This window comes from Rhinatrema bivittatum, chromosome 8 (genome assembly GCF_901001135.1).
Source record: "Rhinatrema bivittatum chromosome 8, aRhiBiv1.1, whole genome shotgun sequence".
Lineage (NCBI taxonomy): Eukaryota > Metazoa > Chordata > Amphibia > Gymnophiona > Rhinatrematidae > Rhinatrema > Rhinatrema bivittatum.
In genome coordinates, this window is record NC_042622.1 from 65420025 (window position 1) to 65824778 (window position 404754).

General features: G+C 44.1%; 1 protein-coding gene and 1 long non-coding RNA gene across 5 annotated transcripts; one reads left to right on the forward strand and one right to left on the reverse strand.

Moving 5' to 3' along the window:
* The first annotated feature begins 90007 nt into the window (after positions 1 to 90007).
* On the forward strand, positions 90008 to 385802 carry NECAB3 (N-terminal EF-hand calcium binding protein 3). Of its 2 annotated transcripts, XM_029613752.1 has the most exons (13): positions 90008 to 90395; positions 180966 to 180990; positions 265416 to 265524; positions 269377 to 269402; positions 280296 to 280393; positions 334619 to 334755; positions 344579 to 344700; positions 352498 to 352577; positions 361371 to 361424; positions 367586 to 367698; positions 381745 to 381822; positions 385019 to 385110; positions 385595 to 385802. In XM_029613752.1, exons 1-13 carry the CDS (start codon positions 90279 to 90281, stop codon positions 385621 to 385623), a joined length of 1080 nt encoding a protein of 359 aa, XP_029469612.1. In that variant the 5' UTR covers positions 90008 to 90278; the 3' UTR covers positions 385624 to 385802. The 2 variants fall into 2 exon arrangements, with proteins under 2 accessions (XP_029469612.1, XP_029469613.1); XM_029613753.1 differs by lacking the exons at positions 90008 to 90395; positions 180966 to 180990; positions 265416 to 265524 and adding an exon at positions 268854 to 269148.
* Positions 180606 to 195135, reverse strand: LOC115097737. Of its 3 annotated transcripts, XR_003858322.1 has the most exons (5): positions 194886 to 195135; positions 183727 to 183861; positions 182236 to 182694; positions 181702 to 181770; positions 180606 to 181116 (listed from the first exon to the last, which is right to left on the reverse strand). It is a non-coding gene; the product is annotated as an uncharacterized LOC115097737 (long non-coding RNA). The 3 variants fall into 3 exon arrangements; XR_003858321.1 differs by having other exon boundaries at positions 181702 to 182694; XR_003858320.1 differs by lacking the exon at positions 180606 to 181116 and having other exon boundaries at positions 181267 to 182694.
* Positions 385803 to 404754: the final 18952 nt, after the last annotated feature.

The window sequence follows — 404754 nt, forward strand, 5'->3', positions numbered from 1 at the left end:
GACAAGGCAGGGATCCAGAGATCCAGGCGGCAAGGACAGGTGGAACAAGAATAGGTGATACCCGGGCAGTAGAAGGCCGAAGCCTAGTAAAGCCAAGTCCAAGGAGATACCAGAGCGAGGTCAGGAACAGGCTGGATTTTGGGCAGGCGGCACAGCTAGACGAGGTACAGCAGAGCAAGGGTCAAGGCCAGTGATCAGTCCAGAGCATAGACCAACGAAGCAAGGGTCAAAGCCAGTAATCAGTCCTGAGCAATGTCCAACGTAAGAACATAAGAAATTGCCATGCTGGGTCAGACCAAGGGTCCATCAAGCCCAGTATCCTGTTTCCAACAGAGGTCAAACCAGGCCACAAGAACCTGGCAATTACCCAAACACTAAGAAGATCCCTTGCTACTGATGCAATTAATAGCAGTGGCTATTCCCTAAGTAAACTTGATTAATAGCCGTTAATGGACTTCTCCTCCAAGAACTTATCCCAACCTTTTTTGAACCCAGCTACACTAACTGCACTAACCACATCCTCTGGCAACAAATTCCAGAGCTTTATTGTGCGTTGAGTGAAAAAGAATTTTCTCCGATTAATCTTAAATGTGCTACTTGCTAACTTCATGGAATGCCCCCTAGTCCTTCTATTATTCAAAAGTGTAAATAACCGAGTCACATCTACTCGTTCAAGACCTCTCATGATCTTAAAGACCTCTATCATATCCCCCCTCAGCCGTTTCTTCTCCAAGCTGAACAGCCCTAACCTCTTCAGCCTTTCCTCATAGGGAAGCTGTTCCATCCCCTTTATCATTTTGGTTGCCCTTCTCTGTACCTTCTCCATCACAACTATATCTTTTTTTGAGATACGGCGACCAGAATTGTACACAGTATTCAAGGTGCGGTCTCACCATGGAGCAATACAGAGGCATTATGACATTTTCCATTTTATTAGCCATTCCCTTCCTAATAATTCCTAACATTCTGTTTGCTTTTTTGACTGCTGCAGCACACTGAGCTGACGATTTTAAAATATTATCCACTATGATGCCTAGATCTTTTTCCTGGGTGGTAGCTCCTAATATGGAACCTAACATTGTGTAACTATAGCATGGGTTATTTTTCCCTATATGCAACACCCTGCATTTGTCCACATTAAATTTCATCTGCCATTTGGATGCCCAATCTTCCAGTCTTGCAAGGTTCTCCTATAATGTATCACAGTCTGCTTGTGATTTAACTACTCTGAATAATTTTGTATCATCCGTAAATTTGATAACCTCACTCATCGTATTCCTTTCCAGATCATTTATATATATATTGAAAAGCACCGGTCCAAGTACAGATCCCTGAGGCACTCCACTGTTTACCCTTTTCCACTGAGAAAATTGACCATTTAATCCTACTCTCTGTTTCCTGTCTTTTAAGCAGTTTGTAATCCACGAAAGGACATTGCCTTCAGTCCTGAGCATGGTCCAAACGTTGCAAGGGTCAAAGCCAGTAATCAGACCTGAGCGTGGTAAAATGTAGCGAGGATCAAAGCCAGTAATCAGTCCTAGGCAAAGGCTAGGCAGGAACAAAATCAGGAACAAGGATGAGCAACGAAGCACATGACTAGCATGGAGACCTGTTGCCAAGGCAAGGAATGAGTGGCGGGCCCTGCCTTAAGTAGCAGGGCCTGGTGATGTCATCATCTGGGGCTATGGGTTAGTGTCCCGCTGCGGCTCCTTTAAAGGCTGGCAAGGCGCACACATGCCTAGGAAGAGGCTGGATGGTGGCGCCTCCCCGTAGCACACTTGGGGAGACCCACCTAGAGCCGAAGAGGTCCACAGAGGAGCCAGGAGTGCCCGAGGAGGCAATAGGGGCGCAGTGGGCCAGTGAGGACGGGCCAGGTTCGGGAGCTGGGCGCCAGAAGTGAGCCTGCCCCGGCTGGAACACGCAACAGTAAGTACCCAGAAGATCCTCAACAATTGACCTGCTTCTTGTATCTCACTCCCAGGGATAAACACTAGCTTTCCCAGACCTACCTGGCTAATAACTGTTTATTGATTTTTCCTTCAGGAAGTTGTCTAATCCTCTTTTGAACCCCACTATGTTAATTGTCTTGGCCACATCCTCTGGCAACAAATTCCATAGCTTTCTAGTGTGCTGAGTGAAAAAATACTTCCTATAATTTGTTTTAAATGTTCTGGTTGCTAGTTTCATGGAGTTTCTCACAGGACAAGCAGGATGGTAGTTCTCACATATGGGTGACGACAGTGGACGGAGCCCTGTTACGGAAAACATTTCTGTCAAAGTTTCTATAAAGCTTTGACTGACACTGAGTGCACTGAGCATGCTCAGCCTGCAATTATCCCTGTGACCACAGGTGTCTCCCCTCAGTCTTCTTTTTTCCGCTCTGCAGTAAGCATAGCGGTTAGGAGCTCTGTGAGAAATTCTCACAATTTTTCCTTACGGAAACACTTAAACTTTTACTTCGCAAACGCTTTTTCCCTGCACGGGTCTCCCTTCGCGTACATTTAATCGACGCTCGGTGAGTACTATGCCCTGTTTTTCGGTCTGTTCCTGTCACCTCACTACGGTTCCCCTGCCTACCAATTGAATTGCGGCCTTCCCTCTCCCTATGTTTTCACAGTTAGCCCCACATAGCCTGCGAGTGTCCTCCTGTGACCCTCTGCTTGGTTATTAGCGCTAGTGGGATAGGGACTTCCATGGTTATAGTTGCTGCCAGGGCCTCTGTTGAATTCATACCTCGGTACCTTCGTGCAGTCGATGCCCCTATCGCTACCATCGGTACCCCCATCCAGGCCGTCCTGCATTTTTTTATGCCATCGACACTCCTCCCCCCGCGGTCCGTCGATGCCATCAATCCCCACATCGATTCTTTCAGTGCTATCAATGTTTTCATCCATGGCGCTGATTTTTCCATCAATGTCCGGGTGGATGCCATCGATGCACACCTTGGTGTTGTCGGTACCATCGATGTCCAGGTCAGTTCCATTGATGCCCAGGTTGGTTCCATCGATGCCCATATCGATGCCATTGATGCCCGTGTCGGTGCCATCTATGCCATCGGCACCAGTCTCCATCCATCGATGCCGTCGACGCCCATGTCGTTTTCATCGGTGTCCTCATCGTTCCTATAGATGCGGCCATCGATTCCGTCGATGCTGGTATCAATTTCCCGATGCCATTGATGTCTATTCGATTCTTCGATGCCACATCGTTTCCATCGATACCTACGCCGATGCCGTCGGTGCCTCTGTCACTGTTATCGTTGCTCTGCCCGGGCCATCAACGTTTTTTCATCTATATTTTTGACGATACCCTCGAGGCCGCTTCTATGCTGCCATCGATACCGTCAGTACTGACATAGCACCTACACGCAATGCCCTCACCTAAACACAGTTCTCCATGCTTTGGGTTCTTAACTAAAGCCCCGTATCAGCCTACCACACTACATAGTGCCAGGAGCAGTGCAGGCATGCTGACAGTCCATCATCATTCGCCATCCAAGACAGCGAGGGCATCCACCTCAGTGCTGGGGAAAGACTGGGCCGAGCACCGTGGCACTCATTGTCACCGGCACAGTGACCATCCGCCACCGACACCATCCAAGACATTGGTGCTATCCTACTCGGTGCTGGATAATGCCCAGGCCGAGCAACATCGCTACTGCCACAGCCACTTTCCACACAGTGCTGGCAGTCCTCGGTGCTCCAGAATGACCGGACCGAGTTCCGAGGAATTCTGCACTGGCGTCACGATACATCGAGCCCCTGCAAAGAGGGCCAGGTTCATGAGTCATAATGGCTCCCCTGTACCTGAGGCATTCCCCACCAACACCGGTGCGGGGTTCTGACCCTCCACAAATTACTGTGGTAGCACCAGACATGCTCAGCCTGTCTCCTCTGTACCTGCACTACCATACCAGGTTACAGAGTTGAGTCGGACATTTACGTCCTTCAGGCTGTCCCTCGATGCCTCCTGAAATCCATGGAGCCATCGATCTTCACCGGCTCATCCTTCTGCGATCCACGACAGATGGTAAGTACTCTAATCCCACTTCAACGACAATCCCATTGACACCTGTTCTCTAAATCAGGCCATATGGTTCGAAAAGTTCTAAGTCGTCTTGTCTTCCAAGAACCGTATTAGTGTCACATATTGCTATTGCCAGCTATGTCGGACACAATACCAAGAGAACCTCTCTACCAATCATTTAGGATTCCATCAGGACATCCTCCCGTTGTCAGCAACGGGACTCTGTACTGATTAATACTCTGGCTTCTGGTTCCTAATTAAGGACCAAAATCCCAGATGCATTCGCTGATCTGCTAAACACAAGATCCAGCAACACTGCCTCAATTGCAAATCCACCTCGAGGGCTGGCGACAGGTCTCGACGTTTTCTTGTACAGCACACAGAAATGCGAGTAAGACTTTTACTGCTCACATTCCCGTGGGAGATTACATGACATCCAGATTACATCAGCCCCGCCAGTTGGACACCTCCTGATCTCTCAACTTGCCGGATATCAGAGCAGCCACCCCACTTGGTACCAAGGTTCAGGGTACAGTCCCCCGGACGCTACAAAGCGCGGGGGGCGGGGAGTTCTAATCTCACTATTTTTTCTTTCAACAGAAAGTAGTTACTCTCCGCCCATCCTGGTCCTCAGAAATATCAACTTTCTTCAGAAGGGACAGGTAAAATGATGTCTCTCGTCACCATACTTCCATACCGCAGTAAGTAGGTTGCCTCTCTCCTCTAATCTTTCTATGTGCTTCATGGTGAGTCAACAATATTACAATCCCAAGCTCTGCCGGTTGCATAACCTTAGCCCCTCAATTCTTTCATTGCTGGGCCATGGGATTTTTTTCATCATGCACTTTACTCATAGGTCCAGATTTGCTATGAGTAAGATTCAGTGAAATTTCAATTATCAGTGGATCTAAGCTGTTCAACCGCTTTCGTCCCTGATCCATATTGCAGATCTAGAACCAAAACCTAGGCTGGTCCTGTTCATGCTCGCATTTACTCAGGGTTGCAGAGTTCGAACTAACATCTTCTCAACCCAATATGCGTCTCTTCCGCTCCATGCAGAGTTTCACATCAACTTCCTGGAGCTTCGAGTCATGAGTTATGCCTTTATGCCTTACAATACTGCCTCTTCAACAAACCTTTGTGCATACAGACAGACAGCATAGTGACAATGTGGTATTTTCAACACACAAGCACACACAACCTCTTAGCTGCTCTGCTAGGGAGCTGCGCAGCTCTACCCTTGGCCCTTGCTCACTCCGGGCCACTTATCTAACAGACTTACTGAATGCACTAGTAGACCTTCTCCATATAGGTTTCCATCCTCTCGGATGGTCTCGGACTACATGTGTAGCGAGAAAAATCTTCTAGCGCTGAGGTCAACTGACCTTGCCCTCTGCGTCTAAATCGAACCATACGGTGGACAGATTCTACTCCCTACACATGTCTCGAATGCGTTCCCATGGACGCCTTTGCTGCAACAAAGGCCTCTTATATGTGTCTCTTTCGATGCCTCTCATAGCCAGCACTCTTATTATGCTGCACCGGGATGGGGTTCACTGTTTCTCAGACCCACGTCCTGGCCGAGACCAGTATGCTTTCCCATACTTCTCAATCTATCATACCAGTAACCAATTCGCTTTCTCACAGGTCAGTCTCATAGCATGGACTCACTGATGTTCTCAGGTACTGGTAGCATCACAAAAACCTTCCACACATAAATCTTGCCATTCAAAATGGCATGATTTACCACATGGCACTTACAAAAGGGTATTACCCCCTTTTTTCCTACACCACTCTTTTCTCTTACTCCCTCAGATTCTGCTTCCCAGACATCCTCCACATGGGTACACCTCGGTTCCAATTGGTGTACCACTTGGGAGTGGGGATACCCGATTAATGGTTCAACCCCTTCTGAGTCAGCTTACCATGGGTTATCTACTGATTAAGCCGCCTCTATTTTTACTGGTTACGGAATGGGGCCTATATTTAGTGCTTACAAAACTCATACGTTCTCCGTTCGAGCCTTTCCATTTTTCTCACTTAACAGTCTGGCATGGGAAATTCTTTCCCTCGTAGTCATCACTTCTGCCAACAGGGTCAGTGAATTCCACACCTTGTTACGTACTCACCTGACCCTGCTTTCCTTCGTGACCGAGTGGTCTTACGTATTCAACTTCATATCCTTCTTAAGGTAGACGCATCTCACCTTGCTCAGAATATACTCTGCCCACTTTTTTCCAACACCTCTCTCTCACCAGGGCGAGAGGGTTTTCCACTCCTTGGACTGTAAAAGTGCACTTGCATTCTATCTAGACCGCACTACACTCCATAGGAATTACACCTAACTCTTTCCTTCTGTGGCAAAAGCCAAGCTGCAAGTTCCAGTGGGCAAACAGACCTTTTCCTCCTAATTGACGGTCTGTATCTCTTTTTTTTCCTACCAATAAGCAGGCATTTCACTACAACACCGTGTGTAACCACACTCTGTTAGGGCCGTACCAGCTTCAATAGCTCACCTTCGGCTGAGCTATTGAGCTCAGCCGAAGGTGAGCTATTGAGCTCTCCTGGAGCTCTCTCCATACCTTCGCAGCCCATTATTGCTTAGATAAGACTGGCCGGCATGCTTCCATGTTTGGCCAATCCGTCTACTCATCTTCTTTTCAGTTTAACTACCCAACATCCTTCCACCAACCCGTTAAGGGTTTCAGGATGCCCTCCTTACCAAATTCCACCCCCGTCGTTGTGCCTTTTGCACGACTTTGGTTGCATTTGGTGCACTCTCGGGCATCCTCAGCTCGGTACTCACCCATATGTGAGGACTACCATCCTGCTTGTCCTGTGAGAAAGCAAATATTACTTACCTCTAACTGGTGTACTCACAGGACAGCAGGATGTTAGTCCTCACGAAACCCGCCCGCCGCCCCGCGGAGTTGGGTCTACATACATTTTATTATTTTATTTTTGCTTGCGCTTTTTGCTATAAGACGAGACTGAGGGGAGACACCTGTGGTCACAGGGATAATTGCAGGCTGAGCATGCTGAATGCACTCTGTGTGCCAGTGTCAGTCAAAGCTTTATAGAAACTTTGACAGAAAAGTTTTCTGTATGTGAGGACTAATATCCTGCTGTCCTGTGAGAAGACCTGTTACAGGTAAGCAACATTTGCTATCCCCTAGCCCTGGTGTTGTTTGATTTTAGAAATCTCAATCATATCCCTTCTGATTTGTCTCTTTTTCAAGCAAAAATAGTCCTAATTTGTTTAGCCTTTCTCCATAAGGGAACTTTTCCATCCCATTTATCATTTTTGTTGCCCTTCTTGATATCTTTTCTGTGTCTGCTATGTCTTTTTTTTTTGGATGGAATAACTAGAACTGCACATTGCTCAAGGTAGGGTCACATCATGGATCTATACAAAGGAAATATTTATTTATTTATTTATTTATTTATTTATTTATTTAACATTTTTCTATACCGACCTTCATGGTTAAATACCATATCAGGTCGGTTTACATCGAACAGGGGTAGATAACTAAGGTAAAGGAAAACAAAGTTACATTAAACGAGGACCGTGAACTTGGAAGCTTAGGTAGCTGGAAGAAAAAAGATTAAGTTAAGTTAAAGGGAGACATAACAAATTCCAGACTAGAGTTAGTCCACATGTTAGAGGAGGTATCCATGCCGTCCAGGTAATCAGAGGAGGGGAGGTTCCATTGTTCGTGAGTAGATAACGCCTAATGTGTGTCCCAGGGTTCTGGGAAGGCTTGGCAGAACAGCCACGTTTTGAGTTTTTTCTTAAAAGTTAGCAGGCAAGGTTCCAGCCTGAGTTCTGCAGGGAGGTTGTTCCAGATGGCTGGGCCTGCTGTCGAAAATGCTCGGTCCCTGGATGCGATGAGTTGCGTGGCTTTAGTTGGAGGGGCTTGTAGCGTTCCTTTGGATATTTCTCTCATTGGTCTGTTAGATGTATGGAGTTTTAACGGGATTTCAAGGTCGAGATAAAGGAGATTGTGGATGGATTTGTGTATTAGTGTTAAAGATTTGTGTAGGACTCTGTGGTTGACTGGTAGCCAGTGTAGGTTTCGGAGGATGGGTGTAATATGATCTCTCCGGTTGGTGCTGGTATTCTCAGTTTTGTTTTCTATTCCTTTCCAAATAATTCCTAACGTTCTACTTGCCTTTTTGATTGCCACCACATACTGAGCCAAAAATTTCAAGGTACTGCCCACAAGGTCTTTTTCCTGTGGGGTGACTCCTAACACTGAAACCAGCATCATCTACCTGTAGCTGGGATTATTGTTCCTTATGTATTACTTTGAACTTGTCCAAATTAAATTGTATTTGCCATTTAAATGCCCAGTGTCCTAGTCTCACAAGGTCTTTCAGTAATTCCCCCACAATCTGCTGCTCTTTTAACGCCTCAAAACAATTTTGTGTCATCTGCAAATCTGCTCACCTCACTCCTTTCTTTCTCCAGATCATTTATGAATATACTCAATAGTGGGGCACTCCACTAACGACCTTTCTCCTTTTGAAAAACCGATCAATTATTCCTACCCTCTGTTTTTTTTTGTCTTTTATCCAGTTACCAATCCACGCAAGGACACTGAGGAGCCCCAGATCCTACAACTCACTGAGTGAGTTGTAGAGTTTGGGGCTTTCCTCATAACATGCTGAGCAACTTATGAGGGAGAAACCCAGTCCTTAGAACTCAGAGTCACTGATAAGAGAGGTACCAGCCCTACAAATGTCTAAACCATGTATAAAAGGGAACCCCAGATGCTACAACCTGCTAAGACATATATATATATATATATATATATATATATATATATATATAAAAGGTTCATTCCAGATACTACAACCTGCTTTATTTGGTATGGGGCTCCTCTCAGGAGAGATAAAATAACCAAGTTATTTATAAGAAAATCCCCACTCCCTACAACCACCTGACTTACTGTGCCTTGAACCCCAAAACCTAAAACCTACTGACACACTAATGAGGGGAGGCCCAGGTGCACTGAGGCTGGAGCAGACATAGCAGAGAGCCACTCTGTTCCCTAAGCCAGCCCATCTCCTCTTATCATTCAGGGACAGGAGGGGAAGGGGTGAGCCTGGAGCAGACAGAACAAAGGGGAATCATGTTGGGGAAGTTAGGAAGACCTGAGAGAGGGATCACTGGGAGTGAGGCAAGGAGCTGGGGGATGAGAGGGCATTGCCTGGTGTTGGGTGTCTGTGTGAGAGAGAGAAAGTGTGTGTGTGTGTGAGGTTAGAGAGGGGATGGGGCTGCAAGAGGAAGCATTACTACAATACAGTAGGGTCACTTCCCTCCTCCTCCACTTTAACCTCTTTGACCTCAGATTATATCCCTCCCTTCCTATTTCTCCCTTCTCAGATCCTGAAATTCCCTCCTTTTCTACACACACCCAAACCACTGATCCTAGATTCTGCCTTCTGTAATCACCCTCTTACTCCTTCCCATCCTTCTTCAATCCCAGAACCTCCCTCTCCCTCTTCATCCCACAATCCTGGTTCTTAATCCTCACTCTGTCTTCCCCATCTCCCATCCTCCCTAACTATGATCCTCTCTCCCTCTCCTCCCTCCATCCCCAGTCCTCTTACCTTCTCCTCACCTCATTCCTTCTCCTTCCTCTCCTCTCCCCATCCCTGGTCTTCTCACCCTCCCCAACTCTGAGATCTTCTCCCTGTACTGATACTTGAAATCTCTTTTCCTCATCCAATAAACATAAAATAAATTTTATAGACACAAGCAAGGTTGGAAAACTACTTTAATAATATCAGAGATGGAAAGGTTTGCAGATGCGCTTCAGAATTGACTAATTCTTGACATTGAATCTACTCCTGAGCTGCCGCAGGAAACTATTGGGCTGTGCCTTAGACCTGCTATTCCCTGTTGTCTTATCTTACCTGTTGGGGGGGGGGGAGGGGGGAGGTGCACAACAGCACTGACTGTACCTAAAGGCATCAAAATCCTTAATTTCTTTCCTTCTCACCATGTATCCCACAATGTTCCTCAAACAAGTATTTCAAATTTACCCACTGTACTGTGGTGATACCTCTTAAACTGGGCTTTAAATGTTCACCTAAAAAAAGTGAAAAGGAGATTATAAAATCAATAGCTATAAATTATGGTAGCAGTAAGTCCTTGCTCAAGGTCTGTACAGGTTTTAACCATCACATGCTTCTGTGGAATCTGTTAGGAGCAGGTTATGTTGGCGTCGCTCCAGCTGGCAGTGTCTTTACTAGTTCAAATATCGCAGTTTTTCATTTTTTGTTTCAAGCTCAATGATACTCACCTAGAAGAATGATTCACCCTATTATTAGTTTTGTAGTACAAATGCAGTAGCCAGAAACAGAGTGTAAAAGGCTAGCTTTGACATCTACTCACCCTTCCCTGCAAGAGTTCTTGCATTGTTTATTTTTATCCAATCTTCTTTGAAATCATCCTCCATCATTGTCAAGTTTCCACCCTGTCACCACCACCACCTCCATTTACCAAACATTTGTTCCCCCTTAGTCCCTGCATCCCTTCCCTTTCATCATCTGACTGAATTTCCCTTTCCTCTCCATCTCTTCCTTTTACTCCCTACTCATCCTTCAGCGTTACCATCTTTTTCTTCTCCATCTTATAGCTTTTCATCTCCCTTCCATCTCTTTTTTTCCTGTCTATCTTCCAAAATTTTGGCTTTCCCTCTTTCCCCTCCATCTGCCCTCTCCTAGGAGCACAAACTCACTGACAGTGCAAAAAGCATAGGGAACAGGAACAGCAGTACAGGCTGGCTGCACAGCTTAACGTTATTCCCACGGTACTGGGTTGCAGTTGCTGTTCCTACTTCCTCTGTCTGCACACTTCCTCCTCTGTCTGCCTTGCCAATGGGCCTGTAACCTGAGTTATGGGAAAATCACTGCAGCCCCAGTGTTTGGATATCGGGCTAATTGGGAGATCCAGCAAAGCACCCTCCCTCTCCAGCTCCTACCTACTCCAGATATATTTTTTGATTAGAGGGAAATTTTCACAATGAGTCAATTAGGGATTTAGATAAAACAAGGGAGTAACCCTGCCTATATAAATAGATTAACTACTCTCCCTTTGCTGGTTATGGACAACTAATACAAAATAAACCAAATAAATGTAAGGGACTTTATATTAAAGTAAGCATCCCTACTCCCTTAGCAACCTTAAAGAGCCTCAATAACATTAAGATGTAGACAGCAGACCAACAGTGAGATTGGGGGGGGGGGGGGGGGCGGAGTGGGGAAACGCTAACCAGCGTTCTGCACCAAGTACCACCTATATGATTATCTTCCAGGTGGTGAGAAATTGTATGTGTGCACCCACCTAGAATGAATCCAGTCGCTGGAGGCTAGAGTGGTAGGCCTGGAGAAGCAGAAGCAGACAGAGATATACAGAGAAGATCATTAGGGATATAATAGAGCAATCTCACTTTCAGTCTGACAGCCTGTGTGCTACTTTGGAGAAGCAAGGTTGCCTGGAAGCAGAGCATCACCATGGTTGGCAGTAAATGGTCCTGTAAGTAGGACCTGCCCTCCAGGTGATGCCATATTCTCTCACAGTGAGAGTGTGTCTCCAGGAGCAAGTGCCCAGGAGGGAAGGTTTAGGATTGCCTTTGTAGTCGGCAATTCAATTATTAAGATTGTAGATAGCTGGGTGGCTAGTAGTTGTGAAGATTGTGTGGTAACTTGCCTGCCTGGTGTGAAGGTGGCAGACTTCATAAACCACTTACATAAGATTTTAGATAGTGCTGGGGAGGAGCTGGTGGTCGTAATACATGTGGGCACCAATGACATAGAAAAATGTGGGAGGGTGGTTCTGGAAGTCAAGTTTAGGCTTTTAGGGAGAAAGTTGAAATCCAGAACCTTTCATGGTTGCATTCTTAGAAATATTCCTCGTTCTATGTGCAGGACCTCAGAGGCAGGAAAGCTCCAGAATCTCAATATGTGAATGAGGAGATAATGCAGGGAAGAGGTTCCAAACTACTCTTTTTAACTGCTTGGCAGATTGTTAACCTGGGATCTTATTAACCTGCTTGGCAGGTTAATAAGATGTTGAATGATGATGTAGTCATAATAGGCATCTCAGATGCCTGGTGGAAGGAGACTAATCAGTGGGACATTGTGATACCAGGGAACAAATTATATTGAAATGACAGGCCAGATCAAATTGGTGGTGGAGTGGTGCTATATGTTAAGGATGGCACAGAGTCAAACAGGATAAAAGTCCTGTGGGAGATAAAATGTAATGTGGAATCTTCATCGATAAAAATTCCCTGTCTGATGGGAAAGCATATAGCTTTATGGGTATACTACTGTCCGCCCGGCCAAGGAAAAGCTACCAAATCAGGCAACACAGTAATAATGAGAGATATCAATTATTCCAATATCAATTGGGAATGGGTACATGTCTCATTGGGTCATGCTGAGGAAGTAAAATTTCTAGATGCCATAAATGCAACTAGCATCTGGTTCTAGAACGGATGAGGGGGGGTCTAGATTAATCTATACTGTGACAGTGAATCTGGTGTGAGAGGTAACAGTAGTGGAGGCCACTTGGCTATTATATAATCAAATTTTACATAATCACTGAAGGGAGGACATTAAGGAAAATTACTGAAGTAGCATTTAACTTCAAATAAGGAGACTATGATAAAATAAAAAATTAGAAAAACAACTGAAGAGAGCAGTTGCAAAATAAAAGTTTCTATGAGGCATGGATGCTGTTTAAAAACACTGTCTTGGAAGATGTATTCCATGCATTAGAAAAGGTAGAAAGAAGACCAAACAAGTGCAGCCTGGTTAAATGGTGAGGTGAATGAGGCTATTCAAACCAAAAGGACATCTTTCAAAATCTGGAAAGTAGATGCACTGGCATTTATAAGACAGGCCAAAAGAGAATTTGAAAAGAATCTTGCCAGAGAGACAAAATCCCAAAATAAAAACTTAATCAAGTACATTCAAAGTAAGAAGCCTATGAGGGAGTTGATTAGACTGCTACGTAACCAAGGGGTAAAAGTGGCACTCAGGGAAGACCAAGGCCATAAGAAAACCTAAATGAATTCTTTGCTTTGGTCTTCACTACGGAGGATATGGGGGGTCGATACTTAACACCAGACACATTTGTTTAGGATTATGATTTAGAGGAACTGAAGCAAATCAGAGTGAACCAAGATGTAATAGAGTAAACTGAGAAACTAAAGAATTAAAAAATCACCAGGACCATAATGGTATGCAACTCAGAGTTCTGAATGAACTAAAAAATGAAATTGCAGACTCATTACTGGCAATCTCTAACTTCTCATTCAATTTAGTTATGGTACATGATGATTGGAGGATGGCGAAAGCAAGACTCATTTTAAAAAAGGGTTCCAGAATGATCTGGAAAACTACAGACCAGTGAGCTTGACATTGGTGCCAGGCAAAATGGTTGAAGCTATTCTGAAGAACAAAATTACTGGCCATCTGGATAGATACAGAATAATGGAGCAGAACCAACATGGATTTAGCAAAGGGAAATCTTATCTTACAAATCTGTTAGATTTTTTTGAAGGGGTTAATAAACAGGTAGCAATGGTGAGTCGGTCGATATCTTGCTTTTCAAAAGGCATTTGACAAAGTCCCTCATGAGAAGCTCATCAGGAAATTAGAGTCACGGGATAGGAGACAATGTCCTGTTGTGCATTGGTAACTGGCTAAAAGATAGGAAACAAAGAGTAAGAATGAATGATCAACTCTCTCAAAGGAGAAAGGTAAAAAGTGAAGTGACTCGGGCATCTTTACAAGGGCCAGTGCTTTTCAATATGTTTATAAATGATCTGGATACATTACTAGAATCTATTAAGAGTTTAGAACAAATGAGTCCTAAAATATATAAGAAGCTAGAGGTCACAAAAGCAAGGCTTGGTGCATTAATGGGTAAGGACATCCACTCTAAGCTTGATTTAACTAGGCAAACTTATTTTGAATATAGGATCAAGCCAAGCAGATTATAGCCTGGAAACTAAAAAGTCAACAGGTCCATAACTCTATCACTATAATTAAGGATGAAAATGGGAAATTCATAAGAACATAAAAAATTGCCATGCTGGATCAGACCAAGGGTCCATCAAGCCCAGCATCCTGTTTCCAACAGAGGCCAAAACCAGGCCACAAGAACCTGGCAATTACCCAAACACTAAGAATAAACCAGTATGATTTGTATCTGATACAAGAATGTATATAAAAATGCTAAATAAATAAATAAATATAATTTAATTAGGGAACAGTTTGCAATGTTCTATGAGGAGTTGTACATGTTGGATGAAATTATACAATCAGAAGAGAGAGACCAGTTCTCGAGTCCCATTATTCTCCCACAAATATCTCTGGAAATTATGGTTAAATTGGTTGGGGAGATTTCTGGGCAAGAAATTATCATAGCGATTTCTTTATTTAAGGTGAACAGGTCTCCAAGACTTTGGCTTTACTGCAAAATGTAATAAAAAATGTAAGGACTTATTGGTCAACCCTCTATCAAAGTTATTTAATGTATTGCTGCAATCCCCTTACTTGCATCTATGAATCTGGATGGTGTTACTCTGCTACCTAAACCAGGCAAGGACTATACATTATGCAGCTCCTATAAGCTTATATCTCTTTAAAATCTAGATTTAAAAATTCTAGCAAAAATCCTAGCTGCATGCATGAGTTGAGTGCTGCCAAAGTTAATAGCTGAAGATCAGTTAAGTTTTATTCCGAGTAGATAGACAGCTGACAACATTAGGAAAATCTTGAATCTCATTTGGCTCGTATGAGAGAAAAAAAAAAAACCCCTGTAGTTCTTTTATCAATTGATGCTGAAAAGGTCTTTGATCAAGTGCATTGGGCCTTTATGTTGAAAGAGCCTCAAAAGATTGGAGTGGATCCTGCTGCGAGAAACAGTGAGGGCAGAAGATGTATCCAGTTTAAATTTTAGAAGTATTTTTTGGACCTGAACAGCGTGGGAAGATTTGGATCCCCCCCCTCCCCCTCCCCACTGAGATGCAGTGCTGAGTTAGTCTAATCTCCTCTGACATTTCCCCACAAGAAGTCCCTCCCAGAAAAATCTCAGAAGGATGAAAGAACAAGATCGGGAGACACCAATCGAATCTCCAAACTATGGGACCAGGACAGGCTGGGTGTCCAAAGAAAAGATGACCTAAAGTAGGACCTTTATATATGGTTTACATGTTTCACTGTTCACTGCTTCATGCATTTTTTTGCTTGGAGGAAGTGGGAATGAGAAATTACTACTTACCTGATAATTTCCTTTTCTCTAGTGAAGACAGGTTAATCCATGACCAGTGGGTTATGCACATCTACCAGCAAATGGAGATGGAGCAAAGCCCTAACCTGTCTAGGCAACAGCTACTCAGCATCTAGCAAGGGGTGGGACAGAGAAATGCAGGGACTTGCTTCTGCTGATGCCATCGATACATACATATACAGAAGCTCTGCTGTACGAGGCTTCGGCCTCTGATGTCTGCGGCTCACACATTCGACAACCTTGCTTGCATTCAAATGGGTTAAAAATCCATGTGCCTATGATGTGCTTCAGGGAAACATCCTGTGCTATGACAATATTCTTGGGTACAGTTCATAAAGGGAAGATACATGAGAGACTGCCCATAGAGATTCTACACCATTATCATCATCATCATCATCATCATCAACAACAACCATACCTAAGATTGTCCAGCCAGTTCCTGTCCAATCCAATGCTATGGTTTGTTTTGAGCTCATGAAAGTCAAATCTTTCTCTGAGATGATGACACTAAAAGGATTTTAATTAAATTTGAACCACTGTGCTCAAGTCAAAGAGATCATGATCATTTGTGAATGCAGAGAAGGATCCCAGATCTGTACTCTCTCTACCATGCTACAGTGATGAGCCCCAATCCCTGCAAGTGCCTCCTAGCCCATCAGCTGAGGTGTGTATGTGTGCTGCTCCATGCCTATCCGCTAGGAAGCAGACAACATGGCCATCACTTCTGCTATATGCCTGGGGTAGCTCAGAGTGTGTGTTTGGGACCCCCTCAAATAGGATTCCCAGATAGCCATTGGGTGAGCTTTGCACAGAAAATATCACCATGAGAGCTTTACTCAGATGCTTGAATAAAAGGACAGCTACCTATACAGAGAATCACTTGTACTAGCAATTAGATGTAAAGTCAGCATTGTTGATAAATGGACATAATTTATTTTAACACCCAGACCTGGGCCCTGTCTGATTTACCACAGCTTCTCACCTCATGGGATGCAGTTACATTATTTAAACACACTGTGAAACAAGACACCATGGTCCGGGCCAAAAGCAAGAGCTTACCCCCACAAAAAGAATCCCCTCAGGATTGAGAGTCAAGTTTGGGACTAAATTTGCTAGCCGGAGCAGCCCCGTAGGAAAAATAAATATGTTTGTGTGCCCTTGGGGTTAAAACTCCACTAAGGGTTATAAATATGCATGAAATTTATTTGAATGCATTGCCTCCATGGCACATAAATAGATTTCATGTATATTCATTGTGGAAATCCGACTGTGTTGCAGCCCTTAAGCACTAAGGGGCAGATTTTAAAAGCCTACGCGCGTAAATCCAGGTGGATTTACGTGCTTAGGGAGAGATTACACGTGCCAGGCCTATTTTCAAAAGGCCCGGCGGCACACGTAAAGCCCCGGGATGCATGTTAGTCCTGGGGCTTGAAAAAATGAGCAGGGCGGGGCAGTTCGGGGCAGGGTGGGGGCGTAGCCAGAGGTCTCCGGAAGGCCGCTAGGCCGAGGGATCGCACGCCAGCACTCAGCTGGCGCATGCAACCTATGCCTGCCCAGTGGCAGGTGCAACTTATAAAATAAAGGTTAGGAGGGGTTTTAGGTAGGGCTGGAGGGCGGATTAGGTAGGGGAAGGTGGGGGGAACCAAAGAAAAGTTCCCTCCAAGGCCCCCCCCCCCCCCCGATTTCGAAGCAGCCTCGGAGAGAATGGGGAAAGCCATCGGTGCTCCCCTAGGGCTCGGCACGCGCAAGGTGCACTAGGGTGCACCCCCTTGCGCGCGCTGACCACGGATTTTATAACTTGTGTGCGGCTGCACGCGCATGTTATAAAATCGAGCGTACATTTGTGCGCGCCGGGTCGCGTACACAAATGTGCCCACGCGTACACCTTAAAATCCGGCCCAAAGTTTATTGACCCCCGGTTAAGAGGTTCAAACTAGATTTAGATAGATGCCTCTGTGAGAGAATGTGCAGCAACACCACTGAGCAGCCACAAGGAGGGACTCCAGACCTGTCCCCTAGATTAAGGACGTTTGCTTACATTATGGTGACACCGGCAGGAGAGGGGTTTTCCCTAATGTACAGGTAGGACCATTCTTTTACATCACTGAACCTCGTCTTCCCTTTATAACTTTCTCTTTCTAAATGGAGGCGCCATCATTTCTGAACACAAAAGCACACAGCCAGAGTCCAAGCTGAATGGAGACCCTGAATGCACCACTTAGAGAAGCAAGACTGGTTGTGCCTAATAATTTATGCTTGAGAAGCTGTGCTGTATTATCACGCTTTTCCCTAAATGCCACATTATACTCATTGTAGCCTTCCCCGTTGCTCCCTGCCATCTGTATTGTGCTACTCCACATTCCAGCTGAGAGCCCCCTGAAGGCTGTGTCAGGAGCTCATGCCAAGGGCCATGCCGACATTGCTTTGCATCAGTAAATAGCTGGTGCCCCTCTCCCTTGCCCACCTACCTCCTAAAACACTTCAGGCCACTCATAAGTTTCATTTCTTCTTATTTTTTTGTTTATTTGATTTATAATCCACTTTCTCAGGCATTTTGAAGTAGATTTACATTCAAGTATGTAGGTATTTCTCTGTCCCCAGACAGCTTACAATCTTAAGAGGGAAAGCAAGCCAACAGCCGTATTAAACAGTACAAGTTATTTTTAAAACAACAGTTGCCCTACGGATATATTTAAGTTCCAATAGGCTTTCAGAGCTCTCCTGAAAAGTTTTAACAAGTTTACTGGAGATGTATTAAATGGAGTCTCAGTTTGCTGGAGGCTCAAGAATAACACAGAAGGTAAACATGAAACCAGAATCGAAAACTCTTCACAAGTCAGTGGGAGCCTCTTACTGAGCGGGGAACTAATATGCCTGAGTCCCTATGTCTCTGTTACCCCCCCTGCGAATAACTCCCAGAAGGCAGGGGCACGCAAGAGAACTCAGAGCCACTGTCTTCCCAGGATCTCCTTTCTCTCTCCCTAGCACAGTCCAAACTCTGCAGTAAGCCAACTGGGTGCTAGGATTCTTTCGGTGGGAAGGGGGACAAACCTCCAGGGCCCTAGCCTTACAGGGATGGGGATCCTTACAGTCTGTCAAGCTCTCAATTGTTTCACAAATGTACTCACTCCTGGATGTCTTGATTGGTACTTCGGTAGTCTTTGAAAGAAGAAGGCTGGGCACTTGGAGTGGTGTTCAAATGATAAATATTTATTACAACTCAGGAAAGCTTGATCAAAGTCCAAATCACAAATCATACAAAAGGCAAAAATACAAAAATGTCTAGATATAGGTAAAACAAAATTCCAAGTGTCTTGATCTTTCTCAATGTCTTTACTCAGAGTCAGGGTCCCTTCCTAGTAGCAAGAAAAGTAAAAATCCTCTCTTTCCTTAAGTGGGTAGGGAAGACGGTGGTAAAAAGCTTCCTCCGAACAAAAATGAAAAACCAAAATGGGCAGCTTCGTGATTGGTAGCAGGGCAAAGCAGTACCCTATCCTATTCCCCTCAGGCAGGAGTGACTTCCCTCCTGAGCTGGAACGGGTCAAAGGGAAAACAAAATGCTCTTCCAAAAAGGTAAAAAAAACACTGTCTTCTCTTCTCCTCAAGGGAAAATCCCTTTTAGGTCTGTGAAGGCAACTAGCAAGAGAAAACCCCTTATCCTTATTGTGTAAACTATGGGACCTACAAGGGTCCATTGAAACATTACACTCCTCACACTCCAAAACCCAAACTACAACCACACCACTACACTTGCTCAGCCAAGTTATAGGCAGAGCTTGACCAATCCCAGCACCCTGGGTAAGGGAAAACCTTAGACTTGGTCTAAGTGCCCAAAATCCACCTTGGAGTTGAAAAAGGGAAACATATAAGCAATAAAGAAATGGAGTATCCCTTATATCAGATGCAGAGAATATGATGGCAGAGAAAGTTCTCAAGATCCATCTAGTGTGTCCAACTGCATTCCTGTTGAAGGCTGTTCCCTCACAACTTCTCCCAGGCTGATTGTGTGAGCCTCCCTCCGTTTGGAAAGTAGTGACGCTTTGGTGCTGAATGAACCAGACAACAGTCCTTAATTAGAAAACTATTTTGTTATCACGGAAGAATGTTTCTTTCAGGGCAAAATGAAATCCAGTCAAAGACTCAAACACATTTTAACAGAATAGACCAGTAGAAATAATACTTTCAGCTGAAGTTTTATTTGGGGGTGAGTGGGTCGGTAGGGTGAGAGGATTTGCTGATGCCTTACTGATTTGTAGCAATGTCTGCTTTAATCCATTCCTTGTTTCATACAAGTGTTCAGGCACTTAATGAAGCCCGCTAGCAAACACCAGGATGACTCAGAAACCTGAACAAACAGCTCCTGCTTCTACAATATGAATAACAACTCAGAATTCATCCTGCTCTCAAAGACAACTCAAATACAGACTATGCAAAGAACCGTTTTTACAGATCTCTAATCTGCATAATTTCAGAGTTACGTAAAAGGCTGAATATCCAGAGATGTTTGCACCTCACTACAATTCCTCATTTTGCAAGAGGCATTTGGGCCTGGTTTGAGGACAATTTTCCTCTTTCCCAGGGAGACTTGGACCTATGTAAAATTTTTGCACACCTCAGAATTTTGCAGGCCTGGAAACCATTTTTTACAGTTGTGATTGTAGTGACCCACTGAGGTTCATTACTATTATTGCCCTAGTTTGACTCTTTTAGCTAGAAACAGCACGGGCTAGCAGTTAGGGGAGGCACCGTTCAGTACAGCCCCTTCCTTTGAGGATGCTGTGATGGCCATCCCCTTGTGAGGTAATAGAAGCAGCACTCCCTGAGAGCTTGGAGGCAGTGCAGTTTGAATTATGAGTTTGGAGGAGATGCAGGATTGTTTTGCTTGTTTACGATTTTGGGCCTAGCTTGGAATTCAGGCACTGCAGCCCGATGTCCTCAGACAAGGCCGGGGAAGCTGCTCTTCAAGTCCATTCACTGGTTTGTAGGGTTTTCCATCCCGGGCTGTGTTGGGGATTTTCAAAGACTTTTTAAGAAGCCTGCAAGATCCCTGGGCGTTGCCTGGAAAAAGGTCACAGGCAACCCTTTCCTTGGAGGGCCCAGGATAGGGAAGACCTGGAGGACAGAGGTATGGTGGTAACTCGCTGTAAAGAACTTCTGGTGTTTTGGACTCTGTTTTGGGAAGAGATTTTTGGTTGTGAGAACTGGGAGGAAGTGTTTTGCTGCCCCTTTCCATCAAAGGATTCAAGAAACTGAGACATCTAGAGAACTGTGAGTAAGATCAAACTGAAACTAAGTCTGAGGACCCCCACTTGGGGTTTTCACCCCTGGGGAGAGAGGAAATTAGGTATCTGTGCTTAGACTGCTTTTTATCATTTTTACCAGCATTGGAGTAGTTTTTCCTGTCCACACAAGGATACCTTGGCCATTTGGGAACCTCATTTATCCAAGCTTAGAGAGTGAGTGTTGTCCCTTGCCCTGGTAGTAGGAGACCCTTGCACAGATAGAGGAAGGACTGTGAACTGAAACGATCAACTGTGGTGTTAAGAACTGTTTGAACTGTGCCATTTACTCATCTGATTCACCTTCAGTAAAGTTTACTTTTTGGACCCTCCATCCAAGTCTCTGGAGTGTTATTGGCACTGACAGCATTCACAGCAGTAAAAGATTTACACCTCTCCCAGGGACAAGAGTTACAAAGTCACCCCTGCCACTCAGGTTCTTGAAGGAGAAAGTCCTTCTCCCCACCAGTAAAGAACTTAAGCCCTGGGAAAAGAGACTTGTGCGTGAGCTAGTCTGAGTGGATCCAGCCCCAAGAATTGTGCATTCTTTTATGGCCCTGTTGGTAGCTAACTGCTCTCCCAAAACAGGGTTACATGGTCAATCAAGTAAAGCCCACCCTGCACAGGGCTGACCAGGCCCCTCTCTGGAATGGTTTTAATTCTCCTTTTTCAGCATTTGCTCCAGAAAACCTCTAGAAGTGTTATCAGCTGTTAGCCACATCCCAGGAAACAAAGGAAGTCTATAGGCAAGTAGTTGTGGTTCCAAACAAAGATCTGCTTATTTACAAGAATACAGGTATTTATAGAATCCAGGTGAGATGAGATTTCATAGTAAATGTTCTTCCATTAAAATTCTGACACAGTAACAGTAAGCTTTAAACCTTACATTGTCAAAACACTTTTCTGAATGATCTGGCAATATGAGGCATGCAGGGACTTGTGGGCTAATTACTGCAGTGCTAGCTGGAGTTCCTGTCTCCATGAGCTAACATGGAGACAGGAACATGGAATAGACTTAGTTTTTGGTTACTTGCCAGTGCTAGCTGGAGTTCCTGTCTCCATGAGCTAACATGGAGACAGGAACAGGGAATAGACATAGCTTTTGGTTACTTGCCAGTGCTAGCTGGAGTTCCTGTCTCCATGAGCTAACATGGAGACAGGAACATGGAATAGACTTAGTTTTTGGGTACTTGCCAGGTTCTTATGGCCTGGATTGGCCTCTGTTGGAAACAGGATGCTGGGCTTGATGGACCCTTGGTCGGATCCAGTATGGCATGTTCTTATGTGTTGTTCCCTTGACCATCTGCAAATCCCAGTCACTAAATTTTATCTGCAGTTCACCTGATTTCCAGAAATAAAGTATTAATCACAGTTCTTTAGGAAAACACCAAGAAAATCTTTAGAAACAGAAGGTCTGTATGGGCATACTGCACCATCCTCCCAGGGGCTTTAACAAGCCCTGCCTAATCTGAAATCTGCCAAGTTTTTGGGCAAGAGCTAACCTGATTTGCTGTCTACTTCTCCTCTAGTAGCCTCATTCAATTTACTTAAAGGATTTCATAAGCTGGTTGGCAATGGCTTAAAGGCACTCGATGATATTATTCAAGAAGGGACCTCAAATCTTAATGTAGCACCTAGTCATACTGCAAAGATAACCAGTGTGTACATCTTGAAATTTATTGTAATGGGAGACTGTTTCCTCCTTTGAAACATAGTAAGTCTGGTTGAAGAGAGATCATTTTTATTTATTTTATATTATTTAAAATAATTTATAACTCACAACATCTAAGGTCTGAAAGTTGAATGTGTTCAACCTGAACATCTGAAAGCTTTTTAAAGGGAAGTTTGATGAAATGGAGGGAGATGTCTTAACCCCTGGATGAAATGCACTGATGGAAGGGAAATTTTGAAGCTAACGGAAATGCAGCAACCTTTCCATTTAGTATTCTATAACAGTATGTTAATTTACATGTGCAGAGGTGTCATCAGCAGGAAAAAGTAATACTGCTCTTGTATGAGGAGGCGTGAAGTGATAACGGTCACATTTTGGGGAGATGTGATAAATTGAACCTGAGAGAGAGACAGGGGGAAAGTAGGGATGTTCATTTCTAACGGATGCCTAAAATGTAAGCAATGAGGCCATTTTTGGTCCTAGATTTCAAGAAAACTATCTTTGTTAAAATGGGGACGTACCTCAAGGAGTCGTTAGCTGGATGGGAAAATCTAGGGGAAGTAGTAGAGCAATAGGCAAAACTGAAAACAGAAATTATAAGGGCAACTAACATTTCTTTAGGAAAGTAAATAAAGGTAAGAGGAAAGAAAAGCCACTGTGGTTTTTTAAAAAAAAAAAAATAGTTGAAGAGTCAAAAGAGAAAAGGTTAACATTCATTACCTATAAGAGATCTCAGTAAAAGGAAGATAGTCGACAATATCTGGAAAAGCTAAGAGAAGCTGGGAAAATAATCAGGAATGCAAAAATTCAAATGGAATAATAAAAATAGCAAATATGGTAAAACAGGAGGACAAGATTTTTTTTAGATATGTTAGTAATAGAAGGAAGGGCTAAAGTGGCATTGTGAGATGCAGAGGTGAAGGGAAGGAATATGTAGAGGTTGATGAGGAAAAAGCAATAAACATTTCTGTTCAGTGTTCACTGTGGAAAGGCCAGGAGTAGGACTACAAAAAATGAACACAAATAAGATTGGCAATGAGATAAACCTCAATCAATTTTCAGAAAAGCGTGTTCATGAAAAGCCAACCATACTTAAGATAGATAAGGCGATGGGGGGTGCATGGGATACATACTAGGCTACTAAGAGAACTAAGAAAGATCTGGCAGCTCCTCTGGCTGACGTTTCCAATACTTCTTTTAGAGTTGGGTGTAGTTCCGGAGGACTAGAAATGGATGGATGTGGTTCCTATTCATAAAAGTGGAATCAAGGAGGAGGCTGAGAACTACAAGCAGGTCGGTCCAAACTCTGCTGTTAGAAAATTATTGCAATTGCTACTAAAACTGAGGATAGTACAGTTTCTGGAATCTAATGGATTACAAAATCTGAGGTGGCATGGTTTTACCAGATGTAGATCTTGTCATAAAATCTGATCAATTTATTTGACTGGGTGACCAGTGAGTTGGATCAAGGGTGAGTGGTAGAAGTAGTGTACTTGAATTTCAGTAAGGCCTTTGACATGGTTCTGCATAGGCAACATAAATAAATTGAGCACACTTGGTATGGGCCTAGAGTAACTATCTGGGTTAGAAACTGGTTGAGTGTGAGGCATCAAAGGGTAGTGGTAAATGGAATTCACTGTGAGGAGGGGCTCATTACTAGCGGTGAGCTTCAGAGATCAGTCCTTGGACCAGTTCTTTTCAACATTTTTGTCGAAGTGTTGGGATTGTGGACCCTTAGACCAAGTGGGAGTTGGCACAACCTTCAGGGAGGAACCTTGCAGATCCCCACTGTCGATAAGTGGAGTCGACAGGAGCAGAGGCCCAGCTGGAGCTTCATCAATACCAGCCCTCATTCCCCTTAGGTTGAGCCCTCGGGTACCGAGGCTGACTTGACTTAGGCGCTGGCTTCCGGGTGGATGAATATGCGATGAGATGCGTGTGTGACAGGCCAGTCCAGGAAGAGCATGCGGAGTCAAGTTTGGGCAGAGGTCTAGACAGGCAGTGATCAGACAGAGTCGTGATTCAGGCAGAGGTAAGGGCAGGTGGCAATCAAGCAGAGTCAGGAAGCAAGCTGAGGTCAAGCCAGAGAGTCAATCTGAGGGGAAGCCAGGAGCTGGTCCGAGGTCAAGAGCCAGGAGTCCAATCCAAGTAGCAAAGAATGAGGAGGGCAGAGAATACAATACGCTGAAGACAGACGAAGGGGAATTTGACTGGAAGGCAGGAACACACTCAGGAAGAAGAATCAGGAACAGGCACGCAGGGCAATCCACTTCTCTAGATGAGATGACCTTTTGCCAAGGCACTGGAGGAAGGTGAGGGGTGGCCTTATATAGGCCTCTGCTCATGATGTCATTGGAGAATGCCGCTGGCCCATTCCCGCCTCTGGCCCTTTAAAGATGGGGGAGACAGCAGCGCGTGCCTGCTTAAGGAGGCAGATGAAGAGGCTGGGAGGAAGCTGGCCCCAGTACTGAAGTCCTGACAGTGTCCTGCCACACTGGGGAAATAGAGGCAGGAGCGGGGCAGCGTGATTCCTTGCTACATTCAGAAGAGGCCACCGTGTTGGGCCCCCTGGGAGCAGGGAGAGTGTGGTGTCAGGATACTGCGTGGCCGGGCCTGACTGGAATGTAGGAGCAGTAGGCCACGGAGTTGACTCGCTGTCACGAGGTTTGTCTTTTTTATTAATGATCAACAAAAATGACTAGTTAATAGAACAAATAATCTGTTAATGTGAGTCTCTACCAATTGTATTAGAAATTGTATCAAAACTATTAAAATTATATCTTTATTATTGCCATCTAAACAATTTTTACTTTTTGTTTTTACTTATATAATTTTTAATTTAGAGGAAAAGTCCTCAGTACTGGCAAGGAATCAGATTTGCACAGAAACATCACTCTAGCCATATTGATTCAAGTTTGGAAAGCTATATTACCCATAGAGTGATTTTTTCATTGAAAGAAATCCATATAAGATTGAAGACAAACATTTTAACAAAATGAGTATAAAAAATAAGAGGTTTTAAGACCGGTGACTGAAACATCTGTCTATTTAGTTTCTGTACAAATCAGATTCCTTGCCATTACTGAGGTCTTTTCCTCTAAATTAAAAATTATATAAGTAAAAACAAAACGTAGAAAGGTATAATTTTAATAGTTTTGATACAATTTCTAATACAATTGGTAGAGACTCACATTAACAGATTAGTTCTATTAACTAATCATTTTTATTGATGAAATTGGAAACTAGTTATTCCCTGATTTTTTGGATATTTTTTGTCAATGATACCAAAATCTGCAACATAAAGTTAAATTAGTTGGGTCAATGAACAGACTAGATAGGCCATATGGTCTTTTTTTTGTCATCACATATCTATGTTTCTGTTAAGAAGCATGGACACAGACTTTTTCTGTTATGATAATCCTCAACTTGATTAACTTCTTTCTCATTTATGAGTAATTCCAGGGTTGCTCTGGAAAGACAGGCTGGATAGCTATTATCATCTGGACAAAGGATGCTTTATTTGTTCTGCTTCTAATGGGTAGATACTTTTATTATCCTGGCTATTTGTGCTGTTATCTCTGCTTTTGAAGCCTGTGACTCAAGTTATGATGATTTAATACTGATTCCTCAAAATAAAGAAAGAAATTCTCAACCAGTCCTTAGGACACACTTAGCCAGTCAGTTTTCAGGATATCAACAATGAATATGCATGAGATAGATTTGCATGTACTGCCTCCATTGTATGCAAATCTGCCTCATGCATACTCATTGTGTATATTTCTTTCTTTTTTCTCTCAACAACAAAGAACTAGAGTTAAGTAGTACTTTATCTTATAGCTGATACAGAGAACACTGGACGTGACTTACAACACCCACCAATTAATACTTATTGGGGTAGATTTTATAATTTTGCGCGAGCTCGTACTTTTGTTCGCGCACCAGGCGCGAGCAAAAGTACGCTGGATTTTATAAGATACGGCGCGCACAAGGGGGTGCACATTTGTGCAACTTGCGTGCGCCGAGCCCGGCTGCCTGTTCCCTCCGAGGCCGCTCCAAATTTGGAGCGGCCTCGGAGGGAACTTTCTTTCCACCTCCCCCGCTCCTTCCCCTCCCTTCCCCTACCTAACCCACCCCCCCGGCCCTATCTAAACCCCCCCTACCTTTTGTTGGCAGATTTACGCCTGCTGAAAGCAGACGTAAATCTGCGCTTGCCAGCGGGCTGCTGGCGCGCCATCACCCAACCCGGGGGCTGGTCCGGAGGCCTCAACCACGCCCCTGGGCCAGCGCCACGCCCCCAGTCCCACCCCGAACTGCCCCCTGACCCCGGACACGCCCCCGGACATGCCCCCCTCCCCGCCCCTTTTACGAAGCCCCGGGACTTACGCACGTCCCGGGGCTGTGCGCGCATTGGCAGCATATGCAAAATAGGTGCGCCAGCGCGCGTAAATCCAGCCGGATATACGCACGCAGGGCATTTAAAATCCGGCCCACTATGAACTGTTACAGTATTTTGATGGCACCTGTTTAATTGTTATAAGTTAAGACATTTCTGTACAGTATGTAGTTATGTGCCCTATTGTGAACCGTTGTGATGGCGTCTGCTTATCGAAGGTATAGAAAAGATTTTAAATAAATAAATAAATTCTGAAAGCCTGACTCTCTAGGTATGTTCCAAAAACTGGGTTGAGAACACATGACATAAGATATATCATCCTGGGTCAGATCAAGGTTCATCGAGCCCAGCATCCTGTCTTTGATAGTGGTCAGTCTAGGTCACAAGTATCCCAAAGATCCCCAAAAGTAGATCTATTGCTTGTTTCCAAAGAGACTTCTTAAAAATGTAAAACATAGGGAGAAAATCCTGAGAAAGGCAGACTGATATAATTGAGTGTAGCTACAAAATAGAAAAGAACCTTCTAATACGGAACACACTGTTAGTTTTGCATGTTTTAATTGATAGACTATTTCATCTTTAATATAGTGGAGTATTCTCTTTCTTTGGCTGTCTAACTATAATCTTACAGTTGATCATCACCACAGACTAGATGTGAAATAAAAACAGAAGCAGCAGGAGAGAGCATTCCACGCTCTGTCGTCCAATGCATAGTTTTGTGTAGGGTATTTTATATGTATCTTTGGACTTTGCTTCAGGCACATCAGTTGATGTGACAGAAATTAAGTGAAAGTATTTGGTGCATAATCACTAGATTACATCAGGACTGAAGCAGTTTCTCTGCCAAAAGCACTTATCAGCAGGAGAAATATTCCTCATATCACTAAAGAAAATGTACTCAAGTGAAGTGTACTATGCTCAGTTCTGTGCACATTACCAGCACAATGAGATACAAGCTACAAGCAGCATCAAAAGCAAAAATGATGCTTTTTAGATACTTCAGGTGGCAGTTAAAGCAAATGAAATCATTAACATCCCCATTTTTGTTCTGATTTGTATTTCATTCTTGAGGGGATATTAGGGTGTAAAGGTTCTGAAAAAACTAGAACTGGGTTTCCCAAACCTGTCCCAAGAGGCCCCAGAGTTTTCAGGATATCCTCCATGAATATACATGAGAGAGATTTGCATGCATTGCCTCCATTGCATGGAAATACATCTCATGCATATTCACGATGGACTTCCTGACTGGGAGTACCCCAGGACAGGTTTGGGAACTCCTGCAACAGAACCATCATGCATTCAAATGGAAGTTCAAAAAAACAGGATTGGATCAAAATCTTCAGCTGTGATGAACATGGAATGGCAGTACTAGCATGAATGGTGCCGAAACAAGAAAGAGACAGGGATCCATTTTCACTCTCTGACTCTTCCTCCCACCTGACCCCTTCCCCCCCACACACACCACTGCACACACATTTTTAAGAGAAAATTAAAGCCATATGTACTGCTTCTGGCAGGTTACAGTCCTTCCCCTATCACTACTACTGCTGCTACTTCTACTACTTATAGGTTATATAGCGCTACTTGATGTTTGCAGCGTGGTACAAAAACACATAAGAGACCTTTCCTGCTCCATAGAGCTTACAATCTAATCAGGACTAACATAGAGGGCAATAGAGACTCTGGGAATTTCATTTATTTAGAAAATGGTTAAAATCAATAAGGCTGTGAGCAGGATAATCAGGGGTTAAGATTTAAAAGCAGCTTCAAAGAGGTGGGTTTTTAGTCTGGATTTGAATAAGGCTACAGCAGGTGCATGACAAACCATCTCAGGAAGTCTGTTCAGTGCTTATGATGCAGCAAGGTGGAAAGCATGGAGTCAGGAATTGGCAGTGGAGACGGGCATAGATAAAAATGACTTGCCTGATGAGTAGTTTCTGAGTAGGGGTGTAGGGAGAGATAAGAGAGGACAGGTAGTGAGGAGTTGTAGAGTGAAGGTTCTTGTTGATGAGTAAAAGGAACTTGATCTGTATGTAGAAACAGGAAGACAATGTAGTGACTTGAGAAAAGGAGTTATATGGGGGTAGTGATTTTGGCGAATAAGTAGTGGAGAATGATGGGTCGCTGAAGACCTGTGAGGAGCAAGTTGCAGTAATTTAAACGGGAAATGATGAGAGAATGGATACAGGTTCTTGTAGTGTGCTCAGAAAGGAAGGGATGGATTTTGCTGGTGATATAGAGAAAAAAATTACACATTTTAACCATGTTTTTGAATATATGTAGAGAAGGAGAGAGAGGATCAAAGATGACCCCAATGTTTGAGGGGCCTGGGAGGATGACAGTGAAACAGCGACATGCCAATTGATAGTGGGATGGCAGTAGAGGAGGATTTACCAAAGGTCACACTAAAAGTGCGATAGGAAGAGAACCAAGACAGGATGGAGTCCTGAAATTCAAGTGAGGACAGAGTGTCAAGGATCAACAGTGTCAAAAGCAGCAGATAGGTCAAAGAGGATAAGAATTGAGTAAAAGCCTTTGATAGTAATTTGAAACAGTTGCTTGGGCGCACATGTATGCTTGTATGCCGGCTCACGCCAATGGACGTGGCCATTTTATAATAATCACGCAGATATGTGCACATGGTATAAAATAAGCTGGACATGCATACATGTGCGCACAATTTTATGTAGATGTGCACATGTGTGTGCAAATGCCTCCTCTACCGTGTAAGTGGGGGGATTTTAGTAGAAGCGTGCTGACACAATAAGCAGTTTCCCCAGTTCATTCCCAGTTCACCCAGGTAAAAGGATAGGACTTCCTAACCTCCTTAGTTAACTAGCCTACCTTTTACCCTATTAGCCCCAGCCCTTAAAACCTTGCTAACCTCTTCAGTTTTTGTTTTTTTCTTGTTCTGGGACTTACACGCCATTCATAGCAGAAGTAAAGTTATGCAGTGCTTGTGTGCTAGAATATTTACGTGCAGATTTCACTGAGAAATCCAGGAACACCCAGACCACGCCTATGTCCCATCCCTTTTGTGCAAAACAATTTTTGTACCCATGCACTTTTTAAAATCTGCGCAGTGCGCGCTGGTCTGACTGCACCACGTATCTCCTGGCTTCGGCAGGCGTGGGGCGTTTAAAATTTGCCTTTTTTGTTTTAGCTGTAAATAGGTCATTGGAGACTTTGGCAAATTCAGTTTCTGTGGAATGTAAAGAGTGAAAACCAGATTGGAGTGTATCAAGAATGACCTGGACTGGAAGAAGATCAAGACAGCAGAGGTGAACAGCATGTTTGAGTAGCTTGGATGTTTGTGGAAGGAGGAAGATAGGATGATAATTAGCAGGGCAGTGTAAGGTCAAGTGAAGAACGGTTGAGGAGCAGTGGGACCGCAGCATATTTTTAGGCAGTGGGAACAGTTGCAGTAGACATTGATAGATTGTGACAGAAAGAGGGAATAACTGAACTGGGAAAATAAAGATGAACTGGATGAGAATGGAATGAGAGGAACAGGTACTGAGTTTGGAGGAGGAGAGAAGATGAGCACTTTCCACGTTCTGTGATTTCAGAAAAGGAGAGAGGGATGAAGCGGGGGAGGTGGGGGACTGCTGCATGGCCTTTCAGCACACACTAACTCGCAGCTCCCATGCACCATGCTCTATCTGGTTTGACTAGAGCAGTGATGGCTAACCTATGACACGCGTGTCAGAGGTGACACGCCGAGACTTTTTGCTGACACGCGCAGGTTTCGTGGACTATCGGGAATTTTTTTTTTTTTAATCGGCTGTGCCGAGCCTTTTTTTTTTTATCGGCTGCGCCGACCCTTTAAAACTAGTTTTTTAGTATCCCCCCACCCTCCGAACCCCTCCACCCCCCTCCCCAATACCCCCGGGTGCAGCAACAGGCAGATAGGCAGGGCCATGGTGAGGCTCACGTCACCACGGTCCGAAGAAAAAGATCGCGTTTAAACGCGCTGATGCTCCTCCTCCTTCCTGCCTGTGCGGCCCCGGAAGTAAACGTTGCCGGAGCCGCATGGGCAGGAAGGAGGTGAAGCATCAGCGTGTGCAGAAAAGGAGCAGCGCTTGTGTTTATGGGCCGCCGCGAACCCCAAGTCGCAGCGGCCCGAGAAGAGGAAGAGGTCCAGTAGCAGGGCCGCCGCAGAGCCCATCCTGCGACGACCTGTGAAGAGGAGGCCCAGAGGTGAGAGAGGCGCAGAGGGTCTGTAGAGGGTGTGTGTGTGTGCATGTATGAGATGAGTTGAGAGATTGTGTGTAAGAGTGAGGACCTGAATGTTTGCAGAGACGGCATGTGCTTTAACAAGACAGCATGTGGGAGTGAGAGCCTGTGCTTGAGCAAGACAGCATGTGGGAGTGAGAGCCTGTGCTTGAGCAAGACAGCATGTGGGAGTGAGAGAGAGCCTGTGTGTGTGAGAGTCAGACAGCATGTGCCAGTGAGAGACTGTGTGTATGAATGATTGTATGAGAGAGAGCATGTGACAGTGAGAGCCTGTGTGTGTGTGTGTGTGAGAGAGAGAAATGCATGTGAGAATGAGAACCTGTGTGTTTGAGGGAAGAAGATGGAGAGAAAAGAAACAGAAAAAAAGACAATATAAAAGGAATTGGCAAAAAAAATAAGAAAGGGAAGGTGGGAAAAAATAAGAAAGGGAAGGTGGGGAAAAAAAGCCTGTGACCAACCAATTAGAAAACGAAGATCAGACAGCAAAGGTAAAAACCAAAATAAATTACTTTTTAGTGATTGGCACATGTAATCTTTGGGAATGTGCAAGAATAGCACTTTCTCTATGCAGATCTCACAATGTACGAGATCAGCATGGAGAAAGTGGAAGCCCACGGGGCGGCACAGAGGAGGCAGCAGGATGGGCTTCAGTGTCAGTAGCAGCAATTGGCACCTCCCCAATAGCCATGTGGCAGCAGTGACAGTGGCAGCAAAGGAATGAGAGAGGTTCTGAGGTTGCTGGCAAAAGAGAGGGGGGGTCTGCCTTTAGTGTGTGCATGTGTATGAATGGGACTCTGCCTGGGGGGGGTGTGTGTGTGTGAATGCATGGGTGCCTGCCTGAGGGTGTGTCTGTGTATGAGAATGAATTGGTGCCTGCCTGGAGGATGGAGCGGGAGTGGTGTGAAAATGAATGGGAGCCTGCCTGGGGTTCAGTGTGTGTGTGTGTGAGAAAGACTGGGAGCCTGCCTGGGTGTGTGTGTTTGTGTGTATGTGAGGGAGCCAGTGAGTGTGAGAGCATGAGTGTGTATGAGAAAATCCAGGGGAGTAAGAGTTTGTGTGGGGGGGGGGGGAGGGGGAGAGAGTGTTTTAATTGAAGATTTAGCCAATGAAATTCAGCAACAAAAAAGTCACTAAGCAGGTAAGGTAAAGAATTGTTTTTGCTTTATTAATAAATACAGAACATATATTAAAATTATAACTTTTTGTTATTAATATTAGAGCTACAAATATCACAAAATTATGGATTTTTCTAGAAGTGACACACCACCCGAGTTATGCTTGGGTTTTTTTTATGAATTTTGACACACTGAGCGCAAAAGGTTGGCCATCACTGGACTAGAGTCACAGAGCCTGATTTTGCCTTCCTGCTGTAAACTGAATTAGACTGAAGCCAATTTCCACCTTAAGTGCTGGACCGCAGAACATGAATCCTTTGATTCGGAGAGGAGAATCCCATTACAGTTCTTGTACTTATGCTCTATAAATACGGTGCTGCCATCTGTTGCAATGCTCCTGAAAGTCAATTTCATTTATCATAACGTGCAACATAAAAAAAAAAACCATTAGTTCTGAAACTGGTTCTGCAGCCTGCAGATACCGTGTTGACAAGATCTACTGACGCAGGAGGAGCCTCCGTCAAGCAAGATAGAAAAGAAGCATCTGCAGTGCTATCTCCTGCACATGAAACTGTGTACTTGTAATTCATGGCCAGAACAAAAAAATATCAACTACTGGCAAATTATGTGATTTAATTTTTAAAAAATTCCCATTTTCTTTGCTTAAAGAAACACACCAGTCTCTGGGTTAGAATAATGCAGTGCAGATGATAATAATAAATCAAAATAAATGAGTCTCCTGTGTCCCTCCCTGTAACTTCCTGGGCTCTGCTGCTCTCTCATCCCTATACTGTAACACTAGAGGAGTTCCCTGTGTCCCTGTAGCCCACTGGGCTATACTCCCCTCTCCCCTTTATACTGTTATACTAAAGGAGTCCGCCTGGGTCTCTGTATCCTCCTGGGATCTGCTCCCCTTCATCGGTATGATTCTCAGAATATCGGTAATCAAAACTAACTAACCATATATATATATATGTATAGGGGTGAGGGGAGCAGAGCCCAGGGAATTACAGGGTCAGAGGGAACTCCTCTAATTAACAATATATATAAGCTCCCCTCTCACCCCTATACTGTTACATTAGAGGAGTTCCCTGTGTCTCTGTAACCTCCTGGGATCTGTTCCCCTTCACCTCTGTATTGTTCCATTAGAGGAGTTTCCTCTGACCCTGTAATTTCCTGGGCTCTGCTCCCCTTTCACCCCTATACTGTTACATTAGAGGAGTTCCCCTGTGTTCAGCGCAAAGTTATGCCCTGGCTGTCCTTAGCATGTGGACAGCAGGTCGCCCCCCCCCCCCCCCCCCACCCCACATACACAGCTTTTCTGTGTAGTGAGATATGTCACAATGTTTTCTTCAAAGTAGTGTAATGTGGCTTCTCACATTTACCTGATGATGTTTCTCCTTGGTTCATTGCTGCAAAAGTTGATTATGTTTTCACAGTCTACGTCACCCAAGCATTTCACCTTCTTTATCTCAGTCAAGCATAAAGACCCAGGCAGGTAAGCTCGCAAACTAGAGATAAATGAATGGCTGCATAGATGGTGTCGAAGCAAGCATTTTGGCTTCCTGGACCATGGGATGATGATTCAAGGACCTCTGAGTACAGATGGTGGTCCAGCTGAAGAAGGAGCACAGCATCTTCCAATATAGACTGGCAAACCTGCTGAGGAGGGTTTTAAATTAGATTCATTGAGGATGGGTGAGCAAAACCCTAAGGTAAGTAAAAAAAAATACTTGTATAGAAAGGGGAACAAAAAGAGCAGTATCTGTAGAGCCTTGTAGTACACTAATGCTTATAGTATGGGAAATAAAGTCCCGGATCTAGAGGCAGTCACTGAAGAATCTGATTTAGATGTAGAAGCTGTCAGGGAGACTTGGTGCACAGAAAACCATGACTGGGATATCGTTATACCTGGCTACAATCTATTCAGGAAGTTCTGGATAGGAAGGAAGTGTTATGGGAGCGCTAGGAGAGCGGTCCCCTTAAAGGTCCCGTGGCACAGCTACGGGAGGAATTGTAACAGTACCTCCTCCTTAAAGACCCCCTCCTCAAGCTTCTTGTCAACAACTTGAGAGGAAGAAGGTATGCCACATACCAACAGAGGGCAATCAAGGCTCCAAGAATGTCTTGCAGGCAGAGCTTTCAGCCCTATGTTATGTGTTGTTAAATGTATCATCCACTGAGCCAATAACTATTGTGTTGATTCACAATGTGTGATTGCCTCTTTGCATGAACATTTAAGAAAAAGGCATAAGAGAGGTTTTGTTTCAGCTTCGGGTGAACCTATTGCTAATTTGCCACTCTGGGAAATAATTATTAGGACCCTACAGGACAGAGGTAGAAATAAAATCGAGATTGTTCTTTGCTGTCAGTGGGCTCATCAGAGCCCTGATCATTGGCTCACTTGAGGAAACAGCCTGGCAGATGCTGCTGCAAAAGAGGCTGTTTTAGCCACCATGACCTATGGTTACAAGTAATACAAACACGAAATAGTTCCTCTGAACCCCCTGTGCTGTCAGTAGCTGATTTCCAACAATATGCTTTTAGGGAAGAAATGAATAGGTGGAGTCTGAATGGGGCCATGCATGTAAAAGAAGTGGGGTGATTTGGACCTAATGGTCTTCCTTGCTGTCCATTTGATGCATTACATTTGCTTTTACATGAATACCACTACCCACACCATTTATTAGCAGTTGCTATGCATATAGCTTTGTCCAAACTTATTTGGGCATGTAATCTAATGCACCGGTGTGAAGAAACTGTTTCCTATTGTCGGGTATGTCCAGGTGTGGAATATGTATCCCAGATGGACATATTCCTAAACCCTTAGATCCTTATTTGGAATGGCATTGTGATTTTACAGATTATGATTGACACATGTAAAGGATTTAGATATTTACTTCTCTGTGTGTTTGTATTTTTTCAATGGATAGAGGCTATTCCCTGTCGACAGGAAACAGCCAAGGTTATGGCTGAGACATTGGAGACCGATATCATTCCCAAATTTGGAGTGCCACACAACATAGTTAATGCTAATGGGTCACATTTCTGGAATAGTCTTTTATAAGACTTGAAAAGATTCTTGGCATTCGACTGGAGGTATGTTAGTAATAGTATATACTCCCCTACCTCTAATGGACTGGTGGAGCGATGTAATGGCTTGCTCAAAACTAAGCTACACCAGTTAATAACAACCACTGGCCAGTTGTGGTTACAGGCATTGCCTACCGCATTAATGATTCTCAGAAACACTCCAATGCAAGTGTAAAAGATCACTCCTTTTGAGCTTTGCTGTGGTAGGACTTTATGCCCACCCATGACTGGGAGTGCTCCGAGCACCCCTACATTCCCTGATGACCTTTCTGTTTTTGTCTGTAATTTGCAGGTGGCCACTCAGCAAATAACAGCCATAACAACTGAAGTACCACCCTTGCTATTGCCACTTTATCGATATCATGTTGGGGATCTTGTTTACAGAAAGAACTTCACACAAAGACTTGGAAGGCCCCTGGTATTCAGGTCTGTTTCAGATCGAGACTGTTACTCCTACAGCTGCTATTCTTGCTGGAGAAACTACCTGGACCCACTTAACTGACCTCCAACCTTGTCCTTTTGCTGCTCATGGACAGTAACTTGTTTCCACTTTGTGGATTTAAAGGACTTCTTAAGCACATTTGCAATTCATTTTTCATTACTTATTTCAATTACATTTTATTGCATTTTATATTTGTTTTTGCTTTCTAATAATGTTTTCCTTCCTGTTCTTTATTTTGAGTATTACTGCCACTGATGCCATACTTCATGAGAGCTCTGTAATTAAGTATGTGACCAATCTAACCTCCACGCTGAACATTTCTGAAGTTTGGGTATGCATCAAAACTCCCCTTTCCATTAGTACAGGGAAGAACTTCTTAGCTTATCCCCTGACTCCATCACAATTAACTGCCAATTCATTTCCAGTTTATTCATTTTCCAATGTATTATTGCTCTCCCAATGTGATATCATGCTGTGCATCATAATCCTACATGGTAGGTATATAAATCGCTACTGGGAGTACGACTGTCCTTTTGTATTCAGTTCAAATTGGATCTATATTCTATACAGACTGGTGCCTGGCATTTATATTCAATATCTTGATATCGTAGGAATATCGAGATCAAGATCAAGATGGGCATTGCTTCATTTTGAACAAGTAAGAGGAATTTATGCGAAGAGCTCAGGTGCCCAAATCATGGTCATCCAGGAAAGGAGCAGGATGTCCATGATTTGTACTCAGTCGCTCAGCTCCTTTCCTTGGATGCTCATAACTTGGGCGGCCGAGTACAGGCCTGTAATGGATGGTCAAAACATAGATGTCCAGGAAAGAAGCAGGACATCCATGATTTGTACTTGGTCGTCCTACTCCTTTTCTGGACACTCATGACTTGGGTGACCGAGTACAGGCCCATAACAGACCCACAAATCCTGTTCCTTTCCTGGACGTCCAATATGTGGCCGCCAATTACGAGCATGTAGTCTGTCGTCCAAGTCCTGATCATTCCATTAACTGCATGTATTGGTATCTGTTAATGCTAGCCATGTGACCTGCTTCTCTCTCCTTTCATTAACTGCATTTTTTGGCATCCATGCTTTGAGTGGCCTTGGGCATCTGTTGTCTAGGACATGCTGTAGAAATATGCACAGCTATGGGAACCCAGCACAGCTGTAATAATCCAAAGAATGACTGATCCTTGTGTGGTAGGGCCTGGCCAACTCCACTACATTGGACAGAAGGACAATGGCGGACAGAACATACAGATATTTAAAAAATTAATAATAGCAACATGTGGAACACTGAGGAGCCCTGGAGGACGTGTTTTGAATTAGCAGCCAGAATGTCTCAGTATGCACTGTGGGGGATAGGATTTGAATTTTGTGCCCAAAGGAAAGGGAGGGATATAAACAGTGGAACTGAAGAGCAAATGAAAGGAGAGGATATGGTTAGTAATTAAAGAACCAGTGTGAACAGGTGCAGGCTGGACATTAGGAATGTAGCAAAGGACTGACCAGCAACAAACGTATTGGCTGTCACATACACACACAAATAAAAGGAACCTATTGGAAAGATGTACTTTAGAAAGAAGTGCACAGGGATATCTTGCAACTTGTAGCATTCTCTCCCCAGGAAGAGGAAGCTGGCAATAAATATTAATTAATGAGATTGATTTTGTATGCAATAAGATATTTGCTGGCTATTGAATAAATTTTTACTAAATTTGACAAACTGGCTTCATGTGTATTTCATCCTGTACATCAGGTTCTGGTAAATAAGAGAAAATTCTAATTAAATTAAAACCTGGGGACAGGTATTTGGAAGGTTTAGCCCATATTAGCCTTCTGATTCCTCACCCTTAGCAGGGAGGACAGACAAAGAAGGACTAAACAGGGCAGACCTTTCACAGATGCCCAAAGGATGGATGCTTTTCCTGTGCACTAGACAATGGATGCCCAAAGCCTAGGCCTTTCCAAAGTGTCCATGCTTTGGGCATTCATGTAGGGTCTACGTGCCCTAGACAATAGGCATCCATGCTTTGGGCATCCGTGAAGGGTCCACACGTCCTAGGCAATGGTAACCCAAGGCTGCCCAAAGCATAAATGCCTTGAAAAGGCGAAGACCTTGGGCGTTCGCTATGGAAGGGTCTGTGCTCCTTAGATAATGAACACCCAAGGCCACCCAAAGCATGAATACCTTGGAAAGGCCAAGGCTTTGGGCATCCATTGTCTAGCACATGCAGAACTTTCACGGACACCCGAAGCATGAACATCCATATGACGTTGATAAGTGACGCTCATTTTGGATGTCTGAAGGGTCCATAATGGACGCCAAAGGCCATGGCTTTTCCAAGGCATCCACCACACATTACAGGTTCTCAAGCAAGGTGCTAGGAGAGGAATGCCAATGCAGGGGCGTTGTGAGAGGGTAGGTGGTTGCATGTCTGAAATGGATGGACGATGCTGAGAGGGCCAGGTTGACACATGGCAGCAATGGCAGTAAATGGTACAAGGGGAGAGAGATGTAAATGACATATGTATCACAGGTACCTGATTCTAGAGAACAGAGTCTGTTAAAGAAATTCAAAAAATGTATTGGCACCTTTTGAAAAAAAGTATATATAATGCGGTTACCAGTACATTTGTTGTCTTCCGATTACAGTTCCTGAAATAAAACACAAAACAGGATTTTGATTTTGCACCCCAGTGATAGGATTTGTTGAGAGACTGAGGGGGTGGTGCAAGCGTTAGGAGTAGGTGGGATTTTGTGTGATCGATACCCATGCTTGCGAGGCTGAAATGACAGGACAGATTCCAATCATGATATACAATGAATCTACTGTTAATAAGAAAATATAAAAAAGATTTCATATAGGCATTTTGTTGAATCAAGACTGGATCAATATCCTGACAAGGGGTCAAGAGTTATTGGTGTAATTGATAACAACTTACATGAGAAATAATTGGCAATGATCCTTCGGTGAACATCGTAGCCCCTCGCTGTGTTGTCCACCTCTGCTGCCAGTTCAAGAGGTGGATCTGGTGGCAAGGGTTCTGCGACCTTTGTGTCCAAGTCAAAGCACAAACAGATGTTATATAGCATGCAGCAGACTATGATAATGCTCGCTACCTTTTCTGCACTGTACTGCAGGGTTCCACCGGAGTGATCCAAAATTTGAATCTGCCTTTGACTACGCCGAAGGTCTGCTTTTTCATTTCTTGTGCTGGCATGAGCCTCATTATAGCATATTTTAGCCACAATGTGCGGGGACTGGAGCAGAGTTAGCAATCAAGGCTTACAGCCATAGACTCCATCACCTGTAAAAGGTGTAATCAAGATTGCATCAAAAAGCACTAGAGAGACAACACCAAGCACATACACGGATCCATATGGCATATACATATACTCATTATATACCCCACCACCCTACCACTACACTTGTTAACAAAATACTTTCAGAAACTAACATAACACATCGCATGCCATCATCCCATCTGGCTGTCTAGGACCCCAGCCCATAGCAATTGTTACTTACCAAGCATCCACTCATCACCGTATCTTCCAAGCGATGAATGTGCAAGAATGTAGGAATCATGGCAGCTCCCAGGAAACTTTGCCACTACATTAAGGATTCAAAGGTGCGCATCACATACAACTTGCATATTCATTGAATGGAATTGCTTGAGGTCACGGAACGAACTCTCCTCTTTCAACTTCAGGGTCAATGCAATTTGGGTGCAGTCTATCATACCCAGCACATTCTGCATCCCAGCAATTGCCATGAACCCATGGTGGATCTCCTGAAGTTGTGCTGTGTCCTCAAGAAACTTGATGTACTTATCCGCTTTATCATTGCCCTCAAGACCTGTGCGAAATGCTGCGAAATCGAGGAATGAATCATCCCAGCAATGATGCCAACCGGATTTTGAAAACTTCCTGTAGTGAAAAAATGTAAAGTGCACAGAAGTTTCATCAACCCAGGCACGGCATGGTTGCATTAGACCACGGTGTCAAGGTCACTGCGCAGGTCTTCATAAAGGGTTAGACATGCCTACAAGCTGAGCTGGTATCTTCACACCAATTTGTGCTCGGGCAACCTAAGGAGGGTTATCCATGGGCAAATGATATGTTGCCGACATGGTCTACGGATGGCTCTGGCCTGTATCAAAAACAAAAGAACTAAGACATACCATACTGGGTTCGACCAAGGGTCCATCAAGAACAGCATTAGCTTATCAAGTCGCAATTATTTTGCAATTCAAGATAGCATGTATGTAGGAATAGCTACTGTCCACTAATCCATGGAAGGATAAAGGAACAGACCATGGATTGGACATCCATGTACAGGCCCATTGCCTCCCTTCATGGACATCCTGGATTTGGATTTGGCTTTCAGTGTCCATGGTGGGCCCTTCAGACATTCAGAATAGGCATCCGTAATCTACGTTGCCTTTGCCCTTACTATGTCACAGGGGCTACTGGTGGCATTGGTCAGCCCCTGTCACATGATAGGAGCACAAGATGGCCATCCAGTGCTCCTACCATGTGACAGGGTCCGGCCAATGGCACGGATACCCTGTCACATGGTAAGAGCAAAGGGCCATCGGCGCCATTTTGATTAGTGGCAGCCGACGGCCCGGGAGTGGGAGGATGGCCCAGAGCGGGAGATCGCTCCCGGGACCCCCACTGGACCACCAGGTACCTGTAAAAAGGTTTTTTGGGGGGGAGGGGGGTCGGGTTAGTTATAAAGGGTCCGGTTAGTTTTAAAGGGTCGGATGGGTTTTTTGTTTATCGGCTCGGGCGCAGCCGATAAACAAAACCGCAATCGGGCCCGATGCAAAAAAAACCCACATGTGAATCGGAACTGGAATCCGAACCGATTCCGGTTCCGATTCACATCTCTATAGTAGGAATCACACAAAAGCTTTCTCTGATACGTCCGCTAGCAATAGCGCCACCACACTAACACCTGGGACAGGGTAGGTGCTACATTTTACACGTAAAAAAGCTCTTTATGGATGTACTAGTTTTGGGCGTGTGTTACAGATCAGGGGTACTAGCTAATACAGTCATTAACATGCAATTTACATGCGATCGGCGTCATTGCCTATGCACTGGTTAGCACACACGTTATGGATGCGCTAATGAAAGTAGGCGAAAAAGCAAAGATATAAAAAAAACTAAAAGTAATATTTGACCAAAATAAGAAAGGAAACCTAAGAGTAAGACCAAAAAAGGTTGCAATTAGATCAAGAAACAGGCAAGCTGGCATTTTGTTCTGCTGCTTCTTTCCAACCAAGTTACAGCTCTTGGATACCAGCACAGCATCATTAAAAGTGAGGTCAATTTCAAAAGCCATTTAGATGGATAACTCAAACGTTTTCCATCTAAATGGCACTAGTGGTATATTCTTGTCCAACTATAATTTAGCCAGATAAAAAGGGGGTGTGATTGAGATATTCTGGAAAGATTTCAGTTATCTGGCTAACTTAGCCAAATATCGCATATATCAGGCTAAGTTACCTGGATAACTTTAGACCTGCTCAGAAACAGGTCTAAAGTTATCCAGCTTTGTGTGGCCGGATAACTTGCTTCTGTTAATTCGTTTTCTTAAATAAACAATCTAGGCAGCATTTAGTAAAAGAAAAAAGCTTTATTCACAGGAGAAGTAAAGGAGCTACTACAAACAGCTCAGAAAGATAAACAAAGCAGAAAAGATTTCTGAGGGATGGAGATCTTGCTCTGCTACGCTGCCAAAAACCAGCAAAGTCAGATGTCAGTTGAAGTATCCTTTGTTTCAGTCAGGTCTTTATACCGTTCTTATCTCTGTTTTGCCTACATTTTACTTTTTATCCTTTTTTGGTCTAAATTCCATAGGATGCTGACCACTGACCACTGAGCACATTCCCGAGCACATGCCTATCACAGTGCTTGATCTATGCATGTTATCTGGCACATATACAGAGAGCACTAAGTGACTGCATCTAAAATTTTGTAAAAATTAATATTAAGATTCCTCATTCCCCTCTTGAAACCTCACGTGCAATGCACTCAGAGGTTTCACCTCTGTCTCTGTACATATCCCAGGCGAGAAGCCCCTGTCTTAGGTTCAGTTAGGGACTAAGGCACTGATTCACTATCTCCAACCTGTTACCCATCACTACTAATCCGGATATCTTTAAAAGATATCCAAGTAAGTAGCGCTTTTGCCTCCAAAGCCCCCCAGGAATTAAAGGGGCCTACAGCTCGATTTGGTGTCTTCCCCATCTAATATAAAAAACAAGTAGCCCTATCGGGCTTTATATCCCCTACCCCACATCGTGAAATCTAATGAAACCATCACGCTCTCCCCCCCAACAAACCCCTTGTTCAGACAAACCCATTAGACCAGGTCCTTACCCCCCCCTCACCAATCTCATTTACCAGCCCCAACCAACCCTTCCCCCTACTTCCTGAAGCTGCTCTGGATCTGGCAGGGAGTGGGGTGAGTGCTGATCCTGCTCCCAGCAGGGAGTTTTTGAGCTCAGGAAGTGGGAGGATTGGGGGGGGGGGGTTGGGATGAGGCGAGGTGGTAAATGATATTGGTGAGGGGGGAAGGGCCTGGTCGCATGGGTTGGTCTGATCAAGGGGTTTGTTGGGGGGGGGGGGGGAGTGTGTGACAGCTTTATTAAATTTCATGATGTGGGGTGGGGGATATAAAGCCCGATTGGGTTACTTGTCTTTTTTATTAGATGTATGTATGTATGTATTTATTTATTTATTTATTTAATGTGTTTTGTATACCGTCATTCGGTTTTGCCATCAGAATGGTTTACGGTGTTCGTGAAATAAGATTGGTTACAAAAGTCAACGGGAAGATGGGGAAGACACCAAATCGGGCCACAGGCCCCTTTAATTCTTGGCCGTTTTTGGAGTCAAAAGCAATAGCATGTTACTCGGCAACACAAGGCCGGAGAGCTTAAAAACTTAAAATGGCTAAATTCAAATACAGCCGTTTTATGTTTTTTTTTGTACTTTGGCTACATGTAGCTGGATAACTTTAAGAAAGTATATTCAGCGGGATGTTTAGCTCACTGAATGTAAAGGACAAGTTATCTGGCTAAACTTGGCCGGATATCTTTTCCACTGAATATTGGCCTCTTAATTACTTGTACCAGATTAGTTTGACATACTCGACCCTGCAGTGTATTTTGATTTCAGAAGCGATTTCATGCTTTGAAAAAAATAACATGTGGATTACTAACCTTTCATTTGCATGAAAGCTTGAATTTCCTTGTTCATTGTGGCAGGGGTTAAACAAACAAGTTTCTGGTGTGTAATTTTCGGTAGTAAATTACACACACTGTGCTGAGAAACCCGATGAAAGGAAAACATCTCACAATGGCAGCTCAGCTTAGCAGAAAAACATGTTTCTGATGTAGGTGGTATGGAAACAGAATGATTGCATTTTGAGCATTCATATGATAAGTCCTGACATGGAAGAGATTGTGTGTACTGATATCTAAAATATGCCAGGATGTGATCAAAATGCATTGGCAATATGACACCTCTGCAATCTTGAAAGCACCAGCTCAACACAGCCAGTTATTTTTGTCGTATTTTTTTCATCATGTTTATTAGTGAATACAAATAGTACGGAACTGTTAGCACTGTAAGTTAAAAGCCTCAATGTGTGTGCAGAACAGGGACAACACAAGTGACAAAATAGCAAGCTTCCCTTACACACTATTCCACCGCAGAATTGGTAAGAAGGGAGTTTGGCTTCCTTAAATTCTCTAGTGAGATGTTATATATTAAGAACAGTGCCAGATTATCTAATAGGCAAGTGCTTAGCAGCTCTCCAGGTCAAACTATGGGAGCGGGGGCCCCTAATGTATTCGTGCCTAGAGGCTCCTGAGGGGTCTTAGAAAGAGTGGTGTGGAGTTAGAGGGAGGAATGAGTATTGGATTAAGTTTGGGATCTTGTATGAGCGTCTATCCAGGATGAAAGAGAAGCACTGGGAAATACCGGACTGAGTGGTGATTACAACCAAAATAACAGCAGTACAGCTGCAACAAGCTTCTGAGAAGACACTAGGATAAACTGCATGATAGCGTGTCTATGGCTAAATCACAAATATCAATGATCATGGGTAGACCAGATCAGGGGCGAGTCAAGGCAATCTGAGGTGAGGAACAAGATGGCGCCTCCCTCTCTCCGCCCCTTCTCGTTTCGCTCCCCACTCGCCATCCCTCCCTCCCTTCAGCTGCCACCGGCCTGGCCTCCAGCGGGGGCGGCAGCATACCTTCTCCCTCCTCTACACCGACAGCCTGGCTTCTGTCGTCGTTGTCCCTTCTTCCTTCTCCATGTCGCCGGCCTGGCCTCCAGTCTCGGCATCGGCATCCTTCCTCCCTCCCCCACGCTGCTGGCCTGGTCTCCGCCGGCGGCCTGACCTCCGGCACCCTGCAGCAGCCACCCTCCACTTTTCTGCCGCCACCGGCCTGGGTCAGCAGCTGCGGCAGGGGCAGGGATCTCAAAATTCTGCCGCGGCTGCCTCATCCTGCCTCATTATAGAACTGCCCCTGGGCCAGATGTTTTAGACAATAGCCTTACTAATTTTGGTGGCTGTATGGATTATTACATAATGTAGCACAGTAAAAGCTCCAATATCCATCATTTCCATCTGCAATGCTCTGTTAATCAGTATCTCACTCAGTCGATCCAGTAAGGCCGCGGTAAAAACAGTGAGGTAGTGTCAGGCGCACCCTTCCTCCCCGCACGCACAGTTCTCTTCACTAACTCCCCGATACTCTCCTCTAATCGCATGCAAATGCATGCCGCGGCTGTGAAGCGTTAGGGAAGGGTTATGCCCGCGCAACCCATTTTACTGTATAGGCGCTGTAACAGCGCCTATACAGTAACCTGGGTGCGCTGGTACCTGTCATTTCAAATGACATTTGAAATGACAGGCACCAGGAAGTGTAAAAAAGTTTAAAAAGTGTAAAAAACAAAAAACCTGTGTATTATATAAAAAAATAAAACAATTTTAAATACCTGTCGGAGGGCCGTGGGTCCAGGCGGCCGGTGGGCGGCGGGCAGCCATCAGCGGCATCCGGTAGTCCCTTCTCCCTTCCTCCCTCCCTCCCCTGCCTGGATGAGCGCCAAAATCGCACGGGCGGGTCGGCAGCGGGGGGGGGGGGGGGGGGGCGGCAGCAGGATCCGGGAGCGGCGGGTAGGCAGCAGCGGGGTCCGGGGGGGCAGCGGCAGCGGGGTCTGGGGGGGGCAGCGGCAGCGGGGTCCGGGGGTGGCAGCGAGATCCGGGGAGCCAGCAGCGGCAGCATGTTCGATCGGGCAGGCAGGTAGGTGGCAAAGTAAAGATGGCCGCCTGCACGGGAAAATCGTGCAATTGGCCGCTGAAGACGTGACGTCACGACGTTTGGCGTCACGGGGTGTGACGTCACGTCTTCAGCGGCCAATTGCACGATTTTCCCGTGCAGGCGGCCATCTTTACTTTGCCACCTACCTGCCTGCCCGATCGAACATGCTGCCGCTGCTGGCTCCCCGGATCTCGCTGCCACCCCCGGACCCCGCTGCCGCTGCCCCCCCCCGGACCCCGCTGCTGCCTACCCGCCGCTCCCGGATCCTGCTGCCGCCCCCCCCCCCCCCCCCCGCTGCTGACCCGCCCGTGCGATTTTGGCGCTCATCCAGGCAGGGGAGGGAGGGAGGAAGGGAGAAGGGACTACCGGATGCCGCTGATGGCTGCCCGCCGCCCACCGGCCGCCTGGACCCACGGCCCTCCGACAGGTATTTAAAATTGTTTTATTTTTTTATATAACACACAGGTTTTTTGTTTTTTACACTTTTTACACTTACCATAGCAGGCCCGAGCCTTGCTACTTTTTCGTTTGTTTTTTTTTGCCCTGGTCCCGTCCGGTCTCCTGCAGCCCCGTCCGGTCCGGACGGGGCTGCAGGAGACCGGACGGGACCAGGGCGGGTAAGCAATGTTTTTACCCTACACTACACTACACTAACTCCTACTAGGGGGAGGCGGTAAACTAGCAGGTTAAGGCCGCGGCAGAACAGCGGGTTACGGAGGAGATAATATCAGCGCCCGTTACAGTATCGCAGGGGAATAGCTAATTCCTTCATTATACAGCTTTTTCGTTCATTTACATGCCGGGTGCGGAAAGGGTTATGCGTCTGTTTTCAGAAGCGATACGGACGCGTGAAACTGGAGACTGTATCGCCGAATTGCCTTGCGCGCCCGAATTGTGCGCTACGAGCACGTTACAGACGGGCAATCCTCGAGCGGACGATACTGGATCGACCTGTCAGACAGCACTTTCAATAGGGAGGAGTAAGATGAGGGGAGGAGTTGGATTGAGGAACAGAGTAGATTTTCTCTATTCACTGCAACCTCCCCTTCTCCCTTCCTATTCCCTGCAAGGGACAGGAGGGGAAAGCAGGGCACATAACAAAAAGGGAGGGGCTAGATTAGGGAGCAGAGTAGCTCTTCTCTGCTATGCTCAGTGCTCTGACCATGCCAGCCTCACCGCCTCTCTTCCTGTTCCCTCCATCCTGCTGCCTGAGAGGGGATAGCTGGAGCAGAAAGCAGAAGAGTTTCAGAAAATGGACATACTTAATTAACTGGCACCCCCTATTCTCCATGGATGATGGATAATAAAGCTTTTGACATGGTGTGGGGGCCTGCGTGTTGGATCAAATATTGGTTTGGTAAGAAGCAAAAGGGAAAATAACAATGCCTGGAATGGCCTACCAGTAGAGGTGGTGGAAGCTAGCACTATTCCTATGGGTCCTTCAGTTTTTATTTTATTTTTTTCCCGGAATTTATCAGTGTTTATTATAAAAGGAACAAAAATGATACATACCTTGATAAATAGTCATTTCTTTCCACTGATTTCTCCCATTTTTCTTCTTGTTGTAACAGACACTGACAAATTCATGGGTGAAATAAAACAGAAACTGAAAATGAAGGTCTCTGGCTATAATAGCTTTGGACATGCTTAGGACAGATATGGAGGACGGTAGTAGGAAAAGGATTGAGAGGTTAGGTAAAAGTCATGGCATGGGGGAGGTGTTGGGGAGGGGAAACTGGTGTTGGATTGCGTGTAAAAACTGTTATGGGCATGGACCTTTGGAACAAGGTGGAGTTGGCACAACCTGCAGGGTGGAGCCCCACAGGTCACCCACTGTTCGCTGACAGAGTTGGATGAGGCAGGGGCTCAATTGGAGCTCCGCCTATACCAGCCCCCATTCCCCTCAGGTGCCGGCAGTGGCATACCATGGGTCTCGGGCGCCCGGGGGCCAATGCATTTGTGTGCCTCTCCAGCGCCCTTCCCCCATCCTTCTTGTACTAATGCTTAAGGTCATGGAACATCAGTGATGTCTCTAGACAGAAGAATTTGGGGGGGACGGGGGGACGACGACCAAAATGACATTTCCTCATGTCACACCCACCTCCATAGCATGGCCCCCTGCTTTAAAATTGGCTACAAAAAAGTCTCAGTAAGAAAGTCCAAAGGGTCTTCTGCATAATTTTAAAAAGCTGGCTAGAGAGTCACGTGACGCTGTGCAAGGGAGTGGATGTAGCCTGCCCTTGCTGGCCTTTCATCTAACCATCCAACCCCATCTGTGACCACCAAACATCTTTTTTTGGGCGACATCTGTGCCGGGGAGTTACGGTGTATCCCGGGGAACCACTGCCACTGAGTGATGTCCACTAGAACATCTAGAAAGGAAAAGGAGAGGGATAGAGAGAAGCTGAGGCCTACTGACCCGTTGTCAGAGGATGAAGGGGGGACAGCAGAATCGGCGATGCCTGTAAACTGGGCAGATCTGCGCACGGCGGTCGTGGAGGCTTTGGAGCCGGAATTTAAAAAACTCTCGCAGCAACTTGCTGATTTAACATCTTCTATTGCGGGCTATGAGGCCCGTTTCAATGAAGTGGAGCAGAGGGTATCTGGGGCTGAAGATGGCCTCCAGACCACGAGGGATGAGCTGGCTAAATTACAAAAGGCAGTGGAGCAACACACAGAAAGATTGGAGGACCTGGAGAACCGATCTCGTCGGTCGAACCTCCGTTTTATAGGGCTGCCAGAATCCTTAGAGGAGCGGGAGTTGCCAAAACTTATGGAGATCTGGCTGACGCAAGAACTGGGCCTGACAGGGTCGAGAGGGCCCCTGAGAATTGAGCGTGCGCACCGGCTGGGACAACGCAGAGCACAGCAAGATCGCCCACGAGTCATCATAGTAAAAATTCTCAACTTTGTGCACAAGGAAGCGATTTTGCAGGCGGTCCGAAGCGGCAAATCTCTCACCTTTGAGGGTAAGAAGATCCTCGTATTCCAGGATTTTTCGGCGGCCTTATCTGCTCAGCGGCGTGCGCTCTCCCCACTCTGTGCGCAGCTACACAACCTGGGACAACGTGCAGTCCTGGTTTACCCAGCCAAAGTAAGGGTTGCGGCTCCGAATGGTCCCCGATGGTTTTCAGCGGCGAGGGAGCTCCAGGACTACATCGCGACGTTGAGCCCGCCTGCCACTGGTAGCTGAATTACTTCCTGCCCTGAACGCACTGGCGGCGGACCGCGAGTTGCGGCGGTTTTTTTTCTTCCTTCTGTACTATGATTTCCTGCTGCGGGAGTCTCCGATGGCGCCGAAACATGGTGGCTCTGTTGGTTTACGTCTAATACCGGACTGCACCTTTGCAGTGTGCCGCTATGCCCTGGGTAGCATTCTAACTATGCACAGCTCCTGATTTTTATGGCTCCGGCTCCTGCTGTTTGTAGCCCCCCTATTTAAGGGTTTGGGGGCGGCTCGGGCTGACAACGATACCCAGTTCCGGTTGTTGGGAATGCAAGGCCTAGTTTTTGTTCTTTAGATAGGTGTTGAGTGGGCCGCAATCGCTTCCAACACCCAACGTTGTACAGAAGCTTGGTCCGGACACGATGGGTGCATGCAAAAAAAAAAAAAAAAAAAAATCTGTTGATTTCATGTTTATTTTTCTTGACTACAGGTTATGATGCATACTTGTTACTGTAACAGCGGATTCGGCAAGCAGATAAGTGCCCGGACTTACTGCGAGGTTGAATTGGTGTGTTGTTATTTTTCTGCCATTCTCTGATGTTACTGTCTTACGCCGCACTAGTTCTTCAGGATTAGCTAAGGTCTTTTGTCGGGTCTTTATTATTTCTGAGATCTAGGGTGGGGTTGGATGGAAGGGGGGAGGTCTTGAGTGTCGGAGGTGACTCACTTAGATAGGGGTTCCATGAGTGAGGTATGGGAAGGGGGGAACGGGGGTGGAGGTGGGAAGGTCCGAGGTACAAGGGTTGAGGGACAGGGACTGGGAGAGGAATGGGGGTTGCACATTGGGGATAGGGACTGGGGGGGACAGGGTAGGGGTGGGTGGGAGGTAGGGATGGGGACAGGTACACTTTTCTGGTGGTTCCAGGCTGCACGTGTGGTAGGTGGTCCGAGGATGGGGGGGGGGGGTCCTTGCTGGGACGGCCCCCCCCCTTCTATTATGGTTCGGTGTTATTGAGTCATACATTGATCTAGCTATACATGGCTAGTCGGGGTAACGTCTTGCTATCTTGGAATGTCTGTGGTATTAACTCCCCCATAAAGAGAGCCAAGATTTTGCAGGCCCTAAAAAGGAAGTCTGCGGATGTGGCTTTCCTTCAAGAGACACATCTGACAGATGGTGAACATGCCAAACTACGTCGGGGTTGGGTGGGAGCGGTCCATTTTGCATCGGCGAGCTCTAGGTCTGCGGGGGTGGCCATCCTCATTCGCAAGAATTTCCCCATCACGGTACTGAAAGAGATTAAAGATCCTAATGGTCGGTATTTAATACTGGAGGTGGAATTACATCATACTCCCATGGTGTTTTGCTGTGTCTATGCCCCTAATGCTCAACAGTCCCCATATTTTCAGGCCGTGCAGCGATTGCTTCTCCCCTACATTGACAAAGCGTTGGTGGTTGGGGGGGACTTTAATGCTCTACGAGATCCAGAGTTGGATAGGATATCCACGGCCACACCTGTGGGTATGCGTGGGGGGGGCTTCCGTGCTTTGGAAGAATCCTTGCATCTGATTGATGCCTGGAGAACACTCCATCCACTGGAAAAAGATTTCACCCACCTCTCCAGGGCGCATGCGACCCAGACACGTATAGATTACTTTCTGGTCAGTGCTCATTTTTTTTCCAAGGTTTCTGCGGCTGACATTGGGGACATTATTCTTTCCGACCATGCCCCTATTAGCTTAGAATTGATAGCAGCAGATACAGCCTGCTCTGCAAAGCAATGGCGTTACCCATACTTTTTGGCGGAGGATGGGCCCTTTCAAGTGTTTTTACGGGAAAGGTGGGCGGATTACGCAAAACTAAACGCTCAACATAGCGGGGACCCTATTTTATTTTGGTATACCGCGAAGGCGGTCTTACGGGGTGACATCATCTCATATTTAGCTTATCGGAGGAAATCTCTAGACAAGAGGCTTTTATCCCTTAGTAAGCAGCTCCAGAAAGCTAAAAGTGTATTAGTGCGGCGCCCTTCTACGTCCAATCGGGCAACCTTTATTGCATTACAGTCTGCCATCAACTCCCTTTTACATCAACGGGCAAAGAAGAGTGTTCTTTACTATCAGCTGCAGCTTTATAAATTTGGGAATAAGCCGGGGAAAATGATGGCTAATCTGGTAAAATCGGCCAGGAAATCTCGATACATTCCGGCTATCAAATCAGGGGGAGGCCACGTAGTTAACACTACTTCTGAGATTCTGGCTGCTTTTCACACTTATTACTCCGCTCTTTATGAGTCTGAGGGATGGAATCCTAATGCTTGGGAAATGTTTCTACATCGTTTTGATCTTCCTTCTATAACAGTGGGGCAACAGCGGCGATTGAATGAGCCTATTACGTCGGCGGAGGTGCGCCTGGCGATCGCTAAAGCAAAAAAATTAAAAGCGCCGGGACCCGATGGTTATGGCTCGGAATTTTATAAATGTCTAGCGGAACCTTTTACTGACCTTTTACCTTTGGTCTACAATGCCTTAATTGCTCAAGGTTCATTCCCTTCTTCTGGTAATAGGGCCCACGTCACTCTTATTCCAAAGCCAGGGAAGGACCCGCTCTTGCCGGCGTCATATCGTCCTATTTCCTTACTAAATGTTGACCACAAGCTTTTAGCCCAAATTCTGGCTGAACGTTTGGGTGATATTCTGCCAAATTTGGTCAGGCCAGGGCAAGTGGGGTTTGTTAGGAAGCGCTATGCGCTCACCAATATTAGACGGGTGGTTGCGGCTATGGCGTTGTGTCAACGCTCAAACACGCCCTTCCTGATGACCAGCCTCGATTCTGAAAAGGCTTTCGACAGGGTAGAGTGGGGCTATCTCTTTCGACTGCTTCCGTTAATGGGGTTTGCTGGGTTTTTTCTTCAAGCGATACAATTGCTTTATCATGACCCAGTAGCCTTGCTTTTGGTGAATGGGATGTTGTCTGCTCCCTTTCCGGTAATGCGGGGTACGCGTCAGGGCTGCCCCCTATCCCCCCTACTTTTTCTATTAACTATGGAGCCTCTGCTGTTAGCCATTCAGGAAGCCCCGCTTATTCGGGGAGTGCTGTTTCATGTTGGGTCTCAGAGGGAGATTTTCAAATATGCCGCCTTTGCGGACGATGTTTTAGTATTTCTTACGGCCCCACAACGCTCGCTGCCGTTGCTCTTGGATCTTTTTCATGACTTTGGATCCTTCTCAGGCCTGCGAATCAACTGGGACAAGTCAGAGGCACTGGCGTTTCCGCTGGAACTGCGGGGAACATGGCCGGGTCTCTTTCCTTTGCGGTGGGCTGGAACTTCGATTAAATATCTGGGGATCTATTTGTCCGTAGATGTAGCCGCCATCTACTCCCTCAATATATCCGGTTTGCTTACGCGTACACGGGACAAATTGAAGCACTGGCGGGAACTTCCTTTATCATTGGGGGGGCGAATCAACCTGTTTAAACTGATTCTTTTGCCCCAGTGGCTATATGTGCTGCAGAACTTCCCATGCGTGCTTAAGCGCCGTGATTTGCAGACCTTAGACGCTCTCATACGTGTCTTTCTCTGGAGGGGGAGGAAGGCCAGAATCCCATTGCAATGGCTTAAATTGAGATGGGGTTCGGGGGGTATGGGGGTCCCGGATCTTTTCCGTTATAATGTAGCAGCCAATTTAAGACTTGTAAGGGACTGGTTGTTGGGAGAATCCAAATTTGTGAGTTATATTGCGGAGAACACCTTGGTAGCCCCTTTAGACCTCAAATTCGTGCTTATGTGTTCCAATCAGGCTCTTCCAAGTGCGTTGTCACACCACCCCTTGATACACCCGATTAGAAAGGCCTGGCGATTCTTGACCATGAACTTACATATACCAACCCAATGTGCCTGTCTACTACCATTAATGGGAAACCCGGAATTCTCCCCTGGGTCCAACTCTCGTGGGTTTCGCGAGTGGAAATTAAAAGGTGTAGTCCAAGTGGGACATGTGCTGGATTCCATGGGTGAGATATTCACATTTGAGGTGTTTCGGGGTTTGTATGGGCTATCCAGCAGTCATTTATTTAGTTATTTACAAGTCAGGCACTACATACACTCCTTGCCCTCCTCCAACCAATCGCCTGGCCACATACAAGCCATTAATAGATTTCTTCACCTTGATAATGTACGAAAGGTCTCTCTGTCAATGTTTTATCAGCAATTGCTCCAAGGTTTGGTTACTGATACCTTTCGGGTTTCTGTGGCGCGCTGGGAGCGGGATGGTGATTTTATAATACCAATAGCGGTTTTTACCGCCTGCATGAAAAATTTGACGAAAGTAACTGGTAATATGTATTATCGGGAAATGCAGCTCAAATTTCTGCGCAGAGCATATGTCACTCCCCAAATTGCTTTTCAGGCAAAAATTTCCACCACTGCGACTTGTCCGCGATGCACCTCTGCACTCGGGACTATGTCACATGTCTTTTGGACTTGTCCCCGTATTCAACAGTTTTGGGGCAGGATTGTGAGCTATCTGCGCCAGCTCCTGCAAATAAATCTCCCACTCTCTCCTTATATGCTCTTGTTTGATTGCATTCCCCGTCCGCTTGTTCGGGGTTTTGGCCCCCGTTTGTTTTTGAAGAAAGCAGCGGCGGTGGGGAAGAAAGTTATATTGCTTAATTGGCGGGAAGTGGAGGCCCCATCTATTTGGACCTGGCGGATCCATCTTCATCGCATGATGCAAATGGACAATCTGGACTCGAAAGCCTGCCCGCAACGGCGTCGTCGGTTTTTACAGATTTGGGATGCGTACCTTCAAGCTCTACCACATCGTTCCAGAAGCTTGGTACTTAACGATTGATTGTAGTCTGTACTATCGGACCCATCTGTACGTGAATGTTCAGTGAGAGTCACTGGAAGAAGCATATGGAAGTGGCCTGGGGACAAGGGTGGGGAGGGAGGGGGGGGGGGGAAGGTTATGGAAGGGGAGGATAGGGAAGGGAGGGAGGGATCTGTGCGTGGGAGGGTGGGAGACTGAGTCTGTATATAAATGAGCAGAAGTTTGAATGTTTACGGTACTTTGGTCCGAGGCTGTGGAAGTGTCCACACAGCAGGGCCTTTTTGTATTTCGATTGCTCAATAAAAATTTATTTGTCAAAAAAAAAAAAAAAAAAAAAAAGCTGGCTAGTTTCACACTTCTAGTAAACTACTATTACAATTATTTGATAGCCTCATTCAACTAATTCTATATGGCTCTGAGAGTGAAGTCTGGAATATATAGGAAGGGACAGAATGTCAATATAAACCCTGCAACTCCAATTCTGTAACCCACTGCGCGTCCACCAAAATTCCCCCAACGGAGCTTGGATATTTCTCCTACAGCTCATACAAAAAGATATTTTCAAACTCTGGTGTCACCTCACGGTAATAGCAGCACAAACAAAATTTCCCATAATGTTTTTCAAAGATCCCACGTCTTTTCTGCCACTAGTTATCCTTCTCCCTATGTATGTTAACAGGCCTCCGGCTCTGGCAGCTGCCTTGTCACACTGTTTCACCTCCTTGAAACCACAGGATATAATCACCCCAAGGTCTCTCTCCTGCTTAAAGGACATCAGTATCTCAGCCTTCAGCCCCCTCCCTTCATGTATTGCTCCCTTGGATTTCAGCAACTCTGCATTTCTTTAGTATTGAGACATAGCCGCCAAGCAGATGACCTCTCCTTTAAGCTTTCTTAGATTGTTTCTTATTCTGTCTACTCCTTCAGGCACGTCCACTCTGTGGCAGATCTTAGTATCAATCAGCAAAAAGACAAACCTTTCCTCCTAACACTTCTGCAACATCGCTCACAGGACTTGCGCTGTGACTTTGTGCCTGGCTGCTGATCAGTGCATGAACACAGACACACATGTCCCTAATGCATTCCCTTCAAGTCTTGTGCCCGAGTGCTGTGGACATGTGAGTGTAGTGTGCATCCCGCTGATTGCCTGAGTCCCGGCCTGGCAGGCAGAATTGGGTTTCACTTCAGTCTCACCTCACTGCCCCTGATTGCTGTTGAAATTACTTCCACTGCTCCTTTATTGTCTGCAGTGCGTGTGTGTGTTGCTGTGTGCTGAATGGTAGATTATTATGTTTATCTATTGTTCCTAAAGGAGGAAATTATTCTAATTGCATTCATTAATGTTCTATTCATGTATCACTACAGCAGGATTTTAATTGTGCATTTGATGCCTGGGTTAGCATAAATAGGTTAGGGAAAGATGGGGAGGACCCATTCGCAGTAGTTTTATTTTGGAGACTGCATATTTGTTTTAAAATAAATGCAGCCAGTGCTTGGTTTTCTCTACTGGGACTGAGCACAGGGTTCTCTTCCTAATAGGTCAATAAGATATAGAGCTGGATATCCAGTGAGGGAGGGAAGGGGAAATCACTTAGCAATCTCTGCCCTGCTGACATTCCACACAGATGTTCTGTGTTCCAAAGGACTGGCAATTTATTTTTTACATAGAAAGTTTGCAGCCGTTTACTGCAAAACTAGAGAAGACAATCTGTTTACAGTCAGTTGGACCTATTAGTACTGAATAGGTATTTTCTCCTCTCCCCCTCCTCCTCTATGCTAGAAGCACAGAATCCCTGATGGATTTAGTTCCAGTTTGGGGCAGCGGGGCAGCAGGGCTCAGGGGATATCTTTTTCTTTAGAATGGAAAAGATTCCAATGATTTTTGGCCCAGGTAATTAGGTCCAGCAGTGTGTGACTGGCCAGCATCTGAAAACATGGGGTTTGTCGCTCCCCTCCTACTGGATGATGATTAAAGACTGATCAGGGATGCCATTCCCCAGATAGTGACTGACTGCACAGGTCCCATGGAAGTGTGGTCCAAGGTAATAATGGGACCGATCCCACTGGATCACAGGCGGCCTCTCCTGGTGCCAGTCCTGCTGGTTGGGATTGCAATTAGTGAGTAGGTCCTTCACAGAAGAGAGAATTTGGGGTTTATGCTAAATTCCTCCAAGATCTCCAGATTCTTCTGGCATCCTGACCCTCCACAGAGCCACCAAGAGCAGCTGTCACTTCCCCTCAACTGGAGATGTCTTTGGAATTCTAGTGCACCTGTACTGACAGGGAAGACTTGTAAAGCTTGAGGGGTGTACTGGATTGCACCATCCCGTATGTGAGAGAACAGATTTACTTAAATTAGGCAAAGGGGCCTTACATAGAGGTATGAACCACTGTGCATAAAATACTCCCAGCTTGCAGAAGAAAAATCTTCTAATCTGTACTGACTAAAAAGCAAAAGGATCCCCAACTCCCAATGGAGCAGAGACCTTCATCTCATTCTAGTCATTTTTCTCTTGATGGAGTTAATTTATCCCATTCTCTGGTCTTCTTGAGCCACCAAATCCACCATTAATATTTGCAGACATACCTTTACAAGCCAGGTTAATTTGCTTATCCCAGAGACCACACCCAGTGGTGGGTTACAAGGACTGTGCTTTACTGCAGTGTCTGGGCTGTATGACAGACCAATGGATTATTGTCCCATGTAATGATCAGCAGGGTCCCTGCTGTTTGTGCCATAGAAGAGAGTATTATATTGCTTTAAACTAAAATTAGTGGCACCCGAGAAAGATAGCGTATTAACAGCAAGTAAAGTCTTCTGTTTATTCATAAAGAAAATTCAGCCCAGGTAGTTGATTTTTTTTTCTGATACTCTCTCTACCCTTGTCTGGGTGTTGAGGGTTGGCTGATCACCACCATGGTATGTGTGACCTTCTCTTGGCAGAATACTACAGAGGTTTCTTGTTGACTTCCACATCTCATAGTGTCTGGTCTTCTCTGGTGGTCTCCCATTCAACTACTAGAAGGGGCAGAGGTACAGAAGCAGCGATAGTGCAAACTCACCTGGAACCAATGCTGCAGGTGAGAGGGTAATTCAGTCTTCCTGCCTATTTAATCTTTGGCCCTTCTGCTGAGACTGCTGTCAAAGGTATCAGTTGGTGCCAATTGTAATCAAGGCTTTTAGAGATGTGGCTATCTGCCCATTGAGAACTGAACTGGGACCATTGACTCATTTTAACACACTGTTCAATAGCTTTCAAATCTTAACGGCTTTTGTTCACTATTGGCCTGAGACAGATTTGAAGCAGAGGTTAAAGATTCAGTATCTCCTTATCATTACCAAAAATCTTGTGCCAGTCCCCTGAGTCATTTAATCCTAGAGGTGACAGGCTCTGCCTCCCTTTGCCTACTATTGATAAAATACATTTAAGCATTATTATTACTGGCACAGATCTCCAGTTTTACATTGATGACACACAGTATAACATGAAGGTGTTACAAAAACATGCTTGATTTGGGATACTTCTTTTTAAAAATCCCCTTCACTTTTGAAACTTGCACCCACAGACATTTGGATCTCCTTTTTGTGTGGGTACATTTTCCAAGCAAATCAACGTGGATAGAGTTGAAATGCATTTCTTTATCCATTGCCTATATGATGGCTGTCAGGGCTGGCGGGGGTGGGGTGGATGGGTAGTATTTCTTTATCTACCAGTCTGGGGGGGAATTAGGGCTGGTGGGAGGGGAAGCAATATTTATCTACCAGTGAGTAGGGAATTAGGGCTGGAGGTAAGAGCACCATTTCTTTATCAGTCTGTGTGTGTGTGGGGGGGGGGGGGGGGGGGGAGTCAGGTCTGCTGGGATAGGCAGCATTTCATTTATACATCAGTTATGGGAGGGTGATTGGACCTTGCAGCAGGTTCTTTCTATCATTTGTCAGGGAGAGGGGGCACTCGGCCTGTTTTTTCTTTTTTTTTGCTTATTTTTAAAAGGACTTTTTCCAGTTAGTACTGATCTTCCGCACTAACTGGCTAGGGGGGGGGTCATTCATCAAAATGCGTTAGGACGTTATCGCAACGCCTGCGATATCACATCGCAAAATGTGTATGCAAATTTTAAAAAATGTATTCAAGTTGGAGGAGGGAGAGGGAGCCTCTGTGGAGGCCAACTGATTTTTGAAGCACTGTAAGAGGGGGCATTAGTAACTCGGGGTGAGGTTTGTGGGAGTGAGTTGGGTTTTAGGGGGCAGTTTAACATGCACAGTTATACGTGTGCAAACAGCACAGTTACCATCAGTGAAGATTTAATGTGATTTGGAGGGATGAAAGTTGAAAGAAGAGGAGATTTGTACACTGTTCTCTCTACCTTGCTTGATTGCAGCTAGGTAGATTAAATCTTCACTGATGGTAACTGTGCTATTCGTACGTATGACTGTGCATGTAAAATTGCCCCCCAGAACCCACCCCATCCCCCAAACCTCACCCCGAGTTACTAGTGCCCCCTCTTACGGTGGTAGACACACACACACAGCCACAACCACAGCAGTGGATGCTTTATCACAAACTCCATCACTAATTTGTTTTCACTTTCTCCCCCAGGAAAGCATTCCAGGTATCCACCAGTCTTTGCGTGAAAATATATTTGTTGACATTATTTCTTGAGTCTACTCCCCTTCCAGAGCTTCATATCATGACCCCTAGTTCCTCAGCTTGCTTTCCACTAGTAGAAAAGGTTTGTTTCTTGTGCATTAATACCTTACAGGTAAGTAAATATCTGACATATCCACCTCCTGCCCCCCCCCCCCCCATCTCTCTCATTCTTCTGGAGTTTACATATTTAAGTCCTTCAGTCTCCTCTGCCTTTTAGGACAGAGCCCACATACTTACAATACAATGCAGCACCTGTGGGTAATGGTATACCAAATGGATACTGTCTCTTTGTAAGAGAGGCAGAGATACCCCTTGGGATGCCCATGAACTCCAAGTCGTGTGCAACACGTTGAGCCAGCGCTGGCTTTCTAACATCTCTTCTCTCAGCATTTTGGCTTTCTTTCAGTATATTCCCCCCTCCCCCAGTACGTGGGCCATAATAGAATGAATCAGGTCTTATGGGGGTGCTCCTGTGAGTAATGCCTGAACTTTCTTTCTTTCGCTGAAAGCACTGCTCTTTTTCCGGGATTTGATGGCTATCATGAAGCTTTGGCTTTCTCTAGTGCTGCAGGACACAACAGAAAGGATGTTGGTGGTCTGCTTCACAAATCCTCTTCCTCTGGAGAGTGTATTTTATTTTATTTGCAAAATGCTTTTTATTCAGAGGAGAGTTTATGATGGTATAGCACAGCTTGTTGAAAAAAAGAAGTGAATTCCTATAGAGATCTGTGCACAATCTACAGGCAGATCCATCATGTACTGCGATGGAGTCTCTTCTGGGCCAGCAGGAATCTGCAGCTTTCTAACTGTCTGCACTGTAGTTTATATCAGACACCTGAAAAAGCCACACAGGATCACAGCTGCAGGGAGGGAAGAGGAGGTAGGAGGGGTCATGCCCTTCTGCTGCTGTCCGAAATCTCCAGCTCTTCTTATGTGTGTGGAGCCCGGACAAACTCATCAGTGAATCTGACTGAGGCATCTGGCAATGTGTAAATTATGATAGGCAGAAGAATTTCTGGAGGTGATTACTAGAATTTAGGGAAAAAAAGATTAACTTTAGTGAGATTTGGTGAAAATATTTTTCATTGTGCATCAGAATTGATTATTGATGCAGAATGCTTTTTGTGTTTTCACCTTCTTTTGGATTAATTTGCAGAGAGATATTTTAGAAAATTAAGAAAAAGTTGGACCTTCAGTCTTCTTTCAGCCTAATTATGTAAATATTATTGACCCCTGTAGATCTGGGCAGACCAATTTTTTTTTATATCAGTCTTTAGTCATATGTCACAGATAGCAACTCCCCGGAAATCATTTGGGTTGATTGATGTTGGCAGGTTGGTGATAGCTGGGTACCATCCAGCAAGGTCAAAGGACCAAGGTGGCCAGATCTTCTGGCAAAAGCCTCACAAGCATTGGTTTAGATTATTACAAAGTTTGTTGGTAAGTCATGGGGAAGTAAGAGTGGAGAAGCTGCTGGGTGTTGGGTTAAGCAGTAAATCTCTCCAAATGAAAGAGTTCCCTTCTTCCAAAAAACAGGGTATCTCACTTACTGTTCTAGTACCTTCTGAGCCCACTGCCCCTGCAGATCTTCACTTACGTTGGAAGATTACTAACAGGGCTCAGTGACCTGGTCTCTGGATCCAGGGGGGAATCCTTCCTCAGAGATCCAGACTTAACCTCAGTCAAATATTTGTTAACACAGTCCAAATCCTTAATAAATTCTCTCAATCTCTCTACGTTAGTTCCTGACCTGGCACAAAATCCCCAGGCAGATGTTTTTTCTTAAAGATATCTGTGGTGAAACCGTAGGCCTCACCCTAAGGAAAGGGACCCACTATAATAGGGCTCCTCTCCCCTCAACCTCCTTCCTCTTTCTCCTCGTGAATCTCACCCTAGTCTCTTAGTTATAGCAAGGTCCACCCACTCAGCTACCTCATAGAAGAGGAGCTGTAAAATGGTATTCCCTCTAGCTAGCTGTTTTTTCTACATGGACTAGGTGAAATCTAGTGGTCCACCAGATGGGTGCTTACATCATGCCTGCTCTGTCTACAGGATAGCTATGAGGGTGGGAGGGGGGGGGGGGGGGGAGAGAGAGCAGTGTTGAAGCCAATTCATAAATCTCCACAGGAAAACGCAAGGAAATTGTTAATGCAGCTGTGTGCAGCGAGCAGAAGTTGAGAGCTTAATGCAAACAATTCCTGGTTGATGGTATAATTACATCATAACCTTTCTACACTGGCCAACTTTTAAAAGCTATTTGGAGAGGCATTTCGGAAGCTGTGCAGTGGGTATGGGAAACGTGCCCTCAAACCTCCACTGAAATACATTGCACTGAATATTTCTTCTAACTAAATTAAGTCACTGACCCCCCCCCCCCCACTGTAGGATTGTTGACTAATCGAGTGTTCTAGTGACACAACTGTGAAGCAGAGGAGACTTTGACACATGATGAGTGTTCTTTAACATATCAGCAATGAAACAGCAGAGCCTTTGCTTTAAAACTGATTTCTGGACCACACCTGCTGTATACAAGCAAGGGCTTTGCATAAGGACTAAATATCCCTGTAACACAGGCATCCCCAGATATGGTTGTTTGTAATGGGGGAAATTGTTCAGATTTAAGTTGTTTCAATAATTCTTTTGGGTTTATTGTGTTTGGGAATGGGGAGGAGAGAACTGTAATTTTTTATGTTGTAGGATTTATTATACTAAGAGGGAAGGACTTATTTTTTAGCTATGCAATGTGGCCTATATTTTATTATGTTCTTTTGAAGCATTGTAGCTTTTATGAACTGTTGTGTTAATTTTTATAATGTAAACCACCTTGGATCCCTTGTTTCTAGGCTAAAAGGAGGTATATAAGTTTAAAATTAAACTAAATGAGGTCACCAAAAAGGTCTGGTTTTCAGGAAATCCATAATGAATGAATATTTATTTATTTATTTATTTTTATTTATTTAAGAGTTTTTATATACCGTCATTAAGTTATTCACCGTCATAACGGTGTACAATAGGGCACCTATATTAATAAGTATGGGTCGTACATTACATAGGTTGTGCCATTAGTATTCGGTAACATAAAAAGGCGTTAATTTTGTGTGACTGAGTGTTTCATAGTAATGCGTCCAGAGGGTTGCCTACAGTTAAAAAGGTTGAGCTACTTCAGTAAGGAGCGTTAAATTAGGCATTCGGTGCTTTATGCCGCATATCTTTGCTTAAATGCCTGCATCAATTTTCTTTTTTGAAGGCTTGTATGAAAAGCCAGGTTTTGAGCTGTGTTTTGAAAAGTTTATGATTGCTCTGTAGTCTTAGGTCAAGGGGCATGGAGTTCCATAATATGGGACCGGCTAGAGACAGAGCTCGTTCCCTCACTTGGGTAAGTCTTGAGGCAGATTTGCATACACCTAGTCTAAGAATGTCATGGGACAGCAAAGGCTTTGTAGCAGGCCTGAACATTTCCTGTGCCTACCTGAGACTTTGTACAGTGATCCTGTTCATAGCAGTAGGTTTTCTACACTGTAGGGGTCAGGGTAAGGCCAGGTCCTACAGCTCAAAGTTTAGTAAAGTGCAAAAACAACCTAACACTGCTGCATTAGCAGTAAGTAATTGCAGCTCTTAGATGTAGTGGTTTAGTTCTGATTAAATTTTTGCAATACTGAGCCAATCAATACAGCTCAGCCCACTCAACCATTCTACTATTCATTTCACTCATGATTCATCCTTGCCTCTATTGGGTGATTGTATTTGTCTGCCCCTTTGTATCTGCTTAAAAATGTTATATAAAAGCTGGTTCATCCTTCAAAGAGCTTTTATTCCCCAGCATATATTCCATCCCTCCCCTTGTTTTCTAAAAAAAAAAAGCTTTTGGTGAGCTCTGATGCAAGCGGAGAAAAGGATGGCATGCAATTACATCTATAATACAACAGGAAGGAATGTGTAATGGGTAAACCAGTAGAGGGCCGATTTACTAAGATATATCAGATGTCACTCATTTTCGGGGACTGCTCCTGATTTGAGACCGGTGTCCATGGCACCAACGTCTTCAGCAATCTCCTGTCTCCTCTCTCCCACCCCCAATCCATGGCTCAGCTTAGCCTGCCCTCTCCATCCTCAATCTTCCCTCCCTGTCTCCCCATCGACAGCAGGTGTGTACATTTCTTGAATAGTGAGTCCAGCACGATCAGCAAACACTGAGGGGGGTAGAGCCAAGCTGAGAAATCAAAGCCACACATTCACTTGCAACAATGTGACCACCGGATCCAAGTTCCTTTCCTTCAGAAGCGTCTTGAATCTGGCAGTTTGCAGGATGTAAGGCAGTATGCGTTTACCAGAGGGAGATCAAATCAGATGAATCTGATCAATTTATTTGACTGGATAACTAGAGAATAAGGTCAAGGGCATGAGCTGGCTGTTTACCTGGATTTCAGAAGAGCTTTTTATGCTGGCCCACAGGAAGCTTTTAAATAAACAGTGTCTTGGGGGTGCGTCTCAAGGTGGGGATGAGATTAGAAACTGGTTGAGTGACAGATGAAAGAAGGTAGCGGTGAATGGAATTCTGTTTCTGATTCTGTTTATTGATATAATGAATCGCTTCAGGGGCAGATTGGCCTATTTGAGGATCGGGCATCTCCAGCGGGCTGGTCGCACTGGTCACGTGGTTATCTCAGCTCCTGCTGAGGGATTGCCACAGAACTCGACGCAGCCCGAGGGAGGTCTTGGCAAGATCACGACAGAGTCCAACCCATTGTGGCCCAAGGGAGGTCTCCACGTGGCCCGAGGGAGGTCTCGGGGGGGCGGCGCAGCCCGAGGGAGGTTTCAGCCTGAAGAAAGTCCTACAGACTCGGCAACAGGAAGCATCTGGCAGTTGCAGGGCCGCTTCCTCTCCCTTCCCCTTCCGGCAGTAAATGAACAGCACAGCTCGGCCAAAGCCCAGAAGAAAGGATGCATGAGACGGGTGTGTGTGTGTGTGTGTGTGTGTGTGTGTGAGAGAGAGAGAGAGAAAGCACCAGCATGTATGTATCAAAGAGATGGGCCTGAATATCTGCATGAGAATGAGCCTGCATGTGTGTGTATGAAAGAGAGAGAGCCTGAATATGTGCTTGAGAGTGAGCCTGCATGTGTGTATGAGAGAGAGAGCTTTCAAGTGTGCATGAGAGAGCCTGAATATATGTATGAGAGAGAGCACCTACCTACATGTGTGTATGAAAGAGAGCCTGAATATGTGCATGAGAGTGAGCCTGCATGTGTGCACAAAAGAGAGAGAGCCTGCAAGTGTGTATGAGAAAGAGCCTGAATATGTGCATGAAAGTGAGTGCCTGCATGTGAATGAGAGAGACTGTGCCTACATGTTTGTATGCGAGTACCTGCACGTGTGCATGAGAGAGTGAGAGCCTGCATGTGTCCATGAGAGAGAGAGAGAATCTGGATGTGAATGAGAGAGCCTGTTTGTGTATGAGAAAGAGAGTCTCTATGTGTGTGAAGGAGAGAGAGAGAGGCTAAAAATTGTGTGGCCTTCTTCACCCAAATCCACAACAATCTCTGGAAAATCAAAAAATGCCAAGTATTTATTTAATGGTATGGTGAGCTAGAGATTTTTTAACTATTTCATTATTTTAAATTTTGGGGTGTTATTTCATGTGTCTGCTGTTTTCAAATATTTTATTGGTGTTTAGGAAATATTAGAACAAATTTATGTGACTTTTTAAATCATTAGGGGCCCAATATTGAAAGATGGCCATTTAAGTAACTTGGCCAGATATAACTTATCCGGCTAATGTTGTGCCCGTCGGTCGCAGATGGCTGCGACCTTTGCTGCTCACTTCTTTTTGCCCTGTAGCTCCGATTCTGGCAAGATGGCCACCACTGCCTCTCCATGCCGACCTCTCTGGCATTCCCGGAAAGGCATGGGTGATCCCGGTTGCCATCTTGAATCCAGTGTAATTTATGGCACGTGTGCGCGCGCCTGCCTCCGTCTTATCCATGTCATGGCGGGAACCTCAAGGGTGTTCCCTCTGCATGACGTCACTGCTTATGTGTACTTAAGCCTACCAGATCTTCCTACCAATGAGTTAGCAAGGATTCCATCTTGCTCAATTCCTTTTCTCAGAGACGCTTCACCTCACTGTTCTTGCATTCCAGACGGAGTGACCCAGGTACCCGCTCCTCGGGGGCCTTGCTGCACTCAGGGCTATCTGCTCTTCGGAGAGCCTTCTCTGTGAGTCTCACCTTCACCAGCTTAGTGAGTACCTCTTGCTATTTCTACGGACGACCCTTCAGTGTTCCTTCTCCGGGTCTCCGCTGCTGCTACAATGATATCTCTACTGCAACATCATGGAGTGAGTACTAGACCTGATCTTCAACTTTGCTTTTCTCTTGTTGTGCGGATCCTCGGGTTACCCCGCTCTGCGGACCACTATCGGATCCACGCTGTCTTGTGCCTGCTGCCAACATCTATCTCCAGCCTACCCCGTGCTGCGGACCTCTACTGGAGCTACCACCGCAAGAACTACCGAGAAGCAAGTATTTCCCGGGTTACCCCGCTCTGCGGACCACTACCGGAGAATCCATCTCAGGTCTTCCTACTCAAGGACTGAGTTTACAAACCCGCTCCTCAGGTTTCTCTTTGCTGTATAATAAATATATCTCTGACTACTGTGTCCATCACTGCTGAGACCCCCGCCTGTCGTGGAGAGTCCCCACAGGGTTCCTCCCTGTGGGTGGAGTCAGCTCTTTCCATGACCCAAGGGCCCACAAACCAAGTTCAAGTATAACAGCTAAATTACACGGTATATTCAGCGGCTTTGGCACTGAATATGCATATATATATTTGTACTTAGCTGTATCAGTTATAACCGTCTATCATAGCTGGTAAACTTATGCGGCTAAGACAAAATATTGCTACTTAGTTGCATAAGTTATGCGGCTAAGTTGCTTCACCCACTGCCTGCCCACTCCTTTATGCAGCTAACCTTTTAGCCATATAAGGGACTATTATGGCTAAGCAGCAGCCACTAAACGTAAGCGCATATTCAGCGGCCACTACTTAACCACATAAGTCCTACTTATATGGCTAAGTAGCGCTAAGCACGCGTTGAATATTGGACCCCCTATGTTTGTCAGCTGCTTTGATATATTCATTCTTTTCATGATTTTAATATTATGAATAATGTTTCATATCTCTTGATTTTATTGCTTGATGTTTTGTGAGTTATTTATTTATTTATTTTAGTTTTTTCTATACCGGCATCCGTGAGGGTATCACATCATGCCGGTTTACAATAAACAGTGGGGTGATAAACCGTGAACAGTGAACGAAATAAATAATAGGTGCTAAACATAAAATAGTTACAGTTACAATAAAACAGGGAAGCGTACAACTAGGGGCAAGAAGAGAAATGATAGGAACTTTAACATAGTATATTAACCTGAAGTATGACGGGGTACATTACAAGTAATTATGTGGTTTACAGTGACTTGTTCATTTGAAATAGTTGCAGTTTTTTACATAAGGGTAGAGATCAGAAGAAATGGTTTTCTGGATATTGGTAGTGCTTGGAAGTTGGTTGTAAGTGAGTAATGAGTTTAATCCGAATCTGGGAAGGCTTGTTTGAATAGCCACGTTTTGAGTCTTTTCCTGAATGTTGGGAGGCAAGGTTCCTGCCTTAGCTCCGTTGGGATGGAGTTCCAAAGAGGAGGTCCTGCTGTGGAGAAAGCCCTGTCTCTGAGAGTTATGTGAAGGGAGGTTTTGGAATGAGGTACCTGAAGAGAATCTTTATAGTGCTCTCTTATGGGTCTAGAGGATGTATATTTTTTGAAAGGGATTTGTAGGTTGAGCGGAGCGATTTGTTGGATAGCTTTGTATATTGTGGTGATGGACTTATATAGTATTCTATAATGAATCGGCAGCCAGTGTAGGTCTTTGAGGATTGGGGAGATGTGATCTCTTCTCCGTGTATTTGCCAGAATTCTGGCTGCCGTATTTTGAACCATCTGAAAAGGTTTAGTATGTGATGATGGGATACCTAATAATAAGGAGTTGCAATAGTCTAACTTGGAGAAGATTATTGCTTGTAAGATTTTCCTGTAGTCATGGTTGTGGAGCAGTGGTTTTATTCTCTTTAGGACATGCAGTTTATGAAAACAGTCCTTGGTGGTTTGGTTTATAAAAGCTTTTAGGTTTAGCCGATTGTCGATGATCGCTCCCAGATCTCTCACTTGGGCTGTTTGTAAATTTGCTGAAGGATTTGTGGGGGTGTGGCTGTTCTCAGTGGATATGAGAAGGAGTTCCATTTTTGAGGAATTTAGGATTAAATTCAGACTGGAGAGGAGGGAGTTGATTTCTCGAAGGCATGATTCCCATAGATCTAGGGTTTTTTTGATGGATTCTTTGATGGGTATCACAATCTGGACATCATCGGCGATTAGATAGTATTTTAGGTTTAAGTTGGTTAATAGCTGGCAGAGAGGGAGGAGGTAGATGTTAAAGAGAGTAGGTGAGAGGGATGAGCCTTGAGGGACTCCTAGAGATGAAGGGTAGCGTTTAGATTCTTTGTTGTGCATTTTGACCTTGAAACCTCTGTTTTTCAAGAATGTGTTGAACCAGGCCAGTGTGGTGCCTGTTATGCCGATGTTCAGTAGTTGGTTCAGGAGCATAGTATGGTTAACAGTATCAAAGGCAGCCGAGAGGTCCAAGAGGATCAATAGATAGGCCTGGCCTTTGTCAAGGCCCAGGATGAGGTAATCTGTCAAGGAAATAAGAAGAGATTCTGTGCTTAAGGATTTCCTGAAGCCATATTGTGAGGGAAAGAGAATTTTGTGATCCTGAAGGTAGTCTGATAATTGAGTGTTAACCAGTTTTTCCATGACCTTGGCAATGAAGGGGAGGTTGGAGATTGGGCACAAGTTGGTGGGGTCATCTGGATCTAAATTTGGTTTTTTCAGGAGCAGTTTGATGGACGCCATTTTAAGGTCGTCTGGGTAGATTCCTTGGGATAAGGAGCAGTTGATGATGTTTTCCAGGGCTTTGGAGATGGTGTCTGGAATAAGAAGGAGTAGTTTGGAGAGGATATGGTCTAACGGGTGAGACGAGGGTTTCATTTTTTTCAGTACTCTTAGGATCTCTGCGGTTGTGATGGGTTCGAATGAGTTGAGAGAGATGTTTTTGTTAGGGTGTAGATAGGTACTGTAAGTGGAAGAGGTATTGGGCGTCATCTTTGTTAGAAGGTTGGTGATTTTGTTGTTGAAGAAGAGGGCAAGCTCCTCTGCTTTTTCTTGGGCTTTGTTAAACGGTATGTCCGGTACTTGGATTTGAGTTAAGTTGGAGATGTAGGCGAACAGGGCTTTAGCGTCAAAGATCATGTGATGGATCTTATGAGCATAGAAGTCTCTTTTGGTTTTTAACAGGGAGCTTTTGTAGTGGTGGAGTGCAAGTTTGTAGGCAGAGAGGGTGGACGCTGAAGGCGTTTTGCGCCATTTGCTTTCATTCCGTCTGAGGGAGAGTTTTAGATTTTGCAATTCTTCATTAAACCAAGGTTCTTTTAGGATGGTTATGTTTGAGTTTTTTAGTTGTCAAAGGACAGAGTTTGTTTGCTGCCGCTTCTGTTATATTATACCATGAATGAAGGGCTGAATTTGGAGTGGAAACGTCTATGAGGGGGAGTTCTAAGACTAGGTGATTGTGGAGGTCTTCGGAGGCGCATGTTTTCCTGTAGGAGAATTGTTGTTGCGTGGTGAGGATGCTGTTTCTTTGTACCAGTGTGATGGTGGTCGAGATTAGGGTGTGGTCTGACCAGGGTACTGGTTCGCAGACCGGTTGTGTTGAGTTAGAGATGCCTGAGTTAATGAAGATGAGGTCCAAGGTATGACCTGCTCTATGGGTGGGTTTCTTGATAATCTGTTTGAAACCCAAGGCTGACATGGCGGTAAGGAGTGTTTCACCATTGGTAGACAGAGAGAGGTTGTCGACATGTAAATTGAAATCTCCAAGTATTATTGCTGGGGAATCTAGATTTAGGTAGGAGGCTATTAGTTCCAGAAGGGGTGAGGCGTCTGAGTCGAGGAGGCCTGGGGGGGGGGGGGCATAGATAAGAAGGATTTGAAGATAGTCTGATTTGAAGAGGCCTGTTTCCAGTTTGGTAGGTGAGTTGACTGTGTATTGAGTGAAATTCAGATCTTTTTTGGCAGCAAGAAGAATACCCCCTCCTCTTCTTTTCTGTCGGGGAATGGAGAAGAAGTCGTAGGTATGCGTTGGTAATTGGTTAATTAGTGCAGTGTCTGTAGGTTTGAGCCAAGTGTCAGTTATGGCGCAGAGGTCTGGGTTTGCATCCAGAAGAAGATCGTTGAGTATAAGGGTTTTCTTAGTGAGGGATTGGGCGTTAAATAGAAATAGCGAGAAAAGGGTTAGGCCTAGCAATTGTGTAAAGGGGGAGGCCATGATGGGAATGAGGGCTTTGTAGGTGTGTGGACGAGTAGTCATGAGAGGTTTACTAGCTAAGATGGGCCTCCTGTAATGTAGAATTGGAATAGGGAGACCACGAAGCATGGTGGCTAGTAGTGACCAGAGATCTGTTTGTTGAGGTGCAGAGTTTGATTTCTGCTGTGAGGGTGGGGAGGGTACTCGATGCGGTCTAATGGGAATAAATGCCTGTTCAGTAACGTATTGGAGGCTGTAGGAGGAATGATTCCAAGTGGTTTGTGAGACTGAAGACTGAAGAGTGAATGAGTGGTGAAGTTTGGTTGTGGCTTGCTTGTAGGTTGGGAAATTGGTTGGGTGAATGGTGAGCTGAGAGTTGGAAGAGGTTTGACTGAGCGTTGTAGGCTGTGGGAGCTCCGGTGGAAGTGAGAATCTTGGTGAAATGATGGCGAGAAGCGTTTTTGTTTTGTTAAGAGTTGCGCTTGGTCTTTCTTTGGTTAGGTGTTGTGCATCAGGGGTGCACGAAGGGGCGCACAAAGGGGCCCCTTCGTGTTGTGATTATGTTTCTGCTTTTCCATTGTTGCACTGCATAATACAGTCAGGCTTGTGGTTACCAGAGCTTGTTTGTGAGCGAGAGAAAACAAGTGAGCCAATGAGCATATGTTTGAGCAAGAGGACTATTTAAGCCAATGGGCCTATGTGTGAGTATAAAAGAGAGTGATTGAGCTGTGATCATGTGTGTGACAAAAAACGAGTCAGTGAACATGTGTGTGAGCATGTATATGAGAGAGCAAATGAGCCAGTGAGCATGTGTGTGATCAAGAGCGTCAGTGTGTGACACAGTGAGCATGTCTGTGAGAGAGAGAGCATGTGAGTCAGTGAGCATGTACGAGAGACAGCGTGTGATTTAGTGAGCATGTGTGTGAAAGAGCATATAAGAGAGTTTGTGTGAAAATGAACATGTGTGTTAGAGAGAGAAGAAAGTTGTACATATCTCCCACCCTTTATTAATCCATGACAATCTTAGGGTCACTGGAATCTAAAGTTCCCAGATATGGAGAGCAGGAGATTTATTTTAGCTTTAATTTTAATTATTGGGGGCTGTTTTCTGTGTCTGCTATTTTGAAATATTTTATCGATGTTTGGGAAATTAAAAAAATAATGTTATATGTTTGTAATCATTGGATGATGTTTTCAACTGTTTTGAAATATTTATTCTTTTTATGAGTTTGGTTTTACTTTTATGATTGATGCTTTATATTTCTTGATGTTATTGTTTGATGTTTAGTGAGGAATGATATTTGTTTTTCCATTCCATACAGGGTCTGGATTGTTGCGTTTTCAAATTTAGGTTTTGTCTGCATGTTTCTATTTATACTTTATCATCTCTTCATTCTGTATTTGATGAGGGTCTGTCTGTGATCTACATATGTGACTAAGCAGACTTGTGGGGTGGCCCGAACCGATTTGCATGGATGGCATGGGGGTCTACAGCTTTGTTTACTCACTGCTGTTCTAGAGTATGCTATTGTGACATTTTGGAGACTTGCACTGAGAAATAGCAATTTACATTAATAGCAATTTTAAATTGCAATATTGAAAAATCTAAAAAGATGAAATGGTGGACCAATGATTATAAATTTGTGCTTTTTGCTTGGATATGCCCTATGGGCACAGATGAGTGACGTACATTTGGTTATAAAGGTCCACATTAACATTTCATGGTTTGTTTTGTCAGTAAGTAATATTTTTGGGTGCCTTTTTGCTTTGAATATTTATTGCATCATCTTTTGAGTAGACTCTGTTGGTGATTTTCTTTCAATTGCATACATTATTCTGTTTAAGATTTGTCTTGGTTATATTTGTAAAATTCATAAACAAATTAAAAAACCCCAACACATCAAAGTTGTAAATATCTTAGGATCTAAATATTTATACCCTAAGGACAGGAAGTACAGTGGGGATATAATAAAGATTTTTAAATATCTGAAAGGTATCAATAATGTGCAAGAAGCAAACCTTTTTCAGTGGAAAGGAAAAACTAAAATTAGATGTTTGAGAAGGGGTATATAGGAGAAACACTTGGAACACCTTAGAGGATCAGCTCCGGTTATCTAGCCCGGTCTACCTTAAGGGATATTCAGGACAGGGCATTGGAATAAAAGCTCAGGCATAGGAAGGGACAGGGTAACCCAGGAGAAAGCAGACAATATGACAGGACTGTTTGTGTTCGATACTTTACTTTGAGATTGCTGAGGTAAGCAGGCTGTTATTTTTCTACTTTTGTGTAAATAATATAATACTTTCAGTGAAGAAAAGGCTAGAGTCCAGACTGCTCTGCCTTGAGGCACTCTCCCTAAGCAAATGACCACTCCTACTTTCTCATATATGGTGATAGTTGTGGGATTTCTTTTGTCTAAGTGCCAGCCCAGACTAGAGATCCATGCTAAAAAGAAAAAAAAATGTTGTTTTCTTCAGTGGTACCCTGAAGATTAAGTTCATCAGGCCAAGGGGGCTAGCCCTGCCCAGATAAGGAAGGACATAGAGTGAGTCAGAATTGGACAGGTTAGGGCTTTTTGTGGAAACAAAATGGAAAATGTTTTTTCTATGCTTTCAGGGAAGCAGCTTCGTTCCTCTAAATATAGAAAGGTTCTAACTACAGCAAAAAAATGTTGAGCCAGAATGGAACGATTACTTCAGGCCCTCATAGAAGGGCTAAAGCAATTGCAAGGCATAGTACAAAGCCAGTGGGCCCAGCAACAAGTCCGGCAAGAGCAACTGGATAAACATCAGGCTTCTTTGTTGTAGATAGCGCAGGCCGTGTAAGCTACCCCAGCTTGGCCCAATCCTCTGGCTCCCGTGATATTTAAGGTAAATCCAAGAGAGAACTAAGATGCTTTTCTAGTAAACTTTGAACGGACAGCCCTTTTAGCAGGGTGGCCAGAGTCAATGTAGACTATCTACGTAGGCAATTTGCTGATAGGCAGCAATCAAGCTGCATTTCAGGTTGCAAATCTAGATGGAGGGGCCACCTATGCAAAGGTTAAAGCTACCATCCTTCAAATTGCAGGGTGTAACCCAGAAGTGTACCAACAATGGTTCCGGGGGGAACTTTCCACCCAGGAGAAAGTCCATGGAACCTCTTCTATGGACTGAAGGATGTAAGAAGGAAATGGCTTCAGCCTAAAGGAAAGAGTGGCTTGGAGGTGGCCAACCTAATTCTCCTGGAGAAGCTTTTAGATGGCTTGCACCTGTCTATGTGGCAATGGGTATGCCAGCATTTGAAGCCTACCCTCAAAACCATTCTAGAAGTCGCTGATGTCTTCTAACAAGTCCAATCAATGCCAAAGCACTCCAGAGTAGGAGAGAAACAGTTACTACCAGATCCCAGAGTCTGCAGTAGGGGATTAAGGCGTCCACATCAGACCCCAGAGAAGGAACACCCACAGGACTTGGGTTCACAGATCTGCTTCCATTGTGAGGAGAGAGGTTACTTCACCAGGGAATGTCCCTGGACTGAGGAAGAATCTATGGTTGTCAACTTAATGACACCCCATGTTTGTAGCTTGGTTGATACTCTTCACCTTGGACCTAGTACTTTCATGGTCCTAATTGAGATGGATGTGGTCTGTATGCATGCCTTAATTGATTCTGAGTGACAAAATCATCATTCGGAGGGAGCTAATTCAAGCAAATCCAGATTGACTATGAACCTCTAGTGCCCTTAGCTTGCATTCATGGAGACCAAAGCAGTCTCCTACCATATAGGCCTCTATGAAGATACATTCTGGGCAGGCGTCCCTTGAAGGGAGACTATTTCCATGGCTCTTGTATCCCAGACTTTGAGCCACTTTATTTATTTAAATCAATTTATATTCCACTGATTTGAAAAACTTTGAATCTAGCTTAACGCTGGATCAACCAACTCTCTACCTAAAGAAGAGTAATTTCCAGAGATTTCTCCTAGGGAACCTTCGGAATTATATGTGAGGCATACCATGACACCCAAACCCCAATGGCAACACAACCAAGGGAAGGCTAAGTAATCCAGGTACCCAGAGGCTGCAGTAGATAGGTTAACAGATGAATGAGGAATGAATGGGCACTCCCGTAAACCTTAATTCATCACTCACAATAGATTAGGGGTGGGCAACCCTGGAAGAGTTAGATAGGCCTAACTGAAAGATGGTTCCCCTAAGTTTGGCTGGTCGCATGTACAAGTGTTAGTGGGGAAGACATCTCTTTGGCTTAATGTGGAAACAGTCTAAAACCTTGGGGTCTTGTTGGACACTGATTTCACACTGCAGCATCAATTACAGGTGGCTGTGCGGAGAGGTTTTTTTAAGTTCTGGAAGTTGCGGAGATTGAGGTTTATTTTGGATTACAATGACTTTAAGATGGTTACGCAGGCATTTGTATTAACATGTCTGGATTATTGCAATGCCCTGAACATAGGCCTACTATTTTTATATATTTTATATATTTATATATATTTTACATAGGCCTATTTTTCCCTACTTCCTGGATAAATTTTGTCCAGGCAGCTTGTTACTTGCACAAAATTTACCCAGCTACAAAGAGGCAATGCTGGGGTCATTCCCACGGTGCAGTTTCACTTTGTCTAGCAGTGTTGATATTTAGCAGTGCCAGAAAAAGTTAGCTGGGATATGTCTTGTCAGAAAAATCTTATCCTAAAGCTATAAGGATAAATTTATCTAGGTATATTCAGTGGAACACTTATCCAGGTAAGTTTTTTGCTACCCAGCTTACTCAATCTGGACCTCATATTTTTTAACTTTTCAGCGTTTGCAGTGCTCATATGGATGGTCCCTGTAGATATGTATCCATAGAACAATAGTCCAAAAAAGAAATCTAACTTTTAAGGCATTAACAGTTTCTTCAGGGTCTCTTGTCTTTTCAATTCTGTACCTATTCTAGGCTCTCAGCAGGGACAAGTGGTAGAAATGAGACTGCCACTAGCTATAGAGGAACTCTGTTGTGTAACCACTAAAATTCATCTGAGAAAGTGGCATGGGTGTAGAATCTTAAATGTGTAAAATCCTATTGGGATAAATTGTCAATGCCTTGAATATCATGTTGGAAGTGCAGTCCATACAGAAGTTAAACTTACCTCTGTTCATCTCTGAGTGAATCAATAATAGAGCAATTTAGCACTTTTATTTAAATTAGACTATTTACATGCCAGTATTTCTCATGTATAAATGTATAAGGATATTCTGTCTATCTGATTTAGTATGTGCATAGATTGGAGCTGGCCATGGATCAAGGCAAAGGCATTAGTGTACATTACAATGGAAGTTAAACAAAGCAAGGCAATAGTAGCTCCACAAAGTCATTGATGGCCCGCAATTCTAAATGAGCACAACTTCCATATTTATTCAAGTAATAGGTTTACATGAAAAATTGATGAAGAATGGAGATTTTAGACTGTTTTGCTCTTATGACTAAGTGTTTCTCCTTTATATTCTCTTCTTTATTTGTAGTGCAGACTCAGCATACAAATCTGCAAGTGCTGCTTTGGCTTTCTCCAAATTCCATTATACTTTATCAGTACTGTTTGCAATTTAATGTCCTTGTTGATCTCTACTGTCTGATTTTCCCAAGACAGGAGTAAATCTGGACCACAGGGCTGCTACAGGTACATACCTCCCATTCATTCCTATGGTAGTGAATTTGACAGTGTGTTGTGCATTAGAAAAAAATTAAAAAAATCCAACTATCATAATCCTGACTCTTTACCTTTCCCCTTCTCTCTGCTCTTTATTTCCTCCATCCCACCTTACCCTTTCCCTCCCACCCTTAGATTGTTTCCTTCTTAAATATTTTTTCCAAGGACCTAGGATAATTGAATAATATAGGCCGGAAGTACCAATCTCTTAATTAGCTTATTAGTCTTTATTAACAAAATGTCTTTTATTCAGTGCCACGGTTGTGGTGCTTATATCCTGAGGCCTATCATTTGGATAATTAAGGGTTGTCTAATTTGCCTTCAGCTGTCTGCCATGATTAAGGAGCTAATGGACCTGAAGGAGATATTATGCAAGATTCAATTAACCTCCTCTTCCTTGCAACATCCTCTATATGTCTCCCAACTCTCTCAGAGGATTCAGAAACCCAGGTATAAATGGATTACAATGAACAAGACCTGTGATTCTGAGAAACCCAGTTTCCCCAACTTTGAAGCATCTTGCGTATCCACCACCACTTCCACAGAGGCCTGTCATCCAGGACTCAGAATCCCAGAAATAATTGGATTATAGTGGGCTCTGGTATAGCAAGACCTGTAACAAAGAGACACACACTCTCCCTGCTGGTACCCTTACATACAGGCCGATACAGTAAGGTCACGGGGAAAATGGGCACTAAATGTTGAGCGCCCTCTTTCCTAAAGCATGCCCAGCCACCTATCCTGGGCACACGATATAGTATTTAAATGAGGGGTCACACTAAAAAGGAGGTACTAGGGACAACAGCGAACCCATAGTGCCTCCTTAACAGTGAAAGCCCAGAAGAGGTGGCTGTCAGGGGGTTTTGAAAACAGATGCTCAATTTTACGAGCATCCATTTTCCTAACCTGTGCACAGCCACGGGTTAGGAAAATGGATGCTCGTAAAATTTAGCATCCGTTTTCCTAACCTGACCACCAGCACACTTTTTATTTTTACCTTTTGGTTCCTCCAACTTAATATCGCCATGATATTAAGTTGGAGGATGTACAGAAAAGCAGTATTTACTGCTTTCCTGTACCCTTTTTTGGGCTGCTCAGAAATTAATGCCTGCTTTTGGCTAGGGGTAAATTTCTGAGCGTAAAATGTGCAGATCGGGAGCACATTTTTTTTTTGTATCTGGGGCGAATAGCTAATAGCCTCATCAACATGCATTTAAATGTGATGAGCGCTAATAGTTTCGGGGGGGGGGGGGGTTTGGATGCATGTTTTGGACGCGCTAAATCCCTTATTGTATAAGGGGTAGTGAACACGCAACCAAAATGTGCGTCTAACCGCAGGTTGAACATTGCGCTTAGCTGAGCGCGTTTTACTGTATCAGCCTGATAATGCATTTTTTGCATTGGAAAATGAAGGTGTCCCAAATAACAGAATAGAAAATGATGTCTGAAAGGGAAATAGTCACCCAATGCACCCAGAAACTCTTCAACATGATTAAATGAACTAAAAGAAAGCTGCTTCTGCTGGAAGATTCAATTATCAATGGAATCAATTTGGAAACTCATTATGATGAGGTCACAATAGTTAAATGCCTTCCAGGATCCTCAGCTAACAGAAATGAAAACAAGGTGGTCAACACAATTATAGAAGAAAGTAAAAAATCTGATATCAATATTATAATCCACCTGGGGACCAATGACATTGCTAGAAATGATGCCCATAAAGTACAGAAAGATTTCCAAAATCTAGGGAAAATAACTAGACACATGGCAAAAACTATTGCCTTTTCAGAAGTATTACCTGTTTATGGAAAATTAAAGGAAAATTCATGCCGTATAGATAACTTCAATGCCTGTCTCAAAACCTGGTGTAAAGAATGAGGATGTGGATACATTGGAGGCTGAGGCCCTGTATGAAGCAATAAAAGATTATATGGTAATGATGGCCTACATTTGTCAATGGCAGGAAAGAGGATGATAAGTGAAAAATTCAGACCATACATTATCAGGCATTTAAACTAAGGAACGGAGGAGGCAAAAGGGGGCCAGGGAACTTGGCATGTCACACCCAAGCAAAACCAGAAGGAAGAGAATCATATCAGGGATATGGCACTGAGTGCAGGAAGATCACAACACTCCCAGTATCAGGGATATGGCACTGTGTGCAGGAAGATCACAACACCCCTGGTATTAGGGATAGGGCACTGCGTGCAGGAAGATCACAACACCCCTGGTATCAGGGATAGGGCACTGCGTGCAGGAAGATCACAACACTCCCAGTATCAGGGATACGGCACTGCATGCAGGAAGATCACAACACTCCCGGTATCAGGGATAGGGCACAAGTTCTAGTCACATTGACTGATCACATTACTTTTTTTGTCAAGCTACCAACCGTTTCCATTTCCCATCCCCCCAACATCACCTCAGTGGGAACCTTGGTAACATCACTAAATAAGAGGGCAGCCAGCCAATAGGAATACATATTCATTCCTAAACTGACCTTAACTGACCTGAAAAGTGTCAATTTGTATCATTTTCTGTTAGTGCGCACTAACAATGGTTGGTGCACACTAACCCGATTAACAATTTTTTAACGATAAATCGTTAGAATTCCTATTGTATCGTGTTCTTTAACGATTTAAGACGATTTTTAAAATTATCGGACAATAATTTTAATCGTTGAAAAACGATTCACATCCCTCCTTATTAGCACCAGCATAGCCCAGACAAGTATGGTTTACATATCTGGTACTAACTGTCCAGAAGTCCTCCGATCTCCCTCAGATTTGATCCTTCATTATTAATTTAAGGAGAAGGATGACAAAGACTTAATTGGCATCTCAGAGACTTAGTGGAAGGAGAATAACCAATTGGACAATGCTATACCGGGGTACAAATTATATCGCAATGACAGAGAGGAGTATCTGGGAGGCGGGGTGGCGCTTTATGTCTGTAATGGCATAGAATCCAACAGGATAAAGATACTACATGAGACTAAATGAACAATCGAATTCTTATGAGTAGAAATCCCTTGTGTGTTGGGGAAGAGTATAGTGATAGGAGTATACTACCGTCCACCTGACCAAGATGGTGAGATGGACAGTGAAATGCTAAGAGAAATTAGGGAAGCTAACCAAATTAGTAGTGCAGTAATAATGGGAGATTTCAATGACCCCAATACTGACTGGGTAAATTTAACATCGGGACATGCTAGAGAGATAAAGGTCCTGGATGGAATAAATAACAGTTTTATGGAGCAATTAGTTCAGGAACCGATGACAGAGGGAGCAATTTTAGATCTAATTCTCAGTGGAGCACAAGATTTGGTGCGAGGTAACAGTGGTGGGGCCGCTTGTTAATAGTGATCATAATATGATCAAATTTGAATTAATGACTGGAAGGGGGACAGTAAGCAAATCCATGGCTCTAGTGCTAAACTTTCAAAAGGGAAATTTTGATAAAATGAGAAAAATAGTTAGAAAAAACTGAAATGAGCAGCTACAAAGATAAAAGGGGTGCAAGAGGCATGGACATTGTTAAAAAAAATACCATCCTAGAAGTACAGTCCAGATGTATTCCACACATAAAGAAAGGTGGAAGGAAGGCAAAATGATTACCGGCATGAGGTGAGGTGAAAGAGGCTATTTTCGCCAAAAGATCTTCATTCAAAAATTGGAAGAAGGATCCAACAGAAGAAAATAGGACAAAGCATAAGCGTTGGCAAGTTAAATGTAAGACATTGATAAGACAGACTAAGAGATAATTTGAAAAGAAGCTGGCTCTAGAGACAAATGTTGTGTCCGTCGGTTCCCGTTGCCCTTTCTCCGCCCTCCTTACCTCTTTGGCACCTCCCTGTTCGTCTGCGGGAAGATTGGCTGCTGCGGCGTCCTTCTGCCGATGTCCTCTGGTGTCCCCGGACCGGCTAGACACTGCAACCCGCCATGTTTCCTGGAGGCCTAGGGGAGCACGTGCGGTGTGGCCCTGACTGAAGTACCGGTGATGGCGCGAACCTCGGGGGTGTCCCCCGAAGATGACGTCACCCGCGACGGATATTTAAGGTCTTAGATTTTGCTAACACATCGAGTTAGCATGGAATGACTACAGACCCGCTTCGACTTTCCAAGCTACTCTGCCTTCTCGAGTTAGGAAGGGTTTCACTACCTAAGCTACTCTGCCTCGTCAGACTTACTAGGGGTACCCGCTCCTCGGGGTCCTTGCTCTCTCCTTTGTTGTTCAGGTGACAGTCTGAAACCGGACTCGCTCCTTGAGGGCCCTCGTTCCCAGACTTACTCGGTACTCTCTTCTGCCTGGAAGTCATCACTGCCAACTATATTAGTGAGTTACCATCGCTCTCTCAGAGCTTTCCCTGGAACCAGGTACTCGCTCCTCGAGGGCCTATACATTCCAGCTCCTGGGCTTCTATGAGACATTGTGTGAGTGTTACCATCTAGTTCAGCGCATGAACTCTGCATAACCTGTCTACTCACTATATTTCAGTTTCTCTACAGCTCAGCCTCCAGAGATCGCTGTTCCAGTATCTGAGGGACTACAGCCCAGCCAGGCATTCCAGCTCACTACCGCCACCTCTGGTGGTTCAGTATACTGTCTAATAAAAGAACTAGTATGTGTCTGTCTCCATACTCTGAGCCTGACCGGTGGTCCCTCTCGGAATCTTCCCCTGGGGGCGTGGTCATCTGCCACTGGTCCAAGGATCCACCCACAACTCTCCTAATAACAACAGATTGCTAATTCCCAAGCAGACTATTATCTCCGAACAGAAGAGATTGCTAACTCCATGGATCCGGCACAACTGAATGCCTTGCAGGCCATACCGGGCCTGGCTCAGCGCATTATGGAGCAGCAAGATGCCTTGGAGAAACTTACTGCAACATTTCATCAGCTACACACACAGAAGGTTCAAAGCACAGCCTCCAACCAAGAAGGTCAGTCACAGGAGGTAACTTTAAAGCCCGCTGTACCACTGGCAGCTCCAATCCGCTTTTCCGGAGAAATCCAGAAGACCCGGGGCTTTTTGAACCAGTGCTGCATGCACTTTGCCTTACAGCTGTCTCTGTTTCCTACAGCTCTCTCCAAGGCTACCTACATCCTTTCATACCTGATGGTAGGGCCTTGCCTTGGGTATCTACCTTGTGGGAACGCAAGGACTCTATTTTGCAGGACATAGAAGGATTTATGGACTTATTTACATCCATTTTCGATAACCCTGCTCGAATGTCTGTAGCCGGTTCTGCTTTAGTGGATTTGAAGCAAGGCAACAGATCATTGGCTGAATTTGACATCGAGTTTAAAGCTCTTGTGGCAGAGCTACGCTGGGACCCCAGATGTCTCAAGACTCTCTTTTGCAGAGGCCTGGATAACCATTTGAAGGACGAGCTGGCCGCTCGCCAAACACCAGACTCGCTGGACGAATTAATATCCTTGGCTACTCAGATTGATCTATGTCTCTGGGACAAGGTGGAGGAACTTCGGCCTAGGGTGGTACCCGGGTTGAAACAGGCCAGTGCTGTCTCTACACCTCGGATGGTTCCAGTAGTCCCTGCTGCTGATACAGATGAACTTATGCAAATTGGTCATGGACACTTGACTTCCAAGGAGAGAAGATTCTGGAAGAAGCGCGGCCTTTGCATGTACTATGGTCAGCCCGGCCATGATGTCTTTACATGCTCCATTCGTCCGAAAGTACGGACAGGCCAAAGTCCTACAGGAGGACTATTCTTTGGCCTTACTGCTTCCTCTCTTACGCTCTCTCTCCCAGTCTCCTTGACCTACGGACCAGTCACAGTTCAGACTCCTGCCCTGGTGGACTCGGGGGCAAGAGGCAACTTCATTCTCAGAAGTCTCATAGAATATTTGAGGATCCCCCTCATCAAGTTGAAAAACCCACTACGATTATCCTCCATTCATGGAGAGCCCTTACCGGGAGATGTGTCTTGCCAAACCGAATCAGTTACTCTCCGCACCGGAGCACTTCATTCGGAATCACTCTCCTTCTTCATACTGGAAAAGGCTGTGCATCCTATTGTCCTGGGGTTCCGCTGGTTGCAAGTACACCAACCCCAATTTAACTGGGCATCTATGGATCTCTCCCACTGGGGCCCAGAATGTCATGGGAAATGCCTTAAGGAGATATCGCCTATTATTGGCATGCCTGCGACTCCAGCAGTACCGGGACTGCCGCTCCAGTACACCCCCTTCGGGGATATCTTCTCCAAAGAAGTAGTTGAGATTCTTCCTCCACAGGAGCCCTATGAATGTGCCATACGACAGACGTCTAAAACTGAGGCTCCGAAAGGACAGGTGCACTCTTTCTCAGCATTTGAGAATAAAGCAACATCGGAAGACATTGAAGAAAATCTCCAGAAGGATTTTATCCAACCAGCTGATTCGCCCGCTGGTGCGGACACTTGTTTTGGGGGAAAGGAAGACAATACACTAACCAGTGAATGTGCTTCAATTTCTCAAGACGAAGTCAATACACTAACCAAGAAATGTTCTTCAATATCTCAAGACGAAGATAATACACTAATCAGTGAATGTTCTTCAGTATCTCCAGACGAAGATGATACTACTCTTAGTGAACTATCCTCTATATCTCAAGACTCATTTATCACCAATAGAGAAGACGAATTAGAACTTAAAATCACAGAGATTCTGGATGTTCGTAAAAGAGGCAAGACTTTTGAATACCTTCTAAATTGGAAGGGTTTCGGCCCCGAAGTAATCTCTTGGGAGCCTCAGACCAATATCTTGGACAAAGAGATGCTTTGTCAGTTCCACCTCGTGCATCCTTCAAAATCTAAGCCTGGTACCCGAAGAGGAAATCGCCCTTTGAAGAGGGGTACCGTTGTGTCCGTCGGTGCCTGATGCACTTTCTCCGCCCTCCTTACCTCTTTGGCACCTCCCTGTTCGTCCACGGGAAGATTGGCTGCCGCGGCGTCCTTCTGCCGAGGTCCTCCGGCGTCCCCGGACCGGCTAGATGCTGCAACCCGCCATGTTTCCTGGAGGCCTAGGGGAGTACGTGCGGCACGGCCCCTACTGGTGATGGCGTGAACCTCGGGGGCGTCCCCCGAAGATGACGTCACCTGCGATGGATATTTAAGGGCTTAGATTTTGTTAACATATCGAGTTAGAAAGGAATGACTATGGACCCGCTTCAACTTTCCAAGCTACACTGCCTTCTCGAGTTAGCATGGGTTACACTACCTAAGCTACTCTGCCTCCTCGGACTTACTAGGAGTACCCGCTCCTCGGGGGCCTCACTCTTTCCTTTGTTTTTCAGGTGACAGTCTGGAACTGGTACTCGCTCCTCAAGGGCCCTCGTTCCTAGACTTACTCGGTACTCTCTTCAGACTGGAAGTCATCACTGCCAATAACATCAGTGAGTTACCATCACTCTCTCAGAGCTTTCCTTGGAACCAGGTACTCGGTCCTCGAGGGCCTATACAATCCAGCTCCTGGGTTTCTATGAGACATTGTGTGAGTGTTACCATCTAGTTCAGCGCATTAATTCTGCATAACCTGCCTCACACTATATTTCACTTTCTCTACAGCTCAGCCTCCAGGGATCACTGTTCCAGTACCTGAGGAACTACAGCCCAGCCGGGCATTCCAGCTCACTACTGCCACCTCTGGTGGTTCAGTATACTGTTTAATAAAAGAACTAGTATGTGTCTGTCTCCATACTCTGAGCCTGACCGGTGGTCCCTCTTGGGATCTTCCCCCGGGGGTGTGGTCATCTGCCGCTGGTCCAAGGATCCACCCACAACTCTCCTAATAACAACAGATTGCTAACTCCCAAGCAGACTGTTATCTCTGAACAGAACAGCAAAACCTCACAGTAAAAACTTTTAAAAAACTTTCTGAAGCAAAAAGCCTGCGAGGGAGTCAGTTGGACCATTAGATGATCAAGGGGTTAAAGGGGCACTTAGATAAGATAAGGCCATTGCGGAAAGATTAAATGATTTCTTTGCTTTGGTGTTTACTGAAGAGGATGTTGGGGAGATACCTGTTCTGAGAAGATTTTCATGGGTAATGATTCAAATGAACTGAACCAAATCATGGTAAACCTAGAAGATGTGGTAGGCCTGATTGACAAATTGAAGAGCAGTAAATCACCTGGACCAGAAGGTATACACCCCAGGGTTCTGAAGGAACTAAAAAATGAAATCTCAGATCTATTAGTAAAAATTTGTAAACTATTATTAAAATCATCCATTGTACTTGAAGACTGGAAGGTGGCTAACATTAGAGATGTGAATCGTGTCCTCGATCGTCTTAACGATCGATTTCGGCTGGGAGGGGGAGGGAATCGTATTGTTGCCGTTTGGGTGTGTAAAGTATCGTGAAAATCGTTAAAATCGTGAGCCGGCACACTAAAACCCCCTAAAACCCACCCCCGACCCTTAAAATTAAATCCCCCACCCTCCCGAACCCCCCCCCCCAAATGCCTTAAATTACCTGGGGGTCCAGTAGCACACTAAAACCCCCTAAAACCCACCCCGACCCTTTAAATTAAATCCCCCACCCCAAATGCCTTAAATTACCTGGGGGTCCATAGCCTTAAATTACCTCCGTAGCGGCGGTCCGTAGCTAAATCGGGGGAAAGGGGAGAGCAGGAAAAGCGGCACACTAAATCCTGTGGTCTTCAGCCGGCGCCATTTTGCAAAATGGCCGCCGCAAAATGGCGGCGGCCATAGACCAAAACGATTCGACGCAGGAGGTCGTTCCGGACCCCCGCTGGACTTTTGGCAAGTCTTGTGGGGGTCAGGAGGCCCCCCCCAAGCTGGCCAAAAGTTCCTGGGGTTCCAGCGGGCGTCCGGGAGCGATTTCCTGCCGCGAATCGTTTTCCGTACGGAAAATGGCGCCGGCAGGAGATCGACTGCAGGAGGTCGTTCAGCGGGGGTCGGAACCCTCGCTGAACGACCTCCTGCAGTCGATCTCCTGCCGGCGCCATTTTCCGTACGGAAAACGATTCGCGGCAGGAAATCGCTCCCGGACGCCCGCTGGAACCCCAGGAACTTTTGGCCAGCTTGGGGGGTCCTCCTGACCCCCACAAGACTTGCCAAAATCCAGCGGGGGTCCAGAACGACCTCCTGCGTCGAATCGTTTTGGTCTATGGCCGCCGCCATTTTGCGGCGGCCATTTTGCAAAATGGCGCCGGCTGAAGACCACAGGATTTAGTGTGCCGCTTTTCCTGCTCTCCCCCTTCCCCCGAATTAGCTACGGACCGCCGCTACGGAGGTAATTTAAGGCTACGGACCCCCAGGTAATTTAAGGCATTTGGGGGTGGGGGATTTAATTTAAAGGGTCGGGGTGGGTTTTAGCGTGCCGTGTTTTAGTGTGCCGTGTTTTAGTGTGCCGCTGGACCCCCAGGTAATTTAAGGCATTTGGGGGGGGGTTCGGGAGGGTGGGGGATTTAATTTAAAGGGTCGGGGGTGGGTTTTAGGGTGTTTTAGTGTGCCGGTTTTCCTGCCCTCCCCCTTCCCCCGATTTACGATTTTTTGACGATAAATCGGGGGAATTGGTATTGTATCGTGGCCCTAACGATTTTTGACGATTTAAAATATATCGGACGATATTTTAAATCGTCAAAAAACGATTCACATCCCTAGCTAACATAACCCCAATATTTATAAAGGGCTCCAGGTGCGATCCGGGAAACTACAGACCAGTTAGCCTGACTTCGGTGCCAGGAAAAATAGTGGAAAGTGTTCTAAAGATCAAAATCACAGAACATATAGAAAGGCATGGTTTAATGGAACAAAGTCAGCATGATTTTACCTAAGGCAAGTCTTGCCTCACAAATCTGCTTCACTTTTTTGAAGGGGTTAATAAACATATAGATAAAGGTGAACGGGTAAATGTAGTGTATTTGGATTTTCAGAGGGCATTTGACAAAGTTCCTCATGAGAGGCTTCTAGGAAAAGTAAAAAGTCATGGGTTAGGTGGCCATGTCCTTTCGTGGATTACAAACTGGTTAAAAGACAGGAAACAGAGAGTAGGATTAAATGGACAATTTTCTCAGTGGAGGGGGTGGGCAGTGGAGTGCCTCAGGGAAATGTACTGGGACCCATACTTTTCAATATATTTATAAATGATCTGGAAAGGAATACGACGAGTGAGGTAATCAAATTTGCTAATGATACAAAATTATTCAAAGTTGTTAAATCACAAGCAGATTGTGATAAATTGCAGGAGGACCTTGTGAGGCTGGAAAATTAGGCATCCAAATGGCAGATGAAATTTAATGTGGATAAGTGCAAGATGATTCATATAGGAAAAAATAACCCATGCTATAGTTACACGGTGTTAGGTTTCATATTAGGAGCTACCACCCAGGAAAGAGATCTAGGCGTCATAGTGGATAATACATTGAAATCTTCGGCTCAGTGTGCTGCGGCAGTCAAAAAAGCAAACAGAATGTTAGGAATTATTAGGAAGGTGTTACGGTTTCGAGGTGTTTGAGTGGATTCCTGGGTACTGTGGAAGATGACCACACCCACGAGGAGAAGCCCCATGGGAGGCATAGTACTAGGCTAAACTCAGGAAGCACAAATTCAGAGTTTTGTCTTTTATTGTACAGCTGATGTATACCACCAGAGGTGGCAGTAGTGAGGTGATCCAGAGGAGCAGTCTAGGGACCCTCGGCAGAGGGAACCCGTCTCACCAAGATGGTATAGGGATTTCCAGGTGTAGGTTTCCCAGCACGGCAGAGCTGTAGATGAGACAGACTGAGAGTTAGATTACTCACTAGATGGTAGCTGTAAGGTTGACGATTCCACCAGGCAGAAGTAGATGGTAACAGGCACCGATGCAGGGAGAGCAGGCCCTTGAGGAGTGAGTGCCTGATCCCAGTAAGGCACCTAAAAGAAAGCAGAGGGCCCCCGAGGAGCGGGTACCCAGGTTAGATGAATACCCCGAAGGGCAGAGAGAATTTCTAGCGGCAGCATGGAAGCGGCAGAGTAGCTTAGACCGGACAAATCCAATCCTTGCTAACTCAACAAGCTAGCAAACAAGTGTAGGCTAAATACCCGGATGGTGTGACGTCACTCGAGGGGGACACCCCCGAGGTTCGAGCCATGACGTGGATAAAGATGTGGGTGGCATGCGCGCGTGCACCCTAGGAGACCCTTAGGAGAAACATGGCGTGAGGCATTGCCATTGCCGTTCCGGGGACGCCGGAGGATGTGACTTGCAGATGCAGTGATAGCCATCTTCCCAAGGCTAGCGGGGAGAGCAGAGAAAAAGATGAGGCACAAGGGTCAAAGCCGTCTGAGACCGAGGGACGCAACAGAAGGGAATGGTGAATAAAATGGAAAATGTCATAATGCCTCTATTGCTCCATGGTGAGACCGCACCTTGAATACTGTGTACAACTCTGGCCACCGCATCTCAAAAAAGATATAGTTGCAATGGAGAAGGTACAGAGAAGGGCGACTAAAATGATAAAGGGGTTGGAACAGCTCCCTTATGAGGAAAGATAAAAGAGGTTAGGACTGTTCAGCTTGGAGAAGAGATGGCTGAGGGCGGATATGATAGAGGTGTTTAAAATCATGAGAGGTCTAGAACGGGTAAATGTGAATCAGTTATTTACTCTTTCGGATAAAAGAAGGACTAGGGGGCACTCCATGAACTTGTTCCCAGTGGATGTGATTAGTGCAGTTAGTGTAGCTGGGTTTAAAAAAGGTTTGGATAAGTTCTTGGAGGAGACGTTCCTTACCTGCTATTAATCAAGTTGACTTAGAAAATAGTCACTGCTATTACTAGCATCAGTAGCATGAGATAGACTTAGTTTTTGGGTACTTGCCAGGTTCTTATGTCCTGGATTGGTCACTGTTGGAAACAGGATGCTGGGCTTGATGGACCCTTGGTCTGACCCAATATGGCATGTTCTTATGATATCTATTTTATCTCAACCTTCCCTCCTTCAACTTGACAGCTTGGATGTTGAGCAATATACCAAATTGTCCCTACTCAAGGAAGTTGAGGACATAATAGTATCTGCCAGAAAGCCATCAACTAGGAAAGCATATGGTTTTAAATGGAAGAAGTTCTCCATATGGTGTTAGCATGCTTCCTTACAGCTGTTCACAATTTTCTCTCTCTTTCTGCTTCAGGTCTTAGCACCTCATCAATAAAAGTCCATCTCAATACTATAGCTCAGGGGTGGAAAAGGCCAGGTTTTCAGGATATCCATGATGAATATGCATGAGATAGATTTGCTTACACTGGAGATAGATTTGCATGCACGATCTCATGCATATTCATCATGGATATCCTGAAAACGTGGCCTGTTTTTCAGCTCTCGAGGACCAAAATTGGCCACTCCTGCTATAGCTGCTTACTATACTCAAATCGAGGGTAAGCCTATTTCCACTCATCTGTTTTTTTTTTCATTTGAATTATTTTGTTATATGAGGGTTATGATGTGTTTGAGTGTTTTATGTTTTTTATGATATATATTTTGTATGATTTTAAGCATGTATTGTAAACAGGCTTGATGACATGTTGAAAATTGGTATAACAATTGCCATTACCATTGCCAAATTCATGAAATGTCTGTGGCATACTAAATCTCCAGTTCTAAAATCATCTGTTCCATGGGAACTAAATGTGATTCTGGTACAACTGATAAAACCTCCATTGGAACCATTGGAGTCAGCTTCTCGCAAGTTTCTAACATGGAAAGTAGTATTCCTGGTAGCCGTAATATCAGCCAGAAGAGCCAGCGAGGTTTAGGCTTTAGTTCATTATTCTCCTTATACACAATTCTTCCACAATAGAGTGTTACTATGCACCCACCCCAAGTTTCTATCAAAAGTTGTATCAGTTTTCCATATTAATCAAGCCATTGTGTTACCCGTGTTCTTCCCAAAGCCAAATGCTCAATCAGGCTGATGCAATATCAGCACAAGTAAAATGGGCACTCATGATTGAGCACCCGCTGTCCTAATGTATGCTTATTCTCCTCTCCCGGGCTTGCAATTTAATATTAAAATGAGCTGCTGCAGTAAAAAGGAGGCACTAAGGGAAATTGTGCATCCCTAGCTCCTCCTCGGCATTGGGCGCCCAGGAAAGGTGGTTGTCAATGTGGGTTATGAAATGGGCGCTCAATATCAGTGTCCGTTTTCTCCCACTACTGGGCTCAATATACACCCACAATATACATGGCTTGGACCGTGTATACTGGGCGCCCAGAAATTTTTTTTTTTGTTTTTTGCGACTATTTCTTTTACATGATTCCACTATCTGTGGTTTCTCCTACATAGTATCGCGACAATACTAGTAGAAGGAATCACAGAAAGCAGGAATTTTTGGTTTTCCAATAAGCCCTTGAGCACCTTTACATCAGCCCCAGGCTGGCATAAAATTTGCCACGTTGCAATGGGCACATTGGCTGTGTGGGAAATTTTTTGAATTTTTTGTACTTTACATGTGAATTTTTTATACTTTACATGTGTTACTTTACTTTTTTTTTTTTTTTACATTTTTTGTATTTTACATGTGATGAGCGCTATTAGCTACGTGCTCAATTGGACACGCATTTTGAACATGCTAATTCCCATATTGCATCGAGAGTTATGGATGTGCGTCCAAAATGTGCGTCCAATCGCGTGTTAAGCCATGTGCTGGATGCAGTACATGGTATTGCCTTGGCCTGATGATGGTGAGAAAGCCCTTCATATCTTAGACTGCAAAAGAATCTAACCTTATTATAAGGGATGAACTCAGCCATATCATCAGGCTTCACAACTTTTCATCTCATACAATCCTAACAGATTTGGCAAAGCAGTGGCCAAGTATAAATTTGACAACTGCATTGCACACTGTTATAGGCTAACAGGCCTACAAATTACTGATTCCATCAAGTCTCATCAAGTTAGAACCATATCTGCTTCAGTGGCTCATCTATGAGCCATTCCTCTTGAAGATATCTGCAAAACTGCAATATAGTCATCAGTACTTTGCATCTGGACAAAATAGCCATCAATACTTTGCATCTGGACAATCTTTCATAGAGTGACAGTAAATTCAGACAAGCAGTTTTGCATAGCTTGTTCACCCAGTAGTCTACGCTCCTCAGTGGCGTCCAGATTGCTTATTCAGTAAATGGTCCACTGCAACATTTGGCTTGGGACTTCCCATATGTCATTGCCAATTCAGCCCTGCTTGTTGATGGAGAAAGCAAGTCTGCTTACCGTGAATTGTGTTCTCTGTAGACAGAATAACATGAATGACAGAATTAGTTGTGCTAATTCTGAAGAGTTCACTACCTAGCTAGATTTAGCTCTACAATCAACTCAAGGGGCTCAGGAGGCAATATCCAAGTGGGAATTCCCACATATGGTCAGTAGCGCAAAAGCTTCTTTAGCTAAAGGAGAGAGGTCCATTCAGTACCACTGAATGAAGACACCCACATGATGTCATGGCTAATTCATCATGTTGTCTATGGAGAACTCTGTTTATAGTAAGCAAACTTGCTCTATATTGGTTTGTGCACACATTTTTTCCATGAAAACCTAGAGTTGCCAACTGGCTCCATATTTTCAGGACAGGTATAGCCAGTCTAAGTTTTATTATATTGCATGTATGGACTTGTATTGCTTTTCTTAGGGAATGCAATAGGGAAATCAAAACTAGAAGTCTCTGCATGCAATGGGGTAAAAGCAAGACTGGATCAACCTAACCGGAAAATCTGGAGCCACTTGGCAACCCTATACAGAACTCCTTGCTGCATGGAGAGCAAAGACTGTGCACAAAAAACGTGCACACATGGGGGGAGGGGGTTATATGGGGGATTATCTCTTTATGTAACTTCTATTCTCGGCAGATTTTCGGCGTTCAAGCTTCTCTTAGTGTTAATGACCCCATGTTCTGGGGAGTTTATGAAAGTTCTAATAAAAATTACATGTCAAAAAAAATGTGCACACAACTGCATATTTCAAGGTACCTTATTACATCGAGCCCTCTATAGAGGAAAGACAGTGATGGATCAGAGTGAAAATACTTAAACACGTCCAGCTGTTCCAGCCGGAAATTTTCGTACTGATGTTACGGGATCATCATGGCACGTAATAGCTGAATATTTTCCAGTTAGGCGTTCCTTTCTCAGCTCCTCCACTGCCTCAGAAATACACAAGAGATTGCACTGAATAGGCTGCTCAGGTTTCAAACCTTTTCTCTATCCATACAACTTAATCTGCATTTTGGCAATGATCCCTGTCCCTGCAGAATTTGGCTAATCTTTATGTGTTGCACAAACCAGAATGTTGTTCTAACAAATGAGTGGCGCTTGTGCTTTGCAGCCTGCTGTAGGGAGGTAGCTTATAAAGGCTCTGTGCTTTTAATGTAGCAAAACCACGTCTTACCTAGGGGATCCCAACCCGTTGTGAAGACATTCAAGTACACACAACTACTTCTACCAATCTTCTGGGTTCTTTGCAGTTTTTCTAATACCTTTGACTGGAGCAACACAATTAAAATGCAAACATGATGATCTGGTAGATTAATTCTGCAAACGCCACGGTTCCGGGCCCCTCTTCAGGTGAAGGAGGAACCCCTGAGGTCTCCAAAGCCTCTTGTATATAATCATCTTTGATTATTCTTATATTGCTCCGGTAAAAGATATCGGGATGTGCAAAGAATCCAGGTTTCTCCAGCATCGATACTACTACCAGTAATTTTTTTTTTTTTTTTGCCATCTCTTATTGTTTTGTCAGCAGTCCAAAGCAGAAATGCAGGTGGATTTTATCTCCACAAATCCTGCTTTCTGAATGGAGGGGGTCATTCTTACTGTGTACACCCGATCTCCCTTGGCAGACTTTATCCTGATCGCTCACTATATGGGTTGTTGACACAGGCATAGTTTGTCAGCTTAGTTTATTTTTATTTTTTGGTGGTGTGGGTGGGAGAGGTGAAGGCAAGAACTCGAGAGGTCATATTGGGGGGGGGGGGGGGGGGGAAAGACGAGACTTAGCCCTCCATACTACACCTATATTGCCGCACTGCACAGGTAAGGGCTGCGAAACAGCAAGTCTTGCCTTCCGAGAGCGCTTGTTTGTCAGAGGCAGTAAAAGAGGCAGCCACTGGGAGGCTGGACGGACAGGGACGCGACAGTGCTGGGGCACGGTGTCTGTGTGCGATCGCTTGAAATGAAACCCATGGAAGTCACCTGCAGCTTGGAATGAAGTCTCTCCCTGTTACCTTTATTCCTTCCACTTAGAGGTGATCATCACGCGTCATTTAGATGGAAGCGCAGCCGAACCTCCAGAGGCTCTGTCTGTCACAGCTAGTGACCAATCGGAGCCATCCGGGGGCGGGGCCTGGAAGCCCAGGCGAAGTTACCTTGAAGGCTCTGCATGCTCCTTTCTTTAGTGTTCCGCTGCTATTGTCAAGTCAGTCGCACCTCTCGTGGCTGCCTGTAGCGAGCGCATCCCCTTCTTTCTTTCTTTCGTTCGTTCTTTCTTTCTAAAACATTGTGTTTCTGGCCGGGTGCCAGCACCCAGAGAAAGAGAGCCTCTGGATCTCCCATCGATCTGGGTTTGACAATCGAGTTCCAAACCTCAGTCCTGCGATCTGCTCGAAAATGATGGCGTGCACTGATCTGCTGACTGTGTGCCTGCTGTCAGCAAAGCATGGGCAGAATCGGAACCCCAAGCAGCCCCCTCAGCTGCCCAGCAAGGGACCGGCCATCTTTCATGATGTAAGTAGCTTTGCTTTGCCTTATGATTTTGCTGTTGTTGAGTGGTTCTGCTACTTTGTTCTGCTGTTTGGAGTCAATGAGCATTGGGTCTTATTCTCTTAACCCAGCTCTGAGCGTGCTCTCTGTAGATTTTTATGCTGAAATGTTGCTTTGTTAAGTTCCAGTCAGATTCACTAAATTCGAGAGTTCCTTTTGCACGATCTCCTTTCTAAACTTCAGGATACACTTATCAGACTGAGCTCTCTGACAAGCAAAATCTTTATCCTCAAAGCCCTACAGAATTCTGTTTTCCAAATCACTTTCTAGTCCTGCATCTGACAGTCAGCTCCATGAATTTTATTCAGACTAAATCCTCACTCAGTCTGGTATCTAATCTTAACCGTTTGAATCTGTGCACATAGTAATTCAAAGCAAACAATTATTCAACTGCAGACAAAGCTTATAGCTGAGCAGAAGCCTCATTGTGAACCCTTTAGGATCCAGTTCTAGGCTTCATCTTCTCATTTTAAGACTTGGCTCACACAGACCTGACAATTCCAAATGATCAGAAGTAGTTTGATAATATCTGGTAAGGTGGTTTCCACGTGCCGTACAAAGAATGGAATATACTGCACAATGAGCTATTATGAATTTTTTTTTCAGGCTCAGTTTCCTCTTGAGCTTTTGGGTTGCCAGCTTATTTATTTCACTGAAGCTGGCCCTTCCTGGGACTATTGTGCCATAAGCCTTTTTTTGTAGCTACCTGGTAGATGGGGGGATGGGTCCCTCATAGTTATCCCTCTCCCATCTCGCCCAGCCATTACTGCAACAGTCCTTACTGAGGGGCCACAGCCCGCGACTCCCTCCAGAACCAGTGCACATGTAGGCCGAGTCTGGCCACTGTGTGATGATTGGGATTCCCTCTTCTTCCCCTCCCCCCCAGGGAATTGTGAATGCTTATTTAATTAATTCATTTTGGGGTCTCTCAAGCATCCAGTCCAATACAAATTAGTTTCAGGAGCTGTGCCCTTTCTGATGAGTGGAATGGGTATCCTGAAGTGAAGCTACTATGGGTCTCTGTTCATAATAAAGGGTTGCTCATCTTTAGCTCCCTCCCTCATGAACAAGCCTTTCATTACTGACATAGATCGTGGTTCTCCTCCCTTTACAACCCTAGAGCCAGCTGAAGATGTCAAAGCTGAGCAGCATTCAGTGCACCTTATCACAGGGCTGGAGTCATTGCTTGTGCGAGGAGTAGGAAGCAGATCCAGGAATGGAACATGTATCTTCTTCATGGCATTGTTCCTGCCAGCCCTTGTTCTTCACCCTGTTAGAAGACATAAGAACATAAGAAATTGCCATGCTGGGTCAGACCAAGGGGTCCATCAAGCCCAGCATCCTGTTTCCAACAGAGGCCAAACCAGTTGCCCAAAAACCTTGAACATTCCAAACTAAAGACGTGTCTGACAGAGGCCAAGGACAAGCACTGTAGACTGGGTTTGGTGGCAGTGGAAATACTGCTATGAGAAGGTGCAGCTTTAAGCAAGCTTATCCCTTTAGAGCAAGCAGGACTGGTGGAAGCAGGAAGCAAACTAGGCAACCTCCTAGAGTGCCCCCATTCTGGCGGTAGCTCAGTGATGGCATCGCCTCCTTCCTGCCCCCTCTCCCCTCTCATGCCCAGAAGAGGAAGTGGTTTGCATGAGTCCACGGGGGTGGGGGGAGGAGGAGATGCCATGATCATCACCGTCAGGAACAGGAGCAGTGGCTGAGCGGTATCAGGAGTAGGAACAGTGGATCTGCATGGCCATGAGAACTACAGAAGCGAGCAGCAGCTTTGGGCCCTGGCAACGTTGCAAGAAGGAAAAAACTGAAGTGTGCCACTCTTCTGTTTTTTTCCTATTGCTTGTGGTCACTGGCCTCGATTTTTTACTCAACGCTGGAAGAAGGAGCAGCGGCCATAACACTTTGGAAGTAGGAGCAGCAGGACTGTGGAGAGAAGAAGCAGGCTGGAGCAGCGGGCCCGTGCAATGTCAGAAGTTGGAGCAGTGGGCCCATGCAATGTCGGGATTCAGAGCGGACCTGGGGAGAAACTGCAATCTGAAGCAGAGAGGCCTGTGCCAGATCTAGATTAAAAGCAGGCTGGAGCAGCAGGGCTGAGTGGGAGCTGAGCCGCATGGAACAGTGGGGCCACTGGGCCCGAAGAAAGTGAGGAATCCCATTCATGAGGATGAAGAAGGAGGCTGCTGCTGCCCCTTGTGCTTCTGCAGGGGGGGGGGGGGGAGGAAAGTGAGTGATTGAGAGAGGGAGCCTGTATGTGTGTATAAGTATGTGTCTGTCATTGAATGTGTGAATAAGAACGCGTGTGCAAGCAGAAGTGTGTGCATGAGAGAGGGAAGAGAAAGTTAGTATGCAACAATCCCCCTTTCTCAGACTGCTAATCCAGGATAATCTCAGGGCATCTGGAAATCAAACATTCCCAGGTAAGGAGAGCAGAGTTTTTTGTTTTTTATAAATCTTTATTGGTTATTGTTTGATGTATCTGCATTTTTTAAAATATTTTATTGATGCTTAGACAATTTTTATGAATTTTTAATTATTGCATGCTATTCTGTCTATCAGCTGTTCTGAAACATTTATTCTTTTAAGTAGCATGGTTTTACTGTTATTGATATTTTATATTTCTTGATTTCATTGATGTTTTATGAGGAATGTTAATGTTTCTGTTTTCTTTAATTGTTGCACTGCCTGCAGAGTCTGGCTTGTTTTGGTCTGCATGTTTCTGTTTAAACCTTGTTGATCTCTTTATTCTGTTTTTGGTAAGGGTCTGTCTGTGCTCTTCATGGGTGACCAAGGTGAAGTATTCCTGCTAGCATGTAGTTTCTGTGAAGGGATCTATAGAGGCTTGGCTTGTTCTGTTTACGTACCTAATAGGATAGGTACTGGTATTTTAGAGCCTGGTGTAATATTTTCAGTGTTGCTCTTTCATAGGTAGGGTTCTTATTGTGTGAATGCTGGCGGTTAGTGTTCTTTTTATATGGGATGTTTATTATATATGTATAATTATTATTTTTCTTATGTATGAGGAGAGCAATGGGGGTGGGAGTGGGGGGGGGGGTGGAAGGCTGTAAGGTTTGCCTAGGATGCCTAATACCCTTGCAAGCTGGAATTTAGAACTGGTTGGTCTGTTTTCAGATAATTTTGGTAGCACCGTCACTGAATATAATATATGAAATAAAATGGTTGCAAGTCTTCTCCCAAGAGAGCTGACAGTCTTAGTTTTGAGCACAGGGAGGCTAAGAGATGTGCTCAGGGTAATACATTGACTGTTGGTGGAGGAATTGGAATCTGGATCTGCAGGTTTCAAACAGCTGTGTGCTTTAATCACTAGGTTGCACTGCCAGCCACAGTTAAACTAGTTCTCTCCATTTTAAAATCTCACATATGCATGTATGGAGCTATCTGGGATTTATCTTGTGTTTCACTTTGCAGTTGGACTATAAGTCAAATCTACATCATGGTTCAGCATGCAGGATTGATCTCCAGCTGGTTTTGGTGTGTGGGAGTTAGGTGGCACTGCTGGGCTTTCACAGTCAGCAATTCTGTATGAAGAAAACTGATAAAATAAGAGAGGTGGCATTAGCCTTACATTTCAGCAGTATGGAAACAACCTGGCATTTTCTAATGTCTGCAGGAGCTATTCCCTCTGGATTCTATGTTATTCAGAACTGAAATACCTTGCATACTAATTATATTATGTATAGTTCATTCATTTTGAATGATATTAGAACAATAACACTATAAGGTCAGGTTATAGTACTATAGTTTCAACTTCATATTACAAAAATAGCAGTCCATAGCAGCTCTATCTATACAGCACTGTATAAGTGCAGTTTATTTTAATTTTTTTTAACTATGTTAGGTTATTAATTATATATTCGAATTTCCATCTTAGGCCTGATTCATCATTTTTTGCAGAATGATGAATCTTGCGAAAACGGGGGGCGGGTCTGCAAAAGCCTGCAGCCTTCGCACCACGGCGTGCGATTTTGGCGGCTGCGATGCGCCAGCTGCTGGCTTTTGCACCAAATAGCGCCACCGTGAAAGGTGGTGCTATTTGGTTCACTACTGCCGACGATAATGTTAGTAACATTATCTTCGGCAGTGAAGCCACTGCTGACTCCGCCTCTTCCCCTGACTCCGTTCCTCCTCGCCTCGACTCCGCCCCCAATCTAATTTGCATGCTACCGCACGCGAAAAGGGCCTTTTCGCATGCCATAAGCCCTTAGAAAATAACCCCCTTAGTGAGCTACAATAAAAAAACATAAGAACATAAGATATACTATACTGGGTCAGACCAAGGGTCCATCAAGCCCAGCATCCTGTGTCCAACAGTGGCCAATCCAAGTCACAAGTACCTGGCAAATACCCAAACCTTAAATAGATCCCAAGCTACTATTCCTTATTGATTAATAGCAGTTTATGAAATTTTCCTCTAGGAATTTATTCAACTTTTTTTAAACCCAGTTACTCTAACTGCTATAACCACATCCTCTGGCAATGAATTTCAGAGCTTAACTATATGTTGAGTGAAAAAGAATTTTCTCCAGTTTGTTTTAAATGAACTACTTGCTAACTTTATGGAGTGCCCCTTAGTCCTTCTATTATCTGAGAGAGTAAATAACTGATTTACATTAACCTGTTCAAGTCCTTTCATGATTTTATAGACCACTATCATATCCCTCCTCATCCATCACTTCTCTACGCTGAACAGTCCTAACCTCTTTAACCTTTCCTCATAGGGCAGCTGTTCCATGCCCCTTATCATTTTGGTCACCCTTCTTTGCACTTTCTCCAGTGCAACTATATCTTTTGTGAGCTGCTGTGATCAGAATTGCACAGAGTATTTAATGTTCAGTCTCACAGATGATACAAAGGCATTATGACATCCACCCATTTATTTGACATTCCCTTCCTAATAATTTCTAACATTCTGTTTGCTTTTTTGACCACCACAACATAATGAGCTGACGATTTCAATGTATTATCCACTATGACACCTAGATGTCTTTCCTGGGTGTAATATGGGCACCCGTGACTACCCACTCGCCCCCCTCCATTACCCCTCAATAAAGACCCACAGACATTAATTGGATGAAAATAGGCCGCAGCTTTTATTAACATACAGGCCCGAGCCATCATTTGATACAATACAATATGACACGGTTTCAGCATCCAGCCCCCCTTTACCATCCGCCGCCGCCGAGCAGGATAGTCCATACCAGCCGTCCGGCTCGAAGATCCGGCCTCACACCCCAGTGTCTGACTCCCGCCACCTGCCTGCAAGGAGCCGAACCCGGGTGGGCTCCCGCCGCCAACCTGCAAGGAGCCGGGCCCCAAAGTCTCCCGCCACCTTGCCAGCAAGGAGCCCCCATCGCTGACAGCAGCCCCCAGCTGTCAACCTCCGTCCATTACCAGCTGAAACCCCCATTGGTCTAACGATAACACAACATTATGGCTCGGGCCAACTGCCTTCACCCGCTGCGACAACCAATAACTTACATCAACATGTGAACATATGGGGAGGGTGGGAGGGAACAAGAAAACCCTTCCTCCCTACGCTCCGCCGACGCGCGAATCCCCAGCCCGTGTGCGCGCCCTGGCTCCCTCGTCCCCGCTCCCCACGTGACCCCCCTCTGTGTGCCGCCCCGGGCCTATCGTTGCTATCGCAACGCGCCCTGGCAGCCAATCCCTCGGCCCCCTCTGGCGTCCTTCCTCCCCCCCCCCCCCTCCTTGATCGCGCGCCGACCTCCTCGCGCCTGCACGCCCCGACTCCCCCCCCCCTTTCCTGGCTCGCAGTGGTCCCGGGGCCCACATTACCTTGCTCGGCTGGACACTGGGTCCGGCCGGACACTGGGTCCGGCCGAGCTTCCAAAACTCCTAAAATGGAACTTAACATCGTGTAACTACAGCAAGGGTTATTGTTCCCTAGATGCAACACCTTGCACTTGTCCACATTAAATTTCATCTGCCATTTGGAAGCTCAGTCTTGCAGTCTCAAAAGGTTCTCCTGCAATTTATCACAATCCACTTGAGATTTAACTACCCTGCATAATTTTGTGTCATCCGCAAATTTGATAACCTCACTCATCGTACCTCTTTCCAGATCATTTATAAATATATTAAAAAGCACCAGTCCAAGTACAGATCCCTGAGGCACTCCACTGTTTAACTTTTTCCACTGTGAAAGCAGACCATTTAATCCTACTCTCTGTTTCCTGTCTTTTAACCAGTTTGCAATCCACAAAAGGACATTGACTACTATCCCATGACTTTTTAGTTTTCTTAGAAGCCTCTCATGAGGGACTTTGTCAAACCTTCTGAAAATCCAAATACTCCAAATGTACTGGTTCACCTTTGTCCACATGTTTATTCACCCCTTCAAAAAATTGTACGAGATTTGTGAGGCAAGACTTCCCTTGGGTAAGTCCATGCTGGCTATGTCCCATTAAACCATGTCTATCTAAATGTGTTGTGATTTTATTGTTTATAACAGTTTCACAATTTTTCCCAGCACTGAAGTCAGGCACAACGGTCTATAGTTTCCAGGATCAGTCCTGGAGACCTTTTTAAATAATTGGGGTTACATTGGCCACCTTCCCGTCTTCAGGTACAACAGATGATTTTAATGATAGGTTACAAATTAATTGTAATAGGTATGAAATTTCATTTTTGAGTTCTTTCAGAACCCTGGGTGTATACCATCCGGTCCAGGTGATTGAGTACTTTTCAGTTTGTCAATCAGGCCTACTACATCTTCTAGGTTTACCGTGATTTGGTGCAGTCCATCTGAATCATCACCCTTGAAAACCGTCTCCAGAATGGGTATCTCCCAAACATCCTCTTCAGTAAACACTGAAGCAAAGAATTTGATTAGTCTTTCCACGATAGCCTTATGTTCCCTAAGTTCCCTTTTACTCCATCTAATGGTCCAACTGACTCTCTCACATGCTTTCTGATTCAGATATATTTAAAAAGGCTGTTATTTTGAGTTTTTGCCTCTATGGCCAACTTCTTTTCAAAATCTCTCTTAACCTGTCTTATCAATGTCTTACATTTAACTTGCCAGTGCTTATGCTTTATCCTGTTTTCTTCTGATGGATCCTTCTTCCAATTTTGAATGAAGATTTTTTTTGGCTAAAATACCCTCTATCGCCTTACTTACGCCAGCAATCGTTTGGCCTTCCTTCCACCTTTCTTACAGGCCGATACAGTAAATATCACAGGAGAGCGGGCGAGTGCCCGCTCTCCGGCGCACGCACAGGCCACTCTCCTGTGCGCGCGATTCAGTAAATAAAATTATTCAAATTAGGGCCCACGGTAAAAAGAGGCGCTAGGGACACTAGTGCATCCCTAGCGCCTCTTTTTCGACAGGAATGGCGGCTGTCAGCGAGTTTGACAGCCGACACTCAATTTTGCTGGCGTCAGTTTTCAAACCCGCTGACAGCCATGGGTTCGGAAACCGGACGCCGGCAAAATTGAGCGTCCGGTTTTCAACCTGCGAGCCGCGGGCTGATTTTAAATTTTTGTTTTTTAAATTTTTAATTATTTTTAACTTTTGGGACCGCCGACTTAATATCGCCATGATATTAAGTCGGAGGGTGTACAGAAAAGCAGTTTTTACTCTTCCCCAACAAACAAGAGATTTCTCTTCATAAAGATTCGATTGTGCATTTAGTCTCCTACAGGATCTCTATCCTGTTGAACTGTATACCATCCCGGACATAAAGCACCACCCCGCCACCAAGATCCTCTTTCCACCATATCTCCAAGATGCCAATTAAGTCTATGTTATCATTCAATGCTATACACTCTAACTCTCCCATCTTACTTCTTAGACTTCTGGTATTAGCATACAAACATTTCAAACCGTGTTTTTTGTTTGTATTAACATTCTACTTTTCAGTTGACTGGGATAAATTGGAATCTTTTAGCTCAGGTGATTCTTTACTTATAGGCACTTGGACTACTTTTCTTATTATTGGAACCTCTTTCTTGGGATGCTTTAACTCTCCTGCTTCATTAGTATCCTTTGAAGATACCTCCCTCAGAACCATGCACCTTTGAGCGACTGTCGGCTTTCCCCTTTGATTTAGTTTATAAGCTGCTCTATCTGCTTTCTAAAGGTTAGTGCCAGCAGCCTGGTTCTACCCTGGTTAAGGTGGATCCCATCCCTTTGGAAAGGACCCCCCTTCCCCAAAAGGTTCCCCAGATCCTTACAAAACTGAATTCTTCTTCCTTGCATCATCATCTCATCCATACATTGAGACTCTGGAGCTCTACCTATCTATGGGGACCTGTGCGTGGAACAGGCAGCATTTCAGAGAATACTACCCTGGAGGTTCTGGATTTCAGCTTTCTACCTAAGAGCCTAAATTTGGCTTCCAGAATCTCCCTCCCACATTTTCCTATATCGGTGCTCACATGTACCACGATAGCCAACTTCTCCCCAGCTCTGTCTAAAATCCTATCTAGGTGATGCATGAGGTCTGCTACCTTCGAACCAGAAAGGCATATTACCAGGCGATCCTCACGCCCACCAGCCACCCAGCTGTCTACATTCCTAATAATCGAATCACCAACTATGACGGCTGACCTAACTCTTCCCTGCTGGGCAGTAGCCCTGGGAGACACATCCTCAGTGCGAGAGGACAATGCTTCACCTGAGGAGCAGGTCCTTGCTACAGGATCATTTCCTGCTGCACCAGGTTGATACTCTTCGACCAGGAGACCTTCCTCCTCCAAGGCAGCACCAGGACTACCAGACTGGAGTTGGAACTTGGAACTATGACCCTGAAGTTCTCATCTATATACCTTTCTGTCTGCCTCAGCTTCTCCAGGTCTGCCACTCTAGCCTCCAGAGATCGGACTCGTCTTTGAGAGACAGCAGCTCTTTGCACCAGGTGCACACATACAACCTCTCACTGGCAGGTAAAAAATCATACATGGGTCACTTGATACAAAAGACTGGAAGACCCACCCTCTTGCTGCTGAACTACTGCCTTCATCTTAATTCTGTTCAGTTCCTACTTAAGTTTATGTTGCTATAGGAGTAGGAATGTATACAATTAGAGTCCTTTAAATGTATTAATGTATTCATTATTTATCTAGTAGTAACATACAAAGGGATGATTAAGCTCTTGAGAAGGCCTGGGACAATCCTGAGTTTAAGGTAAAAGGCTGATTCATTTTTTTTCTTTTTAATATGAAAGTTTCACCTGCTTATAAATCAAAGGATGAGCTAGGGGTGGGTGGGAGAGGGGTGGGAGGGAAGGAAAGACAGACATACAAACTCCTGGTTTTTGCCTGCCTTCTGACTAGCTGTGTAATACAAAACACACAGACTTCTGGTTTCTGCCTGCCTTCTGACTAGCTGTGTAATACAAAACACACAGACTCCTGTTTTTTTCGCTTACATTCTGACTAGCTGTGTAATACAAAACACACAGACTCCTGTTTTTTTTTCGCTTACATTCTGACTAGCTGTGTAATACAAAACACACAGACTCCTGTTTTTTTTTCGCTTACCTTCTATCTATTTAATACAGATACACAAACTCATGTTTTTTGCCTGTCTGCTTGACTATTTAATACAGACACACAAACATACTAAAGAATATACCTCAATAGTTTACTTCACCCCAAGCAGCACTTACCGATTCTGTTCAGCCACCAGCAAGATGATCCTCTCCTCTCAGTGCTCAAAATGGCACTGAGCCAGCTAAGTGGCACTGCTGAATATCTGGCTATGGTCAGCAGGTGCCACTTAGCCACCTAAGTGCTTAGACAAGATAAGATTTTATCCAGACAAGTCAGAGGCGGGGAATGAGCAGATTGGGGAGGAGTCGAGATGGCCAGATAAATTAACAAGTTAACTCAATATTCAGAATTAGCTGGCTGATATATCTGGCTAAATCTGATTGGGCCAAAGGGATGTCCTAAAGTTAGCCGTTTATACATAACCGGGTATATTTAGCAGCATGGCTGCACTACACAATATATAAAGCACTAGTTCGCTGATTTTGTATAACTGGTTAACTAGCAGAGCTGCAGGGCAGCTGAATAATGACCTCCCTCTAAACAAAATAAAACAATAAGATAAAACAAAATAGACCAGATTGAATACCAATTTACACATGCAAATCCAGCTCATATTACAAAAATAACCACAGTTAACACTTTCCTCAGTCATAGTTTAACTAATAGCAGCCTAAAACATTCATCCCAGGGTCTTATTAATTGTTTGTGGAATGTTGTATTCCAAATTTTGAACAGCTGATATGTAACACTAATGCAGAATTAAGTGAGAATCTCAGCATAGTGTTTCATTTGTTAAATTTTGTATGTTTTGAATTGAGTTATGTTTTTAGAGGGGGCCAAAGCAGCACTGGGGTGTGTGGGGGGGGGGGGGGGTCTGCCTCAGCCCCCCAAAGCAGTAATTTTGATGCTTTGAGATGCCATCTGAGCACATGCCTGATATATGCTTGTTTAAGGGGGGTGTCTTCAGTTGGTCTGAGTGCCCTTAATGTATTTCTGGGGTCTTAACAGACCATCAGGCCGATACAGTACAGCGATTGGATGCGCGTTTGACGCGCTAGCTTTACCCCTTATTCAGTAAGGGGTAATAGCGCGTCAAAAACGCGCGTCCAATCCCCCGAACCTAATAGCGCCCGCAACATGCAAATGCATGTTGATGGCCCTATTAGGTATTCCCCCACGATTCAGAAAGCAAAATGTGCAGCCAAGCCGCACATTTTACCTTCAGAAATTAGCGCCTACCCAAAAATAGGCGTTAATTTCTCCAGGCACCGGGAAAGTGCACAGAAAAGCAGTAAAAACTGCTTTTCTGTGCACCCTCCAACTTAATATCATAGCGATATTAAGTCGGAGGTCCCGAAAGTTAAAAAAAGTTAAAAAAAAAAATCTGAAATCGGCCCGCGGCTCGCGGGTTGAAAACCGGACGCTCAATTTTGCCGGCTTCCGAACCGTGGCTGTCAGCGGGTTTTTTGAACCGACGCTGGCAAAACTGAGGGTCTGGCCTGGGTCACACCAAGAGGAGCGGTTTGTGTGAAGAGTAGGCACTTGCAGTGCTAGTGGTGGGGGTAGCAGAAACAGGCATAGCCGGATAATCACTAGTTTGAGCCTCACTTCTTACAAGGACTTTGACACACTTCCTCCTGAACAATGGACACTGGCATTTCCTGGTTAAAGCATATGCTCTAACCCGTTAAATTATTCGTATCATGTTATATTTATTCTACCTGCCTCTATCTTCCTTCCAGCTTGTCTTTAAGCCTCCAAGTTTTCCATACCTTGTTGATTGTAACTTTGACTTATTCCTTTTCCTGTTATCTATTATTTACCAGAATTGTTACCTCAGTTTTACCCTTTGTTAAAATGTAAACCGATCCGATATGGTTATCTACTATGAAGGTCGGTATAAAAAACTGCTAAATAAATAAATAAATGAGAAAATAGCAACTGTTCCCCATAGTTGTTCCTCCTGCCCTGCACGTTTCCTATTTTGAGGACTTGTGCTTCTGGGCAGGATGAAGAAGTGCAGTTACAGCTCATGCATTGGAGGGGAGAGAAAGATATAGGCCAGGGTCTCTGGTGTCCCCTTCTCCACCACAGTCAGGGGCCTGGTAAGTGAGTCTCCACTGGGCCATGACTGCTCCGCCTGATGATGGAGGCCTGCCTAGGCCTATGCCCTCTGATGAGGAGTGGTGAGTGGATTGGACCAGAGTCTGCAGGATTCACAGCTCTGTGCCTTTGCTCGTAAGCACTGCTTGCTGCAGCTTTACTACTGGGAAGCAGAGAGAGAGCTTTGAACACACACCAGGCAGGCAGAAATGGCCATGTGTGCATGCATACAGCATGCGCTACACTGACTGCATGATGGGGTTTCTCCAGTGGCTGCAGCAAACATATTTTGATCTGCCTTATGCCTCCTGCTCAGAGGGAACACTTCTAATGCTATTTCGAAACCAGTGGCAGATGGAAAATATTTTGAAGTTAACCACTGTTTTTAATTACTTGAAGTGATTTCCTGGGGACTATTATTGTGTGAGCATCTTCACTGTTGTTCTTCAGCAAATGAGCAAGAGAATAGCATGGGCACTTCTTTAATAATTGCTCATTGAATGTTTCTGGGACCTGATGCCCTTGTCCTCAAAGCCTTTACAGACAAGGGCCACTTGGTTTGCCCACTTGGCCCGGCTTGCTTGTCCAAGTTTTTATTGCCATTCAGGTTTTCAGAAGGTCATTTATTTATTTTATTACTCTTCATGACTTTTGAGATTCTGTGTTTCCATCTGTTGAGCACAGAGTGGATTCCGTAAAATTTCTGGATACTATCCATGGAAAGTTACAGCCAACAAAACAGTCAAGCACAAAACATACTATTGCTCATTACAGAATAGGCATAATTTATTCAAACAATGACAGTTCATACTAGCAATGGTACTATAATGCCCATGGCCAGAGGGGCCAACCATAGACAAAGAAATGTATCAATCCATTAGGCTTAATTGACAACCCCTTAGTAGAAGACTTAACTTGCTTTCTAAAAGTGAAGGAGCAGGATTCTAAACAGAATACAAAGGGAATGGAATTCCATAATTCAGGTGCAAACTAAACATGCAGTGCCTAGTTCAGGTTCATTTTGTATGTAAGGGTCTTGGTGCCAGTAAGGCCTGTTGGGAGGAATGAAGTGTCCACCCTGGCTTATGAAGATATAAGAGCTATGACAAATTAAACCAGGGCCAAATGATGAAGGCATTTAAAAAAGATGTATAAGATCTTAAATTGTACCTTGAATTCAGCAGGCAGTGATCCTGTAGCAAGGACCTGCTCTCTAGGTGATGCATTGTCCTCTCACACCAAGGATGTTTCTTTAAGAGCTTCTGCCCAAGAGGAAAGGGTTAGGTTGGCTGTCATAGCTGGTGCGTATCTTATAAAATCCGGGGTCGGCGCGCGCAAGGCTGCGCAAAATCGGCAGCCTGCGCGCGCCAAGCCGCGCAGTCTGCCTCCGTTTCCTCCGAGGCCGCTCCGAAATCAGAGCGGCCTCGGAGGGAACTTTCCTTCAGCGTCCCCCCACCTTCCCCTCCCTTCCCCTATCTACCCCACCCCCCCAGCCCTACCTAAATCCCCCCCTACCTTTGTTGAAGCAGGCGTAACTTGCGCACGCCGCCTCGGCATCCCCCGGCAAAGGTCGTAGTGCCGGGGGACTTGGGACCGCCCTCCCGGCCCGCCCCCGAACCGTCGCCACGCCCCTGGACCTGCCCCGGACCGCCCCTGACCCCGGACACGTCCCCTCCCGTGCCTTTTACGAAGCCCCGGGACTTATGCGCGTTCTGGGGCTTTGCGCGTGCCGGCGCGCGCATGGCTTTTAAAATCTAACCCGCTGAGGTAGATCTTAAAAACATACGCACGCGCGTACTTTTGTTCGCACCACCGACACGAACAAAAGTACACCGGATTTTATAAGATACGCACGTAGCCGCGTGTATCTTATAAAATCCGGGGTCGGCGCGTGCAAGGCTGCGCAAAATCGGCAGCCTGCGCGTGCCGAGCTGCGCAGCCTGCCTCCATTACCTCCGAGGCCGCTCCGAAATCGGGGCTTTGCGCGTGCTGGCGGCCTATGCAAAATAGGTGCGCCGGCACGCGAGTGCCCTGCGCGCGTAAATCCTGCAGGATTTACGCACGCAGGGCTTTTAAAATCTAGCCCATAGTGCTTTTGAAATATATTTTTTTTTGTTTTAAGAAAAATTGGTCTTCTTTAGGACTAGAACATAAGAACATAAGAACATAAGAAATTGCCATGCTGGGTCAGACCAAGGGTCCATCAAGCCCAGCATCGTGTTTCCAACAGAGGCCAAAACCAGGCCACAAGAACCTGGCCATTACCCAAACACTAAGAAGAACCCATGCTACTGATGCAATTAATAGCAGTGGCTATTCCCTAAGTATAATTGATTAATAGCCATTAATGGACTTCTCCTCCAAGAACTAATCCAAGCCTTTTTTGAACCCAGCTATACTAACTGCACTAACCACATCCTCTGGCAACAAATTCCAGAGCTTTATTGTGCGTTGAGTAAAAAAGAATTTTCTCCGATTAGTCTTAAATGTGCTACTTGCTAGAAGTGAAGGAATGTACCATGTTTTCTACATCTTTCAGAATAAGCATGCTGTTTCTCTTTGTTAGCTCACATTCGTAAGGATAGCAAATGGCATGAGAAATAATTCATGTAGTATATCAAAAGCACTGATTTGGAGAAGCAGCAGGGACTTTCTGGGGGCGGTTTGAGTATTTCTGCCATTGATGAGAATACAATAGCACAGACTTTGCAGCGTGGTGAAACACCAAAGCAAATACTAGAATTAAAGTTTTCAACTTTGAAGCAGAAATGCCATGCATCACGGCTTAGACTCACTTTCCTGGAAGATTCATGTACTCGCATGCCTCTTCTGTACAGGAAGTTACTTACAGGTTCTTCAGTTTTAGATTCACCAAATAATCAATATTTTTTGCTCATTGTTTAGGCTACATTCAGCATGAACAGAGGTTTATCAGATGGTAAAATTTATGTGTGCGCCCTTCTTATAACTTTGCAATAGCTGGACCTAGATATGCTCTAGTTTGTGTGGTGTGGTGGGGAGTATGGGAGGCAGGCAAAATTGACATTTGCTCATAAGAAATGCATGCATTTTATATGTTAGTGTGTGTGTAGGGAACCGTCTTTATAACTTTGAAACACTTAGAAACAGGGGTGGATTGCAGGAAAATATCAGCTTCGGGGAATTTTTTCAAAACCAGCCCACGGGGTATCTGACTCACTCATATGCTTACCTCACCTCGGTCTGATTCAGGCCCTCATAAAATACAGAATAAAGATACCATAAAGTATAAACAGAAATGTGCAGACAAAAACTGAACTGGAAACTGCAACAAACCAGATTCTGTATGCAGTACAACAATGGATAAACAGTAACCATTCCACATAAAACATCAAACAAAATCAATAAATGTAAAATATATTAGTAAGCCATACTAAATAAATGAGTGAATATTTCAAAACAGTTGATAAATAGAACATCCAATAAATAAAAACTCATTGGAAAATATTTAAAAGATTTCCCAAACACTAATAAATATCTCAAAGCAGCAGATACAAACAACTAATAATAAAAAAAAATCACCACTTTCCATCCCTGAGAATTTTTTATTCTAGTCACCAAAAAATATAAATAAATGTGCAGACAAAAACTGAGCTAGAAACCGCAACAAGCCAGATACTATATGAAAAAACAAAACATTACCTTTCCTCATAAAACAATAAAACTAAGAAATATAAAATACAATAGTAAAACTATACTAAAATAATGAATATTTCAAAATGGCTGACAAATGGAAGATCCAATAATTAAAAACTTTTTAATTTACTATTTTGAAATATGTTTTTGGTGTTTGGAAGACATCAAACAACATCCAATAATTAAAAATAAGGATAAAAAAATCTCTCCATACCTGCAAATGTTCAATTTCCATTCATCCTAAGATTATCATACATTAGCAAGAGAGAGTGGATGCACAAACTTTCTCCTCTCTCCCTCCCTCCCATCCACAAACACACTGACAGAAGAAATCTCCTTTTCTCACACACATAAAGACAGAAGCACGCTCCCTCTCTCTCTCTCTCTCACAGCCAAAGACAGCCAGAAACATGCTCATCTTCCTCTCACTCACACACACGCACACGTCCCCAGCTGAGCAATTCCAGTCCTTAGCCCTGCCTGCCTGGTCTCCAGTGGCGGCCAGCAGCTCCAATGTTCGGCCCCAGTGGCGGCCAGTGACTCAGTCTGATACGGGCTGGTATTAGACACAGTGGCTTCGCAGGCATAGAGCCACTGCAACCAACACCAACCATATGATTCACCCTACCGGCCCACTGAGGCATTCCCGATGCCCTGACAGGCCTATCCACCCCTGCTTGGACCTAATTCTACCAAACTGTGGGGCCTGGGCCTATTTACTAAGCATTTTTCCCAAAGACACAAAATGGGAGAAAACATATAGTAATCCCCTTTGTGAGGTAAGGCCTTGAAAGGAGAACAGACTTCTCCACTTGTAACCCCTATCCTGGAGTACATAAAATGACAGGAGGCTTTTTCCTATTGAGGCAATGTCTGCCTCCCAAATTTATTTAGTGGGTTTTTATTGTAAGGGTCACGCAGATGGTGAAGTGGACCCAAATGCTGACAACAGACAATTCCAGGTAAGGGAGAACCTCCTGCGTCCTCCCTCCATGAGCTCTGTCTCCACCTATTCCATTGTGCTGGCAGCAGTAAAACATTAAGTAAAGCCACACCACTTTTAGATGAACACAAACTATTAACTTTAGTTCTGGTTCTAATTCAGCCGTTATATACAAGAATAGATTGGGAAAGGCAATAAATACTGAATCCACAGAATTCATGGGACACAATCAGAGTAAAAATGGGTACTAAATGTTATCAGCATACCAAATTCCCAGCCTTTGCTTGAACATCATCTAGATCTCCAAATTTCATATTTCAACCATTTTCCCAGGAATATAAAAGGTTGCATTCCCCGTACCATAGGTCTCCCATTTTCACATCCTTAGTTACTTCTCCATATCTCAGACCCCTCACAACACACCGGATAGGCACATTACTCCCAGATTTTTCTCCATTTTAATCCACTGACTCAAAGTGGGACATTAGGGTTACATCCCTTACTCCTGGGGCCCCTTTCTCACACCTCCTTGAACCTCTCATGTGTCCTTCCTTCTCCAGCCTTGACCCCTAGATGTTTCCTCTCAATGGCCTCTGGCCTCTTCCCTTGAGGAGGAAGAGCCCCTGCAGGGTCCCATTCTAAACTGGGATAGACCCTGGGCCCACCATCCCACAGGCTGGCTACTCTAGGTCTCACTACATCCTGGAGGTCCCTCTTATGCCTCTTCCTGGGAAAAGGGGCAAAAAAAAAAAAAAAAAGGCAAGCAGCTGCGAAATCCACACATATTTATAACTCCTACTAAACCTTCAACCAATCAGGGAAACCCACATTCGTAAGGGGACACACACACCATCCCTTATAACCTCCTAAACAATATTAACACAGAACATTGCTTAGTTCTCAAAAAATGCCATCCAATGGTAATTCAATAAACATTACTACAAGTGGAACAAGTGAGACATGTTGGGGGAGCGTGGTGCTGTTCTCCATATATGGTGAAAGTGTCTTGTGTAGAAGTGCATGTTGGGGGAGCGTGGTGCTGTTCTCCATATATGGTAAAAGGGTCTTGTGTAGAAGTGCATGTTGCGGGAGCGTGATGCTGTTCTCCATATATGGGGAAAGAGTCTTGTGCAGAAGTGCATGTTGGGGGCACATGGGGATGTTCTCCATATATAGTGGAAGGGTCTTGTGTAGAAGTGCATGTTGGGGGAGCATGATGCTATTCTCTATATATGGTGAAAGGATCTGCAGAAGTGCATGCTGGGGGAGCGTGGTACTGTTCTCCATAGTGTCTAATGATCTGAAGTTGGCGAAACAATGTGAGAAGGCGATAGCTAAAGCCAGAAGAATGCTGGGCTGCATAGAGAGAGGAATATCGAGTAAGAAAAGGCAAGTGATTATCCCCTTGTACAGGATCATGGTGAGGCCTCACCTGGAGTACTGTGTTCAGTTCTGGAGAGTACTGGAGTACTGTGTTCAGTTCTGTATCTCCAAAGAGACAGAGACGAGATGGAGGCGGTCCAGAGAAGGGCAGTCCAGGCAAGGTAGATGGTCTTCATCAAATGACTTATGAGAAGAGATTGAAGAATTTAAATATGTACACCCTGGAGGAAAGGAGGAGCAGAGGTGATATGATATAGATTTTCAGATACTTGAAAGGTTTTAATGATCCAAAGACAGCAACAAACCTTTTCCGTCGGAAAAAAATCAGCAGAACCAGGGGTCACGATTTGAAGCTCCAGGGAGGAAGACTCAGAACCAATATCAGGAAGTATTTCTTCACGTAGAGGGTGGTGGATGCCTGGAATGCCCTTCCGGAGGAAGTGGTGAAGACCAATACTGTGAAGGACTTCAAAGGGGCGTGGGATAAACACTGTGGATCCATAAAATCTAGAGGACGTGAATGAAGAGTGGGTGGCTCGTGGGGATGACAACTACTACCTGGAGATAATACCCTTATTCAATAAATATACACACGGTTAATGTGACTCCAATTTTGCTCTAAGCTTCAATGGCAAGAGGAAATGTGGAAAAAAGGATTTGCATTCACAAAAAAGCGGGGAGTAACTTGCTTGTTACGGCGGTTGCTACCCTAAACCAAATAAGCCTGATACTTCACTTTCAATGCATATCCAGCATAGCTCTCTACTTCAACGGCAGGGGAGAAAGACTGATACTTCACTTTCAATGCATATTCAGCATAGATCTCTGCTTCAATGGCAGGGGAGAAAGCCTGATACTTCACTTTCAATGCATATTCAGCATAGATCTCTGCTTCAACGGCATGGGGGTATGAAGAAAAGTGGATCTATATACAGACAACAACCAACAAGGACTGAATTATTTAGTCTGGGTAAACAAATAAGCATGGGTGTAGCTTGTTTATTGCTGCGGTTACTACCCCTAACTAATTAAGCTAGATATTTCACTGAGATGCAGTTCCAACACTGCTCTCTACATTAATGGTGGGGGTGGAAGGGAAATAGACCCAAAAGTTTACTAAGAGCCAAGAGTAACATATAGGTATGAAAAAAATAAAAGTGCAAAACTTGCTGGGCAGACTGTATGGGCCGTTTGGTCTTGTTCTGCCATCATTTCAATGTTTCTATGGTGAAAGGGTCTTGTGCAGAAGTGCATGTTGGGGGAGTATGGTGCCGTTCTCCATATATGGTGAAAGGGTCATGCAGAAGTGCATGCTGGGGGAGCATGGTGCTGTTCTCCATATATGTGAAAGGGTCTTGTGCAGAAGTGCATGTTGGGGGAGTATGGTGCTGTTCTCCATGTATGGTGAAAGGATCTGCAGTAGTGCATGTTGGGGGAGCATGGTGCTGTTCTCCATATATGGTGAAATGGTCTTGTGGAGAAGTGCATGTTGGGGAAGCGTGATGCTGTTCTCCATATATGGTGAAATGGTCTTGTGCAGAAGTGCATGTTGGGGAAGCGTGATGCTGTTCTCCATATATGGTGAAAGGGTCTTGTGCAGAAGTGCATGTTGGGGGAGTATGGTGCTGTTCTCCATGTATGGTGAAAGGGTCTGCAGAAGTGCATGTTGGGGGAGCATGGTGCTGTTCTCCTTATATGGTGAAATGGTCTTGTGCAGAAGTGCATGTTGGGGGAGCGTGGTGCTGTTCTCCTTATATGGTGAAATGGTCTTGTGCAGAAGTGCATGTTGGGGGAGCGTGGTGCTGTTCTCCTTATATGGTGAAATGGTCTTGTGCAGAAGTGCATGTTGGGGAAGCGTGATGCTGTTCTCCATATATGGTGAAAGGGTCTGCAGAAGTGCATGTTGGGGGAGCATGGTGCTGTTCTCCTTATATGGTGAAATGGTCTTGTGCAGAAGTGCATGTTGGGGGAGCGTGGTGCTGTTCTCCTTATATGGTGAAAGGGTCTTGTGCAGAAGTGCATGCTGGGGGAGCGTGGTGCTGTTCTCCATATATGGGGAAAGGGTCTTGTGCAGAAGTGCATGCTGGGGGAGCGTGGTGCTGTTCTTCATATATGGTGAAAGGGTCTTGTGCAGAAGTGCATGTTGGGGGAGCGTGGTGCTGTTCTCCATATATGGGGAAAGGGTCTTGTGCAGAAGTGCATGTTGGGGGAGCGTAATGCTGTTTTCCATATATGGGGAAAGGGTCTTGTGCAGAAGTGCATGCTGGGGGAGCGTGGTGCTGTTCTTCATATATGGTGAAAGGGTCTTGTGCAGAAGTGCATGTTGGGGGAGCGTGGTGCTGTTCTCCATATATGGTGAAAGGGTCTTGTGCAGAAGTGCATGTTGGGAGAATGTGATGCTGTTCTCCATATACAGGGAAAGGGTCTTGTGCAGAAGTGCATGTTGGGGGAGCGTGATGCTGTTCTCCATATATGGGGAAAGGGTCTTGTGCAGAAGTGCATGCTGGGAGAACATGGTGCTGTTCTCCATTTTCTTCTGGTATCCTGACTTTTCAGAAAGCCATTAACACCAACTCTCCCTCTCCCTCTTCTTGCTCTGGAATTCTCTCAGGAATCCCACTGGTGAAGAACATTTGTTGTGAAACTAGAGGCGCGCCCTGGATTGTGATATTCCCTGTGTAAGGTTATGCACTGAACTCCTGGTTTCCTGTGGCAGATTTTTCGGCAATGGTGTGGCAAATTGACTTAAGTTTGCTGAAAGTTTCACACCTCTGACTATGCAAAAATATCGGTTTTATTGGAAACCATTCATATTGATTGTAAATAATATTTAAACTGTATCCAAATAAAAAATGTAGCACATATAAAATTAATCAAAGGCTTACATCACTTTTGGTTTAAATTGAACTAGTGCAACCATCCTTTTTACATTTGCTTGAGAATTCCTTGTCATTTTCCCCAATATATGAGCTCCAGTGGAGTGCACTGTTAGTCCACGTTTGGACGCGTTTAGTCCACATTTGGACGCGTGTTTTCAGTGCGCTAGCTTTACCCCTTATACAGTAAAGGGTAATAGCGCGTAGAAAACGCGCATCCAACCCTCCCGAAACTAATAGCGCCCGCAACATGCAAATGCATGTTGATGGCCCTATTAGTTATTCCCGCGCGATACAGTAAGTAAAATGTGCAGCCAAGCCGCACATTTTACTTTCCCTAGCGCCTCTTTTTTACCGCGGGCCCTCATTAGCATATTCTTCCCCCTCTGAATCGCGCGCACAGGAGAGCGGGCGCTCGCCTGCTCTCCCGCGACGTTTACTGAATCGGCCTGATAATTAGGTGGGCAACGCTGCAGCCAGAAAACCCTGGACGTTTAAGAGGCTTGAATGATATCCTTCACAGCACACCTGCTGGCCTGGTGCTCCCCAAACCTCTAAAAATTACAGATTTGCTGGCTCTCAGCCTAATTGCTAAAGAAAGCATCTCTACTATGAGTCTTCCACCCCTGATTGCCCAAACTGCTGGAAAAGATGAAGCATTAACTCTATTGTAAGAAAAGTTACAGAAGGCAATTTTCAAAGGCATTTGTGTGGGTAAAACAGTTTTACTCGCAGAAATGGCCTCTTACAAAATTGCCTGCCTGCTATGCAGGTAAACTTGCACGCTGCCTGTTTGCTTTGCATGTCATTTTACCTGGACTGGTGTCCCTGCAGGTAGACTGGGAGGGGTTTGCTCTTGTGCTCGGGCTTTTCCTGAAATTTCTGCCCACATTTTAGCAGGTCTGATTGTGTGTGGGATCATTTTCAAAACAGACTGATGCATGTACTGTAAGTCTGCATTGAAAATTGGTGAAACTTACATGTTTAACACATAATTTAGATGGACTCTTAGACTGTGGAAGGTATTTTTCTGTCACAGCATCAAGTAGACTTCAGAAAAACATTTGCTTTCATTGTGCCCATCCAGACTTTGGGCTACAAAAAATTTAGAAATGGTTGCTGAATGATCTCAATTAGCTCGTTTTCCTTCCGCCTCGTTGTCTTTTCCACATGTGTTTCATCCAGGGCCAGTGCAAGGCTATTGGGTGCCCTAGGCAATCCTTCAGTCATGTGGGCCCCCCCCTCCCAAATTACACACCTACGTACCAGCAGCGGTTTGACACTGCAGCCCAACTTTCTACCCTTGAACTTAGTAGCCGTCCTCTTCCCTCCCAACCCCCCATCTTTCTCTCCTCCCCCAGCCCCAGCAGCTTCGATTTTTTTCCAGCCTCCCATCCCCCAACATCCCTCTTCCCCTCCACCCTCCCAGCCACCCCTCTCTTTCCCAACTCCCCCATCAGTCACACAGGCGCAGAGTCGTACTTACAGCAAGCAAGGAAGGTGGTGGCAGAAGAGAGGAAAGCCAACAAGACTGCACTGCACACTGCAGTGCTCCAGCCTCCAACCGATGGCTCAGGACGGGAGGTCAGGCAGCAGAGCCACAGGCCTCAAAGTTAAGACAACCTCAGTCAGTCGCCAGTCATCTTCCGTCTCATGCTGCCCTGCTCTCCTGCTCTGCCGCGTGCACACAAAGTAACATGCTTCCCTGCTGTGCCTGCATGCTCTAGAACCACCACCAAGCACAGGTTTGTCATCGGGGTACAGGGACGGAGGGAAGTGCATGGCCCCCTTGGTTCGCACCTGCTCATCACTGCCGTCCTGCCTCTCATTTTGGGCTGCAGGGGAAAGTGAGGCTGGCCTGATTGATGCTGAGCCAGTCTCCCAAACCATGGCACTTTAGACAGCTGCCTAATCCACCTAATGCTTCCACCAGCCCTGGTTTCATCCAAGGGAAAGCAAACTGGTCAGGTTTTCAGGATATCTACAATGATTGTACTTGAATACTAATAATGCTGTAAAACACTTTCAGCATTGTTTGGAAAGGCATGCTAAAAGTCCCAAAATAACAATTATGAAGTTTGCTTACATTTGATCTGAAAGCTAGCTTGATTTGTATTTCTTGGATAACAAAAAACTAGTTTGCAGCTCTCAAAGGATTGGGTTAACACCCATCCTTTCCTGTGTGTGCTTCCCCACTCCCCATAATTCATATGCAATAGAGGGGAACCATGTCCTCTAGAAGGCAGTTCTTTGGGAAGAGTTAGGGAATTGGACAAAATGGTCAAAGCTTTTCTTAAAAACTAAGTTACTGACTGTCATGAGGTAGGTGCCTCAGAGTGATTGCTGGGGTACTGTGAGGCTTGACCTGCAGGGTAATCCTTGAGAGAAGGCTGACCCTGTGACAGCATGGACAAGTAGTTTGTTAATCATTTACCACAAGTAAACAATGTGGAGTTAGGGATGTTTTACTTAAGACACACTAATCATGATCCCAACCTAAAACATGGGCTGGTTGTGCTCAAGGCTGACTTGAGTCACTTCATCTACTCTTAAGAGAAGAACACTCACCACCTCTAATGCCTCTTTTCTTTATCATTTTCCAGCAGAACTGCCCCTTTAGTCTACAGACATCATATTCCAACACAGACTGAAAATTTTTCTCATCTCAACCTCTCTGGGAATTACAGAGATCCCCACCCATCTAGAATACTTGCCCTAGCTCCTAGTAACCTGGTTTCAGGCTCCAAATGTTTCTTTAAACTCGTTTTCTGTTATTCTAAGTCCGAGACATTCATCACGGAAGGAATTTCCTCCATAGTAACTTCATTCCCCTTAAACTCTCAATCCCAAAGTTTGGCTAGCTTCAGCTTCTGCTCCCAGGAACTAGAAGCTGCATGGTCTCAGTCCCTCTGATTACACAGTCATTATTTCCATATTCCTCCGTTTGAAAAAGTAAAAATAGAGCAGGGCTTTCAATAACAGCAGCTTTTTATTGGTAGGAGTTTTGCACATAAATGCCATCTTTTCATTTCAACAGATTCATATCACTTCTCACAGAGAGGCATAAACAGTTCTCAAGACAGAAATGATCATATGCTTTGCAGTGAAACACCTGTTGTAGTATCCCATCACACTGTAGCAGTCCCATTCACCTGGTTTAACCCAAAACAGCTGACATTCAATTAGAGTTGGCTGCAGTCTTCCTGTATCACCTGCAGTCCCTTACTCTTAGTTAATCTCCTCCCAAGACAGCTATAGCCAACAATGCTTGCCTCTACTGGGCTTCTCTCTCTCCCTCAGCTTTTCTTTGGTATTGCTTGAGTTCTTATCTTGACCACTGTTTGCTTCCCACTTAAGCTGCCACAGGTCCTGCCGCTTAGTAAAAATACAGCCATTTACCTCAGCACTAGTAAAGTGACCAGAGAAGGAAAAAACCCTTGCAAACGTATGAAGGACAGGGTTGTGTATAGTTACCCTGCAAGTTCATGTGTTTAGCTCTGTTTAGTTTCCCACAGGACCTTTAGAAGGTCTTTTACTTATTCCTTACAAAAAAAGCCCACATTCCTAAAGCTTAAAGATATCAGTTTCCATTTTTAAAAAAAAGGAAAATTTAACTTAATTTTGTGAGTTGCTTACTAAATCCTTCTTCTGGATCTGGGTCCTCTGTCTCTTCCTCCATTTTACCAAGCTCTTGGGCTCAGCTGCCTCTCTGGATCAATCTCTGTAGCTGTGCTATCTGGGCTGCTGTGTGTTCCTCCTTTCCTTCTAAAATGACAGTACTCACTTTATACAGGAGTGGGTAGCCACACCCTATCTATTTAGTTGGGGGCTCCCCCTCCCTCCTTCCCTCCCTCTTTTTCATCTCCAGTGTCCCCACCAGGGGGCACCAGAGAGGATAATACTCTTTCCCTTTAAGGGGCGGGGTGGCCTTTGGCCACCTCTCCCCTGGTCTAGCAGAAATAGGCCATACTCTTTCTGTCACAACTGGCGACTCAAATCATCCTAGCCAGTTACACCCAAGACTTCTGGGATTTGTAGGCCTTCTTAGCAGCATGCTGTTTCTAATCCTCCCAAAGGTTCCTATTGGAGGAAATCTAGAGAATTTCCTACTTTTTGAAATGCAAGGACTAAAGCAAAACATAGTGATTCATCACACTGACCACACAGATAGACAATATTTAATGGGGGAGAGTCAACTTGCAAATGTTTTTGCAAAGGGAAGTCGTGCCTTACCAATTTACTAGATTTTTTTCAAGGTGTAAATAAGCATGCGGATAAAAGTGAGCTGGTTGATATAGTGCATATGGAGTTTCAGAAGGCATTTTACAAAGTCCCTCATGTGAGACTCCTCAAGAAATTGCAAGGTCATGGGATTGGAGGCAGTGTCCTATTGTGGATTGGTAACTGGATATAAACAGGGAACAGAGGGTAGAGCTAGATGTTCATTTTTGTGAGTGGAGTGCCCCAGGGGTTGTACAGGGACATGTGCTGTTTAGCATATTCATAAATGATCTGGAGAAAGGGATGATAAGTCAGGCGACACAAAATTGTTTTGAGTCGTTAAAATGTCAGCGGTTTGTGAAGAACTGCAGAAGGACCTTGTGAGAATAGGAGACTGTGCTTCTAACTAGAAGATGCAATTTAATATTGCAAGTGCAAATGCACGTAGGGTAAAACAATCCCAACTACAAGTACATGATGCTGAGTTTCATATTAGGAGTCACCACCCAGCAAAAGGACCTTGGAGTCCTTGTGGACAATATCTTGAAATCTTTGGCTCAATGTGTGGCACCGGTCAAAAAGGCAAATAGAATGTTAGGAATTATTTGGAAAGGGCTAGAGAACAAAACTGAGACTATTATAATGCCCTTGCATAGATCCATGGTGCAACTGCATCTTGAGTATCGTGTGCACGTCTAGTCACTCCATCTGAAAAAAGACATAGCAGACACAGAAAAGGTTGAAAGAAGGTCGACAAATGATAAAGGGGATGGAAAAGCTCCCTTATAAAGAAAGGCTAAACAGATTAGGGTTCTTTAGCTTGGAAAAGAGACAACTGAGAGGGGATATGACTGAAATTTATTCAATCATGAGTCGGGGTGGAACAAGTAAATAAGAAACGGTTATTTATCCTTTTAAACAACACTAGGACTAGGGGACACTCAAAAAAAAAACTTGCAACCTGCAGATCTGAAACAAACCGTAGGAAGTATTTTTTCACTTAGTGCCCAATCAGGCTATAGAATCTTGCCACAGGATGTGGTCAAGGCAATTAACATAGTGGGGTTAAAAAGAGGATTGGACATGTTCCTGAAGTAAACGTCCATAAACAGTTACTAACCAGGTAGATCTGGGAGAGCCGGCGCTTATCCCTGGGAGTGAGGTACAAGAAAGAGATCAACAATTGGGAATCTGAGGGGTACTTGTGACCAGGACTGGCCACTGTTAGAGACAGAATGCTGGGCTCGATGGTCCTTGGTCTGACTCAGCATGGCACTTATTATGCTCTTATGAGTCAAGGCAGGAAGGAGTGAACTAAAGCAGTGATTCTCCACAGCTTGTATGCGGTGCTTCTTGTGAGCTTTTTCTTGTGGTTCACCTCCATTATAGAATGCCTTACCTAGTTCACTATGAAATGTAAAGATCATTGTTGCTTTAGAAAACCAGATAAAGGTTTTCTTTTTGCATTAGCTTTAAACTGACTATTGATTTTTCAGTTGCTTTTAAATTGAGTTATTCCTGTAGGTACTGACTGATTCTAGGTTCTGCTGATTTTTGTTGAGGATATATGGGTTGGATCCAAGGAAATATTGCGGATATTGAAATTGACTTAACCTGATGATTATCTCTGTATTGATATGCTTGTGTTTTAATTTGTATTTGATTGTATCTGTGTATTGGGCATAGTTTGTTTTTGTTTGTATTTGTATTTTTATTGTATGCATGGTGCATTAAACTTGTAAGTGATTGCTTGTATAATGTAAAACACCTTGGGCAGTCCTCCTGGTAAGGCTGTGAATATTTGGAAGCAAGTAAATGAAGCATTAGCAATACCACACGGGCTCTGCACCTCCAGTCTCATTTATCACCCGGGAAGCCTGCATAAAACTAATAGACAGGAAAACCTGACTTTATCTCAGGTTTGGCTCCATCCCAAAGTGTTTCATTTCAAATTCTGCACGCTGTTAGGATGGGTTACAAAAAAATCAGGCCTGCAGTTCTGTTAAGTGTAGTTGATTAAATACGGTGGATTCCGATATCAGCAATTCTTTCCAGAATCCTGCATTTCTTCCTGATGTGAGAAAAAGCACTCTTCTTTTGGGAATATTTGTGGCTGATTCTCAGGCTATTCTGGCTAAAAAGAAATAATTATAAATGGCAGATGAGTAAGTGCAACGCAGGCAGGGCTGGCTTAACCTGTCACATGTCCCCACCCACCGAAGCAGGGGCGAGGAACAGGGGTTCCCTTCTGAAGATGAAGGCTCTCTCAGAGGCTGCAAGGTCAGCGAGAGGAGTGGTCCTCTCCAAAGACGCACGGCAATGAATGCGCGTCTCTTCCTTCTTTCTTTAGGTGACCATCTCTCCCCCTTGAATCCGTTTCCTTCAAGGAACAGGGTGGGGAGAGGCCGCAGCTGCCACTGGCCCAGGGCTGGCGAAAGAGGGGATGAGGCTGGAGAGAGGTAGCGAAGGGGAAGGGGGCAGGGTGGTGCGAGGCTGGAAGAGGATTGAAGAGAAAAGTGAATAAGAGAGGAAAAAAATACAGGAAAAAATGAGCAAAATAAGAAAAATAATTTAGACCAAAAAAAAAAGAAAGTAAAAATTATTGGGGAGAAAATTGTTACCCTAACTCTTATCTTTATTAAAAAATTGTATTTGCTTCTTATCATGTTTTCAGAAAATGTTTAAAATGTTTCCTCCCCCTGCTTTGAAGAATTATGAAATCTTGGGTGGATACTATTATGAATCTTTGCAGCTGTCCCTGCAATAAATCGAGCCAAAGGATCGGGAGCTTGTGTCGCAGAGATGCATCAGTGACCTTCGTTTCTGCTGTTTGTTGCAATGCTGGACTAGACCACTTCCAGGTCTCCATTCATGCTGTGATCTGTTAAAACGTGCTCTAAAATGGGGCACTGGTTAGTGTTCCTGTAGGGAAGCTGAACGGACCTGCAGAGAAGCCCTCGGAGAAGAGAGTAAATAACGTGGAAATCAATTGAACACAGGCTTATAAACCTCTCATAGAACATGGTAGTGCATGTCACAATCAAAACCAGGCATCTGCAAAGCATCCTCATATTCTGCTCTTAATGGTCTCTTGGGTTATTTATGTTTTACTTTATGACATCTTTGCTCCACTTAAGTATAATTTGTGCACAACAGCCAGTAGGAGACTCTCTGCTAGTTTTGTTCCTGCTGATAGGCATTGCTCAGACTCACTTTCTTACCGAAATTTCCTGCTTCTATGTGGGAGAGCAGGAGGTTATTTCTTGATGTGGGAGACTCGGCATGTGCTGTGGTAGAGCACATAATAGAAACATAAGAATTGCCATCGAGCCCAACATCCTGTCTCCGACAGTGTCCAGTCCAGCTCACAAGTACCTGGCAGATCCCATAAAGTAGATCTAATTGTGGTTACTCACGCCCAGGGATAACAGTAGCTTTCTTTAGTCTACCTGGCTAATAATGGGTTATGGACTTTTCCTTCAGGAATTTATCCAAACCTCTTTTAAACCCCAGTACGCTCGTTGCCTTGATCGCGTCCTCTGGCAACAGATTCCATAGCTTGATAATGACCTGAGTGAAAAAGTACTTCCTCTGATTTTATTTATTTAGTTTATTTACAATAATTTATATTCTGCTTTGTTACCAAAAAATGTTCAAAGTGGAACACAGCAAAATTTAAAACAAATGTAATATATAATAAATATCAATTAAAAGCATCTCTCTAGATACACCTTCAATAATATTTATTTTATCTATCTTGAATCCGCAGATTGCTACTTTAAAAGAGTGCCTCCTTGTTTTAGTATTATTTGAAGGGCAAATAACTGTCCTTTATTTACCCGTTCCACCTCACTCATGATTTTATAAACTTCGATCAAGTCCCCTATCCGCTGTCTCTTTTCCAAGCTGAAGAGCCCTAGGCTGCGTAGCTTCTCTTCACAGGTGAGATGTTCCATCCCCTTTATCATTTTTGTCACCCTTCTCGGCATCATTTCTAGTTCTGCTCTGTCTTTCATGAAATGGGGTGACCAGAACTGCACCCCGTGCCTGGGCCAGATTTAGGTATAGGTAAGACACCCAAAAACTGGGACTCTCTCTGCTGCTGTCTGATTTCTGGAGCAAAATCGCCCACCCCTGGTTCTCTGCCTATAGGCACCATAATTTTTAATCTGACCCTGGTCGCACTATGGCTTGGTAAAGAGACAATATGATATTTTCTGTTCTATTCTCCATTCCTTTTTAGATTATTCCTAACATTCTATTTGCTTTTTTGACTGCCGCTGTGCACTGAGCAGAGGCTTTCAATGAATTGTCCACAAGGACTCCAAGGTCCTTTCCCTGGGTAGTGACTCCCAATATATAGAACCCAGCATCATGTACCTGTAGTTGAGATTGGGATTACCTTTTTCCTATGTGCATCACTATGCGCTTTTCCACACTAAATTTCATCTGCCATTCAGTTGCCCAGTTTCCTAGCCTCACAAGCGGGCCGATACAGTACAGTGCACTCCGATTGGACGTTCGTTTTTGACACACTAACATTACCCCTTATTCAGTAAGGGGTCGAAAACGCGCGCAGATTTCTCCGGACACCGGGAAAGTGCACAGAAAAGCAGTAAAAACTGCTTTTCTGTGCACCCTCCGACTTAATATCATGGCGATATTAAGTCGGAGGTCCCGAAAGTTACAAAAAGTTTAAAAAAAAAAAAATTGAAGTCGGCCCGCGGCTCACGCCTTGAAAACCAGATGCTCAATTTTGCCAGCGTCCGGTTTCCAAACACATGGCTGTCAGCGGGTTTGAGAACCGACGCAGGCAAAATTGAGCATCGGCTGTCAAACTCACTGACAGCCGCCGCTCCTGTCAAAAAAGAGGCGCTAGGGACACGCTAGTGTCCCTAGCGCCTCTTTTTACCTGTTTTTACCGCCGGACCTAATTTGAATACAGAATCGCGCGCACAGGAGAGTGGCCCGTGCACGCGCTGGGAGAGCGGACATTCACCCGCTCTCCCGCAGACTTTACTGTATCTGCCCGAAGGTCCTTCTGCAGTTCTTCGCAATCCACTGCTATTTTAATAACTTTGAACAATTTTGTGTCATCTGCAGGAGCATTGTTGGTGCCAGGCTCACGGGGCCCATGCCTTGGGTCCAACTGGCAGTTCCCCGAGTCTCAACCGCACATCTGAGGGGCGACAAGCCATGGCAACTGAACAAGGACAGTTCAGGGAAAGGCAGTGGCGAGCTAGCGGCAACGGAGTGACATGGCGTGCAGCGGTGCGGCAGCAAACAACTTTAAGCCACTCCTGTCTCCCACCATACTGACTGCACACGGATCTGGTGCATTTTCTTCCTTTCTGGTTCAGCAATGCCACACAACCAATCGGAAGGCAAAAGCTGCAGCAGGGTAGACCACTGAGAGCCAAAGAATCAGGAAACTTTGGCCGGAAGAGGAGGGAAACAAAGTGAAGAAGGGAGTGATGTCGATCGGCGTGGGACGGAAGCAGAGGAAGGAGGCAGCAGCAGAGCTTTCTGTGAGGACAAGAGAGGGACAGCCTGCGTGGAACCTACACTGACGCTCAGCCGTGTAGGTTAGAAGAAGAAGGCTGTTGTTTTCTTTTCGCCCGCGGATCGCTGTCATCCCAGCGGCAAGAATCACGGCAAGGCTGCTCACTTTTGGGGCACGTAAGTTTTTCACTTGGGCATCGCATTGACGACATTCAAAGACTTTTTAATTCACTAAAGATGTTTTATCCTATACGCATAAGTTTATCCATAAGGGAGGTTTCCCTGCACCCCAATTGCGTTGTCTTTCATGTTTTTTAGCGATCTCAGCCAGTGTTATTCACCGCTATTTGACTGACCATAACCATCATCTCACAGTAAGTTTGTGGTTTTGCTTCCAAATCTCAGCCATTTGTTATATTAATAGCCTTTTGGCATTTTTTCAGAACTCTTACATTGTATTTCCACACAGAATTGCACCAGTAAACTACCTCCCTGAAGTTCCCTGAGGAAGGAGTCTACACTCCGAAACACTGCTGTGTTGGAGCGAGCACTTCAGGACGTAAGATATCATTTACCTAACTGGTGGAAAGCGGTGTGCAGACATTAGTAGTGTTCACACAATGTTTGCATCCTAATACTTACAGCAACCTATGATTATTCAAGCCCAGAGTTGCAAGGGCTTGACAATATAAGCCATTATTCTACTGCGGCTACGTATGACGGTTGCAATGTAAGTGTTTTTCATAGAGTTCCATACATAGCTGGATTATTTTGCATTTTGACAGGTTCTGATTTTCAGCTATCTCGAGTTTCTATAACTACTATTGTTTTCTTTTAATAGGCAGGTCAAGACAAAGAGAAGAGGGTGTGAAGCCTCAGTGGGGATGGAAGACGGTGCTTTCTTTCTTCCATCCCACTGAGGCTTAACATCCCCCTCAGGAGTGTCAAGTACATGAGCTTGGGGAGGGAATGAGTTTCAAGCCTGGGGAAGGAGAAGGAAGCAGATTAGCATGCCTATTTCTCATTTTCCATGAATGCAGAATTGAATAGCCAGGTTTTAAGTTCTGCCTTAAACTTCTTTTTATCCTGGATAGGGGCTCTAGCTTGGCAGCCAGTGGAGATAGAAGTCTGGCATAAGAGGCTAGAGCATGTGTGAATGAGAAGAATGTGTGTGTGTGTGTGTGTGTGTGTGTGTGTGTGAAAGCGGGTATGTTTATGAGTAAGAGAGAGAGAGGGAGTAAGCTTGTGTGCATTCATGAGAGAGGGCAGTGTATGTGGATGTGGGTGTGGGTGCATGTGCATAAGAGAGGGAAGCATGTGTGTTAGAGTGTGAGCATGATAGATGGAAGTGTGTATGTGTGGGCATGAGACAGGGAAGCGTGTGTGCACGTGTGTGCGTGCACGAAAGGAAAGAGTGCGTGTGTGTGTATACATACATATGTGTGGGAGTGCATGTGGGAGAGAGAGATAAGAAAGTCTGCACCTCTCCTACCTACTAATTCACAAAAATCTCAGGATGACTAGAAATTAAAAGTTCCTAGGTATGGAGCATGGGGGATTTTTTTTTACCCTTTTTAGTTTTATTTATGGGGTGCTATTTCATATGTATGCTGTTTTGAACTATTTTAATGGTGCTAGGGAAATTTTTCATCATTTTTATGAATTTTTAATTATTAGATGTTCTATTTGTCAGTTATTTTGAAATATTTTATTAGTATAGTTTTATTATTATGATTGATGTTTTATATTTCTAGATTTTATTTTTTGATGTTTTCTGAGGAATGGTGATGGTTCTGTTTTTCCATTGTTCACTGTGTACAAAGTCTGGCTTCTTGCAGTTTCCAGTTCAATTTTTGTCTGTACATTTCTGTTTAAATTTCATGATCACTTTATTCTATATTTCTGTATTTGGTGAGGATCTGTTTATGTTCTGCATGTGTGACCTAGGTGAGGAATTCTGCTAGCATATAGTTTCTATGGAAACTATATGCTAGCATATATGGAAGCCTGGTTTATCCTGTAGCAGGTGTATTGGTGTTTGTTATAGGGTCTGTTAGAATATTTGCAGTGTTGCCTTTTCATAGGTAGGATTGTTATTGTTTGAGTCCTGGCAGTTAGTGCTGCTTTGGGGGTGGGGGGAGTAGGGGGGGGGGGCTTGTGATAGAAGGACCTATGGGCCCGTGCCCCAGATCTTTTAAGTATCTAGCAACACCCCATGTCATCTGCAGATTTGATCATCTTACGTGTCGCTTCCTTTTCCATATCATTTATGAATATTTTAAACAGCATAGGTCCCAGTACTGAGCCCTGTGGTACTCCACTAACAACCTTTCTCCATCTGTTTCCAGCCTTTTAACCAGTTACCAATCTGAAATAGAATACTGCCTCCTCTCCGATGGTTTTGTAATTTTCTGAGGAGTCTGTCATGGAGGACTTGCCTTCTGAAAATCCAATACACTATCAACTAGCTCACCTTTATCCACTGTTTATTTACACCTTCAAGAAATTCTAAAAGATTGCTAAGACAAGACTTCCCCTTGCTAAAAACCATGTGGTCTCTTCTCTATTAAGCCACGCCTATCTATATGGCCATTGTTTTTAAGAATGGCTCTACCATTTTGCCCAGCACTAATGTAAGGTTCACCGGTCTCTAGTTTTCTGGATCATCCCTAGAGCCCTTTTTAAAACTTGGCACCACACTGGCCACTGTCTACTGTTCAGGAATCATGGCTGTTTTAAATGCAGTTTAGCGATTTCATGTTTTAGTTCTTTTAAAACTCTGGGGTGGATGCCATCCGGTCCTGGTGATTTGATACTCTTTAGTCAATCTGATCTAGTACATCCTCCATTGTCATGGTTATTTATTTTAGTTGTTCAGAATCTCCACTATTAAAAAATGTTTCAGGTGTGAGTATGTTCCCAACATCTTTCTCAGTGAAGACTGAGGCAAAGAATTAATTCAGTGTTTCTGCTATTTTGTTGCCCTTCCTGAGTATCCCTTTTGCTCCTTGGTTTTCTAGGGGCCCAACTGACTCCCTCACAGGCTTTAAATGAACTTGAAAAAGTTTTTATTTTTAATTTTTGCCTCATTGGCAAGCTTTTTCTCAAAGTCTCTCTTTGCTTGTCTAACTTTTGGTTACATCTAACTTGCCAGTGCTTATGCTCTTGCCTATTTTCTTCATTTGGGTTTGTTTTCCATTTTTAGAATGATGCCTTTTTAGCTTTAACTACATCCTTTACCTCTCCATTAAACCACACTTGCAGTTGTTTGGTCTTCCTTTGACCTTTTTTTTAATTCAAGGAATACATTTTATCTGGGTTTCCCAAATTGAATTTTTAAATAATGTCCATGCTTCATGCACACTTTTAACCTTTGCAACTACTCTTCTTAGTTTATTTCTTACTAATTTCCTCATTGTATCCTAGTGTCCCATTCTTAATTTTATATGCTACTGTAGTAGTTTTACTTAATATCCTCCCTCCAGTGATTGTCAGATTTGATTGTATGATGATTGCTATTGGCTACCCACCACAGCAAACCCTTGTACCAGGTTGTGAATTCCACTGAGGATTAGCTCTAAAATAACTGCCCCTCTCATTGGTTCTAAGATCAGCTGCTCCATGAAGCAGTCATTTATGACATCTAAAAACTTAATCTCTCTAGTGTGTCCCGCTGAGACATTGATCCAATCAAAACCGAGGTAATTGAAATCTCCCATTATTATTGTGTTACCAAATTTGCTTTTTTGGTTTCAGCTAACATTTCACATTCTGTTTTTCCATTTTTGGCCAGGTGGCTGGTAGTATATACTCACTGCTATATTCTTACCTGTCATGCATGACATTTCTATTTATAAGTATTCCACAGTGCATTTTTTTTGCCTCCAGGATTTTTTATCATGCTTGACTCTATGCCATTTTGGATCCAAAAAGCAAAGCGGAAGCCGATCCAGTTGGCTGTATAGCAGTAAAAACAAAGAGAATCGGTATTCAATGGGCATCATTGAATAAAGGGCGTTTTCAACTACCGATTCTCTTTGTTTTTACTTCTATGCCATTTTGTACATATAGTGCCATCCCTCCACCAATTCTATCTGCCCTATCACATTGATATAATTTATACCCTGGTATCACAGTGTCCCATTGGTTATCCTCCTTCTACTACGTCTCTGAAATGCCTATAATGTCTATATTCTTGTATAATGCCATACATTCTAACTCACCAGTCTTACTGTTCAGACTTATGGTATTTGCATGCAGACATTTTAAAGTATGTTTATTTGTACTTTCATTTCTCTTTGGTTTCTCTACCTGCTTGTTAGCAAAAGATATGGGCAGTTTAGAGTCATTTGCATATGGGTGCTTTTTATCTATGCATCAAAGGAGATGCAAAGAACAAATTCAGTCCATAGCCCTCCTTGCTATTTAAATGTGGCTTTGTGTTAAGTGTTTGGAAACACACATTATAACTGTCCCTCCCGACGCAGCCTTCTGGCGAAACACGGGGTCCGTGTCAGGGGACCTGGTTGAAAGCTATCTATGTTTATAAAGGATGAGCAATGGAGTTGCCTGCTTAAGTGAATTAAAAAATTTAAAAATTAAAATTGATTTCATTTGAAATCTGTCATCATATGGACTGAATTTATTCTTTGCATCTCCTTTGATATGTGGATGATTATTTGGAGTGCAACCTTTTCTCTCCATTTCTTGTATTTGCTCTTTATCAATGTCCATGTTGGCTTCTTTAACCTTAAACCTCTCTGGGGGGATATTTAACTTCTCTGTTTTGAAAGTATCTTTGAACGATACATCCCTCTGAACCATGCGCTTCTGAGTGACTGTTGGCTCCCCTGTCCCTGGTCTAGTTTAAAAGCTGCTCTGTTGCCTTTTTAAATGTTAGCACCAGCTATCTGGTTCCATTCTGTTTAAGGTGGAGCCTATCCCATCAGAAAAGGCTCCCCCTTTCCTAGAATGTTCCCCAGTTCCTAACAAATCTAAAACCCTCTTCTCTGCATCATCATCATCATCATCTCATCCATGTATTGAGACTTTAGAGCTCAGCTTGCTTCTGGGGTCCTGCTAATGGAATGGGGAACATTTCTGAGAATATTGAGCAGCCAAGTAGGAACCTAATCATGATTCTAGGTAGAGAGTTGAAAATATAGAAATAAAGAAATGTTTTCCTAGTGAGGCCAACCATCCTGCTTCCAGATCAGTCTCTCTCATTTCCTGAGAAATATACCCTACCCACCCCATTTATTTCCATACGGGCCGATTCAGTATGGTGTGCTCGGCCGAGTGCACCGTTAGCCCCCGTTTGGCTGCGCGTTTTCCATGAGCTATTTTTACCCTTAAAAAGTAAGGGGTAATAGCGCTTGGAAACGCACGGCCAACCCCCCTCCCCCCCCGAAACTAATTGCGCTCGCAACATGCAAATGCATGTTGATGGGCCTATTAGTTATTCCTGCGCGATACAGAAAGTAAAATGTGCAGCGAAGTTGCACATTTTACTTTCAGAAATTAACGCCTGCCCAAAGGTAGGAGTTAATTTCGGCCGGCACCAGGGAACTGTACAGAAAAGCAGAAAAAACTGCTTTTCTGTACACCCTCCGACTTAATATCATAGCGATATTAAGTCGGAGGTCCCAAAAATTAAAAAAAAAAAAAAGGAAAATCTGCTCGCAGCTTGTGGGTTGGAAGACGGGCGCTCAATTTAGCCATCGTCCGTTTTCCGAATCTGTGACTGTCAGCGGGTTTGAGAACCGAAGCCAGTAAAATTGAGCGTCGGCTTTCAAACCCGCTGACAGCCGCCACTTCTGTCAATAAGGAGGTGTTAGGGACGCGCTAATGTCCCTAGCGCTTCCTTATTACCACGGGCCCTCATTTAAATACTCGATCGCGCGTCCAGGAGAGTGGCCTGGGTGCATGTCGGGAGAGTGGGCGTTCGCCTCAGAGCGCTGGCTCTCCCATGGTTTTTACTGTATCGGCCCGATACACACAGATATTGAGCACATGTCTCAGCTAAGACTAAAAGGAGCATCATCTTTGTTTAGAGACGGCAGCTCTACTGCTCTGCTGAAAGGCCTTACCACTGATCAAGCAGTGGGAACTGCCGTAGTTCCTCAGCTATAGGACTTATCTGTCACCACTAGAGGACTTCTCCCAAATTGTCCTGCAAAACCACTTCTGAAAGTGTTGCTGTATTGAGCCCCTCCTGAGTCGGAAGACCTGTAGCTCTTGGTTCTAAGTGACAGGCTGAACTGAAATACTTCTCATGGACTTCCAGATAGTCGCACATCTTTCAGAATTCAGCCAACCAATCTGAGGTTTGTAGCCTTACCACAGATGCTAGTATGTTAGCATATTCTACCATGTCTAGTCCCCTTATGGATTAACCTTTCATAGGTAGTCGTTCACTCAAAGCACACTCATGTTTCATAAAGCCCGCAGGATGGGCCACTTTGGCATATATTAATTCCATAAATATACATTTTAAATTGTGTGTTTCTAGGTGGCTTTTATCTCTTTTAATAACAGTGTCATTCCTAGCTCTTTGGATTTCTTGTCTCATAATCATTTCTTCCTGTCGACCATTGCACATATACTACGTTCTTCTAAAATAACACCTTCCAAAGGCTTTGTGAGCAGGAATGTCTGAACAGACCGTATTGGAAAAAAAGAGCTGCTCTTAGATACCATAGGTAGAAATTAGGTATTATCCGTTTAGTCAGACATAAACCGAAGGGCTACTAGGTAACCGGAAAACAAGGTTCCTGTCCCTGTCTATATATTTCTCCTCTGTCAGAGTGTCAGTGCTGTATGAATTCCTACTGAGTTCCTGTCAGCTCCTCTACCTCCCAGCAACCCACCCCCAGTCCAGCTTCTTGCTAGGGACATTCATGTTCAGTAACTGTTTTATTTTTCAGTGTTTTAACAAAAAAAAATTCAGTAGAAAAATCAGTAGAAAATTCATTTTTCCATTGATTTCCTTTTATATCATTGAAATTTTCAGAAAGAATAAAATAAAAACTAAAAACAAACGGTCCCTACTCTTTGCTCACATCTTGTCAGTATCCAGCTCTAGTTTGTCAATGTTTGTGCCACTGGAACATGTAAGTCCCTTTCCCTTCCTGTCTGGCGAGCCCCGATCTTACTGCATTGCTCCTTGGGGATGCTCCTGTCTGTGAATACTTCTCTGGGCTGTTAACTGTGCTTTCTCTGATTACTAATGTTAATCACATTATGCACACCACTTCTTAATTCCTGTAATTAGTTAAGGTCTGCCTTTTGTAACAGGCCAATACAGTACCGTGTGCTCCGGCGGAGCGCACTGTTAACTCACCATTGGATGCGCGTTTTGGACGCGCAAGCTTTATCCCTTATTCAGCTTTACCCCTTTACCGCCATGATATTAAGTCGGAGGGTGCACAGAAAAGCAGTAAAAACTGCTTTTCTGTGCACCCTCCGACTTAATATCATGGCGATATTAAGTCGGAGGTCCCTAAAGTTAAAAAAAAGTAAAATAATAGAAAAAATAAATTGAAATAGGCCCGCGGCTCAAAAACCGGATGCTCAATTTTGCCGGCGTCCGGTTTCCGAACCTGTGGCTGTCAGCGGGCTCGAGAACCGACGCCGGCAAAATTGAGCATCGGCTGTCAAACCCGCTGACAGCCGCCGCTCCTGTCAAAAAGGAGGCGCTAGGGACGCGCTAGTGTATTGATACTGTATCGTGCGCACAGGAGAGTGGCCTATGCGCGCGCCGGGAGAGAGGGTGCTTGCCCGCTCTCCTGCGATTTTACTGTATCGGCCCGTAAGCTAGGCTACTGTAACACTCTAAGAAATTCTGCTTTCAGTCTGTGCCATGTGACTTCTTTCTAACCTCCCCAGCTGCTTGTGACCCTTACTCAGAGAACCTTTCTGGAGGTCTGGATGCTGCAGCAAAACTTAAGCTCCTATGCAAGAAAAATGACGGGGATTCCAGCAACCTGTCTGGGGCATGAAAGGGCATTTAGCACAATCATTTTCTAAAGGCTTCTTGGCTCAAATTTAAGAATTTGGAAAAAATTTAAGGTAAGAAGTGCAACAAGTTTGAAAGTCAGTTTGCTTGCACAGTTTTGAAATGGTTCCTGTTTTAGCCAGGATTTCACTTTCCGGCAAATTTATGGAAGGACAATTGGACAGTAAAACTTGTGCAAACAAAACCTTATTCTAGAAGCACTACAGGTCTATTGCCGAGGTCTTAAAGTTGGCCCTTTTTTTTTTTTTTTTTTTTTGGCAAAAGTTCAACAGTGCTATTTGCACAAGACATTTGGTGGAATTTTTTCCTGCCCTGAAGCTGCATAAGATGCGCTATTTCAAAATTGTGCAAGCAGACTGATGGGCAGGTTTGTTGCCCTTTTCAAATTGTATTTATTTATGCATTTTAAATTTATGAACCAACCAATTTCTTAAGACTTCAGGCAACGTACAATGAACACAAAAGCAAATAATACTCCACAATTGCTAAAACAGAGTAAAAAAATTAAATGAAATAAACTCAATAGGATAATATAAAAATATAAAGAAAACAAAGTGAAATAAAAATGTATGACATTTGATAAAACATTAAAATAACATAGTAGAGATGACAACAGAAGAAGAGCTAACAGCCCATCCAGTTTGCCCAGTGATTCCTGTCCACCCTTCAAGGATATACAGTATCCCAGCTGCAGAGAGGGACAGCTTATATTATATCTCTGCTTATCCAAGACAGATGTTGTCTTTCTCATTTATGCTCTGCCATCTTAGGTAGATGAGCAGGTTCTTGTTGCCTGATTCTTAAACCTGGGCCATTGTGCACACAAATCAAAACGTCCATGTTCCTGCCTTATTATTAATCCTTGCTTTCCCTCCTGTGTCATTGCTCTTTACTATCGTTCACCTGAGACTCCTTTGTTGTGTTTGCAGATCTTTTCCTTTCCCAGTGCTCATTAACATTCGAGCATTTGCGCTGGTACAGTGGTCATCGATCTGTCTTGGTTCCATTTTGCCAGTTCTTCCCTAATATACATTTTTTTTTGTGGTTTTCCCTGAAGCATGGCTGGATTAGCCCCAGATTGATGCATTGCACTGAGAGCACCAAAGAATCCACCTAAAAGCGTATCGGTGTTGTTCATATCATGCACATTTCCCCTGCCCCAGTGTCCTGCATCTTAGCCAACGCTACATTTAGGAACAGTAAAAACCATTTACTTTTATTTTCTAGATTAAAACCAAAAGCAACAAACATAACCTGTAAACCAAGAGGTTTATTAAAGTGCATTTCCTGGGTGGTTGAAGGAATGGTTTGAAATGGAAACAAAAAACATTTTTAGAAGCAGATATTGAAGCCCAGTGTCCATTTTTACATTGAATGGGGTTATTTGTGTATGATTTAGTAGAAAAGCGTGTTGAGTTGTTGCTTAGCAGCTCTGACTGGTTCATGAGGCTCCAACGTCTGCTTGTCTTTGTCACTGAGGAATATTAAAAAATGGTGCGATATTTCCTTTTCCAGTGTTATCACACTCTTGCTGTCTTCTTCTGTATAATCTACATTTATATTGGGCTTGTCTTTCATGCTCAGTAGCTGGAAAAATTTCTTAACATTCATATTTATTACATTATTTTATGCTTATAGCTGCATTTACTTAAAATCTTGTCCTAATACATACACATTTTGAGGTGGCTTTAAATTACGGTATTATTTATTCCTCTCTGTTCTTTCAGACCAGTCCAGGCAAACAGGATTTGTTCCCCCTACCAGTAGATGGAGGCAGACGGCAAATACTTTGTCATGTCATCCCTGCCTATATAGTTTGGTGCAGCAGGCAAGGTGTCAGTAGGTCTCTGCTTCCAGCAGAGGGTAGGTGTTACGGTCCCTGGCCATGCCCCGGGACCTCCACTTACACGCGGCCCGGCCCGGCCGCGGGAGATCCTCATCGGCCGCCCAGGCCTGGAACGCGACCTACCGCGGCGCTCCCCACGAGAGGGAGATGCAGCCGACGGCCCACAGCTGGCCACACTCCCTAGGCGCGTGCGCGTCAGGGCTCTGTATTTAAAGGGGCCAGCGCGGGAATCGCAGAACAGCCCTCCTGATAATGTCAGACGCTGCCGGGTTATTTAAATCCGGCAGCCACAGCTGTACCTCGCCTTGCAACGAGGTTCTCTCAGTTTACTGAGTGTCTAGTTGCTGCATGGGATCTTGGATCGTCTCTTTCATCTTCTGTCTCTTGGCTTCTGACCCGGCTTCGTCTCCTGACTTGTCTTCAGCTTCCGCCCCGGTTTTGGTAATTGACGTCTGACTTCTGGCTTCCGACCCGGCTCCATCCCACGACTCTGTCTTCTGCTTCCATCCCAGCTTTGGTTTTGGATCTCTGACTACTGGCTTCTGACCCGGCTTCATTCCTGGACCCTGACTTCGGCTTCTTCCACCACCTCAGGTATCCAGTACTCGCTGGCCCAGAGGATTCTCCTAAGTCCCAGCGGCTTGGGCTCTCACGGGCTCCTCCCGGGGGAGCCGCGGGCTTCCGAGGGTGAAGACTCACCGGCCTCCTGGGTCCAGCCGTCCTCACCATCCACCTCTTCGGCCGCTGCCCGGATCCTTGGTCGCATAGGGTCCCGCCTAAGTCCAAGAGGCCCGGGTCCCTATGAGCTCCTCCTGGGGGGACCTCGGGCATCCAGTGGTGAAGCCTCCTCTAGATTCCCTTCAGCGCCGCCTCCCGGCTGTGATGCTTCCTGTGGGTCCCAACAGTACAACATCTACCATCTCGGCTGGCCCAAGGGTCCACGACCGTAACAGTAGCAGTTCCAGCAAGAAGGAGAAGGAAGACAAGGTGCCTGGGGCACAGACCTTCCCTAAGTTTGATTTCCCCAGATTCAGCTAGGGCCGAGCAGGGAGGACCCTTTATAGGATGACAGGCCTACATGACCTGATCTTCTCTCCATGACAATCAGGCTTGTTGCCAGAGGTTATGGTTAGTGCAGTTAGTGTAGCTGGGTTTAAAAAAGGTTTAGATATGTTCGTGAAGAAGAAGTCCATTAACGGCTATTAATCAATTTTACTTAGGGAATAGCCACTGCTATTACTGGCATCTGTAAAATGGGATCTTCTTGGTATTTGGGTACTTGCCAGGTTCTTGTGGCCTGGTTTGGCCTTTATTGGAAACAGGATGCTGGGCTTGATGGACCCTTGGTCTGACCCAGCATGGCAATTTCTTATGTTATTATGTTCTTATTGTCTGCATTTCCCTTTTGAGCAAAGAAGCTCTACTTCTTTAAAAAAAAAAAAATAAAGAGAGAGAGAGAGATTGTGTACAGCAGTACTGCTGACCCAGTGGCAGGAACGCAGATAGGCTGGTAGGTTTAGATCTTTAAATGTGGGCCCTGCCTATAATGTTTGCCTGGATCACCGCCAGAGCAGCGCAGTATGGAAGGTGGATGTAAGTGCAGCAAGTGTGGAGCCTGATGCAAACCAAGCATCTCAGGCTCCTTCTGCCACAATTGCGATGGTACGGCGGGAAGAGCAGCATCAGAGTTGGAGGGAGGGAGGCGGTCTCCTCAGCAATGGGTTCATGGATCAGCTGCAAACACTGCCCTATTTGAGCTATGGAATTTAGCTGAGAAACACAAAAGGTACTCATTCTTGGCATCAGAACAAGGGGGTGTAGGCCTCAGAGAGGGGCAGCACCCGTAGACCCCGGAGGAGAGGGAAGGCCATGGATTTTCCTCAGAATTTGTGTTAATCATGCATGAAGCCGTCTGCCAGATGAAGGGTAGAACCAGGCAGGAGACAAACACTGGTAGGGATACCTGGGCGGAGGGGACCCACTAGACAAGAGGCGTAAACTGCTCCTGGACCCAGAATTATCTCCTGTGGATAAAGAACCTTCATTCTCAGAAGAAAAAGAGGGGGACCTCCCAGGGAGAGTCACAAGAGGAAGGAGAGCTTAGTGCCCAGCCAGATGATTCTGCTGTCAGATTGTATCGGACAGAATAGTTAGGGGTCCTCATCTCCAGAGTGTTTCAGTCCCTAAGGCTTTCAGAGGATCAACCTAAGGAAATAAATCTTAAAAGGGACCCTATCTTGACAGGGATCGGGAGATTGGCCAAGGCCACCCTGATCTCCTCGGAGATACAAGAGATTGGAGCCAAGTGGGACAGTCCATAATTGAGAATGAGGAGTAGGAGGATGATGGAAAAGCTGTACCCGGTGCAGGCACAGGAAAGTGAGAGGTTGTTGTGTTTGCCAAAGGTAGATGTGGCGGGGGCAAGAAAATTATGATCCCAGCAGAAGTGGGTGGGGGGGGGGTCATCATTAAGAGATCCCCAAGATTGGAAAGTGGAGTCTTTACTAAAGAGAGCCTTTGAGTTTGCTAGCCTGGCATTGCAAGCAGTGATCTGTGGGGGTTAGGTAGATTTGGCTGCAGCATTTGTCAAATATTCCTTATATGATCTTATAAGAGTCTCCACCAAGCAAGTAGTGACAGGGGTCATGGCCAGGCACTTACTATATCTGTGGAACTGGGCAGCAGATTCAGCTTCCAAAGCAAGATTGAATAATCTCCTATTTAAAGGGAGGTTATTGTTTGGAGAGGAGTTAGAGAAGTTGATGAAAGATCTAGGAGGGTCAGGCCCTGTTCACTACCCAGGATGGGTAGTGAACAGGGCCAAAAGATAGAGCCAGGATGTTCACCTGGGCATGGTTGTCTAGGCCACAGCTGAAGGATAGCAGGCAGTTCAAATCAAGTAGGTTCTAGAGCACAGGGATCTATGCCTCTAGATTGAATACAGCTCTTTTGAGGAACCAGGCACAGTGCAAGGGATAAAAGCACCTGGGGTCCAGTATCAGGTAAGGGTCTGCTATAACAGCTTGCAGGCCCATGCCTCACCTCCACCAGTAGGAGGGCATTTACAGTGGTTCTACGAGGAGTGGGCCAACCTTACAGGGAACTAGTGGGTCCAGAAGAGCATCCAAAAAGGGTACACCCTGGAGTTAAAAGCCCCAATAAATGAAGCTTTTCTGCCATGCAGGTCAGGCAAAAAGAAGGCAGTTCAGGAAATAATAGACAAATTGCTCCAATTGAAGGTAGTGGTACCAGTCCCAGAGGAAAAAATAGGAAGAGGAAGCTAATTTGTTGTGCCAAAGAAAGAAGGAACATTTCATCTGGTGCTGGATTTGGAAAAGGCGAATCAGGCACTGAAGGTACCGCTCTTTTGCATGAAGACTCTGGGGACAGTGAGACTAGCAGTAAGAAAAAGAGAATTCCTGTCTTCCTTAGATCCTCTTGGAGGTATACCTCCATATCCTAATCTGGAAGGAGCACTAGCACTTCCTGCATTTTGCGATACTAGGAAAACATTACCAGATCAAGGTGCTTCCTTAGAGACTAGCCACAGCACCCAGAACTTTTATATAGGCAATTGTGGTGGTGGCAACTTTTCTTCGCAAGAAGGGGATCTGGATACATTCATAGAAACATAGAAATGACAGCAGAAAAGGACCAAATGATTCACCCAATCTGCCCAGCAAGCTTACGCCAGTATCTGCTTCACTGTGCAGGTTATCCCCATGCTTATCAGTTTACCAGACTGTAAAAGTCAGGGTCCTCGGATGCTGTTTGAATCCAATTTCCCTTAACCATTGCCATGAAAGCAGAGAGCAGTGTTGGAGTTGCATCAAAAGTATCAGGCTTAGTGATAGATGATTGGCTGATAAGAGCCAGCTCTTTCTAGGAAGGTCCCAAATGACAAAAAGAGTACTGCAGGTCCTAGAAAAGCTAGACTGGGTAGTGAACAGGGCCAAAAGTCACTTACACTTTTCCTAAACAATGCTATGTCTCTGTGCCCAGTTTAACAGGCAAGAGAGTAGACAAACTGAAGGAGCAAATAAAGTCATTACTGTATTAAACTTGCCAGCCCCTCGAGTATACCTACACGTTCTTGGATCAATGGCAGCTTCAATAGACATGGCAAGGGCCCATATGAGACTCTTGCAGAGGAGCCTACTATCCAGGTGGTCCCCACAAAGCCAGGATTACGAGAAGGTTCTTCCCATAAAAGAGCAGACCAGGAAGAGCCTAGAATGGTGGTTAGTCAAAGCCAGCCTAGAAAAGGTAATCAGTCTGGAGCTTTCACAGTGGATCATGGTAACTACAGATATGAGCAGATCAGAATGGGGAGTGCACTGCAAGGGACAGGTGGTCTCAGCTGGAGGAGTCATATTCAGTTGACTGGTTGGAGACTAGAGCAATCAGACTGGCCCTACTGACTTTCCTGCAAAGATAAGAAGGAAGGCAATAAATGTATTTTTGGACAATACCACAGCAGTGGCCTATGTCAACAAACAAGGAGGGACAAGGAGTCAGCAGGTGGTGAAAGAAGCAGACCTGTGAATGACATGACCAGAGAATCATCTTTTGCATATCTCAGCTACCCACATAGCAGGAGCCGACAACATACAGGCTGATTTTCTGAGTTGGCCTAGACCCAGGGGAATGGGAGCTGATGAAAGAGGCAAATGAGCACAACCCCAGTGGGATCCGATGGGGGCATGCAAGAATGCCAGAGTGAAGCAATTCTTCAGTCAGAAAAGAGAATGAGGAGCCAAGGGGATAGAAGAAGTATCCCAAAGGTGGCCCATGAAAGAGTTATTGTATATATTCCCCCCATGGTGAATAATAGGAAAAGTGTTAATTGTGGACCATCCAGGACCAGTGATTCTGATCACACCAGATTGGCCACGGTATGTAAATCTGGTCATATTCAAGGTAGGAGAGCAGCTAAGATTCGACTTGGTACCAGGCTTCCTGATCCAAGGGTCGGTTGCCATGGAAGAACCAGCCCGGTTCTATCTTACGGCTTAACTATTAAGAGGAAAACAATTAGAAAGAGGGGATACTCAGCTCAGCTAGTTTCAACCCTCGTCAGGTAAGAACATATTCCTCCTCACTAACATATAACAGAACCTGGAAAGTCTTTGAAGGCTGGCGTAGTCAGAGGAAAGTGCTATCACACAAGGCAGACATAGCCACTGTTCTGCAGATTTTCCTGTTTGGCCTGGGCAAGGGTTTAGTAATGAATTCCCTAAGGGTCTAAATGTCAGCTATTGCATGTTATGGTGGGAAGTGAATGTATCTTCTATAGCAGCACATTCGGATATAGTCCACTTCTTGATGGGAGCAAAAGACGTTTGAACACCAATAAAGTTGCTAGTCCTGTTTTAAGACCTAAATTTGGTCCTGAGGACGTTAGCTAGGGCACCATTTGAACCCCTCGGGAAGATATCTATAAATAATCCATCACTGAAGATGGTTCTATTGGTGGCAATCTGTTCAGCAAGAAGAATCTTGGAGTTGCAAGTCTTGTTTTGTAGAGATCACTACCTGTCATTTTCAAGGGAGAATAAGGTAACAATTAGGCTAATACCGTCATTTTTACCAAAGATAGTATCAGAATTTCACCTGATTCACTTGATTTCCTTACCTGGAAGTATCTTGAGATACTTGAAGGTTACAAATAAATTCTGGAAGTTAGATAGATTATTCATATTATTTTCAGAAAGTCGCAAAGGAGACGCAGTCTCTCAGGCATCCATTTCTGGATGGATTAAGAAGGCAATAGTGACAGCATGGTTAATGAAAGGAAAGCTTGTCCCAGAAGGACTAAGAGCACACTCTCCTGGGGCACAGGCAGCACCCTGGGCAGAATACAGAGAGGTAGCACAAGTGGAAATCTGCAAGGCAGCCACATGGGCATAACTAGACACATTTAGAAAGCACTGTAGGCTTAATCGGCAGCAGAAGAAGGAGAGAGAGTTTGCCACCAGAGGCCTGGAGGCAGCTCTGTGTATCTCCTGCTTGGGATAGGTACTGCTTAGATACATCCCACTTGTCTGAACAGATCTGACAGGATGATGAGGAAGGTGAAATTAGGTCTTTATCTGTCATTTTCTTTCCTTGAGTCCTACCAGACCAGACCATAACCCACCCCTATGGGAGCTCCAAAAAAAAAAAAAAAAAGAAAAGAAAGAGAAAAGTGACTATATATTTAAAATGAGAAAAAGAGAAACTGAGAGTGCTTTTTCCTAGGAGAGAAATGCAGCCTGGGTAGGAGGAACAGAGGTAAGGTTTAACACATTGCGCCCTTTTCAGTTGATGTCAATTATGTTAAAATTCTTTGCTTGTTTTTTATTTACATATTCAGAAAAAAGAAAAAGAACCAATTTTGAATTTGATGATCAGTTTAGGCAAGAGACTGCTCATGCCTTCCCTGCTGTACCAGACTCTACAAGGAGAGATATTAGGGCAAAGTGCTTGCTCTCTGCCTCCATCTGCTGGTAGTGGGGAACAAATCTCATTTGTCTGGACTAGGCTGGCATTTTAAAACAACCCAATAGTATGTCCTTTCTGTGTGCAGTGTACAATGGCGTTGGTCTTTTGGTGAATGGGAGAAACATCTACATATCAGCACGCAAAGATAGGGGAGCACATGCGTCATTGTGAGGAGTTTCATCTCACGGTCTCCGCCGGTCATCCGCGAGGTGTTTTCCAGGACTCTGTCCGCTTTACTCCACTCCACTGTTAAGAGCCTCTCCAGCCTGATTCCCTCTGCAGGATCCCTGGCAGAAGTATAATACTGCCAGCACTCCAACCCAGCACAGAGTTCAATAGACCCGGAGGTCTAACAATGGGGCCTCCCCCTCAGTTGCTCCAGCCGCTGCTTTTCCCCAGCCCAACACTTGAAAGGAGAAGGCCCTAAAACACAATCCAGTCAGGCTCGGCTTTCCCCAACACAACTGTTTTTTCCAAAGGCAGTCCAATCAGGCTGTCTGACTTCAGGGTTTCAGCTCAGTCCTGGGCACCCTGAAGTTCCCTCCCCCCCCAGCACTGCTATGTAGCTGGGGGAGGATTGACACCACCATCTTCCGGGATGGTCACAAGGTTCGGACTACTGCTGCTGGTTACCTGGGTATCTGGGGAGTCTTTGTTCAGTCAACTCTCTTTTCACATCCTCCTCTTTTCTGGTTCCAAAGCTTTCTTCCTCCCGCCCATGGCTCCTCCTCCTTAATCAGGTCAGCGCCTGAGCTCTTCTCCCTGTCACTTCCTGCCCTGCAGTTCAATTCATATTGCCGGGAGTTTCCTGTACTGCCTTTTTCATGCCTTTGCCCCTCAGGGGCACCAGGAATGGGATATACTTCCTATTACAGTCATCTACTATTACAACTCAAGCATGCTTGCTTCCACACATACACATTTCACTGGTGTTCAGCACCATGATCTGGACAGCTCCTGAAATCAGTTAAAAAAAAACCCAAAATAAAACATAGCATGTGTGTGACAGACTGATAGATTAAAGTTTAATAGCATTATGCATAATGCTACTTGTTTATGTAGGCCACTCCTCTAACTCCCCTCAACTCCTTCCTTGGTGCTCGGTCATATTCCAAAGGTATCCTTTTAGCTGCTTATTTTATTCTGCTCAGAGAAATTATGCTTAATGGACGCCTTCATTTCAAGCGGAATGTCGGGCTTAGAAGTCAATCCATTAGTCTTCTTGAAAAGAAAAGAAGACATAATTGTAAGCCTGTCTTAAAACAAGGAAATTACTACAAGCAAAACAGACAGGGGCATGACTTTGCTCCATCTACAGGACACCCTGAGGCCAAATTCAACACTGAACTGACAGCAATTGTGCATATTCTAATTACTTTGTAAATTAGTATTTATTCAATTCAATGTAACTTACACTTGTATTCCGCCCTCTTCAAAATAGAATCAGAGCAGCTAACGTCGTCATAATAACCATATCAATCATAATAAAAAATATCAGCAATACTTAATGCAATAGAATCTGTATCCCTATCCCCTAACACTAGAGGCTTTTAGTGCCATTTTGTAAGCATATTTTTGGATGCAGGCACCAGTTTTTAATGTCACAGATCCCTGTATTGTTCTTGATGTGCACAAAATCTGTTGTATGCACAGAATCTGCCAAACAGTGGTCTTCATATAGTGGGGTAAAAATCCAGTAGCAATATGTCGATTGATCTGGCCATCAGTTTTTATTAGTAATTAGCCATATAACCAGAAGATTTTATTTATTTATTTAAAACATAAGTTATACATTTGTAATAGATCTACATTGCTAAGCGGAGTACAATAACAATAAAATCATAATTTCAAACAATAACGGTATTTACCAATTATGTCCCAAATTTTTTTAAGAAGCTATCCTCTAAATAGGACACTGGAACATAATAGCTTAATATAATAACGATATAAAAAAATAAAAAAGGTTAATCTCGTATCTAAAAAGCAAATGCACTAAACATTCCCTAGTTCAAAGTGTTACCAAATGCTTCTTGAAATAAAAAAGCTTTTGTTTATGAAACACACACAAATCTAAGGATCACAATAAATCGGGCCTCATTTTGCTTTTGCTATATTTAAAAGGGAAGAGGGTAGAAACATCAATATATGTCATGTGGCAGAGAAATGGATCAGAACCAGTTTCAGCCTTGGGTCTGCTGAGTGCAGTGACATTGTTGACAGACCTGTCCTTGGAGAACCTCTGAGCCTAGAGCTCCAGCCTAGAGCTCCAGCCTCTCTTCTGGTGCATTCATGCTTTGACTAATTCTGTCAGAGAACTGTTTGGTAAGCAACATTGGAGAAGAGATAATCTTACTTTAGGTGGAGCATCTGGAAGAAAAGAACACATTGGGGGTTTGAAGGCTTCAGGAATCCTGGAACCTGAGAATGCCAGCATTCACTCAGGTGTGTTTGTTGGCTGCTTTGCTGACATCTGAAGTTGTGTAGCTGCAGCAAGGTGGTGAAGTCTTTGGCAGGGTGACTGCTACTTGACAACTAGTACTGGCTCTTATCTCACTGATGGAGAGTTCACTTGAACACTGCTATGTTGGAGGTGCTGTCCAGGAACGAGAGCAAACATTGAGAGCCAAGAAAGCAATGGGGAAACCAAAAACGTACTGAGCAAACTGCACGGGGTGGTGGTTACAACCATAAAAGCCATAGTATGGTTATATTGGACCTCCAAAAAAGCATTGGGGATACCTGCAAGGAACAGTGGTTACAACCATAAACTGCAGTGGTTCACCAGCATCGGGCTTCCAAGAAGGCTGGGGTGGCCTACACGTGAAATCCAATGTTCAATGAGCATGTTAAAGCTGGCTATTTTTGGAGAACAGTCTTATTAACCTTAGTGGCTGTGGGGATTATTACAAAATATAGTAATAAGACATAGAAGGGGAACTAGGTGTTGGCAGATCTTGTAAGAATTAAAGTTGGCAAGACTTAAAGTGGCCTAACAGCTTGCTTGGGACAGATATGGAGGCAAGTGATAGGAAAAGGGTTGAGAGGTCAGGTAAAAAGTATAGGTCAGAGGAGGAGTTGGTGCTGGGTTACATCTGGGAATCTATAAGTCTATCATCAAAGTATATGGATCGCAGCTGGTCTTTATCTGCCATCATATGCTATGGGGTAGATAGATATTCAAAGAGCCACTGAGTGGCAAAGTTAACAGGTTAACTTTGTACAGATATTCAGCTGCAGCTAACCAGTTAAAGTTGAGACTGTGCAGTTAGATTTAAGGCAGCCATTCACGTGGCTGCAATTAGAAGCACACATTTAACTGGTTTGTCCTGAATATCACACTTACCAGCTAAGGCAGAGGTTCCCAAACCTGTCCTGGAGGACCCCCAGCCATTCGGGTTTTCAGGATATCCACAATGAATATGCATGAGATAAATTTGCATGCGCTGACTCCCTTGTAAGCAAATTTTAACTCATTCATATTCATTGTGGATATCCTGAAAACCTGACTGGCTGGTAGTCCCCCAGGACAGGTTTGGGAACCTCTGAGCTAAGGCCTAGATTTATTAAGCCGCAATAATGTGATAAAACGCGGTAAACGGTGTTTAATGCATATTAAATTCTGTTTATCACATGAATTTCATCATATCATGTGATATCACGTGTTTTAAATGATCTGCTTTACATACATTAGCATGCATAAAATTATCTAATGCATGCAAAACAGCTAATTACTAGTCAATTTAATGCAAATAAAATAACACAGCTGACTTTGAAAGACTTAGCCCTGTTACTTTATCAGATTTTAGGGAGGTGTAATTTATTTTCTTCCTGGCCCATCGGGATGCCAACTGATTGCAACAGGATGAGCCTTAAAGGAACAAGCAGCACGAAATGAAATCCTCCCGAAAGTATCACAACTTCCCCCAGGAGTCTAGCGGGACCCCCTCCGCCCTTGCATGTGCTGTGCTAGGGATAATGACTGGTTGACACCATTTTGAAAAGTGGTGTCAGCTGGTTTGGAGTTAGAGAACGCAGCACAGTAGGCAGGAAGAAATGGGTTACCTGGATGGATCAAGTAGTGCTTTATGTTTTGGGGGATGCTTTTATTTCTCTGGTCCTCCACATGTTAAACAGCTGACAGAATCCTGCAAGGAACCCATTTGGAGAAATCTTATCTAGAAACCAAGCCATGTGGAATATAATTAAGATTAATGTTGTTTTGTTTGTTGACCAGGGAAGTCTAATTAAGATGAATGCTTTGTTTTCAGCTGGGTCCCAGATGCACAGGAAGATAAAAAGACTTGCACAAATCAGTGGCAGAGAGGAATCGTACACTCCTGTCCCAGGTCAACTCTTGGCTCTGTGCTCTGAACACTAGACTATTCCATTTCAATTGTTCTAAAGCAGAGAATTTGAAAAGGGGGTAATGGGCTGCTGAAGGAGGGGGTGGGTGGGTGGGGAGAGTTTCTATGCTCAGCATTAGGAATGGAAGAGAGGAATAGGAAATGGTTGGCAACAAAGTAAAAAAGCCATGGAAGAAGGTTAAGACAGCAATACACAAAAAGAATTAGTAATTCCCAGAATTGTCTTTTTATATTGATGTGTTCACCTCATATTATGACCACAACTCCTGATTTTGAAAATGTCTTTCTTGGGCAGTTCTTCAACTATATTTATACTTGCGGTGTACCGGGCTGTCGTTGGCACAGCAGCACTCTGGTTTACTTGCATGTTTAATGCTGGGAGTGGTCTCTCCCTGCAGTTTCTGCTGCCCGCCTGTACTATAGTGGTTAGAAAAAGAGGATCACTGACAGTGTTTTTGCTAACTGTCGATGAACGAGTTAAAAAAAAAAAAAAAAAAAAAGGGTTTTGGAGAACTGCTGTGTGAGCAGTATTACAGGAAGAGAAAGAGGTGATAATAAAGTGGCAGCTGTTATGACCACATTCAAAGTAAGACGCAGACAAATTAGGTGGGTACGTTTTACTTGCTACTTTATACCATACCATGGACTTCTCTGCTAAACACCATCCTTCTAAGACCTATTGGCCGAGCTTATGTATTTATTCCTCAGAGGACAAAAACGGAGCTGGGAAATGCTGAATTCAGCAATGAGCAATGTGTGACACTTTGAGTCTGTGCCTGCTCCTCTCCCCTGCAGGAGTGCCTCTCCTTCATACACCTGAGACCTATTCTCTGTGGCATCACTTAGTCTGGATCCTGCTGCAGCTTTTCTGTTTACTTTCCACAAAACTAACAAATGCATGCGGTCTGCCACACTTCTTGTGCAGGCTGTGCCCTTTTCACTGTCTTACAGAGAGATTCTCCAGTCCTTCTGCTTGCTGTCTCCAGTGTGGCCCCCTGCTGTCTTCCGGAGACGCCCTGTCTCCCCGTGCTTGCTGTCTCAGGGAGTGTGGAATGATGCATGTGGGGAGCAGAAATCCATGGAAGCAGTGCACAGTGCTGGGGGCAGATACCAGTGTCTACAGAGTGGGAAGGTGACCTCAAGGTGGTGAAAGTGGTGAGCAGAGCCAGAGGGCGCACTGAAGGGAAGTGATTATGCCATTGTACTGTTGCGTCCGTCGGTCTCAGACGGCTTCGACCCTTGTGCCTCACCTTTTTCTCTGCTCTCCCCACTAGCCTTGGGAAGATGGCTACCGCTGCGTCTGCAAGCCGCGTTCTCCGGCGTCCCCGGAATGGCTATGGCAAAGCCTCACGCCATGTTTCTCCTGAGGGCCTCCTAGGGTGTGCGGATGCCCCCCACGTCTTTATCCACGTCAGGGCGGGAACCTCGGGGGCGTCCCCCTCGAGTGACGTCACGCCATATGGGTATTTAGCCTATGCTTGTTTGCTAGCTCGTTGAGTTAGCAAGGATCGTGATATGGATCGTATGGATTGGACTCGTCCGGTCTAAGCTACTCTGCCGCTTCCTTGCTGCCGCTGGAAGCCCTCTCTGCCCTTCAGGGTATTCTCTAACCTGGGTACCTGCTCCTCGGGGGCCCTCTGCTTTCTTTCAGGTGCCTTACTAGGATCAGGTACTCGCTCCTCGAGGGCCTGCTTGCCCTGCCTCGGTGCCAGTACCATCTACTTCTGCCTGGTGGAATCCTCAACCATACAGCTACCATCTAGTGAGTAATCTAATTCTCAGTCTGTCTCATCTACAGCTCTGCCGTGCTGGGAAACCTACACCTGGATATCCCTATACCATCTTGGTGAGACGGGTTCCCTCTGTCGAGGGTCCCTGGACTGCTACCTCTGGATCACCCTCACTACTGCCACCTCTGGTGGTACACATCAGCTGTACAATAAAAGACAAAACTCTGTGTTTGTGTGTCCTGAGTCTAGCCCAGTACTGTGGCTCCCCACGGGGCTCCTCCCCATGGGCATGGTCATCTTCCTCAGTACCCAGGAATCCACTCAAACACCTCGAAACCATAACGTGTACAGGTCATTGGTGAGGCCTCACCTGGAATATTATGTTTGATTCTGGAGGCTGCACTTCTGAAAGGATACAGACAGTCCAAATAGGGGCGTGCAGGCAAAACATTTTTGGTTTGATTTGTTTCTGGAGGCATTTTTTGTTCCTTTTTTGGGGGTGTTATTTTTTTTCTTTTTCTTCATGTCATTTATTTGTTTTCAGTAAATAGTGTGCACTATTTACCATATAGGGAAAAGTAATGGAGTCACTGTTGAAAGAGTAATGGAGTCACTGTTGAAAGAGAGAATAGTGAACTATCTACAGTCTTGAGAATTGCTGGACCAGAGGCAGCATGGATTCACCAGGGGAAGATCCTGTCAGACAAATCTGATTGACTTTTTTGACTGGGTAACCAAGGAATTGGATCAAGGAAGAGTGCTCGATGTCATCTACTTAGATTTCAGCAAAGCTTTTGATACGGTTCCACACAGGAGACTGGTGAATAAAACGAGAAGCTTAGGAGTGAGTGCCGAGGTGGTGACCTGGATTGCAAACTGGTTGACGGACAGAAGACAATGTGTGATGGTAAATGGAACTCTCTCTGAAGAGAGAGCGGTTTTAAGTGGTGTACTGCAAGGATTGGTGTTGGGACCGGTCCTATTCAATATCTTTGTGAGCGACATTGCAGACGGGATAGAAGGTAAGATTTCTCTTTTTGTGGATGACACCAAGATCTGCAACAGAGTGGCAGAGTGGACATGCCGGAAGGAGTGGAGAGAATGAGATGGGATTTAAGGAAACTGGAAGAGTGCTCGAAGATATGGCAGCTGAGATTCAATACCAAGAAGTGCAAAGTCATGCATATGGGGAGTGGAAATCCAAATGAACTGTATTCAATGGGGGGGGGGGGGGGGGGGGGGGGGGGGGGAAGGCTGATGTGCACGGAGCAGGAGAGGGACCTAGGGGTTATAGTGTCTAATGATATGAAGTCTGCGAAACAATGCGACAAGGCGATAGCAAAAGCCAGAAGAATGCTGGGCTGCATAGAGAGAGGAATATCGAGTAAGAAAAGGGAAGTGATTATCCCCTTATATAGGTCCTTGGTGAGGCCTCACCTGGAGAACTGTGTTCAGTTCTGGAGACCGTATCTACAAAGAGACAGAGACAAGATGGAAGCGGTACAGAGAAGAGCGACCAGAAAGGTGGAGGGTCTTCATCGGATGTCATACGAAGAGAGATTGAAGAATCTAAATATGTACACCCTGGAGGAAAGGAGGAGCAGGGGTGATATGATTCAGACCTTCAGATACTTGAAAAACTTTAACGATCTAAAGACAATGACAAACCTTTTCCGTCAGAAAAAAATCAGCAGAACCAGAGGTCACGAGCTGAGGCTCCAGGGAGGAAGACTAAGAACCAATGTCAAGAAATATTTCTTCATGGAGAGAGTGGTGGATGCCTGGAATGCCTTTCTGGAGGAAGTGGTGAAGTCCAAAACTGTGAAGGCCTTCAAAGGGGTGTGGGATAAACACTGTGGATCCATCAGGTCTAGAGGAAGTGTATAAAGAGGAGGCAGCAAAACACTGCACGGAGCGGCAGTAGCCACAGAGGGGTTCACAGAGCGGGATGCCAGTGGCCAGTGGTTGGTATTCCACCTTCACGGAGCGGAAGGATGGAGGGCTGCCATCTCCAAATTTAAAAAATACAAAAAAACAGGGGTGGGCAAGAGTATGTAAAATTAATGAAGAGTTCATAAGCTATAGGTATTACCAATTATTAGGCTTATTCAATATTTGTTGATAGATAATGTGGCTTTCAATGCATACTTCACTTTCAATACATATCCAGCATAGCTCTCTGCTTCAACGGCAGGGGAGAAGTAAAACTAATACTTCACACATATCCAGCATAGCTCTCTGCTTCAATGGCAGGGGAGAAGTAAAACTAATAGTTCACACATATCCAACATAGTTCTCTGCTTCAATGGCAGGGGAGGAAGACCGACACTTCACTTTCAATACATATCCAGCATAGCTCTCTGCTTCAACGGCAGGGGAGAAGTAAAACAACCAATAAGGGCTGAATAACATAGTCTGGGTAAACAAATAAGTATGGGTGTAGCTTGCTTATTGCGGCGGTTACTACCCCTAACTAATCAAGCTTGATATTTCACTTGGATGCAGCTCCATCACTGCTCTCTGCATTAATGGTGGGGGTGAAAGGGAAATAGAACCAAAGGTTACTAGGAGCCAAGAAAAACAGATAAGTATGAGAAGAAAAGAAGTGTGAAGCTTGCTGGGCAGACTGGATGGGCCATTGGTCTTCTTCTGCCGTCATTTCTATGTTTCTATGTTACTATTTACATCTAGGATGTAGAATGATTGAGCCAAGAGGAGCTGCCAGCTCCCCCCACCTCCCCACTGACATCCACCTGGTTCCCTGGATTATAAAATGTTCATGCTGGGGAGCAGCATCGCCCCATGCGCCCCCACCCCTTTAAACATGTTGGGCCAGATGCCCACCTCATGTCCCTCCCTCCGAAATCCACAATCACAGCGTTGAAACCCCCCCCTCCCACCACTGTGAAGTAAAAATCAGTGGCAGTCCTCCCCCCCATCAGCTTTCCAATTGACAGTCCCCTTCCCGGTGTCTAACGCTGCTCTGACAGCAACGTTTCTGATGTACACTGAGGGGTAGACATTCAAAGATGAACAGCTAAGTAAGTTATCTGGATAAAGCTTATCTGGTTAATTTACAAGGGATATTCAGCAGCACGGCTGAATAAATCGCTGCTTAGCTGGATACGTCTTATACAGCCAACTTTAGACTCTCTATTGAGGAGGTCTAACTTATCCGGTTAATTTAGCTTTGCCAGATAAGTGGTTTCTACCCAGAACGCCCATATCCCACTCACCACTTATCCGGCTAACTACTTATCTGGCTAAGTGGAGGCTCCTGAACAGGCCCGGATATTCAGCTATTGCTACTTAGCTGGATAAGTCTGTACTTAAAAAGCAAAGTGGATACCGATCCAGTTGGCTGTGTAGCAGTGAAGAGAACGAGAATCGGATGATAAAAAAAGCCCATTATTGAAATATGCCCGACTCTGGCCGAGTTTCGCTCTTGTATGTAGAGCTGCCTCAGGGGCAACTAGAAACAAATAAATAAACATTAAAAAATGAACACACTTTAAAAATGAAAATCAATCAACAACATATATGAGTGTACAAACTCCAGAAATGAAATAAAACATAACATATATGTGTGTTTGACATCATAATGGTGTATAGAAATGATGCAGAAATAGAACACAGGGAACTATATTTGTATAGATATAAACACGCTGGTTATAAACACAGAGAAGATAATACTGGAGAGGCTAACTTTGTGTTAGAATAGACCATAATGTAATGAACATGCTTAAAATACAAATGGATGTCAGGGAGTCAGTGGTGATGTAAAAGCAATTTTGGAACTTATGAAAATGAGAATGCTTACTCAATTTAGGCAGGACTTAAAATATGCCTGCAGGGCCGATGTCACAGTGTCGTACATAGACTAAAAACTATATATAGAACATAAAAAATAAGATTAACCAGGGTATATAAATAAATAAAAAAACAAAAAAATGAGCTTATGTTAGAAACAGATAAATGAGAGATGAAAAATGGATACAAAAATAAAAAATGTATATATGTGAATAAATATATAAATAAATAAGGAGAGAAACTTAAAAAATAAAAAATAATGAAATGAATACCTTTAGAGATAAGGACTACCTACAGAGATGGCTATTCACCTGTTATATCATGAATCTCTACTTGATCGTGTTATCATGCCACATAGAACCACTGATGGAGAAAACTTCAGTCAGTATACATCATCAGCATAATTAGAAATAGTATGATTAAAATAAACAAAACAATTCAATTAAATACCTTAAACATGACATATTACTGCAAACCATGTTGACAAAAAGCTAATTCATGTAGGTAGTCCTTATCTCTAATGGTATTCATTTCATTCATTTCCACTGACTCCCTGACATCCATTTGTATTTTAAGCATGTTCATTACATTATGGTCTATTCTAACACAAAGTTAGCCTCTCCAGTACTACCTTGTCTGTGTTTATAACCAGCGTGTTTATATCTGTACAAATATAGTTCCCTGTGTTCTATTTCTGCATCATTTCTATACACCATTATGATGTCAAACACACATATATGTTATGTTTTATTTCATTTCTGGAGTTTGTACACTCATATATGTTGTTGATTGATTTTCATTTTTAAAGTGTGTTCATTTTTTAATGTTTATTTATTTGTTTCTAGTTGCCCCTGAGGCAGCTCTACATACAAGAGCGAAACTCGGCCAGAGTCGGGCATATTTCAATAAAGGGCTTTTTTATCATCCGATTCTCGTTCTCTAAGCCTGTACTTATCCAGCCAAGTGGCACTGAATATTGGCACCTCTAGCTGCATTGCTGTCAGAGCAATGCTGGATGCTTAGCTGGGCAGACAAGCTTGATGCCTCCTGGCTAAGCTTTGGATCCTTTTCAGGTGGGAATGGGAGGAGGAGGTTGGGGGTGGGGGGGGGGGGGGGGGTTCATCTGGCTCAACATTTTTAAAGAGGCAGGGTGCAAGTGAAAATGCATGGGGGTGGGGGGGAGAATGGGTAACTGGAAGCATAATCCAATAATTAAAATATCCAAACATTTTCAAAAATCTTAGCAAATATTCAAATCTTTTTGGATGAGTTCAATTTTCAGTTCAGATGCAATGAACTAAAACAAAATTTGACTGAGTTGTCATATTTTTCTATATTTGGGAAAATCAACTGTGCATCCCTGCTATCAAATGGTGTGGAGTCTGCATCAAAAGCCCTAAGAGAGTTAATGATCTAAATATATATGTAACCCTATTTCTTCAGGCTCCTCCCGGAAACAAGCAAGTGGGCCACCTTCGAGAACTGCAGAGCTCTAACCAATTCATTGCTGTCCTGGATTTAGGAGCCCTCAAATGGGGTTTACTAAAAGTTGCAAGAAGACCCACTCACTCACATATCCTCTCAAACATCTCCTCAATGAATTTCTTCCTTAAATCCCCTTGTAGAAACTGGACAAGTCCCCTTCTCCCTCTTGACAAATTGACCCAACATCTGGCTGGTAAGGATATTCCTGGACAAGTCACCTACACCTCTCAACTGGGATAGTAACCTTCCTGGATCACTGACTGCAACTGGATTCCTCCTGGAACCCGTGCGACTGAGAGAGCAACCTTGCCTCTCCTCTTCCAGGAGCCTGAAGAGACCCAGCGCCTGCTGCCTCACCCTCACTCCTCTGGGCAGTGTCTCCCCCTAGGAGGCACGGAGTCACCTTTTATAGATTTTGGACAAATGACCCATCTTGAGGGGGATGGACCCTATTACTCAAAAATAACTGCACACCCATGGACGTTCCATTTGCTGGAAATTTCCACATTTTAGTCTGTGGTGAAGCCTAGAAGGATTTCATGCATACGCTACAGTAGAGGAGAAATTGGGTAGATATGGTAGAGACATTCAAAAGTGCACAAGAAGCAAACCTTTTCAATGAAATGGAAGTTCTAGAACAATGGGGTCATGAAAAGAGGCTCCAAAGGAGTAGATTCAGAAGCAAATCTGGAAATATGTTTTCACAGAAAACATGGTGAAAGGGTGCTGGAAACTAAATCTCTGGCGAACTTGAAGAGGGACTGGGATAAACATAGAAGATCCGTAGTTGCAGAAAAGTGAAGAGAGAGCAGACACTTGACCTAGTGATACACATTTAAAGTGCCCCAGTCAGATGATTCAATGAGTGTTGGGGCTACCAGAATGAATGACAGGTGAATAATATGAAATGTTAAATGTTCTAATGGAAATGCAGGCATCTGAACAATGGGGTCTCTGTCAAGCTGTGATGATTGAATTAACTAGCAGCTGGGTCTGTCTGGCAGCCTACAAGTACAGTAATAACTAGAAGTCCTAATAGAAAAGCAGGCACTCACGTATCTGGATCTGACAGGCAGGCAGCTGTGTAGGATATTAGAACACCTTGTGGTTAGACATGGGAAGGAAGGGGGGTTGGATGCAAACTCATTGGGGCATCTTGTATGCTAATCTGTCCAAAATGATAAGAGTACAAAGGAGGAAGAGAACACATCTGTCCTGAACATTTTATGGCTGGCTGCTGGAATATATCCTTGGCAAGGTGGGCAGGAATAACTGGGCAGACTGGGTGGGATTCTTGGTCATTTCCCGTTTTCATTTGCTATGAGTGTTGCACCTTGTCCCATTCACTGACTTGCAGAGAGACTGTGGCCTGTTGTACTCGCTGCCTCTTCTCTTTGCTTAGCTAGGGTGGTCTTTCTCTCTTGTGCTTTCTGTCAAATACTGTCACAGTTCCTCACATCTCTCTCTCTCTGTCACCCACACTTGCTGTCTCTCTCTCTCTCTCTTCCCTCCTTTGTTCCGCACTGAGTTTTTTTTCTCACTTTCTTTTTCTCCGTCTCTCTTCTGACAGGCATCAACCTCATTAAAAAAGCTCTCCCTTCACCTTCTTCTCAGTTATCACTGTGTGCCAGTTTCATGAATATTAGAATTAGTTCATTATTACAAATCCATGCAAATTTGTTACTGAAACTTGTAGTGATTTTTCTCAGAAGAGCTTATTTTTTATTATAAAATTCACAGGTTACAATGCTTTCCTTTAGCAAGCATCTGCGAAGAATCATTTCATGATATGTCGCCTTTGTAAAAAATCTGAGGAGTCCAATAAAATTCCAGAGTCAGGTTAATGGTTAAATCTTTGCATATGTATTACCTGTCTCAGTTTTTAGGCGTGCTTGTATGAGATATAAAGGGATCTTCGTTTTCTGTTTTTATTTTACTTTTACCTGGGAATTTCAATGTTATAACAACAAATAAAAATCTGTAGAAAAAAGACTTTGCCACTGATTTTTCTCCTGTGTGTTATAACAAATTCATTTTTCAACAGATTTTTTTTTTGTTATAACATTGATATTTCCAGGAAAAATTAAATAAAACTCAAAACGAAGGTTCCCAGAACTATAGTAGGAACATCTAATGATGAGATTGTCTGTGAGTGACCTTGTGACCCTGCTCCAGGGGAGGTTCTAAAGGTTGTTCTTACTGTTCTTCCCTCTAGTGCTGCAATAGTGGTAATTCGGTAGCAGTTCTGCAGAGAGCGTGGCCTCAGGGGAGGGGGAGCAAGCTGTTGTAAGTGCTTCTTTCCTGTCTCCTCACGGCCTATTGGCTGTTGGTATGCATACACTATTGGATATAGGTCACAGGAAGAGTTGGAGCAGCCACGCAGGAGAGAGGCGCTTCCTGCCTGATTACACAGGTCTAGTAGTGGAAGATATCTTATCTGTTTTTGCTAGCCCTTCTCAATCATGGGCCACCCTGTGGCCACGATTTTCTTGGTAAAATACTGCAATGGTTCACCATTGCCTTCTATAGCACACTGCACCTGTTCTTTCCTAGGACATCTCCCAACCAAATATATATTAGCCAAAACTGACTCTGCTTAGGTTACAAGCTTTGACGGGTTCAGACTCACGCTGTGTGGCGTTACTGAGCCCCCCCCCCCCTTCCTCCCTGTCCACCCCCAGGCTCCATGGTATTTTTACAAAACTATAAGAGAAGAGGAAGAGGAAACAAAGGGGGAGAAGGGAAGAGGCAAAAGATGAGAGAGACCAAAGGTTAGAACAGGGAAGGATGACAGTAGGGAAGTATTCTGTCTTTTATAGTTTGTCTGAATGTTTCTTTGCTGAGGTCTTTAATTGGCAGTGACACTTTCATTAACATCTGTCCCCTCTGGAGTTGTTAGCAGGCCATGTTTTGGCCCAGTAGTTTAAGAGGCAGGAGCAGAGGAATTTATGTGAATTTTTGTGCCTTCCTTGGAAAGAGAGATTTATTTATTTTATTGATTTATAAGTCACTTTGTCATGTACTTCAAAGTGGCTTACATTCTAGGTATTTCCATATCCCCAGAGAGCTTACAATCTAATAGGGAGATTTATCAATCTACAATATTTCATTATGGGCGGTGCAAATTATTCCTGAGAAAATATTAAGGTATTCACATAGCACGATGTTTTTGTATTGTGGGTGAAACACACAAGAAAAAACGCGTGCAATGAAACTGGCCCAAAGCACATGATGGCAGCCAACCTCGGCCGGGGCTGCTTTCGCTTAATGGATCTGAGGCCTAAAAATCCTTCCCCCCCCCCCCAATTTTCTTAAAAGCCCTTGGGGGTCAATACCAACCTCTGCCTGCTGCCTGTGGCCACGTGACCTAGGCCTTGCCCCCAGACTTTGCCCTTAACATGTGATAGAGGCAAGGTTAGGTCCACACCATTTTGAAAAATGGTGTTGAGCAGGCCCGGAGCGAGGGGGTGCTTTGGTCCCACACTGAGCCCCAGTGATGGATTTTGGAGGTATAGGGAGATTTGGGGATATGTGTTGAGGGTCCGGCTGCCCCCCTAGACCACCAGGACCTTTTTCTGGTTAAGGAGGGGCTTGGGGGCCATTAGACCCCAGGAATATGTTTGATTTTGGACTTGGGGAGGCGGAGGGGTCTTGATGCTGGGGGGGGGGTGGGCTTTGAAGGGAAACCATTTGTTTCAAGTGGGAAATTGTAGTGGGGACCTAGGGAAGGGGTTAGGGAAGGGAGGTGGGATGTCATCATGCTTTTTAAAACATTTTATTTTCCCTTGTGGGTGTTGCCACCATCTCTACAGGCAGTGGGTATGGGTGGACAAGGGCCACCATTGTCCCTGTGATATGATTTGAGAAGTTTGAGGGGTGTTTCAGGCCACTTGGCCCTTTACATTTTCCTGCGGGGACCACTGGGGATCCGCACAAGCATCCCGATGCTCCCCCAGGAAAATAATTATACCTCCTTGAAATGCGATATTTCCATTTGAGGAGGAATATGTTGAAGAAATCAGGGCATAGTAAATCTCCTTATAAGTTTGTACCTGGGACAATAGAGGGTGAAGTGACCTGCCCAAGATTACAAGGGCAGCAGTGGGATTTGAACCCTGGCTTGCAGCCCAGTGCTCTAACCACTAGGCTACTTCTCACCTTTTCCCCTTACCCCTTCTTTTTGCTTTTGCTTGAAGCGTCATTAGCTGGCTGAGATTCTGACACTAATGCTCTGCACGTTTGTAATATCAATGTTGCGTCCGTCGGTTGCAGACGGCTGCGACCGCTCTGCCTCACCTCTCTTCTACCCTTTTCCTCCTGTCTTGGAAGGATGGCTGTCTCCGCTGCTGTTTGCCAAAACCCTTGGCGTCTCCGGGCAAGTATGGGCGTCTCCATATGCCATGCTTCTTTCTGAAGGTCTCCAAGGGCAAGTGCGCGCACGCTCCCTACGTTTATGAATAAGTCATGGCGGAAACCTCGGGGGCGGCCCCACTGCATGACGTCAGTACCTCCGGGTAGTTAAACCTCTGCTTCGCTCCAATTCAACGAGTTAGCAAGGACTTCGGTTTTGCTACTCTGACCGCTTCTAAGCTGCTTGCTTGGATTCCTCACTACCCTCCGGGGTATCTCGCTCCTACGGAAGCTCTGGGTACCCGCTCCTCTCGCTTCTACTCGCCCTCTGGGGTTAATCTGCCTAACTTTAAGGACACCCGCTCCTCGGGGGTTCTGTCTGCTTTCTTTCAGGAACCCTCGACTCTCCTAGATACTCGCTCCACGAGGGCCTATTCTGCTCAGGGTATCCTGCACCTCGGACCTCGGGTCCCTTTCCTCCTCAACTACCAAAGGAAGTTATCGGCACTGCTACTCTGTGAGTATCACTACGCTCCAGCTCTCCTCATTGCACCCTTCAGGTTCACGGCTTATGTAAAGGGCCAAGTGGCCTGAAACACCCCTCAAACTTCTCAAATCATATCACAGGGACAATGGTGGCCCTTGTCCACCCATACCCACTGCCTGTAGAGATGGTGGCAACACCCACAAGGGACACTGCCGTACCTTTGCTACATCTGGGTGAGACCATCTTCTACAGAGACTGTTCGAGCTTACTGTGTTATCGCTGGACTACAGTGCTGTCCGTTCCTTGCGCAAGATTCAACTCTTCAATAGCAGCACAATAAAGCTTTCTCTCCTCAGTGTCTGCTTACTAGAGTCTAGCCAATCGTTGTGGTTCCCCACGGGGCCCCTCCCCATGGGAGGAGCCATCGACACTTCCACCAAGAGTCCACAAATATGCCACAAACCCAACAATCAATGCTGGGTCTTTTCCTTTTTTAGAAGGAATTTGGCAGTTTTGTAAAGGGTTTTAGGGAATTTGTGAGATAGTCACTGATATCCTGGGGTGCAGAATATTGTGATATTTTTTTCCCAAATGAGTATTTTCCTGTGTTTAACCTCCTGAAGGGGATACATAAAATAAGAGAGTGATGCCTGTTTATGAGCTCAGGCAGGCACCAATCTCTCCTAGGTTCACAAAAACTAAAAACGGTCATGCAGTGGATCTAGAACAGAGGCAAGAAGGAAAACTGTACAAAACACGACTTTTCCCCTCTGTGACCCCTCTGATTGCACCCCTCCTTCTTCCATGAACTGACAAATGTCTGTCTTGCATCCATACCTGTGGATAAAGGAGGATCTCACACGAAAGGGTATCTTTAACAAACAAAACTTTTATTTCTGGGAGTTCCAGCAGTTGGAGATGAACAATATTAAAATTCACTGATTAAATCAGGATTCACAGGCTCCTGCAGCACTGATTAGCAGCAACATCAAAAACAACAACAATAAATCATTCTTCCTTCAAAAAAAAAAAAAAGCAAACTTCTTAGGACTCAGATCGCCACACAGAATTCTTCTCAGTCATAATCCCCTCAATACAGTTCACTCACTTTTCAAAAGGTGGCCAAAAGGCTGTTGTGGTCCATGATCCTTCTGGGTTGTCTCCGGACACCACCCAGGAGCCCAGTAATGGTTCACTGGTCCATTTGAAAGCCTGTAATGTCCAGAATTAAACCCTTAATCGTGTCCCAGTATAATCCAATTATAGGACACGACCACCGCACATGTCCCATCATCCATCTTTCCCCACACGCCCTCCAACATTGGTCAGATCTAGCAGGAAACATTGAGTTCAAATGAGCTGGGGTATAATACTATCTTGAGTATATTTTAAAAGAGTTTTCCGCCAATTGTACGGGCAATGAACTTTTCGCTACCCACCACATAATATCACTCCAAATTTCATCATCAGAACAATCCAAATCCTTAGCCCAATCCTGCTCATGTTTAAGAAGTAACTCATATGTCTATAATTTTTTTAAATAAACCCTTTAATATTTTAGTACAATATTTTTCAAAGATTGAAAATTCCTTCCCTTCCCATTTTGCTAAGAGAAAATAATGTTTTTATCGCAAATGCTGGTGAGAGAGAGAGAGAAGGACAGACAGACCAATATGTAAGATGACTTTATACCACTATAAGAGGGGGCATTATGAACTCGGGGTGAGATATGTGGGAGTGAGTTGTGTTTTGGGGGGCAGTTTTACATGCACAGTCATACGTACAAACAGCACAGTTGCTATCAGTGAAGATTTAATGTGATCTGGATGAAGGCTTGCTGAGAGGAATGCAGCAGCCTAACAGGAGAACAATCAGTCAAAAAATCCACCAAGTATTTAAGCGATGATTGTATTTCGGTTAGTGAGTCTCCCCTTATGTTAAGAGATTCAAGGGATGGAAATTATTCTGTCCATGGTATTCATGTGCAGGCAGACAAAGGAAGAGATTTCCTCTTGGTATTGTTAGATCTGTCTGCTGCATTCAATACCTTAGACCATGAGAGGCTGTTGCAGTGGTTAAAAGCCAGCGTCATTTTTTCTTACTGATAGAATCTAGTTCAGGGGTAGCCAATTCTGATCCTCGGGAGCCACAAATAGGCCACGTTTTCAGGATATCCACAATGAATATGGATAAGATATATTTGCATGCACTGCCTCCACTATATGCAAATCTATTTCAGGCATATTCATTTTTAATTCCCTGAAAACGTGGCCTATTTGTGGCTCTCAGGATCAGAATTGGCTACCCCTGCACTAGATTCTATCAGTAAGAAAGAAATGTGGCTTTTATGGGACTTTTGAGGACCAGAGATGGCCACCCCTGTTCTAGTGTGTTGACTGGCATGAGTTTTTCTTACTTAAGATGTTTTTTTTAGTTGTGGAGTACCTCAGGGATTGCTACTGTTATAAGCATTTTTCAACATTTATCTGTACCTACTGGTGGAATTCATTTCCAGGTTTGGTATCAAGTGCCATCTGTTTGCAGGTAATATCCAATTGTGGACCAGTTTAGGGAGTGATCAGCTTACTGATATGACCAAGTTGAATGTGTGTTTTACAGCAGTGGTAAAATGGCTGGATTGGCATAAGCTAAGATTGAATCTAACTAAATCAGAATTACTTTGTAAGGACAGGCAGAGTTGAACATTAACTGTTTTAATATCTGTTCTCAGGTTCAGATAAAGCCCAAAAAGATGATATGTAACTTGGAGGTTTGTCTGGATGCCCAGTTGTCAGTGAAAGCCCAAGTGTAATCTGTGATTAGGAGAACTTTTACATATTCGTGTCAGGTTCTCCAAAATTGTCTATTCTTGGATACAAAGGAACTAGTCACTGTTATTCATTCTCTCATCACTACTCAAATCGGCTGTTCCTCGTACCAGGCCCTCTCTCATGATAACCTAAAGCATGGGTGGCCAGTTCCGGTCCTTGAGAGCTGCAAACAGCCCAGGTTTTCAGAATATCCACAATGAATATGGATAAAATATATTTGCATGCACTGCCTCCGTTGTATGCAGATCTATCTCATGCACATTCATTGTGGGTATCCTGAAAACCTGGGCTGTTTGTGGCTCTCAAGGACCAGAGTTGGCCACCCTGACCTAAAGCAATTGCAGTGTCTTCAGAATACTGTAGTTAGGTTATTAGTAGGTGGGAAAAAAGGGCCCATATCATATGCTGCGGGAGGTGCACAGGCTTGCAATTGAGTTTAGAAGCAAGTTCAAGGTTTTATTGATTTGTGCTCAATTGCCACAACTGGATAGTTACTCAGGAACTGTCTAACCTGTTATCCCATTACGTACCATCTAGGCTGCTTAGGTCTTTACAGGAAGCTTTTTTTAATATGCCACCCCTGTCTGGTGCTAAATTAACAGTTTCTAGATGAGGAGTTTTTAGTTGATTTGTTCGAGTTCTTTGGCGTTTAATTCAGTTGGATAAGAATAATGTCTTATTCAGAAAAAAATAAAATGGCTATATGACCAAGAAGTCTGCTAATACTGTATGGGTTAAGAAATGTATCTGTGATTTTTATAGCTTGCCTAGTTAATGGCATTTGGTGATTATTCAGTTAGGTTAGGTCTATGGCAACCAACTAGATATATATGGTTGAGTAGGTATGTACTTCTTAGCCTATTCTGTTTTTTTAGAATTGACCAATAGGTGACTTTTGCCTGGGGTTGTCAACTTTTCTTTAGATGGGGGGCTATAGGAGGGTTTGGGGGGGGGTATAATTTGCCTGTTGATTGATTTTATTGTTTCCTTCTTTATAGTGTATTTTGTTTAATGTTATTTGGCTTGCAAACCACTCTGTTTTTTTAAATGGAAGAGCGGCTGATTAAATGCCATGATAAATAAAATAAGGGAGGGGAGAGAACAAGGGGGAAGAGGAGCAAGGGGGAACTTCTTATTTTCTATCAGGCCGATACAGTACAGTGTGCTCCAGCGGAGCGCACTGTTAACCCGCATTTGGACGCTCGTTTTTGATGCGCTAGCTTTACCCCTTATTCAGTAAGGGGTAATAGCGTGTCGAAAACGTGCGTCTAACCCCCCCCCCCCCCCCGAAACTAATAGCGCCCGCAACATGCAAATGCATGTTGATGGCCCTATTAGTTATTCCCGCGTGATTCACTAAGTTAAATGTGCAGCCAAGCCGCACATTTTACTTTCAGAAATTAGCGCCTACCCAAAGGTGCGCATTAATTTCTGCCGGCACCGGGAAAGTGCACAGAAAAGCAGTAAAAACTTCTTTTCTGTACACCCTCCAACTTAATATCATGGAGATATTAAGTCGGAGGTCCCAAAGTAAAAAATAATTTAAAATAAAAAAAAATAATTTAAAATCGGCCCGCGGCTCGCGGGTTGAAAACCGGACGCTCAATTTTGCTGGCGTCCGGTTTCCGAACCCGTGGCTGTCAGTGGGTTTGAGAACTGACGCCGGCAAAATTGAGCGTCGGCTGTAAAACTTGCTGACAGCCGCCGCTCCTGTCAAAAAAGAGGCGCTAGGGATGCACTAGTGTCCCTAGCGCCTCTTTTTACCGCGGGCCCTCATTTAAATACTGAATCGCACGCACAGGAGAGTGGCCTGTGCGCACGCCAGGAGAGCGGGCGAGACTTTTACTGAATCGGCCTGTATGTAATTCTGGCATTTTCATGGGTGACTGTACTGGGGTGGGATCTCCTGTAACCTGGACTGAGCAGAAATGCAGCAGGGAAGGGACACATCAAATCCCATATCACAGAGAAAAGAACTACAATGGCAAACTGCTTTTTTTATCCCCCCCCTTTGAAGGCATATGTGCGCCCTTCAGGGGGCAGCAAAATGTTTTCAGTGTGCCTCTTTATTTAATCTAGCATGCAAAGAGCTTCATTACCACATTCGGTTGCTTCCTTCCTTCCTTGATTTTCCTCTCTCTCCTTCTTTCTCACTCCCTCTTTCATCACGTTTTTCCCCTGAATATTCTTCCCTGTTTCTCCTTCTTTTCCTAATCATTCCTTCACTTACTCCTTTTCCCCCTCTTTTTCCTCCTTTCTCTCTCTCTCTCCTTCCCTACTCTTTCCTCCTATTCCACCCCAGACTCAGCTGTAACGGTAGACTGGATTTTCACTTTGAGCATGAAAAGTAACTCAAAATCTTTACAGAAACTAACAGACCCCTTGATGGAAGAGCCAAGAGCATTTCTTCATTGCTTGTTGTATTTTATAACATTTTTTCCTCTGGCATTGTAAGACTACCCCGCACACAAGAAGACCCAGAGGAACGGGAAAGCTTGGTACATGCAGGCACATTATGCAGAAAGTTATTCCTTCCAGCCTGCAACTGCAGTCTGTTTTATTTTATTCTCTTTTTATGGACCCATGCTTATCTTCCAACATTAATATAAGCTATCTACATAAAAGCAAAGGAAATACTTAAGGAGAGGATGGGCAAAGGAAAGTTCCCTTCGAGGCCGCTCCGATTTCGGAGCGGCCTCGGAGGGAACGGAGGTAGGCTGCGCGGCTCGGCGCGCGCCGGCTATACGGAATCGATAGCCTTGCGCGTGCCGATCCCGGATTTTAGCGGATACGCGCGGCTACGCGCGTATCTACTAAAATCCAGCGTACTTTTGTTGGCGCCTGGAGCGCCAACAAAAGTACGCCTATTCACGGTATTTGAAAATCTACCCCTAAGGGGCGGATTTTAAGAGCCCTGCTCGCCTAAATCCGCCCAAATCCGGGAGGATTTAGGCGAGCAGGGCCCTGCGCGCCAGTGAGCCTATTTTACATAGGCCTACCGGCGCGCGCAGCCTACCTCCGTTCCCTCCGAGGCCGCTCCGAAATCGGAGCGGCCTCGAAGGGAACTTTCCTTTGCCCTCCCCTCACCTTCCCCTCCCTTCCCCTACCTAACCCACCCGCCCGGCCCTGTCTAAACCCCTCACTTACCTTTGTCGGGGGATTTATGCCTCCCGGAGGGAGAAGTAAATCCCCACGCGCCAGCGGGCCGCTAGCGCGCCGGGACGCGACCTGGGGGAGGGTCCAGAGGGCGTGGCCACGCCCCCGGACCGCCCCGGGCCGTAGTCACGCCCCCGAGCCCGCCCTCGGAACGCTCCCGACACGCCCCGAAAACGCCGCTGCACTCGGTCCCGCCCCCGACATGCCCCCGACACGCCCCCCTCCGAAAACCCCGGGACTTACGCGAGTCCCGGGGCTCTGCGCGCGCCGGTAGGCCTATGTAAAATAGGCTCACCGGCGCGCAGGGCCCTGCTCGCCTAAATCCTCCCGGATTTGGGCGGATTTAGGCGAGCAGGGCTCTTAAAATCCGCCCCTTAGAGTTTTCTTAGGAAATGTAAATATCGGAAGGGAAACACCTCTGTGGGTGTATTTGATTATGCAGGGAGGGGAGGGGAGTGAGAGGTAAGCATATTTTTTTCTTGTGGTACTTGGGATACTGTCCTAGGGACTGAGGCTAAAATCACAAAACTACAACGAGAATTGCCACTGATCCTGCCGTGATCCTTTTCCTATACAAATTTCAAAGCTTGTTGAACACTTTTTAGGCTTTTAGACTAAGGAGACAGTGTGGAAAGAATCTGGGATTCTTGTGTTATATGAGGAAATGAAACCTAAGCAGTGATTTAAAAAAAATGAATTGATTAGCATGGTGACATTTGCATATTGGATAATTAAACGCCGTTCCATGTGCACCACGGCAGATGCGATGAGAATCCAGTAATAGGGGGAATGAGAAGGGAAGAAAACCTCAGGAGACTGAGAAAAACAGAGATGGTAATGAAATCTGGTAGCACCGCAGCCACGAGCCCTGGCAAGTTCAGTCCTTGCCCCTGGAGATTTTTGCAAAGGAAATGTCCCGTTGTGCTGCATTAAGTTGAAGATGCCAGCCAGGCATTAGCGCTGATTACTGTGAATGACAAATGACAGGAGCTGCCGCGCTCATCACAGCTTCATCAGTGCCATTCTCAGCCTTTGAGAGCGGGGGGGGCGGGGGCTGCGAGCTGCCGGAAATCTCCTTCAGAGGCAGATCAGCGTGGTTGCCACAATGCAAGTTCTGTGCTGAACCCACAATGAGGGACAAGAAGCTTGGTTCTGAGAGCAGAGTGACTGTATGTACCATGGCATAGGGAAAGCAGAATTTTATCTCGGTACGTGCAGTGAGACAAAACCAAAACCAAACAAAAAACATGGAGGTATATGGTTACCCTTCCTGACAGTGCGTGTACTTTTCCTTTGAAAATATTTCTATCGAAATAGTTCACAGAGATGTACATCTGGGTTATTTTTTTCTGCAGATCCTATAATAGACTTTCCTATAATAGACATCTCTCAACATTTAAAAAAAACCAAACCTGAAATCATGATAATATCTAGAAGAAAGCTCTCTGAGGAAATTCCCATTTTTCATTTCGAAAATTAAGAAATTGAAATTTTGACCATAGTACATGACCTTGGTGTCTGGATAGATACAAGATTCTCTATGAAAGCCCATATGTGCAATCTGATCAAAACAGGGCACTACAAACTTACTGCCTGGTTCACTGAGGCTTTTCTCCCACTCTGTGTCGATGGGGAAATGCCTTGATGAATCAGGCCCTTACAATGTTAAGATGACTAAAACCATTTCTTGAATTTGATGATTGTAGGCTAGTATACAATGATTTTTTTCAGGCCTAGATTACTGCAACTCGTTATTACTAGGCATTCCATCAAACACTATTAGACCACTTCAGTTGTTGCAGGACTTCGTTACAAGAGTCCTTACAGGGAAGCAGAAATGTGATCACATAACGCCCATTATGGCAAACCTTCACTGGTGGCTTATACAATATAGAATACAATGCAAGATCTTAACACTAATCCATAAAATCATTTACAATGCCAATACATCTTGGCTGGGCACCAGATTGCATATATACATTCCCCAATGTTGCCTATACTCTTTTGAATATGCCATCACTTCATCAAGTACATCTGGGGGAAGTGAGGGATCGAGGTGGGGGTCATGTTCTATGGAGCACAGTGCCCAAGAACCTGCGGCTTGTGTCTGACATAAAAATGTTCTAAAAAGATTTAAAAACTTGGCTATTTAGACAGGCCTGGCATGAATTAATTTCTGAAAGTTAAAATGATGGATGGAGGCAATATACGAGCACTGATTTTTCCTATGGTATGTTATTTTAATGTGCTGTTTTATGGTTGGTGTTATTCTCATATGTTTTTTATTATGGATGTTTTAACTGCAAACCACTTTGATCTATGGAGTATGTGGTACATAAGCAAGTTTATAAATAAATAAATAAATAAATCTTTTTTCCCTGAGAAACAATGCTCATCATCTAAGTACAGCCCCAACGCCAATGCCTGAGGCGTCCACCTCAACGATGAACGGCTTGTGAGGATCCGGGTGGCGTAAACATGGTTTCTGGAGAAAGGCCTTTTGAGCAATTGGAATGCGGAGATGGCCTCTGGAGACCAATTAGAAGGGTTATCCCCTTTTTTTGTCATAGCTGTGAGGGGAGCAGTCAAAGTAGAGTAGTCCTTGATAAAGGAGCGATAATAATTTGTAAAGCCAAGAAAGCGGCGTAGAACCTTGATATCGGTGGGTTGAGGCCAGTCTTGTATGCTTCTCATCTTCTGGGGATCCATCTGAAATCCTTTACTGGACACGATGTACTCAAGGAATGGAACAGACTCTTGATGAAAGGCACACTTTTCGAGCTTGGCGTACAGGCAGTTATCCCGAAGCCACTGTAAAACAGTAATGACATCCGCTTGGTGGGTTTGCACATCACGGGAAAAAATGAGGATGCCATCTAGGTAAACAACCACACATTGATACAGTAGATCATGCAAAATGTCGTTCATCATATTTTGAAAAACAGCCGGGGCATTACAGAGGCCAAAAGGCATTATCAAATATTCAAAGTGGCCATCGTGAGTATTAAAGGCCGTTTTCCATTCATCACCATGGCGTATATGAACGAGGTTGTAGGCGCCTTTTAGATCCAATTTAGTGAAAATCTTTGCCCCCTGGAGCCGATCAAATAATTCTGAAATTAACAGTAAGGGATACCGGTGTTTGATGGTGATCTCATTCAGACCTCTGTAGTCAATGCAAGGGCGAAGGGATCCATCCTTCTTGCTGACAAAAAAGAATACATCTCCTGCCAGAGATTTCGAGGGTCTAATAAACCCTTTCTGCAGATTTTCCTGGATATAAGCTGACATGGCCTCAGTTTCAACTAGGGAGAGTAGATACACTCTTCCTCTGGGTGGCTCGGAATTCGGCTTTAAGTTGATTGCACAGTCAAAGGGTCTGTGCAGTGGAAGCACATCTACAGCTTGCTTTGAGAATACGTCTTGAAAGGAAGCGTACTGTGGTGGTAGACCAGGAGGAGCAGATGTAGTAGCCATACATGGCAGTGAAGTTATTTTTTTTAGACATCTGTTATGGCAGTTAGGACCCCATTGAGATAGCTCCATGGATGACCAATTAAATTGAGGAAAGTGCTCTTGTACCCAGGGTGTGCCAAGCACTACAGGGTGGATGGCCTTTTTGAGAACCAGGAACGTGATGGTTTCTGTATGTAAAGATCCCGTGTGGAGGCAGACAGGCTGTGTGGTGATCGTAACTTCTCCAGGCAAGGGTTCGTCATGTATAGACGAGAGGAGGAGCGGTGTGGTACTGGCTCAGTAGGAAGTCGTAGGTGTTCAACTAACCTTTTGAGAATAAAGTTCCCACCTGCACCTGAGTCAATCAGGGCTTGAATGGCGAATTTGAGAGGCCCAGAGATGATGGAAACAGGAAGAGTCAGTGGAGGAGAAGGAGCAGTTAGACCTAGGAAGAGTCCTCCAGCGGATCCTAGGTCTGCGTATTTCCCGGACAGATAGGACAGGTTTGAACTGCATGGCCGGTCCTCCTGCAATACATGCACAGACCCATGTTTTTACAAAAGCGCCTCTCTTTGGCTGTCAGATGACTATGGCCTAATTGCATAGGTTCATCTTCTTCCTCAGGGTTTGGTGCAGCCTGGACTGGAGTGGGCGGTAGATTACGCAAAGGGATACCACTGGATACATGTTTCTTCAGAGGTTTTACCTCAGTTGAGTGTTCGCATATACGGTGGTCAATTTGCCCAGCCAGGTCCATCAGTGAGCTTAGAGTGTCGGGCAATTCCTGGGCAGCAAGTTTTATGTGGGAATTGAGTCCTCATAGAAATATAGCTCTTAGGTAACCTGAATCCCATAGGAGGTCGGAAGACAGGGTCTTAAATTTAATCACGTAGTCCGGAAGTGGTTTGGTTCCCTGTTGTAGATCCAGTAGTGCTGAACTGGCAATAGACTGCGAGCGGGGTCATCAAAAACTGACTTAAAGAGAGCCAGAAACCCAGGCAAGTCATTTAGTATAGGGTCATTGCGCTCCCAAAGGGGTGGAGCCCAAGCCAGGGCTTTCCCATCCAACAGTGACAAAATGTAAGTAATCTTGGTAGTAGCAGTAGAAAAGTAAGCTGGTTGTAGAGCCAAATTCATACAGCATTGATTGAGGAAGCCCCTACACAACAGGGAGTCTCCCATGAAACGCGTGGGGGCTGGTAGAGGAACTATAGTTCACCCGGTAATCACCGGGGGGATGCATTCTCGCTGGAAGTAGAAGAATCCTTCAGTCTGGAACATAACTGGTTAACGGCGGTAGCCAACGTGTTGAGAGACATCTGTTGCTCGGTGATCCATTGGGCCAGGCCAGGAATGGCCTGCAAGGCTGAGAGCAGAGCCGGGTCCATGGAGTTAGCAATCTGTTATGTTCTGTGTGTCTTGAACAAGCAGTGGGCCCTTGGGTCATGGCGAGTGAAGACTCCGCCCACAGGGAGGAGCCCTGTGGGCCCTTACCACAACAGGCAAGGTCTCAGCAGTGATGGACAACAGAGGAAATAACTTTATTATACAGCAATGTAGATCCGAAGAGCAAAGCAGAAGAGTCAGTACTGTAGCTGGTCAGTCCAGTAGTAATCCGCAGCGCGGAGTGGTCCGGTGAATACCTTATCTAGGCTTAGCTTGTGCTGGCAATCCCCGAAGTGGTCGACATTGCGGGGTAGGTCGGAAGCCGCTGGTATAGTTGGACAAGACAAGAGGGATCCGGTTGTGGCCTGCAAGCAGGGTAACCTGAGAATCTGTGCCACAAAGCTAGTGTACTCACACCAGTACTGAAGAGGCAGATGGTGAACAGGCACCGAGGATGACTGGAACAGGAACAGCCAAAGTAGTTTGAGAATGATGCAGGAACTCACTGAAACAGAGAGAGAGAGAGAGAGCGAGAGACAGAGAATGGCTCTCCGAGGAGCGGATAGCTCTGAGTGCAGCAAGGCCCCTGGGGAGCACGTACCTAGGTCACCCAGAAGTCAGTGAGATGAAATCCCAGAGTGGCAGAACTAGCAGGACGAGAATCCTTGCTAAATCATCTTCCAAGAAGTCAGCTGAGTTTAAGTATGGTAGGCGGATGATGTCATGCGGTGGGGACGCCCCCGAGGTTCCTGCCATAACACATTTAAGAAGGGGGCAGGCGTGCGCACGCCTTAGGTAACCCCGGATGTAAGATGGCTGCCGGGAGCGCCCACGTTGTCCCGGGCAAGCCATGAGGGTCAGCGTGTGGAAACGGAGGCCGCCATTCTGCCCAGACTCGGAGCTGGATAGAGAAAGGAGGTGAGCAGCAAAGGTCGCAGCCGCCTGCGATGGACGGGCGCAACAGCCTGTTACATGAGTACATGGCTTTTCTAAAGCAGCAGTGCCTCCTTGAGATATCCCCAAAACAGCTACTAAAATGCTGTCCCTCATCCTAGGGTGTATATGACAAGGTTCAGTTAAAATGAAATGTGAAACTCTACAGGAAGTAATCCTAGCATACCCGAGAACGCTTTTTTAATGTGTAATTTTGTCAGCAACGTGCAGGATGTAAATTTAGCAGTTAAGGCAATTTTGCTCTCTGCAAGGTGGAACAGCAGGAGACAACTGAGTTCCTGCTGAGACGCTGCAGAGCAAAGGGACCTCCAGGCCCATCCTGTTGGGGAGGGATGGGCTTTTCTGAGAAGGTGACCCACTGTAGTTCTGTGGTGCAGGCAAGGGGATCCATCAAAAAGAAAGAGGAGAGAATGCGAGAAGGTGAGACAGAGACATGGAACGAATGGGGGGAGGGGAGAGTAAATGAAAGATAGAATGAAAGAGAAGTCTACTGCTCACCTCCGCTGCCAGCAGCCTGGGCGCTTCCATATAACTCCTCTGCTGGCTGCCCATTCCCATCAATCTGTGCAGTCCTTATCTCTCCACTCTCATCCAGCGCCATTCCCTGCTGCATGCATGCTCTTCCCTCCTTTGTATTCCCCACGCCTCCCTTCTCTGTGCCTATAGAACAGATTGAATTTCAGGATGCATCAACGCTGTGTCCTTTCAGGTGCCACTTAATAAAAACCTCTTTATTCCGACAAGCACTCTCTAACGCCCAGCATCCTCCATCCCCTTATAATCTTCTTCTTCCCCCTGGGCCGTTACAACATCTGTTTAGTTTTATGGTTCCAAGGCCTCCTGGACGAGAGCGTTCTAGAACTAAAATAAAATGATAGAGACCACAAAGGGACATGGATGGGAAAAGGGGGGAGAATGAAAAAGTGTGAGATATGAGGAGGGAAAGTCGGCCAGCGTGAGAGACATTAACATAAAGAAAGAATAACGAATGCTTATCCCCTCACATACTCCTGGGAAATTCCCTCGTTTAAGAGGAGGCTGAAATTACGTTCTTCGGTGTGGGTTGTTTTTCCCTTTCCTCAGAATCGATTCCTTAAAAGGATGAATTTTCTGACTGTATGACGGTGCCACGGTGCCTGTTGGATTTCATCCAGAAATTCACACGAGGCCCCCACCGCCTCGAATTCTCAAATCTGCCTTTAATGGAGCAAATATCAACAGACGCCCCAGCTGTTGACAACAGATGTGCCTTCCAATAAGAAAGCTGCAGGAGGATTTAGCAAATGCATTTCACTTCTGGACTTCCTACACCTGCCCCGAGTTCTGGTGCACAGACTGATGCTTCAAAACTGTTTCTTCATGCTGAGGAGCTGTTTTTGCTGTCCATATTCCTGCTTCTTATCACTATTGTCTCCTTTTCTTGCTTATGGTGTTCTGTTCAGGCGCTAAATAGCCACATCCAGAGCCATAGCTTTGGCAGAGGGTCATGTGGTTTTGCTGTTCCTCCTTTGAAGGAGTGTGTTTCACGCTGTGATCCATATTTGGGGTTGCATGGCCCAGGGGTATAGCCAAGACTGAAGTTTTTGGCTGGGCCTGAGGTTAATATGGGTGAGGATTAGGAATACAGGCCTGAGCTGAGCTAGTTATACTTTAATTGGCAATCCCCTGCCCCTCTCCCCACAGCAGTCTCTCTCTCTTTCTGTCTCTCTCTCTTATTCAATGTCCTTTCTCCCCATGATGAGAACAAGAGAGCCACAAGGAAAGAAGGGCATCGAGAGAGAGCGAGAGATTAATGGGGACAGGTTGAGGCATGGGGAGGAGACTCATAGCCCAAGCCCTACCCTGTCCCCTGGTGCTTTTCTCTCTCTCTCTCTCTCAATCCCCTTGTCCCCAGTAGTCTGTCTCTCTCTCTCTCTAGTTTCAGTCCCCAGCCCCTGTCCCCAGCAGTCTCTCTCTGATCTCCCATCCTGTTCCCAGTAGTCTTATAGTCTCCCTCACAAGTCATCACAATCCCAGCCTGTCCCCAGCAATCTCTCTATCAAACAAACTCCCTTTCTGCCTCCAGGAGATATTGGGATTGGGGGAGCAGAAGAGGGGGACTCAGGTATTGGCTGGCAAGATGGTAGTTATTACTTGGGAATTGGGTGGGAATGGCTACCAAGTTCTCCCAGAGGCATTGCTAGTTACTTAAAAGATGTGGTGCTCAGGCCCATAGCGGCCTACCAAAACTTTGATAACAGTGGAACTAATCATGATCCCCTTCCCCCAGTAATGATCCTGTAAATCAGTGTTTCTCAACCCAGTCCTCAGAGCACAGCTAGCCACCCAGGTTTTCAGGATATCCATAATGAATATGCATAAGATAGATATGCATACAATAGAAGCAGAGCCTTCAAATCTATTTCATGCATATTCATTGTGGATAATGAAACTCCCTCCATTGCAAGGCACTCAACACAAAACCTTGCAAAAAACTCACTTAGGATCTATAGAACAAATCTACCAGACCAAAGCAGCCCTAACTCCCTGAACTCATTTGCAAGGATCACCTTGTTTAACTCTGTTAGTTATAAAGGGGAATGCAAACCTGTGAATTAAATTAAAATGACTTATGAAAAGGCAGCACTGCAAATATTGCAAGGAGTCCTAGAACACCAATGTACCTCTTACTGGGACTTCTACAGATCTTTGCACATGAAGTACATTGCTAGCACCTTGGTCACACACAGAATAAGACTCCACAAAGTAGAAATAGAAATATGTGGATAAGATGTAAACTGTAAACCACAAGAAAGCAGTCTCTGTAGGCAGTGCAACACTGAAGAAATAGAAACAAAGATGCATTTCCTTCTATACTGTAGAAAACATAAAGATATCAGAGATGCATATTCCCAGAACTGACATTTTCTTATTGCTAAATTGAAAATGAAATGCTTTTCTCTACTTTTGTTTGGGCACCTTATTTTTTAATCGTCTTGGTCCCAGTCTCTGTCTCACTTTCCTCATGTCATTCTTCAAACTCTTTTTTCAGGGTCTCTCTTCTATTTTTTTCTCTTCTGTGTTCTTCAGTTCCTCGCCTACATCTCTTTCACACATTGATCTTTCCCTTTCATGTCTTTTCTCTTCTCTACCTTTTTACCCATTCCGAGCTAGATTTCTCCCCAGTCTCCTCCTTTTTACCTCACCTATCCAGCTTTCCATCACTCTCTCTCACCTCTTCATAGCCCTTCTTTCCACTATCACCATTTACCCAGCCCTTTTATTCCCCCCATCTCTCACTCCTTCCCCAGCCTCTTATTTCCTGTCTTTCACCCATTCCCAGTCCCACCCTTGGTATTCATCCCCCCAATTCTCATCTACATTCTTTTACCTCTCGTCCCCTCACTAACCCCAGCTCTTTCCCTGTTAGTAATCCTTTCTTCTGCCCACAGTCATTTTCTTCTGTCACTTATCTCCTACCCAGATTCCCATTACCCCTTTTACCTCCTCCCTAGTCCCATTTTTGTCTCTCACCTTCTTCATAGGCCCATATCTTTCTGCTGCCTCTCACCCCTTCCTATCATCCACAGCGCCTCTCATTCCCTCCTTTCCCTTAAATCCTTCTCTTATACCTATTTCAAATACATAAATCTAATTCAAACCTCCAGTTCATACCCTCCCAGCCCATCTAATACCCCTCTACACATACCCCCCATACAGTCGCCAAGTCCCCTCCGTTTCCCCAATCCCTATTCAGTCTCCAAGTCCATGCTCTCTCTCTCCAGTCCTAGAGTCCCCTGCCACTTCCTCCTCAGTCGTTGCCCAGTCTTAGAGTTCCCACGCTCCCTCCATTCCACACTTAATCCAGGACTCCCTTTTCCCACCATACCCACCAAATTCCCAGGTAATAACTGCCATTTTGCCAGCCAATACCTGAGTCCCCCTCTTCTGTTCCCCCAATCCCAATATCTCCTGGAGGCTCCACTTCTCCCCCTCCCCAAATTCCTGAGACCCCAGTCACCTGTGAATATTCCATTCTTTCTCCTCCCTACAGTCTCTAAAGCTCAGAGCCATCCCTCTTCTCCCCAACCCCTGGTCCCCATTTATCCCTCTACCTCCCGGAGCTTGCATATGGTATTTCTCCTCACTTCCTCCTTCTGTTTTCCTGTGTCAGGACTCTGCACATAATGCTTGAGCTCCTCTAGCAGCCGGTACCACTCCTCCCCCTCCCATGCAGCACAGTGTTGATTTGTTTGAACCTTGCAGTGCTCTGTATCTATGGAGCTGCACACAGTTCAAACTAAAGGTAATAGAGCTCTGGGAGGAGCAGCACATCACTGGCTGCTAAAGGAGCTGTAGCATTACGTGCATTGAGTCCCAGCACAGGACTAAAGAAAGGGGAGAGGCTACTCTCAGGGCCTAGCGTTACTCCAGACCTCAACTCCTCTTCAGCCAGACACTGCGTCTTAACCGCTACAGTATGGTTCAGGCTAGAGTGCCTCACCACGTCTGATCAAATGCTTTCTAGGCCAAGTCGTGCCCATATGCTGAGCCTTGCTGCTCAGAACACTCTCCTTAGTGACTCCTCTTGGGTTGCGCACCCACATGCCTCAAGAACCTTCTCCCCTGCTGTGCTGATATGGCTGCTGCTGCTGTGCTGAGGCAATCGATTCTTGATCTGCAGCCTGGTAACGTTCCTGTGCTTACTTTTTTTTACTTTCCCTGGGTGTCTGCTGCTGGCTGATTGCTTCCAATTTGCCCCCAGCACCCCACAAAAAAAATTTCAGTGGGCTGTGGCCTACCCAGGCCCACCCATAGCTATGCCACTGATATGTCCATAATCACATTGTGACTTGTCCTTGATTTTCCATTCATGGAAAATGCATTGGCCTGTTGATAGTCAAAATGTGTGATGGCATTCACAGGGCTGGTTTGCTATGCTATTTTCCCAAAGATAGAGAACAAGATAAAACCTCAAACAAATCTTCAAGTCCAGTTGAAGTAACCAACCTGCTTTCATTGATGCATGAGCATAAAACTTCAAAAGATATTACATTGAACACTTGCACCTTTTTGGTAACCTGACAGGAGATTGGTTTATTTATTTATTTTATTTATTTATTCTTTGCCATTTACAACAAAAGTAAACAGTACAAAATTGCAAAGCATCAAATACAAAGTTAGTGTTATGTTCGGGTTTTTTATGTGCCCTAGGGCCTCGGCCCGACCCCAGACGAATCCAGGACCAAACCGAGGGTTGGCGGCGTGTCCCAGCATGGCGGAGACAAGGTCTTACCCTCTGCCGGTCTGCATGCTCCCGGAGCCAACAAGAAGATATTGGAAAATGAACAGTCCTCTGACTGTTCCCAGCCCTTTCAGACCTGCCGCATAGGATTGGCATGGAGCAGCAGGCCGGACACGAGACGAGGGTGGACAAGGGCTGAAGCTTGGCAGATGGAAGCTCCGGTCATAGAAGTCATCTGAGACTAGTGAAGATGAAGTCTCCAGGCAAGAGAAATGTCCGAGGCAAGGATAATTCTTACGGACCTTGGGAAATCCAGACAAGACAAAAAGGACTTGGAATACTTGGACGAAGATAGGTGAGCACTGTTCCTCAGGGCACCCTACACAGCCCACTACTCAGGGCAGACCCAATGGGCTGGTCACGGACCACCCTGTCCTCTACGTACCCTACACAGCCCAAGGAGGCTGGTCACGGACCACGCGGGAGCAGGGCAGGCTCAGGAACGGAATCCAGCTGGCAGGGGCTCCAGTGACCAGAAACAGGAACCGGACAGAACGGATTTACCCTCAGAGAGGCCACCTGGAGAACTCGGAGAGCTGGAACATTGCAGGAACAGACATCAGGAAGATTAGGTACGTAAAGGACCACTAGCCATCGAGGACATTAGGACTTCAGGAACAACCGGACGGCAGAGACGGAGGACGTTAGGAACATCAAGACATCAGAGACCTGAACAAGGACCTCAGGAGACGAAGACATGGCACAAGAACCAACAAGACATGGAGCTCCAACGAAGAACAAGAAGGACCTGACGGAGCGCTGGAAGATAGGGTCTTCCAGGAGTGAAGTAACTCTGATGCAAGGCCAAGGTGGAGTACAGAAGCAGCCCTTATATACGGCTGGCACAAGAAACAGTCTCTAGGTGGGGCCCAGGGCATGTCCGGCTGTGGGCCCTTTAAATCTTGCAGAGAGGCACGACCGCTCACTTAAGGATGGAAGCAGGAAGCTGTACAGGACCATGGACAGCGGCCCTGCACCGACGTCGGCGTGGAGAAGCAGGGCTGGGCCGAGGAGCGGGCCCCGACGTCAGCAGCGGCTCCCACTGCTGCAGGAGGATCCGAGGGCGGCTCCGACCACCAGGCAAGCCCGGACTGTGGCCTCCGGCCGCGAAGATGACCATGATGTCTGTGGCGGCTCCAACCGCGAAGAACCACGGTGGCAGGCCTGCCGCGCCGGGGAGGAAGCCCGCAGTCCGCGGCTCCCACCACTGAGAAGAGGAACGTGGTGTGCGGCCTCCGGGCCGCAAGAGGCCAACTGAGTCCGCGGCTCCGGCTGCGCAGAAGGCCCAATGACGGCGGCTCCGTGCTGCGATGGCGAAGGCAGCAGCAAGGTGAGGGACCTGCTCGTGGGAGAAGCCTGCGGCAGGATTCATAACAGTTAGATATAAATAGCAACATATAAAATGTAATACAAAAGCAATGGCCTATGCATACATCCAAGCATAGACAGCAGTCAGCAAGTCTACCTACATCCATCCACGTGTCCAATAGGTCCATTATTCATACCAGACTACAATACAACCGAGCACATCCACATCCCTGCTACCCTAAATTCATCTGCAAGCACAAGTCTGCTTACCAGCACCCACCTGTTTTTCTGAAACCTGACTAGAACCTATTTATCAGACCAACCCAGATCCCGTGAGCTGCCTGCTTCTGTTGAAAGGTCAGAGCAGGACACTATTTTTTGATAAATCATCTTGAGTTTTCAGATGAAAGGAGTACATCGCTCCCTTACTTTCTTGCCTTTTCCCTATTATAGAGGGATGGTTTTGCATTTTTGAGACCCTTCCTAAGATGGTGATGTTAATACTGGCATCCGGGCACACAAGTACGCGCGTATGCCAGCTCACGTCCAGAGACGTGGCCATTTTATAACATACGAGCGTATATGCGTGCATGTGCGCACAATTTTATATGGACATGCACGTGGAGGTGCAAATGCCGCTTCTACCATGTAATTGGGGACACTTTGATAGAAATGCGTGCTGACACAATTACCAGTTAAACCACTTCGTTCCCAGTTCACCCTATTTAAATAGCCTTCCTTTTGCCCGCTTAACCCCGACCTTTAAAACCGTGCTGAATTGCCTATATTTTTTTGTTTTAGGACTTACACGCCATCCATAGCAGAAGTAAAATTATGTGGTAGGAGACCCTGGTGTGTACTTGTGCACATAAGTTTTTACGCACTGGTTTCATTCATAAATCCAGGAAACACCCACACTCTGCCCAGACCCCGTCCATTCCCACTCCTTTTTGGGACTTTTTCATTTGTGCGTGTACTGGGAGATATATGCATACTGAGTGGCTTTTAAAATCTGCTCGGCATGTGCCGGCCTGACATATTCACATAACTGCCAGTTCTGGCACACATCTGGCTTTTAAAATTCACCTATAAGATTTCTCACCGCCCAGGGTGCTGGGAATGGTCAAGCTCTCCATAGATATTCTGGGTTGAGCATGCTGAAAGCATGATTGGATATAGTTTACTTTTTGGGAAGGAGAGGAGTGATTTTTGTGGCTCCTCAAATTCAGGCCACTCTTCCTCTACCAAAGGGGAAGGACTGTGCCCTGCTGTCTGGTTGCCTTCATAGACCTAGAAGAGGGACAGTCCAGTTGAAAGGAGAAGAGAAGAAGTTGTTTTTTTTTTTACTTTCAAGAGAGTTGATTGTTTTGACCTGCTCCCATCTCAGGAGGGCTGTTACCTCCTGCCTGAAGGGAAAGGAATCAGGCTTCTGTTCTGTGCGATCAATTAAAGAAGAGTCAACCAGTTGTCCAGGTACTACTTTGCTCTGCATCCAGAGAATAGTGGGAACTGTGGTTGGCAAGTTTGAGAATTGTGTTTTGGAGAACATTTTTCTTTACCTTGGATTGGAGGGTTTTTTCCCCACTACCACCTCCCTGCCTATTTTGGAGAAGAGATTTTTCCTACTTCCTCATTACTGGGAGAAGGACAGTGACTCAGAGACTGAAAAAATAGAGAAAGAGTTTGTAGCCCTTGGAGTTTTCATTCTTCTTTGCATCCTTATGATTCTTGCTATTTTGGCTTGGATCCCATTTTTTAAGTTACAGTAATTTTTTTTTTATTGAACACCACTCCAAGTCTGTTGCTTGCTCTTTTCTGCTTTTGGAGGACACCACTATTGGGATCTGCAGAAATGAGAACTGTTGAGAGACTATGAATGGATACCCACCCAGAATGCACCTAGGGCTCTGGAAGTTTGTCCTCTTCCCCACTGGTTGAATTCCGGCTCCCCAGTGGCTAACTGTGTGTGATTTGAGAAGAATAAGAGGACCAGAACATTGAGATTGGTCCTGGTCCCTATGTCTGACTCTAAACCAAAGAGGGGGTTACACAGATAAGGAAATTTTACTCTTGATGTCATTGCTGCATTCCATTTTTCTGGCAATATCTGTTTTAAGCTAGGGATAAATATTATTTCTATTTCTTTTAGCTGGGATAAGGTTTTTTCCCCTAATATGCTTGAAAATTGTTTGTATATTTTATCTCTAGTGGTTTGTTTTAGATTGCAGAGTACTACAGTACAAGCTAACTTAGAAATATAAATTTGTCTGATTTATATTCCTATCCCACTGGCTTTTCTTGCATACACTTTTAGAGGATAGAGAATTCTGATTGCTTACAAAAGTCATAAAATCACCCGAAGTCAACACCATCTTTTCTTGTATTTGCTTTCTAATGACTCCACTTCACTGAAACCTCTTGTTTTGAATCTCTTGACTAGATTCCAAGCTTCACTGAGCAGGGACTGCCTTTGATACATGTCTGTACGGCACTGTGTACACCTTGTAGTACCGAACACATGATTAACAGCAGTAGTAGTAGTAATAGTAGTAGTAGTAATTGTAGTAGTGGTATAGTAAGGATATGCCCAGATATCTGATGGCTATGACAAGTTAGAAGGAAGAGCTTTCTGACACTCCCTAAATACCCAGCAACGTGTAAAACCATATGTGAAAGGGCAGAACATATAGTCCATTCTGGGACCCATAACAATTTCCTCGTTTTTGTTTCTTTTTTTGCTTCAGTTTTTAAGTATGGTTAGCTCCTTAACTACAGAATAATCATAAACCAGGGTACTTCTTTTTAAATTTTGTCCAGGCTCTCTTTCATGCTAGTTTGTGTTTGCAATGCAGGGCGGTGTGGTTAAAAAATATTTTGTTATTGATTAAAAAGTTATTCTCTCTAATTTTGTTCCTCCCTTTTGATACTGGATAGACGAGATACATGTTTTGGGGTTCCTTGGCACCTTTTTCCTCTTTTCATTTACATTGGTTTCATATTCTTTGTTTTATTCATATGTAAAATTAATTTTTAAAAGCCAGTAAAGAAAGAGTTAAAAAAGGGAGACTGGCCACAGTCCACAATTAATGAATGGAGTTGTAGAAAGCTTGTGTGACCCCCTAAGAGAGTCAGGCTGCAAATTCATGGTGGCAATTTTTGTATTCTTTGGCACTATTTTATTTTCTTTAATTTTTCAGCTTTCTTTTTAGCTTTGAGAAAGACACTTAAGCATCAGAAAAATATACTTTTTAATATATAGGAGGGAAATGGGCTATTAAAATTGCTCCCTTGATACGTATGTAAAAATGCATGCACACAGCCTGTGTGCACAGATTTGAACCTACCTACCAGAGAGGCAGTCCTGGAGATGGGGTTCGGGATGAGCTCTGAGTTATATGCATCTTTTTAATTTAATTATTTTGTAACTTAACACACCCTGATCATTTGTGTAAGCACGGTGTCCATGCTGTACAATAGCATTGTGAATTATGCCAGCAGAACTCTGATATACTCTGCTTTCAGCGTCCATGTGGTGTGGAATACAGCATGGATTATGAACATAAGAACATAAGAAATTGCCATGCTGGGTCAGACCAAGGGTCCATCAAGCTCAGCATCCTGTTTCCAACAGAGGCCAAAACCAGGCCACAAGAACCTGGCAATTACCCAAACACTAAGAAGATCCCATGCTACTGATGCAATTAATAGCAGTGGCTATTCCCTAAGTAAAATTGATTAATAGCGATTAATGGACTTCTCCTCCAAGAACTTATCCAATACTTTTTTGAACCCAGCCACACTAACTGCACTAACCACATCCTCTGGCAACAAAATCCAGAGCTTTATTGTGAGATGAGTGAAAAAGAATTTTCTCCGATTAGTCTTAAATGTGCTACTTGCTAACTTCATGGAATGCCCCCTAGTCCTTCTATTATTCGAAAGTGTAAATAACCGAGTCACATCTACTCGTTCAAGACCTTTCATGATCTTAAAGACCTCTATCATATCCCCCCTCAGCCGTCTCTTCTCCAGGCTGAGCAGCCCTAACCTCTTCAGCCTTTCCTCATAGGGGAGCTGTTCCATCCCCTTTATCATTTTGGTTGCCCTTCTCTGTACCTTCTCCATCGCAACTATGTCTTTTTTGAGATGCGGCGACCAGAATTGTAAACAGTATTCAAGGTGCGGTCTCACCATGGAGCGATACAGAGGCATTATGACACTTTCTGTTCTATTAACCATTCTCTTCCTAATAATTCTTAACATTCTATTTGCTTTTTTGACTGCTGCAGCACACTAAGCCAACGATATTAAAGTATTATCCACTATGATGCCTAGATCTTTTTCCTGGTTAGTAGCTCCTAATATGGAACCTAACATCGTGTAACTACAGCAAGGGTTATTTTTCCCTATATGCAACACCTTGCACTTGTCCACATTAAATTTCATCTGCCATTTGGATGCCCAATCTTCCAGTCTTGCAAAGTCCTCCTGTAATGTATCACAGTCTGCTTGTGATTTAACTACTCTGAATAATTTTGTATCATCCGCAAATTTGATAACTTCACTCGTCGTATTCCTTTCCAGATCATTTATATATATATTGAAAAGCACTGGTCCAAGTACAGATCCCTGAGGCATTCCACTGTTTACCCTTTTCCACTGAGAAAATTGACCATTTAATCCTACTCTCTGTTTTCTGTCTTTTAACCAGTTTGTAATCCACGAAAGGACATCGCCTTCTATCCCATGACTTTTTAGTTTTCGTAGAAGCCTCTCATGAGGGACTTTGTCAAACGCCTTCTGAAAATCCAAATACACTACATTTACCGGTTCACCTTTATCCACATGTTTATTAACCCCTTCAAATGGAGAAGTCCATTACCTGCTATTAAGTTCACTTAGGGGTAGATTTTAAAAAAGAGCGCGATCGTGTACTTTTATTCGCGCAGCAGGCGCAAACAAAAGTACGCTGGATTTTATAAGATACGCACATAGCCGCGCGTATCTTATAAAATCCTGGATCGGCGCGCGCAAGGCTGCCGATTTTGGGCAGCCTGCGCGCGCCGAGCCGCGTAGCCTGCCTCCGTTCCCTCCGAGGCCGCTCCGAAATCGGAGCGTCCTCGGAGGCAACTTTCTTTCGCCCTCCCCTCCCCTCACCTTCCCCTCCCTTCCCCTACCTAACCCACCCCCCTGGCCCTATCTAAACCCCCCCCTTACCTTTGTCCCTCGATTTACGCCTGCTAGAAGCAGACATAAATCTACGCGCGCCAGCGGACTGCTGGCGCGCCGTCATCCGACCCGGGGGCTGTCCGGAGGCCTCGACCACGACCCCGGGCCGGCGCCACGCCCCCGGTCCCGCCCCCGAAATGCCGCGTCCCGCCCCCGAAACGCTGCGTCATTCGGCCCCACCCCCCAACATGCCCCCTTAAAAAAACCCTGGGACTTACACACGTCCCGGGGCTCTGTGCGCGCCGGCGGCCTATGCAAAATAGGTGCGCCGGCGCGCGAGGGCCCTGCTCGCATAAATCCGGGCGGATTTACGCGAGCAGGGCATTTAAAATCCGCCCGTAAGAGAATAGCCACTGCCATTAGCAATGATAACATGGAATAGACTTAGTTTTTGGGTACTTGCCAGGTTCTTATGGCCTGGATTGGTCACTGTTGGAAACAGGATGCTGGGCTTGATGGACCCTTGGTCTGACCCAGTATGGCATTTTCTTATGTTCTTAAAATGAAGCAGATTTGTTAGGCAAGACTTTCCTTGGGTAAATCCATGTTGACTGTGTCCTATTAAATCATGTCTTTCTATATGCTCTACGATTTTGATCTTGAGAATAGTTTCCACTATTTTTCCCGGCACTGAAGTCAGGCTCACTGGTCTATAGTTACCCGGATCGCCCCTGGAGCCTTTTTTAAATATTGGGGTTGCATTGGCCACCCTCCAGTCTTCAGGTACAATGGATGATTTTAATGATAGGTTACAAATTTTAACTAATAGATCAGAAATTTCATTTTTGAGTTCCTTCAGAACCCTATGCTATCACATTCTTCATCAGTGCATTTTCTCAGATATGAAGCAATGAGTTATTCTATCCCTATGCAGAGTTTTCGATTTATAAAACATTACTTCATTTTTGCCACAAGTGCATATTTTATTAATTTTCTCATAGAAGGGGGAGAAGAAATACTTAATCAAATGATCTAGTAATTTAGACTAAATTAAGGGATTTTCCAGGAGTGATTTTCTAAAAAAAAAAAAAAAAAAATACCAGGGGGATGGGCTCTGAATTCATTTCTCAGCCCCTTCCCCCCTCCCATGCAGCCTCTCTCTTACAGTGTCCAGTGTCCAAGAGAAGGCAGCAACTCTTCTCCTCCAGGGCTCAGCCAGTGAGGAAGACACTTCTCTTAAGGTCCGTCTGCTATCTCCTCCTTGTATTCAGCCCACTTGGACTGTTCACACAGCTTTCGCCTCCCTTGGCCCGTGCAGGCCGCTGATGTGCATCCTTTCCTTTGGCCCGCTGATGCCAAAAGATTCTGGATTGGTGACCCAGTTTGACTTGTCGCCACTGGGCATGTTTCCATTATACTAAACCATCTTCTGAACATGTTTGACACTCATTGTAGATTCTGCTACATCCCCATCAGAATTGCTAATTTTAGGACCTAGGACTATAGTCCAAAGCTTTATGAGGCAGAGTCTTTTTCCTTATTTCCAGAATATCTTAAATGATAATGGTGTGTGGGAGTCATTTTTTGTTAATTTTGCTGAGGATGTGTGTGGAGGTCAGGCTGTATGGATTCAGAGTTCTCACCCAAACACAGACTAGTTTGAAGGCCACAGGCCAATCTCTGAGTGACCTCATATTTACAGTTTTGCGCTGTGAAATGTTTACGAACAGGCAAGAGTCTGTTTATTTTAGTTATTCCAGTAGGTCTATGATGATAAAGGAAGCAATTAACTTATACTAAAGCCTGAGAGAGAATGTAGGCCTCACAGCTGCACCAGAAATTGAAAAGAACTCAGAGGGAGGGAACATCGCTGCTTTCCAAAGCATTTAGTATATAAGGAATAATAACAGCTAGAGAGAGGGAGAGCACGCTCCAGATATGATAGCACAGACTGATCCTTTGGAAACATATAAGCTTTTTAAATATATGTAGAAATTGTTCTTATCTACTTATTTATGTTTTTATACATGGAAACCGTTGTGATGACCAGTCTGAACAATGGTATATAAGAGTTTAATAAATAAATACATAAATAAAATACTATTAGTTTTGATTAAATTATTGTACAAATAATACTACTATTTTATCCCCTTTTAATGTTATTGTTTTATCATCTAACTGCATTGTATTTATATTCTTTTAATATTTCCCATTTGTGCATAGAAAACTTTGTAAACCGTTGTGATGGTCCTCAAACAACAGTATATAAAATTATTAAATAAATAAATACCATTACTTCTTATGTATGATCTGATTTTATTTGGTCTGTCCTCTTATTGCCTACCCTCTACTTGGTGTTAGTGTGGTGTTAGTGTGGTGTTCGAAAATTAAAACGGGAATAAAGTGTAAAAAATGGGGGTAAAACCGTAAAGTGTAAAAAACATTGCAGCGTAAGTTGTTTATATATATGTATAAATACCTGTCACTTTCTGAATCCCCCAGGCGTGCGGTCATCGAGGCGGCGGCGGGAGCCGGCGGGCGGATGGGCGCCCGTTCATCCAGGCGGCGGCAGTGGTGGGAGCCGGCGGGTGCGTGTTCGATCCAGGCCGCGGCCGGGAGGGCGTGCATTCATCCAGGCAGAGGGAGCCGGTGGTGAAAGCGGCCTCCGGCTCCCTCTGCCTGGATGAATGCAAGGCCCCCGCCGGCAGTGAATGAATGCCCGTGCGATTTCGGCGCTCAAGGCCCCGTCCGGTCTCCGGTGCAGCCCCAGTCCTGTCCCCTCCTCCCGAAGCAAAAAAAAAAAAAAAAAACCCGAAAAAGTAGCAAGGCTCGGGCCTGCTACGGTAGTCCCTTCTCCCTTCTCCTCTCCTCCTGATTTCGGCGCTCAAGGCGGCCGGGTGGGCGTGCATTCATCCAGGCAGAGGGAGCCGGCGGCGAAAGCGGCCTCCGGCTTCCTCTGCCTGGATGAATGCACGGCCCCCGCCGGCAGTGAATGAATGCCCGTGCGATTTCGGCGCTCAAGGCGTGTCGTCACGACATGTGACTGCCGTCGGAGCGCACTGTACTGTATCGGCCTGTAAGCTGGTTCTAGTGGAAAATCTGCCAAGTTAGCCAGGTAACTTTACCGCACCTTAGAAGGCCCCCAGAGCACCTCTTTCTTTATCCAGATACATTTTAGCTAGCATTGACTTATCCAGCTAAAGTTTAGCCAGATAAATGGCTCACTATTCAAAACTTTGCCACTTATCCAGGAGAAAAGACTTGGGTTTGCCGTGCCAGTCCTTTTAGATACATGGAATTGAGTCAACAAACAAGTTGTAGGTGAGACCTTTTTACAGGACTGGCTTAATACATCCGTGATAAGGTTTCCAGAGTATTTGCGAGTTATCTGACTAAATGCCTTTGAATGTGGACCCATAGAATCTCTGTTTGCAATTTTATGAATGTTTTATTGTATGCCACCCTGAGCGTTGTAGTAAGTGTGGGATATAAATATGCTAAATCGAGCAATCAATAAATGAACCTAATTCTATGATAATAGGGAGCCAGCGTAGTTCTGCAACTTTCGTTTCAGTAATATGCAAGCTGGCTAGGGCAACAGCGGAAGTCTGAGGCTTGGGTTTACTCTGTAGTTGCACATGTTCCCCGATCAAAAAGATTTTGTGGAATCCAAATGAAGATGCTCCTTAACTCATTAGTCACTGGTCTTGGTGTCATCGAAGGATGCCATTTGTTGGAGACATCTGGTTTATAGGGTGCCCTGCTCCCCCCAAACCTCATGCTTTGTGATATTCAAATTCAAGTGGGAGCTTTTGACATCTTTATTTAATTCAATCTGTTGAATGAACCCCCTCAGTGAGTGGATTATGATCCTCTTTAATTTCATTTACAGAAAACATGTACAACATGGTAAAAAGAAATCATATCATCAGTATTGCATAAAAGTTTTCCTGAGGGCTTTCTGTATTGAAATTAAGCCAAGTTGAAATAAGATCCTAATTAACTTGCATTCTAAATAATCAGGAGTGATTTTTTTCAAATTAATTTTCATTAGCTGTTGAACTAATGACTTTCATGCTGTGCTGCTGATGCAGAGTTTTCTGAATTGACAATTGAAAGAAAACGTTCCTTTTTTAATTTTATTTTTAATCATCCATTATCTGTTTCCTTTTCAGATTTTCCGAAGAGCAGATAAGAATGGTGAGTGTTATGGGAAATCTTCCTTGTCAGAACTGTATGGAGACTCAGGTTCACAAGAAATTGTCTGGTCCTGTTGATTGTGAGACCCTTTTAGCAAATGGCAACACATTGCCTATGAGCAACCAGCTGGCACAGGTTTTAAAGAGAGAGAGAGAGAGAGAGAGAGTTAAATATGCATGCACACACACACACGCACACACACACACACACATGCATGACACAGGTACACCATACAGAGATACTCACACCACATATGACACATATATGACATGGACACACACCACTCATACACATGATACATATGCATTACACATATACACACACACACATATGACAGGTATGCATGACAGACAGATGCTCAACAGACACATAGACTTAGGAGAACATCTCAGAGACTTGTACTGATGTATCTGATTTTTTGGGGATATCAAATTTGTTGCACTCCCTCCTCAGTCCGAAGGTGTCTTCCAGACACAACTATTTTGTTTGGATGCAAATGAATTTCAATTATCACAATCACAAAAAAGCAAGAGGTGCTGTATACAATATGTTACAACAAGAGGTGCTGCAGATAAAGATAAATCTTATTAGCGTTTGGGCAACCAAATGAGCCTGACTGTGCATATGCAGTACAGGATGTCCCAGGACACATCATAAATCTGTTTGTGAGTGCAGCAAGAATGACATCAGCAAGCAGTGCCATGTGCTCACCCTGGTGAATGCCTTAGGTAAATGATCACTGATGTGATTATTCCTCACTAGTGAACTCAAGACGTCTGTCTGCAAATATGAAACAAGATATACAAGAATATAAAAGAAAATGTTCTCTTACAAAATTAGGTGAATTTACAAAGGAGTTACATGCGTAAATGTAACATACTATCATAGCAATTTTCAAAAGCCCAATTGCATGCTTAAAGTGCACTTAGGCATGTACAACCTATTGACAATTCCACGATATATATTGTTGCAATTTTCAGAAGCCCACTTAATAGGTAAAGTGCATTTACATGCATAAAACCCAGTTTTAAGTGTTTAAATGCTTTTGAAAATTACTCCTATAGAGAATATAGTCTAACAAAAGCCATCTGCAAAGGTACAACATTATTTGACTAATATATCCTGTATTTTACATGTACTATATATAATTAATGCTCACCAGCTAAGCAATATTTCTTTGTAGCAATGTTCATGCATAAAAAGCTAAAACTTGCCAAAATGGATTAGACCAAAGATCCACCTCACCTAGAATCTCATCTCTCTCAGTGGCAAGCAGCAGGTGTTTGAAGGAAGTGCATAAGAAACAGGGCTTGTGTAGAGTTGTCCATCTACTATCATACTTTCCAGCCTCTGACTTTCATGGTTTAGGGATAGTGGACATGTGATGTCATCCCTGACTGGCTATAGCTATCATCCAAGAAGGGTCATGATTCTGCTGTCCTGTGTTGGTCATCTCAGAAGGTTGTTGGGTTTCTAGAATTGCTCTCTCTGGTCAGGTGTTATCCCTCTCTGGTGCCTCGGTCTTCCCCTGGATCCAGTGTACTTGTATGAGCACCATGCTGGCAATATCTGGGCCCACAGACAGGTAGAACGAGCAGAGTTACAACGAGCAGTCCTACGGGGTTAGAGAGTTACCAGCCCGCCTCCATGCACTCATGAGATACTGGTTCAATCTTTATTTTATAACTCCCATCCCACTGCGTTCTGCAGAAAAATAATAACAGGCCTCCATTGCAATGCCAAATAGAAAATCAGGACTGTACTCACGTTACATTAAGTTAAACCAACACCAAAACATTGAAGGACATGTACTTGTAAGTTGTAACCCCTGGGCTGAGGGCCACCTTCAATTCCAAGGGCTTAAGATATTCAGACTTTCCCAGATATTTGCTAAAGCCCATCCCTGAGTTCCAAGATTCCCTGTCCGGGGGCGACTGATCTCCAAGGTACTGAGCATTATTAAGACTGTCTTTGCATACAGCAGTAATAATCATGCTGGAAGCTTAACTTTACTGACGATGCGATCTATTTACATGTTTGGCTCATCAATAAATCTGTGACTTTATAATATTCAATGCATGTTAATTCATTCCTGATCTTTGCCAATTATAAATTTCAGGATGCAGGCAGATGTAACTCAGCTAGTATGATACACCAGAAAGTACCATATTGTATACCTTGCTCTAGATGAATAGAATTACTTCTTATTCTCCTCTCTTCACTAATCAAGCAATAGCAGTCCACACCTGAAAGGTGACGCAGTTCTTCTTCTAAGGTCCTCATTTCCTCCTCAGAATAAATGAGAATTCAATCCAATAGTAACCTCTAAAGGCTTACTGAGTCTCTCCAGATGAGAAGCTCCTATGTTCTTTCAAGGTGACATTCACTGAGCTATTGGATCCAAAGGGATTCAGATGAATGATGATAAAACCACTTTCAAAAGGTAATCCGAAAATGAGGAAAAGAAGGGTGGATAGACTTCTTCCCCAAACAACTAAAATGGTCAAAAGCTGGAATCATTAAAATGGAAGAAAAAGGCCCTATTCTTCTAGTCTGAACTCCAAGTTTCTTTCCGAGAAACCCAAAAGCCCTTTTCCCCCAACACAAAACAAAAACCAGGAGCAAACATGGAAAGGGCAACTCAAAATCCATGCCTGCAAAATGGTGTCACTAGTCTTTTTTATAGATTCAGGGCTCCACCATTAACATGTCCTCATGGGGGGAACTATTACCCACCTAATTACTTGGTATGCTTCTTTAGTTCAGGCCCAGTAGGGCTCTCTGCATGCTTATAGCTTCCAATGTTTCCAAGGGGTGGAATGTCTTGCTTTTATTATAGTTTCTCATTTCCTCTCTGTATTCTGTGGCATTCTGTAACATGATTTGATTAAATGATTTATTGATTTTGATTGTTCACATTTCTTATAAGTGTAAATCAAAGTGATGTACAAATAAAATCATGTAAAAAAAAGACATAAAACAATAAAATGTAAAAAGAACAGAAAATTTATAAAAACAAATGGATAAAACCAAAGAAAAAGAGAACCTGTAAGTGGATTTTGGCACATCTGTGCAGTCCATTTCTCTTACTGCTGAGGTGAGCATATGACTTGGGATAGGGGTTGGATGTCAGAATTTAGAATTGAATTGATGTCCTGTGAGCTCTTTGTGCATTTTTAAACCTGCACAGTCTGAGGTGAATTTTCAAAAGTTGCGCTCGTAAAAATCCGCATATACGTATGTAAATACCATATACCCATGGATATACTATTTTATAAACTTCAAAATACATGTGCAAGGGTCTGTGAGCAAATTTGCATGTGTAAAAAAGAGGTAGGCTAAGGGCGTTCTGGGACAGGGCCAACATTTACACAAGTAAGCTGCTATTTTATAAGCAATTTATGCATGTAGATTTGGCAGCTTATTCGCATATACTTATACCTGCTCTATATCTGGAGTAAGTGATTATAAACATCTTAAAAGTGAAATACTGACTGGGTGGGCAGTCTGGGTGAAATGGGAGGAGTCGAGGCTGAAGACTCAGGAGGATCTAGGAGACCTGCAGATGGACTAGGCTGATAAACTAATTGGTAAACTGGTAATTTCATTACCACGTACTTGCTAGAAAGTTGCTTGTCTTATACTTATAAAACCTGACTTATGGGAGATAAATGCATGTAAATTACACAGGTAAAATCTTTTTAAGTTACAGTAGATGTAAAAATACATGAATATAGCATTTGCACACTACTTATCTGGATAAATTCTGATTTATCCAGCTAAGTCTTGAAAGCGGAACTTATCCAGCTAAGTAGCAATAATTATCGGACAAGTTCTAACTTATAAGGTCATTTATCAAAATGCTATAAGGCGTTTTTGCATGTGTTAAGGGCTTAACGCATGCGATAAGCCCTTAACTCATGCAAAAACGCCTTATAGCATTTTGAAAATTGATCCTATTAGCCAGATAAGTAGCATTTTGATTTATTTACCTGGATAAGCTTTGAAACACCACTTCTCTGACTCAGTAAGCTAGCTGGATATGTCTAAAAAATGCTACTTATCTGGCTAACCCATCTTTGAATATTTTTTCCTGTATTATATGGTACAAACTAGCTGAGGGTGGATGAAGTGGAAAATACAGCTTCCAAGTTGTGAAAAGACTTGAACTGGCATTTATAAAAGGAATAGTCCTGCTTAATGTGAATGCTGTTGAAAAGAGAATATGTGCAAAGCAAAGTATGCAATAAGGATTAGACGTTATTTCTACATGTGTGAGGCTTTCCTAAATATTGTAGACCATTATCTATAGCAGAGATGGCCAACGCTGGTCCTCAAGAGCAACAAACAGGCCTGGTTTTCAGGATATCCACAATGCATAATCATGAGATAGATTTGCATGTACTGCCTCCAATGTATGCAAATCTACTCATGCATATTCTTTTTGGGTAACCTGAAAACCTGGCCTGTTTGTGGCTCTTGAGGACCGGAATTGTACAGTCCAGATCTATAAGGTTCCTAGAAAAATGTCGGGCAATATTCAGCTGCTGAGCAACTTGGCTAGTTAGCCAGAAAAACCAATCTGGCTAACTAGTAGGGTATACCCAGCTATCTTAAAGTTAGCCACATATGTTTATGCAGCTAACTTTAGGAAAGGTCAGTGGCATGATCAGAGTTAGCTGCATAAGTTAAGATTATGTGTTAAGTTAAGCTTATTCTAGCCGCATAACTCATTAGCTGGCTAGAATTTAGGTGTATAAGTCTTACTATGCAGGTGTTGCCATTTAGAAGGATAACTTTTGAGTTCTCCATCTAAATGGCTTTTGAATATGGACCTTGTCTTTTTCCATAGTAAAATATAGGCTTTTTTGTTTTTTTTAAATTTATCCTTTTTCTCCATTGATTCCTATGGAGTTGTGGCACATAAGTACTTCTGGGGAGATTTATATCAGACCAGGCAAATGTAGGCAAGTATATTGCTTACTTGCCCTTTCTTTCTACTACAGGAGTGGCCAACTCAGGGTCTCGAGAAGCACAAAAAGGCCAGGTTTTCAGGATATTCATAGTGAATATGCATGAGATAGATTTGCATACATTGGAAGCAGTGCAGTGTGGTTATCCTGAAATTCTGGCCAGTTTGTTGCTCTGGAGGCCTGGAGTTGGCCATCCCTTTTCTACTGATATGATCTGAGCATGCTGGGTGATTTTCTTACTACTACTACTACAACTGCTTATTGTTTCTGTAGTGCTACTAGACATATGCAGTGCTGTAATACACAAAAGGTGATAATTTTCAAAGCCATTTATATGCATAAAATCTAATTTTATGTACATAGATGGTAATAGTAAAACTGACCCAGGTTCAGCGAATGTAAAAGTATACATGTCTCCCAGTTTCACATGTACTTATACGCACACTAAGGAGAGGTGCTTCAGAGAGGGAAGGGGGCGGAGTTAAGGAAGAGTTGGTGTTACGGTCCCGGGCCGTGCCCCGGTCCCTCCACCTACCTTGGGGCCGGCCCGGCTCGCTGGGAACTCTCTTCGGCCGGCAAGGCCCGTTCTGACTCCTGCCGCGGTGCTCCCTCCTCGAGGGAGACGCCGCCGATCCTCCAGGCCTGGCTCTGCCCCTAGCATGCGCACGCGCAGAGACTCTAAGATTTAAAGGGGACAGCGTGGGAAAACGGAAGACCGCCCTGCAATGACGTCAGACACTGCAGGGCTATTTAAACCCTGCAGCTATCCCTATGCCTTGCCTTGCAATGAGGTTTACTCTCCCAGATTCTCTAGTTGCAGATCTGACTTCGGCTTGTTCCTGGCTTCTGACTTCAGCTTGTTCCTGGCTTCTGACTTTGGCTTGTTCCTTGACTTTGGACTCTGGCTCGACCCTCTGTGTTCCATGCTTCCATCCAGGAGGCCTCTCCTAAGTCCAAGTGGCTTGGGTTCTCACGGGCTCCTCTTGGGGGGACCTCGGGCTTCCGGGTGGTGAAGCTCCAGTTGGCCTCCTGGCATCAGTTTCTTCATCTTCACTCCAGGACGTCACTCCTGTCACTGCCCACAGGAGACCATTGTAAGTCCAAGTGGCTCGGATCCTCACAGGCTCCTCCTGGGGGGATCTCGGGCTTCCAGTGGTGAAGATCCATCTGGTCTCCTGCCTAGGGCCACCTACAGGTTGCTACCTCCACTGGGGGCCTTCCCCCAGTGCGTCACCATCTGTTACAGCCGGCTCAAGGGTCCACGAACATAACAGTTTGCAAGGCCATGGACCCGGCGGACCTTGCTGGTCTCCAAGCCATTCCTAGCATTGCCCAGTGACTGCAACAACAACAACATTGTCTGGATGTCCTGACCGCCACTGTGGAAAGACTGGCAACCCGAATGGACGCCATGCCTCCATTACTACAGCCAGTGCCTGCTCAGATGCCTAGCCTTGAACTGGTGACAGCCACACAGCTGCCATCCCCATCCTGGAACTCAGGGGACGCTAAACAGTGCCGTGATTTTCTCAACCAATGCTTTGTTCGTTTCACCTTGCTCCCGTCGCAATTTCCGTCTGATGTAGTCAAGACCAGCTATATCATCTCCCTGCTGGAAGGTCAGGCCCTTGTCTGGGCCTCGCCATTATGGGAACATAAAGACCCTATCCTGGGGAATCTGGAACAATTTGTGGCTTCCTTCAGACAAATTTTCGATGAACCTGCCCGCAGGTCCATGGCAGCTACGGAACACCTACGCCTACGTCAGGGTACACGATCACTTGCCGAGTATACGGTCAAATTCCGCACCCTGGCCACTGAGCTAGACTGGAGAGAGGACAGCCTCCATGGGATTTTCTTGGAAGGGCTGTCTCCTCGCCTCAGGGATGAACTAGCGGCCAGGGAGCTCCCCGACGATTTGGATTCTATGATTGACCTGGCAGGAAGGATCGACCGTCGACTACAGTTTCATAGCCATGAGGGAAGACCTACTCGGAGATTGGGTAATGTGGCCCCTGCTTCCCACGACCTGGGGCATATTCCCCGAAACCCTCTGACAACTAAGCACCTGAACCCATGCAGCTGGGACGAGGTCCTCTCTCCCAGGAGGAGAGAACTTGCCGATGTTCCTTGGGCCTTTGTTTGTACTGCGGCAGCATAGGACATTTCCTGGCTCAATGTGGTGAATGGCCAGGAAGTGCCAGGTCCTAGGTCTCATCAGGGAGCTGACCCTAGGAGAAGCAAATTTTGCTCCTCAATGCACTGTACCGGTGACCCTAGAATATCCTGGTGGTTCTTTCACTACCCTGGCCTTACTGGACTCCGGAGTCGGAGGGAACTTTATTCTCTACGATTTGGTCCAGCAGTTGCAGTTAGACGTTCAGCCACTTCACCCGACACTCCGAGTTTCCTCCATCCAGGGAACCCTTCTTCCAGGAAGCATCTCCACCAGCACTAAACCATTAATGCTCCGCACGGGTCTCTTCCATATGGAGGAGATATCATTCCTTATTCTGGAGAGATCGATTCACCCGGTTGTCTTGGGCCTACCCTGGCTTCAGAAGCATTCTCTGATGATCAACTGGGAGACTCTTCAAATTGCATCCTGGGGCGCCTCCTGTTTCAACTCCTGCCTAGCCATGGTCTCCCGATCCGCTGTCCCGCTTCGCACAACATCCCTCACTATACCTGAACCTTATCAGGACTACTTGGACATATTTTCCAAGGAAAAGGCGGAACTTCTTCCAGAACGCCGACCCTTTGATTGCGCCATTGACCTGATGCCTGGCACAACACCCCAGAGGGGACGCGTGTACCCTTTGTCCCTCCCGGAGACCAAGGTTATGTCTAGCTACATACAAGAAAACCTGGATCGAGGCTTTATCCAACCCTCTAAATCCCCAGCCGGTGCCGGCTTCTTTTTTGTGGCTAAGAAGGATGGGTCTCTCAGGCCCTGTATCGACTATCGCGATCTGAACGCCATAACCAAGCGTGACAGGTACCCATTACAGCTGATTCCGGAACTCCTAGACCGTCTGCAGGGAGCCCAAATCTTCTCCAAATTGGATCTCCGGGGGGCCTACAACCTTGTAAGGATACGACCCGGCGATGAGTGGAAAACCGCCTTCAGCACCAGAGATGGGCACTACGAATATCTGGTCATGCCTTTTGGTTTGTGTAATGCCCCAGCGGATTTTCAAATTGGTAATCGTATATTTGGATGACGTGTCCATGTTCGACAGGTCTTACAGAAGCTGAGAATCAACCGCTTCTTTGCAAAACTAGAGAAGTGTCAGTTCGAACGAAAGTCCCTGCCATTTCTGGGGTACATTGTCTCCTCCATTGGTTTCTATATGGACCCAGATAAGGTGGCAGCTATTAAGGATTGGCCTCGCCCTGTGGGAGTGAAGACTCTGCAACATTTCTTAGGCTTCGCCAATGTCTACCTCCAATTCATACCACACTACTCCCGGGTAGTGGCCCCACTCACTGCTCTTACCAGAAAAGGAGCTGACACCAGAAATTGGCCTCAGGCGGCACAAGAAGCCTTCCAGGAACTAAAAAGAGCCTTTCTTCGAGATGTCTGTCTTTACCACCCTGACCCCCAACGTCAGTTTATTGTCGAAGTTGACACGTCTGACATCGCTATTGGAGCAGTTCTAAGTCAACTATCCAAGACAGGGAAATCCTTGCCATGCTCGTACTTCTCCTGGAAGTTCTCTCCCACCGAGACGAACTACAGTATCGGCGATAAAGAGTTATTGGTCATTAAGCTGACATTCAAAGAGTGGCGCCAGTGGCTCGAGGGGGCCCAGTACCCCATAATTGTCTACACTGATCACAAAAACTTAGAGTTTCTGTGTCGAGCCCAACGCCTTAATCCTCGGCAAGCTCGCGGGTCTTTATTCTTTAGCCGCTTCAATTTCCTTCTTCGCTGCCAACCTGCATGTAAGAATGTGCAGGCTGGCACCCTCTCCCGAATTACTGAGACTGAGGACACCCCAAAACCACCTCAGTACATCTTAGACCTGGTGAAAGTCCTCCTGGCGGCTTCTAAAGCTGTGCCTGTGGGCAAGACGGTAATGCCTACTCGACTGCGCAAGAAGGTACTGTCATGGGCCCACGACTCGCTAACTGCTGGTCATCCCGGCGTTGCCCGGACTTTGGAGCTATTGACCAGATACTACTGGTGGCCTCAAGTAAAGAAAGATGTACTTCTGTATGTAAGTTCCTGCCCTAACTGTGCTTGACAGAAATCCCTGCCCGGCCACCCCTGGGGCCTCCTCCATTACCCATTCCCACCGAGCCATGGACCCATCTCTCCACGGACTTTATTGTGGACCTGCCTCCATCTGAGGGTAAGGCGGTGATATGGGTCACCGTTGACAAATTTTCTAAGATGGCCCATTTTGTGCCCGCCGGCCAAGCTACCAATAGCGCCTGAATTGGCGCGACTCTTTACCCAGCATATCTATTGTCTTCACGGACTCCCTCTCCATGTTTCCTCAGACCGAGGATCACAGTTCATGGCTAAATATTGGAGAGCACTCTGTAAGAAGTTTGGAGTCCAATTAGACTTCACCACGGCCTTCCACCCACAAGGTAATGGTCAAGTGGAACGCACGAACAGAACCTTGAAATTTTTCCTTCGAGCCTTTGTTGGAGACCAACAAAATGACTGGGTGGCTCTGCTGCCGTGGGCAGAATTTTCTTATAATTTTCTTTGACATTCTGCCACTAATAAGCCTCCATTTCATGTGGTCTATGGGAAGCAACTCAGACCTCCATTACCTTTGCCTCTGACAGTATCGTCTCCTGCAGTGCAAATCTCCACTCGACAGCTACATACACTGTGGAAGTCCACTCGGGAAAGGCTATGGCAGACTGCTGCTAACTCAAAGAAATACGCAGACCGACTGCAGTGCTCTGCTCCGGTATTTTGCCCTGGGGATAAGGTATGGTTAAGCACAAAAAACATCCAACTGCGGATACCCTCCATACGTTTGGCTCCCCGGTACATCGGTCCATTTGCCATTGTGGAGCAAGTGGGTGCGGCCTCCTACCGTCTTCGCCTTCCGCCTACCTTAAGGATCCACAACGTTTTCCACGTGTCCTTACTCAAGCCTTTAGTTTTGTCGGTCTTCCATGACAAACCTCCAGATCCTGCTACACCCACTGCTGACCCAGACTTTACCTATCAAGTAAAAGAAGTCTTGGAAGTTCAGTTCTTTCATAGGAGATGGGAATATCTTCTCTCCTGGGAGGGGTATGGCCCCGAGGAAAATACGTGGGAGCCAGCCTCCAATATCCTTGACAAGAACCTCCTTCGCCAGTTCCACTTGGACCATCCTGCGAAGCCCAAGCCCCCGGGGAGGGGGCATAGGAGGGGAGGTACTGTTACGGTCCCGGGCCATGCCCCAGTCCCTCCACCTACCTCGGGACTGGCCCGGCTCGCTGAGAACTCTCTTCGGCCGGCAAGGCCAGTTCTGACTCCTGCCACGGTGCTCCCTCCTCGAGGGAGACACCGCCGATCCTCCAGGCCTGGCTCTGCCCCCTAGCGCGTGCGCACGCACGCGTGCAGAGATTCTAAGATTTAAAGGGACCAGCATGGGAAAACAGAAGAATGCCCTGCAATGACGTCAGACACTGCAGGGCTATTTAAACCCTGCAGCTATCCCTATGCCTTGCTTGCAACGAGGTTTACTCTCCCAGAGTCTCTAGTTGCAGATCTGACTTCGGCTTGTTCCTGGCTTCTGACTTCGGCTTGTTCCTGGCTTCTGACTTCGACTTGTTCCTTGACTTCGGACTCCGGCTCAACCCTCTGTGTTCCATGCTTCCATCCAGGAGGCCTCTCCTAAGTCCAAGTGGCTCGGGCTTGCATGCATAAGTTTGCTTTGGAAATGTTTGCAGAGTCTGCGAGTAGACTTTACCGCTGTTCAGATTGCTTGAAAAATTGCCCTAAAAAAGGCAATCCCTGCTCCATGAAGCTCTCAGGCTCACAGATAAGACAAATAAAAGATAGAAAACATGGTTAAAATGAACAAGGCTACAATTATAGAGAATTGGGATGTAAGATTTAAAAAATAGCCTCAAAATGTTGAGGGGGTTTTTTGACAGGACTTGAGTATGGCCAAAGAGGGGTATGACACACCAGCTCAGTGTTATCCACAGAGAGAGAAAAAGGAGAAGAGTATTTGAAAAGTTGGAAATGTCATGAAAACAACTCTGCATTTTTGAGCAGGAGTAATGAATGTCTTGTATATTGATAAGAGGTTGATAATATATTGTGCTAGTTAAAAGGCGATTAGTCTAGAATCCCATGCAAAGAGGCTTGCTTTTTTTTCTAGCTGCCTTAGACATTTTATAAACATAGAATGTGATTATTTTTATTAGAGATATGCAGCTGCTTTTAACTAATTAAAAAACAGCAACAAAATTGTCTATTCTGTTCTGTTTCAGTAAGACCGCGAAACGAAAAAAATGATGAAATTTTGTAAAAATTTGAATTTCGGAGTTAGTGCACACTAACGGGACTTAGTGCCCGCTAACTGGATGTTAGCATGCACTAACTGAAAAAGTGTCAATTGGGGGAGCAGTTCGTTAGCTAGAGGAATGATTCTGCATTCCAACTAGCTGTCTCCTTAGTTACTTGTTTGTGTTGCCAAGGTTGCAAGCTAATGTTTGTGGGGGGATTGCCAGTGCCTGGTAACAAATGTAAGCAAGTAATATAATAATACCATCAAGTTCTAGTCAGCAAAAGCAAAACCATGTAATGCAAATGCATATTTTGAATTTGTCAATCCCTTTGTATCTTAGGAAAGGGGCCCAGGCATTTTGGGATATGCTTACTTTTAATGACTGAAGTGACTGTATAGGGTGACAGATATGAGAGAGACTGGTTGAAGTGGAGACTGGTGAGAGAGAGGCAGCCTGGTGTATGTGGCTAAAGGTTGAACAATCTTGAATTTGCCCAGATTTTGTTCCATTTGATGGCTCATAGGATGGTCCTGTGAACTGCTGCTGCCAAAGGCCTCCCATTGCGGTGACTTCCCACCAACATCGATGCTACCATCCCAACCAGGCCACTGTCTTCCAATAGGTGCGCGCATGTGTGCACATAGGGCCTGCACGCGCAAGTTATAAAATCGGGTTTACATGTGCGCGCGCCGGGTGGCACGCACACCTTTTTAAAATCTACCTCATAACATGCTCTATGTCGGGGAAACCTGGAGTGATGCTTCCAGATGATGTCAGCATCCTGGCCTGTATAAGCTAAGGCCCTGCAGCAGTTCCTCTTCTCAGCAACAGGTCTTCTACTCCTGAAGTAGTGAGTGTTGCTCCTGTATGTTGGTTCCTGATTCCAGTCTGTGTTCCTGGTTCCTGTGCCTTGTCTTCCAGTCTTGCCTCGTCTAGCTTTGTCTTCTAGCCTTGCCTTATCCAGCCCTGCTCTCCAGCCTTGCCAAAGTCACCCTTGCCTCATCTTCTCCAGCCTTCCTCATCCAGCCTCGCCTTGTCCTACTCATCCTACCCAGTGTCTTCAGTGTGTCTTTGTCCACCCTTGGCTTGACTCTTCGGATCTTGCTAGGACCTGACCACAATTGCCTGCTGCCTGGACCTAACCCCTTGCCTGGACCTGACCACTCTTGCTAACTGCCTGCCCCAAACATGGCCTGTCCCTGACTCATTAATCTGCTACCTACCCTGACTCCGGTGTACGTTTGGACTAGTTATCTTCACTGTCCTAGGGATCTGCTTAAGTCCTGCCAGCCACGGGAACCTAAGGGCTCAACCTGCAGGGGAAACGGCTAGTAAAAGTGAAGCTCCAGACTGTACCACTACTGGGCGTGTTCGCCAGTTGACGGTGTAAGCCTTGTGTGTTCACCCTTGAGGCTGGGTCAATTATGCCACTGCACAAAGGGCTCACACACCTTCAGATGTATTTATTTTTTACAAAATTTTCTATACCGATTTGCATTTGAAACATTAATGCAGTTAACATTTTGCCTCCCAGAAGGCAAAAAAAAAAAAAAAAAAGACAAACCAAAATATTTTCACTTTTTCTATACATACTTTCATCATTTAAAATAGAGGTGGGAGAAAATATGCCTTTTTTTTTTTTTTTACCTTTTTTTTCCTTCTGAAAATAATGTGTATCGCTCAGATTTGAAACCAGGAGGGAGCAAGTTTGAAAAGCACCTACTGGAGTAACATAGCTAGACTGAAATGCAGCTGAAAGTCCACACCGGCTCCGATTTGTGTGTGATTTTAGCCGCGGGAAGTAGAGGTGTTCCCGTGGGCATGTTTAGGACGGGGGAAGGGAGAACAGCACCCTGACATTTGTTTTTTCAAATTGTTGCACACAAACAGCAGCTTCAAAGGAGTCGGACACTTTCAGCGTGCCCGCTTTGTCCCTCCCTGATTTTCAAAGAGAAAACAATGCAGGTAGGCTCCGTTTGAATGTTTTTTTCATGAATTGCATACGTTCGAACCACCTTTTGGAACTGGGAATTGTGTGGGCTGTTTGAACTTTACCCCTCCCCCCCCCCCCCACCTGGGTTTCTAATTGGAGGAGAAGCGACCACACACAATTCTTACATCTCCCTTGGCAACAGATCAGAATTCACAAATGTCGGGGGATCTGGAATGGCTTGGGTATTCTGTCCAATGAAAATTTTCTTTCCTTGTATTACTGAGGAAAATCTTTTTATAGATTTACCGATTTGCAAATGAAATGCTTGCTTCATTCAGTCACCAGTAACGAGCAACCATAACGAGGAAAGAGTGTGACTGTGTGTGTGTATATATATATATATATATATTGTTTCTATGGTTTGCATCCGTCCGGTATGATTCAGCAGCTGCAGGGATAGTGCACGTTTCTCTCTCTCACATTGTCCCTGCGCGGCACGCACTCCCACTAACCTTCGGCTTCAGTGTGCAGGGCTTGAGTGTTCAGGTCCATCGGCCCACAGACTTGGCACTGGAGACAAGTGAGGGGGCGGGCATCCCATAAGTCTCCCAGAAGAACCAGGCGACTTGGGCTCTGTGCAGTCGGGTAACCGTTTTCTCATGAAGGGACTTTGATATAGCTTTATATTGTGCTGGTCTTTCTTTGCTGTTGCAGAATTTTGCTACTTATTCCTTGAACTTTCCTGGCACTGAGCTGCTGCACTCCAGACTCGTGTGTGTGTGTGTGCTGAGATGAGACTGCAGTTCCATTTAAATCACTTTGGTACTTATTAGCTCAGAGAGAAATACCAGATTCTTATAATAAGTACATGGCATTTTTCAAAGCTAAGCCACTCATTAACTGCATTGATTTTCCATTTTTATTCTCGCATATGGCATCAGAGGAAATGCTGACACTGGCACTCTCTCATTAGCTCAGTTTCTAAAAATTGTTACTCAGCACTTCAGAAGCTCCACATTTGCTGGCTGGCAGTGAGGAATGTGGAAACACTTTTACACTGTAGAGTTACAGAGTTTTGTGAATCATGGGACGAGTCGGTGTCATGGTTAGAGCACAGAACTGGAAGGGAGACTAGGAGCAAGGCTGGCTTCAGGAATTTAGGGGCAAGATTTTTGTGCCTAAATGGACTCCCAAGTGCAAGTCATTCACACATTCCCATTCCAAGGCACCCCTATGAAGACCAGTCGGATACCAAGTACTAAGCATAAGTTCATAAGTAACGTTCTTTTTTTATATACTTGTTGTGATAGAAGCAGACTTCAAATGCCTTCAGCATTTTCTCGCACAGCATTTGCCTTCCCTTTCCTTGAACTAATGAAGACAGCATTCACAGCCTCTGAGGGGTGGTGAGAGAGCCTCAAACATTGCTCAGTGGAAACACCTACTGGCCAGACTTAGGGTGCATGCAGACCAGCCGACAGCTGGTTAAGGACTGTTACTGCAGCATCAGGGCGAGGTGGAGGTTATGAAATGGGGAAAAGGGGAACCCTACGGGGGACTTGCAAGTGAAGGTTAATTGCTTTTCAAAGTAATAGATATTCGCCGGTACTTAGTACTACCCCTGAGATGGCGGAATTCCGTTACCGCTCTGTTCCAGTTAGATGTAGACGTTCCCTTAGAAGAGATAGCAGAGCTTGGTCCAACGTGATCACGTTTCGCATCCCAGCTGCCTCAGGGACCTCTCTGATATCGGAATTTGTATTGCCGGTGCTCCGGGTCTCAAGAGGTTTTTTTCTTTTTCACAATTTCATTTCGAATTAATTTCCCCCACGGTTGTTATCATTACAGCCCCGCGGGGCTCTGCTGTCTCTTCTAAGGGAACGTCTACATCTAACTGGAACAGAGCGGTAACGGAATTCCGCCACCTCAAGGGAAGTACTAAGTACTGGCAAATATCTACTGCTTTGAAAAGCATTTAATATTGATTTTTATCATAATCATGAAAAAGCTAAAAAAAAGAAAAAAAAAAAGAAAATTTAAAACTGTACACGACCTATGATTTAAAATGGCCCTTAAGCAGTATCACGAATAGAGCAGCAATGCCCAAGGATACTGCAGGGCATTATGAAGATCACATATGAAATATAAGCATTCCTCTGGGTGTTAAGATTTTTGCACAGTCTACAGCATACAGCGTATGTAGTTTAACTCTTGAAAAATGTTTGTTGTTTGATGTCATTTTGAATATTCCATTAGATGTATTATAACACATATTGAGTTTAGGCTTGGCCCTCAAAAAGCCATGAGTAAACTAATTTACAATTACAATATAGTAAACCTCCTATACCAAAATAGCACTAACTGCCAGTACTGAAACAGTAACAACCCTACCTATGAAAACGCAGCACTGCAAATATTACATCAAGCCCTAAAACACCAATACACTTTCTATTAGGAAAACAGAACAAGTCAGGCTGCTATAGATCCCTACACAGAAACTACACATTCACAGAATACTTCACCTCATTCACACATGCAGAACACAAAGATCCGCACTCAATACAGAATAAAGAGACCATATAGTATAAATAGAAAAGTGCAGACAACTGAACTGGAAACTGCAACAATCCTGACCTGCATGCAATGCAACAATAGAAAAACAGAAATATCACCATTCCTCATAAAACATCAAACAATAGAATGAAGAAACATAAAGCATCAATAATAGTAAAACCATACTAATAAAAAGAATACATATTTCAAAACAGCTGATGAGTAGAACATCCAAAAATTTAAAATTTTATACATAATTTTTTCTAAAATTTCCCAAACACTAGTAAAATATTTTAATACAGCAGACTCATCAAATAACATCCAATAATTAAAACTAATAAGGATAAAAAAATATCCCCTGCTCTCATTATCTGGGAACTCTTGATTCCCTGAGATTGTCATGGATTAGTTGGGGTGAGGGGTATGCATAGATTTTCTCCTCTCTCAAATATACACACTCCCTAACACACATATTCATTCTTACACATATTTTCTCATATGCTTACTCACAACACACACAAATTCACATGCTCTCTTTCATTCATTTTCTCACAAATACTCACTGAGATAGCCATGCTTACTGACTCACACACATGCACCCTCACACACGCTCTCTCTCACACATGTGCTCACTCACACATGCTTTCTTTCTCATTCTTCTCTCCCTCCATCTTTGAATAAGTAAAAAAAAAAAGAGAGAGATTTTATTTACTTATTTATTCAATTGGTGTGGGGACCCCCTGGTTGCACACTAGATGGCCCCAGATCCTTGCCCTTGTAGCTGATAGTGAGTGGGACAAACCATTTTTTCAGTATCTCACCCAGAGGATGTCTGTAATGGTTTAATCCCTATCCAGAAGAGAGGGTCAGAGCCTTAACTTAGCTAGGAGCTGTTTTGGTTTCCTCTAAGCTGAGTAAAGCCTATGTACCCCACTCAGTATTTTGTTCTAGAGGAAATTCCAAGCAACACACATCCTGCCTGTGAGAGTCTGCCTCCCATTTGATAAGAGACTTATTAAGATTTGTCTATTTTGGAGGCCTGGTATGAAGCCTTCTACCTTTGGTGATGGCCAGTCCCTGGATCTGGAGGCCAGGGAACTGAGAACCTGTGTGCCCCTGTCTAAGGAGAGCAAGAGTTGCAGGGACAGTATTTCACTCCAGAGGAGATTTTTAGATTTTTTTTTGTGTTTTTCCTCTTTTGTAATGAAGAGGTTTTGATCCACTGCTCCTCACCAGAAGCTGGATTGTAATAGTTTGGTTTTCATTGTGCTACAGACCTTCCCCTCAGGGAGGTCCATCCGAAGGGGCCTGGAGAGTAAGGAAAAGAAACAAAAACTGGAAACCCACCACTGGATCTCCACCCTAAGGGACCAGGACACAGGCTGGGGTGACAGAGCAGTAAATCTTGGACTCAGGTAGGATTTTTCAGTGTTGAAGGGGATCTCTTCACCGGTAGGAGTTCCTTACTCATCTGGTAAACTTATGCTCAAAGCCCAGGGAACATGAACTCAGGAACACTTACACAGATCTGCATCTGTAACTCAAATCGTTATACCTGACTGGACATTGATTTAAACTTTTGCAGAAAATCAGTAAAAGTTCATTTGAACACCCAGTACTGTATCCTGCCTGTCTGTCCCTGCAGCACAGCATCACAGAACATCAACCAAGTGAAAGAGACATCCACACTGCTAGGAAGAAATCACCCCACTGCCTGGGCCACAAAAATCTGCCTTCATCCCCACAAAAAGAACCCACACCTTGGGGACAATCAGAAGAGAAGAGAGAATTAGTGGAGACAGTCCCAGATATACATTTCTTTTGTGTGCCCTTGTTAACCATGCCAGTCCATAAAGGGTTATACTGGTGATCATGCAGAATCCAGGCATGGCTGCCTGTTGATGTGGGTTTCTGTTTGTGTGGGGAAGAAATGGGCTAAAAGGCTGTGATGTGGGGAGGATTTTTTTTTATTTTTGCCGTGGCCCAAGTATAAGGAAGGCCGATGGCAGGGAGCAGCAAGAGGCCTTCAGCCAGCAGTGAGGCAACCACAGGAGATCTGCTGGCAGAGACAGAGGCAGGGTGGGTGTGAGGCAAGGTGTCTGGACTGATTCCTGCCACCATGGTGATGGTGGGGGAGGTGTGGAAAGCAGGGAGCAGGCCTATGGAAGTGGAGTTGGAGTTGGACTTGGAACCGAAATTGCGGACACCACAATAGGGAAGACAGAGAAACAGAAGTGAGTGGAGAGCCTTGGGGTAGGCCTCCACTCTGTGAGAGACACTGTTGTAGGGTTGGTGTTAGTCGCAGTGGCTTTGCAGGCATGGGGCCACCACTGTTTACACCAACCACATGATTGGCCCATCCATCCACCAGGGCATGCCGGAGGCCTTGATAGGCCAATCCTTACCAGGCGTATCTCCCTGGGAGCTGTGCAGAAGCCCCAGCCCTGGCCCTGAAATGCTATTTTTCATAAGTTCTGAGGTCATGGCTTCCTTCTTCCTGCAAGAGAAGCTTCTCTCTTTTCACTGTGATATGCTCAAATGACTGTCACCTTGGGTACTATACCGAAAAAATGGATTAACAAGCCCAGGGAGCATTCCTTCTGTAGTTGATGCTTAGTAGACTGCAGGAAAGTTTAGTTTCTATTTATATCGTGTCATTTAATTATGCAGCAGCTACAGAAGGAATCCGTCCATCTGGTCTGTTTACAATCTGCAGCAACTAGGTATATTAAATTCACAAATTGAACAGATTTTGATTTACAAGTTACCAGAGCTGACAACCCAAACCTTTTGCTTTCTACCAGAACTTTGACTTATCTCCAAGGGGAGCATATTTAATTATTTAAACCAATAAATTAAATTTAGACTAAAAGGGAAGATGAATTCAATGATGATATAGCTATATAGCTTAAGTTCAGCCTCAGCTCAGGAATTGTACTAAATTGTATGTGCTGACACTCAACAGATATGTAAAAAAAAAAAAAAAAAAAAAAAATCACCATCAAAACCCTAAAATACTACATTTTGAAACAACCCATAATCATATTCTGAAAATGAAAACTGCAGTGGTAAAAATGTCAAAAGTTATCCGGATAACTAGCACGCTTTACTAAAATAAATACAATAAAATTGTAAGCCTCCCGGCCGGAACGCCCCACCCCACCCCATCTGCTGCCCCAGACCCTTCTAACTCCTTCATCATGTAAAACTAAAAACTAAACCGTAACGCTAGGCCTGGCCCTCCCCCTTCCTTCCATCCCCGCTAAATAGAAAACTTAAACCCCATCTACTGTTCCCAACTGCCCCCCTCACCCTATTTCAAACCTTCCGTTCATCTCAAAACTTCTCGAAAAAACAATAAATAAACAACTTACAGAATACCTTGAGGACAATCAATTCCTCGCCCCCTCACAGTACGGTTTCCGGAAATTCCATAGCACGGAAACCCTCCTCCTTTCCCTGTCCGACCAACTTATCAAAGGCCTTGACAAAGGTCATTCCTATATCCTAGCCTTCCCAGACGTCTCCTCAGCATTTGACACCATCAGCCACAGTATCCTCCTGCAACGACTAACTGAAATCGGAAAAACAGGTGTTGCACTCAACTGGTTCAAGTCCTATCTCAGTAATCGAAACTTCAAAGTCAAAATAGGAAACCATGAGTCCAAAGCTATTCCCCTTGACCAAGGAGTCCCACAAGGTTCCACTCTGTCCTCCACCCTCTTCAACATTTACATCCTACCTCTCTGTCATCTTCTATCCAGCCTCAAGCTTCCCCACTACATCTATGCCGACGACGTGCAGATTCTTTTCCTGTATCTGACACACTTCCTAATGCCATGAACATCTGGAAATCCACTCTTCTTTCAATTAACAGACTCCTAACTAATATTCACCTTGCCCTGAACACTGCAAAACCGAAATCATGCTTGTTTCACCCCAAAGTCACCCTAACACCCTTCCCCTGCCTCACCCTCAATCACCACTAATCCTACTCTCCCAACAGGTACAAGACCTAGGGGTCATCCTGGATAATCACATCAACCTCAAGAAATTCATAAACAACACACTAAAAGAGTGTTTCTTTAAATTGCACACACTTAAAAAATTAAGACTCTTACTCCACCCCCCAGATTTTCATACAGTACTTCAAACCACAATATTCTCCAAACTCGATTACTGTAATTCATTCCTCCTAGGCTTACCTAAAAACTCCATCCACCCTCTACAAATACTACAAAACACAGGCTCACTAACACGTGCCGAAATGAACACATAACACCCGTGCTAAAGGAACTACATTGGCTCCCAATTGCATCCCGCATCCAATATAAGACCCTCTCTATCATACACAAAGCACTGCACAATCCAGAGATGAATTGGCTCAGTGACTCTTTGAGTTTCCTCCAGTCAACTAAACCTACCAGACACCAATACCTCGCCACCATTCATACTCCCTCCCCCAAAAACACCAACCTGGCCTCCACAAGAGCACGTGCGCTATCTGTACTGGCCCTGCCCTCTGGAATACTATGCCAGTAGAGCTACGCCAAGAGGACTGCCAAAAAATGTTCAAGCAGAAACTTAAGACATGGCTGTTCACAAAAGCTTACACCTAACACCACCTAATCTACCCCCTCAACCTTCTCATACCTAACTTCCCCCCCCCCCCAAAGCCTTCTAGTAACTTCCCCCAGACATTTCCCAGCCTACATAATTGAATCATTCTTATCATTTCCTGTAGTGCATTTCCTGTAGTGCAATGGATATACTATCTGCAATGTATACAATGCATAGTTGAAGCATTCTTATTAGTCCTTTATTGCAATCTATATAGTATCTGTAATGTATATAATGTCATAGTGCAATGTATATAGTTCACTACACATCATGTTGTAGTTTATGATGTTTATTTATCCTTGCCTGTTTTATGTCAAACACATCCTTTGCGTAATTTACTGTTATACTGTAAACCAATGTGATATCTTTGATGAATGTCGGTATATAAAACCAATAAATAAATAAATACATCTGATGCCCTCCCTTCCACCCATCCACCTGGTACCTTAACTGAGCTAGTTCTTCCTCGTTACATTTACATTTTCAGCTGGAAGTAGCTGGGATCGCATTGCTCAGCTATCCCAGTGAAAGAATTGGAAGAATCAGCTATCCTAGTGGAAGAATTGGCCCAGTTAAGGCACCGAGTGGGTGGGTGGTGGGAAGGAGGGCTTCAGATGCTGGGGGGGGGGGCGTGGTTAGAGGGCAGTAGATGGGGTTTAAGTTTCCTATTTAGTGGGAATGGAAGGAAGGTGTCACAGTTTAATTTTTAGTTTTACATGATGAAGGGGTTGGGAAAGGGGTCTGGGGCAGCAGATAACTGATACTTTGGGGGGGGGGGGGGTTTCCAACCGGGAGGCCCATAATTTTATTGTGTTTATTTTAATAAAGAATACTACTTACCCGGATATCTTTTGAAGATATATGGGTAAGTAGCCAATTATCCGGCCACAAAAGGCCGGCCAACTTTAGGCCTGCTCAGAAGCAGTTCTAAAGTTATCCAGCTAACCTAGACAGAAATACCCAGTAGGTTAGCTGGATATCTTAGCCCCTCCCAGAATGCCCTCAAAATGTCCCTTTTTTATCCTTTAGGTTATCCATCAAAATGGCTTTTGAATATGAAACCCTAAATGCACAATAGAATCTTTATGGGTAGAAATCTCAAGTGTGTTGGGGAAGAGTATAGCAACAGGAGTATACTACCGTCCATGGGCCAAAATGATAAGACGAATGATGAAATGCTAAGAGAAATTAGGGAAGCTAACTAAGGGGGTCATTTATCAAAATGTGAAAACGTGTTAGGGGTGGAGAGTGGGCTAGGTTAGCCTGCCTGTGAAGTGCTATCACACCTCTTTCAGATGCATTAGGCTGTGTGATGACATTTCATCACCATTTGTGATGTCTCCTGTAAGTCTGAATTGACAGCTTCAGAGCTGAGAGAGAGAGAGAGAGAGAGAAAGAGAGACTGGCCATAATATCATGGCCCATAGGCAGGTATTTGTATCCCTATGGTAGGCCCACCTAGTAACTCGAGGTGGGGATTAGGTAAGTGTGTAGGGGGTTAGGGGCCACTTTGACATGCTACGTGACTCCTACGAACAGAACAGTGGTCTCTTGTGAAGATTTGCTGGCCTTCCATCAAGCTAGGTTGAGAGAACCTTGCCCAAATCTCATCTTGGAGTGAGTTTCCTCACTCCGAATGCCAGCAAATCTTCACAAGAGACCACTGTTCTGTTCGTAGGTGTCACGTAGCATGTCAAAGTGGCCCCTAACCCCCTACACACTTGCCTAATCCCCACCTCGAGTTACTAGGTGGGCCTACCATAGGGATACAAATACCTGCCTATGGGCCATGATATTATGGCCAGTCTCTCTCTCTCTCTCATATTACAGGTGGTTGAATGCAGGAAATACGACAGGTCTGGCACTTATTGCAATTTGTGATAACTTAGCTCTTCACACAGGTAATTAGCACAAATTGTGATAAATGCTGTATTAGCATAAAACACACCCATTTTGCTATCGCATGCAGTACTTACCGCATTTTGATAAATCCAGGCCTAAATTGGTAGTGCAGTAATAATGGGAGATTTTAATTATCTAAATATATACTGAGTAAATGTAACTACAGGACATGCTAGAGAGACGAAGTTCCTGGATGGAATAAATGGCAGTTTTATGGAACAATTGGTTCAGAAACTGATGAGAAAAGGAGCTATTTTAGATCTAATTATTAATAGAGTGCAGGATTTGGTGAGAGAGGTAATACTGGTGGTGTTGCTTGGCAATAGTGATCATAACATGATAAAATTTGAATTAATGGCTGGAATGGGGGCAATAAATAAATCCTCAGCTCTAGCACTAAACTTTCAAAAGAGAAACTTTGATAAAATGAGAAAAATAGAAAAAAACTGAAAGTTGCAAAGGTTAATAGTGTACAACAGGCGTGGGCATTGTTAGAAAATATCATCTTGGAAGCGCAGTTCACACATTAAGAAAGGTGGAAGGAAGGCTAAACAATTGCTGATATGGTTAAAAGATATGGTGAAAGAGGCTATTTTAGCCAAAAGATCTTCCTTCAAAAATTGGAAGAAAGATCCATATGGAGAAAATAGGAAAATGCATAAGCATTGGTAAGTTAAATGTAAAACATTGATAAGACTGACTAAGAGAATTTGAAAAGAAGTTGGCTGTAGAGGCAAAAACTCATAATAAAAACTTTTAAAAATATATCCAAAGCGGGAAGCCTGCGAGGGAATTGGTTGGACCGTTAGATGATTGAGGGGCTAAAGGGGCACTTAGGGAAGATAAGGCCATCATGGAAAGACTAAATTAATTCTTTGCTTTGGTGTTTACCGATGAGGATGTCCTAGAGATACCCATTCCGGAGACAATTGTCAAGGGTGACGATTCAGATGAATTGAACCAAATCACGGTGAACCTGGAAGATGGAGTAGACCAGATTGACAAACTGAAGTCTCCTGGACCAGATGGTATACACCCCAGGGTTATGAAAGGACTGAAAAACTAAATTTCAGACCTATTACAAGTAATTTGTAAGCTATCATTAAAATCATTCGTTCTACCTGAAGACTGGAAGGTGGCCAATGTAACCCCAATATTTAAAAAGGGCTCCAGAGGTAATACCAGAAACTATAGACTGGTGAGCCTGACTTCAGTGCTGGGAAAATTCATGGAAACTATTACAAAGAATAAAATCATAGAATATTAGATAGATTTGATTTAATGGGACACAGCCAGCATGGATTTACCCAAGGGAAGTGTTGCCTCACAAATCTGCTAAATTTTTATGAAGGGGTGAATAAACATGGATAAAGGTGAACTGGTAGATGTGGTAAATTTGGATTTTCAGAAAACATTTGACAAAGTCCCTCATGAGAGGCTTCTAAGAAAACTAAAAAAATCATAGGATAGGAGGCAATGTCCTATACTGGATTGCAAACTGGTTAAAAGACAGGAAACACTCACAATTATGAGTAATTATAAACGAGCTACGTTACCGTATAGTCTTGGCACTTGTTTAGTGATAGATTTTATCTGTTTTCCAATATTAATATTGGTGCCTTCCTGTGAACCGTTATGATGGTACTTAACTTAATGACGGTATAGAAAAGTTTTTAAATAAATAAATAAATAAATAAACAGAGAGTAGGATTAAATGGTCTCTTTTCACAGTGGAAAAAGGTAAACAGTGGAGTGCCTCAAGGATCTGCACTTGGACAGTTGCTTTTAATATTAATGATCTGGATAGGGGTATGATGAGTGAGGTGATCAAATTTACAGATGACACAAAATTATTCAGAGTAGTTAAATCATAAGTGGATTGTGATAAATTGCAGGAGGACATTGTGAGAGTTGAAGATTGGGTGGCCATATGGCAGATGAAATATAATGTGGATAAGTGCAAAGTGATGCATATAGGGATAAATAACCCATGCTGTAGTTACAGGATGTTAGGTTCTACATTAGGAGTTACCACCAGGAAAATGATCAGGGCTCAGTGTGCTGTGGTGGTCTAAAAAGCAAACAGAATGTTAGGAATTATTAGGAAGGAAATGGCAGAAATGAAGGATGTCATAATGCCTCTGTATCGCTCCATGGTGAGACCGCACCTTGAATACTGTGTGCAATTCTGGTCACTGCATCTCCAAAAATATATAGTTGCACTGGAGAAAGTACAGAGAAGGGCAACCAAAATGATAAAGGGCATAAAACGGCTCCCCTATGAAGAAAGGCTAAAGAGGTTAGGGCTGTGCAGCTTGGAGAAGAGACAGCTAAGGGGAAGATATGATAGAGGTCTACAAAATCATCAAAGGACTTGAACAGGTAAATGTGTATCAGTTATTTATTCTTCAGATAATTCAAGGACTAAGGGGCAGTTCATTTAGTTAATAAGTAGTACATTTAAATCAAATTGCAAAAATTCTTTCTCACTCAATGCACAATTAAGCCCTGGAATTCATTGCCAGAGGATGTGGGTAAAGGCAGTTAATGTATCTGGATTTAAAAAAGATTTGGTGTTGCATTTGGAGGTCTATGGGGCAAGCCTACAGACTACCACACTTACCTCCAGCCTCAAGCCCAAAGCGACATCTTCTGACACTGAGGGAAGCCCCTGAACAGATGTGCAGCACGCTGCCATGCTCAACTGCCTCTGATGCTACTACTTCCCTCGGGTCCTCCTAAGGTGCACATGCGCCCAAAGTTGCTTTTTTAAAGGCTTGTGGCAAGAAAATGCCTGTGGAGCCTGATGATGACATTACCAACAAGGGCCCATAAAAGTCCAGATCATCAGCACCTCCTTGCCTCAGCAATAGATCGACTACTGTTTATTAGAGCAAGTTGCCTCTGAGTTCCTGGTCTGTCTTCCTGAGCTCCTAGTCTTTGTTCTTGCTTTCTGAGTTCCTGGTCTTTGTTCATGAGTTCCTGGTCTTTGTTTTTGAGTTCTGTTTCTTCATCCTGTGGTCTGTCTTCTGTTCTTCAGTGTCTTCTCCTGCCCACCTGTGCTGCTCCTTGCCTCCCTGCCTACCTCTCTGTCCCGTTTTCCTTTGGATGGCTCTTCAGCTTTGACTTTGGCTTGACAATCTTCTATGTTAGAACTCTGCCTGCCACTAACTTCTGCCTGACTCATGACCACGCAAGAACTCCGCCTGCCACTGACCACTTCCTGACTCACGACCACGCCTGAATGCTGCCTGCCTCAACCACCGCCTGTTTCCGAGTACGTCTGTATCCAGCCTGCCCTGGATCTTGGTCTGCAATCCAACTTTCTCCACAGACCTCCTGTTCGATAGTAGAGACCACTACCTAAGACCTGTCAGCTCTGGTACCCAAGGGTCGAACCTAAGGGGAATGAGTGCTGGTATAGGTGAAGCTCCAGTTGGGCCTCTGCCACAGCCAGCTCCGCCAGCCGATGATGGAGACCTGCCGGGCTCCTCCCTGCAGATTGCACCAACTTCCCCTCATCCCAAGGGTCCACACTCGCAACATTTGGATAAGTTCCTGGAGGAAAAAGTCCATAAACTGCTATTAATCAATAGGGAATAGCCACTTCTTGTTGCTGGCTTTAGTTGCATAGGATATATTGGGTACTTGTGACTTGGATTGCCACTATTGGAAATAGGATGCTGGGCTTGATGGACCCCCTGATCTGACCCAATATAGCATATCTTATGTTCTGTCTTCTTTTACTTGAACTTCTTGAAAGTGTCTCTAAAATGAAATTCACGCTTCTGTTTCAACAGTCTTCAAACAATTTTACCCAGGTAACTAAGTAGACAGACATCTAAGTAAAATGGGGGAGGGGAGGCTGAAAATTTTCCTCCTCCTCTACCATGTGCTGTTTTCTTTTAGTGCTGACAAAAAGGGGCAGGTCTGGGGGTGGGGTGCCAGAGTGAAGCTGGCTGATAATGCACTGGAATATCATTTTTGAAATCCCTCATGAGGTTTAAGCTGCAAACTTTGTCCCTACTGTAGAGCAGGTGTTAGTGGAGTGCCTCAGGGATCAGTACTTGGTGTGGCCAGCCCCTGCATTTTCAAAGGGAAAGCCCCATGACGATTTTCCCTTTGAAAATATGCTTGCAGGTCCATGGGCAAAATGTCTCTGTGGACTTGCAAGTGCTGCATAGAGTTGCAGAATTGCCCCAAATCAATCATGCAAATATCTCATATTCAGATTTATCTTCATGATAGTTTCATGAAAGTTTCAGTCTTTAAACATTCAATAATCTAATAAAGCTATCATCTCCACACAACAACTCTAATTTTGTAGACTCCCTTTTTCTGTAGAAATGTACCTTTATTTTTATTTATTTATGTTACATTTCTTATAGTCTGGGATTTCCAAAATTCTGCATTAGTCTATCAACTACTTTATTCCTTAGCCATTTCTTTTTTTCTCCTGGTTCACATTTTTTCAAATTTGACTTTTATCCTAATATCTAGAGCTATTCTTTTTTCAAATACTTTCAGAAATCCACTTTACTTGTTTTGTAATCCTGTAGCTTATCATTGACAGATTATACAAGACAGATAGTGCTACTTAAGTTCAATTTTGGAGCCTACAACTGAAGGCTAATTCAATTGACATCAGCTAACATGTCATGCCACCCAGCTAATGTCAGAAGAAATTCAAATGATTTGCTTCACGGGCTTGGGAGTTACTCATCTCTCTGCAGTGCTCTTTGGCACCCTTCAGTGCTTCCAGAATGTCAGAGGTTTATAAATGGTCTGCATTTACAGCAACAGCCCATGTCCTCTCAACGGGTGTCACATAACCTCTTAATAGTGATCCTGAACAAATGCTAATTTTGTATTTCCAGTGTTAAAAGGAATCACTAAAAAGTGCATAAATGCTGAACAATTCCAAAGTCTGTGTTTTATATACAAAGAATTAGATGCATCTTTGATATATATTACTTCTTCTTTCTATGGAACAAAGGTCGATGATTCATGTGTTCAATACACTGCCGTACAGCTGCTTAGCTGTATGTATCTCAGGTGCTGTCCATGGTGCTGATTGTGCAAGGCAGCAGTAAAGAATGGGGATGTGCAGGGGGGAAATTTTCATTTTGGTTCGTTTTTCATTTCAGGGTTTTTTTGTTTTTTTTTGTTCAGATCTGTTTAATGTGGTAGATTCATGGAACAGCCTTCCAGTGAAAGTGGTGAAGTCAAGAGCAGTATCTGAATTCAAGAAAGAATGGGACAAGCACAAGTAATCTCGTGAGTGGGTGGTAGGGATTGTAGAGCTGTGCAGTTGGTGTGGATGAGCAAATTAAATAGGCCATAAGGTCTTTTTCTGCCATCACATTTCTATGTTTCTATTTTGGTTTGGCTTGTTTACTGAACCAAAATAAACATTAAACCCTTCAAAAAAAAAAAAAAAAAAAAGAACTGAAATAGTGCCTCCTTGAGTTTCCTCCATCGCTGCTGCCATCGTCTCAATGAGCCTAGGCCCCTCTGCTCCCACCCACCCATGCTCCCATCTGCCACAAGTGAGCCAGGACCTTGGCTTCCCTGGTCCTCACTTAGTTCTTCTATGGAGTCTTCTTCAATGTAGAAAGGAGCAGGAGAGACCTCCAGGAGAAACCATACAGCCATAAAGCATAATGGTTCCAGCCTTCAGGTTGGTCAGCTGTATTCAGCATCAGGAGCTGGTGAGGCAGAGGTTACTGAGGATTGCTCTTTCCCCTCTCAACATTGAAAAAGACCCTGTGGAAGGGTAAGTGGGGGCTGGGAAAGATAAGATTTTCAGTTTGTCCCATTTGTAATGAACTTAAAATCAACTTTATTGTTACAAAAACAGCATTTGTTTGAAACAAAAGCAATTCTAGTAAAGAAGAACGAGACCCGCCCTCTGCCAACTGACTGGAGCCAGTGACTTCTAAACCCCAGCAGGCAGTGACCTATGCAACAGTGTACTGGGGCTCCTCTCCTGCCTGAGGACCCATTCCTAGGGAATAGCTGAAACTCTTCTGCATTGGCCCCAGGTGAGAGAAAAAAAGGGTCCTGCCTGGGTTATTTTCACAGATGTGCCACGGTTTGTGGTTATGAGGAAAACATGCTTTTTCCTTGTTTCAATTCCTCTTCCTACTCTGCCACTCATTCTGTGTGGCTTTGAAAAAGTCACTTTATTTACTAATATATATATTCCATTGATTCTGTTTACAGTCTCTGTGTCCCTGTAGCATATCGCTTCCTTCATCCAAGTTCCAGAAAAAAAATAACTGTTTCTGTTGTCATGGGGTACTTCAGTGTCCCATAAACCCACCATGGTAATTTTGTATCCCATCTACCTGCACAGTCAAAAATCAGTGACAATATTATTGACTGAAAAAAAACTTTATGAAGCTTTCAGATTACTGATTGAAAGAGTATTTATTATGCCTTGAGCTCAAAGTACTATGTAACAGTACAAAAAAAACTGAACTATTTTTAAAAGTGTCAAAACTTGAAAGAACAAGTTGCCAAGTCTTGAATTCAGTGTTACCAAGATAACATATTTTCCAAAATCCTGTATACAAGCAAATCTCTGACAATCTTCACACTGTTTCTGAGTTTTCTGGTCAGCTGAACTTGAGCAAAAGCATAGAGATTTATATTCAGTGCCATTTGTCCGGCTGAGTTAACACTTAGCAGGACAAATGGCAGAATTTGAAAATCCTACCACATTGACCAGCCCCAAGATAGTCAGATAAATGTTAATCTGGCTTAAAAGTTACTGGCTAGCTTGGGGTGGATCAGAGGCATTCTGGGATGGAGCCGGCTGTCTGCCTGCAGCAAAACCAGATCCAGCCCTATTGCCCCCACCACCACCACCACCAGCAACAGGGCTGGAAATAGTCCCATCACCATCACCTCTGCCACCAGCAGCAGTAGGGTCAGAGCCAGTCCCACTGCCTCCACTACTGTCATCACCAGAACCAAAGCCAGCCTCATCACTCATGCCACTAGCAACAACCCCTACCACCCACCAGTGTCCAATCTCCACCTATTCTTCCCTTTTTTGTTTCCCCACTCCTCTTCTACTCCCTGTAAGTCCACCCTCCATTTTGCTCCCGGACCTGAGTATAAAGGTCATGCTATGGTACTCTTTTGGAGGAGGATGGCCAGGTTAGTGTCATTTCTCAACAAACACTGGAATCACCCACAGTTTTCTAAGGCTGGGTCCTGTGGGAAAAGGGTTGAGCTGTAGCAAATCCACTCTCATGGAGCTATGGGTAGAGCTCTATAGTGACTGTGCCAGAATGTAGCCACCATTCCGGATGACCTCAGGGGGCAGATACAAGAGGTATAATCAAGAGTAACTAACAGTCACTCAAGCTTGGTAATCTTACTGAATGCACCTCACTGCCCTACCCTTACGTCCACCAGGACCTCTTCTCCTCAACTGCTTGAGGTCCTTTTCTTTTTGCTCTAAGGTTCTTTCCTCCCATTCCCTTTGATAAATATTGTTAATAAAATGTTTATATGTTTCTATTCCTCTGGTATGATTTGTTTTTTGCTTGGTACATGGGACCATGTAATACCTCACTCAACTCAGGTATAGTGGCTTTTAGGGGAAGCAAATATATAGAACGGAGATGCACAGAGATGGGAGGTGGCACCTTAAAGCAGGCGATGCTAGGAAAGGTATAACACTGGGGCTTCTTCCTTCCAAGGGTGTCCTTGTCAGTAATCCCAGATAGCCATTCATAAAGTGTAAGCCAGTTTGGCCATTGGAATCCCCCCTGTGGCCATCTTCCCTTAAACGATCTCATTTAAGCAGACACTGGAGACTCAATAAGAAAAAACACCAATCTTCCTGTATCCCCCACTTTTTATTAAGGGCAACAGATTGCAAAACAGAGTAGATCAGGTGTCCCCAAGCTATGGCCCACAGGCCATATCTGATCCCTGGGGCACTTTTCTTTTCTGGCCTGCCAAACACTTCTCAACCCATGGCTGCATTGGATCAAGGAGCAAGGTTACTTTTTTTTTCAACCAGATATATCGATGGGAAAAAACAGTCACTGGTGCCAGGATTCCAACCCCCACCAGCAAGAGAAAGAGAAGTTTGCATGCCAAAAGCAGTGACTATTGCTGGCAGGACACCCAACCCCTGCCAACAAGAGAGAGGTTCACAATATCCGGAACAGTGGGCAGGGGGTGCTCAATCCCTGCCAGCATGAGGAAATCTCACAGGAGCAGCAGCCACTGTTGGCCAGGGTTCTAACCCCTGCCAGCAGAGAGTGAGGGTCACTTATCAGGAGCCATGGCAATGCAGGTGGGGTCTCCAGCCCCCATCGACAAGAGAGAGAGAGGCTTATGCAGGGGCAGGAAATGACCAGCGCTGGTGGGAGGCTTAACCCCTGCCAGCAAGAAAGGAAATCTCAGGAGAGCAGTGGGAGAAATAGCCAATGGTGGTAGAGTCCCAAATCCCTGCCAGCAGAAGGTCCTGAGTGAGGTGAGGGAAGCCATGTGAATAAAGGGGGGAGTGAAAAGGAAAATGGGTATGAGAGGAGGGAAAAGGAGCGAGAGGAAGAGTGAGAGGGGGTGGAGGAGAGGAAAGAAAAAAGAGTAAGACTGCATGAAGGGGGCTATGAGTGGGAGAGAATGCGCTACAAGATATAATTGCGATGGAGAAGGTACAGAGAAGGGCTACCAAAATGATACGGGGAATGGAACAACTCCCCTATGAGGAAAGACTAAAGAGGTTAGGACTTTTCAGCTTGGAGAAGAGACGGCTGAGGGGGGATATGATAGAGGTGTTTAAAAATCACGAGAGGTCTAGAACGGGTAGATGTGAATTGGTTATTTACTCTGTCGGATAGTAGAAAGACTAGGGGGCACTCCATGAAGTTAGCATGGGGCACATTTAAAACTAATCGGAGAAAGGTCTTTTTTACTCAACGCACAATTAAACTCTGGAATTTGTTGCCAGAGGATGTGGTTAGTGCAGTTAGTATAGCTGTGTTTAAAAAAGGATTGGATAAGTTCTTGGAGGAGAAGTCCATTATCTGCTATTAAGTTCACCTAGAGAATAGTCACTGCCATTAGCAATGGTAACATGGAAATAGACTTAGTTTTTGGGTACTTGCCAGGTTCTTGTGGCCTGGATTGGCCACTGTTGGAAACAGGAATGCTGGGCTTGATGGACCCTTGGTCTGACCCAGTATGGCATTTTCTTATGTTCTTTACCTTGCCATTCTCCCCCTCCCCACACACTTCCACAAGGGACATATTCAGATGATGAGGAAGGAGCAAGGCAGGTGGAAGCTTTCCAGGTGTGTAACAGGGTTGCTAGCTTCCTAAAAATATTTTTACTGACACCTGTTCATTACATACCTCTGGGATTCCTGCTTTCTTGCTTCCCCCCTCTGCAGTATTTCAAATTACTGAGAGGGACGGGAGGACTCTCCCTGCTCATTAAATCTCTGAGGGGGACCCCCCACCCCCACCCCACCCCTCACTGTAATTTTGAAATGTTGCATGCAGCTTTTTTTTCAAAACGTTTGGGGACCCCTAGGGTAGATAAGCAGCTCGCAAGTTCTATAACATCCATAATACAGTCCTGAAGAAAATGTTCAGTAGTGGCAGCATGAAATACTATCAGCTCTTCATACACATTTTAATTTTCCAAAATAAGTTACATAATTCATCATGGAGATTAATTCTGTACTTCAGCGTGATGGAGAGAATGAGAAAAAGATCACAGCAAGCAGGATTTTCTACTTTGTTGGCCCTATATCCCTATTAGGCAGCTTGGCTGTGGGGCATGGAGTTGTACTTCTTTCTGTTCTGCTTCTGTATTCTTCTCTTCCTCTTCTTCCTCCTCAGTGTTAGAGCTCTGGCTCATCACTCTCAATAGAAGGCTGCCCATGGGTCTTTGCTATATTATACAGCTTAAAGCAAGCCAAAGAATTGTCACTGGCCTTAGTGGGGGTGTAAAAGAGAATTACCCCTATTTTCTCCAGACTTCGAAATCTGGTTTTCAGCAGACCAAAGTTGTCTCTATTACAGCCCTGGTCTGCCTGTGCACCTGGTTGAGGCATTCGTCTGTAGGACTCTGCATATTAGGGGGATCATAATCCACATTTTAAGCATATAGGGGGCAGATTTTCAAAGGGGTACGCGCGTACCCCCCGAAAACCTGCCCTAAGCTCCCCCTGCGTGCGCCGAGCCTATGTTGCATAGGCTGCCGGCGTGCGCAAAGCCCCGGGATGCGCGTAAGTCCCGGGGCTTTCCTGGGGCGCATGTCGGAGGCATGTCGGGGGCGTGTCGCGGCCGGTGAATCATCGGGGGCGTGTCGGGGGCATGTTGTGGCCGGCGCATCATCAGGGGCATTCTGGGGGCGTGGCCGTGGCCTCCAGACCGGACCATGGCGCGCCGGCAGCTGACCTGGTGCGCGCAAGTGACGCCTGCCTTGGGCAGGCGTAACTTTCATGATAAAGGTGGGGGGGAGGGGGGGGAATTAGTTAGGGCCGGGGGGTGGGTTAGTTAGGGGAAGGGAGGGGAAGGTGTGGGGGGGGGGGGGGGTGGAGGGAACGGAGGCAGGCTGCGTGGCTCGATGCGTGCAGGCTGCTGATTTTGCGCAGCCTTGCGCACGTCAGCCCCAGATTTTAAAAGATATGCGCGGCTACGCGTGTATCTATTAAAATCCAGCGTACTTTTGTTTGCACCTGGTGCGCGAGGCAAACGTACGTGCATGCGTACTTTTATAAAATCTATCCCACTATCTCTATCATCTCTGGGGTTGATGACAAAAAAGATGAGTATTAGAGAGGCCAAGGTGGAGTGCATTGTTGCTGGCCATTGGTGAGACTTGAATGATCCTCCTTGTGCAGAGCTGCAAATCGTTAGAGGTGTAATGATAGGGAAGAGCAATGCTTAGGTAGAGAGTTTTTGGCAAAGCTGCTTACTTATACTATTTATTTATTTACTATATTTAGCTCACACCTTTTCATTGTAGCTGAAGGTGAGTTACCAGTTTATAAAAATGCTCCCTATTTCTGCTCTGTATGTATGCGCATATATTTCAGTACACATGTATATTTCTAATGTGAGAAAATGCATACTTTCTCTACCCATTTTAGAAACATGTGCACATATATTTTACACATGAAATAATCATGATACTGTGCGAATAAACACCCAGAATTAAACGTGGAGGCAGGTATTTTATAAAATATGCATATATACCTGCTTTGAAAATACTTGTGTGTATTTGGTATCACCAGTTTGCAGATATTTCCACCAATTCATCCAGTCCTTATCCAATTAGATCAGGCTTCCCAAACCTGTCCTGGGAACCCCATGCTAGTCATGTTTTCAAGATATCCACAATGAATATGCATGAGCTAAATTTGCATATACCAAGGCTATTATAAATTTGATAAATTTGGCATATACCAAGGCTATTATATGCAAATTTAGCTCATGCATATTCATTGTGGATATCCTGAAAACCTGATTGGCTGTGGGTCCCCAGGACAGGTTTGGGAAGCCCTGACCTAGACCCTCCAGCATTTCACATCCTGAACTCCCACCAGTTTACCCAGACCTCCCACCCAAAAACTGTAGACATCAGACATGTCTGATTGCACTTGCATGAGTCAATTAATAGGAGTAAATCTATACAAATAAGACTGATAATATATGCACAAATAAAGCTCTTACAAAATAGCAACTACCACATATACTTCTGAACTCTACCCAGGAAGGCTCCTAAACCACCTCTTTTTCCTTGGTAGAATGTGGGGGCAGATTTTCAAAGGGGTACGCGCATAAGATATGCGCGTAACCCCCAAAAAAGCTGTCCCTTCCACCCCCTGCGCGCGCCAAGCCTATGTTGCATAGGCTCGGCGGCATGCGCAAGCCCCGGGATGGGCGTATGTCCCGGGGCTTTCCTGGGGGGCGTGTCGGGGGCATGTCAGGGGCATGTTGCAGGCCGGCGAGTCATCGGGGGCGTTCTGGGGGGGCATGACCGCAGCCTCCGGACCACCCCCGGCCCAGAACATGGCGCGCCGGCAGCCGACCCGCGTGCAAGTGCAGGCATAACTTTGAAATAAAGGTAGGGGGGGAATTAGTTAGGGCCGGTGGGCGGGTTAGGTTAGGGGAAGGAAAGGGAAGGTGGGGGGTGCCGGAGGAAATGGAGGCAGGCTGTGCGGCTCGGCGCATGCAAGCTGCCGATTTTGTGCAGCCTTTGCTCGCGCCGACCCCGGATTTTAAAGATTCGCGCGGCTACGCGCGTATCTATTAAAATCCGGCGTACTCTTGTTTGCAACCGGGGTGCGCAAACAAAGTACGCGTGTGCGTACTTTTAAAAAATCTGCCCCTGTATGTGTGATACTGAAAATGCATGCATAATCTCAACATTTATAAGGTAGCATATACATAAATGTATATATGCCATTTTACACATAGAACCCCTTTGAAAATTCCCTCCTAAGTTTGTAGTTTGGACAATGGAGGGTGAAGTGACCTCCCCAAGATAACATGGTGTGTCGGTTGCGGTCCTGCCCGCGAGGAGCGCCGCGCAGGCTCCTTACCCTCCACAGGCCAGTCGGCTGCTGACGCTTGCTCCCTTCGCGTGGGAAGTGCTGCCGTTGCCGGGCTCCTCCCCGGCTGCCTCCAACCTGCGTGGCAGGGTTGGGCCACTGGGAGCTCCTCCATGTGGCCGGGTCCTTTGTTGCTGCTCCTGCCTCTCCCCAACAAGGCTCAGCCGCTCCCGGGGTCTTCAGCTGGCAGGGAGGCCATCCCTGCCGGTGCCTGCAGCTCTCTGCTCTGCCTGCAGCTAGCCTTTCTTCTCTTCCTGCCTTCCTGCTTCAGTCTTCACAGCTGGGAGCCGCTCCTGCAGCCTGCCATCTCTCCAGCTTCGGAGCAGGGCTGCTCTGCTGCCTGCCTGGCTTCCTTGGGCCTTCCACGTGGCTGAGGATGCCACCAGCTTCCAGCTCTCTTCATCCAGCTCTCCTAAGGCGCGGGCGTGCGCCTCTCTCCTCCCTTTCAAGGGCCAGCCAGGGTGTGGCCACTCTGCTGACCCCTCCTGGGCGTTGCCCTCTTCAGCACTACAAAAGTGCTCAGCGTCCATTCCAGCTTTGCCTTCGCAAGGAGTTGGTCACTCCTGGGTTCCTGCTGTCCTTCCGCTCCAGGAGTCCGTCCTTCTTCCAGCACTTCTTCAAGGTCCTGTGTTTCCTGTTCTTCGTTGGAACTCCTCATCTTGCCTTATTGTCCTACGTTCCAGTCCTGATGTTCACCTGCTGTTCCAGATTCCGTGTTCCAGCCCTAAGGTCTGTCTCCTGATCCAGTATCTGTGTTCCAGTCCAAGATGTTTGTTCCTGATGTCCGTGACCCAGCTCTGATGTTGCTTTTCCTGATCTTGAAGTCCGTGATCCTGTCTTGCTCTCCTGAATCCCTGGTTCCTCGTTCCTGAGTCTTCTGTACGCTTGGTACCCACCCACCCCCGCGGCAAGCCATGTGGTGTGGTCCGCAACCAGCCCCACGGGCTGGCTGAGTAGGGGTGCTTCATGATGCAAGCCTTGTACCTTGTTCCTGAGTCTTCTGAAAGCCAGTACCCTGTTCCTGAGTCTTCTGAAGCCAAGTACCATTGTTCCTGAGTCTTCTGCAAGCTTGATACCTCGCGGCAAGCCATTTATGGTCCGTGACCAGCCCCACGGGAGGGCTGAGTAGGGCGCTTCATGATGTAAGCCTTGTACCTTGTTCCTGAGTCTTCTGAAAGCCTTGTACCTCTTCCTGAGTCTTCTGAAAGCCTGGTACCCTGCGGCAAGCCATGTCGTGGTCCGTGACCAGCCCCATGGGCGGGCTGAGTAGGGCACTTCATGATGCAAGCCTTGTACCTCGTTCCTGAGTCTTCTGAAAGCCTAGTACCCTCATTCCTGAGTCTACGTCTATTCCTGAGTCTACGTCTGTGCATCCAAGTACCCTCGTTCCTGAGTCTACGTCTGTACATCAAAGTACCTTGTTCCTGAGTCTACGTCTATTCCTGAAGTCTATGTCTGTGCATCCTAGTACCCCAATCGTTCCTGAAGTCTACGTCTGTGCATCCTAGTACCATCGTCCCTGAGTCTCGTCTGAATCTCCATGTTCCGGTCTTCGCTGCCCTGGCCTCCATGCAGCCTGCCACTTTCTTCCCATACCCTGCGGCAGGTCCGAAAGGGCTTGGAACGGTCCGGAGGACTGTTCATAAGACCATCATTGCGTTGTTGGTCTTCCGAAGCATGCAGGTCCGGAGGAAGGTCAGTATCTCCAGTCTTCGGTCCAGCCTCGCTCCCATCCAGCCCATGCTCGGGCATGCCTCGCCTACCGCGGCACCTCTTCGGAGTTCCTCTGAGGTTGAGCCGTGGCCCAAGAACACACAACCTCTTGGTAACTGGGACCGCTGTCCTAGCATTCCACAACAGTGTCAGTGGGAGAAGTGGAATCTGAACCCTGTACCTTGTCTGGGTCTCAGTCCACCGCTCTAACCACTAGACGCTGCTCCTAGTGTTTTACCAATGGTGCACAATGGGAAAAATCTTTTAGTTATTAGAATCTGTAGATTAGAACAGTGATGCAATGCTAGTGAGGCATTCAGAGGGCTGATTAAGATTTATCTCTTTTATATGGTACCAAGGTCAATTAAGCCTTTTTATATTTTTTTATTCAAGATCAATTAAAATGTAAGTATAACTATTTTCCATAGATGTCTTAGAGAGACATAGTATAGACTAAGAGGATAACTTTCAAAACCGCTCGCCTGTGCCCATATATGCGTGTATATGGGCGCTCAATTTATAACTTGTGAGGAAATGATATGCACATTTTATAAAATACAAGTACACATGCGTGCATAATTGCTCACATATGTAAAAATTGCAAGCTGCTCATGTTCGTACTCATCTGGAAAAATAGAAGCACTTATCTGGTTAAGTTCTGATTTATGCTGCTACTGCTCAGTGGCAGTAGCAGCACTTAGCTGATTCATCCGAAAAGCATTACTTGTCCGTCTAAGTAGCACTTTCGGACTTATCTGTGTATGAAAGATAATTAGAAAAGTCTAAAAAAAAAAAAAAAAAAAAAAAAAAGCACTGTTTATCTGGATAAGTTCACATGTGTCTGTCTAAATAGCAGTAAAGGCGTTACTTAGCCAGATAAGTCAGAATTTAGCCAGATAAGTATGCGCAAATGATATACAAGCATATTTCTAGTTCACATTTTGAAAGGATACTCAAGTAAAGTTTACTCATGTTATTTAGATGCATTTACCCCCATAAGTCGGCTTTTACATGCATAAGTCATGGAATTTTATAACATGCATGTGGCAATGAATTTCTAGTTTTAAACCAGTTAATCTACTAGTTCACCCAGTCTATCTGCAGCTCATGAAGACCCTCCTGGTTCTTTACCTGAAGGCCCCCATATCACCCAGAACCATCACTCAGTTGTTTTTTAACTTTAAGATGCTTGCAATCAGTTACACCATAAATTGAGCAGAAGTAAATATATACAAGTAAAAGACTTATGCGTGTCACTTTGGCAGGCTGTAAAATAGCAAGAATTGGCACATAAATGTTGGACCCCCATTGGAATGCCCCTGGTCTGCCCTGTTTTCTACTCAAATACATATCTATTCTATATATTGGGAGTACCGGAAGGATGAACGCCATAACTGTCTTGTCATTATTGCATCAATGAAGCCGATATTGTAGACCGTTTGTTGTTGGCCCCTGAATGAAAGCATCAGGTCACTCAGAAGTTATATGGTTAAATGAAGACTTGGGCACTTATCACATTCAATTCTAGCTGGATAATAAGTTATTATTTTATTTATTTATTTTAAAACATTTATAGCCCGCTGATAGCAAACCCGTAATACTAATCGGGTTACAACATAAAAATTACATAATTAAGTATGTTATTACCTTTTCATAACTATTAGCCAGCTAGAATTTAGCTGGATAAGTAGGGGTGTTCCAAAGGTGTAACTGGGAGTTGTTGAGTTAGCCGGATAAGTTATCCAGCTATTCAGATATTCAGAGTTAGCCGGGTAACTTATCCGGCTAACTCTGGTCAGCCCACAGACCTATCCTAGAGTTAGCTGGATTATCTGGATATATTCTGCAGTGCAGTTTATCCGACTAACTAGTCGAGCCATAACAGCAGCTGAATAAGAACCTCAACGTCTCACTCAGGTTAGGGTTAATGGGGTTCATTATGGCCCTGATGTTGATGGTATATTCAGATGACTGTTTCTGGGGTCTAAGAGGTTTCAATAGAATATAACAGGTTATTAGGAATTTTGTTTTATTGCTGTTTATATTTTACGCTGCATATTTGAGTGTTTTTATATTATGAACACTGTAGTATTGTGTTTTTAATTTATATGATTGTTGATGTGTAATTGTCTTTATTTCCATGATTGCTGATTTATTTGGAGTTTTTTTATTGTTTTGCTGATTTAGGGGTTAATTCAGAAAGCTGTGGTATCGCTTTAACATGAAAAAATGTGCATTATTAACGAATAAGTCCCATTTATCATGTTTAAAACAGTAATGCAGCTTCGTGAATCAGCCCCTTACTGTTGCATTTCTTCTTTGAGATCCCTAGATAAGCAGTATAAAGTCTAATAATAATAGCTTTTTTTAAATATCACAGTATACTGGCAGACTGGGAGCCAGGAAGCTGAATTAGATAAATTATAGACAAATACAAGGCTCTCCAAGTTAGGCTGGCTTTATAATTTGTTAGTTTCAGGCACAGTTCATCTTTTCTGCTATTTAGTTCTCTTTCCGTGCTTTGGGGGTTTCTTCTTGCTTCGTTGATTAGCTTCTTCCTCCTATATTTCTAAGTGCTTAGTTCTTCTAGCTTGCTCAGTTTCCTAAAATGGCAATTAAAATTACATATCCTAGTTTGCTTTTTAGCCCAAATTGACTCTTAGCAAAGTTTCCCTACAAAGCAGGAACATCAGCCATTTCTCTCTGTAATTGAGTTGCTTTTTATTCACTTGGCACACAAGATGGTGACTATATTATAATGTAAAATGGCAACTATGGCAACTGTGTTATTGGACAGTACCAGAATACACAATCTAAAATGTAGAGCATTCACAGGGTCTACGCTAAGGATGTCACCTTAACCAGAGAAAATCTGAAGCCAGGACAAATTGTTTATACTCAGGAAGAGTAATTTTCAAAGGGATTTTTGCAGGTAAAGCACATTTTATCTGCATAAAGGATAGGCAATTTTCTGACAGGCAATTTACAGGGGTGAAAAGTAGGCACACAGTTCCATAAGGCGTCTGCTTTTATCTGCATTTTAGTAGACGTAATCCCGAGGCAGGGTTAGATTGGGGTGAAAAATTTCTCGCATAGTTTTAGGCATTCAGCGGTATGCATGTGGCTTTGTTCGGAAACATGCCCACAGGAAAAAGAGATGCAGATCTCTGTGGATACATTTTCCTTGGGCAATTTCCAAAGTAAAAAGTAACCACGCACTTTGCAGCAGTGCAGGCAGTTTGAAATAATTTTACTGTACCTCTTCCAGTTCCGCATTTTCCACTGATAACTTTGTTAACCCTCTCACTTCCTATGCAGTGATATGGCATGCTTACCACATTCCAGCAACTTCTGTCTCCTCTTCTGATGTCTCTCGGTCCTATCAGAGACTTATTGGGCTCTTTTTTTTTTCATGCATCTCAGGCAATGTTATAGTTCACTTCATCTTGTGAGGGCGAGTGATATAGCCCTGGAATGAGCCTGAAACTGGTGGGTCCTACACTTCTTTTTGAGGTTTTCTGATGTGGTCGGCGCATGTTATAGTTATGTTATGTTATAGTTATGTTATGTTATAGTTATGTGGTTATAGTGGTCATGTGGTCGCAATGTTATAGTGGTCATGTGGTCCGGCAATGTTATAGTTCACTTCATCTTGTGAGGCGAGTGATATAGTCCTGGAATGAGCCTGAAACTGGGTGGTCCTGCACTTCTTTTTGAGGTTTTCTGATGTGGTCGGCCCTTGTTTTATTGTAACTTTTTATATCTACCTATAAACACCAGTTTTTCGTTCAATGTTATCACTCCCCCTGTTTCCTGTAAACCAGCATGATGTGATTTTATCATGAATGCCGGTATAAAAAAAGCTTTAAATAAATAAATAAATAAATGTGGACTAATGATAGTTTTGAAACAGGCAGAAGAGAAATGCCAGTGGAAAAGGTTACACGGAACCAATTTCTTTTTCCAGTCAGAATTATAGCAAGTGATGTAAGAACAGAACATTGCTTCAGACTGTTTTAGATCTGAAAGGGCCCTGTTGTGACATTTAGGGAAATAATGGAATTACCAGAAAGAAATACAGGAGTCTGACCCAGTGGCTCAGTGGCAGTGTTCTGGTTTGATTTGAGTCAGGCCTTCCACTCCCTGGGTCGGATGGGGCTGGGGATGTTGCAGAGGCAGCACAGCCTTCACAAGCCCCCAGGGGAGGGCAGGCTGGCAGCTGGGATTTGAAAGGAGGCCGAGTGCATGGCCCCCAGCCCAGGACCATCAGTGCAGTGGCCAGGCTGAGTATATTGGGGGCAAATAGGTAGTAAGTTCCCTGGTACTTGTTGAATGAAAGCTAAGGGTGGCAGTCCCAGCACTGGTTCTAATTGAGCTGGAGGCCCAGAAAAGCAGGAGGAAACTGCCTAGTCCAAAAAAAAAAAAAATTAGAAATATAGGACAATCTTGAATTATATCAGGATTCTAATTATCAAGACTATCTGCTTGTATTGGGAAAATATTGTGATTCCCAAAAGTCCTACCCTTTTTAAAATAATATATTAGGAGAAAATTATCTAAATTACAATAAGTAAGTTGGGGATAGAAAGAATAACTCTGAGTACAATATATTATATTCTGTATAATATACTTTTTTTTTCTAAAACCTAATGACAATTTTAAGCTGTAACATGGATAAAGTAGTATATCACTATAGGCACTTATAACGCAGAGGCAAGAAAACTTTGGGCAGTTCCTGCTCTCTGGACATAGAATACCCTTTTATCTCAACAGGCATAACAGATGTCTGCATGTGTTGCATTATCTGTGGCTCTGTGTGTGTGTCCTCTTATAACCTGGAAAGGGCAAAACCAAGAAGAAGACCAAATTTGGGGGGATGCAGGGGGAACTAGGCAGAGATGCAACTTTTGTACTTGGGAAGGTTTGAAAGTAATTACTGAGGGAGCTTTCTGAAAAAAGAAATGTATGTATTGGGAACAAAGTCTGTGGGCAAGTGGATATGTCCATAGAAATACAAAAGGGAACTTAAATTTCTGAAAAATGTAACAAATTAATTTTTTCGATTAAATAAAATCAAGGTTTACATGGCAAAAAAAAAGTATGGTGGTTTCAACTTTCTGCATGACATTTTCCCTCTCTTCTGCCCCATCTTTCTTGGAGCTCGGAGAGCTGGAGAGAAGGAACCACACTGAATCTCTGGAAAGTAGAACTTATTATACAAATCAAGTGAATTCATTTAGTCACAATTACAACTTAAACAACATTATTTCTTCTAGATTTCTATATTTCTTCACTACACTCGTACTTGCACACGTTCCAGTTAAACCATCCAATCATTTTCTTTGACTGGGTGACCAGAAAAGTTATATCAGGGGAGATGTGGTGTACTTGAATTTTGGCAAGGCCGTGACAAGGTTCCATATAAGCGACTTATAAATAAATTCAGCACCTAGATATGGGCTTTAAAGTGATTGACTGGGTTAGAAACTCTCTCACTTTGTTTAAAATCCCATCTAAAAACCCACCTTTCTGAAGCTGCTTTTAAGCTTGATTGTCCACTACTCTATAATGTGTCGTTGTGTACTTGGATGACATCTTGATCTTTCCCAAGACATGAACACTCATCTGGAAGATGTCAAAAGGGTGTTGCAAAGACTCCGCGAGAACCGCTTTATACGCCAAGTTGTCAAAATGCGAGTTCCACAAGGAATCAGTGCCTTTCTTAGGGTACATTGTTTCCAATCAAGGCTTCTAGATGGACCCACAGAAGCTGGAGAGCATTCAGAAATGGACACAACCCACTGGTCTCAAAGCTCTTAGACGTTTTTTGGGATTAACTATTACAGAACTTTCATCAAGAACTACTCCTCACTATCTGTCCCGCTGACAGCAATGACCAAGAAAGGTGCTAACATCGCCAATTGGTCTACGGAGGCAGTAACAGCATTCCAAAATTGAAAGACGCCTTTTCAAGCAAGCCATGCCTCTGACATCCGTATCCGAACCGGCCCTTCATTGTAGAGGTCGATGCCTCTGACGTTGGCGTAGGGGCCGTGTTAAGCCAGTCCGGTGACTCCAAGACTTTACACCCATGCTCTTTTTTCTCCAGTCGCTTCTCGCTAGTGGAGAAGAACTACGGCATAGGGGTAAAGAATTACTGGCAATAAAGATGGCATTCAAAGAGTGGCGACCCTGGCTTGAAGGTGCACAACATCAGATCACATTCTTCACGGATCACAAAATCTGGAGTACCTCCACCATGCTCAATGCCTAAACCATAGGCAGGCGAGATGGTCCCTGTTCTTTAGCAGGTTTGACTTGTGCTGAAATACCGCCCTGGAGATAAGAGCGTCAGAGCAGATGCCCTATCTCGCTCATTTCTCTCCGAGGACGTACCAGATGAACCTCAACATATCATTGACCCGAAAAGAGTTTTCTTGTCGGCTACTCACCCTTTACCTGCGGGTAAGACCATTGTACCCAAGAATCAAAGGAAAAAGCTATTAGCATGGGCTCACGACTCTAAACTGGCTGGACACCCTGGTCAACGCAGAACCCTGGCAAAATTACAGAAGTACTACTGGAGGCCCACCATGAAGGAAGACACGTTCTCTTACATTGCTTCTTGTTCCAATTGTGCCAGACAGAAACCATCGCCCGGACATCCTTGGGGCCTTCTCCAACCGCTGCCAGTGCCAGACGAGCCCTGGACACACATTGCTACAGACTTTGTGGTTGACTTACCACTTTTGGGAGGAAATAACACTATCTGGGTAACAGTGGATCGTTTCTTGAAGATGGCTCATTTCGTGGCCCTTCCTGGCTTGCCCTCAGCCATAGAGCTTGCAAAACTTTTCATAGCTCACATCTTTCGCCTACATGGCATGCCTAAGCACATCGTCTCTGACAGAGGAACTCAATTCACAGCCAAGTTCTTGAAGGCATTGTGCAAGAAGTTTGATATCTCTCTCGATTTCACTTCATCATACCATCCTCAGTCAAACGGGCAAACGGAGAGAATGAATAGGACCCTCAAACAGTTCATTAACGCTTATGTTGGCACACGTCAAAATGATTGGGCTGAACTGTTGCCCTGGGCTGAATTCGCCATCAACTCTCATCCAGCAACATTCACTGAGTCAACACCATTTGAAGTAGTCTACGGACGACTACCATCACCACCTTTACCACTTCCACTTTCAGTGTCGTCCCCAGCAGCTCAATCTTCTGCCAAAAATATTCAACAACTTTGGACTAAAACTAAAGAGATGCTTCATAAGCAGGACAAAGAGCAAAGAAAAGCTATGATATTCATCATTTCAAGGCTCCAGAATTCCAGCCTGGTGTCAAAGTCTGGCTGTCTACAAAACATTTAAGACTCAAGCTACCTTCAGCTCGTTTTGATCCTCACTTCATCGGACCCTTCCCCATTCTCCGACGACTAGGCACTCTTATTTACAATCTAAATCTTCCACCAGCATTGAAGATTCATAATGCGTTCCATGTCTCACTATTGAAACCATTAATCTTTAGTGAGTTCTCAACTAAGACACCTGAACCTACACCTATTGATGCAGAAGAAGACATCGAATACAAGGTAGACGCTATCCTTGATGTCAGAAAAAGAGGCAGAGTATGGGAATACCTCCTGTCATGGGAGGGTTATGGACCTGAAAATACTCTTGGGAACCTCAGGCAAATATCATGGATACAGAGATGCTTCAACAATTTCACAGAATGCATCCTTGGAAACTAAGACCAGGTAGGAGGTCTGGAGGGGGCCCTTTGAAGGGGGGTACTGTTGCATCCGTCGGACTCAGACGGCTTTGGAACCCTTGTGCCTCACCTTTTTCTCTGCTCTCCTGCTAGCCTTGGGAAGATGGCCACCGCCGCATCCGCAAGCCACTCTCTCCAGCGTCCCCGGAATGGCTATGGCGTTGCCTTCTGCCATGTTCCTCCCAAGTGCCTCCTAGGGTGTGCGCGCGCGCTATACCCACGTCTTTATTCCAGCTATGGCGCGAAGCTTGGGGGCGTCCCCCTCGAGTGACATCACAGACATCCGGGTATTTAGCCTTCACTTGTTTGCTAGCTCGTTGAGTTAGCAAGGATTGGATTCGTCCGGTCTACTCTGCTCTGCCGCTTCCATGCTGCTGCTGGAAGCTCTCTCTCTGCCCTTCGGGGTAACTTCTAACCTGGGTACCCGCTCCCTCGGAGGCCCTTCCTTTCTTTCAGGTAGCTTACTGGATCAGATACTCTCTCCTCGAGGGCCTGCTCTCCCTGCCTTGGTGCCTGGAACCATCTACTTCTGCCTGGTGGAAACCTTCAACATTACAGCTACCATCTAGTGAGTAATCTATTTCTCAGTCTGTCTCATCTACAGCTTTGCCGTGCTGGGGAACCTACACCAGAACCTCCCTAAATCACCTTGGTAGATGGGTCCCCTCTGCCGAGGGCCCCTGACTACTACTACTATTCAGGACCTGTTCACTACTGCCGCCTCTGGTGGCTTACATCTGCTGTATAATAAAAGACAATTCAGTGTTTGTGCATCCTGAGTCTAGCCCAGTACGTGCTCCCCACGGGACTCCTCCCCGTGGGCATGGTCATCATCCACAGTATCCAAAAATCCACTCAAACACCTCAAAACCCTAACGATCTGCCGGATTAAGGGGAATCCCCCTTGGACTCTTGACATTCCTCAAGTGGGAGAGTCCCTTCTTGGAGCTTCTGAAGCTCTCTCTCTCCCCCTCCCCCTCCCCCTCTCCTCACACTTACACACACTCACTTTCTCACTCACGAACCTCTTCCTCCGTCTCTCACTCACATCCCTCTTCCTCTCTCTTCTTTCTATCTCTCTCATATGCCTCTCCCACATTCATCTCTCCTTCTCTCTCACTCACATATCTGTCTCTCCTCTCCTTCACTTACATACCCTCTCTCAATTATATATACTCTGTCCTCACAGCACCCCCCTCTCTCACTCTCTGTCTTTCATTTAACATACTCCCTCTCACTCATACACATACACCTTCTCTGTCTCTTAATCCTTCTACCAGTAACCCTGAGGACCTCCATTTCTCTTCAGCCACCAGTGGCGATTACACAGGTTTACTCCAATTGGAGAAGATATTGACCCACATATGCCCCTTACACCACTGACATGATGCCACCATCCTAGAGCAGCCTACCTGACCAGCCTGAAGTCAACAGCTATGGCCCAACATCATGGACCATCAATGATGACATAGGGCAGGCTTCAGGATGACAGTGGAAATATGGCAGGCCAGATCCAATAGAGAATGCATGCGAGATAGACGAGCTGCTTGGAAGGGGGGAGATGGGTCATAGTTTGCCTATCCCTTGTCTAGAGTCTGGCAGCTAAGATTTAATGCTAAGAAAGAGGATTGCAAAAACATTCAAAAGGAAATAAACTGGTTGGTACTGATCAAGAAAGCAGCAACTAAAATTGTCAGTAGTCATCATCATAAAATATATGGGGACAGACTTAAAGGACTGAACATGTATACCCTGGAAGAAAGGAGGGAAAGGGGAGATATGACAGGGACATTTAAATACCTCCAAGGAATAAATGAACAGGAGGCAGGCCCCATTCAACAGAAAGGAGACTCTAGATCGAGGAATCATGAGATGAGGGTGAAATGGGATAGAATCAGGAGTAATCTAAGGAAATATTTGCTACAGAAAGGGTGGTGGACAGACAAGGTATAGCCTGCCTGTGGAGGTACTGGAGACAAGGACAGAATCAGAATTCAAGAAAAAACATGGTACAAGCATAGGGGATTTCTGAGGGATAGGATGGGATTATAAAGCTGAGCAGATGTGGATGGGCAGACTGGATGTCCTGTACAGTCTTTATCTGTTATCTTGTTCTCTTTCATTGTACATCCATTCACACTAATTGTTAAAACGTTTCTAAAAGTTATTTTTCTTTAAAGTGATAAGGGTTCAATGTCTTGTCTCTTTCACTAAAAGCTCAAAATAGTCCCACACTCACTGAATTGCAACAGGGCACAGACTATTGATCTTTGCTTTGTACCAAAATATCAATGCTAGTTTAATCAAATTCTAAAACAAATTTACACGAATAAGCTCAATTTCAAATTACTGTGGATTTACCCATGATAGCTTGTTTTCTAGATACCTACAGTATGTAATACCAGCAGTAATTTGTGCTCAGTACATAAACACTGCAGTTCCCAGAATGCCAATTGCCAGCTAAAATGCAACAGTAAAAATCGCTTGATAGTAAAAATTATATAGGAAAACCTTTACTATTTCTATATTAAATGGGAATTAACTATTACAGCCTGAGCATCTTAGAAAGATATATCCAGCCTTCCTAAGCATCCACAGCTACTTAACTCTTTCTAAACCAAAGAATTATTAACTAATATACTTGCACAAGTAACAATAGAATTCATAATATCTTCTCTCTTATCTCTTACTTTATATTCTTGGCACTGTGATACTGAGTCCAGAAGAGATCCTGACAGTCCTGTACTATAAAGCTTCTCAATAAGCCAATCGATTTTACATTTACAATTGCACAACTTGAACGCATGATTTCAATCACTGCAGTTTTGATGGGGTGAAGCCCATGTACACACCTATGATCTCCATCACAGTAGGTCAGACTCAGTTATATGAAAGTTAATTTGAGTGTCTCACGCTCACTGATTCCTCTAGTGAACGAACAACATAAATTGAAATAAGTAGTCCAACCAGGTTAGAATGACTGAAAAGAGATTTAATTTAGATCTGAAATTGACTTTGTGCCAAAAAAGTCACTGCACATCACTGATTTATTTATGTATCGTACTTTTTAATCACTCCCACTCAAAAGACTCAAGGCGATGTACAACATAAACATTAAAATATTTTCATTTTTTTCAAACTAATTTCTATATTCTGTATGTGACAGGGCTCCCACCAAGTAGCCCTGTTCACTTGAAAAGATCCCTAGATAGAAGTCTGTGTGGGGGAGACTGCCAAGATGCTCCTACAGAGTGTGAACAGAGTAAATTCTGTTCAGATTGATTTATTGTTGATTATGTAATGTATGCATTTTATGCTATGTATGTTTTACCCTTGTAAACTGATCATTGGAATGTGTGGGAAGCAAATCATTTTAAATAAGTAAATACTGCTGAAAAGCAAACACTATCTTTTTCTTCTAATTTAAATTGAAAGTTGTGGTATAATGGATGACCATGGGATAGCATTCATTCTGTTAAATGTATATGGTGCACTTGAACTGTGTCACTGTGTTCCTCAGTATAAAAGGGGCGGTTTAGGATTTTGGTGGGGGTGTTGTTGGAGTGAACCCATCCGGGGAGTGGGTTCAGCCCAAGATGTCCTCTCATGCGAGAAGGCCCTGCAGAGGCTTTTCTCCTCAAGTGGTAAGGGCCGAAGTGTATTGTGTTTCTCCCCAAGGGGGAGTCAAGGAGACTGAGTCAGGAGACCCAAGAGGATCAGGAGGGCCCACAGCTATAGTCTTTCATGTGGAAGTTGAAGATCTTCAGAAGAGTGGGAATTAGGGGACATTGGGGAATGCACCTGACTAACTGCCTAATGGGAGCTGTGGAGACCTGGAGTGGAGTCCACCTGTCTACCATGCACTGAAAGAGTAACTAGTGAATACTGAGGTGTTAAGAAGGATGCTTATGAGGTTAAGACTTTGAACACAAAGGGTAGATTTTAAAACCCTGGCGGGCATAAATCCTGGCGTTTTACCCACGTGGCCGACCTTACTCGCACCGGGCCATTTTCAAACAGGACCCGGCCCACGCGCGTAAACCCCGGACGTGTGTAAATACCGAGGCTTTAAAAGGGTCGGTCCTGGAGGTGGGGGCTAGAGGCACCCGGTACAAGCGGCCATTTGCTGCTGTGCCGATGAAGCGCGTGCTAGCAACTTGCTCCTGTTCCTTTGCAGGTGCAAAAGATAAAATTGAAAAAATAGGGGTAGATAGGATGGGGATTAGGGGGAAGGCAGGATAGGGGAAGGGAAGGGAGGTTAGGGTAGGGGGTTGGGAATTTCCCTCCCAGTCCACTCCTTAATTGGAGTGGACTGGGAGGGAACTGGGGAAGGTCCCGATGTGTTGCCCGCCTGTATTTGCAAAATTATACCCCCCCCTTGCGAGCGCCGACCCGAATTTTATAACATGTGCGCGCATGTTATAAAATCGCGTGTCCATGTGTGCGTGCTCTGGGTAGCGTGTGCACATGGATGCGCTTGTATTTTTTAAAAATCTACCCCCAAAGTCTTTGGGAGGAAAAAAGTAGTAGAGGAGAAAAGAAGTGGAAGTGGTGTTTACTAAGAATATTAGTGAATCAGAGAGGACGTTTGAGGACATGGTGACAGGTATGTGGAATTAACGTTTTCCTGCTCTGGAGAAGGTGTACATAGTTGGTTGTGACTTACTGTTTTTTCATCTTTCTTACAATTTTCTTTTTAGCTACCTCAGCCAAGCTGTTCAAGCCTGTGTACCCTGATTTAATGAGCGACTTTCACTCTGTTACGTACTCTGCCTGTTGGAAATGCCAGAAAATAACAGTTCTGTTTTTTTAGAAGAGATCTGGAGTGAGTCTCATTTTTCTGGTAATTGTGAGTGTGACACAAGGAGAACACAGCATTCAGAGGTGGTCATACAGGGGGGTTCTCAGTGGGTGAAATCCTATCCCACTAAGGATGGCCGCACATTCCCCTGGCCTCTGGGCCGGGTCCACTACTCCATTTGGTTCACACATATTTCCCTCCGAACCCTTCCCAAGGGTCTGGCAATCAGCTCACTCAGGGTGTTAGACCCTCTCACATTTTATGTGTCCCATCGAGTGGGGGTTACATATGCATATTTTTTTGTTTGGTGACCTTTATTTCATGCATTCTGTATGAACGTAGTTTTTTTTGAACAACGCATAGTGGTGTTTGATAACGGAAATCTTACTTTTTCTTCTTCATAATAAAACTCATTTGTGCTTTGGTGAGGCAAAGGAAGAAGATGAAACTCAGGAAGTAAAGTAACGCAAAGTTGCTAAATACAGACAGACACAGCTGCACTGTAATGGCATAAAGCCAGAATTTCTTTCTTCAAGTTTACATTGAAATTATCTCTAAGTTTTTTTTTTTCCCGATAATTATAATTTTAAGTATTTCAATCTCTCATTCTTAGAACAGTGTTACAATTGAGATAGTACTTTTTTTTTTTTAAAGAAAGATTCGTTGCTAGCAAAGATATTGCTTGTAAAAATTGGTTTTCATTTATCGTTTCTTACCTAATTATTCCAATTCAGGGTACTGAAAAGATGAATATTCTTGTTTTTGATAAATGCTCCATACTAACCCAGTACAGAAGGCCTTCAGGCTAAGGATTTATAGCAGCAAATAGTTCTATCTGCTTCATAGTTTTATTTCTTCTTAACTCATTTAAATTTAAAGCATAATATAACGTAAAGACCCGTGCACTGCCTCTCTGTCAGAGCAGGGCTGATTTTGAGGAGAATATGACGGGAGTGAAGCCGGGAGAGAAGGATGGCAGCTGATGGACTGAGTGCTTGACAGCTTGGGAGAAGGGGGGGGGGGGGAGGAGCAGGAGGCAGTGCTGAGGGCCTGAGATTGGGTGATGGAGGCCGGGACGTGCTGGGAGATGAATAAAGAGGCCTGGGAGGTGCTGAGAGCCTGAGATTGGGTTAATGGAGACCGGGACGTGCTGGGAGATGAATAAAGAGGCCTGGGAGGCGCTGAGAGCATTGGAGGTGAAAGCAGAGGACTTGGGCATGCCAGGATCCTGAGAGGAGGATATTTATTTATTTGATTTATTCTCCCACCTTCCAGGCACTTCGAAGGTGATTACATCCAGTCTATGACAGATGATTAAAAGGGTGAAATGGAGAACACGGAAAGGATGAAGGGATTACCCAAGAGGGGAAGGAGGTGGGCTGCAAAAGTGGCCGAGGAGAGGGAGGATTGGCAGAGAGCAGGAGATGATGCATCGAGATGAGAAGGGAAAGCTAAAGGTTGAGGAGAGCCTATGAGATAGAGAAGGACTGCCAGAAGGCGATGGGATTGAAGGATGGGGAGGCCGAATTGTGGGAAAAGGAAAAGAAGAGGGTAACAGATGAAATAGATTGAGAGGCGGGTGCCCTAATGAGGAAGGGGAGAGATGTCCCTAATGTTTAGTTACATCTTAATTGTTTCATTTGATACATGAACTATTTTTTATGTATATTTAAGGATTAAATATACATAGAATATACATAGAAAGGTAAAATGGGACAGAGAACAGGAAAAGGAGTTTGAACAAACAGCATAAAATCAGAAGAAAGACTGGAGAATATGGTGAGTAAAAATAACAAGGACAGCAAACAGAAAAATATTTATTTTCATTTTAGTTACTGGAAATTGGGATATGTTGATGTAATACAGAATTACGTATATAGTGTTGGTGTACTTTATTTTAACATTTTCTAAAATTATATATGTAATTGCTGTATGCTTTACAGCACCATCTTTTGTACTTAGCATTTGGTACATTAAAAGTTGAATTTAAAAGCCCGGTGCACACATCAATTAGGGGACGCTCGCAAATGTCAGGCTCACACATGCCGAGTGGATTTTAAAAGCCGCGCGGATCTCCTGCAGCATGCAGCAGGCGAGGCAGGGGCATTTTGGGGCGTGAGCCATTTTGGGCACATGCCCAGAGCCCCTGCCCGCGTAAGTTTGCTTCTGCTGTGTGAGGAGATGTAAGTTATAAAATAAAGAAAACTAGGCAGATTGCAGGGTTTTAAGTTTGGGGGCTACCTGGGGTGGTTTGGAGGATTTATCTGAGGTGAACTGAGGATGAACTGGTAAAGCTGGGAATGGACTTAGTATGCACCCCTTTTACAACCCCCCGACTTAACGGCGGTAGAAGCAGGATTTGTGTGCCTCCCTTAAAATTCAGCGCACATGTGCATGTGGCCAGGTTATTTTATCACATGCCCTCATACACGTGCACAAGCTATAAAACAGCCACATCCCTGGGGCGCAGGCCGATGTATGCACGCAAATGTGCTGAAAGTTACCATCTTACAGGGTCATTGTAAAAGGAATGGCGGGTGTGCCCATAAATGCAAGTATGCGTGCATCATTTAAAGAACCCCTTCGCGTGTATTTCGGCTAGGGCTTTAGCGTTCTTTTTTACGCACATATGCAAGCGGATTTTAAAACGTGCTTGCGGGAAGGAAAAAAGCAGTCTATCAGTTTGCCCAATTCATTTCGAGGTCTTCAAGACCCTCTGGTTCTTCATCACTGCAAGCCCCTCACTTGACCCTGAACCCTCACACTCTACTAAACGCCCAGACTTACTCCTCATCAGGACCAGACGTAAGTTACATAGATAACAAGCCAACACACGCCGTGATCAGCTTTTTTAAAAATGCGGACTTTCGCGCATATGTTTTGACTTCTGCCCGGAGTGCTCATGCCCGCCCCTCCTTGACGTGCTACGGGTATGTACGCGCATACGTCGCAGGCGTCTTAAAATGCACATTGTTGGCGCAAGGCCCACATTCATGCATATGTGGCCATTTTTGCGCAAGCAACCACTTTAGGTTGTAGACACTATTTTCAGCATTTTAGGGGATGAGGTAACAGAGATGGAACTTCTGTTTTTCATATATAGAGCGGGCAGGAAAGAGGGAGGAAGGGAGCATCTGCCCCAGAAAGGCTTCTTTTTTTTCAGGAATGTGTGATGCCTACATGGGGATCCTGTTGAGGATAAGCGCCCGTAGCTGCTAATTCGTGCTTTTGTAGCTACTCTGCTTAGATTCACAGTACCAAACCCAATATCTCAATTGATCATCTACGAAGGTTCCCAACAGTAATATCAATTTCAAAATCACTGAAGCTCAAATATAATTCTCATAGAATTCACAGCACTTTGATAATTTATAAATTTCACAGCATTCGATAATCTAAAAAAGAGGTGGAAAGGATGGTGGTCTTAATGATTAGATTAAAAAGGACGGGATAACCTGGATGGTTCCTGCCGTAAGAACATATGAAACCACCACCTTTCACTTTATATATTTTAAGAGAATTTTGCTTGTGAATTTTATGAGAATTATATACGAGGTTCAGTGATTTTGAATAGATTCACAGTACGGCATCATTTTTCTGAAGATCCATTAAGTTAAAACTTTCATTATGCAGAAAAGAATCACGGTCCCCCGGCCCTAAGCCATTATCCAGAAAAAGTTATATTATCCTGAAATTAGTTGACTTCATGTGTTCCATGATCCCAAATTATTTATTCAGAAACTCCCATTATCTGAAACTTCCATTCTTTGGAAAAATCCGGGAATGGCCGTGGGTCCCAACCATTCTAGCTAGACAGTGCTCTACATTAGTGGGAATGGTTTAAGTAATAAGGAGCTTTCAAGAACATACACTGGCATCGTCTCAGGAAATAAGATCCAGTAAAAATGGGGATCTTAGTATGTTAACTACCAGTCAATACATGTGCTTTTCCCAGGAAGATCTGGCATGAGAGAGTATCTGTGTGTTGTCTCTCTCCCATTAAATGCCTTGACCGTGTGGAAAGCTTTCAGATCGGATGCAGGCTGGATGTCTGTCGGCTCTGCTAACTCTCCCTTGCTGGGATTATATGAGGCTTGCATTGTGAAACTGTGGAAGGGAATAGGACTATAGGCAATACCCTGTCGCTCTGCTCATGCATTCATAGATGAAATACGCTTCCAAAAGCAATCAAAGAATACATCAAGCTGCTAAGTGATTCAGTTTCTCAAGGGAGACTTCAGGCCAGTCTTGCTTTGTGATGCCCCCTCCTGTCAGGTTTGGTAACTGTAGTTTGGATTTCAGAGGAAGAAGCCGGACCACAATTATCGCAGTGTACTGGGATGTGAGCTCCAAAGAGGCACTCTTTAGAAACAGGGGCACTCAGCAGCTCTGAATATGAAATGAACTATTTAAAAAGCCTCCCATGGAACACAGAATTACTAAAATTACATTTCCAGGCTACACCCCTGAACTGAGCAATATCCAACATTTGTGGGAAAGAATCCATGCTGGGATAAGCAAGTCTTTCCCAGGGAGCGCATCCTGCAGCCTTTTCCTTTGCTTTCCAGTTGTTATTTTTAGTTTGTAGCCTTGGAAACACAGCAGATAATCCTTTTTTTTTCCCCCCCTGAAACTGTTTTGTTAGTGGCTCTAGGACAGATTCACTAAGGGGTTGTTACGCAAAGGTTTTATCCTGCTAACTTCATGAGTTAGACAAATTGTGCTGTTTTAATTCCCCCACCCCCATTGTTTGGGCTAATTTGTCCTAGAAAACTGTAGCAGGCACAAAATGTATCCACACACAAAAGGGGCAGCCTTGGAGGCATTCCTGAAGCAGGGTTAAACCTTGGCTGTTCGGCACTGATAGTCAGCCCTGGCCATTCAAAGTTAGCCAGTTCATGCTGGTCAGCCAGATTGCAGGCCTAAAGTTAACCTACAAATTTGTCCTGCTAACTTCAGACCAGATATTTAACCCAGTCTTGTTGTCTGGTTAACTTTCTCCACACACAGCCAGGTAAATATTGGCCTCTAAGCTTTTGTCCCCTGATAGATACAGAATGGAAGAAAAGCCTTAGGGGTAGATTTTAAAAGCCCTGTGCGCGTAAATCCTGCCGGATTTATGCGCGCAAAGCCCCGGGACATGCGTAAGTCCCGGGGCTTGCTAAAATGGGCGGTCCAGGGGCGTGTCTGCGGTCCGGGGGTGTGTCCGGGGGCGTGTCTGCGATCCGGGGGCATGGCCGAGTGCCCCGACACAGTGGCCTGTGTCGGGGCCTGGCCAGCCGGCACGCGAAACTCCCTCGAACAAGGTAGGGGGGGGGGATTTAGGTAGGGTCGGGGGGGGGTTAGATAGGGGAAGGGAGGGAAAGGTGGAGGGGACAAAAAATAAAGTTCCCTCCGAGGCCGCTCCGATTTCGGAGCAGCCTCGGAGGGAACAGAGGCAGGCTGCGTGACTCGGCGTGCGCAGGCTGCCGATTTTGCGCGCCTGGATTTTAAAAGATTCGCGCAGCTATGTGAATCTTAAAATCCGGCGTACTTTTGTTCGCGCCGGTTGTGCGAACAAAAGTACGCGCGCGAGTATTTTTTTAAAATCTGCCCCTTTGTGAATGAAATCCTCTGTTAGTAAAAATGCATGCACTGGATAACATTACCCATCCTTTTCTAACACAGCCAGTGACTGAACAGTATTCGGAAAGCAGAGGCTGCATTTGGGATGGGTGAGTCACTTTGGATTTAAAAAGGATAGAAAGAAGTTAAGCCAGTGGCTAGAGAAATAAAAGGAAACATATTTAGTTCATGTGTCACGAAGTGGTCGATGTCTAGAATTGGCAGGCTGATGGCTGCCAGCACGAGTAGGGTTTTCAGCAGAGATTGATGCCTCTCAGGTCTCACTCATCCCATCAGTTTCCCATTATGGGACTAGAGTATAAAATTTAAAGGAAGGAAAATTCTGGGGACTTGTACCTTCTACTCCATCCCAATTCAGGCACAGACCATGACAGGGACTAGGGCTCCCTGTGAATGCAACAGTAATGTTAAAGTACAGCATTGAAACATAGATCAGCATTTTTCTTTGCTTAAGCTCTAATGGAGAATATTTATAAAAATGCCAAATCGACACAAATTCCAGCTATTTTTAGAGCAATGTTTCCCAGATCTTTTCTGGAAGCACATCTAACTGGTCTGGTTTTCAGGATAGCTGTAATGAATATACACAAGACAGATTTGCATATATTGGAGACCCAGTGTATGCAAATCTACCTCATGCATATTCATTGCTGCAATCCTGAAAAAACCTGACTGACATGGGGGTGTCTGTAGGAAAGGATTTGGAAATACAGTTCCAGAGCAACAGGTGAGATCTATGACAGTGGTTCCCAAACCTATCCTGGAGGACCGCCAGCCAGTCAGGTTTTCAGGATATCCACAATGAATATGCATGAAATCAAATTTGCATGCTATGGAGGCAGTGAATGCAGATTTATCTCGTGCATATTCATTGTGGATATCCTGGAAACCTGACTGGCTGGCGGTCCTCCAGGATAGGTTTGGAAACCTTTGATCTCTGATGACTGTGCTCTCTTGGTAGCCCGCTGTAGATTAGTGGAAGCCCTTGGACAGTAAGAAGAAAAAGCAAAGGCAACGAAAGATAGAAAGTTGTTCAACCAAGTTGCAAATGGTGTGGAGGAAAGTAAAGTTGTCTACAATAAGCAGGTTAGTCATAATCTTTATTGAAAGGCACAATGCACGAGCATTTGCATGGGGACGTCTCGCACATCAGCCAGCTAGCCTGACAGAAGGAGAGTCTCCCCAAACAGAATGGTTACATTGTTTATGTACTCTCAAGATAGGCAGTGCTGGAATTTTTCAGACTACTGCAAGCATTATTTGTGCCAGCCTTGCGATTTATCATTTTCTAAAGAGAAAAAAGGAATTTTGCAAGTCAGTAGAAAACTAGAACAACACTGTGAAACCATTAGGGTAGTTCTTGCAAACAACTTATCTTACAAACCATATGTTGCACCTTGTTCTTCCAATACATGTTTGCATAACTTTAACTCCTGACATACCCTTCCCCCTTTATCATTTACAGTTACATTCATAGCTTACAAGTCTGAGTCCTAGCTCTCTTGACCTAAGTCTAAAGCCTGAGTAGATTTTCCTTCATGACAGGAAAGTATAGCTTACATAGAGCAAGGCCAAAAACAACCAGCCTGCTATTTGAGTCCCTATTTATAAATGTCAATGACAAGTAGTGACTATTTAAAACTTCAGTCAGGTCAGATCTGATTCTGTGCTATACTTCACCTTCTAGGTCCCCATAATTTAAAGTTGCCTCATTGCCTCATTGCACTGTTTAGGTGTCATTCCACTGTTTAGGTTTGCAATCTTCAAATATCAGGCACTGAGTGCCAGACTGGCATTCTCTGTTCCTCCCTGGAACATGTACCGCATGGAGTAGCAATAGTGTACACTTTCCCTGTTACAGAAAATGATTGGTGGCTGCATAGTATCTCTTTCCCTCTTTGCATTATACCCAACATCACCATCTGAGATCCACTTAAAATACACTGAGTTGATTATCCAAGGTATCTTGGAGAGCAGTTCAGCTGGTCATTTCCTTTTCGTGCCTGTGTAACCCTTTTTTCATATTTTATGGTAGTCCAAGTGCACACAAAAGAATTTCTCTTGGGGCTATCTCCTTTTGCCACTTCCCCAATTTTAAGAAGCCCAAGGAGTGGATTCTTTCAGTGGTGGAAAGGTTTAACCTTTTAGGGCCCAGACAGTGAACGGGAATCCTCCCTGAGGTGAATTACTGCACCCTTTGGTAATGTTAAAACTGTAGAAATAGGCAGGACACGATGTGGGGGTTCAAAAGAAACTTTACTTTGATTTGCAGAAATGAAATAAATGGTCCAATCGATGGGTTACTTGTCTTACTTCACATCTTGTCTTACTTCACATCTTACATCACATCAAAATTCACTTTATCTCATATATATTTGGCATTGTTAATATTTATTTCTACATTAAATAGTTATACTGCTTATATTAAATAATATAATTCTTTATTTATTACCAGTTTAAACTATTATTTTTATTTATCATTATGTTAAATTGTCTACCAGTTATACTGTTCCATATGTTCTACAGTTCCATGTAAAGCTCCGCTCTCTGTTGAGCAGTTCTTTGTTTTATGTAAACCGGAGTGATTTGTAGTCCCTACAAGAACTTCGGTATATAAAAATTAAAAATAAATAAATATAAAATCTGTGTTCAATCTGGGTCATACATGGGAAAAACTTTCTTCTTCATTCTGTGCAGGTGTCCTCAGTGCTACTCTCTGGGAGCAGCTCAGCTCCTCGCCTTGTCTATGGAGCAAAGGTCCCAGCCGAAAAAGGAAACCTATTGAGGGGAGTCTCCCAAATCCTGAAAAAAGTCTCGCACCTGCAGTCCAACAGAATCCCAGATGTTCCCAGCTTGTGTCCTGGTTTCCCGGGGTGGAGATCTAGTTGGGGGTCTCCAACTGATCTTGAACTTTTCTCTTCTGGACTCCTTCTGTATTTGGCCTCTCATGGGAAAAGATCCTTTTCTGGATTCAGCCGGGCATTTACAGTCCAGCCACACAGTGAGGAGGAGTGGTGCAAAAAAACCTCCTCACTAAAACGCAGCTCTCAAAAATCCAAACTTCACCCCTCTGGTGTCACATTGAGAGTGAAGTCCTCTCACTGGATGGAAAGCAAATGTCGGTTCTTCTCCTTCCTGTCCTTCGGATACGGAGGTTGTCGCACCAGCAGGAACAAGACTCGCCTGGGCATCAACAAAATCTTGGATCAAACTTCTTAATAAGGGTAGGGGTTATCCCTTCTACTCTCAGGAAGGGATAGCCCCTACCAGGCAAGGGATGCACTGAAAAAGAGCAATCTCCCAATCCAAAACAAGAACTGGAATAAAAGAGCTCCCAACTCATCAAAACCCAAACCAAACTGTCCACACTCACTAAGGCTCTGATCCCGCCCCCCCCCCCCCCCTTTTTCTGGACAAGGACTGAACCATTGCAGGCATCCTCAGAGGAAGGTCTGTCCCTCCTAGCTGTTACCTACCAGGCAGGGCTCTAGGGTCAGCTAGAGGGAGACCACACCTAGTCAACAGGACAGTTGTGGGATAAAATGCCCCAGAGATCCTTCATCTCTACATTCTCTAACTCGCAGCAAACATCTTGCTTCAGGTTCTGTTCTGTGTTGGATTTACAGTGCCATAATTTTTTTTTTTTTTAATTAGTGTAAGTTTTCAAATTACAATCAGAATAAAGAAATTCCTTTGTTACAGAAATATATGGAATTTAGCAATAAGATATAACAGTGTCATAAGGAAAATAAATAATAGAAGAAACCAAAAAGAAAATGCTGTCTTCCAAAATCAAGCAGCACAATTGAGAGAGGTGCAAAGAAAAAATGGGAGAGTAAAAGAAAATAATCACAAGAAGCGGCTATCACATAGCTATAAAGTGGCAGTTAATAGTACAATGCTTGTATGAGTGTCATAATTTTTTAAGAGAGCAGAGAAGGTTTGGGAGGACAAAAATATAACTGAAGTTGATACAAGTGTCTAGTCATAACATTGACCTCAGAGTGAATCAGACAGGGATGGAAATGCACATTTCCTTTCTGACCCACAATCACATGGGCTGATAGACTTGGAACAAGAAGCATGGGGCATGGTAACGGAGTTACAGGGAACCCTGGCAATGTGGCAGCCAGGGACCTGCAGCTTTATGTGTTTCATATAAAGGAGCAAACATACCAAAGTTTTGCCCCGTGCAAAAATCTGCCCCAGCGATTTTTCCCACTGAAAACACTGGGGTATTTTCAGAGGTAAATCTGGAGCCAAACTTTATAATGCATCTGTCTTGGAATATGACACTGAGGCAGGTGCACCAAGCATTCTTCTCATAGACACAGGGAAGAAAGTTATCCAAGGCAATTACCCCAAGTACAGAAATATTTACCTTGGTAGATTGCTCTGGCTGAAAATTGTCTCCCTTAAAGCACTTAAAGGCACATCTCGGCAGTCACAGTCTGTGGACATCAGTCAATGTTAACAAGAAACATTTTTGAGGGCAGTATTTAGGTGAAAGGAGGCATACACCACATGCATATCTGACTTTCAAACGTGCATGCTCCATGGACTGCCTGCAGAAACTCAATGTGCAAAATATGTGTGCTGTTTCTGCACACATGCATTACTTACAACTAATTTTCCAAGGGAAATTACCTTGGTAGTTTCCCTTTGGTAATTTGACACAAGGTATGTGTTTCGGTGTGTGTACCAGTGAATACACGTACATTGCAATCTTGGAAAATCCGATCCTATGAACTTAATTGTACCAATAATTGCAGTGGGCTGATATTTTTACAGTTGACCCTTTTAGTGATGAATGAACAAATAAGCTATTTTAAATGTTATTGTTGAAGGTTGATATTCAAAAGCCAATTAGATGGATAGCTGAAAACGTATCCATCTAAGGGCCTCATTTTCTAAAGTATCGCAGGCCTGTGATACTTTAGGTAATGACGGGCGGGGGGCCAAAACGGGGGGGCGGTCCTGCGCTAGCCGGCAGCAATCGCACCGCCATGGTGCGATCGTTGCCGGTTTCGCACCCAATAGCGCCACCATAGAAGGTGTAGCTATTGGGCACAAACTAGGACGCGAAAAGGGCCTTATCATTTCATCGTCTGCTGCGTCTTTGCGGAGTCGGCCCCGGTGACGCCCCGACTCCTCCTCTTCCGGGGCTGACTGCCCCCATCTTGGTATCGCACGCGATTAGGGACTTTTGCGTGCGATCGCACGCGAAACGTCCCTTATCGTGTGCGATCCGTCTGGAAAATAAGGCCCTAAATGACTTACGCGGCTATATTCAGCCTTTATCCAGCTACATTCTTCCGGCTAATACGTTAGGTGGCTTGAATTTAGCTGGATAAGTTAGGAGTGTTCGGGGGCATAACTGGAAGGAGTTGAGTTAGCTGGCTAAATTAACCAGCTAACTTTGATATTCAGTTAGCTGGTTAACTTATCCGGCTAAGGGCTGGATTCATCATTCTTCGCAGAATGATGAATCCCGCGAAAAAGGGGGCGGGGTGAAGGGGGGGTGGGCCTGCGAAAGACGCAGCCGTTCACACCGCGGCGGTGTGATTTCGCCAGCCGCAGTGCAGCCGGCTGTAGCCTTTTGCATGAATAGCGACATCGTAAAAGGTGTTGTTATTCGCTGTGCTACTGCCAGCGATAATGTTCCTCACATTATCGTCGGCAGCGGTGCCGCAGCCGACTCTTCCTCCTCGCCACCCCGACTCCACCCCCCCCCCCCCCCGACCCCTCCCCTCCAGCTGTCCTAAAGTGAGGCGGCTATAGTTAGGCGGCTGACTACTTAAGATAGCTGGCTATATCCAATTGATCGGCTGCACTACCGAATATGCTTCCAAAACTAGCTGGATACGTTTATCCAGCTAGCTTTGCTATCTGGACTGTGTCTGAATATAGACCTCCTTATGTTCTTGTGCTTTTTTTGTCTGAATTTACGAATGTATTATTGGAATCTGCGATGAACAGTCTTTGGCTGGAATCTGCAGAATATGTTTAATAATAAAATAAAAAGTATTTTCTGACTTGATGCTTGCCACTAATTGGCTTTGTGATTACATGAAATTACTCTTATTGGCAGAACATTCCCATAATTGGAAACTATTCACTATGAAAAAACATGTTGAAATGTTTTTAGATGTGGAATGCTTTTAACACAGGAATTCCTCTCATATAAAAGGAGTCTATCAGGACTTTGGAATGGCATTCTTAGAGTCAGAATGCCCTTAGAGGAGGATTTATTTCAAAGGGAGAGGGCGTGCTTTGAACATATTGCTTGCATGTGACATGGAATTCACTGTATTTGTCAATCCCTTGAGGTACAAACTCAGATATACCAGGGCTTGCAGGTGTAAGAGAAATCCCTCCTGTGAGCTTTCTGCAGTGTTGCAGAAAACGTGAGTACGACGCACATGGATAGATGACCTAAAACTCAAGCCACTGACTGCGAACACCTGCAGAAGGAAGGAGAGCAAGAGAACCTGTGAGCCAGAGAGAGCTTGAAAGGGTATGTGTGCATATGTGAGGGTGCCTTTGTGTGTGTATATGAGAAAGAGAGAGGGAGCCTGTGTGAGGGAATGAGAGTTCATATATGTATGTGTGAATGTGAGAAAGGGAGCCTGTGTAAGGGTGTGTGTGCCAGAGAGAGGGAGCCTCGTGAAGGGTGTGTGTGTGTGTGTGTGCGTGTGTGTGTGTGTGTGCAAGAGTCAGAGAATATCTGTATGAGGCGGTGTATGAGAGAGACAGAGGGAAGGTGTATGTGAGTTAGAGAGAGAGGAGCTTTGTATGAAGATGTGTGTGTGAGTGAGAGGGATTGTGTGTGTACGAATGAGCGATGGTTTTAATGAGAGAGAGAGGGAGGGAGTCTATGTGAGGGTGCATGTGTGAATGAGACAAGGAGCCTACGAGTGAGAGGGGCCCAGTCTTAGTGAATAAGGGCATGTGTATGTGAGGGAGAGAAGGTGTAAGAGCGAGAGAGGATATGTATGTGTGTGTGTGTGTGTGTCTAGTGTGCATGTGTGGGAGAGCCTGAGTGTGTTTGTGTGTGAGAGAGAATGAACATGTATAATTATGTGTGTGTTTTTGAGAGAGAAAGGAGAACGTTAATGAGCAACAACCCCCACTCCCCACCCCATCAGCTAATCCACAACAGTCTCAGGGAATCTGTAAATCAAAGATCTGCTTTTCTTATTATTTACATATTCATTTCTTCAAGAGACGAAAAAGACACTTATCTTGATTTTGCAATGGACACCAAGTTATCAGACCACACAGTATTTCCGTTTTAAGATGTCATGCTTTCGCCTGATATGGCTCGTGTTTGGAAGAGGATCTTCTTCCTCAGGGTTGCATCATCGGCAAATCACATTTACTTAATAGCATATGTGTCTTGAATGAAAATATTTTTCTGCCAAAGCTATCCTCTTTTGATTTTGCATATGGAAAAAGATTTTAAGAAAAGCAGATCTTTAAAAGGAAAAAGATTTACAAAAGGAAAAAGAAAAAATATTTTGTAAAAAGACCAATGATTAGAAAACACCGTGGGTATTTAATTCACTTGTAGTGGTATTCATTTTGTCTCTAAAAATCACAAATAAGTGATTTTCATTACCCAAAATTTTATGAGGCCTTATAAATGGCAATTAATTATTTCCTGAGATATATGGCTATCTAGTAATCTATAGTTTCTAATTGCCATATTATTTTCAGCTATCTGATACAGAAACAGGCAACGAGCTGAGGACTGGAAGATGGAACAAGCAAGGAGCATAGACTGGGCAATGGGACAGGCAGGGAGCAGTGGACAGGGGCTGTGGATAGGATACCGGAATGGACAGGGGGCAGTGGGTGACAAGACCAGACAAGGACAGGACTTAGACGAAGCAGACATGGTAAGAACTAACAAGGATCACACAGAGCACTGAACATGTAAGCCTGAAGGCAGCAAAGGTAGGAGGCTTGAAGGCCACAAAGCAAGGGACCCCGGAAGGCAAGGTCAGGAAGGGCCTAGATAGATCACAGAGTAAGGCAAGATCTTGATAGGCCAGAGCACAGAATAAGGTCCACACAGGGCACATAAGAACATAAGATATGCCATACTGGGCCAGACCAAGGGTCCATCAAGCCCAGTATTCTGTGTCCAACAGTGGCCAACCAAGTCACAAGTACCTAGAAGTACCCAAAAATTAAATTTAATAGATTCCAAGCTATATTCGTTATTGATTAATAGCACTTTATGGACTTCTGCTCTAGGAACTTACCCACACCTTTTTTAAACCTCAGTTACACTAACTGCCATAACCACATCCTCTAGCAATGAATTCCAGAGCCTAATTATACATTGAGTGAAAAGGACTTTCTCCGATTTGTTTTAAATGAGCTACTTGCTAACTTCATGGAGTGCCCCCTAGTCCTTGTATTATCTGAAAGTGTAAATAACCGATTCACATTTACTTGTTCAAGTCCTTTCATGATTTTGTAGACCTCTATTATATCCCCCTTCAGCCATCTCTTCTCCAAGCTGAATAGCCCTAACCTCTTTAGCCTTTCCTCACAGGGGAATTGTTCTATCCCCTTTATCATTTTGCTTGCCTTTCTCTGTACTTTCTCCATTGCAAATATATCTTTTTTGAGATGCGGCGACAAGAACTGCACACAATATTCAAGGTGGAGTCTCACCATGGAGCGATACCGAGGCATTATGACATCTACCATTTTATTCGCCATCCCCTTCCTAATAATTCCTAACATTTCGTTTGCTTTTCTGACCACCACAGCACACTAAGCCGACAATTTCAATGTATTATCCACTATGATGCTTATATCTCTTTCCTGGGTGGTAACTCCTAATATGAAACCTAACATCGTGTAAACACAGCATGGGTTATTTTTTCCTATATGCATCACCTTGCACTTCCCACATTAATTTTCATCTGTGATTTGGACGCCCAATCTTCCAGTCTCACAAGGTCCTCCTGCAATTTATCACAATCTGCTTTTAAAAGAGCAAGGCAAGGGGCCCTTAGGCCACAATGCAAGGCAAGGAGTGGGAAGGCCCTTAGGCTACAAGGCAAGGCAAGACAAGGCAAGGCAAAGCAAGGAGCGAGAAGCCCGGAGATCACAGAGCGAGAACAAGAAACAGAGGCCAGGATAAAGAGCCAAGAATGACTCAATGAACCAACAAGAAGGTTCTGGCAAGGCATCTAAATAGAGCTGGGGCTGAGTGTGGAGCAGGCAAGTTCTGAAAGCCTGGAGCCAAGCCTGCTGAGGACTCCTAGTGGACAGAAGGCTGCACCAAAGGCTGAGTCAAGTTGTGCACTGAGGAGCTGGCTCCAGTGGCTGAGGGCACAGTTTGTTAGAGCCTCTGCTGGTGAGGAGGTGTCAAAGCAGGAGTTAGAAGGGTAGGATGAGGCTGTGTAGCAGGCGAAATCCTAACAGTTAATATATGATGTGTGTGCTGTTAGAGCCTCTGCTGGTGAGGAGGTGTCATAGCAGGAGTTAGAAGGGTAGGATGAGGCTGTGTAGCAGGCGAAATCCTAACAATTAATATATGATGTGTGTGCTGTTAGAGCCTCTGCTGGTGAGGAGGTGTCAAAGCAGGAGTTAGAAGGGTAGGATGAGGCTGTGTAGCAGGCGAAATCCTAACAGTTAATATATGATGTGTGTGCTGTTAGAGCCTCTGCTGGTGAGGAGGTGTCAAAGCAGGAGTTAGAAGGGTAGGATGAGGCTGTGTAGCAGGCGAAATCCTAACAGTTAATATATGATGTGTGTGCTGTTTTTTTCAATTTTTTGTTTTGGAGTTGGAACATTTGTTAATGGGTTTTTAATTATCGGATGTCATTCTATTTGACTGCTATTTTGAAATATTCCTTTTACTAGTATGGTTTTACTATTATTAATGTTTTATATTTCTTCATTTTCTTGTTGGATATTTTATGAAGAATGGCAGTGTTTCTGTTTTTCCATTGTTGAGCTGCATCCAGAATCTAGTGTCATGGTTTCCAGGTCAGTTTTTGTCTGCACATTTTTTATTTTTATCTTTTTGTCTCTTTACTCTGTATTTGGTGAGGCTTTGTCTGTGTTCTGCATATGTGATCAAACTTGAGATATTCTGTTAGTGTGTAGTTTCTGTGTAGGGTTCTATAGCAGCTGGGCTTGATCTGTTTTCTAATAGGAAGTATATTGGTGTTCTAGGGCCTGGTGTAATATTTACAGCATTGCCTTTTCATAGGTAGGGTAGTTACTATTTGAGTGCTGGTACTTAGTGCTGTTTTGGTATGGGAGCTTTACTATATTGTAATTGTACTTCACATTACTCATGGCTTTGAGTACCAAGCCTACACCCAAAACGCATTATAATAGGTCTAATACCATATGGGTTCCAAGTATATTGTTTTGCCTTTTAGCAAGGGTTTCTGGTTGACATGCAGAATGTATATTATATTTACATGCACTGCTGTAAGGGATACTTTTATCTCAGAAAACTATACTTTGAATGTCCTTTTCCATGTAAAATCTATTATTATACATTTTTACTTGTGTGTTTGGGCCCGGGGGGAGAGAGGAAGTCAGGGCTGAGGCCGGGAGGGGGGCACAAGGCAGAAGGTTTGTCTAGGGTGCCTAATACCCTTGCGCCAGCCCTGAGTATAGGTGAAAACCCCAGTCCTGTCTCTCTGCCTTGGGGTATATCTGCTGCTGCCTGCTAGGGCCTGCTCTGTGCCCACATGCAAAGGCTGCATCAATCTAGTAGTAGCCCAAAGGTTTATAACTCCTGGAGCATGACAGTGTGTATATGATATGAGCAGATTTTAGAATACTGTTGTAAATGTACATGTGGCCATATACGCATGTATATGCCACCACATAGAGCTGTTCGAAAGTTATCTTCTTAGGGCCTTAAAACTGGATTGTATATTTGTAAAAGCACTTTCCCATGTAAATGAGTTTTTGAAAATTGCTATAATATATGTCATTGAATTGTCAAAATGTTTACCAGTGTTAAGTGCATTTAATGCTGGTAAATGGCTTTTGAAAATTGGTACGATAGTATGATAAATTTACATGTGTAATTCCTTTGAAAATCTACTTGTTAGTATGTAAATCAACCATCCAAATATTGCATTTCCTCAGTATGGCTAAAAGTTTGTGCACTGTTCCACAATGCATGTAATTTTAACTGTATTCAGTGGAGTGTTTCTGGAGCATTTTGGGTGGCATCAGAAAAAAAATGTACATTGATTGTTTTTAAAGTCTATGCACATTATTTTCTATAGAATAAAATCTACCCACAAAACATGTGCAAAAATTCACAGGTACTTTATACCCATGGCAAGCTTTAAATATGAAAATATGAATTTTCAAAATGTTGATCACGAAAAATATAACATATGGGATAGATTTTAAAAATTGCGTGCGGGCGTACATGTGCGCACGCTACCCGGTGCGTGCACATGTACGCCCGATTTTATAATTTGCGCGCGCAAGTTATAAAATCAAGGGTCAGCGCGCGCAAGGGGGTGCACAATTGTGCACCGTTCGCGCGCTGAGCCGCGCTACCTTCCCCCGTTCCCTCCCCCCTAACCTGACCTTCCCACCCCTTCCCCTAACCTTTCCCCCCCTAGCCCTACTCTAACCGCCCCCAAAATCTTTGTTTTACCTTTTGCGCCTGCCTCCGAGCAGGCGCAAGTTGTGTGCGCCGGCCGACTGCCGGCATGCGATCCCTCGACACAGCGGCAATGACCCTGTGTTGCAGGCCTCTAGCCTTGCCCATACCCTGCGACCGCCTCGCCCCACCCCCTTTAGTAAAGCCCTGGGACTTACACGCATCCCTGGGCTTTACGAGCGCCACCGGGCCTTTTGAAAATAGGCCCGGTGCACGTAACCTTTTGAAAATCAGGCCCTATATGCACATAAATAGGCTGTGCTCACATATTCCATATTTTATAAAAGTAGAAAATACACACTTATGTTCACTTTTGCACACACATATATGCATGTAAAAAAAGGGACAGTCTAGGTGTGTTACAGGGCAGGGCTAACAATTACGCACATAAGTTGCTATTTTAAAAGACATTTCAAAGCGTACATTTTCCAATTTGCTTGCTTTTTTTTAAATCTGCTAATTATCTGGTGCAAGTGATAATAAATGTGTGTATTGTGTAGTACTGACAGGGTGGGAGGTCTGGGTGGACTAGGGGGAGTTTAGGCTGAAGAACCAGGAAGGTCTCGATGACCTGGAGAAGGACTGGGTTAATTGGTGGATTAATTGATAAACTGGTTAATTTCCCTGATGCCTGTAGGTTTTAAAATTGGCCGACTTGTGCTTGTAAATCCAGACTTAATGCAAGTCCTAGTCTACTTTCATGCTTAAAATGTACGCAAGTGAATATTAAAATTGGTGGGTAAATTACTTGTGTTCAGTGCATTGATATATGTAGTTTCAATTCATTGTATGTATTTGCACGTCTATGTTCTCATGTATGATGTGTTGTAGAATTATGCAGATTTTATAAAATGCACACATATCATATATTTGTATTATAAAATAATATAGCGAATATTTGAAAGTCATCATCCCTGTACATGAGTGCTTTCTCTTTAAAACATAGTGTGAAGTCCATGGGTGGAAAGTATCTGCAGACTTCGTGACAATCCGGACATTCTAAATATTGACCCTCTCTTCATGTGAAACTGTATACCCTTTCCACCCAAAAAATGTATGAACTAATAACTGAATACACAAAAAGTAAATGAGGATTCTGTGAGAGATGTATTCCTCAGAACTGATTGAAGGAGGCACAGCGTAGACTTTATTAAATGAGTTGCAATAGAAGAAGGGTTGCCAACCATTACATGTCATAAAAGAAAAGCTGAACCAGTCCTGAGCTTACTTCTCTTCATCTGCAGACTTAAGTCTAATTTCTCAAATAAAGTGACTTGTCTAGTTCACATAGAGCTGGTTGGCATCCTAAATGTAAGACTTAGTACAGTCTTTTAATGTAACTATTTCCATTGGGCATTTGAAACTGGTTTCAAATCAATTTGAAATTAGACTGAAGGTGACAGCTCTTTTAAACCGATTTAAACATGATTTAAAACAAAGATATATTGATTTTCAAATTGTAAGGGGGTCTCAGATCAAGGAAGGTGGGGGCTGATCTCCAAGTTTTGGGATTGGATAGGGCCAGCCCTTTGTTGGTTGTTATCCTGGATTGAATTGTATCAATTTGCAAATGTCAGTGTAGAAATAACGAAGTTCCTGATTGGATCAATACAGTCCAATCACCCCTCTCCTTTTGAATCAATCTTCAGAAATATGTGTGAACTGCTGAAGAAGAAAGCTAAATATAGACAATTCTGTTCATCTGACTTCAGCCTGTGGAAATGTTTAGTTGGCCTGTGTACCGCTAACAGCAGGGACTTTACTGAAAGCCTGACAATCCCCATAAAATTAGCTTTTGGAAGTGAAAGGCGCTGGTAATCATTACACTAAGGTGTTGCTGATTTGCTCGTGCACCAGATGGCTGAGAAAAATACATAGAAATGAACAGATGATTCCTTGTCAGAGCTTCATTTTCCACCTTCTGCCTTCCCCCTCACTCTGCCATAAAGTCCTTCGCAGTTGGGAGTTAGACTTGTCATATTGTTATGAGGAATTCTGGGAATTAGTAATAACAAAAATATTAAGTCAGGGAACATGCTAAAAATCCTGAATAGTGTTTGGAAAGAGTTAAAGGGTAGAGGGCCCTAGCAAGGAAAGAATGAAGAGAAACCTGCTGGGCCAATGCAGAGCCCATCCTGCCATGACCTGATGGCCATGTGGCCCTCTCCCCCTCATCTTGCAGAAACAGTGTGGTAGCAGTGGCTTCCTTCCACCTCCCTTCTGGCAGTGAAGAACAGTGCTGCCATCCAACAGCGGCCAAAGACAAGACCCAGAAGAAAAGGATTTGCCTGAAAGATGTATTTTTGTATGCTTGTTTCTGTGAGAGATAGACTGCATGTGGACATGAGAGAGAGAGAGAAAGAGAGCCTGTGTGTATGTATGAGACAGCTTGCATGAGTGTGTGAGAGCTTACTTTGTATGAGAGAGCGATAACCTGCGTATATGTGAGAGACTAAGTATGTTTGAGAGCAAGAGAGCCTGCGTATGTATGAGAGACTATGTATGAGAGAATGAGAGAGCCTACATGTGTCTGTTAGAGCCTGTGTGTATGTGAGAATGAGAAAAACAGCATATGTGTGAGAACAAGAGAGCCTGTGTATGTGACAGCATATATGTGAGTGAGAGAGAGCCTGTGTGTGTGACAGCATGTGTGTGTGTGAGATGGGGAAAGAGAGGATAAAGATTGTGGGTGACTGGAAATAAAAAGGTTGCAGGTATAGAGAGCTGGAGATTTTTAATCCTATTATTTTAAATTTTGGAGTGTTGTTTCGTGTGTCTGCTTTTTACAATATTTGGTGTTTGGGAAATATTTGAAAACATTTCTGAGTCATTTTAATTACTGGATGTTCATTGGCTATTGCCTGCTTGACATATTTATTATTTTTCTTAATATGGTTTTAATATTATGAATGATGTTTTATATCTCTTGCTTTATTGCTTAATGTTTTATGAGGAATAATGATGTTTCTGTTTTTCCATTGTTGCACTGCATAATTGAGCCAGGATTGCTGTGGTTTCCAAAGCATGTGTGTATGCAGGAGTGAGTGAGCCAGTGAGCATGTATGTGAGTGAGAGAGAACAAGCGAGCCAATGAGCATATGTGTGAGCAAGAGGACTATTTAAACCAGTGAGTATGTGTGTGAGCATGCGCAAGTCAGTGAACATGTGTGTGAGCCAAAGTTTGTGAGCCATGAAAAACGCTTATGGAAAATAACTTCCAAATAAAGAGGTGGAAAGGTTTGCAAAAACATGACATAGCATACTCTATGGCACGTTTGAAGCCCAATGAGACTGCATCATAACATCTACTTCTGGAATTTCCCCAGGAATATACAAGAATATTTTAGCAATGTAATGCCCAGCCATTTCTGGATCGTGTAGGCCTGGAAAATACTGTTGGGGTGATTATAATCCTTACAAGTATTACATACCCATTGCATTATCGACACACCCTAATCATAACCAAACCTTACAAGTAAATTTTAAGACCTGTGCGCAGACGTGCGCACATGGACTTGGTGATTTTATAACATATGCATACTGTTATAAAATCATCTATACATGCGTACATGTGCGCACGATTTTATATTAATGTGCGCATCTGCATGTACATGGTGACTCAAGCATGTAAGGGGTGGGAATTTTAGTAGACGCGTGCATTGATGCAATTACCTGTTCCCCAGTTCATTCCCATTTCGACCAGGTAAAAGAAAGGACTTGCTAAACCTCCTAGCTAACTTGCCTCCCTTTTACCCTATTAGTCCCATTCCTTGAAACCCCACTGACTAGCCTAGTTTATTTTGTTACATGACTTACACACCATCCGTAGCAGACGTAAAGTTAGGCAGTAAGGGACTCTGGCGTGTGCTTGTGTGAGTAAATACTTACGCGCAGACTTCATAATGCAGTCCCAGCCCACCCATGTACCGCTCAGACAAGGCACATGCCCCACCTTTTTTTGTGAAAAAATTATTGTGCATGCTCACATAGGGCCAGATTTTAAAAGGTTTACGTGCGTAAATCCAGAGGCAGGCGTAAAAGGTAAAACAAAAGTTTTGAGGGGGTTAGAGTAGGGCTGGGGGGGGGGGAAAGGTTAGGGGAAGGGGTGGGAAGGTCAGGTTAGGGGGAAGGGAAGTTCCCTCACAGGCCGCTCCGATTTCGGGCACATGTACACCCGCGTGAAACCTTTTAAAATCTACCCCATAGTTTTTAAAATCCACGCAGGATGCGCCAGACCAAGTCATGAGTGTAGCTCCCGGCTTTGGCGCGCGTAGGGGATTTAAAATCAACCAGTTAGTTTTTCCATCCAAATAGTATATTCTGCATCAGCCTCAGGAACCACTTGGTCGGTCACACCCAGATGACACTTTGACATGCTCAGTATGATGTTCTTTCATGCACTTTACTATCCAAGATGTCCCCATGAGGGGAATGGGAGAATTTTAAGCTTATGTTACGGTTCACACACTGCAGCAGTTTTGGATCAAAACATAGTGAAAGAGGGGTCACGTGATGCGGTGAGCAGGAGGAGACATGGTTCCTGCAGCTTGGGGTGCCTTCCCTCTGAATCCCCTAACATCAGGATCACAGGTTCAATATTTTGACACCAAACCGCATCAAAAGAATATGCAAACAATTCCTGCTGGTTTGTGCCGAGTACTGCCAGGGTATGACCACTTGATTAGCCAAAAAAGAGAAGGAGAAAACGACAGCAGTGGAAAAGAAAATGTCTCTCCTAATGTGGTGGGACTGAGTGAAGCTGCAGTAGCTGAATTAACAGCGACAGTTGTAGCAGCTCTCTCGCCAAGATTTGATGATCTCTCCATGTAAATACTGGATGTTAAGGACTCTATCTCTGATGTTGGTACACGTCTTGAAACTCTGCAAGGGCAAGTGGGCCTAATGGAAGACGACACGCTGGCATTGACGGTAAAGATTGAAAAATTGGAAAAATTGGTCGGCAGATAAAATAGACGACCTATAAAATAGGTCCTGAAAATCAAACTTGCGTTTTGTGGGATTCCCTGAAAACATATCTGATGGAAAACTGCATGGAATTCTTGAACAATGGTGCCGTTGGAAATGGGCCTGCTTACCAATCAAGACCAGATGCGATTTGAATGAGTGCACCGCATCGGTACTGCTACAGCAGTCAAAATGAAACCACACACAGTGCTGGCGAAGATTCTAAATTATGCCCACAAAACTCAAATCCTACAAGAGTACAGACTTTGGAAGGAGCTCTGATACGACGGGCAGTGCATACTTAAATTTCAAGACTTCTCAACGAAGGTCTCCAGTATGCAAAGAGAATTTGGGCCGATATGTGCAGAGCTGGCAAAACTACAGTTCCGGTTTGCTTTATTATTTATTTATTTATTTATTTATTTATTTAAAGAATTTTTTATATACCGGGGCACGTAGCAAAACATCACCTCGGTTCACAGTGTAACATAACATAGCAAATAGCTTTACAATGAATATAAATAACGGTTCACAATATAAAATGATATAGTAGCAGGCTTTACAATAGATTATTATCTGCTTGTAAACTATATACAAGAGACTGAAAATTAACTATATACAAGGGAGGATTTTGCTGAATATATTATATTCAGCAAAACTTAAAATCTGGACAGATCAAGGTATAAAATGGTTTGAATCAGTGCAAGAGGCAAAAACCCACCTACCAACTCTTTCAACGCCGGCGACAACAACGAAGGACCCTGGGACAGGACAGCTTCCAGCGGTTAACACCAAGTGCACCATTAGACTTCCTCTAGCCTCAGAAGGGGTGAACAATAACGTTTGCTTAAAATTAAAGTAGACTTATCTACTTGTGCTGGAGACAGCAAGGGGAGCAATGATTCTCCTTTCAATTTGGTTGAAATTGGGGTCATTGGCCTCGAGTTCCGCTACCCTCCGTTGGGCTACTGTATATAAAAAGAGCACCATCATTTATTGTCCTTTTGGAAAAAAGAAAAAAACAGTAAAACACCTTGAAGTTGAGAGCGGGGAGCGCCTAATGTTCTGGAGATGTACCAGCTCATTGGTGACTGAAGTGGTTATGAGCTATAGCTTTTCACATTCTATATTTACATAGTTGTTTTATGTGTTAAACTCTGAGCACTCTATGGGCCGGATTTTCAAAAGGTTATGCACGCCAGGCCTATTTTCAAAAGACCCAGCGATGCACGTAAAGCACCGGGACGTGTGTAAGTCCCAGAGCTTGCAAAAAGGGGCGGGGAGGGGGCGGGGTGAGGCAGAGTCAGGGGCTCCCAGCACAGCGGCCATTTGCCGCTGTGCTGGGGATCGCGCACCAGCAGTCGGCCGGCGCGCGCAACTTACTTCAGCCCCAGGGCTGAAATAAGTTTTGCAATAAAAAAAGAAAAAGGTAGGGGGGAAAGGGCGGGGAAGGTAGGGGAAGGGAAGGTGGGGTGAGGGGGTGGGGAACGGGGGAAGGCAGTGCGGCTCAGCGTGCGCAAGGTGCGCAATTGTGCACCCCCTTGCGCGCGCCGACTCCCGCTTTTATAACATTGCGCCCCTGCGCGTGCATAAAATTGCAGGTCCATGTGTGTGCGCCGGGTAGTGCACACACATGGATGCACTCGTGCTGGTTTGAAAATCTACCCCTATATATTCAGCAGGAATGGGCCAATATTTGTGACCATCTTTATTCATGTACTTGGAGGGAAGGTACCCTATGCATCTTAGTGCCTTATGCTTTCCGTTGATAGAGAGCGACTTTCTTCTCATTTGGAATTTGTGGGGGGAAGGGGTTGGGAGGGGGAGAAATTGGGGGGAGGGAATGGAGCAGGGGGGAACAGAGGGGGTTTAGGAAATCAAGGTAAACACAAGACCCTTAGTGGTATAATATCTGTATGTATTATGGCTTTTCTCCATGCAATTCAAGGCAATGCTGGGCAGAAATGTATTAAGGAAACCTGCAAGAAAATGTGATCTTATGGATTTATTTACTGACAAGTGGGGCATTGTTAAGTTATGAATGGCATTATGATGGGGAATAAGGTTAAGTTTTTCACATGGAGTGTCTCGAGGTTGGGATCTCCCATTAAAAGAGAAAAGGTAATTTCACATATTAATAGACTCAAAGGCTCTGTTATATTGTTGAAAGAAATGCACATATTGCAAAAAGAGCATGACAAGTTGAAAAAGCGAGGTATTAATCAGGTGTTTGCCACGTCAGCTCTTCCCATAGTCGAGGAGTGGCTATTTTGATCCATAAATCGATTTCATGTCAATTGCAAACTTTGATTACTGACCCCAAGGGGAGATATGTATTCTGTCATGGATTGCTTTATGGAAAGCCTCTGATACTTGGTTCTATCTATGATCCTAACAGATATGATCATACATTTTTTTCTGAAGTTACCACTCATACTCTGGCTTTATATATGGTCCCCATAATGCTGGGGGGAGATTTTAACTGTGTATCCAATCCCCAGCTTGATAGAAGTTCTTCTGTGGCCCAGCGCCCGTCCAGCAGCTCTAAGTGTATACCCTTTATTTGTAATATGCTACATCTTCTTGATTCCTGGAGGATACTGCACCCCAGAGAAAAAGATTTCACGCACTGTGCTAGAGCAAGTGATACCCGTTCGCATATAGATTATATTTTAATCTCAAAACCTTTGTTTCTCAACTAGAAGATGTGGTAATTGAATCTTTGGTGATCTCGGATCACTGCCCAGTCTCTTATACTTTTAAGGGGCCTTGGGAAGGGGGTGGCCAACCTAATTGGAGAATGCCACATTGGCTCTCTCATGACAAAGAGTTCCAAAAATATATTATCACATGTTGGAAGGAATTTGAAAGCAATAATACTCAACACCAAGAGACTCCAATATTGTTCTGGGAAACTGTGAAAGTGGTTCTAAGAGGCAATATAATCTGCTATGTTATAGGCTGCAAACGCAAGCTAGATGGGGATATTATAGATCTCTCGCAGCATATGAACCAGTTAAAAAAGGAAATGACCATAACATTTTCTGAAAATAGCAAAAGGCAGTTCCTTGATACTAAGAAGGTACTCAATGATAAACTGCACATGAGGGATACTTTTTCTTAAGCATAAACTCTTTGGGGTAGATTTTGAAAGGGTTACATGCATAACTCCGAAAACCTGTGCGCGCCGAGCCTATTTTGCATAGGCTCGGCGGCACGCACAAGCCCCGGGACGCACGTATGTCTCGGGGCTTTGAAAATGGGGCGGGAAGGGGGCAGGGTCGTGGGCATGGTGCCGATCTGGGGGCAGTCCGGGGGCGGGACCAAGGTCTCCGGCACAGCAGCTGTGCCGGAGGTTGGCGCGCCAGCAGCCGGCTGGCGCACACAAGATACGCCTGCCACAGGCAGGTGTATCTACTTGAAATAAGGTAGGGGGTATTTAGGAAGAGCTGGGGGGTGAGTTAGATAGGGGAAGGGAGGGAAAGGTGGGGGGGAGCAGAAGAAAAGTTCCCTCTGAGGCCACTCCGCCTACGATTTTTATAAAGAAATCTCCTCGCAAGTGCTTGGGAGTCTCAAGCTTTTATTCAGTGAGATGATATTGCAGGGAACTATGCCCAATTCATTAAAACTGGCACATATTATTGTACTCCCTAAACCGGGGCATGACCCACATTTAGCTTCATCTTACCGCCCCATCTCTTTATTAAATACTGATATCAAAATATATGCGAATCTCTTGGCCAACAGATTGTCGGCAATTCTCCCATCTGTGATCTCTAAGGGGCAAGCAGGTTTCGTCAAAAGTAGGCGCTCCAGTATTAATATCCGATGGATCCATCTCCTTCTGGATTTGTGCAGACAGGGACATTTTAAAGATTGGTTCTGGTAGGCTTTGATGCCGAAAAGGCATTTGATAGGGTCTCTTGGGATTTCCTCCATTGTGTACTTGGCGTGATGGGGTACTCGGGCTTTTTTTCTCAGGTGATTGCGGTACTTTACAGTAATCCAATGGCAAAAATTCAGGTAAATGGGGGCCTCTCAAGCACATTTACTTTAACCTGAGGTACCAGGCAGGGTTGTCCCCTATCCCCTCTTTTATTCATCTTAACCCTAGAGCCTTTAATTAATATATTGCAGCAACATTTCACAAATAGAGGGGGAAGGGGTGACCCTCTTTCGGCATCCTTTCTTTTTGCAGATGATATTCTTCTATGGCAAAGCAATTACTTCCAAGAATTTTACAAGTTTTTCAGATTTATGAATCGTTTTCCGGCCTCAAACTGAACCTTGACAAATCAGAGGTTTTAGACATTTTAGGTCATCTGCGCAAAGATTGGAGCTCCTCTCCATTAAATGGGAAACAGAAACTTAATTATTTGGGAGTCTTTTTGCATAGAGATCCTGATAAATGGTATCAAGTCAATATTCCTAGGGTTCTTTGTGAATTCAAAACCCGGACACAGGGTTGGATAAATTTCCCCCTCTCATTAACGGGAAGGATTGCCTTACTCAAAATGTCACTCCTACCTAAATTATTATATCCTTTACAAATGCTACTATAAGTATTACAACAACAAAATATCAAAGCACTATCCCAAATATGTACCAAATTTATATGGTGGAGATGGAAAGCCCAGATATCTTTAAAGAAACTCATGGTACTGAAGTCTGAAGGAGGATGGGGTTTCCCCAACATATGACACAACAATATAGCCTGCTCGTTACAGGCCTTAGGGGATTAGCTATTTGGGAATATCTCATTTGCGGATGCTGAGATGGAGGTCTGCTATGCACATCCTTATGATCTTCGCTTCCTGTTACATGCTAAAAGGGGAGAATTGCCACACTCGTTGTCTGCTAATATCTTAATAAAATATATGCAATTCGGATAGTTATGGTGTTACAAATTTAATTTATTTTAGTACATTTGTGATCTTTGTTCTAGTAAGCAGATTATATTACTGGGTCAAATTTTATAAATCCAACTAGCGGAATACCCGTTCTTTGCTACGGTGGAGAAGTTGATAGAAACGTGTGAGTTTATTTCACACAAGTTTGATTTGAATGAATGAGGGCTTTGGAGTTTATATATATAAAATGAACATGTTATTATTATAGAGTGAGGTTAGTGGTAATTAAAAAATGTGAAATGAATATATGGAATGAATGTACTGTGAGTTGCCTGTCACGACGTAATGATTTCTTTATATGCAATGTTTGCTGTGCGACCCTCTGGCTGTAGTATGATGAGGCTATCAGCTGAGCTGACTCTAGAGCAGGCCACGTACAGCTGGCCGTGCGAGAAGCAGTGGTGCCTCAAGTCAACACCAACGACCTTGAAAGTCTGGCCCTGAGATTTGTTAATAGTCATCGCAAAGCACACTCTGACTGGGAACTGCAGGCATTTAAATTGAAAGGGTACATCTGATGGTATAAGGGGGATGCGAGGGATGAAAACTATTTCTCCTCATCCACAACCTGTGAAAATGATTGCTTCAATGACATTTCTGTGGAGGGACTTGACTTGAAGTCTGGTGCCATTGCAGAGTTTTGGTGGCTGTAGATTTCTTAGTAACATAATTGGTGCGCCAACCTTCAAAATGAGATTGTGCTGAGGAATGCCTGGAGGGTTGAGACTGTGCAGGAACTCGACAGGGTAATGTACCATGTCGTTGACTTCGATGACCGAGTCCACAGACTTATAAGTTTTTGTTCCTGAGGTGAACGCCTGCAGGAGTCATTGATAGAGTTTGTCGTGTCATTTGTAGAAGTTAAAATTGTCCTCTCTCTAAACCACGATGTGTCCTTCATGTGGATGTTTTGAAGATCCGGGTATACCTTTTGTGTAAGACTTTTCAAATCTGTGACCAGGTGACATAGATTTGCTGGCAGTTTCACTTTGCCATCTTGTCATGGAGTGTATCATCTCCTATAGCCAAAAGAAGGCGTGAAAACTCTCCTGCCTTGACGTCGCCTGTCAGGTGCACCCTCATGTTCACTCTCAAGGACAGGACTTTCACTGTGGGCCACAGGTAAGAGGACTTGAAAGAGGCTTTAACTTCATCGGCACGGGTCCCCCACGGAACAACTGACAGAGTCTGTCTGAAGTTCCCGGCGAGCAGTACTATCAACCCTCCCATGAGGCTGTTGATGTTTCGGATGTCTGGGAGCGTCCTATGGAGAGCCTCGACGCCGCCTCTGTGGGCCCTTGGTGCACTCATCCCACACTATGAGTTTGCACTGTCGGAGTACCTGTGCCATGTTGCTCTGCTTGAAGATGTTGCACAGAGGTGTTTCGATGTTGTTGAGATTGAGAGGAAGCTTGAAGGCAGAGTGTACCTTTTGTCCACCTTCCAGAAGCATTGCTGCGATGCCAGAAGAAGCCAATGGCAATGTTTGAGTCTCTTCGTACCCTGGCAAGCAACAGGTTGATGAGGAATGTTTTACCAGTACCTCCTAGAGTATCTAGGTAAAAGATTCGGCCACTTTGACAGTGAACGCTGGTCATGACTTCGTGATAGACGTTCCTCTGCTCAGTATTCAGCCTTGGCTCATTGTCATCGACTGTCTTGGCCAGATTGCAGATGTTGTAAGCTAGCTCTCTGAAATAGTCGGGGTTAGCTGCAACGTGTTCGTGTTCATGTGATGGCACAGGCAAGTCGTACTTGTGAAGAAGTTGACCTCCTATAGCCAGTACACAATCCTGAAGGAAGGTGAGGCATTTGATATAGATTATGGACGACCATTCTTGGAAATCATCTTGGAGAGATTCCCTCTGCAGCTGCCTACGAATATCCTCTGAAAGACTATCTTTATGTTTTTCCCATAGTGGTAAGGGGTTTGCCATTTGACAGAACACCAACATAATAGCGAAGAGCTGAAGGATCCTAGGTGGCGAATGTGAGAGTGCAGCTTCCTGGAGAGTATTGTCCCAGTGCGTATCGTCTTCTAACAGACCGAGTGCTCGACAGGCAGACTGGAATGTGGGTTGTAGCACACCAGCGACAGTTTTAATATATTGAAAGGACGTGGGCCCTCTGACCTCATGAAGAAAGAGTCTGAGATGATAGCACTCTGAATTGTTTGGGTGACTGTGTACACTCTGCCGAGGACTTGGTCCTTTTTCACTCCTGGGTAGCCTGGTACATGCTATCCCAGTTTCCTCCTAACAAATTGGTTATTTTTCCAAACGTAGTAGGCTGGAACCTCAGAGTACAGGAGCTGTTTGGCAAAATCATCCTGTGTGCAAAGATCAAAGAACTCCAAGAGGGTTGTTTGGGGAGGATTGTGTACTTTTTCTACAATGTTGTCAGCTGTGAAGTAAATACTCTGGCCGTTCTCCAGATGAACAGCGAGATGAACGACTGGGGGGAAACGTTCATGAATAGGGAAACAGAATATGCGCCAGGCTGCTTCAGAGCTGCTGATGTAACACCCTGGCTCATAGTGGAATGGAGGAGTAGCTCTAGTGGTTAGAGCAGTGGGCTACAAACTAGGAGACCAGGGTGTGAGACCTGCTGTTGCTCCTTGTGACCTTGGGCAAATCACTTTACTCTCCATTGCCTCAGGTACAAACTTAGATTATAAGCCCTCTGGGGATAGGGAAATACCTTCAGTACCTGAATGTAATCCACTTTGAAGCGCTGAAAAAGTGCAAAAAGCGGAATATAAATTAAATACCATGTTTCTCCAGGGCAAATACAGCCTGGTCACTGTCCTTGTTGACAGATGTACTTGATTGATTTTACAGAATTGCAAAACTCAACATTAATATGAGCATGGAAGGTTCGGGAGAGTACACTGTTGTAAGGGACCACCCGATCTGTTGTCTAGTTCGACTCCGTTGATGGTGACGGTGTGGCCACCATTGGAAGGAGCGTGCCGTAGGTACTGGGGGTATCCGTCATCTCCTGTCTGAGTTTCTTTGATGAGTGGACGTGGGTACTTCTTACTGCAGGATCCGCTTACCATGCAAGGGGAGTTTCTGTTTTGGAGTCCACACGGTCCATGAAGCATTGTTGACTTAACGATTTGGTGGAGTAGCGGGTCAAGTTCAGGGTCAGGAATCTCTGCAGTGATCACCTGATCAATGAGGTCCAGTTTGATCCGATCTCACAGCCATAGGAGGATATGGACGTGGGGAAGACCTTGCTTTTGCCACTCTATCGTATACATGTAGCAAGTAGTGGAGCTGAAAAGGAGTACTCAACATTTTTTTTGGTGACTCCGACGTGACATTGGCGGGGTGTTGCGTTCGATGGCTGGAACAAACCATCGAATGTAGGAAAGTGAGAAGTGGTTAGTTTTTCCAAGGACATGATAGGGAATGACGGAGCCAAGTTTCAGCCTTGTAGGTACTCGGAAAGTGGGAGAATTAGTGATGAGTGAGTGAGTGAGTAAGTCAGTGAGGGCTTTGGTGTTTATATATATAGATTCTTTCTCATTTCTATTCAGTTTGGGTAGTTGGTAAGCTTCCTCCTGACTGATAGGGAATAGTCCTTTTTAGTCAAATTAATGACATCATAGGCACAGTCAAACAATTCAAATCTCTAATGAAGTTCTTCCCTTACTCTCTCTCCACTGATCATACCTGCTTGGAACCAATCTTACTTCTCCTATAGATAGGTCCAAGCAATCTTCTTCCTTCACCTTTACTCCTTACTCCTATCTCCTGGAATGGATGAGAACCTACTCCTTCACCAGAATTATTCACGGTCTGCCTGTGTTCCCTAGATGAGAAACACCACTCCTTTAGTGGACAAACATTGAGCCTCTGATTGAATGCTCATGCTTGTTAGAAAACAAAAAATACAAAAAGAGAAATCAAGCAAGAGATGAGAAAGGTGGAAAAACTTCCATCTCAAGGAACAAAAAAGGGTTCCAAAACATGGTTAACTGAGTAAAGGCTCTCTATCTCCTCTCTGAAAGCAGATCTCACTCCCAGAGACCCCCAGAGGTCTTCCCCTTTAAAATAACAAAAACCAAGGAACAACCATGAACACGCTGTCCCTGAAAGGCTTAGCTTAAGATTCCACACTCTATGATGGTTGTAGGGGTTTTTATACTCTTAAGCACACACCATTCTAGGCTTCAACATGGGGGAGCTACACACCCATAATAACCACTTTTCTATTTTCTCCCCATGACAATGGAATAATCCTCTTGGTTTCTGGTAGAGATCTGATAGGTTCTGTACACATGTAAATGTCCTTTTAATTTTTCTAATGTAAAATATGTATTCTTTGTCCCTGATGAACTAAGATTTTTTCTAGATGATAAGAAAATTACTGGGGCAAGTCCAGCTGTGGAGGATGATGTCTGTGATAGATTTTTTTTTTAATTTCTCTATGCTGCTAATCATGTTCAGCTTTTTCTTGAAAATTATATTCTCTCCCCAATTTCAAGGTAGTCTTCCCCCTCCTTATTTTGTGATTTAATGGGATATGCTTGTAAATTGGTTACATTTTTCTTCAGTTTTTGTTTTGCTTTTGTGTTATAACAATGTATTATCTATATTTCTGCTATTACAAGGTTTCTTGTGATTTGAAACTATGGAAATGTCAATAAATACATAATTTTTTAGAAAATCATTCATAGTGAAAGGAATGGGAGCAGTGTTCTGGCCAACATCATGCAGTAATCCATGATCGGCCATGAAAAATTAACCACAGATTGTTTTTCTAGTTGATTCCTCCCACCTTGGTGAGAGTGGAGTGTGAGAGTTAGGTATTGGGAGAGGGGGTTAGTTTTATTATTGCATTATTAAATGTTTGAATTGTTTTTGAGTTGTATATATATTTATGAACCGTGTTTTATGCTTGTATTTATTAAACTGTGTATTTTGTATGTTGTAAGCCACTCTTTGGGACTGGGTGGAGGGCAGCATATAAATCCAAGATTAGATTGGAGAGCATCCCTGCTCCAAAGATCTTACACAAAACACACACAGACAAACACATAGACATTGACATTCAAAGTATTTGTCTGGCTAACTTATAGAGATAGCGTGACAAAATGTGATATTTACAAATTACCCACCATTCGCCAACCAAATTTTATCCGGGTAAATCATAACCCAGCTAAACTTTAGCCAGATAAAAACAGGCAGTATGGGGAGCGTTCCAGAGGAATAGCTAAAATGTATCTAGCTAAGACTAGTATTTAACACTAGCTGGATAAAGTTACGTGGCTCACTCTGGTCTGAAAAATTGCTGCCCTAAATTTAGCCGCTAAAACTAGACTAAATAAAAACAAAACTCTCCCTTCTCCCATCCACCAATATCTTTTATAATTGTAGCATGGGCCAAGTGGCTCCACACGCACCCTTAATCTTAGAAGATTGTCGAGTTGAGCAGCGCTGATTCTCCCCATCCATCCCCTGCCTTTAAAAGATTATAGCCAAAACTTCCCATGCCCCACCCCCTCATTTCCACCCCCCCAAACCCTCGAAAGCATCGCCAAAACAGCCTTAAAGGTGAATTTTGAAAGAGTTGCTTGTGTAAAAATCAGCACATACATGTAGAAATAGCATATATTTGCATATATTGGGCCAGATTTTAAAAGCCCTACACGCGTAAATCCAGAGGATTTACACGTGTGTGTGTGGGGGGGGGGGGGGTTTACACGTGCCAGGCCTATTTTTAAAAAGCCCAACAACACGTGTAAGTCCCGGGGCTTGCAAAAAGGGGTGGGGAGGGGGCGGGGCATGGTCGGTCCGGGGCGGGGCGGAGTCAGCAGCTCTCGGCACAGTGGCCATTTGCCGCTGTGCTGGGGATTGTGTGCTGGCAGTCGGTCAGCAGGCACAAAAGATATGATAAAACTTTTGGGGGGCTTAGAGTAGGGCTGGAGGGGGAACGGTTAGGGGAAGGGATGGGAAGGTCAGGCTAGGTGGAAGGGAACGGGGGAAGGCAGCGCAGCTTGGCACGCCAAGGTGCACAATTGTGCACCCCCTTGCACGCGCCAACCCCTGATTTTATAACTTGCGCGCACATGGGAATGCAGTTCTGGCACTTCTTTACAGACTTAAAAGGCAGGGCAGCAGGATTGTTCTGCTCAAGCCCCTTTCCTACAGGGAATAAGAGAGGAGGGGGTGGAGCCTGGAACAGATAAAGACAAGAACCGCCACTCTACTTCCTAATGTGGGGAAGAGGAAGGGTGTGTATGTGTGATCCTGAGATTGCACCTCTGTATAGAGTCAGTCTGACACTCTCTCTCTCTATATACACCACTGTATATATACACCACTTTGAATCGGAGTGGGTTTTGGAAGGTAGTGTTACAGAAATATTCTGAAGTATTCATAGTGAAATTGACATCAATAAAGATTTGTAGTAATTATAATGGATAAAAAGTATAATTAGAGGAGTAGATTTGTACAACAGAATGCGCACGTTAAGGCCCTGTCGTGAAATGATAAATGACCTGTTAGCTGGACAAGTGGCATTTTAAGACTTAGCCAGATAAATTGGAACTTCTCTGGATAAATTTCAGTACGTAGCAGGATAAATCAGAACTTATCTGGATAAGTGCAATATGTATTCATGCGGATGTTCTTTACATGCACATGCATATTGCAGGCGCATTTATGCATATTTTATAGCCGGCATATTTCATATATGCGCAGCTTGTTAAATAAAGGAGTAGATTTTCATGCATCCATAGACATGTGTACATGGGTACATGTTCGCCGCTGTTTAAAAGTTATCCTTCCTATGTGTAAGATTTTGCATGAAATAGGCCCAGTGTTTCTTATGGAGAGATTGAGCCCCTTTTTGCATTCCCAGGGGGAGAGTGGATTGGAGCTTCCCTCTTTTAGATTCAGATCCTCTTTGGTTCACAAACAAGCTTTTTCTTGCACATTTCCTTTTGAATAGAATACACTGCCACTGATAATCAGGCAAGCTGATGATTTTTAGACCTTTAGGCATCTGTTGAAAACATACTTCTTTAGAGCTGGGTAAAGTATAGTTTTGTACTCAGTACTTTCAGTGTTTATATCTTGACTGTTGGCATTGAGTCTTTCAGCGTTAGAATATTAGGTGTTTGTTAGCTGAGTTCTGACTTTTTGGGTTTGAGTATTTCATGTAATTGTTATATACTTTTACTTATAGTAATAAGGCGTCCATGATTTATCAAAGATTTTATTTGTTGTGAGAGCCATCTTGGGTATTCTCATAAGGACAGGGTATAAAACGAGTGAATGAATAGATAAATAAATAAGAGGTTCTTACCTCTTTTCACTGCTGAATACTAAGTGCCAGTACTTAGTATTCAGCAGTGTAAGATCTTTGGAGCTTCCCTGCTCCAAAGATCTTACACAAAACACACACAGACAAACACATAGACGTTGACATTCAAAGCATTTGTCTGGCTAACTTATAGAGATAGCGTGACAAAATGTGATATTTACAAATTACCCGCCATTCACCAACCAAATTTTATCTGGGTAAATCATAACCCAGCTAAACTTTCGCCAGATAAAAACAGGCAGTATGGGGAGATTATCCAACCAGATCAGAGGCATTCCCGGAGCGGGGTTGGGAAGGTTTCCAATGGTGCACATACTTTTGCATTTTCAAAAGTATGCCTTTTAAATTTCCCAAAACATTTCCATGCACCATTTAGCAGGTGTAATTGTGTGCAGGTGATTTTGATGGGATAATTTTCGAAAGGGAAATTATACACGTGCGCATACATGCTTAGTGTCCCTTCTGAAAACTGATATAACTTAAGCACATTTTTGCTATCTGATTTATGAAGGTTGATAAAAAAAAAAATTACCCCCACAAAATACATGATCAGATTTACTTTTGTTTTACCACAGATGATGGCAAACTCTCCTTTGCTGAGTTCAAGAACTATTTTGCAGATGGCGTGCTCAGCACTGAAGAGCTGCAGGAGCTGTTCTGCAGGATTGACAAGCGGCATGCAGAGTAAGTGCACAAGCCCATAACCATACATAGAAGTCTTATGAAGAGAGTGTTCATAACATACACATCTATAATCTAGGAATATGCAAATCTCTTTAAAAGATGTTCGCCACCTGACACGATGAACCCATGGAAGTTCCACAGGTTTGTCGAGTCAATTGAATGAATGAATCTCTTTTAAGAACAAGTGACATCCACAGTGGGTTCTTGGAAATCTAGAGCAAATCCTCAGAAATCTGCTGTTGATTTTCTTAGAATTGAAGGATTCTGTATGGATTTTTGCAGATTTGCTTTTGGAGTTTTCTGAATTTTTCAACAGGCACTGGAAAAAATTGGATGGGTTTTCTCAACAGATTTTGAGAAAACACATATTTCCCATCAAGTTCAAACCTAATAAATACATAAACATAGTGTACACACACATCTGTGAACATAGTAAGGTCCATATTTAAATGCATATAGCTGGCTAACTCCAATGTTAGCTGGCTAAATGAATATTTGGGCACATATCTTTAAATTCTAGCCAGCTAATAAGTTAGGCAGCTAGAATTTGGCCAGATAAGTTAGGAACTTTCTGGGGGTGTAACTGGGAGAAGTTGAGTTAGCCGCCTAAGTCTGGTCAGCCTAAAGAGCTAACCTAAAATTAGCTGGCTATAGTTAGCCGCCGAACTTTAAGATAGCCAGCTATTTAATAGTCCAACTACACTACTGAGTATACCTCCAAAGTTAGCTGAATAAGTTTATCTGGTTAACTTTGTTATTCAGATTGAGTCTGAATATAGATCTCAGCATTTTTGGGCATTTATTGCTTGTTGTAACTCCTACTTTGCGTTGGATGAAGGACTAAGGTATAAGGACTACAAACAAAGTGGAAGACTGTTTTGTCTTAATCAAATCCATTACCTTAGTTCAGGGAAATGGTATGATCCTGTCATAACTTAGCTGGATTATTCAGCTGTGCAGCCATGCCACTGAATATTCTCAGCTATCTTAAAGTTAGGAAAGATAGGTTTATTTGGCTAACTTTAGGCCTGCTCTACAGACCAACCAGAGTTATCTGGATAAGTTATCTCCACCTAGAAATGCCCCTGAAAAGCCTTCAGATTTTCCAGCTAAGTTTTATCCAGCTAACTACCTAGCCGGATAAGTTAGATGCGATCAGCCAATGGGGATTTTCAAATCCTACTATTCGTTAGGGATGAGCAGGAGAAAAAAATTAGTTTTCATTTTTGGTTCATTTTCGGTAGGTTTTTTTTCCCTATGAATTTACTTTTGTGGATTGTTTGATTTACTTTCATTCGTGAGAAAAAACCAAATCAAACAATTTAAAAAAAACAAACAAAAATGGTCAAAAAAACGAAAACAAGGCCTCCCACCTGCATGCCCGAAAAAATGCCAGGGCCGGAATCTCTCCCAGCCCCCATTTACCCAGTCCAGTGGGGATCTACAGGCTTCGGCATTGTATAGGCCAAGGGCACAGTAGATTGCCATGACCTTGGCCTACTCAAGGCCGAGGATTCGGCCTGACACAGATGCCAGGTCCCAATGCCAGGGCCTCAGCCCAGACCCAGGTTCAATGCCATGACCTGACCCGGAGACCAGGTCACGGTGCCTGGGCTTCGGCCCAGGGTCAGGCCCAGGTCTCGGATCCTCTTCTTCATCCTCTTCTTTCTTTGGCACTTGCAAGCCAGATGACGCCATCAACTGGGGTTGTGCTGGAGTTAATCAACTCTGGCACATTCACCCCAGCAGATGATGCCGTTTTAATGTACGGTAATGTGTACATCAAAATGGTACCAGGTCAGGTCGCCACTTTGGGCCTGTGTCTGGGCCCCAGCCTAGGAACCGGTGTTAGGACCTGGCCTTTGGGACAGGTCTCGGAATCGGGCCTGGGTCTAGACCTAGGCCACGGCATTGGGACCTGTCCTATGTCGGATACTCGCTGGACAAGCTTTTTTTTTTGTTTCATTTTTGGGGGTCTCGGCTGAAGCCCCGGCATCACCCATGCCTCCTGAGACCCTGGTGTTGTGCTCTGGCCTAGGCTGTGCTCCCTGCTTTGGGCCTTGGTCTATGCTCTAGGAAAGGCCCCGGCTTCGGGCCTAGGCCGAGGTTCCAGCATTGCACTCAGGCATAGGCCATAGCCCTTGCTTTGGGCTTTGGCCTATGCCCTAGACGAGGCCCTGGCTTCAGGCCAAGATCTAGGCCAGAATCATTAGTTTAAAACGAAACAAACAAATAAGATTTGTTTCATTCTAGAGGCTCCCGATTCATTTCAGGGCCCCCCAAATGTAATGAATTAGCCTCATTTGTTGTGTTTTGCAGTTTTGTTTTAAACAAATGCATATCCCTACTATTCATCCCTTAGTCTGAACTTGGTTGGACAAATGGTGCTGAATATGGACCTCGGTTTTCTTATGTTCCTAAGTGTACAATTCTTGAAGATTTAAATCTCTTTCCCAACCCTCCACATTCCTTCTATTAAGAAAAGAACTCCACTATTCTTTTTGCATAACAAGGAGTCAGGAGTTACATATACAAGAAATGACATATCTTTGGTTAATAAGCAAGGAGCCAGAAATAAGAGCAACAGAAAAACTATCTAGAATGTATTTATTTCATTTATTCATTTAATAATTTTTATATACCAACTTTTCATGCGAGCATATCAAATCGGTTTACAGTAGTTAGCAGGGATTGACAGGGGATACCTTACTCTGGCTCAGCATAAGGTTTATTTAAACAGGTTGAATATTAGCTTTGGAGTTCTCATAGGTGATATCTGGAGATAGAGACCTGTGTGGTCTTGAAAGCATACAGACATTATTGTCTTAAGATCATTCTGATGTTTTTTGGGATAAAAAAGATCTCTCAACCTGTAAAGAGTCCAGTTACCTCTCAGAGAAACATGCTCTGCATTTAATTTCAATTCAGTTCCTCTGAAAGGTTATAGACAGGGTGGGAGCAGTCCAGAAAATGGCTACCAGAATGGTGCAGAGGAGAAGACTTCAGAACATAAATATGTTTTCTGAAGGAGAGGAGAGATGGGGGCATGATGGAGATATTCAAGTAACTCAGAGGTGTAAGCAATACACAAGAAGCAAACTTTTTTTCCAAAATAAAAATGCTTTCGAACAAGAGGTCATTTTAGGAAGCTTCAAGGGGGTATACACAGGAGCAATAGCAGAAAATATTTCTTTGGGCTGACCCAGTGGCTGAGGTGGCAAGGACAGTCGTTGCAATGACAACACCAAGTATGCTGGAGGGGGAGGAGTCAATGTAGAAATAGGGAAACATCTTTGGGTAGCTGCAAACGAAGGCGCACGGTGCCGGACCTCAGGCCTTCTGACTGAGTAGGAAGTACAAAGGAGCAGAAGGAAACTTCTCATTAAAAACAAAAAAAAAATCTTCTCTGAAGGAGTGCTGACTGCATGGAATGCCCTCACAGCAGAGGAGGTGGAGACAGAAACAGAAACAGAATTCGAGAGGAATAAGTGCAGAGGAGCTTTTCTTGGGAAGAAATGAGGGGAAAGCCAGAGATCAGCTCACGTTTATGGCGTTGCAGCAGGATGGAACCTGGGGAGACCGGATGGGCCCTGCGGTTGTCGTCTGCCGTCGTACTTTGTTTTAGTACGCGCTAAATTAACTCGTAGGACTGAGCTGCTATTTAAAAGCGTCTTGTTTCTGTTTTACTTATGCTCTAGCTCTGTGAGATCTTTTGACATTTTGTACTGGTTTTTCTTTGAAAGCTAAATTAAGATACTGCAGAGGGATTACAGTTTATGTTTTATTGGTGGAATGACCCAGTTAGTGGAAAGCCTGTAATCTAATGATGATTCATTTCTTCCTTTCTTACAGCAACCTGGAGACTGAAAAACTGTGTGGTAAGTCTGCAGTTCAGTGAGATTTTCAAACTCTGCCCCCTAGAGCTTCAAGTAAACTTTAATATTTGGAGATGTGAGCAAGTCTCATCGCTGGGTGACATCCCTGGCTACTCTATGGGTCCAACCTGTCCCAGACAGGCCGGACCAAACAGTTCCCTTGAAGTACTATACTTTATATTCTTTGTCTCTAAAACAGTGCTCATATATACACAATGTATCCAGACAGAAAAACAAACTCATGACACCTCCACATCAACCTCTCCCACCCCCCCCCCCCATTCTCCCCCCCTCCCAAAACAAACTGGAGTCTAATCCAGTGATGGTGAACTCCAGCCCTCGAGTGCCACCAACAGGCTTCGTTTTCAGGACATCTACAATGAATATGCATGAGAAAGATTTGCATGCACTGCCTCCATTGTTTGCAAATCGATCTCGTGCATCATCATTGTGGATATCCTTTAAACCTGGCCTGTTTATGGCACTCGAGGACAGGAGGTCGCCATCACTGGTCTAGCCTGTACTCTACCACTGAGGCCCAGATAACTCCCAGACCTTCCTCCGGCTTTCCTTCATTGTGTCTGGGGAGCTCTCTGCAGCAGTCCGTCCTGTCTTTCTCATTCCTCCTGACTCTGCCTCTGGGCTGTGTTTAAGAATTTCTTCCTTAACGGCTCCAACCTCTTTCTACGAGTTGCCCGTTCCGTGCCCCTTTCCTCTCCTGGGAACTGAGTCTCCTTAAACCTCTGACTGATATACCTGCTCTGTGGGACGCTTTCAGGCTGAAAAGTATGTGTGCACTTGTCAGGTTCTCAGCTTATCAGCAATGTATCCATCTGTGCATGTAAATGACGCTGGAAGTATTTTCGTAATTTTGGAAATTAGTCTTAACCAGGGCTTTAATTTGTGGGGGAACAGCCTGGAACGGAGGTCCACCACTTCTTTTCATACTTAAGAGGCAGAGCAGCAGGGGTGTTCTGCTCCGACTCCTCCCCTCCCCTCCAGGCAGCCTGCAGGGAAGAGGGGGACTGAGCCTGGAGCCACTCTGCTCCCTAATTCTGCTTTCCACACTGTGGTGCCCCCTCCCCTCCTGTTTTACAAGAAACAGGAAGGGAGGGGGTGATCCTAAAGCAAACACTGCAACAGAAAGAACAGACACAAAGGGGCCGATGCATTATCATGCGTTAAAAAACAGGCATCCAAAATGGGTGCCTGTTTTTTCACCTTGTACACATCCACCTCTACTGGGCGCCCAATGCAATCATCAAATGAGCTGCTGCGCTAAAAAGAATGCGCTAGGGATAAATTGTGCGTCCCTAATGTGTCCTTAGCTTCGGGCACCCAGTGTAGTGCTATCTATACCCAGTGTAGTGCTATCTATAAAATGGATGCGCAATACAACTGCCCGCTTTATCCCGCAGCAGCTAATTTACCAGCACAATATACATGGTCTGGAGCGCGTATTGTGAGCTCAGAAATGTATTTTTTTCTGTCAAGCCTTTCTATTTTTTCATGATGCTGTTTTCTGGGGTTCCTCCTATTTAGTAACGCGACAATACTAAGTAGGAGGAACCACAGAAAAGCAGTTTTTTTATTTTTTTAGTTGAGCTCTTGAAGCGTAGCAAGACTTAAACACCAGCTCTGGGGCTGGTATTCAATTTTCTGGCGCACAACAATTTTTTGCATTGGAGTAATAGTTAATAGCCTCATCAACATATGTGATGAGTGCTATTAGCTATGCGCTTGTATGGGCATTCGTTTTGGATGTGCTAATCCCATTACTGCATCAGGAATTATTCTAGCATGTCCAAAACGCGTGGCCAACCGTGCGTCAAACTGTGCGCTAGGCTGAGTGCACTATAGTGCATCGGCACTAAAAAGTGGTTGAATTAGCACAAGTTTGAAACTTGTGATTAGTAGCGCCAATCAGCAAGGCTTCAACCCTGGCTGCTACGCTACTGCTCAGAAGTTTCAAATTTGTGCTATTCCAGCCCCTTTTTTGTGTCTGTTACCCAGGGCTTAATTTCTGGCAGAATGACCTAGAACAGTGTTCTGCCACCCTTTTTCTGGGACCTGAGGAAGTGGAGCAGAACCAATAATGTAAATCAGTTCTGGTGGTCAGACAGCTGGGGCTTGAGCACTGCTGGGGGCTAAGGATGGAGGCTCACGATGTAAGGATGATGAAGAGTGTGTTCAGATATTTATTTGGGAGAGAGAGAGAGTTCATCCCTGATCCTGGCCCCGCCCCCTTCACATAGATCATATCTGGTCCTAACCTCCCGCCTCCCCCCCACTCCACAGTTCCACTTCCTTTTTGTCTACAAATTAAGCCTTGGTCGTAACTTTATTTTTAGAGAACAAGCAGTAAGAGTGCTCACCATGGGGGTTGTGCCGCCTTCCCGAACTCCCACTCCTCCTAACCCTTCCCTTCTTTCCCAGCAGGGATGCTCCTGCTTTTCTTTACTATCCCTCTCCTCAGCATGCAGAGATCCATCCTCCGGTGAATGCTCTAGTTTCCAATGTTCCAAGGAAAAAGCAACTAGGAACACATTGCTTCAATCAGTTTTCAAGATGCACAGTGCTCATTTTGACCACTTTGATGGTTGAGCCTCAGCCATCATCAGTGCCAGATGCTTGGTTGCCTGTATTTTCAAACCCGGAGTGTCCAACCATTTACTTATTTATATATTAATTTATTTAACTTATTTCTAACCACATAGTCCTGAGTTGGTGGGAAACAAAAAACATATAATAATCACATCAATTAAGACAAAAAAACATAATAAACAAAATACAAAACTAAAAGCAGCATAAACAAATACAAATAACATACAAAAGCTAAAACTTACATTAAAAATGGTCCATCCTGACTCCTGCTACCATCCTTACCCAAAAGCTCATCATCAAGACATTACCCAGCAGAGATGGGAAAATCTGTAAAGTTGAAATATTGACTGCCAGACAAGGGACTGTAAGGAATTTTGTTAGGCCCATCACTGGAGCAGTGCTTTTCATAGCTCATGGAGAAGTAGGATCATTTTGAACTCCTTACTTTGACTGCACTGTTGTTAATGTTTAGTTAAAGAAAAGTTAATAGTGAAATGCTATGATTCCAGGCGGTGTTTTTCTGTTTCTTCACTGTTGTCCTGCCTTCACAGTGTCCTGCTTCCACAACAGCCTTTCTGTTTATGTTCCTAATGCTCTGTTCATGCTTTGTTCTGCAGTTTTTTGATTACTGTTATACTGTCAACTGGTTGCAGGCCTGCATGTTCACAGCTTGTGCTGTATCCAGTACCGCTGGCTCTAAAGGGTTAACCCCTGATTGGGAAGCAGGAGTGTCTGGGAGTTTGTACATTTTCAATCAGCAGCTAATGTGGCCAACTCTGCAGAATTGTCCTCATTTTACCTGTCTTTATTCTGTGGCCTAAACTGCACTGGTCACTGTTATCTCCAGTTTATGCACAGTAAGACTCTGTTTATTTGTTTTGCTTGTTAAGAAAGTCTGGAGTTGAAGAAGCATCTTCATCTGTCTGCAAGTAAAGACCGAGTTAATCTGTTTAAGCTGTGCATAGGAAACCTATAGAGGAGACAGAATATCCCAAAAATAAAAGTTTTGTTTGTTGATATTACCTTTTTGTCAGATACACCCTCTTTTATCCCATCAGAGGCAGGTATCTGTGTTGAAGGAAGGTGGGGAGCAGTCAAGGTGATGGGGGTGGGGGGTGTCACAGACATTCCTGGGAACTCATCGGATTTGATCCAGACACTCCGGGTTTAGAATTCCAACTCCGGATCTCCGGGAGAGCACTCAGGATCTCCGGTTCTTAAACATCGGGTTCCATGTAGCTGGCTTTTTCTGTAGCACAGGGTAAAGAAATGGCAAGCACTAGGACTCAGGGGAGGAAGGCAGGAAGCCAGCTGGGAAAAGCCTCTCAGCCTGCAGCTGCTTCCCCGCCTCTCCCTTCTGATTGGCTCCGGGTAGCATAAGGAGCCAATCAGCAGAGAAAAGAGGGGAAACGAGGGTTGTGCTCCGGAAAGGCTTCAGTCCTGACAATAACTACCCTGGCCAAGTGGGTAAAGAAGAAAGAGTAACTGTGTGAGGATAGTAAAAGGAGAGAACATGGGAAGGAGGGAGCAAGAGTATTGTTAGAAACGGTATTGCACCTTCTTAGAAAATTATATAGTGAACACAAAAGTTTGGTGAAACAATAATTATTTATTTTTACGAACTTGCAAGTACGGGTGTCCATATAGAAGAAAAGTAGGCACGCCCAAAAAAGAAAAAACAACTTACTATTGTATATTTGCTTATCATTTTACTCCTCCCCATCTCAGGATACTCAGCCTATCTGATACCTTCATTTCAGTGTTATCTCTGCTTCAGGCATTCCTCATGCATTTCAGACTTCCCATACTTTTCATTCTGCTTAAACAACATATTCTAATGCCAAGTTTCAGCTTTCAATTTTAACCTACTGTTGCTGCGTCCTTCATCCTGTCTGCCTACATGCTGTTCTTAAATGGCAATTTTTCTTGTTTGTACTGCTATGAGAAAGGCTTATTTCTCTTGTTAGTTTGTACAGCTATGAGAAAATCTTTGTTAGAATCAGGTGCAGGGAGGGATGTGGGAGGAGATACATCCTTACACATTCTTTTCCTTGTCTGTAACTATATGTGCCAGCCTCAGCATAATATATTATGCTGTGTAGTTAGTATTTCTCAGCAAGAAGGGGGGGGGGGGGGGGGGAAAGGCCGGGGGGCTGGCTGGGTTTTGCAGCTCAGCTTTCTACAGCTAGAGATTTCTTTACCAGAAATTAGAATATAAGAAAATAAAGAAATACAGTTCTATTTCTATACTAGCGGTACCCGGTCACGCGTTGCAGTGGCAGAGTCAGGTTCTTTACCCTCTCTCCCCCTTCCCCTTGCTCATTTACCTCAGTCACTCATCCTCCTCCCCCTTGGTCACTCACCCCCCCCTTCCCTCCCCAGTCCCCACTCCAACTCTCTCCCCTCACACTCACCTCCCCCCTCATTCTTCCTCCCCTCACTGTCACCTCCCCCCACCTACTGCCTACCCTTCAGATCAGAAAACCTTTGTCTTTCTATTTCTGTGGGAAACCCCCCCCCAAAAAAAAACACCCCAATCCCAACCCTTAAATCAAATAATAACCCCCCACCCTCCTGCCCCCTCCCAAGACCTGGGAAATTAAAATTGTTGGTGCTACCTGTGGTCTGTCCCTGGGCATCTGTGTGCATTATGTAGCCAAATAGGGGAGTGCCTAACCAAATTTGCACTTCCAAATTTGTTTTGTGGTCTGGGGAGGGCTATTTTGGTGCGTTCCCGAGATCGTGCAAGTTTAGTGTTCCCCCAAAAAACAACCCTATGAGAAAAGTTCTCTTAAACTAACCACCCCACACTCTCCTGCTCCTGCCCCCCCCCCCCCCAGAGTTGCTGAATGAATGAAACCTGCCCCCCCCCGTGACCCCTCCCCAAGATATTCACAATAAATTCATCACCACCCCCCACCCTCCAGACCCCCCGAGACCTGATAAAAATGTCAGTCGGTGGAGCGGGCGTTCAGGAGCAGTCCGGGAGCGATGTATTGGCGTTGGTCCGTCGGCTGCGAGCACTGAAACTGGTTCAGATGGCCCTTTGCCCTAACTATGTCAGTGGGGTGGAGCAATGGCAGTGGTAGGTCCTCTGACATAGTAAGGGCAAAGGTCCGCCGGCTGCCAGGCCTGAAAATGGCGCCGAGGGGCCCTCGCCCTTACTATGGCACATGGGCTACTGCCGCCATTGGTGTCCCGAGTGGCATAGTAATGGAAAGGGCCATCGACGCCATGTTGATTGCTGGCAGCCGACGGCCGTAGTGCAGGAGATGTGTCCCGGACCGGTCCTGGCCCCCCGCTGGAGCCTCCCGGACTTCTGTCAGGTTTTGTGTGTGTTGTGAGGGCCTGGGAAGTAAATAAATTTGGCATGTGGGGGGGGGGGGTGTGAGGAAGGTGGTTTTGTGTGTGTTGGAAGGCTGTGGGAAGTAAATCAATTTGGCATGTGTGTGTGGGGGGGGGGGGGGTGTGAGGAGGGTGGTGGGTGTATTTTACCTGTAAAGGAAATAGTTATCTTCCGGCGAAAAAAGTGCGCGAATGTGTTAAAATGGAAGTGAAATGTGGACTTGGACTGGCGAAATGATTAGTCTAGCGTGTGTTAGTGTAAGGTGTAACAGATGGCGCTTACGTCCAGCAGATGTCGCTGTTTTCTCAAAACAATACTTAAACCTATTTTACCTGTCACAGGTGTGACATATCTGTAATGTAAGTACAGAAGAACCTTCCTGTATGCGAAATGAAGGTTGTGTCCAAATTTGAAAGCAATCGGTTCAGTGGTTTCTGAGATTAGCGATTTTGTCCAAACTATTTAACATTTTTATTTATATAGATTGTATTACCATCTGTAATAGCAACATTAGTGAGCCCTAGCTCACAGTGTGTGTGTGAGAGAGAGAGGGGTAATCAAAAGTTGATGGGGGACAATGAGTAAGGATAAGAAGAGAGAGGGATGAGCAAAAAGGGAAAGAGATGAGAGCAAGAGGGTAGGGGGAGGGAAGGAGGAAGATAAAGGGGAAAGACAGGAACAAGGGTGGCAGGAGAAGGAGAGGACCCTGGTTTGGGGGGGGGGGGGCAGGAAGAGCATGGGAGAAAGAGGACGTGAAACAGTGAAAGGAGAGAAGGTAGGAAGAATAAGAAGAGGAAAAGGTGAAAAACAGGACAAGAGGCCAGCCTTTCCTCAGCCCCCTCTCGTTCCCATTCTCCCTTCTTCTCAGCACCCTTTCTCTCCCAGAGGCTCACTGATTCCATAGCCAGCTGCTCCTCTCAAAGCCCAGCCACCTCTGACAGAAGATATCCTAACACTGCACAAACACTTCTTTCTGGCTCACCCCTCCCTTTCTATCAGGCCGATTCAATAAAAGGTGTGGGAGAGCCGGCGCTCCGTGTTGAGCGCCCGCTCTCCTGACACGCACCCAGGCACGGCTCCTGGGCACGCAATTCTGTATTTAAATGAGGCCGGGTGCTAATAAGGAGGCGCTAGGGACAATAGCGCATCCCTAGCGCCTCCTAATTAACGGAAGAGGCAGCTGTCAGCAGGTCCTACAACCGACGCTTAATTTTACCAGCGTCGGTTTTCGAACCCGCTGACAGCCACGGGTTCGGAAAACGGATACCGGCAAAATTGAGCGTCCGTTTTCGAACCTGCCGACCCGCCGCGGGAAGATGGTTTTTTTGGGGTTTTTTGGTTCCTCTGACTTAATATCGCCCTTGGCAGGCGTTAATTTCTGAGAGTAAACTGTGCAGCTTGGCCGCACATTTTCCTTTTAATATTCCGGGTGACTAACTAATAGGCTCATCAACATGCATTTGCATGTGATGAGTGCTATTAGTTTTGGGGGGATTGGCCGTGCATTTTCCACGCGCTATTACCCCTTATAGTATAAGGGGTAATAATAGCATGTCTAAAACGCGCGGCCAAACGGGGGCTAAATGGTACGCTCAGCCGAGCGCACAGTTCTATATCGGCCTGTATGATAGTAGCCTGCCTCCGCTTCTCAGGGCTGCACCCCAGCACATTCACAGACTGTGTGCGACACAGAATGCCGCTTTTATAGTTCCATAGGCTCTGCTCTGCCAACTAATTCCAGGGAAGGGAGAACCAGAAGTGATCCATGCTGCCAGCTTCCTTAAGAAAAAGAAAAGAAAAGAAAATTAAACTGTGGCCAAGACTGAAGCTGGGGAGAGCCTGGCTCAAAGTAGCACAGCTCCAGATGGAATCCTGCTTCCCCACATTGAGCAGTGCAGCCGGAGCTAGACTGGTGCAAGGGTATTGGGCAACCTAGGCAAACCTTACAGTCTTGCACACACACTCACACACCCAGCCCCAAACTCTCCACACAAAGTTAAAAGTTATGCATTTATATTAAGGTTTTATATGAAAATGGACAAAAATATCACAACATGTATACTATATTTACATGCACTGCTGTGGTACCAACCAGAAAACCCTGCAAAAAAGTAAACAAGGCAATTGGAACTCATGATATTAGGCCTGTTGTAATAGGTGTTGGGTGTAGGTTTGGCCCTCAGAAAGCCATGAGTTAACTAAATTACAAAATAGTAAACCTCTCATACCAAAACATCACTAACTGCCAGCACTCAAACAGTAACCACCTTACCTATGAAAAGGCAACACTAAAACCCCCAAACCCCAAATCACAAATCACCTCCTATTAGGAAAATAGAGCAAGCCAGGCTTCTAAAGATCCCTACAAAGAAACTGCACACTAACAAAATACCTCACCATAATCACACATGCAGAACACAAGCAGACTCAACAAATGCAGAATAAAGAGACCATAAGGAATAAAAAGAAATGTGCAGATAAAAACTAAATTGGAAAATACAACAAGCCAGATTTTGTATGCTGTGCACCAATAGAAAAACAAACATTACTACTGCTCATAAAATATTGAATAAAAACTAAGAAATATAAAACATATTAGCAAAAACAAATCAATAAATGCTAATAAAAAGAACAAATATTTAAAAACATATTTTTTTTTATTTCCCATACACCAATAAAATATTTCAAAAGAGTAGATACATCAAATAACACCCAATATTTTTTTTAGCAGAAAAAAAATATCCTGCTTTCCATACCTGAGGGCTTTTGATCTCCAGTCATCTTGAGATTGTCATGGATTAGCAAGGGAAGAATGGTGCAAACACACATACACACAAGATGTCTCTCACACACACACAAACACAGGCACAGGCACATGCTGCTTCCCCTCCCACACACACACGCCGACACACACACAAGCTGTCTCTCTCATGTGGAACCTCTTCTCATTCTTCGGCCCAGTAGGCCTGGGCTCCAGCAGCATTCCGCAGTCTTTTTGCACTCTTCAGCCACTGCCGGCCTGGCCTCCGTGGCGGCCAGCAGTGTCGCAGCACTCTTCAGCTGCCGCCAGCCTGGCCTCCAGCGGCGGCTGCAGAGTCTCTCCATTCTACAGCCACCGCCAGCCTGGCCTCCGGTGGTGGCCCGCAGCATGTCTGCACTCTTCGGCAGCGGTCCGCAGAATATCTGTACTCTTCAGCTGCCGCCAGCCTGGCCCTCAGCAGCAGTGGCCCACAGCATCTCTCCATTCTTCAACCGCCTCCAGTAGCAGCCTGCAGCATCTCTGCAGCCGTCCCCGACCTGGGCTCCAGTGGCGGTATTTCGCAGAATCTCTCCAGCTGCTGCCAGCCTCGGCTCCAGGAGCAGCCCGCAGTACCGTTCCCTTTGAGCTCTTTTCTCTGCACGCCAGAGCGCGCAGGAACATTGTATAGCAGAGGAAATACTGGCGCCAAATATTAAGTGACCAACTGCATTGGCCCACCGGGGGATGCCTGATCCCCCAATAGGCCAATCCACCTGTGGGGCACATCAAGTCTTCAAAGGAGCAATTCTGAAAACTGTCTGAGCATGTGAAAAGTCTGTGAGTTCTTTTCCCTGTGGATTTTGAACGAGTTCTCAATAAAAAAAAAAATGTACCTGCAGAGATTTGCACCTGCTTTTCCTGCAGATAGTTTTTCCCTGAAAAACAGCTTGCCCAGCTTTGAAAATGCAAAACTAGGCACCTTGTTGTATTCCTCCCCTTGACCTCACACCTGGGAACATCTCCACTCAATGCGGGTAAGGATAGGAAGCTTTCTGAAAGTCCTTTTATCTGGGTAAACAGTCGTCTATTCAGGTCACTGGCTTTTCAAACTTGTCCTCCTTATATCCCAGTCAGGAGTCAACACATCAGGTCTTTAAATATTTTCTGCTCACGGAGCAAAATATTCTGGTCTCCATGTCAGTGCACATGAAGATGTAGAAATAAGGGTGTTTGTTCACCCGTGCTGCCTTGCACATAATGAAATGAAAGAGCAGGCACAGCTGATGAGCACAGAGGTCGGGTGCCTGGTGCTGACAGAAAGCCTGGACTGTAGAGACTGGGGTAGGGGGAAGCAATCATCTGTCTGCAGAAATTGTGGGAGAAATACCAAAGCACTATTCTCCCCTATTTTCTTCTTATACCATCTTTGTGTGATTTTCAGTTTGCAACGCAAAGGCCTGGAGGATGGGCATAGCTTAGGACTTCATGCTTCAGCAATCATCATCCTTATGCCCGTTGTTATTTACTCTTAACTCAGCCCACTCTCCATCATTTAGGCCCTCACAGAGCAACCAATTGGAAAACACCCCTCCTACTACAGCTGTCAGATTTTACTGTCATCTGAGTTGACTGGCTCCTAAAAAAAAAAAAAAAAAATGCAGGGTGATCTCAACAGAAACCTGTGCTTAGGGAATGAGTAGGTCAGGCGATTCATGTGGGGATTTGGAACTTGTCACTTCCAGTTCACCAGTTCAGAGTCAATTGCTGCTGCTATTTATTGCATTACCATCTATAAATCATTTGGAAGGAGCTGGAGATTTCAGGCCACTTCCCAGAGGCTAAACACTCTCACAACTGACACTAATTACCCTTCTTGATTATAGAGAGGAGGACTGAAAGATCATGAAAACTGAATTACCCGCTCACACTTAGAGGTGGCTGCTCTAGAGCAGAGCTGGTGTGAACAATGTGGGGACGTTACGCTGTTGCTGCTGTGCTGTCCCTGTTCTATCCTGTGTGTGTGTGTGTGTGTGTGTGTGTGTGTTGGGGTAGGAGTTTGTACTGCTGCTGTCCCTGCTATGCTTGTCATATAGTGGGGAGGTGTGTTCTCAGTAAGAAACTCATATTGAAGTAGAATGTCAGGGCCATCAGATTATGAATATCTTGGTTGTGAATTTGACCAGGATGATCCTGTCTCCTTTTTCAGACTATTTCTCGGAGCATCTTGGAGAGTATAGGAATGTCCTTTCTGCGCTGGAAGCTCTTAATGTGGCAGTTTTATCAGCCATGGACAAAACCAAGATGGTGAGTACTGGCGTGCGTCACATGCCATCTGAGAGACTGAGGTAATACCGACTGGTAGGGGAGGCCGTTCCCTGGTAGAAGAGTGGGAGAGGATCTGACCTTACAAGCTGAGCCTAATTAGAGACAATTTGATGTGAAAGTGTACTCCCACAATAAAAGGCCCGTCCTTTCAGGATAAGAGCCATGGAATGAAGCCACTGGAGCAGCAGTCCAAAAGCTAACAAGGCTGCCCCAATGCTCAGGGTACATCTAGGACTGAGATCCAAAAACAAGGAAAACTCCTGGCTCATTCAACCACGCACTGATTGAAAATCCAAACTTCAGGACTTAGAAACATTATTAGATTGAACTGTAGGTCAGTTTGGTGATAGGGGCTTCTATCAGAATCCCAGGGCAGAAGTTCTGCAGTAGTGCAAGGTCTGGGAAGCAGTGCTCAACTTTTCCATCGCAGGATCTCGTAGTCTCAGGAACCTGAAAAATTCTTCTTAATTGAAGCCTGTGTGTTCTCACCGTACTATGTGAAAGCTCTCTGCATGGAGACCTGTTCTGAGGATCTCTCTGTCTATTAATTGCAGTCTCTCTGCATGGAGATCGGTTTTGAGGATCTCTTTGTGTTCTCATTCTACTGCATGTGAGCCGTCTCTCTGCACTCCTTGAATTCTCTATATTCCAGATTTACCAGCTCTGTATGTCTATACCTGTACATGTTAATCAAAACAATGGTAATAGATGAGAAAAACCAGGATTATTGTTCAAGGAACAAAGATCAATGTGAGTGTATGTACTCGTAGTGGAACTAATAAGGACAACGGGTCATGTCATCATACATGGTGTAGGTTATGTACTGTCTGTCCTCAGCTCGCAACCTGTTAGTATGGGTGCCTAGAGACAGTCAGTTAAGCCTTGTTCCCAGTTTCAAATACCATATAAAACTCAGTCCTTGAATACCAAGCAACATTTTTTTAGAATGATGAAGAGTTCAACATTCACAGAATGAGCCGCACAGATAGGAGAGACTGTCACAGCTGCGATAAGTTCTGTCTGGAAGCCCAGTAGTCCGAAGGGAACCAACTGGAGCTGAGATAGAACCTGTGGAGTATGTATGGTGAAAAGCAATGATTCTGCATAGCTTGAAACAGGTGGAGCTGCTATTCTGCAGAGAGCCTATTTCTAAGTGAAGAAAATCACAGGAAGCAAATTGTCCCAGGCATTCCTAGCAGTAAGGGACTAATGAGAGCAGGCAAGAGAAAGCAGACAGAGAAACAAAGCAGTCCAACAAGATCCAATAAAGAGCTCAGAATCATTCAAAAGACAACCAATGAGGAGAGAGAGAGAGAGCTGTAAACCAATAGGAAACCCAAGCTGAGCATATCAAGGAAGCATATAAAGATATTTTCAAATTTACTGTATCAGATTTTGGAAGTACTGTATGCTTCTGTGTCAAAAACAAGACAATAATTGCTCCCAAATTTTAACAAAAATAAGGACAATAGTTGAAGGTCCATGACTTCCTCTCTCCTGCATTTCACATATTGTATGTCTTTATCCTTATTGATATAACCATTAGAGATGTGAATCGGAATCGGAATCTGATCAGTTCCGGTTCCGATTCAAATCTTTAAATTTTTATCGTCCGGCCCGATTGGGTTTTTGTTTATCGGCTGCGCTTGATCCGATAAACAATAAAACGACCCCTTAGCTTCCCCCACCCTCCCCACCCCCCAAAAACATTTTAAAATTACCTGGAGGTCCAGTGGGGGCGTGGGGAGCGATCTCCCGCTCTCAGGCCATCGACTGCGCTAATAAAAATGGCGCCGATGCCCCTTTGCCCTTACCATGTGACAGGGTATCCGTGCCATTGGCCAGCCCCTGTCACATGGTAGGAGCACTGGATGGCCGGCGCCATCTTTAAAAATGGCGCGGGCCATGGCCGGCCATCCAGTGCTCCTTCCATGTGACAGGGGCCGGCCAATGGCACGGATACCCTGTCACATGGTAAGGGCAAAGGGCCATCGGCGCCATTTTTATTAGCGCAGTCGATGGCCTGAGAGCGGGAGATCGCTCCCCGCGCCCCCACTGGACCTCCAGGTAATTTTAAAACGTTTTTGGGGGGTTGGGAGGGTGGGGGAAGCTAAGGGGTCGATTTTTAAAGGGTCGGTGGGTTGTTTTTTTTATCGGGCCATCGGCGCCATTTTTATTTGTGGCATCAAAATGGCGCCGATGGCCTGAGAGCAGGAGATCGGTCCCGGGGCTTCCACTGGACCACCAGGTACTCGTAAAATGTTTTGGGGGGGGGGTTCGGGAGGGTGGGGGAAGGTAAGGGTTTAGTTTTAAAGGTCGGGGTGGGTTTAGGGGTTGTTTTGGTGTGCCGGTTTTCCCGCCCTCCCCCCAAATCCCCGATTTACGATTTTTCATGATAAATCGGGGGAATTTCTATTGTATCGCACACTCTAACGATTTTTGACGATTTAAAAAATATCGGACGATTTTTTAAATCATCAAAAAACGATTCACATCCCTAATAACCATCTCTTCTTACTGCTACTATATCACCTGCTATTTACTGACTGCCATCATTGTACAAGATAATGCAGATGGTTATGAAATCCTTGCCCAGTGAGATCGCAATTGAAATCTGAGCAGGGGAAGTCATATGACCTGCTCAGGTCACATCGTGAGTCCTGAATATGTGAGTCACAGCTGAGTTACCAGGTTTGCTGCTTTATGTTCTCCTCACTGGGCTAAGCTGACTCTCTATTCCACCTCTTTCCTAAGATCTTCAACAGCAAAATAGTCTCTAATGAGGCAATTTTCTACCTGTCCTCATTGGAACAAAGTCCGCACAGACTTTTTACCCAGGGACTTTCCATTAATTATCAAAGGGAAAATGCGTGTGCACTGTCTGTTTGAAACCTGCCATGGCTACAGAGTATTCGTGATCACTTATACCTGCTTTTTCTTTGGAAAATAATGCCTGTAGACTTAACAATAAAATCCATTGTATAATTTTCCAATCCCATCCAAAATATGCCCCTGGGAAGACCTTTCAAATGCGGCTAAAAGTAAGCAAATTGTGGAACACCAAGCAGAATTTTAGTCATCTTCAGGGGGGGCATTTTTAGAGACCCATCACTCCTTACCTGCATAGCTGGCTATGAAAATTGTCCTCACAATGCAGGTCATTTTATAACAGCCCGCAGAGGACTAAAGTCTGCAGGCACTTTCTACCTGCAGACTTTAGCCCGACTTTTCAAAGCAGACTCATGGTATGTACATAAATCCATCTTGAAAATTTGCGGGTGTCCCAAGCAGGTATAGATTTATGCATGTAGATTTAAGCACACACTTTTCAAAATTGAAAGTATGCACATAAATCCTTTCCCTGCTCCGGCTCTGCCCCACCTCCCCAAACGCCTCTCCTACTGCACATAAATGTATGCACAAAATCAGGTTTGGTGGGTATTTTGTACTGAAAGAAGTCGTGGATTCATTTTCAAAGTATGATTTATGAGGGCAATATTAAAAGTCATTTAAATGGCAAGTTCTTTATATTCTCTTTGCTTATCCAGCTAAAAGTTAACTAGATAAGCAAATATCCAGTTTAAGATTTAACCAAATAAGAAAGGAGCATGTTGGGGGCATTCTGAGGCAGGGTTAAGTTATCCGAATAACTTATCCAGCTAACTCCAATATTTAAAGTTAGCCAAATAAATTATTCTGCCACCTCATGCATATGCTTCCAGAGTAGCTTCCCGAGCAACCATTAAGCACTGCGCCCTGGTGGCGGTAGGCTGCTACTGCAATCCGGGCTGAAGATTTTTTAGATCTAAGGTACCAGGAGGTGGGAGGTTTAAGCTTGTGGTGGGGTGGGGTGAGGGGTAGGTGGGGAGGGCCTGTCAAAGCAATTTAACTGGATTGGGTAGTGGGCGGGGCCTTTAAAAGTAAAGGGGTCATTTAATAAAGGTTTTCTGCCTTTCTGTGTGTATGGGAAAAATGCTTAGTACATAGGTTCCTAACTTTGTTAAGACTTTTGAGGGGTTTGGTGGGGGGAAGGGTTCCAGACTAGGCCTGACAAAGCCCTGGATTTAGTGCTCATGTGTGTGTGGGTGAGGCAGTTGCAGTGATCGGGCCTCTAGGCCTGCAATATTTATTTAATTGTATTTTTTAAATGCAGCTCAGCACTTAACCAGCTATATTCTGTTCAATATAGCTGGTTAAGGCTAAAGTTGTTCAGCCACATGAGGGTGGATAACTTTAAATCTAATTGGCTGTCTTAGGTTTAAAGTTATCCAGCTATGGATAGCTGGATAACTTTAATCGGGGTTATTCAATGGTGCGGTCTGCTCACCAGCTTACTGAATATGGACCTCTATATGCAAATGCACATAAAGTGTTTTCAAAATCAACCCCCATAGAGATTAATTCTCAAAGTTATTTCCACAGGTAAAACAGCATTGGGCTCTTTGAATATTGCCAACCTACATACCTTTTACTCACATTATAGCAGAGTGCAGGGTTAGATTGAGTAGTTTTGCTTTGATTATTGTTCCCCTAAAAGTACACACACAATAAAATATTTTATTTGCAATAAAAATAATATAAAAATAGTCTAAGGGTGACCAATGAGCTAGGTGCTAGCCATATTTGCAGGTCCCTATTAATGTCATAGAGTTGCTGGTGATACCAAGGTCATTTCTATTTATAACAGGTGGATTGGTCTTTGTGTTATAGATTTTCTACCTATACGTGTGGTTTAGTGTTTACAGCAATATGTATTGTATAGCATCCATGTCATAAAACAGAAAAATTCAAATAAATAACCTATGCTTTACTTAGCAGATTTTTATTTCAATGTAAAATGAAATGAAATAATAAAACAAAGAAGGGAAAAAAGAACAAACATGCTTTTTGGCCAGCGAGATTTCTCAGTGGGTCTAGCAGCCTTACAGCTATGAAATATCTCCTATAGTCCAGTGTTTGAAAGGTTTTAAGAGGGAGATTTGACTAAAGAAGGGAGATGGCATAATATCCCTCTGAAATGCAACAATGTCTGGGAACTTTTAGAAGAAGGAATGTGGAACACTTTCTATTTCTGGCACAGACGAGGAGTTGCCTTCTAGATTTACTATTTCTTTTTTTTTTTTTTTAATTCTTTATTTCTCAATTTTCAAAATAAATACAATAAACATATTATTGTATACAGAAAAATAATGGTATAGTTCTGAAATAAGCCTATTAAGAAATTGCAATGTCCAATTATCTATCACCTTGAACTCACCATAAACATATCAATCAAAACGGAGGGATATTAAGTTTTTTAGATATTGGGAGAATACAAAGGAACAATATTTTCCTATAGAATATCTAACTTAAACATATACCAATTCCTATTTCTTAACTGGACACTGGGGTTGAGGAAGGTAATCTCATTTGCTCTAAGAAACTTTTTAACTGGTCAGGGATGAAAAATATATACATATCTTCTTGCCTCTTTATCATACATTTACAAGGGAAACGCAATATAAATGAGAAACCCATTGATAGAACTTCCTGGCGGTGAGCTAAAAAAGCTTTCCGCCGAAGTTGAGTTGCAATTGCTAGATCAGGAAAAAATTTTATTTGTTTTTCCAAGAAATTAATTGGATATCCATTAAAATATCTTTTCATAATTAAATTTATGTCAGAAATAGCATAGAAATTCACCAATAATGTCCCCCAACTAATTGTATTTGCTGAGGAGTTCTCCAAAAAATTTGAGAGATCTCCTTGAAACATTTCTGATCTAACATTCTCATTTTTAGATTTGGGGAGGAAATAACAGTTATTAATAGTTGGTGACTGTTCAAGAGTAAAACCAAGGTTTTCAACCAAGAACTTCTTCAAGGTAATTAAGGGTTCTTCCCCAACAACTCTGGGGAAGTTTAGAATTCTTAGGCTGAGACGCTTGGTATTATTTTCCAGTGTCTCTATTCTTCTAGACATTGCTTCCTTATCTTTTACTACTGCAGCCTTAAATTCCAAAAATTTCTTTTCCTGCATTTCCAAATATTTAATCCTATCATTGGAATCTTTGATCTGTTTCTGCGTAATTAGATATTCCTGTTGATTTTTCTCATATAGTAAATCAACTTTCCCTTCCAATTTTTTAATACTTGTCATCATACCTGCCATCATATCCCACAATATGTCCATAGTTACAAGAGCAGGACGGGTTGGAATACCTGGTGGTCTATTGGTAGGCAAATGATCTTCCTCCCCACCTAAAGGATTTACCTGAGACATTTTCCCTGCTCCCCCTACTAAAATTAGGGAGTCAGCTAGGGTGTCTCCTACCTCTTCTGGTCTTTCTTTGCGGGGTGAACAAATCCCCGCAATTAGTCCAGAGTCTCCGTTCTTATTCACCACACACTCAGGATAACCTTCCCATGTCCTTTGCTCTAGTGGTAGCCAGATATTAGTGCTTAAGGATGCCTCTTCTGCAGGCATGAAGGGTCCTCCCTGACCTCCCGGCACACCAGGATCCTCGGTACCTTTCGCTTGCAGTATAGGTGAGGTCAAGAAGTTCGTAATTTCTTGTTGCAGGGGAGATGGTAATGGGAGGGCAGGAAACACTCTCACCCTCCCCTTCCATTTTGGGTGCATACTCTTTTAGCCCCAAAACACACACAAGAAAAATAAACTTCGCCTCAAATACTAAAAGTTTAAAAACTAGTTGACCCCGAATATGAAGGATATGGAAAAAGAGTCTTACTTGAGTCTGTCAGCGAAGTCAGGCGAAATCGGGCGAATCCGGCAAAGCCTGGCAAAGCCTGCTGTCTCCGCGCGCCCCTTAAGCGCGTGCGGCTACAATGGCGCTCTGGCTCTGCAGCACGCCGCAAGCTGGCCGTTGATAAGGCCGCTTCCAGTCCCGCCTCCTGCCTCACTCTCCGACACTGCAGACACTTAGCTGGCCATCAGGGTAGGTCCTTACCCCTGGGTTCCAGAGATAGAAGTTGGCAGCTGCTTCTCCCTCTCTCCTCCTTCTTCGCCCTCAGGTTGGGGAGTGCTGGGTGGCCGCTGATAAGGCCACTTCCGGTCCCGCCTCCTGCCTCACCCTCCAACGCTGCAGATGCTCAGCTGGCCGTCGGGGTAGGTCCTTACCCCTGGGTTCCAGCGATAGATGTTGGCGGCTGCTTCTCCCTCTCTCCTCCTTCTTCGCCTTCAGGTTGGGGAGTGCTGGGTGGCCGTTGATAAGGCCGCTTCCGGTCCCACCTCCTGCCTCGCCCTCCAACGCTGCAGACGCTCAGCTGGCTGTCGGGGTAGGTCCTTATCCCCGGGTTCCAGCGATAGATGTTGGCGGCTGCTTCTCCCTCTCTCCTCCTTCTTCGCCCTCAGGTTGGGGAGTGCTGGGTGGCTGCTGATAAGGCCGCTTCCGGTCCCACCTCCTGCCTCGCCCTCCAATGCTGCAGACGCTCAGCTGGCCATTGGGGTAGGTCCTTACCCCCAGGTTTCAGCGATAGATGTTGGCGGCTGCTTCTCCCTCTCTCCTCCTTCTTCGCCCTCAGATTTACTATTTCTGAATGGATTTGTATTGAGTACATCATGACAGAAATGAACCTCACTTTTAAGCAGTGGCGGTTGGTGGGTCAAAAAGTAGGTGGTGCAATGAGCACTATTGTTATTGCCTCTTCCATTTCCTCCCTCCCAGCCACCACTACACAGTACCCCTCCTATCCCCTAAACCTAAGATTACATATTGGAGCCACCAGAGGCTGGTTCTAGAGGTCTCTATCAGTGGCCCGACCTTTCCCACTCAATTGAAAATGAAATTTCTAAACCAACAGACTCCCCTATTTCTCCTTCCCACCTAGCTAAGGCAAAATGAACCGGCAGGGCGACAGCCCCCTTTTAACTTTCACCCATCACCCAAGTAAAATTTAAATCACAGAGTGACAGGCTCCTTATTCCTCTGTCCTTACTGCCCTTGTAAAAATTAAACCACAGGGCCAAGGTTGACCTAGAACCTTCCTCCCAGTCATCCACATGAAAGATGCACACACAGGCCGATACAGTAAAACCAGCGGGAGAGCCGGCGCTCCGAGGCAAGCACCCGCTCTCCCAGCGTGCACCCAGGCCACTCTTCTGGGCACGCGATCAAGTATTTAAATGAGGGTCCGTGGTAAAAGGAGGCGCTAGGGACACTAGCGCGTCCCCAGCGCCTTCTTTTTGACTGAAGCGGCGGCTGTCAGCGGGTTTGACAGCCGACGCTCAATTTTACCGGCATCGGTTCTCAAACCCGCTGAGATCCACGGGTTCGGAAAACAGATTCCGGCTAAATTGAACGTGCGTCTTCCGACCTGTGGGCCAAGTTTTAATTTTAAATTTTTTTTAAATTTTGGGGCCTCCGACTTAATATCACTTTTCTGTACACTTTCCCGGTGCCGGCAGAAATTAAAATGTGCGGCTTGGCTGCACATTTTACTTTCTGTATGGCGCGGGAATAACTACTAGGCCCATCAACATTCATTTGCATGTTGCGGGCGCTATTATTTTCGGGGGGGTTGGCAGCGCGTTTTCGACGCGCTATGTAAGGATAAAAATAGCACGTCGAAAACTCTTGGCCAATCGCGAGCTAACAGTGCACTCCACCGGAGCACACTGTACTGTATCGGCCTGATAGTGGGCTGAGAGTGTTCTGACCCTTCTTCCCATCCACCTGAAGCATCCCAGCCCTGAAAATTATCATAGCCAAGCTGGGAGGACACAGGTTTACAGGCCTTCTGGTTTGCCATTATGAGGTTCATATTCAGAAGCATTTAGACAGATAACTCAGAAGGTATCCGGCTAAATGAATATGCAGGCACTTAGCTGGCTATCTTATCATTCAGCTAAAATTTAGTCAGATAACTTAGGAGCATTTTAGGGAAGAGTTACTTAGCCGGCTAACTTATCCAGTTAAGTCTGATTGGGCCAATTAACTCTTGTAAAATTAACTAGATAAAGTTAGCTAGCTACCTTTAAGATAGCCAGCTCTATTCAATATTGCAGTTGCAGTGAGCATACCTCCAAAATTAGCTGGATAACTTTATCCGGCAAACTTTGCTATCCATACAGTGTCACCACTGCAAACATTTCTATCTGGCCCCCATTGCCCATGTCTTTTGTTGAAAGATTTTTGTAATGTATAACCAGTATTTTATGTATGTTTTTATTTGTACATTGCCTAGTTTTATTTAGGCGATTAATAAATGTGAATAAAAGATAAAGATAAAGAGATGGACCCACTAGTATTTGTACTAGAGGTGGGACTGGGCACCCTTGGCTTGTTGTATGTATCCTTCGGGTAGGTGGCTGGGAGGGGTTCTCAGCCCTACAATTAAATTTTTACTCAGATGAATGGGAGGAATGGGGAGGCCGTCACCAGTTCATTATTACCTGGATGGGTTGGTGGGAGAGAGGGACAGGGGGCTGTGACTCCGCGAATTCATTTTTACTTGGGCAGATGAAAGGAAAGAATGGGGGGGAGGTGCTCCGTGATTTTATTTTTACCCGGGCGGTGGGAGGGAGAGACAGGGGACCTGTCGGCCTGCCAGTTCATTTTTCTCTTGGGAGGGAAGGATAGAAGGTGCTGTCCCTCCACCGGGTTCACTGTGACTCAGGTGGGCAGTAGGAAGGATCTGGGTGACCAGATTTAGGCCTCCTCTGGCGGCAGCGCCTAGATTTGGCCATCTCAGTCAGATGGAGAAAAGTGTCAGAGAAAGAGAGTATCGTTTGATTGCATTGCCCCAGCAGCAGTTTTTCTTTCCTGACACACTCTGTCCACCTCTGCCACTGCCCAAAGGCAGCTGTGTTGTTACCTGTGTTGTGAGTCAGCTTCCCACACAACAAGGAAGTAAAATGTTTCTTTGAACGATACCTGCGCCTGTTTATCGTTATCTCAGCAACACAGTGTGGGCGTCTGTACTGATGCATTGTGTCACTCAGCTGCTTATCCTGTCGCCATCATTCTTCAGTTTTCTTCAGATTTTCTCTTAAATATGGCTTTGCTGAAAAGGTAGATGAAGCAGTCTGACAGTCACTTCATTGAAAAGCCATACACTGTGTAATTGAAGAAATTGTGTGGTTCTCGAGGTCTCTTGTAATTGAATGGTAAACTGGGCCTGCCGAATGAGATAGGCAGTTACAGGGGAATGGAGCAACAAAGTCAAGCTAAGTTACTCAGCCCAGGGCTGAAATCTTAAATGCAAAGATTGTAACTCAATTTATAGTAATCATGGAAGCCTCGGAACACACTATAAACCTCTCCAGAGCTTTTGCTTATTTTAATATTTTTTTAAGTTCAGGATTTTGCAGCTATATACAGTGTAATGAAGCAATATTTAAACTTACTGAAATGTTTTGTGGCAATTTCTTCTTGCTTCTTTGGGCCTCTAATTCGATCAGAATTGGCCTCTACTATGGCTATGATGCCAAGAACCTTCATTTGCAACCTTCCCAGAGTTTCTCCCCATTTTTAACCCCCTTCTCCTCCATCCCAGCCATTTCAGAGGCAATCCTTTGCCAAGGTTTACAGACCACTGCCAAGTTTGGATTTAGGAATATGCTACATGCACAATAGCCTAGGATGCTGAATTTTGAAGGCGCCAAGTACCATGGCCAAAGAGGAACCAGTCTCCGCTTGCTTTAGGCCCGGGCCTCTTCACAGGGATGCCATTATGAGACTCTGCCCCTTCACTCTGCAGTCCTACCTTTGGGTGCCAGAATATTAAATCTAGCCCTGACCACAGCTCCCTCCAGGGCCTGGTGCATGTGCACCCTGAGTCTAGGCACAGCCCTGGTTAACTTGAGGAGCAGAAACCAAGACTGAGAATCAAACCCAGGTCTCCCACATGGCGACACATAGCACTGCCATTGAGCTTTTGGGCCACTCCAGAATTTAGCAGAATATGTAAGAAGAAGATATCTCCAAGCAGGCAGTTACTGTGAAATGTCTCATCGTTAGAGAGGGCCATTACCTTGCATGTACTTAACAGACCTAAAGCCCAGGGCTGTCAGTATGGGGAAGCTCATGTTTTTGAAGTAAGTATTGCTCTTGAGACTGGCTCCACATCGGGAGTCATAAAATAGTACTGATCGGGGGGTGGGCACAGGTACACGGAACCTCTCGCTACTAGGACTGGCTGGATTAGGGGATAGGTACAGGAATGCAAAGCCTGTCACCTCTAGAACTGGGTGGCTGAGGGGATGGGCACAGAGTTACTGAGTCTGTCAGCTCAAGGACTGGATGGTTGAGAGGATGGGCACAAGAGATGCAGAGTCTGTCAGCTCAAGGACTCAGAGCTGGCACGGGAATAATATATTGTATGGAAGATACTCTAACTGCTTCACAATTGTCTGCAAGGTAGAAAATGTAATTATTTTCTGTCATAGGTCATCTTGCCTGATGCTTGGTCTCCACGGTCCTCCTACACACAAAGGCTGTCTAAAGCACAGCTAGATCGGTGTGGATATTAAGAACATGCAGCACAATTCTATTCAAGCATTTAGTGAAAGAAAACACTCACTGAGAGTCGTACAGTCCCTCCAAGCTGAAAATTGTTTAATGTGGCAATTTTCTCCAATCTAAATTATGTTAAATGTTGTTTTTCTTCTGAATATTGTTGTCTCAATTATATACTTAAAGTGGGTGTTAATTGCTGCCTACAGGCTGCTGTGCTGAATAGTATTCACAATGCCTTTGTTTGTGCTGCTCTGTGTTTTACTGACCTTAAACAGAAGGGGAAAGCTGGGTGAGTGCCATGGACACTAACCAGAAGGGGAAGCTGCGAGTGCCGGTGACCTTTATTTCTGTACATTCAGAGGGGGAAGCCACATGAGTGATACTGACCAGAGGGGGAAGCTGAGTGAGTGGGAATGCTACGGACAACATGTTCTGTTTCTATGATTGAGCTTTAAAGTATATTATTTTTTATTTGGGAGTATGGTACATTTTTAACAGCATATTGTTTGGTTGTTTGAGAGTGTGATAGTTGTTTCCTTGTTTGTTCTCTCCCCCACCCCTACCCACAACTTCTACCCATCCCTCAAATCTATATTTATAGACTACTGCCCAATTAGAGAAAAAATGTACATTATAGGAACTAACTAGTGCTTTTGACAAACGAGCAAGATAAACATTCACTCAAATTTAAAAAGAAATAATAGCTATAGACTAAACAAAAAAGTCACGTAAATTTAAGAACTAACTTAAAAGGATGCAGACATCAGTCCAGCAGTGAGATGGCAGTCACCCCGCCTTTTACATCAATGAGCTCATAGCTCTTAGAGAACAAGTCCCATTTCTAGAGGCTAGAGTGGCAGACTTAGAGAAGCTGAAGCAGATAGAAAGGTGTATAGAGGAGACCTTCAGGGACATAGTAGAGCAGCCCCAACTTCACTGGACAGCCCCTATGCTGCTTTGCAGAAGCAAAGTCTCCATGATCCTGTAGCTAGAACCTGCCCTCCAGATGATGCCGTATCCTCTCACACCAAGGATGTGTCTCCAGGGGTGTGTACCTAGGAGGGAAGGGTTAGAACTGCCATTGTAGTTGGTAGGGATGTGAATCGTTTTTGAACGATTAAAATTATCGTCAGATAATTTTAAAATCGTCCAAAATCGTTAGAGTGCAGATACAATACAAATGCCCCCGATTTATCGTCAGGGGCATTTGTATTGTATCGTTAAATAGGGCGCGAGAAAACCGGCACACCAAAAAAACCCTAAAACCCACCCCGAACCTTTAAAAGAAATCCCCCACCCTCCCGAACCCCCCCAAAATGTTTTAAATTACCTGGGGTCCAGTGGGAGGGTCCCGACGCGATCTCCCTCTCTCTCTCTCTCTCTCTCTGAAGATTGGCAATACGGCCCGCATGCAGGAGGTCGCTCCCGGACCCCCGCTGGACTTTTGGCAAGTCTTGTGGGGGTCAGGAGGCCCCCCCCCAAGCTGGCCAAAAGTCCCTGGGGGTCCAGCGGGGGTCCGGGGGCAATCTCCAGCAGGCGTGACGTCGGGAGCCAGGAAACAAAATGGTGCAGGCGCTACCATTGCCCTGTCACATGATAAGGGCAAAGGGCCACCGGCGCCATTTCTCAACGCAGCCGTGGCCAGAGAGAGAGAGGGTGATCGCGTCGGGAACCCCCAATGGACCCCAGGTAATTTAAAACATTTTGGGGGGGTTCGGGAGGGTGGGGGATTTCTTTTAAAGGTTCAGGGTGGGTTTTAGGGTTTTTTTGGTGTGCCGGTTTTCCCGCCCTCCCCCGATTTACGATTTTTAACGATTTTTTAAAACAAAAAAACCCGATGATAAGATTTCCCTCGCCCCCAGCCAAAATCGATCGTTAAGACGATCGATCACACGATTCACACCTCTAGTAGTTGGTGATTTGATCAATAGAAATGTAGATAGCTGGGTGGCTGATGGATGTAGGATCACTTGGTAACTTGCCTGCATAATGCAAAGATAGCGGACCTACATGTCATCTAGTGAGAATTCTAGAGTGTGCTGGGGAGGAGCCAGCTATTGTGGCACATCTGGCATAGGAAAGTGCAGGAGGAAGGTTCATAAAGTCAAGTATAGTCTTTTAGATAGGAAATTGTAATCTAGAAACTCCAGGGTAGCATTCACAGAAATGCTCCCAGTTTCTCACACAGGTCGCCAGGGGCAGGCTGAGCTCCGGTGTGTGGTTGAAACAATGGTGCAGGGAGAAGGGCTTTAGATTTGTTTGGGACTGGGGAACATTTTGAGGAAGTCGGGATGGGCTTCACCTTAACCAGGGTGGAATCCATTTGCTGGCACTAGCAATTAAAAAGGAAGCAGAGCAGCTTTTAAATTAGATTACTGGGGGAAGACGACAGTCACTCAAGAGTACATAGGTTAGACTGAGGTATCTTCAAAGGATCCTATTAAAACAGAGAAGTCAAAATTTCCTGATAGAGAGGAGGTAATAAAAGCTGAGGTTGATGAGATGGATTTAAATGAAGAGCAGATAAATGTTAATGCTGCATAATTACCTGAATCAAATGTTAACAATAAGCAGGCTGTGATTAGGAATGAAAACATCCAAAAATAAGAATGGAAAGTTACAGTGTATGGCACTGAATGAAAGTTTAGACATAGTAGGCATCTCAGAGCCCTGGTGGAAAGAGGGCAACCAATGGGACATGGTGATACCAGGATACAAAGATATCAAAATGACAGGGCAAATCGAATTGTGGCACTAATAATAATGGTATAGGGCCTGGTAGTATAAAGGTTCAACAGGAAACAAACTGCACTCTAGATTCTGGCTACATTGACCTGCTACTTCTGACTGGCTAAAAAGAGCAGGGATGTTCAAGCAACCTAATACATAACCAGCTAAGTCTGAATATGAGGGTATAGTTAGGTAGAACTGTAGATGAATATTGAATATCCTAATTTAACAGATTATAATCTAAATTTATTTAGTCAGTTATTTAAAAAATGTATATGAAAGTGCCCCAAGGGTGAGAGTGCCCTCTAGCAGCTGTGATAATATTCCACAAGATGGCACCATGAAGTAGGCTGAAAACTTTTTTGAGGAGGAGAAAACTCTTTTGGCTAGGTTAGTGCTGCCCAAAGAAGACATCTTGTTCTCCCCTGGGCACCAGAGGGGAAGCTGGCTCATTATATAGCTAAATATTCAAGATCTGTCCTTTCAAATGTCAGTGCAGTGTGATATGGTAGACTGTGTAATTCCTGTTGTGTTTCCTACTGTTGTCTGGAAACTGCCTGTGGCAGAAAAATCCAAAGCAGTAGATACTTTTCTTAAAGTGTTTATTTAAGGAAAAACACCCAAATAAAGAAAATAGTAATTCATCAGCTACATAAACTAGCAGCAATTATACAGGTATCCATCAGAATGTCTAAAAGAATAAGGACTACCGTGAATGTCTGTATACACTATTTATTAAACATTAAACAGGAAAACCAGAGGCAATAAGAATGGAAGAGAATAATGACAAGGGTGTAACCTCCTCCAAACTCAATAGGGTCCCCAGATTACACCATATAATGGAGCTCTATCCTTGAGCTGATACCTAAGTTTGTCCATGAGAGCTGATTCAGCCAACCTGTTGCACCAGTGCTATAATTGTGGGGTGGTTTTCCAAAAGAAAGCTATAATATTCTAGCAGAGTGTAAGTATGGGCTAATTAGTAATTTGGTGTTCCTTTGCCCTGGACCTCGCCCCAGATTCCCAACAAACAGAGTGCCAGAGAAAGGTCCAAAGAGACCCCCATAATATCTTTAAGTGCTCCACTAACAGCCGAGCCAGTACAAAGAGCTGGAAGCACTAAATCAGGAAAAAAGAACCGGGTAACAAAAGGATTTATGGAGAAATGTATTGGCTCTTATTACAGATAGATATTTAAGTAATAGTCCCCCAGATACTTTGCTAATTGTCCTCATTCAATTTCAAATACCATCGTTCTATTAACCGGGAATTGGTGTCCAGATCCCCAGAACCAAACGTCAGAAATCTGTATATCCAGGTAATATCTTTAAGAGGCGGAAATTTTCCCAAAAGATTCCTCTTGTGTAAAGGGCCTCAATTCTAGCCTGCCCAACAGTGAGCTGCTGAATCTGTAAATATAAATAGTGAGTATGGACTGGCAACTGAAACTGATCTTTCAGACTGAAAGGAAGCACTCTTCCAGATGTGAAACAAAAAACGAAGACCTGCCATGTACCACACCTCCATATCCAGAGAGAAAGTGACAGGAGACAGATGGGTATTGGCATATAATGGGGCAAGGGGAGAAAACCATGCATATGGTATTCATGGATTTTTGTGGGGTCTATCAGACTCCTCTGCGTACATTTCTTCAGAGCTAGTAGGCTCAACGTGTGACTTCATCATGCTTAAACCACTCAAAACAATTCCAAGTTTTCACTGGCACAATGAGGTAGAGTGATGCTCATAAGGCCATGCATGCATACAGGGATGTGATGCGACTTGATTTCTGTAGGGAGATTTTAGGACAGCCCCGGTTGTCCATTCTTGTACTACAACACATTGTGCTCCTCATAGCCTCTCTTCTTCCATTTGCAATCAAAATGTATGAGTCACAAAGTCAGTCAAAGTCCCATTCAAGAAACCAGGTCACATCACAAATCCAAGGTTAGTCAGAAGGCTACACCACGTCATCCGAGTCCACCCCAGAAATAAACAGGTATCTGCTGTCCCATCCTGATGATATCCTCCTAGGAAAATTAGTGCAGAAAAAGCAAACATTGTGACATTAACCAAGAGATGTTTAGTACTGTTGGGTGGGCAATTTTCTTCGGGTAAATCAGCCTGGCTGAAAATTGCCCCCTTCTATCAGGCTAGTGGGTTTCTGCAGCGCATGTTCTTTCAGCCAGGGGAACGAGCGGCAAATCCCCTGATGTGTGTTTAGGTCAGGGGGAGGAAAACATCATGCATGCATTCCATTCTCAAAGATGCACGTGCCAGTTTATTCACCCCCGCCCCCCACCCTGATCAGACACCCATGCAAAGAGCAGGTGCAAAGTACGTGGGTGCTTTCAGCACACATTCTTTCCTGCTGGCTTGTTGCCGGTGGAGTTCCTCTTTGAACTCCACCGGCTTCGAACTCCAAGCCCTTTGGCTCACGTACTTCACATCCACACAGGCTACCTGAAAATCCCCCCCCCCCCCCCCCCCCCTCCAGCAGTGTGATAATTCAGCCTCCGTATCCTTCCAGGCTCCAAAGAGTTAAATGTATCCTCAAAAAAAAAACAACAACCCACCTTGAAAAGAAAAGAATACCTATTTTAAAAGTCAACTGTGAACAGTATAAATATCCCCCCCCTCCCCCCCATTATTCAAACTAGCAGAACCGCTGGAGGCCAGCACAGAAAAAAGTAGCAGGCCGGGGGGGGGGAAAGCATTAATAGACCAGAGACGGTAGGGGCTCCGGGGCTTTCCCAGTAGGGGACAGTGTTGGCAGAAGAATGGAAGATCCTGCAGCTCATTAGCAGGGCTCTCTTGTATGTTCACACCACATGGAAGAATGCTTCAATGAATGTAAAGCATTGCCTGCATTTCTGCAGGCCTCCAAAAAAAGAAAGAAAGAAAGAAAGAAATTTCATCTCTGATAAGAAAGTAGATAAATTATGTATCAGTCTAATAGGATTACCAAGGGGGAAAAAGAAGAGGCTTTGTCTGGAGGAGTATAGAAGCCCTGGGGGCAGCTCCGGAGTGTGCAGAATGAGTTCGGTGCGGCATGAGCTGTTGGGAGGCAGAGAGAGGAGCCATTCACTCCAGTTTGGGGTGATTTGGTGCTTGGCATTCATGCACCTCAATCACCAAGCAAGATTCATAGGGGCCGTGTTTGCAAGAGAAAAACTTGTTCAGATGACTGAGCTGGGCTAAGGGGTAGATTTTCAGTAAGCCACTCAGCAACCAGAGAGCCGTCTGACTTTAGGAAAGTGTTCAGATACATACTAGCTGGCTGGTTGGTGGTTGCAAAGGTGTGTAAAGTTAGCTGGTTGTCTATATTAGGATTTAGATGTGATTACTTGCTTTTCAAGCTCAATGCAAGCAACAGTCAAGTACAGAAGGTATTTCTTTTCCGCAGAGGGCTTACAATCTAAGGGTCTGATTTACTAAAGCTTTTCTCTCATTCTGTATCTGTGGGGAAACAAGTTTAGTAAACCAGGCCCTAAGCTTGTACCTGAGGCAATGGAAAGTGAAGCAGAATTTGAACCCTAGCTTCTCTGGTTCTTAGCCTGCTGCTGTAACCACTAGGTTACTGCTATCTATAGTTAGCATCCTAAAGTTAGCCAGATGAAGTTGTGTCTGCTATTGGCGTGCTCAGAAATGGTTGGCTAGGTTTGTCTCCACCAACCTGAACATGATCCAGGAGATGCTTACTTTTAGAGCAAATAAAACTAGCTAGCTAACTCACTAGTTAGAAAAATGGAGGTACTCTTCATGTGCTGGATCCCTCTAATCTCTCTATCATCTTCCCCACATCTCTGTCTTTTGCTGTTTCTTTTCCCATCACTGATTCACTTCTCCCCCTCGTTGTCCCATCCTCCATCCTCCATCTTCTCTTCCACTTTTCTCTCCTACCTTTACTCTCTTCCCTTTCCCTTCCTAATCTCCCCCTCCACCTTCATCACTTTTCTCACTCTCCCCTACCATCTACCTCATGTAATACTGTAGCTCTCCTGCTTTTTACTCTAATGTTCCTTACTAGTCCCCCTTGCAATGTCAGAGGCCTGGGGCTTTGTTCTGCAGCTGATGACAACATCCGTTCCTTCAGTTATTCTTTCAGTTATCACCAGTGATGCCTCCACATCTTTGCTCTTTCCCAGTAAGGATACTGGGGGTGTTCTCCAGGGTGGGGTCTGAGGGGGAGAGAACAATTCAATGGAGTAAATTTCTATCACCGAGTCTCGCTGAGTACCTTATAATGGTGACTCATTGTATAACATTGTGATGATTACTAGGTCTTTAGTTAGTCCCTGCATAAGACTATACAGCTCTAAGGCTATCACTTAGAGGCTGGTTAGAGCCAAATAGGGAAATCTAAGATGGCTGCCTCTAAGAAACTATGTTTTCCAGTTTCCCCAGGGTCAGCCTTCAGGATTGTCTGGCAGGGAGCATCTAATCAGAAGAGGAGTCCACACCCCGTCAGCTGAAGGCTGCCAGGTGTAAAACTGGGCAGCAATTGCATTAGCAAGGGGGTTAGTTACAAAGGGAGACAGAAGGAAGGAGACTGTATATCAAGGAAGGGCAGCCCCAGCCAGTTAAGGTGGAGACAGCCTCAGAAGAGAACAAAGCAGAGCCTCATGAAATCTGCAACTAATAAGTTAAGATGATGTCTTGGGTTATTAGAGGAAAAGGACATTGTATTGACATTTGAAGAGGCTGTGAATTTGAAGGGCTTCGATAAACTCTGTAGGACTCCAAACCCTCAGAAACACAGGCCGGGTAATTTCCTGGGAAAACCCTAGTTATACCTAGTGTGAGGTACATGGGTGCTTGTGTTAAAAGACAGCATTGGGTACTGTTGAAAAAAGAAGGGCACCAGTGGGACACACACTGGCTGTATGGCTTCAGTGTTACATTTGCATTGTGCTTAATTGATTGAAAGTGGAAAGAGAGGGAAAAACTAGCACTGCTGAGAGTTTGTCTTAATTGCTGCTATAATTTGGGCTTTGTTTAAACTGCATTGCCAAAGTAAACTCGCAGGGAAACTGCAGCATTGAGACTGTAGGAATTATGAGGTCCATATTCAAAAGCCATTTATGTTTATATCCTTTTTATTGGTTTTCCAAAGTAAACAACAATAATGTTATATTTAGCCTTTATCCAGCTATATTTAGCCAGATAAGAAGGAGGTGTTCCATGGGTGAACAAGAGGTGTTCCAAGGCGGAGCGGAGTTAGCCGCATAAGTTAAGCAGCTAACTCCAATATTCAGAGTTAGCCACTTAACTTATGTGGCTAACTCTAGTTGGGCTGTAGGGCTGTCCTAAAATTAGTTAACTTTAAGGTAGCCAGGTATTATGCCACTGAATATACCCTGCTAGTTAGCTAGCACAGCAGCTGAAATTGGAGTCCAAAGTGTTAAAATATATTGCGCCCGATATTCAGAGGATGTTCAGCACTATTTAGCCAGTTAAATGGGACTTATGCGGTTAAGTTGCGACCGCTGAATATGTACCTCAGTTCAGCAGACGCCGCTTAGCTGAATAAGTCCTTTATATGGCTAAAAGTTACACACGCAAAATGTAGACGTGTACTGCGCGGATCAGGGGTGGAGCAAGGTAGGCGTATAACTAGTATGGCTAACTCCCGATATTCGGAGTTAGCTGCATAAATATATGTGTAAGTTTTTTAGATGCTCCATAGAGCAGGGGTAGACTTATCCAGCTAAAGGGATGATTTTTAAAAACCAGTGCGTGAGAAAACCGGGAGATATGCGCGTGACCACAGAGCTTCCCAGCTCACTTGCTTCTTTAAACATAAAAAACCTTCATTTGGCCACACCCGACACCATGGCGTTTTGGCAGAATCCCTGCCGCCTGCCTCAGGGGACAACTTCCAGCATCAAACCAACTTCATTTTAAAGTCCCGTATTGCCACACAGATTTCACTGCATCTCTTCGTAAGAAATGTTCATCAACACTTCAATGGGCTTCAAATGGATCTCTTACATGAATCTATAAAAACCACATAACATCTGTATTCATATCCTTCCCACTCCCCCCCATTAAAACACTCGTTCACCAGCCACCACACTTACCCCCAAAGCTTACTGCTGCAATTCCAATCATTCCTCCTCTGTCTGTGTGTAAATATAAAAACAATACAAAAAAACAATAGAGGAGATTTAGGGGTCAGGGAGGAGAGGGGAAACGGGAGGCAGGTTAGCTAGGGGGTTTAGGAAGTTCCCTCCCAGTCCGCTCCTTTATTGGAGGGAAATGGGGAAAGGACTTATTGCATCGCCTCTCACATGTTACAAAATTTACCCCATTATGGGGTAGATTTTATAATTTAGCGCGAACGCGTACTCTTGTTCGCACACCAGGCGCGAACAAGAGTACGCGGGATTTCAATAGATATGCGCGTAGCCAATTTTGGGCAGCCTGCGCGTGCCGAGCCGCACAGCCTGCCTCTGTTCCCTCCGAGGCCGCTCCGAAATCGGAGCGGCCTCGGAGGGAACTTTCTTTCGCCCTCCCCTCCCCTCCCCTTCCCCTCCCTTCCCCTACCTAACCCACCCCCCCGGCCCTATCTAAACCCCCCCACTACCTTTATCGCCGGATTTACGCCTGCTGGAGGCAGACGTAAATCTGCGTGTGCCAGCGAGCTGCTGGCGCGCCATCACCCGACCCGGGGGCTGTTCCAGAGGGCGTGGCCATGCCCCCAGAACGCCCCTGGGCCGAAACCACGCCCGCGGCACCGCCTCTGAAACGTCGCGTCACCCGCACCATGCCCCCGAAATGCAACGTCACGACCGCCACGCCCCCGCCACGCCTCTCCATGCAAACCCCGGGACTTACGCGCATCCCGGGGCTTGCGTGCGCCGCCGAGCCTATGCAAAATAGGCTCGGCGCGCACGGGGGGGGGTTGGGGTAGGTTTTCGGGGGGTACGCGTGTACCCCTTTGAAAATCTACCCCTATGTGTGTGTGATTATAAAATCAGGCACGCATGTGCATGCAGGTAGTGGATTTTATAACATGCGTGTGTCGGCGTGCGCATGTTATAAAACCAGTGCATCCGTGTGCATGCGCCGGAAACTGTGCGTGCATGGATGCCTGCGTGGTTCTTTTAAAATGTATCTTTAAGTGCGTATATATACGCGTATATTCAACAGCTTTACCGTGCCACTCAATATACATCGTAACTTAGCCAGATCTAAGGGGCTAAGTTACTTACATTCGGGCCAATGCAGTAAAGTGCACTCAGGCTGAGTGCACTGTTAGCCCCTGTTTGGCCGCGTGTTTTCGACGTGCTATTTTTATCCCTTATACAGTAAGGGGTAATAGCGCGTGGAAAACGAGCAGCCAACCTCCCCGAAACTAATAGCGCCCGGAACATGCAAATGCATGTTGATAGGCCTATTAATCATTCCCACACGATACAGAAAGCCGCACATTTTAATTTCGGCCGGCAGGGGGAAAGTGTACAGAAAAGCAGAAAAAAACTGCTTTTCTGTACACACTCCGACTTATTATCGATATTAAGTCGGAGGCCCCAAAAATAAAAAAACATTTCAAAAAATTAAAAATCTGCCCGCGGCCCGTGGGTTGGAAGATGGATGCTCAATTTTACCGGCGTCCGTTTTCCAAACCCGTGGCTGTCAGCGGGTTCGAGAACCGACGCAGGTAAAATTGAGCGTTGGCTGTCAAACCCACTGACAGCCACCACTTCTGTCAAAAAGGAGGCACTAGGGATGCGCTAGTTTCCCTAGCGCCTCCTTTTACCGCGGGCCCTAATTTGCATATGGGCCGATACTGAATCGCACACCCAGGACACTGGCCTGTGCGCATGTTGGGAGAGCAGGCGCTCACTGGCTCTCCCGCGACTTTTACTGTATCGGCCCGATTGCCAGCTTTGACTATCTACCCCATTGTGTCATGTTAATCAGGTTTAAGCTAAGCTTTAGAAATGTAGCAATATCCTTAACCCCATCCAAACTCCTCCCTAACTCCACCCCTTCCCCTAATTTAAATTTTATCATGTGCGATAACGCCCATTATCGCTTGTGATAACAGTGCATCGCATTTTAGAAAATGACCCTATTAATTTGATCACTCCCTGAGTAGTAGGAGTCGGAGCTGTGACTGGCGAGGGGGGCGGGGGGGCGGCGCAAGGCAGAAGGTGCCTAGGGCGCCTAATCACTTTGCACCAACCCTGCTAGGCACACATGATAGTGTCAAGTCCTTCCCAGACTACAGAGAGTTGCTTTCAGAGACCCCATTCGAGCATGTCAAGACAGGCATCAAATTACAAACTTCTAGACTAAACCTCAGCAAGACGACCACTACTAAAGTATGAAAGGAAGCAAAACCGAAAAATCATACTGGATGGATATCACATAGGATGAAAAGGTGCCCACCGTTAGCTTCAGCAGTAGGGCTAATAATTGTGGTAGCTATAGTGCAGACACATCAGGTGGACAACATTTCTAATACAGCTATAGGCTATGGTAACCCTACTCATGGACCCTCATTAGCAAAAAACAGACCACAAAATCTAATGAGAATACTAAGAGGAAGAGTTACAATTACATGGACCCCTGCCATAAATCCTGTTGAAATCAAGAGGTTATACAAAGAGAGCCCACCAAAAAATGGAAAACAAAAAATAGGAATAATATCACAGGAAAAGTTGCACAAAGCAACTGACCAAAATTTAAGATCCTTATTAATGAAAATTAAAGAAAAGATTTATGTAAGTGATAACATTTCAAAACAATTAAAGCCTGATGCAGAAAGAGAGCGTGAAAGAGGAGATTTGGAGAGAAACATTAGAAGAAAGATGCTGGAACAGCCAAGGAACACCAGAAGAAAGGCATCAGAGCAGCTAAGGAGCACTAAAGAAAGATGTCAAAACAACCAGAACAACTGGAGAAGGTAAATGGATGTGATACCAGTGTATGAGAATAGTGCAGTATAAGAGGCATACGGGAGAAAACAAGATTAGGAGATGGGGAAACTGGCGGTTGAGCTCCTGACCTATGTGGAAATGGATATGTATAACATTTTAAAACAAAGACTGATGGAGAAAAAGAAACAGAGGGAAAGAAGAAATTTGAAGAAAGTTGCCAATACAGCTAAGGAGCACCAGAAGAAAGGTACAAAAACAACCAAGGAGCACCAGGACAAAGGTGAAGGAACAGGCAAGGAGCACCAGCAGAAATACTGTAGAACAGGATAAGATCCTGCAAGAGTCTAAATGCACAGTAGAATTTTTATGGGTAGAAATCCCATGTGTGTTGGGGAAAAGTATAGCGATAGGCGTATATTACTGTCCACCTGGCCAAAATGATAAGACGGACGATGAAATGCTAAGAGAAATTAGGAAAGCTAACCAATTTGGCAATGCGGTAATGGGAGATTTCAATTATTGCAATATTGACTGAGTAAATGTAAAATCAGGACATGCTAGAGAGGTAAAGTGAATGGATCAATAAATGACTGTTTCATGGAGCACTTGGTTCAGGAACCAATGAGAGAGGGAGCTATTTTAAATCTAATTCTTACTGGAATACAGGATTTGGTGAGAGAGATAATGGTGGTGGGGCCACGTGACAATAGTGACCATAACGTGATCCAATTTGAATTAATGACAGGAAAGGGAACAATAAGTAAATCAATAGCTCTAGCACAAAACATTCAAAAGGGAAAAAAAAGCTGAAAAGTTCAACTACAAAGGTTAAGAGTGTACAACGGGCATGGACATTGTTTAAAAATACAATCTTAGAAGTGCAGTCCAGATGTATTCCATACAATCTCAGAAAGGTGGAAGGAAGGCCAAATGCCTGTCAGCTGGTTAAAAGGTGAAGTGATAAAGGCCATTTTAGCTAAAAAAAAAAAACAAAAAACCTTCCTTCAAAAATTGGAAGAAGGATCTATCTGAATAAAGTAGGAAAAAGCATAAGCATTGGCAAATTAAATGTAAAACACTGATAAGATATTCTAAGAGAGAAACTGAAAAGAAGTTGGTCATAGAGGCAAAAACTCATAATCAAAACTTTTTAAATACATCAGAGAAAGCCTGCAAGGGAGTCGATTGGACTGTTAGATGTTCGAAGAGTTAATGGGACACTTAGGGAAGATAAGGCCATAGCGGAAAGACTAAATTGATTCTTTGTTTCTGTGTTTACTAATGAAGATGTTGGGGGAGAAACCAATTCCTGTAGACTTTTTTCAGATGAACTGAACCAAATCAGAGTAAACCTAGAAGATGTAGTACACCAGATTGACAAACTAAAGAATAGCAAATTGCCCGAACCAGATGCTTCTGAAAGAACTCAAAAATGAAATTTTAGATCTTTTACTAGTAATTTGTAACCTATCATTAAAATTGTCCATTATACTTGAACACTGGAAAATGACCAATGTAATCCCGATATCTAAAAAAGGCTCCAGGAGTAATCCGGGAAACAATAGACCGGTGAGCCTGACTTCAGTGCCAGGAAAAATTGTGGAAACTATTTTAAAAAACAAAATCACAGAACATATAGACAAAATACGTTGAAATATTTTGCTCAGTCTGCAGCAGCAACCAATAAAGCAAACAGAATGCTAGGGATTATTAGGAAAGGAATGGAGAATAAAACAGATGCCTCTGTATCATCCATGGTGAAACTTCATCTTGAGTATTATGTGCAGTTCTGGTCACCACATCTCAAAAAAGATATAGCAGAATTAGAAAAGGTACAGAGAAGGGTGAACAAAATGATAAAGGGGATGGAAAAATTCCCCTATGAAGAAAGGCTAAAGAAGCTAGGACTCTTTAGCTTGGCGAAGAGATGGCTGAGGGGAGATATGATAAAAGTCTATAAAATAATGAGTGGAATGCATCGAGTAAACATTAATCAGTTGTTTACTCTTCCAAAAAGTAGAAAGACCAGGAAAACACAATGAAGTTACTAGGTAATACTTTTAAAACTAAAAAGATAAAACATTTTTTTACTCAATGCATAATTAAGCTCTGGAATTTGTTGCCAGAGGATGTGGTGAAAGCTATTAGTCTAGCTGCATTTAAAAAAGGTTTGGACAAGTTCCTGGAGGAAAAGTCCATTATCCATTATTAAGATAGAGTTGCAAAAATATACTTCTAATTCTTGGGATAAGCAGCTTGGAATTTATCTACCCCTTGGGATCCTGCCAGGTACTTGTCACCTGGATTGGCTACTGTTGGAAACATGATACTGGGCTTGCTGGAACTTTGGTCTGACCCATCATGGCAAGAGTTATGTTCTTATGACATGGTTTAATGGGACAAAGACAGCATGGATTTACACAAGGAAGTCTTGCCTCACAAATCTGCTACATTATTTTGAAGGAGTTAATAAACATGTGGATAAAGGTGAGACAGTAGATGTAGTGTATTTGGATTTTCAGAAGGCATTTGACAAAGTCCCCCATGAGAGGTCGCTAAGAAAAGTAAAAAGTCATGGGATAGGAAGCAATGTATTTTTGTGGTTTGCAAACTGGTTAAAAGACAGGAAACTGAGATTAAATGGTCATTTTTTTTCAGTGGAGAGAGGTAAACAGTGGAGTGTCTCAGGGGTTTCTACTTGGACCAGTGCTTTTTATTATATTTATAAAGGATCTGGTAAGAGGGACAACAAGTAAGGTGATCAGATTTGCAGATGACACAAGATTATTCAGAGTAGTTAAATCACAAATGGATAGTGATAAATTGCAGGAGGACCTTGGGGGACTGGAAGATTGGGCATCCAAATGGCAGATGATATTTAGTGTTGATAAGTGCAAGGTGATGCATATAGGGAAATTCATCCATGTGTAGTTACACGATGTTAAGTTCCATATTAGGAGTTACCACCCAGGAAAAAGATCTAGGTGTCATAGTGGATAATACATTGAAAACATCAACTCAGTGTGTTGCGGCAGTTAAAAAAGCAGACATAATGTTAGAAATTATTAGGAAGGGAATGGTGAACAAAATGGAGAATGTCATTATGCCTCAGTATCACTGCAGGGTGAGACCACACTTTGAGTACTGTGTTTAATTCTAGTCACCGCATCTCAAAAAAGATAGAGATGCACAGAAGATACAGAGAAGGGTGACCAAAATGATAAAGGAGATGGAATGGCTCCCCTATGAGGAAAGGCTAAACAGGTTAGGGCTGTTCAGCTTGGAGAAGAGCGAGGTGATATGATAGAGGTCTATAAAATCATGAAAGGACTAGAAAGGTTAATGTAAATCAGTTTACTCTTTCAGAAAATAAAAGTACTAGAGGGCACTCCATGAAATTAGCAAGTAAAATTCTTTTTCACTCAATGCAAAATTAAGCTCTGGAATTCTTTGCCAGATGATATGGTTAAGGAAGTTAGTGTAGCTGGGTTTAAAAAAGGTTTGGACAAGTTCCTGAAGGAGAAGTGCATTTACAATACCTAAGTCGGTGCAACTTCTGGATGATACTATCTCCATCTTATCTACTGTCCACAATCTTGGCCTCATTCTCAACACCACTCTTTCCATGTTACCTCAAATTAAAAATACTGTTAAGAACTCCTTCTACAAGTTGTTATGGTTAAGTGTGTTTTGGTGGATGCTTGGGTGCTGTGGGAGTTGACCACACCCATGGGGAGGAGCCCCGTGAGGAGCCACAGCACTGGGCTAGACTCGTAATACACAAAACACAGTTAGTTCTTTTATTAAACAGCTTGAAGAGAGCCACCAGATGTGGCAGTAGTGAAGCAGTCTGGTAGTTGCAGTCTCAGGGACCTCGGCAGAGGGAGCCCTTCTCTCCTTGATGATGATAGGAGGTTCCGCAGCAGGTTCCCCAACTGTGAATGAGATAGACTGAGAGTTAGAATACTCACTAGGTGTTTGCTGTTGGCATGTGATTCCACCAGCTTTGTTGAAGAAAGTACAGGCACCAAGGCAGGGAGAGCAGGCCCTCGAGGAGCGAGTGCCTGTTCCCTATAAGGCACCTGAAATAAAGCAGAGGGCCCCTGAGGAGCGGGTACCCAGGTTAGCAGTTACCCTGAAGGGCAGAGAGAGAGAGCTTCCAGCGGCAGCACGGAAGCGGCAGAGTAGTGTAGACAAGAATGAATTTGAGTCCTTGCTAACTCGAAGAGCTAGCAAACTAGTGAAGGTAATATACATGGCATGATGTCAGCATGAGGGAACGCCCTCAAGGTTCGTGTCAAAGGTGGTATAAAGACGTGGGGTGCGCGTGCCCTGGAAGGAGCAATGGCGAGAGGCTGCAACATAGCCGTTCCGGGGATGCTGAAGAGGTCGGCTTGTAGAAGCTGCAGTAGCCATCTTTCCTAGGTAAGCGGGAGGAGCCGTGAATAAGGTGAGGCAAATGGAGCGAAATCGTCTAGCACCGACGGACGCAACACAAGTTAAGGATATTATGTCATTTGAAGCCTTTATTACTGCCAAACAATTTTCATATTGTTCTCCAAGCTCTCCTTTTTTTTCCCTTGATTATTGCAATGTCCTTTACACTGGTCTCCCGCAAAATTCTATCCATGTTCTACAAGTCATTCACGATGCAGCTGTATGTTTATTACTAATACCCCGATTCATCACCACATTACTCCAGTTTTAAAAGATTTACATTGGCTTCCCATATCTTTTCGAATTAAGTACAAAATTGCCATACCCATTCACAGCCTTCTATATAACTTAAAGTCCCCAAGGATCAGCTCTATTCTAAGAAGTCATACTTCCATTCGAACAATTAGAGCTTTCAATCAGTTCTTATTGGATGTTCCCCCTCCTAAGGCAGCCAGATTAGCGTCCACACGTGAATGCTCCTTTTCAATCTTTGGGCCAATTCTCTAGAATTCACTCCCCCTTTCTCTGCTCCTCACACAGAACTCAAAGATATTTAAAAGGATAAAGACTCATTTATTTAAAGAAGACTTCTAATAGTCCATCTTGCACCAGTTTTACTCTGCCTTTAGATGCTTGTAATATTATCCTGGTATGTTTTGTTTGTTTATTGCCGTTATTTTTCTATTATAAATGTTTTTACTGTACCCTGCTCCGAATGTTGGAGGGGCAGGTAACGAATGCTTTCAGATAAATAAATAAATGAATAAGCAAACAAACAAATAAATAAATAGTCAAGTTGACTTAGGAAATAGCCACTACTTACTACCAGCATTAGTAGCATGGGATCTATTTAATGTTTGGGTACTTGCCTGGTACTTGTATCCTGGATTGGCCACTACTGGAAACAGGATACTGACCCAGTATGACAACTTCTTATGTTCTTACTCTGTGGACTATGGATTTTGCCTTAATTCCAGAGACATTAATGATCCAAAGACAACATTACACCTACTGTTTGTAAAGACTTGAAGCTTCACAGGTCCTGTGATTGTCATTTAGCAGAATAACTCAGAGTAGTGAAAAGCTTCTCAGATGACATTGGGATGACAATCGGCTGGATAAATGTGTTGTGTTCCGTGGCCCTCTACCTCACCCTCGTCGGCGACCTGCCGCAGCAACTCCTAGTCATGCCCCTGGGCTGGTGCCCGTCGCCCTGGCGGAGGTCCCCAGTCTGGCCACCGGGTGGGGAGCCGTCCCCGCTCCTCCCTTGCGGCGTTCTGCAGGCTTTCCTCCGCGGAGGAAATCCAAGATGGCCGCTGCCATCTTTAGGCACGAGGCCGTGCCTCCTCCACAGATTTAAAGGGGCCAGGCCCCTTAACTACTCACAGCTGTCTCTAATGGGCCAGAGTAGAGGAAGTATAAAGGGAAGCTTCCTCTGCCCATTCTTCGACTTGGCAACGTCCCACGTAATCAGGTCTGCTTGCCTTGGTGAGTTCGTGTACTTCAGATCCTTGTTCCTGTCTTGGTGTTCCTGGTTCCTGACTTCGGATCGGCTAGCGGTGATTCCTGGTGTGTGACTTCAGACTGGCAAGCGGTGATTCCTGGTGTGTGACTTCGGACTGGCAAGTGGCGATCCCTCGGTGTAAGACCTCGGACTGGTAAGCGACGACCCTCTGGCACTAGACCTCAGACTTCTTCTGGACCATCATCTCCAAGGGTCCACCTAAGTCCCAGCGGCCCGGGACCCTATGGGCCCCTCCCGGGAGGACCGTGGGCTTCCAGGGGTGAAGCTCCAGTTAGCCCTTTCACTGAACTCTTGACTCCTTGACCTCTCAAAGGTCCGCCTAAGTCCCAGCGGTCTGGGTCCCTACGGGCTCCTCCTGGGGGGACCGCAGACTTCCAGGGGTGAAGACACAGTTCCTTTCCTTGATGCCACAACTCTTTGTCTGCCTCCACAGTTGCCTCAGTCTCCAGTGCCGAGGGTCAGCTGGTCGCATTTTCTGTCCTGCCTCGCCATCTGACGGGAGAACCTACGGATCTTCCTCCTAAATTATATCATCTTCCCATTGGCCCAAGGGTCCACAAGCCTGAGTATAACAAAATGTGCTAAAATGAATTAAGCAAAACTGAAAACATCTCTCTGACTGAGGACTGTAACATAAAAGAACTTAAGGATGACGTGTATAAAAATATCTAGAGGTGGACAAAGTTGCAACAATTCAGTAAAAGTTACTGAGAGAAAAGACTATAGAAGATTGAAATTGATTTTGAAAAGTGCTTTAAACAGCACAAAATAAGATTCAAACTATTAATCAATTTGCATTTCTCACACACTCTTACAGCTATGGAATTATAGACTGGCTCTAAGAACAAGAATACTCTTCCATGCTCATCAAGTAATCTATAATAATCAGTGTGTGCCGAGATTGTACATTTCAAGAGATGAAGGAGGTGTGGGGTCTTACAGAAATAGATTATACATATGGAAGTACTATTACAGGCCTCCAAGCATACCTATCAGCATCAGCAAATCCAGTGGCAAAGAGAGGTGAGCGTACATCTAAAGATGATAGCTTGATAATTGCAGCACAAGATAATGGATTATGGATTATGGTTTAAAACCAGCAATGTTAAAACAGATAAATGAAGATTCTGTGAAACAGAACTACAAATGAGCACACACCTCTGCTGATGTCAGAAGATCTATATACAGAAAGGCATAATAAGGTGGTACAGCTCATCTACTGGAAATGTTGTAACTCTATGACATCATTGTAGCAGAAAAGCCCTGGGATCATACCCAGAAAGAATTGTAGAGAATGAAGACGTTGGGAACACCTGGGACATTCCTGTTCCTATTGATGCCCTTCTCTGTACCTTTTCTAGTTCCAGTCTATCTTTGTTGAGATGGGACTACCAGAACTGCACACACTACACAAGGTGCGGCCGTATTCTATTTATTTTTTTGACTGCCACTAGACCCCCAGGGAGTTCAGAATAAGTCTGGGAGGGTCTGGTGGGTAAGAGCTTGATTCCAGTTGTAGGTGGTACCACTCTTTTGTTAAAAGGAGTCGGGCTTAGCAATGAAGTGGAGCATAAAAGAGAGTGTCATTTTTTACTTTATTGATAGCCCAGATAGAGGTGCAGGATTGGGGGTCATGCCCTTTCCCACTAGACTATTAGAGATTTCTAGACCAGGTGAGAGGGTGGACTTTTGACTGGGCCTGGTGACCCATTTAAGTTTCAGCCCTAGAAGTATCGCCATATGTGTTAATCTGGTGATCCTCCTGTGACAAATGTAACTACATTTCTTGAGAGATAGTTAATTTTCTGAAAATATCATGGCTTCTCAAGTTTACTGCAAGCACATTATTCTTTTTTCAGAATAGCGTGTTGATTGGCATGTGATGTGGCTCATTATTTATAACTTGCATTGGACCTAATATTTTTGTGCACTATACTGCGCTATTTCAGAGCAGTATAAAATAGCGCACTATACTGCGCTATTTCAGAGCAGTATAAAATCGGCAGGCTGCGCGGCTCGGCGCACGCAGGCTGCCAATTTTGCGCAGCCTTGTGCACGCCAACCCCGGATTTTATAAGATACACGTGGCTACGCGCGTATCTTATAAAATCTGGTGTACTTTTGTTCACGCCAGTGGCGCGAACAAAAGTACGCGTGCGCGTATGTTTTTAAAAGCTACCTCAGCATGCATTAAATGGTCAATAATGCATATTATTGCAGTAATACAGCTTAATAAATTAGCCTTTAAGAGTCCTTTATTCTAAACAAAATAGAAGAAAACCTTTAGAACAGGCTTCGGTTTTCAGCTTATCCCTAAGGAATATGCATGAGATATATTTTTATGCATACTTCCTAAACTATATGCAGATATATCTCATGCATATTTATTAGGGGTTTCTTGAAAACCTGACCTGTTAGGCATGGTGCCAACTCTGAGTGCAGTAGTTGCTTGGACATCCCCAATATTAAGCAGAGTCCTTACTCTGTACAGGAAGAGTAATTTGTGTTATATTAAGCAGCCACTTCCCACACAATCATTAGTAAAAGTTGGCTCCCAGAGGGCCTCGAGGTCCAGAGTTGCCCACCCTTGCTTTAGAACAGAGACCTCTAAACTGGAAACCTTCTGTCCATCTCATTCTAAGAACAGTGATAAATGGCAACGTTCATTTTATTTAACCCTATGAATAATGGTGGTAAACTGTGTGCTAATATACATCATGAATTACATCTTTTCAGGTGAATACCTTAAATCTGTTTGAAGAGAATAAATACTGAAAGGTTATACATTCTTTACAACAGTACTTAAGATATCTGTCCATAATTATCAGATTTCCAGTGTTATTGAAAATATCAAAGATCTCGGACTTCTATAGACTCATATGTCACTTAGAAACCTCCCTTATGTGCTTCTTATTATTGTGAGTCCTGGCCTTCAGCCTGAATTAAGTAGGATTGTTATCCAAGCTAATGTTATTTATCAGATAGGAACATGAAATATAATGGCAGTTAAGGACGATAAGGCCCAACTAGTCTGCCCAGTTTCATTCCTGATGTATATCATACACCCCTCCTTTCACTCTTTTGTAACTAGGGATCCTCTGTTCTTGTCCCAAGCTTTCTTGAATTCCAATATTTGTTTTTTCCTCCACTGCCTCTTGTGGGAGGCTGTTTCATGCATCCACCACCCTTTCTCTGAGGAAATACTTTCTGATATCACTCTTGATTCTACCCCCTTGGAGCCTTATATCATGACCTCTTTTTCTAGAACTTCCTTTTGCTTAAAGGTGTGCTTTTGCGTTATTTATAACTTGAAAGGACAATTTTTAAAAGGTTTTACAGGAGTAAACATGTCACTGTTATATTTCTTGAACATCCTGCCAAGGATTGCAATACTACTTTTTGATCTTGACTCATTATCAATCAATGCTTTCACATTCCATCTGGCAAAATTCATGCTGTATTTGGTTTTTCGACCACATTATTGAATGATCAGTCAGGAGCAGTGACCTGACAATATGTGTTGTAGGGGTAGGCAATTATTAGGGTCTCTCTTCAGTGTCTAGCCCCATATGGGGTGAGCATTGCTGAACCTAAACAGGGCAGCTCTGTCACCCATACAGGATATGAATACCACATCTACCCCAGTCTGTGGCAAACGACCATCATATTTGGGCCACCTGTGTGCAGATTTGTTGCTAGAAACTCCCAGCACCTCCTTGGCTTATCCCTGTCACCACTTGCCCATTGTGACAGGTGTGTAGGAGAAAAGTAAGATTTAATTAGTTTGCTTTTACCACTCAGAGCAAGTGTCTTCCAGAAAATAATAGCAAACACTCTATCAAATCAGTACTGAAAACACTCAAGCAGTCCTGTTCCCTAAGTGCTTCCCTAGCAGGATCCTGTGTTGCCATGGAAACCATGGACATCAATTAGATATCACTTACTACGGACTTCTGTAGGTGGAACTCTGACCTGCAGTCACTTGAAATCTCCTGTTCAGGGCAATCCTTTTTGTTGAATTGATAGAAAAATTAACATTTTCGGAATCACTTCTCTGAACCTAGTACGTGCTTCCAAGTGCTGACAGAGATGCATGAGCCTGTCTAACTACGGTAGTCCTTTATCATATACCTTTGGTTATAATCAGGAACCTTGGGCTCCCGTGATTGAGCAGTTTTGGGTTGCAAAATCTGCCACTTCCTGCAGAATTTACCGGTTCCTGTGGACTCAGACCGGGAGTCAAGCTGGGTCAGAGGGGCGGAGGCTATCTTATTTATTTATTTATTTTTAATTTTTATATACCGATGTTACTGTAAAGAATACATATCTCACTGGTTTACAAGGAACTGAACAGTCGCCTCCAGGGCAGAAATACATTAAAACAGTCGCCTCAAGGCAGAATACATTAACACAAGTATACAGGAAAACTATTAAAAGAGAACTTTCATAAACTCAATTAAATGTAACTGTGAACCGTAAATCAGGAACCATAAATCAGGAACATAAATCAGGAATCTTGTAGCATGTTTTTAAATCCCTCCCCTCTCTCCCAGTTGACTGTGCCCCTCATGCACCGATTGGGCAGCAGGAAGAGGAGGAGATCAGCAGCATGTCAGGCCACATCCCCCTCCTCTGCTGCTCAGTGCTTGGCTGCTGCTTTGAACTTGTAGCAGTACCAAGGTCACTCATGGTGATGCTGCTCTCCTCTTCCTGCCAGGCTGATCAGTGTGAAGAGACATAGATGTGGGGGGAGGGGGGGGCCCATTTAAAAACATATTTCAATCAGTGGAAGGGAGTTGGAAGATGTCTGCAGGGACATTAAAAAGATATCTATTTTAATTCAGAGGAAGAGAATGAGTTAGGGACCTAGCAACATAGATTTTAAAATATCTATATTTCAATCAGAAGACAGGAGGGAGTCAGGGGAGGGCAGCAGGATCTTTTTTAAAAATATTACAATCCAGCTAATGGCCAGCCAGAGTTAGGGCTGCAATGGCAGCCCCTAAATTAATCACCCCAAACCCACTTACACCAACCGTGTATTCCAGTACACAACTTTGTCAACAAATTGTACAACTCAAACAGTATACTGGTATTAATTCTAAAGCACCCTACCACCGACACAACTTTGTTGGACCCTCCAATCTCGAGTGAGCAATTGTAATCAAACTCGATTGCGGTAAGGGGTCACATTACTTTTAATTGTAATCACATATATCTTGCGTTCATATTTTTATATTTTCAATATTTCATAAGTTCATATTTTTATATTTTCAATATTTCATAAAATCAATCTCAAAACAGTTACAGTACCAACAATGTCTGTATAATCAGGATCTCACGTGCCCGTTGAAATTTTCTCGTCATGTTGATGCTGTTGTCAACATTATACGTACTCATTGGCAGGTCTTATCCTTACATTGAGTGTTTCAATCAGGCCCGAGGTTTGCGTACTTCAGAGGTCAAAACATTTGAGGTCGAGTTGTACATTCCACATTTTTGTCTACTCAGAGGGAACTTTCTTTTGGTGGTCACCAGATTTGTGGTGCCTGTGATATGTGTGCTCTAGCACTGACGGGGGAACAATGGCGAGCTCCTCATTCGGGCGTTGTGATACGTCAAGAAGTGCTCACTACGTGTGATTCCATGGGTGTAGTTTATGTAATACAATGCCCTTGCAATTTGGTATACGTTGGGCGGACTAAGAGAAAGGTCCGCACCAGACTTATCGAACACAGGAGTTGCATTAAAACTACGAAGATTGCGGCCGCCCTTGTGCAACACTGTATCAAGGAAAAACACCAGTTTACAGATCTACATTGGTCCATTTTGGAGAAGGTGTACCAGAATCCAAGAGGGGGCGATATACAATCGGTGCTGAATCGCTGGGAGCATTTTTGGATTTTTTCTTTAAATACCGTGGATCCTCATGGTTTAAATGAAAGGATCAATTGGTATTCTTTGATTTGATGATTGTGAGGTGTTCCCATACTGTTTTTTGTGTGTTGTGAATAGTCTCATGGGGACATGTTTTAATGCCGTGATGTAAGATTGGTCTAATTGATTGGATAGATGAGAAGTGGACCTGATGGGGAACTCAGCTGCTCCTGTTTAGTTTGTATAGGTGCATACGCGGTCCTTGGGTCTGCAGTCCTGCCCAACACACAGCAATGCTTTGTTATCTGTGTACTCTCTAACTCACATTACAAAACTGCACCCTACTTTTGTTCGCGCACCAGGCGCGAACAAAAGTACACTGGACTTTATAAGATACGCGCGTATCTTATAAAATCCGGGGTCGGCGCGCACAAGGGGGTGCACATTAGTGCAAGCTATGCGCGCCGAGCCCAGCGGGAGCTGCATGTTCCCTCAGAGGCCGCTCCGATTTCGGAGCGGCCTCGGAGGGAACTTTTCTTCGCCCTCCCCCCACCTTCCCCTCCCTTCCCCTACCTAACCCACCCCCCCCCCCCGGCCCTATCTAACCCCCCCTTACCTTTGTCGGCAAAGTTACGCCTGCTGAAAGCAGGCGTAACTTTGCGCGCGTCGCCGGCAGCCCCGCTCCGTCCTCCGGTCCCGGGGGCTGGTCCGGAGGCCTCGACCATGCCCCCGGGCCGGTGCCACGCCCCCGGGCCTGCCCCCGAAACGCCGGGGCACGCCCCCGAAACGCCACGTCATTTCGGGAATGCCCCCAGACACGCCCCCTCCCTCCCCTTTTCGAAAGCCCCGGGACTTACGTGCGTCCCGGGGCTTTACGCGCGCCGGCGGCCTATGCAAAATAGGTGCGCCGGCATGCGAGGGCCCTGCGTGCGTAAATCCAGAAGGATTTACGCGCACGGGCCTTTTAAAATCCGCCCCTAAGTCTATCCCATGTTACCGTTGCTAGTAATAGTGAGGCAGAGCATATGTATCGCTCCATGGTGAGACCGCACCTTGAATACTGTGTACAATTCTGGTCGCCGCATCTCAAAAAAAGATATAATTGCGATGGAGAAGGTACAGAGAAGGGCTACCAAAATGATAAGGGGAATGGAACAGCTCACCTATGAGGAAAGACTAAAGAGGTTAGGACTTTTCAGCTTGGAGAAGAGATGGCTGAGGGGGATATGATAGAGATGTTTAAAATTATGAGAGGTCTAGAACGGGTAGATGTGAATCGGTTATTTACTCTTTCGGATTATAGAAAGACTAAGGGGCACTCCATGAAGTTAGCATGGGGCACATTTAAAACTAATTGAAGAAAGTTCTTTTTTACTCAACGCACAATTAAACTCTAGAATTTGTTGCCAGAGGATGTGGTTAGTGCAGTTAGTATAGCTGTGTTTAAAAAAGGATTGGATAAGTTCTTGGAGGAGAAGTCCATTACCTGCTATTAAGTTCACTTAGAGAATAGCCACTGCCATTAGCAATGGTAACATGGAATAGACTTAGCTTTTGGGTACTTGCCAGGTTCTTATGGCCTGGATTGGCCACTGTTGGAAACAGGATGCTGGGCTTGATGGACCCTTGGTCTGACCCAGTATGATATTTTCTTATGTTCTTATGTGTGAGTATGTGCCTGTGTGATTGAACATGTGAAAGAGAGAGTATGCTTGTGCGTGTTTGAGTATGTGAGAGAATGTGTGTGTGTATATATGTGAGATTGAGCATGTGAGAGTGAGAGAGAGCATGTCTGAGTATATGTGTGTATATGAGAGAAAGAGAGAAGAAAATCTGTGAGCAACAACCCCTCTCCTCTCCTCCTAATCCACAACGATCTCAGGACACCTGGAAATCAAAAGTTCTCAGGTATGGAGAGCAGGGGATTTTTTTTATTCTTATTAGTTTTTAAGTTTTGGGTGTTTGTGTCTGCTGTTTTGAACTATTTTATTAGTGTTTGGAAAATTTTTGTATGTGTTTTTAATTATTGGATGTTCTATTCTGTTTTGAAATATGTTTTCTTTTTATTAGTATGGTCTTACCCTGGTTGATTTTATATATCTTGTTTTTATTGTTTGATTTTTTTTATGAGGAATGGTGATGTTCCTGTTTTTCCATTGTTACACTGCATACAGAGTCTGGCTTATGGTTTCCAGTTCAGTTTTGGTCTGCATGTTTCTATTTATATTTTATGGTCTCTTTATTTCTATATTTATAAATGCATAATTTTTAATTGTGTGTGTGAGTGGGAGGGGGTGCTCCCAGGAGGTAAGGCTTTATGGGTCGCCTAGGACCCCTAATACCATTTTACTGGCCCTGCATAGCAGACTTCCCTTCTTCTCTCACTGGGCTTGGCAGGACACAGCTCTTATCCTCTATCCCTGCCAAAGCCCAGCATAGAATGGCAATTCTCCTTCTCTTTCAGGCCAGTGATAACTAATTCTACCTTCCCCTGCTGGGCCCGGAAGAGACAGTGAAAGAAAAAAGGTCAGCAGCCCCACAGGAGACAGAGAACGCAGCTTGTACAAAAATTATGTAATTTCTGTTCAGAGAGAGTACTCTTATCTTTCCCTTGTGTCATTCTTAATAATAAAAGTAATAAGGCTTTATTTTAGTTCAGCCATAGGTTGTAGTGAGCAGTGTGTCACAAGCGTAAGCATTGTCCGTCAGGTGTGTCACGATGGGAAAAAATGTTGAGAACCATTGCACTATCCAACTATAATATGTCCTCCTTATGAGATGCATTATTCCTGGTGAGGAACCAATGGGTCTTCTTACTGGTTTTTACCTGCCTAGCTTATTTCCATATTGTGCTGGGTTTTCTTATCTTGCTTTTTTTTCCCATAAGAACATAACATAAGATATGCGATACTGAGTCAGACCAAGGGTCCTTCAAGCCCAGTATCCTGTTTCCAACTGTGGCCAATCAAAGTCACAAGTACCTGGCAAGTACCCAAACATTAGATAGATCCCAAGCTACTATTGCTTATTAATTACCATCATAGCAGTTTATGGATTTAACCTCTAGGAACTTATCCAAACTTTTTTTAAACCCAGTAACACTAACTGCTGAAACCACATCCTCTGGCAATGAATTCCAGAGTTTAACTATGTGCTGAGTGAAAAATAATTTTCTTCAATTTGTTTTGTGATGGGGGTTTTTTATTATTATTTTTTTCAAGTAGACTAGCATAGCAACCACAATACTTTGTTCATTTAGTGGGCAATTTTCAGACTGTCCACTTTGGGACAAAGTCTGCAGGTACTTGGCTCCTGATTGATTTTTAAACTGCCATTTAGATGCATAAAACTGGGTTTTTTTCACGTAAATTAATGTGAAAATCAAGCCCATCATTACTAGGTTTATCACTAAGATAGTCTTTATTAATATTATATTATTTTTACAAAGAGATCAGGAGAAAAGAAGGACTTCCTGTACTAATGTGATATTTTTCTGTGTGGCTATATATCCAAGGGACCTTCTATTTCTTCTATTGTAGTTGGTATCATCTACCCACAGGGTTCATGTAGAAATGAAGTTATTACTTCTGTGCACTAGGTCCTGGAATAAATAAAAAGCTTCTATAGAGATGGGCAGGTTGCAAAGAATGAAGGCAGCACAGTAGGAGGTGGTGGCCGGCAGGCTTGTTGACATTTTCAGTTCCCTGCTGTAGGGGTAAGCTGGAGATCTGTGTTGAAGTGTGACCTGCCCTTCTAGCAGAGATTGCTTCTTGTGGCTTCATTACTTTCCATGACAACAGGAGCCATTGAATGCAGGAGAACAGGCCTTAATTTGATGTGAGACTCCAAGGTTTGAATAATTGAAAAAGTTAAATGAATTGCATGCCCTGAGATAGTGCTGTACATTTTAACGGTCATCTTTAGAGTTAAAGGGCAATCATCCTGCTTTTTTATAACTATGCAGGTAGGGCTAAAGTCTGTTTGTAACTTGTACTCACAGGCTTTAGTCAACGTTTTCAAAGCACTGTGGGCCATAAATTGCTACTGATGAGACTGATAGAGATTGGTATTTCGAATACAGTCCACAAGTGGTTTTCTTCCTTTTTAAGTGAATGAACTCAAGCAATTTCATGTTGCAATACACTATCAGAATCTTTTGAAGCTAAGACTGAAGTGCTTCAGGGCTCGGCACTATCTGCGACCTTGTTTAATGTGTACATCCTACTGATATGTCGGGTTCTGTCTAGCTTAGACAAAGAATATCGCATTTTTGCAGATGATATCCAGTTTTCTGTTCCAATAAAGGGTACATGTACGCAATCACTAGGTAAAATAACTAATTGCTTGGTGACTATCAATAAATGATTGGATACATTTCAAGTTGTCTCTAAATTTTGGGAAACTGAAATTTTGCATTTAGCAAGATATCCATCAGATTCTGTTCCTATTAAGATTATAATTGATGATACAAAGATCCCTATTGTCAGCAAAGCCCGTAATTTAGGTGTCAACATGGACTCATCTCTTTCTCTCTGACTACATATATCCCAAATGGTGAAGAATGCCTTTTTTAAGTTATGTATGGTTCGAAGAGTTTGCCCCTATCTAAACAAGACAGATTTAAGAACTGTTGTCCATTCTTTGATAATGTCGTTCTTAGATTATTGCAACAGTCTTTACTTGGGTTTGCTGCAGGGAACATTCTGAGCCCTTCAGCATGTTCAGAATGATATTGCATGTATTGGATCAGGAACTCCGATGCGACAACATATTTCTTCTCTTTTGGAGCAATACCATTGGCCAATGACATGAGTGGAGGATAAAGGACTAGCATCTCATTGTTTTAATGCTGCATTGGAAATCTAATAGCCTTCTCGTACACTTAGATCCTCTTCCCAGTTTCTACTTGAAGGACCATCTTTTAGACACATAAGGTTAGACAAATCTCTCGAGCATCTATTTTGCGTACAAGGACCTCTCGTTGGAATGCGATACCTCTAGAGGCAAAGATGGAAGTTTCAGACATAAAATTTAGTAAAGTGATTAAATAATTTTTATTTAAGCAGGTGTTAAATATTGATGAGATCTATAACTAATAAGATCGTGAATTAAGGTATTAATGAGTATCACTTGGAAAAGACTGTAATATTGTTGTAATAATAAGGCAAGCATTCCTTTTATTTATTTATGGTTGCAGCTGTTGAAATCATTTAGTTGTGACAATGAGTGAAGTTTTATTTGATTATTGTTTTATTGTTTATTGTTTTTATTGTAATTTATCATTTTATTATGTAAGGTATTTCCGTCTATGGTACTTTAGTGAACATTGGAAGAGGAAGGATATATTTCTGTTTATTATGTATTGTTCATTGCAGTTTTAAAGTGTGTTTTTGATTTAATTGTTTTATGTATAACAATCTGTGACAGTTTTGTTGTAAACCACCCGGTAATGTTGATGGGTGGTATATACATTCTAATAATAAATAAATAAATAAATCTTATATGCATAAGTTCACATTGAAAATGCTCAAGTAATTGGCCCAGTATGCACACATTTGCACATACTCTTCACAGCGCCTGACTTGTGTAGTTTACCTTATCCTCATACATTTTACAATCGGAAAGTATGTGTGGAAGTCTCAACTCCACCCCCATTCCACCTCCCAGAATGCCTTTTCCCAGTGTGCATACATGTATATGCAAAACTGGGTGATGCACACTGAACCCAGTCGATTTTATAACACCCCCCCTCCCCCCATGGCCCAGAAGAGGGAGTGGACTGCAGTGGAAAGACCATGTTGGGCAAAGTGTGTGCAGTATTGGCCCGAAGAAGAACAGCGTGACCTGGAGCAAAAAGAAGAGCACCGTCAGCCAATGGGACTCCTTTCTTGAGCCCACGAGAACTGGAAGAGGAGGAAGCTGTTGCTGCCACTAGTTCGGTAGGGCGAGAGAGAGAGAGAGAGAGAGAGTGAGTGAGTAAGCGAGCGAGCATATGTATTTGAGATCATGTGTGTGTGTGTGTGGTGTGTGTGTGTGTGTGTGTGTGTGTGTGAAACATCATGAATTTAAGTGAGTGGCTGAGAACTAGTATGTGTAAGTGTGGGATTAAGAGCCTATGTGTGTCATTGAGATCCTTTGTGTGTGAGAGACAGCATGAATGTAAGTGTGTGACTGAGAACCTGTATGTGTGAGAGAGCATGTGTATGTATGATTAAGAGCCTGTGTGTATAAGAGAAAGAGAGAGATCATGTGTGCAATTGTCTGAATGAGAGCCTATGTAAGTGAGAAAGCGAGCTTGTGTGTGACTGAGAAAGAGGAGAAAGTTGCAAGCAACTCACTCCCCCCCTCCTAACTCACAATAATCTCAGGGCACATGGAAATCAAACTTTCTCAGGGATGGAGAGCAGAGCAATATTTTTATCCTTATTATTTATAATTATTGGGTCTTTGTGTCTACTGTTTTGAAATATTTTATTGGTGTCCATTCATCAGCTGTTTTGAAATAATCTGTTCTTTTTGTTAGTATGGTTTTGCTGCTATTGCTTTATTTTATAAGGACTGATGATTTCTTCTTTTCCTTTGTTACACTGCATACAGAGACTCTGGCTTGCGGAATGCACTGTTAACCCACGATTAGACGCGTATTTTCGATGCGCTAGCATTACCCCTTATTCAGTAAGGGGTCAAAAACGCGCGTCCAACCCCACCGAACCTAATAGCGCCCGCAACATCCAAATGCATGTGGTTGGCCCTATTAGGTATTCCCACGCGATTCAGAAAGGAAAATGTGCAGCTAAGCCGCACATTTTACTTTCAGAAATTAGCGCCTACCCAAAGGTAGGCGCTAATTTCTCCGGGCACCGGGAAAGTGCACAGAAAAGCAGTAAAAACTGCTTTTCTGTGCACCTTCCAACTTAATATCATGTCGATATTAAGTCGGAGGTCCCGAAAGTTACAAAAAGTTAAAAAAAAAAAAAATTGAAGTCAGCCCGCGGCTCGAAAACCGGACACTCAATTTTGCCGGCGTCCATTTTCCGAACCCGTGGCTGTCAGCAGGTTTGAGAACCGACGCCAACAAAATTGAGCGTCGGCTGTCAAACCCGCTGACAACCGCCGCTCCTGTCCAAAAAGAGGCGCTAGGGACGCGCTAGTATCCCTAGCGCCTCTTTTTACCTGTTTTTACCATTGGACCTAATTTGAATACAGAATCGCGCGCACAGGAGAGTGGCCTGTGAGCGCCGCTCTCGCGGGAGAGCGAGCATTCGCCCGCTCTCCTGCGGACTTTACTGTATCGGCCCGTTTGTTAGGTGAGGGTCTGCACATATGACTGAGGTGAGGTATTCTGCTGGTGTGTAGTTTCTGTGTAGGGCTCTATAGCAGCCTGGCTTGGTCTGTTTTCCTAATAGGAGCTGTATTGGTGTCTTAAGGCCTGGTATAATATTTTCAGTGTTGCCTTTTCTTAGGTAAGATGGTTACTGTTTGCGTGCTGGAAATTGGTGCTGTTCTGGTATGGGAGGTTTACTATTTAATTTATGTTCAGAGAGAGTACTCTTAGTTTTCCCTTGTGTCATTCTTAACAATAAAAGTAATACAGGGCCTTTTTAATTTATTTCAGCCATAGATTGTAATGAGTAGTGTGTCACACATGTGAGGGTTGTCCGTCAGGTGTATCACAAAGGGAAAAAGGTTGATAACCACTGTTCTAGCCTGTAGGGATCCACAGTGTTTGTCCCATTCCCTTATGAATTCCATCACCATTGTCTGCTTCACCACCTCTTCCGGAAGGGCACTCTATGCATCCACCATCCTCTCTGTGAAAAAATATTTCCTGACGTTGGTTCTGAGTCGTCCTCCGTATCTTGACCCCTAATTCTACAGTTTCCTTTCCAAAAAAGGTTTGATGTTTGTGCATCATTAATACCTTTCAGATATTTGAAGATCTGTATCATTTCTTCCCTGCACCTTCTCTCTTCCAAGACATACATATTTAGATCTTTCAGCCTCTTCTCATAGGTCTTCCAGGACAGACTCCACATAACTTTGGTTATCTTTCTCTGTACCACTTCCATCCCATCTCTATCCTTTTTGAGGTTCGGTCTCCAGAATAGAACACAGTACTCCAGGGGAGGCCTCACCAAAGACCTGTACAAGGGCATTATCACCTCCTTTTCCTGCTGATTATTCCTCTTTCTATGCAGCCCAGCATCTCTCTGGCTTTAGCCACCACCTTATCAAATTCTTTTGTTGCCTTCAGATCACCAGACACCAAGACCCCAAGGTCCCTCTCCCGGGCCGTGCACCTTAGTCCTTCACTCCATATCGCATACAGTTCTTTTGGATTACTGGACCCCAAATGCATGACTCTGCATTCTTAGCATTGAATCCCAGCTGCCAAATATTTGACCACTCTTTGGGCCGGATTTTAAAAGGGTTGCGAGCATAAGGTATGGGCATAACCCTTTTAAAAAACCCCTGCGCGCGCCCCGGGGCTTCGCTACAGGGGGGCGTGTCGGGTGGGCGGCGCGACGATAGGGGCGTTCCCAGGGGCATGTCGGGGGCGTGGTGCCGGCCCGGGGGCGTTCCGGGGGCGCGGCTGAGGCCTCCGGAACAGCCCCCGGGTTGGGAGATGGTGCGTCAGCAGCCCGCTGGCGCGCGCGAGTTGCACTTGCCAGAGGCAGGCGTAACTTTTAGAATAAAGGTAGGGGGGGGGTTAGATAGGGCCGGGGGGGGGGGGATTAGGTAGGGGAAGGGAGGGGAAGGTGCGGGGGGGTGGAAAGAAAGTTCCCTCCGAGTTCCCTCCGATTTCAGAGAGGCCTCGGAGGGAATGGACAGTGCGCGCAGGGCTCGGCGCATATCTGATAAAACCCAGTGTACTTTTGTCGCGCCTGGTGCGCGAACAAAAGTACTCGCGCGCACTGTTTCTTAAAATGTACCCCTTTGAGCTTTCTTAAATCACCTTTCATTCTCTTTAGTCCTTCAGGTGAGTCCATTCTGTTGAAGATCTTAGTATCACCCGCAAAAAGAGAAACATTTTCTTCTAACCACTCTGCGATGTGGCTCTTGAAGATATTGAATAGAACCAGTCCCAAAACTGATCCTTGAAGCACCTACTTAACACTGTTCTCTCTTCAGAATAGGTTCCACTTACCATTACACACTGTCACTTCTCAATCAACCAATTTGTAATCTGTTCCACTACCTTGGGACCCACTGCCAGGCTTCTCATTTCATTCATGATCCTCCTATGTGGGACTATATCAAAAACTTTGCTGAAATCCAGGGAGATCACATCGAGTGCTCTTCCTTGATCAAATTCTCTAGCCACCAAATAAAATAAATAAATCAGATTCATTTGACAGGAGCTTCCCTGGTGAAACCATGTTGCCTCGGGTTCAGTAACCCATCAGATTGTAGATCGTTCATGATCCTTTCCTTCATTAATTTACCACCACCAAGGTAAGGCTAACTGGCCTGTAGTTTCCAGCCTCCTCTCTGCTACCACTTTTGTGAAGCAGGACTACTACTGCTCTTCTCCAATCTTGCGGCACCTCTGGCCTTCCTCCTTTGTGTTATATATCTGAAAAATGTTTTGTCAACTTGCTTTACCTCTTCTGCTTGACTTTGACTCAGTGCAGGTAAAAGTACTCATAGTGGGGTAGATTTTAAAAACATACGCTTGCGCCTCCATGAAGAGCCTTCACTACTAGGGATCCAGCTTCTTTGCATAGCCTGTCAGACAGATCCACCTATGTGGTTGCTTGCATTTTTACCAGGTGTGAAGGCTCACCGCCCGTGCTGCCTTGGGTGCCACCCCGCTGCCTCCGGTTCAGGCCCCTCGCGAGTCCTGGACATCCCTGGAGTCCCTCAGTCTCACAGGACTCCCTGGGTTCAGGTCTCCGCTGGCCCTGGTTTTGCTGGGCTTCTGGGTTCTCTTTGTATGGCGTGGGGTTGAAGCAGTCCCCCAACCCCCAAAGATAACACAGAGAGAGAGATGTTCCTCAAAGCATTTTTATAAAGCAGAGTAGCTGAATCTGTTACATTGGCTCCGTCCCCTCAAGAGCTGAACAAATGACCCTGCCCCCGCTCTCCAGCAGTCTAACCCCTTAACACAGGTGCTGGATTAAAGGTACTGTTTGAGCCCCCCGGCTCTCCAGTTCACCCGCAAACACCCCTGCCCTAACTTCCCTTAGGGTACAGGTTATCCGTTTCCCTTTTCAGGCTAGGCTGTGCCCCTGAGACAGCTGGAGGATTCCTCTCCCCCGGAACCTACCTCCATTTCCTTCCTCTTTGCTTCCTGGCACTGGCTTTTTCTGGCCACTGCCGCTACCTAGGCACGCCCCCTTCCTCTAGCTCCCTAGGCTCACCTGTGTGACTCATTAGTCCAAGTCTGCCACCTGCTGTCCTCCAGGCTCTCCCTACAGGTCAGGTGGTGGTTCTAGGAACCTGGGATTTGTAGTTCTCGTCTTCATCTGCTCCCCCTGCTGGCTGGCTCTAGTATTACCAGCCGCCTTATGGAATCTTATCCATTCCTGCCTCCGGCAGCGCTGCACTCCATCACACCAGGACTTCTACTTATTACAAATCATGCAGCCTGCCAGACAGCCCTAGCTGCTAGTCCTTTCTACCATCGCAGCCCGTCAAACACCTGGCCATGTGGTTGCCTAGGACGTGTAACATTTCATATTAACCTCTTTGCCAGGTATTCTGGCAGCTCCAACACCCATCATTAAATCAGATGAGTACAGTGCTATGAACATTTACATATGTGTCCTCAGGTCACACTTTCTGTTCTTTCCACTTTTAGCAACTAAGGATGCCCTTAAACTCACTTACTGTTTTAGCCACCACCATCCACCTCGAGAGGGCGTTCCAAACTGATACTTCACGCATATCCAGCATAGCTCTCTGCTTCAACGGCAGGGGAGAAGAAAAACTGATACTTCACGCATATCCAGCATAGCTCTCTGCTTCAACGGCAGGGGAGAAGAAAAACTGATACTTCACGCATATCCAGCATAGCTCTCTGCTTCAACGGCAGGGGAGAAGAAAAAAAGGATTCGCACTCACAAAGCGGGGAGTAGCTGGCTTGTTACGGCGGTTACTACCCCAAACCAAATAAGCCTGATACTTCACTTTCAATGCATATCCTGCTTCAACGGCAGGGGAGAAGAAAAACTGATACTACACGCATATCCAGCATAGCTCCCTGCTTCAACAGCAGGGGAGAAGAAAAACAACCAATAAGGGCTGAATAACACAGTCTGGGTAAAACAAATAAGCATGGGTGTAGCTTGCTTATTGCGGCGGTTACTTCCCCTACAACCCGTAACTAATCAAGCTTGATATTTCACTTGGTTGCAGCTCCATCACTGCTCTCTACATTAATGGTGGGGGTGGAAGGGAAATAGAACCAAAGAGCTAAGAGAAACAGATAAGTATGAGAAAAAAAAAGGTGTGAAGCTTGCTGGGCAGACTGGATGGGCCGTTTGGTCTTCTTCTGCCGTCATTTCTATGTTTCTATGTTTCCTGATTTTTCTCCAAAATCTACCCTGCTAGAGTGTCATATCATGATGTCTTGTGCCAGGACACCCTTTTCCTTGCAATAGCTTTTGCAACTTATGCATTATTGATACCTTCCAGGCATTTCAATGTCTTTACCATATCTTCCCTGTCTTGCCTCTCCTGTCAGGTATTCATGTTTAGATTTCTAAGTCTCGTCTCATAGAACTTCTGAAACAGACTTCACACTTCTCTGGACCACCTCAGTCTGTATCCACCTCCAAGCTAAAGTCTCTAGAACTGAACACAGTACTCCAGGTGAGGTCTCACTAGCGACCTGTACAATGGCATAATTTATTTATTTATTTATTTATTGTTTTTGTTATACTGAGTTTCATGACTGGCATCACATCAACCCGGTTTACAATTAACAATGTGTGAAAAGCATAAGGTAACGTGATAACAATATTCCCAATAGAACTGTGAACTTTAAATACAGAGAATCAATTGAAGGGTGTGAGAAAGTTACAATAAAACAATAAAACAGGGAAAATTAACTTGGAGCTGGAAGAGGGGAGAGATTGAACAATGCAATATTTACATTTCAGCCAATTAGTGTAGTAGTATAGCGGAGTGAATAAATAGGCCTATGTGAATAAATGAGACGGTACATAAATATGAAACGGTAAAATAAGTAACCAAGAGAATAAATATGACACAGTAGTGAATGATAATGATATGATAAAACTCAGCACGTAATGATGTGCGTAAGTTTATGGTAGTTGGATTCTTATTTAGATCCAGTTATTGCATGCGAGTTTGTGTTGAAGAGTGGAGGTTTTATTCAAGGCTTGGAAATCACACCCTCTTTTCCTTATGCATCCTAACATCCCTCTGGCTCTGGCCACTGCCATGTTGCATTGTTTCGCCTCTTTTCATGTACTGCTGCCTGGAGTGCTGCACCCAAAATGCATAACGCTGCTTTTTTTTTTTTTTTATATTGAAGCTTTGCTGCCAAGCAGTTGACACTCCCAAAGTTTCCTAAATCACTTCTCATTCTAGGTACTCCCTCAGGCATGCCCAGTAGTTTGCAAATCTTAGTATCATCCACAAAAAGATTTTTTCCCTAATCCCTCCGCATTATTGCTTACAAGCTTAGCGAACAGAACCGGCCCCAGGACCAATCCCCGAGGCACGCTCCTAACCTTCTTTTTTTCCTTTCATTTACCAATACCCTCTTTCTTCTATCACTCTACCAGTTTCTAATCCAGCCCACTATCTTGGGACCCACTTCCTGATTGCACAGTTTATTTAGGAGCCTCATATGCAGGACGGTATCAGACGTTTGCTGAAATCCAACTGAACCACAGCCAGCGCACGCCCTTGATTTAATTCTCTCGTCATCGCCCGATCAGATCAAGCAGATTCATGCGACACGATCTCCCACTGACTGGCAAGACACACTGCCTTTGATCCCACAACCTGTCAGATTCAAGATGCTTCACCATCCTTTTCTTTACAAGAGTATCCGTTAATTTTTCCGCCACTAAGGTCAAAATAATGGGCCTGCAATTTCCAACCTCCTTCCTATTATTACTTTTATAAAGCGGGACAACAGCCACCTTTTTCCAGTCTTATGATTAAACGCACCCGTCCTTCAGCAGACTTGTTGTAACTTGCCTGGCAAGGAAGAAATGTAAATAAATAAACCCTCCAGGTACTGTGGATCTTGCCTGGCAGAGGGGAGATGGACTGACTGACTTCTTCAGCTCCCTATTGTTTTATGATTTTCTATGTTGGCATATATGGTGTGGGACATAGTTGAAATTAGAGAATGCACTAATCGTGCACCCATAGTAAGCCTTCATTCAATTACCTGCTGGAACTCTGGCATATTATATCTCATATACATTTTCATGTACTACATTTCCTCTTTTTAAATGCTGTGTGCTGTGTTGGTAACATATAATAATACGGTACCCACTTTGTATTTGTACTATCTGTAAAAGGCCGTGCAGTTCCTGGCTGGAAAGGCATGAGATAAATAAACTATGATGATGATGATGATGACTAACTTGCACTTACAGAATGTGTGATCTATTAAAATGGGTACTAAATGGATGATATTGTATTTCACAGAAGAGAGTCACTTTTGATCTTATTTACAATGTACCGGGAGTGTGTAATAGAAGCGAGTTCTAACAATCTATAGGTCATAGAACTGAGGGATGATTATGGTGGCATCAAAAACCCACTCATATCATTACAAATATAATGGCAGTGCTATTGTGTTTCTTGCTTTGAATTTGTGCATTGACAACATGATGGGTCTTCAAAGTTTCTTTTGTATTGAACATGTTCCTTCTGCATAAGCGTCAAAAAATGCAATATGTCCTGACCCTGGCCCTCCAATTTCGGGAAAATGCATATTTTTGAAGATGAGAAGCAATGGTTTCCGAGGCAGTTTTTACAAACTATATATTTTTTTCTCAATTCTTTTTTGTACAGAAAAAATAATTCTCTCCATTTTTAGAGCTGGAGGGGGAAAGGCAGGGATTACATTTACTATAAAGGGCTTTGTGTCAATGTGTTGCAGTCTCATTTTATAATTTTTGCCTTTTGGGGGAATTAGCCTATACAAAGTGGCACACAGTCAGTATAGGATTTAGATTTATTTTTTAGATTCTATTATTATTTATCTTTCCAAATCTGAGCTGAAGGCTGATGTACTAAGCTGGGAAATATTTTTTTGCAAGAAGTGTTTTCGTGCAAGAAATTGAACAACATGGCTATAAATCTTGGCAGTTTGCTTGATTTTTTTTGCACAAACAAAAACGTTTATGAAAACATTTTGCAAAATTGGGGTTTTGTTCTGAGTTCATTATATACAAAAGTTTAAATGCCACATTAATGAACTGCTGCAATATAGAATCATACAAAGCAGCTTACTAGTGTGATATTTGATGAAAATGGATGTATAAAAAATGCTTTGCTGGCCTGTTTTGCAAAATAAAATTTTAAAAAAGAACTATACCTCAAGAGCACTGGCTCACTATCTGAAAGGGACTACCAGGGAATTTTTGGATATGTGGTGGGGTTGGGTAGGTACTTCACAAGGGTCATTAGGCCCTTCGTGGCAGTTCATGGATCCTGGGCCAGCTTCACGTATTTCCATCGCCAGGAATGGATGAAGGTCCTGGCTGTGGCATCCCACAAAAAATGTCTCATGAAATTTTGCTAATGAGCTTGGAGCTTATTAGCATCTGTAGCAAAACTGAGCGCGAATGGGCCTCTAACCTGTGGGAAATGCCTTGGTTTAGTGACTTCCCAAGATCACAAGGAGCATCAGCAGGAGTTTGAACCCTGTTTTTCCTGGCATCCCTGGTTCTTAGGATGCAGCTGGAAGCACTAGGCTACTCCTCCCCCTGAAGTGGTTACCCCTGGGCCTCCTGGCTGGCCTGACTACTCGCTGTCACGTGTCGGTTGTTTTAATATCGCTGATACTCTCCAGACTTTCACTGTTGAAGGGTCAGTTTTGAGGAAATACATATTACATGCTGGAAGAAGTCTATTTTTCAAACCGTCTTCATTGGGACAAAGTTCACAGATAACTCTAACCTGCAGACTTTGCTCCAATTTTCAAAGCAAAATGAACTTGCATACTTTTACTGAGAAATTTGCTGTGGTACAAAGTACCTGTAGACATTGGCACTTGCTCTTTGTGAGAGAAGAATTTTGCTGGAAAAGTACCTGGGTGGAGTTGAAATTGCAATCAGTACTTGTCCTTTACCTCCCCCAACCTAAACATGATCCCCTCCCTCCCGGGAACAGCTCTCAGTGTGGTTAAAAGTACGCGTGTTGTGGAACATTGTGCGTACCTTAGCTTTATCGAGGGAGATGGCAGGTAAATTGCTATTTACCCCACAAAACGACTTTGAAAATCACCTTTGAAAATTCACGCCATAGGGATCAGTTGTCAGGTTTTTACGCACATAAATGGGCTTTGGAAAATTGCACCGATGCATGCTACTTCTACATGTGCAATTCCTTTAAAAATTATCTCCTTTGTAAGGAATAGTCTCGCTGAGAATTCAGAAAACTTGGTAGCCTTAGTGCCAAGAGTCAGGTTCTCGCCAGCTTCTTGTGGCTTGGTTTGGCCTCTGTTGGAAACAGGATGCTGGGCTTGATGGACCCTTGGTCTGACCCAGCATGGCAAATTCTTATGTAATCACCAGGATCCCCCGTCTCTGGCCGTTGAGGAATAACAGCTGGAGATTTCTATTCTCTTTAAATCGTGTTTGCAGTAATGTTGCCAAGGAGAAATCCTTGCTTTGGGTGACCAGAGCCAGCTGGTGTGTAAATCTGAAGCTGATTAGTAGGGATGGAAGAATAATTTGTTTCCATAACCGAATAGCAAACATTTCAGTAACTTCATGCCTGTTTACAATTTGCAGACACTGACTTCATTCAGATGGAAAAATCTGTGCCATTTGTGAAGATGAATCTCAAAGCAATGTCAAAGCAGTTAAAATGCGTGTTACTTGGCTCCCTCAATGGGGTTCAAAAACTGCGCAGTGTTCCACAGTGTGTGCGCTTTTAGTTGTATTACGAGGAAATGTTTCCACCCTGGCTGGTATCCTCAGAAGCAAAGCACTCTTCCCCGTGACTGCAAGGCTCTCTCCTTCCCTAACTTTCTGCATCATTTTAATTCCCTCTCTGACTGCAGGTGGCAATTTTCAGACTGCCCTTATTGGAACTTTTATTTTGCACCAATTTCTAAAGCAAAAGTACTTTCGCTTTAATATCCTCAGATTTGCACCTTGTCCCAACCTAAATACATCCTTAGACGCAAGACTTAGCTGCTGGGGGGGGGGGGGGAGAGGGAGGAAGAGGAGGAGAAGGCTGAAATGTAAGGTGAGAAGGGGAGAATGCCTGGGAGGTGTGAGGGAGCGAATGAATGGGAAAAATGGATGTCAGAGACTAAGGGGGTCATTTTCAATAGCTTTCGCACACGAAAAGTCCCTTTTCGCGTCCGATAGGGTGATCGGGGCGGAGTAGGCCCTGGAAGAGGAGGAGTCGGGGCGGCACCAGGGCCGACGCTGCAGAGACATCGCTGGTGGCAAAAGGTAAGGAACCTTATCGCCGCCAGTTTCGCACAACTGTGGTGCGAAGGCTGCCGGCTTTCGGAGGCCCGCCCCCCAGTACCACGCGATTCACTATTCTCTGCGAGAATAATGAATCCAGGCCTAAGATAGAAGAGGAATTGTTAAAATAAGAGAAGAACCGATGAAGACAGAAAGAGAAAAAAAGTTAAATGAAAATGAGAGTTGAAGACGACAGACAAAAGCAATGCAGAAAGAAGAGAGACCAGGACCAACACGATTAGAAAAAACAAAACACATCCAGTAAAGAGAAGCATTTTATTTTCAGTTTAGTAACTGGTATATACTGTATGTAACACAGTGATCTAGTAGCTTTATGGCTCCTGAAGAAAACTAAATTCATTGCAGGTCATTATAGCTTTTATTAGAAATGTAAATATTATCCAAAAATATTGTACATGAGCTGTCAAGATCTCATAAGTCCCATCTTCGGATGTGAATAATGAAGGTAATTTTCTGTAGTGTGCATAATTCAGCACGTACATGCATAAGTAGGTTTGTCTAAAGTTACGTCAGTATTTTATAAGCTGTGCAGATAAAATACCGTGTATCACCACCCTGAAAGTACGTTCTTATCTTTCAGTGCATGCACATTTTTATAATGCAGGAATGCACATAGTTTTTACACCTGTGTAATAAAAATACATGCATATATTTGATATGTTAAATAATTGTAGCACGTGCACATAATAACCTTCAGTTTATGTTTGGAAGCAGGTATTTTATAAGGTTAACTGATGTATGTGTGTACCTCACTTAAGAAAATAGCTGTGTGCCTGCTTCCAAGCACAAGTTGGCCCAGACCTTTACCAGCTCACCCACACCCTCCACAACTTGCTCCAGGCCATCCCCACCCAAAAACTGCAGATGAAAGAGAAGTCAGATTTAATATCCCTGTCTTAATTAGCAGTTGTAAAAGCATGTTGCATGTTTGATGATGTATGTGTGCACTCCATTTTAAAATACATAAGTACATACTTCCAAACCCCAGCACAGAATATGCCATAATGCCATCTTTGTACCCGCATACCTTTATGCAATATTTCATGTGTACTCCCATCCTTCTGAAAATGTATTTTCCACCCTCCGAGGCTGCATATATGTTGATTTTTACATGCACAACCCCCATGTAAGTCTTTCAAAATTACCCCCCAATGTCCTGTTGTGACAACTAAAAAAGGGACTCTTTGGTTTCAAAAGCTCATGTACAGTATTGTTAGATAATTCTGATCACAGGTTCTACACAACTTACACCCTGGTTATCTACTAAAGATTTCAGTCTGCCAGGAATCCTATGATTGGAACATAATATTTTCAGTGTTAAACGATATATTGTACGTAGGACATACAATAGCTTGTTTTATGGGGAGAGGTGGTGGAGGGTTACATAATTTTGTGAAAAGCAGTGTTTATTGTGTAGTACTGACAGGGTGGGAGGGCTGGGTGAACTGGGGGGGGGTGGGAGTTCAGGCTGAAGAACCAGGAGGGTCTCGACGACCTGGAGAAGGAGTGGGCAAACTGGTGGACTAATTGGTAAAATTGGTAATTTCCTTGTTACGCGCATCTTTTAAAATACACGGACTTACCCACATAAATCCTGATTTGCGCGAGTAAGTCCTACCTTATTTTCGAGTGTAAAATATTCATGTGTATATTTTTAAAACAGGAAAAGTACGCATGTTCAATTCCTTGATATATATTGTATAAATGCATTGCATGTATTCATGCATAAGCCTACATACGTCCATATGTTGCAGGGCAGAGATACAGATATTTTATAAAACATGCATATATCATATGCACGGGTTATAAACTATTAACATAGATCTGCTCTCGGCCATACATGTCACCGTGCAAATTTGTTTGAAAGCTATCTTCCCTATATAACTCCATGACACCCCACTATAACTACTCAGTACAAATTTGTTAAGTATATCTATCTCCTATATATAATTCCATGACCGCTGCAGTGTACCTCCTCTGCAAAACTGCATGCTTCCTTAATGTGACTCCTCAGTATAACCCCAGCATATCTGGAGTACAACGCCTCAAGATAATGCCATAACTCCTCATTATAGACCCGGCTTTACAACAGCCTACACAGAGTTGAAGGCCGTGTGTACAAAGTCTGCTTTAAAAATTAGCAGGACCACGTGCATCCTATAGGCACATACATTTCCTCCTGCTAGAGAGATCCATGTGGACATTTACACACATACATTTGAAAATTGAAAGTATGTGTGTAAATTATTTCCTCACCCCAAACTCCGCCCCCTGGGAATGCCTCTTTCCAGTACTCATAAAAGTACACATGATATTGCTTCCGTGAATTTTTACATCAACAACTCCCTGAGATAATTTTCAATAAGCCATTTATGTGCATATATGCTTTTGAAAATTACACCCATAACTCTAAGATGCTTGCAGTACAACTCCATGACTTCTTAGTATAATTTCTCAATATAATGCTGATTCCCCAGTGTAACTCCTCAGTATAATTCCATGACTGCTGTGGTATAACTTCAGGACACCTTCATTTAACTTCAGTAGTATAACTCCTCCCTGTAATTCTGCAGTATAACCTTGTCTCCTCACTCATGATACACTCTTTCTCTTTTCCCTCAGGACTACGAGAGCGCCTCCAAGACTGATCAGTTTGTCACTCGCTTTCTGCTGCGAGAGACAATGAGCCAGTTACAGTCGTTGCAGAGCTCTCTGGGCTGTGCTTTGGACACAATTGAAGAGCAGACAGACCAGGAAAGGTAAGCAGCCTATGGACATGGGGACACGAAAGCTGGGAGCCTCCCGTGACACAGTCTTCAGATTGGAAAGGACAGCTGGTCTGCATTTTTATGGAGAATCCCACATTCTAGTTAAAAAATCAGCTTTAAAAAAAAAAAATTCCTTACAGCTCCAGTGCATTCCAGCAGCGCTGTAAGGAATATCCTCTTTTTCTCACGATATGTGCCTCCAAACCTCCCTCAAAATAGAATTTGAAAGAAGTGTCTGCACAGAGGAACACATGCAAAGAGCAGGGCGTGAATGAGAGGTTGGAGGAGCTGGCATACAGAGCACACAGACACACACGGTGAGGCTGCAGAGTGCCCAGGTGAAGCTTGCCATAGAGCAGACACAGGGAAGCGTGCTCAAAATAAGCCATGGAGGAGCATGCATAGAGTGGGGAGGGAAGGAGCACTCACACAGCAAGGAGCAGAGGAGCATGCACACAGAAGGGGACCTGGAGGAATTCAAACACAGTAGGCAGTAGGGGTGTGCATTTGTTTGCAATGTATTGGCAATCCGCAACGTATAGGGCCATATTCGTTGTATTCGTGGGGAAGCGAAACGTATCGCAATTCCCAAGAATACAACGAATCTTCACTGAATTATTCGGCCGTCTAAAGGAGTGAATTTAAAAAAAACCCACCCTCCTGACCCCCCCCAAGACTTGCCAAAAGTCCCTGGTGGTTCAGCGGGGGTCCTGGAGCCATCTCCTGCACTCGGGCCATCGGCTGCCAGTATTCAAAATGGCGCCAATAGCCTTTGCCCTTACTATCAGCGCCATTGGTCGGCCCCTGTCACATGGTAGGAGTACAAGATGGCGCCGGCCATCCATTGCTCCTACCATGTGACAGGAGCTGACCAATGGCACCGGTAGCCCCTGTGACATAGTAAGGTCAAAGGCTATCGGCGCCATTTTGAATACCGGCAGCCAACAGCGTGAGTGCAGTAGATGGCTCCCAAACCCCCGCTGGACCACCAGGGAGTTTTGGTAAGTCTTGGGGGGGTCAGGAGGGTGGAGGGTTGTTGTTAATTAAATTTTAGCCAGGAAACGAATAAGAATGGAACGCATGAATGGATTGGGGGCCCTCCCTTGCCGAATGTAACGTATCTGCCCCCCGACAAATATGAATACCGAATGTAACTTATGCGGTCCGTCTGCACATCCCTAGTAGGCAGTGAGAGAGCACATATAAACCCTATCTCCTGGTATGTTCCAGATCATCCTGAGGACAGCTAGGGGCTGGACATCCTCTAGAGAGATCAGAATGAGTTAGAGTGAGAAAGAAAATGCAGCAACCTATCACAAAGAAGGAATAGGAGCAGGAACTAGCATGGAGTAGGGAAACAAGACCCATCTCCCGTTGCTGGGCGCTCCCAGTGATCCTAGGGAGGAACATAAGAAATTGCCATGCTGGGTCAGACCAAGGGTCCATCAAGCCCAGCATCCTGTTTCCATCAGAGGCCAAACCAAGCCACAAGAATCTGGCAATTACCCAAACACCAAGAAGATCCCATGCTACAGATGCCAGTAATAGCAGAGGCCATTCCCTAAGTCAACTTGATTAATAACAGTTAATGGACTTCTCCTCCAAGAACTTATCCAAACCTTTTTTAAACCCAGCTACACTAACTGCACTAACCACATCCTCTGGCAACAAATTCCTGAGTTTAATTGTGCGTTGTGTGAAAAAGAATTTTCTCCGAATGGTCTTAAATGTGTTATTTGCTAACTTCATGGCGTGCCCCCTAGTCCATCTATTATCCGAAAGTGTAAATAACCGATTCACATCTACTCATTCAAGACTCTCATGATTTTAAAGACCTCTATCATATCCCCTCTCAGCCGTCTCTTCTCCAAGCTGAACAGCCCTAACCTCTTCAGCCTTTCCTCGTAGGGGAGCTGTTCCATCCCCTTTATCATTTTGGTTGCCCTTCTCTGTACCTTCTCCATCGTAACTGTATCTTTTTTGAGATGCAGCGATCAGAATTGTACACGGTATTCAAGGTGAGGTCTCACCATGGAGCGATACAGAGGCATTATGACATTTTCTATTTTCTTAACCATTCCCTTCCTAATAATTCCTAACATTCTGTTTGCTCTTTTGACTGCTGCAGCACACTGAGCCGATGGTTTCAAAGTATTATCCACTATGATGCCTAGATCTTTTTCCTGGGTGGTAGCTCCTAATATGGAACCTAACATCGTGTAACTACAGCAAGGGTTATTTTTCCCTATATGCAACACTTTGCACTTGTCCACATTAAATTTCATCTGCCGTTTGGATGCCCAATCTTCCAGTCTTGCAAGGTCCTCCTGTAATGTATCACAATTCGCTTGTGATTTAACTATTCTGAATAATTTTGTATCATCTGCAAATCTGATAACCTCACCCATCTTATTCCTTTCCAGATCATTTATAAATATATTGAAAAGCATTGGTCCAAGTACAGATCCCTGAGGCACTCCACTGTTTACCCTTTTCCACTGAGAAAATTGACCATTTAATCCTACTCTCTGTTTCCTGTCTTTTAACCAGTTTGTTTTCCACGAAAGGACATTGCTTCCTATCCTATGACTTTTTACTTTTCTTAGAAGCCTCTCATGAGGGACTTTGTCAAACGCCTTCTGAAAATCCAAATACACTACATCTGCCGGTTCATCTTTTTCCACATGTTTATTAACCCCTTCAAAAAATGAAGCAGATTTGTTAGGCAAGACTTTCCTTGGGTAAATCCATGTTGACTGTAGTCCATTAAACCATGTCTTTCTATATGCTCTACGATTTTGAACTTGAGAATAGTTTCCAGTATTTTTTCTGGCACTGAAGTCAGGCTCACTGGCCTATAGTTTCTCGAATCGTCCTTGGAATCCTTTTTAAATATTGGGGGTTACATTGGCTATCCTCCAGTCTTCAGGTACAATGGATGATTTTAATGATAGTTAAAATTTGTAACCTAATAGATCAGAAATTTTGTTTCCTTCAGTACCCTAGGATACATACCATCCGGTCCAGATGATTTGCTACTCTTTAGTTTGTCAGTCTAGCCTACTACATCTTCCCGGTTCACAGTGATTTGGTTCAGTTCATCTGACTCATCACCCTTGAAAACCATCTCCAGAACTGCTATCTTCTCAACATCCTCATTAGTAAACAAGGAAGTAAAGAATTCATTTAGTCTTTCTGCAATGGCCTTATCTTCCCTAAGAGCCCCTTTAACCCCTCAGTCAAGATTACTGAAAATTAGTGATTCATAAGAGGGGTGCTGGCTTAGAGTCTATGAAGTTTCGTACTAGATCTTGTTTGTAGTTCAGTTGCTCTGCATAGAAGTTGAGAACTTAAAACTTATTGTTCCTTTGGAATGCAACTTATGCACATAGTTCATAGACAATAAAGACAGACCAGTTTTGGAACCACTCCTGCAGTATACTATATTCTTATTTGGAGTCTAGTCTTCTGGTCTTCAGTAAGGACTTATTCTGGACTTTGGTAATGCTTTTGACACTATTCAGCCTGGAAGACTAGTAAGCCAGTATGGGTGTAGGTCAGAAGAAAGTTTTAAAGTGGGTGAGTTAAGTGACAAGAGGCAGAGATGGATGGTAAATGGAGTTCACGCTAGTAAAAGAAACGTGACCAATAGGGTACCCGAGGACTCTGTATTGGAGTTGGATCTTTTCAATATCTTTACTAGCAAGATTGCTGAGGAACTTAAGGGAAAATATACTTGTCTGCAGATGATACAAAAATTTGTAACAGGTAGCCAGTAAATATAATAAAGCAACTGGGAAAGTTAATTGTATGCTCAGTTGCATAATATTGCCTCTGTTTAAGTTGCTAGCAAGACCTACCTCAAGTACTGTGTTCAGTTCTAGAGGTTGTACCTCCGAAAGGATATTGAGACAATGGAAACGATTCAGAAAAGTGGTACTAATCTGATGGCAGAAGAAAACCAAAATGGCGTGTCCAGTCAGCCTAGCGAGGTGTTTAGGATTGTAACTGCCTCGCCATGCAGGTTACCCCTGTGCCTTCTGTTTAGAGTTGTAACTGCCACTCCATGCAGGTTCCCCCTTCTGTTTAGAGTTGTAACTGCCGCTCCATGCAGGTTCCCCCTTGCCTTCTGTTTAGAGTTGTAACTGCTGCTCCATGCAGGTTCCCCCTTCTGTTTAGAGTTGTAACTGCCGCTCCATGCAGGTTACCCCTGTGCCTTCTGTTTAGGATTGTAACTGCCGCTCCTTGCAGGTTCCCCCTTGCCTTCTGTTTAGATTTGTAACTGCTGCTCCATGCAGGTTCCCCCTTGTGTTCTGTTTAGAGTTTTAACTGCCGCTCCATGAAGGTTACCCCTGTGCCTTCTGTTTAGGATTGTAACTGCTGCTCCATGCAGGTTCCCCCTTCTGTTTAGAGTTGTAACTGCCGCTCCATGCAGGTTCCCCCTTGCCTTCTGTTTAGAGTTGTAACTGCCGATCCATGCAGGTTACCCCTGTGCCTTCTGTTTAGGATTGTAACTGCCGCTCCATGCAGATTACCCCGTGACTTCTATTTAGAGTTGTAACTGCTGTTCCATGTAGATTACTCTTGCGCCTTCTATTTAGAGTTGTAACTGCTGCTCCATTCAGGTTCCCCCTTGCCTTTTGTTTAAGAGTTGTAACTGTCATTCCAGTCTTGCCTAACAAATCTGCATCATTTTTTGAAGAGTTTAATAAACATGTGGATAAAGGTTAACCACTAGAAGTAGTGTATTTGGATTTTCAGAAGGCGTTTGACAAAGTCCCTGATGAGAGACTTCTAAAAAAACTAAAAAGTCATGGGATAGGAGGCGATGTCCTTTCGTGGATAACAAACTGGTTAAAAGACAGGAAACAGAGTAGGATTAAATGGTCAATTTTCTCAGTGGAAAAGGGTAAACAGTGGAGTGCCTCAGGGATTTGTACTTGGACGGTGCTTTTTAATATATTTATAAATGATCTGGAAAGAAATATGGCAAGTGAGGTAATCAAATTTGCAGATGATACAAAATTATTCAGAGTAGTTAAATCACAAGCGGATTGTGATAAATTACAGGAGGACCTTGCAAGACTGGAAGATTGGGTATCCAAATGGCAGGTGAAATTTAATGTGGACAAGTGCAAGGTGTTGCATATGGGGAAAAATAATCTATGCTGTAGTTACATGATGTTAGGTTCCATATTAGAAATTACCACCCAGGAAAAAGATCTAGGTATCATAGTGGATAATACATTGACATCGTCGGCTGAGTGTGCTGCGGCAGTCAAAAAAGCAAACAGAATGTTAGGAATTATTAGGAAGGGAATGGTGAATAAAATGGAAAATGTCATAATGCCTCTGTATTGCTCAATGGTGAGACCGCACCTTGAATTCTGTGTACAAATCCAGTCACATCTCAAAAAAGATATAGTTGTGAAGGAGAAGGTACAGAGAAGGGCGACAAAAATTATAACGGTGATGGAACAGCTCCCCTATGAGGAAAAGCTAAAGAGGTTAGGGCTGTTCAGCTTGAAGAAGAGACGGCTAACGGGGGATATGATAGAGGTCTTTAAAATCATGAGCAGTCTAGAATAGGTAAATGTGAATCAGTTATTTACTCTTTTGGATAATAGAAGGACTAGGGATCACTCCATGAAGTTAGCAAATAGCACATTTAAAACTAATCGGCCAAAATTCTTTTTCACTCAACGCACAATTAAGCTCTGGAATTTGTTGCCAGAGGATGTGGTTAGTGGAGTTAGTTTAGCTGGATTTAAAAAAAGGATTGGATAAGTTCTTGGAGAAATCCTTTAACTGCTATTAATCAAGTTGACATAGGGCCAGATTTTCATATCTACGCGCAGGCGTAGATTTGTGTGCGCAACCTGGCGCGCACAAATCTACGCCTGATTTTATAATATGCACCATGTTATAAAATCCGGGGTCGGAGCACGCAAGGAGGTGCACACTTGGCACAGAAACAGAGGACAGTTGTATGAACAAGATTAAGAGGTTACAGGATTGCAAACAACCCACCTGTCACTCCCTTTGAGCAGAGGCAAGGAGCAAGCTGATAATGAGAATACCAGGCATATGAAGTAGCTGGGTGGAAGCTAGCAGGCTAGAACTCCCCAGTCCCCAGCTGGAGGTGACTCAGTACCATCCAGTAAGGCCACAGGGTTGATAGGTGGCCAAATATTTGAAAAAGCCTTACTAGTTTCTGGCAGCAGCCTCATTAGTTTGATAGCTGTTTAGATTATTACAAATCTTGGTGGTAGGTCATGGGGGTAGGAGGTCTTTGTTGTTGTTTTAAGTATGGGAGGAATAGCCCAGTGGTTCATGCAGAGGGCTGAAAGCCTGGGTTCGAATCCCATTTCTCAACAATGATACTTCTTGTGACCTTAGGCAAGTCCCTTCACCCTCCTTTGCCTCATAGGTAGGGACCTACCAACTGTACCTGAGTTTGTAACTTACCTTGAGCTTGGATTTGGAAAGGTGAGTAATTACATCTAAAATCCAAATCCAGTTCAGTTTATATGTTCAGCTACCCAGGATGGGAAGATAACAAAAGCTGACTTAGATAAGGAGCATACCTGGAAGTGTTGGATTAGCAGGGGAGTGGGGTGGTTGCACACAGACGTTCTCCTCTCTCATACACACATACTGTATCGCACGCACCTGTTCACTCTTGTGCTCTCTCACATAAATACATGTTCATTTTCACACACATGGTCACATTCCTCTTATTTTTCCACACACACTCTGTCGCTTACATGCACATTCTCATGCCGGCTAACTTAAAAACCTAACTTTTATTTTATCTGGCTAAATTATAACCAGATAAGTGGCCCAATATTCAAAAATTTGCTATTTAGCCAGATTACTTGTGAATAAATGGCTTTGAATATTGACCTCTTAGTTTTCTTTTGATGTCTTACAAATAGAAATACAAAAATTAGTTAATACTCTTGGTGAAAAAGGGAGTGTGAACCAAAGAAAAAGTAATTGAGGGATTTGGGTACTGGGAGATGCTTTAGGGACAAGTTTCCAATTTTGATCTAAGGTTTATCAAAGATGAAACCTCTTGGAAATCTGAAAGAATTTTATTCCGGTGGAACAGTACTGGCAGAGAGAGAGCCTGAATGTGAAAGGAAACCTGTTAGTACGAGGGATGAAGAGAGAACCAAACCCAACTCAGGGTGGAGGGAACAAGACTGAGTATAGCGACAGTCCAGAGCAGAAAGATAATATGGAACCAGAACATGACAGACATATCCTTGGAATATAATAAATATAATTCTAAATATACAAACACACACACACACATATATATATATATATATATATATATATTAGCTGTACCCGGCCACGCGTTGCTGTGGCTCAGTCTGGTTAAATGGAAAAGAAAGAAAAGAAAAAGCGCACGTTTCTAATATGTTTAATTTCACAATGCTTGTGGGTATACAATATTTTTTGTTGTTCCATTGTCTGTGCAGATATAGAGATTGTCTGGTTTGCCGACTTTAGAACATGCAACATATAATTGTCCATGTGAGAAGCAATCCGTGTCTAGATGTAAGCCGCATAAATCTAGAAATGAAAAAGAATGAAAAAGAAAAAAACATAAACTATACTCACTAAATGAACAGTATGGTAAATGACACAGCTCAATTCCAATGCAATGTCACATGAAATAATTAAATCAAAGTGAAAATAAATCAAAATCTATGAAAATTCAATTTAACAATGCAATCGGAAACATTGAAATGGAATAGTAAAATATTTAGTCCAAGCCGTTAAGCCTGTTAAAACGGGCGAGATTTTTGTCCCCTCTCCTCCTACGTCTTTGCTCTGCTCTGCTCCCCCCCCCCCCCCCCCAGCACCACGAAGGGCCAGAGGCGGAGGCGGTGGTAGGAGCTGCAGCAGTGGCCGAGGGGGATCTCGCGAGGCGTAATGGTCCTGCCATCCCAACTCCCTTCCCCGGTGGCAGAGGGACAGGCTCAGACCCCTTTCACTCTATCCTTACAGACCCCAACTCCTTTGCTCTCCCATTCCCCTTTACACTCAACCCCTTCCACTCTAACCTATAAGTGGAGAGCTGGGGGGGGGGGTAGAGAATCTCTCTCTCATACAGCTCCCTATATAGGCTTCCCCTCTCTCTCTCTCTTGCACATACACTCTCCCTCTGTCCCTCACACATGCACGCCCAGTCCCTCTCACACACATACACAATCCCTCACATAGTCTCCCTCTCTCTCTGGCACTCACACTCGCCTTCAGCGCACATTAACACACTTCTCTCTCACACAGTTAAAACGGGCAATATTTTTGTCCCCTCTCCACTTAAGTCTTTGCTCTGCACTCGCAAGAGCTTGAAAAGTTCTCATGCCTGTTGTGTCTGGGAGAGTGAGGAAAACACTTCGTCCCCCCCCCCCCTCACAAAGGGCAGGCGGCAGGCACTGCAGCAGATTTGGGACACGTTGCCTAGCTTGCTTTGCTCTTTCTGGGAGACCTGTGCCTTTAAGAAATCCGATCGGGGGCTTGAGAGGGAGGAGGGAGCAGGGCTCTGGCTTTCACTTTTGTCACGGTGCTTTGCTGGGAGTGGGGGTGGAGCGATGCCCATGTAAACTCTTCCTGTGGTGGCTGAGACCCACAGGCGGCTTGACAGCACTGCCTTCCTCCCCCCCCCCCCCCCCCCGCAGTTGCGGGATATTTACTTGGCTTCTCCTCATCTGCGGGACTCAGGGGCAGGGGAGGAGGGCAAGCTGTTCTCTGTTCAGCTCTTTGCACTTTGGCTGCTGCAGGCTGCAGCTGCTTGTGATCTCTTCACAGCCGCTTTCTACTGCATTTGCTCTGCTCCGGCCACCCCAACTCCCTCCCCCTCTTCCCCGGCAGTAGACGGACTGGCTCGGCGACTCTTCTACCCTTTCCTCCTCCTGTGTTTAATTGTCCAGCAGTCTCTACTCCCTCCCCCCTTCCCCAGCGGAGGAGGAACAGGCTGAGCCGTTTCTTGGAGCGGCGACTCGTCTGCCCTTTCCTCCTCCCCTCTGTGACACCCAGCATGTAGCGCAGAGCTCTATGGTCTGCACATGCGTGGTAGATATGCTCTCTACTGTGCATTTGCGGGCTGTCGGTCAGAGCCCATTTATATTGTAGATAGCGTGTGTTGCTTTTACGTCCAACAGATGGTGCTGTTTTTCCAAAAAAGCATGTTTTTACCTGTCACAGGTGTGACAACTATATAATATAGGTATATAAAAACACGCACATATTGGAATGCAACGTTGTGTCAAGATTTCAAAGCAATCGGTGAAGAACTTTCGGAGATTTAAGATTTTGAACAAACGAACATTTACATTTTTATTTATATAGATATATACACACACACACACACACACACATATATAACTAGATAACGCTACCCTTTTAAAAATGTAGCCCCTTTAACCAACTAAATTTAAGTGGTTAAAATTGCAAACCACAGAAATTTAGTCAAGTAAAAAGGGAACAGAGTCACATAACTTCCTGGGATAAACTTCCAAATTGAGCCAGCTAGTGCGATAGTCAACACTAATCAGCTACATTTAGCAGCTAATACTGGCCATGCACTTGGAAGGATTAAATCTACTCCCCCCCCCCCCCCCCCCCAAAGTTTGAGCAGATTAGCAATAGAACTAGCTGGGCAGGTGTGCTTGAATATTTGTGAAAAGCAGGTATCTTACCCGCTCAGCTATGTATGTAGCTATAAATATCAATAATGCAGGTGCCTGATAATGACATTTGCCAGAGAACTACATGCTAATCTTGGCTTTTTCCACAGACATGAATTCAAGAAGCCTGAAACTCTACTTGGTCTGAGAGCCGGTAGGAGATGCAATCGCAGAGCCCAGAAGACTGTCTGTCTGTCTCCAACAGACCCGCTATCTGGGATGCTAACAACAGGTGTGTTAGAGAGAAGACGGTCACATCCTCCTCCATAGCAAACACTTGATGCATGTACATTCAGGGAATCACATATGACACACATGTTCAGTCGGGTGTGTCTGCTCATGGTGCCGTTTGAATGGGCAGAGTGCAGTAGCTGTGCTCTGATCGGTTTATTTGCTGATCTCACACTTGTAAGAGTTGACCAATGGATGAGTCAGAGACCAGTAGGAAGGTAATTTTCAAAACTTTGTACATAGGTAAACAGGCAGAAGCATCAGCCCATATGCAGAAAGTCCAACTCTTCTGGTTGCCTGAAACTTTTATTTCACATAATTTGGCACATTCCTTGAAAATGGGGTTAATAAATGTGGATAATGGTGAGCCGGTGGATGTAATGTATTTGGATTTTCAGAAGGTGTTTCACAAAGTGCCCCATGAGAGACTCCTGAGAAAATGTAAAAAGTCATGGGATAGGAGGTGATGTCCTATTGTGGATTGCAAACAGGTTATAATATAGGACACAGAAAATAGGACTAAATGGTCATTTTTCTCAATGGAGAAGTGTAAACAGTGGAATGGATCAGGGATCTGTACTGAGACTAGTGCTTTTTAATTTATTTATAAATGATCTGGAAAAGGGAACACGTGACGTGATCAGATTTGCAGATGATAAAAAATTATTCTGAGTTAAATCACAAGCAGATTGTGAAATATTGCAGGAGGACCTTGTGAAACTGGACAAGTGCAAAGTGATGTACAACAGGAAAATTAATCTCCACTGTAGTTATACGATGTTAGATTCCATATTAGGAGTTACAGCTCAAGAAAAGGACAATACTTTTAAAACCATAGTTCATTGTGCGGCAGTGGTCAAAAAAGCAAACACAGTCCAAGCATTCAGGCAGGATTTCCAGTAGTGTCTGGTAACCAAGTCAGGCACAACGTGGCGCAGTACTCTGGCTGCCTTGCACCACAATTTTCTGAAACTTGAGAGGAGAGCAAGCTTTTATGCAGCACGGCAGGGCTGAACGCTGAAGGGAGTGAAGCACTCAGCTGGCAACAGTCAAAGAGAATAGGTACCTGGAGGGGGAGAAATGGGTGTGAAGGGTCCTGGGGATGTGCTGAGAAGAGGGAATGAATGTGAGGGGCTGGAGACTTGCTTGGAGGGAGTGGGGCTTGAATGCATGTGAGGGGGCCAGAGATGTGGTTGGAGGGGCTGGGGAGGGGGCACGAGTGTATATAAATCCATTCTAATAAAAGTAGTTTTAATCTCACATATTTTGGGCTTCTTTTTTTGGCAAATAGCGCTTGTTCTTTCATGACTACCTGGTAACCCTGTGCAGTCCAGCAGATGGTAGATGGTGTAAAACCTGCAGCCTGGAGAGAAAGAATAAAAAAAGATTAAAAGACAAGAAAATTGCTGGATCCTCTCTCCTGCCAGTTCTGCACTGCAAGCCCAGTGGAGCAGGGAAATATCCCTTTTATATGGTTTGCCCTGGGCTGGTCACTGTTGGCGAAAGGAGACAGTTATAGCCAGTGGTCTGGTTCTTTTCTGATCTGCCATGTGGCCTGTGCTCCTAGAACTGGAACATCTGCACCAAAGGAAAGCATTGGTTTCTATGAATCTTTATTTGTTCTCAGAGAGTTAAAAAAAATAAAAAAAAAAGAACAAGGAATTAGTTAGAGCAGTGGTCCCCAACCTTTTTTGCACCAGGGACCGGCTTCAAGCAAGACCATTTTTCCAAGGCCCAGCAGGGCGGGGTGGGGTGGGGGTAGGGGGTGGGGCTTTGGTCATATGGGGGCGGGGTTATGGATGGGCTTGGATTTTAGTGCATACTTATTTAATTTATGACATTTATAAATCCTGCACCTCCAGTTCTCTAACTGTGCATCCACTGAAATTCCCCCAAACAATGGAGCTTGGATGTTTCCCTTACAGCTCATCATAGTAAAAGATATTTTCAAATTCTGGTGTCACCTCACAGTAACAGCAGCACAAACACCTTCCATTGCCAGACACATTGTGAAATAACACAAAACCCCACAAAAAAGACACTCAAAAATCTATACTGCAATCCCATCATAACATAACAGTAATAACACCAAGGACTCAAACAACAAAAACCCTACCTGTGAATAAGCAAAGGTAACTATTTCACTGGGTCCTAGGATAACAATACACCACCTACTGAGGAAACAAAACAAACCAGATTGCTATAGATCCCTATACAGACACTACATGCTAGCAGAATCTCTCATCATGGTCACACATACAGAGCAGAGACAGACCCTCACCAAATACAGAATGCAAAATAAAGGAGCACAAATTAGCAAAAAACTGAAGTGGAAACCCCAAGAAGCCAGACTCTGTGTATTAACAATGGAAAAACAGAACCACCATTCCTCATAAAACAAATAAAATCAAGAAACATAAAGCATCAGTTATAATAGTAAAACCATACTAATAAAAGAATACTTTAAAACTACTGATAAATAGAATTTCTATTAATTAAAATCATATACATTTTTTACAATTTCCCAAACACCAATAAAATATTTCAAAACAGCACATATATCAAATAACACACAATAATTAAAACTAATAAGGATTTTAAAATGCCCCTGCTGTCCATACATGGGAGCTCTTGATTTCCAGTCACCCTGAAATTGTCGAGGATTAGGAGGTTATCCTCTCTCTCTCACACATACTCACATGTCCATTCTCTCTCACACATACACTGTCACATACATACACATTCATGCTCTTATACCCAACCATAACCTCTCGCTCTCACAGACACTGACACACTCTCTCCCCCTATATACACACCCCTCCCAAACACACCCCCCTCCCACACACACACTCTTACTCCCCTGGATTTTCTCATACACACTCATGCTCTCACTCTCACTGGCTCCCTCACAACCTCAGAGCCTCTCTCATTCCTCTGCTGCCACTGTCACTGCTGCCGCGTAGCTATTGGGGAGGCACTGATTGTTGCTATTGGCACTGAAGCCCATTCTGCTGCCTCCTCTGTGCAGGCCCCATGGGCTTCCAGTTCCTCCATGCTGATCTCGTACATTGTGAGATCCGCATAGAGAAAGTGCTACTCTTGCACATTCCCAAAGATTACATGTGCCAATCAGTAAAAAGTAATTTTATTTTTTTTACATCTGCTGTCTGATCTTAGTTTTCTAATCGGTTGGTCACAGGCTTTTTTTCCCCACCTTACCTTTCTTATTTTTTTGCCAATTCCTTTTATATTGCCTTTTTTCTATTTCTTTTCTCTCCAACTGTCTTCTTCCCTCAAACACACATTCAGGTTCTCATTCTCACATGCTTTCTCTCTCTCACACACACACACTCTCACTCTCACATGCTCTCTCTCATACAATCATTCATACACACAATCTCTCACTGGCACATGACTCTCACACACCCAGGCTCTCTCTTACTCCCACATGCTGTCTTGCTCAAGCACAGGCTCTCACTGTTGCATGCTCTCTCTCATATAATCATTCATACACACAGTCTCTCCCTGGTACATGCTGTCTGAGTCTCACACACACAGGCTCTCTCTCACTCCCACATGCTATCCTGCTCAAGCACAGGCTCTCACTGTCGCATGCTCTCTCTCATACAATGCTGTCTCTCTCACACACACAGAGGCTCTCACATGCTGTCTCTGCAAACATTCAGGTCTTCACTCCCACACACAGTCTCTCAACTCATCTCATACACACACTCACACACTCTATGGGCCCTCAGCCTCTCTCTCACCTCTGGGCCTCCTCTTCACGGACCGCTGCAGGATGGGCTCTGCAGCGGCCCTGGTCTTCTCGGGCCGCGCTGCTCCTCTTCTGCACACGGCTGATGCTCCTCCTCCTTCCTGCCCGTGCGGCTCTGGCAACATTTTTCTTCCGGGGCCACATGGGCAGGAAGGAGGAGGAGCACCTGCACGTTTAGACGCGACAGTTTTCTTCGGGCCGTGGTGACATGAGCTCCACCACGGCCCTGCTGATCTTCTTGCTTTTCGGGTCGTGCCTCCTCCCTTTTGGGGTTAGATGAGGTGGGTCTCCAGCCTCGCCCCGCCTCCCCGCAGCAGCAGCAGCCAATGAACGGTAGCTGGGGAGAGCGGCGCCGCGGACCGGCAAAAAACACCCAACGGCCCGGTCCCGGTCCACGGACCGGTGGTTGGGGACCCCTGAGTTAGAGGAATCTGTGTGGCATCAAGATTCTAGTGGAAGAGCTACCTTAGCAGCTCAGGAAGCTCAACGATGGGGGGGGGGGGGGGGGGGGTGTTCAGCTGCTTCTCTGCCTCCGGAGGAGACTGGGTGTTGACTACATGGTGCTGAAGGACTTTACCCCTGCTAGCTGCTGGGGTGCTGGTGGTACTGTGAGTGCAGGGTGGAACAGCGGGCGTGTGCGGCAAAAGCAGCATGGCATTTGGGGGTCTGCATTAAGCATGGCCACACCGGTAGAACAAGCCTCACAGGTCAGCGCGGTTTTCCCTGCCAGCATGGAAACAGCGGCCATTTTCAATTCCCTAGCAGCGTCAGTGGGAGAGGCAGGGGAATCCCCTCCTATCACTGGAGGTTTCTGTCCCACGGAGATGCAGAGAGGCACTTGCACAGAGGAAGAGTGTCTGATTCTGGTAGAGGTCTTCTGCTGGTTTTAATTTTTCTATGCGCAAAGCTTGTTTAACGGAACAGGTAGCGGGGATGCTGGCTCTCAGCCCATCTCCATGGATGCTCAGCTGGTCAAGAGGCCTAAGCTGTTGAGAAGCTCTTCAGGCTTTCACTGATTTTTAGTGCCAGATGTTGAATGGAACCAGGCCCAAATACACTGAAGGTGCAAACAGGCTTTGCTTAGGTGGTAGGCCACAGTAGCGGTTCTTTCCTGCTTGCCTAGGCATGTGTATGCATTCTTGCCGCATGGCGGTTGCATGCACAAGAACCTGTGCATGGAAGGCTGCAGCCTAGATTTGAGTGCATACATCTGTGACCTACACTTGAGTGCATATTTGCGTAGGTAAGGCCACAACCTACACTTGACCATATATTTGTCCGGGTACTTGTGCACATAAAACTGCAATCTAAACTTGAGCACATATTTGCGCATGTACTTGTGTACGTACAAACATGACCCAGTCTTCAGCGCGTATTTGCGCCCATCCTAAAGGGGTGTGCGTATGCCTGGGTGGCATTGATGTGCGCGCAGGAGGCCGCCTAGAGTCGAAATTCAGGAGAGCTAGGCACCAGTAGAGATGTGAATCGGTACCCGGGCTCATTTCCGGTATCGGGTTCGTAGTAAAACCGTGGGAAATCTTTGTTCGCGGTTATGAACCTTTTTTTTTTCGGCTGCCCGAGCCAGAAAAAAAACAACCCACCCCTCCCTTTAAATCTTATTATTTAGAATCCCCCACCCTCCCACCCCCCCAAAACTTTTCTAAAGTACCTGGTGGTCCAGCGGGGGTCCCGGGAGCAATCTCCCGCTCTCGGGCATCGGCTGCCAGTAAACAAAATGGCGCCGATGGCCCTTTGCCCTTACCATTTGACAGGGGCTATCGGTGCCATTGGCCGGCCCCTGTCACATGGTAGGAGCAATCCCGAGAGAAGGAGATCGCTCCCGGAACCCCCGCTGGACCACCAGGTACTTTAGAAAAGTTTTGGGGGGATCGAGAGGGTGGGAGATTCTAAATAATGAGATTTAAAGGGTCGGGGTGGGTTTGGGAGCTGTTTATGTGTGACCTTTCTTCCACCCCCCCCCCAAATGATAAGAGAACCCCAAGAAAATTTCGTGGGGTTTTCCTATCGCTTTCGAGGACCCCTCAATTCCTGACGGATGAGAAAATATCGTACGATATTTTCATCCATCAGAAAAACGATTCATATCCCTAGGCGCCAGGGACTAACAGTTCCAAGCGCCTTGCTGTCTATGAGGCTTGCTGTCTGATAGCAATTCAGTCATTACTCTCTCTTTGTTTGTGTCAGTGCTATTTAGAAACTCAAAGCAATTTGACAACTACAGCTTTTGCCCATATTGGGGCATCCCCTAGGCCTATGGTGTCTCTGGAAACGAGTGGAGTGGGAGGCAAGGCAGCAGTCTGTTCTCTTCCTCCCTTGTTCCCAAGGGAAGAAGCTTCCTCAAGAAAGAAATTTGGTGAGAGCAAGGTTGGGCCTATGAGTTCCTTCTCCTGGGTGGAATGTTTCTAGGGCCTGCAGACCTCTTTGTAGGGGCACCCAGCAAAGGAAAAGCAATCTACTATGTAGGGATCATGTGCTCGGGCCTCCCATTTGCAGTCACAGCGGGCAAATGCCACAGGGAGGCTGTCCTTGGAAATGTTCAAGGGGATGTGGATCATGAAATATTGGGGGATTCCAATGGGGAATTGACTTTCTCACCTCTAGAAGAGGGAGAAATTACATATGATTGAGAGCCGCTTCTGATTCTGCTCAGATTTTTTTCTTTTTTCACAGAGTTGTCTTTTTTCACAGAGCTGGCAAGCAGGAAAGTTACAAATATTCAGCAGGACTTATGCACAAGTCTGCCACTAAATATTCCTGGATAAAGTTATGCACATAACTTTATCCAGCTAACTTTAAGGCAGATATTTTTCTGACCAGACTTGTGCACATAACTTCAGCTGGTTGGCATTGAAAATCAATGCTGGTCACACAAAGTTTAACTGCACCCTAGGAGCGCTACCGCTCCCATAAGCTCATGTATTTCTTACTTCCAATTTTCTTAGCTTAGAGCTAACCTGTTTCTTTCCCCAAAGTGGACAGTACTGTTCCAGCTAGTCAGCTTCTCCAAATCCTGAATCTGTTTCTGTGGAGTTGCCCACTTCACCACAGTGTTATCTTTTGCATACCATATCCTTGAGCAGAGCTAATGGCAATGATAAGATCAGTGTTGGGTAGAACTAGGGAGCACTGGTGGAGAACCCTACGCACACAACAAAACATAGCATGCACAAGAAATCCAAATATTTAATATTATACTGGCTCGTAGTTCCCAAATTTGAACTTGGCTTATAAAAAGTTGCAAAAAGAAAAATTTTGCACGCACAGTATTTCAAAACGTTGCGGGAACATTACAAGGGCTTGTGTCCCCTTATCTAACCATGCACAGACACATGATCTTCTCCCAGTCAATTGCATGGCTCCGAATATCTGAGTAGGACATAAGCTCTGATTTTTCTCGTCTACGATTGACTCCTGGTGTTTCTGTGTCACATTTATTTATTTATTTATTTAAATTCTTTTAATATACCGATGCTCAAGACCAGGTCTTATCGTACCGGTTTACAATAAACTAGGGGGAACCAGTTAACAGAGAAAGCAAAAGTTACATTATAACAGGGAACGTGGAACTAGGCTGTTAGAGAAAAGATAGGTTAAACAAATTCTAACTGGAGAGAAGGGCAAAAAGCAGGAGAGGGTGCTTACAGGATAAGAATTATGTACAAATTTACATAGTGTATATGAATTAAGCAAGTTATAAGATAGTGCAATTAGTCGAACAACAGTTCCTTTGAGTTGCGGAAATGGACGCATCCGTGGGGTATGAGACTCATCCGTGGGGTATGAGACTCATCCGTGGGGTATGAGACATTACTCTCTGCATCAATGACAGGGGATGGCAGGAAATTTGAATCAAACAGTTACCAACAAGGGCCCTGAACTTGCTGGTTGATGAAATAGATAAGTATGGGAAAATAAGTGTGGGAGCTTGCTGAGTTGAGTGACATGTCACTCAACACATGTTGAGTGACCCTATTATGTCTTTCCCCTCTGGTGCTTTTGCAGGTGTGTCTGTGGAAAATGATAATCAGTGGATGGCGCAGATCAACAGATTGCAACAGCTGATCGACAAGCTGGAGTATAAGGTAAGGCGGCCACATAGAACTAAAGCTTCATCTCTTGAGCTGGCATTTCATGATGGGTCATATGAATTTCAAGATAGATGTTTTATTTGATATACAGGAACAGCTGATAAAAAACAGCTAAAAATATATATATGGAATTGAAAAAAACATCCAGCTTTAGATAATGAAAGACAAGCAAGTAGGACACAAAAAATTCTTTATCTGAAATATTATGGTGAACAAATTAAAAAAAAATCTCAGTAACATTGTTTATTTCTTTCACACTTTTCTGACAAAAGAACTCAAAAATGAGTTTCAGCAAGTTTAGATATATAATAGTGTTTGTAAGCATTTCTGATATACAGAAGTAAAATAATTTATGAGGGTGTTGGCAAAATAAGGCGCAGTAGGTGGCACGGTAAAATTTGGGGAGGCACAATGAGATAAAGGTATCAGTGGAAAACAGGGATATATCAAAGTAGTAAACATTACCAGGAAAAGAGCTTTTTCAGTAGCAGGACCATCCCTCTGGAACTCTTTACCCAACCCTCTCCGCTTAATATCAAATCCTTATCATTTCAAAAAAGCTTTAAAAACATTCTTTTTTCAACAAGCATTTAATACTCCTACTAAGCATTTCCCCGATCAAAGATGAAGCTCTCATCTCCCCAAAACTCACCCATCAGACACATATTACCTCAACTTCTCCTCTATCATCCCATCTGCTTTCTTCCTAGGATATTTTTAATCCAATAAGTTGCCACCCCCCCCCCCCCCCCCCCCTTTCATCCCTTTTACCTTCCCTATTCTGTTTACCCATGGCATGTTGCCATTATTATTATTTTTTTTAATTAATAATTTCTTTTAGCTAGCAATTATCTAGCTACTTAGCTAAATTTATGTATTTTATGTTTATTTTAGTTATATTTTATTTTTATTTTTACTTTATTTTAACCTGTTGTAAACCGTTTTGATAAAATATTATTTTAAAAAGCGGTATATAAATACTTTTAAATAAATAAATAAATAGTCTTTTTAGGTATTGACTGAGAAATGTGCAAGGTGTTTCTAGGTTACTGAAAGCAATTCTGCTGTCAAGTAGTCTTTTAGGTTATGACACAATAAGGTATCAGATAGTTTTTCTAAATAGTCTTTTAGTTGATAAGGTAAGGTGGGAATGAGAATAAAGATAGATTTTTGCAAAGGTAGTAACCCTTTGGTGCAATATTCTAAACATTTGTGCTTTTAATATGATGCCCTCACTATCGGGCCGATTCAGTAAAGTCCGTGGGAGAGCGGCGCGTGCACAGGCCACTCGCCTGTGCGCGTGATTCAGTATTTAAATGAGGCCCAGCGGTAGAAATGGAGCGGCGGCTGTCAGTGGGTTTGACAGCTGACGCTCAATTTTGACAGCATCGGTTCTCGAGCCCGCTGACAGCCACGGGCTCGGAAACCGGACACCGGCAAAATTGAGCGTCCGGTTTTCGACCCAACAGCCGCCGGCCCATTTTAATTTTTTTTTTTCACTTTTTTTACCCTTCGGGACCTCCGACTTAATATCGCCATGATACTGCTTTTCTGTGCACTTTTCCCAGTACCGGCAGAAATTAGTGCCTAACTTTGGGTAGGCGCTAGTTTCTTAAAGTAAAACGTGTGGCTTGGCTGCACATTTTACTTACTGAATCGCGCAGGAATACCTAATAGGGCCATCAACATGCATTTGCATTTGCATGTTGAGGGCGCTATTAGGTTCGGTGGGTTGGACGCGCATTTTCCGCCCCTTACTGAATAAGGGGTAAGGGAAAACGCGTGTCCAATGGCAGGTTAACAGTGTGCTCCGTTGGAGCGCCCTGTACTGTATCGGCCCGTAAGAGATTTTTTACATGTTTTGTTCACCTTAATATTACAGATACAGGAATACTACCGGTAATAACATAGCAACTTGCAATTATACTTCCTACACAATGGAGCTATCCATGCCCTATATGTACCCCAAGTGGTACCATGTAATTGCACTTCCTGCACACCACACTATTCTTACCCCAGGCCAGCCCCTCCTAGAGGTGACAGGCTATGTGTCCCTGTGCCCATCCCCTGAGCTATCCAATCCTAGAAGTGAGAGTCTCTGTATCCGTCTGTAAATTCACTTTGTCATATTAAGGGATAGCATGACCATGTTGAAATAGTAACATAGAAACATAGTAATGATGGCAGAAAAAGGCCAAATGTTCCATCCATTCTGCCCAGCAAGTTTCTTAAGGTAATAACTGCTGCTCCATGTAGGTTACCTCCATGTTTCTGTTCAGGGTAGTAACTGCCACTCCTGTAGGTTATCCTTAAGACTTATGTTAATGGTAGTAATATTAACAATCAAACCAAGCAACTGTCAAACCCATAAAGTTTTTGCTAGCAACATTTTTACAGGGTGAACAGCCTTTTTGATGATTAAGACAATGCTGCTTGAATATGCTTTGCCTTTGAACTTGACCGTAGAAGCAGTTCTGCACTTTTTCCCTAATATCTACATATCATACCCCAGATCATAAAACACAGAGCTCAGTGTTGGCTGTCATCTGAATCCAATTTCCCATTTTCCCCCCGCAGTTGAAATGGAGAGCAATGTTGTAGTTACATCAAAATTATGAAACCTACCGGTAATTGGTCAAGGGTAGTAATCCCCACGCCTTCTGTTTGGTGTAGTAGTTTCTGCTTCATGCAGGTTACTCCTAGGCACCCTTTTCTTCATTTCTGTCTCTAGCCTTTAGGGATCCAGTGTTTATCCCATAGGGATGTGAATCGTTTTTTGACGATTTAAAATATCGTCCGATATATTTTAAATCGTCAAAAATCGTTAGGGCCACGATACAATACCAATTCCCCCGATTTATCGTCAAAAAATCGTAAATCAGGGGAAGGGGGAGGGCAGGAAAACCGGCACACTAAAACACCCTAAAACCCACCCCCGACCCTTTAAATTAAATCCCCCCCCCCTCCCGAACCCCCCCCCCAAATGCCTTAAATTACCTGGGGGTCCAGCGGCACACTAAAACACGGCACACTAAAACCCCCTAAAACCCACCCCGACCCTTTAAATTAAATCCCCCACCCTCCCGAACCCCCCCCCAAATGCCTTAAATTACCTGGGGGTCCGTAGCCTTAAATTACCTCCGTAGCGGCGGTCCGTAGCTAAATCGGGGGAAGGGGGAGAGCAGGAAAAGCGGCACACTAAATCGTGTAGTCTTCAGCCGGCGCCATTTTGCAAAATGGCCGCCGAAAAATGGCGGCGGCCATAGACCAAAACGATTCGATGCAGGAGGTCGTTCCGGACCCCCGCTGGACTTTTGGCAAGTCTTGTGGGGGTCAGGAGGCCCCCCCATTCTGGCCAAAAGTTCCTGGGGGTCCAGCTGGGTCCGTGAGCGATTTCCTGCCGCGAATCGTTTTCCGTACGGAAAATGGCGCTGGCAGGAGATCGACTGCAGGAGGTCGTTCAGCGGGGGTCCGGAACCCTCGCTGAACGACCTCCTGCAGTCGATCTCCTGCCGGCGCCATTTTCCGTACGGAAAACGATTCGCGGCAGGAAATCGCTCACAGACCCCCGCTGGACCCCCAGGAACTTTTGGCCAGCTTGGGGGGGCCTCCTGACCCCCACAAGACTTGCCAAAAGTCCAGCGGGGGTCCGGAACGACCTCCTGCTTTGAATCGTTTTGGTCTATGGCCGCCGCCATTTTGCGGCGGCCATTTTGCAAAATGGCGCCGGCTGAAGACTACACGATTTAGTGTGCCGCTTTTCCTGCTCTCCCCCTTCCCCCGATTTAGCTACGGACCGCCGCTACGGAGGTAATTTAAGGCTACGGACCCCCAGGTAATTTAAGGCATTTGGGGTGGGGGATTTAATTTAAAGGGTCGGGGTGGGTTTTAGGGGGTTTTAGTGTGCCGTGTTTTAGTGTGCCGCTGGACCCCCAGGTAATTTAAGGCATTTGGGGGGGGTTCGGGAGGGTGGGGGATTTAATTTAAAGGGTCGGGGGTGGGTTTTAGGGGGTTTTAGTGTGCCGGCTCACGATTTTAACGATTTTCACGATACTTTACACACCCAAACGGCAACAATACGATTCCCTCCCCCTCCCAGCCGAAATCGATTGTTAAGACGATCGAGGACACGATTCACATCTCTATTATCCCATGCCTTTTTGAATTCATTTACTGTTTTCTTCCTCACCACCTCCTCTGGAAGGTCATTCCAGTGATCATCACCCTCTCCGTGAAGAAATATTTTCTGATGTTGGTTATGAGTCATCCCCCCTGGAGTTTCATTTCGTGACACCCCCCCCCCCCCCCCAGTTCTACTGTTTGCTTTCCAATGGAAAAGGTTTGAGGATTGTGCCACATTAAAACCTTTCAGGTATTTAAGGTCTATATCATATCTCTCCTGTACCTCCTCTCTTCTAGAGTAAAAAATTTAGATCCTTTAGCTTGTCTTCATAAGTCTTCCGATACAGACTCCACATCATTTTGCTCACCCTTCTCTGGACTGCCTCCATCCTGTCACTATCCTTTTTTAGATGTGGCCTCCAAAACTGAACACAATACTTCAGGTGAGGCCTCACCAAGGACCTGTACAAGGATATTATCACCTCTTTTTTCTTACTGGTTATTCCTCTCTCTATGCAGCCCAGCATTCTTCTGGCTTTAGCTATCGCCTTGTCATATTGCTTTGCCGCATTCAGATCACTAGACACTATTACCCCAAGATCCCTCTCCTGGTCCATGCGCATTAGTCTTTCACCTCCCATCACATACAGCTCTCTTGGATTACTGCATCCCAGATGCATGACTCTTCACTTCTTGGCATTGAAGTCCAGCTGCCAAGGCGTTGATCACTCTTCAAGCTTTCTTAAATCACTTTTCATTCTCTCTACTCCTTCAGGCGTGTCCTCTCTGTTGCAAATTTTAGTATCATCCGCAAATAGACAAAATTTTACCTTCTATTCCCTTCCATAATGTCGCTCACAAAAATATTGAACTGAACTGGTCCCAAAACCAATCCTTGTCACATCACTTAACACCGTTCTCTCTTCAGAGTAGTTCTATTTACCATTACACACTGTCTCTTCTCAGTCAACCAGTTGGTAATCCACTCCACTACTTTTGTGCTGATTCTCAAGATTCTTATTTATTCACGAACCTCCTGTGTGGGACCGTATGAAAAGCTTTGCTGAAGTCCAAGTAAATTATATCAAGCGCTCTTCCTTGATCCAATTCTTTAGTCCCCCAATCAAAGAAATCAATCAAATTTGTCTGACAGGACCTTTCCTTGGTGAATCCAGACTGTCTCAGATTCAGCAACCCACCAGTTTGTAGCTAATTCACTATCCTTTCCTTCAACAGAGTCTATTAATTTTCTAACCATTGAGATGAGGCTAACCAGCCTGTAGTTTCCAGCCTCCTCTCTGCCACCACTTTTGTGAAGCAGGACCACCATCTCTTTTCTCTAGTTATATGGCACCACTCATGTTTCCAGGGATCTATCAAACTGGTCTTTCCGCAGACCCGCCAGCACATCTCTGAGCTCTCTCAGTATCCTGGAGTGTATCTCATCTGGCCTCATGGCCTTGTCCACTTTCAGCTTTCCTAGCTCTTCCCATACATTCTCTTCTAAAAACAGAGTTTCTTCTACCCCACCCCCATCTACAGTTTTGAAAACCAGCAACAATACTCCAGGGTCTTCTTTAGTGAACACCAAACTGAAGTATTTGTTTAATATTGCTGCCATTTCTTCGTCTCTCTCCATACATTGCTCTTTGTCATCTTTCAGTTTCACTATACCATTTCGGACCTTCCTTCTTTCTCTGATATATCTGAAAAATGTTTTGTCACCTTGCTTTACCTCCTTGACAATCCTTTCTTCCGCTTGACCTTTTGCTTTCCTGACTTTTCTTCATGTCCCTCGGTTTCACCAGGTATTCTTCCCTGTGTTCCTCTTTTTGGGATCCTTTATCCTTCTTGAATACAGCTCTTTTTGCCTTTATTTATTCAGCCACCTCCTTTGAGAACCAGATAAGTTTCCTTTTTACTCTTACTCTTGTTTACTTTTCTTACATATATATTTGTTGCTTTTGTAATAACTCCTATTACTTTAGCCCACTTTTGTTCCACCTCACCTATTTTCTCCCAGTCTTCTAGTTCTTCCTCCAGGCACATCCTCATTTTGACAAAGTCTGTATTTTGAAATTCTAAACTCAGGTCTTTGTATGACTTCTCTGTATCTTATTTACTATATCAAAGCATACCGCCTGATGATCACTGATGCTCAGGTGTGCACTTATGCAGACATTAGAGACATTATCCCATTTAGGAACACTAGGTTGGAGTATAACAGCCTCACACATGGGTTCTATTACCATGGCATCCACTATTACTCTACGTCTTGTAGATTCCGCAGAAGGGATACTCCAAATTACATCCAGCAGATTAAAATCTCCAACAAGCGACAGTTCTCCCTTCTTTCCTTCCTTTTGGATGTCTTTGACCAGATCTCTGGTCAGCTCTTTGTCTTAATTGGAAGCCTGTAGACTACACCAATGTGGAAATACAATCTTCCTTTTTAGGACAGCCCATAATACTTCTTCCCTACTCCACACCCCTTGCGTTTCAGTTGTTTGGATATTGTTTTTGACATGAAGAGCTACTCTTCCCCCTTTCCTGTCTTCTCTGTACTTCCTTAAATAATAGCCAGGGATGGCCATACCCCATTGATGAGACTCAGCGAATCATGTCTCCCTAACAGCAACAATGTCCAAGTCCACTTCCACTATTAGGGCCTGCAGGTCTTGGATTTTATTGCCCAGACTATGTGCATTTGTAGTCATAGCTTTCCAACTTTTCTCCCTTGGTTTGCTGCTCTTCCTAGTCACCTTTTCTGGGGGGGGGGGGTTTTGAGGTGATTGATTTTGCTATTTTCTCTTCCCACTTCCTGTATTACTTGGAAGCAACATGCCAATTTTATTGGCCACCTCCTGCTACCCCCGCTCTCTAGTTTAAATGCCTGATAATGTATGATCTGAATTTTTCACTTAACATCGCCTTTCTTGTCAAGGACAAATGTAGACTATCCTTAACTGTATAACATTTTACTGTTCCATGCATGGCCCTAGCCTCTAGGGTGCCTCTAGGGCCATGCATGTATCGAAAACCACTTTCTTTACACCATGCTTTGAGTCAGAAATTGTAGTTACCTATATAGCAGAGCCTTTCCTTCTCCTTTCCATGAACAGGTAATACTTCCAAAAATGCAATGGTCTTTGCCTTGTGTCTAATCTTCTTACCTATATTTTGCAAATATTTCTGTTCTTCAAGGATACAATTTCTAGTAAGATCAATGGTCATGATGACATTGATATCAAAGTCTCTACTTTCTTCTGTAATTGGTATTTCTACTGGTTGAGAATCCTGGAAGGCATTTAACTGTTGTGTCCCCATCAAAATGATTTCCCAAATTGGTTCCTCTGATGACAGAGTCTCCCAGGAGAAGAAGCTTCCTTTTATGACATTTGATAATGTTTATGGGTTTCTGGGTACACTGAATGACTACATCCCTTTCAGTCAACACTTCATTTTCTACTGCTGGGGCGTCTTCATTATCCAATGCAGGAAAAAGTATTAGATAAGGTTAATGGCGAGGAAAGTGGGTGTCTCCATCACAGGCCTTAGTCTGCCAGAATCCATGGTAAATTCCAATAAAACAAATCGGAAGGCGGTCCCACGTAGCCAAGGCAAAAAAACAAAGAGAGAACCTTATACCGTCTCATTGCGGTAGAGAGGTTGTGAAATAAAAGGCAAAATACACATTGGTTTACTTTTGCCTTACCCCTGCACACTTCTGAGCGAGAGACGCTGTTAATTCGCGAAATGAAGAGATTTGTATGCAGGTTTGAGATTGAAATCTGACTTGATAATATTACTACAAAGAGTATACTTATGTAGTTCCTTTTGTCATCAGAAGTCATCCCCTGATGCAGCCTTAATAGGCGAAACTCGGCCGGAGTCGGGCTCTGTATTACATTGATTAATAAATCTTTCCACGGTATAAGAATCCATGGTAATCCATTTATTCCCAGGTTCCTGAACCCCGGCTGTCTGACTTCACTGTGGGAGTAGGTATTCAGGGTGCTGCATAGTTGGGGAAATTGGGTGTCATATAGTCACATGTCTTGTTCTACCAGAGCCCACTGCAAACTATGTGTTCTTGGGTTTCTGAATCCTTTGTTGGAGCTGGGGGGGGGGGGGGGGGGGATATTCTGGATGCTGAAAGAAAGGAGAGATTTTTTGAAACCTGAACAGTTCCACTTTCCAATGAGTCACCTGCTTCTTCATTGCATCAGCTGAAAGCACATTGGACAACCCTTAAGTCTCCAAATGGTAGGCCTTGGGACATAAGCACCACAATTGTTACACTGAATAAAACACATTCTGCTAATAATGACTTATATTTTTCACTTAATCTAAGTACCAATCTAACAACTTCTATATTATTAAAACGTTTATAAAGCTAGTTTATGGCACTAGTACCCTACATATCAAACGATGGCAGCTTCTTGTAGATCAGGTGCTGATAAATGCTGCTGCTGCTATGAACAGGCAGTTGATGGTGGGCGTTGAGATTTTTTTTTTCTAGCAAGAAAATAACTCAGGGGAGAGATTCTGCAGTCTTCTACTAGCACCCTCTTTATTTCTTCCAAGAAATAGTTTATAGAGGTGGCATGGTGGCAGAAATCAATACCCATGTAAGATTTTTCTTTCATCCATTATTATATACAGAGCCCACATCTGGAACCTGTGAAAGAAGAGATCACATACAGACCTCCTGATTCTGTGAGTAGTACCTGTAGCTGTTTGTGATTTTTTTTTAGAACAGCAGAAAGTAGGCCACATGGCCCCAACTAATATGGTTGGTTGGTTGATTTATTTATTTATATATTGCAAGGATTACTGACTTGCTTTCCTACCATGCTGCTGTGACACATACGGTAAAATAGACAGTAATTATACTGTGTGAAATCAGTAATAATTACATCAATGAAAATGTATTTCAATGATATTGTTTTAAAATTCTGAAAACCAATCACTAGATATTTGAAAAGATAAAAGGGCTGATTGGCCAGGAAGGAATCCAGGGCAATTGGGCATCAGTGGGTCCTTCAGAAATATCTGTCAAGTCCCATTCAAGGCTAGGTTTTGTGTGCTGAAGACACAGAGTCGCAGGATTCAGCCACCATAACAACAGTGTGCGCTCACATGCTGATGGATAAAAGCTAAAACAGGATTGCTCAATGGAGTTAATCTGTGATGTCACGTCTCTCATGTGATACTCAGGTTGAAGCCTGGATGCATCATCGGGAATCTCTAAAATAAAATAAAAATGAAGAGAAGAGTTAGGGAGTCCTTGCAAACCAAACCTGCCCCTGCTAGAGGATCATTAGGCAGGGAGGCTTGGATTAGGGTCAGAAAGGTAGCCTCAAAGTTCTGAAGCTTCGGAATACAAAGGAATTTTGATGCCTGCTCCTGGATTTCTATCCCCTTGACCCGTTTGAAATGGAGGGCAGTCGGAAGCTGTAATAGCGGTGGCGTTCCGTCTTTTGAGATTGGCAGGGTAACATGTGCAAAGTAATTACGGGATATACCGCAGGAGTGGCTATCCTGTGGGAGTTCATTTATGATGCATTGAAAAGCGGGAGTTGAAGAACGTATCTGTAAATGTGTCCATTGGTTCTTGGACGCACAGATGAAACCTGTACTGGAATACTGTAAAATCGAATGTATTGAAGATATGTGAGCAGCAGAAAAAAAAATGTTATGCTCTCCTGAAGAAGCCTGTGAAAAAGTGAAACATGTTGGGAGGATGAAGAAAATATAGAAAGATCGGGAGGATGAAGAGAGTATAAAAATAGCACAAATGTTTACAGAAGAAAGAGGATATGACTGTTGGCAGTAACACTTTTGACAAATCGGTGTGGATAAGAGAAAATATCTGTAAATCTTCAATATATAGGAAAAGATTTGAGAAATGTTTTTAGAAAATAGATGTATGAAAGGAAATATGAATGGTTTGTAAGTATGTTTTGGGATTTTTAGGTTGGTATTCCTTGTTGAGGGTTTGTTTGAAACATAGAAATTTAAAAAAGAAGGGTGTTTCTTAGAAAATTGTTGGAAAAACAAATAGTTTATAATATATTATATGTCACTATATGATTTTTTTGTTTAATTTTTTGTGATATATTATTGATTGCCAGTATATTTGTATTCTCCTGGATTTCAGCATAGTATTCCCCTTTATGGAGACATTTGCTTTCCCCCCCATCTGGTTTTCTGAGCTGTAGTTAATATGGAAGTTGAACTGGATAAGGACATTGTCATTGGTTGAGAACTTTAGCATTCCAAATTAATTGGGTACCTGTTGCTTAGTCAATACAGCAGCCAAGGCTTCTCCAAGTAAGTGTCAGGTCAGGGTTGACCAGAAAAGATGCCAAACTTGAAGGCTAAATTCAATTGATCAAAGGCCTGCCATGTGGGATCACATGAAGGTAACTGGTTTTCATAGTAAGGCTACTGGAGGAGACACACTGGTGGAGAAGATCTGCATGAACTACTAGTAGATGTTGGCACTCCCTTGGAAGCACTGAATGTCCCAAATGCATTTGGGCATTTCCAAGTTGTAGTTGGCTCATAATTTTCAGGGGTCCATCTTCACTTTCTTAGCTGACAATATGTCTCCTAGAAATTCTACCTATTCTTGATCAAATAAGCTTTTCTTGCATTTGGCATACAGCCAGTGCCGTCTCAGCTTTTCTTAGACTGTGTACCAGGTACAAAGAATGACCATAGCCTGCTTGGCATTCAGTTTTTCACTTATCACTCACCCTTTACCATACTAGATTATATGCAACCCATAGATTGTATCATTCAGGTATGAATAGCAGGGGGTATCTGTTTTGGATGGTTACTTTGTTCAAGGACCTGTAGCCCACACATGATCCTAATTAATTATCTTCCTTCTTGATAAACACTCGTGGCCCAGTAGGAGAATGAACCCCTTCCCCAGATTCTCCTGAATGTACTTGTTTAGCACAGCAAGATCCTATTCTGTTATTAACTATATCCACCAATAAGAAGCTTTGGGCTACAAATCAATAAGATAATTATATTTACAATGATGGGATAGAGTATCAGCATTTTTCTTCTGTACAGCCCTAATGCTTACAGAAAACAGTGACTACAGAGTGACATTTGGTCCTAGATATTCCTTTATGGTTCCTATTTGTGCATCAGTGATCCTAGACTTTGAGTCATGCTGAGTAGGATGTGGGAGGCAGTGCTCATAACAGAAGTCTGAGGAAAACTCCAATTTGTGAACTTGCTGGTAAATCTAGGGATCACACTATAGAAGCCAGGGAATGCCACATATTAAAGAAACAGGGGAGATTGAATGAGTCCAAATTGTCAAAGATTCTGCTGGATCTAGATACATATCTCCAGAGGGACCATCTTCTGAGAAACTGGGCCAAACATCAACAAGTCACTCCAATCATCTCTACCATATCTTGAATTCACTTGACTTGACAAGGAGACTGTACAGTCTTGGTCATCGAAATGTCTATGAAATTCATACTAGATTTTAAGTCCATCACTGCATATTGTAGGGGAATAAATGATGCTAAGATGCAGGAAGGCAAAGATCCAGCTGGAGCATTAAGTATGGGGATATCAGAGATACATAGGGCTGAATACTAGAGAGAATTGGGGGAAACATAGATCAAGATAGTGGAGCTTCACCAGGGTTCACTTCCCCCACTGGGGCTCAGACCATGATTTCCCTCTGGACGTTTCTAGGGGCAAGTCACTGCATGATGCCTGAACTACCACAGTATAATCATAGGTTCAGGTTTGCTGGTGTTCTTTTTCCTCATGAGACAGCTGGAGACAAGACAGGTCAATTTGCATAGGCACCAGCACTGAGGGCACCCAAACCATGGAAATATAGTTCATGAAGGCAGGTTTCCTCTTTCTGCAGGTGGTACTCATTTACTGCCTGACATTCTGTGTCTAGGGGTAAATACCTTGATGAATCAGGCCCTTAGTTCGGAGTTTATTCTAATTTAGAGATCAATAAAGGCATCTAATGCTGCTGGGGGTTCCATCTGGGCCCATTCATCCTGCATATTATCTGTCAGCCCCGTGCAGAATTGGTGCCACTGAGCAGGCTCATTCCAAGCAATGTCAGCAGCCAAACTAGTGGATGTGGGCAGCTTATGCCATCTTTTTTTTTTATTTTCTATTTATTGATTTTTCAAAAAATCACAAAACAATAATGTTTGGAAATTTGACATAAACCACAATATCGGGGTATACATGTTAACTAATATAATAAACCCTTATTGCAACAAGAATAAATTTAAACCCACCCTATCTTGCTCATATCACTATACTAGGAAATATGATAGAGAAGATGTAATTAGGAGGAGGAATACATAGGAATACTATATTAACATGTAACATTCAAAATGCTTAGGAGTTAACCATTGCTCATAAATGTTTTACCAATTTCCCTCAAACTAATTAGAATGAGAGTTCAAGGAAGTACGTAGATTGTCCGGCTCTTTAAACAAATATCTGGTATTATCATAAATTATAAGGCATTGACCCGGGAACCGGAGCCAGAAATTTTGCCCCCCTATCTTGAACCTCCCTTCTCATCTCCAAGAATTTCCTCCTTTTTATTTGCATTAGCTTGGTAATGTCAGGAAAAATCTTGATAGGATATCCATAAAACTTGTGTTCTCGATTCCGAAAGAACAGTTTTAGGATAAGATCTCTCTCCAATGCTGTATCCAGCTGCACAAAAAGAGTGGCTCTTTCTTCAACTTCTAAATCACTAGATTTTTCCAAAATAGTAGTCAAATCAAAGGAGGCTTCCATCTTTTCCTTCTGGTCACTTGATCCTTTCTCTTTATCTGACTGCGGTAAATAATACACTTTAATTATTCTTGGTAAATCCTTTTCTTCCAATTTCAGGATTTTGAGGAAATAACATTTAAGCAGCTCTCGGTGAGATAATAATCGCATTTTAGGAAAATTCAATAACCTTATGTTATTCCTCCTTATATAATTCTCCAGGTTTTCCATTTAAACCATTTGTAAATTCTCCGGTTTTATCAAATTTCCATGAATCTTCTCCATTTCAATAACCTTAGTTTCCAAACTAAGGATTGATGATTCATTTTTGTCCACTCTTTTCTCTAAGGATTGATTTTTTTCAATACTCTCTTTTACAGTCAGAATCAAAGAGGCAATCACATTCTCCATGGAGGAAATTGCTTTTAAAATTTCCTCTAAAGTTTCTTTGAGGGGATAGATTGGGGGGTTCCACATACCACTTGAATATGATCTTCTCCTCTCATTCCCTGACTTTGGGGGAGTAGGTCCTTCCCCAGCTCGCTGCGTCACTTCAGCTGGTAACTCCCTGGAGCCCAGTATCCCTGGGCTCACCGAGGATACTGCGAGTACCTCGCCACCTCTCTGGGGTTCCGTTGTCTGAATGGCCGATTTTCCTTCCAGCAGAGCAGAAATATCTAGGGAGGATTCCACTCTCCTAAGCGGGGCTTCGGGCGTTATTGGTGCGCCGGGGCTCAAAGATGTTTCAATGGCCAGGGGGCTCAGCGGCTGCTCCACGCTGACACCTCCAACAGCCCCACCTCCCGGCGGTGTCTGCAACAGTCCAGCAAAGGCTTCTTCAATCCGGGGTTGCCGAATTAACTGAATCGGAGTTGAGGTAATGTCTTTAATTTTGGCTTTTCGTTTAGTATGTGGCATTATGCCACAAAAAAGAGGAAAATATTTCCAGGAAATAGAAGAAACTGCCAAAAAGGAATCGAAAAACCTCGGAGCTCAGCGTCTGCTGCTCACTCCTCGGCGGCCAGCTTATGCCATCTTAACCAGTGTAATATAGTCTCTGAAGTACAAACATGGTGCAGTTCTTTATAAACAGCTGAGAAAGCCTACAGAAAGGTGTCCTATGTCATTAACAAGCTATCCTGCTCTAAAAAAGGAAAGAAGCCCAGCTTAGGGTACTGCCAGTAAGCAGGCAGAATATAAGCCCATCCAAGCACCATAACAGGTGTAGGCAAAGAGGTGTACCATGAACAGGAGGCAATACTGGTTAATGAATGCAAGGAACCACCCCTGAATCTCCTCAAAACTGTTCTGGTTGTGTCATAAAGGAATGACAGAAGGGCAGCAGAGCACTGCAGGGCTGTTTTGCTGCCTAATGATGAGCTACCAGTTCCTACAGAGCTTGGTTTTCCCCCAAAGTCAGCACCATAGTTTTCCCCCCAGGCATTCAGTTACCTGCGCTAGTGTTGCTACATCTTTACCTCCAGTATTGGACACTCCCAAAGCAGGCAGAGGGATGCTGAGTTTATCCAAAAGGACAGAGTCTAAGCCTTAAAGCTGCCCAGAGAGCATCAATTTCTTAGTTTGGGTCAAAGTAGTGAGAATGCTGTAGTATCAGTCTGTAGGGTAGATAAGCAGGAGACACTAAAGACAGGATCACAGGAGGTAGGAGTGGTGGAAGCTGGAATCCATGGCAGCACTGGCTAGTAAATCTTCTAGTTACTGGAACAACTTCTCAAGGCACAGCTTCTCCTTCTGTATGTTGTTTTCTCGAGCAGTCTACTCCTTTGAGCACATGGTCTCCATGGTCATAGCTTGCAAGATCCTGAACTTACTGCTGCTGCCTGCTGGCTCTGAGGTATTGTTACCAGCCTGCTACTTTATGACGACCCTAGTTTGAGTCCTGCTACTGCCACATCTTGACAGTTGTCTTCAATGTACAGTGGTCTGATGGAAAATTTTTACTGTGTAAGCATGTGACTGATTTTCTTTTAGACACAGAACATGGACAGATGTGCCTATATTACAGCAGGATTGTGTGCTGATATAGAAGAACGGTAAATTACTATTCCTCTCCCTCCCTGCAGCATATCCTGGTGGCCCAGAGGCAAATATCAATCACTGAAAGTGGTTTACAGGCATTCCGCCAGGCGCTGAAGTCCTACGCCGATTCTACAGCCAATCAGAGCGGCTGCTTACAGTAAGTCACCAGTTCAGAAAGCAAAGGTTTAAGGTCTGTTGGATTGGTCAGTTTTGTTGATTGGTGGCATATTTATTTATTTATTTAGTTAGTTATTTAGAATTCTTATATACCGACATTCTTGAAAGAAGATATCAAATCAAATCAGTTTCCATTGAAACTGAACAATCGTGGCTGTGGCGTTACATTTGCATATGGCAAAATTTTGGCTAAATCCCTTTGAAAGTAGCTATATTGAGATATTTATTAGCAAATTCTGAGAGATCTGAGAGTTTCTTATAGCAGATTACTCTGTCTTGGGGTTAGAAGAAAAAGTATATTAATAATAATTACAGAAGGTCTGGAAGAATAGGTTGAATGCAAAATTGAATAAAATGTTATGCTCCATCCTTACCTCTGACAAACATGTAGTGACTGCTGACCTCAAATTGGGGTAAAAAGAAAAGTTCTCTTATGCAACTAAGTTTTCCAAAGGTCACTGACTCATTGCTGACTTGTTTCATCGTTTGTTAAACTGAAACTTGCAATAGTCATGTAATCCTGGTTGGAAATGTCAAATTTTAAAAACCATTGTTCTACAGAAGATTAGACTTGAAAATAGTATCAACAGGGAATAGGAAATAACAGATCAATATAGTACATAAGAACTAAGAATTGTCATACTAGATCGGATGAAGGTATGTTGAGCCCAGCATCCTGACTAACAGTGGCCAGACCAGGTCACAAGTACCCAGCAGATCCCATAAAGAAGATCCATTTCTTGTTACTCATTACCAGGGATAGCAATAGTGTCCTTTAGTCCACCTGGCTAATAATGTGTTATGGACTTTTCCTCCAGGAACTTGTCCAAACCTCTTGTAAACTCTGCTATGCTCGTTGCCTTGACCACGTCCTCTGGCAACAGATTCCACAGCTTGATATTGCACTGAGTGAAAAAGTACTTTTTAATATTTTTTTAATCTGCTGGTTGTTATTTTCCTGGAGTGTACCCTTGTTTTAATATTATTTGCAAGGTTAAATAACTGCCATTTATTCACCCATTCCACCCCTTTCTCTGACTTGACATTCTGTATCTTTGAGCTTTTTCTCCTAAGCTCGCTGGTTAGGACCCCGTCTCCCTGTAGGCACAGTAGCGAAAAACTTAAAATATCACGTAATCTTGCAAATATCACACAACAACAACAAAATGTCATAACTATGGTATCACACTACAGTACATGACCCCTGAAGATAGGTTTAAATATCAAATTCAGATTTGATACTTTATGCGCTGAGGCCCCCTAGTGGTTGCTGGACTCTTACCTAGAAAACCTGGTGGGACTGCTTTTCTGTAAAGCAGTGATTCTCAACCTTTATCCCATCATGACATATCTGACAGACCACGCTCACATGTGTGACACACTGCTCATTACAATTCACGGCGGAAGTAAAAAAATAAAAATAAAGACCCAGTATTTTTATTGTTAAGAATGACACAAGGGATAGATAAGTACTGTGTCTGAACAGAAATTGCATAAATAGTAAACATCCCTCACCAAAACAGCACCACTTTCCAGCACTCAAACAGTAACCACCTTACCTAGGAAAAGACAAAGCCTTACACCAGGCCTTAAGACACCAATACACCTCCAATTAGGAAAACGGACCAAGCCAGGCTGCTATAGAGCCCTACACAGAAACTACACACCAGCAGAAAACCTCACCTGAGTCACATGTGCTGACCCTCACCTAACAAAGAATAAAGAGACCATAAAGTATAACTAGAAGCATGCAGACAAAAACTTAACTGGAAACCACAACAAGCCAGAGAGACTGTATGCAGTGTAACAAAGGAAAAAGAGAAATCACCAGTCCTCATAAAATAAAGCAAGAAATATAAAATCAATAGCAGCAAAACCATACTAACAAAAAGACAGATTATTTCAAAACAGCTGATGAATGGACACCAATAAAATATTTCAAAACAGTAGACACAAAGACCCAATAATTATAAATAATAAGGATAAAAATATTGCTCTGCTCTCCATCCCTGAGAAAGTTTGATTTCCAGGTGCCCTGAGATTATTGTGAGTTAGGAGGGGGGGAGGGAGTTGCTTGCAACTTTCTCCTCTTTCTCAGTCACACACAAGCTCGCTTTCTCACTTACATAGGCTCTCATTCAGACAATTGCACACATGATCTCTCTCTTTCTCTTATACACACAGGCTCTTAATCATACATACACATGCTCTCTCACACATACAGGTTCTCAGTCACACACTTACATTCATGCTGTCTCTCACACACAAAGGGTCTGTATTTAGCCACTGAGAGGAGATAATTTAATTATTAGGCACCTGGATCATTTGGGCTAAGTATTTTATATAATTGCGTAGGAGCCAACTTTTGAAAAGGATTGGGGGATTCTGAACTGAACATAAATTACAGCGCCTCCAACAAAAAAAGAAAGAAAAAAAAGAAACAGAAGACAGCCTATATATAAATGTCCAGAGAGGAGCAAGCAAGGACTTGGGGAAGGCTTAACCCTGTTTTCTCTCAATTTCCTAATCTCCTTTTCCTCCTCTCCCATCTTTTCCTCTTCCCCCTATCGCCTCCTTACTCTGTCTGCACTCTTAATTCTCCCCCTCCTGCAGGGGCATACTTTGAATTTTACATTGGGGGAGAGAAGGTTTAATACCCTTTCTTCCAGCTTCACTCCCTCCTCCTCATTTCCCACTGACCTGCCCTTCTCTGTCCCCCTCCCAGTTACTCCTTACCCCTCCTTAGCCAGCTGCTCTCCTCTGCAGGCTTGGTTCAACCTTCTCTTCACCGATTTCTACCCCTCATCAACACCTTAAGGCTTCCCTTCATGGGCAGGCTGAGGTCATCTTTCAGTTTCCGATTCCCGTCCTCCTCAAGCTTGGATCACTTCCCTGCTCTGTACTCCCCCGGCCCAGGCACTTCTTTTTCTGGAACTGCTCCTGCCTCCCCACCCCCCCCTGCGGCACTTTGCCCGGCACTCGCAGCTTCCAGGCTACAGCCAGGCCCAATGCCTGCAGAGTCCCAGCGCTTGCATGGCCCTGAACCCTGGCAGTTTAGCAGTCAGGACCTCCCCAGCACGTGGGGCTTCCTGTCCTCAGTTTGGAAACCCCAGGGATAACTGCTCTCTTATGGGATATAACAGGGGAATGTTTCATTTATGTTGGTGAACAAGGGGAGCAATGTTCACCTAAACCTCCCTCAGTTCAAGCCCTGATCACAGACCCTCACAATACTGGAGATGACAATTTCTTTTTTCAGTGTAAGATATCGCATACCACGACAGCTTCCTCCCCCCTTCCCTATCATTTCAGGAAAATATCTTATTTACCCTGGTGATTACAGGTCTAGAAGAAAATGGCAGATATCACCTATCCCCCATCCCATGACCCCAGCACAGAAATCTTCACCCAAACTTTGAATAAACAATTTTCCAATCCATGTGTCTTAGTTTGAATCTCTCCTCTGTTTCTGCTTGCACATAGTTTTAGTCTCCTTTCTGCCTCCTCATTCTTTTTTTTTAAGCTTAGCTTCTGGTCTTCCTTTCATTTCTTTACCATTTGTTATTTTTCCTCCCTGTGTATATCTCTTTCTATCTACCAACTGTCTCTCCACAGCTCATTATCTTCTCTCACCTCTTCCTAGTCTCCCCCTCCTGCCACTTCCATCAGGCTCCTCACCTCTTCTTGCCTCTTTCCTTAACAATGATCCCATTTCTTCTTACAACCCTTCTCATGATTTATCTCCTCTATCAGCCCCTCCTCTCTGTCCAAACAACTACTTATACAGTCACCTCTCTCTCTCTCTCCCTTTTAAGTTCCCTTCACCTAACCACTCACCCCAATCCTCTTATTGCAGCCGATCTCTTTATCTTTATTCAAATTTGTTAATCGCCTAAATACTAGGCGATGTACAAAATAACATGCATAAAATTTTACAGAAAATTATACAGAAATGTTGCAAAGAAAACACAAATGTTTTCACAATGTCCGACTGATTAATAAAACCCCTGCCTGAATAGCCATGTCTTCAATAACTGCTTAAACGTATTTACGTCATCTGCCAAGCGCAGGGTTTGTGGGAGAGTGTTTCAAAGAATTGAAAAGGCACAGTCTGGTGTGTGCAGGTGAAGGGACGTCTAACAGGCCCCTCTGTGAGGAGCTTGTATCCCATTTTATCTTGCCTCAGCCCATGTCCCCTCTTTCAGCTCTCTCTGGCTTCACAGCCTGTGTCTACTCCTCTCTCTCCACAGCTCCTCTCCCAGTCCCTCCTCCTCTCACAGTTCCTTGGCCCCTCCTCTCCCTTTTAAACCATCCCCTAGCAGTTCTCTCAACCCCTCTTTCACCCTCCTTTTAGCTCCTCTGTCCTCCCTTACCTTTCCCAGCAGCACTCCCTATCTCCATTGCAGCTACTCTCTGGTCTTCCTTCAGCCCATTGGTCAGAAATTGTACAGCCAACCAATAATCTGCATGGGGAGGCGGGAACAGTAACTAGGAAACGGAAGAGCAATGCCCGCCCTCCCCTGCAGCCCATTGGTCAGACATTTCACAGCCAACCAGTGGGCCTTAAGGTGTTGTTCCCTCTAAGCCAGAGCTTTCCAAAGTGTGTGTCGCGACAATTTAGTGTGTCGCCTGCGGTGTGCCGGTGTGTCGCACAAGCCCGGTGCATAACATAGCAATAAACAGTTTTTAACATAACTTAGCGGTAAGATTAACGCCACAAGTGGCAGCAGAGGGATTAGGAGTTGGAGAGGACCTAGGAGGGCATGGGTGCTGAGGAAGTTGCGGAACTCCGGGGTCTAGTCTGGGAATGCTTGTTTGAAGAGCCAGGTCTTTCGTTTTTTTTTTAATTTGGTGGGGCAAAGTTCGAGCAGGAGGTTTGTAGGGAGAGCATATATAAAATATAAAAGGAATTGGCAAAAAAATAAGAAAGGGGGGGTGGAACAAAAAAGCCTGTGACCAACCGATTAGAAAACTAAGATCAGACAGCAAAGGTAAAAAAAAAAAATTACTTTTTACTGGTTGGCACATGTAATCTTTGGGAATGTGCAAGAGTAGCACTTTTTCTATGCGGATCTCACAATTTATGAGATCAGCATGGAGGAAGTGGAAACCCACGGGGCCTGCACAGAGGAGGCAGCAGAATGGGCTTCACTGCCAGTAGCAGCAATCAGCGCCTCCCCAATAGCCATGCGGCAGCAGTGACAGTGGCAGCAGAGGAACGAGAGAGGTTCCGAGGTTGCTGGCAAAATAAAGAGAGGGGGGTCTGCCTTTAGTGTGTGCATGTGTATGAATGGGAGTCTGCCTGGGGGTGAATGTGTGTGAATGCATGGGTGCCTGCCTGAGGGTGTGTCTGTGTATGAGAATGAATGGGTGTCTTCCTGGGATTTGTATGTGTGAGAATGGGTGCCTGCCTGTGTGTGGTGTATGTGTGTATGAGTGAATTGGTGCCTGCCTGGGGGTCTGTGTGTGTGAGAATGAATGTGTGCATGCCTGGGGGATGGGGAGGGAGTGGTGTGAAAATGAATGGGAGCCTGCCTGGGGGACAGTTTCAGTGTGTGAGAATGACTGGGAGCTTGCCTGGGTGTGAGTGTGTTTGAATGAGAATGATTGGGAGCTTGCCTGGGTGTGTGTGTTGTGTGTATGTGAGGGAGCCAGTGAGAGTGAGAGCATGAGTGTGTATGAGAAAATACAGGGGAGTAAGAGTGCGGGGGTGGGGGTGTGTATGTGGAGGGGGAGAGAGTGTCTTACAGCCTGAAAGTGTGTCAGTGTCTATGAGAACGGGAGGTTATGGTGAGTATAAGAGCATGAATGTGTATGTATGTGACAGTGTATATGTGAGAGAGAATGGACATGTGAGTATGTGTGAGAGAGAGAGGATAACATCCTAATCCTCGACAATATCAGGGTGACTGGAAATCAAGAGCTCCCACGTTTGGACAACAGGAGCTTTTTAAAATCCTTATTAGTTTTAATTATTGGGTGTTATTTGATATATGTGCTTTTTTGAAATATTTTATTGGTGTTTGGGAAATTATAAAAAATGTATATGATTTTAATTAATAGAAATTCTATTTATCACTAGTTTTAAAATATTATTTTATTAGTATGGTGGTTTTACTATTATAACTGGTGCTTTATGTTTCTTGATTTTATTTGTTTTATGAGGAATGGTGGTTCTGTTTTTCCATTGTTAATACACAGAGTCTGGTTTCTTGGGGTTTCCATTTCAGTTTTTGTCTAATTTGTGCTCCTTTATTTTGTATTCTGTATTTGGTGAGGGTCTGTCTCTGCTCTGTGGGCCGGATTTTAAAAGGGGTACGCGCGTAACCCTTTTAAAACCCCCCTGCGCGCGCCGGGACACACGTAAATCCCGGGGCTTGCAAAAAGGGGCGGTCGGGTGTGTGGCCAGGGGGCATGGCTTTGGATCAGGGGCGTGTTCGGGGGCGTGTGGGCGGTCCAGGGGCGTGGCCGAGTGCCCCGACACAGCGGCCTGTGTCAGGGCCTGCCTCGCTGGCGCGCGTAAGTTACTACTGCCCGGAGGCAGTAGTAACTTTTCAGATAAAGGTAGGGGGGGGGGTCTAGATAGGGCCGGGGGGGGGGGGTTAGGTAGGGGAAGTAGCGGGGGGTGGAAGGAAAGTTCCCTCCGAGTGCACCCCCTTGCGTGCGCCGACCCCGGATTTTATAAGATACGCGCGGCTACGTGCGTATCTTATAAAATCCAGTGTACATTTATTTGCGCCTGATGTGCGAACAAAAGTACGCGCGCGCGTAATTTTTAAGATCTACCTCTGCGTGTGTGACCATGATGAGAGATTCTACTAGCATATAGTGTATAGGGATCTATAGCAGTCGAGTTTGTTTTGTTTCCTCAGTAAGTGGTGTATTGGTATTCTAGGACCCAGTGTAATATTTACCCTTGCTTTTTCACAGGTAGGGTTATTGTTGTTTGAGTCCTTGGTGTTATTACTGTTATGTTATGATGGGATTGAAGTATAGATTTTGAGTGTCTTTTTTGTGGGGTTTTCTGTTAGTTCACAATGGGGTAGATTTTCAAAGGGGTACGTACGTACGATACGTGCGTACCCCCAGAAAACCTACCGCAACCTCCCCCCCTGCGTGCGCCGAGCCTATTTTGCAAGCCCCGAGCCTATCCATGTAAGCCCCGGGACTCGCGTAAGTCCCGGGGCTTGCATGGAGGGGCGTGTCGGGGGCGTGCCACAAGTGACGCGGCGTTTCGGGGGTGGGTTGCGAGTGACGCGGCGTTTCAGGGGCGGGCCTGGGGGCATGGCGCCGGCCCGGGGGCATGGTCGAGGCCTCCGGACCAGCCCCTGGGTCGGGTGATGGCGCGCCAGCAGCCTGCTGGCGCGCGCAGATTTACACCTGCTTTCCACAGGCGTAAATCTGCCAACAAAGGTGGGGGGGGGTTTAGATAGGGCCGGGGGGGGGGGGGGGGGGGGGGTAAGGGAGGGAACGGGCAGCGCGCGCTGGGCTCGGCGCGCGCAGGTTGCACAAATGTGCATCCCCTTGCTCGCGCCAACCCCGGATTTTATAAGATACGCGCGGCTACGCGCGTATCTTATAAAATCCAGCGTACTTTTGTTCGCGCCTGGTGCACGAACAAAAGTACGCCCGCGCGTACATTTATAAAATCTACTCCAATGTGCCTGGCAGTGGAAGGTGTTTGTGCTGCTGTTACTGTGAGGTGACACCAGAATTTGAAAATATCTTTTAGTATGATGAGCTGTAAGAGAAACATCTAAGCTTTATAGTTTGGGGAAATTTCAGTGGATGCACAGAGTTAGAGAACTGGAGGTGCAGGATTTATATTGACATTCTGTCCCTTCCTATATAGTCCAGACTTCACTCTCATAGCCATATAGAATTAGTTAAATGAGGCTATCAAATAATTTTATAGTGTGAAACTGGCCAGCTTTTTAAAATTACGCAGAAGACCCTTTGAACTTTTTTTATTAACACCAAATATTCAAAAGCTGTGGTCAATCCCATCAAGCTCAAACATCTCATTAAAGAGGTAAATTGAATAACACAATAACTTTGTTTTATTATTGTTCTCATAAATTATAACAATAACAATCTTGGAATATTGTATATTTTTAATATAAATGAAAGGTTTTCACAAGATAGGTTGTGTCATGAAACATTTTATTTTTGTATATATTTAAGGAAACATACATAAATTGTCGAAATACATTTCGTTCGTTTAACCTTTAACCTCTGGTTTGCTAGTAGACTGAATTACTGTGTCATGAAATTATGTTTGTCTAAAAAGTGTGTCACTAACATGAAAAGTTTGGAAAGCTCTGCTCTAAGCTGTGTGCATGCAGACAGGTCATGAACCCTACACACACACACACACACACCAAAACATAACACACAAGAAATCCTGATACTATTTGCATTATACTGGCTCCTAGTGCACAAATATGAACTTGTTTTATAAAAAGTTGCTCAAAAAGAAAATATTCGGATATGCAGATTTTCAAAAATTTAAGGGAACATTGCTGCAGGGGAAGGCTGGAGCAAGAGCAAAGAGACAGAAGCACTTCCTTACTGTCTTCCCCCATAGCACTGCAGCATGGAGCTCTCAGCTCCCAAATGATAGGAGTACAGGAAACAATATTGGGGGTGCTCAAGCAGCACCAGGGCAGGCACCTGTGTATAACTGTATGGAGATCCAGTGGCATTCAACTGAAAGATACAAAGGATTTTGTCTTGCTTTTTTGAGGGAGAGGGGGAGATGAGTTTTGAAAAGAATGTACTGTCAAGTACATTTATTTATTTATTTAAAAACTTTTCTATACCGTCGTTAAGTTATATACCATCACAATGGTTTGCATGCAGGCACATAAATTCAAGTAGATGAAAGTATACTATAGTACATTCTAACAGGTGCCAAAAAGGTTCGGTTACATCACGTCATATAAACTCTCAATTGTTTAGTAATGTAGGTCTTGACCATGTATATCTGTAAGATACTTATTCACAGGTAAAATTCACATGCTCTGTGTATTACTATTAAGTTATCTGTGAGGAAAATTTATATGCACATTTTGAGAATAGTGTTGTGTGCCGTTGCTCTTCTGCCTATTCCTGTTTTTAAACTTTTCTTGAAGGTTTTGAGGTCTCTTTGTAATCTAATTTCTAGAGGCATTGTGTTCCACAGTGTAATACCTGCTAAGGATAAAGCCCTTTCTCTAACTTGGGTTAGTCTCGCTGTTTTGAATGAAGGAATGGTCAAGAGTGCTTTGTTTGCTAATCTTAGGTTTCGGTGTGGGACATGTACCCGTAGTGCTGTGTTCAGCCAGTCTGCTTTTCATCATGTATTAGTTTATGTATGGTACATAGGGCTTTGCATTTTATTCTGTGTTCTATGGGTAGCCAGTGTAATTCTGCTAGAGTTTCAGTTATATGGTCCCTCCTTTTTCCAGTTAGTATTCTTGCAGCTGTGTTTTGTAGTATTTGAAGTGGTCTTAATGTTGTATTCGGGAGTCCTAGTAAAAGTGCATTACAGTAGTCAGTACTGGAGAATATTAGTGCCTGAAGTACTGTTCTAAAATCTGCAGGTGTTAGTAGGGGTTTTAGTTTCCTGAGAATCATGAGTTTCGCCTAGCCTTCTTTTACTTTTATTGATATGTGCTGTTTTAGATTGATTTCTGGGTCCATTATTATTCCGAGGTTCCGTACCTTTTCAGCTAGTTCTATTTTCTGGTTGTTTTTGAGTATTATTGGAGTTTGAATGATTTTGATATTATTTCGTTCTAAATGTAGAAATTCTGTTTTTTCAATGTTAATAATAAGTTCCATTCGGTTTAACAGCTGTTTGATAATATCTAGGTACATGTTAGCTAGGTTTAACGTTTTCTCTATTGTGTCATCGATTGATAGAATTAGTTGAATGTCATCTGCATAAATGTAATGTATGATTCCCAGTCCTGCTAGTAGATGGCATAAGGGCAGCATGTATATGTTAAAGAGGGTTGCCGACAAGGATGATTCTTGCGGTACTCCTGTTTCAAGATTGAATTTTTCTGATAATATGTCTTCGATCTCAACTTGAAAGAACCTATTTTAGATATGAACTGAACCAGTTGAATGTTTTGCTTTGCAATCCAATTTCTTCAAGTCTTTTTAGTAGTATTCTATGGTTTAGTATGTCAAAGGCTGATGATAAGTAAAGCATTATTAGAATGTAATGTTTTCCGCTATCAAAACCTGTAAGAATATTATCAGTTACTGAGAGTAGTAGTGTCTCAGTGCTGTAGTGTTTGCGAAATCCATGTTGCGATGGATAAAGTATATTATTATTGTCTAGGTGTTCAGCTAGCTGTTTCTGTACAGTTTTTTTTTTTAAATTTAGCTATTAAGGGAAGATTTGAGACTGGGCGGTAGTTGCTCAGAATCAGGGGGTCGCTGTTTTTTTTCTTTATTATTGGTTTTATAATTGCCCCTTTCAATATATCTGGCATTGTTCCTTCTTCCAAGGATAGGTTTATGATCTTAGCTAACATTGGGGATACTGTGTTGGCTGGGTTTTTTTTTATGTCAAATGTTGGTATTGAGTCTATTTTGTGCGGAGCCGGGTTTAGGTTTTTTAGTATGGATTCTACCTCCAGCTCTGATATCTCAATAAAGGAAGACCTTTGATTAACATCTCTTTTTTGCATTTTAATTTCTTGTTTGGTTCTTAAGTTTGTAATTTTGTCATTGAAGAATTTTGCTATTTCATTACATTTTACTTTTGGTAGACTTTGGAGTGATTCTAGTTTGTCATTGGTGAGATTTGATACTATGGTGAATAAGGTTCTTGGGTTATTCTATTTTATTGCTGTAGTATTTTATTTTTTTTTAGCATTAAGGATTAATTGTTTGTAAAAAGCTAGATGTTTTCTGTATTTAGTTAGAGATTCAGTTGTTTTGTGTTTTCTCCATTCTTTCTCTATTTTCCTGAGAGTTCTCTTTGCATCTTTTACTTTTTCATTATACCAGGGACTATTTTGTTTTGTTTCTTTGTTCTGTAATGATTTGATGGGGTTTATTTCATCTGCTATTTTTTTGGTTGTGTTTAACCATGCTTCCGTTGCTGAACTGCAGTCTTTATTGTCAAGATCTGTAAGTTTTTCCTCTAGTTTGCCTTTCAGCTTTTCAATATTATAAGGTAGTCGATATTTAAATTCTATAGGTTTTAAGTTTTGTTTTATTTGTGGTTTAAGGAATTTGATGTTGGAATGAATGAGGAAGTGGTCTGACCAAGGAATTTGAGTGTAATCAGTTTTAATATGTTCTAAACAGTTGTGGTTGATGAAGGTGAGATCAAGAGAGTGATCTTGTCACAGAACAAGGAATGTATCTGAAGTAGATTTTTCTTCTATAAACAGAAAGCAATGAGGGACAGTTGATATTAGCTGGACATTGTAATATGGGATAATTAACAATGGCATAGTATGTAAGAAAAAAAAAAAAACAGATTCGTAACCACAGTCTTAGACCTGTGTGACTTTGTGACCCATGGAAGATATTGAATTATTTCTTTCATTTGCACTACACATAAATTATTCTTGCATTGATAGCTCCATTCTCTGTCTATAGAAAAGACAGAGAATGGAGCTATCAAATGTCTATATGCGGAATATCACATGGCCTGCTCACAGTTCAGTAACAGCACTGCTTGAAAACCTTACAGAACAGCAGGAGTGATGCTTTGGAAGCTAAATGATGCCTTACCTAGAAGCTTCGTATTTAACGAGAGAGTAGAAAAATCTATAAATAATTTTTTTTTTTTTTTTTACAATTTATATGTCAATGAAAGCATCTGCCAAGCTACTCTTTAGGGTGTTTTTATGGCAGCACTAAGAGGTACTTTGGTTTCAGGGGCAGCAGGGCTGGAAAAAAAAACATACACTGAACAGAACCAAAAGCAAATTGCAAATAAAGGACTTCAAACAATAAGATAAGAACAGAATTCTAAAAGCCATCTCAATCAATGAAAGTTGAAGGTGAACTGCAGATTCTGAGAGTGGACAAAAATGAGAAAAGCATTTTACAGCTGAAAGAGCTATATTATGAAATAAAGGAAAACCAACTGTGTATATACAAAGATTGGGAGCTTTTTTGTACTTTTGATCCATTAAAAATGGTCCTTTGAGGTGCAGGTCATTTTCCATTCATTTTAAATATGCAGAATTATTTGCAAGCAGAAATGGATGGCAAATTTCCAAAAGGTTGATATTCAAAGGGTTTGTCTAGATAACCTTTGGAGTTACCCAGACAAACCCTCAAGATTTGAATTTCTCAGTCCTCTCACCGGCCAAATTTTACCTGGATTAAGTCATTACTTGACTAAAATGTTGTGGGAGTCTCAGTTTAGTGGACCCTTGGGCCGACCTGCTGGAGACTAGGAAAAGATGGACAATGTCTCTGATGAACAGCAGGCCGGGAGGCAGATGTTCAGGCGGGACGTAGATGCTCTTCACCCTTGGAAGCCGAAGCCCCACCGGGAGGAGCCTGTAGGAGCCCGGCCGCTGGGACTTAGGGGGGTTGTGGATCAGGACAGGTAACTGGAACCAGACTAGGACAGTAGTGATACTGTAACTGGGTACGGGTTCTGGAACCAGGCAGGAACTGTAGCAGGACTCGGGTACTGGAACCAGGCAGGAACTGTAGCAGGTATTGTAGCAAGCAAGCAGGAACCAAGCAGATACTGTAGCAGGAACGGAGCGACGTAGCCAAGCAGGTCACTCCGGGGCGCAACGCAACAGATAACCAGAATGCTAACCCGTTGCAAGGCAAAGGTTGAATGGCCGCGGCCGGCTTATCAAGGCCGCGGCGTCTGACGTCAGGAATTGGGCGGAGTCGGCACTGGCGGGAAACGGGCTACAAAGGCACCCAAGTGGCGCGCGCGCGTGACTAGGAGCAGGACATCCACCGGAACCTTCACAGCGGTGCTGCCCCAGCGGGGCAGCGCCGCCAAACAGGCCGCAAGCCAGGACTCCGGAGGCGGGAGCAGGTCCGGGAATCAAGAAGTAAGGGCCTGGCCGCGGTGCTCGCGGCCAGAACCGCAACATAAAATTTAGCCAGATAAAAAGAGGCAGGGTGGGCTGTATTCCAGAGGTGGGGCTAAAATTGATCTTGCTTGGACTGGTTTTCAGCACTAGTTGGATAAATTTAGCTGTATGGATCAGAAAAATAACTGTCTAAAGTTACCCAGGAATGTTCCACAGGATATCTGGGTAAAGATACCTGGGAAACTTTCCTGCTTACTCAATATGGACCTCCAAATTCATACGAAAAAGAAATAGCATACTATAACATTGGGCAAAAATCCCTGGTTAGTTGTAAATGAAGACTTATGCGCCAGATCCCCTGGTTCCAGTTGAGCTGGAGATGCAAAGGATTAGGAGAAAACTGCCAGAGTAAAAAAAAAAAAGTGTGAAATTATTAAATATATTCTGTGACATCAAATATTCCATGATACCCTTCTACCTATATTAGATAGCTGTGGTATGTTAAAATTTGAGACAGCTTAAAATCTTAAATTAAAATGTAGGTCTATTGCTTTACATTAGTCAGCAGAAGAAAAATATCAGTATTCTCCTCTTTTTCTTTTTTTTTTATGTTTGTATTTGTTCTCAAGGCAAGGTAATGGTTTTCGAAAGATCCCTTTTGAACCGCCTCCCATATTATCAAAGTAAAATGGAGGTGTTGCTGAGCTGTTCATAATCTGAGATCTAGGCTGACAATCCCATGATGCATTGCAAATATAGTAACAGCACCAGAGGCTGAAGAGAGACATCAGGGAGATTTAAAAATAGGGGAGTGATTGGAATAAGAGATGCATAGATTTTATTTCAGAAATGGAAGCATGTAATAAAAAAAATAAATGGAGTACTAAGAATAAAACCAAGAGTGTCAAAAACAGTGCCAAGAAACAGGCCAGCTAAAATCAGGGCCACCTCCTTAAGAAAATGAAAAATGTATGCACTAAGACTTTGGTGACCTTCTTTTTCAGTGTTTCTGCTCATAAGCTTACCAGTGGCTCCTGCTTCATGCTGTACGAGTTCTGGCAGGATACAAAGTCATGGAGAAGGTAGGTGTGTAGAATCCAGCTGACATAGCCTTAAATTTGTCTTAAATATGCTACCAGTTACTTTCATGGAGCATCCCCTGGTCCTAGTACTAGAAGAATGGATACATAACTTCCCTGTCAATCCATCCCACTCATGATTTTATAAACCTCTCATGTCTCTTTTCCAAGCTGAAGAGCCCTAACTTCTGTAGCCTCTTCATTTAGTGTCAGACAGTCTAACCCCCTGATCTTCCATTTGCATATAGACACCTAGTATAAATGTATTTTAATTTATACTATGGTATCATCTGGGCCTCAGCTCCACCTACAGCTTATTCATTAGTGGAATTACATAACCCTTTTGAAGCCTCTGCCTAGAGTGAAGTACCGGTATATTGTCTAAGTAATTAGCCATGCACAATACCCAGTTGAGGTATGGAGAAATTAGTTCTTACTTAATAATTTCTTTTCTTTGAGGACAGCCAGGCCAGTCCAGACAAGATGTATGGGTTATGCCTCCCAACCAGCAGATGGAGACAGATTAACAGATTTGCTGATGTCACCCCTTTTAGGCTCCCATGCTGACTTCAGCCTGCCAGTATTCTCTGTAACAAGCTAAGATAAGCATTTTAATAAGTAAACTTTTCCCTCACCTCCTAAATAAACACGACAGGGTTTCCAAGGGAGAAACAAACAGAAACAGCACAGACATAACCTGCACTTCTTGATAAGGTTTATTACCTTAAAATCCAGCATGCCAACTTCGTACCCAAACAATTATTCTGAAAATGAACTGGGAAAATAATACATGTGGCAGAACAAGGAGGATCCTGGATTAGTCTGGCTGAATTCAAAGAAAGGAAATGATCAGGTAAGAGCTAATTTCTCCTTTTTTTAATCCAGCTAGATCAATCCAGATGCATGGGAAGTACCCAAATTATCTCTCTACTAGGTAGAACACTGCCAAGCCCAATCTCAAGACTTCTGAAACACAGAAAGCCTTTTCCCTAGCTCAAAGGGCGTCATGTATACAAAGAGGATCTTGGTCGTCACTCTACCAATCTCCACTTGCAACACCAGATGAAGTGCTGTCCTTGAAGCCGCCTGCGCCCTGGAAGAGTATGTTTTCAATTTATTGGGAAACAGCAATCCCTTGGATATTGAAGCCTTACACCAATAGGCTATCTATGCCTTTGAAGCTGTTCCAACCCTTTCAGAGTCGCTGAACCAAACAAATGATATTCTGATGTTCTGAGACTATTGGTAATCCTTAATTACAACACAAGAACTTTTCTGATCTTTAGTTGACAAAACTGAGCCTACTCTTCTCCCTTTGAGACCTTTTGAAAAGAAGGGAGATAGACCATTTAGATAAGATGAAAAAATGTGAAGTCATTTTAGGAAAGAACAAGGAACCATGTGAACCCACAACACTTCATCCAAAGAATCCAAAGGGTTCTCTACACAATAGAACCTGCCATGCTGAAATTGGTGGAACAGATTGCTACCAAAAAAAAAAAAAAAATTCACCTTAAGATTAAGCAACTTAAACTACCCTTCACTCAGAGGCTCATATGCTTCTTTAAGTAAGTGAAACTCAAGACACCTCCAAATGAGAAAATGTCTGCCCAACAACCAACTTCCATAATAGGCAGTAGCTGCCACCTGCATTTATAGGGAGTTAAGGCCCAACCCTTAACCAAACCCCTGCAAGAACTCAACATAACTGGTACTGAAGCTCCTCTAATCAAGATCTTCCTAACCAAGTATCAATCCTCAAAAAACTTCCAGACTCTCGATGTGAAAACTTTCTTAGACCACAAAAGGGAATTTACAACCTTTTGAGAATATTCCTCTCAGATGAGCCCTCCAAAGGGCTATGCTTGAGACTCCCGAATAGTAAGCGCCTGTCCTAATGCAACCATGATGGATCCTATCTAGCATCCTCACAAAATCCACATACTAAGGATGCTTTAGACAATTGTGAGCTAACTATATCACTCGCCCCTAATGCCTGCAAATCTTCTGCAAGACTCTACCCACTAGAGGGCACAGAGGGAACCTAAAGAAAACCTGAACTGGCCAGACCTGAATCAGGAAATCCACACCGGATGAATTTCCTATACATTGCCACTGACAGCCAACAAGTCCATCACTGCTTCTTCTCATTTAGACACAGTGATCCGGATTTTAAGAATTGTGCGCACAACCTGGCGCGCACAAATCTACGCCTGATTTTATAATAAGCGTGCGCAGATGTTATAAAATCCAGGATTGGCGTGCGCAAGGGGGTGCACAATTGTGCAACTTGCATGCGCCGAGCCAAACAGTCTTCCTCTGTTCTCTCCGAGTCCGCTCCGAAATCAGAGCAGCCTCGGAGGGAACCTTCCTTCCACCGCCCCCCCCCCCCCCCCCCCACTTTCCCCTCCCTAACCCACCCCTCAGCCCTACCTAAACCCCCCCTTACCTTTAACTTGTAAGTTGTACCTGCTTCCAGGCAGGCGTAGGTTGCGTGCGCCGGCCAACGGCCGGCCCGCGATCCTGGGCACGGCAACAAATGTCCGCTGTGCCTGGAGGCTCCGGCTCCGGCCCTGCTCCCGCCCATTCCCCGCCCCTTTTTCAAGCCCCGGGACATACTCTTGTCCCGCGGCTTGCACGCATCGCCAAGCCTATGCAAAATAGGCTCGGCGCGCACAGGAGCGGGTTTTCGTGGTTACGCGCTTAACCCTTTGAAAATCCCCCCAGTCTGCAAGAACATCTCCAGAGACAGACTGTATCCTCCAAGATCCAGTTTGTTTCAACTGAGGAAGTCTGTGTATATATTCTCTATTCCTACTAAAAGAGTGGCGAAGAGTCCTTTATATGCATCTCTGCCCAGACTAATTGTAGACCAACCAGCTCCACCACATGTCAACCCCTGATCCCACCTCAGGGAATGATACATGCTACAGTTGTGGCACTGGGTAACAAGATCTTGATAGCCTGACCCTGAAGAATGGAAGCAAACTGAATGGACTGGTCTGGCTGAATGAAAAGGAAATTGTCTATTTTGTTTGAGCTCTAGCAAGTCTAAGGAAGTGCTTACTTTTAATTCGAGTTAGCAGTACTTGACTTCTTATTTTAACCCTAGCTTTTAAATTACTAATTGTAATCAGGAGGTATCTATAACATCACATTGCCAACTTTCATACAAATCAACTATGTCATTGTCTTTCAGTCATCTGCAGTCCAACTACAGTAAGATCTTCCAACGGGCAATCATAGACTTCTTGGAGTCTCCAGAGCTTGTCACCACTATGCTGTTCCCAAGTGAGTTATTCCAAACTATAAACACTCAGATTTTGCCCTGAAGGCACCAAGTTTTTTGGGGAGAGTACTTGAATTTGTAGACTGTAGAAGGGATCCGTTTTCCAGGCCATGTAAATCTGGTCTTCACACGGTCAGGTCCCAGCTTAGTGGATTTCAGATTCTGTCCCTTCTGAAGCAGGCCACATTTATGCCAGTGATTCTTGGTACTAATAATAGTTCAGTCTGTTTGTGAAGCACTTTGAATTGAACTTGCTAGGAGGCGCCAAACTGACCAATCAGATTACCTGATCTGGCTTTTTTTTAGCATATCCCTCTCTTTAAGAGGCAAGAGATATACACCGCCCGCCCCTGTTTTAATCAGTCCCTATATACATAATGATACATTATTTGTGGCATTCACAGCAAGTGATTTTAGCAGCCTGATATTCTTTTGCTATGTTGGTGTTACTAAGCTGTATATTTTTCTTGTTTTCTTTCTTTCCAGCCTCATGGTGGATAATGAACAATAACTGATATCGACCGGACGCCTCCCCAGACCCTGCCCTAGTCCTAAAGACTAGGAATCTTACCACTGTATCTCCTTCAGGCTCCTCCTTTCACACCAAGCATGTGTGTGTGTGTCCTTCCATTCGGGTTTTTGTTTGGATGTTAACAATTCTTGCCCTGTATAATAAAGTGAAGTGGGAAACACATTTTAAAGGGCTGGTTTTCAGACTCCAGGCAAAATACTTCTATTTCTACTGCTAAGTATGAACATCGCTCTGCGAGAAGGTGTGCACGGCGCTGTACAGATCCACGCAAGACATGGCACCCCACTCTATGGAGCTTACAGCCTGCCAAAGACAGGCAGGCAAGACAAGTAAGCGATTGGGCTGAATCAGGGAAAAGATTTGGGCAATTTTCCTACTACTGCAAAGTCTGTGGGAACTTAAAATAGCCGACGCGGCCTTTCTGCCCGCTTTGAAAGTGAAAGTTGCCCGAATACTTTCGCTTTGAAAATAACCAAAGGGGGGAAAAGAGTACCCGCAGAGACTTGTATCTACTTTTTCCCGCAGGGACCTTTTTTCCCCCCAACCGAAACTGTGCGCGTAATTCTGAACATCCCAAGGTGCGCAGAATGCTTTCCTCCTGCCCCGGGAACGCCTGCATTACAGGGCGGGTCACAGCACGCACGCGATGGGAGCGGCACACACCTCTACTCACATAACAGGTGGGCAGGCATTAAAGAGCCCATCTCCACAATAAAACACCATTTACCCAGGGAACGAGCCTTGAAAAGTGCCCTTCCCAAGTCTCAAAGGCAGGTTTATAGTTGCGGTATATTTCGAGTCAGGGACCAAGGAATCTTTGCCCCCATAAGACAACTGATATAATAAAAACAAAGAAATGGGGTAGGCAGGCAGCCAGCGAAACTCACCCCCACACAGCCCTTCTCATTCATAGGAAGGAGTATAACTTTGAACTCACGAGGACTTTTCATCTTGCCTTCTCTCAGAAAATGTAAACATTTTAAGCAAATGCTAAACAGAAAACACAGCAAAAATGTTTTACCCCAAAAAGTGAGAGAAAGTGTTTAAAACACCAAACTCAGAGGAGTCACAATATCTCTGAGAACATTTGTCAGTCAGGCACCCAATGGCTCAATGAACTCAATGCCGGCACTTGTTGGCATTTCAGAAGCCATTCTGAAAACTTGATACAGCAATAATGTGAGCTCCTACCAAAAAAAAAAAAAAACCAGGAGTCAAAATTTCAAAAACAATCCCCAGACTACAGAGTGAAATACCAAGTGCTGTTATAGTGCTGCTCTCAGATCGACCTCACAACGTACAAATGCTAATGATTGACTGCTTTATTGTTTTCCCAGAATACACCCTGAAAATGCTCGCATTGGATGGAAACCAGCACCAGGGCTTAATTTGTAGGCAGAAAGGAAGAGGAACTGTGGAGAGAGTGAGATGGGCAAGGCCAGGTGTGATCTCTCTCTCTCTCTCTCACACACACACACACACACAACACATACCTGAATCAAAGTCATGTGACTGCCCGTACCTCAGGGTAAGCAGCCCCGCTTCCTCCAAGGGCTGGGGGAGGGGGCATAAGTGACCCATGCATCTACTGGCTCTGTTCTGTTTCCTTGGGTGAGCCAAAACCGATACACACTGCCGGCTCTGCTCCACTTTCTCGAGTTTCCAGAAAAGTGGCAGAATGGCATTCTGGGTTGTTCTGCCAGAAATTAAGCCCTCGGTAATGGACACAAAAATGGGTTGAATTAGCATAAATTTGAAAGCCGTGAACAGTAGTGACATTCATCCTTAGCAATTGGCATTACTGCTCACGACTTTCAAACCTGTGCTAATTCAAAGCATTGTTGTGTCTGTTCTTTGCTCTGCAATGTCTGCTTCAGTATCACCCCTTCCCCTTCTGTTCCCTACAATTCAGGAGGACAAGAGAGGAGGGTTCTGGATTAGGGAGCAGAACGGCTGTTCTCTTCTCTGGGTGCTTCAGGCTCAGCCCCTCTCTGTCTTTTCCCTGCAGGCTGCCTGGAGGGGAAGGGCTGGAGCAGGACACCCCTGCTGCACCACTTCTTGGGCCTGAAAAGAAACGCAGGCACTGTGTTCCACCCTGTTCCCTCACAAATTAAGCCCTGACCAGCACCCCACAATATCATCAAAATACAGCCCTTCTCATACTCTGAAATGTTCCCGCTTCTGCTGCTGTATTTGTTGTGGCCGCTCCACATTGAGAAATGTTTCCTGGAACATAAATAAAGATATTGAGACTCTTCACAGAGAGAAATGTACAGGTTACTTATGGCTCCTAACCCTGCTTATGCTAAGGGATTTCTTTTCTCACACTTCTCCTGTGTCACTCTCTCTCTCCTTTTTTTGTGATCAGTTTCAGTGCTTGTGAAAGGTGAGTGGCACTGGCTGTAACTGTGCTGTTCTGCTGCTGAGTCCTCATTTAACAGCTTTGCCAATGCACCTCACAACTGACCCCCAGTATTGCCTGATAGACCCTCCCGCACACTGCTCTTCCAGTGTAATTCTATATTTTAATGATTATTGTACACTGCCTTGGAGAGATATTTTACCTAAAATCACAATCTATAAGCACTTAAATGAGCTTCTGAACTCCATGCTGTGTCACAGCCATGTCCTGCTTTCCAATGTAGAGTTACTCCTGTGACGTGAGGGATGGCAGTGAAAGGAACAGTAGTACAGAATAAATAAAAAGGAAAGATCAGAAGCAGAACGTGTGCAAGTTTCATTGGCTTACTCTTTCTTCTCATCCCTTGTATCCACTCTGAGGTCTAAAGAGCACTAGAACAAAAAGCATTCGGATTAGGCAAGCAGGTCAGGGGTGTGAGAGGCGCTGTGTATGGTGACCAGAACGTGGGGGATTCAGCGGCAGCTTTAATTTGCATATCTAGTTTGGCACTGACCAGGGGTTGAGGTGAGAAACATAAGGTCAGGGGAAATTTCCTCCTCCGACCCTTCAGTCTCTCTACGCCTTACTCCCTGTCAGCCTCTCTCTGCCCGTCTTTTTTTTTTTTTTTTTTATACTTGGGATCAAGGTATAAATGTTGAGTTGTTCGGATTTATCACTTGAAGGTGTGCGAGCAGCCAGCGTGTGGCCCCTGCTTGCATCTGAACCTAGTGGTGTGCATTAGTGTGTGTCATTGAGCCCTTTCATTTTGCATTCAGCGCCAGTCAAACCACAAAGATGGTTTTATAACACGCAGTGCTCTTAGAGATTCATATTAGTACAGTGCACATATCTATATTACATGAAGATACTTTGCATGAGCCTCATCTATGAAAGCATCCTATTTCTGACAAATTTTAGAGAGATGGAAATTTAGTCCAATCAGTAGCTGAGAGAAATGAGAAGCTGGAGTGTTTTTCATCTGCTGTCAGCCGTGCCTTATGCTTCAATTGTTACCTGAAGCCAGAAGTTGCATATTCTTGGCATTCTCCATACAGTGGCTGAACACTGCGTTTTGCAGATAACATTTTAGCCCAATTCAGTCTGGATTTTGCACTTGAAGTAAGAAACTAGGATTTTGTTTATAGAAATCGGGGCTAAACAACTATAGACATTTTTCCAAAATGAAAATGTAATGTTCTAAGTGCTTTTTTCACAATATTTTAATTACATTATATCCTTAAACTTGGAGAATTAGATCTGATTGCTGTATGGAATAAGAAATCATCGTATCGGAAATGCTGATTACATACATAACGCAACTCTCAGGTTTTACACTATTTGTTTCCTTCCCCACTAGAATAAGCAAAGTTTGGATAAGCTACAGTGGAAATCAAAGTAAAAAAAAAAGACAACGTAAAGTCTAACAAAAGGTAGCAAAGTGGCACTATGCTTTTCTAATATTTGCTCCTTTCGCTGATTAGGGATGTGCAAGAGTAAAAAATTTGTTTCATTTTTTATTTCGATTTTGGGAGATTTTTCCCTCATCAATTTTGTTTTGTTTAATGTTTAATTTATTTCTTTTGTTTAAAAAAAAACCAAACAAATCAAGCATTAAAAAAAAAACAACAAAAATTTAAAAAAGGAAATGGAGCCTCCCAAGGCCTCCCGTCCCCACTACCCATCCCTCCCACCTGGAAAAATACAGAGGTCAGGATACCTCCAGCCCCCACTTACCCAGTCCAGTGGGGATCTGCTGGTGAGGCCTAGGCCCAGGCCAAAGCCTCAGCCTTGCACAGACCAAGGCCATGGTACGTCGCTACAACCTTGACCTAGGCTGTACGCAAGGCTGAGGCTTAGAGGCCTGATCCCAATGCCTCGGCCCGACACCGTGGCCTAAAGCCAGATGCCTGGGCCTCAGCCCAGGCCTGATGCTGGGGCCTAGCATGGAAGCAGGATCCTGATGCCCCAGGCACAGGCCCAGTGCAGGGGCCGGTTCCTGAAGCCTGGGCCTTAAACCCAGGCTCAACACAAGAGCCTGGCCTGGAAGCCATATCCCGATGTCTGGGCCTCAGCGTTGGCTGGACATGGTCGACACCAGGGCCCAGTTTGGAGGCGAGGTCCCAATGCCTGAGCCTCAGCCCAAGTCCCAGTCCAACGGAGCACAGACCATGTAGATCCTTCTTCTTGTCTTATTTCTTCTGCAAATGACGGCATCTGCTGGGGATGCATTGGAGTAAATTAAGACCAGCGTATCCTCCTCAGTGGAGGGCACCATTTTGCAGTATGGCATTGTCATATAGTAAAATGCGCCAAAGTTAATTTATTACCACGTGTCCCCAGTGGAAGCTGTCATTTGCAAAAAAAAAAAATAAGACAAAAAGAGAATCTACACGACTAGTGCTCCTGCCTCAGGGCTTGGGCCTGACACTGGGCCGAGGCCCTGGAGTTGGGCCTAGGCCAAGGCATTGAGACCTAGCCTCTGGACTGGGCCCCGGCATCAAATTCAGCCTAGGCGGAGGCCCAGACATCGAAACCCAGCCTTCAGACCAGGCCCTAGCATTGGGTTTGTGCCAACCTCCAGCATAGGCTGAGGCCCAGGCATCAGGACCCAGCCTCTGGCTCATTTCCAGCATTGGGCCTGGACCTGTCATCGGATATCCAATGGATCAGGTAAGTGGGGGGGGGGGGAGGGGGGGTCAGGAAATTTCCCAACCCCTGCAAATCTTCAGGAGGCCTGGGCTATTGCTCGGGTCTTGACTGAGGCCCCAGCCCCAGCCTGGCTCTACGGCAAGCTCCTGGTATTGCGCTCGAGCTTAGGCTGCAGCCTCTGCTTTGGGCCTCAGCCTATGCCAGTGGCGTAGCCACGGGTGGGCCTGGGTGGGCAGGTGCCCACCCAACTTAGACCCAGGCCCACCCAACTGGCACCGGAACTGCAAGGCTGTCGCGGGATCCCATCCCCGCGACAGCGAACAAGAGAACCCACGCCTCGCGCGCCATCACGGCACACATGGGGAAGCGCTGCTGCGGCCGTATGGCCAACCGGTCTTCCTGTTCGGGGGGGAGCGGAAGCGCCGCGCGCAGCTTCCGCTTCCTCCCCCCAATGCAGGAAGATCAGCTGCCTCTCCTGCTGCCACCCGTTCTCCTGCTATCTTCGGACCAAACGGCCCGCCGAACTTCCTGTTTGGGGGAGCGGAAGCGCCGCCCACAGCTTCCGCTTTCTCCCCCAAAGCAGGAAGATCAGCTGCCTCTCCTGCTGCCACCGGCCTCCTGCTATCTTCGGACCAAACGGCCCGCCGAACTTCCTGTTTGGGGGAGCGGAAGCGCCGCGCACAGCTTCCGCTTTCTCCCCCAAAGCAGGAAGATCAGCTGCCTCTCCTGCTGCCACCGGCCTCCTGCTATCTTCGGGCGTCGGGCCGTACTGCCCGCCGATCTTCCTGCTTGGGGGGGGGGGGGGAAGGGAGGAAGCGGACGTTGTGCGCTGCGCTTCCACTCCCCCCCCCCCCCCGACAGGAAGTTCGGCGGGCAGTACGGCCCGACGCCCGAAGATAGCAGGAGGCCGGTGGCAGCAGGAGAGGCAGCTGATCTTCCTGCTCTGGGGGAGAAAGCGGAAGCTGTGCACGTGCTTGAATGTGTATGTGTGGATGAGAATGGGAGTGTGTGTGGGTGAAAACTGGAGCCTGGGTGTGTATGTGGGTGAGAATGGAAGCTTGAATATGTGGGTGAATGGGAGCTTGAATGTGTGTATGTGTGGTTGAGAATGGGAGCTTGAATGTGTGTATATATGGGTGAGAATGAGAGCCTGGGTTTGTGTGGGTGGGTGAGAATGGAAGCTTGAATATGTGGATAAGAATGGGTGCTTGAATGTGTGTATGTGTGGGTGAGAATAGTACCTTAAATGTGTATATGTATGGATGAGAATGGGAGCTTGAATATGTGTGTGGGTGAGACTGGGAACATGGGTTTGTGGATGAGAATGGGAGTCTGGGTTTATGTGTGTGGGTGAGAATGGGTGCCTGGATGTGCGTCTGTGTGTGCATAAGAATATAAGCCTGGGGAGGGGTGAGAAAGTGAGAACTTGAATGTGAGCTTGTTGGAGGGGGGGGGAGAGCATATGAGAGTGACAGCTTGAGTGTGTGAGAGGGAGTCTGTGAGAGAAAGTGTGTGTGTGTGTGTGTGTGTGGAAGGGAAGAAGACAGTAATAGAAGAAAGACACTGAAAAGGAATTAGGAAATGAGCTATAAGGGAAAAAGAGACCAGGACCAACTGATTAGAAAAATACAAAGATCAGACAACAAAGGTAAAAATATATATCTATATTTTGAGATGTTAGCAATTTAAATATAAGCAACACAACCGCTCTCTCAAAATTTATGGACAGGTAGGAGCCGTGTATAAAATCGTAATAAGAAGGCTAAAGTACCACAAATCACCGTGAATTATGTTTGTATCATTAAGTAAACCTCATACTTAGGCATAGATGTGAATGCTATGCTGCATAATTTGGCATTATTTATCAGTAAAAAAACAACTAGTAGACCTGCATGCCTACAGCCCACCCATGTTAACCTTGTGCCCACCCAAAAAATCAATTCTGGCTACGCCACTGGCCTATGCCCTAGGTAAGGCCCTAACCTTGGGCCAAGGTGCCAGCGTTGCACTCAGGCATAGGGAGTGGTCCCTGCTTTGGGGCCCCAAATGAAACAAATTGGCTCTTATTAGTTGCATTTTGCAAATTATGTTAAAATGAATGCACATCCCTATAAGTGATATCACAGTTTGGCCTATTCAAATCTTCAGGGAAAATGGTTTTGACATGAAGCTGTATTCCTCACTCTCAGGACTTTAGAGTGTAATTCACAGATGGCTTAATGATATCCTGATTAGGAAGAACAACTGGGTAGAGTGTGAACTGTCCACTTTTCCCTGAGCAGTTACTGAAAGCTTTTCGATCTGAAGTTGCATCTAAAGGAGGAACCCTCGGTGATCTCCAAAGTTCATGCAATCCATCATCTCTTTCTACCTTTTACGTTTTTTCATCAAAAGGTATCACAATCATTTAAGTATTCACTTGGCACCGTGACCAGCATTGCTAGTAGTGCACTGCGCTGTCAATTGGTGCCTCAGCAGCTTCTGCGATGTGATAACATTCAGTTTATAGCAGATACTTGGTGGGATCCAGGAAAACACTGGATGCAAGAGTAAAGATAAATGAGTTAAATACATGAAAGTGTCAATATAAAAACATCAAGTGACAAGAACCATCTGATCCTGATAATGTTTTTAATGCCTGTGCACACCCAACATTTTTTCAGGTTTAAATCTTGTCATGTTCGACTCGGCCTTTCACTTTACTGCCAGGGGGATTCATCATTCCGTGATGATTTTTTTTTTTTTTTATATTTATGCAATTTTAACAAATTTAAACAAGATTACATTCTTGATTGAAAATACAAAGAAAAAGGAGAAAACATCAATATTCTCAGGAGAACATTCTAACAATATACATTACTATTTCTTTGAATTCTAGTCCTCAATATGTGAGGGGCGAAATACTCAATCTAAAGAAATATAATATATAATACATCAAAGAAATAAAGACTTTCACTGTAGCATTTCAAGACCCATATCACATTAAAAGGAACCAGGTGTATTATCTCTGGGTACTGTGGGGCCTGTTGGGGTTTTCCCTTCCAGGAACTGAGACAGCTGTGGGGGGGTCATAAAATACATAAGAATTACCATTATGCTTGACCAAGCATTTGCAAGGGAATTTTAGGAAAAAAAACTCCCCCAAGCTGAATCACCTGTGGTCTCATTAGGAGAAAAGCCTTTCTCCTTTTTTGAGTTTCCCGTGCTACGTCCGGAAAAGCCCTTACATTGCATCCTAAAAATTGATCATTCCTATGTCTAAGACAACATTTCAATAACCAATCCCTATCTGGTTCCAATGTTAAGTTCACAATTAAAGTAGCTGGTGTCGCTAGCTCCGTATCAGAAGTCTCTAGAAATGTAGAAATATTCAAAGGCTGCTCAGCAGCGGGAACCAAAGGTGTTAGTCCTCCATTCTGTTCCGTTGATCTCTAAATTTGGAAGGTAAAAAATCTTCGAAATGGGTGGCATTTTATTATCCCCAATATGTAACACTTCCTGAAGATACCTTTTAAAGATATCTCTCGGGGGAATTAATGAAATCTTTGGAAAGTTTATAAACCTTAAGTTTTTACTTCTAATTGTATTTTCCATCTGCTTCAATTTCATTGAGATATTCTTCCTTTCTTTTATAATCACAGTTTGAGTTAGTTTGATATTCTTAATTTGATCCCTGTTAGTCATAATCTGCTGCTCCATATCCGTATGCGAATTAACCACCACTTTAACTTTATCCTCCCAGTTCTTTTTCTGTATCACTCAAAGATTTTATTTGTGACATATTGGAAGCTTTCAAATCCACCAGTGACTCCCAGATAGTTTCCAATGTAAATACAGCCGGTCTTACCGCAGCAGGTGTAGATCTTTCAGGGATACCTCCTTCGGCTCCTACAGTTTCCCCCAGAAATACACCTTTTTCTTCCCCGGTCTGCCCCGATGACATTCCTGGGCTCAGGGTCGCAGTTTCTCCTTTGTCGTGTCCTGCTGAGCTCCGTCGATAGACTCCTCAGTCTGGCAACTGTTCTCCCGACTCTGGAGAGCTCCAAATTGCGGCTGGGTTCCCGGGTGGAGTTCCTTGGGCAGGGCTCAAAGGTGATATCGAGCCAAGAAGTGAGGGTAGCTCTGCTTCCCCTCCCCCTCTCTTCAGCGGCTGGGCTCCTGCATTCGGGTCTATCCGCACAACATGTGCATCCATGTGGCCAGAGACGAATATGCTCGGAGGGGCTGCAGGATAAGGCTCACCTCTCGGTTTGCGCTTTCGTCCCATTGTCAAAGAAATTGCTGCAGGGAAACTTAAAAATTCTATCCCGAGGAGCTCAAACGCTGTGCTTTGCTACAGGTCGGCCATCTTGGATCCGCCCCTCAAAAATTAATTCCGTGATGATTAGAACGGAATGATGACTCGTGAAAAAAAAAAAGGGACGGGGGGGGGGGGGCGCGATGATAGTGTGCAGCCCGCCATGGTTGCGGAGCGGCCTATACTATCACCTCCGTAGCTCCACCATAAAAGGTGTTATTTCCGGCACTGCTGCCAGGGATAATGTCTAAAACATTATCGCCTGCAGCGCTACCAGCAGAAAAATTATTTTTCCCCCATCCAAATCCCACCCTAACTCCGCCCCTTTCCCTAATTTCAATCTTACCGCCACGATGCGGTAGTTACTGCATGCGGTAAGTCATTATCATGTGCGATAACTCCCTAAGGCATGTGATAAGGCCACACCTCATTTTAAAGAATGACCCTGTAAATGAGGTAAAACGCATCCCCAGTGGGAATGAGGTAATATTTGGATAACAGGTTTGGAAAGCAAGTATAAAAGTTTCAAAAGCACGTGCTGTCCATCTGTGCACTTACATAATGAGGACTGGAAACAGTACCCTTATTTAGAGCAATATTGGGAGAAGGGGAGTTATCCATTTTGGCTTCTGTGCTATCACTGAAGTTGCACTGGGTAAAGATGTATCAGCTTATTCGGGAGCCACATGTCTTTCTGTTTTCAGCCCAGCAATTTCCTCCTTGGGCTTCCAGCTCTGCTGGGCTCTACTGGGGTAAGAGCATCACCATCACCTGGGGCTTTCCACATTTTTAACAACCCTTCCCATACAACCCAGCCAGTATGGCAACAGTCAGCCAGAGGCCACAAACCGCAGCTCCTTCCAAAATCTGCCCAGGTTTCTTATTGCCCAGTGAAGCGGGTTCTTCTTTTCTATATTGACTCAAATTTGCTGGCATCAGCTGGGTCTGCTCCCCACGCAGACTATGCCTATGTTCCTTTATAGCATTACTCTAGAAAGATAAATGTAATGCTTGCCCCAGAGGAGAACCCAGTTCCCTGGGCTAAAGGAGACACAGAAATTCTTATGTTTATGTATTTTGCTGTCATCTAGTGGTTGCATCAAAAATTGCATTTCCAGGTTTCCTATGTATCTTCTATACTAAACATTCCTGTAGCACAAGGTGTAAGCCATGCTGTACAGATACACATGAGACAGTCCCTGCTCGGTGGAGCTTACAAACTAGTCCAGATAGACAGACAAGAAAAATAAACATTGGAGAAAATTAGGGAAAAGAATTAAAGGTTTGGTTAATTGGTGCAGTTTATTTGAAAGCAGGGACCGTTTTATCTTATTGGGTAAAATGTTAAGAACTGACTCATTGCCCCACAAAGAATTTATATAAGCAAAAAAGGAATTGGAACAGGGTGGGAGTGAGGAGAGAACAGCCCCAGAAACCCACCCCGGCCCTGTAACAACTTCTAATTCGGCCCCAGTCCTCTACCATAAATACATTAGCATCCTGGAAGACATTGCTCCATTTCAAAGGAGCCTAGCACAGAGAGACCATGGTATTCTCTGCAAAGACTACATTTTAGACCAGTTGACAACTTCACTTTCTTTTCTGAAATCCAAAGTCAGATTTCGGCTAACAGCCAGCAATTCTCAGCAATTAAAACACATCTGCAAGATCCCAGTGGAGTTAGTTGTCTGAATGACAAGCCAGCAGAGATTATCTGTCAACACAGATTTATATCTTATATTTTGGTAGGTTAATGCAGAAAGCTGTGATTTCTGAGCAAGCTGGCGTCACTGTGTGAGAACACTATGGGCCAGATTTTAAGAGGTACGCCCGATTTTATAACATGCGCGCGCATGTTATAAAATCCAGGGTTAACTTGGCGCACGCAAGGGGGTGCACACTAGTGCACCTTGCGTGCGCCGAGCCCTAGAGGAGCCCCGATGGCTTTCCCCTTTCCCTTCGAGGCCGCTCCGAAATCGGAGCGGCCTCGGAGGGAACTTTCCTTCTGCCCCCCCTCCCCCACCTTCTCCTAGCCCCCACCCCCGCCCTTTTTTTCAAGCCCCGGGGCTTGCGCGCATCGCCAGGCCTATGCAAAATAGGCTCGGCGCGCGCGTAACCCCCCCTGCGCGTGTAAATCCAGCTGGATTTATGCACGAAGGGCTTTTAAAATCTGCCCCTATATTTCTGACACCAGCTCTCAAGGGCGTCAGAATGGGGTAGGCCACAAAAGCCATGGCCCAACCAAAGTCTAGCCCTACCTCCAGAGACACTGAGGGAGATCCAGGGCCAGGTTGGACAGGCAGCAGCAGCAGCTGTCGGAGGCAGAAGAATGAGAGCAGTGGTGCATCAGCCGGGTCCTGTACATCTGCAGCTCTGGGCCCGACTGCTGTTTTGCATGGCTAAGTAGTTCAAAGCAGTAGCTGGGCCAATAGCAGAGGAGGGAGAGGACATGGCCCGAGGCACCACTGCTCTCCTCTTGCTGCTGATCAGCATGGGAGGGGGGAGAAAGGAAGGGAGAGTGAGAGGTGGCAAGATGAGAGGAAAGGAGAGGGGGTGTGGGAGCAGGGAGGGGGAAGAGAAAGTTTGGTGGGGGCAGGGGACAGAAGTTGTTTGCCCCCCCCCCCCTCCCCCATCAAAAAATATTCCATTGCTCCTGGCAGCTCTCTTCTAAGTCTGCTGCACCTGCTACTTGTTTATCTGAAATCCCACAAACAGCTCTCAGTTAAACCTGTAGCACCTGCTGCCAGTCTCTCTGAGACCTGTCAGGAAACATTTCTTTTTCATCTTGTTCAGCTGAATATTCAAAGAAGTCTTTAATCTGTGATGCAGTTCAGATATAGATTAAACCTGCAAATAACAATTCTTAGCATATCCACTAGATGGTAGCATAACAAAAACATTTCAAAAGCCATTTAGATGGATAAAGTTATCTAAATGGCAAGTTATGGTAGATTCAGCCTCTGATCCAGCTAGATTAGAGGTGTTCTGGGAGCACATCTAGGAAGAGCTACCTATCCAGCTAAATTAGCCGGATAAGTAACAATATTCAGACTTATCTGGCTAAAGTAACCAACTAACATTAGACCTGCTGTTAAATAGGTCAAGTTAGCCAGCTGTTTGATCTGGCTAAGTGTAAACTAATCAGGTATATTCAAGCAAAATGGCTGCACCACTGAATATCCCGGCTAAGTTAGCCAGATAAGACTTAAAAAGCTAATTTAATTAGCCGGCTATGTCTGAAGTTCTGTGCCAACTGGACAGTCCCAGCCTAGTATAGATAGAATCCACTATAACTGCATATCAAAACCAAAATAGCATAACAATAATGTAATATGAGTTTGTATTCATATGTCTTCATGAGACATGAAAACACTGCCTGGAAGGGAAAGGGCTACAACGGGAAGCAGAGGGCTTTTCTGTGCTAAGTGAGAATCAGATTGGTTGGAAAGTAGTAAATATTCAGTTAGCCTGTTGTCTCTTCAGAATTTTGCTGCACTAGGCACAGGCCTAGTGTGCCTATTGGAAAATCCAGACTTTGGGATGACAAGGAATAAGCAGAAAACTAAATGAAATGTTTTCCTTGGTCTTTACTGAGGAGTATTTTGGGAACATACCCACAATAGAACCAGTCTTTGGTGGTGATTATTCTGAACAACTAAAACAAATCACTGTGAAAAGAGAAAATGTAACAGATTAAATTGACAAACTAAAGACTAACAAATCACCAAGACTGGATGGTATTCACCCCAGATTGCTGAAAGAACTCAAACATGAAACTTCAAACCTGTTGCTAGTAATCTGTAACCTATCATTTAAAACAGCCACAGTACCTGATGACTGGAGTGTGACCAATGTAAAAAAGGTTCCAGGGATGATCCAGGAAACTACAGGTCAGTGAGCCTGACATCAGTGCTGGGCAAAATACTAGAAGCTATTCTTAAAAACAAAATTACTGAGCATATGGACATAGCTTAATGGGGAAGAGTCAACGTGGCTTTAGCAAAAGGAAGTCATTCCTTATCAATCTACTAGATTTTTTTTGAAGGTATAAACAAACATGTGGATAAAGGTGAACAAGCTCTTATAGTGTTTAGATTTTCAGAGGGCATTTCACAAAGTCCCTCGTGAAAGACTCTTCAGGAAATTAAAAAGTCATAGGATAGGAGGCAGTGTTTTATTGCGGATTGGTAACTAGCTAAAAGACAGGAAACAGAGGAGGACTAAATGAGAAAGGTTACCAGTGGAGTGCCAGAGATTTGTACCGGAACCTCTGCTGTTTAACATATTCATAAATGATCTGGAAAAAACAGCACTGAGTGAGATGATTAAATGTGCAGATCACTGAATTATTCAAAGTTGTTAAAGCAGCAGCAAATTATGAGTAATTACAGAAGGACCTTATAAAACTAGGAGACTGGGCATCTAAATGGCAGATACAATTTCATATGAACAAATGCAAAGTATTGCGCATAGGGTAAAATAATTCCAAATATAGGTATACAACACTGGATTCCATATTAGGAGTCACCATGCAGTAAAAAGAACCTTGGAGTCCTTGTGGACAATTCATTGATGTCCTCAGCTCAGTGTATGGTGGCAGTCAAAAAAAAGCAAATAAAAATGTGAGGATGTATTTGGAAAGGAACAGAGAATGAAAAAACAAATAATATCATAATATCTCTATATCTATTCATGATGTGACTGCACCTTGAGAATCATGCACAGTTCTGGTCACTCCATCTCAAAAAAGACACAGTAGAACTAGAAAAGGGCAACAAAACAGATAAAGGAGATGGAACGACTCCCTTATGAAGAAAGGTTTTTCGGCTTGAAGACAAGACAACTGAGAGGGGATATGATAGAAATTTATAAAATCATGAGTTGGGTAGAAGAGTAACAGGGAACTGTTATTTACCCTTTCAAATAATAGTAAAACAAGGGGACACTATAAAACTAACGACCAGCAGATTCAAAACAAATCATAAAAAGTACTTTCACTCAGCGTACAATCAAGCTGTTGTAATCTGTTGCCAGAGGACATGGTCAAGGTGACGAGCATAAGAGAAGTTACTGGAGGAAAATTCCATAAACAGCTAGGTAGACTTGGGAAAGCCATCGCTTATCCCTCGGGGTGAGTAACAAGAAATAGATCTACTTTTTGGGATTTGCCGGGTACTTGTGAACCGGACTGGCCACTCTCAGAGACAGGATGCTGGGCTCGATGGACCTTGGTCTGACCCAGCATGACATACCTTACATTCATATGAGTTCATTAGAAGTTTTATAGTCAGATTGTTCTTTTTGAGACAATTAGCGCTATTAAATCTAAAGCCCTGGTAATATGTTGGCCAAAACTAACATATCCCCTGTGGATTCTGATTACTTTTGTGCTGAATGAGCTATACAAACTGAAGAATTGAACTGGGAGGAGGCCTCTGTGTCTGAAGTGGTGAATATGTGGAATTCAAGCTGGCCACACACATATGAAAAGCTTTCACATTCCCGGTTAACATTAAAAAGGGATACTAGGAAGTCTGCCCCTTGGTTTTCAGGTACTCTCACTGACTTAAGGAAGAAACTGCATAAAGAAGAGTGAGGTTTGAGGAAACAAAGATCAGAGATCCAAAAACCTTTATAGAGACTCCTTAAGAAAATATAGGTGAGCCTGTGTGACTAAAAATAGCATTATTTTACTTCTATAGAGAATGACTTTCATAAGCCCTTGGAATTGTTTCAGATAGTGAAACAGTTAATGGCTAAACCAACTATGAACAATTTTTACCAGCTGAATACTTTGAACAGAAGATAATAAATATCTGTAAGAAACTAGGAACAGTTAAAGTAGATATGGTATTTAATTCTCTCTGTACAGTTGATACTAACTGGTCACAATTTTGTCTACTGACATTAAAGGAAATAACCACAATTATTTCCAATTTAAAATCTACTACCTCCCCACTAGACCCTTGTCCTTTTTGGTATGTTAGAGCTGCAAAGGATGCATATTTTGGTATTACAATGGCTACACGACTCCCTCCACGTCCATACATCCAATAGACCCACCAGATCCGCCTATAAAGGAATCTTCCACATACTTTCCCTTAAACTCACACATTTCTCCTCCACAAGGGATCGAGCATTTTCGATAGCAGGTCCCTCAATATGGAACGCAATGCCCCCTGACCTCCACATAGAACCATGCATGCACACAAGTTTAAGAAAAAATTAAAAACATGGCTCTGCAAACAGGCCTTCCCCTAATACCATACCATGCTCATGCCCCATCCCTTACCTCCCTTTCTCTCCCTCTTCTCCCCTTCCCGCTCCTTCCCCTCTTCCCTTTCTCTACATAGAATTTCCCTCCCTTATCGACTCTCGCACTCTCTTACTCATTTTCCATTACTTGTTAAAACTCCCATTAGTTTTTCTCATGTTAATTGGTTTATTTTCAAATGATATCCTGATTTCGTCCTCGCCTTATTTATCAATATGTATATAGTTTTGTTTATATATATGTTAACTCTATATGCTACCAATCGTTCCATGTAAATGTTATTCTATAGCATATAATCACAATGTTCCATGTAAACCGATACGATGTGCAAACGGTTATCAGTATAAAAAAAAAAGCCTTTAAATAAATAAATAAATAATAAATACATTTTCAAAGAAATAGTTAATAAAAGTTTGACTGAAGGACTTGTTCTTGAATCCTTAGAGATGGCTACTATAAGACCAATTAGGAACGATACTTTCTAACTATAGACCAGTTCTGAATTTGCCAACCTTGGCTAAAATTCTTGAGAAAGCAGTATTGTCACATTGGATAATTTCTTATGTGATAGTGATATCCTTGACAATAGACAGTATTGATTTTGTAAGGCATATAATACAGAGCTGTTACTGCTGTCATTATTGGATACCTTGCTCTGTAGTTTGCAGCATGGCGGGACAAGAATTCTTGTCCAACTTGATTTTTCAGCAGCCTTTGACATTGTTATGCACAATGTCTTACTCGCTAGATTAAAGAATTTGGGCTGTAATGGGAGTGTATTGAAATGATTTACTTCTTTTTCTGGAAAATAGAAAGCAGTGCATTCAGACTGGTTATGATTATTCTAGTAGGCGAAACTTGACGACTGATGTTCAAGGCTCTGCCTTATTCTCTTGATTGTTTATTCTTTATCTTGTACCCTTGGAACAGGTATTACAGTCGTTAGGAGAAAATATTTTTTTGTATGCTGATATTCTGCAGAGTGAATTTTGTAAATATGACAGAGATTAAGTCATGGTTATCTGCAAATGGGATAGTTTTAAGTGTAGAAAAAAACTAAGCTTTTGTAGATTGGAAAATCCCCTTTAGGGGAAAAAAAACAGCAGATTATCTGATGGTGCCCAGATATCCATATTGAGTGAGATACAGAGTCTGGGGATTATTTTAAATTCCAACATGACATTTAAGCCACAAATTTGCCAACTGGCAAAAATAGCATTGTACAAACTATTTTTGCCGGCTGATATGTTTAGAACTGTGCTCCAGTCCTTGGGCATGTTGATTACTGTAGTACCCTATGGTTTACAGGATAAACTCCTGAGGATGCTGCAGTTATTGCACCTTACCACTGCCCGATTATTACTGGGATTATCACGATGGGATCATATCATCCCTGCATCAAGGGACCTACATTGGCTCCCCATAAAAAATAGATGGAAATTGCATTTACTAGTTACTGTACATAAACCTTTATAATGGACAACACTTATGTTCATTTAAAAAAGAGCTTCCCTCATTGATAATTAAGACGTTTTGGGGTTTGTTTGTTTTTTAAAGGGCATGCATTGGTAAATACCATCTAGACCATTGTGGTCCTTGGCCTCCCATTTATTGCAGGTCCCCTCGATACAGCATTATGCTTGTGAGCAGAATAGGACAAGGGTGTTCTTTTTTAATGGTTCCTACAATGTGGCATATGCTTCCTGTACAGCTGAGAATGGAGCAGGATATGAGGATTTTTGACAGCAGGTAAAGGCCATATTATTTAGAGAAGCTTTTGGCTGTTGATGTTTAATTTACTCTGTTTAAATATTTTAATTTGAGTGTATGTTGATGTATATTTTTGTTTCTGATGCTTTTCTATGTACATATACTTGTAATTCGCACTGAACAGAACCAGTTGTGGAAGAAGCAGATCAGAAGATTATGAAATAAATAATGCTCTTATCACAAAAAATGTAAAACTTGAAATTTAGTGGTTTTTATTTAGAGGACCTTCACAACCTGAGATCCTAAACTGTAATTTAAGCACCTTGTGCCTAAATCCAGCATTGCTGGTGGGAAAAGCAGAAGAGAGAGAGCAAACAGCTCAAGAGTATGCTTGAAGACCCAGAAGATATTGGTTGTCTGATCTGTATACAAATCCTTGGAATTCACTGTATGTAGATGAAAAATCCACCACTGTTATTACTGTATCCATATGTGGTTCTTGCTTTCATGGCAAGCTTTATAAAGAAAAACAAAATAAAGTCTTTAAGTTAATGTGCTTTTTCTATACAATGTTCAACCAGGGGAGTATATTTGTGCCCTATTTTCTAACTGAAGTTCAGTTATTCCCACGCATTTCTGAAATTTAGATCGTCCAATATAGAACAGTTAAAAAGACCCTCAGGTTCTCAGCTCTGACCTTCAAGTGGTGCAATCAACTGGTTTTCAAAGGAACGAAAATATGCAAATTAACCGAGTTCTTGGACCAAGTCTATGCAGGTGTATAGTATGTAGACAGCCTGAAGATGAAGCCTGTTTATGGCCTTGACAGCCAGATTTGGGAACCCCTCAGCAAGGACATATAAAGACATCAAAAACAAAAGATGACAGAGTAGTTTTACAGTAAATAGTGGTTAGTAGACCATCTGATGTTTTTCTGAGGGGAGATGGGGGAAAATTACGGGATTAGATCCAAGAAAGACATTTCTTTTTTCCCTATGTCCATTTGAAATTATAAATTACCATCTCTCAAATGTAAGTCTAGAAAGCAAGCAATATCTGTGGATCGGGCATTGACTAAGTGAATCCATTTATTCCTACTTTAAAATCTTTGGCTATTTGTCATGGTACAAGCAGATAGAGCAAGGGCAGTTGGGAAAAGGAAGAGATAGGTAGGATAAAAGCAGACAAAAGTACAATAATAAAAATATACAGTACAATACAGTACAAAAATATAATAAACAAAAGCACAACAAACAAGTACAGCTGAGTTAACAAAGAGAAGGTATAACCAAACCTAAGATAGTCTGAAAAGGAAACAGTGCAGAAGTTGCTGGAAAGAAATAGGATCATGTTACAACATCTTTTGTATTACTAAAACTCATTTACAAAAATGCAGATTACCTTACAGTAATTGTGTAGCTGACAGCTGAACCACTCATCTGCCCTCCCGGAGAGTTGTCAGCATCCCACTTTAGAAATAGCAGACACTTGTCAGCAGGTAATTGAAGCTTGGAATGAGTCATAATAACATTAAAACTTTACCAGTCACTGCGAAAGCTGTTGGGTATGCTAATTTTTCAAGTTTAAACTCCCTATGCTCAATTAACCCTCCTGTTATTTTCAGTGCAATTTTTCAATTCAATAATTTCAACAATACTTTGACAAAACGAAAATGAAACCTATATAAGACAAAACAAGAAAGAAAACTGCAGAGCAATTCGTATTCTTTATTTTTTGTTGTGTTATATTTTAAAGTGCTTTTCCTTTTTTTAAATTTGGGAGT

What these genes read in the sequence shown, in the direction of transcription:
- NECAB3 (XM_029613752.1), top strand. Translation starts at nt 90,279, where the DNA reads ATGATGGCGTGCACTGATCTGCTGACTGTGTGCCTGCTGTCAGCAAAG. An exon ending in GGAGACTGAAAAACTGTGTG is followed by an intron (nt 269,403 to 280,295) that starts GTAAGTCTGCAG and finishes CTCCTTTTTCAG; the next exon opens with ACTATTTCTCGGAGCATCTT. An exon ending in CATACAGACCTCCTGATTCT is followed by an intron (nt 361,425 to 367,585) that starts GTGAGTAGTACC and finishes CCCTCCCTGCAG; the next exon opens with CATATCCTGGTGGCCCAGAG.